Genomic DNA, 576,716 nt, shown 5'->3' on the forward strand with positions numbered 1-576,716 from the left:
ATAAAGCATACCTCCCAACATGCCCCTTTCCTGGAGTCACAGAATGCTGTATTCCTGGACTTTCCTCTTAATTAATGACTGCCATCATCTTTTGTGGAACACCTTTCTTATCCATTTTTAACATGTTTAAAACAGGTGATGGCAATCATAAAATAAGAGGGAAGTCCAGAAACAGAGCATATTATCCCTCCTGGAATGGGTCATGTTGGGAGGCATGGATAGAGAAGTGATATGTGCAAGGTGATAATGCACCAGTCAATAATTTTGGATTTGAAAAATGACAGGAGCTGACTGTCTGGTGCCTTTTCACCCTGCACTTACCACTGCTTTATCACTTCTTTATCCCTTCTGTACACCTGCTTCTATGTAAAGTAGCAAGTGTCTCTGTTAAGGCCCTCATACACTATGCAATTTGGGCACTATTTCACCCGATTTGGATGGATTTGGCCATAAATTCGGCCCAAATTGCATGTGCTGTCATCCCGTCCATCCCGATGCACAGTCCCGTGTGCATCGGTTCGGAGTCGGGAGGTCGAAAGGCCTACACATAAGAGTTGGTAAATCTTATATACAGCCTGGAGGCAGTCAGGGAATGCAGAGAGGCAGTGGATAGTAAATGCAGCGTATGGGAAGCAGGGAGGCGGCTGCACATAGAAGGCGGAGGGAGACGTGATCTTAGCAGGCCGTAGGGGAAGCCGGGCAGCAGACGCACATAGAAAAAAAAGAGCTCTCAGCCAATCACTGATTTATCACATGCAAAAACTTGGCACATCAAGTGCCAAATTATGTGTACAAGGACTCTGTACTGATGGTGGGCTTTGCTCTGTATCGACACACACTGTTTTCAACTGAATCTTCCTCTTGTTTAGAATCAGATTCTGATGATGCAGCCAATAGGGCTAACTTTTTATTTGGTGGCTCTAATGTTGTTGCTTCCACCGGATTCTCTGCAGTGAACCTCTGTTCCTTGAGGAAGTTGGACCTCACCTCACCCCTCTCAGATCTGGATATACACTTGAGGTCTTTGAGGTCATCTGCGGAGACTGTAAGCAGCAGGGTTGTCTAGGCCAATACTTATGAATTTATATTGTTGTGTAATCGAGAGTCTGCTGACTTATGCCATTGCGGTATGGTATGGGAATTCAAAGTGCTCTGATCAGAGTTTCCTAGACAGGATAGTCAAGGCTGCAGAAAAAGTAATTGGCCAACCCTTGCCTAGGATGGCAGACATTTTTTTAAAGAGGGGAAAAGTTAAGGCTAAAAAAATGATTTTAGATCCTAGCCATCCTAGTTATTCTCTTTTCTCCCTTTTGCCCACTGGGAAACATTACAGATGCTTAGGTTGCCGTACTAGTCAATTGTGGAATAGTTTCTTCCTATCTGTTATTTTAATTTTGAATTGTAGTATGTGAATTGTGAGTACTTCTTTCTCTCTCTTCTTTTCTTCCTTGGAATTTCACTTATGGATTTTTTAACGTTGTAGTGAAAATGAATGATGATTTGATTTGAATCTTGGTTTCTATGCGGTCGCAATCTTCAGATACAGTATGCAAGGTTGGCATTTCCCGTGTGTGTCTCCAGGTCTGTTATGAATGTATGACTTAAATTTGACCACGTAGGCAGGGTCATCGCCTGAGCTCTTCATGACCCGAGAGAAATGGCAAAAAGCAGGCAGAACCACAGAGCATGAAACATACTTTTCTCCTCCCAGAAGTTTAGTCACATACCTGCAACAGCAAAACAAAAATTCCAACCCATTTAGTTGGATATAGGAGACGGGTGCTGACAATGCTTGTGGAGACCGACAGCGGTATCTCAGAACCCAGACAGTCCCTGGTTATTATATTAAACCTCCCTATCCTTCACCATCCCTGCAGGATCTTGACAGCCGGGATACAGAGAGCCAGTATCCCATTCATGCTATATTTTTTACAGACAGGACAGTGCAAAAATGAAATATATGATGTATGTAAAATATACCTGCAGGGCTCCAGCAGCGTTTCCAACCTCTGCAGTTTTTCAATTTCAGCTTTAGTTGGCATGGCAATCTTGGTGTTGTGTGTGGTGAGGACATCCCTCAGTGGCTGTTCATTTCTGCTTTTTATCATGTCCAGAGTCGAATTCCATCTGGTTGGAATGTCTTGTATATAGTAAGAGACTCCTTCTTCTGTCCATGTTCAATTTGTTGTTGTTCTGATTCTGCAGCATTTGCTGGACTGTGTCTAAAGTGGCCCACAACCTTTCTGCATTTGGACATTGTCAAATGCACTGCTCTACAAAGATACTATGATAAAACGCATGAGACTGTGTGCAGTGCAGGGGATATGTTCAAAAAGGCAGATGTCTTGCAGCAGAAATCATATTTCTTGCGTTATCTGCGCTACAGATGGAGCGCCACTTAGCCAGTGTTGGTGCTCGCCAGAATGCCCCCGCTGGCGAGCTGGTGCTCCATCCAACTGGGGCGGTGAGAGACACAAGCCCTGCCTGTCTTTGGTTCAGGGAGACAGGAAGAGTTAAGTGGGGTGCGGGGAGATGGCGGCAATCGATGAGGACCAGCGGGGAGCTCCATAGGAAGGGGCAGGGCTGGGCGATGCGCTCCAAGGGGGGGGGGTCCCACTCCTGCTTCCGGGGGCCATGCTGCTGCCGCCGAGTCACTCCACGGGGGGTGGGGGAAAGGGTGATGCGGCTGCAGCCGCAAAGTCGCTCCACGGGGAGTGGGGAATCGGTGGTAGAGGAGAGAGCTGCAACTAAACCCTGCCCGCATGAACACCCCCTCCCTGCTTGCATAGTGAATGTTCCCGCATGCATAAACATCTAATTGAAGGCTTGCATGTGGGGCTGACCATCAAATTATTTCTTAAGTGCTCGCAAATCTCTGGTGACTCAGATTGTGGCACCCTGCTATGTCAACAGGGTGGGCAGCTGGCATCCAGTGATGTCAACTGCATGCCCCCGACACCCGTGTCATGGCGCCATTTGCATAGGAATGCTGGACATTCCCATGTGCGCGGCCTGTGCCCATCTCCCCAACTCCCTGCCCACACTGCTCCGTGCCAAAGGGCCGGCGACTTTGCAAGTCACTGTGTCCATTCACAAACAGAGCCTGCACATGCACATAAATGGTTGGGCTATGTGCATGTGAATGCGCATTTGTGCGCATGTGCATGCGTTGGGTGCGTACACCCACTGCGAATAGTGGGATCACTGGGTGTACGCACCAAGGACAGCAAGGGGGGGGCGGAGAGGGGCATGTGGTGGCGGGCAGCCCCATTACCATATGGAATGCCCAGTGTTTCATGGGCGTTCCCATGATCCCATGAGACCACTGGGCATTCTCATGGTAATGAGGCCGTGACGTGGGTGGTGGGGTGGGCAGCTGACATCACTGGATGTCAGCTGCCTGCCTATTTCCTCCCGAGGGTGCACACATATGTAAGGTTACTCAGAGCAACCTTAACCCCTTTGCCGGGAGGGGTTTGGTGGAATCACTCAGAACCCCCCCTGAACATTATTGTTTGTTTAGTACTATCATTGGGGCCCTGCTGTCACTCCCCCTGTCCCCACTGTCACTGTGTCCTTTCTGTCACTCCATCTGTTCCTGACGTCACTCCCTCTGTCCCTGCTGTCACTCTATCCGTATGTCCCCGTTGTCAGTCTCTGTCCCTCTATCCCAGCTGTCCCTCTCTCTGTCTCTGTGTCCCTGCTGTCACTCTCTCTCTCTGTCCCTGAATTTTGGCTCATACTGTGTGGCATAATGTGTAAGGGACACTAGTACTAGATAGTATAAGGGGTCCTAATATTGTGGTGGATAATGTGTATAAGGGGTATATGGTGTGGTACACTACAAGGACATCCTTTAGGTGGCCAAACCCCCTTTTCCAGAGCATGCATGCAGATAATTACAGCCTTCATTTTTCAATACCCCCACTTCAAAACTTCCACTTCAAGCACTGATCATGAAAATATGCTGATTAGAGTGGCACCATAGCATATTGCATTATAGATTGAGTGTCTGTAGACATGTATATATATATATATATATATATATATATAGTACTAACATAATATATATACTGTGTATAAATAAAGTGTGTAGTGTGTGTGTGTTTGTGTGTGTGGGAGGAGGAGGGGGGGGGGGGGGGCACTAACATTCATCTAGCCTCCAAGCACCACTGGGAAGAGGGTTAGAGTTAGGGATATGAAACCAGTACAAAATAGAGGATGTGATTCAGTGGTGGATGCTGCCTATTCTGGATTCACAGGTGCTATAATATGCAAATTCTAGTTTCTGCCTTTCCTAGTGCACTAATGAGCAGTGGAAAGAGCTAGTTCTAGATAGCCCACCATCTGTGCACCATCACGTTCATCATCCACACTTGCATCAGCTGCCAGAATTTGGCTTCTGTGAAAGTGGCTATGCATCTGAGAATGCAGCCCACTTGTAGGGTACATGCAACACACTGCAATGACTGATGTCTTGTCATGAGAGCCCTTCAGGAGAGCCCTTCAGTTTGTCTCTCCAGGCCTGATACCCACTTTTCCATAAGCAAGAGAGCATTTGTTCATGCGCTCAGCATAACACATACATGTAGTGGATTTCATTGAGTTCAGTTAGCGCTCATCTCTAATTTAGGCCTAGAATTAACAAGCCCATATCTTCTGGCATCTAATTCAAACAAAATGTGCAACCATACATGTGCAGCAGTTTTGATGACATCGCTGCTAGGGAAGCCATTGCTGGGTAGTCAAGTGGTGACTCACTATATACAGTAGACAATTAAATAAATTGCAGCTTTTGTAGTAAGAGTATTTTAATAAATGTCAAACCCAGTTGTGTTGCCACTTCACTAAAAAGCCAGGAATTTCACTGCTTCTGTTATGATAACATTAGACTATTTTCCTAGTATTCACATTTTCATTTCAGCTTGTGTGAATCAATTGTCCTTAACAGAGGTAACAATTTATTAAAACACCTACAAATAGAGAAACATGCAGTAAGGTAAAATAGTTCTTTATGGTGTACTGACCTTGACTGTTGAAAACAAATACGACATGTTCAAATGATTCTGAAGCTACAAAGAGAAAGTCCATAAATCACTTCTGCTTCCAGCGTTCAATGAAACATAATGAATAGCTTGTTGCATGTATACTGTGCAATTCCTCATATAACATTATCTCAGCATTCTATTTGGAGTGTTTCATTACTAAAGTTGCAGCCCAACAGGGGAAGACACAGGTAAATTGTACACCCAAGAGGCTTTTACATGGAGCAAAGCAATCTGACAAGGTAACTCTGGAGATTCGATTTTTTAACACTCTGAAAGAACAATAGTTTATATTTTTTTACTTCAGGTAATTTTTGGCAGTGTATACGGGTGTGTGGCTGTTTATAGGATGGTGAAAAGAACGATAAACTAAAATTATAGCCGGATAGAATTAAAGGAAACAGTAGTGAGGCTGTGGACAGGGCCAGTGACGGGAGAGGTCAAATGGGACAGTGCCCCCCCACACACACATCCAGCACCCGGGGCATGCACCCCCTCCCCTAGCCCCCACTAGACGCTGCCCTGCCACTGGGCCTCATGACCTGTTCTGTTCCCCATACTACTGATCTTGGAGACACTCCCTGTCCTTCCCTGTTCTGTCATTACAATGATGACAGTCCATCCACTCAAGAGACACAGGGGAAGTACAGGTAGATTGGAGTGGAACCTAGTTGTACTTTTGTGAAATTTTGCAAATGTACAACTAGCGGTGGTATTCTGCTGGGGGGCCCCAATTGCCGGGTCAGACCCCTTGCCACCCCCATTGCATTGTCGCTGTGAGGCGATTTCCTTACTTTGCTGTATAAGTCTGATGTAGGACCATTGGGGCAGATGTACTAACCCCCCTTAGCGCTTCTCAAATAACGGGTCCCGCTTCTCCTGCATAACGAGGAGAAGCAGGCACCCGTTATTTGCTAATGTATTAACCCCCCCCAAGCCAATATTGAGAGCCGTTATGCCCAGTGTTAACAGCTCTCCTTTTCGGCTCCCCCGGCGCCCCGCGCATGCTCAGTGCGCTTCCCCCCCCCCCTGTCCGGCTCTAATGGGCATGCGAGATCTCCTGTGCAGCCCGAGCCAGAAGCAGGGCTAGTGTTGTCCCCACAGTGGGGGATAGGACAACGCTAGCCCTGAGCTGGCGAAGCGGCCGGGGTGAATTAACGCCTTGAAGGCTGTTAATACATCGCCCCGGCCGTTAATCCCTGGGGGGGATTGCAGGGGACAGCCCCGCCGAGCGTAACTTGGCGGGCTGTCACTAGCGCACGTTAGGTGCGCTAGTAATACATTAGCATAAACTTAATCCCCCCCAGTTAACCAGCGTTAAGTGCATTTTTGCACTTAAAAGAAAATACAGGGGTTTTTTGAGCAGCGCTATGTGCAGTAAAAATAAAGTAGTTACTGTAGTAAAAAAATATGAGTGAAGATTGGTTAGATCTAGTACAAAAATGTATTACTCTAAAATAGGAAATAGCATGTAGCCAGAATACATAAATACTTTAAAAAAAATGGATAAAATATTTTCGTATCTCACCAACCAACCAAGGAGTTTGAATAACCTGGATGTTCCCACAAGTCCAAACGGAACTGAGGTGATGTTCCCAATTGGGCAATAGGGAGGGAGGGAGGACCAGATGTAGTGTCCAGGAGCGGCCCAAGTTGGCTCGAATAACCGACTCCCTCCGCTAGATGGAGTATAGTGGGCTGGTATCCTCGACCTCTACCTTTTTGCTGGGTAATTGTATCCAAATTGGACGGGGGTCCGGATGGAAAACGAGTGGGTTGGTAATCCCAGGATCTCCTGAGCATGCACAAGACAATCCCCGCCAGGCCCTGTACCTAACAGCTGCTGCTTGCCTCCTCCGTCTGGTGCTCAGAACCTCCAGTTCTCCTGCAGCAACAACCCCAGCACAATGTGGCCTCCCTGTAGTACAGGCTGACTGGCTACATGCTTCCACGGCTGCACATACTCCTGGTTCTCATCCCGCAGCACGACCTATGGTCACGGACGCTTGCTCCTGGAGTGTGAGGTGATGGATAAATCCGGGGCACAGTCCAGCACAGGCGAACCAATGCATAAATCATACTGCTCACGGCCCGTAGTACTACCGCCGCATGCCCGATAATTAATATGCACAGCCACAGCGGTTCCAGACTTCTCCGTTCAAGTAGCCCGCCCCGCGACTGCTGAAATCAGCCAATCGTAGCATAGCACGGGCAGACGTCACAAAGCCTATGGTGGCTGGCAGGGACAAAAAGAACAAAAGGCGGAGCTCCAGCTGTGCAGAGTATCATCAGCAGCGTATATAATCTGTGAAGCCTAAAAACCGGTACAATCGGTACAATGGATTTTAGCCGGTACAGACCGTTAAAAAACGGTACTGTACCGGCTTAATCGGTACAGTTGGAGGGTATGATACAGCCCACATATATATATATATATACACACACACACACACACACACACACACACACACACACACACACACACACACACACAGTATGCATATACACAGATATACACATCCCACACATACAGTATACTGTATACACACATAGTATACATACAGGCACAGCATGCATACGCACAATGTACTGTAGTATACACAGAGCCCCCTCCCACACACATAGTATACATATACACAGCCCCCCTATGCACACACACAGTATACTTACATAAAGCTGATAAACACACACCTTTATGACATAACAAAAATAAACAGCCAGCATTATTAGACCAATCCAATCACAACGTTTTATACCATCCCCCTCCCCTTCTAAAACAAAGTCATAGCCTGCTCATATAACATACAAACCCCCCTGTTCCAACTCACCTGCAGCACATTTCAAACATCAGGAAGTCCTCACTTCTTAGCCAGCCACTCACCTTGGCCAGCGCTGTTTCAGTAATGCCTGGGAGGAGCTGTCTGTGCACTTCAGCTCCCCCTACAGGCAGCCAGGGTCCTCACTACAATGTAGTGTATCCTAATGCTATTCTGTGATGTCGAACCTTGCTGAGGTCGAGCGGGGGAGCCTGTCCACCATCCCTACTGTGCCTTTGCCCCCTCCCCAAGGCTATACACAGGGGTCTGACTGAATATTAAAGTGTGCTGAGTGCAGCAAGGCCTCATGCCAGTTACACTGTACACTAATTGGGGATTCATGTTGACAGGTATAGACAAAAAACTCATGGCAACCTTTTCATGAGTCAAACTTTTTCTTGTCAACCATTTCCCAAACTTTTTGGTAATGACAACCTTGCTAATGTCAACATTTTGGCAATGTCAACCTTTTGCATGTAGACCTTTTGGTGTCAACCTATTGTCTTTTAGTCTACACACTGTAAACCTTTCCACAGTTGTCCATTTCCCCTCTACAAAATGTCTTGACTTGATTTTTCACCTCAAAATGCATAATACATTTAACCAAATGTAAATGAAATCTCCAAATTTACAAAATTACTGGATGTACTAAAGACTCTCCTCATTCTCATAATTATTAAAGCCATAATAAAGGCTAAATAAAGCACACAGTCAGATATAAAAGACAGGTAAATATTTAAAGGAGAAATACAAACATGGTAGGAGGCTGGGCACCGTTTCCGTTTTGCACAGGATGTCTTTTCATATTTAACTGTTTCTCTGAAATACAATTAAAACATTGATGGTTTGGGGGCGTGGCCTGGCAGCCATAGCGAGCGGACGTGTGCGTGGTGAGCTCCGTCCAGACTGAACCCCATCGCCTGCTTATACCTGCTTCCCCCTCCTAATACCCTTCCCTCAGCGACACCCTCGACCCCCATACCCTCTGCAGAGTACCTAGAGACCGGTTGTGGAGCCGGGGAGGGCCTCCTGCCTACCCGCGGGTTGCGGCCTGGTCCTCTACACAAAGCCGGGACCTCGATTTCGGGGCGGGCGACGGAGGTGTGCGGACGCACATCCCCAGAACAATCCTGAAGCGCGTGTGGTGGCGGAGGGGAGAGGATTGACCCACAAGCCTGCCACTAGACCCAGGGACCGGAGAATCGGCACGGAGGGGTGCTCGTGGCCCGGAGGACGCGGCCGCCATTACTGCAGGCTGGAAGAGGCCCTGTCACGAGGTGAGGTGGGGCGCTGCTAGAGTATCGCGGCAGCCCCTATCCCCAGCCTTGCAGGGCTGACTAGCCTGGCCTGAGCCCATCATACCCAGGCAGTGTAAGAGATCCATCCCCATAGGAGATCTTAATAACCAGCGCACCCCCTGCTACTCCCCCCCATTACAGGGCAGACTCTCTGCCAGAACGGGATACAGCATCCCTCCCTAAGCACCCTGAGGGCAACAAGGGGAATACCACACCTCCAAATCTCCCCCCAGCTGCACTGGGCCTGAAATATAAGGCAGTGAGCAGGGTGAAACTCATCCCTTACCACTAACACCAGGGCAGCAAAACGACAGCTCACCCATCAGTGACAAGGCCAGTGTTTATTAGAATTTGGGAGCTTCCCCCCCACCACTCCCTACCTGGAAAACAACACTCCCTTGCCTTTGCTCTGCCTTGCTGCTGGACAGCATTAACCCAATCTAGCTGGGTAAGCCCAGCTCACCCCAGAATCTGTGAAGGCTGGAAATCATCCTCCCTAGCTGCTCACATTCCCCTACCCTACAGACCTCAGAGTGAGCGCCCTGAGTGACTTCCAAACCACTGCACAGCAGCAGCCTCAGATGTGAGAAACCCAACTACCTGCTGCCACTCACCCACACTAACAAGCCCGAGGTTAATATGACCCAGCGTTACCGTTAACCTACCTCCCCCACCGGTGCCACTCTTTCAGAGACTAACGTATCCATCACGAGTGCTCCCTCTCCTTATCATGCCCCCCAAGAGGGTTAAAAACGTGGTCCCCTCCAAAATCCCCCTCCCTCCCAAGACATCTCCCCCTCTCTCTACGGTCCAGCATAGATCCCCCACCCAGGCCTCCCACTCCCGGGATGCGCCGAGTGAGACAACAGCAACAGCAGGGCTAACTGGCGTAGATATGGACTCAGATGCTCCTGTGACTATGAGGTCCCTATGCCAGGTCTTTTCTGCATTCCAAGCAGGGATGACCAAGGACCTGAAGTCGACTATCCGCGAGGTCAAGACCGAACTAGTAGCCATAGGAGACAGAACCGACCACCTGGAGCGTAGAATGGATGAGATTGTAGCGTCACACAACGACCTGATAACCTCCTATGATTGCCAGCAACGAGATATCGACCAATTTAAATCCAAGATGGCGGACCTGGAGGACAGGTCCAGACGCAATAACATAAAAATCAGAGGCATCCCCGATTCGGTAGCTAACGCTGAACTGGAAGACTATGCCATCGTCCTGTTCCGCAAACTACTCCCCTCAGCAGACCCCAAAGACCTCCTGATAGACCGTATACATCGCCTTCCGAGACCCAAGACAGTCTCTTCTGACCTGCCGAGAGATACGCTCCTTCGGGTGCACTTCTTCACCGTCAAGGAACGCATCCTGAAGGCAGCCCGTGAGTCCAAGAATTCGGACACTCTAGGCGGCCTGCAGATCTTTAAGGACTTTTCCCCAGCCACTATAGCCAACAGAAGAGCTTTTGCCCCCATCACCGCAGCACTCCGAAACCACGAAATCCGGTACCGGTGGGGATTCCCGGTCAAACTCATCGTGTACTATGAGGACTCCACCTATGTCATCTCCTCTTTGGACGCTGGGGTTAAACTTCTGATGGACTGGGATATCTCGGTTACCAGTTCTCAGGAGTCAAGACGCCCACAAGCCCTACATCAGGACTGGTCCGCTACCTGAGAATCCTTCATGGGCCTAGAAGATTGTATTACCCTGTTCGCGAACCTGTTGCCCAGGCTCCTGAGCTCTCCTCCACCGGGACGAGAGCTTCATGTTAAGTATCATCTTTCACTGTTTCTTTTTTTTGTTATATGCAGGATGCTGGACAACTGGGACTTTATATTAAAATTATGGTTCTCTCTAGCAATATGCTAGGTTTAGTTCTCACACTTAGCTGTGTTTCCTAAGTTACTATGTTTATGTACCTCGTTATAGTTTCATATATGTTCATATGTGAGTGGTGGCTCCCCGTTGTGCGAGCCAGGCCACCACCCCGACATTGCACATACTACTGCAAGACCCCTCCCCCCCGCCCCTGCAGTAGTCATGCAGGTCCAATATTCCGGACCTTTTTGTTTTACCTCTCCCTATTCTTTTCCCTCTCACCCCCCCCTACCCTCTACAAGCCTACATCCCGCCCTCCGGGCTCTTCACGGACAATTCGGACGCTAACCACTGGGGCAAGGCCCCTCCCCTACTGAGCCATAGGTTCCTACCGCAACCCCCCTTCATATACAATGCCTAATTTCTTGTCTTTGAATGTAAAGGGGCTGAACTCCCCTAACAAAAGACGAATGGCCCTGTCCTACTTTCATAAACAAAAGGCCGATGTGGTGGCTGTTCAGGAGACGCACTTCAGCTCCTCCAACCCCCCAGTATTCAGAGACGCAAACTACCCTACAGCCTACTACGCTAATGGCCCCACTAAACGCAATGGGGTTGCCATACTATTTGGCAAACATACTACTTTTGTATTACAGTCACAGACTCAGGACAAGAGTGGTAGATATATTATACTGTCTGGCCTATTAGACGATACACTGACCACCATCGTATGCTTATATGCACCAAACTATAATCAAATCCCCTTTCTGCGCAAACTATTTCTCCTAATACAAAAATCCGCAAAGAGCCCTGTGATTCTTCTGGGTGACTTTAACCTAGCCCTTGACCCAAAACTAGATAAATCACGTGTACCCTCTACCCCTTCCTCGCAGTCATCAGGCCCGTCCCTAGCTTTTCGCAACCTCCTTTTGGAGTTTGACCTCTATGATATATGGAGAACTAACTACCCCTCCGGCCGCGAATACACCTTCTACTCCCCAGTCCACAACTCATATTCCAGGATAGATTATATACTATGCGACAAATGGACCCTACAACACACGAAAGATGTGGACATTTTGCCCATCACATGGTCAGATCATGCCCCGGTCACATGGTCTTGGAACACTCACTCCCCCAAAAACCCCTCGAGACCCTGGAGGCTTTTCCCCCATCTACTTAAAGACCCCACCTCTAGATCTACTATACTAGCCTCCATAAACGCTTACCTCGCTACCAACTCCCCTCAAGACACCTCCATCACAAACCACTGGTGCGCTCTAAAGGCAGTCACCAGGGGAGACGCAATCCAAGCAGGCGCCTTCCTCAAACGAAGGTCTGCTAAGTCCCAAATGGAACTAGAAGCCAGACTGGGTGTCCTCGAAACACAGAATAAAACCACCCCATCCAGAGCCCTCAAAAAAGAGATATCAGGTATACGCAGCCAGATCCAGAAACTCCTTCTTGCCCGCACCCAACTGGCACTGAATAGAATGCGACACAAATTTTATTTGTTTAGTAATAGATCAGGCAGAATGTTAGCTCGAAAACTGAGAGCCCAACAAGCCAGAAACAAAATTAAGCACATTATAACTCCCTCCAAAACCAAGGTCATTAACCCTAAGGATATAGCGAACCAATTCGCCCAATACTACTCCAAATTATACAATTTGTCCTCCGACCCCTCTACCCCCCAGCCCTCTCCAGACTCGATATCTGCATTCCTCGACAAGGTACAATTCCCATCCCTCACCCCAGAACAATTAGCAGCCCTTAATGCCCCCTGGTCACAACTGGAAATACAAACAGCTATCAAATCCCTACCTCGCAACAAAGCCCCAGGTCCGGACGGATTCATATCTGATTTCTACATCACATTTAAAGACTTAGTAGCCCCATTACTGACGGACCTCTTTAATGAACTATCCACGCTGGGGTCTGCCCCACCAGAACTACTCGAAGCCCGCATAGTGACTATCCCCAAGCCGGGGAAAGACCCATCCCTATGCCAAAATTACCGCCCCATAGCGTTGCTAAATTGCGACATTAAATTGTTTGCCAAAGTGATGGCCCTACGTATCAACCAGGTATTGCCGGTGCTGGTGCACCCTGACCAGACCGGGTTTGTCCCGGGAAGACAGGCCTCCGACAACACCAGACGGGTGTTCGATCTTATCGACTCCCTGTCTGGTGAGCAGGACCTTCTCTTACTATCTTTAGACGCGGAAAAAGCGTTCGACAGACTGAATTGGCGCTACATGCAGGAGGTACTCTGTCGATTTGGCTTCAGAGATCGCATCCTCACGTCTATAATGACACTCTACAGCTCCCCTTCGGCCCGGGTGCTCAGCAACGGCTTCCTCTCAGATACCTTCAATATCACCAATGGCACTAGGCAGGGCTGCCCTCTTTCACCGCTTATCTTTGTTCTATCAATCAAACCCCTAGCCATTACCATACGCAATGATATCAGGATAGGCGGTTTAAAGATTGGCCAGAGCCAACATAAACTGAGTCTCTTTGCGGATGATGTTCTGCTTTTCATAACCAACCCTATTACAACTCTCCCTTACCTCCATAATATTTTAGATGCATATAGTTTGGCCTCATATTACAAATTAAATACTACCAAAACAGACGCACTCCCGATCAACCTCGCCCCTCGGGATTAATATCCCCTCCACCACATCTAAGGTCTTTGACATTAACCTTACCCCCCTGCTTTCTGCCCTAACTGCCCTATCCAATTCCTGGACTGCTTTCGATATTTCCTGGATGGGCCGCATGGCTGCTTTTAAGATGTCCCTCCTCCCAAAATTGATGTATCTGTTTCGAACTATCCCCTACGACTTCCCTCAGAAGCCCCTCCGGCTAGGCTCATCTATTCTGACGAAATATGTGTGGGCCTCCAAGCCCCCAAAGATTGCTCGCGCCAAAATGTGTTTACCCAGAGCATTCGGAGGACTAGATCTCCCGGATTTGTTCTTATATCAGTGGGCATTCCTCCTGGCCCCAATCAAAAACTACTCCACATCTGACTCCCCCACGAGCTGGGTTGCTATCGAGCAAGCCCTCTCCCCTCGCATACCCCTGGCCGATCTATTTAGAATACCGCGTCATCTTAGACCGACCCAGCCTCAACTTCTCCCATCCACCAAAGCAGCCCTACGAGCCTGGGACCAATTACTAGCCACTTTAACTACCACGACTAACAACTTGCCCAATATCTCCATAACGACTGTAGCTAAACTCATCCCAAACCTAAATTTAAATTCCTGGAAAGCCCAGGGCATTACCACCATAAGCGATATCATGGACTCATACTCCCTCCAATCCTTCGCTTCCCTACAGTATAGTTTCCTGATTCCTGCTTCGGAATATCTACATTACACACAAATTGCTCACTGGTGGAGAACCAACATAGCGACTCTACCCCCCCCCCCCACAGCCCTCTCTCCAAACTATCTTTTCCAGACCTTTCTCAGCTCACACTAAACGTGACATCTCTTTCTGGTATAAGACCCTGATAACCCCCTCTGCTTTCTCGAAAACCTCTGCGCATACGAAATGGGAGGCTGACCTGGGTAGAACGTTTACCCCCGCACAATGGCGCCAAATCTTTCTCACCTCTTATGATATGTCCAACTGCTTGAACCACACAGAGATGCACATCAAGCTCATAAATAGAATCTACATGACTCCTGAGCGTTTGCACACATTCTGGCCATCATCCTCCAACAAATGTTGGAGGCTGTGTGGTCAAGTGGGGGACATATTCCATATCTTCTGGTCCTGCCCCCTAATCCTTAAATATTGGACAGAAGTATTTGATCTAATCTCCTCAGTACTCAAGATCAAAGTCATCCCAGACCCAGCCCTGGCCCTGCTCCATGTCTACCCCCAAGAGATCCCCCCCGTGAAGAGACCAGTCACGGGCCACATACTAATCGCTGCAAGGGCCAACCTAGCTCAGCAGTGGAAACAGCCCACCCCCCCATCCTTATTACAGGTCATTATGAAGATGAACCACCATTTCTTGATGGAGACTGGCCCGACCTTTTCCACCACCCTACCCTCGCTTTCCTTCCACCGCTGGCTACTATGGCACACATATGTATCAGAGGGTGAGGGAGCCTGGTTCTTCCCCTGCACGTCCGCATCAGACCCCCGCCAGTTCAGTCTAAATGAGACCGCGGAGGCCGATGGAGCTGTTGACGCTTCAACCCTTCCCCCACGCATGTAATAACGGTATTGAGTCTGGCAATGCTGGTTCAGCCACTCTGCTGTTTTGTTGCTATAAGATTATGTTAGATCTTACTTTTTTTATTCTTCTTATATTGTATTGTTCGCTCTGCATAGCGAATTTTCCGATTTACTATGTGTCCTATTCCCCCCCCCCCCTGAAAATGCTTCCCTTTTCTTCCTTTTGTACCCCATATACTGATTATACTTTAATAAAAATTTATTGATGTTAAAAAAAAACAAAAAAAAACATTGATGGTTTAAAAAGTACTGTAACTGTGCAACTGCAGTGGCAAATGCAGGATTTTGCAAGGGGGGTGTCCAAATAATCCCCACAAATATAGCAAGCACAGCCTCCCCCCCCCATAGATAGAAAGCACAGCACCCACATAGCCAGCACAGTCCCTCCATAGATAGACAGCACAGCCCTCCATAGTCAGCATAGCCCCCAATAGACAGAATAACCCCTCAATAGAAAACACAGATAGACAGAATAGCTCCCCATAGGCAGTCAGCACAGCCCATAGTAGACAGCACAGCTCCCCATAGACCACCTACTTTTGAAAACTAGTTTCAGGGAGATTATAGTTGGTAGTATAATTTTACACAGCGCTCCATTGAGGGGGCGTGTCATGCTCCACCCAAAGGGGCGTGTCTAGTTCCATATATGGAGAGATTGTGAAAAAAGATTGTGAATGTGGCACGTAGAATTGTGGGTGTGTACTGCTACATCTGAGAGGAATCTTTAAAAATGACTTATATCCAATTGTAGATGAGCCCCAAAGCAGTTAGTAAGAGATACTATACTTGGTAAAGTGCTGGGAAATGGCGCTGATGATTCAATGTAAATGTATCTATCTCTCATTCCTTTTCCCCAAAAAATTTAACAGTGTAATGTGGGCTAGGTGAAATGAGGGAGATTGCTAGACTAATGGGGGAGAGAGGGAGATTGCTGCTATTTCACGGAGTCTGCTGCAGAATGCTGGAGTGTAGGTGACCGTGCCATAGACAGAAGAGCCACCTAGATAGTCGATCCAGTAAATCAAATTTGTACAGTGTCTTGAATTCACATCAAAATCAATATCGAATGCAAAAGTGCAGATCAAATGAGAAATCGAATGGAAAGCAAAGGCCAAATCAAAAGGGGGTGGAATTGTGAAAATCAAAAGCAAATCTAATCATAATCGAATCGGAAGTATATTGATGTGTGTGTACATATAGTGCTGAAAAGTTCATTTACATATGTCTGCAGTGCCTGATACCAAGTGAAGTGTATTCAATGTCTGTAAGCAGACCTTATAGCACCACTTTGTGGTAAATACAAGCACTGCAATTTTGCAGAAATGTGTTGTGCAGTGTGCACAAATTAATATTCAAGTGCTAAAACAGTATTTCCAAATCCTCAGGACACCCTAACAGTGATACACTTCACTATGTCCTTGCTGGAGAATAGGTTTATATATTACTGACTGTCAAAAAATAAAACAGACACAAGGCACAAGAAAGAACCTTTATGCTAGCATAAAATCTTGTTTATCTGATGACATACTTCTTGATACATAACTAGAACTCAGTTTGGGACCCTTTGGGCTAGCTGTATGTGCTGGAGTATGATTAAAGATCTCTTTATTATTTATTAACAGTTTCTTATCTAGCGCACACATATTCCGCAGAGGAGCTTACAATCTATATTCCCTACCACATGTACACGCACACACATTCATTCTAGGGTTAATTTTATTTGGAGCCAAATAACCTACCGGTATATTTTTGGAATGTGAGAGGAAACCGGAGTACCCGGAGGAAACCCACGCAATTACGGGGAGAATATACAAACTGCGCACAGTTAGGGCCATGGTGGGAATGGAAGCCATGACCTCAGTGCTGAGGCAGTAATGCTAACCATTACACTATCCATACTGCTGTACGCATGGTGTAATGGAGCTTTATTAGACCATATCTATGGCCTAATAAAGCTACTCTTCGTGCAGGCAATGGTGGTGGTAGCAGGAGACTGCTGCTGCAGAAGATGTCAGGAGGACAGATACTGAGACCAGATGGCTGGAGGGCAACGTCCAACGTTTTGTGGGGGTTCCCATAAAAACACTGGGTTTTCCCCTGGGAATGCAGGTGTGGCATTACCTGCTTGGCTGACATCACACTACGGCGGCCTCTGGCGGATATAATAGTCAGTTCAGACTGACTTTTATTTCCAATGGGGAGAGAAATCATTTAATGGTCAGCGTCCACAATTACAGAAAACTTGAATGCCATTTTATCTAGTATGCAAATACTGTATATCTAGTAGAACTCATGCCTTCCCTCACTAGCCATCACTAGTTAAAGCTCACCTGTTACCCGTATTGGTTGGAAATATCAATGCCTGTACTGCATAGTAACAATAAACCGAATAATAAGCCAAATAAAATTATTGACGCACATGAAACTATTCAGACGTTGACTTCAGTCGTATTTTTGACCGTTCTAACAGGCTTCATTAATTCAGTCTTGCTGGAAGTGATCCAGATGCTCCAAATGGCTGGCCACATCTCTGTTTGCTTCTAATATGGATTCTGACAGTGTCATAGGACTGATTCATGTGTGGTCAGTTCTAAGTAAGCTCATAAGTCAGTACAAAGTGCTGCGTGTCAGTCCCTGGACTTCTTCCAGGAACAGAAGGACAATATCATTACTGTATCTTAGCTACTGCCACTCACTTTACAATACCTGTCCATCAGGGGACACGATTGCTAGGTCAACACTATAAAAGTCAACATACATTAGGTCGACCACTAAAGGTGGACAGCGATAAAGTCGACACATAAAATTGGTTGATATGCCTAAGGTTGACAGAGTCAGAAGGTCGACACAAGCATTAGGTCGACAATGGGAAGGTCGACATGCGTTTTTCATGTTTTTGCCAAAACAGGTGGTATTTCATACTCTACCATCAACTAGGGCATGGAGAGCGAATATAATAGTGGCTGCAGCATGGTGAGCGCAAAGAGCCACGAGAGGGGACACTGTACACTTATGTGGTGTCCATGTTGACTTGCGTTGAAATCCGTGACAAAAAAATTTGAGAAACTCAATTCGACCTTTTGACTGTTGACCTAATGCTTGTGTCAACCTTCGGATCGACTTAATGTATGTGGACCTTCATAGTGTCGACCCTATGACCCACACCCATCCATCAGTAAAGTGAGCTTATGATTAAGAATAGCCAGTTTATTACAGCATACCCTCCAACATGACCCATTCCATTCGGTACACAATGCTCTGTTGGTGGACGTCCCTTGTAATGTATGATTGCCATCACCTGTGTTGAAACACCCTTCTCTTCAATTACCTAGTTCCACACAGGTGCTGGCAATCATACATTACCAGGGACGTCCAGGAACAGAGCATTGTGTACCGAATGGAATGGGTCATGTTGGAGGGTATGTTACAGTTCCATCAGGAAACACCGGAGCTGAAACATCCACTTCCTGTTTGTGGTAATTAATCATTCTCTGACTATTAAAGGAACTAATCCTTTGCAATATTCAAAAGTATAATGTATGACATAGCAGGTACTCAGCTGATGCTGCTGTGACATTATCAACATAGGCATCATAACAACATAAACACAGCAGGGTATACCAATGTAACTGAGTACAAACAGCATTTTTTAATGCATTAATGATCATAATGTTGGCTATTTTGATCTTGTACTGTAAAACCTATGACACCAGAGAAAGCTGAGGAATAAACTTAAAATTTATAAAGTTTAAGTGTAATCATACAATATGACATGGAGCCATTTTCACAATACTGATACCCAAAATAAGCTGCTTCTTACCCATAAAAGACAGGAAAGTGATATAGTGAATATTTAGTACCACAATACTGTATGGGTTTAGGTTGGTAATTACTGATATTAGCAGATTCAGACATACAGCAGTTGGTGACTAGAAGCTGGAGAGTTGGATATAATTCCTGCTCATGTGTTACAAAGAGGACGCTGGTAGTACAGGGATATTTGCAAATACCCAGAGCAGAGGTGCAGAGTCTAATACGCCCAGGGCCGGCACCACCACTAGGCAGCTTTAGTGCACATGGTTTTGTCCATTTGAGAAGGAATTTGCATCTAAGAGTGAACTAGAATAAGGCCCATGGCTTCGGCCATTTCTATACTTTTGTAAATGGGAGGTTTCACTGGTTTTGCATAAACTTCTCCCATTAATTCTTAATTTTGGAATGTAGAGTCAAAGTCAGACTGATATAGCAGTAGATTATGTCGTGTGGCAATAGCAATCTTAAATCTCAGCATGCTACAGGTATATCTTGCAACTGGTGACTATATCTCTCCCTAATCGATTATTAGGTATACTGCAGTACTGATTCTGTCCAAAATCTTTCTACAGGCCAGCGTCACTTAGCATTCTCTGTGCTCTTTCAACAATTGTGTGGTTTACCCGCTCACTAACGCCATTCTGTTCTGGTGTGTAAGCAATTGTTAGTCTGTGCTTTATGCCATATTTTCTAAGGAATTTGGCTAATACTTTATTGCCGTACTCCACCAGCGGATCTCAGGATCTTTAACTTCAGACCCTTCTGAGTCTCCACTTAGGTTTTGTATTGCACAATTTTTCTGACTACTTCACTCTTTTCTTTAATGAAGTACACGTGTGTTATTCTTGTAGTGTCATCAATAAGAGTCATAAAGTATCTGTAGCCACTAATCAATTCCACTTCTATTGGACCACACATGTTGGTGTGCACTAGAGCTTATGGTGTCTGCTCTACTGACTGACTTGGGGAATTGGTTGTGAGTTTGCTTTCCTTTTATGCAGCTCTCGCACACAGGTCTTTCAGCGCTGCTCACGGTGATTCCTGTTACCATTCCATCCATTCGTTTTTGGACTTTGTCATATCCCAGAATGACCTAAGCATTTGTGCCACAGCTCCATTGATTTGCTGTTATCAGAGGCCATCATTGCTGAACACTCATCTGTGTCCAGGATACAGTTTGTTGCACTGGGTTGCTGAAGCAATTACAGTCCCTCTTTTATTATGCACCATACACCTGCTCTTTGCAAATTGGACTCTGTCACCTTTTTTTCTCCAACACGCTGATGGCGATGAAGTTAATTCCCAAATCTGGTACGAACAATACATCTTGGATGTCTGTAACAACAGTTTCTCCTTCCATTCTTAAATGTACTGTGATTGTCCCAGATTGTGATGCAGTAAGGACCTTGTTCCTGAACCCTCTAACTGTAGTAAGTACACACTGTGTCAAAGAATTGAACCAATGTTGATTGCAGCTAAAATGCCTAGTGGCTCCCGAGTCCATGTAGCAGCAATCCTTCCTGTAGTTGTCTGCTACATTCAGTGTTGACTCATCTTTCTTGTCATGCCGCTCCTGCGCACCACTGGTATTTTTCTTCTTGCAATCTGAAGCTTTGTGTCCTATCTTGAGACATACAAAGCACTCGAACTTGTGTTTCTTAGGTTTCGCACCCTTTGCAAATAAAGCAGAACCCTCAGTATATAGCCGTGCTTGTGATGTTGTTAGATGATACACTCTTTTGGCAGCTTAACCAGGAATGTAGTTTATTACAGTGATGGGCACAGAGTTAACATTCACTGAAAGGGCTCTCAGGACTCCCTGTCACAGTGGTACTACAGGGGATCACCTCAGCACAGGGTGCACTAATGGACTTCTCTGTCACAGCGAAAGCTTCTTCTCTACTCTGTGTTGGGAAAGGCATGCTGTCACTCACTGGGCTCGGTGTCACTCAAAAGGAGACAGTGCGCGTGGACCAAGAGGTATGCCAACACGCAGGGACGGTAAGCACAGGGGGACAAACAGTCTTGAGGCTGCTGGTGCTTTGAGGGACAGGTGCAGAACGCACCCTACTAACACAGAGAACTGATCACATGGCGGCACCCAGTCCCAGCAGAAGCCAATCCCCAGTGAGCACCTGAGACGCCTCACTCCCAGTCAACTTGCACATGGAGCTCCTGTCTTCACTGCTGGATGCCAGCAGACTGAATAATTATATGTAATTTTACCATTAAATGGCATGATTCTAGGTTCCATCAGAACCGATATCTCATCGCATCGCATGCCATACAATAATGGCATGCGATTTTTTTAATGCATCCTATCTTTTTAATGGATTCACTGACAGTGAATACATTACATAGGAAAATCGCATGCTATACAATATGGCATGCAATGCGATGCGATTTCACTACCCTGAATAGCCCTCTACGCAAATGGAGTAGTGGGCGCCGTGATAATACACAAGTACCTAAATAAATAAATAAATAAATATTAACAACAATAATAATAATAATAATAATAATAATAATCATGGTTTTGCCTTTGATTGTATAAATTGGTAATTAACTATATGCAGAAAGGTAAGCTCCCAGTAGGTGGCACTTCCAGCTGAACATGTGCAGTTGTGCTCATAACTTTACTTACCCTAGCAGAATTTGTGATTTTCTGCCCATTTGTCAGAGAATATGAATGATAACTCACACACTTTTCTTTCATGGTTAGTGGTTGGGTGAAGCCATTTATTGTCAAACAACTGTGTTTACTCTTTTTAAATCATAATCACAACAGAAACAACACCAAATGTGAGCCCAGCTTAATGCTGCTTTCCCACTGCAGACCAGTTTAAAGTACTGGTAATCTTAAATGGTATTTAAAACGGTATTAGCATTCCCACTGCAGCAGATTACCGTTTTAAATACCATTTAAGTACCATTCCCATTGCAGTGAACCGTGTAAAATGTAGAGTGCCTAACCCCCCCCCAGTGTAAAGAGTGCCTAATCCCCCCCCCCAAGTGTAAAGAGTGCCTAACCCCCCCGTACCTGCCCTGTGCCCCCACCTCCCCTCCCCTTGTACTTACCTGCATGGGGATCCAGGGTAGTGGGGAGGCAGTGTGGGTCCATGCAGGGTCCATGCGGGGTACAGGCAGTCCCAGTGCCTGATGAGAACTAGTAGTTCTCACTTTGCGCATATGTAATGAGTGCACGTGCATACTAATGAGCCGCTCATTACATATGTGCATATGTAATGAGCGGCTCTTTATTATGCACGTGCACTCATTACACATGCACAAAGTGAGAACTACTAGGTCTCATCAGGCACTGGGACTGCCTGGAGGCTAAATAACGTTTAAGAGGCATTCCCACTGCCTCTTAAACGTTATTTTAACATGTAGGACTCTGCTTTAAAAACGGGTTGAAATACCATTTAACTTTAAACGGTATTTCAACTCTGTCACTTTCCCACTGCAGCCTTAAAACGGTAAATTGCGCTGAAAATCTGCAATTTACCGTTTTTTAGCTGCAGTGGGAAAGGGGCATTACATTGTAGCACTTTTTTGTTTAAACTTTAAACTATACACCATCTATTCTACACTATTGTATATAGTCAATTTTTGTATGAGTATTTTGCCATCTAGTGGTAGTTTCTATTAGGTTGCTCATTAAAATGGAGTTTGTTATTATGAACAATGTGATTTATTAATACAAATTATATAAATTAGTAAATTTTGTTAATTATTATAACTCCACAAATGGTTCAGTTCCACATACATTTTGATGCCATTACTTTGCTTTGTAGAAAATAATTCGGTACTTGTTTCCTAGCACGGCCACACCGATTAAGATCGGGGTGGTCGTGCTGAAAAAAATCGGGTCGATCGCATCGCATGCGATTTGGTCGCATGCGATGCGATCGACGCGACCGACCGATTTTTGACCCGATTTTTTTTATTGAATCCAATGTAAATTGGGTCCCTGGGACCCAATTTTACATTGTATTCAATGAAAAAAATTCCCAACCCCCCCAAATTGAAGCGCGTAAACAGCAGCCCACGATAGACGCATACCCGAAGCGTGGCGAGCGCAGCGAGCCCGCGAGGGGCGGCGGTACGCGTCCTCCGACCTTTTCATGCCCTACTATCCACTAGGGCGTGGAGTGAGAATAGAATAGTGTGGCGAGCGCAGCGAGCCACCGAGCCCGAAGCGTGGCGAGCGCAGCGTGCCCCGCGAGGGGACGCGGATACCTTAACAGGAAAACGCGTCCCTTCGCGGGCTTCACAGGTGTCCGCGTCGCCACGGACACCTGTGAAGCCCGCAAGGGGACGCGTATAACTGTGAAGGTATCCGCGTCCCCTCGCGGGGCTCGCTGCGCTCGCCACGCTTCGGGCTCGGTGGCTCGCTGCGCTCGCCACACTATTCTATTCTCACTCCACGCCCTAGTGGATAGTAGGGCATGAAAAGGTCGGAGGACGCGTACCGCCGCCCCTCGCGGGCTCGCTGCGCTCGCCACGCTTCGGGTTGGCGTCTATCGTGGGGCGACGACGGGGACATCTATAATGTGAAATGGGTCATATGGACCCATTTCACATTTTTTGACATTTTTACACCATTTCAATGTTAAATTTTTTTTTAACATTGAATCCTATGTAAAAATCGGGGGCATCGCGTCGCATCGCGTCGGGACCAATGTTAATGGTCCCGACCGACGCGATGCCCCCGATATTTTACCTTTCCCGACAAGATTTCAATGTTAAAATATTTTTTAACATTGAAGTCTATGGAAATATCGGGGGCATCGCGTCGGTCGCGTCGGGACCAATGTTAATGGTCCCGACCGACGCGATGCCCCCGATATTTTATCCTAGCCGGCAAAATGGACCTGATTTCAAAAGAAATCGGGTCCATCGTGGGTAATCGTGTCCCTTAAGTAAGGGACACGATTACTCACGATTGTGGCCGTGCTAGGAAACAAGTACCAATAATTCTTTAAAGTTCATGTGACCGATTTTTGCACAGATTAATTTAAGAATGTGAAAAAAACTACACAAAAAGCCGTAAATGATTGCAGCATAGCGGTTAGCATTATTTCCTCTTCACAGAACCATTCTTTAAATTGTGACTAGGTACCTACTTTCTCTGTCTCCATAGAAGAAGGCAGGAGAGGAGATGCTGCTGGCCACTCTTGACAATATGAACGCATGTTTGTGTTTCTAAGAATTTAAGGACATTCCGTATTTATGATTATGATGAGGTAAAAAATAATTTTTTATCACAGGCAATTCTGTAAGTTACAAAAACCTGTACATATCAACAAATAATAATAAAGCAACCAGAGGCGTAACTAGATCTCTGTGGGCTCCATAGCAAAATTATGAAAGGGCCCCCTCCCACCATTATCACTACAATGCCTCTTATGGTCAGGGGAAAGAGAGAGGAGATCGAGGGCTTATTGAAAAGGAGGGAATGCTGACAGAGAGAGGGTGTCTCCACGTCTCCAGGTCTCTGTCTCTCCAGAGATGGAGCACAACAACAGCAGGGCAGCGCTTCTGGTTTTCGTGCTGGGGCTAGTCCCAGCTGTGTCAGGGAGCCCCTTAATTGTGTGCGCCAACAGTGCACACACTGTTGCTGCTGGCGACAGTGGGACCTGGGATGGGTGACTGCCCGTGCATGCTACTTTAAGAGAGCCAAATGTAAAAAACAAAAGAGTGCAGGGGATTAACTGCTGGGGCCTTGGGCCCCCCCAAGCCCCTGCACCCCATAGCAGCTGCACCCCTGCACCCTCCATAGTTACGCCACTGAAAGCAACAGCAGTACATAACATGCACATTTAATTTATTTAAAGGTTTCACCATGTTTATTTAAACTTATACAGTAGGGCGGTATTCAATATTCAATGCCGCTGGCAAGGGGTTTATTCGGCGAGGATGGGCGAAAACAAGCCGTCCTCGCTGTCAAACCCCCTCATTGGCCGCTCGCTGTATTCTATTTCTCTGGGAAATCCTCGCTCTCAGAGGTCGGCGATGATTCTCCAGAATGGCGAGGTTCGCCACAAATGCAGCGAGACCGCTGCATCGTCCACATCAAAAGGAAGGGCCATTGTGTTTATTGAAGCCAGGAATTTTTTTTTATTGTTAGGTGAACTGATCTTAATAATCAACAGGCAATAACACTTTAAGGGACACAAAGAAGGCTATGAACAAGTTTGTACAGTATGTTTAGGTATGGACAAAATGTAAATGCCAACTCTGTTATTCAAAGGTTCAATCATATTTATTTTTCCTTACAGCTGCCCTCCTAAAACATACTGTAACTACTGTAGATGTACTGATCTTTCTTCATAGCTTACTTGGAAGTTGCTCCCACATACTGGGCCTTATTATTGGTTCATTCTTTCTGACAAAATCCTTCTTAGATGGACAAAACCATGTGCACTGCAGGTGGGGCAGGTGTTACTTGTGCAGAGAGAATTAGATTTGGGTGGGGTTTTACTTCAAAGTGAGATCTATATTGCAGTGTAAAAATAAAGCAGTCAGTATTTTACCTGCACAGAAACAAAATTACTCACCCAAATCTAATTCTCTCTGCACATGTTACATCTGCCCCCCCTGCAGTGCACATGGTTTTGTCCATCTAAGAAGGATTTTGTCAGAAAGAATGAACCAAAATAAGGCCCAGTGCAGTATTACAGAGTGAAGAAAGCCAAGCCAAGCAGTGTTCCCCAATTATATTGTGTCATTTCTTGATTAAATAAAAGTTAGGAAGAAAATTAGGCAAAAGTTGCCAATTGGTATTTACATGTCAGTAATTAATATTGATTAAATCTATTATCTCTTTTGAGGACACCTAAATGTTCTGTTATCAGATATTGTTATGCAAATTGTTCTACTTTGAGCATATTTTTTAAAAGTCCCATTACTGTAATTTTTTTTAATTACTGTAATTTTTCCTGTCAGCCGCACGTTTAACACCCACATTCACCTTACACCAAAGCTCGCCCTGCCCCTTTACACTCTATACTGAAATCCTGAGATGTTCAAATGCAAATACATTAATAAAGGCTTATTATATTAATGTTATCACAGTGCTCATAATTAAATCCTTGATTGAAGAGTCTTGAGGCCTGATAAGCTGACTGGCAAGGAAAAAGAGGGCAAACTAATTAATATGATTTGACTGAATGTTCATAATTCTTCTAGTATAAAAGATGCCTGAAGTATGGGCTGCATTCTCTCCAAGATTAAATTGCCAATCTCAAATATATGTAAATTTTAAACTATTGTCCTCTTGCTTTTAAAGTTTAATTTAGAACACAGAACTTGAAAGTTCCATGAAAACGCTATAGTAAATATGTTAAAGTAATAATTTAACACTAGAGGGTCCTGGGTCAATAAAGTTTCACAGGGAGCGACTCAACTCATCAATTGACCAAGAGACCCCCCCCCCACCATCCTCAACCCCCCCCCCCCCCCCCCCAAAAAAAAACCAAAACAGACCTACTGAACAGGATACATTCAGCATTCCGGCGGTCAGATGGGGGCATCCAGTATAGCAACCCTACAACAATGAAGATACTGGCACCAGAATATTGACCAGGATGATGAATGTAAAGATGCTGGGGTGGGTTAGGGTTAGGAGCAGGCCGGGTAAGGGGGTGGTAGGTTTGGGAACTATGGTGGTGGTGGTGGTGGGGGGGATTTAGTGTTAGTCTGCGGTGAGGGAGGCAGGCAGCGGGGAGGTGAGGAATTAGTTTTAGGCTCAGGGGAGAGGTGGTTAGGGCAGGGGTTCCCAAACTTTTTGAATCATGGCACCCTGAAACATCATAAATTTTGTTTGCGGCACCCCTAGGCTAAAGATTTCTCATTGAGAAAGTCAGAAATAAATATTAAGTTAAAGAAATCGTGTTTATATCTCATCCTTGGGATCAGTTATGTGGTAATGGACAGGATTCACTTCTGTTTGTCCACAATTTAACTATTATAATGGACATAAATAACTTGCATTGGTCCTGGACCACCAAACCAGGGCACCCCTGCAAGTCTGTCAAGGCACCCCAGGGTGCCACGGCACACAGTTTGGGAACCACTGGGTTAGGGTCTAATAATGATCTAAAGGATGAAAAGTTAGTTATTACATAATCACTGCACTTTAGAATCCATTATTGTTCACTCTTTCCATTTCAGATTCCATTGAAGAATACAGAATAAAGGCCTGACGCCTCATATGATTTCAACCGCCGGGATTCCGACCACCGGTATACTAACTGCATCCCGTATAGAGTTTTATTGGGCCCCACTATTAAACAAGAAAGAACAAAAATCGATAGACTGATTTATCTCTTCAAACAGAATACACTGTAAATGCCAGTTCTGAATTTAAGTAAAATGCAAACATTTCTGCCCTGGAGATATGCAAAATTTTATATGAATCAAGTTTTTCAGTACAACAGAGTTGCAAAGTTAAGTTGGCTATACACTTTTGTGATTTTGCCCGATTTCACATGATTCTGGTGAATCGGGCCGAGAAACTAGGTGAAATTGAGCAAAACACACGTGTTTTAGATGTGATCCGATGTGCGGTTCTGTCAGCATTGGATTGGAGTCCCAAGATCGCAAATGCTGCATGTAGGATCTGTCAGATGGAACAGCCTCTGGCACCACTTACTGTGATCACTTGCACAAGGACCACATGCGATATATATAGCATGGGATCCTGCCACTTCCAGGGCAGTTCAAGGGGGATCGGATGTGGCTTCTTTCCTCAGGATCCCTCAGTACACCCACTGAAACACAGTACAAGTAATTACCTGTAGGCTGACTATTGCTCATCCTCTCAGCACCAAACATTCTCATAGAGTAATGTAATAATAACCACTCCCCATACACCCATAAATCACAGCAGTATGCAGGGAGGGGCAGGGCTTCAACCATGAGACGAGATCCTCAGTCAGTAATCTAAAAGACAATTGGCCTGTCAGGAGGGGGGTTCTGGGTAAACCCTCTACTCCCTCACACCTCTTTTTCATCCATAGAGCTGTGCTGTATCCAACCAAATTGTATGTTAACCCTTTAAGTGCCAAGTGAAATTGTCAAAATAAGTGTGAAAACTGCAAAAGCAAACTTTTAATGCATCAGAGTGACCTGTAAAGTAAAGTTTATATAGGAAATATATAGGAAATATATTCTTTTTTCACACATTTTTTATGTTTTAGTAATTGTAGCTTCCATATCTCCTGCAGACTTGTTGTTACAGTTATGCTACTGTTCCCCAACACTCAGCTGTGTGAAACGCTGGCTCCTCACCGCACAGACATCATAAGGCTGCAGGACGCTCATCCAGGCACAGAAACCCAGCACTGTATGACTATGAAGTCCAAAGAGAAAAGCACACTGATAGAAATCTTCCCATCTTAAGTTAAATAATATTATATTAGTCCCAAGTGAGTTTGTCAAAACAGATGTGAAAATTGGCAAGCAAACATTTTTATTCCCATAATGACCTGTAATGTAATACTTTGGAATGACTAAAGTAGATGCTAATATCCATAGTAAATTTAAAATTCATACTATAAGTGTTCTATTGTGTTCTGTTATGTTTGTATTTTCTGGATATAATAAAAGTTGTATCATATATACAGGTGTATATCCTCTCTCTCTCTCTCTCTCTCTCTCTCTCTCTCTCTCTCTCTTTCTCTCTCTCTCTCTTTCTCTCTCTCTAGTGTCTGTGTGGCTCCAAAACACTACCATCTTTTGGCAGCGAGTGAATCTACATCTCTTTCTTTCTCACACATGCACAAGGTAGCAGACCAGCATTTGAAGGATTGGCTTTGAGCGGTCTTTACTAGTTATAAGCGTATATATTACATTGCTGTGCGATAGGAAAATTAGTTATAGTCCCACTCCTTAAATTGGAGCCACCCATTAAGCACCTGAATATAGTTCTGCATACATACTGTACTGTATAAACATAGAATAGCTATATATATATTGAATTCCATAACATAATTTTCCTAAGACAATTAGGCTACATTTCCAGAAACTGAATATTTCTGGTTCATTTACTGTAATGAAAAGAATAAAATTGTATCTGCCTTTATCTAGAATAACAAATGATTTAATACCGCTGTATAATTGGTGTACAAGGGCATTAATATCTATGAATATATTATATTGCTTTTATTTAAGAAATGAATCCATTGTTTTTTGACAGTATCTTCACTTTATATTTAAAAAATGTCTGAAATACCCATCATATTGGCAGCTATGTACTGTGTGATTCATTTGTTCCATGACCAACGTGTGGGGGTAGTTCTCCATATGAAAAATAAAAATACCAATTATATTTGTGTGTCATTAGTGAGAAAGTAAAATATGATCTGTTTCCAGAAAAGGTTTTATTATGACAGCAGTCGATTGTTCAGTACAGTACATCACTATATAATACAATCTAAAAATAAAAAAAATTTAAATACCACTTGTACTTTCATTGCATTTTAGGTCTGATCCGGGAAGTGTCTTCAATAAAAAGATGCTTACTGCCGATTTCTTTAATCCACTGTTTTGTCCAAACAGAACCGGCCTTAATCAGTTTGATGCCCTATTCAGTAAAACTGTAATGGGGACTTTAAGTAAAGGGTTATTAACCCTAGTCCACCTTGCCCTCCCACAATGATAATGTTCCATAAGTCCCTCTCCTTCCAAAATAACAATGTCCCATAACTGTCCCCCACCTGCCACAATAATAATGTCCCATAACTGCCCCCACCTACCTTTAGTACAATGGTGGTTATTCTGATTCTCTAGGAAAAGCACAAAAACTCTCTAATGTAGTGGTTCCCAACCTGGGGTACTAGTACCCCTGGGGGTACTCTGTAGACCAGTTGGGTGTACTTGAAAATAATATTGGTAATGGCGGAAGAAGAAGTCTCCAGGATAAGTCTCCCATTGCCATGGAGACGAAGCACGTTACAACACTTCCAGTTCTGTCTGCATCGTCATTAGCGTCTTCTCATGTTTTTGCCTGATCAGCAATCCACTGGGAGCTACAGTACCTGCGCTGCCACATGTGGAAGAAGCAGTGGCATTAATCTTACAGGCGTTAGCAGGAAACCCGGAGACAGTACACAGCCAGCAGCCAGACACAAAGGGATTCAATTCCTGACCACACACTACTCCTCAGCTACTCCTTAATATAAGGACACTCATAAGGACACACATACCGCTCACTTCCACTCCACTTGTAAGTACTGTGGATAGTTCAAATTGAGAGGATGGGGTACTTATAAATGAAAAGCTTAATCAAGGGGTACGGGAGAGAAAAAATGTTGGGAACCACTGCTCTAATGAAGAAAACCATATGCATTGCAGGTGGGGCAGATGTAACAGAGCGAGTTAGATTTGGGTGTTTTATTGTTTCTGTGCAGGGTGAATACTGGCTGCTTTATTTTTACACTGCAATACACTTGAAGTACACCCCCCACCCAAATCTACCTCTCTCTTCACATGTTACATCAGCCCCACCTGCAGTGCATATGGTTGCATCCATTAGAGAGGTGATTGTGCCTTTCCGAGTGAATCAGAATAACCCCAATGTCTTAAAACTGTCCCCACTTCTCCCACAATAATAATATTCTAACACCCTTCTTCCACAATAGAAACTGCCATCCCCACTTTTTTATACAATAACCCATACATAACTGCCTACAATGCATTAGGTGTTAATTTTAAAAGAAGACCACAAATCTGTGATGGCTGCCATTTCCTCCTGCTGCATTGGCATCCGGCTACACCTCTCCCAGTGCAACTTCAGTTTCACCTGATTGGTGGATGCTCCGGCCACCCGTTATGTAATGCATAGTTATGCCTGTGACAGAGATTGGTGGATCACCATCCACCAAACAATAATTGGTCAGCGCCATCTACCAAATAACAATGTAGAAGCTGAAAGTGGAGAAGTGCACTGTGACAGCAGTGCTGCTCGGAGGGGTGTAATGTGACGGGGGGGGGGGGGGGGGCATATTTGACCCTGCCCCTTGTCCCAGCCCCAGAGAGATATATTCATGATCCATGTGTGCTGCAACCCTCCACCGGCCCCAGGTAGGCTTGAATGCCCAGCTCTGCATCCAGAGATGCAGCATCGGACATTCTGAGCAAATAAAGGGACTGATTAATGTTTGTAAGTAAAGCAAAAACCAAGCAACTGGACAAAACTGTGTTGCTCTGCAGGTGAGGCAAATGTAACATGTACAGAGAGGTTAGGGATTCACTATCATGGAGTCAGGAAGCGGGTGACAGAAGCCGAGCAGCAGGGAGCATCAGCCGGGCAGTGGAGACAGGAGCCGGCAGCAGGTGACAGAGGTGTTGTCCTAGTATGTGATAAGTGATACATACCTGAGATGTATTCAGTTATTGCTTCGTGAGTTTGGGTGATCCTATCACGCTCTTTTCATATTTTTGTTAGAATGATATGAATGTGTTAATGGGCAATTGGAGGAAAAGTTCTAAAATTTGCAGTTTTTTTAATCAGATGACATTTCCCAAACGTTTGGGAAATATGATCTGCCCAAATTTACAAAAAAAAAAACACCCAGCCTGCTCTGCTCTGAAACAGAACTTCACTCAGAAGTACCTGCTCCACACAGGTGTCAATGTGACACTGGGGGTTATTCTAATTCAATCGGTCCTCTGCACGTTTGCATGGGAGACCGATTGTTTGCGACTGTACATAGGTTTTGATGTGCATGTGCAGCCACTGTGTTTGAGCACCCACAGCGCTCAGACACAGAAGTTTGGGGGGGGGGGGGGGGGGGGCGGATGGAGGCAGGCCAGGGATTTTGTCTATGGGAATGCACAACGTTTCATGGGCGGGCATTCCCATGTGAATGCTGGATACTCCCATGGTAATTCCCCGATGACGCGGGTACGGGGGACAGGCAGCTGACACCATGGCCAGGCAAAGTTTCAAGGAATTTTTTTTCGCAGTAGAGGAGTTTTGCTGGGTTCACTGAGAATAAGGTTCCCCCACCCTGCTGTGTTGGAGAAAAATTCCAGACAGTCCCATGGCCAAAGCTCTAACATACTGCTGCTTATACAATGGAGATTGAACAATGATTGAACATTAGGGTGTTTTCTTCTAAATCGTCATGATATTTTGGTTTTGGCATGTTTTGGTTTCTTTAAAAATGTAATCACTACTAAAATAGTATCATTAATATCAATAACATTCTTGTCCAGTCACTTTTAATGCAAAATGGCACCAAAAATCACTAGCGAAGTACTTACATACAATCCAAAATTTGGATGTGTTCAGTATCCATCAGAAACGAAGAACTCATCTCTACTCACAATTACGGTCCATCAAATCTGGAGAAAAAATGGTGACATTAATCATGTTCAGATGTGTCCACATACATCTATCTTCCTTGTGCTACAAGTCACGTTACATAAAATGTGTGAGCACTGCCTGACTCGGGAGCATTGAGCACCTTTGAATGCAACTTTTTCCATTAAATGTATCTTATTTGCAAAGCAATGTGAATATAACATATAAGAAGCTTCTGCTGGTTAAAAGTATATGCAGCATGCCTATATTCTGTGTGTGATCTCTATTGTATCTGCATATGGAATGCTACATTACAGTGTTTATTGAGATTTACTTTCAGGATTTGGTACCCAACCTGTCTAGTTAGGTATCACATTTAGTACATGATGCTAGCCAAGGCAGGACAAATCTGCCATCTAGTTACCTCCAATATGCTGACACTATTTTCAGCTGTCATATTATATGGTGGTTAAGTGAAGTAAAATTAGCTGAATCGGAGATAGTTATAAAAAAAAAAGTTGGGTTTATCCACCATTAGTCAGTTCTTTTCCGATCAAGATTATTGTAAATGCTTACAGTTTCCTATCTAAATGTTTTCCTGATAGCTAGATTCACTGGTGAGGTTACAATGACACCCAGAGGCTATTTGGATAAAGACAACTGTCAGAAATACATACTGTACTAGAAACTTCTTATTTAAAATGTTTATATATGTATTGCACATTACACATTGGGATTGATTGGATTAGGTATCATGCTGTCTATGCCTGCAGTGCTGGTGATGAAGTGCACATATGCCACATTTATGGTAGATCCCATCATGTTAACCCCTCCCCTTCCTCATGGATCTACGAATCACAGCATTTTGACATAACGAGGTGGGGGCCTAGTAACATTACAGGCCCCTCCACCCCAACGTCGAAAGTAGCATCTCATCTACATTATCAGGTTTTTACTGCATTTTGGGATAATCTAAACATCCCCAGCCGGGTTACTGCGACAGGGGGCATCGCCAGCAAAAGCTGGCGATGCCCCATAGAAGCATAATGGCTTCTACCATGACCCACCGCCGCCCCGCCTTGACCCCCGCCGCCCCGCACCGACCCTCCCTCACCTGTGTCCGGGCAGCACAGAGCTGTGCTGCCCGGACCTGTGACCTACTGCTCCCTGCACTGTAATCCTCTTCCGGGTGCAGGGAGGAGGAGAGCCAGCCCCACTGCAGCAGCAGCACCAGTGCCGGGTAAGGGAGGGGGGAGCTGGCGGGAGCAAGATCTTAATGCAAGAGCTGTCCTTTGCCATAATTATCGCATATGTTAGGGCATATGCGATAATTATGTAGGCGATGGGCGGCGAAGGGCGGCGGAGCTGGGCTGCAGATGTTAGAACATCCCTCGCAATATATTAAGTAAATTAACCCTTAGTTATATCAAATCTTTACATTTCTTACAACGTGTTGTGAGAATTGTACACCATAGATTTATGCTTCAAAAATGTTTTTCACAGTAGTCATTCACAGTAGCAGTATACTATCATTGTTTATTATTAGGTAAATGCTTCTAGTGAGCTAGTCCTACTGGTGAAATGTATTGCCTTTTATATAATTAACCTAGGTGTAAGACAGCTTGTGTCAAATGTAATTTTCCAGTCATCTTTTCTCATTGTTATGCACCAATTGTTATTCTCATATATTAAAAATCCTCTGAGTTCCTTAGGGCCCAGATCTGTTGGAAGAGAGAGGGTTTTATATATATATATATATATATATATATATATATATATATATACAGATTCTGGTTCTGGCACTCGCTATAAGGAAACCAATATCTTGCCTGTTGCCTTCTGCCAAACGGGACAGCTCACTGTAACCACCCACACAATCTCGTATTTGCAGCGGCACTCAGGTCCATTTTTTTTTTTTTTTTTTTATGCCAACGTTTCAATAAGATTTACTTATTTTCCTCAGGGCAAAGTACAAATAAAAACTCACCATTATAAGTGCTCATGCCTTCACCAAACAATCCAATTGAGACGCAGTCCCTGCAGCCGCCGGAAGCCGCCCGGAAGCGTCCCACATCGGATGACGTCACCCAGTGCACCCGACACCCGTACAACAGACATAAACAAGGAATAATGCAACTGAAAAAAATAGAAATATACATGTAAATTAGTATATGAAATATAGTAACATATAATCATATAATCCTCTTAGAGAGCAGAACCTGTTATCAACCAACATAACTTAAAATATCACAAGAAGCAGCTAAGACCCATTGTCTCGTTTAACCCTTTAGGGCTCAATGAATCTAATTTAAAGATCCATTGCGCTTCACGCTGCAACAGAACTTTGGACCTATTACCTCCCCTGGCCAATGGTGGAATGTGGTCAATAATTTTATGTTTAAGGGCCGTTGGTGAATGACCACTCACAGCATAGTGTCTTGCTACGGGCTGCTCACTATTGCCCTTCAAGACAGCTGCTCTAATAGCAAGACGGTGCTGTGCCATTCGTGTCTTAAAGGCACAGTCCGTCTTGCCGACATAGTATTTGTCGCACGGACATACTAAAACATAGACCACATATTTGGTGGAACAGGTGACACGATGTCTGATGGGAAATGACAAATTTTTGAACGGATGCTGGATGTCGGTGCCAGTCCACATATAACTGCAGGTTACGCACCCTGTGCATTTAAAACAACCCATTTTAGGGGCACCAAAGAACATGGAGGGAGCAGGTTTCTCAAAATTGGTAATGTCACTATGGACCAGCCAATCCCTGAGATTACGACCTCTTGAATAGCTGGTGACCAGTTTTTTATCCTTAAGGCTGGGTAAGTCCTTGTCACTAGTTATGATGGGCCAAAAAGTTTTGACAGCTGATTTGGCAATTTTACTGCAGGTATTGTATCTATTGGGCCAAAACATCCTATTACTAGATTCTTTACTCTTTTTACGTTTTAATGCTTTGGAGCGAGGTATTGCTAATACTCTGTCCTTGGTTAACAGTAACTGTTTACGGTCATAACCTCTCTCAACAAATTTCAATATCATGTTATCCAGTTGTACATTTAAATCAATCTCAGAGCTGCAAATTCTACGTACTCGCAGCATCTGGGAGTATGGTAAACCCTTCACTACGGACTGCGGATGAAAGCTGGAGGGAGATAATAACATATTGCGGTCCGTGGGTTTCACGAAAAGCGAAGTGGAGAGGGAGCCATCCTTTAAGCAGATTCGAACATCCAGAAAATCAATCTGACTTTCTGATAAATTACACGTGAGTTTGATAGGGCTCTTACTATCATTTTGACGACTAATGACCTCCATAAGGGACGTCGCAGAACCACCCCAAATTAGACACATATCGTCTATATAACGTGAATAATATATGACATTCTTTGAAATTGCCTCATCTGAGAAAAAGATGTCTCGCTCCACTGCCATCATATAGATATTGGCGTACGATGGGGCCACCGAGGACCCCATCGCACAGCCAGTAACCTGCAGGAAAAATTGGCCGTTATAAAAGAAATAGTTCTTTGTAAGAACCATTTGCAACAAATCACAAAAAAAGGTGACATCGGGTCCCCGATATTGAGGATTATTGGTAATCGCACGACGTGTAGCCGCAATCCCCTCACCATGAGGTATACTGGTGTATAGGGCATTCACATCTATACTACACAGTAAACAATTCGGGGGTAAATTGGTTAACCCCTTAAGTGCAATTAGCAAAGCAGTGGTGTCCTGTAAAAAATGTTCTGAGCTTTGGACAATAGGTTGTAAGTACACGTCCAAATAACTAGATACCGGCTGGAAAGTAGACCCCCTGGCAGAAATGATAGGTCTGCCAGGGGGTTTATCCAGCTTCTTGTGAACTTTCGGGAGAGTGTACAGGAGCGGCCTCCTTGGACACTCACAAGACAAAACACTTTTAATTTTCCCAGAAATAATTTTGGCATCCACTGCTGCTGTAAGATAGTTGTCAAGATCTCGTTTGAAGACAAGAGTAGGGTCCGAGGATAACGGTAAGTAAGTTGTATCGTCCGCCAATTGACGTTGAATTTCACATTTATAATCACTCAAATCTTGAATTACTATAGAACCGCCCTTATCGGCGGCTCTAATGACGATGTCCCGTCTATTACTCAATGACTGTAAAGCCTCAAACTCAGCCTTGGTGAGATTTGGATGAAAAACAGTAGTGTCGGCCTCAGTTGTGTCGATGGATTTTTCAATAAGCCGCACAAAAGATTTTATGGAGCCATTAAACGATGGCGGATCATACTTAGATTTAGGAGCTAATTTCACTAGCTCAGAAGGAAAAGGATCAGCCGCTGGTGTCACTGCTTTGTTCCCAAAATGTTCTTGCAGCTTTAATTGACGCTGTAATTTAAAAGTCTCTGTTTTCCACAGAAAAGGGTCAAAACGGGTGGTCGGTACAAAGCTAAGCCCCTTCTGCAGAACTGAACGTTCGCTCGGGGTCAGCGGAGTAACTGATAAGTTAAAAATTACTTCTTGTTGATTGGGGGTTTGCGTCCCCTTAATACGCCTCCATTGCCCACCTCTTCTACAGGGTCCCCGTCGCCGGCCCGCTGTGCCCGTGTTCGCACAGCTAAAGGGATAAAACGGTTCCTTGAGCCACCCCTTTGGCGTCCTCTACCACGATAGTCGGTTTCACTAGCGGAGTTAGCCGACTCATTCGAGGAACCAGACTGGGTGTTCTGCCCAAACCTTGGCCGATTTTTGAAACGTCGCTGACTCTGGGCATTACCAGTCAGCCAACCATAGATGTTCTGGCTGTCATAATCACGGCATACCTTCTGAAAATTTTCTTTCTTATATTTAATAAGATCTCGCTTGTAATTGTCGACTTGGACTTGGAGTTTATCCATCCATTTTACTGCTGTGTCGTTCTGCAGAGTGGTTAGATGTATATTCTCGAATGCTGATAATTTTTCTTTCGTAATGTTCAATTCCTTAGTGGATTCTTCCACCACAAGAACTAACAAATCGAAAGAGCATTTGTTCAAAATTGAACACCACTTTTTACAGAAGGCGACATTATGTCGACCTATGGTCGGAATGTTATTGACCCGAAAACCCCTAGGGATTTTCTTTTCGGTATGATACTCGGATAGAGTTGCAGCGTGATAATAGAAATCAAGTTCTCTTTTCTTAAGATTTAATAACTCATAGTAGAGATCTGCAGAAGAGGTATTTTCAGGGGCGGAGAAAACTTTCTCTTTCAGTAGAATTTTGTCCACCTCCACATCAGAATAGGAATGGACTTTGCCAGGTTCCAACACCACTCTCTCAAAGGTGTTCTCCATCTGGAATAAACGATTGTGTATAATATATAGGACAGTCCAGTTGCAAAGAACGGGGAATAATTCCCACTAACCCACCAGTGCGGTCCGAAACCTGCACAGCTTGAGTAGTTCTGATGAAGACGATGAGGTAAAGTACAATCCAGGGTGCTCTGAACATAAGCGGTTTTCTCAGCTTGCATAAGCAGATAAGAACCACACACACAGATTCTGGTTCTGGCACTCGCTATAAGGAAACCAATATCTTGCCTGTTGCCTTCTGCCAAACGGGACAGCTCACTGTAACCACCCACACAATCTCGTATTTGCAGCGGCACTCAGGTCCATTAAAACGTAAAAAGAGTAAAGAATCTAGTAATAGGATGTTTTGGCCCAATAGATACAATACCTGCAGTAAAATTGCCAAATCAGCTGTCAAAACTTTTTGGCCCATCATAACTAGTGACAAGGACTTACCCAGCCTTAAGGATAAAAAACTGGTCACCAGCTATTCAAGAGGTCGTAATCTCAGGGATTGGCTGGTCCATAGTGACATTACCAATTTTGAGAAACCTGCTCCCTCCATGTTCTTTGGTGCCCCTAAAATGGGTTGTTTTAAATGCACAGGGTGCGTAACCTGCAGTTATATGTGGACTGGCACCGACATCCAGCATCCGTCCAAAAATTTGTCATTTCCCATCAGACATCGTGTCACCTGTTCCACCAAATATTTGGTCTATGTTTTAGTATGTCCGTGCGACAAATACTATGTCGGCAAGACGGACTGTGCCTTTAAGACACGAATGGCACAGCACCGTCTTGCTATTAGAGCAGCTGTCTTGAAGGGCAATAGTGAGCAGCCCGTAGCAAGACACTATGCTGTGAGTGGTCATTCACCAACGGCCCTTAAACATAAAATTATTGACCACATTCCACCATTGGCCAGGGGAGGTAATAGGTCCAAAGTTCTGTTGCAGCGTGAAGCGCAATGGATCTTTAAATTAGATTCATTGAGCCCTAAAGGGTTAAACGAGACAATGGGTCTTAGCTGCTTCTTGTGATATTTTAAGTTATGTTGGTTGATAACAGGTTCTGCTCTCTAAGAGGATTATATGATTATATGTTACTATATTTCATATACTAATTTACATGTATATTTCTATTTTTTTCAGTTGCATTATTCCTTGTTTATGTCTGTTGTACGGGTGTCGGGTGCACTGGGTGACGTCATCCGATGTGGGACGCTTCCGGGCGGCTTCCGGCGGCTGCAGGGACTGCGTCTCAATTGGATTGTTTGGTGAAGGCATGAGCACTTATAATGGTGAGTTTTTATTTGTACTTTGCCCTGAGGAAAATAAGTAAATCTTATTGAAACGTTGGCATAAAAAAAAAAAAAAAAAAATGGACCTGAGTGCCGCTGCAAATACGAGATTATATATATATATATATATATATATATATATATCCCCAATATTCCAACTCGTGCTGTGCACTATTTCACAAATTTGAATTCTATATTTGGCAGCCTCACCACTAAGTTCCCTGAGGGGTAGGGAACATACAAACCACAATATCTTTACCCAATAGTGGTATGGTGCCCAATGTTATGATATAAGATAAAATGTCCAAATACAATGTATATTATCCAAATCCAATGAAGTAAACGGGGAGAAATCTTCCGATATTTGTTTATTTGTTTGTCTTCACAGGATTATCAAGATTAAAATCGCATGTAGAGAAATCCCAGGGTATTGGTATCTTCCTCACATCCTCTCTCATTCCCTTTCTCTTCCTCACACTTTCTCTCTCAATATCTTGTAAGTCTCTCTCTTCTTGACAATCCATCACACCCTTTTTACTCCCTTTCTCATGCTCACCACCTCGCTGACTCCATGCCTCTCCCTTCAGCCGCCCATATACTGTATGTCCCGCGAATCGCACATCGCACGGTACAAAAAGTATGTGCTGCCCATACTTTTTGAACTCATTGCATCGCATCTAGTTCAAAATGCACAGTGATTTAGCCCATCACATGCATTTTCAACTAGATGCAATGCGATCTAGTTCAAAACACATGGTGCACATTGCACGGTGTATGGGCGGCATTACACACTCTCTCACTCTCTGTATCTCCCTAGTGACAATTATTTGGGGCATTTCAAAATTTTGCTATGGGGCACACAAAGTTCCACCTCAGAGCCACCCAGTCACCAATCAAAGGGGGGGCTTCAGGGCAGCGGTGGCGACCGGTGATGGGGACCAGGGAGGCGGCGGACAACGGTGGGGAGCTCTGTCGGAATAGGGCGAGCGAGCATCTAGTGCACGTGCAACCCATTCTGATGGCTGGTGGGGCCCCTGCAAGCATGAAGCCGGCTCCATCTGTAACATAAAACAAACTGTTATGGTATAAATCATCTACAATGTCTATGTCTACAATCTTATTTCGACCACTAATGGTCAACAGTCACAAGGTCGACAGGGTCCAAAAGTCAACAGTCAAAAGGTCAGCAGGTAAAAGGTCGACATGGTCAAAAGGTTGACAGCCAAAAGGTTGACATGGCTGTGATTTTTAAAATGTTCTTAGGGTGTCGAGGTCGAGGTCGACATTGACACTGTCTAAGTGTAGCGCGTCCCCTCGCATGGGTCGCCGAGCTCACCATGCTTCAGGCTCGGTGCCTTGCTGCGCTCGGCACATTATTTTATTCTTCCTCCACACCCTAGTGCAGGGGTCTTCAACCTTTAAGACCGAGTGGGCCACATAAAAAAATTAAACGAAGCACGAGGGCCACTAAGTTATACTGAGGTGTATTAACTATTAAAACTATTTAAAAATGTGAATGTAAGATTACAAGACCTTTTCCATACTAACAAACCCATAATAAAGACTTCAACAATAAGGTTTCAGTCATAAAAGAATTGTCTGCTTACTTTTGTTTTCTTCAAGTCAGAAACTTGGCATTGCTCACCTCACCCCATGTTCAGCAAAACATTTCAAAATGCAGCAAGTTCACCTCCTCCCCAACCCCATGTTCAGCAAACCATTTCAAAATGCAGCCAGCTCACCTCATCCCCCCACCCCATGTTCAGCAAACCATTTTAAAATGCAGCCAGCCCCCCACCCCATGTTCAGCAAACCATTTTAAAATGCAGCCAGCCCCCCACCCCATGTTCAGCAAACCATTTCAAAATGCAGCCAGCTCACCTCACCCCCCACCAAAACATTTCTAAATGCAGCCAGCTCACCTCACACCTCCACCAAAACATTTCTAAATGCAGCCAGCTCAACCCACCCCCACCCCCACGTTCAACAAACCATTTCTAAGTACAGCCAGCTCACCCTCTCCTGAGGCACCTGCCTTAGTGTCCCTTGCAGAGGGCTGCTGCTGCTGCTGGCGGCGTCTGTCTTTGCTGTCTTAACAGCTAAGGAGCAGGCAGGGACAGATGCAGTGCGCGGCTGGTGGCGGTTGTCAATCCAAACTCCTGGCTGTCTGAAAGGGCGCGGGCGGGACGTGTGTGCAGTGTCAGGAAGTAGACAAAGCACATTTCCGCACAAAGTCCTGCCCGCGCCATCCTCAACCTCACCCAGCAGCATCCTCTGCCACATCCCACTGCTAAGAGGACATCGCGGAAGGATTTTTTTTTCATTCAGCATGCCAATCATTTTAATAATGCTATTCACTGGTGGGCCAGGAAAAACAAGTCGGCAGGCCACTCCAATTGGTTGGACAGTGTGCCGAATAGCCAGTTTCAGCGCATCAGTCGCAATTGCACTGATGCAGAAATATATGATGAGCAGGCTTCCACACTGGAAAAGCAATTCCAGAGTAAGGGTTACAAAAACAATACCATCACCAGGGCCAAGGACAAGGGACGTAACCTGATTGTCCATAAAAATCAGAACCCTTTAACTATAGAGAAAAAGCCCAAAAATGACAACTCAGGGGTTGCATTTATTACACAGTATTCAAGCCAACACAAACAGCTTGAAAGTCTTATCACCAAGCATTGGCAAATTCTAACTAATGACCCACTATTGAGCAATTATGTAACTGCTAAGCCCAAATTTGTTTATAGGAGGGCAAAAAACCTCAAGGATACCCTTGTCAATAGTGCTATCAGTACACCATCACCACTGAACCATATAAAATCTAAAGGTTTTTATCGTTGCGGGACATGCAGCATGTGCCGGGCATGTAAAAGCCCTATGCCCGTCATACATGATTATAGATCTGTGGTGACTGGTAAAATTTTCAGTATAGATGAATTCATTACATGTAATAGCAAGTATTGTGTTTATTTATTGGAATGTGATTGTAAAAAACAATATGTCGGCAAGACCAAGAGGGTACTTAAAATCAGACTGGTAGAACATGTCAGGAATGCGAAAAAAGGTCTAGAATCGCATAATGTCTCAGACCATTTTCGCAAAACTCATAACTGCAATATTGCATGTCTGACATCCTTTTGCGGAATCAAAGTAATCAAACCGCATTGGAGGGTTAATGATATAGATTTACGACTTTCTCGTACAGAGATGAAATCTATTTATGAATTAAAAACATTGGAGCCCAAGGGGCTCAATGTTGATTTCGAGCTTAAATGCTTTTTATAAAATGATCTTTTACGCATTATCTTTTATGATGTATTCTGTTATATGTTTTAAATCTTGGTGCCGATTTCATTTATCTAATACTTGTTCCTCTCTCTCTCTCGTTGTATCTATATGAAATTGCGTGGGGAATATCCACAAACAACTCCCAATGGGGGTGATTGGCTGCTAATAACCAAGTGATATACAACAGTGCGGCTCATGGTAACCTGGGAACCCGGTCCGTTTGCGTTCCAGCAGAATCTCCAAACGTCACTTCTGTTTCCGTATACAGCTCGGAGTTGCGTTTCAGACGTCTGGACGTGAACATCAGTTCCGCTTCCGGCGCTGCGTCTCAAGACACGCCGGAAGGAGGAAGTAGCTGATCGCTATGTTCAACCTCTATAAACCAGGACCGGACTTTCCACGATTCTTATGTACATGTGCCGCACACCATATATATATGATTTATGATCTGTATTGTGGTAATTTTTATATATGTATTATATGTAATGTATTAGTATGTATGCAATTTTATGGAATCATGTTTTATGCAAGTTTTTTAAAGAAAGAAAAAATGTTCCGCTCCATGTTTTATCTTTTTCTACCTAAGGGAATAATTGGAAAGGGTATAAATACCCTTCAACATCAAGCTCCTTCATACCTTGAAAAAGGGTCAATTACAAAGACCCGAAACGCGTTGGTGAGAAGGAGGATAGTCACCAGAAGAACCCTGAAGTCCCTGACCACTTTTTTCATCAGTGTGGTATCCATCTTGGTTCTCTTCCCGGGTGAGATCAAGTTTGCCTGTTTTGGGCCCAGTGGTTCTCTGGTTCTATCTGGATATAGACTGTTTTATCACATTTTTTGGAGCTTTTTATTGTATCTTTTATCTGGAAGTGTGACGTTCCTTATTGTTGTCCTATGGCGAATAAATCTTTTTGGAATTTATCCATTGGTTTCCTGTGAGCAGTCCTTGTCTCTTGGCGGAGATCGTGACTAAAAGAAACCCTTATATGCACATAGGGCATAGACACAAGGTGAGCACTTTCTACCTATGAGCGGGTGACCTGACGGGCAACAAAGATACCTTTATGTGAAAATAGGGCAAGGCGAAAAGGTCAGTTACGGAGTACCCCTGGTGTGAATGAATATCCATTGACATCTGACTGACCATTTTCCCTTTGTCTTTTTTTACACATCCCCCCATCGAAGCTTGGGGTTCACAAGGTTCTAAAAGAATCTCTACAAGCCGAGGCAGCGCAACTGTAGACATCAATTTCTGGCTACATTGTTTCTATGAGGAGTGGTAATCTTTGGGTGGCTACAGTGCAGCAGTCTCTTGGCGCAATCGTTTCGGAACTAATCTCTTCAACATAAAAACAATGCAAAATACAGTAACATAAAACATAGCATACAACAAAACATCATAAAACTTAACAGAAAACAAAACAGAAAACAAAAAACAATAAAAAAATGCAAAATATAGCATAAAACAAAACAATATAAAAACAAAACAACATAAAACAACATAAATCAAAACATTAAAAACAAATCAAAACCACAGAAATCCAGGGCTATTTTTCAGCCGGAACGCCGTTCCTGAAGTTCAAATTAAAAATTACGTCATCAGGAACGGCGTTCCGGAACCTGCACCAGCATCGCCTGCCCGCTCCCTGCTCCCCTGCCCGCTGTTTACAGACTCCAGGAGAGAGACGTGCTGCTATGTAACATTCATGTCTCACGCTGGACCGCTAGCCAATAGGCGCTTGCGGTCCAGCAGCTAATCAACTGGTGGCTGCTGGACCGCGAGCGCCTATTGGCTAGCGCGGTCCAGCGGGAGATATGAATTTTACATACTCGCATCATCATTCCACTCACACAGATGAGACATTGCCTATCATGGTGCTGGGCAGGTCTCTGCAGTGCAATGTCCCCCAGCCCCGGCTTGCTGGCTGCTGCTATCGCTGTGTAGTTAGTGTGTGTCCTGTCCTCCTGGCTGTACTCATTATCTGGCTCGTGCCTCGTGGCTGCGGTGACAATTGCGCCTTACTGCTGCGGTGTGCCATGCGGTAAGCCTTGTGCTTGTCACTAAAGGTCATTTTTTTTCTTTTTCTATGGAAGCTTTTGTGGGCAGGTTCCTCTGCTCTGGCTCACCAGCACGTCTCTCTCCTGGAATCCAGACACAGCGAGCGGGGAGCAGCACAGGCTGCACAGAACAGCCCAGGAAGGGGAGGGGACTCAGACCCACACTGGCAGGGGGGAGATGTCCCTGCTGCACCCTACTGCCCCCACCTGCCCCTTGGCATCGAGCATGAAGCCCCTTGGCATTGAGCATGTAGGTAAGTGGCACTTATGTGTCAAATGTGTAATGGGCATCTCTGTGTGGGCCATATGTATAACGGGCATCTCTGTGTGTGGCATATGTTTAATGGGCTTCTCTGTATGTGGCATATGTATAAAGGGCATCTCTCTGTGTGGCATATGTTTAATGGGCATCTCTGTATGTGGCATATGAATAACAGGCATCTCTGTGTGTGGCATATGTTTAATGGGCATCTCTTTATGTGGCATATGTATAACGGGCATCTCTGTGTGTGGCATATGTATAAAGGGCATCTCTCTGTGTGGCATATGTTTAATGGGCATCTCTGTATGTGGCATATGAATAACGGGCATCTCTGTGTGTGGCATATGTTTAATGGGCATCTCTTTATGTGGCATATGTATAACGGGCATCTCTGTGTGTGGCATATGTTTAATGGGCATCACGGTGTGTGGCATATGTATAATGGGCATCACGGTGTGTGGAATATGTATAATGGGAATCTCTGTGTGTGGTGTGTGGCATATGTATAATGTGCATTACGGAGTGGGGCATATGTATAATGGGCATCATGGTGTGTGGCATATGTATAATGGGCATCACGGTGTGTGGAATATGTATAATGAGAATCTCTGTGTGTGGCATATGTATAATGAGCATTACGGAGTGGGGCATATGTATAATGGTCATCACGGTGTGTGGCATATGTATAATGGGCATCTGTGTGTGCCATATGTATAATGGGCATCACGGTGTGTGGCATATGTATAATGGGCATCACGGTGTGTGGCATATGGATAATGGGCATCACGGTGTGTGGAATATGTATAATGGGAATCTCTGTGTGTGGCATATGTATAATGAGCATTACGGAGAGGGGCATATGTATAATGGGCATCACGGTGTGTGGCATATGTATAATGGGAATCTCTGTGTGTGGCATATGTATAACGGGCATCTCTGTGTGTGGCATATGTTTAATGGGCATCACGGTGTGTGGCATATGTATAATGGGCATCGCGGTGTGTGGAATATGTATAATGGGAATCTCTGTGTGTGGCATATGTATAATGAGCATTACGGAGTGGAGCATATGTATAATGGGCATCATGGTGTGTGGCATATGTATAATGGGCATCACGGTGTGTGGAATATGTATAATGGGAATCTCTGTGTGTGGCATATGTATAATGAGCATTACGGAGTGGGGCATATGTATAATGGTCATCACGGTGTGTGGCATATGTATAATGGGCATCTGTGTGTGCCATATGTATAATGGGCATCACGGTGTGTGGCGTATGTATAATGGGCATCACGGTGTGGGGGATATGTATAATGGGCATCACGGTGTGTGGCATATGTATAATGGGCATCACGGTGTGGGGCATATGTATAATGGGCATCTGTATGTGCCATATGTATAATGGGCATCACGGTGTGTGGCATATGTATAATAGGCATCACGGTGTGGGGGATATGGATTATGTGCATCACGGTGTGTGGAATATTTATAATGGGAATCTCTGTGTGTGGCATATGTATAATGAGCATTACGGAGAGGGGCATATGTATAATGGGCATCACGGTGTGTGACATATGTATAATGGGAATCTCTGTGTGTGGCATATGTATAATAAGCGTTACGGAGTGGGGCATATGTATAATGGGCCAATTCTCGGCGCGCAGGTTGCAAAACTGCGGTATAAAGTATTATTTTCCTGCAATGCTGTGCCCCTTGCAGTGAGGCTACACCCTTGCGCGCATATTCTCCACTTTGCTGCTGGGGATTGTTATGTTACTGCCACTGTTGGGAGGAATTATGTTTTTCCTTTTTTTTATGTAATGCCCCTCCCATATCACCGCCCACTTTCTGCCCCGCCCACAGTTCCTGAACCTATTTTCCTACAAAAATAGCACTGCAGAAAACATACCATAAAACAAACAATATACAGATTGGGCTGCTCTTATCCTTGCCGCCATATAGCCATCTGCCGGTTTCTGGCAGATGGCGATCTGGAGGAAGGGGATGGAACGTGGATGTGCGAGCATCTCACATGCTTGATTATCCATTGCCGAGAATGAGGCACCAGGTCCAAAACATGAAGGAGATCCAGATCCAAAACCCCTAGTATACACAGAAACACCTGAGGTTTTGCAGCTGTGGTGATCAGTTATTTGATAACATTCATGCTAGATATAGCATGAATGTTGACATACAGTGCTCAGGCCTGGGAGAGTATATTACCTATGGCAAATACAGGCTGTGTGTAGCGATCATGGCTGTGGTAGTGGTACAAAGAGCTGCTGCTGCTGAGGGCATATGCAAGGCGGTGTTGTAATTGAAAAGGCCAGTACCGCCAGTAATTAGGGAGAGGAGAGACGCTAGGGCAGAAGATGAGAAGCGGGGGATCCAGGTGGTGAGGTACTCTACTGTGCCCCGTTGGTCTGCTCAAATCATTTCTGAGTGGCCCTGCTGCTGATTTTAACATGGTGTCCTTGTTCTGGAGCCTGTAAAACAGATATTCTCCATCTAACTGCTATTGATCACAGATTCTAATTATATTGTAAATTACTGGGATATATGCATTATATAAATATACTGTATACAGTATAGAGGACGGTTTCAGTATCCCGGCAATAGGGTTGCAGGTGTTTACAATACCAATGCTGGCATTCAGAGTACTGCCAGGAGACCAGCGCAGGAATCCCGACATCAATGACAAGATGCCGGGATGCCGAAGAGAAGTATTTGGGTTGGTTAGGGTTAGGCCAGGTAAGGGGAGGTTAGTTTTAGGCACATGGGGGGCGATGACTTTGGGTTAGGTTGCGGCGGGAGGGTTAGGTTTAGGCTGCAGGGAGGAAGGGTTAGGGTTAGGCACATTTTTCTGCAACCGCACATGTGTGTGTATAGATCTGTAGTATGATTTTACTTTAAGACTACAGGGCCCCCTGTCTTAAGTACCCTGGGCCCTCAAGAGCCTTAATACAGCTATGAATGTATGTATGTATGTATGTATGTATGTATGTATGTATGTATGTAGCGCACCACACACCTCTTGGATTGTAAACATATTTGGTTTGGATCCTATTGATCATTTGATTGTCATATGTATGTATCTTGATGACCTCAATGTGCAGCGCAAAACACATTTTGGCAACTTTATAAGTGAAAGGTAATAGTAATATAATATAATAGTAATATAATGCATTAAAGCTTATCTTGAATCTACAAACAACAACTCTTGCAGGTCCCATGCTTTACCTTTGTATTTCTGTTCATGAAATAATGAATCTCCCAGATTTTATTATGCAAAGGTGATACATAAAACTGCGGTCAGCCTGCACTACTACACCTAGAATACTAACCATTCTGTAAAATAAAACCGTTTTTGCCAAGTCTATTCAGTGATATGGAAAATTAAAACTAATTTCACACAAAGCTTCTTTCAATTTTACAACAGTGTTTAATTACAACTTAATTATGATAAAGAAGTGTGACAGAATGAAGTTCTGGGACAATTATTTAACAATTATCTAGCGAGAATTTCAAGAAAAAATCTTCAGAACATCATTAACATAATATTCTCTAAGCTGGAATTCAGGCTAGCTTGCCTTTCATTAATGTGTGACTGTACCTGTACTCCTGCTTCATGGGGATAAAATCACCAAATACATCATAGGTTGCCTTCTGCAGTATAGAGGGTAGCGCATCTGCCAACTATCCAGAGGCCTTAAAATGAAACATTAATGTCAAACTTTGATACAAGAGACTTTTTCAGTAAAAACTCTAACAGAAATGAAGAGGGGGATGAATTAGCATAACTTGTTTAGTATCATTGTGGTTCTTATTACACAAGTAGTGATTTATAATATGATAACTTGTTTAGTTTTAAAGTTATAGATATAGATACAACTTCTAGTTAAAAGTTATAGGGAATGTATTGTGAGAAGATTTGTGTATTCATTTGGGTGGGTCTGTATCCAGCATCATCAATGTGGACAAAAGACTAGACTGCCATCCAACCAGCAGCCAGCTACGCAGGATGCCTTTCGTGAACTGACCAGTAGAAGAATCTGAAGATGTGACCTTTGTCTATCTGTTAATATAACCAATGAATTGAGGCTCTGAAGGCCCAAGCTGTTTCTGTGTGGATAAGTATCGCTGAGCTTGTATCTTACTGCTGTGCTTTTTGGATAATGCTTATTCTGTTATGCTGGAGTAAAAACCTTTATTTTGTGCCAAAACTCTTTGCACCTGGACTTACTCTTTCTTCATCTAGAATAGCAACCACTGTTTTAAACTTAACACTGACCTCGGGTGCCATGACATTCCACTGCCATCTTAAATAGAACTCCCATCTTAATCAAGTGTGAGATAGAAAACTAGTTGGAGATGTACAAGAGGTCTGTCCCAGGAGAGCTAGATTCCAAAATAAAGGAATCATTAATTCCTTTATGGTAATTATCTTAGGGCCTGATTCAGGATTCTTGAGATGGAGCTAAATTCATCCCAGTTTCTGATTTTGGAGGTCATTACCTGTGCGGATACGTGCATGTGCACACACCCTTTGCCAATGTCTTCAGTGAGTATCACACTCGCCAAGGAGTTTGCTTAATTGAGAGAGGAAAGGGGCCGGCAGGGGAACACCCAGTGTTTTATGGGTGTCCCCATGAAAATGCTAGGCTGTCCCCTGGGAACTCAGGCCGGCCAATGCCTGCTCAGGGTGGGTGGCTTATATCACAAGATGTCAGCTCCCACCCCCTTTTCAGCGATCTAAAATGGTAATAAAAGTCAGTTCTGGCTGACTTTCATTACAAAAGAGGAGAGAAATCATTTGATGGTCAGCCGCATGCGAGGAAATGTGTTCACTAGGCTGCGAGTATACACAGCCTAACAAGCTGGTCTAATCAGGCCCTTATTTCAATTATCATCATAAGCGAATGTAGAATTATGGTAATGGATGGTCCCAGATCTAGACATAATAGCAGTGGGACCTTTGCACGGCGTAACCGCGTGGCAAAAAGGGGGCGTTGTCTCATGGGAAGGAGGCATGGCATCACAAAAAGGGGTGTGGTATTACACTTTAGCAGGGCCGGCGCCACCACTAGGCAGCTCTAGGCATTTGCCTAGGGCGCCGGCACCTGGAGGGCGGCAGTTCGCCCCTCACCCCCAGCATGAAGGGCTAGCGAACTGTGTAAAAAACTTGCGGCACCGGCGTCCCTGCAGTGCTGAAGCAGGCAGGGGTTTCTGTGCCGCGGGGGTACCTGCGGCACTGTCATTGTGTATAAAGCTGGCGGCGGCCGGCGGGGTCCTTGCAGTGAATAGAAAATAACTAGCGCTTCCCGCGCCGCCGCGCGCATAGCGCTAGTTATTTTCTATTCACTGGAGGGACCCCGCCAGCCACCGCCAGCTTTATACACAATGACAGCGGCGCAGGTACCCCCGCGGCACGGACACCCCTGCCCGCTCCAGCACTGCAGGGACGCCGGCGCCGCAAGTTTTTTACACAGGTACCACCACCACCGCCCCCCCCGGCACCGGGGCGCCCCCACCCTGACTCGCCCTGCACTTTAGACCATACACAGTAATGTCCATTACACATTTTAGCAAACTCCGTAATACCCATTACACATAAAGCCACACGCCGTAATGACAATTACACATAAGGCCACACACCATAATGCCCATTACACATTGTGCCACACATCATGATGCCCATTACATACTATATAACAAACCGTAATGCCCATTACATATTTGCCACATAAGTGCTGCTTACCTATGTGCTCATTGCTAGGGGGTTCTTGCTTGATGGCACCATAGTACCCATTACACATGATGCCGCACACCATAGTACCCATTACACATGATGCCGCACACCATAGTACCCATTACACATGATGCCGCACACCATAGTACCCATTACACATGATGCCGCGCGCCATAGTACCCATTACACATGATGCTGCACACATAATGCCCCTTACACATGATGCTGCACACATAATGCTGCACACCGTAATGCCCCTTACACATTAAGCCACACATTATGCGTAATGCCCCCACATACTGCCACTTGTAGTGTCCCTTAAGCAATGCCCCCAAAAGTGCCACTTACTGTAAATTTTTATATGAGCCTTCGCTGCTGCTGCAGGGAGAGATGGAGAGCGGTGCAGCTGCTTCTATGGGGAGAGGAGCAGAGCGCAGCGCAGAGCACGCTCCCACTCCCCTCCTGGTATCCCCTCTAGCCGAATGGAGATTTGAAATATTGTGCGCGCTGTTGTTGTGCGTGACGTTGGGGGTACACGCCGGGCGCTGGCACCACATGATTAAAGGGGGGGGGCGGGCTGAGGTGAAAGCGGGGAGAAGAATTGGAGCGGAAGCTGCAGGGGTGACAGTCATTGACAGCTGGGCAGAGAGCAGGGGGCTGCCCGGCTGTATTCAGAGCACTGCAGGTCACAGCTGTTTGAAAGAATACCTCTTTCACAACAGAAAATGCAGGGATTTACCCGGGAATATGGTCCCAGGATCATGCAGGGACATTCCCAGGCTGATCCCTTATACACCAGCCTAGCCCCTGCATTTTCTGGTGTGAGGGGAAGAGACAACCACTCCCCTCTCCCTACCCCCCTTTAACCAACCAGCTATATCTTCAGGACCAATTGACCCATTTTCATGAGACCAGTATCATATTGAAGAACTTTTGAGTTGGCTTCGAATGATTTTGGTCCCGTGAAACTGGGCTGTTTGGTTCCAGAGAAATCTGCCCTCAAAGAACATAAACAGTCATGAAATTACATTTACGAAATGAAAAAAAAAAAACGGTTTAACCACAATATCCCTGGAACCAATTAACCCATATGGATCCAGCCTGGTATCAGATTGAAGGCCCAGCGATTTGGGTTCGACTGAGATCAACCTCGAGCTTCAGTGATGCCGAAGGGGGGAACTGGCAGCCGTTGAACTGGGTGGGGGTCGGAATTAGCAGGTCCCATGTTATCCTATAGGGAAAACGTTCCAGCTTTGCCTGGCAGTATCTCCGGTTCCCAGGGGGCTAGATTCACGCGGCTGGGCTTGTTGGAAAGCCCCATCTCTCAGCTACAAAATGGACTAATGGGTGGTCCAGTGCACCCCCGGACCACCACCTAGATTCGCCTATGATTATCATCTATATATACTGTATATCTCTAGTGCCGTGAGTCTCTGCAACACTGTCATCTGCTGGCAGAGAGTGAAACTACATCTCTTTCTCACAGCTTTCGAAGTTTTTGCTAGGAGTGGGATTACTAGATCCCTCATAATACTGTTATGAATATGAATGGCCTCACGTGTGGCTTACACATACTTGCTGACTTTGAAATTTGCCTCTCCGGGACAAGCCCGGAGAGGACTTCCGGATCTCCCAGTCGGGGGTTGAAGACAAGCCTGATGACTCAAAGCCCTGCCCCCAACCCATGCAAACACCGCGATTCGCTTATCCGCAAGTAGGGGACGGGGCTAAAATGATGCGAAATGAAGCGATTTGCATCTTTTTAGTCCCGCCCCCTCCCACGGACCCGCAAATTTCGGCATTTATTTCCAGCGGGTCCGGGGATGGGGGGGGAGCGGGGACGTGGGGGGCATGCGGGAGACTTGCCCACCTTTCCGGGGGGCCCGAGAGGTGGGCCCGATTTTTGGGAGCCTCCTGCCCAATCCTGGGAGGGTAGGCAAGCATGGGCTTACATCAGCTATGAAAGTGAGATGACAAAATTTTTACTTTTGAGTAGTTAAAGTGTGTTTTTTAGTAGACAAACTGTGCTTAGAAATGCACTTCTACAACAAAATACAATGTGAAAGGGATACAACATCTCCCTACAGAGGTTGCAAAATATGTAAGGATCGTACTGAGAAACATTATTTTAAATGTATTCTGGTACAGTATTTAAAACGCTTAATAGTGTTATATAATATTATTTTATTAGTATTATAAACTTCACATTCAAAATTCAAATGTCAAATTCAGGTTACTTACATCCACTAGATGGCAGCAAGAAAGTATTTGTGTTTTAAATAATGCACAAATCTAAGAGGACATCATTTCAGGATTATAGAACAAATCTACAATACTAGTCACATTTCTATGCTAACATTTAGTAGAACTGAAGTGCAACATGCATGACAGTGTAACGGGGCTCACCCCAGCATTACCTTATTCAATATCTTCACTCCCATTAACAGCTGCTGGATTTGCTGGATTTATAAATAAGCCCCATTCACATTTATTTACCTGATCTTTGCCCAAGTCCATCTGACATATCCATTACTGACCATATTTGCTTGTAATTAACTATCTGATGTCTGTTAACTGACTGGGTATATGTTACTGCTCAGTGGTGTAACAATAGTCCCGTGGCAGCGGGGAGGCACTGAGTAAAGTGTGGACGCCGGGGGTCTGCGGGCTATTGTTCCGCTGCTGCCTGCCTTACTCAGTTGCCGTTTGCCGCCTGCCGCTGCCTCTAACCTGGACTTTAGTTTATACTGCATGTACAGGTTGAGTATCCCGTATCCGAATATCCGTTATCCGAATTATTCCGAAAACCATACATTCCAGAAAGTGACAAAAAAAAAATGTATTTGCTAAAACTCACTGTGCACATTTGTAACAGCACTACTGAGGACATGATATGTATCTGCCACTATATATGTACAAGACAATGATTGCTTGGCATTCAAATTCAATATCTGAGATAGTACACAAATTTTGTTTCATGTTTTGAAACCTTGTTTTTTGAACAAATAAAATATATTTGTGTGCATTTCATGTGTTTGATGTGTTTATACAGCATAAATGCAAGATACTTAAAAATACATCATTGAAATATTTAAATATTCCAAAATACGGAATAATCCGTTATCCAAAATTCTCCTGGTCCCGAGCATTTTGGATACGGGATACTCAACCTGTACTGCATTGCAGATTGCCCCCACTGCCAAACGGTGGCGAAGAGGTGCTCCATCTGGCTGGGATGTGCGAGTGTCTCACACGCATGCGCGTCCCAGTCCCAGTCACGCTTCAGGGAGACGGGCAGGGTTAGGGGGGTGCGGGCAGCAACTGCGGAGCGTCGGGTAGGCGGCAGAGAGCTCCGCCAGAAGGGGATACGCAACCGTCTCGTGTGCGCGCATCCCCTTCTGGCAGCTGGTGGGGGCTGGCGGTTGGCGATTCCATCACCAGACCCCGGCAAGAAGAGTTGCGCTCTATCTGTATGAATCTGCCCTTTGCCTGTCCTGGTCCTTTGTCTAACTCTCACTTAATCTGTGTCAGTTAGCTGAATTGCTGATTAATGAGTATCACCTAGACATATGTGAGCTGCATACAAAACTTTAACAATTTATTTAGGGTACAAAACATACAGTATGGGTTTTTGTCCGACCTGATTACTGGCATGTGAATGCACAGCCTGGCCCATTATCGATCGACTAATCATGGGTATGGATCGTACCCATTGGCCTCAGATATCTCAAACTATGTGCTGCTTAAATGTAAGAATAAATTCCAGTAGTAAAACATGCTAAATTTCTTGGCCAAAGGTGGAATAAGGTGGATAGAGTATTTTGCTGAACAGTTTTCAATTTTTTTCTAATGTCATATTCTCTGATATGGAACAAATTGTAATATACATTATCGGGGTCAGAAAGTCTATGAAGTGGACCATACTGATCTTGATCTGTATTGCATTGGCTAGCAACATAAGAATAATTGGTACTTATGTAATATCTGGGCTTCCGTTTTTCTTATGAGACCGTGTCCCCTCGCGGGGCTCGCTGCGCTCGCCACACTATATACAATCAACTACATGCGTAGTTCGATAGAAGGGGTATGAAAAAGTGGGGTGCTTTTAACATGGGAGCCCAGATAATACATAAGTACTGAATAATTTGGTAAATAATTTGCTGTGCAAGAAACCCAATGTAAGGTGCACAGCCTAATGGTGGACATGACATATAGTATGTTCCGTGCAAAAGCTCTGCATAAAGCACATTTCTTTCCACCAACATTCATCCTTTAAAAGGACTCAGTTCCACCATGTTCTCCCTCACTTTAACCCATGCTGTGCACTTATATCTGCCACGGTTTGTTCAGCCTGTTGAAGGAAGAGTGGTTACAATTAGAAATTGATTTTACCTACGTTGGGTTGTCTCAGTGCATTCTCTGTAGCCCTTGCTCCACTTTGGACTAGACATGACCACTTTCCGTATACAGTACCTCTTTATGCAGTACGCCCTGGGAGTTTCTTATAAAACCTGTTGGTCTCCCAGCAGCTCACTGGTAAAGAACATTACCTTTCCTAGCAGCAATCAGTTCAAACATTTAAATCAAGAGGGGTTTGAAATACAATTATCAAGAACTTTGCATGCCCCATAGCAACAAAATATGAAGGTGCCCATGTCCCACTGCTTCTTGGGAGACACCCCTCTGCAGCAGTTATTGATTTTAAGCTCCATAATAGTAATTTTGCCTGATACATTTGGAAGGTAATTCAGGTTGATTTTTGCAGCTATGAGAGTCAACCAAACACTGCCTGCATGACCATTTACCCCCGCCAATTTGCCTCACACAATAAGCCAGAACATGCACATAAACATCGCTCCCTTGTGCAAACACGCTGGGGAGTGAGGAAACCTAAATGAGAGCCTTAGTGTACTATGCTGTTGGGGTACATTAAGATGAACAACAGAGGGGATGACAGCTTCAGAATATTGATGCCGGAACCTGGATAGAGGAAATACCAACACGCTTACCTTTTCTTTGACCTCCCACTTTACCCTAACCCTCTCTACCCGCAGCTTGACCCTAACCCTCCCCTCAGCCTAAGCCTCCCCCAGCAGCCTTACCATAATCCTACCTGCTAGTGCTTAACCCTGTACCATGCCACCTAAACCTAATCCCCTCACTCTGGAGTCTAACCTTAATCCCCCCTTCTAAGTGCCTAACCTTCCCTCCCTACAGGCTAACTGTACCCCCCCTCAAGCAGCCTAAACCAAAGAAAGTCCCACATAGTAGTGCCTAAATCTATCCCCCTTCCCTGGTCTAACCCTAACTTATGTTTGGTATCCTGGCAGTGGAGATTCCAGAGATAGCATCCTCACTGATTTAGGGCTTCCAGTGCCAGTCTCCTAGCGGTAGTTGGGATGTTGGCATCAGTATTATGAATACTAACATCCCCCGCCGGAGAGCTGAAAGCATCTTCTTCTTTCACCTCAACATTAGCGCAACCTTTTCTATTGCTGTCAATTGTCCAGCCAACCACTGACAACATCATTATTTGATACATAATATCACTCATATACCATTGTCAACTCTCATTTCCTTTTGTCACTGTCAAAAATGTAAGATGTCTACCATGGCTCAGTAGGATTTCCAGTGTACAGGGGATCACATAAGCATTGTATGCATAGATAAACATTATACAATGCTAAATATATGTTTATGTAAAAGAGAACATTTGGAAATAGAGGGCCTGATTCAGACCTGATCACTGGTGAGCGAATTTGCAGACGACTTCAGATAGCCGCTGGCCAGACAGTGAAATCCCAGTGTGCAATGACTTACGATTGGATTGCTGATCTGCAAATCCATTCACAACTCACTCACATCAAATGATTTTTTTTCAGTCTGTGCAAGTGTCCATAACTCTGACCCTTCCACAACTCTGCCACAGAGACAGGCTGATCGAAGCCCTGTCTGACATCACACACTCTTCCTGAAAATACCTGGGCGCACCAGCTTTCTGTAATTCAAGTTGCGAGGGCTTTGCGAAAAAAGCAATCACTTATTATTGTTGCTGTTTGGCCCACGCATACGCGCTAGGATCCATCTGCATGACAGTCATTTGATAATTGATCGGCTTGTATTCACCAAACATCAATCAGGTCTGAATAACCCCAGGAGAATGTTAATAAAAGGCCCTGATTCAGACCCGCTCGATAATCAATCTAGTCTCGCTGCCCAGCAAGGGGGTAAGCGTCACCCACTGACTCGATGAATGCCATCCCCTTGCATACAGCTGCTAGCAGGAGAAATAATTAGATGGTCGCTCACCATCCAACGATTTCTCCTGCGTTCGGTAATAAAAGTCAGTATAAACCCATCGGCAAGCGCAGGGGGGGTTTCTGGTTGCCCGGAAACCCCTTTCCTCTTGGCAAGTGCCTTAAATGATGACAACAATAGCTGCTAAATAATATGATTATTAGAACTGCCACCATATTATGCAGTGTAAGGGATAGAGCAGAGCTGCAGCACATGCCCAGTGTGACAGCTTCTTCTACCACATTTACTGTATGTGTGGTTCTGAGCCCTCAAACATCGCAATGGACCAGAGAGTAGCTGCCACGAGGAAGAGACAGGAGTCTGGTGGGAGATTGTGAGCTTAGAAAGTGCAGTACGATTTCTATTATGTTTGTGTATTTATTATGTTTAACCTTTTCCTAACCACTTATATCATTTTTTAAACAGCCTGAACTATAGACCATCTGTACTATTAAATATTAATACTGTATTTCATGCAGTATCCAGTGTATAAAAAGACCAATATTCAGGGCTTTTATCACTCTCCCAGAATCCAATGCACTGCAGAGATTTTGGACTGCAGGGACATTTTGGATTACATTTGGAAACCCCCTGTAAAAATCTTGCGTTTGCCACTGAAACGCCCAGCATTTTCTTGCACCAACCCGTGCGAACACCTCTATTAGTGTTATCTGCACATGTGCAAATACACAGACATCCCACCACCAGAACAGGGCTGAATTAGGACCCTGCCAAATGGGTCTGAATTGGCCCCAAAGTTAAGGGGGTGGAACAAAAAGTATGTGGTACAATAAAAGGAAAAAATTCAAGACAAACTTTGTGTGTGCACAACACAGGTGAATCTCATATTTTTATTGTTGGGTCTGCTCTTAATTTCGAGTAAGTTTTCCCATTATTTAGTTGTTTTAAAATGTCTTTGTCATATTCATCCTTAGTCATAATCTCCACTCCACCCCACCCCACTTATCTGCGAGTTCCTCATTTTCCTTCAAGGATTTGAGTGCCGCTCATTCTTTAAACTTTGCATTGAATTTTGGAAACTTAGTTAATACCTCCTCCTCCATCATCAGAAACCAATTTTAGACATGTTTCTATTAAATTTCCCCTCGTCTATGTCAGATTGAATACTGAGTTTAGTTTAAACTTGGTATTATTCTCAGTTAATGGTGTTTCTGTTTTTTCGATTAATGGAAAACTTTTTAAGACTAGTTTTTTATGAATTTATTTATTTTTGCACATACGTATTACTTTTATTTAAAGGGAAATTAATTACCCACCACTTGTGCTGGCATTTTTTAGCTTTCATTCATGATTGTATTTTTATTGTGTGTTTTATGTAAACTAAAAAGCAAAAGGCACTACGATATACCTTTTTTTATGTTACATGACAATATTTGTGTAATTGGAGAGACACAACCAACTATACAGAACCTTGGAAGAAAGCGCCAGGTCATAATCTCCATTTTTTCTCTTAAAAAGTATGTGGTACTACTATCATTGGAGAGAGATTATTAGGAAATATTGGTCCTAGATTAGATTTTACTTTAAAAATGTTTTAACATACTGTATGCCTTAAAAAACAGCCAGTCAAGACACAAACAAGAGAACATGACAAAGTTAAAGGCTAGATCATTACTTTCAATATAGATGGCTGCCAAGAAATATGAAGAAATGTACAGAAATAGCTGGGATTCAAGATAGAAATGAAATGCGGTAACATGCTGTGTGATATCAGAGCACAACACATTGCAAAATTCAGAAAGAAACAATGTGGACAACAATAAAAAAAAATAATGAGAGAAAAAGTTACAATGCTGAATAAAGCAAAATAAATCTTAGAAATAATTAAATTTCCAATATACAATGCGATGATTCAAAGCAAAAGCAAGTTTGGGCAACTTGTTTTTGCAGTATGTCTACAGTTCTATAGTTGCACATGGGTTTATGACAGGTGACACAGTTTACAAAAGAAGTTTGCAGAGCCATAGAAAAGAATTTGAGTTGGCCAGAAGTAATACTTTCATCAGGGTCTATAAACAGAGTGTTTCAGACGGCTGACAGACAATGGGTCATCACCAAGGAGGTCATTCAGGTTCATTCTCACCGTTGCAAATTTGCAACGGTGAGCAATGTTTCACAACTGCGCATTCACATAAACATTTTTTGGTGCGAGCGGCCAAGGCAAATTGATTATTCGCTGGCAACTCTCACACAGCACTGCAGGTGGGGGTGTGGGGTGGTAACCCGTCGTCGCACCCACGGTAACACCCAACATTTCATGGTGGTTCCCATGAAAATGCTTGGAGTACCCATGGATGCGGGTGCGGGGGACAGGCAGCTGACAGCAGCGGATATCAGCTTCCTGCACAGGACGCTCGCAGATGTTAGACTCCAGAGCGGTGTCAGATCTTCGAGCGCCATAGAAATCATTCAATGTTCGTCGACTTATGAATGACTTATGAATGACTTATGAATGACTTATGAATGATTTCCTCCCCGCATGCAAGCTGCAAATGGATGTTTGTGCAAAACATCCATTTGCATGCATGTGGGGAAACTCAGCGTGCAAGGGGAGGGGTGGACAGTCATGCAGGAGGCATTTGGTTGACCTGCAAAGCTGCAAATTTTAACATGCATTAGTTTGACATTAACAAAAGTTAGACATGCATTAGTTCAACATTAACAAAAGTTAGACATGCATTAGTTAGACAAACACACTTTGTTGAACCCAGCACCCTGAATGATACCAGTAACAAAATATAAATCCTATATGGTAACAGAATTCAGAGATCTTGGTTACATATATTTGCGCAAATGTATAAATAAGCTCCCAGGCCATCGTCAAGGCTTCTCTGTGTATTGGGGGTCTCTAGTTGTATATTTAGGTGCAGGGTGTGGAACCCCCAAAAAATCAGCATAAACCAGAAAGCCCAGAGCAGCTCACCAGTGAAAACACTGTGTTTTTGCTCAGTGTGTATGCTGATCAATGATGGGGGAAATCGATGGGCTTAAAAACGCTCAGTGCATACACATTGAGCATTTTTCGTCCGTTTTATTGATTTTCCGAGGGGTGAATGACTTTCAAAAAAATTCCCAGCCGTGCACCTGGGAGGGATTTCATTGAGCGGGGCGGCATGGGCGGCCTTTGCCTGCACACTGGGCTCTGAAAAGTCACATACAAGCAAGCAGGTCTGAATTGGCCCACGGTCCTAAAATGGCAAGAGGTCACTGAAATTTACAGGGCTGCACCTCAAAGCAAATCTTCTAGGATGAAGAGTTGTCGCACAAGATACTAAAGCAAAATGTTTGCAGTGAAAGTTGACTGCACTGTATACATGACCATGTGTAGCTAGCCATGTAAATTTAATGTTCTGTATTATACCACATAAAATAGGTCTCAAAGGTCGCCACATGTTCTAAAATGCACAATTTAATCTAACATATCTAAATCTATTGGGGACAGTGCCATGCATATTTTATTGTTGTTGTTCTTTACATAAAGGTGCAGAGTAAACTTGTTCCAGAAAGTTTCAGAATGAAAATCATAGCTAACCAAGGTGACACATATTCCTGGATGTAGGTACTGTCCTAGTGCATAACTGGGATGATGCTGAATTTAGGTTACATGCTAGATCCTGGCTCAATGCATTTGGTATATTAATGGGCAATACTAGTTCTTGACTTTATGTACAGTATTTAATTATTACTGGAAGAGTGCTTGCTACTGGCTTCAGGCATTTCATTACCACTAAAGCTCTATTTTCAAGCAGTTGGTGAATACATGTACAAGGCCTGTTCTTTACAGTTTATGATTACTACTATACATCCTTCGTAACTATTTTATTTATTTTCTATTTCATATCTGTTCTAACCAAGCAGAGCCGGCCCTAGCCTAAATGACGCTCTAAGCAAGATTTTGTCTAGTGCCCCCTAGCACCGCCACTAGTTCCGCCTCTGACCCTGCTCCCCTTTCCCTGCACCATCAACCTTCATCATAGCAGTCATCATTTTGGTGCTCCTACCCGCAATATTTTAAATAAAAACAGTGCACACATTCGGTGCACAGCCCAAACAGGGGTGTGTTCTTGCTGGGAAGGGGCATGGCCACCCAATAGTACCCCCAATTCAAATTATGCCACACAGTAGTGCAACTTTATTCACATTATATCATGGTGTCCCTTATTCACGTTACATCACACAGTAGTACCACTTTACCTTATGTACATTACTCCTCACATTATTCACATTACATCCCGTATCCAGGCATCCCGTATCCAAATTATTCCAAAAACTGTGGGTTTTTGGAATAATTAAAAAACATTTTTGTCCCCCCCCCTAACCCTCTTTTAATACTTATCAAGTCCTCCGGCGTCAACGGCAGGCCTTCAGCATCCTCTCCGGCGTCTCCAGCGGTCCCAGCAGTGCTTTGCGCAAGTGCGTGCGCGCGCCGGTGTCGTCACCGGCGCGCCTGGGAACTTGCGCAAAGCACTCCTGGGACCGCTGGAGACGCCGGAGACGGTGCTGGTGGCCTGCCGTGGACGCCAGAGGACTCCATGGACGCCGAGGGACCATCGGGGACCCACCAGGGGCAGGTAAGTATGGCTAAAAAAAAATTATTCCAAAAACTGTATACCCTTAGAAAAAAATCCTGAGAAAATATTGTATTTTAAGCACCCTCCATGACCACACTGCAACCCAGCACAAAGCAGTGTGTGCTGGGCAGAGGAGAAGAGCTGCAGCTGCTGCTGTCACTTAAGGGGAGGGGGCCTGGGACCAGTGTTCCCTCTAAGCTGTGCGCACGTGCGCGCGCACACAACTCGACGAGCGTGCGCACAGACATTACAACAGAGCGCACAAAGAAGCAGTGGTCCCTTTTTGCAGTTGTGGACTCAATTAATGTGTGTTTCACCCATTAACTACATTGTGTGCTGTGTTTTGAATGTTTAAATGTTTAAAATCATTTTGAAGTAAAGTTAACACAAATGCTGAACGTCATTTTCCAGTTATATATAAGTGACGCACAAAATTTTTAATTTCCTTCCAAAGTTGCACAGCCAAAATCTTTTGCCGCACACAGCCTTCATAAAATTAGAGGGAACATTGCCTGGGACCTCCACTGGGCCCTTCCATCAGACTTTGGCCTGGGTGATTTTTACCCCCTACCCCTTTCTCTCGGCACCCCTGATAATACCACACAGTAATGTTCCTTACACATGACACACATTATTAATGTCCTTATAACCATAATGCCCCTTACACATTATGCCAACCTTTATTAATGCCCTTCATACACATAATGACACACATAATGACCCTTATACATTATTAATGCCCTTATACACATGACACACATAATGCCCATTACACATATAAAAGGTTTGGGGGTCAGTTACCGAGGTAACTGTAGGGGCGCCTGTATGAGTGGCTTTCGCTAGCAGCTGTCAAAAAAAGGGGGTGTCAATCCCTATAGAAAATGCAAGAAAAGAATGGTAGACTGCGCTCATTGATGACAGAGTGAGAATTTTTTTTTTTTTTTTTTAAATATAGTAATATTTTAATTACACAAATAGCATGCTATAATAAACATATAAAATACACTGTATACAATAATAAAGTACACTAAAAGAAGGGGGGGGAAGGAAAATGGTGAAATAATTTGAAATAGCTGCGTCCACTTTTTAGAGTGATATCACCTGGTTTAAGTCCACAGTCCAGTGGGTGACCGTTTAAATTGAGGAGCAGATGAATTATCAAAACCTGGCCACGGCGGTACTCAGATGTAGTATTTCTTCCAATTTGTAGTAGGGGGTAGCGATCCTCCCAATTTGGATAGGAAGTATAGGTAGAGTGTCCGCTGTAGAGCCCTGGGTGGGTATTAGATAGGCGGCTTGCCTTCAAGAGGTGAGTGCCTCACTCCAGGTTAATATGGCCAGTGATGGTGAGCAAGTAGAAATCTCCAAACGGTTTTCAGTGGAAAATAGGTGGCAGTGGAAGGCAGCGCTTAGTGGCAGTTAGGAGCCTGGACCAGGCTCCTAACTGCCACTAAGCGCTGCCTTCCACTGCCACCTATTTTCCACTGAAAACCGTTTGGAGATTTCTACTTGCTCACCATCACTGGCCATATTAACCTGGAGTGAGGCACTCACCTCTTGAAGGCAAGCCGCCTATCTAATACCCACCCAGGGCTCTACAGCGGACACTCTACCTATACTTCCTATCCAAATTGGGAGGATCGCTACCCCCTACTACAAAAGAGGCACTCACCTCTTGAAGGCAAGCCGCCTATCTAATACCCACCCAGGGCTCTACAGCGGACACTCTACCTATACTTCCTATCCAAATTGGGAGGATCGCTACCCCCTACTACAAATTGGAAGAAATACTACATCTGAGTACCGCCGTGGCCAGGTTTTGATAATTCATCTGCTCCTCAATTTAAACGGTCACCCACTGGACTGTGGACTTAAACCAGGTGATATCACTCTAAAAAGTGGACGCAGCTATTTCAAATTATTTCACCATTTTCCTTCCCCCCCCCTTCTTTTAGTGTACTTTATTATTGTATACAGTGTATTTTATATGTTTATTATAGCATGCTATTTGTGTAATTAAAATATTACTATATTTAAAAAAAAAAAAAAATAAAAAAAAAAAAATTCTCACTCTGTCATCAATGAGCGCAGTCTACCATCCCATTACACATATGTTGCACATTATTAATGCCCTTATACACATGACACACATAATGCCCTGTACACATATGCCGAACACTATTGCACAGCCAACCCACCCACAGACAGCACTCACACAGCCGCTAACACTGTGACCTCTGCCTCTGCTTGGATACAGATGTTTCCTCATACATCTTGCCTCAATAGGCCATGCAGCTCCTGGCCAGTTCTGCTAACGTTGGGTGCATTTTTTGCTGAAAATTTGTCTTATTTGCATTGTTATGTGACCAGGACACACAAGTAGCTTCCAATGATTAAAATTATATGTAGCATCTATATATTCTGTGTGTGACTGTGGCTGTACCTGCATACGGAATGCTATTTTACAATGATTGCCATGAATACACTATTTCATATGCAGATACAGCCTCACTCACACACAGAATATAGGCATGCTGCATATCATTTTAATCAGCAGAAGCTGCTGGTACCCCTTAGCATTCCAAATGCCCTAGGCAGTTGCCTAGTTTGCCTATGACTAAGGCCGGCTCTGTAACCAAGCATGCCATGTGGATGTGAAAGAAAAACAGAAATAGCCTACATAAAAATGACTGAAATCTTACAAAATGACCTCACACATTATTAAGCATTCGATTTTGCCAAGGTACAACTTTGGATGAAGTGCCGGCATTCTAAAATAATTTCATTATACCTGACTTTCCTCAAATAACAGTTAGATACTAAAATAATAAGAAATACTGTGCACAATTATCCACCTAAATATAGAATTGTAAAACAATTGTAAATGACAAGTTAAATATTTATGAACACAAAGACAGAGTTATTTAATATGTTTTAATGAAACATAACAATGTTTATTGGTAATACAAAAATGACAGATTTAAATGCAAAACATAGTAATGGAAAAAAGCAATAAAATGAAAGCAGTCACAATACACTCTGCCCCAGATGTCTACGTAGCTAGCCAATGGGAGTCTGGAGGTGGGCTCAAACAGGAAAGAGCACTGACCGCCAGGGACAGGCAACCATGACACATATTACATGTAACATTAAAGGTACTATTAGGTTTATGCCGGTTTTAATCACAGCAGGGCAATTTTACCCAGCATCCATATGATTGAATCCACATTAGAAATATAGCCCTGGATCCCATTAGAAATATAGCCCTTAACATTAGACCTCTTAATTTAATACTAGATAATTTTAACTTTCAATTTTGCTTACACAAGGCCTGATTCAGATGGGCATGCAAGTGGTGTGGGTGCTGCGGTCAATGATATGTAGATCTGTCCCAGACTCCAGTATCTGAGCAGTTATGTTAATGCAGAAGGAGACATCTTTAGTAAAAAAGATGACCACTGTAAGCTTATTGGATCCCCTGCATGTGTCTAAAGATGCAGCATTGGATCATCATCACCCCTATCATGTAAACCCTATAACCCTATAATTTTTCTAAATGTTCAGCTGCTGAGGTAAGTGAAGCTGTGTCCAATGACACAATCAACTGGGTTCACAATGCAAGCACTTAAATGTCTACACTCATCCAACACACGCTCCATTGCGGCAGATGTGCCCCGTGGCTCAGGCAAATGTACAGTGAAGCAACAGTCAGCTGTGGCCAAATTGACCCAGTATTGAATGAGGCCCACAGTCACATTAACACTATGTGGAAGATAAATCAGATCTTGGAAAGAGTTAACGTACCAACTAATAAGCTTTGAACATGTTTCTAGCAAAGTCTCCAGATTGGTTGGTCCTTCATATCTCTCAACTTTATCTCTATCCAAGATGTTCTAAATCTCCCCAAATTTCTCTGGAGTCTCATTCACTATCAGCTAACGCTTCTTTGCCCCAAAGTTTTGCAAAACATTGTCAATTTAGGACAAAAATAAAATGTCCGCCTTGTTTGAAATGATTTGGATTATTTGTCAATTTGGTTTGAGAGCCACTGTGAGATAAATTCATACATACTGTATTTTGTATTGTATATAGAACAATGCCCAAAACATTCTATATTTTGTAACCTAGTCTCTGATGTTTCATTTGTGATTCCGCACACACTTCAATGATTGCTACATTTTTTATTTTAATGACATAAGAAAACACTTATTTTTTTTCTTAAACATTATACTAAAAGCTTTTATGTGCACTTATTTGCCAAACACGCAGAGGGTGACTTGTACTGTAGGTGTTTTATATTTCTTCCTGGGCTACAAACAGCATTTAATGTTATGCAGGAACACTACTTATATATTCATTCACTCTACAAAACACATTAATAATGCTCTTTGAATAACTTTGTTATGTAATTCACTGGACAATGAACTTATTACAGTGAGAATGTTTGGAAACTTTTACTTTAGAACAGCATGTGTCTAACAATGTTATTATTGCTTTAATCATATCTTTGTTACTGTATGTTACTATTTTGTGAGTTTTGTCTGAATGCACTGTAGAATTCTAAGTGGTATATGAAAACCATGGGGATTATTTAGTAAGCAGGGTTTTATTATATTATTTCAGTTTGCAAACAATTAAACATCAGACGTGGCTTTGACATACAGACTTGCAACATTTACCATACTGCGGTTTGGAAAGTGAAACTCAAACCACGTTAAATGTGATGTGGTTTGCAAGACACTAAACTGCATTATATTCAGGCAAACCACACAGTGATACCAAATGGGTTACAGTACATCTGGTGTTATTCCTCACATTTTCTCAATGCCCAACCTACTAAGTATTACACCTGGTCCTCTCGGAGGTTGGGGCTGAAGGAATGAGTATACGTAGGCCCCGTAATTGTGGAGTGCTGTTTTTGCCTCTATTTAGAGGTACGATTTACAGAGGCAGGAACAGAAACTGAAGGGAAGTGAAGAGGTGCAAAGCTGAGGCCAGCTAGCCAGCTACATGGGAGGTGAGGAGATAGGCCAAAGAACCTGTGAGGGGTTGCCTTGTTCAGAGCACAGAAAGGAGAGTAGCATGTAACATACCATTCAGCTGGGAAGGACTTCCTGAGAGACAGAACTACTAGGTACTGAGTGCCAGCGGAACCCTCTTGATAGGCAGATGTTGCAACAGCATATATGACCCCCTAATAACTAGAATGATCAGAACAGAGGTGCCATGATAATGATCTCCCAGTATTATAGCTGGGCACCATCACAGCTTTATACTTAGGAGCAGCTTTGTAGCAAGTAAGGAATATTCTCATTGCACAACTCCCCATAGTGACTAGCTATTTCTATTTCTACATAAAACCATCTACCAGGCATAACTCCTATGTATCGAGGTTTATTAACCAAAAATAGGGGTGAACAACTTTCTTGGAAAGGACTAAAATAATGGGAACATACCAAATAGATAAGTGAGCATATTGAGTTACCAAATTCATAGTGTTTCCTCTAGATATAACTATGCCCAGCTACCCTGTGCTTGGACCTTCTAATTCTCCTTGAGGGTGGGATGTTCCGATGGGAAAATATGGTAAAAACCCAGTTTTCTGGGTTTTACTGCATTTTCTATATGTACTAATTAGCAGCTGCCGGGTTTCCGATGCAAAGTTGGTGTTACCATACTACAAGTCTACGGGCTTTCCACATTGATTCTGTCAGAGGAATCCTATCAAATCTCTCCCAGCATCCCTTAAGGCTACCATATCACTCACAGACAGAGGGCGAGATGTATTAAAATGAAAATGCGACCACATTTTTCTATGTACTATTACCTGGCCGCACCGATATCGGCGGGCAGAATATTGCCATCTTTGGGTGACGGCTGTGTCCAGTGTACAGGAGCTGTGTCCAGGGGGGGTGTCCAGAGGCTGTGTCCATTGTCCAGAGGCTGTGTCCAGGGGCTGTGTCCAGGGTGATGGGCTGTGTCCATTGTCCAGGGGCTGTGTCCAGGGTGACGGGCTGTGTCCAGTGTCCAGGGGCAGTGTCCAGGGGCAGTGTCCAGTGTGACGGCTGTGTCCAGTGTACAGGAGCTGTGTCCAGGGGCGGTGTCCAGAGGCTGTGTCCAGTGTGATGGCTGTGTCCAGTGTACAGGAGCTGTGTCCAGAGGCTGTGTCCATTGTCCAGGGGCTGTGTCCAGTGTGTTGGCTGTGTCCAGTGTACAGGAGCTGTGTCCAGAGGCTGTGTCCATTGTCCAGGGGCTGTGTCCATGTTGACGGGCTGTGTCCAGTGTCCAGGGGCAGTGTCCAGGGGCTGTTTCCAGTGTCCAAGGGGCTGTGTCCAGTGTGACAGGCTGTGTCCAGTGTAAAGTAAGAAAAATAAATAAAAGTAATAAATAAAATAAAAACACTTTTTTGGAGGATGATGGAGGAGGAAATAGTGGGAGATCAGCAACCTGATAGAAGTGCTGAAGCTGCTACCACCAGTCATGACAAGGCCGATACCTCTTTGTATTTTTTGCTCTTTGGAGCATTTCTCTTTTTTTGGGATAGTTTATTAAACTGCCACCCTGTCTGCCCCTGCAGTGCCGCTCTGCTTCCAAGATGTGCCAGGTTGGAAGTGTAAGGTCCACATGTATGTGATGCCCACTGCTGTCGCTTAGTTTAGTCATCCAGCTACCTTGGTATACCCTTTTGGCCCAACTACAGTAAATGAAAACAATTTTGTAAGCTGTGACTAGAAATAAGTGGAAACTAATGTTATTGAGGTTAATAATACTTCAGGGGCAAAAACAGGCCCAAATTCTGTTATTTTAGCCATTTTTAGCATTTTTTCATAAAAACCCAGATTCAAAACCAAAACCCACAAGGGTGGTTTTGCCAAAACCAATCCAGATCCAAAACACAAAGGGAGATCCAGATCCAAAACCAAAACCTGAAAAAGTGGCCGCCGCACATCTCTAATAACTAGTGAAAGCAGAGTAAACAGTGGTAATACAATGAAGCGATTCTCAGATAGTCGTACTAATATAAGAAAAGCTTCACTAAATTTCTAGTATACATTCTGTGATGAATGGGAATATAAGTACCTCACATAAACTAAGAACCATTTAATAATAACTTCATTTAGGGCAACTGTCTGTTATAATTAATCCGAGATGCGAACAGATAAAACTCTTGTATAATTAATTAATACCTTATTCCAGATGGAGCCTGATTGCATCTTATTGCTGTAATAAAATAACATACTTTTTATTTGAAGATCCTATACTGCATAAATGCACCTTTGTTGAGAATAACTTGTGATCGCTTTGACAGAAATGTGTTCAGCTAGCCCATTGATGAAATATTAATAATGTATTTATATTTACTTAGCAGAGGTTAACCAAAGTCAGTATCGATAAATTTAAAACGTTGGTGGATAGGTATAGATGTGGGTTATGGGTAAAAACCAGACCCGGACAAGACCCTGGAATGCCAGGGGCATACTTGCCTACCCTCCCGGCGTGGCCGGGAGGGTCCCCCAAATTGGGTCCCCCTCCCGGCCCCCCGGGAAGGTGGGCAAGTCTCCTGCATTTTCGCAACAGCCCCAGCTCCTCCTTTTCCCGCTGTATAAACCCCCAAATATCATGGGTCCGCGGGGAGGGGGCGGGTCTAAAGTTACGTGATTCGTGTCATTTTAGCCCCTCCCACCATTTACGGACCAGCAAATTGTTGCAGCTGCTGGTAATGGTAGCGGGGCTTAGTGACGCCAGCCTCACCCCGCCCCCAAAATGTAACCTCTTCCCGCCCCCCTCTCACTCCTCTCCGGGCTTCTCCTGGAGAGGAGTTTTAAGAAGTTGGCAAGTATGGCCAGGGGGTGTCCTGTCCAGGGGAGCTACCTGTGACTGCTTTCACCAGGGAGAGGAGGAGGAGAGGGAGAATAAAGCCCCCCTGTATGGTCCACGCATGTATCAAAAACCGGAACGGTCCGGACCACACTGGAAGGCTGTAATCTCCCCTATCCCATGTCCCTGGTGAAAGCTATCACAGGCTTCCTCACGTACAAGACACACCCCGGATGGGACACCCCCCGGACCGGACACTACAAGCTACGGAATGCAGAGTTTAATGACTGGTCAGGCGTTCCAGCGTCTTGTCCAGGTCTAGTTTTTACTTAGTCCCAAATATGTGGGCTACATATAAATCTAGGCTTTTTGTTGGAACTTCTAATCATTCAAATATATGTAGCTTTGAATTTGGTCAGGTATGAAGCCAATGTACTTGTTACAGGAAATTCCTCACGTTTCAGTGACATCTCAACCACTGAAGAGTTTTCAGACCAATTCCACAACTGCAACTCCATGTCAATAGCAGTGTACAGTGCTTTACCTTGTGATACTGCAATTTAAAAATATTTTTATTTAGTACTTATTTTCCACAGATTTAATTCCATGTACTGTACTTTGTTTTATATGCATTTCTGTTGATAATGATAACAGTATTAGACATTTAACTCTCTCCATAACATTGGTCTTATGTATCTTTCAAAGTGCACTTCATTAAATAAAATCATTTATTTTATTAACATCAATTGTTGTTGAATATTTTCTGTTTATAGATACTATGGGTGAGATTTAATAGAATGCAATTTTTAGTAAAGTCGCACCTTATCGCATTTTTCAAAATCGTATTCTTTTAAAAGAATTAGACTATTTAATGAGATGTGAATTTGTGACAACAAATCCGATATGGTGCGATATGATGCGAAGAAAAAAACACCAACCATGTGGGGTCCCCCATCCTGTTATCAAACATACAGGGGACGAAAAGCGCAGGGGTCCCCGTATTTCTGAAACCAGCCCCGGACACTTGTACCGGTCCTGGTTCCAAAAGTAGCTGGGACAAAAAAACTGGGGATCGCCTGTAATTTGGAACCAGCACCAGGCTCCAACAGCCCGTGGTGTCATGCCACAGCCGGGGGACACATTTTACGTAAGGTAAACAGCAACTGCTGATATCAGAAACATGCAGCCTTCTGGCTGCTAATTTCACAGTTTACAGTAAAGCAATCTCTTAGCATTGAGTTGAGAATAACTGGTACTTGTGTACTAGCACGGCGCCCATCGCATCGCAGACCATATCGCATGCGATGGTATGCGATGCGACACGATATCGGCCGATGTTGTACAATGGCATACAATTTTAAAATTGTATGCCATTGTATATGGCATACAATGCCATACAATGCGATGCGATTATAAATTGTATAAGCACCCTAATGGGTGGTTACAATGGTTAAATGCACCCCCACGCCACCCCCAAGTATAAACGTGAACCCGAAGCGTGGCGTCGGCGTGGAGCTGAGAATAGAAAGTGTGGCGAGCGCAGCGAGCCACCGAGCCCGAAGCGTGGCGAGCGCAGCGTGCCCCGCGAGGGGACGCGGATACCTTCACAGGTATCCGCGTCCCCTCGCGGGCTTCACAGGTATCCGCGTCCCCTCGCGGGCTTCACAGGTATCCGCTGCACTCGCACGCTTCGGGCTCGGTGGCTCGCTGTGCTCGCCACACTTTCTATTCTCGACTCCACGCCGACGTGGATAGTGGGGGTATGAAAAGGTCGTAGGACGCGTACCACCGCCCCTCGCGGGCTCGCTGCGCTCGTCACGCTTCGGGTTCACGTTTATACTTGGGGGGTGGCGTGGGGGTTCATTTAAGCATTGTAAGCACCCATTAGGGTGCTTATACAATTTAATATCGAATATGAGTTAAAATCGCGTTGCATCGCATGCCATCGGGTGTATGGCATGCGATTCGATTTAAAAATCGGGCGACTAATTATCGGGGCGCCTTGCTAGTACACAAGTACCGAATAACTTTCCCTTTATATTCTACACCAACAATGATATAACTTTTTCCAACTTTGTGACCTTATTAAGGAAATGCAACAAAATATATTGATGCTCCACTTTCTTTCATTATTGCTTTTTCCTTGCCCAGTTGTGATCCATTTAATGACCCTGTCCTTTTGATAATGAAAACAGGATTTTAGAATAAACTGATATAATTTGACTCTGTAATTGTACATTTTGCTGAACAGAGTTGTACTTTTGGCAGAACATCTTGTTTTTACAGCCAATATAAGACTGTTTAAAGGCTACTGACATATTGCTTGCCACTGGTTATTGATTGCCTTTTCAACCAGCCCTTTATCCTTTAAAAAATAGAAATGTGAGAGTGTAGGTATAGACCAATTCCAAATGAATCTGCTGTATTAATCATAGACTAAGGTTTCTGTACAATTAGGGAATGAAGCAATGACCTGTAATTTGGTGGAGTGGCACTGTAGTGACAGACAGGATGGCAGATTAATAAACTGTATGACTGAATAGAAAGTAACCAAGAATGTTTTCATTAATCAGGAACTGTAACTTAAATGAATGTTTAATAATTTCAATTATTTTCATCAACGGGGCATTGGGGATGGCAATTTTGAAACATTCTTCTTTCATCACCTACTGTATTGTCTTCTGAGTAGCTATAAAAGAAAGTATGAATGATTAGTTTAGACAGCAGGTAAGCCCCATTTAGCCCATCTAATGCACACACACACTAATCTTTTTGTTGCGCACAATCAACCGACCAGTATGTTTTTGGATTGTGGGAGGAAACTGAAGCACCCGCATAAAAGCATGTTGAGAATATAATTCTACAAAGTTATTTCCATGGTGGGACGCAAGCTAATGACCTCAGAGCTGTGAGGAAATAATGGTAACCATAGCACCATCAACACTGTCCTAGATGCTGTAAAATAAAGAAAGAAGTATTGAGTAGTTAGTTAATTTAATTGACTGATTAAGAAAATTCACGAGGGAGGAGGAGGCGTAGTATGACCAGTAGACCATCAATGCCACTTGCTTGAGAAGACAGTTGTGTCCCCAAAGGCAAATTCCGTTTCAATAAAATTTTACTTAAACAGCAAATACTTGTTGGTAGTGGGACTTTTTTTGTTGGCCTGCAAAATGCCATTGTACCAACTTAAACATAAATATGTGAACAAGCCAAAGATGGCATAACTGTGACAGCCCGCTGGGTGGGTGTATCACCCTCAGCAGCATCCATTCTCAGGCAGGCTTTGCTCTGTATCACTGTCTTTAGTGCTCAGACCTTAATACACACTGCACTGCTCCCGGCAGAAGAGGGGGCCTGGATGGAGGAGGCTGCATACCGGTCTCCCCCTTTCTTAATACGCCCCTGGATATACTGTATGATAAATTAGTTGTGATGTTTCTATTCACAAATAGGATGTCAAAGTCATGGGTCTGATTCACAACTGATTACTGCGCTGTGAATCTTTGCAGCTCAGCGATCAGGTAAAGGCTGCCCTGCCAGTGTGGATCCCCGCCCCTGTGCATGACCGCAAATGCTTTCACAGCCGTGCACACAGGGGGAAATCCAGTCGCAATCACTTACCATTGAATGGATTTCACCCTGTTCACAGCCGTGGGTTAAATCTAGACTTACTCTGTGTTGCAAAGACCATGAAGATTGGGATCACTGCTGACATCAGCGTTCCTCCCTCCCATTGGCCAGTGCCTTTCAATCAATTTGCGAATGGCAAACAATACCAATCCATGGCTGGATTCATTCGCATGAACCATGGTATGCATGGTCGTTCGATAATCGTCAGGGTTGCAAATTTGTGGCCATGCAAATGGGTCTGAATCAGGCCGCATGTCATAAAGTTCACCATCTGACTCATGAGAGGACTCAGATATACCTCCAAACAGTCTTATCTTCAAACAGCGTTTATGTCAACAAAAGTGGATGCCGAACGGATGTAGCTTTGGGTGTGGGTAGATTAAAGGCAGGTTCTATTTAGTCTACTGTAAAGGTTGAGAATGAAGCTCCCACACGTTAGATACAAGAAAACCCAAAAAGGGGGTACACTGATGCGCTGTCAGAAATAAGGTGTGTTGTTCACTCCTCCTTCCTTGGTCTGATGTAATTTCCAAGGATAAATGCTCATATGGAACACAAGCAGATACAGATGTTCGGTAAATCAAGCAATCCAATATAGGATAGACCATACACTTGTTGTTTCTATTTACTGACCTGTATAACAGGCCCTATATGCCCAAAAAGGTATCTTTAATGGACCCCAAGCATTCCAATTCCCTTGGAATGTATGCTCACCTTCTGGTAGTGCCCTATGTTCACACAAAGGTTTCTTTTACTTCTGAGTCCCCAAGTCTCAAGGGTAAGACGTAACTCCAGACTTATTTACAGGTGATAATACAGGTTTATTTCCATAGTCCATACAGCAGTAAAAAAAAACAGTTAAAAAAGTACACACTTTAGATCTGAGATGTTTACTGTAGTCCTGAGGTGTCCCCTACAGGTCATGTTTTTTTAAGTTCTTTAGTGATGCATCAGTGATGTCATACATATTTTGCTTGCTCAGTAGTTATCCCACCTGTTTTTTACAGATACATTAGCCCTTATTCTGGTTCACTCGCAAAGGCAACTTCCAGGAAAGACTAAAAGATCTTAATATGTATACTTTAGAGCAGAGAAGGGAAAGGGGGGACATGATAGAAACTTTCAAATATATCAAGGGCTTTAACAAGGTACAGGTGGGAGACATTCTTCACAGGAAGAGGAGCAACAGAACACGAGGACATGCACTGAAACTAGAGGGAGGAAGATTCAGGGGAAATGCGAGGAAGAATTTTTTCACAGAAAGAGTAGTAGATAAGTGGAATAGCCTCCCAACAGAGGTGGTAGACGCAAATACAGTAGTACAATTTAAACATGCTTAAGCATATTGATATCCTTACAAAAAAATAAGGATCAAATATGGTTTGAGGTAACATGTTTAAAAAAAGGGGCAGACTAGATGGGCCAAGTAGTTCTTATCTGCCGTCAAATTCTATGTTTCTATGTTTCTATGTTTCCTTCTCAAATGGACAAAACCATGTGAACTCCAGGGGGGGGGGGGGGGGGGGCAGATGTAACTTTTTCAGAGAGAATTAGATTTGGGTGGGGTTTTTCTGCAAAGTGAGATCTCTATTGCAGTGTGAAAATGAAGCAGCCAGGATTTACCCTTCACAAAAACAAATTAACTCACTCAATTCTAACTGTCTCTGCACAAGTTACATCAGCCCCCCTGCAGTGCACATGTTTATGTAAACATGATGTGTATGGGATACTTGAGGACTAGAATGAAAACTACTGCTATAGACACCATACACCATTATAGTATAAACAACAAAAGTTAGTTCTTAACCCTTTGAGTGCCAACATCTCTGTGAGAGATAATCAAAATATCCACTAAAAATGCCAGCATCGCTCACAGTTGTAATATCAATTCAAATAATAATTGTTGTGTAAAAAAAAGACTATATTTTCTATATAAGGTAAATATTACAGGTCATTATGATTAATAAAAATGTTTGTTTGGCAATATTCACACCTATTTTGATAAATGAACTTGGCACTCAAAGGGATGATGGGAAGAGGGTAATTTCCAGCATAGTGCTAGGAGTGTTCAAGTATAAGTGCACTTATAACATCTGTTTGCCAAATACTGTATCTATAAAGCAACTGTACTTGTTCTTGTTCCCTAGCTGCAGTGTTATTTATAGTCAGGCATCAAGGTTGTTGGCACATTGTACACAATTCAATTGAAAACAAAAATACAGTAAGCATTACCAATTTCAGTGTCAACCGTTAACATCAAATAGAAGCTTTTCATTGTAGATTGTTATTGTTTGATAGACTTGATTCTCACAGCTCAATCTTTTGGTAAATCCTGATCCCATCACCTCAATAGCGTTCTCTCAGAATTTTGTCACACATTATGGGGGTTATTTTGGTTCACTCTTTCTGACAAATTCCTTCTTAGATGGACAAAACCATTATGTGCACTGCAGGTGGGGTACATGTTACTTGCGCAGAGAGAGTTAGATTTGGGTCAGGTTTTACTTCAAAGTGAGATCTACAGTATATTGCAGTGTAAAAATAAAGCTGTCTGTATTTTCCCTGCACAGAAACTAAATAATTCACCCAAATCTAATTCTCTCTTCACATTTTACATCTGCCCCCCTGCTGTGCACATGGGGCCTTATTCTAGTTCACTCTTTCTGACAAAATCCTTATTAGATGGACAAAACCATGTGCACTGCAGGTGGGGCAGATGTTACTTGTGCAGAGAGAATTAGGGTACTTGTGTATTATAGCGGCGCACCCGATGTACATCGTACGATGAACGTATCGCATCGCATGCCATGTACACGATGGCATGCGATGCGACGCGATTTTGACCCCCTATACGATTAAAAATCGTATAAGCACCCTAAAGGGTGCTTTTGAGCACCCTAATTGGTGCTTACAATGTTAAATGCACCCCCACGCCACCCCCCCACTATAAACGTGAACCCGAAGCGTGGCGAGCGCAGCGAGCCCGCGAGGGGCGGCGGTACGCGTCCTACGACCTTTTCATACCCCCACTATCCACGTCGGCGTGGAGTTGAGAATAGATTAGTGTGGCGAGCGTAGCGAGCCACCGAGCCCGAAGCGTGGCGAGCGCAGCGCGCCCCACGAGGGGACGCGGATACCTTCACAGGTAAACGCGTCCCTTCGCGGGCTTCACAGGTATCCGCGTCCGCTCGCCACGCTTCGGGCTCGGTGGCTCGCTGCGCTCGCCACACTAATCTATTCTCAACTCCACTCCGACGTGGAAAGTGGGGGTATGAAAAGGTCGTAGGAAGCGTACCGCCGCCCCTCGCGGGCTCGCTGCGCTCGCCACGCTTCGGGTTCACGTTTATAGTGGGGGGGTGGCGTGGGGGTGCATTTAACATTGTAAGCACCCATTAGGGTGCTTAACATTGTATAAGCACCCATTAGGGTGCTTATACAATGTTTAATCGCATCGCATCGCATCGTATGGCATTGTATGCCATGTACAATGGCATACAATTTCAAAATTGTATGCCATCGTACACTAACCACCGAAATCGCGTCGCATCGCATACCATCGCATGCGTTATGGTATGCGATGCGATGGGCGCCGCCAAAATACACAATTACCAGAATTAGATTTGGGTGGGGTTTTACTTTAAAGTGAGATCTATATTGCAGTGTAAAAATAAAGCAGCCAGTATTTACCCTGCACAGAAACAAAATACCTCATCCAAATCTAATTCTCTCTGCACATTTTACATCTGCCCCCCTGCAGTGCACATGGTTTTGTCCATCTAAGAAGGATTTTGTCAGAAAGAGTGAACCAAAATAACCCCCATAGTCACATAATGTTGAACAGCTAGGCGTATTACTCTAACAGCTGCTGATTAACTATTATTTATTTTTGCAAATGGGTTATGTAAACTTTTTCCTCTCAGGGCCAGATGTATCAAGCTCCAAAAAGTGATAAAGTATAGAGTGCTAAACAACCAGCCAATCAGTTCGTAACTGCCACAACACAGACTGGGTTTGAAAAATGACAATTGTGAGCTTGGTTGTTTATCACACTCCACGCTATCACTTTTTGTAGCTTAGTACATATGGCCCTCAATAAGTAATAGATCATGGGGAGGGGGGAGGGGGGGGGAGTATGATTTGATTTTGTCTAATTTGGCAATTGTTTTGTGACTTTTTACTTATTTATAAATTATAGTTTCCATGGAATTTTATGTGAAATGCGACTTCGCACTCCAAATTTGAAAATCTGCATTGGTTCAAACATAGTCCAAATAACACTGGTATCAAGGTAAATTGCAAATTTACTGTCTTTACTAAATCGCACTAGTTCACACCGCAATTTCAACAAAACCCCACCTCAATGCACAAAATCAATGCACTTTTTTTTTGGAGTGTGTGCTAATTTTTATTTTTTTGGCCTAAGACATCAAATGCACCACCAAGACAAGAAAAAAAAAACCCAGCTCAATGCACCACTTCCAAAAATTAGCAACATGGGACTAAACCAATCAGAATGTATTTGAAGATTTTTGAAGGGGAGAGCCAAGGGCTCTACGTGAGTCACCAGGCAGACTTCTTGAAGTTTACACAGCTGGCCGTTTTATCCCATCTGGTGATGTCGGTCACAGTGCTGGGATTGCAGTTCCATGCAAGAGGCATAATCTCTTCTGATGCTCTCTTTTCAGTTTAGCATGCACAAAAAACAGGGTTGCATACCCTCCTGCAATGGCCGGGAGGGTATGAAAATCGAATCCTCCTCCTGGACCCTTAGAAAGGTGGGCAACCCCCCCCCACAGCTCTCTTGTGGTAGCATTAATTTCTCTCCATTCACAGATTATTTGGGGGAGGGGTGGGGCTAAATATGCAAATCATCTCATTTTATCCCCACCCCCTCCTCAAAGACCCGCAAATTGTGGGATTTGCAGTACTGGGGGGCAGGGCTTGATGATGTCTTGATGACGTCTAGTGCTGATGAGAGTCTTCTCTCCAGGCTTCTCCCAGAGAGGAGACTTTAAAAGTAGGCAACCCTGACAAAAATGATCCTGGCTCACCACAAAGGGCTATTTGGCGCACCTACTGATCTAGTCCGATTCATCTTCACCAGGATGCATGGCATTCAGAGCTGTGAATAGTCCCACCAGGCAATTGCCCATTTAATGGTGTGCATGTGCATACAAACAAACATGTCTTCAGAGTTGACACTCTAGTCACACCATTAATGTAGCTACATTTGGAGAGCAGAGTACATTCAGGGCCGGTGCAAGGCTTCTCAGCACCCTAGGCAAAACTTCAACCTACCCCCCCCCCCCCAAACCCCCCCCCCCCCATTTCTTTTTAGATCATATGGTCTTCCAATCCCCATGACCCCCCCCCCCTTCCCCGGAAGGTGGCCAAGTCCCCTGCTTTTCCTCTGCACCCTCCCCTTTGCCACCCACAATAGAGTACAAGGAGGAGGGGGCAGCAATGTAGGAAGTATGACTCAAGGGAAAGTATAGAGGTGAGTTCTTAGAAGTTCCACAGCTGCTGCCTGCATTAAGTACAACAAGGATCCTCATAGACATCCTTGATTTTTTGATTTGCAGACTTGGTGGCGCCCCCCAGATCCCGGCGCCCTAGGCAGCTGCCTAAAGCTGCCTAGTGGTAGAGCCGGCCCTGAGTACAGTATGACTCTAGGACACTATATACTACTGTTCTCTGTTGGTGTAAACCAGGTGATTTCACATACACTGAATAACACCTCCTTTTGTTATTTACAAAAAGCTATCGATATTTGTGGGATGTCCCGAGGTGCAAACACAAACTGCTAGAAGTGTAAATTTGAATTATTTAATCATTTATTTCTTTTAGGTGAGTAGTCTAAAGCTGTGTACACACGGGGGCGATAGGGGCTGAAATCGCTGGAAATATGGTCGCAGGCGACCATATTGCCAGTGTTGGGAGTGTGCCCCGGCGATAAATCGCTGGGTGCGCGCTCCCGTTTTCAGCCCCATTCTAATCGCTGGTCACAGGAACATGCTCCTGCGACCAGCTGATTTCCACTGCTGGGCTCCCCCTGGCAGTTTCTTTTTCATCAGCGACCATCTCTGGTCACTGATGAAAAGTAGAAACTGAGCAATATATGGCTGAGCAATATATCTCCCCCGTGTGTACGGGGCTTAAGGAAAGGAGACTACAGCTGGCAGGTGTAGTGAAGGGATCCAAAATTACAGAGATTTATTTTTTCACAAATTGGTTTTCTGTTCTATGTATATAACTTTTTAAAATTTTATTACACTTTGAAAAATCATATTTAAATAAATGCACATTTTGCAATGGCTGTGCTGATTATTATCAGATCTGTAATGAAAGGTAAATAGGACCTTTGTATATTAGCATGCAAAAATAAATATACAAATGTAAGACAATATGCATAAGGATTGCCACTAGGATTGTTTTAAGCTACAACATCTCCAGTTTTAGAAATGCTCTTGCTTACTTTTTATAGGATGTTTTTCTTTTCCACACCTGGAATACATTATGCTTTTACAGCTCACAGTTTTTAATGAGTGCTTAAAATACTCTGTGTGACAGGGACAACTCAAACATAATGGATTTCAATTGGAGATCTTTGGTATTGAGCAATTTGGGCGTTTGTCCAAAGCACTGCTGACAGATTTTTATAATCTGGTTGAATGATGCTAAGTGCTGGTGCGACATTCTCTGTTTTAATCATAGAGTGGAATGGTTCCAAAATGGAGCAATGATTTGTTGAAAAAAATATATACAGTTCTATCAATGTAACGGGAAGGAACAAGATGTTTATTCATCATATAAGTGTTGCCAGTACACCATACCTATTAATACCAGTATTTAAATTCCTTAGAACACAGGTACTTAAACTCGGCAAAAAGTGACAGTTGCTTCCGTAATGTGAACCCTATGATTGTGTAATGTTGTACCTGTATTTTCCGTGATGATGACTAGTTCAGGACCTCTCATGATTTCTTTGTGCAGGAGCCTTTGACAGAAGGCAGAGCACCCCAAGAGACCCCCATACATATAAACAAGGCAAAGAAATCACAGTGACAACAATTTATTAATCAGGTTTCGCTGTTCACCACTGCAAATTAAATTGGGTTCCAATCACATAGAATACGTATCATTATAATTAGAGGCAGGGTTATATGCATTTGCATATTTGCATATGCATTTGCATATTTTGCCCATTGTCACTGGTTATTGCATATTTTACCTAAAATCTAGTGATGGTGCATATTTTAGGCCCTGCCCCCTTTCCACCAGCGAGTCAAAGCACTGCTGGCCAGGTAGTGGTAGAGTGTGCAGGCTGGGGCAGCTGCTGCTGGCCAGGTAGTGGTAGAGTGTGCAGGCTGGGGCAATATGTGCGCAATGTGGGGAACCTTAGATGTACTATATGTCTGACACTCCTCTAGGCTGCCAATCCATGTTGATAAAAGTCAGTTGGGGCAGATGCCATTACGAAGCTCCTGAACCTTTGCCTGCCCCTGGCCTGGGACTTTACACCAAGAGACAGACTTCTGCAGCAGAAGAGGCCGGTGGAAGGGTTGTGACATCATGCGGCGTGGAGGAAATGCTGTGTCACAGTGAGTATGGGGCGCAGGGTGGAAGCCTTCCGCTGCGCCACCATCACACGCTATGCTTACATTTGATCCATCGGCGCTGGAGATGAGGGTCCATGTAGTTGATGCAAGAAGAGCTTTGGACGCTGCAGTCTGCTGTAACAGCCAGGAGGAAAAAATGTACTAGACATCTGCAGATGCTGTGGGCCTATTTTTGAGGTTTATTTGTAACTAATTGTATGCTGATTTTTAAATAAATAAGTTAAAAAGTACTTCTTTTATTATTTAATGTAGCATATTTTAACACATTTCATGCATATTTTAAGTATTGTTCATGCATATTTGCATGCATATTTCAAGCTTTTTATGTTGCATATAATCCTGTCTCTAATTATAATCTATACGAAAAAAGTGGGCACAGTGCGGCGTCCCACAACTAGTGCAAGGACATCTGCACTAGTTGCGGGATGCTGCACTGTGCCCCCTTTTTTCTAACTGAGACATTTCATTTTACAATTACCATCAGACGCCAGCCTGGTCCCCACGCAGTCTGACTGTGGGTTGGTACCATCCCATGTCAAGCAACACCTAAGACTTTAAGCCTGTGTTTATATTTTCAACATTTCTATTCATGTTTTGTTGGTATTGGCCAACAACACCCTTTGTGTAAGATCCCCCACTGTGAAATTTTTATTTATACATTGCATCTTATATATGTGTTTTGTTTTCAATTGTTAATTTTTATACACATGATTGTACATATGTAATATTATCTTGTTTTAAATCTATCCACTGGGGTAGCCTACTGGTGCTGGCATGGCTGGGGTAGTGGTCAGTATCGGCAGCCAACAGGGATGGGGTTGTCAGGCTAACAGAGTTGATATTCTGAAAGCCTATTTACTAAGCTTTGGATGGAGATAAAGATTCGGCGAAAAAGTACCAGACAACATGCTCCTAACTATCATCAATATAGCCCATAGCATGCCAGTTAGGAGCTTATTGGCTTGTGCTTTAGCTCTGTCCACTTTATCTCCATCCAAGGCTTAGTAAATAGACACCTATTGGCAAACCACTGTCTTAGAATAAGGGGAATATCCTATTATCCCTGAAGCCACTAAAAATGTTCGGATACCGTGATTAATGACTGATTATTGCTGTGTCCTCTTCGCAGCTGTTTTTATGGCTGAAATTGACCTACGATCAGCAGAAAACACATGGGAGCGAGAATAAGTTCCCACTGGCAAGTGTTATCACAGGTCTGGTAAGCTTCTTATTGGGGATTCTGCTTCGTGTGCCTCAGGCACGTGAAGCATAATCCCCACTTACAGCGGTTATAGGGGAAAAGTAGGCTAATGGATAGTCTTGGCCAAATCAGTTCCTTAATGTTAATTATGGATAGTCACACTGTTTAATAATGCACTTTAAAGTACTTACTATACCACCTGGGATTAGCAATGTATTCATCAAGAGTATGGGCGAGATGTATCAAATGGAAAATGCGGTAAAACCCCGGTTTTACCGCATTTTCCTATGTATCAAAAATGATACCGCAGTGAAGGGTATCGCCACCTTTGGGTGGCGATACCCTATAGAAGCCTATGGGCTTCTTTTCGCCACCCGCCGACGCAAACCCGCCGCCTCGCCGACCCCCCTCTTGCTTACCTTCCTGAAGGGTCCTCCTGGACCCTGGAAGGTAAACCTCTCCTCCCCCTAGTGATGCAGCCGGACGTCCTTCCGGCTGCAGGGGGGAGGAGAGGCCGGGGACAGCCTGCTTAGCTTTCCCCGGCGTGATGCCGCGTGAGGGATGCAGGAGCCGGCTGGGAGGTGACAGAGACCCCCCGCACACCACATTCCAGGTATCGCGTGGGGCCTCCGTCACCGCACCGCGATGCCAGCCGCATATGCTAGTACATATGCGGCAGCATCGCGGCGGGGGGGGGGGGCGCGAAGGGCGGCAAAGTATTTTAATACATCTCGCCCTATATCTTAGCCACTTATTTTACATTATTTAACAAAACAAAGATCACACTCATCCAACTGTAGACTAGGTTGCTTCTAGATGGTTACATGGATAGAATGTTCATCGGTAGACTGAAGACCCAGTTACATGTGCACTCCCAATTGACCTCATCCATACCCTCTTGGGCTGTGGTGTTATTGGCATGGCATATTCAAGGACAAATAGTGCTGTAAAGTAAAACCCATCACATGTGCAAAAAAACATTAACCAACTAATAGAGTATACAGCAAATGTTTCTGTATACTGATACTGTTGTAAAGCTGGCTTATTCTTTAGTGTTCAGAACTGTGGTGGACATGATGCTCTGCAGCAGCTAATTCTGCTTATCACAAACAGCACAGCTCTGTTCTCTCTTCTTGATTCCTTCGATTTATAAAATCCTTTTTGTTCAAAGGTAAAACATATCAAAGATATCAGTGAGCAGCAGGACAAGGTTGGCGTGCCATTTCCTAACAATTTTTCATTATTAAGTTTACCGCATATGTTTATATATAAGAGAATGGGTCTTGGTTTTATCTCATTTAATTTTTAGCTTATTTTATGCATATATTATTCAATGAATAGGCAATTAACTAATTGACATTTGTTTCTAGCAATCTGAATATGTTTAACAATATTTTAAGTATAATGAAATTAATATTAATTAGGTTAATTAAATATGTGATTAATCAACAGTTTAGCACCTTTTATAATAAAATGCTATCGGTGCTCCTCACCTCTATGGGGGATTTAACTGTTTTGTGTGCTGGGGTTGCTCCGTGCGGGCTTACACAGCCGCCAGTGCTGACATTTCTGTTACTGTATATTGTTCTATCATTTTGTTTGGCTGATAAGGAGTTATTAAAAACACAAAGTATAATAAACACAGTTTAGTTTGATTTAAAATAAACATGACATTTAAGAAGAATAATAACAAATCAACTAAAAAGAATATGTTTCTTCTAATGTGCAGATCATTTGGCTACTGCCATGATGGGATTATGTTTTACTTAAATTAAGATAGATACCATTCATTCATAATACCTGTAAATTCAACTTGACAGACTTTTGTCTTTTTTCAATCTTACTATGAAGAATAACTATGTAACTATCAATCTGCTCATGGGTCTCATGTATTTGATTTTGATTTGTCACAACTTTGCATCTGGACATAGCTAGAGTAAGGAGGGAGCAGGGCTTCCTGCATCTTGGGGCCCCCTTTGTCAGGGGCCCCCAGCCAGAGCATGCTGACCTCGCTAGCTGTTCCTCTTATGCAGCAGCAGAATCAGGCAGTCAGAATAAGAGCAGGACAGAGGGGTAGATTTATTAAACTCTGTGAAATTATAAAGTGTCTGGTTTTTATCACCGGCCAATCAGCTCCTACCTGTTATTTTTCAAACCAACCTCACAGGTAGGAGCTGATTGGCCGGTGATAAAAAACAGACACTTTATCACTTCACCGAGCTTAATAAATCTACCCCAGAATGTAGTACAGACATAGACAAAGGTTTAATTATCTACAGATGGAGCTTCGAAACCAGAGGAGTGATAAGAGGGTTGAGAGAGAGAGTTGTAAATGACACAGGGATCCCAGCTTGTCCTCCTCCCCTTCTGGGTGTCTGAACTTGACTCAACTATTAGTTTTAATCTAATATACAAGATTGGTTTAAAATGAATATGCACAATTCATACTGTACATCCCAACATGACCTATTCCAGGAGGCATAAATGCTCTCTACCTGGAGATTCCACAAAGTACTTTTCATCCCTATCACCTCATCAGGAGATATTTTAGATTCTATGTTCTACTGTACATCTACAGGCTATCATGCTTTGAGATAGAGCTGTTTGTTAGAAGCACTGCATTCCCTATAACTGCAGGAGTTGTGGACTTGTTTAGCATTAAACCTAGCATTTGAAGGTATTTCAAACAAAATTCCACTTAGAAATGTTTTTGAAAGAAAATAACTGTTTTTTTTTTTCAGTGAAGATAACATTAAATGAATCAGAAATACACTCTATACATTGTTAATTTGTTAATTGATGACTATACTAGTGTTTCAATGATACATTGTGTTTGCTAATCGTGTTAGAAGACTGATGAATGATTAGTAAACCCTTGAAAATCCTATTAGCACAGTTGCAATGGGTTTGCTTGTTAGAGAAGATATAAAACTGTCCTTCCATTGAGCTAGTTGAGTATCTGGAGCATCACATTTGTGGGTTCGATTGTACTCTCAAAATGGCCTGAAAAAGAGAACATTCATGTGAAATTCAATAGTCTATTCTTGTTCTTCTAAATAAAAGTGATTCCATGCGATAAATTGCAGAGAAACTGAACATTTCCTACAGTGTTGTGTACTAATCCCTTCAGAGAACAGCACACACAGGCTCCAACCAGTATCAAAAGAGGAGTGGGTGGCCCTGGTGCTTAACGGGCAGCTTCATTAAATGGTACCTGCAAAATGCCAGTGTCAATGTCTACAGTAAAGAAGCGACTCCGCAACTCCGGAGTGGCAAAGAAAAACACATATCCGAGACTGGCCAATAAAAGTAATTTGGGCAAAAGAACATAGATATTGTGCAGAGGAAGACTGAAAAAAGTGTTATGGTCAGATGAACCAAAGTTTGAGGTTTTTGGATCACACAGCAGAACATTTGTGAGATGAAGAACAAGTGAAAAGATGCTGGAAGAGTGGCTGATGCCATCTGACAAGCATGGTGGAGGTAATGAGATGGTCTGTGGCTGATTTGGTGCTGATAAAGGTGGAGATTTGTACAAGGTAAAACAGTATTTTGAATAAGGAAAGCTATCATTCTATTTTGCAATGCCAAACCCTGTGGACAGCCTTTGATTGGAGCCAATGTCCTCCTCCAACACGACAATGACCCAAAGCAAACCTCCAAATTATGCAAGAACTATTTAGCAAAGAATCAGGCAGTTGATATTCTGTTTGTAATGGAGTGGCCAGTGCCGTCACCAGATCCATCAAGCCAATACAAGTTGTGGGAGGTGCTTCAGGAAACATGGGGTGAGATTTCTTCAGATTACCTCAACAAATTAACACCTAGAATGCCAAAGGTCTGAAATGCTGTAATTAATGCAAAAGGAGCATTATTTGATCAAAGCAAAGTTTGAAGAACAAAATTATTATTTCAAATAAAATCATTATTTCTAACCTTGCCAATGTCTTGACTATGGCCCTTATTCTAGTTGACTCGGACAGATGCATATTTTCGGACGGCCACCGAGTGTTCTTAGCCTTGCCTACCATATGGATCGCTCACACCGTCCGAATGCAGTAAGATGCCGAGCGAACGGACTGCGAGTTGATGTTTCATGTGATCAACTCCTCCATCTGTGGGAACCTCCCCCATCCTCCAATGGTTGCCGACTATCGAAGAGGGACTGAACGGTCAGACAGTTCCGAGTGCTCCAGACCACTTATCAAAGGACAGCACAGGCGCCAATTCCAACCAGCTCTGAGCGCTCATCATCCTCCATGGTAGAAAAGATACCAACTTGGACCAGCAGAGACATCTGTTGAGGAGGTCGCTAACAGCGCAGGACTGTGCCCCAAAAGTGGACAGTAAACAACACCCCCTTATTTTATTCTTGGGAGTGCTCCAAAGGGCTTAATAGGAAAGGACATATCCGCCAAATCTATCAATCCAATATTCCAGGAATCATGGGACTCTAAGTCTAGTGCACTAGCACCTTTTATAGTGTTTTAATAATCAAAAGTTTTTATCATGTGCTTAGTGGTATAAAAATACTGGCCAATTTTATGTGGTCACAGTCAGTGTTCCCTCTAAGCTGTGCGCGTGTGCGCGCGCACACAACTCACCGAGCCCGCGCACAGACATTACAACTGAGCGCACAAAGGTTAAAATCTTGTTTTAGTGTGCCACGAGTTTAATAAGGTTGAAAATCACTGCTATAGTCTATATGTGTGGTGTGTGAAGTCTGTAAACATTCAAATTGCTTTATTAACTCAACAGAACTCGAAAACTAGGCCTGTATACGTTATGTGACGCACAAAAATGTACATTTCCTTCCAAAGTTGCACAGCCAATATATTTTTCTGCACAAAGCCTTCGTAAAATTAGAGGGAACATTGGTCACAGTATGTGTAATAAATTGTATTTTTAATTGTGAAACCAATCCAATTGATCTTAGCATTTTATATTAGCGCTGCTATTTGTTTCTTTTCTTTGGCTTTCCCCTTCTCCTACTTCACACTACAACCCTTACACTACCCCAATTACACACTACTCTCTTCCGAAGGGATATCCATTTAACCAAATTATACACCACCTCCCTCCTACTAGAGTACATTGTTACATATCCCACCTGGAGAACATAGTAAACCCCCATACCACACTACCCCCTCTTAGAGAACATTAATACACTCCTATTATACAGTCCTCCGCCTAGAGATTGATGAAAGACCACCATACTCTCACAGATAGTGAATGAGGAATTGAAAAATACAGCCAAGTAGATGTGAAGGAAGGGAGGGGGGGGGGGGGTGTCTGAGAGACTCTGAAGAGGGAACCACTCAACCTAGTGGTCCATTTTATGTCCATGGCTAAATCTGTGATAAACTACAGCATACAATGCAAAACATAACAAGGAGAAAAAAATATACAAATGCTCACTGGAATTGTGCACACATCCTTATGTGTTTTGGTTTGGATTGTTTTTTTTTAACAAAAAACAATATCTAAAACATCATCAAATAGCCAATCACTCCAGTGAAGGCGGCTGTGAAGGCAACTCCAGATTGTCAGCTGTATCAGGCGTGAAAGCAACTAGGTTGCCCGACCCAAAACTGGTAGCGCTGAAGTAGGGATGGACATTGGAAGCACACCATCAAATGATGGCTGGGCTTCTGACATCAAATCTTTCGATGTGATTGTTAGTGACTATCGCATCCGAAGAAATTAATAGAAATAAAATTCTAAATATTGCCATATGCACATTTTTACACATCTTCAGTGTAGTCAAGCATGTGCAAAAGTACTGCACTGTGGCTGGCTGGGGGGCAGAACCATTGGAGCAACATCGAATGTTTACCATTTGATTTAAGCAAACATTGGAATTTCGCAATCAAATGGTAAAACTACTACTATTGGAACAAAAACATTGATTGTAGTAAAGCATTGCGATGTCCATCGCTACCATGTGGTCCCCAAAGTTCCCATGTATTTAGCTGCAGAGTTAAGCAGGGGGGGGGGGGAGACAGCTACAGGTAGGAACCAGCCTCACCTCCACCTCAGTCATAGTCACCAGAGGTGGAGTGTTCCTATATGTGGGTGCCTGCTGCCTTTTTGGCTACAGGACCACAATCTCAAATTTGCTTGCAGCCCATGCTGTCTGCTCAATGGTTACTGGGTGCTCTCTTCATTAAAGTACCTTACTCAGCCACTTACCTGGCGTAATGGTTGGGCTTGCCCTCTGCGACACGAAATTCCCAGTGCAACTGAGATGTTCCAAGAGGAGTAGCAAACTAGTTTTCTTTACATTTTCTTTACATCACAGAGACGCAGCAAAACAGTGTACTGGAGAGGCTGCGCTGTGGCTGTAACTGCACAGGAATTAGTTTTAAACTCGTTCAAAGTCACAGATGAACCAGAATGGATTTAGATATGTATTGAAAAGTCTCCTAATATAATAAACACATTAATTGCAAATATGTGTATGCTCTTCAGACCTTTGTAAATTGGTGAAGCATTCAAGTAACTTTAGTTGACTATTTTGTTATTGTTATTATTCTTTTTTATGTGATAATAAAACAGTGATAGATGGCACATTATTTTGTATTGCAGAGCATGCACAGCACATTTTCTGCAGCCTGATGGTGGCCTGCTCTGAGAACAAAGTGTTATGACTGCCATCTGTGTACCTTTGTAGCAGCAAATTCCCTTCCGTTCATCTGGAATAAATACCAAGCAACGCACAGAACAGTAAGCAACCAAGAGAAACATGCTTTCCGCTCTTCAATTTAAAGAAGTGATTCAGTAAATGCCATTTTTAAGGCTCTGTAGGCACTAGGCAAGACTTTGGAAAAATAATAGTCAATTATCTGTACAAATGTATCCTGCGAATTACTGTATTTTTGTTTTCTTGACAAAATAAAAGAAAAATGTTTTTCAAAAAAAAAAAAAAAAAAAAAAGCAAAGACCACTTATAACGGACCATTCATGGAATGTACTCAAAGCTAACATTTAAATTGCAAACTGAATTAATTCTATGCTTGCCAGAAAGTGTGAGCCTGCAGGTCCACGCGCTTATTTTTTTTTTTTTAACCTCTTAGCCTTTCAGCATTAAGGGATGTTTAGCAGAATTTTAGCCCACATGTGCCTTATTCACACCTGTTCTCTAGGCTGCGTATGTCATAGTTGCCTACCCTCCTGCATTCTGCAGGAGACTCCCTGAAATAGCATCTCCTTCTCTCCCTCATTAGTCTAGCATTCTCCCTCATTTCACCTAGTCCACATTACACTGTTATATTTTTGGGAAAAAGGGAATGAGAGACAGATACTTTTACATTGAGTCATCAGCACCATTTCCCAGCACTTTACCAAGTATGGTAGCTCTTACTAACTGCTTTGGGCTCATCTACATGTGGATATCAGTCATTTTAATGATTCCTCTCAGATGTAACAGTACACACCCACACTTCTAGGTGCCACATTCACAATCTCTTTTCACAATCTCTCCATATATGGAACTAAACACGCCCTGTGGGAGGAGCATGACATGCCCCCTCAATGGGGCGCTGTGCAAATTCTACTACCAGCTTTAATCTTCCTGAAACTAGTTTTCAAAAGTAAGCAAGTATGGTGTATGTTCGCTGTCCCGATTACACCCCCTTGCTAACATGTATGAGAAAACATCTCCTCGCATGCTGCTCTTCGGTAATAAAAGTCAGTCTAAACTAACTTTTATTTGGGGGGGTTGCTGACGTCAGCCGCCCGCCCCGAGCAGGCACCGACACGCCTGCCTTCCCAGGGAAACAGACAGAGATTTTATGGGGATACCCATAAAATGCTGGGCATTTGCCAACTCCGGCCCCCTGTCCGCCCTCGCCCACCCCTTCTGGAGCAAAGCCAGGGTTTGCACATGCGCATATTCGCACATGCGCAAACTCCCCACCATCGGACATGGGGCCAAATTTGAGCCGAATGAACGAATCTGAATTGGCCCCATTGTTTCATAAAAGTCTATCCGCCCTGCAGCCAGGTAAGCACTCTTTCGTGGAAAATGCCTTACAGGAGTCTGGGAAGCCTCACGCTAAGGGGTAAATTTACAAAAATTTCTAAAAAGTAAAAAAAAGTTATGTTGCGCCAATAGCAACCAATCAGATTTTGTTTATCATTTTCTAGGATGCAATATAGAAATGATAGACAGAATCTGACTGGTTGCTATGGGCAACATTACCTCTTTCCTTTTTGGAAGCTTAAGTAAATGTACCCCTGATTCTGGAGTCTCCCAGTTATTATGGGAGAGTAGGCAACAGACAGACGGTGTTCAGATCATATTCTATATAGATTACACGTGAGTTACATTTGAATCGCTTCTGTTACTTTAAATGTCTAAAATAGCCAATCAAATTGATGGAACTACATAACAATAATGTCAGCAGCTGCTGCTTTGGGCAGAGCAACACTTGAAATTCTCATTCAATTGCCATCTAGTGGCTGCCGAGGTGTAAACATTTCAATTTCCACCACAGAGGCAAGCAGCGGTGTTAGCATTTTAATTTTATAGGATGTGAACTACATTGTCCACAGGGTGTTACGGAGGACAAGAAAGTACTAGAACACCATATCAGACGGGGTTAAATGGGTATGCATTTATCTTGTCAACATTCTAGAAGTCAACAGGTATTGAATATTGACATTCTTTATGTCACAATTCACAATGTAAACACTGACATACAGGGCATTCAGCAATATTTTATTGTTGTTATTTTTATTAAAAAGCATTAATAATGACTGATACATTCTATTATTTTAAATGCAAATTTCCTCCTTGCTAAAGTAAAACAAAATGTTCTTTCAAATGACTCGTTTTCAATACAATGATGGGGTAGGTTCAAATTGATGCATCGTGCTTATGACATACCTCCCAACGTGACCCTCTCGAGGAGGGACACAATGCTCTGCTTCTGAACTTCACTTTACATTTTTGATTACCATCACCTGTGTTGAATCACCTTTCTTATCAATTAACCTGTGATGCGGTGGCGGCCGCTGAGGTTGCTGGGGGGGGGGAGAGACAGCAGCCACTCACCTCCATACCTCCATCCAGGGGGGGTCCCTGCTCCCAACTACCGCCCTCCAGTGGCCGGCGCCCTAGGCAAATGCCTAATGCTGCCTAGTGGTGGCGATGGCCCTGGTTATGATAGCATAAACCACTAAACATGTAGACACTGCAAATGTCAACATTCAAAACATGTCATTATGCTGTCAACATATATGTAGTTTTCAATGTTTTAACCTCCACTGCACCCTCTCCTTAATGTAATCATTTTATTTAATTTATGCAGTGGTGAAACAAGGCAGAAATGGCCCTAGAGTAGAAATATCCCCTTACCCCATGAACCATAAACATATAGATAGCACCTGTTGTCATTGTACTATAACATACCCTCCAACATGGCCCATTCCATTAGGTAAAAAATGCTCTGCTTCTGAACATCTTCCTTAATTTAGGATTGCCTTCACCTGTGCTGGAACACCGTTATCATCACTGAACCAGTTCAACACAGATGACTGCAATTATCTATTAAGAGGGAAGTCCAGAAAAAGTGCATTTTGTACCTAATGGAATGGGTCATGTTGGAGGGTATGCTATAAGTATATTATGAGCACCATACCTCCCAACATGGCCCTTTCCAGGAGGGACACAATGCTCTGATTCTAGACATCCTTCTTAACCCCTTTAGTGGCAGTCCTGGAAATATTCCGGGCCAAGCTGCGGTGCCGCAGCAGGCAGTCCTGGAATATTTCAGGCCATGCCACAAATCTAAAGGTGTGCGCCAGTGGTGCCTACAGGTGTGCACCACTGGCGCATCACCTCACCAGTGACCCCCAGTAGGCCGCTCCTTCCACACCTCCAATGTTGTGCCCCCCCACCTCCCCTTCGCTCCAGCGATCGCATGCCGGAGCTCCCCTACCGCCGCCATTACTTCGGGAGAGACGGCGGCAGGCTTGGGGATGTTCCGCATGGCTTGGGGGACTCGGGATCGCTCGGGTGTTCGGGCGCCCGAGTCCTCCCGAGCCGCCCCGAACATCCCCGAGCCTGCCGTCTGCTGCCGGTCAGTGTGCTGCTATGATTGGCAGTGGCCGCAGCGGCAGGGGAGCTCCGCTGAAGACCGCTGGAGTGGAGGGGATGGGGGGGGGGGCTGTCACAAGAGGGGAGCGCTGGGACTCATCTACCCCATCAGTGGCCGTTTTTTCTGGGACAGGAAAAACCTGTCCTATTTAGGTACTCCTGTCCCAAAAAAAACACCACTGAAGGGGTTAATTCATGAATGCTATCACCTGTGTGGAAATACCTTTCTTACTCAATAGCCTGTTTATAACAGGTGACAAAAATCACACACTAAGAGGGCAGTCAACAACAGAGCAGAACAATGTGTCCCTCCTGGAGTGGGTCATGTTGCGAGGTATGTGTGCATGGTAGGGGTGTTTTAACTCCACAGTATTTTTTTTTCAGATTTTAAGTCATATGTGTTTATGTGTACCAAATTTGGTGTAAATTACTTCAGGCATTCTAAAGTTATGCTGGATAGATTTACCTAGTAATGTGTCAGTACAACAGCTGTGATAGTCTGCAAGAGTGATCTAAATAGATTAATTAGTTGATGAGAAGGATGACTCGGATCACCTGGAATAATAATAATAATAATAATAATAATAATTTTATTTATATAGCGCTCTTTCTCCAATAGGACTCAAGGCGCTTAACAGATAGAATGAATGTAATACAGTACAGGAACAATGAAGTACAGAAAAGCTTTTCATAAACAATACTTAAGGGACTGAAGGAAACGCTTGAGTAAATAGGAAAGTCTTGAGTCTGTTTTTAAAGCATTCTAGAGTTGGGGTCTCTCGAACTGTGCGGGGAAGTGAGTTCCATAAAGTCGGAGCTGAATGGCTGAAAGCTCGACCCCCAGATGAATTACGGGAGATCCTAGGTACTGCTAAAAGTCCTTCATCTACAGACCGCAGTAATCGGGTGGGACAGTATGGAATCAGAAGCTGCTTCAGGTATCTTGGGCCTTGGTCATGTAGGGCTTTGAAACTCAGTAGATTGATCTTGAAAATTATTCGCCATTTTATTGGCAGCCAGTGAAGGGAGTAGAGAATGGGAGTTATGTGGCCAGAACGGGGCTGGTTAGTTAACAGCCTGGCAGCTGTGTTTTGTACCAGCTGTAATCGGTGCAGTTCTTTTGCTGGTAGACCAAGGTAAAGGACATTGCAGTAATCCAAACGAGATGATACAAATGCATGTATGACTTTTGGCAGATCTTCAGATGGGATTAAGTGTTTGATTCTGGCTATGTTCCTCAGATGGAAGAATGAGGATTTGATTGTGGCTGATATCTGATGTTTAAGTGTCAATCCACCATCTAGTACCACGCCAAGATTCCGCACATGATCAGAGTTTTGTAATTTTGTACCCCCAATTGTCAGTCCAGTTGGGTGGCTGTGCTGCAGTCTTGTCCTTTGATGTTGAGGTCCAATCATAAGGACCTCTGTTTTATCAGGATTCAGTCTCAGCCAACTGGCACTCATCCATTCCTGGAGCTCAGCTAGACAGCCATTTAGGGTTGCTATTGGGTTTTCAGTGCCCGGAGCAAAGGACAAGTACAGCTGTGTGTCATCTGCATAGCAGTGGTAGACAAGGCTATGGCGCCTAATTATTTCACCCAGTGGCAGCATGTACACTGCAAAAAGCATGGGGGATAATATAGAACCTTGTGGGACACCGCATGGCAATGGCACAGATGCAGATGAGTATACTCCAGATGAAACTCTCTGTGACCGGCCAGCAAGAAATGATTTAAACCAGCTTAGTACTGTGCCATCCAGGCCACAGAAATTTTTTAGGCGCTCAATCAGAAGCCCATGGTCCACAGTATCAAATGCTGCAGAGAGATCAAGAAGGATTAAGATTGAACAGTCACCTCTGTCTCTTGCCATCAGAAGATCGTTTAGCACATATACCAGGGCTGTTTCAGTGCTATGTCTTCTCCTGAATCCTGATTGGAATGGATCATACATATCATAAGATATCAGGCGGGTTTCAAGTTGATTTGCAACCACTTTTTCAATGACTTTTCCTAGAAAAGGAAGGTTTGATACCGGTCTGTAGTTGGTCATGCAGTCTGGATCTAAATTAGGTTTTTTAAGAAGAGGTCTAACAATTGCTTCCTTTAGAGGTTGAGGAAAAATTCCTTTCTGCAAAGAGCACTGAACAATTTTTGCAAAGACAGGGCCAATTATATCCATGCACCCTATTAGGAGCTTGGTTGGGGCAGGGTCCAGATCACAGGTAGTGGGACGCAAAATCTGGACAATTTCAGCAATGTCCTTTACATCCATTGGGTCAAAGCTGGTCCATGAGGATAGGTGGCTTACATTGTCAGGCTTGATAGTTTGGCACTCCTCTGATGGAACTGTGGGGATTCCAGCTCTGATGGCGGATATTTTATCTGAGAAGAATTTTGCAAACTCATTACATCTTGCCTGGAATACTGGAAGTTCAGGTGGGTATCAAATTTCTACTTACCACACGGAGAACTGCTGTTTCAAATGAAGGTGAGGTGAGTATTACACATGTGGCATAAGCATATACACATTCATTCCCAGGCTGCTTATTGGTGTTACCATCCACCATTATAGCCAATTTCTCATACTGTATGGAGGAGTCAGAACTGTGGGTGTTTATTCATCCTTACTGTCACTACATTGAGGGATTGCTGTAATTACTGCTTGTCAATACTTGCTCCATGCTCTGTCAATCGCTATTACTGTATTTACTTGGAGCTATTATCACTGCATAACTGATGAACATCTACTATGGAGCACTTATTTCTTATACATTTCTTATTTCTGACTAGTAAGCCCGCTTGAAGCAAGTGCTTCAAAATCTAGTCTGCTACCTCTGTGTTTGTGCATGTGTGACAAAGACATGTAGGCCATTTTTGTTGTGCCTAGTGGCACCTTCACTCCTAAATTCGCCCCTACATGGGCACAATCATCGGGGTGAGAATTCCTATAGGCGTCTTATGCCTTTATTAAAATCACCTAGCTTTATACTGTGTCTTGAGACATATGTGACTTTTTAAAATATTTTTTAAGTATTTATTGATGATTTGGTTTAAATACTGTGCAATTTAGCAATAAATGTACTACTACTGGCCTCTAGTGGTAATTAAAATATCAACAGGCATAATCTTTTTCTTTGTGCATATCTTTATTTTATTTATTTACAGTTTCTTATATAGCGCAGCAGATTCCGTTGCGCTTTACAATAGTAAACAGTGATAAGACAAACTGGGCAATAACAGACAGACTTGGAGGTAGGAGGGCTTTTGTGACTTTCTTCCTCTGTTTTCGGTTGGCCTCTATTGTGAGTTATGTGAGTTGTCACTTCAGTGACACATCTGCGACACTCCGATAGCATGACCATAAAATGGACCATCTTCATGCCTTTACTTACCCACCTTCTAGTCACTGACTACAAATAACCAAGACATTTCTGAGCCTGTGTATATTTACAACATTTCTCTTACTGTAGGTCTATTTGGAGTTCATCATCTTTATGAACATCATTGTCTGTTTTATACAAAAGACAAGATTGGGGATGAAAACTGTGATTGATAAAAAAGAGACAATAATAGGGAAAAGTGTTCTGCAATTTCTTGCAATGGAGGTCAAAGAAACAAATGTAATAGTTTGATTGATATGGTTAATCAATAGAATTGGATACAAATTAACAGCCATCATTTTTTGACTACTAACTTTCTGTTCCATTCTATGGGGTTGCGTTCAGTTTCCTGGCGGTGGGAATCCCGGCGTTCAAAATCCAGACGCCGGAATCCCGACCGCCAAAATCTCGACACTCTCTTCCTCTGTGGGTGTCCACGACACCCATAGAGGGAGAATAAATTAGTGTGCCGAGCGGTTGGGAGTCCGGCGTCGGGTTTTTGACTGCCGGGATTCCATACTGAATCCATTCTATGCAGGCCACCAAACTTACATGAGTCATTAGTCATCCTCCAGACACCCCAATCATTATATTACAGCATTCATTATTTCTACTTATTATTATCAGTTTTATTACAAGCTTTCTACAACCGCGTATGCCCAGCAACTAGAGTGTGTCATGGGCTGGCCAGTCAATTCTCCAGATACCTCAATCTGAGAATCGCCAGCAGAGACATATGAATACCCCAACACATGTGCTTATGAAAACCGGGTAACTTCCACCAGCAAAATAACTCAAAACATCAATATTTATATCAGCTAGTCTTTTGCAGCTACTGTACCGGTAGCCCGTCTTATTAATTGCACAATTCACTTTGTAGTGTTTGCCCTTACAGGCTCATAGATTCGTTAAGAGACAGAGAACATGCTAGAATTATATTATTTTTTTAAGTTGAACAAAATAATCCAAGAAATGATTCCAAAAAGGATTACAAATGGACAGGAAATACAGCAAATATAAATATCAGAAGAATAAACAGGTAATAACATTTTGGAACCTATGACTTACACAAAGAACATAGGTGTTTCCGGTGTGGGGGACCGTGAGACTATTAGTACATCTCCAAATCATGGCTGAATCCCCAAGAAATGAACAACAATTATTGAGGGAGAAATGCAGTTATACCTTTTGCAGCTTCACTCCCCCCCTCCCTTTTGTTATCTTTTTCATCAACTCAGTGCTAGACACTGGGCACTTTAATGAATCAATCACTCATTCCTAAGTATCTGTAATTTTGTATATTGGGAGAGGAAGCTAGTCACAGAAATTCCACCTCTCCCTGAAGGCAAAAACTCCTGATCTGGGACCTTATTCTGGTCCCTTTCGCTCCCCTGCCTATTCGCACAGGGGAGCCATGTTTCAAGACTGTGCATGCACATATACTTTTATATGCATGTGCAGCGGGCGCAGCGAACTGCTTGTTCGCTATCCCGTTTGCACCTAGCAGTGCAGTTGGGGGCGTGTGGGGCGGCAGCGACAGGCAGCGCCCATGGGAATGCCCAGCGTTTCATGGGCGTTCCCATGAAAAGGCTGGGTGTTTCCATGGTGAATTCCCGATGACGTGCATGTGAGGGTGGGAAGCTGGCGTCAGCGGATGTCAGCTGCCGACCCACTTTCCATACAGGGCACCTGCAAATGGAAGGCACCAGAGAGGTATCTTACATCTGCGAGTGCTTTAGAAATCATTTGCGATTCAACCAGAATAAGGCCCCTAGTCTGGCTGTTGGAAATGTGTACCCTCCTCCTGTTTATGAGGGGAGTTCTGGATGAGAGATCCTTATCTGACATCCTGCCTCTTAGGGGCAGATTTATTAAGCTCAGTGAAGTGATAAAGTGTCTGATTTTTATCACCAGCTCCTAACTGTGAAGTTACAGGCTTGGTTTGAATAATGACAGGTAGGAGCTGATTGGTTATTACTTCAAGACAAAAGGAAAGTATGTCCTGGTGTGGTGCACCAAGAGAAAAAATATGAATACCTATAAAATATAACCTTTATTATGGTATTTTTAAAACTGCGAAATATTTAAAAAAACCCCATATAAATGACAAACAAAGTGAAAATCGTGCATGTTTAAAAACAGCACGTGCGGGGACTTATTGTGTGTTTTGGTGTGGCTCTATGAAGTTATAATGTGGCATTTCAAAATTATCTCAGTTGGCAACAGTGGCTGTAGAATATAACTGCCTAAGTCAGGCATGTCCAACGCTGGCCCTCCAGATGTTTTGAAACTACACATCCCAGCATGCTTTGTAATAGTTTTAGCATTCTCTAATAACAAAACTGTGGCAAAGCATGCTGGGATGTGTAGTTTCACAACATCTGGAGGGCCAACGTTGGACATGCCTGGCCTAAGTGAAACTCACTTGGTTACATATGTAGATAATGTGTTGCTAAATAGATACTGTATCGTGCATGGATTGTCTATAGTAGACAAAACATGTGCACGTTCTAACCAGTAACAAGTATATTCAACTCAGTTTGGTGCAGATACCTAATAGAATATGGGTCTACTGAATTACATGCAAATTAAGATACTGTACATGGGATGTGCAATCTCTACTCATATAGGTATCCATGCACTGTGGTGTTTAACTGAAATGTGTATACACTGGTAAAGTTTATATCATCCCCTCACTCTGAGATGCTTACGCCGTGGCAAGTAATGTGATACATTTATAGGGTATATAAACCTCTAGAATATTCTTACTGCCGCTCGCGTATTAGTATACAACACAGCAAATGAGTTTCAGACGGGTGAATAAGATATTCAGTGTAGTAGCGGTGCCTGCTATAATTAAGCGTGGCCGCTATTACATTACACTGAATCAGACAAATTTGTAAGGCATATTGTGCAATTATAAATCAAGTTACAGCCCTGACTAGGGCTAGATTTAGCGAAACGCTATTAGATTACATATAATCTGCCAGACATAAATAATTTCAACAATGCAGTCAAATTACAGCCCTGAAAAGGGCTAGATCTGTGAGCCGCCAAGCTGTAGGTGTCTGGCTGGGAGAGACAGAACACACAATAGTACACCCGCACTGCCGTACTACCGGCGTGCGTTTCGCTCCCCACTTTATCACTGTAACCGGTGTCTAGTTCTAATGATGATGTCAGTGGTAGCACACCCCTGATTAAATTGATTGTCACTATCATTTATAAGAAAGAGGGGGCCGGAACACCTATTACTTATTTGTAACAGTGTATCCTGTGCGGCAGATTCTCCTACTCTGTTTCCGTGGTTATTACTTCACCAAGCTTAATAAATCTACCCCTTTGTGACCTAACTTCCTAGGTCTGTTTAAACATGAGAGTCACAAATGGGACACAGACTATTGATCTGTTTAGGTGAAATGAGACAATATTTCACATATAATCATATACAATACAATCCTGATGCCGCTGTATGCTACTGTAAATATTGCAGCTCCATCACAGAGTTGCTTAAAGGTTACATGTGTCTTCATTCAGAGTTTATATGGATTCATCTTGACAACAGAAATGTTATTGTAGTGGCCATGAATTTCTGACATTTTTGAACAACATTTTCTGCTTCTTATTACATGGATAAAGAGGCAGCTTGATCATAGGGCCTATAGGGAATATCTCAGGTGGCATATTTAATATGTCCACCTTGGTGACATGTGGCCCCATTCATTTTGCTATTCCTTCTGTGCAGTACAGTAACTCTGCCATCCAGTGATGCTGCCAAGGCTACATGACATGTTATACTGTACCAGGTGCTGGAAATGTCAGGCCACTTATACAAAACTGTCCAGGGACACTTAAGTTCCCATTCTGCCCCTGATGTTTTTTAAAAAAAATATTATTATAATAACTATTTATGCAATTCACTGTTGCCGACAAGCACTGCTTTCATGAGCACGACTGTTGTTGAGGAAGGTGATGTGACTGCTGGCTGAAAAAGGTGATGGGGCTGTGGCTTACCAAGGCGATGGGGCCATGGTTGAACATGGTGATTCTGGTGCTGACCATGATGATAGGGGCTTTGACTGAAGTATTGGGGCTACGGCTGAGGAAGGGGAGAAGGTGCTTTGGATGGTGATGAGGAACTAAGGACAGTAACTGAGGACAGTGTTGAGGTTATGACTAAGGTGATGAGATGCTGGGGTGATGAGGGCTGGGGATGGTGATGATTGTCCAATGAGGGCATTGGACCAAGTGTCACTGGTCTGGACTTTCTGGAACAACTAGAGGTTGGACTCCTGTGATTAGCTCTGTAGCTATCTTGGACAGCCCAGGTGAGGCAAGACTTCTGTGGGGGCTGGGGTACTATTGTGTTCCCTCCGTCCCCTGTAGGTGTGGGTTTCTGTATTTGGGTGCAGGTGGCACCATGTCATGAGTGTGCCATGGCTCCATGCTATCCCTCTGGTCTCAGGTAAAGTGTTGTAAACCTGAAGTTTTCATTTATGAATGTGAGATAATGTTCCTGGAGTCTCATTTTGTATTAGATCACATATACCTGCGTGAATTGGGCTAGATACTTCTTGGCTCTGCAGTTACGGCTTTTTAAAAAACATTTTCGGTACTCTTTACCTAGAAGGGCGCCAGCGATTGAAATCGCGGTCGTCGGGGGTAAAAATCGCGGTCATCGCGGGCATCGCGGGTAAATCGGGATGGCCGCGATGACCGCGATCACCGCGATTTTCCCATAGGGAACAATGTTAAAACGGCAGATTGACCGCGATTTTACTGTTAAATGCCTCAATGGACCCGATTTGGGGCCAAATAGGCCAAATTAACCCTTAAATGTCCCCCCAAATTTTTAACGCCACCCCACGATCCACGCCAACCCGAAGCGTGGCGAGCGCAGCGAGCCCGCGAGGGGCGGCGGTACGCGTCCTCCGACCTTTTCATGCCCTACTATCCACTAGGGCGTGGTGTGAGAATATAATAGTGTGGCGAGCGCAGCGAGCCACCGAGCCACCGAGCCCGAAGCGTGGCGAGCGCAGCGAGCCCCGCGAGGGGACGCGGATACCTTCACAGGTATGCGCGTCCCCTCGCGGGCTTCACAGGTGTCCGTGGCGAGGCGGACACCTGTGAAGCCCGCGAGGGGACGCGTCTACCTGTGAAGGTATCCGCGTCCCCTCGCGGGGCTCGCTGCGCTCGCCACGCTTCGGGCTCGGTGGCTCGCTGCGCTCACCACACTATTATATTCTCACACCACGCCCTAGTGGATAGTAGGGCATGAAAAGGTCGGAGGACGCGTACCGACGCCCCTCGCGGGCTCGCTGCGCTCGCCACGCTTCGGGTTGGCGTGGATCGTGGGGTGGCGTTAAAAATTTGGGGGGACATTTAAGGGTTAATGGGCTCTGTGGCCCATTTAACATTGATTCCTATGGCCAAATCGGGTGGATTGAGCAATTTAACAGTAAAATCGGGTCCATCGCGCCTTTTAACATTGATTCCTATGGGAAATCGGGAGCATCGCGTCGCGGGCATCGCGGGTACATTTATGGCCGTCCGCGACGCGACCGACACGATTTCCATGTTTAACATTGGTTTCAATGGGAAATCGCGACGGGCGCCCTTCTAGGTAAAGAGTACCACATTTTCTTGTAATTTTCCCTTTTTAAAAGGCTGGACATTTCATTACTTGGGTGCAGAGATCAGTTTTTAAACCATTTTCATGCTGTTTGCGAGTTAGTATTCATGTGTATTCTGGATTTCTGTGCTTTAGATCAGTGGTTCCCAACCTAAATGTACTTGTACCACTGGGGGTACACTGCAGACCAGTTGGGGGTGCACTGCCGACCAGTTGGAGGTGCATGAAATAATAATAATAATAATATTGGTAATGGCGGAAAAAGAAGAAGAGGTCTCCCTATGGCGGAAGAAGTCTCCCATATCCATAGCGACGAACCACATTGCAGAGTTTGAATTGTGCACCTGCAACCTTGTCTTTGTAATCAGCATTCATCTGCCTGTGCTGACACAGGTGGACGAAGCAGCAGCATTAATCCTGCAGGCTTAAGCAGGAACGCAGAGACAGTACACAGCCGGTGGCCACACACCCGATTCCTGACTGCACACTACTCCTCTGCTACTCCTTAATATAGGGATATGCATAAGGACACTTCCACACCACTTGTAAGTACTCTGTATATTTCAAATTGAGAGGAGGGGATACTCATAAATGAAAAGCCTAATCGGAGGTTACGGGAGAGAAAAAAAGGTTGTGAACCGCTGCCCTAGATTCATGGATACAGTTAATAAAGTGTACAGTACAATCTAACTGATACAGTTGATTTGTGTTTTTTCCTTTTGCATCTACCATTTCTTACAATGTATTTTATCACCTATAAATATCCTAGCACATCCTTGCTTGGTAAGCTTTTTCACAAACACTAGATTACTGTCAAGATTACACACATACTAAACATTCTTAAGTATACTTCTGGTAAATATTGGAGAGACTTGATAGTAAATATGTCTTACTCATTTTAAGACATTATAATGAGCATTAGTTGTGGCTAATCTTCCTGAATTACTTTGGTTTAACTGATTAAAGACATTTTTGCCATTTGTCCTATGACTTGTACTGTAGCTCCCTAGTCAATACACCATGACATTATCACTGTGCCTGTGTTTGTGTTGAAAGCACATTCAACATTAGAATTATTGTCCAGCTCCTTTATAGCAACCTTGATTTCTGCACTGCTTCTTTAGTTGAGTTATCGTGACTTTCTAGACTCAGCCTTTAAAAGACAAGGTTTTATGCACACAAATCATCTGTATATTTCTCTTAATGGTGTACTAGCTGTTATGGATTTGGGGGTTACCCACCGTTGGAGTCCGGAGACAGGGTCGTGAGGGTGTTGGTGTGGTGCTGCAGGAGGCAGGGAGCTGGAGATCAGGCGTAAGCCCGTAGCTGGGACCGCTGTTTAGGACGGCCACAGCGAAATCTACACTGACTCTGTTGAGTCCACCGGGCAGATGGAATAACCCTGCAGAGTGCTAGGCTTCGCCTGTAGCCGCCGCGTTCGAAAGAGCCAGTTACGCCAGCTCTAACCCCGATGCAGCCAGGTGTTATGATGTGACAAAGGGTAAGCGATCGCCAGGTGGTATCACAAGAGGACCGTCTAACTACCGGGCCTAACTGGGGGAGAACCCCTGACTGCCGGCACCTGGCCAAGAGCGGGGAGAAGCGACCCAGTCGCAGACACAATGAGGGAAATAGGGAATCTCTGAATGGAGACACTGAGAGACTATGATTCCCCAAAACCAGGTGCAGTGGGAAAAGGGAACAACCCCTGCCTGACAGAAGCTAGGGCGACAGACAAAAATAAAGCAGAGGAAAAGACAGGTACTTATGTAATAACCAGATAATGGACCCACGGAGGGGCGCAGCCACGGCGGGCCTGAGGTGTGACAGCAAAAAATAACCAGGCTCCAAAGGAGCACTTACGTGACCCACAGGCAAGGAGGGTAATGGGAACAGGCACAGGGACAGCCTGGGACAAGATGAGAATCCTGCAGACAGAACGGCTAGGGAGCTTGGACAAATAGAGAGAATTCCAGGGACAGGAACAGAAGAGATCCTGGGACCGGGTATGGGCGCTGAATGCTTGGGAAGCAAGAAGCTGAGCTGCAGAGGATATATCCTGGGATCCAAACAGGAGACTGGAACAAGGGACCAGGAAGCGTGGCTGGGAGCAAACAGAAGTTCCCTGCACATGCAGCAGGAACTTAAACAGAAAGCTGTCACTGACACAGATCCCCAGGAGAGCATGGCTTATAAAGGCCTCAGGTGATTGAAACAGCTGATGGATCTCCAGGCTGCTCCTGATTAACGAGCTAATACCTCACAGCCTGTGAATAATAGCTCAAAGAACACAGGGCTGTAATGGCAACAGACCTACCACTGGAGGCCACCAGTGAGTCAAAAAGCCAAACAGAAACAAAACAGATTGAACCATAAAACCTGGCTCCTGACACTAGCGGCATGGGGGAGAACGGACAGCGATGGTCGAGCAGCTCACACACTTGTGCCGAGAATGGGGCATGTGATCATCTGACGGACGGCGTCAGCCCTGTCTTTGTTCCAGCGGCCACAAATATCAGTCAGTTGAGACTGACTTATATTTGCGAAGACAAGAGAAACCACGACTATTCAATGACTTCTCCTGCTGCAGCAGCATGCGAGGGGGTGTGTCTTCGTAACACATCCCCTCACATGGTTGCGGGGGGGGGGGGGCATTTCTGCAGGCAGCATTACATGGTTAGCAGGTGGTAAAGGATATGGATATAATAACATAGCCAGGGGCAAATGCAGGATTTGCAGAGTGGGGTTTCAAGATTTTTCAACTAATCATAGTGTATAAAAAATATAATTAAATTAAAATTAATAAAAAATGTTTTTATATAAATGTAATACAGTCAGCAAGAACAATAAGCAGTAGATACATTAGATAGAGCAGGGAGCCTGAGTCCTGTGTGTATTTCTCAGCACAGAGAGCTCTGCTAAGCAGTGCTCTCTGTGCCAGAAGCCCTGATTGTCGGTCAGGCTGTCACAGTAGATACGGAGACCAAGCTGTCTCTGTTTTAAAACTCTCCATTGCCCCATCGGGGGTTCTGGGTACTCAGACACCCCCCCCCCCCCCGTGTGTACCACTAATTGCAACTGAGAAGCAGGGAGAGGAAGAAAATAGAAGATGGGAGCAGAGTTGGGGATGATGACACACTACACAGGGGAAGCCCCAGGGAGAGGAAGGTTGTGAGAGAAGGAGCTCAGCTTCCATAAAAGAAAGGGGTGCCACTCCTACTTAACTGCCCGTACTGATGACTGTGGTTGTGAACAGCCTGATTTACACCTGTTCTGAATCTGATTCAATCTGACATATTTGTGAAAGATTTTTCCCAGATCCTGCTTTCATGCGACTTCACGCCTTTTGTCTAGCTGGACCAGTCACTGCTGGCAATCTAATCAGTGTACAGTAGATCAGAGTACAACTGAGAGAAAGTTCACTTTCCATGCAAATGCATGTCAGACAGACAGGGTTGGACTGGTCCACAGGGAAAAAGTGGAGACCCCATTTGTCTCCACCTGCCTGTGGGCCCACCACCTGCTCTAGGGAAAAATCCTGAGCCTACATTAGAAAGGGTTCACCAATCCAGGTATCATTCCTTATACTTTAAATTTCTATGTCCTCTCTTCAGTTCCCAGCAAAGTTCAGCTCTAAGACATTGTTGTCTTTTGCCAAAGCAGAAGCACACTGTACTCCAGGATGTGTACTTATGACACTCACAGCGCACCTGTGTCAAATGGTCAAAGAAGACGTCATGCATATATAAAAAGAGCTATTTTACATATTTTATACCTGCATAGAATAGAATAGAATAGAATAGAATCCCTTTATTCGTCTCACAATGGAGAAATTTCAGTGTTACAGCAAGGTTCAAGTACAGATAAGAGTAGTAGCATAATAATAAGAACACACATAATAAGATAAGATCCAAGCCGGCAGCAGTGCAGCATTGTAGAGTCTGAGCTTTAGATTGCTCAAATTCCACTGCGCAGATCACCAGAGAAATTACCACACTGCCATTTTTACCCATTTTTACGGTGATTTTGGTGCTGCAATCCGAAGGGTAAGTATTTGGAAAATGGGTGCAGCATGCACACTGCACCCATTACAGATAAGCCACTGGGTACAAAGCTGATGCAGTGCTACTTTATGCATATACAGATGGGACCATTCTCCACGTGGCCACCAGCAGGTTTCTGGTGGATGATGATCCAGTGGACAGGGACATCTCACACGCTCGTATGTCCATTGGCGTGAGTGGGGCACACGAGTGTCTCTATGTGTTCGTGCCCCATTTTGGTAGACGGCACATGGCAGTAGTCGCGATGGGAGCCACTCAGTGACTAGATTGCAAGATAGATTGCAACGGATACGTTTTGTATACAGTACAACATATCTGTAAAACAAGTGAAATATGATATACTGTATTGCAGCATTTTACAGTTGCACAAACACATCAGGTAAGTTTGAAACTTGAGAAAGTTTTATTTATTTGTGAGCTGTGTACATTGGTGTTCCAGTCCCATTGAAATCATTACATTTATGCATGACATGTTTATAAGACAAAATAAAACATGCTTAGCAAAGCTGTAAATTGGAAAGTCATATTCGCTAAGAGTCTGTTTTCTATGGTTGTTCCACTTAAAACTTGTAATACCTGCTTGTATCCAGATACTGCTTTTGGCTGACACATTTCTAAAATATTCAACATAATGGTTGGCAGAGTTAAACATAATCATGTCCAGGTATAACCAGATGCCAAATTGAAAAGTATAATCACCTTTTGCATATTTTGTATATCTGTCATTACATATTAAATTGAATTTGTACCGTTTTCCATAATGAGCAGTTGGTATATGCTTATTGTAATTACTGCCCCCATAATTAATTAAGAGCACACATTGATTGAGCTTTTTGACTTTTTCATTGAACTTTTAACAGTAGTCACACAGTAGCTGTATAATAAAAATAAAATGGTTTATAAACATAAAATACTCTATGGCCATGTGTTGTGCATGAATTGTGCCATTATAATAATGAATTACTGATTTTTAAGCAACATAATTGCCGACAAATAATGCATTTCTGATTTATAAGACTAGTAATTTACTTTAAAAAATAGGTTATTCTGGTTTCACCATCCATGGTTAGAACATTTCAGGAGATGCTAAAAATGTATAGAAACATACAATCTAATGTTTCAAGACTAAATTTACTTTCACATGAACAGAAATAAAAAACAAAAACTGTATTATTTTTTATTTGTGGGGCAATAATAAATGTAAGCCTAGAATGCTTTGAATGAATTTAACCTAACCATCAAGCATGCAGAATGGATGATTATATACTGGCCTTTTATGTCCCCAAGAATAGATTCAATGGTTTCTGTTAAATTAAAAGTTCTAATAGTAGAAGAATACATGACTTTTCTCCAATGTTTGGTTCTTGGTTAAGTCTCTAGAAATATCTCACAAAGAAGAGATGCTGTTTGTATCCAATATCTCCAAATGACAGTAGGACATTATAACTGTGTTTCCAGTTCCTATTTAATAAAGTTTTTAATAGTCCATCTTTGTCCTGTGCAGCTCCGAAGGATCAAATCTGCCCCCGCATTACCTCTGCCTTCAACCTCTAGGCAACGTCCTGTACCTTTATTCATTATTGCTCCATTCTGAAATGAAAATAGATCATTTACATGTACAGTAACTGCACAGCAGTGGTATAACTATAAGTATTTATTATCACTAACTTCTTGAATTTGATAGATTACATTTCAGTAAGCGTTAAGTATATTTAACTACAGGTATAACAAAATCAGACAAGTGATTAGAAATGACTAGGAGTAATATAAATAGAATGCGACACACTACAGCATACAGGAGCTGTCAGAAATCCTGGCTACATAGTTGCACTACTGAGCCAGAATGAATATCTTAAACATGCATGTGATGTTAATATACAGTATAAACTCCTGTATCAAATACCCGTGTACAATAAAACATGGGGCGAAATGTAATAGGGTGCAATTTTTTAGACTAAAAAAAAATTGCACCAAATCGCACCTTTAAAAATCAATTTTTTTGCCGCAAATTCGCATATGTAATGAGATGCGAATTTGCGGCAAAAAAATGCGATTTGCAGCGATTTCGGGCGATTTTTAGTCATGAAAATGTGCGCATTTTCAGTCATGAAAATGTGCGCATTTTCATAAATGCGATTTTGCGCAAAAAAAAAAAGTTTTTAAAAAAACGGCGTGGGGTCCCCCCTCCTAAGCATAACCAGCCCCGGGCTCATTGAGCCGGACCTGGTTCCAAAAATACGGGGGACAAAAAGCATAGGGGTCCCCCGTATTTCTGAAACCAGCCCCGGACTCTTGGACCAGTCCTGGTTCCAAAAATACGGGGGACAAAAAATCTGGGGGTCCCCCGTATTTTGAAACCCATCCAGGGCTGAAGCCCGGGGCTGTCACCGGCGTCCGTGGCCAGTGGACGCCGGCCTGATAGGGTTAAATCTCGATCATACGTTACATTGCTTTATACCGGAGAACTACAAGTTCCAGCAGACCTCCCCCGCATGCTGGGACTTGGAGAACCACAAGTCCCAGCATGCGGGGCATTAATGGGCACGCTGGGACTTGTAGTCCACCTGTAAAAAGAATGTTTATAAAAAACACACACACAGAGAAGTAAAAGTTTATTACACACACACACACACCTCACTTTTACACCAGCATACTTACCATTCCTGGATCCAGCGCTGGTCTGGCTGCTTCACAGCCGGCTCCCCCCGCACTGACAGGCAGCGGGGAGAACCGGCTTTCTCCATTGCCTCTAACAGCTTCTGTAGCGCTGTTCCAGCGCTACAGAGGCTGAGAGCGCGATTGGCCGATACGTCTCCATGGAGACGCATAGCTCAGTCCTGATTGGCTGAGCTATGCGTCTCTATGGAGACGCATAGCTCAGCCAATCGCGCTCTCAGCTGTTAGAGGCAACGGAGAAAGCCAGTTCTCCCCGCTGCCTGTCAGTGTGGGGGGAGCCGGCTGTGAAGCAGCCAGACCAGCGCTGGATCCAGGAATGGTAAGTAACGCTGGTGTAAAAGTGAGGTGTGTGTGTGTGTGTGTGTAATAAACTTTTACTTCTCTGTGTGTGTGTTTTTTATAAACATTCTTTTTACAGGTGAACTACAAGTCCCAGCGTGCCCATTAATGCCCCGCATGCTGGGACTTGTGGTTCTCCAAGTCCCAGCATGCGGGGGAGGTCTGCTGGCACTTGTAGTTCTCCGGTATAAAGCAATGTAACGTATGATCGATTTAACCCTATCAGGCTGGCGTCCACTGGCCACGGACGCCGGTGACAGCCCCGGGCTTCAGCCCTGGATGGGTGAAGCCTGGGGGGGGGACCCCTTTATTGGGGGGGTCCCCACTCCTCCAGGTACCCCGTCCAAGGCTGACCAGCCACGGTGCTCATGTTTTGGCCGGGGGACCTTGTATAAAAAGTGTCCCCCAGCTGTGACATGACACCGCGGGCTGTTGGAGCCCGGTGCTGGTTTCAAAATACGGGGGACCCCCAGATTTTTTGTCCCCCATATTTTTGGGACCAGGACCGGTCCAAGAGTCCGGGGCTGGTTTCAGAAATACGGGGACCCCTATGCTTTTTGTCCCCCGTATTTTTGGAACCAGGTCCGGCTCAATGAGCCCGGGGCTGGTTATGCTTAGGAGGGGGGACCCCACTCCGTTTTTTTTTTAAATAAAAACACTTTTACACATTTTTATTAACAGGACCATGCACAGATCTCAATGATCTGTGCATGGTTCTGTCAAATTCGCCTGTCAGAACCTGGTCTATGTTTTTTGCGATTTTTGGTAACATTTACCAAAAATCGCACCCTATTACATTTGCGAGTTGTATACTTTATAATGGGAAAACATTTGGATGCGATTTGAAATGTGACTAAAAATCGCCACTTTCAAAAGTGCGATTTTTACCGCGATTTTCAACCTATTAAATGTGCGATTTTCGGAAAATGTGCGATTTCGGCCGTTTTTGACCAAAAATCGCACATGTCTAAAAAATCGCACCCTATTACATTTCGCCCATGATGTCATTGCTAAGCTCTGATATTTAGGAAAATATGTTAAAGCATATTAAATCAAACCCTAAATAAATCATGATGTATAGCAGTGGCTGAAATTGAATGATTGGCCCTGGTGCAAAAATATAATTTCCCCCCCCCCCCCCACCCCCCTCTACTCCAACCCTAGTTCACAATATGCTACACAGCAGTGGGTGACAGGGAGAGGCAAAGGCTGACAGCAAAGGGAAGGGAGGTAGAGGTTTATAGCAAAAGACAGGGGAGCAGGGGGGCACTGGGTGACAGGAGGAGGCAGAGGGTGACAGCCTATTGCATGGAGAGGTTGACATATAGAGTAAGATAGTGACAACAAAAGTCAAGGGGAGGCAGAGGGTGACAGCAGCAGTAGGGGGAGGCACAGGGCGATGCGGTACAGTGGGTAACAGGGAGAGGCAGTGGGTGCCATTGGTACAAGCACAATGCATGGTTTGGAGAACAGGGGGCATGTATCTTGGTGAAGGCAGGAAAACAGGGGCCCCTGCCCTTTGTGCTTTCTGGGTGTGAGCAACCTTTAAGTCAGACATCAGAGAATGGAAAAATGTACAGCAGTCTAATAACTAGAGGCAGTATATGGCTGTGATTAATAGTGCTGATAGGTGGCAGGACTCTTCTATCAACTGGCACATAAACAGTCAGCCTTGCAGCCCTAAGGTAAGGGGCAGATCCCTCAGGCAATGGGGTCCACCCTGCTCTTGGTACTGGGTCATTTATTTGACATTGCTCAAAATGGTCTGCAGGGATAACTCATTGCTGGTCCAAGCAGAAGTTTACAATGCACCTGCTGCACCAATGGTAGCTCCATCTCTGATGTACAGTATTTTAATGGATTGCAGAAGTCACCAAACATTTCTATGACCTTCACAAAAACACTCAGGGCTGTAATAGCGTCCAAGTTCAGTGGCAGTGCTGGTTGGCAGCCGAACTTGGACAATACCATGCCTTGTAAATGATTGACCCTTTAAAAAAGTTGGGAACCCGCACAGCTGCTGAACTTGGACACTATTACATCTGGCCCTTAATCTTGGATATTGTTACAGTATGGTTACAAAACAGTCTTCTTACAGTATATCCTTATAATGTACCAGGTTACCAAACTGGTTACCATGAGGCACTTCCAGGGGTGCCGTATGTTAGTGCCATTTGTTATCGGGTTATTATCAATGTAATACTGTAGGTAAAACCAGAACTGGTGGCTGTCAATCATGAAATTGACAAACCGAAGTGAAACCATGGCTGTCACATAAGTTAATTTGTTCCTAGCATTGGAGAGAAAGAAATGTTGGTGCTCTGGGGGGGGGGGGGGGGGGGGGGCTCAATCCAATTAGCACTTTGGGGTTCTCCCAAATTTACACACTGCGAAGGATGGGAGATTGGGTGTCAATGGCTGCGTTGAAAGCGGCAATGTGTTATTTGCAACTAACTGTATTGACCCCTTAGATGCTCATATTCATGAATGTTTGTGGAACACAGCCATATGGGAGCATAGCTGTTATTACCGGCTTGCAAAGATGTCATCGCCATGGGCACTGATGTACAGTAGAAAAGGCCTTATAAATGCAATCCAAAACATGCATCATCTTCCTGCACAAGGAAGATGATGTTTTGCCCTGCTTTGAGATCCAAACTTGGTAGAAAGAACTCATTATTACTCATAACCCCTTGTGGCAGAGTCAGCATTCCCCACATGAAAGTAATGTGGAGGATACAGACCAGGCTTTGTTAGCAGTAGCAGAAGCCCAGGTGTAATCAGCAGCACATGGGATGTCCCAATGGTGGACTATCTACCCGAGTGATAGGCCAGGGGTGTGGATTAGATTAGGGACTATTGGTGCCTGTTAGGAGTCTGATATGCCTGTATGCTACTGCCTGTGATATAAACTGCATATGAATGTCACCTGCTCTGCTGTACCTGCTGATGAGAATAAACTACCAAGTCATCATCTGAGACCCTATGTTTTTGATCCTTGTCAAACCTTAAGTACGGATAGGATTGGTTTCTACTACTTTGTACCTATTGGAGAAGACCTTTCTCCCATTCAGGGGTTTCTCATATTGTATGTCATCTATGCACTACCTAGATATTATGAGATCTATTTTCTAAGCCTTGAAGAAAGATTAGTGGGATGGAGATAAATTACCATCCAACCACTTCCTGTCATGTTACAGGCTGTGTTTGAAAAATGTATTAGGACCTGGTTGACTGGTACTTTCTGTCTGTCTACATTATCTCTCTCCAATGATTAGTACATAGATCCCTTAATTTCAGAAAAGAGAGAAAAAACAACAACTTGAATTACTCTTAAAAAATTAAGACAGCATTTCACAATGTCTGAGTAATTCTGTGTTTCTGAAAGAGAGGCCTAAGATGTGCAAAAACAACTCAATGCCACATAACACAATACAAGCCCAAACTGTTACCAGACCACCAGGGCCGGATTTATTTCTACACAATTTAGGTGCCCAGTGGGTCCAAGGGGGCCTGAGGGCATCCGAAATATGGCCCTGATCATCACAAAGCCTGCTTGTATTATTATAACATAGTGGTGGCCAGTTGCTGTATTATTATCCTGTGGTGGGACCAATGTGCTGTATTATTATCCTGTGGTGGGGGCCTACATGTATTTGTGTATTATTTTCCTTTGGGGGCCTACAGTATGTGTTTTATTACTAAGGACAATGGGGGGGGGGGGTAAGAGCGGGATGCAGGGGGGGGGGTAAGAGCGGGATGCAGTTACAATCCTGGCGGTCGGGATCCCGGCGTTCACAACCCCGATGCCGGAATCCCGACCGCCGAAATGCCGACACATTCTCCCTCCGTGGGTGTCCACGACACCCCTGGAGGGAGAATAAATTAGTGTGCCGAGGGTAGCGAGGCACCGGGCCCGCTGCGTGGCGAGCGCAGCGCGCCCGCAAGGGGGGCGATCCACGTCCTCCCCTTGTCGGCATTTCGGCTGTCGGGATTCCGGCGTCGGGATTCTGAACGCCGGGATCCCGACCGCCGGGATTCAATACTGAATCCGTAAGAGCACGTGCAGTTGTACATTGGGAAGGTCACTGTAGTAGTGACACTGTGTGGGTAAAGCTGGATACACACTAGACGTGTATACACAGCTGATACAATGGGATGAGGAGTGGGCAACATGTTACTCTATAGTAGTTGGGTTTCTATCTCACTTCCCTTTTGTGTATTAGATGCATAATATATTTGAGGATACAGGGATAGAGCTCAGTACAAACACTCCCTGCTCAATCCCCAAATCTATTTCTACAATTTAAATTGGCACTTTAATTTTCAGCTGTCACTTTCCTCATGCATCATAGAAACTACATCTCTTTCTCTCTCACACATGCACAAATCAAAAGGTAGCAGACTAGCTTTCGAAGCATTTACTTCGAGCAGGCTTACTAGTATTGAATAGCCACCTTCTGCCCCCTCACCCTGTGCGGCCTTATATTGCTGCAACCATTTATTGTTCTTGCATGTAGTTATCATATCAGTTCAGACAAATTTCCAAACACAGTGCTGCTTACCTGTATAAAACTCCAGCGTTTGTGGAGTGTGCTTTTCACTTTATCACAATCCATAAGTTGGGGGAATTTACTTTTTTTATTATCCACCAAGCAGCGGGTGTCAGGTAAAAGAATTGTGCTCCCTAGGGTACCAATATGGAGGTAACCTTCTTTTGTATATCTCCCAAGCTGCAAACACATAAAGACATCAGAATTATATCCACATTAATAATATTACCATTGACACAATCTAACTTTATAATGTGATATCAAAATAACATCAGTATTTTGCATGTAACAGTTTCTCCTTACATTAAATGTAAAATGAATAGCTAGTAAAGGCTCCTCGTAATTTCTCATAATTATTGGTGGAGGCACCCACTTCCAAATGGCTAATTACACTCTCCCATTTATAATACAGTATATACAGTAGCGGCTAAATTATATGAAGTTGCAGCCATCTACAGGAACTACAGTATGCCTTCTTATCTGTGCTGTCAGTGTGACATATATTGCACAGAGGGCCAGAGCCGGTACTAGCCTAAATTACGCCCTAGGCAAGATTTTGACTGTTGCCCCCTAGCACCGCCACTAGTTCCGTCTCTGACCCTGCTCCCCTTTCCCAAGATCATCAACCCTCATCATAGCAGTCATCATTTTGGTGCTCCTACCCGCAATATTTTAAATAGAAACAGCGCACCCATTCGGTGCGGAGCCCAAACAGGGGTGTGTATTTGCTGGGAAGGGGAATGGCCATACAATAGTACCCCCAATTCAAATTATGCCACACAGTAGTGCAACTTTATTCACATTATATCATGCGATGGTGTCCCTTATTCACATTACATCACACAGTAGTACCACTTTGCCTTATGTACATTACTCCTCATATTATTCACATTATACCATTAGAAAAAAATCCTGAGAAAATATTGTATTTTAAGCACCTCCATGGCCACACTGCAACCCAGCATAAAGCAGGGTGTGCTGGGCAGAGGAGAAGAGCTGCAGCTGCTGCTGTCACTTAAGGGGACGGGGCCCGGGGCCCCCACTGGGCCCTTCCATCAGACTTTGGCCTGGGTAATTTGTACCCCCTACCCCTTTTTCTTGGCACCCCTGATAATACCACACAGTAATGCCCCTTACACATGACACACCTTATTAATGTCCTTATAACCATAATGCCCCTTACACATTATGCCAACCTTTATTAATGCCCTTCATACACATAATGACACACATAATGCCCCTTACACATGTCACACATTATTAATGCCCTTATACACATGACACACATTATGCCCCTTACACATATGTCACACATTATTAATGCATTTATACATGACACACATAATGCCACTTACACATATGCCGAACACTATTGCTCAACCAACCCACCCACAGACAGGACTCCCACAGCCGCTAACAGCCTCACTCACACACACAAAATAGGCATGCTGCATATCATTTTAATCAGCAGAAGCTGCTGATGCCCCTAGGCATTCCAAATGCCCTAGGCAATTGCCTAGTTGGCCTATGCCTAAGGCCGGCTCTGCAGAGGGCCCAGAATTCATGTGCTCAGCTAACCACTGTGGACGCGATTCTTGTTCACTCACAATGGGGCAAATTAGACCCCGTTCCGATGTTTGGCTGCAAGCGCGTATTTGCGCATTTGTGCAGACCCGGACAATGAATGGCTTTGATAAGTTACACACACTTTTTAGACCTTTTGCCAGCTATTACTATGGTATACTGAAGTGAAATGACAAGCATGTAATAAGTGTGTCAAAGGCTTTTATTGACGACCACTTTAAGTTTATGCAAAGAGCTAATATTTGTTGTGTTGATCCTTCTTTTTCAAAACCTCTGCAATTCACCCTGCCATTCTGTCAACCAAATCCTGGGCCACATACTGACTGATGTCCGCCATTCTTGCTTAATCAATGCCTGGAGTTTTTCTGAATTTGTTATTTTTTGTTTGTACGGTACTTGTTTCCTAGCACGGCCACACCGATTTACATCGGGGTGGTCGTGTCGGAAAAATCGGGTCGATCGCATCGCATGCGATTTGGTCGCATGCGATGCGATCGACGCGACCGACCGATTTTGGACCCGATTTTTTTTTTTTAATGAAATGTAAATCGGGTCCCTGGGACCCGATTTTACATTGGATTCAATGTAAAATATTCCCAACCCCCCCAAATGTCACGGCGTACACCCCACCCCACGATAGACGCCATCCCGAAGCGTGGCGAGCGCAGCGAGCCCGCGAGGGGCGGCGGTGCGCGTCCTCCGACCTTTTCATTCCCCTACTATCCACGTCGGCGTGGAGTTGAGAATAGAATAGTGTGGCGAGCGCAGCGAGCCACCGAGTCCGAAGCGTGGCGAGCGCACGCGTATACCTGTGAAGTTATACGCGTCCCCTCGCCACGCTTCGGGCTCGGTGGCTCGCTGCGCTCGCCACATTATTCTATTCTCAACTCCACGCCGACGTGGATAGTAGGGGAATGAAAAGGTCGGAGGACGCGCACCGCCGCCCCTCGCGGGCTCGCTGCGCTCGCCACGCTTCGGGTTGGCGTCTATCGTGGGGTGACGACGGGGACATCTATAATGTGAAATGGGTCATAATTGCCCATTTCACATTTTTCACATTTTTTCACGATTTCAATGTTAAAATTTTTTTTAACATTGAAGCCTATGGAAAAATCGGGGGCATCGCGTCGGGACCAATGTTAATGGTCCCGACCGACGCGATGCCCCCGATATTTTACCTTTCCCGACAAGATTTCAATGTTAAAATATTTTTTAACATTGAAGCCTATGGAAATATCGGGGGCATCGCGTCGGTCGCGTCGGGACCAATGTTAATGGTCCTGACCGACGCGATGCCCCCGATATTGTCTCCTAGCCGGCAAAATGGACCTGATTTCAAAGGAAATCGGGTCCATCGTATGGATCGTGTACCTTAACTTAAAGGTACACGATCCATACGATTGTGGCCGTGCTAGGAAACAAGTACCGTTTGTACCCCCACCTCTTGACAATTGGCCACAAGTTCTCAACGGGATTAAGGTCTGGAAAAGATCCAGTTCTTGGATTTTTTGAGAGAAGTTGCTCTTGGAGGATGTTTTGGCACCATTCTTAATTCATGGCTATGTTCTTAGGCAAAACTGTGAGCGAGTCCTCTTCCTTGGCTGACACATAAATGGTCTCAGGATGCTTTGCTGTTGGCATGACACAGGACTGATGGTAGCGCTAACCTTTCCTTCTCTGGACAAGCATTTTTCCAGATGCACCAAAAAATCTAAAAGGGGATTCCGAGTTACTTTACCCCAGTCCTCAGCAGTCCAATCCCTATACCTTTAGCAGAGTATCAGTCTGTCCCTGATGTTTTCCTGGAGAGAACTTACTTCTTTTGTTGCCCTTTGTGACACCAGGCTATTCTCCAAAAGTCTTCACCTCACTGTTCATGCATATGCACTCACAGCTGCCTGCCATTCCTGAGCAAGCTCTTTACTGGTGGTGGCCTGATTCAGCAGCTGAATCAACCTATATCAAGGGTTTTAACAAGGTACAGGTGGGAGACATTCTTCACAGGAAGAGGAGCAACAGAACACAAGGACATGCAATGAAACTAGAGGGAGGAAGATTCAGGGGAAATGTGAGGAAGAATTACTTTACAGAAAGAGTAGTAGATAAGTGGAATAGCCTACCATTAGAGGTGGTAGACGCAAATACCGTAGCACAATTTAAACATGCATGGGATAGGCATATTGATATCCTTACAAAAAGATAAGGATCAAATATGGTTTGAGGTAACATGTTTAAAAAAGGGGCAGACTAGATGGGCCAAGTGGTTCTTATCTACCGTCAAATTCTATGTTTCTATGTTTCTAACTTAAGGAGAAAGTCCTGGCATACAGGATGTTCTTAGGTTAACTAAAGCCTTCATCACACCTATTGAAGTTCTTATTTTGGGGAGCACACCACACAGGGCATTTTTTTAGAGCACTTCTTAAAAAAAACACAGATGAGTGTTCCAGGACCTGGACAACCTGGCTGTGTGCGGTGTGATGTTACAAGGTCACATAACACACAACCAGGGTGGAGGAGGTGGAGCTGGGCAGCCGCTGAAGCTTTCAGCGCTCAGCGGCACTGCCTGACTAAGCAGCGGATTCAGCGGCAATCCCAGTAATTTTCCGGGTTTGCCAGTCTGTGCACTGAAGCATAGCCAGGGGCTGGCTGGCAACTGTCAGCCTGGGGAGCAACACAAGCAAGTGGCCCACCACCATCACCATTGTTTCACCACCCTACCCTCTCCCCTCTATTTAGTATGCAGCAATTATTAAACAATCATTCCCCTACACACACTCCCAAAACAGGGACAGCGCGCGCCGGAGGTGCGCTGCAAAATTTTACACTGTAATGCCCATTCCACAATACCACACACCGTAATGCCCATTCCACATAAGGCCAACACCGTAATGCCCATTAAACATAATGCCACACACCGTAATGCCAATTAAACAATGCCCATTACACATAATGCCAACAGCGCTATGCCCATAACATATATTGCCGCACACCGTAATGCCAATTAAACATAATGCCACACACCGTAATGCCAATTAAACAATGCCCAATGCACATAATGCCAACACTTCAATGTCCATTACACATATTGCCACACACCGTAATGCCCATTACACATAATGCCAACAATGTAATGCCCATTACACATAATGCCACACACCGTAATGCCCATTCCACATAAAGCCAACACTGCAAGGCCCATTAAGCATAATGCCAATTAAACAATGCCCATTACACATAATGCCAACACCGATATGCCCATTACACATATTGCCACACACCGTAATGCCCATTACACATAATGCCACACACTGTACTGCCCAATAAACATATATTTGCTTGCTTTAACCCGTGGAGTGGCACTGTTTGTTCATTACAGATATATATATATATATATATATATATATACAGTATATATATATATTTTAGCTATTCAGTGAAATAAAATGTGTGCCCGGCAATGATTGAGAACACCGCCGATCTGTAAACTAAGAACGGAAGTAAAGGCAAAGTGGAACGCATCTTGAGTCTCAGTGACGCGATGCGCGGGCGTCTTGATCTCAGCTGGTGTTAGTTACACTTCCGGCTGCGTGCGGTTCAGCTGGATGGAACGCAAATCGCTTCCACAGCTACCGCCGCTGCTACTGTTATTCCCCACATGACGGGACTCTTGGACTAAAGTTATGTAAGTGGTATGTTATAGATAGACTGTCCCTGCGGTATTTTATATGTGCAGGGTTAGTATATGAGTTTTTATCATATTGATTCAAGCGGAGGCTTACTTCCGGGGGTGTGTGCCATTGGTGACAGGTTGGAGGGTATTTAAACCCTATGTGAGCATTGTTTGATAAGCTGCTGCTTCTTTGGGTGGTCTTGAAAAAGGTCCCCCAGTGGACAGAAACGTCGACCAATGCCTGATGTCTGAATAAATCTGTTGCTTTGAAAATTTACCAGCCTGGTGAGTGCTCTCTGCCTTCTGCAAAAATACCTATATATATATATATATATATATATATATATATATATATATATATATATATATATATATATATATTTATATATACACACACACACACACACACACATATATACACATACACACCGTGTAAAAGTCTAGGCAGAACAATGTACTTACAGTACAGGCAGTTTTTCCTAGCAGGGTCAGCTTGAGCTCAGCCTCCATGAGCTCCTCCAGGGCCCCCTCACTACATGCAGCATGAACAGTTCCTTGTACCTGCCTGGTGCAGGGCCACCCACGCTCCCGCCGGCGACCTCCGCAGGTAAACTGAAACCCGCCCCCCCCTCTCGGCAGCCCGAGGTAAATGCTCGTTGCCTAGGGGTTCCTTTTGAACAGCGCGCCAGCGCTACCTGAAGCCACACTTCCGGGTAGTGCTGGCCGCGCTGTCATCCTCTGACAGACACTAGAGGTACAGCAGTACCTCTAGTGTCTGTCTCCTCCAAGGCGGCAGCCATTTTTGGATGGGCCGTCGCCATGGAGGCCTGCGTGCAGCAGCAGGACCCGACGACGTCTGGGCAATGTGAGTGCACACAGCCGGCCCCGGCCCAGGCCCAGCCACTACATACCGGCCCGGGGGGCATGTGGCATCCTGCCCCCTGGCCCATCCCGCCCCTGAGCATAGCCCAGAAAATTCTCAGGAGTGCCAGGGAAGGGGTTAAGGTGCAATCTTACTAGCTTTGTGTGCAGTGACTGCTTGTGTTTCCTTGCAGGTAATTTTCACAGAGGAAGAACAATGATTCCAAGCACCACTCTCCTTTTAAAGCTTCCAGTCTATGCTAACTCAATCAGCATGATCTCCAGCCTTGCCATGTCAAAACTCACCTTTGTTATCTAAAAGAATGACTGATATGATGTCAGCTGGTGCTTTTGTGGCAGTGCTGAAATGCAGAAGGAATGTTGTTTTTGGGATTAAGTTCATTGTCATAGCAAAGAGGGACTCTGCTATTGATTGCAATTCAGTACATTCTGTGTATATGCAAATTGCCGAAAGAAACAACTGAGGCAGAAGACTTTCTGGAAAATAACATTTGTGTCATTCTCAAAACATTTGGTCATGGATTAGGCTGCTGAAGTTTAGGCTTTCATTGCTATGTATTGTATGAGCTATCATATGATTTCCATAATGCCACCCAACATAATACCAATTTCACATAATTCCACACACTGTGGTGCCCATTACATATTAAAGTCACCTACCCCTGATCAATTGTGGTTTGAAGTCCCATAAAGGGATGTGTTAGAAAAAAAAACATATTTTAAGGGCTACCATGTGAACACTACCAGGACAGACATCAATGCGCAGATAAACTCCTCCCCTCTAGAAATGCGGTGTTGGCCCCTGATTTGTGTTATTATGACACATTCATGTGGGCAGCAACAGCAGGAGGACTCCTGTTACTATCGCACATACAGCAGCAGCAGTGGTGGGGATGGAGCAGCTGCAGACTTGCAGAGTCAGGTGGTGGCAGTGTCAGGAAGTGTTGCCATGGAGAACAAGCAGCAGGCCCCACATCAGACGCTGACGCCGCAGCTACCGGGGCATGTCCTGTCTCCCTCCCCCTTTCTCCCTCTGTGCTTCTGTGTGCAGCCCCGGGGGGGAGGGGTTAATTTTTAGGAGGTGCCTGTGGACACCGCAGCTGGTGTTAGGGGCTGGGTTGTGACAGTGTAGCCGCGTCCATGCACCCCTGGCACCACCCTAGCACATGCTTATGGCAAGCGGGGATGATGTCATAAGTGTAATGTTTATGTGGCAGTGGCAGTGGCAGCTCCAGAGCCCAGCGGTGAACCCAGGCATCTCAACAAGCCTGGGCCTGGATTATTAGTAGACGCCTCCCTCTAAGTGGCCCTGCATATATCTTGGATTTTTACAGATATTTGTTGTGAAACTTATTAGTGCTCTTCAGGTGTTCAACCTGAAGCTGATACAGACCTGATCACAAAATCAGAGAAAAACTCCCCTGGGCTGCAGCACTGACCACACATGTTATGCTGTATGTTACATACTGTATGTGCTAACTGGTTATCATAGGCTGCGGATGGGTTTAGAAGGAGAATGAAGTCTAATGGTGCCACACAGCGCCTGCGGGGCCGGACCCTGGGGCAACCAGATGGCACATATATCACATAATGTATATATGATCAATGCTCAGCCATCGCTGCCTACTGGTAAAAGCAAATGCCATTGTATATATTTCATAAAATAACAAATAATTCCCAACATAATTTAATGTGTGATGTGTATAACAAATCTATTAAAGAAGAACAATTAAAACACAATAAAACTGTTCACTGGTAAGATCAAGATTCTGTATTAAAAGACTGGAGGATTTATGGTCAGCATTAAGGAAGTCAAATATTTTAAATCCTTTTTAATAGTTGTATAGAAGTAACAGTAATTCTTTGCTTAAATTATATCTTACCCACAAAAACTATGGGCTAGAGCAGTGGTTCCCAACCTGGGGTACTAGTACCCCTGGGGGTACTCTGCAGACCAGTTGGGGATACTTGGAAATAATATTGGTAATGGCGGAAGAAGAAAAAGTCTCCCAATGGCAAAATAAGTCTACCATTGCCATCAAAACAAGCCACGTTGTGTCATTTCCAGTCCCATCTGCAGCGTCATCAGCATCTCCTCGTACTTTTGCCTAACCAGCAATTCACTGAGAGCTACCTGTGAACATCTGCCCTGCACTGACATGGGTGAAAAAAGCATTAATCCTACAGGCGTTAGCGGGAACTCTGGAGACAATACACAGCCAGCGGCCAGACAAAGACGGACCTGATTCCTGACCATATACTAGTCCACAGCTACTCCTTAATATTAGGACACGCATACTGTTCACTTCCACTCATAAATACTGTGAATATTTCAAATTGAGAGGAGGGGTACTTATAAATGAAAAGCCTAATCAAGGGGTACGGGAGAGAAAAAAGGTTGGGAACCACTGGGCTAGAGGGAAATGACTTGTTGGAATCAGTATACTGTATGTTTATAGAAAATAGATCTACTGGGGTTGGGTCTGAAGAATCATGTGTATTCCTATATTTCTGTTTAATCAGATGCTATCTCAAAGCACATTTTTGGTGGGACAGATAGAGTTACATTTGGGTGGGGTGCGTTGAAACTGAAATCTAAATTGCAGTGTAAAAATAGAGCAGCCAGTATTTACCCTGCACAGAAAAAAAATAACCCACCCAAATCTAAGGGGGCTTTCACACGGGCGATTTTAGCCCTGTTTCTGAGCAATCTATCTAGATCACTTAAATTAAGTGCAGATTGCTCTGTGTGTTTGCCCTCGAGCTATGGCAATCAATGCTAATAAGAGAACACAGATCACCAATACAAAAAAATCGCTACAGATGGAGCCTTCTTCAACTAGACATCTCTGTATAGCCACCAAGGCCTATTATTCCCAGCTGCAAAAAAATACCTAAAACAATACAGTAGGGGATTAGCATAGCATTAAATTCGACAGCTCTGGCTCACTTAATCCTATTAAAGGGCTAGCCACCAGGAAGCATAAAGACAATTTCCATATCCTGAATCGGTCAGCATGCAGACTAGCAGAAATTGTCCCATGTACTGGGGTTTAATCTCTCTACACCTGTTGGATTTGCCTCATCTGCAGTGCACATGGGTTTCACCAATTTTAATGTGCTCTGCAATCAAGTCTGAGCTAGTCTCGTTCTCCTGATTTATACTCATGATTATTGGGAAGCGTACCAAGCAAATATTATGGGGAAAATTTACTAAAGGAAATTTGTAAAAAATAGGTGTATTTGTATCCAGGAATACACTTATTTTTGACATTTACTATCCCGAAAATATGGCAATTCGTATTTGTATTGATAGCACATCAATACGACTATGAATTGCCATATTTTCGGGATAGTAAATGTCAAAAAGAAGTGTATTCCTGGGTACAAATACACCTATTTTTTTACAAATTTCCTTTAGTAAATTTCCCCCTATGTGAGGACAAGATTCTGGTTGCCGAAATGAATATAGGATAAATCAACAAATTTATGTTAATAAAATAGCAATACATAAGGTGTTCCAATAAAATAATAATAATAATAATAATAATAATACAAATCCTACTAACATAAGCAACTGAAATATTCTTGTAAAAAAGACTAGTAACAATGCCTCACTGCATTATTTCTGATAGGGCTAATGAATTTGCTTCAGAAGTGTGTGATAATTAGATTTGCTGACAAAAGTCAGGAATAATATCACTTCAGTGGTTTTATGGATGCTTCTACTAGATAAACAAGCCCCAAAGTATTGTAATCATCACAAGCTCATTACTCTAGAATAACGGAAACTGTTACTGCTCAGTTGTATAAATCTTTATAATTCTTTACCCGTGACTCTAAATTAGGAATTATGAGTCATAAAAGAAATAGGAAAATATCAAACCTGAGGGCCCCATCCATGGCACGGGTACATTATAGCTGTATGATTTTCCTGTGGGCCTTGGTCTAGACAAACATCTTTAGCTTTGTTGTTCCGCAGCTGTGGAAACAAGAAAAAGCATTTTAAAGATTTCTGATATTTTTGAAAGGTGTTTATAATAGCAAACTAGTGCCCGCTAAGCAGTGAAACTTTCCAAACGATTGACATACCGTTGAATAATTGAAATCCTCACACATGGCACTACAGTATGCTGGGGCAACCTCTCTGCTGCCTGAAGCCAAGAGTCAGCTTATACTTTCTACTTAATTCTGGAGCACTCAAATCTGAATCCGCTTAAGAACTAATTAGAGCTTGCAGTATCAGTGAGGCACTTTGGAAGGGATCACTTTGTACATCGATCATGACAGAGCAAGCACCAGCTAAAAATAACTGCGTGTAAAATAGGTTACTTGTGAATGTGGGACATTTTTGTTGCATTATATACAGTATCTTGCTGATAGCAATTGAAGAACCATACATGACAAGCCCCATAGCTATATCTGGGTAGAGGTCCACAGATATAAATTTCACCTGCCGGTAGGTCCCACTGCTCTCAGTAGTGTAGGGTGCAGAGGCGGAACTCCTATTGATGCAGGTGAAAAGAAATGGGGCCACTGCTACCCCTGTCACCCTCTTCTTTCACCCACTATTTTTAACTGTCACACTCTGTCTTCTGCTGCCTCTCCCTATCCCCTTCTGCCTCTCCCTCTCACCCACTGTCTTGTTGCATATTGAGAACTTGGCTTGGGGTGGAGGAAGGGGGTCCACATTATATTTCTGCACCTGGTCTTACCACCCACACATTATGCCACTGGCAGGTTGGCAGGGCTGAATTTAAGACAATATGGGCCTGGGGCTGAAAATGTTCAAGATCTATAATGAGATACGGGGGAGCTGTGATCAGTGCAGTGTGGGAGTGGCCAGTGCTATGTGGGTGTGTAGATCCTTATACTATCAGCCCATATATATTTAGAAGAATAAAATTGCATTAATTTGTATGGAAACTAGAAATACAATTTTGTTAGTCTTATGATTTAGAGCTGGCCGTGTGGCTAGCTGGGAGGCTGGTCCCCATCATGTCACCATGATGATGAGGAGGCCTTGCACTCTAGCTCCCATTGTTTATCTGTCCCTGAAAGTGGTGTCTCCTCTGAGAACACACAGTCTGGCTCATGTGCCAAGTCGAAATGACTTAAGCAGGATGTAGGGCCTTTGATGAGAGGGACAACCTAGCACTGCCAGCACTAGCACTACTTGAAGCAGCCACACCTCCTCCACCCCAGGAGAGATAGTATCTAATAGACCCACTATCTTACTTAAGGTGTGTACACATGTATCGATTTACTTTCGATTCATTTTTTTCTTTAGATTTCCCCAATTCCACGCCTTTTCAATTTGTCCTTTGCTTGCCATTCAATTTCACATTCAATCTCGATGTGCATTTAGGGCATAGTGTACAAATTTGATTTACTGGAATCAATTCGATATTTCCATGCCTGCACTGTCTAATTTTTTCTTTTCGATTCAGACAAAATGGTAGCGCAAATCAATTGGATACGGATCAAAAGTATCTTAACCTTTTGATTTCGATTCGATTTTGCTTCTATAAGCAAAATCGAATTGAAAAACTGTCAAAATCGAAGCCTCTGTGGACCGCCTGTCATCCCCCACCCTCTCCGACACCAGAACCTGAGCTGTGTTTATTGAATGACATCACCACTGGGCGGACACCGGCTGGACGAAGAGAGGAAAAAGCGGCTTACACACAGCTGCTGCCAGCACCTTCCACTGCCCACGGCGGAAACATTATAGGCCCATGGACTTTAATCTTAAAAGAGTGTAAACATTATTATTATTTTTAACCTTTTTTCCATTTACAAGTGCTTTTTTCTTTTTTCTTTCCTTTCTACTTTCATATTATTACTATAACACTTAGCGCTCATTTCTCCACTATTTACTGTTTCTTAAGTTTTTTGATATATTGAGCATATAAAATATAAATATTTACAGTGATAGTTGTAATATTATACAACATAATTCAATGATAAAGTTACTATTAAATGCAAGATAATGTCAAATAGTCAACAGTTGTTTCAAATAAAATTCCTATAAAGGATTTAATGAAACTTATGCATCCTAGATTTAGATTTTGATCGATATCATGCCATGCACTAGTTGAGCGAAGCAGCCTTGGAGCTGACATAAAAACGAATAATCATATTAAAATCAATAAAAGTAGATTTCTTAAAACATCATTTTAATTACAGCCTTTTAACAATTTTGAAATGGTAACTTTGATGTTTTCCAGGCCATCAGATCTGCTAAGATGCCAAAAAGATATGCCCATTTAATACAGTATGTTGCTTTGTTAATTAAAAACAAATTATAGCAAAGTTTCACGGTGAGCATGGAACTCTTACTTTGAGCTTTATTACATGCTCCTGTAATGTTTTATTATTTGCTTCACTTACAGGGTGAAATTTAATAGGATGAGAGATTTGATAAGAAACCTCCAGTTGTTTTTAAAGAGGCAATCGTCATGATTGCCGCTTTAAAAAAAAAAATATGGAGATTTCTTACCAAATATCTCACTTTATGAATCTCTCATCCTTTTAAATTTCCCCCATAGTGTGCAATGGAAAAAAAAGATGAGGCTAATAGTGACAGTGGGGCTAAAGCAGGTGGATCGCATAAGCCTAATTCGGACTGGGTTGTAGTTTTGCAAATTCTCACAAAAATACAACCTGTGGCGGCAGGCTGCAGGGGTCCGCCCAGCACAGGGAAAGGCCACTCTGCACACAGGGTCTCGACTCGCAATGCACCCGCAAAACTGTGAACGCTTCGGTACAAAGCGAAGCACTTGCACGCAGGGCCGGTGCTACCCGCTCAGCAGAGGATGCAAACCAGGGAGGCACTGGCCCGAGAGAGGCACTCTCACTACTCTGCATCCCCCGCTGTGTGCTGCTGTCAGCTGCTGCGCCTGTCACACTGTCTGACAGGCAGTGGCAACATGATCTCTGAGTCCTGCGCAGAGCCCTCCATGCTGCACGCAGACAACAGCACCATCCCCTGGCAGTTTCTGTACTTTGCTTCCTGTCCTGATAGAAACAGGAAGCCAGTCACATGCTGCTGCACATGTGACTGTGCACCGGAGGAACCCAGGATGGCCTGGACTCAAGAGTCAGCAAACGAAGATGAACAGCCAGCTGCACTGCCAGCCACACAGAGGAGTTTCTGGTAAATTCTGTTAAAGATAAAAGGGTTTGGGGGCAGTAATGTGTGCTGGGGGAAGAGAAAATGTACCTAAACAATGTGTACCTAAACAATGGCATATTAATGTGCACTTGGGTGGGGCAGAGCAATGGCGTATTAATGTGTGTTGGGAGGAGGAATGGCGTACTTACAAGGGACTCTGCCTGGCACAGTTAATTTAAGGGGCTCTACCTGGTGCAGTGTGCCTAAGGAGCTTTAGCTGCGCAATGTGTATAAATGGCACTACTATATGGTGTAATGTGAATTTGTACTATGTGACAATGCTCATTCCCCACGAAGGCACGCCTTAAATATGACCCTTTTTTTGTGTGTGTGTGTGTGGGGGGGGACACAACACCAATTCCTTTTTTGGCACAGGACTTTTATAAAGTCGGAGGGCGCAAATTTAGAGTTTCCAGGGGGGCGCTGAACACCCTAGCACCGGCCCTACTTGCAGGGTACTAATTGCGCAGCCGACTGTAGATGAGAAATGATTTTTGGAGATCTGCGAGGGAGTCTGATTTAGGCCCTATGTCCTATGTTTGAGTTCTGCATGCTGCTTACTGTATGTGCTCCTGCCACCTGGATGTGACATGCACCCCTCTTGTGATGCCAATGTAGGATGTAATTAATGTTTTCTGTTAAAATCTGATGCCTGTAAGCTAAACAGCATTGTGATATCAATATATATGTGATAGTACTGTATAATCATGATGCAGGGGTGGCCAAACCCGTCCTCAAGATCTACCAACGGTCCATGTTTTCATAATCACCTAGCTGGGGCACAGATGTAATCATTATTAACTGTCACATTGTCAAAAATGCTGCATTCATTCATTCATTCAACAAGTTGCCTGAAAAACATGAACTGTTGGTAGATCTGGAGGACAGTTTTGACCACCCCATGGATAGAGTTTTATTGGTGGTATGGAAGGACTGAAAAGCAGAGCCATGGTGTTCTTATTGGTAGCACAATAGGCATTTTAGACCAAGCATGTGAAAAGGTAGAGTTGTATACCAGTGGTCAAAGTGGGGCGGTATACGGTGGTATGCCGTACCGCCACTTAAATCTGAAGATAAAAAAAAAATTCCCCTCAGGACACGCTCTGATCACTCAGCAGCGAGCCCTGTGCTTTCATGCTGCAGCTCCACTCACTGGCGGAAGAGGAGGAGGAGTCCATTCTGACTGCTGGTCTTCTGCACCTCCTCCTCCCTGCCTGACCCCTCACCCCGGAACCGGCACATCTTTTCCCACCTGGGAGTCAGCTGCACCACACCTACAGTACTCACTCATCGGGTGCACTGCGGGAGGGCCCTCACACAGTAACTGCAGCGGCTGCAGTAGCAGCAGCCGCCGGCAGTAGCAGCAGCCGCCGGCCCTCACTGCTCTCACGAGAGGAGTCAAAGTCTGGCAGCTGCAGCATGCAGAACAGCAGTGAGCATAACAGCCTGCGTGGGTGCATGGGTGGGTGGGGCGCTCTGAGTTTGAGACTACCATTAGCCAGTATGTGTGTGCGGGCAAGGGGGACTTTCACTAGCCAGAATGTACAGTATGTGGGGGTGATGGGAGGCAAAACGGGAAGGGTGTGGGGGGACTGATTGGTTATTTTGTTCCATAATATATTATGTGGCACGGTACATTACACTTAAGACCACACCCCCTTTTGTGTGGCCACACCCCCTTTTATGTGCAACCTGCGGCGCATGCTAAGTTTACTCTTTACTTTTCCATACCCCCACTTCAAAATTTCCACTTCGACCACTGTTGTATACTGTATTTTAATGTATCTTAAACAAGACTTTGGCCCTTATTCAGATCTGATCGCAGTACAAATTTGTTCTCAAAATTTGCAAAACCATGTGCACTGCAGGTGGGGCAGACGTAACATGGCAGAGAGAGTTAAATTTGGGTGGGGTGTGTTGAAACTGAAATCTAAATCGCAGTGCAAAAATAATGCAGCCAGTATTTACCCTGCACAGAAACAAAATAACTCACACAAATTTAACTCTCTCTATACATGTTACACCTGCCCCACCTGCAGGGCACATGGTTTTGCCCATTTTGAGAACAAATTTGTACTGCGATCAGATCTGAATAAGAGCCTTTGTTCAATGAAGGTAAAAAAATTTGCAGCCGACCTGCAGCTAAATGGTATAAAAATCAACATAGCTGTAAAGGCTCAGGCAAAAGATAGTTAAAAAAAATTGGCAGCCAAAACAATATTTGGTACTTGTTTCCTATCTGGGCGCCCGCTACGTTAATTGCGCACCATGCTATTCTCCGTATCAAAATCGGATCTCATCGCATCGGATACCACAAATGCACATACACGATATTGAACGATGCGATGCGATCCGATTTCGTTCCCGCTTTTATGGTTGGCCCATAGGATATATAGGAAACCCCCCCCCGATGGTTTAAAATGCGCCTCCATTGTTAACGCCACCCCAGTATTGACGTCAACCCGAAGCGTGGCGAGCGGCGTCGGTACGCGTCCTCCGACTTTTTCATACCCCCACTATCCACGTCGGCGTGGAGTTGAGAATAGAATAGTGTGGCGAGCGCAGCGAGCCACCGAGCCCGAAGCGTGGCGAGCGGACGCGGATACTTCACAGGTATCCGTGTCCCCTTGCGGGCTTCACAGGTATCCGCGTCCGCTCGCCACGCTTCGGGCTCGGTGCCTCGCTGCGCTCGCCACACTATTCTATTCTCGACTCCACGCCGACGTGGATAGTGGGGGTATGAAAAAGTCGGAGGACGCGTACCGCTGCGCTCGCCACGCTTCGGGTTGACGTCAATACTGGGGTGGCGTTAACAATGGAGGCGCATTTTAAACCATCAGGGGGGGTTTCCTATACAAATCGTGGGTTTGTGGGGTTATTACATTGAAATCAATGTAAAATCGGGTCTCAGGGACCATTTAACATTGATTCCAATGTAAAAATCGGGGTTGATCGCGTCACCGCATGCGATGCGATCCGATTTAAAATGAAATCGGATCGGATAGCATCGTATGCCATCGTACATCATCGCGTACCGAATCCGATGCGATGCGATACGATTTCATTACGGTGCCGTACGTTGAAAACCTGGGCGCCCAGATAGGAAACAAGTACCCAATATTTAAAATGAATTGAATGTACCTGCAAATAGAGAGACTGCACAGGCATGACAGTATATAATGTAAAAAAAAAGATTAAAACGCTATGAGGCAGCCATACAGAAATCTTACCTCTCCATAAGCAACTGTGTTATTATATCTTCTCATTTCTGGATAAACATTATCTAAGTACCACTGAAAATTCTTGCACTTCAAACTTTTCCTTAAAGATATTCTTTCTGATATATCACCGATGTCAATTCCTGGGTTCTGAAAATAATTAAAAACTACTTAGAATGTGTGAATTAATTATGACATATATCTTTTAAGTTTAGTCTAAAAGATTTTTTATACAATACCTCTAATGGTAAATTCCATGCAATGTAAACGTGTGATTTGTAATCATCCATCCACACCTCGGCAACCCGTAAAGCATTTCTCTTTGTGTAGAAATCAATATTATTATTGTATGGTTTTCTTTTGCGCTCTATGTGGGCTACTCGTGAACATGGAAGGACCTCCATGCTTCCACCACACAGCCACACCTATAGGAACACATGAGAAATATAAGAAATGGTTATAATTTATCTTTTTGAAAATACTATATTTGTTGTTAACTGTGTGGCTGATTCTGAGTTGGACACATCTCTGTGCATGGATGCAAATGGCAAGTATTTGCATACAGTACGTGTGCATTTAACCATTTATGCGTTTTTGCTAACCTAGTTTGAAGTTGGGCAACAATGTGATCACATGGCACTACTCTGATTTGATGTGGGAGTATCATGGGAGTCAGGGGGCAAGTCATGGATGTGTATCAAAAGCTCTGTGCAGTTCTGAGTCATTCTGAGTCTGAGATCTAATGAATCTTTTGCACACTTTATAGAGCTGTTGATGTTCCTCCGCTCATAAAGGTGGCCATACTTTACAGAGAAACTTCACCCAGTCACCCACCATATCACTGGTGCAACAGAAGCTACATCTGAAGTTGCAAACTGGGGGTCCCCAATGGACGCAGAAATAGACACAGCTGTCTCAACAACAGACTCAAAATAAGTCAGACAATGTTTAATTGCTATATTCCACTTTGAAAAAAGAAAAGAAAAACACATGTAATTCATTTGATATTATTTTACATTTCTAAAAATTCTCATTTGCAATATTAATAATGTACATTTACATTATTATTTTATTGAGACATTCATTTGTATTAAAGTTTTCTGTACAGTGTTTTCTCTATCATTGGAATCTCAAATAGGTGTATGTGAAAAGTATACTGCAAATCACTTTCCCAGGGGATGTTCAGTACATAGGGGACTATGTACAGATGTAGCGCCTCTCTTCATTGCAGGGGCTGGCGGTGGATTCACCAAATAAGGACAGAAATAAAGGTACTTGTTTCCTAGCACGGCCACAATCGCGGGCATCGTGTACCTTTTAATTTAAGGTACACGATGCCCGCGATGGACCCGATTTCCTTTGAAATCAGGTCCATTTCGCCGGCAAAGGAAAAATCGCGGGCATCGCGTCGGTCGGGACCATTAACATTGGCCCCGACGCGAACGACGCGATGCCCCCGATTTTGCCATAGGATTCATTGTTAACATATTTTTTAACATTGAAATCGGGAGCATTATAATGGCACAAGATGAGATGGACTTGATTAAGTCCATCTCACATAACAAAAAATGTGAAATGGGCCAATATGACCCATTTCACATTATATATGGCCCCTTCGTCACTCCACAATTGACGTGAACCCAAAGCGTGGCGAGCGCAGCGAGCCCGCGATGGGCGGCGGTGCGCGTCCTCCGACCTTTTCATTCCCCTACTATCCACGTCGGCATGGAGTTGAGAATAAAAAGTGTGGCGAGCGCAGCGAGCCACCGAGCCCGAAGCGTGGCGAGCGCAGCGTGCCCCTCGAGGGGACGCGTATACCTGTGAAGTTATACGCGTCCGCTCGCCATGCTTCGGGCTCGGTGGCTCGCTGCGCTCGCTACACTTTATATTCTCAACTCCACGCCGACGTGGATAGTAGTGGAATGAATAGGTCGGAGGACGCGCACCGCCGCCCCTCGTGGGCTCGCTGCGCTCGCCAAGCTTCGGGTTGGCGTCAATCGTGGGGTGGGGTTTATGGTGTAAAATTGGGGGTCTAGGGAATATTTTACATTGAATCTAATGTGAAATCGGGTCCGAGGGACCCTATTCACATTTGATTCAATTAAAAAATTGGGTCGGTCGCATCGCATGCGACCAAATCGCATGCGATGCGATGACGCGATTTTTCCGACACGACCACCCCGATGGAAATCGGTGTGGCTGTGCTAGGAAACAAGTAAAGAAATAAATATAAAGTTGTATACAGAGGAGAGACGGTAACACAGATTATGGTAGAAAAAAGAAAAAACTCCTTTCCACCAGTATAAAAAGCACTGCTGTAACCAACATAACCACAGACGTTGACCTTCACATACTGTAAGGTTCATTTCAAGGTCTCTAATGCACATAAAAAGAACATACAATATACAATGATCACCAGTGGCGGCTCTTACCTCTATGGAGGAGGGGGGCTGCCACGATGAGGATCCCCCTCTGCTCCCACCGCTGCTGCTGTGATCCCCGCTGCTGCCATTGCTGCAAGTGAGTCCCAGCTGCTGGTCCCCTCTACGGGGCCAGGGCATGCGCAGTTGCTTCTTACATACTACGCAAGCGCTGGCCCCAGCCTCTATGGGCTGCTTTTGCAGCAGCCCCAAGAGGCATATTCAGGGTCCCAGGTCCAGCGCATACGCAGTATCGTCCGCAGTACTGCGCATGCACAGAACCTGTTTCTGGGGCTGCCCCACAGCGAGCATAGAGAGGCATCCAGGAGGTAGGGAACACCTCCCAATGGGACTGACTTGAGTGACTGGCAGGTCTAACTTCCAATAGGAAGTCACTGCCAGTCACAGTGAAGCCAGAGCAGTCTCACAGACTGCACTTGGCTTCACTTAGACTTAGAAGAGTGGCGTATTTTACCTGTGGGGCTGCAGCCCTGCAGCCCATTGGTAAAAACCACCTCTGGTGATCACATCAATTTAAAAGACACAATTATCCCTATTTATATGAGGCATGGAAATTATTGCAAAAGGGAAAAAAAATTCTATATAAAAATGCAGAGAAAAAAATGGGTCTTTTCCTTCCTGAGTGTGAAGAAAAAAGATTCCTGTTAGCCAGAAACAAGTTCGGTAGTATTGATACTATGTGACAATAATTCATAGTCACAACATTTAAGTTACTTGAATAACCATGTGTGGGACTCCAGGCTCGGCTTCCCCGGTATCCCCCCTCCCTGCATCTCCTGGCACTGGCACCAGACCAGGAGCCATCAGAGGCCCCCGCGCAGCAGCATGTGTCCACGTGGTGTGGTGTGTCAGGGAGGAAGACTGGAGTGCCTGGGACCGGCGTGCAAAGACTCATCATCGGTGGGAGAAGGTAAGCCCTCGGCTTCCTGAGACTGCACTTGTGTATTTCTTGTGTATTTAGCCTGTAGCTAGACTTTACTTCTTTAGCTAATTGCCTGTAGTTAGGCTGTTTCTTAGGTGTACTGTATATAGCCTGTATTTCTCCTCTACTGTATTAGGTAGCGTGTACATATCATATAAATTGCATAGTCTGTTGTACTTTGGTGCAGTCTTGTTTTACGTGGGCACTAGGTCGTAGTCTTGCTTAGGTGGCGCTAGGCCGCAGGTGTGCTGAGGCGGTGTTAGGCAGAGGAGTTGCACAGGCGCAAGGCAGCAAGTTTGCGCAGACGGCAGGCCCCAGGTTTTACTCTGTATATAAACCGCACCAGGTGGTGGGTTGGTGTCCAGGTGTGAGCCAACGCCCCGCAGTCAAGCCCCCATTAAAGGCAGGCTGTGGAGCGGAGGCAACTGTGCTCTTTTTCAGGTGCTGGTACCAGGACTATCGACCATCCAGTGGATGAGTAGATATCCAATGAGAACAAGTAGTGTTGTGCGTGTTCCATCCCCTTTCCCTGAAGCGTTCCCCACCCAGGTTATACCCACCGTGTTCTACAAGTGAGTGTACCCAGTCAGAGGCCAGTAGTGCATGTGATGACCACCCCCTCCCCCACAGTGGGACACTCCAACCCCATTTCAATTTATTTTAACCTAAAAAAAGCTAAATTTTACTTTTACAGGTATTACAAATGTTCCCCACATACAATATGTTTACATAATAACTCTAGGCTGCCCCAGAGAAGCCTTTAAGATTTTTTCCAAATTGGTTCTGTCAGTGGGATTTGTTCAGATTGGCATGGGCAGATAGACTTCCCTGTCCTAAACCCAGAAGTCCAGGGACCGGCAGCAGGGCCATCTTAACAATGGCGGGGCCCCTGGGAAGAACTTTAGCGTGGGCTGCCCCCTACATACACCCCCCCCCCCCACATACCTATGTGCAGCGGGGTCTGGGACAATGTAGCACTGCGCTATTTTCCGGGCCCACCGCCTGGCAAATAGCGCAGTGCTACAAGCTTCCAGCCGCCGCTGCCCAGACCTCGCTTCCCACCACCGCCGCAGTATCAGCTCCCCGGGGCACTGCCATCTTCCCTATTGGGGTGGGACCCTACAATACTTGGCCTGCCCATTAAGCCCAATGGGAAAGATGGCACTGACAGGCAGCCACCCCTATGTGCTCTTTTCCTTGGTTCTGCAGTGGTCTATGCTTGGTTTTAGTAGTTTGGTCAATGGTAAATGCATGTGTTTGTCAGCATGTTAAATGCATCTCAGACAGTCAGAAGGGATATGACGGGGGGGTTTAGAGATAGGGTGCAAGGAGAGAGGGTTAGGGTTAGAGCAGGGGGAGGAGAGGGTAAGTATTCTTACTCTGCTCCTGTCAGGATTCTAATGCAATGCCACTGTCTTCTGACCACGACACCACAACAAACAGCCATCCATATTTATTCCTTTTGTCTGATATTTAAAGAAGGTTTACATTTCCGTATGCGATCCCTTTTGTGTATCTTCAGTTGAGGTATGACAACCGATCTGATGCACGGTCCCATGTGCATTGGGTCAGATTTGGAGGTCAGACCTGCAGAACATAAGATAAGCATTGCGGGTGCTTTATCGTGTCCAATTCTGTCTGTAGGTGTGCACCAGTGTTGGCGCACTGCTGTCACACACCTATCTGTAAGTTCCACCTCCGAGCAGCAGGCAGGAGATTTGAAAAAAAAAACATTTAAAAGAATGTGTGGCTGCTGATTGGCTGAGAGAGCTTTCACAGCCAATCAGCAGCTGTCCATTAATTTGTTAGGTTTTTTTTTTATTCTTCTGCTCCCAGCCATTGCTGCAGCTTCCCAGGACCCCGAGAAGCTGCCGGGCAGCTCATAGGGGAATTGGTCGCATAGTGTATGGGGGCCTTAAGAGATGCTTTTGTATTGTAGGAGAAAGAGCAATTTGAAACACTGGTTTGTAAATAATGTATTGTATACCAGTCAATTGTCTTGGTGTAATTACTTTTTCATTTAGATGAATTAAAATTCTAAATATGTGATACTGACATAAGTGGGTTTTTAGATTTCCATTAGGGAAATATATAGACATGTCACGTACTGCTTATTTTAGCAGACTATAAAGTGTTCATTGCCAGAAGGCACCTGCCAAGATATGAGCAAGCAGATAATGGGCTGTCTTTTTTCAGCATACATAAAACCTGATCTGCAGTAATCCTCAGAATCAATAATCACATGGTACATTAAGAACACAGAAAATCCTTTAAAGCAGAAAGACAGTTGAATTAGTGAATCTTCACAACAATAATGTGCAAGTCAAGCAATGTGAATGCATATAAAAAGGTGTTTGTTTATGCTTAGTATGCACTTTATATACTGTTTGCATCCATTATCATGCCATCATCCATAATTCACAGATGACATTTTGATGCATGCCAGATGCAGACATAATCTGGCGGTACACAAAAGTGAAGATTAATCAGAGTACAGTCATGATGATGTTAATGGCGGCAGTGACAAACACTTTGACCTTTCACTTTGATATTGCCAAATATCTGAATCAGTTGCATTTTTGTGACATTTCAATGAGAAGGTAAATATAGCATACCCAATGTTATATATATATAAAACCTTTCTCCGTATTTGTTTTACCTGTATGTAAGTATAACAGGCCCCAAGGCTATTCTTTCAATCCACTGCATTTTGATATACAGTATCTACAGTATGTGCCATGATAGTGTACTGGATATGTCTATTACTATATTTATAAGCAATATAGGTGCAATGACTGTAATTTGCTTTCTGTTTCTTTGCCTTTCGGTCATACATGTTTAGAAAAACTTGCAGTGCTGACCTATCACAGCAATGAGTAGACTACATGTAACAGAATGTCGTCTTGTTTGGCCTATCATTTTACTCTTACCACCACTTCATCCAATAGCTAGAAATAACTGACACTGATGATTAATACCAGGTAATCAGGGCCAGATTAAACTTACCTTTCAACACTTTATGGCCTGTAGTTGGGACTCCCGTACGTTTCCATGCCCCCAGTCCCCTGCCTCCCAAATAGATGCTGTGCACATGACCACAGCATCTATTTACTGCTGAAAGCAGGGGGTGAAGATATAAATGATAAGCCTACTTTGTATTAATATCTCTTTCCAAGAGGATAAAATATAGTATTTGTGCCCGATTGGTTCTTCTAGCCTAAGGTTGTTCTATTTACTGCTGCTAAGCAGAGAAGCAACTGACAAGAGGACGCCCAACTGCCCCCACCATGGGCACTGCCACCCGCAGGTGGGGCCTGGACACTACCAAAAAAATTGAACTGTTAGTAGAAAATCATGACAGTTGGAAAGTATGGATGGACAGAAGGGAGGATGGAGCTACAGCTCTACGCATAAACGGTTCCTAAAGCTGGTTCTGATTCCATACTGCCCCGCTCGATTATTGTGTTCTGTAGATAAAGCACTATCTTGAACTTCTGTATTTCATTTATTCGTCGAGCTTTTAGCCATGTGGCCACAAATCTGTGGTGCTCACTTCCCTGCACAGTTGAAGATGTCACCACTCTAGAATCCTTCAAAAATGAAAGACTGAAAACTTTCCTGTTTATGCAAGAATATTCTAAATTGTTGCTTTAGTATCTCAATGCTCTCTGGATTTTAGAAAAAGTGTTTTTGTACTTCTTTTTTTTCTGTACTGTATCAGGATCATAGTATATGTTAAGCACCCTCAATCCTTTGGAGAAAGAGCGCTATATAATTGTATTCATTCAATGATAATTAAAAAATAGGCCCATCATCATGGAAGTATGATGACCACAAACCTTCAACTGGCCACTAAAATCAAAGCTATTAAAATTGTATTTCTGTATTTTATGCAGTCTTTATATATAGAGACATTATAGAAGGAGGGGGGGAGGGGTATACATGCTTTCACAGTGGTTTTAAACATTTTCATCCCCAGGCACATGTGGCAATTAATCCAGCCCTGTCAGTAAGAGACATCAATTGAAAACATAAATTACAAAGGGAAAATTCCTGGTCTAATAGTGAAAGGTCCTTGCTGTATTTATTTAACAAATAGCTACAGTAACTTCAAACTAGTGCTATGAACTGAAGCACTGGTCAGGACTAAAAGGAATAGGCATCATATGAGAAATGGCTGGAGACAATTTAGGTAATATACTCAGGGCAGTTTTTAGGGCCGGGCAATCACATGGGGAGCCGCAGCTAATGTCTGCATCAGTGTTCCATGCGGTCTAGCTATTTTGTTAGCAAATGGACAAATCCATGGACTTTATTCAGGTCCATTATTCGCACCGGACCCTATTCACACGGGGCCGATGTTTTGCGTCTACATTTCTGCACATGCGCAGATGCTTAGATGCACCTTCTTAGATGGACAAAACCATGTGCACTGCAGGGGACAGATGTAACATGAGCAGATAGAATTAGATTTGGGTGAGTTATGTTGTTTCTGTGCAGGGAAAATACTGACTGCTTTATTTTACACTGCAATATAGATCTCACTTTGAAGAAAAACCCCACCCAAATCTAATTCTCTCTGCACAAGTTACATCTGCCCCACCCGCAGTGCACATGGTTTTGTCCATCTAAGAAGGATTTTGTCAGAAAGAATGATCTAGAATAACCCCCTCTGTCTGTCACATGATGTACTGCTGCAATGCTACTGTATATAGCTGCCAGAATTTGGACAAGGGGTCTACAGCAAAAAGGTAGACAACCATTAGGTCAACACCATTAGGTCGACAAACAAATAGGTCGACATGCAAAAAGGTCGACATTCAAAAACGTAGACGCAAGCATTAGGTCGCCAGCGTCTATACCGACAGTCAAAGGGTCGACATCGGGTTTTTCATTATTTTTTTACCCGAATGTCGACACAGTCGACATGGACACAGTTTTAAGTGCACCATATCCCCTTGCTTTGCTCGCTGTGCTCACAATGCTTCGGGCACGGTGCCTCGCTATGCTTGGCACACTGTTTTATTCTCCCACTATGCCCTGGTGGATGGTAGGGCATGAAATATCGCCTGTCGGCACAGGTCAACTCAAAAAACAGTGAAAAACCCCATATCGACCTTTTGACTGTCGACCTAATGCTTGTGTCAACCTTTTTGCATGTCAACCTTTTTGCTTGTCAACCTAATGGTGTCGACCTAATGGTTGTCTACCTTTTTGCTGTATACCCATTATCTGGATCCCATAGCAGTCATGGTACTTGGTTAGAGAGAGGTATTACAGGTGAAAAAGTTATTACCATAATAATCTTCCCCACTGAATACCCCCTTTGTGAGAAATAAACAGCAGTACATACATAGGGCTATTTCACACGCTACGGCTCCTGCCGGGTGGTGAAACTCCGTACGGCCAGGAAGCCGTGCCGCACACAGTAGTTTACAATGGTGGGGATGGCCACAGCCCGGCAGCCGTCCCTTCCAGTGGTGGGATCCGTCTGCAACCGGGCGGCCAGGCCATGGCCGTCCCGTGTGAATGGACACATTTGTGTCCATTATTAACGCACGGCTTTTCACCGTGCGGGGTTTCGCCACCCGGCATATAGCCCATACTGTACCTTTGCGATAAAAGTACTTCCAGGTTCTCGACCTGATTACCCTTCTATACATTTGCAGTGTGCCGCTGGTGCCACAGAGGATGCTGGGAGAGATCGGATTGGATTTCTGACAGGAATTGTGTAAAGCAACCCATAGGCTTCTGTTGCCAAATAACAATGGTGTCACCCACAAGGTTCAAGCTCCAGAATGTATTGCATTGCAGTTTGGTACATATAGAAATGCAGGCAACAGACCCAAAACATGATTAACTGAGTTTTGGCCACATTTTTAGCTTTATTGCATCCCACCCTCTTGGTTGTAGGCACAGTAAGACTATGTACAGTAGTACTTTTTCCATGAGTTAATTATAGACATATGCACAATTAGCAACAAGTTTGGTGGAGACCCAGAGCTGTTGTACTGCTTATATGTGTACAATGTAATGTTTATTATATAGCTGAACTAGGCCTGAACAAAATGCTGCAAATATAAATAACTTTGGGTTAATATTGTTGAATTTAATTATATTAAATCAAGTTTCCTTGCTCAAATATCTATTTTTGTTGTAAAAATGTTGTGTTACTGGCTCCAGTACTTTACAGAGTTACAAATGTCTGTCATTCACTTATAATGACATGAACAGAATCAAATATGTCCCAAATCAATCTATAGTTACAGGCAGACACTCACATCTAGCTGCCTCCAAGGAATAGTTCTAAAAATAAAAAGAGGTAATGTTGCCTATAGTGACCAATCAGATTCCGTCTCTCATTTTCTAGGATGCAATCTAGAAATAATGCTATTTTTTGCTATGGACACCATCAGCACTTTCATTTTTTAGAAGCTTTAGTGAATTTAACCTGGGTGGCCTATCCGAGTCTGGCCGTATCTATTTCTATGGATGGCATATTACAGATCCATGGCTAAAGCAGGATCAGATTACCATAAGTGCCTTCTTTAGGCCGCTCATCAGACCCTACCGGAAATCTCCTTCTTTAAACATAACATATATTTACTAAATATTAGCAATGAAAACTCTCAACACGATAAAGGACAATGTAAACACTACTTGGATACATTTGAATTTTACAGTTGGCATGTCTCATCTCTAATGGTGTGTACACACGGTCAGATGTGCCTTAAGATCCTATCCACGATCCGATCAGATCGGATCGTGGATAGGATCTTAAGGCACATCCGATTTGCATCCAATCTTGACTATATAGTGCAGATCTGCACTATATAGACAAGGCAGCCAAGACTTTCTGGCTTCCGATACGTGAACGCGCATTGGGATCGGATCGGGATCGCAAGGGTTAAAACCCTTGCGATCTGCATCCGATTCCGATCCGATGCCGATCCGTTGTTGACTATATCGTCAACATCGGAAAGGAAATCGGACCGTGTGTACACACTATAAATGTGAAAAGAACTAATGAAAATATTTTTTCATGTAGTTATATGTTTCTTTATTTTTGCTACTGAAATGTCCACCACCTTTTTATGTTGTAGGGGGAAATAATAGTCTCACATAATAAATAATTCTTTCAGAGGTCACTAGCAGGTTATATTTTCGATGTTTAGTCCACTGATATGTTCAGTTTAAAACATTGGGACCTACAGTAATTGTCTTTACCTTGAGCAGCCTTTAGTGGATGGTAGCAATGGGTAGCTTTGGATTTACTAATTATTACTCAGGTCATGGAGATGACTTATTGGCTCTAGGCTGTCACGTGTTTTGGGTAGATAATAATATCAATTCAGACAAATACAAACTTGGGCTCATTTTCTGAAAATAACCAAATACATCCAAACCTGCACATCTCTAGTGGATGGGTGTGTTGGACACACCGAAGGATCTGAGGTGCCATTATGTATATAAAGTGTGTGTAGCTTGGCTTACAGTACTTACGGTGGAATTGGAGAACGATGACATACCATAGAACAGTATGGAGGTGCCTCTCTGAATAAGAGAAAGTATTTCAATGAAATGTTCAACTACTGTATGGGGATGGTAAAAGCAATCTTTTAGAAAATGTGTTTATTTGGTAATAAATGTAGTCATGTCAACATTCGTTTTGTTTTAATTAAAATTTACATTTGTCACTTTTCAAATAGCCAACCTGTTTTGCTACCCAGTAATTTGCAAGGCGCCAGTTTGGAACTTGATTAAAGTGGACAAATGAGATTCGATGCTCACTGATTACATTTGCTGATGCCTTTCTCCCAACTATAATCATTTCAATCATTCAGGGCAATAGTAAACTTTAAGTGACCCTGCTATTCTAACCCACATTATGTTTTAAATCACGCACACGTCAGTATCTGTTCCATTAATTGATGAAATACATTCTGGCCATCTACATGAAATGGGCAATAACAACATTTAACTGGATTGAAAAAGGAATTTATCTACCTATTTTTCCTATGGAATTACATCTCCGTGACCTATTTAATTGTATGTGACATATGAAAAGATACATGTCTGCCATTTATACACAAATCACTGTAACCAAAAATAACATACTGAAGTATATACTTTGGTATACAGGATTATGATGATTGTTAGAATAGATATCCTTTAAAAAGGCACTAGTATTTTTTGTACAGCTCTACAACAAGAGAGGCGAATTGTTAATATAGATGTACATTTTAAAAAAATGTCAATGTAAAAAAAAGGGACCTGGTTAGCAGCCCTGCAGTCAGGATGCCATTGTTCAGTATGCTGAAGTGGGCGGGACTTCGAGTTGGGTTGCAGGAGGGGGAAGGTGTGATTAGGGTTAGGCTCTAAAACCAGAGTACGGAGGTTTGGATTAGGCACCAGCGGAGAGGGTTGGGGTCTGGCTGTGGATGGGGAGGGTTAGGCTGCTGCAAGGGAGGGTTAGGATGAAATTGGTAGGGGGAAAGGTTTAGGGTAGCAATGGAGACCCTGTCAGGATTCTCCATATCGGGATGCCAGGGTCGGTCTTCTAACCGCCGGTATCATGAACACTGGGATATAATATGTATCTCTAAAAAGTAATGAGAGGTATAAAATGGTACAAGAGCTTGTTTTGGACCATAGACTGGCAAGTATTTAATAATAATTATGTCTTGTCAATAAGCTTCTGAAACTTTTGCATTTACAAGAAGATGTCAGAGGAGGGTAGCATAAGGGTGAATGACAAGTGTAAGTAAGTATAAACAAGAGATATACAGTACATTGTGATTTAGGTCTTTTTGCATAAAATGTTTAAACATGGTTTAAAATGTTTTTTCTAAACAGTAAATAGATCCAGCAATGCCCCGTGCTATGGAAGCAACTCTGTATTACCCAGGCATTGATAAGGAGTGGTATGAAAGGTTTTGTCACATCCTGATTTCTTCTATTTGTGCACATTTCTCATACAGTAGATCATTAAACATTACTGAATAGACAAGAACACAAAGACAACCTGAGTAAACACAGTATACTGTAAGTAAGTGATAATTTCATGTATTGAAATAAAAAAGTTGTCCAAAATCAGCTGGCCTAGTGTGAAATAGTACTTGCGTCCTTAGTTACTCATTCAGCCAAATAACCAATTTAAATTGATAATTGGGTTTCATTAGACTAGACAGAATCCGGTGGAGAGGAGGAAAAGCTGGGATATCTGTGTCACTTACAGCTCTCTCCACGCTGCTATCTCTCCTCTGGCCTGGAAGGTACATCGATACCTAATGAAACATGATACACCTGTGTCTCTACATTCCCTTGTTAGAATTCTGACTGTCTTGTTCTGCTGCTGCATAAAAGGGACAGCTAATGATGTCAATGTGCTCCAGCCAGGGGCCCCCTGACAAAGTGAGTGCCCGGGGTACAGTATGCCCTGCCCCAGTCGCAGACATGCTGAAAACACACCAGCTCCTTAAATTCTGAGACAATTACATAACCACTATGGCCCTTATTCAGATCTGATCGCAGTACAAATTTGTTCTCAAAATGGGATTAAATCATCACCTACCAGGCTTTACAACAGGTTTATTGGGAGCAGGATAACAAAAATTGACAAATTATCCTGCTCCCAATAAACCTGTTTGGAGGTTGTTTTGCAGTTACCTGAGCCTCATACTTTCATAAAGCCTGGTTGGTGATGATTTAATCCAGGGAAAAATTTTGTGGAACATAGGGCACCTATTGCTGGTGAGATCTTAAATTTGTGGTAGATGCATGAAAAGTGACCAGTGAAAGAAACCTTTATATGCCTATAGGGCTTTTTTTAAAAGGTCACTCGTATGGATCTGAAAGCTGATTTGGCAGTACATTCGTTTGGAATCTACACAGTGTCCCGTTTGCATCAGCGACCAGAGATGGTCGCTGATGAAAAATAATTTTCCGGGGGAGCCCGGCAGTGGAAATCAGCTGGACCAGCTATCACAACGGGGAAAAACGGGAGTGCGCACCCGGTGATATATCGCCGGTGCACACTCCCATTGCGGGCAATATGGTCGCTCAATGGGGATAGCAGCCAGCAACAGTGACCTGAGGGACTCACTTCTGCTGTATCTTGATCACGTCAATGCTGGCTATTTCATTTCTATCCTTACCCACATTTAGAGTATCTCTGAACTGGCCCTAACACCCTTCTGTTCTTGCCCTTTCACTTCTGTCCTGGCTCTGTTACCTCTGTCCTGGCCCTGTAGCGGCTCTGTTTGTCCTTTCTATTCTTTTCCCTCTGTCCTGTTCTGTGCTTGTCACCTCTATCTTGGTCAAAACGGTCCTGGCCTTGTCATTTATGTTCATCCCCATTGAACTGTCTCTGTCATTTCTGTACTGGCCCCCTCACTCCTGTGCTGACCCTAAAACCACTCTCTCCTATCCCTTCTGTTCTGTCATTGTCCTGTCTTTTCTGTCCTGGTCATTTCTCCTATCTCTCCTGCCCCCTCTGCTCTGTTCTGGCCCTGTAACCCTTTTCCTTTTAATATTTCCTCTTAATCCGGTCACCTCTGTCCTGGCCAGTATTGGTCCTGTCACCCCTGTTCTCGCCCTGTCCCTCATTGTCCTGTCACCACTATCCTAGTCCCTCTGTCCTGTCCCTGTCACCTGGACACTACTGTGGGGTGTAATGTGAATTGGTACTATTTGGTGACCTTGCCCCTTCCCCACAAAGTCATACCTCTTTATTTTTGGCTACCTTTGTTTCACGTGGGGTCACCAATTCTTTTTCTGACATGGAGCACTAAAACGTCTAGGTATATCACTCGTAGATGTACATTGCCCAGCGCTGGACACATACTGCACATGTGAAGATCATCATTAGACTGTCAGATTGCAGATGATCTAATACTGCATCTTAGGTCATAGCTCAGATCACTAATGCAAGCTGTTGGTTGTCATAGAGCTCCATTAGAAGTGCAGTGGTCACACTTGAATCCTGCTATGAACCACACAGGTGCTGCTGTACATGCAGGTGCCCCTTTGGGGCTTGGAGCATGGAGGCAGGCATCTCTAATGCATTTGGGAGTTATACCCCGGGTTCGATGCCTCCTGCTGCAACAATATAATAGTGCCGGGGCTGCCATTAGGAAATTTGTGGCCCGGGACTGATTTCGAGTCTGCCCCCTCTCCCCTCTCCTTCACTTACCGCCGCTGGCTCCTGCTCCCCCATCCCCTCTTCCATTGTGCTGCGTGCGCTGCACTGAGTGCGCTGAATGAAGATTTGCCTCCGGGGTCCTGAGTTGAAGAAGCCTGCACTCCAGGACCTGCTTTGTTTAGCGAACTGCACAGTGGAGGCAGTCGGGTAGTGCAGTGGACAAAATGAGCAGCCTTGGCCCTTCCATCTCTCTCAGAGAGGCCGGGCCTGGGAAAGCTGTACCCACAGCACCCCCCTAATGGTGGCCCTGATTAGTGCTATTGCTGATGCTTCTTTGTAAGCAGCAGCAATAGCAACTACGACCACATCTTACTCAGCCCTTTGGCGATGTGCTACACTGGACTTGTTATGCCAAGTGGTGGTAGCTGTTAGTACTGGTATTATATCTCTCCAGTATTAATAGCTTCGTCAGTGATTAAAATGACTAATACTAGTTATTTCAAGAGATGCCACAACATAGCAGAAAAGTTTAATCAATAATGCATTTAATAAAAAACGATTAAACTATTGTATTTCTTAGTATTTCTTACCATCGAGAGAGTTAGAAACAATATTTTCTATAGATACTATAACAATAAAATTGGAAAGTCCTGCCTTATGTCTTGTACTGTAGCTAAAATACACTGTGGACATTTAAGTAGAATCTTTTGCACAATGAAGCTTCTTACAATCATGAATATTCTATTAGCAACTAACACAGCATTATGGCCGTGCAAATCATTTGAAAAACAGTCAAGGGGAACATTTGGAAAGTTAATTTACTTGAGCGAGGCTGTGGAAGCACATCTCTTCTTTGCCCCTTTTATTCAGTATCTTTGATTATGTGCTATACAATGATATCTCTTTTGGAGTCTCTGGGGAAAAGAGATCTTCTTGCACGTAATTCTAAAAACCTTTCTCAAGATTATTATGAAAGCTGTGAAATTAACATAACAAAATGGAACATTTGCTAGCTTCAAAAAGGGATTCAGATCTGACTACTGCTGGTTAACCTGACATAATAATTAACCCTGTATAAGTTTTCACCTTTCAATAACATTGATTTTTTACTGTAAACCTACACATTATAATAAGCAAGTAGCAAGATAGCTTTTGGAATAGAACCAGTTTTGGTGTAATTACATTTCTCTACTGTGCCGGGGTTTAAAAAAAGAAAAAAACATAGGCAAGGTATGTAACTGGAATAAACAGTACTTTTTATGTACGGATCAAATATTTGAATCTTCATGAAAAACTCTATGATGTTACATAATACTGTAATTGAAAAAGACAAATAACTTCCCAGATATATAGATAATCTCTTGTCTCAACTAGAGTATGTTGTGAGTATAGTGGTTGAGGCAGAGCCGGTGGAAGGCACCGGAGCGCCCCAGTCGGGGGGTTGGGGGTGTCACTCCGTCGCTACACTGGGGGTAGGGTGTGTGCCGGGTACTCCAGCACTCACCTGCTCTGGACGCTCCACGAGGGGGGAAGGGGGTGCCCGGCAATGCTGCGTTCAACGGGAGGGGACGGGAGGGGAGGGTGTGATGCGGCTAGGTAACTCCACAGGGGTGATGGAGTGGTGGTGGCCGCGGCCCAGAGTCGCTCTGGGGGGGGGGTGGGTGGGTGGGAGGGAGAGTTGCCGGCTTGCCGCTGACCTCCATCCCCAGGGACCTGCTCCTAACTGCTGCCCTGCAGTGGCCAGCACCCTAGGCAAATGCCTAAGGCTGTCTAGTGGTGGCGCCGGCCCTGGGTTGAGGCAATAGGAACAGAGGGCCTGATTCAGGTCTGTTTGCTAGGCTGCATATGCTCGCAGCCTAGCGAACAGGTCAATGCTGCTTGCCACCCACCTAAGGAGTGTAGGGTATATAAGGTCTGTCTGGGACCCTCAATAAAGGGGTCCCCCCATCCAGGCTTCACCCATGGCTGAAGCCTGGGGCTATCCCCGGTGTCCCTAGGTGGTGGGTGCCAGGCTGACACATTGCTTTTTACAGTCGAACTACAAGTCGTTGTTGGCGTTAACTATTTTTGGGGGGCCATTTCACTGGTCAGGGGGTTTTTTTGGAGTCTCTGGCCCATTTAACATTGTTCCCTATGTTGATTTGGGTAAATTGAGGCATTTTACATTGTTCCTTATGGGAAATCACGGGCATCGCGTCGGTACCATCGTGTGCTTTTTTTGGCCGCATACGATGCGACCGACGCGATTTTTACTTTTTCAATGCATTTCAATGGGAAATCCCCCGCGATTGTGGCCGTGCTAGGAAACAAGTACCGAAAAGTTAATATTTAATATAACTCATTATGCCTTACAATTCTTTACTTCTTTAACAAAAAAGTATCTAAAGTGTGCCCTCGAAAGAGTTTTTTCTCATCTTTTTTGCTATTTGCAAAATATCCCCTTCGGATGTATTCAATGTCTCAAGATCATGCTCAATTCCTGCAGACCCAAGTAGAACAATGGAATGACAAAAGAACATTGGCAGTACATTTGTCCAGTGCTCTATTTACAAGTAGCAGAGTCAAGGTAGTGGGCACATGCTAGAACCACAAACATACCTCTTAGTTAAAGCAGTCATTAAGGTTCTAAAGGTATAGTAGTTGAAGGAAAGGTGAGGCATGGGCAGGAATGGACAAAAGATGAGAAGGATGCTGGCCTGAGAGAATGACCAAGGGCCTGATTTAGGTTCACTCGCAAAGCACATTGTGCCACTGCAGGTGGGACAGATGTAACATGTGCAGAGTGCAGGTGAATTATTTAGTTTCTGTGCAGGGTAAATACTGACTGCTTTATTTTTACACTACAATATAGATATCAGTTTGAAGTACAAACCTTAGCCAAATCTAACTCTCTGCACATGGTATATATGCCCAACCTGCAGTGCACATGGTTTTGTCCATTAGCAAATCAATGTTCCTTGTGAGTGAACCTGAATCACCCCCCAAGTGTAGATGTTTTGTATGTTCCCCTTTAGGCTACAGTATAACTTGACATGATCATTTAGACTGCAGGGAATTAGGTAATGAACAACCTCCCTATGAGTTGAAGTTTGTGTCCAAAGTGTAAGGTCTCAGCATAAGCTGACTGGGGCCCACAGAGCTACCAAACCCAAGGCAAAAGTCTAGAGAACCTGATGCATAATCCAGACCTGTTAGTGAGCAACAGCACAAAGAGGGGAGTAACAATAACTGAAGTAAAAATGAGTGCAAGTAATAGAGAAGAAAAAAACAGAAGGAGCATAAGCAGATACAAGGCAGGATGTAGAGATGTAAGTAAACACAATAGTTTACTAACATCTCTAATGGTGGGATGGCTGGGTGTGGATCATTTTGTTGAAAGTGTCTAGGTCAACATTCATTAGGTTGATCATGAATTGATAGTAAAGTGGTTGATACTTAAAAAGATTAACTTGTACTAGGTCAACATGGACAAAAGGTCTACATGAAAATGGTTGACACAGGAATAGGTCCATTGACATGGACACCTAATTAGTGTAATGAGAACCTTTGCTCGGCACATTTTATCATTTCGAATTGTAGTTCACGTGGTTGGTAAAGATTCAACAAGTTGAGCTTTTTATGTGTCTACCATTGCCATGTAAACCTATTGCTTATGTCAACCTGTTTGTCAATGTTGACCTAGTGCATTCAAACTTTTGACCATATGAACCTTTTGCCTGTCAACCAATAGTGGTCAACCTATTGACTGTTGACCTAACAACCATAACCATGATGGCTGTGCATGTACATGGCCTGTTATGTGCATGAGCAGAATGGATCCTGTATGACCGCATGCAGTGCCCCAAGCCCCATCCTGATTGACAGTTGGACAGTTGGACAGTTTTTCTGAAAATAGGGGCTTGTCATCCACTCTTTTGTAAGAGCGGTAAGGCCAGGCTCTGCATCTTCAGATGCAGATTTCCTGTCCCTCGCTGAACAGTTCCAACAGTGATTTTGTTGAAGCTGAGACTTACTCAGATGACCAAGAGTGGTGACCAAGGTTGCAATTTTAATCTGATGCTGCATCTTTGGAAGCAATGTGCAATACCCTACCATTATAAATTAGGCCCAGGGAGCAATCAGGGCTACAAACAAGCATGTACCAAAAAAGGCGGCCAAACTTGCCCACCTATAGTATATATCAGTGGTTCTCAAACTCAGTCCTCAAGACCCCACACAGTTCATGTTTTCCAGGTCACCCGACAGGTGCACTTAGTACTGACTGAAACATTTTAAAAGATTCACAAGTGGAGCTAATTATTTCACTTGATTCTGTAAGAAGACCTTCAAAACTTGCACTACGTGGGGTCCAGAGGACCGACTTTGATAACCTGTGGTATATATTGTACCATCAGGACAGAAAGTAATGTTTGAAAAATATATAAGAGTCAATTACATCAGAAAACTCTACATGCAAATAACCCTTTATTTTAGATGTAATTGGCACCAGAAAATATTAAATGTGGTCGTATGACTCCACATATTCTATTTTTGTATGGTAAATGAAAAAAAATGCTTGACATCTTTTTGTGTGAAAAATAAATATCTTACACTATAAAACATTACAAAATAATTGCATAATAATGTTTTCATTACCACTCATATATGGAAACAAAGTTTTTATTTCGTTGTTGCATGCAAATTTTATTAGTTCTCCCAAAAAACTTGGCACATGCATTAGAAAGTTAAACTTTGTAGCAGGAGACATTCCATTTGATTATGTGTTATCCAGATGTCTCTAATAAGACACACATTTCATATTTATGCATGATATTATGCCTTTGTTTTACAAGCTCTGTAAAATTATTGCTTTGGTCCTCAGATGGAAAATAAAGGAAGAGTATTTTTGGCCTAAGAACCTTCTTTATCTTAAAATAATGTTTTAATTAGATGGCAATTGAGCACACAATGATATGAGAGACATATGATCATAATTTGGATAAAATGTGAAAATGGAGTATGAAAAAATCTGTAGAATTGTCTATGCAATATGGCTAAGAACTTGAATAACAAAGTAGGTCAAACAATGTAGATAATAAAATAAGAAAAATAAGAAAAACTGAATTTAGTCAACGCAATTTATTTAGACATTTTCAGTACAGCACAAAACTAAAACAATTTGGCAAAAGCCCTATATTTAGACAGTGATAAGAACTGACTCATTTCCAAGATACTGTACAGTTATTTAAAGCAAGTGAAAATCACAGGAAATAAATGTACAGTGCTACTTATTTGCCTTTCATACATAATATAATTTCTTTTTATATTATTTTTAGATTATGCATCATGGTATCATCATTAATACAGTGAAACGCCTTTAAAAAAATGAAAGAGAAGTAAAGCCAAGTAACTCTTTGATGTGCTAATTATACCCACTAGCTCCTAATGTGTGGGAGCTCATGTTAGTAAATACTAGATCCGTTTCTTAATATTTGTGTTTTCTTTATTAATACAGTTCACTGCTATTGGTAGTTACAGTTCAAATGCAAAATTAACCTTTCATTCAGAATATTGTCAGTAGCACTCATAAGTCATGCTCAAGGCTAAAATGTTATGTAGCTACTTACAAATTTTAGGGGAGAGTTTAAAAAATAAAAGGTTCCAATATTATTTGCACATACAGTATGTACATCAAACATAATATTTACTTCCTGATTTTGACTTGGAAATAAAGGAAAATAATGTAACCTGAAAAAACATGCTGCAATGCAATGGGTTCAAACACATAAATATTTTTGCATGCAGGGTAAATACTGGAACTTTTGCATGTAGCCCACAAACACTGAAGAAAAAAGTAGAAAATAAAACTCTTTCTTGGGGTACTGCTTGCATTTTTGTTAAACATGGTGAATGAGGGGTGAAGATGACGACGTACATTACGTTAATCATTATTTCACCTCATTCCCCATTTTTTCACAAATATTCAAGCAGTGCCCCAACACAGTCTTATTTTCTACTTTTTTCTTTAATGTTTATTTTGACTCTGGGCGTACCAACAACTTCCCTAGATTTTTGCGGCCCTGCATGTCCTTAATTTTAGGCTAATGTTGGTAATATTTAAATACACATCACCTACACTGAGTAATAGTCCCTTTATAAAATAGCAAGACACTATTGGATGAGCACATTCTGTGTCTCTCCAGCCAGCCAGCTCTTTTGTCTCTCCAGCCAGCATCCCTTCTTTCGTTCCAGCCTGCCCCTTCTGTCTCTCCATCCAAATCCCCTTCTGTCTCTCCATCTAGTCCCTACGCTACCTCTCCATCTAGCTCCTCTTCTGTCTCTCCAACCAGACTCCACTTCTGTCTCATCAGCCCCCCTTTTATCTTCCCTTCTTTCCAGCTTTACTTTGCTGCTGTTTTCCAGCCCCAGCCAGTATCTGCATGACACATTAATTACAATCTTGTAGCTGCTCCATACTCACACTCCATTGTTCTTTTCTCTTTCAGCGATGCAGCATGCTGTCAGGAGCAGCTGGGCCCTTTCTAAATTATTGACCTAATGTGGGACTACAGTCTTGGCAGCCCCCCCTGATGGCAACCCTGAGTACAGTAATTTCTAATTGGTGCAAGTAGAGTTGCTGTAGACATGTGGGCTCACTCCTACCAGGCATCTTGTGCCTCATGGTGTATTTATACTAAAAGTATAAGAACACATGTTGCACTTACAATCAGGGCCATATTAAATATTGACCTATCATCTGAAATCCAATGAGACATTCATCTCCACCTGCTGTCTTCACTGGTTTACAGTACATTAAATGACCTGGGGCCAAATTTTTACATGTTTTCCACATATAAAATGTGTGTTGTATTTCAGTGCAATGTATATTTTTTAAAACATTTCTTCTGTGATTTCAGTGCTGTTATTATGCATCAAAAGAGTTACAAACTTAAATCTCTTTCAATAGGAGTGCATTCTAATCACAATAATAAGAAGTTAGGAAAGGTTTAAAGATGACTTTTCCACATGATGTGTTTTGGACAACATACAATAATTTCCCAATTTATTATTTTTCTTTAGGAATCATTAGTCTGATCTGACCAAGGAAGTGATGTGCTTTAACCTGTCTGAAAATAATTAAGTATTGTGACCTGATTTCATAACATGATCTGCGAAAGTAATAAAAATAACCCAACTCGCCTACACTAGAACCAGATACTACTGAAATATACAGTACCTTCCTACCGTGTACCGGCTATCTGGTTACAGTTCGCAAATACTTCATAATGAACTGTATGAACTCTTTAGCTTTCACATTTGGGATTGGATATTATATTAAGACAAGACCTTGCTGTTTAAGCCTAGCACTATTCTATTTCGATTATTGTACATAGCAAAGCACTCATCAGACTAGTAGAGGGGTGTAATAGAGCAATTTGAAAATTTGCTCCATAGATGAATAAAAGAAATGTATCATGCCAGGACTGGTATTATCATTGAGCTTACCCAATTATCTAAGGTTAATACATATCCACCCCATTGGCAGGTTGCATAATGTTAATAGGTGTCAGTATAATGTTAAGCAGGTGCAGAGTAAAACACAGCTAATCAGTATGCAGAAGGTACACAATGCAGAATCTCTATTTGCAACAGGAGCATACAGTATGGGGTTCATTCTGTTGTAGTACAGACCTGTATGCACATACACTACATGTACCGTATTTATCAAAGTAGAAAGAAAGAACTAATTTGTGAGGCACACTATATATGTACAGTACATATACTGTAGGCCGTGGCAACACTACAAAACCAGCATGAACATTGTACTTTTTGTAAGGGGCGTGGCCACTGCAGGGCGGGAGTAAGGAGACGTGGAAAGGAGAGCTCCCTGGATGTAATCCTGCAAAGCATATCGCTGCCCAGAAAAAACTAACCTCGAGGGGGGTGATGTTGGTCCTGGCCTGCATACGCTGATCTTCCATTGCTGTCAGCCGTGCGTGAGGCTGTTACTCCCTTGCTGCTGCCTGTGTGAGATTGGAGAGGGAGCCAGAGTGTGGCGTGAGCCTCCCTGAAGCGCGGTGGAAAGCGCCGCTAGAGCCCAGGCGCATAGAGGTGACGCGAGTGGTCGTGACGCGGCGGCTTGCTAAAGCACGCACCGCCGAGAAGCTGGAGTGTGCCTCCCTGACACGCGGTGGAGAGAGTCGCCAGGGCACGGGCGCACAGTGAGGACGTGAGTGGCCGTGACGCGGTGCTCTGCTGCGGCACACACTGCCGAGAAGCACAGGGGCGCTGTGCAACCCTTTGGAGAGAGCTGCCAGTGGGAGAGGAGGTCCGGCGTTTGCGCCGGGAGGAGGACAGCAGCAGGAGAAGGGAGCCTGTCTGTGGGGGCTCCTTGCTGGCCTCAGGCGGCCCGACCATCTGGGGAAAATATCCCCTTGGAAAAAGCTCTGGAACCGGGGTGCCGGAGGGAGAGATCCCATGGTATAAAGACCCCACAGGGACGATTGCTGGACAATAAAATCTCAGGTAATATCACTTTATATTACCTGTTCTGACTTTTGTGGGGACCGTGTCACTCGGCACCAGAGAGATTGTGCCAGCCATAGTTAAATAAAAGGAGATAAAGGTGGTGTTAACATCTGCGAGGCCAAGGAAAAAGACACACACTAGGACCTTCCCCTGTGCACCCTTATTTTTGTATACCACTGAGCAGTTGTCCTCGCACTGTAAGCAGGCACCATATAAACTGTCCATACACCTATACACCACTATCTGAGATGGGCAAAACCGGGAACGCAAGCTCGGCAGCCCAATTAGAAAGGTATGCCCACTCTCAACCTACCACAAAGACCCCCACAACTACCCCTATGTCAACTCCGGTAAAAAGTGGTAGCTCGCAGGAGGAGCATGAAATTACACTACAACAATTAATGGAGGCCATAAAAGGCTCTGAGCAGAGAATTATGGAGAAGGTCTCAGACATCCAAACAGATGTGGCCAACATAAGGCAGGATTTGAAAATAGTAAAAGAACAAATAAAAGAAGCAGAATCCCGGGTATCAAAGCTGGAAGATATTAGCAATAAAATGGAGGTGAAAATTGATTTGCTGTCCAACCAAATGAGAGAAATGAAAAATAAAATCTCTGATTTAGAGGGGAGGAGTCGTAGAAGCAATGTGAGGATTGTTGGACTGCCCGAAAGGGAGGAAGGCACCGAGCCTATAAAATATATGGAACAATGGATAAGAGAGAAGTTTGGAGGTGAATCTTTCTCCAAGTTTTTCTCAATAGAAAGAGCTCACAGGGTGCCCCTTAGGCCATTACCTCCAGGTGCCCCACCAAGAACGATGATCATCAAAATGTTGCACTTCCAAGACCGCGATACAGTAATTCGACTTGCTAGAGTAAAAAGCCCTATTGAACATAATGGGGCTAAAATATCAATCTTCCCTGACTATGCAGTCGAGATACAGAAGGAAAGAGCGAAATTCATTGAGATAAAACGTAGACTACGTGAAAGAGGCCTTAAGTATTCTATGGTGTACCCCGCCAAGCTGAGGGTGGTGGCGGGTGGGGAAACCATATTTTTCGTGAGTCTAAAAGAAGCAGCATGTTGGATCGATAAATGGGCTCCAGGAAAGCATCAACTGGCAGACAGCGAGACTTTAAATTAATTAATGATGTTCCAGGGGGCTCCCCGTCCGTTGGTGGCTAAGTGAAGTTAAGCCCTTAGGGAAAAGAGTAAAGGGAAGGGAATTTAAGTATACCTTGGGGGGGGGGGGGGGTTGGTATACAGGGAGGGGGAGGGCGTACGAAAGGGATCGGGATTCTTGTGTATGTAAGTGTTAAGTGTTGTGTAATTTTATTTGCCGTCGTGTGTGGGTGCTTAATTTGTATACAGCTGGTTCGCTACAGGGGAAAACATAAATCTTACATATTGGTAGTATATTGGAGGGGCTCTGTGGGGACAAGGAAGTCCCAGGCCCGTTTTATGAGAAAAGTGATGGGAAAGTACAGTTATTATGCCCTCAGGTTTGATTAAAGCACTCGCGTGGAATATCCGCGGGATAAATGATAAGATAAAACGTTCCCTTGTATTGAACCAGCTTAAATATTATGGGGCTGACATTATATGTCTATCTGAAACTCACCTAGAGGGGAAGAAACTTCTGGCCCTTAAACAATCCTGGATCGGCTATGCATATCATGCACCCTTTACTTCGACTTCTAGGGGAGTATAGGTTTTAATTCGTAAATCAATATCCTTCTCTTGTAACAGGGTCGCAATTGACCCGAATGGTTGTTATGTCTTTTTGGATTGTACAGTAAATTCAATGCAACTCTTGGTATTATCAATCTATATTCCCCCTCCGTTTACATATAAAATTCTTAACAAAGCTACGGAATTCATTGCCATGTCCCCAAACACTCCTCTGCTGTGTATGGGGGATTTCAATAATATATTGTATCCCCAGCTGGACAGATGGAGCAGTACTGGGGCAGGGGGAGGCAGGGGGAACCAGGGAATCGCTAGCTATATAGATAATATCGGGTGGATAGACCCCTGGCGCTTTCGAAACCCCAAAACTGTGCAGTACTCTTGTTTTTCCACATCATACGTTGTCTTTTCTAGGATTGTTGGTTTCCAGGGAGTTTGCGCCAAAGGTCCGCAAGATCGAGTATAAAGCGCGGGGTATATCGGACCATTCCCCAGTGTGTATGGAATTTGAGGCATCTAATGAAAGGGGAAGTAACTTTTGGAGATTTAACCCCATGTGGTTGCGCAGTATTGATCAAAATAACGATCTTGCGGCCCAGTGGCAGAACTTTTGGGAGAGCAATGAGGGCTCAGCAGGCATTTCCATAGTTTGGGATGCCTTTAAGGCGTATATAAGAGACACCCTCAGGAAGTGCATTGCTGAAGCCAAAAAAAAAGTAGAGATGGTATCTTGTTTTTGGAGAAGAAATGCGTGGATTTGGAAAGGGAATACTGCATAAATAATTCAGAGGATGCCTATAGGGACTGGCAGGAGGCCAAAGGGAAATGGCTAGAGGCGATTAAGAAGGTCAACCAAACTATTATGATGCATAGGGCAAATTTGAGGTACCAGAATGAAGACCGAGCAGGGAAATATCTTGCCTTTTTAGCGCAATGTGAGAAAACATCTAATATTATATTGGCGGTTAAAAATCAAGAAGACACGGTAGTAAATACCGCCTCCCAGATAGGGGAAGCATTCGCAACATATTTCAGGCAACTATACACTAGTAAGCTCCAGTTTAGCGAAGTGAAAATAAAACAATATTTGGATAATATTAAGCTCCCCAAATTAGACGAGGCAGGTATATGGGAACTGGAGGCCCCTTTGAAGATGGAATAAGTCATCGAGGCAATAAAATCATTACCCTCAGGAAAAGCCCCAGGCCTGGACGGTATACCTGGCGAGGTCTATAAACAATATATTGATATACTGGCCTCTTTGTTGTATAGAACCCTCGGGGAGGGATTTGCCACGGGGGCTATCCCAAAATCTATGTCTGAAGCCAAAATTATACTGATTTTGAAACCAGATAAGAACCCATTAGATCTGGACTCATATAGGCCTATGTCACTTATCTCTTTTGAGGCCAAAGTGATTGCTAAAATATTTGCCAATAGACTCAATAAACATATTACTAAACTAATTCATACCGATCAGACAGGTTTTATTCCCGGAAAGGAGACGAGTATAAATATCCGAAGGCTCTACTCGCATCTGCAGCTGAGGGGCGCTGATGAGAGCAAAGGGGCAGTGGTCTCATTAGATGCCATAAAAGCCTTTGATGCGGTGGAATGGGCCTATCTATGGCAGGTCCTCTGGGCATATGGATTTGGTCCAAATTTTTTGAGGTGGCTTCAATTGTTATATTCCGAGCCACAGGATCGAGTATCCGTTAATGGATGGACATCACTGCCCTTCAGTCTCGGTAGGGGAACACGGCAGGGATGTCCGTTATCCCCGGCCCTGTTCGCCCTGGCGATAGAGCCGTTGGCCTGTCTGATTAGGCAATATCCGGAGGACATAGGCTTTAGGGTAAAAGATCAAGGGGAAAGGATAACGCTATATGCGGACGACTTGTTAATATTTTTAAAGGAATATAAGACATCCCTCCCTTTGATTTTGAAGATGATAGAGGAATACGGAGATTATACGGGCTTTAGGATAAACTGGGCAAAGTCAAGCGTCTTTCCAGTGGGTAACCAGGGCAATTGCATACAAGTATCTTCATTCCAACTGAAATGGGTGTCCGTCTTCAAGTATCTTGGAGTATATATATCTCGAGACCCAAAGAAATATATAGATTTAAATATACGCCCCCTGATGGAGTGGTTAAAAAATAAAATAAAAACATGGAGTAGATTGCCCCTGATAGCCACTGGAAGGATAAATCTGGTAAAAATGACTATTCTTCCGAAATTTCTGTACATATTGCACCATTCACCGGTCTATCTACCCAAATCTCTATTTAGAAAACTTAACAGTATAGTAAGTTCCTTTATCTGGAATGGTACCCGTTCAAAGATCAAAATAAATATTCTAATGATTCCAAAATCAAAAGGCGGGTTAGGATTGCCGGACTTCAGGCTATATTATATAGCAACACAATTGGCACAATTAAGGCCGTGGTTTAAGGAAGAGGAGGCTAATAGCCATTTGATAAGTGAACTGGTAAAGGACTCTACCCCAAATATACCCCCAAAATTCAGATTAATTCAGGGCAAAAAACACCTGGGGGATTTACCATTGGTCGTGCAGGCAGTAAAAATATGGCAGGATGCAAATCAAATAATGGATAATAAATTTATTGATAAAGAATCTAGAATAGTTGATATATTAACACATAAGGAAGCCAAGGCCCTGCAACTAGCAGAAGCCTGGCATCCACTTTCAATAAATTATAAAAATCATTTGACTAAAATCATTTCCTCAATTGAAAGAAGAATATAACCTACCGAATACATTCCTTTTTAGATATATACAACTAAAGAGTGTAGTGGAAACATGGCAAACTAATGTAAACCCATGGTTTAGTGAGTCGGAAATTAAAAACATTATTAAAGCCCCCAACAATAAGAAAATAATATCACGAGTTTATGGTACCTTAATAGAAAACAAAAATAAGGATGGTCTAATAGTACTGAAGGAAAAATGGGAAAGGGAGATTGAAGAGCTAAACGAAACAGAATGGTCTATTGCGAAGTTAGCAGTAGCTAAAGCAACAAACTCACTGCGACTACAGCAGACACAGCTTTTTATTCTGCATAGATCATATATGACGGCACCAAGATTAGCAAAATTTGCAGGGAGAATATCAACGGCCTGCCCTAAATGTGGGAATTTCCCGGGTACCTTTATCCATTTAATATGGGATTGCTACATGATCTCCCAGTTCTGGGATAAGGTTAAATATATTATAACTAGGACAGGGATACCAACTGAAAATCTGACTCAAAAATGCTGCTTATTGGGAATAGTACCTGGGAACATGAATAGAAATGAAAAAGCGTACACCATTAATCTTATATCCGTTGCAAAAGTGGTAGTGGGAAGTCGTGGATGTCTAATGTTGCACCAGAAATAGAAGTATGGAAAACACGTGTGAATATTATAATACAACAAGAGAAAAATTTAGCACATGCCCGAAACACACTAAATAAGTTTTACTTTATTTGGAATCACTGGATACAGTCACCATTTTATAAAAAAATTACCTTGCAGTAATAAGTAGACACACAAATTAAAGTTAGAAAGTAACTCCACGTTAAGGTAGAGTAAATAAACACTATAAATGTAAAAGTATATATAACTGAGACACTACGAAGGTGTTCTTTAACTTAGGAAGATATATATATATATATTTTTTGGATTGTTGTTCGATACCCTGTAATGGTGTACGCAATGGAAAAGAAGTTATCCCTTGATATTATAGTCCTTAGATGGAGGATCCAATAGGGGAGAAGCATTTGAATATAGATGAGTCGACAGAAGGAGATAAAACTGCAGATGATCATAAAGATAAGGGCAGAATGGTCAGCTACAAGGAAGAAGGGAAGGAAGGGAGAAAGGGAAAGAAAGGAAAAGGAGGAAAGGGGGAAAGGAAAAAAAAAAAAAAAAAGAAAAGTAGTGAATACGGCACATAGCACTTTAATTAGAGTTAACACAGGTTAGAGCACCCACGCCAGATGTTTGTATGATTGTTATTGTGTTGGTAAAGTATTGTCTGTACCATGTTGTATGTCTAATGAAATGTAATGTAAGGAAATGTTGTTTGTAAGCATTTATGAATGTAACAAAATGTCTGTAGAATGTATGTAATATAAAACGTAATAAAGAATTTAGAACATCGTACTTTATTTTCCTGACTGCAACTGGATTGTGGGCCCTAGGCAAAGCAATGCAATGGGGCCTCTACTAAAGTTTTAAAAAAATGATAACTTCCTGCGGTGTCTCTCCCCCGCCTATCAGCCATCAAGCAATTACTGTAGCAGCTTACAGCCAGTAACTATTTGATTGCGGGCCGGTAGAGAATGTTTCCCAGTAGCTCTGATTTTGTGTAATTCACAACCAGACAGCAATCTCTAATAGAGAAGAAAATCAACCTAGGTTGATTAGGAGCGCTGGTTCTGAGCTGTTAATTCAATACAATGAGAGCAGCTGCTAAGAAGGGAGTAGTCAGCTCCCCAATAAAAAGCAAAAAGGAAAAGAGGGATATTAGCAGCGCTAAAAATTAAGTTAAATTGGTTCTCACAAGTGAATCAATTTTAAAAGGATAACAATTTAATGACACAATATAAATAAAAAAGCAGCTATTCAATCCGGATATAATTAAAAAGGGGAAAACAATGATAAATGATGTTTGGTTTTGGACTTTATCACTTGATATAACCTGCACTGGACCGGGCGTGTGTCCCTTATGTTCAGTCCTTGGGGGAACCACTGGAATTAGGGCAATGGTTACCCAACACTTAGAATTGGCCTCAACGATGGATGTGGTGTAAGTCCAAAAGGTGGTAAAGTTGTAGCCGGAAAGTCCACAAACAATGTAGCAAGGGGGGGATCCACGTAAAGCACCTACGCGTTTGGCTGACCCCTGTCAGCTTTATCAAGGTGACTTGATAAATATATATATTTCAAATTAATATTATTATCTCATTGCTTCCTGTAGCATAATGCAGCAAATATAAGTGTAGCCACAGAATGTCTATTAAATAACCTTTGTTAATGCCTGAATGCTGCAGGCAACATTAAAACTGACGCAAAGTTAATGATGTTAGAAAGTGCATGTGTACCGGTCCATTTCCTTACATTAACAACATCAAAACAAAATAAAAAAAACATAACGCACACAAGATAAATACTCCAAAAACAATTCATTGTATGGGCAGCAGCAGGTCATACTATATATGTGCTTATATGCATTAATGTTTCAAAACTACTTTGAGAAAAACTATATACTATAAATAAAAAAAGTTTCTCATAAATAAAGGTCTGTAAAAATGAGTTCAAAATGTAGAGTGAATTTTTCTGTAATAAATTAATATTTCAACAAAGTCAAACAATAAAAACCAGTGAAATGTGAAAACTTAGCATCTGTAGGTTTATAACTATTCATTAAATTACTTAAATGCCAAATGTTTGAAACCTATTAAAAAAGCAACATTAGAAAAAAAAAAAAAGAAATCTCTCATCCTTGGGATGCAATATAAAATAAGTATTCTTTGGGGACTTCTGTACAGGTTACTGTAGCAAACTATTCACTAGGCAGATGGGAGAATTGGCTCAAGTATGTTACAACAGACTGTCCTCCTAAGGACAATAACATGATTTAGATAACTAAATAGCTCAAAGCTAACTGTAAAACTAAAAAGACTGCGTTGTGTACATTTTTTATATGTATATATCCTTGAATACATTTAACATCAATGACCTGTGATTAATATTATGTATTACAGAAAGTTAGTCAATTATTGATTTCACCTACTGTAGCAAAGGTCCTCACTTAAAGGTCTTCACTATCAACTCATCAAACTTCTGCAAACACTAAGCAAATAATGATATTGTGTGGTTTCACCTTGTAAATGATTGCCCCTTTAAAAAACTTTCAAGTTCAGCCGGCATCATGCAAAATTGAACTCTATGACATCTGGCCCTATGTCTTTAACCACAATAGTGCTAAATAATTAGACATATGTATTATTTGCTAAATTTTTCCTTGCAAGAGATGCGGAGGCAAGATATGGAAAGATGAGGGGAGTTACTGTAGTTGTGTTTTCAGTCTGATTATTGGAATGTTGTCTGTATTATGTGCACACTATACACTTTAGAAAGTGGCTCTACGTGCTAATAATGTAGTCAGACCCTCTCAACTGTTTTCCTGCACTTTTGAATACTTCTGACACCATTGCCTGATATTCATTATAGAAACCAGGTGCACTGCTCCTACAGTATGAATGAACAATGTATCCTTTATTGGTTTTTGTGGTACCTGAGGTCATAAAGATGACCTAGTAGTGATCCTAGTAAAACCCTTGGGCTTCTCTAAGTAATATGGAATTCCCTTGTTTTTTTGTGGAGATCAGATGCCATTAATATGTGGATTGTAACATTTTTTGGGTGCAAAGAAAGAACATATACAGTAGGCCCTTCCATAATGCCATGGGCCCAAAGTTAGTGACCATAAAAAAAAAGATCTGCAGTTAAATTTTTCTGAAATCAAAAGAATATAGAAGATCGAAGTCCAACTGAGTTTTGATTAAGAAATTCCCTTGTGTCAGAACTTGGATTCAACCCTTTGAGTGCCAACATCTATGTGAGGGATGTGCAAAATATCCCCAAAAATGCCAGCATCTTTCACATTTATTATATAAATTCAAATAAAAAAAAAGTTGTGTGAAAAAGATTATTTTCCATATATAAGATAAACTTTACAAGTCATTAGGGTAAATAAAAATGTTTGTTTGGCAATTTTCACACCAATTTTGACAAATTCACTTGGCACATAAGGGGTTAAGATCTGAATCTTGGGTTCTGGATTTGTCGTTAGTCCCTCCTTGGTAATTTAATGTGCCATTTCATAAAGAAGTGTAGGTTAAACTTGACCGGTAATGACTGGAAATTATCGTTAATCATACTGTAGAAAATATGTCCAAGTTACAGAATTTTAGTTGTTTTTATTAATTTTCATGAAATTCAAAACCAAATCTCAATCTGAACCAAACCATTTAAGAGTGGTTTTACTAAAACCAAAAAAACAACAAACAAGGGTCAGCACACATCTCTATAAAACTCATACACAAAAATGTACTTTTACTTCATTGTGTTAGCAAGGTGTAGGTGTATTAAAAAAATAAATACATAAATAAAAAAGGTATTAGAAAGGATGTCTACTTCAAACAACTGATCTATTTAGTTAGTAACCTCGACTTTAATATAACAAATCAGTAGGGATTCATCCCCTTGCTACTTTTATTTTCCACACCTGTCTGTACTATTTGTAAGTACCCAGATATTAGTTTATAGATTTGAAAGCATATTAGATCAGTGGTGATAATCAGTCAATAACAGACATCCCAGGGGACAATGCATAAAGTGAAAACATTGCGAATGCCTTTGGCTACCTGGACATTTCAGATCTCATGAGTATAGCAAGGTGTGGGCAAAACATAAGAGGATAAAGGGATGTGAAAATATATGTTAGCAATGGTGATAGAAACATAAAATATTGCTAAATGAACAGCATGGGAAATACAGTACATAGATGTAAAAGTTAAAACAATATAAACATTTGTAAAACAATATACAGTATATTGCAAATTTAAAAGGGTTTTTATATAAAAACAGTATAATTGAAGAAACTCACAGTATATTTGGCAGTTATAAAATAATTGGGTACCTAATGCTTGGCATGTGTCAAGACCAGAATAGTATTCTAATATGGCATTTGTGTACTATAAGGCAATAATATGTATTCCTAATCCAAAAATCTATGTACTCCATTCCATAATGATCATGGGGCTTATGCTGAGGTTATGTCATGTTTGTGTAGATCTTAAGCACAAAATACACCCTGAAAAAGTGCATTTTGTTTACATTGTAGAGCTGGCCTTATATTCAAAATGCATCCAGTTCTGCGTGGGTAGAATATGCCCATGCGCACATAGATTATACTAACCTGTCTGCCAATTGCAGTAGAAATCACTGGGAAAATGCTGTCAGGCCATTTTACTGGAGATTATCAATTGTGCAGTAGACTACAGTCTCAGTGCCAGAGTCTGCTCAGGACATGGGGCAGAGAGAGAGGGGGTCCTGCATGGAGACTGCTCATGGCCAACTCCTCTATAGACCCAATCTTGGTATTCACCTGCATTCCCCCTGGAGTGAACAAAAGTAATGCACATAAGTAAATGTGCCTGCATTTCTCCTGGAATGCGTATTATTAAGAACATCTAATAAAGTTGCTTATGACCGCTTCTGCTCCAAAGTAATAAAACTTATATAAAACTATATGATATAAATAATGACACAAGACAAGTGGTGCACAATGTTATCATCTCAAGAAAATAGTATGGTGGCAGAAGAAAGAATGGGCAGCTGAGTGGAGCTACTTGTTCACTTCAAATTACATATATATATATGGCCAATTGCCCTAACAACAACTGCAGATAAGCGAGACATTCCCAACTCCATTACCAATGACACACACAAAGCCTACCCAGTCGGGAGTGGCTTCTGACTGCAGTAGGGTGAAATGATCATACCCAATACTCAACCATGCAGTAAAGACGAGTACTGGACTACTGTTCTTTCCTGCTAACAACTAACCAAGGCAACTATATAACAGACCAAGAAAAATAATGGGATGTAGGTAAAGAAACCAGTAAACAAAGAGGGAAATCACAAGCCAACCACTGCATCAGGAAAAGAAGGTATAGCCTTGCTGGGAAGGGCATGACTTTGAGTTCAAATCGCCATTTTCATCATTCCAGTGTATACTGCAGTACTGGCTCCTACACAGTGACCGGATCCAGGTGTTGCTCATAATGTTACAGAGAAGCACCTGGCTCCTGTCACTGAGCAGGAGACGGCATTTGGTGTTACCCCTCAGCTGGTTACATCCTGAAGCAGCCCATACCCCCCTTGTGACACCACTGAAACCACCCACTATAAATCAGAAAACAAACCCAATCGCCACCTCCTCACAGCTATGGGATGTACAATGTGACATCACACCACAATCTCAAAATGGGAGCCAAACTAATGACTTCTCGCAGACCTCCTGACCTTGAGATTTAAAGGTCGTCACACTTTATACAGCACTCCATTATTTTTTGCCATGTGAAAGCAAATAAGACAAACTGCAAATAGTATCTTCATTTTTATCATGTTCACAGCAATATACATGACATGTTCATCATCTTCGTCTTTAAAACATCATATAAAAATATGCTCTAATCATGTGTAACATTTGCTAATCTCAATGTGAGTAAATTGCAGCACCAACATTACTAAAGTTTTAGCATAAGAAGGAGTGATTCAGATGCAATCAATCAAAAGTGTCTGCCAATTGTCATCACATTAGCTTGTATATTTCTCAGAGGTTGAGCTCCTGCAAATGATGTCTTCAAGCAAGCACATCTATTCCTTTCTTGTTATCTGCAAGTGGCACATTTTTCATGATATACTGCACCCATACTGGATTTTGGCTCTGATTTCTAAAACAATCTAGCTCATTCAGGATGAGTACGGATGTATAAAAGTTTTCTTTTCACTTATTCAGTTGAAAAACACAAGTTATATTTCCATCCAGCTAAGGACGAGTCCCTATATTTGCTGTAATGATGTAAAGAAAACAGACGGTACATTGAATAGTATTAAAAGCAACAAACAAAGAGTAGCTTCTTAATTACATGCTGTTTAAGTTTATGGGCCCTTGACTGTAGTTAAAGTGTGAGCTATATAAATGAAGATGTAATCAACCTTTTTCGGAATTTCATATGAGTAAAGTAAGGAATAAATAAATTTCCCTGCTCCAGTTAGCAGTGTTTTTGCAGAAGATCCATTAGGATCTGAAATTTAACTTGTTTATTTAAAAAAATAAGTCAACTGTTAGTGATCACAATGATTGAAACAATGCATTTCACTTTATCAAGTGTTGTTGTTTCATTCATCAACCTGGGGACAACCATGGTGCTTACTATGGGGGTGATTCGGGTTGGTTTGCAAAGCACATTTAGTTTGCTAATGGACAAAAGCATGTGCACTGTGGGTGGGGCAGATGTAACATGTGAGTTTTTACCATCCACCAACCGTATGGATCTTTGGAATGCTCCTAAGCCACTTGTGCTGTGGCTTAGAAAACTGGTCAGTAGCAAATGAATCCAGTCCACTGTTTGAGGTAGTGTTTGAGCTTGTAGTGTTGGTGGAAAGTGGTGTGTCTCCAAAGTACCAGATTATACTGGAATGGAACTGGATTAGAGGCTGGTTCGGGAAGACACCAAAGGAGCTGACTGGTGCGCTTATCAAAAGGAAATCGGGACTGTACCCTGAATGATTTTTTATACCTAATTAATATGGTGAATATTGGTCACATAATACATGTTAGTCAGTCCAATTATATTAAAAACAATAAAACTATGAAAAGGAGGCAGAATATAATGTAACTCTAAAGTACAAACATATTCTCTAATAAAGTATATACATTGGAAATATATTGGCTAGATTACCTTAATATTATGGATAATTATAGGTCTTCACATTTAGTAGCTTTGATCTGAGCCTTCTGATTGGCAAATGGCCGTCACATGTACCCAGAAGTATGAAGTAGACAAATGAGTCGGTCATATGATCAGCTGGCTCTGTATTACCTGTGGTTTCCCAATTTTGTAAACTTACTTCATTTGAAGGAGGTCTGTCACATGGGCTTTGGTAGAAACACCCTTTCCTATGTTCTCCGGTCATGTGATGAGCAAGGGTGTAACTACCATAGGTGCAGGGGGTGCATCTGCTCTTGGGCCCAGTCCCATGATACGGCCAAATCAGTGGGAAGAGCCTTTCACGATGGAGGCGGGCGGCTGACACATGGAGGGGGATATAAGGTATGCTTTTTTCATTATATGCTGATCTTGACAAAGGTTAAATAAACCGAAACGTTGATCATTTGCATTTTTGCTGTGATTTCTGCTGTTGGAGACCGCTGAGTGCCCCCCCCCCCCCCGCTTGTCGGAGTTTCAGTTATATTGTGGCTTCCAGTTCTCTTGGAGGAGGCAACAGGGCACCTATCTAATGGTATATTGGAGTGCCTGATCACCCCCGATTGTGTATATATATATATATATATTCTGTGCTGGCTCCAGCACTCTGCTGTCCCCCTGGACTCACTTGCTCTGGTGCCTTCAGGTGTAGCCGCTTGGGTCCACTAGCATACAACAAAGATATTGCGAGCGGCACTCAGAGACTGGATACACGAAGTAACACTGCAAATACGTGTTTAATGCAAACTTCAACGTTTCGGGGCGCTGGTCCCCTTCGTCAGGATAAACACAAGGTGTCACACACAAGAAATTTATAGAAAAGACTTACCCCCCTTCTAATCACTGCTGCCCCTCCCGCTGCTACGGGTCACCTGGCAGTGCAGCACAATGTCCATTCCCCCGTACTGCAGCTTCCTGTTTCCGGAGGAAACGTGTCATCCTCTCCCTGCCGGTTCCCATGGCAACGTTCGGGTTAACAATCTGAAATAACCACATAATAAACATTAAAACCGCAATTATATGCTGTGTCGTTATTCGTTGTTTACAAAGTGCTTGATATAAGTGATTTGTTGCATCAGTGCTCATGTTTTTAAAAAGAGGCTGTACTGCTTAAGCCTGGACAACGGCTGAAGTAGCCGATATTGTGCTGAAACAAAACTATCAGTTAGTGCATACATATATATAAAGTTACATTTTGCTTCCCTCGTGGTTCCCCTGTTAGGGCTGTCCAGTCCCACATCGGATTATGGTGGGACCCATCCCACCCGCAACTATTGTGCTGGAGGCATGGTCGACATGCTGTGTCGCCACTCCCCTCCTACACTTAGTGGTTTTCTTTTGTCTACCCCGATTATTTTAAGGGACACACTGTTTGTGATCACTAGTGACCAGCTGGCATTAACAAGTGGGGGGACCTGTCAGGGTGGGCATAGAAAAATGGTGATTAGATAAAATTAATCAACCCCAAGTGTTCATTGAGTCCCTTGGGGCGCATGGTACCCAATCTGTAAATCCATCGGGTTTCCAAACGCAATAGGGCTTTTCCCCTGTCACCCCTTCTCAGGCTTGGGGGGACATGGTCAATTATCTTGTATTTTAACATGGCCGTGCTATGTTTGGCCAACACAAAGTGCTTGGCTACCCCGGCGGAAAAGCCCTATTGCGTTTGGAAACCCGATGGATTTACAGATTGGGTACCATGCGCCCCAAGGGACTCAATGAACACTTGGGGTTGATTAATTTTATCTAATCACCATTTTTCTATGCCCACCCTGACAGGTCCCCCCACTTGTTAATGCCAGCTGGTCACTAGTGATCACAAACAGTGTGTCCCTTAAAATAATCGGGGTAGACAAAAGAAAACCACTAAGTGTAGGAGGGGAGTGGCGACACAGCATGTCGACCATGCCTCCAGCACAATAGTTGCGGGTGGGATGGGTCCCACCATAATCCGATGTGGGACTGGACAGCCCTAACAGGGGAACCACGAGGGAAGCAAAATGTAACTTTATATATATGTATGCACTAACGGATAGTTTTGTTTCAGCACAATATCGGCTACTTCAGCCGTTGTCCAGGCTTAAGCAGTACAGCCTCTTTTTAAAAACATGAGCACTGATGCAACAAATCACTTATATCAAGCACTTTGTAAACAACGAATAACGACACAGCATATAATTGCGGTTTTAATGTTTATTATGTGGTTATTTCAGATTGTTAACCCGAACGTTGCCATGGGAACCGGCAGGGAGAGGATGACACGTTTCCTCCGGAAACAGGAAGCTGCAGTACGGGGGAATGGACATTGTGCTGCACTGCCAGGTGACCCGTAGCAGCGGGAGGGGCAGCAGTGATTAGAAGGGGGGTAAGTCTTTTCTATAAATTTCTTGTGTGTGACACCTTGTGTTTATCCTGACGAAGGGGACCAGCGCCCCGAAACGTTGAAGTTTGCATTAAACACGTATTTGCAGTGTTACTTTGTGTATCCAGTCTCTGAGTGCCGCTCGCAATATCTTTGTTGTATATATATATATATATATATGTATATGGAACAGTAAAACTATGTAGATTTGCCAATTTCTAATAATACATTAATAGTTGACTTGCAAGTTGTTTTATAACGAAGACAGAGATGTAACTAAAAAGAGACATGAAAGAAACAGTGATAAAGCCAACCCAATACTTAAAGGGTCAAGGTATAAAGATCACATGTAATAATAAAGAATTATAGTGGGCTCAAATCTAATTTCTAGACCTTCGATATCAGTAGAGGGCTTTAGTACTGAGAGATACTCCTCCATAGAATGTTTGAATTGATTGAATATGTTAATTGTATTATTATTTATTATGCCTAAATATTTTTTCACTTGTTTTAGAAGGATTTAAGCAGTGAAAAAATGTATTGGGTTCAGAGACTTCATTGTTTGAATTGATTGTATATTTTGTTTACATTAGATGTCTAGACATTTTATAGATTATTTTGAGATGAGTTTCGACAGACTGTAGTCTTAGATCAGTGTATTGAGTGTGACTGCTTCATTAAGGCTTAATAATTTATTACCAAATCTCTCACTTTCTGAATCTCTCATCCTATTCAATTTCACCCCTAGTTCATAATTTTAATTAGTTCTTCCTACATAGTGGATGGTAAAGGTGCAAGTAAGCATATAAAATACATAAGTAGTATTGCAATTAACTAAACTTTTTATTTTGTAGGTTTTTCCAGTATTTGGTCTATTGAGAATTTTGTATTGGTGATATACAGTAAATAACATCAAAAAGGATCTGCAAAAATACTAAACTTCAGAAAAGTGAACTTTGAATTATTCAGGGAAGCCCTAACAGGAATTGGGTGGGAAACGGTTATGGAGGGAAAAAATGCAGAGGAAATGTGGGATACTCTAAAAAAGGTGCTTGATTCACTAACTATTGAATACATTCCTAAAGTAACTAAAGGTAAATTCAACAAAAAAAAGCCACCATGGTTGGACAAAGAAGTAAGGTCAGCTATCAACAAGAAAACCAGAGCCTTTAAATTCTATAAAAATAACTTGAATAAGGAGGCGTTCGCAAAATACAAAGAATCAAACAAAACTTGTAAAGGGGTAATCAAAGCAGCTAAAATATTATATGAAGAGTGCATAGCCACTGAAAGCAAAACCAACCCAAAGAAGTTTTTTAAATACATAAATAGTAAACGTTTAATTAAGGAAAACATAGGCCCACTAACTGATACTAGTGGAAAAAGTGTTACTGAGGACAAGGGAAAAGCAAAACTGTTAAATGAGTTCTTCTCATCAGTATTTACTAAGGGAGAGCAGACTGTGGAATGAACATTTACCACAAATGGGACAAATAAGCCAGATCTCATTGTGGATTTTACGCCGAAGGAAATAATACTGAGGCTAAGCAAACTCAAAACAAATAAATCACCAGGGCCAGATGGGATTCATTCGAGGGTATTAATGGAATTAAGGGATGAACTAGCTACCCCCTACATTATATCTTTAGCAAGTCACTATCGTCAGGTATAGTACCAAAAGATTGGAGAATAGCAGAGGTAGTGCCAATATTCAAAAAAGGAAGATCCCGCTAATTACAGACCCGTTAGTTTAACATCAATTGTGGGTAAACTATTTGAAGGATTTTTAAGGGATGGTATCCAGGAATATTTAGATCATCACCGTCTACTCAGTACTAACCAACATGGGTTCGTGAAAAATCGTTCATGCCAAACTAATCTACTAGGGTTCTATGAAGAGGTTAGCAAAAACCTCGATAATGGAAATGCTGTAGATGTGATTTTCCTAGATTTCGCTAAAGCATTTGATACTGTCCCACACAAGAGATTGATTAATAAAATGGAGAACCTAGGATTGGGTGAAAATATCTGCAGATGGGTAGGGAATTGGCTATGTAATAGAGAACAAAGAGTGGTTGTGAATGGTGCCGTATCAGATATGATACCGGTACTAAGTGGAGTGCCCCAGGGTTCAGTTTTGGGGCCCATTTTGTTTAACATTTTTATTAACGATATTGGGATAGGGTTACTCAGCAATCTATCCATCTTTGCGGACGATACAAAACTTAGCAAAGTCATCAAATCATCAGAAGATGTCACCATGCTTCAAAATTATCTTGCAATTCTAGATGAGTGGGCAAAAAAATGGCACAACCAGTGTGCAAGTTACAACCTTAGCGGAGAGGAACTGGGTAATTCCATACTTGAAAAGGATCTAGGAGTCCAAATAGACTGGCTCATTAAATGCGTTCAAGGCAAAGTTGGACAAACATTTACTGGAGAAAAACATCCATGGGTACATATAAGAAATATCATTTGTTTGTAAAATACCAGAACCAACCAAATCAGCAATGGATATCTATACCAGCTTGAACTAGATGGACGCAAGTCTTTTTTCAGCCTTACCTACTATGTAACTATGATATGCAAACACATGATGCATCTTGTACACTTACAACCAAACAAGCCTTTGGGGGAGCCATGATATTGCATATTAGGTAGGTGACATTTTTTGTTTTAAAGAAGTGCCTTTTATTATAAAAAAAGAGAGGTTTGGTTGGTTGGGATTCAGTCAACAGGGCATCTTGTTTTAGGATATTGTAATTTTTTCTGACAAAAATGTTGATTTCACAGCTTGATCTGTTATATGGTGCTATATAGACCAGTTGCCTATCGGTTGTTTCTGTCTGACCAATAAGCATGATCGATCTAGACGAACCGCTATACCATAACCACAGTGCCAGATTAAGGTCTAAATGGGCCTGGAAATGAAAATGATCAAGGGCCTATTATGCGCAATAATAGGGGTTGTGGCCAGCACCTAATAATGTGGGAGGCGTGACCAGGGCCGTCTTAACATTATATTGGGCCCCTGGGCAAAAAAATCATTGGGCCCCTGGGCAAAAAATTCACTGCCAAACCCCCTTTCCCCCCAAGTCCGGGATGAATACAAGGGGGGGGGGCAACTGGTACCTTTGCAGCATGGGGTCCAGGCACTGTGAGCAGCGGTGAAGAAGGCAGTCTGGGCAGCAGTGAGGACACTCCAGGCTGTAGTTACCCTATACACCCGCCCAGCAGTGTGCAGCTATATATGGGAGCTGCAGTGGTGGGTGGCAAGCAGCGCCACAGCGGGGATCCGGGCAGCGCCACAGCAAGGATCCGGGCAGCAGTGGCAGCTGGGAGGTTTTAGTAGTGCACTGCAGCCCGCAGTGTCTGGTTAGCAGTGAGTGAGTGTCGGACACTGCGGACAATAGCAGCAGAATTTGATTATTCAAAAGATAAGCCGGCCGCTGATTGGCTGAGAGAGCAGCGGTACTCTTTACCTAGCACGGCGCCCACGATTTTGATCGTGGGAATCGTAGGTAAAAAAATCGCGGGCATCGCGGCCATTGAATGCACTAAAAATCGGGTGCGACGCGACCAACGCGATGCCCGCGATTTCCCATAGAGAACAATGTTACATTTCTCAATTGACCCGATTTTACTGTTCAATGCCTCAATTGACCCGATTTTTCCATAGGAAACAATGTTAAATGGCCCACGGAGGCCAAATAGGCACCCTGAAGTGTGAAATGGCCCCCACAATTGTTAACGCCACCCCACGATCAATGTCAACCCGAAGCGTGGCGAGCGCAGCGAGCCCGCGAGGGGCGGCGGTACGCGTCCTACGACCTTTTCATACCCCCGGCGTGGAGTTAAGAATAGAATAGTGTGGTGAGCGCAGTGAGCCACCGAGCCCGAAGCGTGGCGAGCGCAGCGAGCCCCGCGAGGGGACGCGGATACCTTCACAGGTAAACGCGTCCCTTCGCGGGCTTCACAGGTATCCTCGTCCGCTCGCCACGCTTCGGGCTCGGTGGCTCGCTGCGCTCGCCACACTATTCTATTCTCAACTCCACGCCGACGTGGATAGTGGGGGTATGAAAAGGTCGTAGGACGCGTACCGCCGCCCCTCGCGGGCTCGCTGCGCTCGCCACACTTCGGGTTCACGTTGATCGTGGGGTGGCGTTAACAATTGTGGGGGCCATTTCACACTTCAGGGTGGCTATTTGGCCTCTGTGGGCCATTTAACATTGATTCCTATGGAAAAATCGTGTCAATTGAGGCATTGAACAGTAAAATCGGGTCAATTGAGAAATTTAACATTGGTCCCTATGGGAAATCGCGGGCATCGCGTCGGTCGCGTCGCACCCGATTTTTTAGTGCATTTAATGGCCGCGATGACCGCGATGGGCGCCGTGCTAGGTAAAGAGTACCAGAGCAGCCAATCAGCGGCCGGACTATCTCTTCAATGATCAAATCCTGCCACCACTGTCCGCAGTGTCCGACGCTCACTCAGCGCTTCCAGGACACTGCGGACTACTACTAGCTCCCAGCCACCAGCGCTGCCCGGATCCTTGCTGTGGTGCTGACCCTTATCCCCGCTGTGGCGCTGCTCGCCACCCGCCGCTGCAGCTCCCAGGGGAGATATGTCTGCACAGTGCTGGGCGGGTGGGCATCTGCCACCAGCCATGTCCTCCCAGCCACTGTGCCGTATTTCCAATTGGGGTGGGCCCCTAGAACACTTAGGCCCCAAGACAACTGCCCATTATGCCCAATGGAAAAGACTGCTCTCGGCGTGACCAGTGTTCTGTTTGGGTGGTCTGCTCCTCTATGCTTTCTATATTTTCTCCTCGTTTGGCCTGCCACACCATTTATTTTTATTCAGTTATTAAAAATTGATCATAAATGCATGATTTATCAACTTCAACAGCACTTTGACTTTAGATATAAATATATCCAATTGTTTTTGACTAATTTGCTTATGTTTTTGTGGACCCCCTAACAAAAATTCCTTAAAAAAAAAAAAAAAAAGCATCCATAGAATATAAACAACTTCTTATTGATGTTTCAGGTAGCATTTATTTTAAAAAAGTAATTTGTTAGAAGAACCCCCCCTAACTACAACAATAGAATAACCATTTGCCTACTAGATATTATCGATAACTTGCATACTTTGCAATTATACTATGGTATTTGATTTATATAACCATATATTTAGTTTGTTATATGCTTACTAAATAGCCTGACATAGTAAGGAAAATGCAAAAAGAGAGTTCCACATAAAGATGAAACAAAATGTTACTGCTTTATTTACATGACCTAGAAATTATACCGTAAAGCATTATAAATATATATAAAATAATAATAAATTATTAGCCATACAACAATGAAAGTTTCTGCTGTGCTCATACTATATTTAATGAAATACATAATGCCCTGACAGTGAGATAAATAATGTGACATGTCCGTGTGCTCTTTAACTTTCCAATGAATCCCACTATTCACTTTATGGATGTGAATTTATAGCATAATGTGTGATAATAGCAATATATTTCTTCACACTTCAAAAATTAGGTACAGGATAAAAATCTAGAAGACTAAAAATAAAATAGAATAAATTAAAAACATGACTTTCCATTCCATAAGTGTTGATATTTCTAATGCCTTCATTGCTAAAATTAAAACAGTAGAGGACTAATCAGGCTTGTCCTCCACAGTGGGGGCACTTAGAATAAAAAGTACCTGAACTCACCAGTCCTTACAAATAGTGAGGTTTGCCGACTGCTCTCCTGCTGAACCTGACACCAACCATGTAAAAAAAGGAGGACTGTAACTCCATCTATTTCCCTAACCACCACACCTAGACAGATGGAAGACCCCTCATTTAAAATAGGCAAGTCCCCTTTTTAAGGTAATTAACCACCTGGACTACAGAAATATCACAATGTCCAGTCCAGGGATGGGGAATGATCCCACACAATATGTTTTCCATAGTAGTGGTTCATTTTATACCATGATCAAAGCTGGTCAATAGAGAATAAGCACAAAAGCTTCCCGTCATTTGAAAGAGAAGACCCACCATCTATCTAAAGTGGGTGCCCCTTAATTATTGGTTGACACATTGGGTGAGAACTTCCAACATCCTATGACTCTGTGATATTTCTGTAGTCATATTTTATCTGTATGCCTTCTATCTGTCTAGATAGGTTGGTTGGGTAAACAGATGGAGTTACAGTCCTCCCCCATACATTTCATGCTTTTTTTTTACAGTTTTAATGTGAAAGTGCCAAACCCAGGTCGGACCCAGGATCGAGAACCTGGGCAAGAACTTGCATAACGATGTGTAATGGTATAATAGGTGTATTGTTGTACTGTGTTGCAACTGGGGCAGCATGGAGGGTGTAATGGCTAGCATTACTTCTGCACAGCACTGAGGTCATGGGCTTAATTCCCACCATGAACATAACTTTGTGGATTTTGTATATTCTCGACATGCTTGCATGGGTTTACTCCAGGTACTCTGTTTCCCACCACAATCCAAAAATATACTGGTAGGTTAATTGGCTTCCAACAAAAAATTAACCCTAGAATGTCCGTGTGTGCGTGTACATGTGGTAGGGATTATAGATTGTAAACTCCATTGTGGCGGGTATATATATATATATATATATATATATATATATATATATATAGATAGATAGGGGGAGCGATTCGGCACTCTATCCTCCAGTATGCAACAGACCCCGGGTGCCGAGACAATATAAGTCAGGTGATGTAAAAAGACTCGTCACTCCAAGGGGATTTTTCAGCCAGTATAATAAGGCAAGGTGCAATATACAGGCCTTTTGTACCTGTGCACCTGTATATTGCACCTTGCCTTATTATACTGTCTGAAAAATCCCCTTGGAGTGCAGAGTCTTTTTACATCACCTATATATATATATATATATATATATATATATATATATATATATATATATATATATATATATATATACAGCAATGCGGTCTGGCACTCACTCCTATAGGGCAACTGCCCAGGTGCCCATCAGACGAAGGTAATGTAGAAAGAAACAGGCTGGCACTCGTGGGTCTTTGCAAAAAAAATCAGTGTATTCACAACAGGTGAAGTCCAACGTTTCGGGGCTGCGCCCCTTTGTCAAGGTGTGTGATAACAACAAACAACTTAAAGATCTTACCTTAAATAAGAAGTGGTGTGAGAGGGGCGGCGTGGGACGCTGCGCTCCGGCTGCCGTGGCGGTGGGGGTATGGGCGGAAGTGACATACCGGACGTTAGCGCTGCCGGATGTGTCAGAAAGTCAGAGCTTGAAACGCAAGCTCTGACGTGGTCATGGTAACCAAGTGCAACTAGCGTGTTCCTCCCAGCGGCACCATTGCTCCAGCGGCTCACGCTGCCTGTGAAAAGAAATTAATGGGTGAAATGCATATACAAATCTCGTGTACATCATAAGTATAAAAATACTGCGAATGTCAGGGGAGACAAATGCCAGTAATGGTGATGCTATAAAAATTAAAATTAAAAAGCCTGCAATTCGATTAACTGCTCGTCCATAATCCCTATAAGTATAAAGACTGTGCTTAAAGAGTCTGAATCAGGGACGGTCTGTAGAGGACGGGGACAGGATCAGTCTGTGGGTGCAGTCATTAGGATGGGTAGTAAACTTTTGGGAATAAATATGGGAATACACCTTTTAGGTGTCACAAGGCACCTATTTTGTCGTGGCCAGGGTAGGTTGGAATTAAGTCGACATGTAACACGATCCGTGTCGTCATTATTATAATACAGTCAGTGGACTATACTGTTGTGATATACAATATAAAAGACAATGGAAGAAAATCACAGAGATAGAAAGAAGAAGCGGAGGGAAAGAAAAGCACACAGAATCAGCCATAATCGGCTGGCTGGGGTGGACATACTATGGCTGGCTTCCCAATTGGAGATCCCAATGTAATTGGGTAGCTGTGTTGATTGGCCCATGGGTATCTGTCTATGGGAACCACTGTTGCGAGGATGAATACAAGAGAGAGCTAAGTGGCACAACTCTGCCAGTAGTCGACTGGCCGTGTGTCGACAAGGTAACGCAAGTAGGGCTATAGGACACATGGAACCGGTCATTAACCTAAAAGGGGACCTGTTTGGAGGCCAACAGCCCAATATACGTGGGGAGACCTGTGGCGCACTCGGACGGACCTACCACATTTATCTATAATAGGGCACAAAAAGGCATAATATACAATCAGAAAAAATTACAGGGACAGTAAGAGCAAGAGGAGAGAAGAAAAAGCACACAAATAACCCTACTATGAGGGATAGACGGTGGTCAGAAGCTGGAGGTGCTGGAGTGGCGATTAGGGCCACATCAACTAGGCACACGCTGGTGAATTCTAAGTCAGGCTTACATGATATATAACATTAGAAGAAAATAACAGGGACAGCAAGAAGAAGCGGAGAGAAGAAAAAAGCACACTGTTAGGGTCTGTATAAGACCTGAGTATGTATACCCACTTGGGATACAAGTTCAACATAGTAATATACACTGGAAGAAAAAGTGAAAGGGACAGTAAGATTAAGCGAAGAAGAAGCAAAAGCACACAATTTTTGGGAAAAAGTTCCCCAGTTTAAGCTCTAATTGAAGTTAGAAGCTGATATAGTTCTATTGGTGTGGGAGTCCCAGTGGTCTTCCTCCGGCGTGTTTTTGACGTGGTGTGGGTGTTATGTCTCAGGCTGCCATTACAGAAAAACGCTCAATGGGAGTCTATCATTCAGCCCCATCGGTTTCACAGAGTCAAGGCGATGGATCCATCTTGTTTCCAGGCGTAGCAGTTTCCCCTCTCTGTCTCCCCTGCGTAGGCCCTCTGGTATATGGTCTACCGCCATATGCTTCATATCACTGAGTTTGTGCTTTTCTTGGGCGAAATGTTTCGCCACGGGTTGCTCATTCCCTTTTCCAATGAGTGCCTGACTTATAGCTGAGCGATGCAAAGCCATCCTTTCTCTCATTGTCCTTATGGTTTTTCCCACATAGGTGAGTTTACATGGGCAGGTAATAACATACACAATGTGTGTGGAGGTGCACGTCAGGACATGTCTTATGAGGAACCGCTTCTCAGTTTTGGGGTGCACAAAGTGGGTGCCAGTGACCATGTGTTGGCACGTGGTACATTTGATGCACCTGTAGCATCCTGGTGCCCGGCTCAAGAAATTACTAGGGGTGCTGTTTGCTGCCTGAAACCCCGTAATGTCATTGTGGACTAGAGTGTCCTTTATGCTCTTGCCTTTGGTATAACACAGCATTGGCCTTTTGTTATGAAACCCAGGTAGGCTTCTGTCCGTTTTTATAATAGGCCATAATGCTCGGGTAGCTCTTGGTAAAATGGCACTGGAAGAGTTATACCTGGTGACAAAGGGTAGAATTTCTTGTTGCGTTTGATTCTTATTGTGTGTACCTTCCAAAAGGTTTTTACGCTCTAAGCCCAGCACCTCCAGCTTCTGTTGTTTCAAGACCTTGGGATCACAGCATTCCGCAACAGGAGGGCTTGGAAGTCATGCGTGAGTTTTTGATCCAGAACAACATGGACTCCCTAGATTTAGACCTTTACATCGAGCTGTTGGGTCTAACATTGACCAAAAATTATTTTTTATTTAATGGCCAATTTTTTTGCCAAAAATCAGTGTGCGCAATGGGGAGCTGTGTGTCTCCATCTTTCGCCAACGTGTACATGTTTGAACAAGAAAGAGCAATGTTTCATAGTGACCCCAACATCCAGAAACATGTGGCCATGTTCACCAGATACATAGACGATCTATTTATGATCTGGACGGGGGGTGAAGCGAGCCTGTCAAAGCTCATCGATGACATCAACGCCCGAGAGTCACCCATCAAGCTCACTCACGCTGTTTCCGACGAGAAAATCAGCTATCTTGATGTCCTGATTAACAATAACAACGGAGTATTGTCCACGACGGTTTTTTCAAAACCAACCGACAGGAATACCCTGTTGAGGGCGAACAGTTTTAACCCCAGGCCCTTAAAGAGGGGACTCCCCAAGTCCCAAATGGTGAGAGCAGCCAGAATAACAAGTGATAGAACCATCTTACCTGCAGTGTTGGACAACTTTATTGACAAATTCCAGCAGAGAGGATATGATCCCAAGGTCTTGAAACAACAGAAGCTGGAGGTGCTGGGCTTAGAGCGTAAAAACCTTTTGGAAGGTACACACAATTAGAATCAAACGCAACAAGAAATTCTACCCTTTGTCACCAGGTATAACTCTTCCAGTGCCATTTTACCAAGAGCTACCCGAGCATTATGGCCTATTATAAAAACGGACAGAAGCCTACCTGGGTTTCATAACAAAAGGCCAATGCTGTGTTATACCAAAGGCAAGAGCATAAAGGACACTCTAGTCCACAATGACATTACGGGGTTTCAGGCAGCAAACAGCACCCCTAGTAATTTCTTGAGCCGGGCACCAGGATGCTACAGGTGCATCAAATGTACCACGTGCCAACACATGGTCAATGGCACCCACTTTGTGCACCCCAAAACTGAGAAGCGGTTCCCCATAAGACATGTCCTGACGTGCACCTCCACACACATTGTGTATGTTATTACCTGCCCATGTAAACTCACCTATGTGGGAAAAACCATAAGGACAATGAGAGAAAGGATGGCTTTGCATCGCTCAGCTATAAGTCAGGCACTCATTGGAAAAGGGAATGAGCAACCCGTGGCGAAACATTTCGCCCAAGAAAAGCACAAACTCAGTGATATGAAGCATATGGCGGTAGACCATATACCAGAGGGCCTACGCAGGGGAGACAGAGAGGGGAAACTGCTACGCCTGGAAACAAGATGGATCCATCGCCTTGACTCTGTGAAACCGATGGGGCTGAATGATAGACTCCCATTGAGCGTTTTTCTGTAATGGCAGCCTGAGACATAACACCCACACCACGTCAAAAACACGCCGGAGGAAGACCACTGGGACTCCCACACCAATAGAACTATATCAGCTTCTAACTTCAATTAGAGCTTAAACTGGGGAACTTTTTCCCAAAAATTGTGTGCTTTTGCTTCTTCTTCGCTTAATCTTACTGTCCCTTTCACTTTTTCTTCCAGTGTATATTACTATGTTGAACTTGTATCCCAAGTGGGTATACATACTCAGGTCTTATACAGACCCTAACAGTGTGCTTTTTTCTTCTCTCCGCTTCTTCTTGCTGTCCCTGTTATTTTCTTCTAATGTTATATATCATGTAAGCCTGACTTAGAATTCACCAGCGTGTGCCTAGTTGATGTGGCCCTAATCGCCACTCCAGCACCTCCAGCTTCTGACCACCATCTATCCCTCATAGTAGGGTTATTTGTGTGCTTTTTCTTCTCTCCTCTTGCTCTTACTGTCCCTATAATTTTTTCTGATTGTATATTATGCCTTTTTGTGCCCTATTATAGATAAATGTGGTAGGTCCGTCCGAGTGCGCCACAGGTCTCCCTGTTGGCCTCCAAACAGGTCCCCTTTTAGGTTAATGACCGGTTCCATGTGTCCTATAGCCCTACTTGCGTTACCTTGTCGACACACGGCCAGTCGACTACTGGCAGAGTTGTGCCACTTAGCTCCCTCTTGTATTCATCCTCGCAACAGTGGTTCCCATAGACAGATACCCATGGGCCAATCAACACAGCTACCCAATTACATTGGGATCTCCAATTGGGAAGCCAGCCATAGTATGTCCACCCCAGCCAGCCGATTATGGCTGATTCTGTGTGCTTTTCTTTCCCTCCGCTTCTTCTTTCTATCCCTGTGATTTTCTTCCATTGTCTTTTATATTGTATATCACAACAGTATAGTCCACTGACTGTATTATAATAATGACGACACGGATCGTGTTACATGTCGACTTAATTCCAACCTACCCTGGCCACGACAAAATAGGTGCCTTGTGACACCTAAAAGGTGTATTCCCATATTTATTCCCAAAAGTTTACTACCCATCCTAATGACTGCACCCACAGACTGATCCTGTCCCCATCCTCTACAGACCGTCCCTGATTCAGACTCTTTAAGCACAGTCTTTATACTTATAGGGATTATGGACGAGCAGTTAATCGAATTGCAGGCTTTTTAATTTTAATTTTTATAGCATCACCATTACTGGCATTTGTCTCCCCTGACATTCGCAGTATTTTTATACTTATGATGTACACGAGATTTGTATATGCATTTCACCCATTAATTTCTTTTCACAGGCAGCGTGAGCCGCTGGAGCAATGGTGCCGCTGGGAGGAACACGCTAGTTGCACTTGGTTACCATGACCACGTCAGAGCTTGCGTTTCAAGCTCTGACTTTCTGACACATCCGGCAGCGCTAACGTCCGGTACGTCACTTCCGCCCATACCCCCACCGCCACGGCAGCCGGAGCGCAGCGTCCCACGCCGCCCCTCTCACACCACTTCTTATTTAAGGTAAGATCTTTAAGTTGTTTGTTGTTATCACACACCTTGACAAAGGGGCGCAGCCCCGAAACGTTGGACTTCACCTGTTGTGAATATACTGATTTTTTTGCAAAGACCCACGAGTGCCAGCCTGTTTTTTTCTATATATATATATTTTCAGCAAAAAAAGCTTCCAACGTTTCGGGGTATGTGACACCCCTTTGTCAAGGTTATACGTGCAATTTTAACCTTGTTTTATACTTTGCACGTATAACCTTGACAAAGGGGTGTCACATACCCCGAAACGTTGGAAGCTTTTTTTGCTGAAAATATATTTTTTCAAAAAATCCCCAGAGTGCCGCTGTTGTCTCTCCACCATTCTGTACTTCTGTTCCTGAAGGCACCTGGGTTACCTGTACTGCTGGAGGAGTGCCAGGCCTACACCTCTACCTCTATATATATATATATATATATATATATATATATATCATAGTGTAGCTGGTACGAGGTTTCTTTAAAACGAGAATGTACCACCACAATTATGCAAATAGTAATTCATTTATATGATACAAGAGGAGAATGTATAATAAACGCTTTTGAAGCAAACAGTTGAGATAATTAATAGTTTAATTAGTATTATTCTTCTATGACATGGCAATGGGTACTTAGCTATAATACTATTATAAAAATGAATAATGTATTTATTGATTAATTACATATATACAACAGGTATATAAAACATGTAATTAGCATTAAATGCAGGCAATCATGTTTTGCTCATTTTACAGTTTACACATTGCAGGAGGCAATCTTGCACACTTAGATTTGTCTTTCATTCTGATTTTCATAGAATTTTACTCAATGGTAACAATTAATATAAACTATCAAAAATACAATTATGTTAAGCAGCAACTAATTTAAAACTACTTTTACAATTTTTATTATTACCAGAGAGGAAATGTTTTGGGTTTCAGCAAATCTGGATCTGGTGGTTATGGATTCACAAAAAGCATATATAGATGGAACAAAAACAAGCCTCCAAAATACTCATTTTGGTGCATAAATGGAAATATGCGTATATTTATACATATTTGAAACACTATCCTGCAGTAGCATTTGATGCTTTGTTTGGGGAAATACCATCTCTGTTCACCAGTGATAAAAACGAACCAGTACAAAAAAAATGCTCAATGGTTGGCCAGGAATACCTTGTCACCAATGCATGGATTTTCAGGATATGAAAGAATATCTATAGAATTTAAAAGTACTACTAATCCAAAAACGTCATAAACCATGTGCTCACGGAAAAAACACACTGCAATATCTGAGATCTGATCAAGTGACAATGATGTTTTGCCATGTCTTGGTAGGAGCAAGGTACAGTAGTTTCATATTTTTCTGAGGCTCAATCCTTTTATGTAATATTTGGGTTTGCCATATTAACTTTAATCCATATAGCACATTAGAATGTAAATAAGAGCTGTCAGTAGTTTGTCTTAAATAAATGTATGAAGTATAGTCAGTGCTATTTTTCAGCAGGAACCAGCAGGAACTCAGTTCCTGAACCTCTAATTAAATATGACAACATCAGGAACTGAAAATCTACTTTCCATAAGATAAGTTGTATTTTAGAGTCACCTGTGAGTGCCTTTGTTTCTAAATACAATATATAGATCTCTCACTCTCTCTCTACCTCTCTCTATTATATATATATTTTTTTAATTTAATTGACCCGCCCCCCCAGACCTATTAGTTCCTGGACCTATTTTTCTAGAAAAATAGTACTGAGTATAGTACTGTATGTAGGTATACAGACGAACAACATAAATCAAAATGACCATACTTGAAACATTCTCAAAATTTGACTCTACTATTTAAAGCAAGAACCACGCAAGGCTAGATTTTTTTTTACTGTAAACAAAACCCCCTCACTGAAAATAGGATATATTGCTTTTTGCATAGCCTCTTATAAACTTGCATTAATACTTGGTATTATGGCACAGGATTTTTTTCCAGTAAATGGTGTTATAAAGAAACAATTATACTACTTATATTGATATGTTCTAATTTTAATATAAATGTTACTAACCTCTACGTTTGATTTTGCAACTGTTTGCCATGGGTAAAAAAAAAGACCCCGTGAAACACGGCTTATGATAACAGCTAGTTTGGTTAGTGTTTTGAAATGTTCTGTTAAAACTTGGGATCTTATTGGCATATCTTAATAAAAATAAGGAACTGTAGCATGTCATGACATCAAGGTGTTTTGTTATCCCATCTATTGACCGATCAATCAATCAACCAATAAATCAATCAATTATTAAGTTTCCTCAAGCCTACTTAACAAGTGGTATCTGGACCACCACAATCGTTCTGTTATTGCCAACTCAGAATTTTGTTATTGACAGAAAATCATTTTTAATTAGGCAATATTAATAATTAATACTTTTGTGTTAATACATTTATAAAAATAAAAATATAGTTCTTTTTTGAGTTTTTTCTAAAGCTCAAATAAAGATTACCTTCTATAGTGTGGTTGAAAATAACAAATGGATTTCATAATAATAAAACTATCATGTCATTTATCAAATATTGCCCATAGAATATCAGTTCAGTGTTTCTTATGAAATCATTAATTAAAATAAAACTTAGGGGCCTCTTCAGAGCCGTTCGGTTGGGCTGAGAATTAGCAGCCGGTACGATTATTGAACGACCTGCATGTGCATGGTGCGCTGTGTGCATGTGTGACCTGTTTGCCCGAAAGTAGCGAACAATGACTAGCCTTCGCTCGTTGCTCGCAGGGTGATTGACACCCTGTGGGCATTTGGGGGCATGTCACCGGCATTTTCTAGGCATCCCCCAGATAACACGGACATTCCCCAGCCATTGCGAGGGAGGGCCACTGATGTCATTAGCAGCCTCCTTCTGTGCAAAGCCGAGTTCTGGCTCACTCAGCACTGCGAGCAGATTGAAACATATTTTGATGGTGAGCCAATTTATGGTCCCCATTTGGGCCCAATTGTGCAGGATAGGTCTCTCTGCCTATATTTACCTGCTTGCACAAATTGTTTATTTGTGAATGCCACGTAAACAGCAGCAGAGTTCAAAGGAGAAATGTGGCACCCCACATCTGTTGAATTACATGTCCCACCATGTCAGTGGCTCGAAATCACTGGAAAGATGCAGCTCATAGCATACAGACTTTGCTACACAAACTACAGGGACAACAGGGGTTAACTAAGCTAGGGAAAATAGCATTATTGCCAGCAACTAGTCCAGAGGCACACCTGTGTGTGTAGACTGTGTGAACAGCAGGGACAGCAAGCAAGAGCCATGGTAGTAGTAGCCTGGCCTGTGTGGAGGCAGAAGCAGAGAGTGTGGTGGGGTAAGCAAACAGTACCCCATTATGTGAGCTCACAGTGGTATGTACCTCAGTCAGCCCTAAGTCTGCTTACAGGCAACCCATCTCTAATGTGCAACACCCAGCAAGTTCCTGTTACACTAATAGGGATAAGAATGCCCCAAATAAGTAGAGTCTATTCCCTGTATAGTCCATCAGTCAGCACCAGGGCTAATCAAATGTCACAATGACTTTCATGCTGCAATATTACTGACTAGAGTACTGTCTATCTATCTATCTATCTATCTATCTATCTATCTATCTATCTATCTATCTATCTATCTATATATATATACACACAAAAAACCTGCACTCTCACCCTCATAGGAGATAGCTGCTGGGGTGCCGTATAAATAGCAGTCCAGAGATGCCCACAATACAGACAATTCCCCTAGGGAAAAAACAGCACTCTCCAGACTTGCAGATAATGTCATCTGTATTCATTGTCCAATTTATTTGTTAAATGTAGAGCCTGCGGAAGTTTCGGTCCCTGAGGACCTTTCTCAAGGCAGCACTAGGTTCAGCAAATAGATCCAAGTGCAAAGATAACAGTTAAATATAGGGAACTGTGCTTTCAATAAGGACTTTTTGGTTCACGACAATAATTTGGTGTAGATGTTTTAAGCGGCTAAACTCAACTACAATGAGTGCGATCAACAGTATCAATTGAATTTCTCCGAGACTGGGGGATTGGGAGAGGGGTGGGTTGATAAACAACTAAATTCCACCCTATCACAACTAGTAGTAGTAGTAGTACGTTTATTTATAAGGCGCCGCAAAGTGTCCGCAGCGCCGTACATAGCAAACAAAAAAACTAATTACAAGGTAACGTACAGGGTGTGTTGAAAGATACAGTATAAATAGGGGTATAGCTGGTAGAACTAAAATCAGCATCAGTTCTGAAGTAGGTGTCAAAATTGTCGAGGAGACTGAAGATGAAGTAGAGGAAGGGAAGAACAGGACAGGAGCACAGGTGAGGTAAAGAGGTAGGGTGAGTACGTGAGGAAGGAGGACCCTACTCATAAGAGTTAACATACTAAAAGGAGGTGGGTGGACGAAAGAAAAACAACAGGATAAGTAGGAACGGAGGGGAACGGAGGCAGGATAGGAGGATCAAAAGAGGTTAGGAGGAGGGATAGGCTAGTCGAAAAAAGTGGGTTTTGAGGGAGCGCTTGAAGGAGGTAAGGGAATCAGAAAGCCTGATGGGTGGCGGGAGGTTGTTCCAGTGCAGGGGGGCAGCGCGAGAGAAGTCTTGGACACGGGAGTGGGAGGAGGTGATTAGGTGAGAGGTCAGTCGGCGGTCAGCGATGGAGCGAAGAGGACGGGAGGGAGTGTGGATAGAGATCAGTGAAGAGAGGTAAGGAGCGGTGGAGGAGGAGAGAGCCTTGTAGGTGGTGGTGAGGAGTTTAAAGAGAACTCAGAAAGGAATGGGGAGCCAGTAAAGAGATAAACAGAGGGGGGAGGTGGAGGTAGAGCGGCGGGAGAGGAAGATGAGCCTAGCAGCAGCGTTAAGAATGGATTGGAGAGGTGCGAGGTGGGTGAGAGGTAGCCCAGAGAGAAGGATGTTGCAGTAGTCAAGGCGGGAGATGATAAGAGAGTGAATGAGAATTTTGGTCGCCTCAGTGGAGAGGAATGGTCTGATGCGTGAGATGTTGCGTAGGTGAAAGCGGCAAGACTGTGAGAGAGCACGAATGTGGGGGGTGAAAGAGAGGGAGGAGTCAATGATGACACCGAGGCAGCGCGTTTGGTCGGTGGACGTGATCTCGGTTTCACCAATGCTGATGGAGATAGTGGGAGAAGAGGGGATGTTCGGGGGATGGAAGATTAGAAGTTCAGTTTTAGCCATGTTTAGTTTCAGGAAGCGTTGGGTCATCCAGGCTGAGATGGCCGTGAGGCATTCGGAGACCTTGGACAGGAGTGATGGGGATAGGTCGGGGGAGGAGAGATAGATTAGGGTATCATCAGCATAAAGGTGGTAATGAAAACCATAGGAGCTGATGAGGGTGCCCAGAGAGGTGGTGTAGAGGGAGAAGAGGAGAGGCCCAAGGACTGACCCTTGGGGAACACCGACTGGCTGGGGGGTAGTAGGAGAGTAGGAGCTCAGAGTGGAGATGGAGAAGGAGCGATCGGAGAGGTATGAGGTGAACCAGGAGAAGACCGTGCCAGTGATGCCAAAGGAGCGGAGGGTGTTGAGCAGGAGAGGGTGGTCAACAGTGTCAAAGGCAGCCGACAGATCAAGCTGGATGAGGATAGAGAAGAGGCCTTTGGATTTAGCCGATAGTAGATCGTTAGTGACTTTGGTCAGGGCAGTTTCAGTGGAATGTAAAGGGCGGAACCCGGATTGGAGGGGGTCTAGAATGGAGTTAGCAGTAAGGTGGCTTAGGAGACGATTATATACAACTGATACAAACACAGCAGTATTTTCCCCTGAACCATGTATGACTTTTACCAAGGCCACTTCTGATTTTTTAAAGCATTTTCACCTGTAAATAATACAGTTCATTTGTCAGCAGTCAGCTAACCTACCAAAATGTTTTTGGATTGTATCAGGAAGCCCGTGCAAGCAAAAAGAGAGCACACAACCCCACAAAGATGCTGCCCTGTTCAGAATCTAAGACCTGGTAATGAACCTGCATTTTTGAAGAGCGAGCGATTATCGGTCAACTGCCCATGCATACAGATCGTAGTGCACATGTGGAAGGCTATTTTGAGAAAAAAAAAATGAGCATCTTTTTTGATCGCTAGCCATTCCTTAGTTGATAGACAGGAATCTTTCATATGGAGGTGGTAACCAGCCATTTCTGGAAATGTCAGTGAAAATGCAGGCATGCATGGGACATCAGCTCGGACCTCAATCAGCCTGTTCCTAGCACACTGTTCTTGGGTTATGCACAGAATGCACACATTGAACAAATCATTTGAATGTGAGTGAGGTTGCGAACGGTTTGCAGTTATTCGCTGATCTGCGATATTTTCTCAAGCCTTTCAAAGCCTTGCACAGGGTAGGATTTCACTCTGGCGGAGCAGCAAGAAGAAGTGATCAGGCTTAAATAACCACCCAAAACAGCTACACCCAAAACAGCTACGGTCTTCTAAATTATACATATGACAAAATGATAAAAAAATAATGGGAATAATAATATATTAACTTTGCTTCTGGTTCATAATAACTTAAAAGTCTATTTAAAATATATTCATACTTTATATTTGGTATTCCTATACTCAGGAGTAGATGTGGATTGAAATTTAGGGTAACCTAATAGAGCTGTGCTTTTTATCTGAACTCTTTTGGCAAGTTTCCTTGTGCTTTGCTCTAAAATGAAAATCTCTTTTTGGTTCCGCCAGCAAGTCATGTATTTTACTGCTGCTGAGCTATACAATATATGTATATATATAAAATGCCGCTTTGTCTGCCTGCTATAGATAAATTGGCTACAAAATGACCCAACATTTTCAATCACAGCTCCCATGGAGGAAAAAAAAATACAATGTAGCCATTTAAGAGTGCATGAAATGTTCAGACTGACTGGCACATTACTATTAGTATCTTTTATTTATTTTATTTAAGACACCACAAGGGTTCCAATGCATTTATATAAAGGGATAAAACTAACAACAGGCATTAAGTATAGACTAATACTACAAACAGTACAGTACATACATTCACATGAATACATAATCAGAGTGGGCAGCTACCATCAGAGGTGTCACTAAGGTGCAGGTCGTGGAGGAGCTGGGTGACGAAGTATAACACTCTCTTGCAGCACTTGGCTCCTGTCATAGAGGAGGAGCAAACAGTTCAGACACTAGTCTCCTGCAGCAACTCAGCATTTCCGGAGATGTTGGACACACCCCTAGATTGATGCAATTGAGATTCCCTATGAGGCCATGCACCCTTTTTGTTATTCCATTTTACGAGCATGCAGAGGGGATACAGACTCTGTGATGCCTCTTGATATCATAATTGTGTAGCTTACTGTCTATGGGGCAGATGTATTAAGCCTTAACAAGAGATAAATGCAAGGGTGATAAAGAGAGACAAATGTCCAGCCAATCAGCTCCTTACTGACTTTTTTCAAACACAGCCTGTGACATGCAGTTAGCAGGTGATTGGCTGGACATTTATCTCTCTTTAATCACCCTTGCATTTATCTCTTGTTAAGGCCTAATACATCTGCCCCTCTAAGGGATATGGGTGGATTCAATGGATACAAGGAGGATGGCATGTACTTCAGAGACAGCTACAGTAAACCAGATCAACTATAACTTACATATTTTAGTTTATATAAAAGTTGGGAGTTTTTTTAATTTCTTTTAAATTTTGATCCAATGCGAGATACATTTTGTGATATTTTGAAGTCTCATATAGAGTGAATATGTGAAAGTTGTGTATTCTTGGTGAAAATGAAAGTTTTTTTTTTACATCTCCATGTTAAAAAACTAAATACAACCCCTGCAAGGCACTGATAAGATATGTTTTCATTTTAAAGCTTAATTACTTTTTGATAAATTTAACAGACTTTAAAAATAAATCAGTAAAGATAGCATTTGCAAAAGTTTATAATTAGCAGGAAATTAGAACGCAACAGAAATAGAAAATAATTTCCAGTGAATTAGATGCAACACAAGGAAATTATTCTGGTAATTGCGGTATATCATTATCATTTGACTCTGGTACCATAATTTTCCACTACCCTCAATTTCTTTTGTGCATTCATCAATTTTGTCTCACACAGTATAGATAAGAATGAGGCTAAAAATAGTTTCACAAACCTTTATACCGAGTTCAATGTTTTCTCCCCCATATACATCCATTCCAGGATCCAGTAGGCCAATCTCTCCGAAGAACAGTCTGTTCACAACAAACGAGCAGCCAATCATGGCAGGTGTTCTGAGAACAACAAAAATAGAAGATTTATCATCAGTAACACTATAAAAGTTGTAACATTTACATATGGTCTATATACTAACTTTTAACGTAACAGTCTTCAAATAAATATTTTACAAAAGATGTTTAAATCATTACTTTATTTCAGTATTTCATCAATATCCTATATAATAAAAGTCTAACAATGCTCCTCATTTCTATTGGTTAATTTGTGCGTGCCACTAGGTGGCTCCTGAGAGAGCAATTCCACCGTTGCTCTGTTTGGCTGTACAAATTACTTTTCTGTCCTTTTGATGGGCTAGGAACTAGTATACAATATTTAACCATAACGAGTACTCATGCTAGCGATCTTACCATGGGCCAGATGCACCAAGCTTCAAAAAGTGATAAAGTGTTGAGTGTTAAACAACCAGCCAATCAGCTCTGACATTTTTCAAAGTTAGGAGCTGATTGGCTGGTTGCATCTGGTCCATACGTGTTTACATAAGATGTCAAGCTGTATCTAAAGTATGGTTTTATTAAGTATGTTTTTAATAAGTGATGGAAAGTTGAAGGTTTGCCAGATAACATAGTTAACATTAAGCAAATTGGTTCTGTGTGTGCCACAGACTCCAAGACTTATGTGCATGTGTACATATGCTTGTATCTGGCACTTGCACTAGCTTCCAGCTGGAAAGGAGAAATGAGATAGAGAAGGGGTAGTCTAATGCTGATGAGCAATGTCATTTTGTAACAGTTGCAGACCTGAATAGAAATGCAAAGGTGTCTGAGAACAAGTGCAATTATATGCAGGGCCGATGCAAGGTTTCTTGACACCCTAGGCAAAGCTACACAATGCCACCCCTAGCTACACAATACCACCCCACTCACATGCATAATTCATGTCTTTAAATATTACTATATTCATTTTTATATTTACAAACAAAAATAAATATAAAAATAATAACATTATGGGGGTATTCAATCTGGGGTTCGACTGTCAGACAGTTCTCCGGTCAATTGGTGAAAAGGGGGTATGTTGGCGAAAACGTCCATGGATTGTCAAGATCTGGCCATGATTTCAAGAATCCACAGTCAATTTTCTGTCGAGATGTCTTTTCAATGCTGTTGGATTCCTCTCTCAGAAATAGCGGCAGGGATTGAATACCCCCTATGACTGTCTACAGGGCCACCATGTAATACTAAGATAATTTATAACTCACCATGTAGAGCATTTTAGCATCCAACAGACAATCCAGAGGACATTTTAGTTGACACTACACAACACAGAGAGCATTTTAGTGTCCACAAGATAATATGTAGAGCATTTTAGATCTACCGAATGCCTGTACACCTACAGAAGAGCCGGCGGAGATTGACAGCTCAAATGGGCAGGTGCACGTAAGTGTGCCCAACCAGCTGTGATGTGAGATAGGATGGATTGGGCAGTGTGAATGGAAAACGCGCTGCCCAATCCGACAAGAGACATATCTGCCAAATAATTGAGCTGCAGTTATATCTGTTAATGTGTAATCAGCTTTAGAGGGGTGTGATATGGCGGGCAGACCATTGGTACTCCAACAGGGTGGAAAGTGCAATGAAGCCCCTTGCGGGCTTGGTGGCGAGTGCAGATTCTATTCTCCCTCTATGGGGGTTCAAACCCAACGAGGGAGAATAGCCCCTGTCAGTAGGTATCCTGACTGTCAGGCATTTAAACAGTCAGGATTCCGATGTCGGAGTACTGACAGTTGGAATCCCGTTAGTTGGGATGTCATCTGCCACCTGTTTTAGAGCTTTTGCCTGTCTGCCTCCTCTTTTTTGGCCCAGCCCTCCTCCTAGCTCCAACTTCCTCTCATACAGCTCCCCTACCTCCTATGTGCCTAAGTCCCCACTCCTCTGCTTAGAATCAACCCTGGCAGATACTTCTTCCCCTGCATTGAGCCAACAGTCACCACATTGCAGAACATGTCCCTGTAGTTCTCCTGGGGCCCGGAATTAAAAAAATAGGCAGGACCCCTCTGGGTATATCATTATATATACAATATAAGTATGAAAGGTCTACGTTATGGGATGTATTGGGCAGATGGGATGCCGGCGGTCAGAATGCCAATGCCGGAATCCAGGGAGTTGGGACAATCAATTTATATGTAGGAAGGGTTAAGTGGCAGGGGAAGGGTTAGGGTAATGCTTAATATTGTGCTGCTTGTATAAAAATAAGTTCTATATTAAATAAACATGTTTAAAGGTTGAGGTGCTGAATTGGATAATTGGATATGTGTTTTAATTAATGTAGGTAAAGAACCAGCATTGGGCTGTGGTGGGGTAAGGGGGAGGTGATCATCACCAGGCATACAGTAAGCCAAGTGTTTTATTTTTACCAACCCCACTCTCTGCTGCCATCTTCGTCTTGGCAGACTCAGGGACCCATATTGCAGCAGCAGCCCATCGGTCTGTCCCCAATTCCGCAGCTATATTTTTGCAGTCACCGGACTCCGCTTCCCTCCCATTTCTGCACTTCAAACTTCCTGGCGAGGGTCTTAATGTGCCATCAACGGCGCTCTCCCACTTCTGCTTCTAGCAGAGTGCATGTAATGGGCGGCTATGCGCCGTCAGGCCCTGTTCAACTGCTGCTGAACACATGATGTTGAAACGCACAGGTATAGGCAGCTCCTTGCAGTGCTTGCAGTGCGATTTTCAGGGGGAAGGTGCAGTGCAATAACGGAAATGGAGGGGGCAGGGGTGGAGAGAGGGAACATGTGGGAGGGTGGCCACGGCATCCCTGTTCCTCATTTGTAGTCAGAGGAGCAGCTCACCAGCCTCACCTAACAAACTAATTAAGGAAGTATTCATTGGTAGCATCATGCAACACCGCCCTTTAGTGGCCAGCGCCCATAGGTAAATGCCTAAAGCTGCCTAGTGGTGGCATCGGCCCTAATTATATGCTGCTGCTGCTGAAGATGTAGCAGTACAGTACTGTATGTTGCTATTATGTTGATTCGGAAACATAATATTTGGCTAAAAAAGGCATCCCAACTATTGGAGAAACTATAATGGATGCAGAACATGAAATGCACATGGCCAATAGGTCCAGGGAAGCCCACCATGGACCCATATAATTATACTTACCTCTATAGAGTCCCACATTGGCCAGTGCTGCAGAGTAAAAGAAATCACCCAGAAAATGGGGCAGTGGCCTTATTCCCAGGGATTATGCATGGGCAGTAGAGAGGTCATTGGGAGCAAGGTACGAGATAACAGGCATTATTGTTACAGATGTAGCCAGGCTCATTATTGCTGGGATGCATATGCACAGGCCAGGGGCATAACTATAGCACCGCAGCCCCCGCCACCGAGTGGGGGCGCTGTGCATGTGGGGGCGCCGGGGGCTGCGGTGCTATAGTTACCCCCCCCCCCAATCCCCCGCAGACTTACGTATCTTGCTGGTCCCGGTGGCTCCGTTCTTCTGATGAGGACCACAACAAAATGGCCGCCCCCATATAGCAAACAGTTCTCTGAAACTGTCTGCTGTACGGGGGTGGCCATTTTGTGGTGGTCCGCAGCAGATGAACGGACGAAGCCGCCGGGACCAGCGCGATAGGTAAGACTGCGGGGGAGGGGGTTAGCATAGGTGGCGAGGCGGCGGGGCGGCGGGGGGGGGGGTGCTCGACGGGGCGGCGGCGGTGGGTGGGTATGGGCACCCCCCCCTAACGGCGGGGGGGCGCCCAAAACGTAGCTACGCCACTGGCACAGGCACAGGCATTGCAGCATTCTGCACTAGGCTGCAAATAGTGGTAGGTCATAATCACAAACAAACATGCCACACCAGCTATGCCTAGATAAATGCATAAACATCATATCAAAGCTGAGGGTGGCTACTGTACATCCAAAATTAATGCTAAAGTTACATTTCTTTATTTTTAAACACTAACCACAAAATTAACTGTCATATACACACAACAGAATAGGTTCTTCACAATGATTATAAATGTAAAAATCCATTACATCTCTTCTTTACCCCCAAAAGCTACTACACTACCCCTAACCTCCCAGTTATATGCCATTATTGGTAAATTTGAAAAACAAACTTTCAAAACAAAACTATTATACAAAGAATATATAATGACCTCAATGCCTAAACTAAAGATAGAAACTCAGAAACAATGGCTTAAAGATATACCGACTTTGACTGATGAAGACATTTTATTAAAATATTATGACAGAACGATACGTATTGTTAAATCAGCATTAATACAAGAAACGCATTTAAAAACAGTATATCGAGCATATATATTACAGGCTCAAAGACGACACTTTGGCGCAGAGGAATCCGTGAGATGCCTGAAATGCGGAACTTTCCCTGCTACTCTAATGCGTAATATGTGGACCTGTGGGTATATAAAGAAATATTGGAATAAAATATTTAACTATATATATGAAACTTTAAATCTGAGAGTCCCTATACACCCTTTCCCTTTTCTGTTCGCCAACTTCGATGTATGGAACTTAGATGCTCAGGCTTCAAAATATATCCCCTTTCTAACTATATTGGTAACATTACCAAAAAAGCAAATATTAAGATGTTGCTTGTCCAGAAATGCTCCCTCTCTCACAGAATTACTAAACTCGCTACACCGTGCCATGAACTATGATAAATTTGATGTGCAGGTGTATTCGACAAGCTACATCAGCTTTGAGAGACGCTGGGGCCCTCTGGTGCAAGAAGAAAAAGAAAATTACACCTAACTTTTACTGACCCCAATTGTAAGACCCCGATGCCTATATTTGAGAATAGAGTCACTGTTCACTTAATTCTCACACTAACAATAGATGTTCACAATGTTGACTAAAGCATATGTAAGTAAGTAAGTAAGTAAGTAAAATTTATATAGCGCAGTTTCTCCAGCAGGACTCAAGGCGCTTACAGACATTAAAAAAAAAAAAAAAAAAAAAAAATATGTGACTCACGGACCCCCCCATTTCCTACCTATCTTTCCTTTGTCATTCCTTTTCCCATCCAAATACAATTACCTTTTTAGAATTGTAGTGTATGTTATTTGAAATGTGTATTACTACCATGGTCTATGTATACAAGGACTATGCCTATTGGTATTCCCATAAGTACCTTGTCCCGCTGTACTAGTACCTGATGTACCCTGGACCTATCGGTATAAGGGCTTGACATGGCATTGAAGAAAGATAACACGTTATGTTGGATGCCACCTCCATTCACATTCGGCCATTTATTCAATACAGTTCTTGAATATGTTACTGTACAACTTTTATGCACATTGTAATTACATTTGTAATTATTGGAAAATTCTAATAAATATATTTAAAAAAATGTAAAAATTGCATTTTCATTAAACTATGTGATTAAATAGAAAAATAAATATAAAATACAAATACATATGAATTTTTTTAATTAATGGATATGTAATTAAGTGAATTACATGAATTGTACTCAGCTTGCACTTGACCACCCCTTTAATGCTGCTCTCCAGATGTATGAAGACGTAATAAAAGAAAAATAAAAAATAGATAACCATTGTTGTGAGGTGCTTATTTGTTTTATTGTGAATCCCACCACCCATCTTTCGACCTACAGCCCACCAGCCAAATCGTCATCCTTTTACCCATTGCTGTGGAACTTTTATACCACTCTCCAGGAGCAACTAATGGGCTGTATCTTCAATCAAGGGAGACAGGCATATTCTACCTGCTGACACCATATAGCCTACTGCCATCTCACCATAAGGGAAGCCACGTTGCCAGTAACAACGAAAGTAATTTCTCCATTGCGCCCAGCATTAAGAGAGACCAACTCACCAACTTTGGGACAAATTGGCTTTACACTAACTGTAGGAACTGTATCGTAAGGACTAAGTGACTGGTGAATATATTGCACAAACAATTGCACCTTTTTATGTCTAAGTTACTCAAGTGTAGTTCTTCATATGTATATTTCTTTTATTATATTTGTTGCATATTACATTTTCTATAATCTAATTCAAAAGAAGCGTAGCGTACCTTCCTTTTTCCGTTTTACACTTAAGCCCAAATTACATATATGCAGGTGCAGGTCTGCCATGAGAAAATGTGGAGCTACTGGGCCACCCAATAACACTCACACACTGTCCCATAGACACACACAATCACTTGCTGCCTCATAACTGCCCTCCCACACACTGCTCCATAACCTCCCCCCCCCATAAAAATACACTCCCCATAGTCCCCCACACACACTACCCCACCAGACACACTACAACATATCCACACTCCCAGCTTAAGCCAGCTGATCATTCCAGGCACTGGATTGCAGCTGTCCATGCATTGATCAGGACCACCGGTAGGTGTAGACAACTATAGACAGAGTGACAGAGCTGATGGTGGTGATATTTTGAATTCATATGGATATGGATATGACAATGTCGTATTTTGAATTCAGTCAGTGGCAAGCAGCAGCTCCTGATTGGCTTCCACTCCGCAAGTTCCACTAGTGGCTGACAATGAATTCCAAACACTTCTGCCACCAGCTCTGTCTCTTCATCCATATTTGTCTGCCAATGGTCACAGTTAGCGCTACTGTCACCCAAGCCATCTCTTTGTTCGAGCACGGGATTGAAGTCCTATCCACCTTGATGGCGGCCCTGCACATATGTACTGTATCTTTATACAAATCACTGTAGGATGTATGTGTATCATAAAGATGTACATCAATTAAAATTACAGCAATTGCAATACGCTAATGGAACATAGCGTATTATACAAAATATGATGATACAAACTATGTTAAAATTTGTGTACAAATTGCCAAACATTTTTATTTGTCATAATGACCTGTAATTGTATATAGCAAATATAGGGCAAATAGTAATAGGGTGTGATTATTAGTAATGTGCGATTTGGTCAAATTGCACATTTCCTGAAAATCGCACATGCAGTAGAATGCGATTTGCAATACAAATCGCATGTTTTGCCATGACCAAAAAAATGCACATTAAAAATTGCATTAAGATGTTTTCTCAGAGAAAACATCAAAATCGCAAATGTAATAGGGTGCTGTTTTTCAAATCGAACCCTAAACATTACCAAAAAGTCACAAAAAGAAAGTAGCCCAGGTCCAAGCGGGTACGTTTGACAGAACCATACACAGATCAGTGAGATCTGTGCATGGTTCTGTCCAAAAAAGTGTCTAATACATTTTAATTATTTGAATTATTATAAAAGTAAAGGTTGCAGACAAAAATTCTATAGACCAGTTAACTCTAGGGGGGGTATTCAATCCAGGGTCACGACTGTCGGTCCATCCCAACAGCCATGACCCTGACGTTTTATTCAACTGCATATCAGCAGGTGGGTTTCAATGTCCCATCTGCCAAACGGGGAAAGGGGCATAGCCGCAAGGTACGGCCATGGACCGTCGAGATACGGCCATGATCTCGAAAATCCACAGCCATTCTCGGCAGAATGGGCCTGACAGCTTTTAAAGGCAAAATCAGCACCCGCCGCCATTTCCCCCATCAAAAATAGCAGCGGGGATTGAATATTCCCCTATTTGCCTTATAGAAAATGTTTTAGTCTGTGGGATCACTGATATTGGCCATTTTCCTGGCATTTTGCCTGTGCACAGTAAAAAAAAATCTCAGGAAAAATGGTGCAATGTCCATTTTCAAGGAGATCTGTGAATGTCCACTGGGCTCTGGTAAACCGCTAGGGTTTCCTACCACCCCTAGTGCTCATATCCCTACTTCACTATTGGCTAGAGAAGAGAGGCTCAGATGGGCCCTGTACACAGGCCTCCTCCTTTCTTAAGATACCTGGTTCTAAAACTTAAAACTATGCAGTTGGACATGAGAATACTGTAGATAATAACAATAAGGTGTTAAACTCTCTTTAAATAACTGTAGATTTTTCTCTAATGGTAAAATTTACATTTTACATTTGCATCTGAAGTCATTTTCCATCAATAAGAATAAACAATATCTAGCACAATTACAGCATAATGAAATACTCAGCATTAGATTCAGAATAAGCATTTATGTCCTTTGAGGCAATAATGCCGAATATATTTTCTCCTAATGCAAAACCAATTAGCCTAATGTGAATAACTCATCTGCCACTTCCTACATTAGTAGAGACACACTCAGCAGCTTGGTATAGAGACAAGAAATTAGAAAGAAATACCAATGACTGATACTTGATATTTACAAATGAGAAGGCGTCTTTTCCTATTAGGCATTTTGTCCTTTTTTCAGTCTGGTCTTCACAAAAGAAGCATACAGTAGTTAAAAAAAAAAAAATAATTAGAAATAAATAAATAAATATATATATATATATATATATATATATATATACATACATATATATATATATATATATATATATATATATATATATATATATATATATATATAGAGTATTTGGAGCTCCAACTGCGCACAGTCACAGGGAGAGTGGAAATGTGCTTCTCCTTTTTAAAGGTAAGTCTGCAGCCTTTTCGCCCAATGAGCCAGACCACGGCTCACAGGTGTCCCAATCACATATGCAGAAAGAGAGAGAATGGCACAACCAAGTCAGTGATCATAGAAAATTTTACTAGACAAATAAATAACTGACATACATGGTAAAAAGCAGCAAACAGCTTGCCCAACGAGTAAGATCCTTCAGAAGCGACCGGGAGTCAGTGGAAGCCGGGACTCAGTTTCCCACCGACGGTGCCTCTTTTGCTCGGACCAGGAGAGACCTGTTCAGGTCTTTGCACGATGCCGTGAAGGTAGCCACGCCTCTACGCGTTTCGTCACGTGTGGGACTTCGTCAGGAGGTGTGGTTATCCTGGATCCTAGTGTGTCTTATATCCACCTCTCAATCAGCTGGTATTCCAATCTCAATCAATACCAGCTGATTGAGAGGTGGATATAAGACACACTAGGATCCAGGATAACCACACCTCCTGACGAAGTCCCACACGTGACGAAACGCGTAGAGGCGTGGCTACCTTCACGGCATCGTGCACAGACCTGAACAGGTCTCTCCTGGTCCGAGCAAAAGAGGCACCGTCGGTGGGAAACTGAGTCCCGGCTTCCACCGACTCCCGGTCGCTTCTGAAGGATCTTACTCGTTGGGCAAGCTGTTTGCTGCTTTTTACCATGTATGTCAGTTATTTATTTGTCTAGTAAAATTTTCTATGATCACTGACTTGGTTGCGCCATTCTCTCTCTTTCTGCATATATATATATATATATATATATATATATATATATATATATATAGACACGGTGATGGCAGCACACGCTCAAATAATCAAACAGGAGTCACGTTCTTGCAGTCATCGTTTCGAAGCCTTTAATGTAATGCTTCTTCTTCCGTACAAGATCCTGAAGAAGAAGCATTACATTAAAGGCTTCGAAACGTTGACTGCAAGAACGTGACTCCTGTTTGATTATTTGAGCGTGTGCTGCCATCACCTTGTCTACATTGTTGCCCCCTGCCTGGGGAGCTATTGGCTGGCACCGCATCTACTACAGACAGGGGCGGATTTAGGGATGAGGGCACCCCTAGGCACAACAATAATGTTTACTAAGTAGGACAGTTTATAGGGGCAGTATCTGCATGTCCTATCCATTTACACTCTATTTAAGATGGAATATAGTACAGTACAGTGGATATTTTGCAGTTATTGGTACATTTTGGGCTGACAGTACTATCACAGGCATCCAAGTGCCGCCCCCAAACATGTACCGCCCCTAGGCCGGTGCCTCACGTGCCTAATGGGAAATTCGGCTCTGACTACAGATTGAGGACTGCTGCTTCATTTCGTCCTCTCTCTCTTTCTATATATATATATTGCTTCAAACTTAAAAGAATCTAAACACGATATAAGAGGAAAATAAATATCATAGTACATCTATAATGTACTCTTTACTTTTTCCCTTTAGACGCACTGAAAGTACAAAATGTGACTAATACTGAAATCCCTTTAGGAATTAGTGAAGTCTTCAATCAGAGAAACAAGGGAAATCCATTTTTATATACTCATCATACGTTATAATCACATAATTACGTTTTAATATAGAAATTAAAAGGGCACAATTTAAAGTGCTTGAACTTTTAAAAGTATATCTTAAGTAATTACTGATATATTTTATCACGGTGTTACCCTTAGATGCCCTTCTCTCCAAGCTTTATAATTTCTGTTAATTTATACCAAGATCAGGTAATTGAAGCAATTATGCTGATATTTTCACGGTGAGATTAAAAATTACAAAGATATACAACCTACACAATAAAAGATTTAAAAATGACAAAGGTATACAACCTACACAATAGAAGATTAAAATGGCAAATGTATACGACCCACACATTACATTTGCACATAATCCAAATAATATTCTCATCAAATAAACTTTCATTCTTATTAATGTAAACCATTTGTGTGTGTTACAAAACCCAGGCTTCTGATGCAAAACAGCATTGCTTTAGATCAGTGGTGCAAGTAGAAAAAACGTCTTAGTGGTACTGTGCTGCGCGCCGAAGGTGTGCGGCAAAAATGGGCGTGGTCAGGGGGCGTGGTCATATGACACAAGGGGAGTGGCTACATGACAAAACTTTATGCCCCCAGTGCCAGATATGCCCCCCACAGTGCTATGTATGCCCCCAGTGCCACACATATGCCCCACAGTGCCAGATATGCCCCCACAGTGCTAGTTATGCCCCCAATGCCAGATATGCCCCCAGTGCCACACATACGCACCCTACGTCCGCAGAAACACAACATCGGTCCTGCCGTCAGTAGTAGCGTAACTTATGCATAACACCCAAAACATTTGCCAACAGGCATAGGCGCCGATTCTGTGGGTGCTCAAGGGCCCTAGCACCCACAAAAAATTATGAGCACCCACGGGCCCATAACCACCCAAGTCCCACTGCCAGGCTGCACCTGTACCACCAAACCTGCTGCCTGGGATACGCGAGGCAGTGTGCCAGGAGAAGTGTGTTGTAAGCAGGCCCCTTTCCTAAAACCGTGACCCAGCAACTGGCACATGTGCACTTGCGCATACAAGACGATGCCTGGCACCATTAGCAGTGTCTGCCTGGCACCATCACAAAATTGCTGCTCTGGTGAGTAATAACTGCTGGGCAGAGTGCAGTGTGTGTGCTGCCTAACGTGTGTTCTTTTTCTATACACACTGCCCTTTTTGTGTAGTATGTGTGCTTACAGTGGGCGGTATTAGTCACTATTATGTGTTGTGTGTATACAGTGTGCAGTATTAGCTATTGCTTATTGTGTGTAAATTGTGATTCACTGTTCATCTCAGCATATTGCAGGCCCAAATGACATGCCCCTTTTCATGAGGCCACACCTCCTTGAGCACCCTCTAGCAACAACATAAATCGGCACCCCTGCCAACAGTTGTATCGCTGCATATACGTAAAGCCCTCAACAGTTTCTGACAGTAGTAGCGCAACTTACACGTAACACCCACACCAGCTGCCGACAGTAGTATCAATGCTTATACATAACGCCCACACCACTTGCCGACAGCAGTAGCGCAATTTATACGTAACCCCCACACCAGTTGCCGACAGTAGTAGCGCTGCTTATACGTAACCCCCACACCAGCTGCCGACAGGAGTAGTGCTGCTTATGCGTAACGCCCACACCAATTGCCGACAGGAGTAGCGCTGCTTATGCGTAACACCCACACCAGTTGCCGACAGGAGTAGTGCTGCTTATACATAACACCCACACCACTTGCCAACAGCAGTAGCGCAATTTATACGTAACCCCCACACCAGTTGCCGACAGCAGTAGCGCAATTTATACGTAACCCCCACACCAGTTGCCGACAGTAGTTGCGCTGCTTACACGTAACCCCCACACCAGCTGCCGACAGGAGTAGCGCTGCTTATGCGTAACGCCCACACCAATTGCCGACAGGAGTAGCGCTGCTTATGCGTAACACCCACACCAGTTGCTGACAGGAGTAGCGCTGCTTATATATAACGCCCACACCAGTTGCTGACGGTAGTAGCGTGGCTGCCTGTACATATGCCGACACCAGTTGCTGACAGTAGTAGTGCTTCCTGTATATATGCCCACACCATTTGCCGTCACTAGAAGTACTGCCTGTACATATGCCCACACCAGTTGCTGGCTGTAGTAGTGCTGCCTGTACATATGCCGACACCAGTTGCAGACACCAGTAGCTGACAGTAGTAGAGCTTCCTGTAAATGCCGACACCAGTTGCCATCACTAGTAGTGCTGCCTGTACATATGCCCACACCAGTTGCTGGCAGTAGTAGCGCTGCCTGTACATATGCCGACACCAGTTGCTGACACCAGTAGCTGACAGTAGTAGAGCTTACTGTACATATGCTGACACCAGTTGCATTACAATCACATGTTACTCACCTAGTTCAGGTGAGAGGCAGCTCATTCTCTCCTGACCTGTTGCTTTTTCCATCATCAGTCAGCTCCCTTATAGCCCCGTTAGCTCCGCCCCCTCAGACCGTAGCCCCGCCCCTTTTCGGTCCCGGCCGCGGCTCCCTTCATAGTCTTGACTAGGGGGTGGGAGGGGTGAGTGCGCTGCTAGGGGGGGGGGGGTGAGTGCGCTGCTAGGGAGGGGGGGGGGGTGAGTGCGCTGCTAGGGAGGGGGGGGTGAGTGCGCTGCTCTAGAGGGGGGGTGAGTGCGCTGCTCGGGAGGGGGGGGTGAGTGCGCTGCTCTGGAGGGGGGTTGAGTGCGCTGCTCGAGAGGGGGGATGGTGCGCTGCTCGGAATGGAAGGGGGGATGGTGCACTGCTCGGGGCGGGAGGGTGACTGCGCTACTCGGGGCGGAGTTGGGGGGGTGCATTGCTTGTGCGGGAGGGGGGAGTGCGCTGCTCGGGGACTATTCTGCAGGTACTCCTGGCACGTGTCCCTTGGTGCACGCCTCCCCAGGGCCGGTCTACAGTACAATATGGAGAGGAGGAGGCGGGGCAGCAGTGCGATAGGAGGGCAGTGGGCAGGAGGAGGCTGAGCCGCAACCAGCAGCGGCGAATAGTTGCTTATGAATAATACATGGAGAAGGGACGGCCCGGCCGGGGAATGACTCGGGGAGAGGCTGTGGCTGGGGCGGCGGAGGCCCCGCCCCCGCCACTTAGATATGCGCGCATGCGCATTAGACACTTTCCAGGGCATTTGTTATGGCGGTACGGGGTACCGGCACAATATGTTTTACCGGTACGCCGTACCACCCCGTACCGCCATACTTACAGCCCTGGCTTTAGATTATCTAGTACATTTGCTTAATCATGAAACTGAAATGAACATTTATGTGGAATGTTTCTTATTCACTAGGGTGCAAAGATTACATTAAGTAGGTCTTCCTAAATTGTATACTGGGAAAAAAAAATTATTAGTCCTTCCAAATCCACATCCTACAAAATGTTATGCATGGGAGAGTATACTGCTGACTAATATGAAGTAAGGTTTAAAAATATAGATGGTTTCATCAAGCATTCAAAGGTCAGCCATGTACTGACATATCTTCCCTAGTTTACCCAAATATATATTGATGGAGGCAACACATGATCCAGCCTCATTAAAGCACAATTACAGATGTAGATTACCTTTTACTTATTTGCTTCAAAAACAGTGTTATCATTGGCTTTTTAGAGTCTAGAATCCATTGACCATGAGAATGAAAGTCAGAATGCAGTTCATAGTTCATATATTAAATTAATATTTTTTCTGCATTAAATACTTTATGCCAGCTCCAGCATTTCCAAGCAAATGGTAAGCTGTCATTTGCTCTCAACCGTAACCATGTTTTTGTTCCAACCAACCAGATCCAACAATAAATCTGTAGGTGTATGGCTTATGACTCTAGAGCAGGCATGTCCAAACTATGGCCATCCAGCTGTTTTAAAACTACACATCCCATCATGCTTTGCCACAGTTTTGCTATTAGGGAATGGGCTCAATATCAAATAGTGAAAAAGGAGGTGATCTGCTGGAGGGAAACCCAAGGAGACCAAACAGAGTTGAATTTCTTAGAGAAGTTTTTAAGGATGCTTGTCATATACTCCATGCGATACATGGGCCATATTGCGGGACATTATGGAGTGCATGGAAGGAGCAACTGGCTTTTTCCAATCCATCGCAATATAGCATGTGGCTGCAGAGACCATATTACGCATCATTTCATTTTGTAGTTTGGATAAAGTTGGAAAAGCTAGTGGAAGAAGTATTAATATAAATAAATTTTTTGTGGTCATTTGGAATGGGCACAAGTAATAGATTTTTTATATAGTTGATGACTTCTTTCCATAAATCAGTTATCTTAGGGCACGCCCACCATATATATATATGCATGAATGAGCCTGTAGAATCACACCCTCTCCAACATCTGTCTGATGAGCAAGGGTATATTTAGCTGAGTCTAGAGGGAACATAATACAATCTATAAAGTGGTTTATAGCCATTTTCCTTAATTTGACACAAACAGAACTAGAGGCAGCATCGTCCCAAATCTCTGCCCAGTCTTTCTCAGTTATTGAAATGTTTAGATCCGATTCCCAAGCCCTCTCAGAAGAGGTTTGTTGGTGTGTAGATTTATCAGTGAGCAATGTATAAATAAGAGAAATCAGTCCTCTAGTAGAAGACCGTCTAAGGCACAGTGCTTCAGAAGTAAATAGGGGCCAGTTGGAGACAATATGCTTCACCGTAGTGTGGAAATGTCTAAGTTCCTAGTGAAATCTGAGAGAAATGGGGGAAGCTCTCATCTCTGGTGATGTCTTTAAGAAACAACACCCCTCTGTTCTTCCACGGGAGGAACAAAGTTTTGTTTGAAAAGCAGAGTTATACAAGATAGGGATCATAGGGGATTTTCTGGGAGCTAGGCTATATCTTTTATTTGCATTATCCCACAGGGATAGAGAATGAGACACAATCAGGTGGGAAGCTACACCTTTAGGTCATTTGGATCTCGAGATCCAGTGTAGGGAAGACATAGAATAGAGCCCTAAATCGGCAGCCTCAATATCTGTCCAGACCTTCCATGCCTTGGGGTTACACTATTGATGAGCTAATGAGCTATGAGCTAACTGGGCTGCAATATAGTATCGCCTACAATCTGGGATACCCAGGCCTCCACTATGTGTGTGACATTGTAATATCTGCAATCAAATTCTGGGGTGTTTATTTGCCCAAATAAAACAGGAAATTTAAAATCTTAGAAATTTAAACACATAGGAGGGGCACATATATTATATTTTGAAGCAGTTGCATCAGTCCACATGCACTCATTACACAAAACATGATAGATAGTCTAAGCTAAAGATGAAACAAAATATGCATTAAAAATGAATCAATCAACTTTCATACTGCCCTTGGAGGCACGAAAACAGAACTGACAGTTCATCTTCTTTCAAGCTGAGATATATTGCTCAAAACAAATTCTTAATATTTAATCAATAAGTTAGTGATAATTTACTGAAAAATTAGTGTGTCAACATGAAAACTTATTTTCCTGGATAACTTGATAAAAAGTTGAGTGCTCGCATCTGAAATAAGACAGAAAGTATCTAATGCCAACTAAAATAGTGTACTTGTTACCATAAAAACACATCTTGTTTAAACTGTGACAAAAGTATATATTTAGATACATGTATTGGATTATTGAGATATTTGGTGGCATTTAGATCCTCACAGCTGTATCCATTTCAGAAGAACTTTTATTTGAGTGATATTTCAGTGGTAAGGGTGTAATAGGTGCCGGATGATGCTCCGACAGGGGGATCCCAACTCACAGGGGCTATTCTTCCTTGTGGGGGTCCACAGCCCCCATAGAAGGAAAATATAACCGGTGGCGAGCATAGCAAGCTACCTAGCGTGCAGCGTGGCGAGCGCAATGATCCCGCAAGGGGCTGCTTTGCGCTTGCCCCCCTGTTGGGGCACCGGCAGTCAGGAATCCGATGTCGGGATACTGACCATTGGGATCCCCCCTGTTTGAGCGCCATACCACAACCGGTAGTAATTAATCCATTTTTCTTTAATGTAAACAGTATATGCAGACTTTTTATAATACATGGCATAGTTCTGATATGAGAACAGTAGATTCCCTTGGGTCCCATTGTTCCAATAACTGTCCTAGTTTTTGGCAGTGTATATTAGGTGTGGTATGATAATATATGTGGAGATGCAAAATGTTGACGTTATCGTATCAATACCATAATGTTGACAAGTTTAGAATGTAGACATTTGGCATGTTATATGAAAGTTGGTATTCAGAACATTTCAACATTATGAATGAAACAAAGCTGAAGGGGCCACAGGACCCTTACGTCTAGGTGGTCCTAAACACCTTTTAACCCCTAGGTTTTGCTTCTATCATTATATCATTGAATTACTACTTTAGTATCTCACTATTGTGCTGTACTGGGGTGACTGGCTTTTGCCTTAGTATTAAGGAGCCACCAGAGAGACAACGTTACCTAGATGCTGGTTGGTGGGCTAATAATTATTGGGCAATTAATATACCAATAACCTTGATATTGCTCAATATGATAGCAGAGCTTATTATTGTGGCATGTGTTTGTAGAACTACAAGTCCCAGCATGAAAGCACCTCTTAATATGTGTATAATTAGGGTGTTCAGTCCAAGATTACTTTCCCCCAGACATTGTAAACATATTAACATGCTGAATACTGGTTTTCAGAACATTTTGACATCATAAGCATAACAAAGCTGAAAGAGGGGCCCAGGACCCTTAATTCTAGGCCCTAAAGAGCAACATTAAGATGCATACCCTCCAACTGTACCGAATTTGCCAGTACAGTACCGGGTTTTAACAGTCTGTACCGGCAAATATCGCTTGTACCGAATGTATCGCTTTTTGTGACTCACTGACAGTGCGCCGCTAATCTGATCATTCCTCCTGGCTACAGAGCTCCCAGGCCCCGCTCCGTGTGCTGCAGTGCCTGGTGCACTGGATCTCCCCCTCCATTCCCATGAGTGCATTGCGGGCCGGTGCCGTGCATCATGACATCACGAGCCAGCACTGCACACCCTATGCACTCAAGGGAAAGTCATCGTCTCTGCCCTAAAAACGTTGGAGGGTTTGAAGATGCAGGGATCTCGTTCTCATTTGCAAACCTTCTTTGAATTTGAACAGATGTTTTTCTTTGATAATCCGCATATAGCACCTAACATTGTACAATTTCATCAATATATCGATGATCTGCATATATTCTGGCAGGGTGATCCACAAATTATTTGCGGTTACATTGATCAGCACAACTTGAGTTCCAATCCTATTAAATTCACATATACATACGATTACAATCAGATTCACTTCCTGGATGTCCTGATAAAGATCAACAATGGGCAACTGTCAACCTGCCTTTTTACTAAACTGACTGACAGGATTAATGCGCAGGAATATTCAAGCTGTCATCCACAAGCTACAATCAGGAGCCTTCCCTACTCGCAAATGCTTTGAGTACGGTGGATAGTATCTGATCCAGACATCATGCTTATACAGATGGACAACATGATAACACAGTTTGCGGCTAGATGATACCAAAAAGATGAACTGCAAACTACAAAAAATACTGTGTTGGCCCTTAATCGGGAGGACCTCCTCACCTCTAGGGATAAAGGACAAGTAGAGCTATCCACTAACTACATTCCTTGGGTAACTACATATACCCAAATGAGCCCTATAATACAATGGATTGCCCGCACTCACTGGCCGCTAATTCAGTCTGATCAAGACATAGGAGATTCCAACTTCAGACTTCTGAACAGCTATAAAAGGTCCAGGAACCTCAAGGATATGCTGGTGAAATCGGATGCGGTGCTGCACAAAAATGCACGGATCACAAGCAAAGTAGGTTGCATCCGCTGTAATTGTGCAACATGCCAGTGTATGATACCAGGAGCTATATTTTATCACCAACGCACTGGATAAACCATGTATATCAAACATACGTTGTCATGCAATTCCCAATATATTGTATACCAAATCATCTGTCCATGTGGAATTTCTGATATTGGAAAGACTGAACAGTCCTTTAAGGAACGAATGGCTGCACATAGGTCGGCCATCAAAAAAGCTCTGGCTACAGGCAACAGTGACCAACCTGTTGCCCGGCATTTTGTGACATCTAAACATGGTTTGTCCTCTATTAAGTACAGAATGATAGACCATATTCCATTGTCTATACTTGGTGGAGATCGCAGTACTGCCCTCCTCCGTTGTGAGGCATGGTGGATCGTTATGCTTGGCACAGTAGCACCACATGGTCTTAATGAACAATCTGGACTTCCTGTACTATTATGTTACATTGTGGATGATATGCTATCTAATGTCCTTTAATGTTCATAAATGCTCCTGGTATCCGTGCATATACATCCGGGTATATACATGCAGCTTACATTTGAAGCTGCACACCAGCAGCCGTGCTCTTTCCCTTTCAGGGTTTCCTGTATGATCCTGTTTCTTATGTTCGTTACCATGGTGATGGGTACACATGCGACGTCTGGCGTGCTGTGCCGCTGACGTCAAAGACTTGCACTCCCGCCTCCGGACAGCGTCTCATTTCACTGGGTGCTTATTTAAGGTATGTTTGCCTTCTTTTTTTGTTAATAGCCTGATGACAAAGCCGCTGTGGCTTTGAAACGTTGCTCAAAAAAAATGATGGTTGTACCAGCCTGAGAAAAGTATTATTGGAGTGCCGCACCTTCGCTGGGCATATATATATATATATATATATATATATATATACACACACACACACACGCACACGCACATTCACACACCTTCAAGCAGACACACATGGTCATACTTTTACCCACATATTTGTACTGTCGCACACTGATACACATACATACTGTACATACATACATATATACATAAACACATAATATCTATGCATGTACTGTATTATACTTTTACTTTTCATGACTTACTGTATTACTAAATCTTAATTTAATCACAGTATTTGTTTTAAATTACCCTAAATTATTCTTGGCTTATTCTAGCAACACAATCTTTCAGTTAGGTAGCAGTGAAAGCCTAAGTAAGACCAGATTAATTGGCAGGAGTCTCTGGCCCTTCCTTTTGGAACAAGTTCACAAAATAAATTAGCTTCCATGGCTTTAGTCTTTGCCTACAAGCAGAGCCAGAGAACAAAGTGGGAGGATATAAATCTTTTACTTCTCATGAGGAGAACATCCAATTCTTTCCACAGATACATTCACCCTTTATTGGAAAACATATTTTAAAGCTCTATGTTAATATTTTAGAACCGAAATGGTCTAAGCTAATATACTCGTGTTAAATAAATTAATAAATAACAATAAATATGAGCTGTAATTTTTTATGTGTATATAAAAAAATGCACCGCAATATACTGTACTGTAAAACATTGTGAATTAGTACAGGTTGAGTATCCCGTATCCGAATATCCATTAGCCGAATTATTCAGAAAACCATACATTCCAGAAAGTGAAAAAAATAAAAATTTAGCCAAAAACTCACTGGGGACATTTGTAACAGCGCTACTAATGATATGTAACTTGCACTATATATGTACAAGAAAATTATTGCTTGGCATTCAAATTCAATATCTGAGATAGTACACAAATTTTGTTTCCTGTTTTGAAACCTTGTTTTTTGAACAAATAAAATATTTGTGTGCATTTCATGTGTTTGATGTGTTTATACAGTAGAAATGCAAGATACTTCAAAATACATAATTGAAATATTAAAATATTCCGAAATACGGAATAATCCGTTATCCAAAATTCTCTTGGTCCCGAGCATTTTCGATATGGGATACTCAACCTGTAATTGATCAACTATATGAATAAAGTTAGAAAATGTAAAAACAACTAATAAGAGGGGGCACAGGGTCCATTTATACACTAAACTGAATTATTCATAATGACCGACACACTGTACATCGGTTTTGATTTCTGTCAGATGCAGTTTAATACTAAAAGGAATGGGATTCATTTAAAAACAGCATCTGCCCACTAGAGCTCAAGTAGGAGTCTGCAGATAACCCCTTTCTGAGTTTTTATCATTTCTCAAATTGACTCGCTTTACGTACCTGCGGGTTATGTCCTGACAATTAGTTAATAGTATTTAACATTAAAAAACAAAAACAAAAAAGAAACCAGCAACATACATAGGGGTAAATTTACTAAAGATTCTAAAAGCGAAAAGTATTTATGTTGCCCATAGCAGAGTCTAGCTATAATTTCTCTATTTCATCCTAGAAAAAGATTGGATGTTATGGAAACCTGACAACTTTTCACTTTTAAAAAGTTAGTAAATTTCATTGTGTACATGTATCATATAAAAGTTCAAAAATTATATAGAGCAGTGGTTCTATTTTGCTCTGCTACCCCATCAGACAATAAAAATTACCCCAGCAAGTTATCACAGAACAGTTACACACATGTATGGTCAGCAGACCGTACATACATGGCAGTATTCTGGAGGCACAAAATGATGCAAGGAGTCTGAAGTAGAAGACAATTCAATTGCTTTATGACTCCTTGGATCACTGGCTGAGAGATTAGAGAAGTCATCAGCCTGATGATCAACAACATGGACCCCACGCAGCGATGGTCGCGACCCACTTTGGGGTCAGGACCCACAGTTATCCATGCATACATCGATATACAGTACTTCAATTTAAAAAGAAGATAACAGGTACTTGTGTATTATCACGGCGTCCATTGCATCGCATCGCATACCACTAACTAAGGTATGCGATGGGAGCCGATTTCAGACTTTCCCCGGGCTGAGTGTACAATTTTAACATCACGTCCCATCGCATGCCATTATAATGGCATGCGATGCGATGCGACACGATCATGCCCTATTTGGGCTTATTCCCATGTTAAATGCCCCCCCCAGACCCGATTTTTAATTGTATCCCCACCCTGATGGGTAATGAGTATGTTAAATACCACCCCATTGTTAACGCCACCCCACTATCAACTGCAACCCAAAGTGTGGCGAGCGCAGCTAGCCCGTGAGGGGCGGCGGTACGCGTCCTCCGACCTTTTCATACCCCCACTATCCACGTCGGTGTAGAGTTGACTTTACATAGTGTGGCGAACGCAGCTAGCCCCGCGACGGGACGCGGAATACGAGCCCGAAGCGTGGCAAGCGCAGCGAGCCCTGCAAGGGGACGTGGATTACTTAACATGTATTCCGCGTCCCCTCGTGGGGCTCACTAGGCTCGCCACGCTTCGGGCTCGTATTCCGCATGCGCTCGCCACGCTTCGGGCTCGGTAGCTCGCTGCGCATGCCCCACTATATAAAATCAACTCCACGCCGACGTGGATAGTGGGGGTATGAAAAGGTCGGAGGACGCGTACCGACTCCCCTCGCGGGCTCGCTGCGCTTGCCACGCTTCGGGTTGGCGTTGATAGTGGGGTGGCGTTAACAATGGGAGGGGGGGCATTTAACATACTCATTACCCATCAGGGTGGGTGTGCAATCAAAAATCGGGTCTGGGGGGCATACAACTTAAAATCGGGTGCAATTGCGTCGCATCGCATGCGATCATATCGCATGCGATGCGACGCGATTTTTTTGGTTGTATAATGCCTTGCGATGAAAATCGGGGGCGCCGTGATAATACACAAGTACCAGATAACATTTCAAGGTATCTTTCTATCCTCTTAAGGGATTCCCCACTTGATGTATAATCCAATCATGAAGGGAAGCTATAACAAGGACATCTTAGGGAACATCTCCATTATCAGTAGATTTTTATATTTTTATTTTTATCCTATTATACTATACAATAAAATTTTTTAAAAAGTATAGATTATGCTACAAGAGTCTATACCAGAAAGACAGAGGACCAGAGTGTATAACAAATACCACATTGATGTTCAAGGGAGGAATATTGCTACGGTTGCTTTTTTTTGTTGGTCCTGGATGATCCCTATCTAGTAATGAATGTATTTCAGTATGAATATCTTTTTTTTCAACAAGAAGTATTAAGGTCCTAGCTGGACTTCCTTTTAAACTGGACTATCCAATCATCATTCATAGTAAAATCATGTAACTGAAACACACAAACGCAAATTATCAATACATAAAACAAATACTATTTGCCTTTTAAGGTAAGGCAATCCACATATGTTCTTATCCCTTCCCCCTACTACCCTATACTAACATTCTCTCCTCTTCTCTAACTAAAACATGCATATGCGTTTTTATTCTTAGACATGGGACAATAGGTCATTATTTAAATCAAATGAGTAAAGAAAAGAGACTTTCTTGACATTGGTTAATGGTAATGTGGTTTCATTATGTAAAACTGTATAAAGTAAACAGTGCCACTCCTTAACTGACAGTTTAATATCTAGGAGCTCCTTGTCCCCATGGAGCATTTTTTTCTATGCTAGTTAGTTAAACTCTCTCATAAACGTGCTTGGAATAAGGTTTTGCAGATTATTTTTTACCTGTAAAATATTGCATAGAACACAGATGGTAGAAGCATCTACTTTCAAAATAGATAAGAGAGGCGATAGGTTGTCTGATGGTACATGCAGTTAGGAATCCCTGCTACTCCTTCTTTACCTTTCAAAGACCAATATTTTGAAGTACATAGATATGTGGGTCGTCATGGTGGGGAGGGATGTTGACATAGTAGAGTATCCTTTAATGAATTGCTAATAATATTTTACAAACCGGAAGGATCATTGCATGGTTATAGCCTAGATTGCATAGGGCAGTGGATTATACTGTAGCTTCTAGTTTATTTGGATTTATTTGTAAACCTGACTTATGTAACCCAAAAAGGGTACTGAGCTTGTTCAAATATATTTTTACATTTGGAGTATAGCTGACACTGTACTACAGGACATGTTTCTAGAGGCTTTGCACATTTTTGCAGAAGATGAGAATTTCCGACAAATAAATAACAACATACTGTTGTTTTAGCAAATCTTTCTATATTTCTTAACCTTTTTTTAAAGAATGCTAGCGCATAGCAAAGCCCAAGGGCATTATTAAATATTCATAATACAAACAGCCCTGGTGTTAATAGTGGTATTCCTTTCATTTTCATGTCTTGTTCTAATAAAGTTATAGGTAATATCCTAAATATCATTTTGGCCCTTATTCTGATTGACGCGGACTTTACCGCGTACTTACGGATCGCGTCTTTACGGCGTCTGCGCATGCGTGGAGAACGCTACGCGCATGTGCCACGCCTTGACTCGGTACCAGTTCGGCCAAATCCCGTCCAAAACTGTTCACCGCTATCAGTCGGGAAATAGGGGCGTATTATGGGCGTCATGCGGAATGACACATGGGCGTAGTTTCAAAGTGGGCAAAACGGGGCGGAAACATGGGCGGACACGGGGGAGTACACTTATGTTGGGGGGCGTACATTCGGAAACCACTCCGAATGCACGCGAGCAAAAAGGGCAGAAATGTGCGGTGTCCACAAGTGTACTATTGCTTTGCGGACACCACTCGTTCATGCGGTAGGCGAACGTACGCCTAATGACTACAACCATTAACACCTGAACCCAATAGAATCTACTCCTTTACTCATTACTCACTAATAGGCCGCTTGTCAGTGCTTTAATTGAAACCATTGCTGCTTCAAGGAAACCTTAGTAATCCCCCACATATGCTGTACTTGTCCCACACTTAAAAACTGCTAACAATGGACATGACTGAATCTTAATACTATCAATACACATGTGTATTAGACATGTACTCATGAAACCACACACATTGATTCCAATTCCAAATAAGCTGTTTTTTATGAGGATAGGTAATTGAATAAGTGGGTCATGTGATGTATTGCAGAAGATACTTCATAGTGGGTTGTTTGGCGTAAATACTCCGCTTACGGGCGGTAGCACCGCTTGGCTCCCGTTCGGATGCGGTATTTCCGAGCATACTCTGTAATACTCTGTAATACCGTGCAGAATCGGAGTGTTTCTCCCGCACACGCATGGTTTGTATGTCGTCCGTAAACACGCCCTGTTCTTAAAGAGTGAGTCCGTCCGAATGCGGAGGACACGTGGGCGTTTCTACGGACGATGGCCGCATGCGGCAAAACACCGTGGCGTGCGGACCGCTCCGTAAGAATGCGGGAATATCCGCACCGATCAGAATAAGGGCCTTTATGAGAATATAAGGTCCCATTATCCAATTAGAGATTGAGATAAGAGGCAGAGAATATACACTCTGAATGATAATCGCATTTAGACCCTGGTAGATAAATCAAGACCTTAAACTCCTACTGTATCTTTCTTTTTATCAGAGAAAAATAATTCCTTGGAGAATGCCCCATTTTAGGTTATTCCAGATGAAATCTGTCTGGCAGGTAGAATGAAAAATAACTTTATTGATAGTGTTTACAGAGACACACAATTTGCATCATTGTAGCACACCCTTCACCTTGCACAATTATAAGCACCATTACAGAAAAAAGTTCTATCTCTCTCTGGATCTTTATATAACCCCCTTTACACGTTACCTGGGCGTACCAGGCAATTCTGCAAGCAGTCGGGGCTTTGCCATGAAGTTTACATTGCGTATGTAAAAATGTTATATCTATGGACACGTCAAAATGCTCTTCTAGTGGATCAGCTCCTAGGAGCAGAGGGTAGCGAGTACCATGTGTAGATTGTACAGTATTTGTTGAACCATCAAGATGGCCTGGAACAAGACCAAAATATTGTGCAGCACACATCTGCTACATTTCAATTATGATCCGAATGTGAATCTTATTTACTTACATGTCTATTTGAAAAGAAGATTGTTTCAGTTTTATTTTGATTTAACAATACAGCTGCAAAGTTTTGTTTTTTTAAGATATAATTTTTATTTGACAATTATTCACAGTACAAAATTAAAATCCAGTATCACTTCATCTCTTATACATTTCACAAAGTATAGACAACTTCTAGTCAAGACATTTTTACCCCCAAAAAAACATCCCCTCTCATTCTCTTCTACCCCCATTTCCCTTATGTTCGCTTTTACTTTCCTAAAAGGGCGGCTCTTCATTTATTGTTTCTTGTCTAAGCCAGTGGGTATCTGAGAGTGGGTTCCTCACTGCGTTTTTTAAAGGTGTTGATATTGTTCTTATATATGGTAGCCATGCTTCTATAAAACTCTTAGTCAGTTTCTCTTTATTTGCTGTTGTTTCTGTCCAGTCCATGCAGAATAAGTTTGTTATTCTAGGGTGTACTAAAGCCATGTGGGTTGGGGTAGTATCAATCCATTGTGCTAATATGGTTTTCTTTGTAGCAGCAGCTAATTTAATGAGTAATTTCCTAATAGGTGGTGTGTGAGTGTTTTGCTCCTGGGCTGAATACAACCCCCAAAAGACCCATTTTTTCGTAATTGTGAACTCTATTTTTAGGGTCTGTTTTATGTATTCTTGCAGTTCTTGCCACAGGGTTTGCACCACACCACACGACCACATACAGTGTATTATTTCGGAATTATCTTCCCCAAACTTTGCATCATTAGCCTCTCCTATCAATTTTTTAATCTTAGGGGTCAGATATGCTCGGTGCATAAGTTTTTGATGCATTTCTACATATAATGTAGACCCTAGTATTTTATTTAGTTGGTTATATGCTTTGAGCATTTCTCTCATTTTGATCTCTGGGAAGTCTAATTGCCATACAGCTGCAAAGTTAACAAAAACCCTATTTGAAAGGTACTTAAGAAGAGCCAACGCAAACTTACACTATGTCAGTTACATGATAATAGAAGCCAATAGCCCTTTCGCGCTCTTTTTTTTTTTACATGAGCTATTAGGAAAAAAATAATGACCTACAGTATGGATGTCCACTGTCCTTGAATTTCTGGAAGACTCCTGGAAAAGGCTACTGTTCTGCTTCCTACATTATTTTCATGTAAAGTTTGCTGGGAAGAGGATTTGATGATTACATTATAGCCCTCTTCTCGTGATGTTGCAGCATTACATCATCGGGGGAGGGCCTGCAATGACTTGACACACCTTGAATCTCCAGGTGGATGGTGGGTAAAAGTAGGTATGTATACAAACAAATGTATAAACTACATTATTGACTACACTGCCATATTGCACCTACTGTTGATTATTACTATTCTCATCTCCAGTGGTGGCTCCTACCTTATGGCAGGAGGGGAGATGACGCTGACTGCGTTGCTGGCACCCACCTGCCGCTTCCCCTCCTCCTGGTTCACTCTACAGCATGCCCGGTGCCTGTACAATGATGACAGATGCTGGAACTGGTGCATGCGTAGTACCGTCCTCTGTACTGCACATGCAGCAAGATTCTATGAGCTGCTTCAGCAACAGCCCATAGAAGTGAAATCATGGTCCTGGCGCCTGTACAATACAGATGACAGGCACTGGGACCAGTGCATGAGCAGTACCAATTTAGGTAATGCGCATGGGCAGACCGCAGATTTTATGGTCTGCCGCACAGCAGCCCATAGAGCCATACCACGGAGGGAAGGAACACCTCCAAATGGGACTGCCTTGGGTGACTGGCAGGTTGGAATTCCAGTAACAAGTCACTGCCAGTCACAGCGAAGCCAGTGCAGTTTCACAGACTGCAATTGGCATAACTACAGTGGCGGATTTACCTGGGGGGGAGTTGCAGCCATACAGCCCATAGGTATAAACTACCATTACTCATCTCTATTTCTTATTTAAGTACATTGTTGCATATTTGATGCTAATACCAATGAATAAAAAATGTCCATTATTAGTGATGAAAAAATATAACATTCAATATATATTTCTATTTGTATACAGAGAAAAATCTTCATTCAGTTAAAGGTCCATTATAATGTTTACAACTAATTCAAATTTTTTTAGGAACAAGTTTGTATTCAAATACTATTTATCTGACCTGCTATAATAGGCTCCAGCTGTAAGTTTGGTTGCTTTTTAGGGATAATATCACAAAACAATTTGAGCTCTATTTAGCGAGTGAGGGCACAATTGTATCAGCTCGCTGGTGTAATGAGTTGGAAAAACATCGCATAACACTCTTCAAAGCAATTTTACGTCCTTTATTTCTGTCTCTATTGTTGCTGTAAAAGCTGAAATACTATAAAATCATATCAATTGAAATGTGTTTTATAAACAAAATGTGTAGGTTGACTGCTTCCAGAAGCTTTCAGTTACAAAGACAACATTTGCGTCAGATCTTTTTATGACCAATGGCTCAGTTGGATGGAAATCAGGCATATCTTGCTTCTCCTCTGTGGAAAATAATGAATATATTCATTTTTATGCAGAGTTGTACATTACCTTACAATGTACACCCTATGCCTTGTTTGCTACTAGTCATTGTAATCAATGTGTGCTTGCATCGACCCTATACTATGTACTAAACATACCTGGCTAAACATGTATATTTAGACTGGTCAATCCTGTATAGGATTCTACGCAAGCCCAGTTCAATGTTTCTAATATTTCAGTCACTCTGTCCTGGAGGGGGGAGCCAGGAGGAAGTCCGGAGGGGTGTGGCACAGCCAGATGGGAAGTGTCGGAAGGATAGTGCATCGACTGCGCCATTGTGGCTCCACGCATCTATACAAAGCTGTGATGCCTGACTTTGTAAAGTGAGCAAAGATAATGCGATTTGTTATTTTTGTTACCAGTGGCAAATAGTGAGAGTGTGTCTTCATATGTGAGTCAATATGTTTTTTCTTTGTGGGGGCTTGATGATGTTCCTTGGCGATTTTTTTATGTTGTTTGGTGTGCTGCGAGTTTATGTCATAACCTACAGCAAGTACTTTAAGCACATATTTTTAAAGCTGCAATAAACCATCCTGGTTTTGCCTTGTAAATTATTACTGCTTTAAAAATGTGAGCATACTCACCAGAATTCCAGCACAACCAGCATCTTGCAGAACCAGAACCGGGCCCAACCAGCCAGTGATTTTTGTGGCAAAAAGTGTATTTTTAGCTCAATTTGCATCCTATTAAATGTGCAATTTTCGGAAAATGTGCGAATTCGGACATTTTGCGAAGAAATTGAAGAAGTCTAAAAATCGCACTCTGTTATTTCTCGCCCTCTGTGTGAAAAGGGACCAAGCACTATATGCATTTCATATTTTAATTTAATAATTCATTTGTTTTCCCATAGAAAATAATGACATGATAATTGCAATCAGTTCACAAGTGACATATTGGGGTGATCGTCATAACTCAAGCAGACTCCACGAGGCTTTGCCTGGTGGGCTCAATACTATGATAATGGCATCTCTGTCTGCCTAGCATGAAAGAGACATTTTGGAGAAAAACTAAAAGAATGTTTGCTGCAAGAAAATGGGCACTGTTCTACAGCACACTCATAACTATGAATAGCTATGTGATAAATTATAGGTGTTTGGTGACCAAGGGGTAGATTTATTAAGCTCGGTGAAGTGATAAAATTTCAGTTTTTTCTCACTGGCCAATCAACTCCTACCTGTCATTTTTCAAACCAAGCCTGTAACTTCACAGTTAGGAGATGATTGGCCGGTGATAAAAACTGGACAAGTTATCACTTCACCGAGGTTAATAAATCTGCCCCCAAGTACAGTAATGGTGCCTTCAGAAGTGCTTTTTCTCCAGCAACTGATATAGCTTGCCACCTGCGATGCCACATCTGCCAATAGCTTTGTGATCACTCATGCAATTCGGTAAATATTATGTGTAACACATTATGTCTAATGACTCATCATTCATCTGCCAGGCCTGCCGATCGTGTCAGGTGACATATTCAATGTGCATACAATCATGCGATTTATACAATCATACAATCATTCCATTACAGGGCTTGTGTGTTGCATTACGGAATGTCTCTTTTGCGTTACAAAAGATCTGTGGAAAAAAAGATTTAGCAAAGTAATATAGCGCTGGCAGTGTTCCCAAAAAGATGAATAGCACCAAAGTGGATAATAAACCAATAAATGTCACCACTTGCTATTCCTTCCAATCTTATGTAAGCTTTTTCATTTGTTTCCTGCAGTTCAATGTATGTATGCATTTTAAGTCACTCCTCATAGCCATATTGTTAGATATAAAAGAAAAGGGTTTTTGTGGCTTGCACTGACAATTAGATAGATTTTATAAGATGATAAGTGTACCAACATATATTTGCGTATAGATCTAGATATTTCGCATAAAATTGTTGGTGGTGCTCCCCAGAGTTATGGATAACCATAAGTTTAAGGAGAAAAAAGATAACTCTTTTTTGGGGGCACTAACTTTTACTGTAAAATTATTATGTATTTTACAATGAGTCTATAAGGGATATTCCAAAAAGCTGTACAGCAAAATTAATAAAATAACGACCTAAGAGCAGGTGAGTATTGGGAAGAGAATTATATTTGGACAGCGGGAGTGAAGAATGGGGTTATATGTTTATAGTGTGAGAGTAAATTGGTATAGGTGAATTTCCTATGCGGGAGCTAGACTGTACTTAGATGTATCGGCCTGTGGCTGCCTTACCACCCATAGCATGTCTGCCTCACTATGATAGAATTAAGTGGCTGTAACAAATCAGTGCGCTTTTAAGGTGGTGAATGTTTCAGCTTTTTGTAGTCAATTTTTCCATGTATGGTCCTCCACAGAACTCATTGGGCAATTGATCATTTAAGCTGAAATTTTTTGGTTTTTTAATGCTTCGTGATTATGAAAAAAACTTTTTCAAGAAGTGTAGTGTATCACCAATAATAAAAACATGTGTAATAAAAAATAAGTGAATGGCGATAATATTCTTATTAGGTGGTGTCAGCCACTGGCGGAAGACCCCAATATCTTTGATTACTCTTGTGCTTATATGCACCTAGAGATATATACACAATATATGAGCTTATAAAGATTGAAAAATTAGTGTGCACCCCTAGGGTCCCAACTGTTCCCTGTTTGCTTGTGTGCCTACAGGCAGTAAACAAGCTAAACAGTCTACAGATTAAGGGGCCACTAATGTGGGGGCAGTTGAAGAAAGAAAACTGGGATCTGCTTTTGGGGCTCAGCTCCTGGTTCACCCCTGTTGGAATACCAGTGCAGGGGGTCACTCTCTGGCTGGTCGCAATGAGAGTCCCTTAGTGAAAGTGAAGGAATGGAGGTGACAGGAATTTCAAGATCATTATAATATTTACACCTCTCAAATCAATACAATCTGTGTCATAGTACATATAAGTGTGAATTCATCTTATCACACCTTTTATCTCTATTACTCAAATATCTCCAAATTTGAAGGTCAGCACAGACACATAACAATAGCAGTTGGAATTATACTGTATAAGGTGCGATTGTTTTGACGCAGATGGAGAGATATATATAATGGATGACACCAGCGCAAATTCCTATAACAGTTCCTAACAAAGTTTAACACTTACGTGCCCTCTCACATTAATATACTTTTAGGTGGATATAAGTAGATTCTAAGTTAGCCAGATTCCCTAATTATATCACAATAGAGGCTATAAACACTTAGTTTGGACAAAAAATGTCCCTACTGCAATCCTACTTTTCCTCCAAGTATGTGCTCAGATATGCTAAAGTAGCACTCACAATAATATGCAGTTTTGGTAGGTATAGGTAGATTGAAGTTAGCCTGAATCCCTTTAAATGACACAAGGGAAACTACAAACAAAAATTGTTTGGACACAATGTCCCAACTACAATACTACTTATCCTTCCAGTGTGTGCTCATATGTGCTTAAATAGCACAGGGGTCTCCTAAGTGGCCGCCATTCCACCCCTCTGGACGCGCGTTTCGCCGTGAAGTAGACAGGCTTGTTTACCAGTGTACTGATTTGTTACAATGTGCGCTTTATGTATACGGTATAATTACCGGTACTTACAAACAGCTGTGATAGCTGTGGCTTTTCCTGCGTGATTGCGGGCACCCGATAGGTCACTCTCTGTGGCGTATCCCTCCCCCATCTATCTTGGTCCAATAGGTGGCGAGTTAGAGTCAATCCCCTTCACGTTGTGGCGGGGTGACGTATTGTGCTAATACCACCGTCTGTGCGGGGGATCTGGTTGTACATGGAAAAATTGACTACAAAAAGCTGAAACATTCACCACCTTAAGAGTGCACTGATTTGTTACAGCCACTTAATTCTATCATAGCGAGGCAGACATACTATGGGTGGTAAGGCAGCCACAGGCCGATACATCTAAGTACAGTCTAGCTCCCGCATAGGAAATTCACCTATACCAATTTACTCTCACACTATAAACATATAACCCCATTCTTCTCTCTCGCTGTCCAAATATAATTCTCTTCCCAATACTCACCCGCTCTTAGGTCGTTATTTTATTAATTTTGCTGTACAGCTTTTTGGAATATCCCTTATATACTCATTGTAAAATACATAATAATTTTACAGTAAAAGTTAGTGCCCCCAAAAAAGAGTTATCTTTTTTTCTCCTTAAACTTATAGATATAAAAGAAAGCAGAGAGAGTACATAGTGCATATCTTCAAACACACATAAAATTTAATAAGGATGTACACTTACAATAAATTAAATAAATGACAGCGTGTAAAAAACCAGAGGGCTTAAAACCGCTCAGTTCCAGGTCCTTTGAATGTAAAGTTGGTGGAGGTTCCAGTTCCGGATCTGGTCACTCAGCAGTCACTCAAAAAGGTCCTTTCACCTTCGGCACCCGCTGGGTCCAAATCGATAAGCAAGACACGATCAACTGATCCTTCGTCCGAAGCGTGTTTGTGCCTTGCTTGAGTCCCCTTTTTATAGCAGACGCTGTCTGCATACAGTGCAATTTCCGTTTTCCAACTTCCGCTTTTCGGCGGAAACAATATGGCCGTGCGTTCCACTCGTACATCGAGTGCGTTCCACGGCCATTACCTACGTATTTGACATAATGAAATAATATTTATATAGATGCCAATAGATGTGTTTTGCTTCACAGGAGACTAGCGACAAAGTGAATGTAACTGATTGAAGCGAGAATGTTAAATGAGTGAGTCATTTAAGATGCGAAAAGTGCATAATCGCTCTGGTATTGTTGTGTTCCTTTACATCAAACTGATCATATGTTCTGAAACAATTTTTTTAGACAGACCTTATGATCTGACCAAAAATTAAAAAGTGCTGTCTAGTCAAATAAATCAAGTAGATTGAAGTAATTAAACATATTATATTTAATTTATATATACCTCCCTATCGTATGCAATCTACAATAAAAAAAACAAATACACATATATACTCTATAGAGTGATTATGCTGCTAGCACTCCTTTCCTACAGCAGTCCCATATATCCTCAATATAATTGCTTTAGAGTTCTATTTAGAGAACGAGTCGAGTACTATAAGGTGAAGAAATGTGTAATTGGGCCTGAGGAGTACTACATCTGCACGTTGGTTGTTGCATTTTGAGCAAAAATATTACTAAAAAGAGATTCCATATCCGGACCTCCTGCTTATGCGGACCAGTAAAGTAAGTACTGAGGGTGCAGGGGATGCAATTGCTATGGGGCCCGGTGGTTTGGGGGGCTCTGCGGGCAATCCCCTGCACCATTTAAAAAAATGTATAAACTGATGTGTGGGCAGTGGTTGCACCGCTGTCTTGTACCCATCTTCAGCGCTGCAATTGAAGTTACTGCCCTGCAGTGCTATTTACACCTGATGCTGGTAAGAATTGCAATTATTCTTGAATTGCGCACTCGCTGGTGTTGTTATGGACCTCTGGTTAATGTTAAACAAATGTATTACAACAACTGTTTGTAAACAATTAAGTTTTTATTGATATTAAAAGGTGTAAACACTCTAATGGTGCGGGGTTAATGGGGATGAGTAGGTCTCCCTGTACTTATCCCCATTAACCCCGCACCATTAGAGTGTTTACACCTTTTAATATCAATAAAAACTTAATTGTTTACAAACAGTTGTTGTAATACATTTGTTTAACATTAACCAGAGGTCCATAACAACACCAGCGAGTGCGCAATTCAAGAATAATTGCAATACTTACCCCAGGGTTCATTAGGCGGAAGAACCCAGAATCTGCTGCACCGCGAAACATAGTACCAGTAGTGGAGCGCAATACCAACCCCCCAGAAACACATGATGCTGGTAAGAGGCAGCCCTTCACCACCAGTGCCAGTGAGCAGAAGATGATCATGCACAGCTAAGTGACGTTGAACCAAGATGCCTCACCACCGCTACATTGAGCAGGAAGGCCCAGAACAGCTTTATCCACCTCTCCTCTACCCCCCTAGAGTTTCCAGATCATACCTTTAATAAGTGCACATATGAATTACGCAGGTTCTTGACTGCACTGCATTGCACTTATTAAAGGGATGATCTGGCAACGCTGCCCCCTCCTCTACCCCCTCCTGTCATCCTTTACTCTCCTCTGGTCTTGTACTTCCCTTTCTGGTGATGGAGGGGGGCCCTTTAAAAATGTTGCTATGGGGTGCTCAAAGTACTAGTTATGCCCCTGATGAGGACATAGTACCAGCAGCTTATAATGCTATCTTGAGGTCTTTGTGTGCTCTAAAGAACATCTATGAGCTACAGCTATATACAATCTTCTGAAAAAAAAAAAATCAAAGGAGTCTATTCATATTTGAACAGAACTATGTTTTTTAAGCCTTATATATTGGACATTTATTTGCAGCACCAAGCTTCATAAAGTTCTCTAAAAAGAACTTTAAAATTATATTGAGGATATATGGAACTGCTGTAGGAAAGGGAGTCCTAGCGGAAAAAATCACTTTGTAGAGTATATATGTGTATTTTAATGTATTTTTTTATATATGTGTATTGTATTGTTTATTGTAGATTGTATACTATAGGGGGTGTATATATATATAATAAATATGATATTTTTAATTACTTGAATCTACTTGATTGATTTATTTGACTAGATAACGTTTTTTCTATTTTGGACAGGTCGGAAGGTCTTTCTAAAAAAATGTTTCAGTTTCTAATGAGAAGGTACAATCACTTCTTATTGAAAGCTGCAGTCTTGTCAAATTTAACTATAACTATTCACTTCATCGTTATCAGAAGAGACCAGCACCTAATAAGTATTTGATCATATGTTCATCTAAAGGTCAACAAAGGTTGCCTTTTGTTATGCTTATTTTTCTCAGTTAATGTTCTATGAAATGCACCCTGGGATTGATTTGAATTTCTTTGCAAACCTGATGGTTTTTGTACAAATCTGATCATGGGGGAACAGTGCATGCACAAGAGTCATGCATGAGAGCTTGCAGTCTACAATTAGCCACAGCATGACTGATATGCTGAGATGTTAAAATGGCATGGCTGCACCATTGAATGCTGACTTCCTGGACCTGACAGAGGATTTTACAATAGCCAATATGAATACGCTCAAATCGTAGAAGGCTACACCCTTGAGTCATCCGCTTCTTCTGATACAGCACTAATCACAGATTTTATTTATTTATTTACAATTTCTTATATAGCGCAGCAGATTCCGTTGCGCTTTACAATTGTAGACAGTGATAAAAACAAACTGGGTAACAACAGACAGACTTTTAGGTAAGAGGGCCCTGCTGCAAGCTTACAATCTATAGGGACATAGGAGGAATACACAAGGACAGGCACCAGTAATAGCATAGCAGTCCCACCAAGGTGCATGTCCATAAGGGAAGATATATAATACATAAGTGCCTCAGAGGGTTATGAGTGTGGAACTTAAATATGATAGGCTTGCCTGAAGAAGTGAGTTTTCAGGGAATGCTTGAAAGTTTGGAGGCTAGTGGAGAGTTTTATTGTGCCTGGTATGGCATTCCATAGGGTAGGAGCAGCCTGATGAAAGTCCTTTAATAGTGAACGGGAGCTAGTGATTCATGTAGAAGAGAGAGACACAGATCTTGTGCAGAGCGGAGTGGTCAAGTTGGGAGATATTTTAAGATAAGCAAAGATATATATGCAGGTGTAATAGCTTTATAGGTGAATAGAAGTATTTTATATTGAATACGGTAAAATATAGGCAACCAATGGAGGGACTGGCAGAGCGGATAAGCAGACAATGAGCATCTTGCTAGTAAGATCAGCCTAGCAGCAGCATTTAAAATGGATTGCAGTAGCGAGAGTCTGTTCTTGGGAACACCAGTTAGGAGACTATTGCAATAGTCAATGCGGTATATAATGAGTGCATGGATAAGAGATTTAGCAGTGTCTTGTGTGAGATAGGGTCGTATTTCGGTTAGGATTTTTAGATGCATGTAACATGATTTGGAGACAGATGCCGGCAGAAGGCATCTCTTTCAGACTCCTCCAGTATTAGCACATTAGTTGAATAGTATTGCACAGCTGCTTCCCTAAGGGTGTGCAGTACCATACATATAAGAATCAGACCCACTGTTTAATTTTCTTCAAGATCTTCAGAGATGCACAAAAGTATGTATTAGTTACAGTAATATCAGCAAAAATTAGTATATTAGTATTTTTAAAAAGTATGATAGACAATAGTATTGTTGCTTTGTAATGGCAAGCCTGCATGATTTTTTTATATTCTATAAGGACATTAACAATATACAGTATTTGTATTTTCAATGCTTTGTTGAAGCTATATATTATGATTACAAGTAGACTTCTCTGCTAATTTTTATATGTTCCAGTATGTACAATCTTCTTGTATTTAAGAAGCTTTTGTTTGATCAAAGGAGTATTTGCTACTGGAAACGTATATTAAAGTATAGAAGGGCACTGTGTAGAATATTTTCTGAATACCTGAATATCTAAAATGGGAGTCCTTTTTCACATGGGATGTTGCTATGGGCAACTAATCACATACTATCTATTATCTTCTAGAAGGTGCTAAATAAATAAGAAGTAGATTCTGATTGGTTGCCCATAGCAACATCCCAAGTGAAATAATTGTTTATTTACAGTTTCTTATATAGCACAGCAGATTCAGTTGCACGTTACAAATGTAATATCGATGTAAATGTAAAAATGAAACAGAACTCTCATCTTAGTAAATTTTCCCCAAAATGTTTGAATTCTGAACCACATGACTGATTTTATTGTCAGTGTAGCATTTCTGAGTTTGGGCCTGATTCAAAACTGCTCGCTGGGCTGCGTGTGTTCTTAGCCCAGTGAGCAGGTTAACACCGCCCTGCCAAACACACAACCCCCCTACCCCACCACCTGGGCCCATGTGCAGGGCAGAGAATGGATGTTATTATGATTATTTTTCAAATATATATAAATCAAAATAATCCCACATATAATTTCTTTGTTGACCTAAGATTTCATTGACTAGCGTGACCCTCTTTAGTATTATAGCAATGGCTTGAATCAAACATTAACATTAATTGTACAGTACGTTGAAGAATTTTAACACACTTTTTCTTATGGAACTGTTTCAACTCATATATGTTGGATATTTATGGACTTTGTTACATAACAGAAAGACTTTTGCTACCAGCACTAACAATAAAGAACTTTAGGTTTTACTACAACATTTCTATTGGATTATGGTGGGTTTTGATTTGGCCAGTCCAAAATTTCAAAATATCTACTGCTTCAACCATTTTTGTCGACTGAATTATTCGTTTATTCCAGTCATTGTCTTGCTGCAAGACAACAATTTTCCATTTGATATTATAGAATTTTAAATGTCTTTTCTTTTTGGTGTGAGTTTTTTTGGACAACCACCCTAGTGGAGTGCAATTGAAAGTGGATTGGAGAATCACAAAGACTTTAGAAATAATTTTGAAATATTATCTACAGTAGTCTGCTGAGTAATGACTTTTCTTAATTCCTTAGAAATATCCATTGATCTGGATTTGGCATGATTTCAAAAAAGTGTTGTAAAAAAAACACAAATGTTTAATTTTTAAGAGAGAGCAATCCAAAATCACACCTGACTGTCATTCTATTAATGTACAATCCTAACTCTCATAAACCCATAAAATGAATAGATCCTAGATATGCATATATTTCTTTCACTAAAGAACTCATATTGGTTTTTTTTTGCATCAACAAATGAATAAAATGGTCAATTATTTTGTGTGGTATTTTATTAACTGGATTATGTTTTTACAACTCTTTTACAACAGACCCTACCAGTGCTGACAGAACAAACCCTGGAGTCAATACATCCCTGACGCTCAGTCAGGTGTCAATTAAACTTTGGTGAAGAATTACTATAAATAAGAACTAAAAACTCCTGCTGGAGTTCAAGAAGGGTTTGGGACGAAGCTTAGGATATCTCAAGCACCATATTCAGTTATTTTAAATTGAAGAACACACACACCAGAGTTCCACAAGCATCAACCATTAATCCCCTTAAATTACAATATTTCAGGTTCCTGATTGGACCATTATTAAGACCTAGAAAGATTCACTACTTTGAGAGTCTTGATATAGGTCTATACAAGGACCCACATGTTGACATGTTGTAAGGTGATGAAAGACTGAATATACACAAATAACTTTGTGTCTGTTACATCATTTACACTTTTGTGGCCACACCAGCAGATGCACAGTTAATGAACCTGTAGTACCAAAAGCGACTGTATAAAACAAATATTTGAAAACTGTCATAAGATGCCTAAAGGCTGTTCTGTTTTACTGTAGGTTCTAGCCTTCTTGCATCCCCACTAATCTGGCCTTGCAACTATTGAAAATTAGGAGACTACTGAAGATATATGATTTAAGAGTCTATTTGTTTTACTGCAATCAGTCCAAAACAAATATTAAAAACAACATTATACTGCACTTCATCCTATTGGTAACTCTAGAAAAATGAGAGATTTCTCATTAATCAAGTCACCTCAATTATGTTGAGACAAAAACAATATCCACACATTACTAAACTGTTCTAATAAACATTAGTATAAAATGAATATGCACCTCCCCTCCCCCCACCAGATCACACTGCTGTACTTGCACCGTGCAGTACATAACTGCACAACTGGACAGTGCAAGTGCAGCAGTGTGCTCTGGGGGGGGGGGGGGGGTAGGGTACATTAATTATAATGGGGTTGGACTGAATGACAAGTGGGAAAGGTTCTGCCAAGATATGGAGGCCAGAGGAGTGGGGCTGACCCCTTGTCTTTAGTGCACTGGTCCCTCCAATCTTAGAAATAGAAAAAAAGTACAATTATGCGTTTAAGAACAAGCCATCCTCTCTTACCGTAGTCTCCTCCAGCCAAATAAAATCTTATTATACAGTGAAATTTGTCATGCACATCAGTGTCAGACTGGGGCATTAAGGGTCCACCAGGGAAATGTAGCTGCAGGGGCCCACTGAAGGGGTGTAGTCAACCACTGGTAGGTGTGGTCATCAATGTGAGGGGGGTAACCACAAAGGACACATTATGCATTCTACAATTTAAGTACAATACATACATGTACTGCCGCTCTCATTCATACATACATGTACTGCTGCTCTCATTCATACATACATGCACTGTTGCTCTCATTCATACATACATATACTGGAAAAGTGCAATGGCGAAGGGAGTGGGGCTACGATCTCTAGCCCTGGGTGTCTGCATAAAAAAAGTGTATAATGAGCGATAGGGGTTTAGTGTGAAAGGGATTAAAATACCGGGATTAAAATACCAGGTCCGACTGGGGATATCAATCTGAAAGAGCCCCTTAGACAAATTGCGCCAGGATTACACATTGTTATACACTGTAATGCCAATTACAATTTCTCACACACTGTAGTGCCTATTACACATTATGCCGCACACCGCAATGCCCATTACACATTGCCGCAAACCATAATGCCCATTACAATTTATGACACACACCATAATACCCATTACACATTATGCCAGATACATAATGTACATTATATCTATATTATGCCCCCAATAATGTTCCTTACACATAATTCACCCAGTAGTGCCCCTTGACCAATGTCCACATTAGTGACTCTTACTAAATTCCCATATTAATGATATATAAATGGGGAGGAGAGATCTCACTGCCTATGTGGTATGTGCTAAGCTCCTTCCCACAGCATGACACATGTGGGTCAGGGGGTGGGGGAGTATGAATTGGCCCACTCATATAAAGAAGAATACATATATACTAGAAAATACATAATACTAAAAAAAAGGGACAGTGCACACCGAAGGCACGCGGCAAAAATTTAGGGCATGGCTTTGTGGGGAAGGGGTGTGGCCACATAATAGTACCAATTCACATTACACCACGCACTGTAATGCCCCAGTACACATGGCACACACCGTTATGCCCAGTACACATTATAGCACACACCGTTATGCCCATTATAGCACACATTGTTATGCCCACCACACCTTATAGCACACACCGTTATGCAAAGTGCTGCTTACCTACATGCTCGTTGCAGGGGTTATGTGCTGGTTTCCAAAAATAGTGCGTGGCCACAAAACAGTAGGGCCCACCGGAGATTTCCCCGGCTCCCCGCTGGGCCAGTCCGAGCTTGATGCACATTATGCTGTATAAATTACTCTATAAGTTTTGCTATATATTTAACCTACAGTATATACGTTTTATTTTTAAATGTTATTTTTGTAGTTATCTAAGGAACTATGGGGGTTAGTCAGTAAGGATTTCAAAATATTTCACTAATGAGCAAAACCAAGTTACCCTGCAGGTAGGGCAGATGTAATTTGTGCAGATAGAGTTAAACCCCGTACACACGGGGAGACAAGGCTTTTGGCTGAGTAAAATGCTGCAGCACGATTGCTCAGCACACATCGCGGTGCACCCACTCAGCACACTGCCATGCTTTGTGCTGAGCGATCATGCTGAGCGGGGCTTTGAAATTTTAATAATAGGCAAATCCCCGCAATCTTGGGAAAGCCAGTGCAAGCACAATGCGTAATAATTTTATGATTCCATGACGGGAATTCAAGTGTTTTGTGTGCCGGAGGCCACTAGATGGCGCCTGACGGAGCAATTCAAGTGTTGTTCTCTTCAGGCACTCACATCTGCCAGCGCTGACATTACTGTTAAGTTTTTCCATCATTTTGACAAGCTGGTAACTAGTATAGCAATCATTTATGACTGATAAACGTGTGGAAAATAAGATATGGACATGATGATTACCTGAGGTAATTTGATGTGAGGATGAATCTTAAATTATTAATATAAACACACCAATAAATCTAGTCAATAGCTTTACATATACTACAGTAAAATAAGCTAACACCATGAAACACACATTACATTTACCGCTCACTAGCCAACAATTTGTTTTTCCTATTTAAATTCTCCAAAGTATTCCTATTTGCTAGTCTGTAAGTCACAGCTTGTATTGTAATATCTCCACACCTACATGACTTCCAATTTGTCTTCACAGAATGGCAAACGGTCTTGTCTACTGTGGTTAAACTAATGTTTTATCTCAGTTATGAGAGAACAGAATCATTGCATACATTAGATTTACAATATTTATGCCTCCTCAACTCCCAAAAATATAAAAGTTGTAAAACACAGCTTAAAACATAAAAGATGATGCATTATTTATGATTTGGTTACATCCTTGACATGAACATTGTAATTAAACATGACATGATGCTTAAACTTTATATTGATTCAACATTTTGTTCTATTACTGCACACAGAAAAAAAACACAAAAATACTTATTTGTGCGACAATTTTGAATTTAGTGGTCAAGTGTTAATGCAAAAGTTTCCTTTGAATCTTTGTGTATGGCCCTTATCTTCTGCTGTACAGTTGTGTTGAAAAATGCAATTGAAAACCAGGTGACAAACAGCATTTATATATGCTATGTATTTGTATATGTGTTTCATACTGTATGTGATTTGCATTAGGTATTTTAGCATGAGGTATGCGGTGCAGGGAGGCACTCTCTCTGCTCTTGTATCCTGCTGTGCACTTTTGCTGTTGACTGCCACAGCCTGCTTGTCGCCCTTAACAGCAGCGGTGCCATGCAGCCAGATCTCCTCTCTCTTCCTTCCCCTGCTGTACGACCTGTCATTTTGGAAGATAGACAGGCAGCAGCTCCGCCCTCCACCATACCCTCCCCTCTCCCATGTCTCTCTCCTCCCTTCAGTTGGGATGGGAATGATCCGTCCCCTTTCACTCTATCTTGCTTCCTGATGGAAAAGGGAGTTGTCACATGGTGCACAATGGAGGAGGCCAGCATACGAGACAAGGGTACTTGTGAGTTATCCGGGCTGCCGATTTTTTCATCGCGCCCGAAATCGTGGGCATCGCGTCGGTCGTGGCCGTTATAAGGAGCCGCGACGCGATGCCCACGATTTCCCATAGACAGTAATGTTAAAAGACACGATGGACCCGATTTCCGACCCGATTTCCCATAGACAGTAATGTTAAAAGACGCGATGGACCCGATTTCCCATAGACAGCAATGTTAAAATAAAATGACAATGTGAATATGGCCATTTCACATTGGATATGTTTTAAAAAAAAATGTTTCATGGCCCCCCACCACCGTTAACGCCACCCTGCTATTGACGCCAACCCGAAGCGTGGCGAGCGCAGCAAGCCCGCGAGGGGCGGCGGTACGCGTCCTCCGACCTTTTCATGCCCTACTATCCACTAGGGCGTGGAGTGAGAATAGAATAGTGTGGCGAGCGCAGCGAGCCACCGCGCCCGAAGCGTGGCGAGCGCAGCGCGCCCCGCGAGGGGACGCGGACACCTTCACAGGTATCCGCGTGCCCTTGCGGGCTTCACAGGTGTCCGCGTCCCCTCGCGGGGCTCGCTGCGCTCGCCACGCTTTGGGCTCGGTGGCTCGCTGCGCTCGCCACACTATTCTATTCTCACTCCACGCCCTAGTGGATAGTAGGGCATGAAAAGGTCGGAGGACGCGTTCCGCCGCCCCTCGCGGGCTCGCTGCGCTCGCCACGCTTCGGGTTGGCGTCAATAGCAGGGTGGCGTTAACGGTGGTGGGGGGCCATGAAACATTTTTTTTTAAAACATATCCAATGTGAAATGGCCATATTCACATTGTCATTTTATTTTAACATTGCTGTCTATGGGAAATCGGGTCCATCGCGTCTTTTAACATTACTGTCTATGGGAAATCGGGTCGGAAATCGGGTCCATCGTGTCTTTTAACATTACTGTCTATGGGAAATCGTGGGCATCGCGTCGCGGCTCCTTATAACGGCCACGACCGACGCGATGCCCACGATTTCGGGCGCGATGAAAAAATCGGCAGCCCGGATAACTCACAAGTACCGAGACAAGTGCAGCAGCAGCCTTCCAAACACAGAATAATGTGTGTGTGTGTAGGGGGGGTTAATGTGCTGAGTAATGTGCTGAAGGGGAGACACTGTAATGTGTTTAGGGGACATAGTAATATGTGCAGGGTGGGAATTCACAATATTGTGCACCGTGTATCTGGGGGGTGGGGGGGGGGGGGGGCTGATGTATTATTATGTGTGATGTTAGGGGGGATGGTGTATTATTATGTGAATTGAGAGGTGGTAATGGCTTTATATTGTGTGTGCTGGGAGAGGGTGGCATATTAATGTGTGCTGGGGGGGGAGTAATGGCATATTAATGTGCACTAATTCGGGGGTATGGTGTATCAATGTGTGCTGGGAGGGGGGAGGCATATTAACAATGTATGCTGCATGATCAGTTTCCTCTTGAAAAACCCAGTTGTGCAAAGAAAAAAAATTGTAAATACTAGCTCCAGCGCTCTACTGTCATCTGTTCCTGGCTGCTGACCTCATCTGCATGATGAAAGAAGCCAGTCAGGGAAGGTTAGAAGTATTGTGTGAGGGAGAGGGGTGCAGAGTGTCAATGTTAGTGTGTGCAGAGTGCAAGATAGCGGCTATGGGGGGTGCTTCTGGTTGGTTTGCACATGGTTTTGTCCATTAAATGGGGGAATTTTATTTTGCAAACCAACCAGAATCACACCCATAGTGTAGTGTAAGTGCAGAGGGGTTATAGGGTAGCAGCGATATTGTGTGTGTGTGTGTCTGGGTGTGGGTGTGCAGGATGGTAGCAATACTCACTAATTTTGAGAGTGCCGCTGTTTTCTTTTTACTTATTACCAATCTTCCCAAACGGGCACAGCAGTTACATCTGCCAGTAATGGGGAGTGTATATATAAAAAAAAAAACTGCTACACCTCACAGTTTGTTGAAGATGCAATCTACATTACAGTGTGAGGCATAATGTGTAATGGGCATTATGGTGTAAATTTTTGGCGCGCACTGTCACTCTTATTAGTGTGTATGCACTGTGGGGGTGGGGGGGGCAGTTGGGATTCCTTCTCTCTCTGCTGCTCTGCATACACACAGAGCAGTCTATTCGTCGGGAGAGAGGGGCTGGGGGCATGGCTAGCATGCACAAAGAGCACTAAGTATGCACCGACAGCAGCGAAAATGCGGGGAAAACAGCATTGGATTGTGGAAGTGTCTGTTCTGCCACACCCCTTTTTCATGAGGCCATGCCCCCTTTTGGCATGTGCGGTTATGCCACGTGAGGGTCATCTGAGACCATCCATTACCATATTAAAATGCTCCCAAGAATAAAATAAATAAAAGCATACTAATAGAATAAGGGGGTATTCAATTCCGTTTTCGCCCATCCTTTTTGGCGAATTCGATTCACATATTCAATCTCGCTGCTAAGTTTTTGTCCTGGAAAAAATACAGCATTGGGTAGATTATCGGTAAAATTCGCATGGTTTGGCGAATTCATGGCCATTTTCACAAAATGTGAAAAGGCATGGCCGAAAATGTACTCAAAAATGTGTGAAGATGCCCGCGATTGAATGCTGAAAAGCCGAATCTCGGCTATGTTTTTGCCTGTCGAAAATTTTGGCTGGGATTGAATACCCCCCTAAGCTTCTAAATGTTTCTCAACCCAGCGCCAGACAGCTTGAAAGGTATTAACTGATTTCAATGTGAACAACAATAAGCATGGAATGAGAAGCAGTTGATGCTGAACCAGCTGGTCACCCCAGGTCAGGAGCAGGAGGCCTGCAGAAAGAAATACTGTATGACCCCCATAAGCTACAAACCCCACTATGTGGTGCTTTACCTGGCTGTGGTGTAGTGGTATAGGACCAGATATACTAAGCTTGAAAAGTGATAAACTGGAGAATGATAAACTGACAAGTAGGTGCTGATTGGTTAGTTTTTTATCACTCTCCATTTTATCACTTTTCAAGGCTTAGTACATCTCACACATAATGAGGTTGGGCCAAGTTGGAATGTGTCCTTGGCGCCAAATGGAAATGGAACAGGGATGGGGGCTTGCAATAGGCTCAGACTTGCCCACAAAAACCAGGCCCCACCTCATGTCAACCCCACATCATACATCTGCACAGTGGCAGATTGGGAAAGGGAACATGTAATTCCCCAACTGTCTTAAAAGGAGCCTGCAATTGGAATTCTCCTCAGTAGCAACACCTGCACCCAGCAGCTTCTCGTGAATATACTTCTAACATACTGTATGTTGCATATCAGAGAAGATCAAACTCAGGAAGAAAAATGTCTTACTTGGCTAAACTATAGAACGAGTTATCTCAATACAGGATATGGATGGGTGGATGAGCAAAATATGGAGCATACAATCCAGTAAGGGTGTCTTGACATCCTTGGTAATATATCAAAGAACTGAGGATCACACAGATGATGGGAGTGGTGAGTAGCACAATAAAAAAAAATGGGAGAGGGGTTGTTAGGAGTACAACAGAAAACACATAGGGGATGAGGAGCACAATAAATAACCTACAAACAGAAGAGGTCTGGAGCAAATTAATGTAATTAGTGATGGGGGTGTAGCAGGGATGTGTGGGAGGTAAATGGCTCAGGAGGTACTGGCTAATACAAGAGTCTGATTTACACACAACAGATGGGCATTATACACAGGTGCAGCAGTATATCCCGCTGGAATTTGGGTGAGTTTTGATTTAGAGATGTGTGGAAGAAGTAGGCAGGGGAGGCAGGGACTCATGCGTCATAGACTTTTACTGCTGAGTTTTGACCATACAAGTTATTAGAATATTACAAAGAAGATATTTAGATAATATATTCTTTGTATTTGTCATATATTTTATTTAGTCAAAATTACAAAAGCGCATGTGAATGGGGTGTAAAGCACATTAACCCTTTGAGTGCCAACATCTGATGTTCAAAATATCCACTAAAAATGCCAGTGTCGCTCACATTTGTTATATGTATTCAAATAAAAAAATTGCAAAAACATTATATTTCCTACATAAGCTAAACATTACAGCTCATTATGACGAATACAAAAAATGAGCCAATTTTCACACCTATTTTGACAAATTAGCTTGGCACTCAAAGGGTTAAAGAACATACTGATGGGGGTGGAGCTGTGATTAGCACAAAAACAAGCAAACAGAAGCCAGTGTTGAGCAGAGAACATGCAGGGGAGGGAGATATTTGATCTCAAGGATGGCACCCGGTAACCATTCATTTGCTTAAAGGAGTGCTGACAATTTGGGACTATATATATATATATATATATATATATATATATATATAAAAGAAAAGTCCAGGTACCGGCTCTCCCAGCTTTGAAACAATGCTGCCCCGGGTGCCCGCTGCAGGGAAGGGGGAGACCTCCGCAGGTATACAGCGCGTATCAGCAGCACTCCAAGGGACCAGAAATCAAGATACAAGATACGGCTTAGTGAATAAACGGCACCTCGTTCAGAAGACACACAGGTAAATCCCTATTGACATGTGTCGATACTTATGGGAGCCCCAGTCCCGCCCACATATCACAGAGACTGATATGTTTTAAGGGGAATTTGTCTTGATTGGTAGCCTTTTGGTGGGCGGGACTGGGGCTCCCATAAGTATCGACACATGTCAATAGGGATTTACCTGTGTGTCTTCTGAACGAGGTGGTCATGAGTAAGGCCACGTTCTGTGGCCGAAACGTCGACCAGATTCTATGCCTGTAATTTTTTCCTGATATATGGATTAAAAACCCTTTGCTGGAAAGATTGAAGCCCTGGTGAGTGCCATTTCTTCTATTTGGACTGTATTTGTGACCCTGTCATAGGGATATCACTGATGTGCAACCCCAGGCGGATATATTTGTAACTGAGTGTGCCAGCCCTATCCAGGATATATATATATATATATATATATATATATATATATATTTGTAACCCCGAAACTTCGGTAACTTCTTTCTATTAAAACCTTCATCAAGCCCGCCGGAGTGCTGATATTTGTATTTATGCTGAGCAATAATATATATATATATATATATATATATATATATATATATATATATATATATCTGTGCACCATCAGCCCTACTTATTTAGGCTTTTTCTGTGGTGAATATAATATGAATATGATTAGGCTATAATATTTTGTGTCATTAAAACAACAATACAATTTACAGAAAATACTGTACACACATGATCTTATTGAAATAAAAACTATAAAGTCCTCATTCACCAATTTAAAAATGATTACAAAAATCTTCTTTATTCATATTCCCTATAGACTTTTGTAGTCTATAGGGAACTCCTTTTGTACAGCAGAGTAAAAATCTGCAAGCCTAGAGATTTTTGTTATAATCCATGGGAAATGTTCTTAATTTATAACCAATGGAAAAATGTTTGTTATTTGCAAACCAACAGATTGTATCATTTTTTTTTATTGGATGATCATTGTTTATTTTTTAACCAACAGGAAAGTCTTCTTTTAATAACTAGGAAATAAAAAAATAAAAAAAAGTAAATGACATCACAAGCTGCTCTGCTGAGATCACCACTACAATATGACTGTAATCTGTAAGGACCAGGACTCTCCTTAGCCTCTCAACCTACAACAGCCAGTGTTCCATGCTAGCTATTGTTGCATTGATTGACACTTTTTTTGAACACATATCAATAATTAATTACATATGTGATATATGTAATATGCTTCACAGACCTGTATGAACTGGAGAATTGTGCTTTGTTTTCAAATTACAGAGGGTTATTTGAATATTTTATTTATTTTGCACCTCAAGCATTCTGCAGCATTACCAATATACACAATGAAAAGTTCAAAAGTCTACAGACACATACTATGAGTAGTCACATACTGTACATCTTGATCTGTATACTTGCTCCTTTATTACTGTGTCATAGTAAAATTAAACAGTTCAAAGATATGTAGACCACTATCATTTCAGTTGCTGTACACCATGATTTGCAAGAGACAGATGTAAGGCACTTACTGTATTTATAAATACAAATGGTTTTTTTTTGCAGCTTTTCACTAATGGTATGTACACACGGTGAGATCCCCTTGCTAATCGACTTAAGATTCGAGTGCTATGCAATGTATTTACATACAATTCATACTATCTACTTGTACATTAGATCTGCACTATATAGTCATTGCTGCTCTGTCTATCTGGGTTTCAATTTGTGCTGCCAAGGTAGCGCGCATCGGGATCGCAATGTAAAAAACCTGTGCGATCTGCATGCGATCTGCATGCGATCCCGATGCAATTCTGACTATACAGTATAGTCAAAATCTCATGCTGATTGTACCCGTGTGTACACACCATCAGGGCCGGCGCTACCCACTCAGCAGCTCCTGCAAAGCAGGGAGGCGCCATGCTGAAAAGGCGCTGTCTCTTTCCCTGCTCTGTTAAAGCTGCCTCAGCCCTCACTGCCTCCTGCAAGCCGGGCGGGTGGCAGTATGAAGATTTGCTCCCTGCACCGCGAGTGCACACAGCCTGCATGCTGCCCGCAGTGCCTGTCTGATCCGCCTCCTACCCATTGCTCCCTGCGCCTGTCATCTGTCAATCAAATGACGAACCGGCAGCAGTGCCGCCTCCCCTTCCTTCCCTCTTCTCAGTGGGCTGTGCCAGTGCCACTGCCAGTCCTCAACACTCCGCCCCCTCTATCTCCTCCCCTCTTCTTCCATCTCCTCCTTCTCTCCCCTCCTTTCCCCCTCAGTCACGCGAGGGTGGTAATGGAGTCCTCAGCATCCTGCCTATGCAAATAGAAGAGGAGGGACTGCACAAGAGTTAAACAGCAAAAGAACAGTGAGTCTTTTATTATACATGTTTATAACAAATTTTTTAATAATTGTAGATTTTTTTTATATTAATTTAGACACTTTTTAAATAATGGGCTGGGTTATGTGCCTAAAGGTGGCCATACATGCTGCAATAGCAACGTGCAATGCGATGTGCGCTCCCGCGGGCATCGCATCGCACAGTATAAAAAGTATGTGCTGCATATACTTTTTGTACTGCCTTCGGATCGCATCGCACACACATTACATGTATGATGTGCAATGCGATGCGATCTAACCATAACGTATGCGATTCTCGCAGCGTGTATGGGCACCTTTAGTGCTTGCAATATTTTGCGGACGCAGCACTGAGATGGTGTATGCATACATGTACATGCACCCGAGATCCTCCATAGCATACGCTCCCACAATCGGGCTGCAGCTTGTTGCAATGGCAATGTGAAAGGGCGCAAAATTTATGGTTTGCAGGAGGGCGCCGGACACCCTAGCACCGGCCCTGCACACCATAAGAGTAGACATTCATAATAGCATGAAGGAAAACAATGGCTGCACTCCTTTCTGTGTAAACCTGCACCCATACTTCCAATGGCTATTTACACAGGAGTCTGGGGGAATACAGGAAGGAGAAGTTGAGTGCTGCCATGTCCAAAATGCAACAGCGGCTGTGAACGACACAGCACAGTTGATCCTGGGGGGGCCTATTGGTATGCAATAGGTGCTATTTCTACTATATGCACTTTTAATTATATGCACTTTATATTGCGTTTATAGAGCTTATGCACTGTGTCATTATACAGCTCTACGAGTTTTTATGTTTACATGCATGTGCAATAAAAACTTAAAAAAATAGACAAACTTCAAAAGGATATTATTGCCTGTGAACTCCTCAGAAATGAGCTTTCAGAGAACCACCACTTATAGTATCTTTTTATTCTGAACTTGCTTACAAGTAATGAAGTTTGAACTTGTCAATTGCGCACTCAATATATAGCAATATATGTTTTTACTGAGTCTTTGTTTTCTTGGTTTCACTCATTTATGTATTGTTAGGGGCAGCTGGAAATCTTGTGGTAACATAAATAAATAATAATAATAATAATAATAATAATAATAATAATAAAGGAATGGATATGAAAAGTAACAAGAAAATGGGTTTTAATGTTAGGGATGAGGCAATAAAATATATAACTAGAGTATTACTGGAAAGGGAAATGGACTATTAGTAATTATCATGATTAGTAGCCAACAGAGGGTAAAATATTATGGCTATAAGGAAACATGCACCACTATCGTTTTATCATGCATACTGAGGATATTGTACACTTGTGTATTACCGGCAATGGAAACATCATCACGCATAATTACTTTCAACTCCCGACACTAGTGGTAAATGTATTACATTTTATTCATAAAGCAGCAAAATACTTTATTTTTTATAATATTATTCTAACTAGCAGGGATTTGGAATTTCCCAAAAGAGTACAAAAGTCAGGGTGCACCTTTATTGTTTTGCGAGCCACACTGAACAAAAGGACACCTGGGCACGTTTTAAATAATACAGTTAAGTTTTTATATATGAAAAAAAACACATTAAAAAGGTTTACATACACATAAATAAAAAATATACACAGATAAAAGGGCAGATACCATATATCTAATTAGGCTTCTCATATGAGGATAAGGCACTAGAATGAAATTATTTAAAATAGCCAACTCCAAATGGGTCACGTATTAGCTGGTAGAGAATGATTTCAGGAGCAAAAAGTCAGTGGAATATTTGCATTAGCCAGACTGTTAGTAGCAGGGGGCAATGGGTTAGAGGATTGGGAAAGGGTATAAGCCAAAGCACTTTGTTAGCTGTTGTTAGGAGCACTGTGGGAGACGGCAGGTGAATAAGCAGTGGGCACGGCTTATTCACCTGTCCCACGGCTTATTCACCTGCCTCCCACCGGAGTAAACTACGGACGCCAGCACACCACGTGCATCGGGTTAAGCCACTGTGCCATCGGGCTCCCCGCCCCTCCACAACCAACCATCAAGGAGGGTGAGCATAAAATATAAGGAGAATCTGCACTACCTGACTTCCACTATCTGGCGTTACATGCGCTAAAAAGGCGATTCGCAGTGTGCTCCTAACAACAGCTAACAAAGTGCTTTGGCTTATACCCTTTCCCAATCCTCTAACCCATTGCCCCCTGCTACTAACAGTCTGGCTGATGCAAATATTCCACTGAATTTTTGCTCCTGAAATCATTCTTTACCAGCTAATACGTGACCCATTTGGAGTTGGCTATTTGATATCATTTCATTCTAGTGCCTTATCCTCATATGAGAAGCCTAATTAGATATATGGGGTGAAATGTAATAGGATGAGAGATTCAGAAAGTGAGAGATTTGGTAAGAAATCTCCAGGTGTTTTTTAAAGCAGCAATCATTTACTCTGCACAGCCAGTTTGATTTTGAAGTGTAAATGATTACACTTCAAAATCAAACTGGTTTTGCAGAGTAAATGATTGCCGCTTTAAAAAACACCTGGAGATTTCTTACCAAATCTCTCACTTTCTGAATCTCTCATCCTATTACATTTCACCCATGGTATCTGCCCTTTTATCTGTGTATATTTTTTATTTATGTGTATGTAAACCTTTTTAATGTGTTTTTTTCATATATAAAAACTTAACTGTATTATTTAAAACGTGCCCAGGTGTCCTTTTGTTCAGTGTGGCTCGCAAGGTATTCACCTAGATTTAGCAGCGCAAGTGCAAAAACCAACCATTTCTGCAATACTTTAGTGAGTCACAAGCAGACTCACTTGCCCTTGCTGCAGCTGAATCTAGAGTAAAATTGAACATTTATTATTCAAATTCATATTGAAAATATAATTTATTCCATCAAGAGCCGGGCTCTGTGTACTGTAGAGGACCCCCAGGAGGCCCTTCTACACTCACAGAATTTTCTCTGCACCTTTATTGTTGTATTGGATCGTGCACTGCAAATAACTATTAGTCCTGTGTCTTTTTTTCCCCTCTTTTTACTGGCCGTTTACATTATTTTAGCAACAATTTTTAGTTTTAAGCCTATTACTCACAGGATCCGAGATAGGTTTTGGGATCCATGTGTTTTTGAATCCAAAACCACAAAAATGGGACAGTTATCAGGGATTATTATCAGGGAATTTCTGATAGTGCTGGCTATCAGAAACAATTGAATAACCCTTGCGGGATTAATTAGCCATGGTAATTTACTGCAACTAATTGAATTCTCCGCTTAACCTTACTTTCTTTTATTGACACTCTAATTCCTATCTCATATACGGTAAGAACTAGAACATATTTTTTTCTAAAATTGTCAGAAAGAATAATGTCTCTTTTATACACTTGGCTTGCTGCTGTAATAAAAAATGACTTGTAAAACCAACAGGTTCAACTCACATTAATAAGCTAGAATTAAAAAGACCATTGATGAAAATTATAGCCGTAATTTGGGTTGCATGGGATGACATTCCCTTAGGACTCAGAGGCTTTGGGGGGCATGGATCCAGGTTAAAAAAATTGCATATCAATATCTCAGATTTGCCTGTTTAGCAATTAGGTCTAATCCGTTGCCCAACCTGAACTGTGTGACATTATATTTTCAGTGAGATGAGTGCGTAGTGGATTTTATCTTTGAAAGGGGGCACTGTAATTTGGCGTACTTTGAATTGGAGGACACTGTAATGTCACACAATATGATAGTGTACTATAAAGTGGCATAATATGAACTGGGGCACTGTAACATGGCATTATTTTGAACTAGAGGACATGGCACAGTATTAACAGGGGGCACTGTATTGTGGCATAACATGAACTGGCACTCTGCATGTCATAATGTGAATTGTGTAGCATAGTGTGTACTATCAGCCCTAAAATGTGACATCATGTACACATGGAAACTATTTTAGTTCATAAAATAAACTAGGAAACTACCTCGGGGCATAATATTACCTAGGGCACTACTTTGGTTCAGAAAATGAACTAGGACATTAATAATATGGGGCATAAAATTAATAAATGCTGTGGAGAGGTGTCTCTCAAATGCATTGGGTCAGGAGCCCTTTAAATATGTTGCTATAAGGCCCATTAAGTTCTGGTTACACCCCTGTGGAAAAAGTCATAAGATGGTGTTGGTTGAGAATGATTGGCTAAAGCAGCTGAATGATTGCATCACATATGAGTTTATCAATTATTTGTGGCCCAAACTGAATATTATTCTTGTCACAAAAGTCTAGTGGCAGAATTGGACTGTGGGCGACAATGTAAAGACTGTGATAGCCCAATTACCAAAAGATAAGATATGTATGGCTACTTATATTCTTCTTCTTCTTCTTCTTATTACTATTATTATTAACCCCTTCAGTGGTGGTTTTTTTCCGGCTCTAAACAGTGGCAATCCTGAGAATTTTCCGGGCTTGCCAGACTGGGCACTGAGGCACAGCCCGGAAAATTCTCGGGATTTCCACTGAAGGGGTTAATAACTGGAGAGGGTCATTTCTAAAAAGGATATGATATGGTATAAATGGTTAATTAACTTTAGAAAACAACTAACAGGTTATCATTTCAGCTGTAATAAGTTGAAGATAAATGAATTGACTTTGTTGCAGAGAATCCAAAATGCATTCAATTTAAATCCGTTGAGCTGCATCTTAACTTTAGGATGTGCATGTTATATACAGAAAATAACTTGAGAAAGATAGTCAATTGGCATTGTAATACCACTGATATTACAGTAATGTTCTGGCTCATTATGTGAGAACATAAAGCATATACAAATGAAATTCCATTCCTTGAACCACTTTTGTGAGAATGTGAAAGTAATAACTTCATTATACAAAATATGTCAGATGTATTTCTGACAGTGCTATATCAATTCAGTTCAATTTCTTTCACTAAAGCATATTAGGATAGTTAGATATACAGTACAGGTTGAGTCGTATTCAAAATTCTCAGGTGCAGAGCAAGAGAGAATCAAGATAGGAGGGAGCCCGTGTGCAGTATATATCCAGGCCCGCTCCTTTCCAACCGGCAGTGCAGTAGATCCAAACACTACTGTAGGAACACAGTAGTAGTAGTTGTAGTAGTATGTTTATTTATAAGGCGCCACAAAGTGTCCGCAGCGCCGTACATAGCAAACAAAAAACAAATTACAAGGTAACGTACAGGGTGTGTTGAAAAATACAGCATAAATAGGGGTATTGCTGGTAGAACTAAAATCAGCATCAGTGCAGACGTAGGTGTCAAGTAGTTGTCGAGGGGACTGAAGATGAAGTAGAGGAAGGGAAGAACAGGACAGGAGCACAGGTGAGGTAAAGAGGTAGGGTGAGTACGTGAGGAAGGAGGACCCTACTCATAAGAGTTAACATACTAAAAATAGGTGGGTGGACGAACGAAAAACAATAGGATAAGTAGGAACGGAGGCAGGATAGGAGGATCAAAAGGTAAGGAGGAGGGATAGGCTAGTCGAAAAAAGTTGGTTTTGAGGGAGCGCTTGAAGGAGGTAAGGGAATCAGAAAGCCTGATGGGTGGCGGGAGGTTGTTCCAGTGCAGGGGGGCAGCGCAAGAGAAGTCTTGGACACGGGAGTGGGAGGAGGTGATTAGGTGAGAGGTCAGTCGGTGATCAGCGATGGAGCGAAGAGGACGGGAGGCAGTGTGGATAGAGATCAGTGAAGAGAGGTAAGGAGCGGTGGAGGAGGAGAGAGCCTTGTAGGTGGTGGTGAGGAGTTTAAAGAGAACTCGGAAAGGAATGGGGAGCCAGTGAAGAGATAGACAGAGGGGGGAGGCGGAGGTAGAGCGGCGGGAGAGGAAGATGAGCCTAGCAGCAGCGTTAAGAATGGATTGGAGAGGTGCGAGGCGGGTGAGAGGTAGCCCAGAGAGAAGGATGTTGCAGTAGTCAAGGCGGGAGATGACAAGAGAGTGAATGAGAATTTTGGTCGCGACAGTGTACTCTAGTACTGTGCCTTGTCCACATGTTTTGGGGAAATGCTACCGAACATGCGTAAAATGCTGTTAAAATGGCTGCTGCGCCACAGGATGTACAACACTGTATACACCACTGGTTCAGAGATACAAATGGAGTCGGCTTTAACTTTGCCCGGCACCCACCAGATCCCTTTCACTGGTGAGCGCCGGCGATAGGGATTGGGACGCGTGTGCGTCTCACGTGCACAGGCGTCCCAGTATTACGGTGGTTGGGCAGTATCTCCCTGCCCATCTTTGCTTCAGGGAGACGCTGCCCAGTTCAGGGGGGGGGGGTGGCGGGGCAGTGAGGCGGACCGGCGGTGATGGCGGGGGAGGCGGTGGGGCTCCCTGGCAGGCTCCGTAGCCACGGGGCACACGCGCCCCTGGTGGTAGCTGGCCGCTGTTGCCAGCCCCTGCAAGGATGAAGAGGGCTACATCTGTATTGTGAACATCTGTTTTTTTCATATTTTTGCATACCATTATTTACAAACACCTTATACACACAGCCAGGGGGTAATTCTATACAATAATTTTTTTTTTATTTAAATGTGATCTATTAAACAAACTTTGCATACATTTACCCATCACAAAGCAAAGGTGACATAAAATTATTGATTTAGGAATATTTAGTTTTTCTGAATTTCGAATAAGATAGACTCAACCTGCACTGTACATAGATGATTTGATTTAAGACTTGAATGTTGTCATTTCAGTTTAAGAGGGAACAGTGGAACAAATTCAGTATGGATCACTAAATGCAGAAAGTGAAAATCAATTGATTATCGGACAACTGCGCACGCATAGTGGGCATAAAATGAAAATGTGGATGCTTAGCAATCACAGTTGCAGTTTGACTGAAAAGGAGCAAGCGTTTGTATGCGGAAACAAGGAGTTTTCTGAGTGTGTTTGGAAAAAACACAGGCGGCACAAGGGTGGGTCTATGAAGTTAGCGCTGACCACTTCCAGCCCATCTCAGTCACAGACCAGGGGCGGATCCAGGATAAAATGACAGGGGGGGCACCATGATAAAAAAGGGTTTGGGTGGGGGAGGGGCGGTGTTAGTGGTGCCAGTGTACATGCTAAGAGAGCGGCAGGAGAGGGTGGGAATGGAATTAAAAATAGGCCCTGGCATTTAAAGTACGCAGGCCCACCATGGTGACAAAAGTGAAGGATGTATTGTGCGCGCGCCAAAGGCACGCTCCGGAAAAGGGTGTGTGGCCACTCAACAGGGGGCGTGTCAACACCATATACAATTTATGCAACAAAATACTAGACCCCATTATACTTGCCCCTTACACATGATGCCAAATGGAATGAGCCAAAATTCAAATAATGCCACATGGATTGTGTCAAAATTCACATAATGCCACATGGATTGAGCCAAAATTTACATAATAACACACACACGGATTGAGCCAAAATTCACATAATGCCAAATGGATTGTGTCAAAATTCACATAAAGCCACACTGATTGAGCCAAATGCATAAAATGCCATACGGATTGAGCCAAAATTCATATAATGCCACATGGATTGAGCCAAAATTCACATAATGCCACACGGATTGGGAAAAAATTCACATAATGCCACATGGATTGAGCCGGAATTCACATATTGCCACACAGATTAAGCCAAAATTCACAATACACTTCATAAACACCATAATGTCCATTACACGTTAAGTTACACACCATTAAGTCCATTATGTGTTATGCCAAACACCATAATTCCTATTAAAAATTATGCTACATAAGTGCTGCTTCTCTACATGTTCATTGCCAAGGGTTCCATGCTCATTGCCAGAGGTTCCATGCTCGTTGCCATGTGGGATTACATGCTCATTGCCAAGGGGGAATACATGCTCGTGGTAAATGGGGGACAGCCGCCGCCAGGCAGAAGTGATAGCCACTGACAGTGGCAGAGCCTGGCTGTATTCAGAGCACTGCAGGACCCGGCTATTTGAAATAATACCCCTTTCACACCAGAAAATGCATTCCCAGGTTGGCCCCTTTTACACCAGGCTAGTCCCTGCATTTTCTGGTGTGAGGGGGAGAGAAAACCACCCCTCCCCCCTTTAACCAGTTATCTAATTTAACCGGCTATATCTTCGGAACCAAATGACCCATTTACATGAGACAAGCATTAAATTGAAGAACTTTTGAGTGGGCTTTGAATGATTTTGATCCAGTGAAACTGGAACGTTTGGTCCCAGAGTAATCTGCCCTCAAAGAACATGAACAGCCATGAAATTACATTTCAAAAATAAAAAAATCGGTTTACATGCAATATCTCTGGAACTGATTGACCGATTTGGACCAGCCTAGTATCATATTGAAGGCCCAGCGATTTGGAATTGAATGAAATCAACCACAAGCTTCTGTGATGCCAGGGTGGGAACTGGCAGCCGTCGGAACCAGGTGGGGGTCGGAATTGACTTTTCCTATATTATCCTATGGGGAAAAAATGTTACAGGTTTGCCAGGCGATATCTCCGGTTCCCGGGGGGCTAGAAACACGGGGCTGGGCTCGTTGGAAAGCCCTGGTCCTCAGCTACAAAATAAATTACAGGGGCGGCATGTGCCCAGGTGCCCCCCCCCCCTGAATCCGCCACTGTCGCAGACTAGTGTAAGTCTCAGACACTCTCATTTGCTGAGACGGCACGTACTGTTTGATGTTTGGGGGATTCACGAATGGATCTGTGAATACATGCCGATTAGTAAATGCTTTTGCAATTTTGCAATGGGCTTTTATTCTTTCCTTCTTGTGCCATTTTCTCTATATACAGTAGCAATCCAAACTGAATTGGCCTAGTATTACAGATATGTCCACTGTTTTCAATGCTATGCCAATGGGAAGGGGGAGTGTGTGTATGCACACTTCCAACATACTGGCCTACTTTTGAAAACTAGTTTCAGGGAGGTTATAGTTGGTAGTAGAATTTTGCACAGCACCCAATTGAGGGGGCATGCCATCCTCCACCCACAGGGCATGGCTATTTCCATATATGGAGAGATTGTGAAAAGAGATTGTGAACATGCTAAATAGAAGCGTTGGCGTATACTGCTACAGCTGAGAGGAATCTTTTAAAATGACTTAGATCCAAATGTAGATGAGCCCCAAAGCAGTTAGTAAGAGCTACTATACCTGCTAAAGTGCTGGGAAATGGCACTGATGATTCAATGTAAATGTATCTATCTCTCATTCCTTTTTTTCCCAAAAATGTAACAGTGTAATGTGGGCTAGGTGAAATGCGGGAGGTTGCTAGATTAATGAGGGAGAGAGGGAGATTGCTGCTATTTCAGGGAGTCTCCTGCAGAATGTAGGAGGGTAGGCAACTATGACTTACAATATTCTTTGATGTGCTTACAACTATTTACACGTTAAGCAGCCACAATGTAAAATAAGACATCTGTAGAATGGTTAAAGATGTAATAATTAGTACAATTGTGATATGTTATAGCTGTAACCTATCCCCACCTGTCATCTTTACATAAAGTCTAGCAGGAGGTTTTGTTCTGGGCTAATATTTGTAAGTGTGGGCTTATTATGGCATCCATATGCTGCAGTTTGTAATCCAAATAAAAACACTGCTGTCTTTCATGTTACAGTTATGTGGCATGAAGCCACAGCTTTTCAATTCTATGTGATCTGAATGCAGGACTGCCCTTTGAAAAATAGTGAGCACTGGTAGATCACGTGTAAACTGCAGTAGACAAAATATCAGATATTTTCTGATTCGGATATTTCAATTGCACCAATATGGGAAACTTTTGATGAACCTGATTGTGAGGAACCTAGACACTTTCCTGGGTTTAAATACATATGATGGCAATGTATTTAAATAAATTATGCCTTTTATTCTAGGCCCTATAATTATAACATGCTATTCAAAATTCGTATTGGAATACTCATGATAAAATATATATTTATTTGTGTTTGTTTTGCTATCTCACACCAAAGGAAAGCTATGTCTCAAAATAAACTAGGAAATTGACAAAGCATTTACAAATTATCCTTTGTTTAACTCACATATAGCAAGATTATAAAATGTCACTTCATCAAGAGGATATAATATAATCCCTCTCATGAAACGTTTAAAGGTGAGAAATATACTTTTTGCATATTACCCCAGAATATTATAGCTATTTGAATGCCGAATTCAGCTGAAGTTGTATAGAAGTGAAATAGCTGCTGGCCAGATACTTTTCCAGTGAGTCATTTAATACTGGAAAAAAATCCTAAAATCCTAAAGTGCTATAACATTGTGCCTGGGCTGAGTGGGATTTGTCTTTGGTTTAGAGATTATCTTCAGTCGTAAAAAGAGCTAAGTAAAATAATAAATACACCTTGAATAAGAATTCTGAAAAGCAATGCCTACTGTAGTAAAAACATACAGTAACTATATGTTATGCCTTTTTTGTTCTTTGCATGATAGTTGTTTATTATTTTTATTAACAGTTTCTTATATAGTGCATACATATTCCGCAGCGCTTTACAGAGGGCAGAATTCAATGAAAATATTCATGGCGCGCAGCGAATCCTGTTTAGGATTCGCTGCACTGTTGCCGTGTTCCGGAGCCTCGCTGTCCCCCTGCTATCCCCCTATTCAACGTCGCAGGGGCTCGCTGCCCCTGACGGCAAATGTGAACCCCTAAGGCGGACGCCGCACGGAGCCGGAGGACAGCGGCAGGCAGGGAGATGGAAGTCTCCCTGCCTGCCCCAGAACATATGTGGGGGGGAGGTGGGCTCCCCGGGAGCCAGGCAGCACAAGCTGCCCCCTGGGAGAGCCAGCAGGGGACCAGGTATTCACTGCACCCGATCGTGCATATGTAATGATCGGGAGCAGTGAATATATGAAAAAGGGAAATAGGTGTGTACCCAGCGCTGAACAATGAATTGCAGCTGGTCTCTTGTAAAGGGTTAACGCCAAAACCCGAATGCAATACACAGACAAAAAGAGATTAAACAAGTGACCAGCGCTGTAACAGATACCCAGTGATACTTGGTGTTGTCTGCCGCACACCTAACTGAGGAATAAGCCGCCGGTAACCGCCCATCTGCACTGCTATATTTTGGACCTTTTATCGTTGTACACCGTTGTCTGTCTTTGTTGGATCTGTGGATCAAGTGTGAAATAAATCCCTGTTACCTGTTCCTTGATGTCCACGGTGGTCTGACTAACAAAGAAACCCTTGATGTGCATGCGAGATTGAATTCCCATGTAAGTTGATTTCATGTCGGTATTTCTTCATGTCGATATTTCTGCAAGTGTGAAGGTTATTTAAAGAAACTGCTACGGGTAAGCCTGAGTTGAAACTAATTGTAAGTCCACTTCCTTATGACACCAGGAAGAATTAGTTGCAGAGAATAAAATACATTGTACCGAAGATAACCTTCACTGGGTATCTGTTACAGCGCTGGTCACTTGTTTAATCTCTTTTTGTCTGAATATATGAAAATGTAATGAGCGGCTCTCTGCTCCCGACCCCCTGCTGGCTGCTATGTGTAAAAAAATAAATATGTTTTTTAAAATTAAATATATATTCATGTGCTATAAGCACATGAATAAAAATAGCATGCCCCTTCTCAGAATAAAATTCCTGATTTTTTGACACCAAATATAAAACAACAACAACAACTTTATTTTAAAAGTTCACTTTCCACTTCTCCATGAAATTATGGTGATTTGCTACACGGCGACACACGGCGAAAATCACTTAGAAAGACGGCGAAAAGTGCACGTTGAATAGGGTGATTCGCTTTCTGACCCAAAGAAATCACCTTCCAACGCAAAAATAGCACAAATTCGCCGTCAAACAGGGCGAATTATCCTCATTGAATACTGCCCAGAGAATAGTTGAACATTAACATCAGTCCCTGCCCCAGTGGAGCTTACAATCTGTATTCCCTACCATATGTACACGCACACACATTCATTAGGAGCCAATATAACTACCAGTATATTTTTGGATTGTGGGTGGAAACCAGAGTACCCGGAGTAAACCCATGCAAAATGCAGGGAGAATATACAAACTCAGCACAGTTGGGGCCATGGTGGGAACCTCAGCGCTGTGAGGCAGTAATGCTAACCATTACACCGTCCGTGATTAGTTTAAAATTAAAGGGACATTGCTACATCCTATAGTTAATTGACTGGGTAGATCAAGGCTAGTTTGCTGAATTTGCTCCAATGTATTATATACAATAAATTATACAGATATGTGTTGGTCTTGCCAATAACAAAATTTAAAAGGACTCTCCCTGCCTCCTAATAAAATTAGCATGTCCATTGCTTAAAATGCAGCAAATTGTGGCTTTGAACAGCAGAGACACACCCCTTCTCTTGAACCTCTTCAGTATTTTAATTAGTTAGGACATCATTTCTTTCCACAGTCAAGCTCGCCCTTTCCTGGGTTCTTCTCTGCTGCTCTTGTCAGGAGAATATACAAACTCCACACAGATAGGACAATGGTGGGAATTGAACCCATGACCTCAGTGCTGTGAAGCAGTAATGCTAACCCGTAAGCTGTCTGTGCTGCCCGACAGTATAGTAATTATAGAAACATAGAAACATAGAATTTGACGGCAGATAAGAACCATTTGGCCCATCTAGTCTGCCCCTTTTTTTACCCTTCAGGTAAACTCAACCCTTTTTAATCCTTATTTCTTTGTAAGGATATTCATATGCCTATCCCAAGCATGTTTAAATTGTTCTACTGTCTTAGCCTCTACCACCTCTGATGGGAGGCTATTCCACTTATCCACCACCCTTTCTGTGAAGTAATTCTTTCTAACATTTCCCCTGAACCTACCTCCCTCCAGTTTCAGTGCATGTCCTCGTGTTTTATTACTTGTTTTCCTTTGAAGAAAATTTCCCTCCTGTACTATGTTAAAACCCTTGATATATTTGAAGATTTCTATCATGTCCCCCCTTTCCCTTCTCTGCTCCAAACTATACATGTTAAGATCTTTTAGTCTATCCAGGTAAGTTTTGTGATGTAGGCCATGAACCATTTTAGTTGCTCTTCTTTGTACACTCTCCAATGTATTAATATCCTTCTGAAGATACGGTCTCCAGAATTGGACACAGTATTCCAGATGAGGTCGTACCAATGACCTATAAAGTGGCATTATTACGTCTTTTTTTCTGCTACTGATTCCTCTCCCTATGCAACCAAGCATCTGACTAGCCTTCCTCATTGCTTTGTTACATTGCCTTCCTGCCTTTAAGTCACTTGAAATAGTGACTCCTAGATCTCTTTCCTCCTCAGTAGTTTCCATTATAGTACCCTTGATACTATATTGAGCCTTTGGGTTTTTGAGTCCCAAGTGCATAATTTTGCATTTTTTTGCATTAAACTGTAGTTGCCATTCTCTTGACCAATTCTCAAGTTTACGTAGGTCATCAGTCATTTGATTTACCCCTCCTGGTGTGTCTACTCTGTTGCATATCTTTGTATCATCTGCAAAAAGGCATACTTTCCCTTCAGTACCATTTGCAATGTCACTAACAAAGATATTAAAGAGCACTGGTCCAAGTACAGATCCCTGGGGTACTCCACTGGTAACATGTCCCTCCATAGAATGCACTCCATTTACGACAACTGTCTGTTTCCTATCCTGCAACCAGGTTCTTATCCATTTAATTGTTTTGTAATCCAATCCCACACTTTCAAGTTTATTTAGCAGCCTGCGATGTGGGACAGTGTCAAATGCCTTACTAAAGTCTAGATATGCCACATCTACAGCCCCCCCTTCATCTAGTATTTTGGTCACGGAGTCAAAAAAGTCAATGAGACTTGTTTGGCATGATCTCCCTGCAGTAAAACCATGCTGTTTTGGATCCTGTAAGTTGTTTAATTTAAGATATTCCACTATTCTTTCTTTTAATAGTGTTTCCATTATTTTCCCTACTACTGATGTAAGGCTCACTGGTCTGTAGTTACTTGCTTCTTCTTTGCTTCCGCTTTTGTGCAGTGGAACTACATTTGCTTTACTCCAGTCCTCTGGAACTGCACCTGTATCTAGTGACTGGTTGAATAAATCTGTTAATGGCGCTACCAACACATCTTTTAGTTCTTTTAGTATCCTTGGATGCACTCCGTCTGGCCCCATTGATTTATCCACTTTCAGTCTTGAAAGTTCTGTTAGGACTTTCTCCCTAGTAAATGTACCTCCATCTACCTTATTTTTATGAATGTCCTTGCAACTTAACTGTGGTCCCTTCCCTTCTCCTTCTATAGTGAATACAGAGCAAAAGTAATTATTTAGATGATCTGCAATTGCCTTGTCTCCCTCCACCAAATTCTCAGTGTCTGTCCGCAGTCTTATTTTTCCTCCATTTGATTTTCTCCTTTCACTTATATACTTAAAAAAAGTTTTGTTTCCTTTATCTACTGACTGAGCCATTTTCTCCTCAGCTTGTGCCTTGGCACGCCTGATCACTTTCTTAGCCTCTTTGCGCCTGGCAAGATACACTTCTTTGTCATTATTATTTTGAGTCTGCTTGTATGTCCTAAAGGCCATCTTTTTTGCTTTTACACTAGTTGATACCTCTTTTGTAAACCACACTGGCTTCCTTTTCCTGGTACTTTTCTTAACCCTTTTGATACAAAGGTCTGTTGCCTTTAGTATTGCACTTTTTAATTTTCTCCACCTCTCCTGCACTCCTTTCAAGTTCATCCAATCCGCTAATGAGTCGCTTAAACATCGCCCCATTTTTGCAAAGTCAGCCTTCCTAAAATCCAACACCTTAGTTTTTGTGTGACTGGAGTTGGACCCTGCCTTGATACTAAACCATACTGCTTGATGATCACTGGATCCCAAGTTCTAACCCACATATATGTCTGATATCCTGACACCATTTGTGAGTATTAAATCTAATATTGAGTCTTTGCGAGTAGGCTCCTTCACCAATTGCTTGAGAGAGGCTCCCTGTAGGGAATTTAGAAATTTGCCACTTGTAGATGTTCTTGCAAAAGACTCCTCCCAATTCACATCAGGTAGATTAGATTAGATTATATTGTATGTTATGTCACTTGCAATCAGTAAATCTGAATGAATCATAAATTTGATCTTTTTATAAATGCTCCCTTTACATACATTTAATATGTATCTTTTAGCTGATTTTGTAATATAAATGTGCATAATGACTTTGATTGAATGCCCTTTAAGATCAAGTAATTTGTTTCCTGAAAGAGACTCAAAAACAGCGTGCAACATTAGTTTTCTATAGTTCTGTGTAATCATCAATTTTTAATTTCCAATTTGTCCCTCATTATGTGCTACAAAATTTCTTATTAATGTTTTGGTAATAATAGAGTGTTTGCAATTCAACTTAAAAATAATAGTATGATAATTTAAAAACATTGTAGTGGCGTCTCTACCTTAGGTGACATCCAGTGCTGGAGGGCCTGCTCTTTGCTCCGTCAAACATGTACATGATCTGGTGTTGTGGCATCATAGGCATTGCCTTGTGGCATGGACCCCATTTTTATGGCTTCAGGGGCCCTGGATATGCAGGCTACCCCTGGAGACCAGTCAGTATGCAATGTCGGCTCCTAAACTGTGAGGTACATTTACTAAGATGGAAGTTCTATTGAGAATGGAGTGCTGCCCATAGCAACCTATCAGATTTTACTTCTTATTTATTTAGCACCTTCTAGAAGATAATATATAGAATCTGATTGGTTGCTATGGGCAACATACCATCTTCAATAGAACTCCTTTTTTTTTTTAAATGTACTCCTGTGACTGGTGCCTGGTGCTGTACAGTATATTGCAGTGCAGAACCCAGCTTCTGGTAGAGGGACACCCAGGTGTGTCCTGCACCCCCCCCCCCCCCTAGTGATGCCACTGACATTTTTATAGATATCTTTAAAAACCAGAATCACTAGAAAAACAGAATCAAACTAAAAGAGAATGCTAGATCAATATAATTGGTGAATTGCAACATCACACTGGCAACTCTGCATATATAACTATCTTCTAAGTAAAGCATGCATTGCTGTATGACATATTAATACTATGCTCCTACAATAAATGGTACAATCTAAAATGCTACACCAATAATTAAAAAGAACAATACGGCCTATGCTGATATAATCAAAGTCAGGGCCAGATTAAGGGAGGGGCAATTGCAGCAGCCATCCCTGGCATCCCACAAATTAAGGGACTCCACATACTCAGAGGCTCAGGGGCTAACGCTAACCATTGGACTTTAACGGCAATATCACTGGACTTTAACAGCAGTATCACTGGACAGGACTTATGCAGCAGTACCACTGGACTGAACTTATAAACCTGGCTGAGAAGCTCTCCATCTGTATGTCATGACTGGTGGCAGCAGCTTCAGCACTAGGATGAAATGGTTCTTTCACTACTTTATCCTCCAAATTTTGGTTCTCCATGATCTTTCTGGAGTATCACTGGACTTTAATGGCAGTACCACTGGACTTTAACGGCAGTACCACTGGACTGGACGTAGGCAGCAATATCACTGGACGGGACTTTAAGGGCAGTACCACTGGACAATAACGGCAGTATCAGTGGACTTTAACGGCATTACCACTGGAGTTTAATGGCAGTACCACTGGACTGGACTTATGTAGCAGTATCACTGGACTGGAATTATACAGCAGTATCACTGGACTGACTGTATTAGCAATATCACTGGACTTTAACAGCAGTGCCACTGGACTGGACTTATGCAGCAGTATTATGGGTGCTTACAATGTTAAATGCACCCCCACGCCACCCCCCCCCCCCCCACTATAAACGTGAACCCGAAGCGTGGTGAGCGCAGCGAGCCCGCGAGGGGCAGCGGTACGCGTCCTAAGACCTTTTCATACCCCCACTATCCACGTCGGCATGGAGATGAGAATAGAAAGTGTGGCGAGCGCAGCGAGCCACCGAGCCCCGCGAGGGGATGCGGATACCTTCACAGGTATCTGTGTCCCCTTGCGGGCTTCACAGGTATCCGCGTCCGCTCGCCACGCTTCGGGCACTTTCTATTCTCAACTCCACGCCGACGTGGATAGTGGGGGCAATAAAAAGGTCGTAGGGCGCGTACCGCCGCCCCTCACGGGCTCGCTGCGCTCGCCACACTTCGGGTTCACGTTTATAGTGGGGGGTGGCATGGGGGTGCATTTAACATTTTAAGCACCCATTAGGGTGCTTATACAATTTTTCATTGCATGGCATTGTATGGCATTGTATGCCATATACAATGTCATACGATTTTAAAATTGTATGACATTGTACAACATCGCGCGATATCGCATCGCATACCATCGCATGCCTTTTGGTATGCGATGGGCACCGCTATAATACACAAGTACCATATTTCCTATTAGAGCACTGTACATAGTACATATGAGTATAAAAGCTTCTTTATGAAAATGTTCATATTTTTTCAATTGTAAATTGTAAAGGAATTTCGGTACTTGTTTCCTAGCACGGCGCCCGTCGGGTCCCATCGCATACCATAACTTAAGGTATGCGATGGGACCCGATCAGACCCGACCGACCCGATTTTCGGGCTTTAAAGACATTTCCCGTACAATTAAAAAATCGGTCGCATCGCATGCCATTATAATGGCATGCGATGCGACGCGACTGACCCGATTTTTACATTGGACCCAATGTAAAAATGGTCCCTGAGACACGATTTTACATTGGACATAATGTTAAATGCCCCTCAGACCCGATTTTTAATTGTATACCCACCCTGATGTTTAAGGGGATGTGTAATACGTGTGAAGTAATGCGAGTCCCCTCGTGGGGCTGCGCTTACCTCGCTGCGCTCGCCACACTATATTAAATCAACTCCACGCCGACGTGGATAGTGGGGGTATGAAAAGGTCGGACGACGCGTACCGCCACCCCTCGCGGGCTCGCTGCGCTCGCCATGCTTCAGGTTGGAGTTGATCGTGGCGTTAACAATGGGGGGGGGGGCATTTGACATAGTAATTACCCATCAGGGTGGGTATACAATAAAAAATCGGGTCTGTGGGGGCATTTAACATTGTAATCAGCCATGAAGGTGGCTGTACAATAAAAAATCGGGTCGATTTGGTCGCATCGCATCGCATGCGATTTGGTCGCATGCGATGCAATCGACCTGATTTTTTCAACCCCATTTCATACAATTTAAATCGGTGGCGCTGTGCTTGGAAACAAGTACCGAAATTTCTTATGTTAAGAAATATATTAATGTACATTAATATAAACACAGCTACACTAAACAGTTGGCTAGAAGGATAGGTAAATACTAAATGTATAAATCAATGAAAGAGTGACACTGACTTTCACATAAAGTACTGTAGCTGAGACCTTGTTATGCACTTGTTGACTGAAAGCAATGTAACACAAATGGATAAAAAACTAAACCATTTTACAGACGTCATCTCGATGAGGTCTCTATTATGAGAGATATGTGGTTTCTAATAGCATACTATAGTTATTCACAGTTTTAATTAGCAACTCTAAATACAGTATATTTTCAGCAATACTGTAGTGTGTCCTTATGATGCTGAGCTACAGTACTTTAGTAAGCCATTGTGAAGCCCAGAGCAGCCTTATGTTCTCAACTACAGTACATCTTCTTCCCAGGTTGCTGACATTAGGAGCATTTAGACTTGCTACAGCCTGTTACCAGGTCAACGTTACATTTCAAAGCCTACAACTGAAGTTTTACCTACTCTCTTCCCTGAAGCCAGTGGCAAATTAAAAGAATATATTGGCCCTCCTGCTAGTACTTGGGTCAAAACATCCACCCCGATGATCAATGGGCTGACATTGTATTTTACTTACGGACAGAGGTTCACTGTACAACTTACTAAATGGGCACCTTTGGTCCTTCTGATTCCTTTTCAATCAATATATTCCTCTGAAAGTCTTAAAATACATCATGATTGAGAATTATACTGTATATTTTCCATTATTCTTCATTTTTAGCAGCTTTTGATGCTCACAGGACTTTTTCTTGCTTTATCATTTCACAAAACAAAAACAATAATGCCCGATTGACATTTACACTAAATGGCATTGATAGTTTGTTATATGAAGTGATTACTGACATTTTTGATGAAGTGAGCATATAAATGGTGAATCTTTTAAACATTCTCTGGAAACAAATTTATTTCAATGGTTGTAAATAACGTATTGGTTACAATATGAAAATCGGACCATCATAATAGTAATTAGCCAAAGTTATAAATGAATATAAAGGGGGTATGTAATGTGTGTGTGAGAATCAGAAAGTGTGAGTTCTCCATTTTTTAAAGCGGCAATTATTCATAAGGCAAAACCAGATTGGCGGTTTAAAATAAAACGTGATTACTCTCCAAAAAATCTCACTTTCTGATTTCACACATTATTTCATTCCCCCATATAAATTTTATAATTGAATAATGGTTTCTGGAAAATTAAATAATAGTATAGTAAGCTGTGATCACATTCAGAAAAAAAGCTCCTTTTCCAAGCCCTTTTTATTTTAGCCACGTATGCAAACTTTCCTCATATTTATTAGAATTTTTTTTATTTAATAGAAAGATTGTAATTTCAACCTATTCGTAGTAGACATGTTCAAGTCTTGGGGAGAAATGAAACATTTTTTTTTAAAGGGAAACTAATTTATACGACAATAAAAACATTTCCCCCATGGAATCGCACTGCTAGGATTTTTAAGTGATTTATCTTTTTATTTTGCCCTGCCACCTAAGTCTTGAGTTTATTCTTCTCTATTGTGCCAGACTGTATATCATATTTCTACTTGTATCTATCACATATGCAGATGATAACCTCTTTAGACTTTTTCATGTAATTTTTTTATATACAGAATTGTCCTGTCTACTCAATGTGGAACTGTCAACGCCTGTGAAAGTATGCCAGTGGTTCCCAATGTGAGTGAACTGTGACAGTAAGGGGTAAGTGTGGGGTGGTTTTGTGGTGTTCACTTGTCTGTTGAGGGCTGTCCATAAATAAACTTTGAGGGGTTTGCTGCATTAGTCTACTTTTTTAGTCTTTTGGGTTACTGTCTTGTTAAAGCAAGAACTTAAAGTTTAATCAAGAGCAGGTTGACGTCCCTTACAGAAGACATGTTTTTCCTGCATTGCCTGGGAAACCTGTGGTTTGCTTGGGGGACTTTCATTAAATTATGGATAGATCCATAAAAAATGGCAGATATTTCTTTCACAGATTCCCTATGCTCTATTTTTGAATTTACATTTGCTGCTGAAGTGGACCTTGTAGATGTATGGAGGCTCCGTTACCTGACATCAAGCCAATTTTAAAATGGACTCTTATACATTGCCCTAATGTTAACATCCCCTGTGTTGATGCATTCAGTTTCTGTGATGGTTTGATTTCAAAGGGAACCTCCCCAGGCTGCATAGCCCCTTAACTTTCCCTGGAAAGGGGATTTAGATTTTTGGAGCTCGCACATTTTTGGATAAAGTGTTGTCGCTTTGAATTAATATCTTCCTGGAGGATTTTTTGCTAATGAGGTCAGCATCAATAGGGTTTTTTTGTGGAATTCTTTGAAGGCATTTCTAAGAGTTGCCATTATTTAAAATATGATGGATATTAAGATATTCAAAGTGCTGGTTAAGATTTTTCTCATTATGCTACATATGATGAATGGACAAGTCATGCACCTTGAGCAAACTAGGTTTATGTCTGTAAAACCTTTAACTCAAAATCTTTATCAGCTGTTTTCTCCTCTTCAGACTACTCATGGTGCCTATTAGTGAATGCTGGTGGGGGTTCTGCCAAGCGAGCAGCTACAAAATCAGTGGCACATATGAATTAGACAGGTGTGGCTGATTGTAGCCAGGTAAAATACAGACTTGAAGTATCGACACACTTCAGCACTCCGCAGTTAATGTCCCTAATAGAGTTTTCTCTTGCATTAACCATTGTTTTGCTTCCTTTGCCTAGGATACCAGAAGGCTAAGTTCAAATTCACTACTTTGAGCAGGACTAAGGAGGTTTGGTCTTGACTAATTTTAAGATCTACAGGGTGCTCTCACCATTCAATCACTGATATGCATCTTAGCTTAATGGAAAGGTTTTCATCTGCACTCCTACATGTTTACTAGTTAAAAAATTGGGCATTTAAGTTGTATGGCTGCTTGAACCGACATCTTTATTGTAGTGATGTGCACTAGCGGACTGGCATTGACCCTGATATTCTATAATTTAATGGTGTTTTCACCAAGCTAGGCAAGTTTAAATGTAGATAATATTTGGCTTTCATAATGTTTTTTTGCTTGATTTGTCAGCAGCGCTGACATTCCTGTGGTGCTGCCGGTGCCCAGCATACCAGGGTTAGCCTGACACTTCTGCCAGGCAACACCGGGTCCCGCCACATCATGTTCGCCTGGCCGGAATGCAACACTTCCGTCCCGAGCCGGGGACAGCAGCAGTGGCGTAACTAGATACATGTGGGCCCCATAGCAAAAGTTTGTAAGGGCCCCTATTTACCACCTAATGCTGAAAAATGTGTACATCATATGATACTTTGACAGGCAACATGGGCCCCTCTCAGCTCTGGGCCCCATAGCAGCTGCACCTCCTGCACCTATGGTAGTTACACCCCTGGACAGCAGTGTCAGACCACAGCAGCCTCCTGGTGCCGCCCAGCGATTGCTTAGCAACGGGGGACACCGGGCGTTGCGCGCTCGGCCACCTGAAGTTAGTTCCTAATTAAAAGGGGATGATTCTACGGCAGCAGCTGATTGGCCAGAGTATCCCTTTTAAGGGATTTGGCCTAGCTCAGCCTCTCCGGTGATAGTGCTCAGTTAGGAGTTCACTTGCCGCCTGCTGGTCTTTGGTCAGTTTCTCTCTGTTCCTTGCCCGGTCAGCCAGTTTATGTTATTCTCAGCCTGCCTCTTCCATCTGCAGCTGCTGGAAGTTTGCTGGACCTTTTCATCCACATGAGGTCATGTAAGTGCTACATTGGAGCCTGGTTCTTTTGTCATCTTTATTCTCATTGTCTGCTATTTTCCTGTTATCTTTGTTATTCTCATTCATTTGGGATTATATGTGCTTTGATTCTCCCCAGCATGGCGAGACATCCAGAGCTCCATTGCTTTCATCGTTTTGGGGTACCGTGTGTTTGTACCCGGTTTACTTTATTCTGGTTTGTTATCCTCTGCATAGGTATTGCTGGGGGTACCCCAGTTTTGTTATTTATTGTGTCTGCGACTAGGTTGCCTCCCCCGTCCTTTGCCTGGTGCAGTTAGGTAGGTTGTTTTTCCCAGGCAGGCCCTGTAGTTAGATCTCCTTTTGATCCCTGTCCTCTGACGATCGCTGATACTTTGTCACCTCCTAAGATCGGGTTGCACTGGAGTTGGGGCGGTCCTATTTGCCACTCCAAACGTCGCAATTATAGGTGAAGCCTAGTTCCCGCAGATATCAGCAATCAGACAGAGGGGATCTACAGAGGTAGTACAGGGTGTGCCATGGCCCTTCTAAACAGTGGTCCCGGCTGTGGGTTCACGCCCAAAACTCATTATCAGCCTTCATTACATGATTAAGTCATTTGTTATCTCCAGATGGAATTTTACCTCCTGCTTAACATTTTCTATATGTATATTTAAACTCTACTATGCTCTTTGTGACCATTTCTATAGGTACCCAGCACAATTATCTATTTGGACAATCCGGGGAGGCTCCTTGCAGTATGCAGAGCTGCCTTATGCATCCAGCTAGTGTACCACACATTTTCTGTTTATTTGTCCTGGTTTGTCCTATATCATGGGTTGATTTGCAAACTCTCACTGCTTCAATGCTGGGTTTTGATCTAAGAATTTAACCCCCACTGTCCTTTACACAATTGTGGTTCATATTCTGAATTTCTAATATTAAACAAAGATAAAAATGGTATTTTACCTTTAAATAAAACATAACAATCATCACTGTGACAGGGACAGATGCGAATGAATAAATATTTCTGTGTGTGATATACTGTTTAAATAACTTAATAAATAAACAGTTTTACGCATTTTATTTTGAATTATGATGACTAATTTATTTTACTGTACAAAGTAGCATGATTAAGCTAAGCTACTTTATAACTGTGTCATTATTTACTCAATTTATGTATTTTAATTCAATATTTGCCTTTACATAAACTCTCCAGCTTTCTACTTGTGTAATTGAGTTAAGCAGTATTAAGTGAAGAGGCTGTTATTGCACAAGTTAAGTGGCACTTCTGAAGTTGCATGCAAGCTCCTTAAAGAGTTATACCATTAGACTCATGCTAAGAGAATCATCTTAAACCAGATTTCATTAGTATTAATGTAAGAATCCAATCTTCCAGTAATGAGCCCAACTTTGAAAATGTCAGTGTGAATATGTAAGGATAATTTAGATATTGTGCATGCAAATGCTGGCCATAGGATAACTTGTGGGAACAATAGCAGTTTAATTAAATCATCTGTTTGGCTACATTACAAAAAAAGTATTGATTTGTGTTATTGTTATGGAAAGATATGCAATGGTCAATGCTACCGTAAAATAACATGAAGGTAGTAAGTTAGCACTATTCTGTGGTTGCATTAATGCTAAATATAGGGTAAAATATTTATTTGTGCCTTATTGGTCATACACAATTATTTATGTAAATAGCCATCATCAGTCAATAGGGGCAGTCTAATTAGCTGCAATGAACCTGCAGGTTGCGAGTCATTACAGCAGCACCGGCACCTTATGGCAGCCCGAACTGAAAACAAAAGTGCTCAGTTTTGTGAGATTTTGGTCAAAAATCAGCCACAAAGGGTGTGAGATCGGGTGTCATTGCTGGCGCTGTAAAACGACGGCACATTGCAACTTTCCCACCTAATTGGATTGACCCCAATGAGTATACTCAGAATGTATTAGCTGTATAATATTTGTTATGTATGTTATTTGAGTAGTCAGGCTTTCCAGCGGTAAAAAGGACGGGAAGGTGATTACAAAAGTGCTAATATACTCTGATCTGAAATTTGTAGACCGTATGTTTTTCTGAAGAGCCAACTACACAAGGAATTGCATGATCAAACACTGGCTAATCTGAAACTGCAATCTTGATTTTTACAAATGGGAATCATGTAGTTTAGACAATGTGTTTGAGCTATCAGGCCTGTCATCGCTGAAAAATAAAAAAAGACAAAATTATTATCCCCTCCTTTACAAGAGCCTGATCCACTGAACATTATTAATTTACCCACTATAATTAATAATCACAATTGAAAAAAGTAAAATTTTTAATGTCAATTGACTAATTTGTCATCATTTGTTGATATAATAAAACTAACCATAACAAATATGTACTGTTTGTTCTATACATTTTATATCATTTATAACAAATATTTACAATGTAATTCTAAAGTATTTGTAGTATCACTCATCTCTCTGTAGTCATTCTGGGGGGAATCCAATTGTTTTGTGCATCTAATTTTCCTGTCTAAGCATGACTGCTTAGATGCTCAAACAATTGTCATACAGTAGTTCAGTTGTTGTTCAGGCGCAGATTCATATCATGCTTGTTGCACCGAAACAGACAGGGTTTAGCTTAGTGCTTAGTGGAAATTTTAAAGTGGGGGTATGGAAAAATAAATTCTGTATGCATTAACAACACCACACCATATACCCCTAATATACTTTATGCACCACAATAGTATGACCATTTATACTATCTTATACTAGTGCCCCTTACACATTATGACACATGGTATGAGCCAAAATTCAGGGACAGTGTGAGTGACAGCAGACATAGGGGCAGATGTATCATAGCAGCGCTTATCGCGCCGCTATGATACTTCCTGCTTTGCCTCAATAGCGAGGCGAAGCAGGAAGGGACATGGACAAGATGTATTAACATCTTGTCTGCCGAAGCGGGGGAGCGTTAACTCCCCCCTTCGGCGATGTCCCTTTCTGGAGATAGCGCATCAGTTAATACTGATGCGCTATCTCCTGTCCCCCGGCCGGCCGCACTGGGCATGCGCGGGATCTCGTTGTTCACGCGAGATCCCCAGCGCAGCCCAGACCTAACAGCAGGGACAGTGCTGTCCCTGCTGTTTAGATAGGGCTTCGCCAGCCTTCGTTCGGCCTGCTACCATTTTGATAGCAGCGCCGATATGGACAGGGGCGCATAGCGCCCCTGTCCTTTACCGCATCTCACCTCCTTCATACATGGGGGAGAAGCGGTATCAGTGCACATAACGTGCGCTGATACCCCTTCTCCCCCATAACGACCCTTCATACATCTGCCCCATAGAGAGAGAGAGAGAGAGAAAGTGTGACAGCACTGACACAGACAGGGAAATAAAGAGTGACCGCGCTGACACAGGGACATAGAGAGTGACAGCGGGGACACAGGGAAAGAGAGCGAGTTGCAGCAGGGAAACAGGGAAAAAGAGACAGCAGGGACGTAGGGACAGGGAGAGTGAACACAGGGGATGTGGCGAGTGACAGCTGGAGACATGGATACAGGGTGAGTGACAGCAGGAGACAGGGGACAGGGACAGTTACAGTAGGGACACAGGTAAAGATACAGTGAGAGTAGACACAAAAGGAAAGAGACCATGACAGTAGGACAGGGAGATTGACACGGAGGGACACAGAGACAGGGAGAATGAATAACTTTCACCTGCATTACACAATACATTTGAATTACACAGATATTGCTTATTGCAAAAGTTGAACCATCCAAATACTTTCGGTTGTGGTCAACTTAAACTAAAAGGTCATTCCTCCTTCATAAAAAATAAAATAAGGGGCAGATATAATAGAATCCAGTTTATATTTTCAAGTAAAATAATTAGAACCTCCTGTGTATCTTAAAATGTGTGAGATAGTAACAACTACTCCAGCAAGGAGATATTGAAAATGGTATCTGGATGGCTCCCAGACAATGCAGGTAGACAGTCAATACAGATGTAGCTGTGATCATCTATTCCCTGATTGCCGCCACTAGTTTCCATTTGGCACACCAATTTTGAAACTGTGGCACTGATTTGCCATGTTGCCACATTGCCACTCAATGCTTTTCTATGAGCTGTGGGAGCAAATTAGACTCACGCACATGGCAAGATTGCTCCAATAACTACATATTTTGCATGTGACATTTAATGCAGCAACAATGAGTGTGGCTTCATCTGTAGGTCAACGTCAAAAGGTCAACATGCACTAGGTTGACATTGACAAAAGGTCAACAAGCACTAGGTTGACATGGTTTTGCCATCCAGGTGGACTTTGTTGGGGAACAGTAAAGTGTGCTGAGGGCAGCAGTAGCCAAGCACTGCGCTAATTGGGTTCCACATGCTTAGGTGTCAACACAGACAAAAAAACCTGAAAAACTCATGTATGTGTCTACCTTTTCCATATAGACCTTTGCTTAGGTCAACCCTTTGTCACTGTCAACCTAATCATGCTAACCTTTTGGTGTTGACCCATTGACTGTATACCTGGGGGGTATGCAATGTGCCATTGCTATTTCTGACGTGGAAAATAGCGGCGGCTCCCTATTAAATGCTGTCTGTAGCGATAGCATTGTTGATGTGGGATCACGGCAGAAAGGGCCCAACTATAAAAGCTGTTGGCCCTGTTCTGCGGATAACGACTGTGGATTGTCGATCCCGGACACAGATCACCAATCCATGGCCATTTTCGTGGCCGCGCCCCCTTTGCATTGAGTGGCAGGCGCTCCCAAAACAACAGTCCCAAAACAACAGTCCTTTCTCTCTTTTTGCTAATGGGATTTGAATCCCGCCTGTTGTTCTGCGGTTAATCAGACCGCAAATGGACCAGGATCACGGCTGTCGGTTTGGATTGCATACCCCCCTAGACCTTGTCTGTGAGCTAATCCACACCCATAGAAAACATGTACTGTTGGTGTTTTCCAAAGTGTGCTAATTGGCTACATCCGAGTCAAATTGAGGGGAAGTCATGTAAAACGTAGGTATTTTGTGATGGCTATGAAGTACATCCATGGTGTTTTATTGAAGTGGCCAACATTTTGCACCACAAAGTGGAACATATCTCCATTTCAGGTTTGCAAACTTACAGTACTTCCATTCTTCGTACAATGTGCAAATCATATTATCATCAATAAATACAAGGTTTAAAGCAATTAGAAAAAATATAATTTTCGATGAATAATTCATGTCTACTTGTCAAGAAATTATTGCACAGATATAAAGAAGCCAGTAGCAATCTGTGAGCACAAAACAGACCATTATTAGATTTACCATAGCAACCACATGTTCTTAGTTTAAAACTCAAGAATGTGGTTTAATTTTGCAAACCTTATTACTAAAGTTTAGTAAGTGCATTGCTGCAGTCTGTGCTAGATAGCAGATGTTCAACTCTACTCTCTCCCCAATATGCAGGATGTTTGTGCTATCATTTTATATTTATAACTGCTAACAACAGACATCAGCAAAAGAAAACCATTTTTCTGTTTTGTTTATAATTTGAGAACATTAATTACAAATATATCTTGTTATACAGTTATTCCATGGAGTTAAAGGACTCCATTTCATAATTAAATCTTCATGTAAATAAAAGGATGGAACATGTTTCTCTTGATGCGGAAATGTATCTTTTTTATTTGAATCAATTCATTAGTGAGTTTAATTAAATAAATTCATTAATTAATTGAAAATATTGTACCCCTTCCAGCTCTAATTTGTTGAAAGAAATGTGTTTCTAAGTGTATTTCCAAGAATGCAATAAAAAATAATGAACACACATGTAATGCAGTCTCAATTTTACCTCCCTTTCTTGATAAATTTATATTATTGAAAGTTGGGGTTTCAGCCCAAAGTGACAAACCTCTAGCACAGCTAAATCTTGGTACACATTAGACCAGGCATGTCCAAACTATGGCCCGACAGCTGTTGTGAAACTACATGTCCCATCATGCTTTGCCACAGTTTTGCTATTAGGAAATGCTAAAACTATGGCAAGGCATGCTGGGATGTGTAGTTTCACAACAGCTGGAGGGCCACAGTTTGGACATGCCTGCATTAGACAATGTGTGTTCCTAGCAACATATTTCAAAATCAGGGACACTTGCTGAAGCCTGGTGCGATGAGTGATGGCGTGCAGGAGGGAGGAGTAGTGGGAGCCATGCATTAAAAGACGATGTAAGTCATCGCTCAGGACTTACAGGAATGTGCATCATTATCAATTAATATATACTCACTGGACATACACACAAATATGTCATTATGATATGTTTCAATATGATATTGTTTAAAGTATCATCTAGTGTGCACCTTAAGACATATTGTGGCCAGGTAAAACGTAATTTCATGTGTAGCCTAGATGTGTCCAATTGTTCACACTAACCTAAGTTATACTTACAGCAAGCTTTTCCAAGCGTGTATGTAGAACCTGGGTGGTGTTGATACAGCCACACTGGTGTAGTGCTCAGTGTCCACAAACACCTGTCATACTACTACACTACATGCCATTGTTACTCCTGTATATTATGCATCACATGTTCCAAACTGATTTTGTCAGATAATAAAATCTATTTGTCTGAAGAACCTTGCAATGTACACAGGGGTGGATAGGGATGGAATTTCTGGAAGTAGCCCTTGTAGAAGCAGGGTCTTTTGAGGGGGCAGGTCTGTTGAAAGGGCCCTCCTTATAGGGCCTGATTCTCAGTTGGACACAGTTGCAGCAATCCTTGTGTCTTTTCCTGCAGTTGTGTCTGTGACTTTATGCTAATTCCAATACAATATCCTTCTCTGGTGCCATGGGCAGATTGGGAATTTAAAGTGGTCCTGAATAAATTTCCAAAATGTGTCCCCATTACATGCCCATGTTCCCAGCCTGCCACTTTCTACCCCCTAACATAACCACATGTCCCCTAAATAAACATTGTACAACCAACATTTTTAACAAGAGGAACAGACCTGTGGCTCCCAAACTGGGTGGCATTGAACACTGGGTTGATGTAGGGTGCTTGCAGGAGTGCCGGGGTTGATGGCCAGGACCAAATAAAATTATTTATGGCCCATATGAAAGGCAAATCTAGAGCTGATAGCTGTCGATTATAAAATGTGGACAAAAGCATTGTAATACTGATACTCTAGGGCACTGTGACTCCAAAAAGTTTGTGAACCTCTGCGCTGTAGAATTTACAACAGAAAATAGTATAGCTCTTTTATTCTTATCTCTTTATCTTATTATTCTATTGAAATATTTAGGGTTTAAAACACATTTAAACTGTTGACTATTTTTCTTGCTCAAATCCTTTTACTATATCAATCTTTTAACCTGATAATTTTGCTCTTCATTTAGAAGACATTGTTCGGTCCTACCAATTACTGTTCATCCTTACATTATAACATTGCTTTCAAGCCTCCTCTCTTCAGAAAATCTTTATATTTCAGACATACTTTTATATCCTATTAATCCACTTGGGACATATTTTTCCAGAGACTTTTTGAGGCCCTAAAGAAAGGTCTGAGAAACACTAAAGCCAACAGAGCTATTATATCCTATACATATTACTGGAAAATGTACGATGGATATCTTGAGGTGTCCACACACGGTGCTTCATGCGTTTTGTACTAAATTGCATCGCATCGCGTTTTTAACAAGATGTGATGTGATTTAGTGAAAAAAGATAGGGCTGCACATAGTTTTTGTACTTTGCGTTCTGTTGTGCGTGGGCACCTTTACAACTTAAAGGGAGTTCTAAAATTTCAACTTATGATAAAATCATGCTATGACACCTTCACAAACTCTGTCACAGTTAAAAATAAATACTTCAATACTGTTCTGCATAAACCCTGCACAAATGAATACATCTGACTGCAGTACAATTGTAATGGGTACAGTTTTGAGTGCACAGAATTATATTAGATTTACTCTATATTTATATAATGGGGAAATACTTAAATTGTTTTGAACAGTTATTAGCGCTCACTGACCTTATAGGCAAAGATGGATCCCCAGCATCCCACCAGTCTTTAGGAGGACTTATATACATGCACCAAAGTTCCCAACTGTATCCATGAGCTGAATTTTCATATCTCTGTACTTCAAATGTATCCTGTTTGATGTTGTCTATTGAAGGCAAAATCACTCTCCTCCGGTTTTCCTGTATCCGAGACAGAACTGGCTCAGCCCTTTAAAGAAAGAGAGCGGAAAAATAAAATATATATTTAAAAATAAAATAGGCTCCTCTCCTCCACTTTCTTTGCTGGTCTGATGGGAGTTCTATTTCACATTGGATGTTGCTATGGGCAACCAATCATATTCTATCTAATATCTTGTAGAAGGTGCTAAATGTATAAAAGTAGATTCCGACTGGTGCCCGTAGCAACATCCCATGTGAAACAGAACTCACATTTTATTAAATATCCCCCAAAATGTTGACCAACTTGCAATTGACATTTGTTTCATATAGTGCTATGTATATGGTTCAGACATGTTAAAGGCACTTTGGAAATGTGCAGCACAACTAAAAATGTCATAGCTTTTCAATCATTGTTTTAGATGTTTGCCTTAAATATGGATTTTACCAATCATTGTTATTTCAGGAATTATTGATTGTAAATTGTGTTGAAAATGATGTGCGAAACAGAGAGTAACAATACTGCACACAATATAAGAGATAAGCTTTATGTTTGTAAGTAAAACAAAAAAAGAAGCAACTGGGCAAAACAGATGTAACATGTGCAAAGAGAGTTAGATTTGGGTGGGTTGTTGTCTTCAAACTGAAATCTAAGGAGGTCATACTAGGTGATTTGTCCCGTTGCGAATACGCATCAGGGACGATGTTGTAGATCTGCGCGTGCGCATATGAGCATGCAGGGGGCGTTCACATGCGAATGCCCAGCGTTTCCTGGGCATACCCATAAAAATGCTGGGTGCACCCAGGAAAATGCTGGGCATCTCCATGCAAACGAGGGCAGTTTCCTGCCTTCCATTGGCGGGCTGCTGATGTCACTGGATGTCAGCTGCTTGCCCTGTTCACGTATCAGGGTGCTGCAAATCTGAGAGAGACTTAGATTTGTGAGTGCTACAGAAATCATTCGATGGTCGGCGACCATTGAATGATTTTGGGACCGCACGCTAGGCTGCTAATGGACGTTTATGCAAAACATGCATTCACATGCCTGTGGAGACATTATCCCTCCAGTGGAGGGCAGCCGTTCTTGCCAACAACGAGTCAGCGATAGTTGGCTTGCAAAGCGGGGAATGTCACAGCTTTTCAAGTCAACCAGAATGACTTCCTAAATTCCCATGTAAAAATAAAGCTGTTCAGTATTTGTAGACTGCATGCAAAAGCAGTATTTACCATGCACAGAGAAAATTATAAACCCCCCACCCGCAAACCTAAATCTTCCTGCTTATGTTACATCTGCCCCACCTGCAGTGCAACATGGTTTCGCCAAGTTGTGTGATTTGTTGCTTTACATACAAACATGAATCAGACCCTTGAACATGTGCAATGTTGTTTTTCTGTAGTTCTCTTTTTCTTTTCACCATGAAATTCTGTTACCAATAACCTCTGCTGATTTTTGTAATGTCACTTTGAGCTATGATATTATATGTCACCTGTTCTGGATGTGACAGTTTCTCATTAACTGGTTTCTGCTTCTGAACCACTGACACCATTTACTATCAGCGAGCAAGCCAGCTTCTTCAATCCTCTACCTCTGCAGGTATTAATGTCACACCAGTCCTGTTTTCTTTTTCTCTATTCCTGTTTAATAGTGTTAGGTATTAGTAATGTTTATATATCTTGTTAACTGCACAGCATTATCCGCAATTTCAGGGAAATACCAGTCCTTATTCATGAGTCCCCAATGCTGTTTTTTGCTTAGCCTGGCTATCTGCATTATATGACTGTATCTGTCCCTACTGGTTTCCATCCATTCAGGTCCATTCTCTAAACTTAAAATACTGTACAATTACTTACCAGGGCTGGTGTAAGGCTTCTTGACACCCTAGGCAAAACTTCAATCTAGAGCCCCCCAACCCCACATTGCCACTGCATGATACACCCTTTCCAGCCTCTCAACTGAAACTCTGGAGGTGACTTCTTAGAGCAAGGGTTACCAACTCCAGTCCTAGGGCGAGATGTATTAAAATACATCGCCGCCCTTCGCGCCCCCCCCCCCGCCGCGATGCCAGCGCATATGTATTAACATATGCGGCTGGCATCGCGGTGCGGTGACGGAGGCCCCCCACGATACCTGTACTGTGGTGTGCGGGGGGTCTCCATCACCTTCCTGCCGCCTCCTGCTCCCCTCACGCCAGGGACAGCTAAGCAGGCTGTCCCTGGCGCCTCCTCCTCCTCCCCCCTGCAGCCGGAAGGATGCCCGGCTGCTTCACTAGGGGGAGCAGGGGTTTACCTTCCGGGGTCCAGGAGGACCCTTCAGGAAGGTAAGCCAGAGGGGGGGTCGGCGAGGCAGCGGGTTTGCGTCGGAGGCGGCGGGTGGCAAAAAGAAGCCCATAGGCTTCTATTGGGTATCGCCACCCAAAGGTGGTGATACCCTACAATGCGGTATCGGTGCGGTCGGGTTTTGATACATCGGAAAATGCGGTAAAACCGGGGTTTTACCGCATTTTCAGTTTAATACATCTCGCCCCTAGAGAGCTACCAACAGTTAACGTTTTTCATGTCTCCTCACAGAATAACAAGTAAAGTAATTAGCTCCACCTGTGGATCTTTTAAAATGTTTCAGTCAGTAATGAGTGCACCTGCGTACCTGTGAGGTGAGCTGGAAAACGTGAACTGTTGACAGCTCTCGAGGACTTGAGTTGGTTACCCCTTTCTTAGAGGTTGCACAGCTACCATCTATATCAGGGGTGGCCAAACCTGTCCTCAAGATCTACCAACGGTGCATATTTTCCAGGCAACCTGTGGATCTATAGTAGGAATGAATGCAGCATGTTTTAAAATGTGACAGTTAGTATTGGCTACACATGTGCACCAGCTAGGTGACCTGGAAAACGTGGACTGTTGGTAGATCTCGAGGACCGGTTTGGCCACCCCTGATCTATATTAAGGAAAATAAGGATGTATTCATCATAGTCATCCATCATTTTGTGATTTGGTGGCGCCCCACACATCCTGGGGCCCTAGGCAGCTGCCTAATGGAAGAGCTGGCCCTTTCGTTACTAATTTGTAATACAGTGCATCACAAACATATACTATAATAAAGTACCATTACCATCCCGGCATCTGGTCACCAGTTTTGTAATGGAGTCACATGATCCTCTTAGTTGCAAATAACTCTGCAAGATGTGCTCAATTATAGTTATTCAGTGTATTTCATAATATCAATGCTTTCATGAGAATGTATTATTTACTGCTCCTATTTTGCTTCAACAATTTTTCAACAATAAAATTATATTTTGAACTTGATAAACAGAAGTTTTTTTTTAACTATGCAAACGATAGATGTGTCCTCATACAGCTAGCCTCTATACAAGATATGCTGGTCATATGCCATATGGCCTGATGTGATTGAGATGCTTACAGGAGGTGAAGCATCCTGTCTTTTTCTTAAAACATTGCATCTTTTTCACATCGCTGAGACTCAAAGTACTAGAGTTGTGGACTGAGACTTTAACGGCAAACAAATTAGTTTTAAACTATACATACAAATTTACAGATGCAGCACAATGGAACTGGTGTGGTATGGGGCTCCAATAGTTGGGATTCCAACAGTCAGTAGACCAACATCGAAATCCCGACTGCCAGTATACAGACAGCAGTGCAAGCGCAACAAAGCCAAATGTGGGCTCTGTGGCTCACTACGCTCACAACAGGTTCTATTCTCCCTCTATGGGGATTTTGGACCCCCACAAAGGAGAATAGCACCTGTAAGTTGGGATCCCAACTGTTGGGTTTTTAACAGTCGGGATTCCGACACTGGCATTCTGACCATCGCAATCCTGACTGTGGGGAGGACATCTGGCACCACAATGAAACATGGCATGAGAAACAGCCATTGCATTGTAGCACTGCATATGCAATTCAATCAGTTCCAGTTGCACTCAGATGTGCGCACTGTACAAATGTCGCACATCAAAATGATCACTGCAGGTCATCATTGTAGTTTTATCTTCCCATTGTTTTTTTTGTGTGAATAAAATGCATATTTTAAGCAAAAATAGACAGATAGTGCCTAATTCAGCATGGATCTATAATTTGAGAAAATGCTAATCGAGTGATTATCGGTCAACTGTGAGTGTGCAGCATTCACATTGCGCTTCGCAAACTCAAATTGCAAATGAAAATAAGAACGCTTCGCCATCGCAATGTAGTCGCAAGTTGACTGACAGGAAATTTTGGGGCAGAAACATGGCATTTTCTGGGTGTGTTTGAAATATCACTGACATGCGTTTTTAGGGTGGCTCAGACTTACATTTGCACAGTCGTCAAGTACTCTTTGATGTTCTGGGAATTTTGAATGATCTGGGCGGAAATAAGCGATGCAGTTTTAGTTGTGAAGATTTCCTTATGTACTCTCAATTTCCATGAGTGTCAATTCTAGCACATCTATTTTTTAGTTAAGGGCAGAATTATTTTTTGAGAGGAAAATGATGAGTTTTGTGTGCTTAAAGAAGGCCTGCAGAGAGTGTGCACTTAGCACTATTGGGTCCAGTAGCGGCTTTTATGTATGGGCTGAAGGTCTCGCGGTGACCCTAGTGCCCAGAGTCCATAGCGCTGCTGGCTAGAGAGGAGGGGGCCCATATGGAATCTGTACATGGGCCTTCTACTGTCTTGAAGTGCCTTTGATCAAGGGGATGCAGAGGACTTCCCCACCTTTCCGGAGGGTCGAGAGGGCCACACAATTTTCGGAAGCGTCCAAGCCATTTTGAGAGGGTAGGCAAGTATGATATTTTTTTTAATTGGGAAAAAAACCTCTTGTTGTATTTCATGACAAGGCAGATGATAGGTGACACTCCTTTTACTTCAAGAACATCAACTACATACAGTACAAAGTAATTAAATGCAGATGAAAATAGTGGCATTTTAGAGGAATTAATGGAATTTTATTCTATCAATATGCTTAGATGTCCAACCATGCAGTGCAAACTTCTTTCCACTCCTATTCCCATGAGATGAATTGGCAAGCTACTATAGAAGGGCACATTCATTTGCAGAGCAGTACAAAAATATAAAGCGAACCCTCTTTTATTATATTAAGGGGGGTATTCAGACTTTTGCGTTAGGTAGTGTTAAGCGTAATCTGTTCACTTTTTCTTATTTTTTCGAATGCGAACTCTTATCGGGTATTCAAACTTTGATTTTTCCACAAAATCGTTGTTTGCGATTTTTGTGAAAGTTTAGTTTCTTTCGACCTTATTTATGCGAAAACTTCAGATTTTTGCATTTCGCTTTTTCGTAATATCAGTGTCATTTTCACTTTGGAATGTTTTCTCTTATTCACACTTTTTTAACGAACTTGTCTTCGCACTTTTTTCGGTGTATTTACAGGATTCTGTTAGTGCTTTTTTTCTGCCGCGTTACCATGTTACATTACCATTCTCCTTTTTATTTGTTCATATTTGTTATATTCGTTTGTTCCTTTAAATGCATTAGTTTAATTTTCCCATTCTTTTTACCAGAATTTAGGTTATTGAATATATATTTAATTTTAAAGTAATATTATTTTTCTCCCATGATGCTCTGTTCTGACATGTGATCCATTTTTAAACCTAGAATGCTTGTTCTTACCACTCCCACACAGGAACGGGACCACACGCTGATATCTATCGAAAGGATTGCAGTCCGCAGTCCGTGTACGAAGTACTCCTCCCTCTTCTTAGCGGTCGCGTTTAAGCACGTCACTCAGCAGAAGAGCGGGGTCACCCTGGGTGTATGGGGCTTAACAACTCCTATCGACTGCTGTAACCCAAACTACAGTTCTTATTCCCATTTGATCTGCAAATGCATGAGCTTTGGTTACAGAATGAGCAAAAATTATTTAACACTACCCTGCTACCCTGGGACATATGGGAGAATCCCAGATTTCGGGTAGTCTCCAGAGACTTCTGGAGGAGTAAAACACCCCTCTGTATTTAGCTTGCTACGTATTGAAATGGGTGGTATGATGATGAGATTTTATCAAAATAATGGTGTCCATGTGCTAAGAGGAGATAAAGGGGGCCAAACAAAAAAAAGGCAGATAAAATTCTTGTACATATAGGATCTCGATATGCACTAAAGTGTGATCCTGCCTAAAGCTTGCTAGCACTAACAGCAGGCACTACAATATGAAAAAAAAGGGGGTTTGAGGACTGCGCTATCCCAGTATATGTGATTGCAGCTGAGTAGAGGGTATACTGCGGAATACCTTGGGTGATGCTAGACAGAAAGAAGGGGTGTACTCTGCGCAATCTCACATATATTCTAATAGGAAAATAAAACACGCTTTCAATCTATGTTGGTTTTTAAAAAAATATTATATAGAATTTATTTGTTTTATCAATAAATATAATGAATGTCAGAAAAAAATTAATTCATACAATAAAAAGCAGGTTATACTAATACCGGTATACACAGGGGGGGGGTGTGACAAAACAAAACAAACTCACATTTAACATATAAAATGAATGGATGTATAGATCCTCCTTGGATAATAAGTAATGTCTATTGCAATTAGCTTATGTCCTTTGGTTTCAAAAGTCAGTTGGTGCTTCAGTATCTGTGCACTGGGGTAGTAGGTACTATGTCCAAATTGTGGTGCTTACCAGGGTGCTGTAGTGGCTGAGGGTCTGCCGGCAGACTTCCCAAATAGGTGATGTGCGATGTCCTGCACAGTCCTGTATGGGATCTGAAGAAGGTTGGATCCCATATGTTAAATGTGAGTTTGTTTTGTTTTGTCACACCCCCCCCCTGTGTATACCGGTATTAGTATAACCTGCTTTTTATTGTATGAATTAATTTTTTTCTGACATTCATTATATTTATTGATAAAACAAATAAATTCTATATAATATTTTTTTAAAAACCAACATAGATTGAAAGCGTGTTTTATTTTCCTATTAGAATATATGTGAGATTGCGCAGAGTACACCCCTTCTTTCTGTCAGGCACTACAATATGATGCTACCATAGATGCCTATGGCATAATTAATGGGCTCACTAACTTTTACTCAAAAAAAAAAAAAAAAAAACTGCTCCAAACCCTTCAATTTGCATTTTTTTTTGTGAGCAAATCACATTTCCCATACTTATAATGGGAAATGTGATCTGGCCAAATTTACAACAGGAAAAAAAAATAGTATTTGGCCCTGTGATAATACGTGAATCACAGAGCTCTGGGCTTCTGTACAGCTTTCGCCGCTCCTTGGAAGAGAGCGCTGTGCTGGGACAGGGCCAGGGTGATCAGCTGTTTGTGTGTCCTACACAGGCTGATCATAGTGTAAAAAAAAATCATACTCACCTCTCCAGGGTCCAGGGATCAGTGGTCCGGTAGGCTGGCGGTCTCCGGGGCCGTCAGCTGCACTATGACCTCCGGTACAGTAAATCGGTGCTGCACTATGACCCCCGGCACAGTAAATCGGTGCAGCAGCTCACTTTACAGCACTAACGGTCACAGGAAAAGGAAGCCCCAAATACCGGCAGCACTGCAGGAGCCAATCCTCGGGGGTTGGTGAGTATACCAGTGGTGGGGGTAACGGAGCGGGGTAATTGTCGTGATGTGGAGGGGGTTCCAGTAGTGATGGTAATAGCGATGGTGGTGCAATCGTGAAAAATACCCTAATGGTGCTGTGAAGACCCATCGCAGGGACAGAGCTTTAACGCAAGCTCTGTCTCTGCATGTGATAATTGAATCATCCATGCAATGTAGTCAATTATCCGATTGTGAGTTGCGCTGATGTTTTCACATCACATCCGCATCTTCCACGATCAACGTCAACCCGAAGCGTGGCGAGCGGCGGCGGTACACATCCTACGACCTTTTCATACCCCCACTATCCACGTCGGCGTGGAGTTGAGAATAGAATAGTGTGGCGAGCGCAGCGAGCCATCGAGCCCGAAGCGTGGCGAGCGCACGCGGATACCTGTGAAGCCCGCGAAGGGACGCGTATACCTGTGAAGGTATCAGCGTCCGCTCTCCACGCTTTGGGTTCGGTGGCTCGCTGCGCTCGCCACACTATTCTATTCTCAACTCCACGCCGACGTGGATAGTGGGGGTATGAAAAGGTCGTAGGACGCGTACCGCCGCCGCTCGCCACACTTCGGGTTGACGTTGATCGTGGGGTGGCGTTAACAATTGTGGGGGCCATTTCACACTTCAGGGTGGCTAATTGGCCTCTGTGGGCCATTTAACATTGTTTCCTATGGAAAAATCGGGTCAATTAAGGCATTTAACATTGTTCCCTATGGGAAATCGCGGGCATTGCGTCGGTCGCGTCGCACCCGATTTTTAGTGCATTCAATGGCCGCGATGCCCACGATTTTTTTACCTGCGATGCCCACGATCAAAATCGTGGGCGCCGTGCTAGGTAAAGAGTACCAAAAATCCTTTAAGTTGATGTAACCAAACAGCGTTTTCTGCTGTCTTCAAATTACTAGGAGCTAACTTCGATTTAAGAGAATTGGCCTTAAAAACTACTTGGGTTTTGTTTGGCAAGACATCAGCTAATAGAGGGTCAAGTAACAAAATATCCCAATGTTTATTTAATATATTTTGTATTTCACTATCACATGAGTTATAACATGTAATAAATGGTATAACATTTTTTTATTATCCTTGGAAACCAAAGCAGACTTACCTTTATATAAGAGCAGTTCATTTCTATCAAGATTTCTTGCTCTCTCTTTCTGCATTTATTGATAAGATTTGGAGGGTATTTCTTTTCTTTAAAACTTTTGTCAAAGATCTCAGATTGTTCATATTTATTCATGGAATTACAGTTCTTTCTAATAAGTCTAAACTGGGAGTATGGTATATTCGATAGCCACTTATGATAGTGACTACTGTTAAAATGAATTTAACGGTTGCTATCGACGGTTTTAACATGAGTATAGGTGGAAATATCGGAACCATCAGACCAATCTTGGGTGTCCAAAACAAGATCCAAAGTACAATTTTGGTTGGACTACATTTCGAAGTAAATCTTAGATTGTAATTGTTGATATTCAATTTTTCAACAAACATTTCAAAGGATCTTATATCCCCGTCCCAAATAATTAGGAGATCGTCTATATATATTTTATAACATTTGATATTAGACTTAAAGACGTTATTGATCTCAATATTGTTCTCTTCCCATTCACTGAGATATACATTTGCGAGGCTAGGGGCATAAGGCGTCCCCATAGCTACCCCTCATTTTTGTGAGAAATATTCCTTATGAAAGACAAAATAATTATTTTCCATTACTAGTCATAAACAATCCAAAAGAAAGGCACAGAATCGACTATCGATGTTAGTATCTTTTTCTAAGTAATATCTTACACCTGCAAACCCCCCTTCATGGGGTATCGAGGTGTAGAGTGCCTCTACATCAATAGTACACCATAGATAACTAGATTCCCATTTGAAATTTTCAAGAAATGATAACACTTGTGTGGATAGGATTTAAGACCAATCACATATTTCCTGATATGAACATCGATAAATTCAGAGAGAGCTGATGTTGCAGAGCCAATACCGGTGACAATCGGTCGCCCTAGGGGTTTTAATAAGCTGCTTATGGACCATAGGAATTTAGTAGAATATATAAATTGTAGAAGGCAGATTAATAATATATTGTGACTTCTTTACAGATAAACATTTATCCTTAACTCCACACTTTACAAGTGGGATCATTTTTTAACTTGGAGTAAGTTTCAACATCATTTAACAATCTGTATGCCTCCTCCATATAATCATTTTGGTCCAAGACGACTACCCCCCCCCCCCCCCCCCCTTGTCCACCTGTTTTATAATTATGTCATTATTAGTTTCCAAATCCCGTATAGCTGTATATTTATTTTTAGACATATTCGTTTTTTTTAGATATATCATTTTTACATACCGTATTTGGCGGCGTATAAGACGAATGGGTGTATAAGACAACCCCCCAACATTTCCACTCAAAATATAGTTTGTTATATAAGTGCACCCAGTGTATAAGACAACCCTCCCACTTGGAGGCATGTTTTTCAGGGGAAAAAAGTAGTCTTATACGACAGCAAATACAGTAGTTTTTCAAAATCTTGTTTGATAAGGTTGGAAAAAGTATCTATATAGCTCCCACAGGATTCAACCGGGTGAAATGTCGATCTAGGTTTCAAACCTGACCCCGAACCATTTGAAAGAGATTCATGTGAAGTGGAAGAATTATCAATATTTTTAACAAAATGCCTTTTTAAAAATAACCACAACCACAGAGTGCCGCTGTAGCCCTGTAGGAGGACTGGGACATGACGGAGCTATGGAACGCAGGGTAACTGGGCTGGAACACAGAGATGTGATTTCTGGTTCTAAGGTGCCACGCTCCCGGAAGTGATGACCTGTAACCTTCCGGCAGATGGGACGGTGGTGCTGGGCGGCGAGGGGACAGGTGCTAGCTCCTCGGGGGTTCTTATAGGGGTAAGTGCCCACTGTTTGCTTGCTTTGTGCCCTGAGGATGGGGAGTGCCTCCCCTTCTCCAGATTTTTCATGAAATTACTCTGGAATTGGCACCTTTGTGTGATGCAGATTTGCAGTGTGACAGCATATTGTGGACATATATATATATATATATATATATATATATATATATATTCATTAAATTGATAAATACTCAGCAAAACTGAGCATGTACAGTGAGATTATAAATTTCCATCTGGAAGCCACATAACAAAGGAAGAGCTCTTTTCCGCTTTCCAATTAGATAAATCAGACTGAAATTAGCCATCTGGGACCTTTTCTAAAGAGGACAAATCAAGTCTATATGGAAATGATTAATACAGTATTCTTCCACGTAGCATATTCATTGTAACAAAATTTCAGATCTGTGACATACAGTATGTTCCAGCACTTATTTGTTATGAATAACTTTCATCCACATTCTTAGCAGTAGGTTTTATTTGCACATTTGTGTGTGCATATTAACTATTTCAGTGCTTAGGATATTCTCCTGTCTCTGGCTCACAGCTGCAATTTTCTAATACCAGGTACACATTACAACGACCTGGATTGTGGGCAACTTAACCAATGTGTATATATATATATATATATATATATATATATATATATATATATATATATATATATATATACACACACACTGGTCACCTGTACACATATATATCCTTCAGTGGCTGAATCCAGGAACATGATGTAATCTGCCGGGTCATCTCATTGACCATGCTTAACTTTAGATGCACCTCATATGTCCAGAGTGTGCAGTTTAGGGCCCCTCCCCCTATTAACTTTAGATGTGCCAACATCATTCTAAATGTGCAACTGAGGGTACACATCGACAATGTAAACAATATGTCGCTCTTTAAGCTGGTATAAAATGAATACCATTAATTTTTTCACAATTTAAAAATAGACGTATATAGTGATTTTTGACTGATGGTCATTATCAGGCTGCCCAAGGCACCTGAAAAATCATCCCTGATAACTGAATTGTTTGAAGGCTAATTGGATAGCCCCCGGTGATCCTATTACAGTAGCAATGGTAAATTACAGCTGCTAATTAAATACTGGCCTTAAACTTTACTGCAGTTTATGGATTTTTGTTACCACACATGTATATACATATGTTATGTAGCTTGCAATACTGTATATGGGAAAGAATGTGAGATATCAATATACATAATTTTATTTGGTGCGATTTTGCTGTAAAATGGCAGATGGGCAAACCATTCAGAACTTTGCCTTTTCTTTAGGAGAGACAGGGAGAGTTGTCCAAATAGTGATGATATCATAGTGTTTTACCACTACTTGATTGTGAGAATGCAACTGACTGCCAAGAGCTGGTATGTAGAAAGTCAGAATCAAGCTGTTGTTCAACATATTTTTGCCAAGAATTACTGTAACCAGGAAGGCTTTGAGAGAAGGAACTATTTTTATTGCTTATCCTTTCTTAAAGAGCTTCAAACAAAAGTAAACCATTGTACTTGTACTTTGATAGCCCCTCTACCCAAGGAACTGAAAAACATGGTCCTCTGTTAACAACATTGACCCTTTATGAGATGTCTCAAACTTACACCAAATCAACTTCTTGCCAGAGAAGAATTATCCTTCTTAGGGCTCTAAGGGCTTGATGTAATACGGTGTGGGTCCAAGTGCTGTGAGGGTTGCGCCTGAGGTTTTTAAGGGGCAATCATTTAAAAGTCGTGATATTCCTTGTAAATGACTGTCATTGTAAAAAAAAATTAGTTTGGCCATTGTGCACATATGCCGATCTTGTACTACATTACATCCAGCCCATACCATATCTGTTGTGTGAAGAACTCTGACTGGGCTAAGTGCTCTCAGCTGTATTACACTCCTAGGCCAGATGAAGTGACAATTGATTTTGTAACAAGAAGTACGGTAACAGGTGAGAACAGTTCTCAAATATTTTGTTGCTAGTAGGCAAAATAAGGCATTCTCTCATTTTTTTTAAATTAATTAATGATTACAAAAAAAAAAATCCCCATTGAAAATAATTGATACACAATGTACAATTGGGCAACAGCTTTAGTAAGTGAAAATTTTATGGAAAATGGGGCATAACTGCTGCTATTTACTGAGCAGATTCTAAACACACACACACCTTACAGCATCATGGGCAACATTTTGGTGTTGTCCTGGATAGTGGCTTGACACTTAAACATCAGGTATCAGCCACAATTAAATCCTCATTCTATCAGCTAAGGAATATAGCCAGAATCAAGCACTTAATTCCTTCAGAAGATCTGCCTACAGTCACATATGTCTGTATATGCCCTCTACATTGGTCTCCCAGAAAAAGAGTTACACCGCTTGCAGATGGTACAAAATACAGCTGCCCATTCTGTACTCCCTTCAATGGCTTCCTATAAGATGGCAAATAATTTTCAAGATTGGCTTATTGACTTTCAAAGCTTTACATGACCTGGGCGCAAGGTACCTGATGCAGCTTCTGATCCCTTATTGTCCCACTTGATTACTGCGATCGGTATATGAAGGACTACTAACAGTACCCAGAATTTCCCTGAATTCATCTGGGGGTCAAGCTTCTAGGACTATGGCTCTATGGAGCTCACTTCCCCGCTCAATTCGATTAGCTTATACTCTTGAAACATTCAAAAATAGACTCAAGACTTTCCTGTTCACCCAAGCATTTCACTAATGATCCTTGTTAAGTTTTTTTTGTATTTTATGCTGTAAAAGGCTAATGCAAGCACTTTGAGCCCGATTAGGAGAAAAATGCTATATAAATACATTATTAGGTACTTGTGTATTATCACGGCGCCCATCGCATCGCATACCATAAGGCATACGATGATATGCGATATCGCGCGATGTTGTACAATGGCATACAATTTTTAAATTGTATGACATTGTATATGGCATACAATGCGATGGGATGCGATTAAAAATTGTATAAACACCCTAATGGGTGCTTACAATGTTAAATGCACCCTAATGGGTGCTTACAATGTTAAATGCACCCCCACGTCACCCCCCACTATAAACGTGAACCCGAAGCGTGGCAAGCGCAGCGGTACGCGTCCAAGACCTTTTATACCCCCACTATCCACGTCTGCGTGGAGTTGATTTTAATAAAGTGTGGCAAGCGCAGCGAGCCCTGCGAGGAGCCACGCATAACTTCACAGGTATACGCGTGCGCTCGCCATGCTTCGGGCTCGGTGGCTCGCTGCACTTGCCACACTATATATAGTCAACTCCACGCCGACGTGGATAGTGGGAGTGGGGTATGAAAAGGTCGTAGGACGTGTACCGCTGCCCCTCGCGGGCTCGCTGCGCTCGCCACACTTCGGGTTCACGTTTATAGTGGGGGGTGGCGTGGGGGTGCATTTTACATTGTAAGCACCGATTAGGGTGCTTAAAACCACCCATTAGGGTGCTTGTACAATTTTTAATCGAATAGTGGTGTAAAATTGCGTCGCGTTGCATCGCATCGCATGCCATCGGGTGTATGGCATGCAATGCGATAAAAACATTGCGCGACCAACATTGGGGGGCGCCGTGATAATACACAAGTACCCATTATTATTATTATCATTATTATTATTATTATTATTATTATTACTAATAAAACAAAAATCACAAAGTACAGTTTCTCAATATGTACTAAAGAGATTTGTCTGTCTTCTTTCTGTAAGTGTTATTAGCAGACTAGAACACCAGAGCTACAGTACCATAGGCACCTTTGGCAGCATTACTGTATGTGGTCCTAAGGAGAGTAGACACTTACTGCCAGTGGTCTTCTCCAGCACTGATATTGTAACTTGAAGGTAGTTGTAGAGCGGCAATCTGGACACCTACTCAATAGCTCTTTGATTGACAAAATGTGCAGTGCATCTCTGCAGTAACCTTGTTCTGCTTTCAGAATCAGAATCATCTTTATTGGCCAGGTATACTTGCGCAAACTAGGATGTTGGTTTGGATAGCCAGTTAATACAGTTAAACAGTGACAGTACAGATATACATAACACTTACATGGGAGTACATGTGGCTGAGTGCACAGTTCCTAGGCAGCCATTTGCGGCACCATCTTGCTCATGCTGCTCACAGCAGCAGAAGGGCTCAACAGGCCATCTTCCCTGGAGGCAGAGGGAGAGCCAGCGTGGGTGGTGGTGGTGGCGGAGGGGGTGGGGGAGATTGAGTCCCTGAGGCCGGGGGAGAGTCAGGGGGGGGGCGAGGTGGTGTAGCCATACCTCCTCCCTTTGGAGCTTACAGTTGGAGCTGGTACAGGTTCTGCGTCCTTTGCCTATCTGCCTCTGGCCATCCTGCCCTAGTGGCTCTCAGCGCTCACTGCCGGGAGTCCGCGGCCCTGTCCGTCTCCGGCCTGGTTGCCATGCTCCTTTCCTTTTCTGGGGGTCCACACACACAGGCCAATGGTGCTACTGGGGGGCAGTTGCGCTGCTTATCAATAGCCGTCCTGCGCCAGGGGCGCTCAGAGCTCGCTGGTGGGGGGGCCGCAGCACTGCCTCTGCCCTCCCCCTCACCTCCTCTGCCACGCTGCACGCTGCTCCTGAGGCCGAGGATGTTGGAGCTCCGTGGATGGGGTATCGGATCTCCACATTCATGCGACCACAGTACCTACACTTTGCAATGATAATAGGTGAAGCAGGAACAGCTTTTTCTCCATGGCAAGTGGAATATTAGTAAATAGAGCCCCGTATAACAATTAGTACAGATTGTACTATCATAGGGAGATTGACAATATTTGGTTTCTACAGTACGTTTTTCTTCTATCCAGCAATGTTACTGTATGCATTTTATTTCACAGTATCGCAAAAAACTGCATATTTATAAACTTAGCATTACAAGTTCATAAATTAACAGAAGCTGTTATTTAGTAAAATTAATAACATTTACTTACATAGCGACAGAATATTCTGTTGTGCTTTACAATTGGGAATAAAGACAGTAATGTAATGAGACTAGTGGCGAGTTCTAAATCCCTCCAATTCATCAGTGGTTTGTTGGTGGGTTTCGGTAACCACCGATATACTAACTACTGCCTCAAAACCACAAAGTAACCACTCGTTAGAATAGAAAACAACAAAATTAAATATTAAAGTACCTTGAATATTTCCCAACCTCAGTGCTCAAGGAACACTAAAGCTGTGTACACACGGTCGCTGAGTGACCATATTGCTAGTGATTTCATGTCCTGTGGGAGATAAATCGTCGGGAGCACGCTCCCGCGGCCAGCCCTTCATGGTTGCTAGTGGCAGGAGCATGTTCCTCTGATTATGGCTAAAAATTGCTGGTCGGAGACCAGCGATTTCTAGTCAAAATGAGGTAGAGACAGAATGAGAATAGCTTGCAATTTTCAACCAAAATCGCTGGTTGCTGATGAAAACGGTACACTGAGCAATATATTGCTAAGCGATTTTAAGCCAAAATCGATCAGCAACCAAATCGCACCGTGTGTACACAGCTTAAGAGGGAAATTTACTAAAGCTTCTAAAAAATGAAAGCAGAATCTGATTGGTTGCTATGGGCAAAAGAAACCTCTTTTAATATTTGGAAGTTTTCGTTTTAGTATTTGGTTGTATCTATGCTTGCTTAAAGAGGATTAAATCAAAAGAACATAGGCACTAATTAAATCTCCTGTGCTTAAGAATGGTTATCCATAAAATCTGGACTATTAATGGGGTACACACCAGAACGACGAGCAATCAGGCCAATGGTTGGGCCAAATTCCCATCGCCCAGAACCACGTATGATTGCCCATAAACATCAAGAATATTTAATCAACAAAAGAACGATCACTGTTCCATCCTTCATCACTATGTATTTCATTGCAGCTGGGCCGACCGGAAGTTGTCACATGCGACCCGTGGGAGCATGCAATAGTTCATACACATTAGGTGATTTGCACAAATTGTCATTTCGATATAGCAAGTAATGCCGATATTGCTTTAGTGTGCCTTGAGGACCACAGTTGGGAACCCCTGTTTTAGATCATAATGATCTGTCTGTGGCAAGTCAGTTTCAGTGAAGGAATGCACAGATCACTATGATCTATGCATGCTTCATTTTCTATAAAAGAATATTGGGGGTTATTCTAGTCCATTCGGTCCTCTGTGCATTCGCATGGAAACCCGATGGTTCGCGTCTGCACATGCGCAGGCGCGTTTCTGCGCATGTGCAGACATAGGGTGCGTGCACCCACAGCAAACTTTCGATTCACCGGGTGCACACACCCATGATGGCATGCGGTGGGCGGAGATGGTCGGGGTGCACCGGGCTGCCCCAATACCATATGGGAACACCCAGCGCTTGCTGGGTGTTCTCATGGTAATGAGGCGGTGACATGGGTGCAGGGAGCTGGCAGCTGACATTACCGGATGTCAGCTGGCCGCCCATATCCATGCCAGCGTGACCTTTATTAGTACAAGGTAAAAGCAGATAATAAAAAATGAGACTGGTTACTCATCTTAGGGTTTAAGAAGTTCCAGATATCCATAGGGTAAAACAACAGGGCCCCGTTTTTTTTTCTCTGGTTCTCCTTTAGTCATGTTTGATGAGGTTCCCCACTCCTGTGTACTGGTCACAACCAAAGCATTTTGATCCCAATTGTGGATCTTTTTCAAGGTGTCTAAGACCATGGCTACAATTATCTCACAGATGTGGGGGATGAATCAATTAAGAGGGGTATTTAAACCCCATCGGTGCTGACAGTACACAGGAGTGGGAAACCTCATCAAACGGGACTAAAGAGAAAAAAAACAGGGCCCCGTTGTTTTATCATCTGGATATCTGGAGCTTCTTAAACCCTAAGATGAGTAACCCATCTCACTTTTTATTATCTGCTTTTACCTTGTACTAATAAAGAGCAAATGTACTTAAATTCTAGTGGATACATGTGATTATCATACAAACAGATGGTCACTTCACTACTGTAAACAAGGAAGTAAATATAAAATTGTGTCAGGAGAGGGTAGGGATGTAGGAGAGTAGTGTGTTCAATGAAGAGTAGAATGAGTGGTAAGCGCATTAAGGTTTTTAAATGGAGTGAGGTGATGGTTAAAGGGAGAAAGGCCTTTAACACTCTCAAAATGATAATTGCTGCGACACTCCACAGGAATCAAGGCTGGGAGTTTGTAAACTGATTTTCCGGTTGAGCACAGCAGCACCAGTTAATTAGGCTCTTACTTTGTAAAACTTAAACATCAGTTATGTTCCAGGTTCTTGACTGGACATTCTGGACTTTAACCTTTGTCTCACTATCACTCCAGGGGCCTGATTCTGGTTCACTCGCAAAAGCAAATTCGGTACTTGTTTCCTAGCACGGCCACAATCTTAAGTAATTGTGTCCCTTACTTAAGGGACACGATTACCCCCGATGGACCCGATTTCTTTTGAAATCAGGTCCATTTTGCCGGCTAGGAGACAATATCGGGGGCATCGCGTCGGTCGGGACCATTAACATTGGTCCCGACGCGACCGACGCGATGCCCCCGATATTTCCATAGGCTTCAATGTTAAAAAATATTTTAACATTGAAATCTTGTCGGGAAAGGTAAAATATCGGGGGCATCGCGTCGGTCGGGACCATTAACATTGGTCCCGACGCGATGCGACGCGATGCACCCGATTTTTGCATAGGCTTCAATGTTAAAATATTTTTTAACATTGAAATGCTGTAAAAATGTGAAAAAATGTGAAATGGGCCAATATGACCCATTTCACATTATAGATGTCCCCGTCGTCACCCCACGATAGACGCCAACCCGAAGCGTGGCGAGCGCAGCGAGCCCGCGAGGGGCGGCGGTACGCGTCCTCCGACCTTTTCATGCCCTACTATCCACGTCGGCGTGGAGTGAGAATAGAATAGTGTGGCGAGCGCAGCGAGCCACTGAGCCCGAAGCGTGACGAGCGCAGCGAGCCCCGCGAGGGGACGCGGATACCTTCACAGTTATACGCGTCCCCTTGCGGGCTTCACAGGTGTCCGTGGCGACGCGGACACCTGTGAAGCCCGCGAAGGGACGCGTTTACCTGTGAAGGTATCCGTGTCCCCTCGCGGGGCTCGCTGCGCTCGCCACGCTTCGGGCTCGGTGGCTCGCTGCGCTCGCCACACTATTCTATTCTCACTCCACGCCGGCGTGGATAGTAGGGCATGAAAAGGTCGGAGGACGCGTACCGCCGCCCCTCGCGGGCTCGCTGCGCTCGCCACGCTTCGGGTTGGCGTCTATCGTGGGCTGGGGTTAACGCGCTTAAATTTGGGGGGGTTGGGAATTTTTTTCATTGAATCCAATGTAAAATTGGGTCCCAGGGACCCAATTTACATTGGATTCAATGAAAAAAATCGGATCAAAAATCGGTCGGTCGCGTCGATCGCATCGCATGCGACCAAATCGCATGCGATGCGATCGACCCGATTTTTCCGACACGACCACCCCGATCTGAATCGGTGTGGCCGTGCTAGGAAACAAGTACCGCAAATTCTCTCTCTAATGGAAAAAATTGAGTGCATGACGAGGAAGGATATCATTAGCGACCCGCAGGAGAGTACATCATTACACATTAGACAATAGGGGTTATTCTAGTTCCTTCTCAAATGGACAAAACCATGTGCACTGCAGGTGGGGCAGATGTAACATGTGCAGAGAGAATTACATTTGGGTGAGTTATTTTTTTTCTGTGCAGGGTAAATACTGGCTGCTTTATTTTTACACTTCAATATAGATATCAGTTTGAAATACAAACCCCACCAAAATCTAACTCTCTCTCTGCACATGTTACATCTGCCTCCCCATGCAGTGCATTAAAGAGAGAATTGCTTTTGCAAGTGAACCAGAATCAGGCCCCAGGTTTGGTTTCACTTGCTACACATTTGACTCTTGTGCATCATATTTTGGTTACAAACTACAGACTCTTGTTTGTTTACCTGTGTGCAGAGCATACAGAGGACAATGGAGGAGGTCTTCTGGGTGAGGTATAGGGAAAGCAGCTTAGAAGCAGCATCTGCAGTTTTGTTGAGTGTGAAATTGAAGACATCAAAGATAAAAGTGGGTAGGTTGAATGAGAGGAAATGATGGACCGAGTTGGCAATGCTGGGAAGAGGGGCCAGGGGGTGGTAGACCACAACATAAATGTGAGTAGAGGTGAAGAGATGTGTAGAATGAATCTTGAAAGAAGATAAAGGGAGGGTGTTTAAATTGGGTAACACATGAAAGGGAAAACAGCTCCTTCACCACCATCTTCTTGATCACCAGTGCAAAATTTGGTGCACTGTGGACAAGGAGGAAACACATTGCAGTGCTTTTAGGAAACCACTGTAGCGTAACATTTCGTATGCATAGCGTAACTAGAAGGGCCTTTAACCCGCAGGGAGGCTAGATGTACATGGACACATCTGTTAATCAAACCAGGGCTCATATGAGGCATTAAAGGGCTGTGATGTAAATCCTTGCAGTCAGTGTACGGGTGCGTGTCGAGACATGCCAATATATCTGCTAGCTATATCCACATAATTTAAGGACATACCAGGTATACACATTGTTCACCTTCTACAGAAATATAATTCATCGGTCAAATGAACAATTTATCTGTGTAGTGTGTGTCCAGCTTTAGGGATAACTGATCCCTACAACAATACCCTTGCCGGTTTACAGCTTAAAACATTCATCATATTCATTTAATCTATTTGACGTCATAGAAAATATACAACCTAGGACTTTTACACTTGCTAAGTTAATAAACGATTTAAGAATCTCTAAAAGGTGCATACGCACAGTGAGATTTTGGCTATGTACGATTCTGTCTATGTGATTTTCTTTGAACTCCTCAGAGCAGGCAACCGCTGGGAGTCACAGTTTGGGGAATTTTGTACAAAACTGCAACTCATACAGAATTAGGCCCAATGGTTGGTAACGTGTCCTCTTTTTAACACCAAGAAACAAATATTAGAACAGGTACACATCATTAATGTTAACTGGATACACTTATAAAGTACATGTAAAACGATAATATAAAATGCAGTTCAGGGCCGGCCCTAGGCATAGGCAGGCTAGGCAATTGCCTAGGGCAGCAGCCTATGCCTAGGGGCAGCATTGCGTTAAGCTGGGGCTGGGAGACATACCGCAGGTAACACTCGTACTGTATGGTAGTGGCTCACACGCCGCAGCAGCCGCCCCCCCCCTGCCCGCCCGCTGCCCGCCGCCCGCTGCCCTCGCAATGATGTCGGGCGCAGGCGCAGCTTAATGTTTTCACATCCGCCCGGCCAGCCGCGGCGCACCCCCACGTGACACACGCGGTGACGCAGGCGGCAGGCGGCTCAGTGCTCGCCCTCACATCCCACACTCTGTCCCACCTCCTCCAGCCGCCGCGGCGCGTGCTGGGAGTAGTGGAGGAGGGACAGCGACAGTGAGCCACGCAGTAGCAAATGGAGTGTATGGTGGCAGGTGAAACGCCACCATCATCAGCGCCTGTGCCTTGCCCCTGTGATTCTTCCAGCCAGCCAGTGTAACTGTGAGTCTTGAGTCTGGGGACTTGATCTTGATACCTACACTAATATATATATATATTGCGTTTAGCACCTGTTTCTTTAACAATAAAAATGTCATAAACCAGCATGTTATTTTTTGTGTGTAAACACTAAATTTTGTGGTGGTATCATCTGCTAGGGGGCATCAAAAAAAATCTTGCCTAGGGCACCAAATTGGATAAGGCCGGCTCTGATGCAGTTACAATTCTGTAATCATAGCTTTTAAATTGAACAAATCAGCATTTTGAACCTAAATTGTCCTTTTAAGAATATCTGAGCATTCTGTGCAATAATCCATCATTCCTAGTGCACAGGGGTTTAAAATATAACTAATTTGTTTACATCATTAGTACAAGAGAAAATAAAGGAATGTTATATGTTGTACAGTATGCACTGTGCAAATTTAAATATATCAATTCCATTTGTCAAATATGTTAATTTTCAAAGTGATTATAATTGTGTTAAGTAAGTTATATTACAGATGCACAGTAAATAAAATGCTCATTAATGTACAGAAGTAATAACTAAAGATTTAGCAAAAAGACTGTTGACACTGCAACAAATTAAGTACTGAAAGAATTTGCAGCCAAATCAGTTCTTGCAGTTACAAATTTAGAAATTGCTTGCGGTTGAAACTACAGTATCTTGGCAGAGTAATGACATTTATATGCTTGTGTTTATTGTTTACTGTATACAGTGCCTATTGCAGTTTCGATATATGAATATAATTAACAAAATGTTTATTCCGTTTACCTACCAGCCAGCAGTAAATTCAACGTGTGCATCAAAAAATCCAGTGATTTGTCCACTTGCAACTTTCCAGCCTTCTATCCGAGCCCGAATCAATCCCTCTCTTTTATGATTCCGGACTACTTTCACCAACCCAGGATATCTCTTGTGAACATATTCTTCTAAGGGTCCTTTCAGCTCCTCTGGGGAAATACAACAGTTAAAAGCAATGTATATATGTGTTTATACAGACGTCATTAACCTTTGAGTGCCAACTCCTTGAGAGATGCTCAACATTTCCGCTAAAAATGCCAGCGTTGCTCACATTTGTTATATAAACTCAAATAAACAAAGTTGTGTCAAAGAAGACATTGTGGGAAATGTAATAGGATGAGATATTCAGAAAGTGAGAGATTTGGTAAGAAATCTCCAGTTATTTAAAGCAGCAATCATTTACACTGCAAAAATGAGTTTGAAGTGTAAATGATTGCCGCTTTAAAAATAACCTGGAGATTTCTTACCAAATCTCTCACTTTCTGAATCTCTCATCCTATTACATTTCACCATATATTTCCTATATCAGGTAAACAGGTCGTTATGATGAATAAAAAATGTTCGCTTGGCAATTTTAACACCTATTTTGACAAATTCCCTTGGCACTCAAAGGGTTACGTATACAAGTATATATAACAGGGTTGCCGATTTTAAGATTCTCCTCTCCGGGAGAAGCCCGGAGAGGAGAGTTTCAGCAGCCGCTCAGGGGGCGGGGCTTACGAGTGACATCACTAAGCCCCGCCCCCATGTTGTTAAAGCCGCGAATTCAGTGATCTCCGTGGAGGGGGCGGGGCTAAAATGATGCGATTGTGCCGTTTTAGCTCCGCCCCCTCCTCTGAGACCCGAGGATTGCGGCATTTTAATGCCGCAATCCGGGGGTCAGCGGGGGTCCCCCCTGAATCCGGGAGGGTTGCCCACCCTTCCGGGGGCCGGGAGGGGGTACCCGATTTTCGGGAGACTCCCGGAAATTCCGGGAGGGTCGGCAACCCTGATATATAATAATTTACATTTTCCAATTATCCATCAAGCAAACACTGTAATTCAGTACTGAAAATATGTGCATAGTACATTCATATTGAACAATAGCACCCTTTACTTGCACAGATTACAGTATAATACAAATTCACCATGTATTTGTCAATATCACACAAGGACTAATCTGTCTGATCTGGAACCCCTGTATCATTATGTTTTTCACCTATAAAATAGTTGTTCGAACAAGTCCATATGGGGAAATATAACTCCTGGATAAAAATGCTATGAATAATGTTTCATACTAGACCAATCTATTCATACTTGGAGTAGGCATAGAATTATCATTACAAAGAACAAAGAATCAAATATGGTTGAGTTTACCTAAAGGATAAAAAAAAGTTGGCAGGCTAGATGGCCCAAGTGGTTCTTATCTGCCGTTAAAATCTCTGTTTCTATGTTTTTTTTTATTGCAACATGATTTATGGAGATTTGTTGTACAGGTTGAGTATCCCTTATCCGAAATGCTCGGGACCACGAGCATTCCGGATAAGGGAATATTTCGGTTTTTGGAATAATTTTTTTTTAGCCATACTTACCTGCCCCTGGTGGGTCCCCGATGGTCCCTCGGCGTCCATGGAGTCCTCTGGCATCCACGACAGGCCACCAGCACCGTCTCCGGCGTGTCCAGCGGTCCCAGGAGTGCTTTGCGCAAGTTCCCAGGCGCGCCGGTGACATCACCGGCGCGCGCGCGCACTTGCGCAAAGCACTCCTGGGACCGCTGGAGACGCCGGAGAGGATGCTGAAGGCCTGCTATGGACACCGGAGGACTTGGTAAGTATTAAAAGAGGGTTAGGGGGGGGGGGGGGGGGGGAATTGAATTATTCCAAAAAAACACGGTTTTTGGAATAATTCGGATACGGGATGCCCGGATAAGGGATACCCGACCTTTACTCTGAAATAGTTTAAACCTGCACTATAATGAACAAATGCACTGGGGAATTGTAACAATCAACTAATATGGAGAAACAGAAGATGATTCCTTGGAATTTTACAAAAATCCATTACTGAGTGCCGCATACAGTATGTTATACTGTTATAATACTGTATTAAATTTGATAAAATTGAACATTAGTGATTATATCAAAGCGTAACCTCATAAATGATTATTTAAAATGCTGTACCTAAAAAAATATGTAACAATTCTTTTTTGGCTACAGGTGCATTCCCAAAAAATTAGTGCAGTTCATAAGTTAGACAATTTGGTTGTTGCTGAACTGTGGCTTGCATAGTAGGGTTCATAACATGGTACTCTATTATACATGGGTTCTATAAAACACCAGATAAAAGCATAGACACAACCTTGTACTTTGTCCTTGCTTTTAACTGAGTAAAAGAAAGGTTTTCTCATATCCTCCCTGGAGTAAAGTATAGTATGCACCAAATGAGAATTCTCTCACAGCTGTTAAAGAACAATAATGCTTCTGAATGCTTCTCATGACATTATTTAATGGGTTAGACAACGGATGTTATTCACAAATATTTCTCCAAAAGTTGCATCATTAGTTATTTAATATAGCAGTACTCATATACCGATTCTTGTTTTACCCAGAACTAAAACAGAAATTGAAAAGATAAATGCCCAAGTAATTATTATAATATACACAGACCTACAATAAATACTCTTTGTTATAAGCTCTATATCAGTTGCAAATATGTATATACACTACACAACCAATAGTATGTTAACAGAATATAACACCAATATGGACTTGACCATATAATTTCAAAGCCATATGGATTAATATGGTGCTGCACCTAACATTAGGGTACATTGTCTGTATCCTAAAGTTGCATATACACTATACAATCTGCTTCCTGCTACCTGAGCGATATCAATAACAATATTAGCAGAGCTCCCAGGGAAATGATACAGTGCATACGTTAATGATATCATTCAGTGACATCTCCTGGCCTCCCGCTTTTACGATATAGTCACAAATAGAGTGCATGTTCAGACGAGGAAGGATATCGTTAGCGACCCGCAGGAGAGTACATCATTACACACTAGACAATGGGGGATTTTCTAGTTCCTTCTCAAATGGACAAAACCATGTGCACTGCAGGGGGGATGGGGCAGATGTAACTTGTGCAGAGAGAGTTATATTTGGGTGTTATTTTGTTTCTGTGCAGGGAAAATACTGACTGCTTTTTACACTGCAATATAGATCTCACTTCGAAGTAAAACCCCACCCAAATCTAATTATCTCTGCACAAGTTACATCTGCCCCACCTGCAGTGCACCTGGTTTTGTCCATTTGAGAAGGAATTTGCCTTTGTGAGTGAACTAGAGTAAGGGCATATATGCATGATGTATCGTTGTCGATATCATTATCATTACAAATCTAAATTCTGAAGTATATATATATATATATATATATATATATATATATATATATACAGACATTGTAGAGGCTCTGCACACACTAATTTAACTGATAATAAATAGTGGAGATTTGGTTCATGAATTGATCAATGCATTTAAGCCTGCAGCCACCATCACGGGACACCACCTTTCTGCAGGTCCTAGCACTATCGCTCAATATGGCTACAATACACATAGCTATCACATCAATGTTTGAATCCAGGCATGCCATCTTGTCTGAAGCTCACAGCAGACTGTACTTTTATAGGTGAGCAGTTACCAACACACCTGTCACTAATCATCTAGGGAACTGGTTAACATAAGCTATGCATTATGGGTTAAAACAGGGTGCATGAGAGAATGTGACCACAATAAGACTAATTAAAAAAAAATAATCTAATAAACAATATATACATTAAACATCGGCACTCACCTTTCCTAGTTTTGGGGTGCCCTATGGCTTGTGACCACATTGTTTAAACAGACATTGTAGAGGCTCTGCACACACTAAATTAACTGATAATAAATAGTGGAGATTTGGTTCATGAATTGATCGGGGGCTGCAAGCTTAAATGCATTGATCAATTCATGAACCAAATCTCCACTATTTATTATCAATTAATTTAGTGTGTGCAGAGCCTCTACATTGTCTGTTTAAACAATGTGGTCACAAGCCATAGGGCACCCCAAAACTAGGAAAGGTGAGTGCCGATGTTTAGTGTATATATTATATATATATTTTTGTGGCGGAACGGTCCGGAACGCCGTTCCTGAAGTTCAATTGAAAAATTACCTCACCAGGAACGGCGTTCCGGAAGTTCAACGCCGGGCGCAGGCTGCACGCACAGAGATTATCTACAATGATAATCTCTGTTTTCGCGGTGGCAAGGAAGATGTACTTCCTGCCACCGCCCCTTGGCCTCCTACTCCATGGATGCGCCTGACGTCAGTGTCAGTGCGCATCCATGGTGACTCCTGCGCCCTACACCCGCCAAGACACGCTGTCCCGCCCGGCGCCTGCCAGACTATCTTGTTGCTCTCTCCAGCCGGGCGCCCGCCCGCCTCTCTTGCTCCTCTCTCCCGTCCACCTGTCTGAAGCGCCCCCAGGATCCACTTTCCCTCCGCCTGCCTGCCTAAGGGAGCTTACTCTCCAGTCCCATCTGATCCCTCAAGCCAAGCGGCAGCCTCAATTGCCTGGTACAGTAATTTACTGAACATCACTGATTAATGCAATTTTATCTTTAACACTGCTGTTGCTGTCTGAAACATCTCAGTGTGGCAGCATGGGCATCTTGGTGTGGGCCATATGTTTGGGCATCTCTGTGTGGGCTACATGGGCATCTCTGTGTGGGCCTTAGGTATAATGGGCGTCTCTGTGTGGGCCTTATGAATAATGGGCATCTGTGTGGGCCTTATGTATAACCGGCATAGGTGTGTGGCATATGTATAATGGGCATCTCTGTGTGTGGCATATGTATAATAACTGTTACGGAGCAGGGCATATGTATAATGGGCATCACGGTGTGGGGCATATGTATAATGGGCATCACGGTGTGGGGCATATGTATAATGGGCTTGACGGTGTGGGGCATATGTATAATGGGCTTGACTGTGTGGGGCATATGTATAATGGACATCACGGTGTGGGCCTTATGTAGAACGGGCATCTCTGTGTGTGGCATATGTATAATAACTGTTACGGAGCGCGGCATATGTATAATGGGCATGATGGTGTGGGGCATATGTATAATGGGCATGACGGTGTGGGGCATATGTATAATGGGCATCATGGTGTGTGGCATATGTATAATGGGCTTGACGGTGTGGGGCATATGTATAATGGCCATCACGGTGTGTGGCATATGTATTATTGACATCACGGTGTGGGCCTTATTTATAAAGGGCATCTCTGTGTGTGGCATATGTATAACGGACATCTTGGTGTGGGCCTTATGTATAACTGGCATCTTGGTGTGGGCCTTATGTATAGCGGTCATCTCTGTGTGTGGCATATGTATAACGGGCATCTCTGTGTGTGGCATATGTATAACAGGCATCTCTGTGTGGGGCATATGTATAATGGGCATGACGGTGTGGGGCATATGTATAATGGGCATGACGGTGTGGGGCATATGTATAATGGGCTTGACGGTGTGGGGCATATGTATAATGGACATCACGGTGTGGGCCTTATGTATAACGGGCATCTCTGTGTGTGGCATATGTATAACGGGCGTCTCTGTGTGTGGCATATGTATAACGGGCATCTTGGTGTGGGCCTTATGTATAACTGGCATCTTGGTGTGGGCCTTATGTATAGCGGTCATCTCTGTGTGTGAAATATGTATAACGGGCATCTCTGTGTGTGGCATATGTATAACGGGCATCTCTGTGAGTGGCATATGTATAACGGGCATCTCTGTGAGTGGCTTATGTACAATGTGCATCTCTGAGTGGCATATGTATAACGGGCATCTCTGTGAGTGGCATATGTATAACGGGCCTCTCTGTGAGTGACATATGTATAACGGGCATCTCTGTGTTCGGCATATGTTTAACAAGCGTTACAGTGTGGGGCATATGTATAATGGCATCATGGTGTGGGGCATATGTATAATGGGCATCACGGTGTGGGGCATATGTATAATGGGCATCACGGTGTGGGGCATATGTATAATGGGCTTGACGGTGTGGGGCATATGTATAATGGGCATCACGGTGTGTGGCATATGAATAATGCAAATCTCTGTGTGTGGCATATGTATAATAAGTGTGACGGAGTGAGGAATTATGTTTTTCTTTTTTTTCTCTCTCTCTTTTTTTAATGTAATGCCCCGCCCCTTTTGTAGCTCCTCCCACATGACCGCCCACTTTCTGCCCCCGCCCACCGTCCCTGAACCTATTTTCCTACAAAAATAGCACTGTATATATATATATATATATATATATATATATATATATATATACTGAAACCAAATCCATGCATGCCAAATTTGTTTTATTTAATGATAAGTTATGTGTTACTAGGGCTTATGATGTAAGTAAGAGGAGGGAGGACCGATTGAGCACATTCCAATAGTTTCCATCACCATATTCTATGTTTCACAGACATTAAAAAATATGTTACCAAAAGTCATCATTTTAACAGTGCATAAATGGTATAATAGTGCATAAATGGTATAACAGTGCTGGAAAATATATGTACACAGGCTTGACTATGTAGCAGAGCTTTGCCTTCCAAGTTCCAACTATGAGCAGACCAGTTACTGCACTTAACCAGTGGATTGTTGTTATTGAACATAAAGCTGGTACAGCCTACTTACTGTTCTACACAGTGGTAGAAGTATTGGAGCATGGTGTCACACAGCTCACCAGCCAGCTAGTTTATGGGTAGCGCTGCAGGATGCTGAAACATCAAACAATAGGTAAACGCAGGTCTCACTGGAGTGGAAGCACATGCTCAGCAGCTGCACTGGCAGCCACCTGGTACTGGGATTGGAAGGAGGAGCAGCAGCATACAGTACGTGTGCAGTAGTTCCCAAAAGTTTACTATACAAACAATACTTTAAATTAGCGTATCCTGTCATCTCTGATGCAGTTACTGTATACATAACAAAACCCAATTTGAACTAAATCATAAAGCCAGTATGATGCAGAGGCCTTTTTTTATATACAGTACAGCATAGACAAAAACAGACATACATTTCCTGTCTTAACCAAATACAATTAAAAATGTTTTACATGTATTCTGACGTTTCTTTAATTTAGCAGTTTCTTAATTTCTTTAAAATTTATTTTCTTATAAAAAAAAGATTGTGGGTTGTTACCACTTAAACCATTGCCGTTGACAATAACAGGCAGTAACAAAAACAATGGCATAAAAAATACAGCATGTGCAGTGGGAGCTCCTACCTTTTAGTGGAGGGGAGTGGGCTGCAACCCCCCCCCTCCTCCCAGCACTGCTTCTGCTTTCGGTCAGTCCCCACCACTGTTGCAATCCAGCGCATGTACAATGAGGACAGGCACCAGGACCATTCCATGCACAGTAACAACCTTGGTACTGCGCATGCACATGCCCTCAGCTTCTATGGGCTGCTTTGGCAGTAGCCCATAGAAGTTAAATCACAGTCCTGGCACCTGTACAATACAGAGGTCAGGCACCGGGACTGACGCATGCACAGTATTGACCTAGGTACTGTGCATGCGCAAGAACCTGGTTCTATGGGCTGCTCCTGCTGCAGCCCATATAATCCAAATAGGAAGCCTCCCAATTATTTGTATATCTGAGTACCTTTCTGTCTCTAATGATAAAAAATAGTATGTTATAGTCCTGCCCTCTGCTTGCCATGTTGGAAGTGTTCATTTTATTGTCAAATTACCAGGCAGATCATACATTGCTTTCATTTTATGAAGTGGAAATAGACTTGCTTTGGTAAAAAGCGCCATCACATTTTGGTATTATATAGATGTAGCAGGCTACATCTTTGCAGAGACTGGTGATTCTATCGCCTGCTACCACCTGGGGAGCGTGTACATGTGATGCTCGCACGCCCTGTGGCAACGGAGCCTGCCTCCGGTCCCCGCCGCCTCCCCTGCTGTCACCGCCGGACCCCCTCACCGCCCCGACCCCCCCCCCCCGAATAGGCAGCAACTCCATGAAGCAGAGACGGGCAAGGAGACGCTGCCCAGCTGCTGCGTTACTGGGACGCGCGTGCGTCCCAGTACCTATCACCGGCGTTAGCCAGTGAAAGGGATCTGGCGGGCGCCGGCCAAGGATGAAGCCTGCTACACCTGTATGTGGATTTTTGTTTAAATCGCTAAAAACATCTCAAAATATGTACATACAATTAGAGATGTGCGGGCTCGGATTTCCCGGTTCCGAGCCCACATGAACGGTAGCAATCGGAGCCAGGATCCGAGCAGCGCTCGGAGCTTCCCACCTGACTCGGATCTGGGCGCTCGGGCAAAACGCCATCGCCCGGCGTCGGATTCCTAAAATTGCACCTCCTGTGCCGCCATCTTCACTCCAGTCTAGGAGCAGGGTGGGAAAGGTTGTGCTGCTGCTGTGTACTGTCTCTGCTGGGGCCTCCTGTGCTGCTGGGATCATCATTGCAAGGATGACTGTGTCCTTCTGCTGTATACTGTCTCTCCTCCATTGTGCTGGGGCCTGCCTCTGCTGCTAGTGCCTGCACTGCCTAGTGGCTGCCAGTACCTACCTACCTACTGTATATTATTCAAGTCCGCTGGTGCCACTACCAGTGCCTACCTATTACCTACTGCTGTAATAAATTCCAGTCTGCTGGTGCCCTGCCAGTGCCTACCAGTACCACTACTACCTACCTATATATTTAATTCTAGTCTGTTGGGGCCCTGCCTTCCAGTACCTACCTACTGCAGTATATAATTCCAGTCTGCTGGTATCCTGCCAACCAGTACCTATCACAGTATTAAATTCCATTCTGCTGTTGCCACTCGCTACCAGTACCTATCGAAGTATCTAATTCCAGTCTGCTGTTGCCACTGGCAACCAGTACCTATCGCAGTATATAATTCCAGTCTGCCTTTGCCACTGCCTACCAGTACCTATTGCAGTATTTAATTCCAGTCTGCTGTTGCCACTGCCTACCTACTGCTGTATATAATTCCTGTCTGCTGGGGCCTACCTACTGATGTATATAATTGCACTCCAGTGGTGCTGTCCTGTGGCATAACTCCACAAAAATAATGGAGATCCAAAATATGGAGGATAAAAAAATAGGGAAAGACGAAGAGCCGTTTCCTCGTAGTTCTGAAGCTGCTGCCACTTGTCATGACATAGACGATGAAATGCCATCAACGTCGTCTGCCAAGGCCGATGCCCAGTGTCAAAGTAGAGGACATGCAAAAATCGAAGCCAAAGTTTGGTAAAAGGACTCTAAAATATATATAGGTAAATCGTTGGATGAGAAACGTAAACTTGCCAATATGCCATTTACGACACGGAGTGGCAAGGAACGGCTAAGGCCATGGCCTACGTGCATGACTATTGGTTCAGCTTCATACATTTGCTTAAATGAGGCACTAGGGGGAAGCAGTTGTTGTCCATGGGATGAAAAAGACCATTTTCATGCCTGGGCAGAGGATCAATAAATCCACCTCTTCAGTCTGGAATTTTTTTTATCCAAATCTGGACAACAAATGTATTGCCATATGTAGCTTATGTAAAGCTCCAATAAGCAGGGGTAAGGATCTTGCCCACCTAGGGGCATCCTCCCTTATACATCACCTGAAGACCCTTCATAAACCAGTGTTTAGTTCAGGAACTGGGGCTAGGACCGTCAGCAGTCCAGGAACACCTAAATCCCTTGGTCCTCCTGTTGGAGCCAAGTGCCTGAAAAGAACACCAGCAACTCCCTCATCCATTTCCTCCTCAATCCGGATCTGGGGGAGTTCTGCAGGCCATATCACCAGCATGACTGACTCCTCTTCTATCCGGGAATCCTCCAGAGGATCCTGCAGTGCTGCGCCTACTACTGCTGCTGCTGTTGCTGCTGGGAGTTGGTCATCAACCCAGAGGGGAAGTCGTAAGACTGCTATGTCTTTCACTAAGCAATTGACCGTCCAACAGTCATTTGCCATGAGGACGAAGTACGGCAGCAGTCATCCTATGGCAAAGAGGATAACTGTGGCCTTGACAGCTATGTTGGCGTTAGACATACATCCGGTGCCCGCCATCAGTGGAGTGGGATTTAGACGGTTGATGGAGGTATTGTGTCCCTGGTACCAAATCCCATCTAGATTCCACTTCACTAGGCAGGCTATACCCGCGATGTACAGAGACATATGAAAAAGTGTCCTCAGTGCCCTGAAAAATGTGGCTGTACCCACTGTCCACTTAACCACGGACATGTGGACAAGTCAATCAGGGCAAACGAAAGACTATATTACTGTGCCAGCCCACTGGGTAAATGTATCGCCTTCCACAGCAACAGCATCTCCTGCACACCAGCTCCTTCCAAGGCAGGCTATGCTGTGCATAGTAAGAGGCACAATGCTGACAACCTCTTAGAGAAACTGAGGGAAATCATTTTGCAGTGGCTTACCCCACTTAGACTCTCCTAGGGATTTGTGGTGTCGGACAACGCCAGTAACATTGTGCAGGCATTACACATGGGCAATTTCCAGCAAGTGCCATGTTTTGCCCAAACAAAAAATTTGGTGATGCAGCATTTCATCAGAAGTGACAGTAGCATGCAGAAGAAGCTTGTGGTGGCCTGCAAATTTGCAGACACTTTTGGAATTCTGCCACTGCCTGCCAAAGGCTGGAGCGGCAGCAAAAACTCCTCAACCTGCCCTGCCATCAGCTTAAACAAGAGGTGGTGATGTGCTGGATCTCCACCCTCTATATGCTGCAAAGGATGGAAGAGCATCAAAAGGCCATTCAAGCCTACACGGCCACCTACGACAAAGGAAGAGGAGTGGGGATGCACCTTACTCAAGCGAAATGGAGGCTAATTTCCATGCTGTGCAAGGTTCTCCAGCCGTTTGAACTTGCCACACGTGAAGTCAGTTCTGACACTGCCAGCTTGAGTCAGGTGATTCCCCTGATCAGGCTGTTGCAGAAGCAGCTGGAGAAATTGAAGGAGGAGCTAAAGCTTTGCGATTCCCCAAAGCATGTAGCTCTTGTGGATGAAGCCCTCCATATGCTTTGCCAGGATACGAGAGTGGTCAGCCTGTTATAGTCAGAGGAATACATTCTGGCCACCGTGTTCGATCCTCGGCTTAAAGTCTATGTTGTGTCTCTGTTACCAGTGTGCACAAATCTACAAAGGTGCAAAGAACTGATGGTCAGGATTTGTCATATGAAGGGGACTGTGACACGCCAACAGCTACTCCTTAATTTTCTCCCACATCTGTGGTTGCGAGGAAACAGCTGTGATTTCCCACATGACCCGCTGGCAGGGATGCAGGGCAGGCAGGAGGGAGTTTGGACATTTGGTCCGGACTAAAGGACCTGCCAAAAATTGCTGACGTGTCTACTGTCACTGCTTTGGATCTTGTCTCCATTGAAAAAATCATCCAAGTAGACATGTCAGACAGTCCTTGCGTGTACTGGCAGGAAAAAGAGGCAATTTGGAAGCCCCTGTACAAACTGGCTCTATTTTCCCTGAGTTGTCCCCCCTCCAGTGTGTACTCAAAAACAGTTTTTAGTGCATCAGGGAACCTGGTCAGTGAGCGGCAAAGGAGGTTGCCTCCGCAAAATGTGGAGAAGATGATGTTCATAAAAATTATTTATCAATTATTCAATAAAGACCAGCAATTGCCACCAGAGGCTACAGAGGGACCTGTGATTGTGGAGTCCAGCGGGGAAGAATTGATCATCTGTGAGGATAAGGAAGTACACACAGAAGGGGACGAGGAATCAGAGGATGAGGATGAGAACGAGGAGGACATCTTGGTTTTTTAGAGCCAGTTTGTACAGGGAGAGATTAATAAAGCTTTTTTGGTGTGGGGGCCCAAACAAACCAATAATTTCAGCCACAGTAGTTTGGTAGGCCCTGTCGCTGAAATGATTGGTTTGATAAAGTGTTCATGTCCTATTTCTGCAACATAAGGGTGGGTGGGAGGGCCCAAGGACAATTCCATCTTGCACCTCTTTTTTTGGCATTATGTTCTCTTTGGGGCCTAGTTTTTCAAACTGCCATCACTGTCACTCCTAGATGGGCCACGTGTTTGTGTCGCCTACTTGTGTGGCTTAGCATAGTCATCCAGCTACCTCGGTGCAACCTTTTGACCTAAAAACAATATTGTGAGGTGTGAGGTATTCAGAATAGACTGGTAATGAGTGGAAATTATGTTATTGAGGTTAATAATAGCGTAGAAGCAAAAAAAAAAAAAAAACAAATTCTGTGATTTTAGCAGTTTTTATGCTTTTTTTAATAAAAATAATCAGAACCCAAAATGTGAAAAGTGGCCGGTGCACATCCCTACATACAATATAATTAACCTCAATCACATGCATTCATAGACAATGTTGACCAATACTGACCAAAAGGCTGGCTGGCTAAACTAAGTAACTGAGATGAATATCAAACAACACCAAATATTTCCGTTTAAAATACGTTGCAAATTAGTAATATATTAGAGCATGGGTCCTCAAACTGCGGCCCTCCAGATGTTGTGAAACTACAAATCCCAGCATGCCTTGCCACAGTTTTGCTATAAGGGAGTGTTAAAACTGTGGCAAGGCATGCTGGGATTTGTAGTTTCACAACATCTGGAGGGCCGCAGTTTGAGGACCCATGTATTAGAGCAATCACCAACAAAAATGTGTTGTTCATTCATCAATGCAGTCCATACTGTAAAGTGGTGCAAAACAGAATTGTTCTTGGGCCATCCCATCCACCCTTATATTGTATAATAAAAATGGCATGCAGAGTTTAACAAACTAACATTTCAGTGACATAGACTGCCACTTTTGTGGCTGAAGTGCTTGTTTTGTTTGGGCCTCACAACTCATTGTGATGCATTCCAGAGTTAGCTAGATGGGAAATGAAATCTTTATGTGGCATTAACCTTTAGAAATTGATGGGTTCTATTACATTTTTCACTCAGATGGATCCAACTGGATCCTTCCCAGCACCCCCAGCAGCTACTGCATCACTCAGAACAGAAGGGCAGCTCTTATCGGGAATACACGTGCAGCATGAATGTAACACAGGTCTTTAGTCAACATGAGGCAGACACAAAGGGTGAGATTTAATAGGATGAGATATTCAGAAAGTGAGAGATTTGGTGAAAAATCTCCAGGTTTTTTTAAAGCGGCAATCACTTACACTGCTAAACCAGTTTGCTTTTGAAGTGTAAATGATTGCCGCTTTAAAAAAACTGGAGATTTCTCACCAAATCTCTCACTTTCTGAATCTCTCATCCTATTAAATCTCACCCTAAGTGAAAGTAACGAGACCAACAGGAAGTAAGCCCCCTCAGCATGACATAATCTCCCAGGATGCACAGCATGCATTTACAGGGACAACTGTCCTTTGTCATACAAATCACATATTTAAGTACATACTGTATGTGATTAGTATGTTTACCTCGTTTAGTAGAAGCTGATGTTCAGAAAACCAAACCCGCACATCTCTAAGTGGAATACAGGGATGTTTGTCTTTATAGACTTTGCATGGATTCTCATGGAATTTACAATCTAGCAATCAACAGGGTAAGCAATGTTACACGATGGACATTGTCTAAACCTGGGGTAGCCAACCCTAGTCCTCGAGAACTACCAACAGTGCATGTATTGCAGGTCTCCTCACAGAATCACAAGTGAGCTAATTAGCTCCATCTGTGTATCTTTTAAAATGTGTCAGTGAGTAATGAGTGCAGCTGTGCAGCAGCTAGGTTGTCTGGAAAATGTGAACTGTTGGTATCTCTTGAGGGCTAGGGTTGGCTACCACTGGTCTAAACTAATGTACCATCATTGCAGCATTTTACAGAAACCAAGTATTTTTACATCTTGCTTTTCAGACTCTTATTTAAACCTGTGTCCCATACAGATTACAAATAAGGAAGAAAAAAATAATTGATAGCCTGTGAAGCTGACTGAAATGAAGCCATTGTCCTGACTCAAGCGGCAAATACACTAAACTAAATCTTTCAATTACAGTCAGATTGTGAAAACAGAACACAGAAATGTCTCTCGGAGCATCCTTCTGGTTTAGCTAATGACTGTCAGAAAGCTTTCTGCACCATACACACGCTGTATATCTCTTTCCCTCAGGTATCATATCCATCTAGTTAGAAGTGAGTGAGGAAAATCCAATTTACAGGCAGCAGTTTCAGATGTAGGATGGATATTATTATTGTTATAGCGGCAATTTTCCATGTGTATGTGTTCTGCAAGAGTCACTGGTTTGCAGAGGATACTATTGCCCTTCAGGTTCTTTTCTTATCTAATTGAAGGCTTTTAGGTTGCATTCTCTGCAGTTTATAGTACCTTTAGACAACTCTAAATGGGTTTAGAGTGAACCCTACAGACAGAGAAAAGTCATAAAAAGGAAATCACCATCAAATCATTTTGCAGCTAAGTGACAAATTACTGCTTGTGAAAGCATTTCCACTTTGTGGGCCGCTTTTTAGTTAACCTGCTGCATACGCTGGTTATATTGAGAATGACATGGAAAATTTCCCTAACATGCAGCAACATAAAAAGCCATATTGCTCTTGCCATTTTAATTTCTCTGCTCCGGAAGAGTGACTGGAGGAGAGAAGCAGCTGATCACTGATGGGAGCATGGCTGGGTGATTCTATTAAATAAACTTTCCTCTCCCAGCATTATGAAGTGTAGCTTACACCCCTTTCACACAGAAAAACAAATTACAGAGTTAAACATTTCTACCCGGTAATTTTACCTTTCAGCACTTTCCTTCTTTTTTCTGTGTGAAAGGGTCAACCTGGGTCATAAAAAAACCAAACAGTTGACCTTTTCACAAAGAAGAAATACCCATGTTAATCAGCAAATTACCGGGTAGAAATGTTAAACCCAGTAATTTGCTTTTCTGTGTGAAAGGGGGATCAGCATAGGCTAATGCTGGGTAAAAGTCTATATTATTAGGTTTACTATCTGCTGTACTCCAAACGTCATTAACATTTTTTCTCAGCTGAGCTTCCATCACTTCTGGTTCCAGGAAATTCTTTCATCTTTGTACTACATGACGACTATTCAAACCATTTACTAGCTCAGAGTGATTGTGTATTGTTCTTCAGCCTCAAGCTATCTTCTGGACACAGAGCGTAGGCACTGGTGTCCAATTGTGGCAAAAGATATGTCGGTGTGTTCTGTAACCAAGTTGGCAGCAAAGATTGCCAAATGGCAGCAACACTGCTAATTAATGTCACTGGGTTCAGGCTCAGCAGAAGAACAGTAGGGTTTCAAAACAATTATATCCTTGGCATGAAGATACAGTACCTTGATATAGCAGTGACATTTTCCACTGTTGTTGTAGATTTCTAACTTTTATTTATTAGAAGATAATTATGTGGTACTAGTAGATAGGCCACAGAGATTATCATACTTACTTCATCTCTAACAAGATATGACCTAGTTTTGTGAATATTCTATATTTATTTTAAGCAAGTACAAAGCAGTGACATCTGGCTAGCTGAAATAGTGTACACTCTCTAGCAAGGGTAATCAACGTATGGCACAGCAGCTGCTATGGAACTACACATACCAGCATGCCACAGTTTTGTCATTAGGGCATGCTAAACCTGTGCTATGGTGTGTTAGGTTATGTCGTTCCACAGCAGCTGGAGGTTCTCATGTTGAACACCTCTGCTCTGTACTCATAAGCTGATGACAGATACTTTCAAATGTACTATACATCAAGAGTATAAAATGAAATACTGTAGCAAAAAAATTTTGTTTTACCACCTTTGTTGTATGATATAATCACATATCGTAGTATCTCAACCGTCCCACTATAGTCAAAATAGTGTACAGTATTTGCTTTAATATTCTACCAAGGAACAAAAACAGTGCGGGCACAGGGGTTCCCACCAACATTTCGACACGCACAAGGTTGACATTGCTAAAAGTCAATACAAGCAAAAAGTTGACACATGAAAGGTTGCCAGTTTTTGGGAAATCTTTTCATTTTTCAACTTTTTCATTCTTTGCCATCCACATAGACCCCGATTGGGAACTTGGCCCAAATTATAGGTGATTCTACAATGGGTGCAGTGTGTGCTGTGCACATGGGATCCTGGGTCCAGGGGTCAAACCGCACACACTACACCCATACATTATACTTATTTCCCTGGAGTCCTGCGGAGACATCTCAGCACCGGAAACACAATTCACTCAAAAAATGTAAGCCGTGTCCATTTTCACTGTCAAAATAGGTGTTTTAATTGCCATGCAAATATTTGTATTCATCATAATGACCTGTAATGTTTGCCTTATATAGAAAAGTTTTTTTACACAAGATTTTTTATTTGAATTTATATAACAAATATGAGCGACGCTGGCTTCTGTTGCGGATATTTTGCATGTAGATATTGGGGTTAATTTATGGCACTAATGATTCACTATTATATTTTTACTAAAATAAAGCAAATATAAAACCTTTTTGTAAATATAAATCCCATTCCTGTCTTACATGTATACTTCTGTTTGCAACCAGACTTGTTTAGTGTAGGATATTACAGAAGCCTAGCAGTACAAAGAATTATGATTGATAGTGTTGAATCCAGGTTTTCACCTTCATTGAAGCAACACACTTGCATTATTAAGTCTCAGAAGGAATGCCCTACTTTATACAGGAAGAATGAGTTAACCTTGTACCTCTCTGAATATTGGAACTGTGACAAGAGCTGGAATCATTGTTGTTCATCTTGTTATCCAGATAATTAGTTACATTTTTCATGCTTCTTTCTGAACAATTGGCTATTCCAGTGTTTTACAACTCTGCTAAAGAAGAGAAACAGGAGGGAGCAAAATCGTATACTGTATGTCCCTAACTGTCAATTAGTTAGCAATAAAACATGACAGGACATGCATTAGGTAAATAAAGATAAACAACCCAGCGTGAACCAAACAATTTAATTAAAGGTGTTATTTGAGACAAATTGTGAATTAATGTACAATGAATGATGGCAGGTGTCGCCAGCCAACTTGGCAATTAAATATTGGGGACATTTACGTATCAAAATGAATGTTTGTGTTCAGTGAATCGTAGTTAGGTCCCACGTAACTCAGAACCAGAGAATGCAGGCTGTTTATATTTATTGGACCATGATATTTCTCTCCATTGCGTGATATGCTGTAATATACTAATGCTACCTGAAATGCTACCATTTTCTGTAAACAGAGACATTTATTTATGAGGCGTTGCGCAGTTTCTTGACTGCACCTTGGGCCTAATTCATGTTTTATGCAAGTATGTTGGGATTTTATAGGCTATAGAGCTTGTAATGCTAGTATGTTAAGCTGCTCTCCAGACATTGTGGGGTAAACTTTACTAAGATGGGCATTCTAATGAAGATGGGATGTTGGCCATAGCAACCAATCAGACTGTGCTTATTTATTTAGAACCTTCTAGAATATAATAGATAGTACCTGATTGATTGCTATGGCAACATCCCATCTTCAATAGAACACCAATCTTACGAAATGTAATCCTGTGTGTTCCAATCATTGGAGGGAGATGAAACAGCCTGCTCCCTGTACCTTCCAGCACAATAAAGAGTTAAGTCCCACTATCTATCTATCTATCTATCTATCTATCTATCTATCTGTCTGTCTGTCTGTCTGTCTGTCTGTCTGTCTGTCTGTCTGTCTGTCTGTCTGTCTGTCTATCTATCTATCTATCTATCTATCTATCTATCTCTATGTCTACCCAGTTATTTATATATTTAAAAGTATATTTTGGGTAATTGAAGTTGGATCGAGTCCTGGCTACAGTTCAATTGTAAATGTTGCCCAGTAATGTCACACATTATATAAAACTTAGAACCCTGTATGATTGTATGCATAAATTATATTAATTATGCCTTGAAATTGTATTTAGCACCTCCTAATACTGTAAGTGCTCAATCCCCAGCCATGTAAATTCTCCAGAGGTATCACCATGTACAGTACCTGGTATTATGGTGGAGGAATACACTAGCAGCAACTTGTGGATGATAGAGTTACTGATGGGATAGCTCTAGCCACACAAAATGATTCATCTGGCTGTTGCAATATGTGAACTGCTGGGAAATCCTCCCCTACTGGCTTCTGAGTCAGAATGTACAGAGAGAGCTGAGGATACCAGAAAGCTTACTGCTACACTGGAGTCTTAAGGAATAGGTCAAAAGTATCAAGGAGACCCAGGGTCTGGCTGCCTACCTCTGGAAAGCATTTTGACCGAAAGACTTCCTGGCCAAGGACTCCACTTTCTCCTTAGACAAAGTATATCCGTAAACAACGGATAATACTGCATGCTTCCCAATAGAAACAATGTTAAAATTATCCAGTTCATGAATGGTGCCAAATTTAAACAGATGAAATTAATGTGTTTTTATTTCTAAGATAGTTTATTGGAGCATATACATAATTATACTTCAAGACACTAGAATCTGCCTGTCTTCTGTGACAACTAATTAACAGCTAAAGACAGGTTTCTCCTTGTGGTGCAAACTAATATTAGATTTTTTAAGTCATCTCATCTCATTATGTGTCCCTTTCTTTTTGGGCCCAAAAAGGTGCAATTCGTCCCATGTGGGGTGTTGTGTCCCTCCAAAATACCAAAATACCTCCTCCAGTCACAATGTTCGGGATAGCTTTCCTCCACAGGGATGGAATATCCGAAGTGTGTGTGTGTGTGTGTGTGTGTGGGGGGGGGGGGGGGTATTTAAAGAGATAGCAAAAAGTGGGTGAAAGCAGCATTTCTAGTGTACCAGTAACCAATGCGTTTCACTGCTCATGAAGCTTTTTCAAGGTGGTTTGTGAGATTATTGGATCCCCACACAGGCCATACTAACCATTGTGGAGGGACGCCACCTCTCTAAACAGCCTGCTGGACATCAAGGGAACCCCATTATGGAGGAACGTTATCTCTTTAAATAGCCTGCTGGACATCAAGGCAACCCCCCCCCCCCCCCCCCCACACACACACACACACTCCCACTTCAGATATTCCATCCCTGTGAAGGAAAGCTATCCCCCACATTGTGACTGGAGGAAGTATTTTGGAGGGACACAACACAATAAAAAGAAAGGGACACAAAAGGAGATGAGGTGACTGTTAACAATCTTATATTAATTTGCACAACTTGCTGCAGCAGTTCTATCTACGTTTTTATACAAAAAAATATATTTTTAAAAACAATACATGCTTTAAGCTATTTAAGCCACCTTTTTTAAACAGTTTGTGACAATAAATGTTAGTATTTTATTAATTTTCCATAATTATTGCATCACCTGATTTTATTGTCTAGTGCAACTACCCTTGTTTGTATATTGCTTTACTTGTAAGGGGGTGACACCCCTTTTTTTGTTGCAGCTTGACAAGGCAGCTACATACAGGCGACCTCTACAGATATTCCAATTATCCTTGTGGCTCCGATTTCACACACATAGCCTGCAACCATGCACAACCCTACATCAGACTCATATGTGAATCTAAGGGGTGGTCTGGGGGTGCACCGGACCACCCATTAAACATACCACAATCTACGCATTTTCTGGGGTGGTGGGCATGTAGAAACTATTTTTAAATTTCACGCTGGCTCATGCGCCAATTGAAATTCACAGTCCGACAGCTAATCAGGCGCCACCAATGTGATTGGCTTTACAAGCCACATTTTTATCTGTTCGCACTGGGAGCCAAATTGCCTAGATATGGCACTGGCATTTTCTAACTTAATTAATGTCAACCCAGTCAGCCTGAGTGAGATGACTAGCTCCACCTCTCCTGCCTTTTTCCCAATGAAAATCCTAATATGTGCGACCTGGCATGATAACATCAAACGGTGTGCCCACCTGCTCCAGCACCCAACCAGCATTCTCTGTGTTGGCAGCGCTGCGGCTGTGTGTGTCCTGCTGCTGTGTGCAAGTGTACATGGGTGGTGTAATGACGAGTAATCATCATGCAGTTCGCATGCTCGTCTGCGCTCTGCCCATGAGATACATTAAAACGCATTCCTGCACATGTCAGCTGTGTCTGACTGAGTAAGTCAGGTGACACTGTCACCTCACAGAGTGCTGGGCATTCCCTCACAGTGGCAAAAATACAGCAAAAATGGGGGAGTGTAAAGAATATAGCATTATATTGGTAATTATATCATATAATACCAATATTATACGTGTTATATTATATGTGTTTGTGTCTGTATAAATGAAGGTGCATAGTATACCCTATAAGATCTGTATCCAGCACCACTTATGGTTACATGGGGATGCCTAGTGCAGTTTTGAAAGAGCAGTACCACAGCATGCATTCTTATTAGTGTTACAGATCCTGTCCCAGCAATCAAAGAATAGTGGGCTTCAACATTAAGTCAAATCTATTGATTTATCTTTCAGCTACTGTAATCTTACTCCATCTTTGTAATTTACTCATTTTTTTCCTTCTATGTTTCTCAATTTCTTTCTCTGTCTGCCTATATGTCTTATTCTGTTCTCTATGTCTCAGTAATTTTTCTATCTGGCTGACTAGGTGCATCTGTATAATGCATGAGGGGGTCAGTGTTTTGCAAAGATTCAAGAAATGTTAAAAGGAGATGCAGTCCTGGTGGTCAAGATGCCGGTGGTCAGTATAGTAGGAGTCTGTATACTGACCAACGACTGCCATCAGTTAGTTAGGAACTTTACCTGGGGGGCTGCAGTCCTACAGCCCATAGGTTAAAACCACCATTGAATGGAAGCAAAAAATAAATTAATTGAATACATATACTGTACAACCTATACTCAATCATATTGGGATTTTTGGACTTGTGTAATTACTGCAGCTAGTTCTATAGTCATGAAGCCTTTTAGTCATATGAGTACTCTACAGTTGTTTCACTTATCTTTCCCACATTATCCAAGTACATCTAAATAATCTGAAGGAGATGGTGATAAACTCGCAAAATACATATATTTCTAAAACACTTACAGTATTTAATGTGTGGGTTGAGGATGCATTGGATGATTCAATTTACTCCACCTCCATCAGGTGTCAGGCAACTTTCAGAACACATAAGCAAGCAGCCCCACTTTATCTACCAGAACATGCAATATAAAAAGTGTGGAGTGCCGCGTACCACAAATCGACAAGTGGAACACCAAGCACTGCATTCCTGGAAGCAGGAAAGGGATGTTGGTACCACGGTGCCAGAAGTGATGTTGCAGGACCCAGGGTAAAATGTAAACAAAGGGGAAATGCCTAACAGGGCTGAAGTACCATCAATAAGTGTGCTCTGTCATAGATCTGAAATCAATATAGATAATTGCTAGGCAAACTACAACAGTTACTAGTAACACCAATGGTAACTACTGTATAATTACAGTATAAAACATATTTTTAGGGAATGTTAATTAGATGTTACCTGAGGCCAAATAAGGAATTACAGAAGCTTTTCCTGAAGACAAACAAGTGGACAAGAATATGTGGACCCTCTTTATTGGGCTGCAGTTATGGCTACTGTATATGTTCAATTCCAGAGTTCAGGATTATATGAAGCAAATTGGTTGAATATGCTATAGTTAAATAATATATATAAATAATGTTTTTTGCCTCTGCATCACATATAGGGTGAGATGTACGAAGCCCTGAAAAGTGATAAAATGAGAGTGGCAAACAACCAACCAACCAGCTCCTAGCGGTCATTTTTTAAACAGTCTGTGACATGGCAGTTAGAAGCTGATTGGCTGGTACTTTATCCCTCTCCATTTTATCACTTTTCAAGCTTAGTATCTAGCCCAGTGTTTTTCAACCACTGTGTCATGGCACACTAGTGCCTTGAGCTGTTCTCAAATGGGCCCCCAGATGTAGATGCCCAAACCAGTTTACAGCCAGCATCAGTTTAACTGTTATTTACTGGCCTCTTTTTTCATGTAAAGGACCAATGTATTTTATTTTTGTTACTTGTGGGGACCAGTGTGATTGTTTTTTTATATGGAGGCCAATAGGTTTGTTTTTTCCTGTCGTGGGCCAATGTGTTTTGCCCTGTGCGGATCTCATGGTGGCAATCTTAAAATCTTATTTGGTGTGCTGCAAGGTACGAAGGTTGAAAAACACTGATCTAGCCCATAGTTACATACATGGTTCATTGACTTAATATGAGAAAAAAAAAATATATATATATATTGTTATTTAATTTTCAGTATTTTATACAATGTCTCTCTGTCCATTACTTTTGAGAATATACGTAGATATAAAGATAAACTGAATTTTGGATTATTATTATGTTTTCCACTCATATAAATGCCTCTCAATGCATACATACCGGTATATTTGAAGAGTAATAATGATCTAATTATATAGGCCTAGGCTTGTTGGAGGGGCCTGGGTCAGTTTCTTAAGGGGTCAATGTGAAGCCTTTGCAGTGCTACAAATGGAGGCAAATGTCTCCCTCTGGCAGCACTGGCTGGAAAACTATATTTCCCCAGATTTATCCACGCTCCCCTCAGTCCCAAGTCTGCTCTCAGCGACCATGGTGCAGAGCAACCATACCTAATAAGTTTGATAGTTAACATTATAATTGGCAGAGAACAACAATAACAGGTTTATACAATGTTACTATTCATCTGTAAGTTTTTATTACATACCGCAGCCAGTAATCTAATAAAACGTTATTATTCTCTCTTGTAATGCTGTAAAAATGAACAGGGCCATATAAAAATAAGGTCAATTCTCAACTGAAACCAATTTACAAAACACTAAAAAAATGTTAGCATTTGCAGAATATACACTCCTAAGATGTTATTGGTAAAATGTTCTAAGACTCATTTACAGCACAGGGCACCATGCCATATTTCTCTAATAACTTGGATGCCATCCAAACAAATGCAGGAGCTTAGATATTAATTTACTGAAGAATAAAATTAAGGTGTTCTCTAATTTATTCAACACGTTAAAATGTGTAATTGAAAATGGCAACGTTTATAAATGTAGGCGTCTTTCTATTGGGAAAATATACATTTGTTACATAAGAGTACTACATTCTCTCTTCAAATGAAGTATTCTAATTTTCTATTGAAGTCATATATTTTTCTGGCTACTGTTGTTTGATGAATGCAGTCTTTGTCTAGAAGCATTGGTCTTGAAAAGAAATCCCTTAAGATGTATGCATGCATTTTATAATGTGTTTTATTTTTTACCCAAGGGGTACCTTCAGAAGAAATAACCTAAAACTTAAGACAGAAAGAAATATTCATGTTCAAAACAAACATTTAAAGTATATAAAAAAGGGCTTTGTTGTATGATGCCCCTTTCCCACTGCAGCCTTAAAACGGTATATTGCTGATTTTTGAGGGCAAAATACCGTTTAAGGCTGCAGTGGGAAAGCGCCAGAGTTGAAATACCGTTTAAAGTTAAACGGTATTTCAACCCGTTTTCCAAGCAGGGTTTTAACCGGTAATCTACCGTTTAAGAGGCAATGGGAATGCATCTTAAACGGTTTTACCAGCAGATGCAGCGAGGATGGCTCATATTTGAGCCATCCTCGCTGAATGTGTATACAGCAGCCGGGCTGAAAGATGCGCGGCTTTCAGTCCAGCTGTCTGCTCCCTCCCTTGCCACCCCCCTCCCCGCCCGCAGCGTCATATACTCACCGCTGCTCACCGGCGCCGTCCCGCTGTCGCTCACCGGCGCCGTCCCGCTGTCACTTACCGCCCGGCAGTCCTGCTCCCCCGCCCGGCCACACAAGCTGGGCGCTCCGCCCCTCCCGGCCTGCTCGCCCCGCCCCCCCACCTGCTGAACACGGAGACCTGCTCGCCCCGCCCCCCCGCTGAACACGGAGACCTGCTCGCCCCGCCCCCCCCGCTGAACACGGAGACCTGCTGAACACGGAGATTATTTATCACCCAGTAATATATACATTGCTGGCACAGGCCAGCAATGTATATATTATTGGTATCACTGCACACCAATGATTATTTATCAGCCAGTAATATATACATTGCTGGCACAGGCCAGCAATGTATATATTATTGGTACCACGGCACACCAATGATTATTTATCAGCCAGTAATATATACATTGCTGGCACAGGCCAGCAATGTATATATTATTGGTACCACTGCACACCAATGCTGTAAAAACGTTTTGAAGAGCTAAAACGTTTTACCTGCAATGGGAATGGTACTTAAATGGCATTTAAAACTGTAATCTGCTGCAGTGGGAATGCTAAATACCGTTTAAGATTACCTGTAACTTAAAACGGGTCTGCAGTGGGAAAGCAGCATAAGATAGGATATACAATATGATAGTGTGTCGGGGACAGCATACCTCCGCATGAAGACAATGTGGAGGATCTGTTCCAAGTTTAGAAAGGCAGCAGCAACAGGGAAACTAATTTGATCAGGGTAGGGCTGATTAGCAGCACCTGTGATATAAGGGTTTCCAGGATAGAAGGTCATTGCTCTTAATGGGCTATGGTAGGGACCACTGGAGCTTTCTGAAGAGTTTATTCTATGCTGTGACACCTGTAAGCTGCAATACTGTAACTATCCTTGCTTATGCTGATTACCTGGTATGCTTTTTACCTGCTACAAATTAAATACCAAGACTTCATTTTATCCAGTGTATGTGATCCCTTGTCACATTATGTATTATGTAATGTATTCTGTATTATTTTCTGATAGTGATTTTTAAATGGTTTTATATATACTTTATATATTTTTATTTGTAACATGATCATGACCACAAGACATTTGCTGGGTATTAAAAGGGCATGACAATTGTGAATATTGGACTCTCTTTGAAGAGGTAGCCTAAGCCAGCAGGGCTTTCCAAGAAGTGTGCCAAAGGATGCTGACATTTTGGGGCCTCAGTAATTTGTACTACCCCTCATGGCGCCCTTTAACCTGATTAGCTATTTTAAAGGGAAATTATATATTAGATAATGCATATAGTTTAAGAATTACTTGTTTGCAATTGGTTAGGTTCCGCTAACAAATTAATGATTGAAAAATGTATCTTAAAATCTAACTTCCGGTTCCGGCTGCAATATGAGCAGTCACACCAGGCTGAGCTCTGCTGCCACCAGGCATCCACCTAATCAACTAGGCTGTTCAGCCTCCACAACGACATACCACCACCTCCGCCTCTTTACGGGGTGCCCCCCCACCACAGCACCAGAAGCCGGAGAGAGAAGAAGCGCATAGAATCCAAAATGGAGCAGGACACCAGAGCTCCGGTGCAATGCCTGACTACTGGAAGGGATTAGTGTTACTGCCAACACCCCTAAAGGAAGTGACCCACTTACCCCAGATGTCCCTGTCACATATGGGGATATGATTAATGCCAATCGTACTGCAATGGGCCCATTGTTAGCAGCACAGACTTCAGACTTTAATAAACAGCTTTCACAGAGCATAAGCAGAGTAGAACCAGCTGAACATCAATTGGGGGAGCTATTTTCTGATGTAAACGCCCCTAAACCAGCTGTAGATCTGAACACCAAAGCAAGACATCAAATATCATGTAAACTTGAAGATCTGGAGAACAGATCACGATGTAACCTGCACTTGATTGGGCTCCCAAAGTCAGTGAAACAAATTGCTTGATTTGACTTCATCATATGTTACATAGGTTGCTGCAACGCAAACCGAATGTACAGATTGGGGGATCAGCGACAGCAAGAAGGGGCACGCCTGAGTTGTCATTTTTAAATGCCTCAATTTTTTACATAAGGAGATCTTATGGAATGCATCCAGAAAACATCGCTATCTAACCTGGGAGGGAGCAAAAGCTGCTGATCTTCCAGGATTACTCAGCTGAGCTCACTAGAGTTTTCTCCCCTTTATTCTCTCCTGATTTAACAGAGTATAAAGTTTGCCATGCTATATCCGGCTCATTTTAGGATATAAAATGGATCCTCCTTCAATGATTTCTTGTCAGTCTCAGATGATGAATTGTTCACGAAGGAGACTGGTAATCAGAATATCAATGCTAATGTCTGATTCTTCGCAGTTGCTGTCTATTACCTGACATGCCGGCGATACTGGAAGTGGCACAGTCACTAGTGTGTGGCTTTCAATAATACAAGGCGGATTACACTGGGTAGGCCAGGAATTTTTGGCCTGTGTTCTAGGTGTTGGATCAACCACTACTTATTACACATGGAAGTTAATATTTCCTGTGCGTTTTTGTTTTCTATCTGCGAGGGAATTTCACAATATGCGATCATCTTTATTATGTTGTTTTATTGTGTTTGTATTTTTCATTGCCTTTCTATGTCCATCCCTCCCTATTGCACTGCTTCTCCCCCTGCGGAGTGTTGTTGGAGTGCAAGATGTATTTGTTTTTATTTTTTACACTCACTGTACTATGGTACATAGTACAAACTATACGCACCTCATTGCTGCTTTAATGGTTTTGGGCTTTAATATTTTTGCTGAATATGACTATGATTTATTGGTAAATGCTTGTGTTCCCCATTCAGGTACATGGCGACTTTTGTACTAGTACAGTATATGTAATTCTTGATATGTACTTCTTGCACCTTCTTCCCTTAATACTTCACAGTGTCTAGCCTATGTATAGGATCCTGGAATGTGGGTTGGATGAATTCTCCTCAGAAAAGAAAAAAGGTACAGATGTATCTGAGAAAATTGAAAATGGATATTACAGTATGTTGCTACTGGAATTACATTTCGTACCCCAAGAGATTCAAAGTCTATCTAGTTTGCAATGTTAGCATCTTCCTCTTACTGTCCATGATGTACAGACAGATGTAGACGGCAGATATGTCATATGCAGAATTACTATTGATAACCAAGAATTTGTATTGTGTGACATCTACACTCTAAAACAGTGGTGGGGAACCTCAGGCCCGGGGGCCGGATGCGGCCCCCGTAGCCGGTCTGAGTGGCCCTCCCACCCGCCTGGCAGCTTTGCCGGGAGTCAACTACAGGGGAATTCTTGCGAGAGGTTGGTAGTTCTCGCAAGATTCCTCTTAATAAACAGCACCTGGAGACTGTCAGTCCTAGTCAGCGGCAGCCGCCGTAGCGCGGGGCGGGTGCAGCAGGACAATTTGTGAGAGAAATTTTTACATATGGCCCCCGAAGGATTTTTTCCCCATACAAACGGCCCTTGGCACAAAAAAGGTTCCCCACCCCTGCTCTAAAAGTATACTCCAAGATCTTCTTCCATAAATTAATAACTCTGCTAACCCCTTATAAAAATTCTCATTTAATTCTCGGTGGGGACTTTCACCTAATCATCTCCACACACTTGGACAAACAAATGCCTCACAAGGGGAAACACACTCTTAATAAAATGGGTATGTCATATTTAATCAAGGCCTTACAAGTTTTGGATATCTGGAGAGTGACCCAACGGAGAGATATTTCACATGTCATTCAGCAGCGACAGGCCATTTATCTAGAATAGAATATATGCTAATGTCTAATGCACTTTTTCCCAGAGTATCACAAGAAAATATTGAACCTATATCAATGTCGGACAACGCAGTGATCTGGGTGGAATTTCAACTATCTAAAGACAAGTCTAATATTAGAACATAGAGATTGACATTCCGTAATAAACTCAAGGCTGCCTGGGAGGTTTTTAAAGTTAATAACGAATCTGGATTATGAACGAATCCAGTACTGTTTTGGCAGGCGTCCAAGGCAGTCTTGAGGGGTGAAATCATTTCTTATACATCTTCCATTTTTAAAAACACACACACACACTCAGAATTCATTACTGCACAAAAAGCCCTTACTAAAACTTACCAAGAGTTTAAAGAGACAGGCACTTTTTCTCCCGTACAAAAAATAATGATGTAAAATATCTTTGACGATTGTTTTACTAAATTAGAATACCGTTATTCCTTTTCCAAGGACAGAAAATGTAATTGATTTGGCAACAAGTCAGGTTGACTACTTACTAATTTATTACGCAGACAGAGAACCCCTATGGCAGTGCATCCTCTTAGAACATTCAATGGTACTATGACAACTTCTAACACCCAAATAGTAGAAATACTATGTGTATTTTACGAAAAACTATACTCTACTCCTGATGTAGTCGAGGATGAGATGGATAGTAATACGTCCCGGTCGCAATTCTGGAATGGTTTGCCTACTCCCCAGCTGTCCTCCACACAATGTGCCTCTTGCCTCTTTAATATCTCCAATTAAGGTAGATGAAGTTATTCAAATGATTAGACAGTTAATAACTGGTAAAGCACCGTGACTTGGTGGCTTTTCACCTGAATATTACAAGATAATGATTAATAGAATATCACCAATACTGTCTGACGTTTTAAATGTAATTTTACAATCTCAAACATTGCCCGCTCACTTCAATTCTGCCATTATCATAGTTCTTCTGAAACCGGGTAGGGAACCTCTCTGATCCTGGTTCATACTGCCCAATTTCACTGCTAAACACAGATTATAAGATGTTTACTAAAATTTTAGCAGAAAGACTTGAACATGTTCTCCCATCAGTAATGCACCAGTATCAGACAGGTTTTTTCAGGGCAGGACATCGGTTGTAAATATTAGAAAGTCCTCAAGGAACTGAGGGGCAGATTTATTAAGCTTGGAGAAGAGATAAACTGGAAATAAAGCGGAGAAAAGGTAAAAGGAGATAAAGCACCAGCCAATCATCTCCCAACTGTCTTTTTCAAACACAAATGATTGGCTGGTGCTTTATCTCCTTTTACCTTTTCTCCGCTTTATCTCCAGTTTATCTCTTCTCCAAGCTTAATAAATCTGCCCCTAAGACAGATACACCAAAGGTCATATTGTCATTGGATGCTGAAAAGGCTTTTGACATGGTGCTTTGGTCACATCTTTAAGATATTGGGGCAGATGTATTAAGCCTTAACAAGAGATAAATGCAAGGGTGATAAAGAGAGATAAACATCCACCCAATCACCTGCTAACTGCCATGTTACAGGCTGTGTTTGAAAAAAGTCAGTTAGGATCTGATTGGCTGGACGTTTATGTCTCTTTATCCCCCTTGCATTTATCTCTTGTTAAGGCTTAATACATCTGCCCCATTATCTAGATTTGGCTAGATTTCTATTCGAACCCAAGTACCCAAATTATATGCAATGGGCTGTTATAAAATTCCCTTTTTGATAGGCAGGGGGACTAGGGAAAGCTGTCTTCTATCATTGTTATTTGTTCTGCCTTGGAGCTGCTGGTGATAGCAATTAGAGAATTTGTACATTACAAGGGAATCATGGTTGGATCATTAGATTTCCGTCTGGCATTATTCGCCAATGACATGTTGCTCTTTATGTCTTATCCTGCCCGAACCATCCCACGTCTTTTCACTGACTTTCCGGATATAAAATTAATATCAGTAAATCAGAGCTATTTTATATATCAATGTATGTATTGGGAGCTGCCCACCCCAGGTGCCCCGCTGCCCATCCTTGCCGCCATGGACCCCACTGATGGCTGCACATCGGTGCTTCACAACTGGCACACATCTAGGATCGTACCCGACACCCACGTTGTGCCACTGATGGGTCCGACTGATGTACCGCCTGTCCGACCACAGGGTCTGGGTCCGATGTGCACAGGGCCGTGCATCGGACCCGACTGGCATGTCACATACAGACGATTTGGCATACAATTCCATACAATGCGATGCAATGTTAAATTGTATAAGCACCCTAATGGGGGCTTACAATGTTAAATGCACCCCCACGCCACCCCCACTATGAACGTGAACCCGAAGCATGGCGAGCGCAGCGAGCCCGTGAGGGGGGGCGGTACGCGAGTGGCGGCGGTACGCGTCCTCCGACCTTTTCATACCCCCACTATCCACGTCGGTGTGGAGTTGATATTATATTGTGTGGCGAGCGCAGCGAGCCACAGAGCCCGAAGCGTGGCGAGCGCAGCGCGCCCCGCGAGGGGATGCGCATTACTTCACAGGTATTACGCGTCCGCTCACCACGCTTCGGGCTCGGTGGCGAGCCGCTCTCGCCACACTATATAAGATCAACTCCACGCCGACGTGGATAGTGGGGGTATGAAAAGGTCGGAGGACGCGTACCGCCACCCCTCGCTGGCTCGCTGCGCTCGCCACGCTTCGGGATCACGTTCATAGTGGGGGTGGCGTGGGGGTGCATTTAACATTGTAAGCCCCCATTATGGTGCTTATACAATTTAACATTGTATAGGGGGCTTATACAATTTTAAATCGCATCGCAGTGCATCGGGTGTATGCCATGCGATGCGATGCGATTAAAAGTTGTGCGACCAAATATCGTGGGTGCCGTGCTAGTACACAAGTACCTAAGATGCAAATTTGCTGCAAAAAAGTGCGATATGGTGCGATTTCAGGCAATTTTTAGACTTGAAAATGTGCGCATTTTCAGTCATGTGTAAAAAAAAAACGGCGTGGGGTCCCCCTCCTGGGCATAACCAGCCCTGGGCTCATTGAGCCGGACCTGGTTCCAAAAATACGGGGGACCCCTACACTTTTTGCCCCCCGTATTTTTGGAACCAGGTCCGGCTCAATGAGCCCGGGGCTGGTTATGCTCAGGAGGGGGGTCCCCACGCTGTTTTAAAAAAAAAAGGTTCTTGTGTAGTTTCATGGCGCCGTACTACTTCCAGGTTGGGTACGCTCGCCAATCTATCTAAAATAAAGTAACTTAACTCCATGCCAACGTGGAGCCCGCAAGGGGACTCATGCTGGCGCCGTGAAACTACACAAATACCAAAAAAAACACTTTTACACATTTTTTTACACAGGACCATGCACAGATCTCAATGAGCTATGTATGGTTCTGTCAAATTCACCTGTTAGAACCTGGTCTATTTTTTTGGCGATTTTTGGTAACGTTTACCAGAAATCGCACATCTGGATGCGAATTAAAGTGTGACTAAAAATCGCCACTTCAAAATGTGCGATTTCGCGGCAAAAAATGTGTTTTTTTCACCACGAATTGCTCCCTATTACATGTGCGATTTTAGGAAAACGTGCGATATTGGCTGTTTTTGACCAAAAATCTCCCCCTATTACATTTCGCCCCATGTGTCAATCTGGTGATCATCATACTGTCTATTCTATTATGATTATCTATTACAGATGGGGCAGGTCCCATCTTGGCAGGGGATGGCGCTGGCGTCGCCAGCCGCCATCCCCCGCCAGCGCCATGGCGATGGTGAAAAGGGGAGGCGCGCGCGTCCCCTTCCGACGGCGCTTCCATCCGTTCCCCCGGGTCCCCGCCGGCTTGCCGGCGGTAACCCGGGGTCCCCGCCGCCTGCCCGCATCCCCCCCTAACCCCCCCTAACCCTGTCCATCTCCCTGGAGGCGGAGACGGACAGGGTTTCCGTTGTGCTGGCGACGGAGACTGAGACGTGCGTGCGCGTGAGACGCACGCGCGTCTCAGTGTATTCGCTGGCGCGGCTGCTGGCGGGATGCCAGGGCGGACGTTCTGGCGATCCGCCAGCCAGGATGGGACCTGCCCCATCTGTATCTATTTTTAGGTAGAGGCCTGATGCTGCAGCTCCATCTGCCTTTTTGTTAATCTGGCCCTGGCTGCATTAGCATCCATCTCTGAAGCAAAGTTGTGTTAACGTCATTAATGTTTGCTTCTGGCCATGCCTACATGCTTCAAAGGAAAAAAAGGGAATGACTTGCACAGACCTATCAGTCATGAGTTTAAGACCAACATACAGTTATATGAAGATTTGGTACTTGTTTCCTAGAACGGCCACAACGATTTAGATCGTTGTGGTCGTAAGATAAAAAATCGGATCGATCGCATCGCATGCGATTTGGTCGCATGCGATGCGACCGATCCGACCGACCGATTTTTCACCCGATTTTTTTTTTTTTTTCACATGATTATTTTCAATTGCCCCCCCAAATGTTACTAAGTGGGCTAGACCCCACGATAGACGTCAACCCGAAGCGTGGCGAGCGCAGCGAGCCCGCGAGGGGCGGCGGTGCGCGTCCTCCGACCTTTTCATTCCCCTACTATCCACTAGGGCGTGGAGTGAGAATAGAATAGTGTGGCGAGCGCAGCGAGCCACCGAGCCCGAAGCGTGGCGAGCGCAGCGAGCCCCGCGAGGGGACGCGTATAACTTCACAGGTATACGCGTCCCCTCGCGGGGCTCGCTGCGCTCGCCACGCTTCGGGCTCGGTGGCTCGCTGCGCTCGCCACACTATTCTATTCTCACTCCACGCCCTAGTGGATAGTAGGGGAATGAAAAGGTCGGAGGACGCGCACCGCTGCCCCTCGCGGGCTCGCTGCGCTCGCCACGCTTCGGGTTGACGTCTATCGTGGGGTCATGGCGGGCACATAAAAAATGTGAAATGGGTCATATTGGCCCATTTCACCTTTTTTATCATTTTTCCCTATGTGAGATGGACTTAATCAAGCCCATCTCATCTTGTGCCATTATAATGGCACAAGACCGACCGATTTCAATGTTAAAAGATTTTTTAACATTGAAGTCTATGGAAAAATCGGGTCAATCGGTCGGTCGCATCGCGGCCGATTTTAATTGGTCGCGACCGACCGATTGACCCGATTTCTGTCAATCAAAGGGAAAAAATTGTAAAAAATCGGCCACATCGTGAGGATCGTGTCCCTTAATTAAGAGCCACGATCACTCACGATTGTGGCCGTTCTAGGAAACAAGTACCGAAGATTTAAATATAAAGATTTTAATTAAATATAAATATTTAAATATCCACAAAAGTATAGGTGTTGGTGGTGCTCCCACGAGTTATGGTGATCCTTAGAGACAGGATTATATGCAACAAAAGAAGCTTGAAATATGCATGCAAATATGCATGAAAAATACTTAAACTATGCATGAAAAATGTTAAAATATGCTACATTAAATAATGAAAAAAAAGTATTTTTTAACTTATTTATTTAAAAATCAGCATACAATCAGTTGTAAATAAACCTCAAAAATAGGCCCACAGCATCTGCAGATGTCTAGTGCTGCACACAGGATTTTTTTTCTTCCTGGCTGCTACAGCAGACTGCAGCGTCCAGAGCTCTTCTTGCATCAACTACACAGACCCTCATCTCCAGCGCCGATGGATCAAATGTCAGCATAGCGTGTGACGGTGGCGCAGTGGAAGGCTTCCTCCCTGCGCCGCATACTCACTGTGACACGGCATTTCCTCCGCGTGATGTCACAACCCTTCTGCCTGCCTCCTCTGCTGCAGAAGTCTGTCTCTTGGTGTAAAGTCCAGGCCAGGGGCAGGCAAAGCTTCAGGAACTTCGTAATGGCATCCGCCCTGACTGACTTATCAATATGGATTGGCAGCCTAGAGCAGTGTCAGACATAGCGTACATCCAAGGTTCCCCACACTGTAAACATATTGCCCCAGCCTGCACACGCTACCACTACCTAGCCAGCAGTAGCAAAGCAAAGCAGTGCTGTGAATCGCGGGTGGGAAGAGGTTGGGGCCTAAAATATGCACATCACTAGATTTTAGGTAAAATATGCATTAACCAGTGAGAATGGGCAAAATATGCAAATGCATATGCAAATATGCAAATGCATATAATCCTGTCTCTAGTGATCATAGACAATAAGGAAAAAAAAAAAAAATATATAACTCTCTTTGTTGGGGCACTGCTTGTCTAGATTTAAAATTGATTTTTTTTTATTGATATGCATTAAAATATGGTGCACTAACCTATGACAAGAAAAAATATATAATGAAATTAAATAATAAATGAAAGGAGAGGGAAAATAAATAAAAAAGATAAAAAGAAGAAGGAAAAAGAGGAAGAAAAATAGCAGCAATAGAAAAATAGAAGATACCGTTAACAAAGAAAAAAATTAAAAAGTAACAATTTGTACCAAAATTGTCAATATATTAATATTATTTTGTGTTACACAGTATCCAACATATACAGAAAAATATATATATGTACCTGTATTGTATAACACAATTGTATATCAGGATAACAGCCAACAAATATTGCACTACTAACTGCTAATATTGGATTAACCATTGTGTTAATCAATCAACTGATCAATAGGCCAATCAATTAATTAATGGGGTTGTGTCAGCCTTTGTAATAAAATGATCCCCATTTGTGGGTCTTACCAGAATCCTCTGGGTCATTAATAGACTTAGGCTTTACGGCGGTCTACTCTTCCACCTCCAACTCTTCCCCCTCCTCAGATAATTGAATCCTTTCATTAGACGCTGAAAAAGCCTTTGATCTCATAGAATGGCCCCATTTATATAATGCCCTTAACAAATTCGGTTTCCCAAAACAGTTCATTCAAATGCTCCAATGTTTATACTCATCTCCTCACACCCAAATAGCCAGTAATGGCACACTCAACCCCATTCCTTATAAAAAAAAGGCATGAGACAGGGCTGCCCCTCTCTTCCCTACTTTTTGCTATCGCCCTCGAACCCCTGGCTATTTCTTTAAGAACATCTAAGACAGGGGTGGCCAAACCTGTCCTCAAGATCTACCAACGGTGCATGTTTTCCAGGCAACCTGTGGATCTATAGTAGGAATGAATGCAGCAGGTTTGAAAATGTGACCGTTAGTATTGACTACAGCTGTGCACAAGCTAGGTGATCTGGAAAATATGGACCGTTGGTAGATCTTGAGGACCGGTTTGGCCACCCCTGATCAATAATAAGGAGCTTCGTCTGTCATTATTTGCTGACGACATGCTCCTTTTTATCTCTATCCCCTCATCCACAATCCCTGAAATACTACGCCTTATATTTTCATTTGTCTCCGTTGCTGGTTATCGCATTAATCTTTCCAAATCTGAGATTCTTTATTTCCCCAATACAGACACCTCTACAAAACAAATACATACTGTAGACTCCCTTTCGTTCACTACCACGTCCTCAGACATAAAATACTTGGGAGTCAGAGTCCCTGCAGTTTTGTCAGACTTATATACCAGAAAAATTACTCCCCAGTGTAAAATATCCACAACACTTGACGGATGGACTCTGCTCCCACTGTCCCTTTTGGGTAGAGTAGCTGTGATTCAAAGTATCATCTTCCCCAAACTTTTGTATCTGATGCAGAAACTTCCACTTAGCTTATCTAAGGCAGATTTAAACAAAACTTAATAAAATTGTCACTAAATTCCTATGGAAAGGGAAAAAACCTAAACTTGCCCTTAGTAAACTATAGGCCCCAAAACGGGCTGGGGGACTGGGTTTACCTAATTTTTCAGTATATAACACTTCAACTTTATTCCGATGTATTGCTGATTGGCTGACGGACAGCAACTCCTACACAGACTCCAGACTAGATGAGGCTCTCTTCCACCCCTTCTCCTTGGGTGGCCTATTACATACTAAAAAGACAGACATCCCCCATTCTACTAAACCCACTTTTTAGAGACATATACTTTGCTTGGCTATCAGTCAACAAAACCTGAAATAGAAACCCGTTACATACCAGTTCCATTCCCATTTGGGGCAACCCAGCATTCCCGCCATCCCTGTCGAACAGAACTTTCAGACACTGGCACGATATAGGAATTTCAAACTCCTCCAAGGTCTTTGACCCTGTGGCCATATTTTATCTTTCACTCAAATACAAACCAAATATAACATCCCACATAAACAATTTGTCATGTATCTACAACTCAGACACTACTTATGTTACCTGCGTGAAAACTTATCTGTCTCGACTGCAACCCCTAGTCCCGACACATTGCATAACTTACTATCCACATGCGCAAAATCCAAATATAGAATTGGTGCTCTCTATGACATGCAGGGGTGGATTTACGGGTGAGGGCGCCCCTAGGCACAACAATAATGCCCCCCACAGCCGCCTAATTGTATTACTGGGACATTTTTTATTTGTTATTCTGTATGCATATTTACTAAGTAGGACAGAATACAGGGACAGTATCTGTAGTATTTACACTCTATTTAAGATGGAATATGGTATAGTACAGTGGATAATCTGCAGTTACTGCTAAATTTCAGGCTGACCGTACTATCACAAGCATTCGAGTGCCGCCCCCAAACATGTGCCGCCCCGAGGCACGTGCCTCACGTGCCTAATGGGAAATTCGGCTCTGATAACATGTTGACTGATACAACTACCTTGAAGATGTATGTAAGGATAACCATTTCGCTCTGTTTATATATAACATGAATTCTACATCTAGGGATTCTAGTAGTTTCAGCATACATTTCACCTGCTCGTTATGCACATTTCACTGACTCCAATACAGGGCACTGCCCTAAGTGTGGTATTACATCTGCTCCTTACTTTAATTGTTTCTGGGAATGTGGATACATCAAAAAATTCTGGAACAAGCTCACATACTACATTAACAGCACATTTCAAATACAAGTGGTCCTGGACCCTGTGGCCTGCCTATTAACCAACTTTTCTAACTGGAATCTGGGCCATAATCAATCAAATATCATCCAGCTGCTAACAGTGACGATGACAGTTGTGAAGAAAACCATACTTACTCATTGGCTAAACAAATCCTCACCAACAGTCACTGAAGTACATAACAAACTACTGCAACTCATGTATTTCGATAGAAAATCTGCGACTGCCAGCTCAGAAAAAGGGAAACCCTCCTTATTCAAAAAATGGGGACTCTTCATCGACACCCTAGATCCATGTTCAAACTCAAATCCATTAAAAAAAATTTGCATGAAGAATGGAAACAACCCACTCGTCAAAAATGCTAAGCCCATGGTTTCGCTATGTGATCTATTCTCTATTGGTTATATTAAACCATTATACGGCTTCAATGACTCAGGATGCCCTGGTTGCACCCCCCCCCCCCTTTTTTATTTTAGTTCTCTTTCATCCCTATTTATTATTACCCTCTATGTTCTTCCCTATGTCTTTGCGTCTAACTAAGGTTAACCTCATTCTATGGTTTAACTTTAATGTGGTTTATTTGTTCTATTATAATAATGGGTCGGTTTACACTAACCTGCTAAAACTTATCACAATTATTACTATAAATCATCACATTTACTGATATGATATACTTAATCTAACTACGGTAAAGGTATATCTTATATACTGAAACTACTAGAATCCCTAGATGTAGAATTCATGTTATAGATAAACAGAGCAAAATGGTTATCCTTACATACATCTTCAAGGTGATTACATTGTTCTATACTCTTCACTCCTCCCATTAAGCTTACCACAGCTAACAGACTAATGTTCAGACAATCTGATTGGGGATCTCGTCACCTTTAGTTAGTATTGGAATCCACAGATAACAATTCGACTCACTCAGCGGACATTGTAAAGGCCCCATACACTATGCGATTTGGGCCCGACTTCACCCGATTCGGATGAATCGGGCCGTGAAATCGTCCCAAATCGCATATTTTGACACCCTGTCCGACCCAATGCGCGGTCCCATGCGCATCGGATCGGAGTTGGGCAGTCGCACCGGCTGCACATAAGATTTCCTAAATCTTATGTGCAGTCTCCGGGCAGGGTCAGCGGGCGGGGGACGCCGGGCATGGGGAGAGGCTGGAACGGGCAGCTGACACAGACAGCGGGCGGGGGACGCCGGGCATGGGGAGAGGCTGGAACGGGCAGCTGACACAGACAGCGGGCGGGGGACACCGGGCATGGGGAGAGGCTGGAACGGGCAGCTGACACATCGGGGGGATGCCGGTGAACCGGCGAGGGGAACAGCTCACGTGCTGGGCAGGAGGACCAGGCAGCCGCAGCTTCAATATAAACGAATGGGGAGGCAGTGATTGGCTGAGAGCTCTCTCAGCAATTGGCTAAGAGAGCTCTCAGCCAATCACTGGCTCCCCATTATTTGTATTAAGTTTTTCTTCCTAGTTCCTTGCAGCTGCGGCTGCCTGCCTGGTCCTCCTGCCCGTTTCCAGTGAGCTGTACCCCTCGCCGGTACACCGGCGTCCCCCCACCCGCTGCCCCTGCCAGCCTCTCCCCATGCCCGGATCACAGTGTCCCTCGCCAGCGTCCCCCACCCGGCATTCCCCCTGCAGCTCCCGGGGGACTGCATATGATAAATCCATGAGATTTATCATATGCAAAATTTGGCACATCAAGTGCCTAATCGTGTGTCCCCCTCCCGGGGAGCTGCAGGGGAAATCAGGTCCGACTTGTCCCTAGGACAAGTCGGACTAATGTATGGGGGCCTTAACACTTCATACGCGGTGTGAAATGATTCTTGACATAAAACATATACCAAAAAATGTTAATTCACTAAGTTCATTAATAGCAAATGTATACGTATAATTGTGTTAACTTTATTTTAACATGCCGACATAATATTTGTCTTGATGTAATGTTCTCTCTTTATTGAAAAATCGGTACTTGTTTCCTAGCAGGGAGCCCAGATTTCCTACGAACGCTCAGTAGTTAATTTAGTTAATTTATTCACTGCACCCTGAGTGAAATTGCATCGCATGGCCCTTTTTTGTGGCGTGAGAGGTGAGACATGAGATGTCAGTAGTTCATATGGTAAAACACCTAAAACACCACCGCTCTCCACGTCAACCCGAAGCGTGGCGAGCGCAGCGTGCCCCACGAGGGGTGGCGGAACGTGTCCTCTGACCTTTTCATACCCCCACTATCCACGCCTGCATGGAGTTGATATTATATAGTGTGGCGAGCGCAGCGAGCCACCGAGCCCGCAGTGTGACGTGTGCAGCGAGCCCCGCGAGGGGACGTAGAATACATGTAAAGTAATCCGCGTACGCTCAGCATGCTTCAGGCTCGGTTTCTCGCTGCGCTCGTCACACTATATAAAATCAACTCCACGCCGACGTGGATAGTGGGGGTATGAAAAGGTCGGAGGACCCGTTCCGCTGCGCTTGCCACGCTTCGGGGTGTCGTGGAGAGTGGTGCTGTTATAGGTGTTTTACCATATGAACTACTGAGATCGCATATCACATCTTACATCTCATGCGATGCAATGCGATTTCACTCAGGGTGTAGTGAATAAATTAACTAAATTAACTACTGAAATCGCATCGCACACATCGCAAGGCACAAAAAGCCATGCGATGCGATTTGCTATGTGATTTCACTATGCAGAATAGCCCACTAAGCAAATAGCTTAGTGGGCGCCCTGCTAGGAAACAAGTACCGAAAATTCTAATAAAAAGATTATTAAAAAAAATATAGGCTGAGATTTTGTGAAAACGTGATAATTGAAAAGTGAAAAAAAAAACATATAAAACTGAAAGTGATTTTTTTAAAACCACAAGGCGAAGATATTGCAAATATTGGTGTTTGCCACAGCAGGGATACCACAATTCCTGTTGCAGGATTAATGTATTGATACAGTTGGTGTTAACACATTATTTTATACAACACTCATAGTATTCTCTATATTAGAGCAGAATTGAGAATAAAAGTGTGTTCCCCTGGAATCCCAACTGCTTCTCATCTGCCCGTGTGCCACATGGGCAGTGAACGGGACAGATGGAAATGCAGGATAAGGGATTACCAGACTGGGAGCAACAGAAAAAAGATGACTGGGATCTGCTTTTGAGGGCTACCTCCGGGATTACCCCTGTTGGTAACCCAGCGCAGGGGGTCACTCTCCAGCTGCCCACAATGAGAGTCCCTTAAAAAGAGTGCAGTGATAGAATGTATGGGAGACAGAAATAACATTAAAACTTAATGCTAACATGTACGAGCTTGATGCTATATTATTAATTAATGTATAAACCTCTCACACACATTTTGCAACACTTTCAAAAGATGTTACAGGAGGAATTGGTTGGGATTCCAGGGGAACACACTTTCATTCTCAAATCTGCTCTAATATAGAGAATACTATGAGTGTTGTATAAAATAATGTGTTAACACCAACTGTATCTATACATTAATCCTGCAAGAGGCATTGTGGTATCCCTGCTGTGGCAAACACCAATATTTGCAATATCTTCGCCTTGTGGTTTTTAAAAAAAATCACTTTCAGTTTTATAGGTTTTCACTTTTCAATTATCACGTTTTCACTAAATCTCAGGCATAAGCTGTGTACACACGGGGAAGATATATTGCTCAGCAATATATTGCTAGCAATATATTGCTCAGTGTCTCCTGTTCATCAGTGACCAGAGATGGTTGCTGATGAGCAGGAGACTCTGCCCGGGGAAGAGGCAGGGAAACAGCTGATCGCAGGAGCAAGCTCCTCCGACCAGCGACCATCAGGGACTGTACACTGGAGCTCGCACCCAGCGATTTATTGCCGACAGCACAAACAAATCACTGGCAATATGGTCGCTCAGCGACCATATTCCCAGCGATATGTGCTGAAATCGCCCCCGTGTGTACACAGCTTAAGTCTATTAATGACCCAGGGGATTCTGGTAAGACCCACAAATGGGGATCATTTTATTACAAAGGCTGACACAACCCCATTAATTAATTGATTGGCCTATTGATCAGTTGATTGATTAACACAACGGTTAATCCAATATTAGCAGTTAGTAGTGCAATATTTGTGGGCTGTTATCCTGATATACAATTGTGTTATACAATACAGGTACATATATTTTTTTTTTCTGTATATGTTTGGAATGGTGTAACACTAAATAATATTAATATATTGACAATTTTGGAACACATTGTTACTTTTTCAATTTTTTATTTCTTAACTGTATCTTCTATTTTTCTATTACTGCTATTTTTCTCTCTTCCTCTCTCATTTTTTTCTTCCTCTTTTTCCTTCTTCTTTTTATCTCTTTTCTTTCTTTTCCCTCTCCTTTCATTTATTATTTAATTTCATTATATATTTTTTCTTGTCATAGGTTAGTGCACCATATTTTAATGCATATCAATAAAAAAATTTAATCTTAAATCTAAACAAGCAGTGCCCCAACAAAGAGAGATATATTTTTTTCCTTCATGCCTACATGCTGTAAGTCCACTTCCTAAAATTTTTCCAGGGCCACTTTAAATTCACAATCCGCCCTACTCCCTTATATGAAACATATCCTGTATAACATTATACTATTATGGTATTTATTTATTATTTATTAGAAGTTTCTTATATAGTGCACACAGATTCAGCAGTGCTTTACAGAGAATATTTGACCATTCACATCAGTCCCTGCCCCAGTGGAGCTTACAATCTATATTCCCTACCACATGTACATGCACGCACAGACATTCTAGGGTTAGTTTTTTGGGAGCCAATTAACCTACCAGTATATTTTTGGATTGTGGGAGGAAACCGGAGTACCCGGAGGAAACACACGCAAGTACGGGGAGAATATACAAACTCCACACAGTTAGGGTCATGGTGGGTATTGAACCCATGACCTCAGTGCTGTGAGGCGGTAATGCTAACCATTACACCATCCGTACTGCCCCGTATTTAGCTCCCCTCTGCATACTTTACTTTAATTTCAGTATTCTCAATGGTAAGATTGTATTCTAGATGGTATTGGATGGCAAAAAAAAGCATTGTTCTACACAGATTCTAGCTTCGGCATTAAAAAAAAAATCTTATCTTGGGAGTTCCAGCTTTTCTCTTTGTGTTCTTTGTAAGCATACTTTGCCATATTGATTAGATTAGCATCAAAAACGTACAGATTTTTAGCCTCTGTGGTGATTTTCTCTTGATCTTTCCATGGCGATATTGACTAAACAGTCGAACATTTTATGACTGGAGAGCAGCAGTGTGTCAATATAAGCACAGTATGATTCACTTCAGTTCAGACAGTAAATAGTATTGTGCCCACTGCTTTCTCCTTTTCATTTCAGTGCTTGTTACATTCACAGTTTTCATTATTTGGTTTAGAAACATGAAATCCTGCAAAGTTATTTAAGCCATAGGCCAAAAACAAAACCAAAAGAAAAAAAACAATCAAAAAACCTATTTATCACCATTACTGATAGAATACCCAGACGTGATTGGCCGGGTGCCGGACGGGGTCCAGACATTACCCGACGTCAGGATCCCGACTGTCAAAACACCGACAGCCGGGTTCCCAATAGCCACCTGCTATTTTCCCTTGTGGGGGTCCACGACCCCCATAGAGGGAGAATAGAATAGGTGGCGAGCATTTCGAGCCACCGTGCCCGCAAGGGGCTTATTTGTGCTCACCGTGCTATCTGAGTTCGGACACTAGGGATCCTGATGTCGGGCTAATGACTGTCGGGATCCCGACTGTCGGACCCTTGTACCACACCCGATTGGCCCATTAAAGATTTAGAGAAGAAATAAACTTAGTCATTTGAATCCTTAAAACACTGAAGTGAGGAGAACAGTTTGGCACAATAAAAATAATCATAGATAAAAACTAGTTACAAATAACTTAAAATGTAAAATTGACTATTTACGTACTGTAAACCACACATTAGTTTTGCCTTGTGGGAATATTGCATTGCAGCAATTTTGCAGATACCAGCAGGCAGTGGTGCAGAGAGGGGGGGGGGGGGGGAGGGAACGGGTTCTCTATACCTGGACCAATGTCCTGCTGCCCCCTCTTTCCCCAATATAGACAGTGGTAGCGGGGAGAGATAAGGGACACTGTTGCAGCAGCAGCCTTTCTGTCTTGCCCTCCCTCTCGTATTATTATGCCTTGAGAAGTGATAAAGTGGAAGGCGATAACACACAAGCCAGTCTGCTCCTAACAATAAAGTTACAGGCTAGGACAGAAAAATTACAGGAGCTAATTGGCTGCTGCGTTATCACCTTCCACTTTATCACTTCTCCAGGCTTAATACATCTGCCCCAGTGTGTGATGTGCAGGGAAGGGATATGTGATCACACCTCCATCCCAGCCATCCAATGTTCCACAGCAGTGGCGGAACTTGTGGGTGGTGAGCCATGGTGCAAAAATATACTGTATTGTGGGCCCTCTTCCTCAACCCCAACTTAAAATCACAATATGCAACACAGCAGTGGGTGACAGGAAGTGGCAAGGGGAGGCAGAATGTGACAGTAAAAAACAGTGGGTGACAGGAAGAGAGACAGCAGTGGGCCCTGCTGCACTGCACCTGCTGCACTGCACCTGCTGCACCAATAATAGTTCCGCCTTTTCTCCACAACCTCGAGAGCAGCAAAAGCTTTAATGCTGTATTTGGTGCATTGGACACATCTAGTTTTACATGAAACATTTCTATCAGCTAAAATATATATAAGATGAACATTGTTTATCATTTCTAAAGTACATTTTAGATGAAGTTACCACGTAAAAAACATAATATTGACAAGTCTTATTTTTTAAAAGAGCAAGTATTTGTGATTTATATACTTCAATGGCTGTGTATACTCAATTTAAAAATATGCCTGACAAAAATGAAGGTTTTATTTGTACAGAATTGTCTATCAGGCTCCCTCTACCCCCCTGTAGCAGGTTGTCATGCTAGGAGAGAAGTGGTTCTATAACAACACAGGCAGACAGTGAATGACAGGATTGCATGCTTGCTCTGCACTAATGCACTGTGTAGATGTCATGGTAACTTAAATGATTGTAGTAGTGTCAGCTTTTAGAATTGTTTCGGATGCCATTAGGATGTTTCAACTGTCTTTACATATGGAGGAAGCACTTTCAATATGGTGGCAGTAAAATGTCAGGTTAACTTGAACAATATATTTTACCTTCAAGGTTTATATCTGAAAATAGCAATTTAAGAGTTACCTTTTTCTGTAAGAGTTGTATTTTATTTTATAATATTTTCTTTAACTATAGTAGCACTATCTGGAAACGTTGAACAAAGCAACTATAAATCCCAAAACTTATATGTAGAAAAACTTAAACCCACTTAAGTTACACTTGTGGAGCCTGCAATCACATAATCACATGATGTACAGTGGGATTGTTTGTTGTTGACTTGGACATAGCCTTCATTGTTTAATAGTTAGCAGTAAATAATTCATGGTCACTTCTTTAAATGCATATCTCCAAACTACGGTTCCGGTACAATCGGAACACTACGCCACATCAATGGCACAGCAGCTGTTCACCTGGTAATAGTACTCCTCACTCCTCACAGCACTCTGAAGCTTAGAAAGCATGAAAAACAACGTTTTGAGTGAACAAGTCCCCTTCATCAGGATAAAGTTAAGTGCAACAATAATGAAATATAAATACTAGTGCTTGCCAATCAGCTTCCTTCAGTGCCAACGTCCTCCATGGCCGGAATAATTGTACCAGGTTTTTCACACTTCCTCGGAGTGCTGCCTTATTGGAGACTTATGCTATGAGAGTACACAAAGCCAGATGCACTAAGCTTCATAAAGTGATAAATTGGAGAGAGATAAACAACCAGCTAATCAGCTACTATCTGTCTACTTTCAAACCGATCCTGTAATTTGGCAGTTAGGAACTGATTGGCTGGTTGCTTATCAATCTCCACGTTATCACTTTATCACCACACCCACTCAGGAGACTGGTCACATCCCCAAACATTGGCCCTACCACTGCATTCTCTCTGTCAGGTGCTCCCAAACCTGGACATCGGCATGGGTAGGGGACAGGAGCTGTGGGTTTCTGTGCCTTTGTCATCAGGCCCTATGTGATTAAATAGCGTAATGAGATGCACCTTCAGCATTCAGCATTCCCCCAAGATATTTAAAACCTATGCTTCAACGAAGCCCTGGTTCAGCCTTGGTAGCCATTTTGCTAACCCACTTGTTGCTTGAGTCTGGCCTGCTACGGACAGTATGGTGACTTTATGCTCACTCTATCCACATAGCCACTATGTGTTTAAAATACTGTAGTGCAATAATATGCACGTACAAAAGTGCCCATACTGTACATAGTACATGCCAGGGGCGTAACTATAGGACTGCAGCCCCCGCGGTCGCGGGGTGGGGGGGGGGCGCTTTGCATGTGGGGGCGCTGGGGGGCTGCGGTGCTATAGTTAGCCCCCTCCCATCTGCCCATCCGCCGCTTGCCCGCCCATCGCCCGCCTATCCGCCGCCCACAGCCTTACCTGTCTTCAGTGGTGGTCATTCTTCTGCTAGTGAGACGGACCACAATAAAATGTCTGCCCCATATAGCAGACATTTCTCTGAAACTGTCTGCTGTATGGGGGCGGACATTTTGTGTTGGTCCGTCTCCATAGAAGAAGAACGAAGCCAGCAAGGGAGCCGGGACCAGCAAAACAGGTAAGGATGCGGACGGGGGTGCGGGGGGGTGCCCCCCCATTAACGGCAGGGGGGCGCCCAATTTATAGTTACACCACTGGTACATGCATAACCTATACAATAGCATTTTCTGAGAAAAAAAAGTCTATATAACATACAGAACTATACAGTAAAGTAGTATGTATGCTAGACTAAAAACATAGGGTGAGATTTAATAGGATGAGCGATTCAGAAAGTGAGAGATTTGGTAAGAAATCTCCAGTTTTTCAAAGCAGCAATCATTTATACTGCAAAATCAAAATTGCAGTGTAGATGATTGCCGCTTTAAAAAAACTGGAGATTTCTTACCAAATCTCTCACTTTCTGAATCTCTATATATAATCTCTATATATAATATATTGGGGCAGATGTACTGTATTAAGCCTTAACAAGAGATACATGCAAGGGTGATAAGGAGAGATAAACGTCCAGCCAATCAGCTTCTTACTGACTTTTTTCAAACACAGGCTGTAACATGGCAGTTAGCAGGTGATTGGCTGGACGTTTATCTCTCTTTATCACCCTTTGATTTATCTCTTGTTAAAGCTTAATACATCTGCCCCAATGTATCTGCCCCATTTCCCCATCAAACCGGGTCTCCGAGCATGGAGAGCGGCACAATTATCCACACCTGGTGATAGCGACCTTTGCTTATGAGTCTACATAAAGATTGATCTCATGCCATCAGGAAAAGAAGACAGAAAAGGATTGTCTTTTTTGCTGGCGCACTTAGAAAGAGAAAGAATGAAAATTGAATAAGTTAAAATATAACTTTTAATATTGTAATACTTAAAACCGTTTAAGTGAAATTATGAACCACATAAATACATTGGACAAACATTGAACAATAAAAACGAGAGGCACGTGTTGTGTGAACCAGATCGCATCTAATGCTGTCCACAACACAGACACGTCTTCGCAGCAAAAGGTTTGCTGTAATTGATAACTAATACATATTGGATGTGAGCTGCCTATTTGTGTTATTACACTAATAGAAACAAATTATAAAATCCTAAAATAGAGACTGAGGGTCTAAAAAGGATTTTTCTTACTGCGACTAAGACTCGTCATTATATTGGAGACCATATAACTGCTGCGCATCAGCAGTTGACTCACAAATAGAACTGCACATTTTTTATGCGCTCCAGGGAATCCCTTATCTGACACATCACTGCTATATGATACCTTTCAAACAGACACTTGAGCAGCAGATCTGCCAATAGCGCAGCAAATTATTGTAAACCCAGGGAATCCACACCCCTGGACTATACAGCTGCTGCCTATCTGCAAATAGAGCAGCGTACATGTGTGCGCTGCCATAGCAGTTCTTCCAAAAATAGCCCATCTGCATACATAGCAGTATACATTAGTGTGTCAATAGGGACCCTCCATCTGAGGTACAATCAGCCGATACAGACACCTTTGGGCAATAGCTGCCAAAGCAATTTATCTGCAAATAGAGCAGCATACTACAGCAAACCCTAAGAGTGTCACCCGAACAGATTACCCATCATAAGTGACTCCCTTAGAGTCACACAGCTGCCATAGCAGTCTATCTGCAAATAGAGCAGCACGCTACCCTCACGCACAGTCTTATAACACCAGTGTACCATTACATCAATGTGGATATACCAGTAATAGTATCCACAGCACGGACAGCATTAACATTCTGGCAATAACACTGGGATACCGTGCAGTATCCAAACAAATTCCAGAATTAATTGTTTAACCCCCAGAATTATTCACACAACACGTGCCTCTCGTTTTTATTGTTCAATGTTTGTCCAATGTATTTATGTGGTTCATAATTTCACTTAAACGGTTTTAAGTATTACAATATTAAAAGTTATATTTTAACTTATTCAATTTTCATTCTTTCTCTTTCTAAGTGCGCCAGCAAAAAGACAATCCTTTTCTGTCTTCTTTTCCTGTATCGATATATTGTCTTTGGCAGCACCCCCATCTCTAGTTATATTGAAATTAAACTCAGAAACAGACATTTGGGGACCTCATTAACGGACCTTTATACATCTAGTGCAGAAGCATTCCCAAATCCCCTTCCCCTTTCAACACATCTCATGCCATCAGATATGCTTACTTGAACTGCAGGATGCTATTTTTATGAAATAATTTGCCTAGGGGACCCGAACATTCTACCTGACTATTGTACATTATCCGGCCCATTTGCCTGAGCTTGTATTGTACTGTACAGTTGGAGCTGCAGTGCCGTTCACTGAGAATAAGATACACAAGTGTATTGTACTGTATGCATTCTCAGTGAATGATGCTGCTCCCTCTGTACTGTATTTCAATCCGCCGCTGGATTAGTGGAGCATTATCCACCCATTGGTGACTATGTGTATTGCATGCATATTGTATGGCGCGCCTCAAAACACCACAGTACGTCTGAGCCGTTATGGGTCATAGAGCCAACAAGAGGAAGGTCGACATGCATTGGGTCAACCACTGAAGGTCAACATGCATCAAGGTTGACATGGGGTTAGGTCAACAGAAGCATTAGGTCGACACAGGGTAGGTCGACAGTCAAAAGGTTGACATAGGGGTTTTCCCTTTTTTTATCCCCAATGCCAATATACAGTCAATATGGACACTAAAAAAGTGCAAAGCTGAGCTCGCCATGCTTCAGGCACAGTGACTTGTTGTGCTCGGCACCCTAGTGGATGGTAGGGGCATGAAATACCACCTGTTGGCACATTTTTTCTAAAAAAAAAGTGAAAACTCCCATGAACTAATGCATGTGTCGAGCTAATGTCCCTGCCGACCTAACCCCGTGTTGACCTTCAACTAGTGACTGTATCCCCATCTGAGCTGCTACAGAAGTGGTGTGCCTAGGCGCACTAGGGCAATGGATGAGCATGGCTCCATCTGTACTTACCTGACCTTTTTTGGACATCCATATGTATCCTATATTCTCTACCTGGGGTTGCTGTCACCTTGGAGGAGACAACTTCATTAAAACTAGAGCCCCACTTCCATACATTACATTTTTCCAAATAAAGCATTAAAAAAGCTACACTTGCTTTAAATCATTTTCTTGAAAAAAATATTTTGTATTCAGACCTACATTTCACAGCAATATATCCTAACAATAAAAGAATACATAAAACACTCCTACGAATGTTTGAGTTGATGCTTCCATTCACCATAGCCCTGAGGCAGCATGTGACACTTGAGACAACACATGCAGCCTAACCCATAAATGATTTATCCTGAAGCTTATGTCTTTTTATATATCTTTTTTCTATTGCGTTTCCATGCTGTGATTCTTTTCAAGGTAACCTAATGTTCTTATTTTGTTTATTTTTCTGTTACAGTATGTTATGTTGTTTTTTTTATTTACTGATCCATAAATTACTAGTTCTTTATGTTCTTGTGCGTAAATTCAAACACTTAGTACAAATAAGTATTGAATTACAAATACATAAAGACACAAATGACTATGTTTATGTATGAATGCCAATCATTTCCCAGTACGTTATCGTCCCCATGATGAGATGATAATCTGTCATAAAATTACCATAGTTATTACAACTAGGTATATTATCAGACCAGGGAAAGAACATTTTAAATATAACAGACATGTCTACATCACAAGTCTTGCAATGAGAAAGTTACATTGGCAATTAGAAAGTTACATTGGCAATGAGAAACGTTATATTGATAAATAGTCCAACATAGAACAATACATTAGAATGCAATGGGGTCAAACAAAATAAAATGGAATATTAATTTACAAGCAATAATTGTGTTTTTTCATATTAATCTTTACTTGTCAACTTTGTGGATGTCGTTGCTAAATGGGTTGGGACAGCAGAAAACAGATATTCAGAACGCCAAAAGATGAGTATTTTAACCCTAACTTACTTCTCCCATAGCCCAGCCTTAACCCCCCCTCTCCTGAAGCCCAACCCTTCCCCTAGTTCAGGGGTTCCCAAACTGTGCGCCTAGTCTCCCTCGGAGAACTTGCAGGGGTGCCTCAGTTTGGTGACAAAATCAGTGCTTGTGGCTTCCAGTTTTACAATATGTGGATAAATAGAAGTGAATCTGCATAACTAGACATAAGAATGACATATAAGCCTAACATATTTAATTTAATATTGTTTTCTGAAATTCTCGGTAGCAAACTTTGCACCTAGGCGTGCTGTGACAAATATTCTGATAATCTAGGGTGCCGTGATGCAAAAAAGTTTGGGAACCACTGCCCTAGTCCCTAACTGTAGAGCAGGTATGTCAAACTCGAAATCCCAAATGGACCGAATAATCAAGGTCTAAGTCTTGTGTGGACCGCAAGAAAAAACAAAAAAGTCCTATATACAATTGTCCTTTATACCCATTGTCAGCACTGTACAGTCGCATCCTCTATTTTATATTATATATCAGTGTCTATTTAGCATTTAAATTCACATTTGGACTCAGAGAATAAGCTGAATTTCCCATTATGACACAGAGAATAAGCCAAAATTCACATTGTGACACAGGGAATGAGTAAACATTCACATTCTGACACAGAGGGCAAAAAAATTGGAAAGAGTGTAGATTGCGCTTAATTGATGGCAGAGCAAGATCAAATAAAAAAGCACTTTATTAGTACAAATGACACACTAAAATTAGCATATATAAAATAATACAATAGTATTATGGGAAAGGGGGAAAATGGCAAGTGGGTGAGAGAGCTGCATCCAGTTATTGTAACATCACCTTTGAGAGTCCACAGTTCAGTGTGAAGCAGGGAGATTGGATGGTGGAATTATCCTCCAGACCTGATCAAAGTAGGATCCGTACAGTACTTCCTCCAAATGAATAATGGGGGTGGCGTTCAGAAGTTTTGTAGGTGAGAAAAGCGCATACATTTTTCGCACTCCACATCGCTGCTCTTCGCACTTTTAGAAATCGCATTTTTTAGTCATAATTCGCATATTTAATGGGATGCGCATTAGAGGCTAAAAAGTGCGATGTAGTGCGATTTGCGGGGAATTGATGCGAAAGTATGTCACTAAAAAGTGCGATTTCTTCCGCCGGTCATGTGCGAATTTTAGACCAACCGGAGTGCGATTTACAAGACTGTCTCCACATGCCAAATAACCCCCTAATCTATTGGCCCACCTAGGTCCCCTCCATTATGCATCACACCCCCTATATAAAGGGGCATTGGCGCCATTTCACTCTTTGATAGGAAGTAAGGAGCATGTGTGGCAGTGTGAGAAGAGGAAGAGGTGTTGGTGGCAGAGTGAGGGGTGGCAGAGGGGCCAGTGGCAGAGGGAGCAGTGGCAGCAGCCAGGCAAGAGGAGCCAGTGGGAGAGGCAGCAGAGGACTGGTGAGGTCGACCTCCATTACAGGGAGTGGCAGCAGTGTGGCAGCCACCATGGCCACTGCAAGGGCAGCCCCGGACCAGGCCCAGCAGGAGGAGGTGGAGGATCCGCTGGCATCCCCATCCTTTATCCAGGACCTTGCCCATACCCCACAGCAGCTGCAGGAGGGCCACATGTCAGAGATGGAGGAAGATGGAGGTGAGGAGGAGGAGGAGGAGGAGGAGGAAGACACTGGCATGGAGGAGGATTTTGACATGCATGTGGAAGATATAGAGGATGAGGAGGAGGGTGAAGCTGGCCGCACCAAAAGTGGGAGAAAGGTCCGATTCAGTTATGAGGAGAATGTGGCGCTTGTCCGGGCCATCATACCCCTGTATGACCGCTTACTGGGGAAAAACCAGCACAAGACCACCTCACATCGTAAACGTGGTATGTGGAAGGACATCACCCAGGCGGTCAACGCTGTCAGTCACCGCAAGAGGCTAATCAAAAACATTAAAAAGCGGTTTAACGACATCAAGTGGCAGCTGAAAAAGAAAATGGCCATGGAGATGGAGGAGGCCACCAAGACTGGCAGAGGAAGCCCCACCACAATAACCTACACATCATATGAGGTGAAGCTCCAAAGAATTATCCCCCTTGAGGTCCTGCCTGGGATGCACATTGCGGATACCGATAGGCCGGCAAGCCCACCCCGAGCTGGTAAGTGTCACCACATGCAATATGAAACATACATGCCAATGTATTTAAACTGCAATGTTATTTTGTATTGTTATACTAATTAATGTGGTGCTGTGGAACTACATAGCCCAGCAAGGTCTGTCAATGGCAATAGTTTACACCTACTTTAAAAATGATCAGAATGCTGGGCCTTGTAGTTCCACAACTGCACATCTATTGTTCCACACTGTAACATTTGTTCTAGCAGCTTCATATGTATGTGGCCCAAAAACATTGGTGTACTGGTGGTTTAGCAGTCACGCCTACATACCACAGATTTGCCAACAGTTGTAATGTGTCTGGCAGTGTTTTAATTTTTTTGCCTGACTACAGGTGCAAAACTTCAATGTACAAATATGAATAGTAAATAATATAGCCCTAAACCAAAGGTAAATTTGTCCATTATTGTAATTTATTTGATGATTTTGCACAAAAGCCTCTCCATTGCTCGGTAAAAGTCTGCCGATCTTTCCTTTCACAATCAGATTGTCCGTCCCGAAGTGATCAAGCATCCAAGAGAAGAAGCTCCGATGGTGCCGCATCTGTGGAAGCAGGTAAATGTTCAAACCACAGGCCATTACACATACAGTACACACACCCATGTCACATCAAATAATAAATCACATTACAGTCATCTCTAGCTGCTACATTGCAACGGACATGAATGTAATGTGGCCTAGCCATGTCAATGAAGATTATTGTCAATGTTTCATGCAGGATCGGGGTCCATTTGTAAGTACATAGCACCCCTAGGTATGGGCGTCTACCATCTCAGACCCTTTCCAAAACAGTACTGACGACAGAAAGGACAATATATGCATCTGTACTTACCTCTTCCTCTGTATCCACAGGTACTGTACAACTAGGACAACAATCCACAGAATCCTCTGATATGCCGGTGGATGACATAGAGATAATTCTGGAACCAGTGGACACGTTTGCGGCTGAGGAGGAAATAAACACATCATCACAGAGTGATCTTCCACCAAGTGGGGTGACTCCAAACCCACCCCCACCCAGAAATACTCCCCCTACAGCTGCTTCTGCTGCCTAAGTAGCTACCTCCTTGGTACATTTCAAGGACAAACAACTAGAATTTATGGCCTCCCAAAGTTTGGAAATGGGCAACATTAAGGGGTACATGCGTGACACCTTTCTACAGTTGAGAAAATTGTCTAGGAGTGTACGGGTTGGTGTAGGCACTCAGGGGCGTATGGAAAATAGCATAGACACCCGTCTTGCTGAACTTAGTTCTGCTGTAAGGGAGCAGAATATCCATATTGGCAGCCTGGCACAAAGTATTCATTCAATTAGTCAATCGTGTACTGCGCAGACCAATGCGTTGATCGCTATGCAGGCACAAATCCATCAAATGGAGGTGTCAGGTGTCATAGGTGCAACTACATCTACAATTAGTAGTGTATCTAGCACACCAGTAAGTGGCTCACCAACTTCCCCACCCCGTCGGAGTATTAGGACCCGGGGTGGCGTGTGCGCAGGGTCAAGAGGTGGTAGTGCACGGCCTGATGGAGGGAAAAAATAATTATTTTACATAAAATAAATTGATAATGCATGTACTATGCTTGAATTTTTGTTAAATTAATACACATTTCTATTGTTTGCGACTGACAAATGCAGGTTATGTATGACATAATATACTGTAGTAAAAATGTCGCAACGCATACCATTTTGTCTGTGTGTTATTCTTCAAACATTTGTTGTGTGATCTGTTCCATAATGTAATGATACATGGGCAAGGTATTGGTGGAAGATGCTGTTGTCTCAAATCTGGCCTGTCCGAGGTTGTGGAACTACATATTTCAGCAAGCTGTGGCAGTCATGTTTTGAGCTGTCATGCTTACAGTGTGTCAGGGCATGCTGGCCCATGTAGTTCCACAACAACAGGTGAGCCATAGTTGATTGCACAAAAATCACATACATGTTGTTAATACACTTTACAAGGTTTTTTACAGCAAGGGATAGGTCTGCACCACCAACTGTACTCTTGGACTGTGCCTATTGGGCTAAATGTGGGGGCAAAAAGATGTTAGTGATAAATGTAATGTAGGTGAGTTTACTTCCAGCAAAGGTACATGTAGGAATAGAGGGCACATGTGCTTACCAGAAAAGTAGTGCCTGATGATGTCTGTATGCACCAGATTCCCCCTCTGCGTACCCCTCACTACCCGAGGTGTGGTAGGTTGGGCTTCCTGCACGACTGCTGCATGATCCTCCTCCCCATAGGCTGGTTGGTATAGGGCTATGTTGTGTAACATGCAGCAAGCCTGGACGATCATCACTACTTTTGCAGGGTGGTAAAGCAGCAAACCAGATGACCGGTCCAAACACCGGAATCTACTTTTCAACACTTCAAACGTACGCTCCACCACATTGCGGGTTGCAATATGGGCTTCATTATACCGGTGCTGTGCAGGGCCATCGGGGTTGCGCAAAGGTGTCATGAGCCAGGAAAGACACCCATATCCTGAGTCACCTAAACCAAAGAAAGGAAGTTATTGCCTTATATGGTAAGGTATGTGCAGTGGGCAAATAGTATTTACTTGGACAAGAGTAGTAGGCTGGTGAAAATTGAAACACACACATTTCAGCAGGTACAAATACGAATAGAGAGGGTAATATGTAAAAATGTACTTACCAAGTAGCCAGCCCTCTGGCATTTGTTGTTGGGTAAATCAGTTCCAGAGGCCGGAGTGTCTCAGAATATAGGCGTCATGGCAGTTTCCAGGGAAGCCTGCAACCACACTTAGGATTTTGAGAGGAGCATCACATACAACCTGCACGTTCAGGGAGTGCCGCCCACGCCTTTTGACATAGACGTGGCCCCGCACGTGCGGTGCCCTAATCCCGATGTGTGTGCAGTCTATAGCTCCCAGCACGTGAGGGAATGCTGAGAGTCTATAGAAAGCAACCTTGTGGTCCTGCCACTCTGACTCTGAACTGGGGAATCTGATGTATGTCCGCCACAACTTCTTAAAATGCTACACCAAAAAGTTTATATGGAGTTTGGCGCACTATACCTGAAAAGATGTTATTTGGACACAAATCCAATTGTTTTCAACAGGATTTATTAAGATACAATGTATGCATAAAAGAAAAACATATACGAAAATAAGCAATACAGAATACAACACTGTTTGCAATGCTCCTATGGGGACGTGGGTGCACTCTGGTCTCAGATGTGGTTTTGACAGTCTGGCAATAAATGGGTATCTCACCATGTGGATGCACTGCGGTGGGCTATACTGAAGATGGAACCAGTCTGCGGCACCACCGCAGTGAGCTTACGTCCAAATGCCTCCAGAGTCCAAGTAAAGTGCTTGTGCGTCTCCAGGAAAGTGCAAATGCAATAAAGTGTCAGGTGCCAAGGTGCTTCAATCAAAAAGTGCAGTGGCTTGTGGTCATCAGCAACGCGTTTCGAGGACTTCAGTAATGTCCTCTTTCTCAAGCTGGGTATGTTTGTTGTGAGTCCAGAAGCCGTTTTTGTACCTGCTTCCTGGGCTCAAGCTAGCTCAAAAGCCAATCAGTATTCCGCGATTTTCGCGGGCAGGAAGTGCCGTGCGTTCCACACGGCACTTCCTGTTTGCGTTCCAAGTCGCGTCATATCACTTCCGCTTCCGGTTTCGCGCTAATGTTCTTAAAAGCAAGTAACACTTGAGTCAAATGCTTTGAGAAAGTGGCTTGTGATACCCCAAGGGACTATGAAGTCACGGACTGAGTGGAGCCAGTGGCCAAATAGTAGAGGGTACACATTAATTTCTGCAGCCCAGACACTGCATAGTTGCCCCCCCCCCCCCCAAAAGGGTCCAAATCATCTCTCACCTGCTCATATAAGTTCAACAAGTTATTGCGGTTTAGCCTAAACATCCCCACAACCTGTTGATCCGAGAGGGAGTCCAGGTACAGCCTAGCACGATACATACGTGGGGTACGCACTATTTGGGGTGGTACCTGGTTCTGGTGCGCAGCTTCCTCCCTCCTGTCCAGCTCCTCCAAATGGGCCAAATCCAAAATGAGCAACTCAAATCCACTCTGCACAATCTCCATGTCTCAAACCCTCACAGGTGTCCTTAATGATGTGGAAGGTATATGTAGGAGTGTTTGTGAGTGAAATTAAGGACACCTGTGATGACATTAACCATGTGTGCAATTGACCAAATTGAGTTCTGGGCCAAATCGCCCAACAGAACCTGGTCTGAAAAAATGGCGATTATTAGACACCTTAAAAGTGCGATTTGCGAAATCCCATTCCATTAAATAAGCGAATTGTATACTTTTCTATTGGAAAACATCTGGATGCGATAAAAGTGCGAATTTTTACCGCACTTTCAGTACGCATGACTTATCACACAAAATATGCGATTTAGGGACCTTTTCGCATCAGATTAAATATGCGATTTCACGGAAAAATGCGAATTAGCCGTTTTTTGGAGTAAAATTCGCCAAAAAACACAACTCTCATTCCATAGAATGTCACCCAGAGTGTTTATGGGAAGTGGTGGAGAAATTACAGAATTGTTGTTATAGCCATTTTCAGTGAGTGCATCTGCTAATGACTTTGAGCTTTTAAATACAAACACATGGGGCCAAATGTAATAGTGTGAGAGTTTCAGAAAGTGAGAGATTTTGGGAGAGTTTTCCCATGTTTTTTAAAGCAGCAATCAATTACATGGCAAAATCAACCTGGTTTTGCAGTGTAATTGATTGCTGCTTTAAAAAAAGGGGAAAACTCTCCCAAAATCTCTCACTTTCTGAAACGCTCACCCTATTACATTTGGCCCATGGTGTCTGAGTCACAATTGCTGTGCCAAATCTGCATAGCCATATAGCAACTTACCCTTGTATAGACATAGAAAGTAAACGCAATTGGAAATGAGTTTGCAATGGCTCCGGTGGATATCTGTTTTTTGCATTCTTGGGTAATAGTTTTACTTGCTAACATTAGCAGCTCCTTAGACTAGTACATTTCAATTACAATTGCACTTGCGTACAAATATGAATTAGACCAACCGTACTGTTGCGCAACCTACCATTACCACTTATTTACATACTGCAATCCCCTGACTTATGGCACTCTTGTGCTTTCTAAAATTGAAAAGGTTGAACAATTTCAAATGAAAGCAACATTTACTGTATCAAAGAAGCAAACAAGGTAACTTAAATTTAACACATTTTGCTGTCAAAATTTATGTGTTTTGAAGGGAAAAAACATTTGAAATCATGTTCACAGCCATTAGCCTGTGGCACATAGCTGACAAAATAGCTGGTAATCAAGAGGCAGCAGTAAAATTCATTTTAGATTTGGAAACACTCATCTACATAATTGGATAGGACATGAAATGCACATATTGTATCGAAGAGATGATGACTCCTTAGACATTTACAAAACCTTGGTACTTATGTATTATCTGGGCTCCCATGTTAAATGAACCCCATTTTTTCATACCCCTACTATCCAAATACGCATGGAGTTGATTTTATATAGTGTGGCGAGCGCAGCGAGCCACCGTGCCCGAAGCGTGGCGAGCGCAGCGAGCCCCGCGAGGGGACACGGTCTCATAAAAAAAACGGGAGCCCAGATATTACATAAGTACCAAAACCTTTTTTTGTTTCTTTAATGTTGGATCCATGCTGAATATTTTACTTAATCATTATGCATAAAAAATAACTTTTACATATTTAATATAAAATATATTTTTTTCATGATGGCCCGAGGAGGTTTATTACAGAGTGATCCAAACTTAGCACAAGTGTCAAATGCTTTCTGTAAAAGGAGTGCATAAACATGTTTATTTTGAATTGTACAATTCTTATTATATGTGTAATTAAAAAAGAAAAAAACCACAACAGAGAATGAGAGTTGGGGGATAGAGGATGAGAGTGGGGTGGGGGCAGTGGGTCTCCCATCAGCCCACTCCTATCAGCCCACAGTCTCATGGTCCCACACACCAGGCCCGGGTACCTCACTCACTGATGAGGTGAATCCCGCTCCTAGGGGCTGCAGCGGTGACCGCGGAGGACCAGGGAGGGTATTGGCAGCAGCCGGAAGGGGGCTGGGGGCTGCGGTGAGTGGCTGTGCCTCTCTGGACACAGCACAGCCACCACCGCACGTCAATGGCAGAAGTTCTCCCTCAGCCGCCCTACCTGTCGGACAATCCCTGCCACACGCATCCGGTCACATAGTCTGTTGCGGCACAGCGTGACATCCTCCCTACGCAGCTCCCTCAAACAGGTGGCAGCACGGTGCATTGGAGTGGTTGCTGTCCATTGGGCCCCCCAGCCGCAGGGCCCCATAGCAGCTGCACCCCATGCACCCTAGGTAGTTATGCCACTGCTCACGACTAAATGCAGCAGGCTCCCTGCATTAGCCGATAGCCTCGCTGTTTGGGGGAATCCTTGCTTTGCCTTTTATATCTGCCCCCCTGCAGTGCACATGGTATTGTCCATCTAAGAAGTAATTTGACAGAAAGAGTGAACCAAAATAACCCCCATAGTGCCGCTACCAAGCACCGTGGACGGACTACTCCAGGCACCTCTAACCTGCTTCAAAGAGAGCTGTAAACATCATGTGGATGATATTATCCTGTATTTTTAACAATTGCTTAAGCGATTTTAAGTCAAGCACACACATTAATATATATATAGAATAAACACTTATATACCCCAAAAATCAAGTGCTTTTTATCCGTACATTACTACTCTCTATTTACAAAAAGCAGCTCTTTTAGGCGCAAATTGCACTTTTTTCACAATTCCACTCTTTCCAATACCAAGCAATGGATGGAGTGGTATAAAGCACACTGGGCAGATGTAAGCCTGGGGAAGTGGTAAAGGGCCAGGTACACTAAGCTTAAAAAGTAATAACTGGATGCCTTTTCCTGGGGTAGAAGGCAGCAAGCAGCAGCTGAGAAATCATACAAGTCCAGTCGTTGGGGTGCAACTGGCCGCAACCAGTTTTATTCAGCAGAAAATAAAAATAAACAAAAGAAAATACCTTGCATGTCCGGCACTAACTAAACACAGGATATTCCTAACTATCTCTAAACAAAACACCAAGTTTTCCACTCACTACTGGAAGGCTTACTTGCATCAGAAAGCTTGTTCGCCTGCTTCTCTCACAGAGATTATGCAGCCTCCCCAGGCAGTCTACCCACACTGATCAGTCCAGCAGCTCTACATGGGCCTTGCACAGCTGATTAGCCCTCTGTAAAGCCAAACCCTGAGCTGGGCCTTTACTCAGCTTTAACAAAAAAGAAACATTCTCATGGAACTTTTTCTGTTTCTAAAAGGTGTGAGACAAGAACCTGGGACAAATATACCTGCCCTCAAGCACTATTCCAGTGTTCTTGTCACAATATATATATATATATATATATATATATATATATATATATATATATATATATATATATATATATATATATATATATATATATATATATATGTATATATATATACACATTTTATTCAACAAGTTCAACTTTTTACCATAAAAAAAAAATCCAGAACAGTGTTTTGTTGAGCCCTATATAAATGTTCATCTTCTCTGGTTTAAGCAGCACCGACAGTTATACTGACAAGTCCAAGCAGCCATCACTATGACCAGGACACATTGACATAATCAGTTGGCAAAGAAAAAAAATATTTTGTACACAAAAATAGATATTTCCATGGTTTGTTAAAGACTTATTAAAAAAAAAAAAGCCATTTTATACATTTGCATTGTACTGACAGCATAATGTAATCCCATTAATAATTGAAAAGTCATACATAACTGGTCATAAATAACTATTCTTTATATAAATAAGCACATTTTCTTCATATGTGTAGAGATGGATGGATGGATAGATAGATACTGTAGCTAGATAGATAGATAGATAGATAGACAGACAGACAGACAGACAGACAGACAGACCGACAGACAGATAGTAGTGACGTGCATAGCCTCATCTCCAGGAAACTCCTGAGTAATGATGACAAAAATAATTGAAATAAAAAGACAATATTTATATCTTCTTTGTTAGGGGGGCCAGGGTCGTTGCTTCCATTAGGTAGCTTTAGGCAATGGCCTATGGGCGCTGGACCTGATGGGTGGTGCACTGTCACTGCCTGGTTTTTAAAAGACAGTGGCGGCTGCAGGCTGGGGAGGAGGAGAAGGAGGACATGCTGTACGAGGAGGATGGGGGCCTGGGGGAGGATGGGAGCCATACTGGGGAAGTGGCAGACGAAGTTTGGCTGGTGCCCGCCAACTTGATGGGTGGGGACAGGTGGTGGAAGCCTAGGGGGGTTGTGCTGCTGTATGACCTGCATCATGTGCGCTGCCTTCCTGAGGCTGGTTGCGGCTTCCTGGTGCTGTTGTGTCGTATCTGGACCTTTGTCAAGGCTTGACAAGGGTCCAGCTAGGATGTTATGACATTTTATTCTGTATCTGAGTGCACAACTATATTACTCTCTATCTACTATATTGGATTGTGGTACATCTGCAGAAATATTTTGTATAACACCCAAGCAAATACTAATCCAAATATGCAGATACAAATCTCTCTCTCTTTTTTAAAGGGGCAATCATTTACAATTACAATACATGGTTTTGCCTTGTAAATGATTGCCCCTTTTTTTTTAAAAAAAACTCAGAGTTTGGCTTGGATCCCATGCGCCAGCCAAACTCAAAGGCTATTATATTTTGTCACTTGTGACTGCTTTGATCACCTGTTTATAGCAGGAATTTGACCTCAAACATTAATGAACAAGATATCAACATGTAAATCCAAACACTATTACTTAGGTATAAGGAATATTTAATAATCTAAAATATCACAATACCTTCATCACTGTTGTCATCCACTAGGATAATTTCCTTTAGAAGATGAACAGGTGTGTGATTGACTGCACTGTGTACCGATCGCAGAATCACTGACAAGGCTTCATTTACAAAGATGAAAATGATTGAAATCTGAGGAAGTTCCTTAGGGTATTTTAACGTCTTGCACCTAAAATAAAAGAATATATTGCATGTAACAAACAGTATAACATAATAATTGACATTATTATACATATATATATATATATATATATATATATATATATAAAAAGAACATACAGCGAATTCGGCCACTACTTGTAATTCCACCTATGTGGTATATAGGATAACGTGTAGTTGTAACAAAACTTACATGGGCAAGACAAAACGCCAGCTGAAGATAAGAATACAGGAGCATGTACGCAACATCAAGCATAAGCTGTTAAACCATAACCTATCCAGGCACTTCCTAGAACATCATAATTCATCAGTTGACACTCACAGTTTCGCCTTTATGGTACTAGAACAGATTTTTGAAGACCCTAGGGGAGGTGACAGGGACCTTACTTTATCTAGGAGGGAAACCTTCTGGATTTACTCCCTTAATTCACTCATGCCACAAGGCCTCAATGAAAGCATCGATATTGTGTCTTTCTTGGGATGAATTAAAAATTAAAAAAAAATTTCCTTTATTAAGTTCAATTTAAAACCATTTTTGGTAATATTTATTCATGCACCCCACTATATATGGGTCACTCTCTACCTGATTCCTTTCTTCTGATCTCCAACAATGGAGAAAAACTTTGTATACACATTCCAATATTTTTCCACTAAGGGATTATGAATATTAATATGGTATTATTCACTTTAAGTCGCCCTGCCTAGGGGCTTCTTTTCTATTCTTGAATTTGCACACCTATGTGCTCGTGATGTATTCTCTACGAGCTACATTTTTCTATATTGATCGGTGAAATATGATATTAAATGTATCTATAGATTACATATTGCTCACCTATCGTACACTTGTTTTTTATTAAGTGCACTCTCTATATCACTTTTTTCCAATTGAGCACTGAAATTTATCTATGGCTTATACAGTTTGATCGTTTATTTCTATGTAGATGATGAATATTACTATATACCTTGTAAGGCCATATTATATGGCCATATATCATTACACTGTAATAACCGTACCTATTGTAATAGAGTAAATTTCTTACCATTGCCCTACCTTAGTACTATACATATCTAATTAATATAGTACCCTACTCCGCATTTTTCATAAACCATATAAGGTTGTGCAAATATTAATTTATTTTTTTCATACACCATATATGGTCATATACATTTCACTTTCTTCTTATAAGTATTCGGAGGTTAATGCCTATGAACTCTTAGTTTTTTAGCCATATCTAAATCACAAGGTTATATATATCTATTTTTATTTTTTATATCCAATATTTTTTTAATAGACCATATACGGTTTTATACATTTCACCTTCTCCTTATAAGTATTCGGAGGTCAATGTTAATGAATTCTTAGGTTTTTTAGCCATATCTAAATCACTAGGATACTTTCGATCTTTATATCATTGAATATGATTCATATTAGTATCATAATTAAATAAGTCTTTATTGAGAATTGGTAAGATGAGCTATTAGCGATGGGGGCGTCATGTGACCCGTAGCTTGGAACGCACCTCATATGCCAGCATTATCTTAATTTATTTGCACACTTTTTAACCTTACTTACTAGTTTACCCCATGTCTTTTCAGTTTCGCATTTTTGTTTAATATTCAGTCTCCGTCCACATATGATCGTATATTATCAATCCACCACATCCCATCAAGTGCGGAAGCGACGCCACGTGAACCGCATATTGGAACGCGGTAGTGACGTCACGTAGAACGCACACGCTTAGAACTCCTTTTGGAATCATACCTCCACTCAGCTTATGCGGAAGTGACGCCACGTGGACCGCACACGGGAACGCGGTAATGACGTCACGTGGAACGCACGCGGCCGATTATTCTACATTACAGCCACTATACCTGTTACTAAGTGACCCCTTTCGTTAATCTAGCTACCGCCGTCACCCTGCACCTTATACAGGACATGTCTAGCCTCATTATTTACTGTTAAAGTGCTCTTATCAGCTACTTTCACAATTTCCCTTACCGGAAGTGACGTATTATACTATCCCACTATATATACTGAGCTACCTCATACATCAGCCACCTGCAGTTGGTTCATTGTTGGCTTGCTGTGTCCCTACCTAAAGGTATGTAAATGGTTGAAATTTACTCTAACAGAGTTTTTTGGCTTGTTAAATAGATTTCTATTCAGTTTCACTTGCTGCTGCTATACTGCGATATATGAATACCATATTGATGCACTAATGACTGTTATCTATATTTGCTCACAAATTGTAACATGTATTGTATCATTAGATACACTTAACTGGTAATCGTTCTGTTATACTGGAGGATTGGTGTGGCATTGCCCATTTTCATTATAATGATTGCAACATACAATGTACAAAATTGAATATATACATTTGTATTAAATAACTATAATGTCTTAGGAATCCTTTAGTCTTTATTATATCATTTTTACTTTATTATATCATTTTTACTTTACTATTATTCGATAAGTCTGTGACAGTCTAGTCCTGTTTCTACTGGATAAATTGTATATCACACCCTGTATTTGACAAGCATGTATCTCACTTATGTATTCCATACAATATGACTTACCAGTCCCCATTCATTAATTCTGTAGGAGTCCTCACTCTGCATTATCTAGGACCCATATACGAATACAGTTGGAACTTGGTTTGTGCCAAATCTGCACGAGTCATTATCCCTCTGTCTTCTGCTTTCTGTTGTTTTTCACTTGCCCAGTTCCGATATAAATTATATTAATTATCTATGCTTTAGATGCAGCTGTGCATTAAACATTAAAGATCCCCAAAGGATCCGACTTTTTTAAAAGGATATCTGCATTATCTAAGACCCATATACGAATACAGTTGGAACTTGGTATGTGCCAAATCTGCACCAGTCATTATCCCTTCACCTCGTTTTTGTCTTTCTACTTTCTGTTTCTTTCACTTGCTCTCCTCCTATATAAACTATATATTAATTATTTATGTTTTAGATGCAGATGTGCATTAAAAATTAAAGATCCTCAAAGGATCCGACTTTTTTAGAAGGTTTTCATACCGGGAGTGAATATTCTCACTACGCACCAACACACGGGTACAGTATGTACCTGTCCACTTATTTTAAACTATCTATTTTTACTGAGTCTATTATTTAGCTAATGAAGTTTTCTCTACCACCATAGAAATTTTGCCCCTGAGGAAGTCGTATCGACGAAACGCGTTGGGTGTATTTCCTTGTTTTGTATGAACCATACTACACACAGATGAAAACGACATGTTTTTAATAAATGTTGTATTAAATTGCTAATTGTGAACATCTGACTGGAATTTTCCATTGATTGGTTATTTTCTGGTGGTGGAATTTATGATAGGGGCGCTCTCTGTTTCTCTTTCTTCCATATATATATATATATATATATATATATATATATATATATATATATATATATATATATATATACAGGGAGGACAAATAGAGTTGCTGCCTTATTATATAGGTATTAGCACATTGAAGGGGTACCCCATTTATATATATATATATATATATATATATATATATATATATATATAAGACAACAATATGACCACCGTTGTGTGCTATACTCTGTTATTGAGAGTCTGATATCAAATACAAGAGAGAAAAAGGGGGTTTATCGGAGAGCGCTGGACATAGTACCACCCAGTTATTAGTAAAATTGGTAAAATTGTAACCACGTGATACACCAATCACACTTCATGTAGCATTTCACTGTCGTTTTTCCAGAATCAAATGTACTGTAGACTTCGTTTCGATAAAAAGATCTTTATATATATATATATATATATATATATATATCTAGAAAAGTTTTGAAAACAGGCGCTTCCTAGTGCAATAAGCCTTTTTTTAAATTTGTATTTATTCAGGTGAAAATAGTGAACAGATAGGGATAGGGTAAACGTACCAAAATGAGCGGTATCGACAACCGCAGTACATAAAACATATAAACAAAGTGCAGGGCACCAGAGATACGGAGCCGGTATACACTCACTGCTCCTTCTTAGTAGTGACGTCGCTAGGCCACGCCCCAACGCGTTTCGTCATCGACTTCGTCAGAGGGCTGGCCTAGCGACGGTCAGTTGCCTCATTTATCCTCCTTCCTGCCCCAATCACAGATTGAACGCAGTTGGAGTCAATTTATTAATAATTGGCACCCGGTGTGTGCTCTAGCATGTTTGCTATGTCTATCACATTTTAAAAGACATCGTTATTTAACCTGGCATTATATAAAAAATTTTGCATCATCAAACAGAACGATAAAAACTCATTTACATAACAAGTTATAGGGTCAGGTGACTTCGCCCAAACCAGATAAATATACAATAAATTGTCACATTTAAAAAAATCACATTTTTTTAAAAAAGAGTCACTTTTTTCATAAACACATTGATTATATAAAACACTACTAACTTTACATATATCATGGCATAAATTTAAATTTAAACACTAAATACAGAGACATAGCGTGGCATAAGTTTTAGGACTAAATACATGGCATTATTTATACTCATTAGCATCGGCTTTCATAGCGCTGATATACTCCGCGGATAACGAAGGATTAAACATTTAATACATTTATAACCTGAATTACATCCTTATCAAGCAAAGAGAGGGAAGGAATAAACATAAAAATATATTCATCCAATAAACGGGGTGATTTCCAATCCCTCGTTTAACCCTTGCGGGGATAACGTTGCCAGATTGAACATCCACCAGGACTCCCTTCTTAGGAGCTGCTTCTCTCTATTACCTCCCCTGATATCCAGGTTCACTCTCTCCAGGCCTATGAATTTCATGCCTGAGGGATCCCCATTTTGGCAAGATAAAAAATGCCGTGGAACACTATGATTTTTTAGTTTATTTTTTGTGTTCCTATAGTGTTCCAAAATTCGTATTTTCAGAACCCTCCTTGTTTGGACAACGTATCTTTTACCACAAGGGCAGCTCAACATATAGACCACATAAGTACTATTACAGTTAATGGGACCTTTAATTTTAATTTCTTTTTCATTTCTGCCCATTACTGTTTTGCAGCCTTTTAGCCCATGTGCACACATTTTGCATTTGCCACAACTTAAAAACCCTTGAAATGGTGCATTCCCAAAGCTGTCAGTGTTTCTTCTTTCTACTTAAAGTGGTAGTAGACTAGGAGCAAACTTATTGCGTAAAGTGCTTGCTCTTCTAAATATCAGTTCTGGACGTGGTGTTACAATGTCTCTCAACAGAGGGTCCAATCTCACAATCGGCCAGTGTCGTGTGAGAATTTTTCTGATATCCTCTGTTTGGGAATTATATTGTGTTATAAAAGGACACACTAATTTCTTAGTTGTGTCCTGGGCTTCTTTGTACTGTAAAAGACTGTTACGATTCAGGTTTCTACATTTTTTCAGAGCGGCTTCAATGAGGGGTTCGGGGTAACCTTTCTCTCTAAATCTTGATATGTATGTTAAAGCTTGGTGTTCAAACACTTCTACCGAACTACAATTCCTTCTCAGGCGTAGGAGCTGTGAGTAAGGGAGGTTTGACTTCCATTTCTTTGCGTGGCAACTGTCATATTTTAAATAGCTGTTGCTATCTACAGATTTGAAATGGGTACTGGTCTCAATTGTTTTAATATCCCCCTCTTTTATTTCACATTTAAGGTCCAGGTATTCTATACTGGTACTATTAAAATTATATGTGAAGCTCAAATTAAAATCATTAATATGTATGTACTCAATGAATTCCAGGAACACGCTTTCAGGTCCCTTCCATACCACAATCAAATCGTCTATATAACGCTTGTAGGTGACAATATATTCAGAAAAAGGGTTATTACTGTAGAGGTATTTCTGTTCCCATTCCCCCAAAAACAAATTAGCGAACCCCGGGGCACAAACTGTCCCCATCGCTGTCCCGCACAGCTGAATGTAGTAGGATACAATTGGGCCACGATAGATGTTAATGCCCTGTACACATCGATACCCCACGAGAAGGGTCTAGGATGCATTAAAGAGGTACTAGGCAGGGACCAGACCTTAACAAAGGAAAAAGCAGAATTTCTGGTTAAATGTCTACAATTTGTCCTTAAATATAACTATTTTACATTTTTAGGACAATACTACATTTAGCTGTGCGGGACAGCATGGGGACAGTTTGTGCCCCGTGGTTCGCTAATTTGTTTTTGGGGGAATGGGAACAGAAATACCTCTACAGTAATAACCCTTTTTCTGAATATATTGTCACCTACAAGCGTTATATAGACGATTTGATTGTGGTATGGAAGGGACCTGAAAGCGTGTTCCTGGAATTCATTGAGTACATACATATTAATGATTTTAATTTGAGCTTCACATATAATTTTAATAGTACCAGTATAGAATACCTGGACCTTAAATGTGAAATAAAAGAGGGGGATATTAAAACAATTGAGACCAGTACCCATTTCAAATCTGTAGATAGCAACAGCTATTTAAAATATGACAGTTGCCACGCAAAGAAATGGAAGTCAAACCTCCCTTACTCACAGCTCCTACGCCTGAGAAGGAATTGTAGTTCGGTAGAAGTGTTTGAACACCAAGCTTTAACATACATATCAAGATTTAGAGAGAAAGGTTACCCCGAACCCCTCATTGAAGCCGCTCTGAAAAAATGTAGAAACCTGAATCGTAACAGTCTTTTACAGTACAAAGAAGCCCAGGACACAACTAAGAAATTAGTGTGTCCTTTTATAACACAATATAATTCCCAAACAGAGGATATCAGAAAAATTCTCACACGACACTGGCCGATTGTGAGATTGGACCCTCTGTTGAGAGACATTGTAACACCACGTCCAGAACTAATATTTAGAAGAGCAAGCACTTTACGCAATAAGTTGGCTCCTAGTCTACTACCACTTCAAGTAGAAAGAAGAAACACTGACAGCTTTGGGAATGCACCATTTCAAGGGTTTTTAAGTTGTGGCAAATGCAAAATGTGTGCACATGGGCTAAAAGGCTGCAAAACAGTAATGGGCAGAAATGAAAAAGAAATTAAAATTAAAGGTCCCATTAACTGTAATAGTACTTATGTGGTCTATATGTTGAGCTGCCCTTGTGGTAAAAGATACGTTGTCCAAACAAGGAGGGTTCTGAAAATACGAATTTTGGAACACTATAGGAACATAAAAAATAAACTAAAAAATCATAGTGTTCCACGGCATTTTTTATCTTGCCAAAATGGGGATCCCTCAGGCATGAAATTCGTAGGCCTGGAGAGAGTGAACCTGGATATCAGGGGAGGTAATAGAGAGAAGCAGCTCCTAAGAAGGGAGTCCTGGTGGATGTTCAATCTGGCAACGTTATCCCCGCAAGGGTTAAACGAGGGATTGGAAATCACCCCGTTTATTGGATGAATATATTTTTATGTTTATTCCTTCCCTCTCTTTGCTTGATAAGGATGTAATTCAGGTTATAAATGTATTAAATGTTTAATCCTTCGTTATCCGCGGAGTATATCAGCGCTATGAAAGCCGATGCTAATGAGTATAAATAATGCCATGTATTTAGTCCTAAAACTTATGCCACGCTATGTCTCTGTATTTAGTATTTAAATTTAAATTTATGCCATGATATATGTAAAGTTAGTAGTGTTTTATATAATCAATGTGTTTATGAAAAAAGTGACTCTTTTTAAAAAAAATGTGATTTTTTTAAATGTGACAATTTATTGTATATTTATCTGGTTTGGGCGAAGTCACCTGACCCTATAACTTGTTATGTAAATGAGTTTTTATCGTTCTGTTTGATGATGCAAAAATTTTTATATAATGCCAGGTTAAATAACGATGTCTTTTAAAATGTGATAGACATAGCAAACATGCTAGAGCACACACCGGGTGCCAATTATTAATTAATTGACTCCAACTGCGTTCAATCTGTGATTGGGGCAGGAAGGAGGATAAATGAGGCAACTGACCGTCGCTAGGCCAGCCCTCTGACGAAGTCGATGACGAAACGCGTTGGGCCGTGGCCTAGCGACGTCACTACTAAGAAGGAGCAGTGAGTGTATACCGGCTCCGTATCTCTGGTGCCCTGCACTTTGTTTATATGTTTTATGTACTGCGGTTGTCGATACCGCTCATTTTGGTACGTTTACCCTATCCCTATCTGTTCACTATTTTCACCTGAATAAATACAAATTTAAAAAAAAGGCTTATTGCACTATGAAGCGCCTGTTTTCAAAACTTTTCTAGATTCTCTACCTGTTTGGACCCAGGAACACACCGGCTCGGTGGAAAACAGCGCTGCCGGATCCTAAAAGATCTGAGTGCTACAATTACCGATTGGACATATTTTGGACATTATCCAGTGGACTGTGACCACACAGACTTTGGGACGGTATTTCCCTCACCCTTAAGGGACATTATTTTTCCTATTTTTGCGCATCGTTATTTGTGTGATATATATATATATATATATATATGTGTCAGAAGCAGACTGCACACTAAAGTCAGTTCACCAGCGTGCAAGTGCAGAGGCCACATAAGGGTTAATTAGCAAAAAATAGATGCCAGCACATCCAGTATTCACAGAAAAAGTTCTTTATAAGTGAAGAAAAAGGTTCCATCAAGATAACAGTCATAATTTCATCCCAACACAGGGAATATGACATGGAGACACCAAGGATTAAAGTCATATATACAGCATAATCCATTGGAAAAAAATCAACGAGCGATGTGTGACGCACACAAAGCACGTCACTCACATGAACACAGCGCCAGACTGGGCGGGAACCCGTCTCGGTTTCTGTTACCATGGGGACGCTGCAGGGCATACACAATCTGCGTCACACGTCAGGACGCAACGCCGGACTATGGAGAAACCCATCACGGCATCTGTATCCATGGTGACACATAATCTAATGTCCAATTGGCTGATCCAGTAGCTTTCCCTTCTTAACAGAAGGTTACCCTGGTTTCCTCCCCTCCTTAAAGGGGGAATATGATCGATTGGTAGAAAACGGAAGTCCTTCATAGTATGTTTGGAATAATGAAAATGTTTGGCAACTGGCGGAGTGCTGGCACCAATTTTGATGAATGACATCTTCAGTGAGGAATGGTGTAAGGCAATTCTTTCCTTTAGTGTCCTTCTAGTTTTTCCAACATAAATTAATTTACACAAACAGATGATAACATAAATCACATAGCGGCTGTCACAATTGAGATGGAACTTCATGGGATATGATATCGAGGTTCTAGGATCAGTAAAGACAGAAGATAATAGCAAAAATTGACAATTAACACATTTGTTCCACGTAAAACTACAATTTTTCAAAGTTAACCAGTGTCATCCAATGTCACCAAGAGGGAGTTAGTGGGTAAAGGGTCAAGTTTTTTCAATTTCTGAATAAAATCGGTGTCACGTAAATAGTAATTAGTATTCTGGACCACTGGCTGATGCCAGAAGTCGATATATTGTGATATAGGTTGACACAATGAACCACATGAGGACACTATAGGGTGTCCAGGGGGACTTATCAGTGGTCCAGAATACAAATTACTATTTACGTGATACCACCGACTTTATTCAGAAATTGAAAAAACTTGACGCCAGTTGCCAAACATTTTCATTATTCCAAACATACTATGATGGACTTCCGATTTCTACCAATTGATCATATTCCACCTTTAAGGAGGGGAGGAGAACTGGGTAACCTTCTGTTAAGAAAGCTATTGGATCAACCAATTGGACTGTACTTCTGTACTTCTCCTAAAGGACTGAATGAAGAAAAGTCCTTACACTGTTTCTTGTAAATATGCTCTTTGTCTGAATATTTCTTGTTTTTTTTTGTATTTTTCATGTAGTTTTTTTTTTAGTTCTTTGAGAGACCAGTAGATTTATATTTTGCGCAGGCATTCTTAGGGTGGTGAGTCCTGACAAATTGCTGGGATCACTACCCCATGTTATGCTTTGCCTTTAACATTAGATAATGCGATTAGATTATGCATTACCATGGATACAGACGCTGTGGCGGGTTTCCACCTAGTCCGGCACTGCGTCCTGACGTGTGATGCGGATTGTGTATGCCCTGCAGCGTCCTCAATGTAACAGACACCGATATAGGTTCCTGCCCAGTCCGGCGCTGTGGTCATGTGAGTGACGCGCTTTGTGTGCGTCACACATCGCTCCCTGGGAGACAGGCATGGTGACCGGCTTTCAGCTGAGCCCTGTGCCGTGTTACTTCCGGGTGATTCGCTTTCACTTCCTGTAGGTCTTACATGCTTCTGGTCGTTATGATATGGCAGACATGACGGCGCAGGTGTTGGTGATTATACAGGTCAACAGGTGTGTTTTATTTGTATCTTTGCATGCACTATAAATATCCAGCTTTAGTACAGGTCATTTATGCTCCTGACGACGTTGAGGATACACCAAAACAGCTGTCGGGCATCAGTGACCTGGCTTTGGACCACAATGTTTCAATCTATTTGGATGTGGTAACAAGTTGATTTTTTTCCAATGGATTATGCTGTATATGACTTTTATCCTTGGTGTGTCCATGCCATATTCCCTTTGTTGGGATGAAATTATGACTGTTTTCTTGATGGAACCTTTTTCTTCATTTATATAAAGAACTTTTGCTTTGAATACTGCTTTGAAAACTGAATGTGTCGGCTTCTAGTTTTTGCTATCTATCTATCTATCTATCTATCTATCTATCTATATATATATATATATATATATATATATATATATATACCACCCAATAAAGATCTGGCGCCTATGACAACTGGTTTACACCATAAGCTTCAAAGGGATTGTCCGTAATCTCCAACATGATAAGAGGCGTTGTTCATCCACAAGGTGTTTTTATTAATTTTTCTTCAGATGTCAACAATACAGAGATAACCAGCGCGTTTCATCAACAATGACTTCATCAGGGGAATGTTATCAAATCTTTCACTACAGAAGGATTCAATTCCTATTTTTGCAGAGCATCCAATAACTGGTTGGTATTCCCCTATATGTGGTTCGTGACTTTAAATCATGTAGGATAAGAAATTATTTTATATGGTATAGGCCTATACAATTGGGTTAGGGTTAGACTCCATATTTGATTAATTGAATTTGGAGTCACCAAATAAGTCTGAAATATTTGATATTTTTCCAGGTATTTAAAATCGTATAAAATCACCAATCAATGATATACTGAGGCAAATCCAGATTAGGGCTTCAAATGATTAAGCCTGTAATGAGCGTGGTGGCGGTTGGCAGTAGTCGGGGCACAGGAAGACTGGTGGGCTGCTCTGCTTCTCTGCTATGGCTGCATCCCGCCAGTCTTCCCATGCCCCAACTACTGCCAACCGCCACTACGCTCATATTAATTTGAAGCCCTAATCTGGATTTGCAACAGTATATCATTGATTGGTGAATTCCCTCAGGGAATTTAGTGATTGGGCTGCCTCATATATCTAGAATGTGATACAATAATATATGTGATAGCGCGCAGTAGAATTTTGGTGAGTAATATATATATATATATATATATATATATATATATATATATATATATATACACACATATATATAGCCTTGCAAAGCTTAACAAGGTCCAGGTAGGACCAAAACGTTGGTATTTCTTTCTATCTTTGTGTCATTAAAACATTGAAGATTTACATTCGTCTGCACCCCTACACTATTTTCTAAATTTACTGATCAAGGAACATCTGCAACAATATTTTGTGGAGCACCCCAGCACATGCTTTCCCAATGTGTGTGTGGATATGACTCTTATAGTTCTGGCCCAGCACTCCTCTCCGCTTGATCAATTGCTCTGGTGCCCCCTGCAAGTTAGTAGTACAGCGGTATGGAAGAAAACAGCAGCACTCAGTAGAATGGTGTAAAGGGTACATCTACTGTATATTCAAATAAACATCAACACGTCTCAGGACCTTAATCAAGATAGGTCATTGAGACCAAAACGCATAGATCCTGCCAGAGGATAGTGAACAGCCATAATCCTGGATGTATGTATACCTTGCATTTTTAACGTTTTTGTTTTTTTCTTGTTTTTTTGGAATTGTTTCTTGGATATCTACTCAAATTTTTCATGTGTCCTCATGACCTGCCCATGGGACTGTTGTAAAGTGTTTTTTATGGATTAAAATTTTGTGGAATTTTTTTCCTGAACTGGCCTTTTTGGTTCCATACAAATCAATATTTGATACACTGGCAAAGAAACCGCTACAGGCTACAGGGGTAAGTAAGGTACGCCACCTAATATGGTGTGTAACCCTATATAAATAATCAACCAGTCGACATACTCTAACCACATTGGTAAATTTCTTGTATTTTATACACTTGGGAGCACTGGATTAGTGGATATCACAGCCACCCAGAACACCACACCAGCGAAAAACATATGTGACACCGTGAGTAGGGGTACGCTTTTCTTTCATCAAAAAAAGAAACCTTCACATACGTTTTTCCCTAATCATCTATGTAAGTGAGGTATGCTGTCATAACTTACCGTGTTTTGTACAGCCCCCCACACACTTAAAAAAAGAGAATATACGGGTTTTCTGTAGATTCACAGACACCATTTTTTCTTTCTTTTCTGAGCACGGCTGAAAAGCTACTCGATTATCCCACAAGTATTTAAAGAGGTATTCACGTTGAGAGGCCGAGCCCCTCCGGTAGAGCACAAAAAAGAAACCTTTATAAGAGGGAAACCATCAAAAACTCACGTGAGTTCTGGTACGCCCGGAGAGACTCTACATTAAAGCACTACTCATTAGAGTGTTTATAAGAAAGGACACACACAAAGTCTAATTTTTAATTTTTTTTCATATTCTCTTTTCCACACACAACACCTTGACCTGGTGATCCTTGCCCATCCGAGATTAACATCGGTACTTATGTATTATCTGGGCTGCCGATTTTGTGATTGTATGCCTTACCTTAAGGCATACAATCAGATGCGATGCGATTCGATGCGATTTTGCATAGGATTCAATGTTAAGAAGGTCCTGTTCATTTCCCCACTATCCAAGTGGGCACAGAGTTGATTTTATATAGCGTGGCGAGCGCAGCGAGCCACCGAGCCCGAAGCGTGGCGAGCGAAGCGAGCCCCGCGAGGGGACGCATATTTCTTAAAAAGTATTCTGTGGCCGCTCGCCACGCTTCGGGCTCGGTGGCTCGCTACGCTCGCCACAGGTTTATATCCAACTCCATGCCCACTTGGATAGTGGGGAAAGGAAAAGGACCCCTTTTTCCCATTGAATTCTATGTTAAAATGGACTCAGACCATTTTAACAATGAATCCTATGGAAAAATCTTGACCATTGCATCGCATACGATTTGATCGCATGCGATGCGATGCGATCCGATCCGATTTCTTAATCGGACGCCCAGATACTACATAAGTACCTTAACATCATCCCACAAGAGGAAAAGTTTGAACATAAGAAATTCAAAGTATCTTTTAATTTTTGCACCATTGATTATACATCCCATCTTTTTGAATTCTATGTTTTTGAAGTTAAGGTGTATCTTCAGGTATTGTGATCTAAGGCAGCATTGCGCCACGCACCTACTGTCATTTTGTTTGTTGCATAGGGTCATTAGATTGACATGGTCATTAGGTCGACATGGGCAAGGTCAAAAAGGTTGACATGGGTTTTACATGTTTTTGTCCCGAATCTCCACACAGTCGACATGGACGCTATATCGGTGCACTGCGTCCCCTCACCATGCTTTGGGCACGGTACCTTGCTATGCTTGGCACACTATTTTATTCTCCCTCCATGCCCTAGTGGATGCTAAGGCATAAAACACTGCCTGTCTGCATATGTCGGCTCAAAAAAAATTGTGAAAACCCCATATCGATCTTTTGACTGTCGACCTTGCCCATGTCGACCTAATGCTTGTGTCGCCCTCTGCCCATGTTGACCTTCAGTGGTCGACCCAATGCATGTCAAACTTAGGTGTGTCGACTAACAACCATATATCTGCTGGATGTTGGCCTATTGTTGGTTGCGAAGGGGCACAGAAATATAGGTCCGCTACTGGTTATGATTACTATAGCATGCGCTTGTGCGCAAACCTTTAGAGAGCAGATACTTTATCACTCAGGTTACTCAATGGTTATTCTCTGTTTTTATTGCTGGTTGTAAAATTGCAACTAAACGAATTTACCCTTAATTTTTTTATTAAATAGATGCAGGTGCTCATTTGGTGCACACACATATTCATCAATGTGTTCAACACTAGTATGAGGTGTCTATCATGTTGATTATGATTATCTGAAAAAAAATCAAAGATCGGTATTGTGATACACAGAAGATTACGTTAAGTATGGTAATGTATGGTTTAATGTCTTTGAAAATGTATGCACATATCTTTGCATATAATATAATCATAATTAATTTAACCATATTTATATAAATCTTAAAGCTTTCTTTGGGGCATTTAAAAAAAGAATGTAAAACAAAGAAGCAGTTCTGTTGATATTTAAGCTGTGCCAAATGTATTTGGGTCAACTATCCATACTGGAAATGAGCAAAATAATTCATGTTACAAGATTTATTGGATTTGGTTGATTTGTGTCCCTGGAAAAGTAGGGTAAAGTCAAACATAATGAAGCAGTGAGTTGCTTTATTACATTTATGTTACAATTTTTCACTATGTTGCTACAAAGTCATGGACAAATTTACAGGAGGGAGGAAGTAGGTGAATTTAGGTAATGTTTTATAATGTAAACACTGATTCAGGGATTGTTTAACCAATAGGTTGATTTGGCTGCAGCCTGGGGTACTGGGTTCTTTGGGGGCGTAATGCTGGCACAATACATTGCGCTGGGATGATAGCACTTCCTGGTGCTCCTGGAGTTGGGGGCCGAGCAAGGTCTCATAAGATCTCCTCTGGGAACTCTGAAAGCAGTGCTGCCTGCTGGGACAGAGTAGGGATGAAGAGGAAATCCTGTGAGAGTTGTGGCTAGTTCTGCCGCCGAGGCTGTAATAGATGCTACTGTCACCATTGCCAGCACTGCTAGGGCGGCAAGTGGCAAAATGAAAATAGCTGAGGCCTGAGCCTATTATAGATTTTTAGCTTAATATTAGTGATAAAATTGGTTTTGGGAAGGGGGGTGGGCGAACGATTGTCACTTCTGAATTAACCTAGGGTGGCTGAAACCCATTATCCGGCCCTGCGCTCATTGTGGGTCATTCACAAAGCACACACTGTTTAAAATGCAAATTCTTCTTTAAAAAGTGCATTATGCCTTGTTCTGCACAAAAGCTATTTAATTTTTGCAAACTTGCACAGGTTTACGCAGCATGATGAGTAGATGTTTGCTTTACCAGATGGGACTCTAGGTTTTTGTACTATTAAAGGCTAAGAAATCTATTTCCAGATAATGGCGATATCTGCATTCAAACAAGCTGCCCTTCCACTGGAAAATTATGAATATTAAGCCCACTCCATTATCCAACCCTCCCCTATGTATAAAACACCCCCTACCTCCCTGGAAGTCATTTACAAGGGACCCTTCATTCAGCTCAGTGCCCCCTTCCACACGTTAGTGTTCTCCCTCCCACCACCTGTGCAGCAGTCTTGCCTACCCTCCTGGAATAGCCGGGAGCCTCCCAGAAATCCGGTCCACCTCCCGCCCCCCCCGAGAAGATAGGCAAGTGTCCCGAATTGTGATAATAGCCTCCGTCCCTCCCCATGCCCGCTGGTTTAATTACCGGAATTCGAGGGTCCGTGGAGAGGGGGCGGGGCAAAAATGACGAGATTGCGTCATTTAAGCCCTACCCCTCTCCGTGGCCCGCAAATCACTGAGTTTTCCGGCATGGGGCGGGGTCAAGTGATGTCAGCCTTCCTCCCGCCCCCTGACGTTTTGCCTCTCCGTGCTTCTCCCGGAGAGGTGAATTTGAAAGTAGGCAAGTATGCTGTGCAGTAAAGGAGTAATTAGCAGAAGTTACTGCTCCAGGTCCTCCTACATGTTGAGTGGAAGATAGAGCAACCCCTGCCACCCGTGGGACATTAAAGCTGCTGCTGATAGCACCCCCCACCCCTAGGAGGGGAGAATGGGTAAGGGCCCCAGTGCATTGCTTTGCCCAGGGGCCCACACTGCTGTTAAGATGGCCCTGATGGGTCCCGCTAATTCCAACCCCCACCCGGTTCCAGCAGCTGCCAGTACCCCCTCCGGCATCACAGAAGCTCGATGTGGATCTCAGTCAAACCCTAATTGCTGGGCCTTCAATCTGATACCTGGTTCATTGGTTCTAGAGATATTGCAGGTAAACCAATTTTTTTCATTTCTGAAATGTAACTTCATGGCTGTTCATGTTATTTGAGGACAGATTTCTCTGGAACCAAATGGCCCAGTTTCATGGGACCAAAATCATTCGAAGCCCACACTTAAATGGGTCAGTTGATTCTGAAGATATAGCTGTCAATGGCTGTCATTTCTGCCCGGCGGCGGCTGTCCCCCAGTTACTGCGAACATGTATTCCCCTTTGGCAATGAGCATGTAATCCCACATGGCAATGAGCATAGAACCCCTGGCAATGAGCATGGAACCCCTGACAATGAGCATGTAGGTAAGCAGCACTTATGTAGCATAATTTTTAATAGGCATTACGGTGTTTGGCATAATACGTAATGGACATTATGGTGTGTGGCTTAACATGTAATGGGCATTATAGTGTAAATGTTTTAATGTGCGCCTCCGGTGCGCAATGCCCGTTTATGAAGCATATTGTGCATTATTGCTCAATCTGTTTGGTATAGTGTGTATTTTGGGTTAATCCATGTGACAAAATGTGAATTTTTACTCATTCCATGTGGCATAATGGGGGTTATTCTAGTTCACTCTTTCTGACAAAATCCTTCTTTGATGGATAAAACCATGTGCACTGCAGGTGGGGCAGATGTTACTTGTGCAGAGAGAATTAGATTTGGGTGGGGTTTAACTTCAAATTGAGATCTAAATTGCAGTGTAAAAATAAAGCAGTCAGTATTTACCCTGCACACAAACAAAATAACTCACCCAAATCTAATTCTAGCTGCACCTGTTACATCTGCCCCCCTGCAGTGCACATGGTTTTGTCCATCTAAGAAGGATTTTGTCAGAAAGAGTGAACTAGAATAAGGCCCAATGTGTAAGAGGCAAGTACAGTATAAGGGGGTTACTATTGGGCTTTATGATTTGTATAAGGGGTATATGTTGTGGTAAACTTAGGTGACCACATAAAAGGTGCTGAATTGGTGTCTACCAAGTTTTGGCTTTCAGTATTTTTTTTATGACTGGAGTGCCACCTCACCCTGCAAGTATCTTAGGACATCGGCATCCAGCGGGTGCAACTTTGGAGGGCACCCGCCAATATATCTCACTGCATACTTCCTATGCCATCCCCCTGCCTTTTCCAGTCATATAGAATTAGTTGAAAGGATTTAAACAAATAGAGACACACCCATGAGCAGACCACCCAACCAGAACACTAGTCATGCCCCCCCCCCCCACACACATTATTAGGTGCTGGCCACAACCCCTATAATTGCGCAGAATAGGCCCTTGATAATTTTCAGCTCCAGGCCCATTTAGACCTTAATCTGGCTCTGCATCCAGCAAATAAAAAATAAAAAAAAAGCTACAGTACATACACATACACACATCATATACACTGACCTGATGTCTACTCCCTATAGCTTGGCCATACCAGCATTATACATTCTGAGCCAGCACTGGTGTTCTAAGTGGTGCAGTGGAAGAGGTCAATGTGGCAATGGCTCCATTATTCTTGGCCTGTGCAGATGTATTATTCAATTATATATTATTGGTTCTAGAGGGCTTTAATAGCAAAGGAAAATCCAGCCAGGAAATAATATGGGAGCAGAGCTTAAAGTGAGTGGGGGAAAGTGTGGAATTGAGTTCCAACACCTATAATGGTAGGTGGAGATATTTCCACACCATCCACACCCCTGCATAATAATTCCAAAAAAATAGCCAATCCCATAACCTACTGTACATCAAAAGATGATGCAGGTGGTGCTAGTGCCACTGATGAGCTTCATATATTTCCCCCTTCCTCAGATCCTAGCAGATCCATGGATCCTACTCCACCAGTGGCCTGCCCCTCCTGGTACTCAGATGGTGTTTGTGCCCTAAACAGGTCTTCAGCATGGCATATGTGATGCCATGCCGTTACTGCTGCTGAAGTGAAAAAGAGCCACTAAGAGGATCAGGCTATGTACATGCTTAAGGCAAAGTGAGAGGGGGTTGGAAAGAAACTTGCAGCAGGGAAGCTGTTAGAGGGGCACAGAACAGGTAGCTACTGGAGGGACATGGGTGGCGAGCTGCTGGGGTGAGAGATTTTTTTTTTTTGGAGAATAAGCTGAATCATAACAAGTGCGAGGCTGCATATACTGGGTGTGTGTGGGAGGGTATTATTTGTACATCTAAAACTTATATTGATCAATCAACAAAATATTCAGATGATAAAAGCAAGTGAAATTCCAAAAAAATAAGATTATGAGATACTCCCCCGCTCGTGCGCACGGGGGAGCGATGTTTTTTGTGTGCACATGCGCATTTCTGCAGAGGCAGATTTCGCCATCCCATTTACACCTACCAGTGGAGGCGGGAGGGGGGGTGCGGGGGGGGGGGGGGGGGGGCAGTGGCGATGGGCTGCACCCATGGGAACGCCCAGCATTTCATGGAGGTTCCCATGCAAATGCTGGGCAGCTGATGTCATTAGATTTCAGCTTCCCGTCCTCTTCCCATACAGGGAGCATGCAAAGGCACCAGAGAGTGTCTTAGTTTTGCGTGCACCTTCCAAATCATTTGATGGTCGGTGACCATAGAATGATTTGGCCCCCTCACCCAAGGCTACGAATAGATGTTTATGCAAAACATCCATCCATGCAAAACATCCATCTGCATGCCTGCGGGGAAATGCAGCGTGTAAGGGGGGGTGGCTGGCCGGCTGTGTGGACGGCGGGTGGTGGTACATCCATATGCAACACTGCGAATTTCACAGTGCTGTGTGTGGACCAGAATAAGGCCCTATATCTGAAGTCCACATACAATAACCCAGAGAGAGGAGCGGTGATGGTGGTTTTAGGGATAGGCAGTTCCACAGACTGACCATGGCGGGAGGCAATTCAGTCATCTGCAGCCCTTGATGTTGCCTGTCATTGCCATAACTACTTAACCAGTCTACCTAATTAATGAGATGATGATTGTGAAGGATAACCTGGTTAACAAGGAAGAGTCATCGTTACATAATAATTATTATTTCTATAATGACAGTCTTTCCAGTTATAATCCTCCTCTTCAGTGAACAGCTGACACGCCTTGGCTGACAGATACATTTTCCACTTGAATACGAATTTACTGTGTCTGCGTCTTTCTGTAGATTTCCTTGATATGAACTTGAACACTCTTGTTAGTTTGTCTTCTATCTATTGTTACATTTAGTGGAAGCTCGTCACCTTGAATGGTGAAAGATCAGACTCAAACAAATGTTTCATTATTTCCAGCTCCTTTATTTCTACAACAATTAAAGATAACACTGTTCTGCTGCACTATAAAGGCATCTGTGTCTGCTATTTTAAAAGTGTACATGGTATGTTTGACAGCAAGTAAAGAAAATAGAACAAACCATTCTTACAAAAGAGCCTTAAATTCCCATTTGTGCAAAAACTTGCCACTTGTACCTGCAGTATGAACAGGAGACTCAATCTGACTTAGAAGCAAGCCCTTTGTCTTTTACAATAACTACAGAATTGCTTATTATTTTTATGGATTATCCTTGCATTTATACTTTGTTAGCTGCATCTTAAATGTCTTTAACCTCCAATGTACAAGTGTAATTGAAATGAAAGAAAAATGTGGGTTTATGCACTAAGCTTAGGAGAGCAATTAAGCTGATGGACATAAAGTACCATCCAACCAGCTCCTCTCTCTTTTCAAACACAGGGCGGAATTTCTGTAATGTAAATATGCAGTAAAACCCTCATTATCGGGGGGGGGGGGGGGGCACTCTCCCCCACTCACTTTAAGCTCTGCCTCCATATCATTTCAGGGCTGGATATTCATTTGCTATTAAAGCCCTCTAGAACCAATAATATATCATTGAATAATACAGCTGTACACAGGCCAAGAATAATGGAGCCATTGCCACATTGACCTCTTCCACTGCACCACTTACAACTCCAGTGCTGTCTCAGAATGTATAATACTGGTATGGCCAAGCTATAGGGAGAAGACATCAGGTCAGTGTATATGATGTGTGTATGTTTATGTAGCTTTTTTTATTTATTTGCTGGATGTCTGTTGAGGATGAGACCCAATCACGAGCATAGAGTATTATGTCACCAGGCTTGTACATCTATTTAACTCCCACGGCTCCCAGAGTCGAACTGAGTGGGGATGGCGTGGCGATTTTGCACCATAGGTGCAAATGTCATGCAAAAAACGGGCAACGATGAGCGTGGCTATATCTATATGTTTCGCCAATTGCTTGTGCTCAATAACACTAAATTATATTTGTCCTATGAAAAATTGACCCAACCAATGTCATTTTGTACTGTGTATTCTCGTGTCTAAATTAAAAATATTCAACTGTCCCACATTCCAATCATTTACCCTGTCTGTCTGATGCAATGTTTTTGGAGTTGCAAAAGCACAAAGTTTTTACTTCACTTTTCAGATTCAGTGTCCCATATCATTTTAGAGGGCAGCAGCTGGCTTTAATCGGATATTTACAATAAGCACCTGGTTCCTAATTTTGTGGATATTTGTAGTTGCAAGTCATCTGCATAGGAAAGTAATCTATATATATATATATAGAGGGGGGATGGCGGCACTCGGAAATAAATAGAGACCACGCTGGTTTACCAACGTTTCTGTGCCGACTGGCACTTTTATCAAGGTGCAGGAACCTTGATAAAAGTGGCAGTCGGCACAGAAACGTCGGTAAACCAGCGTGGTCTCTATTTATTTCCGAGTGTCGCCATCCCTCCTCTGCATATTTGGCAGTCAGCCAACCGGAGGATACAAGTGTTTCTTACATTTACCACAAGTAATTTGTTGGAGTGCCTCCTCACGAATATATATATATATATATATATATATATATATATATATATATAGACGGGGGTGACGGACCGGCACTCCTCCCTTAGAGGTATGTGCTGTCGTGCCTTCCAATACAAGTAGGTACGTTTGGTGGAAGAAATGGCGGCACTGGCAGTCTTGTTTGAAGAAAATCACAGCATTTATTTTACATCACAGCAATCAATGGTGCATGGGTGTCCGATGTTTCGGGGTGGTATCCCCGTTTTCAAGGTGCAGAAAAACAACGTTGTTTTTCTGCACCTTGAAAACGGGGATACCACCCCGAAACGTCGGACACCCATGCACCATTGATTGCTGTGATGTAAAATAAATGCTGTGATTTTCTTCAAACAAGACTGCCAGTGCCGCCATTTCTTCCACCAAACGTATATATATATATATATATATATATATATATATATATATATATATATATATATATGGACTCCAAAACGGCGTGACCGATTTTGATAAAATTTTAAGGCAAACTTCAGATTAGCCCAGTGGGTGTTCCTGTAAAGTTTGGTAGCGATCGGATCAACAGAATTTTATTTTTTTGCCAATTAATTGATCTCGCCACGAATGAGATTTCGTTCCCACCGAACTTCTGTCAAATGCAACTGAATAGTCAAGCCATTGTCGACAAGGTATTCCCAAATCTAACAACCAACTACAAAAATCCAAAGTCATCTGGCTATAGATAATTAGTGCTTCCCATGCAAAGCCGGGGCGGGTCGCTAGTTAGGGATACTTGCCAACTACCCAGGGCCACATAAAGGCTTGGGGGGGCCAAGACACTTAAGATAAGGGGGCTCGGGGGAAGGATTTGTATTTTATATTGTGTATCTCCGAACATGACCCATTCAGGGAAGGACAGAATGCTCTTTATCTGGTCTCACCATTAATACAGTATATGAGTGGCATCACTTGAGTTGAAATATCTACTAAAAAAGAAAGGTATTTCAACACAGTAGATCAGCGGTTCTGAAACTGTGGATCCTGACTCCAAAGTGGGTAACCTTCTCAGCATGGGGTCGCAACTCCATGTTGCTAACCATCAGGCTGATGACTATCAGAAATCAAATGGAAATCAACCGCATTTAATTTCTATTCGATCCTGATGTGTGGCCCCGTGGCATCGAAATCAAATTAAAAAAGACACTGCGTAGGCAAGCCTATATAGTACAGATTTGTACTTTATAGTCTAAATCAAATGTGTACATAGCGCTGTGGTGCTTTGATCCCGATTCGATTGGGATCGAATCAGGATTGAATAGAAAGTAAACCGCACCGTGTGTACACTACTTAAGAGGAAATCCAGGTAGTGAGAATTTTGTCCCCCCATGAATGCATCATGTTCAGAAGTGTGGATTATGAATATTAAATTGAAACCTCTGAAGTATATTAGTTGTATAACCAATAGTGTAACAATGCCTGGGTAATAATGTGTATAGCTCCATGTTTATAGCTCAACTATTTTATAAAGTTTCTTTGTGGTGAACAAAGACAACTTAAACAACATTAAAATCCACATACAAAATAAAATCCACATTATCATCTCTCTTATCACAATGACTTGCCAAAACCACTTTACTACTTACAGACTGGGACAGGATATAATTCAAACAGCAGCCCAACCCAAAAGTAGCAAACCATACTTCACAAATGTCCCAAATTTTGTGGGACAGTCCCATTTTTCAGACACTGTCCTGCTGTCCCAACCGTGTGTGTGTGTGCTGGGGGGGAGGAGGAGGGAGTTGTTTGACTTGCCACCAGCACCCAGAGTGTTAGGCAAGCCTCCATAATGATTAAAAAAATGGGAGGCATGGCTCGTAGATGCAAAATTTCCCACATAGCCATGTCCCCTTTTCCGTCATACGAATAACAGAGATTTTGGGATGTGTGGGCAAACATATACGTTAAATGAACTCTATGATGTGCAATAATAATTGCCAAATATTTCTTGAATGCTGCATACCTCCCAACTGTCCTGCCCATACAGTACCGCCCAACTGCCCCTGAGCAGATCTCTGAGACAGAGGGGCTGAGGGCATGGCCAGCAGCTCACAGAACCGCTGGTTTTTGCACCCATATCAGCAAAAACGGTGGCGCACGCAGTCCCGACTTTACAACCTCAAATATTGGGAGGTTTGGTGCTGAGGGGTAAATGTATGAAGCTTGGTATCTATCCCCCATAAAGAACAGTATATGCAAGGTGATAATGCACCAGCCAATCAGCTTTAATATGTAAATTGACAGTTATGAGCTGTTATGCTGGAGCATTATTACCTTTCACATAACATTCTTTATAGGGCTAGAAACCACTTCTCCAGGCTTCATACATTTACCCCTGAATCGCAAGCACTGGATGGGGTACATTTTATTATTAAGGTCCAACACCCAGCTTCTATAAGTGCATCTCTACCAAGCAGTGATAATGATTGACAGAAATTATCAGATATTTAATGTGTGAACTGATTGTATGTAGACACGGCAGTGCCAGGGATTTTATATTAGTCAGCAATATTGTAGCTATCACTAGTCAGGGAGTTTTTAAATAGGGAGAAGCTCTATCTCTGGTGTATACCTGTTAGATGTGTCATTTTAATACAGAAACCAATGTTCTCAACCATGTTTGATATACATACTGTACAGATGTCATCAGTTTTCAGCTGCTGATAAAGTTAGATTAAAAAAAAGAAGGCAGCTAGGGAAAGTGTTTATCTAGACTCAATTATAGATGTTCCTTCTTTCCTAACATCCAGACTGAAAGCAGCATGCGTTTAATCCTGTTTAAAGATAAATAAAGAATGTATCCTTAATTGCACATTCCTCTGTCCTACATAGTGTAGCTGCTAACAAAATGTCTATTTTATAATTTTTTTAGGGCTTTTTTCATAGACCCCCTCAGTAAAAGATTCCATTACAATAATAAATATCATCAGTGTCCCTTACCTCCCAACTTTTGGTAACGTCGATGCGGGACGCAGCTCCGCCGGAAATTTTGGGGCCGTGGCCTAATTTCGGGGGGCGTGGCCTATACTCGCGGCTCTCCCGCGAGGCTACGCCCCCATTTTACCGCTAAGGGGGCATGACCCAGAGGCTCTGTGAGCCTCTACCCATGCCCCCAGCCCCCTGGCTGCGGGAACAGCGTTTATTCCCCGCTGTTTAGCAGCCGACAGGGGGGACTCCCAACAGCCCCCCCTCACCGCAGGACACTGCCGACCGCGGGAGGGACAGCGGGACAGGCCCTGACAATCTGGACTGTCCCGCTGAAATCGGGACTGTTGGGAGGTATGGTGTCCTCAAGGTTTACATGGTTTACATGTGGAATGGGAACCGGTCTGCAGCGCTGGACAATATGAATAAATTTACTGGAAATCCCAAAGAGAAGCAGTCCACTCCGTAGTTTCAAGGTAAAAAAAGTACAGAATGCTTTATTAAAAAAAAAGTCACATAAAAGGAAGAAAATTTCCTTAAAAAAATCACACAAAAACAGTCTAAAAGTATATAAAAAAGGATTCACTCTCTTCTTTGCATAGGAGAGAAAACAATTTAAAGGTAGCTCACCAGATTCTTGGAGACGCAAGTATCCCTGTATACTCCAGACTGCACTATAGGTCCTTATGGTGGGTACACCTATCTGGGTGTATGGGGTGTTTCAGGGCTGGGAGGCCGTTCTGCCACTATGGTTACCTCTCTAGTCCTTATGGATTCCCCAGATCTCAGCTCCACCCGGACTCACGGTATTGCGCTTTGGGTTCTGGAAGCCGCACTGCCACTACGGTTATTCCTTCCTCCTTCTGCGCTCACCTGCAGATCTTTACTGTGTAGTGTATCTGGATGGGTACTTTCAGGACAAAGGAACCGTACTGCCACTTGGGTCCTAAGTCCTTACTCTTCCCCAAAAGGGATCCCCTGTGTCTGGTATAACACGGAATGGAGGGCCGCACTGCCACTGCGGTTTATTTCCCTTGCGTGGTTCCCCGTCCCGGGTCCCGTTTAAAGAGTGTCTGGCTTTGATGTAAAGTGCTGGCAACTCCTCCGCCTCTGCTGCCTGCGCTTGCAGCGTTTGGCGGGCACACAGGTCCAAAGGTTCTTAGCTGGATACTGTGTGATAATACAGGGGACTCTGGTCTGTTTGGAGTCTGGTCTTTTCTCCTTCTCTCCACAAGCAATATCCTCCACAAGCAATATCCTTCTTATAATTCAGTAAAATCATTCTTATCACTGCAAAATACTTTGTGTTTAATAAAGGAGTTTTTTGTTTTGTGGTCTACCAGGGTTGCCGACTTTGTCCCTTTTGATTTCCCTCTGGGAGAGCGCAGCCAGCACCAGTAGGACGGGGGCGGTGTCCGGACCATAAAAGGGGCATGGCCAGGGTGGGTATATTCAAATACACCAACATGTGGCTGAGTCCATTGGTAGTGCATCACCATGGCCACGCCCCCCCCACTGTGTAATTCTGACATTACAGAAGTTACACAGTGTGGGGAGGGGCCACGATTATGCAATTTGCGTCATCTGGTATGCATGGACACCCCCCCCTTCCGCGCTGAGGAGAGACTGTGGGAGGCTACCGCGTTTCCGGGGGACTTGTCAACCTTTTTGGGGGCTGGGAGCAGACCTGAGGGTAGGCAAGTAATACCCCTTTCACACCAGCCTAAATTCCCGGGTTGTGTCTGGGTACAACCCGGGACTAGCTCTGGTGTGAAAGGTTCCAGGGACAAATTCCCGGGTTAATTTGCCGGCAATTCAACCCTGCTAGGTAGCAGGGTTGCTCCCGGGTCCTTCCAGGGTTACTGGCTGGTGTGAAAGGTGCAGGGACATGTCCCTGCTTCCCGTGTTGCCTCTGTTAGGCTGATTTGCTAGCAGGGCAACTTCCTGTTGTGGTGGACGCTCACAGACACGCCCAGAGGCAGCATACAGTGTGCAGGGAGACACTGTACATGTTCTGTGGCACCACAGACCCCAGCAGTGCTATGTCACCCCTGAAAGCCTGCAATGTGTGCCATGTCTTGGACAAATGAGGAGGTGAGAGAGCTATTAATCATTAGAGGGGAAGATGCTTTCATTTGCCTTTTAATTGGTTTTATACAAGTAAACAAAGGCTGAAACACTACAAATGTTTTGTGTCTTAATTATTAATAATCAATAATTTAAAGTGAGCCTAAAAAAGGCCATTTTCAATGCTATTCTCATAGAAATGCAGGGTCATCCCGGGTTCAGTGTGAAAGGTGCCGACCCAGGTTGTCCCTGCTTCAAAAGCATGTGTGAATGGGTCCCAACTGGGGAATGTCCCTGCTTGTCCCTGGAATTGAATTCTGGTGTGAAAGGGGTATACAGTATGTGGTATACTAAACTATTTTTTAAGCCTACTGCCTGTCTAACAATGTATCAGTTTGTCCGATTTCAAGTAAATACAGGTTCCATTTTTGTGTATTTCTTGTTCATACTATATAAAAGGCCTGAGAGAGAATTTACTTCTGCAAAATCCAGAAGACCTTCAGGTGAATTAGTACCTTGCTTCTGGTGGCACAGTAGATAAGATAAGTGAAAGTGTTTCATTTGTCTCAAGGGCCACTTGTGAGAAACTGCCCTAGCTGAGTGTCTTATGTGCATACTGTACATGGCACACTGCTGCGACTGCTTTAACAATGTTTAATGAAGAGACAACTTAGTAATTATAACTAGGATGGTGTGTAGCGGCTCGCATCACAATTTGCTATACAGCCCAGATATTTCTAGTTATGCCAGGGAAGCAATGAATTTGTTATGAAAATTTGGGTAATTTTAATGGGTAATATCAAGCAGTCCAACCTGCAGTCCTTGCCTCATCCATAATACTCCTGTAAGAAGTGGTGCTGAGAAAAGGGGGTTTGGCACTAATTACCCATGCCCAGGTCTGATGGAGGGGCCCAGTGGTGCAGCAGCTTTACCAGCTCTTCTCAACCTAACATATGCTCCTGTGTGCTGGGCTGCAGTGTAGCCAGGGAGGTGCTTATATGCCTGTATTTTATACTAAGGGTTCATGGCCACACCTCCCACAATTAGGTCACACAGCAAGTAACTGGGCCTGGCCAGGCTCCGTAATCCCCATTCTGTAAGTATCTCTATGCATAGGTGCCGATTCTGTGGGTGCTCAAGGTCCTGAGCACCCACGGAAATTGATGAGCACCCACGGACCCAAGTCCTGCTGCAGGGCCGCTGTATTGACTTGCTAATTTGCGGCTGCAGCACCCGCATCGCAGGATCCGCCGCCTGAGAAACAGTATTCTGGGATGGCGGGAAGAGTGTATTCCATCCGCAGAGTAATAGGTGGATGTGAGGCAGGCCAGCCTGTGCATGCTCTGTGCGTGCATACCGCACACTGACTGAGTAGCTCAGCAGCGGCCCTTCCGCCCATGTCTCCCTATCCCTCATTGCAAGCACAGGTACTGTGGGGGCATTTATGTACCTGCTCTGTGGGGGCATTTATGTATTTGGCACTGTGGGGGCAATTATGGATTTGGCACTGTGGGGGTATTTATGTACTTGGCACTGTGTGGGCATTTATGGATTTGGCACTGCTACCATAATTTATATATTGGAGACAACTGTACTACGTAATATAAATTGGTATTATTTTGTGGCCACGCCCCTCCCCATGAAGCCACTCCCCTATATTTTTGGCTTAAAAATCATAAATCGGTACCTATGTCTCTATGCCTCATAGACCATATTCTGATTGTAGGAGCTGGACATTGTTCACCTGATTTGAGCCAAGAAATGTAGAGTAAATTTCTTAAAGCAAATATGGGGAACAAATAGTTTTTTTTTTTCAATAGTGTATTTGTATCTTATATGCCAGCTTGCTTGGCTGTGTAACACAGTGGTGTACCTGAAAACAGGATAGGGTGAAGCAAAGTCACACATGCATGGTCATAAGATGAATTACTGTACTGCCTTCTCCCCTCCTCCATGCTCCACAATCACTTGCTCTCTATTTTTAAGCAGATGTTGAATTAGCTTAATATTATGCGGCCTACACATAGGGAGATTTGCTTGAGCCTTCTGAGCATACTTGCCTACCTTCCCGAAATAGCTGGGAGGCTAACAAAAGCGGAAACCCCTCCTGGCCCCAGGAAAGTGAATAAGTCTCACTCAACACCGCCGTAGCTCCTGCACCCCCCTTCCCTGCTGCACCAAATACCTGATTTTTCAGGTCCGCAGCGAGGGGGTGCAAATTGCCGTGTTTGACTGGTATGGGGGCGGGGCTTAGTAACATCAGCCTCGTCCCGCCCCTCTGATATGTAATATCAGTTCTCCTCCCAGGCTTCTCCCAGAGAGGAAAAAAAGAAAGTGGGCAAGGTATGCTTCTGAACGATGTTAGATCACTCAAAGCGCTCAGCAAGATTGCTCACCACACAGCGATGTGTCAGCGCTGTGTGCTGAGTGATCTGTCAGGGCCAGTGTACTTCGATAAGAACACTGGCCCTGACCGCCGATTAAGTACCATAGATTTATCCAGCATGCTGGATATTATTTGCCTAGCGATAGCGATGCGTGGGGCCATGCATCGCTTTCAATATGGCCCCTAAACACAGAGCAATGAAGGGGCTATTTCTAAGCGATCTAGTCATAATAGCCATAATGAAACAGAATTCTGTTCATAGACCTTCGTAATATAATCTGCACTTCAAAATAATAATGCTTTTCTTCTTTTTTAATATGTGTGAATGAAATGCATAAAGATTCGGAATAATATGGGAGTACAGTATAACCGCACATACCATTTTGAAAAAATGTGGAATGTCTAGGAATTATTACACCCATGTCTGTACTTCTTAATACTTTGCATGGCATAGGATATATTGTCTGGTGATCACGCATGTGCGATGCCATCCACCGATAAAATCCATTATAATTTTTAATCGCTAGTTGTACGCAAGTTGAAAAAAGTCAGCGTTTGTGGATGTCATCTGGACATTTTATGGGATTGTCAGGGAAAACACAAATGTTCCCAAGCATTTTTAGGGAGCACCTGTGATGTCAACTCCTGCCTGCATCATCCTGTTTCTATTGCCCTGTAAGATGAGTAAGATCAGTGTTACTGCAGTTGAAAAAAATCCTTCGATGGTGAGTGAATTGTGAATGGATTTACAGCTATTTGCTGAACATAACTACTTAAAATAACTATTTAACTGTATCGAGAATTGGTGGTTCCTTAGAGCAAACAAGCACATTGCACATTATGCTTTGCATATTTACATCTAGAGAACATGTCCTCAGTCTTCCATCATACGTACAAAACACATCAGATGTGCTATGCAAGCTTTATGAGATAAGAATTTATATGGAACCCCTCTTTATTAGCTTAGATGCAAAGTCCCTCTACACCACCACTGGCCATAAAGAAGGTTTGCCAGTCTTTTTAGGTGGATGAGAATTACTTTTTAATAAAAACAAGGATCTCATCCATAATACATTTTTGGAGACCATTACATTTTTGGACCACAAGAATTTCCGAATCTGCTGAAGTAGGAAAGGGTACATTCCCAGGTTACTCTACCAATGTTGTGTTAAAAGGAGCTCAAAAAACTTATTTTAGATACCCCTTTACAACAAGACATAAACTTGATAAGACCTTGTCATGACCAGAGGTACTGTAGACCCAATTTAACAACACACTTGAGTTTTCTTCAGGTCATTGTCTTGGTGTGAAAGAGGTATAAACACAGGTCGAAACTATATTCATTATCTCTGCTCAGACCCTGGATTTCTGTGTGTAGGTGGAATAATCCAGCTCTTTGTCTATCCCACATACTTATGGGGAAGAGATGTGTGAAAACTTATTTTTTATGTACAGGAATAACAATCCTGGGATAACCCAGTATACTGTATGTAATAGTAAATTGATTCTTATAAAGTTCGAATATTGTATTTTAGACTTATCAGAAGACTAGATGGACACCATTATTAATGTGGCTCTGCAATGTATTTTATTTTGTGCACATACGCTAATTTATCTGTCCATTCATACGGTTTTGAAATCTGTGCCTGGAAAATCACTCAGCATCTAATGTTGAGGACTGCGGGGCCAGCTGGAAATGTGAATGCTGAAAACAATAAAAGTGTCACATCATGCTCTATCAATTTAGCCTAATTCCTTCAATAAAACCGTTTGAATTTTCCCCTAAATACTTGACCATACTTTTGGGCCAACTAGTGTTTAACATTTGCATCTGTAGTAGGCAGTAACATGTGTGCATATTCTATCACTGTTACTTACTTTGTTGGTCTATAGTCTGGTATAGCGCGATCCAGTGAAATTTTCTCACTGAGGTAGGAGTTGTAGCCATATTTTTCATGTGGTCCTTTAGCTTTTTCTTCTTCATCAGGAGTAAGTGTAGCTGGAATTCCACCTTTTCCCCGTCCACCATATCCTTCAATAAGACCAAGTGATTTGGATAAACCTAAAAGGAGAAAGAGGATTTTACTCTAAATTGTCTGCGGAACACAGTATTAAACAGTATATTGCCTTTGCTTTATGCAGCATATACAGTAGGTTAGTTATACAAATAAAAGTTTGAAAATGAACGATAAGAAAGATGGATAACCTAACTGGGAGGAGGAGGGGGAGGGAGGGGAAGATGGTTTATAAGCATGGTTGAAAAGATTAAGTGGGGAAAAAACTGTTCTATGTGTAATAAATATACCATTTTGATTATTTTTGTAAGTAGAAATATTGGGGTATGAGATGTCACAGATGGAAAAGGGGGCTGATTGGTGTCTCCTGGTCTCCATATAAATACACACATATAAATGGTAAGGGAATACAAAATTAGAATTTACTATATATATATATATATATATATATATATAAAAATGAGAAGGAAGAAAAGGGATATGGGGAGGCGGTTAGTTGTTATTGAAACTTATTATGATTAACAATTGCACTATAGACTTGACTTGACTTGACTTGACTATAGACTTGATACGTCATGAACTCACACAAGCACATACGAAAGGAGTCACATTGGGAACACAGGAGTAAAATTATTATTATACAATTGATAAAAAGCCAGGGTAGCGGGGGGGGGACACACCACTCAACCCTTAAAGGATAATAAGATCATGCTAAGGGGGGTATTCAATGTGGGGTCACGGCTGTTGAGCTGTCTCGACAGCCGTGACCCTGTCCCATTCTCGGTCTGCTCGAATGAGAAATCGCAGGCGGGAATCAATGTCCGTCTGCAGCGTTTTCGGCAGAATGAGCCCGACTGCTTGTGAAGTCAGGCTCGTTCAGCCAAGATACCCTGTTCAATTCTGTCGGCGAAGACAGCATTGAATAGGACCCCGCAGCCATCTCCCTTGTTGGTATTGAATACCCCCTATATGTTAATATGAATCAAATGGAAAAGTCTGTTCTGTGTTTTACATATAAGGGGGGGGGGAGAAGAAAAATAAAGGTGAATATAAAAAAAAAGTGTGAAGCAAATTCTCTAGTACAGTATATGATTTATCATTGTGTTGTTGATTGTGCATCAGTAATGGTAGCATGCTTGGTATCACATTAAAATATAATGCACATCATTCTATCTAATTTCTTCAATATATCTTTATAGCTTGACTTTATCACACTTTTACAGTGACAAGTATTTGTTTCAGAATTTTGCCTTTGCCTGCAGCTGTCACAACCATTAATCCTTGACAAAATTATAACCAAGAGCTATGAGAAGACTCATTATGAATATGGAACATTGTGATGTGCAGGAAGGCTTAGGGAACACACTTCTACATTTTCAACAGGAATTGTTTTCCACTGACCGTGTATGTGAATATTTGATGACTAGAACATAAAACAGTTTATGTGTTTTTCTGCTGTATTGTAATATTGATTTTATTTTTAAACCTGAGCTTTTATATTTTTATTTAAAAAATAATAGCTTTCATTTGGTAGCACAATGTATTACATATAGTCAGTAGAGAGGGAAATACAGGCAAAATGTCCCTAAAATTGTATTGGTACTCTTTACTTAGAAGGGCGCCCACGATTTTGATCGTGGGCATCGTTAGTAAAAAATCTCGGGCATCTCGGGCATTGAATGCACTAAAAAATGGGGTGCGATCAACCGACGAGATGCCCGAGATTTCCCATAGGGAACAATGTTAAATGTCTCAATTGACCCAATTTTCCTGTTCAATGCCTCAATTGACCCGATTTTTCCATAGGAAACAATGGTAAATGGGCCACAGAGGTCAAATAGGCACCCTGAAGTGTATAATGGCCACCCGAATTGTTAATGCCACCCCACGATCAACGTCAACCCGATGTGTGGCGAGCGCAGCGAGCCCGCGTGGGGCGGCGGTACGCGTCCTACGACCTTTTCATACCCCCACTATCCACGTCGGCGTGGAGTTGAGAATAGAAAGTGTGGCGAGCGCAGCGAGCCACCGAGCCCGAAGCGTGGCGAGCGCACGCGGACAGCTGTGAAGCCCGCGAGGGGACGCGGATACCTGTGAAGGTATCCGCGTCCCCTCACCACGCTATGGGCTCGGTGGCTCGCTGCGCTCGCCACACTTTCTATTCTCAACTCCACGCCGACGTGGATAGTGGGGGTATGAAAAGGTCGTAGGACGCATACCGCCGCCCCACGTGGGCTCGCTGCGCTCGCCACGCTTCGGGTTGACGTTGATCGTGGGGTGGCGTTAACAATTCGGGTGGCCATTATTCACTTCAGGGTGCCTATTTGGCCTCTGTGGCCCATTTAACATTGTTTCCTATGGAAAAATTGGGTCAATTGAGGCATTGAACAGGAAAATCGGGTCAATTGAGACATTTAACATTGTTCCCTATGGGAAATCTCGGGCATCTCGTCGGTCGCATCGCACCTGATTTTTTAGTGCATTCAATGCCCGAGATGGCCGAGATGGGCGCCCTTCTAAGTAAAGAGTACCATTGTATTGCTTATATTTCATAGCTACTGATTTAACAATTATCTTTACCCAGTCCTAGGGGTATGTTTACAATCTTGCCTATGGGAACCAATCAAATTCTACTTTCTACTTTTCATTTATCAAGCACCTTCTAGAATGTCATAGCTAAAATTGGTTGCTATGAGCAACAAACCAACTTCTGTAATCCCGCACTTTAGTAACTAAACATCCAAGTATCTGGATTCGATATGAAGTGATTTTCTCATGTTTCAGGTACACAGGATTTAAGTCATCTGTTTTTTAGACTGCAGTAGTTCCCTTTTTAGTTTATCATCAACAAATCAGTTGCAAATTGTGTTTAAAAGTAAACAATACAACGGGTGAAATTTAATAGGAGGATAGAATCAGAAAGTGAGAGATTTTGGTAACAATTCTCCAGTTTTTTTTAAGTGGCAATCATTTTCACATCAAAATCAAACTGATTTTGTAGTGTGAATGATTGCCGCTTTAAAAAAAAGTGGCAATCATTAACATATTTGGGCTTAGGATTTATTAATTACTGAATTTCCATGAAGCAGAATCAGTTTTGTATGTATTTATCGGGACTTTTCTATGCTGTATGGAAATCCCTGTGAGTATGCATTAAACTTTTTTTTATTAAACTTCAACATTTGATATACAGTACAGGTTGAGTATCCCATATCCGAGTATCCGTTATCCGAATTATTCCGAAAACCATACATTCCAGAAAGTGAAAAAAAAAATATTTTTTTTGCTAAAAACTCACTGGGGACATATGTAACAGCACTACTGGTGACATGATATGTAACTGGCACGATATATGTGCAAGAAAATGATTGCTTGGCCTTCAAATTCAATATCTGAGATAGTACACAAATTTTGTTTCATGTTTTGAAACCTTGTTTTTTGAACAAATAAAATATATTTGTGTGTATTTTATGTGGTAATAAAATATATTTGTGTGTATATTATGTGTTTATACAGCATACATGCAAGGTACTTCAAAATACATAATTGAAATATTAAAATATTCCGAAATACGGAATAATCCGTTATCCAAAATTCTCCTGGTCCCGAGCATTTTGGATACGGGATACTCAACCTGTACCAAATGGCACACATACTGTAGAGCAAAAATCCCCTTTTGTGAACAGTTCATTTTAATTTCCATGTGTACTGTAATATTCAAATGTGTTTAGATTTCCAAAGTAGGATCCTGGCATTTGTAAAGGAGTATTAGTGTGCAAATGACTGTAGATGGACAGAAATACGGAATATCTTACTGCAGTAGTGTACCGGGGCATAAGTTCATCTCATCGCTCAGAGGCAAGTTTATTTATTTACAGTTTCTTATATAGCGAAGCATATGCCGCTGTGCTTTAAAATTAGAATCAACAGTGATAAGACAAACTGGGTGATTACAGACAGACAAAGAGGTTGGAGGGCCCTGCTTGCAAGCTTACAATTTATAGAGAAATAGGAAGGATACACAAAGATAGGCACTATCTATAGTATAGCAGTCCCAGCAGAGGGAGTTTGGTGCCCCCCATCCCAAATATGGTGTGTGTCAACCATCACCTGTTTGTATCATCTCAGAGTCCAGCACCATAATTTGCTGTAGTAATGGTACCAGGCGGGAGCCATCCTGTCACCTATTGCAGGTGTTAGCAGGGCTCCTGGTATAGAGGCAATTAACTACAGGTGCACTGCAGAGCTCCATTGCAATAGCACTGGTCACACTTGTATCCTGCTGTGAACCATACAGGTTCTGTTTTACATGCAGGTGTCCCTTCAGGACTTGGAGCTCAAAGACTGGAGCCTCCATTGTCTCTGAGAGTTACTTTCCTGGCAATGTACATGGTTGTGTAAGGTAGTGCAAATACAATATTTTATTTTACAGGTCTCATATACAGAAATTCAGGTAAAAGGGGTGGAGTGGCAGAGGGTACATTTTGAAATGAACCTGATTTTTATATATTTGCCCTATATGTAAAAGAAAACTTGAAAGGCACAAAAATGACACATGCAATACAGGTGGGTCTCATGTTTCCTCACTATCACAAATCTCACAACATTAACACAGACAAAAAAGGGACAAATAAGTTGAAAGCCTTATCTATAAAAACGTTACATGATCCACCTTATACAGAGGTATAATACATAAATAATTGTGGATCTTCTTAATATTTTTCAAAACTGTCTTAGAATTAATAGAGAAGCCTATGCAGCAGTAAAAAAATCCTGTTCCCCTCTTCCCTTTCATATACCACCTAGGTCCCATCCAACACATATACACTCACTTTTATACCGAAACTCCTCTTTTAATGCGGTGAAGAATGTGCTCTTTATTATTTACCCCATAAATGGGGCTGAACCAAGCAATATTCATCCCTGTGAGTACCAACGATGCTGGGAGTGATCCTCAAAATAACCACTAACATTGCCAGCATCGCTCACAGCAACTGTTCTTTTTGTATAAATAAATACAAACACGGCCAAGTCAATTAATTGAAGTTAAGTTAAATATTGCACCAAACAAACACTCGCTGTGAGCAGCACTGGCATTTTTAATGGATATCTTGAGGATCTCTCAAAGCAATGTTGGCAATCAAAGGGTTAATATGGAAAACTTGAAAAATTTATTTACTGAAATGTGCTGATCTAGACAGGTAGAAGGTTGAACTTTGGTATGACATTTGACATTGTTTTCAGTGGCGTATAGAATATTTGCGTCCCCCGCCGATATCGGCAGCGCTGCCCCCCACCCACCTTCCCAAGTGAAGTTAAACACCCCCCTTACCCCTCCGCATTCCGCCGCCACATTCTGGGTCCCGCAGTGCAGATCTTCTCCTGGCTCCGTCTCCTCCTGTAGTTCTAATGAAAAATGACCATCACAAAATGGCTGCCCCCTAATAGCAGACAGTTTTTAATGATGCTAGAGGATGCTGTATGGGGCAGCCATTTTCTGATAGTTATTTTTTATTAGAACTGCAGGAGGAGATGGAGCCAGGACAAGATCTGCACTGCGGGACCCTGAATGCGGCGGCGGCATGCAGAGGGGTAAGGGGGTGTTTAACTTTACTTGGGTGGGCAGGTGGGAGGGCTAGTGGGAGGGGGAGGTGCTGCCGATATGTCCCGCTCCTGGCCACACAGACACATACTAGTAGCAACTATAGCCCCGCAGACCGGCGCCCAAAGTCCCTCAGCGCCTCCCCGCCACAGCGGGGGCTGCGGGGCTATAGTTACTGCCACTGATTGTTTTGTTACTTGCAGCAAGGAAAGTGTTAGACATATTCCATGCTTCAGCTGGCAAACGCTGGGGAGAGTTGACTGCTGGTGGTGACAGTTGGTGGTAAATGGTGATGGACAGTTTGAGAAGAGAGCACAGTGCCACAGTGTTTCCCTTGGTACCTGAAATGTAATCAGTGGGTAGTGTGGCACAGCCACAAGAGCTCCCATATGTTACTGCTGTCCTCTGGTGCTCCTGTGAGAGTACTGTCAGCAGCCACAGTTATGGAAAACAGGGGCATGGCCAAGGCTGTGCAGCATCCCCATAGGTAGAGGATTTTGTGCTGATAAGCCCTAGACTACTAAATATACCTAGGACCTGATAGCAGTCGACATCTAAGGTTGGTCCTGCTGCTCTAAATTTTGCTAAGATGGGCCAGTATCACCAAACAATCTAGTGAAAGGGATGGGCAATGGGCAGCATAAAACAGATTTCACCTGTCAGGAGTTGGACACTGAATAGCACGGGCAGACCCTGGGTCAGATGCACTAAGCTTCAAAAGTGATAAAATGGAGAGTGATAAACAACCTGCTGATATTTTTCAAACACAGTCTGTGACATGGCAGGTAGGAGCTGATTGGCTGGCTGTTTATCACTCTCCATTTTATCACTTTTGATGCTTAGTGCATCCTCTGAGCAGAAGACATACAGAGAGTAGCAGTATACAGTAGGAGCAAGTTTAATCTTTGCTCCTTTGGCCATGGCTAGCATGTATTGCAGCTGAGAACAATAGAATAGCCATGGCTAGCCATGGACAAAGGAGCAAAGATGAAACTTGCTCCTACTGTATGTGTAGAACATGGTGACAGGATATCAGACATATATGTGGGTGAGAACCTGGGATCCAGTGATCATCAAGCAGTATGGTTTAGTATCAAGGCAGGGTCCAACTCCAGTCACACAAAAACTAAGGTGTTGGATTTTAGGAAGGCTGACTTTGCAAAAATGGGGATATGTTTAAGCGACTCATTAGAGGAGGAACTTGAAAGGAGTGCAGGAGAGGTGGAGAAAATTAAAAAGTGCAATACTAAAGGCAACGGACCTTTGTATCAAAAGGGTTAAGAAAAGTACCAGGAAAAGGAAGCCAGTGTGGTTTACTAAAGAGGTATCAGCTAGTGTAAAAGCAAAAAAAGATGGCCTTTAGGACATACAAGCAGACTTAAAATAATAATGACAAAGAAGTGTATCTTGCCAGATGCAAAGAGGCTAAGAAAGTGATCAGGCGTGCCAAGGCACAAGCTGAGGAGCAAATGGCTCCGTCAGAAGATGAAACAAAACTTTTTTTTAAGTATATAAGTGAAAGGAGAAAATCAAATGGAGGAATAATAAGATTGCGGACAGACACTGAGAATTTAGTGGAGGGAGACAAGGTAATTGCAGATCATCTAAATAATTTTCTTTTGCTCCGTATTCACTATAGAAGGAAAAGGAAAGGGACTACAGTTAAGTTGCAAGGACATTCATAAAAATAAGGTAGATGGAAGTACATTTACTAGGGAGAAAGTCCTAACAGAACTTTCAAGACTGAAAGTGGATAAATCAATGGGGCCAGACGGAGTGCATCCAAGGATACTAAAAGAACTAAAAGATGTGTTGGTGGCACCATTAACAGATTTATTCAACCAGTCACTAGATACAGGTGCAGTTCCAGAGGACTGGAGAAGAGCAAATGTAGTTCCACTGCACAAAAGCGGAAGCAAAGAAGAAGCAAGTAACTACAGACCAGTGAGCCTTACATCAGTAGTAGGGAAATTAATGGAAACACTATTAAAAGAAAGAATAGTGGAATATCTTAAATTAAACAACTTACAGGATCCAAAACAGCATGGTTTTACTGCAGGGAGATCAGCCAAACAAGTCTCATTGACTTTTTTGACTCCGTGATCAAAATACTAGATGAAGGGGGGCTGTAGATGTGGCATATCTAGACTTTAGTAAGGCATTTGACACTGTCCCACATCGCAGGCTGCTAAAAAAACTTGAAAGTGTGGAATTGGATTATAAAACAATTAAATGGATAAGAACCTGGTTGCAGGATAGGAAACAGACAGTTGTAGTAAATGGAGTGCATTCTATGGAGGGACATGTTACCAGTGGAGTACCCCAGGGATCTGTGCTTGGACCAGTGCTCTTTAATATCTTTGTTAGTGACATTGCAAATGGTATTGAAGGGTAAGTATGCCTTTTTGCAGATGACACAAAGATATGCAACAGAGTAGACACACCAGGAGGGGTAAATCAAATGACGGATGATATAAGTAAACTTGAGAATTGGTCAAGAGCATGGCAACTACAGTTTAATGCTAAAAAATGCAAAATTATGCACTTGGGACTCAAAAACGCAAAGGCTCAATATAGTATCAAGGGTACTATAATGGAAACTCCTGAGGAGGTAAGAGATCTAGGAGTCACTATTTCAAGTGACCACCTAAAGGCAGGAAAGCAATGTAGCAAAGCAATGAAGAAGGCTAGTCAGATGCTTGGTTGCATAGGGAGAGGAATCAGTAGCAGAAAAAAAAGACGTAATAATGCTACTTTATAGGTCATTGGTACAGCCTCATCTGGAATACTGTGCTCAGTTCTGGAGAACATATCTTCAGAAGGATATAAACACATTGGAGAGTGTACAAAGAAGGGCAACTAAAATGGTGCATGGCCTACATCACAAAACTTACCTGGATAGACTAAAAGATCTTAACATGTATAGTTTGGAGCAGAGAAGGGAAAGGGGGGACATGATGGAAATTGTCAAATATATCAAGGTTTTAACATAGTAAAGGAGAAAAATTTTCTTCAAAGGAAAAGAAGGAATAGAACACAAGGACATGCACTGAAACTGGAGGGAGGTAGGGTCAGGGGAAATGCTAGAAATAATTACTTCACAGAAAGGGTAGTGGATAAGTGGAATAGCCTCCCATCAGAGGTGGTAGAGGCTAAGACAGTAGAACAATTTAAACATGCTTGGGATAGGCATATGAATATCCTTACAAAGAAATAAGGATCGAAAAGGGTTGAGATTACCTGAAGGGTAAAAAAAGGGGCAGACTAGATGGCCCAAATGGTTCTTATCTGCCGTCAAATTCTATGTTTCTATGAAAAGCCCTCATGAATGGGCCCATAATGTTTTGCACTTTAGTTCCAGTTGACTCTATAAAAAAAGCCCCAAAAGTCCCGTCCTCCCCTTTGCAAACTGCCCGGCACTTAACAGTCGCAGTTTCCACAGAAATGCGCAAATCCCGACCATTGAATGATCCCGAATTGGCACCATTATCTCCACTTCATTTCTTTACCAGGCTTCATACATCTGCCTCACAATAATACATTATGACGGTTATAAGCTGGTTGTCTGCTTTAGGGACTTTCTCCACTATATCTAAGCAAGGCTTGATACATCTCCTCCTTGGTATTGATTTTGAATGGAAACTCTTCATAACTGTACAATGTACTGCACCAGAAAAAAACTAATAAAGTAATATTGTATATTTTGCTCTTTTACCTTCATTAATTGCTGCACCTGCCTAAATGTATACATGCTGTAAAATTGTTTACATGCTGCAACTAAATGTATTTTCCCATAGAATATATTCGACAGTGTTATTGTGCATGGTCATTGTTGTTCCAACCTGCTAATAATATGCATTTTCAGGCTGATCTGCAGACAATAAAAATCAGATGTTTTTAGCTAGAAGGCGAGAAGCTATTTTCACTTGAGCTGCCATGTAGAAAAAGAGAAGTAATTCATTTTGATGATTCTTTTAGCCAGTAATGTAATTTTTCTATTGACTCATAATACCGTTGGTGTGATGTTGAAATATAAATGATTACAATGACATTAGATAATGCTTTATTTGAAAACAGAAGTACACTAATAAGCCAAATGCTGTAGAACTACACTTACTCTAAGCCAGATAAATGTATAGCAATTATGTTAAGTTTATGTATAAAAGTTGTTATAATATGAGCACTGATAATTAGCATAAGAATTGAAAACACCCCGGGTAGTATGTTCAGTCTCAGAATATAGATTCATTGAATTTGGATGGCAGATAAAAACCACTTGGTCCATCTAACCTGCCATAAACAAATCTAGAACCACAGTTTGCTTTCTTTTTTCCTTTGGATCCAATTAATCTATATAGTGTATACACATAATAGTGTACTTAACTCCTGTGGCTTCCAGCTATCTACATTTGTTGCTATGCTCAGAGCTACCCTGTGGCTTAATATTGTACAGCTTGAGTATCCTGTATCCGAGTATCTGTTATCCGAATTATTCCAAAAACCATACATTGCAGAAAGTGTATTTTTTTTTTTTAAACTTACTGGTGACATCTTTAACAGCACTACTGAGGGAATGATATGTAACTGCCACTAAATATGTGCAAGAAAATGATTGCTTGGCATTCAAATCCAGTATCTGAGATTGTACACAAACTTTGTTTCATGTTTTGAAACCTTGTTTTTTGAACAAATAAAATATATTTGTATGTATGTCATGTGTTTGATGTGTTTATACAGCATAAATGCAAGATACTTCAAAATACATCATTGAAATATTAAAATATTCCAAAATACAGAATAATCCATTATCCAAAATTCTGCTGGAACCGAGCATTTTGGATAAAGGATACTCAACCTGTATTTCCTATTTCTATGCAGTCTCAGCTACAGCCTACCAGGTGCACATCTTTACAAGCCTGTAATCTCACCTACAACCTAACTAGTGCACATTTGGGAAGATATACAAAGCAGTAAAAAGAGTGGAAAAGTGAGCTAGTGGAGCTGCTACCTGTTATTTCATGGAATGCCCTTCATAAATGCTACTTCAAAGCTAATCAGTTGCCACTTTGTAACTTCCCTATTGACCCAATTCTCATAGGCGTTTCTATAACTGGGTGCAAGGTGTACACCATGTCAGTGGCAGAACTCTGGGAGGCAATGGTATAATCTTCTGCCGGGCTCCTGCTCTCAAGGGGGCACCTCTCTTCTCCTGCAAGTTTAAATTCATTATTTGAAAGCTTCGGTGGCTGAGTTCTGAAATATATGTGTTTTTGTGTGTGTGTTTCTGTGTAGTGGTGCATTAATATACATCTTGCCTCCCGGTAACTGGGACAACCTTATGCCACTGCACCCCACCCTGCACCCTTACGGAAAAGCCCATGCTGGCATCCCAGCAGTGCAGATAGTAATCACTTGGAAAATGGCCGTTGGGGCATTTTCGAGTGGCTTGTGCATGAGCACTGGAGATGTCCCCAGGAACAATGGGCCTGATTCTGGTTGACTCAGTAAGCTTTGAGGCCCGCATCTTACCGAGTCTCAGAGTGTCCACCCTGCCAAAAAAAATGCAACACACCCCCTCACATGTCCCGCAGCAGGAGAAATCATTCGAAGGTCGGCGACCATGAATGATTTCTCCTGGGCTTGCAAATATAATTCAGTGGATAATTAATTATATTGTCAAACTCCAGCCCGAAGACATCATCAGCCACCCGCCCCCGGTACAACCAGTCACACATGGATTTAAGTGGGAATGCCCAGGGTTTGCATGGGAATACTCATGACATGCTGGACGTTCCCATGTCGGAGCGCCACCACCACCCCTGTCCCACCCTCCCCTGTGCAAGTGCCATGCCGGCAGTGCAGGTCAGCAAGGGCACTCATACAGAAACCCTGCACATGCGCATAACCGATTATGTGCATGCGCAGGGCACAAACATCGGTCCCCTAACATAGTTATTAATTTCCCTCTGGTTGGATCAATTCATTATAGAGTTGTATTAAATTGCAATATAGTTTATTACTTTGGTAACATTATACATCCTGATTGATTTAAATGAGGATTGTGTCAGGGTTTTTACCCAGGTTAAATAAGATGTTTGTGAAACATTGATAAGAGAAGAGGCTACAAAAAAAGTGGAAACAAAATACATTAAAAGAAACACAACAATCCTTTTGTTAATGTATAAATTACTGTACAGTACTTTTTAATATTTAAAGTCTAATATATGTAATTATATTAATTTATCCTTTGCACATTTTATTATTATTGATAAAAATTGTATTCAGATTTTTTGCTTTCATCTGAAATGCACCTCTTAAAATCTGTTTTTTACCCTTATGGCTATGGGAAGGGAAATGTCATTCTGAATGATATCTCTATAAATTGTCAAAGGCATTTCCCTGATATTTAGGTGCCAAAGAGATACCTCTGTTGCTCAAATTGATTTTAAGGTTGGTTAGGTAGTTTACGTCCTTCAGTTCATGTAGCAGTTCATTTATGTAGGTGTCTGTCAAGCACAAAACTATAAACTCACAACAACCAAAGCTATCCAAATACAATGACTATAATTCAGAGAAGATAAAAAGGAAATACGTCACTACCAATAAACTATATTTGAAGTTATTCCTTACTGATAGCTAAATAAAACATTGACAAAGCAATTTGATATCTTTATATATATATATATATATAGGTGCGATGTTTGACACCTGCGCTTGGTGCGAGCGGGTGCGGCAAGCTGCTTGCTTGCCGTCCCATTCACACCTAGCAGTGTGGGCAGGGGCGTGGGTGGCGGCGAGAGGCTACGTTCATGGGAACATCCAAGCGTTTCATGGGCGTTCCCATGAAAATGCTGGACGTTTACATGCAAATGTAGCCGTGACGCATATGCGGGGGCGGGCAGCTGATGTTAGCAGATGTCAGCTGCCCGCCCGCTTCCAGTACAGGGCGCCCGCTGATCTAAGACACCACAGAGGTGTCTTAGATCTGCGAGCGCTTGCAAAATCATTCGATGGTCAGTGACCATCGAATGATTTTGTCCCTGCCCACAAGGCTGCGAATGGATGTTTATGCAAAACATCCACTTGCTTGCCTGTGGGGGAATGCGGATTATTGGGGGGGAAGGGTAACCTTGTGGGCGGCGTTTGGTGGACTCGCAAAGCTGCACATCAACCACAATAAGGTCCATGGTCGTAGCCACAATGAACAGCATGTGCTCTGGTGCCCTCTTTATTCACAAGGATCCATTCAAGATTCGTTAAAGGAATCAGTACTCTGGAGTTCCTTTCAGCAGAGAAACAACAGAAGTTTATTCTGACATGTTTCTAGCCCAACGTCACGTAGACGAGGATCACTGGTCTCAAAGCATATGGCGGAATAAACTTCTATTGCTATTGGACAGTTATGGTCCTCCCAAACCTTTGGCGAATAGCCTTGCTCACCCTCTGGTGCACCAGGATTTTCTCCTGTTGCTGGTGAACTGTTGGTCTCGCCTTGCAATCCAGGTATTGAGTTTACCATTGCTGTAGGGGCACTCCCTAACTGCTGCAATTATTACTGTAAAACAGTGTACTGTGTACAGCGGAACTGGTGCATGCGTCCTACGTTGTTCATCTAGTGCCCGTGGCGCAGAACATTAATTTGCATGTGTATACAGTAGAAGCATAAGTACAGTATGTTAAAGAGTTCATAACTACACATGCTTGGATTGTGCATATTGAGATGCTTGGAAAGTTAGTTATGGAACAGGTTTTTTTTTGTGTGTATACATTAAATGTAAGTTACGTAAATGTCTTGTAAATAAAAAAATCGCACTTAAAGAATCGTACCTGGCCCTCCAAGCATGGAGAGCGGCATACTTATCCACTACTAAAAAACGACTTGGTCAATTCAAAGGTGGTGTCTTATTCTAATTTCAAGAATGGAGTATGGATCCTTTCAAACTGTATTTCCAAACACTTGACTCGTAGAAGTATATGTGGAAAAACATATAGAGGAAAGGAATATCGTCAGAATTTTTCTTGAACTATGCAAGGTTGCAGGTGTGATGTCCAAGCGGTACAACTGACCCTAAAACAAGGCCCTATAGGCCCTATAGATACCTTTATGTGCCTATAGGGCCTTGTTTTAAGGTCAGTTGTACCGTTTGGACATCACACCTGCAACCGTGCATATTTCAAGAAAAAGTCTGACGATATTCTTTTCCTCTATATGTTTTTCCACATATACTTCTATGAGTCAAGTGTGTGGAGAGAAGCAAATACAGTTTGAAAGGATCCATACTCCATTCTTGAAGTTAGAATAAGACAGCGCCTTTGAACTGACCCAGTCGTTTTTTAGTGTTTGTGTTCAATGCGGGAGTGGTAATTCCATTGAGTGGAATTGTGTGCTGCAGTCTTGGGGCGCGGTAATAATTTCCTAATCCATTTTTGTATACTTATCCACTAGTCTATGACACTTGGTCATAGCGACCCATGCTCATGAGTCATTGTTAGAAGTGATCCTGTGTAATCAGTTACACATATGCTGCATTGACTACAGGAAGATTGATGTAACACGCTGGCTTGCATTTTAATACAGTAGGCTATTTTTATTAAATGATTTGCCTAGGGGACCCGGACGCACACAGAAGCCTAACTTCAATAGACAGTTGCTTTCAGTATATAAAATGCACTAATTTTATGTACTGATTTAGAGTATTGTGTTCATTTTTTACTCTCGCCACGTGCCCACTGTTCTGTGTGCACCTGTACATAACAGTTGTCACAGTCCATTTGCCAGAGGTTGTATTGTACTGTACTGTATATCCATCCGCCACTGGACTATTGTACCATTATCCACCCAGTCGTGGAGATGTGCATTGCATGCTTTGTATGTTGTCGTGCTTCAACCCACCTCAATGCATCTGAGCTCATTTCAACCATGTCTAGCCACGCTGTCAGGATGAATAAGTGTGGCTCCATCTGTACTTGATTTGTTAGTTGATACTTCTTGCAGTTTTTATTTTAAGGTTACTTTTATCAGCCATAATTCTGTTTTACAGTACATAAAAAGTATGCATTACATCCAGCATAACTAAAGAAGGGGGTTGGAGTAGATTGCGCTGCTGTTTAGATGATTTTAATATCTGTAACACATTGGCTGTCTAAAAAGGAATGAATTGTGGACACACTGTTGCTTTTAGAAAAATGTTTATCACAAATAAGCAAAATAAAATACATACAAATATACAGCATATAAAAAACAAGACAATTTTTTAAAAGAAGAGAATGGGATCCCAATCAATTGATTATAATCACTTTGATGTGTTATCAGCAATAATTCTTCACTGATAGAGTTAGTGAACATTAATCTCCTGCCATTTGATGAAAAATATGTTAAAGAAAATCGGGCAATGAAACAAAGTTCCAGTTTAGGCGAAATAGTATCACATTAATAGCTGGCTGGTAACTTATAATAGAAACAGTCATGAAATATATAGTATGCTCACCCGTGTAGCAAACCTCGATCCCCTGGATGTATTACGGGGAGAGGAAGGTAATGTCCAGCAGCTGATGGCCGGCAGCTCAGGTGGAGGGAGAGCTGCACTTCAGCTAGGATGTGTGAGATAACTGATAATTTATCGGCAGATGGAATTATCTGTAGGCATACACTTGTGGCAATATACCCCGAAGGTCTCGATCCCCTTGAGGTAGCTGGGGAGAGAAGCAGGGTATAGCTGCTGATGTCCGGCGGCTCAGGGCAAGGGAGAACCGCGCTTCAGCAGGATAATGGATCTGCACTTGTCAGGTCGCTGATAGCAATATGCCGCGAGGGTCTCAATCCCCTTGACACAGCGTGGGGAGAGGGGTGATGTGCAGCTGCTGATGTCCGGCGGCACGAGAGATGGAAAAGCTGCACTTCAGCAGGATGTTAAATATGCGCCTGTCAGGTAGCTTGTAACGATGTGCCGCGGAGGTCTCGATCCCCTTGATGCAGCGTGGGGAGAGGGACAACAGCAGCGCAATCTACTCCAACCCCCTTCTTTAGTTTTCTCTTTTTGTGGGTCTGACGGGCCCACAGGAGTTACTGCAGCAGCTGTAGCAAGTTTTGCTAATTATTTATACACACCTTTGAAAGTAGTAGACCTTTAACTGCAGAGCGCCAGGAATTGTGTCCCAGAGAGCCCTACCCTTGGTGCTACTCTGTCACACAATAAACCCCATTACATCCAGCATCTTCAAACAAAGAAAACACATACTCATATACAAATGGGCCCATAAATCATCGATGGATTGCCACGATTCCTTAGCCTGCCGATGTTGGGAGTCAAGAGAAATTCAACTTGTTATAAATTCCTCAATTCATTGTTTACAACTAAACAATGTTCAAGTTTGACATGTTGGGGGCATTTAACATACGGAATTTTCTAAATTCCCCTACAAACTGACAGTCATCAATGTCTGTCGTCAACTGATCGGATTATTGCCGGAGATCAAGAGATTCATGGCACATAAGGAACCATCGTGTGGCATTAATTTATTAACAGTTATTTATAAAATGCAATGGAATACGCTGGAGCTATATAAGTACGGTAAGTGCAAATAAATAATATTCTGCAATACTTTAAACATATTGGTCTTTCACATATGTCTTTGCCCCAGTGGAGTTTACAATCCATATTCCTTATCATATGGATATACACTATGGTTGTGGGGGTTCTTTTGTTCAGAATTCGATTAGCCAACCAGTATTTTTGACTTGGGGGAAGAACCAGAGTACCCAGAGGAAACAGGAGGAGCTGTTAATGATTATGGCATAGTGGCATAAGTTTATTTTCTCCTCTCCAGGAAAAGCAGAAACAATCCTGGAGAGGAGACTCTGCTTGCACCGTCTGCTAGGCAAGGCTGGATTGTCAGTCATTAGGCCCCATCCCAAATGCTGTGATCCCCCTGTCTGCATGTAGGGGGAAGGGTTAAATTATGCAAATGTGTGCCTTTAAGCCCCACTCTCTCGTCGCAGATCTACAATTCCCCATAAAATCTCATCCTGCCAACTTCACTAGGAAACATGCAGGAGATGTGATCTCTTCTGTGGGTGTGGGACACTGCCCAAAAAAACAGATGTCTCCAGGCACTTGTGGGAGAGTAGTCAATTGAGGATTATGATAATGTAGACTAATATGATATCAGTTCCACCTGATAGAAAATACTTTATCAGACGAGTTTACTTGGATTTTAAAAGAAGATTCCACATTTTAAAAACTATTAAAAAAACAACCACCCACCACCTGGGAAATGCTTCATCTGTTCAAGAAATCCTCGATGTGACAGAATGACACAAAATGGCAGTACATTTTCCATTTTATTTGTGTTTTATTTATATTTTATTGTGTTCTCTTTCTGAAGCTATTTAAAGGCTATAAAGTCCTTCACTGTCTGCATAGAATAGCTAAAGGTCAATAAAGAAGCTTAGATGTGTCAGCAAAACTGTTAGAGATTTGTTCACTGCTACTGCATGTCTTAAATTGTGGTTAAAACTGCTCATAACATATGTAACCCTTGCTTTGTCATTGGCATGCTTTACATCTTGTTTATTCCTTATGGATAAATGGTGTACGAGCTTTATTCTCTTAAGTTATGTAAGCTAGGGAGCTGCAAGAGAACGGGGTTAATCAAAAAAGGCCTCAGACTTAATGTCATCTGCAGCACAGCCAGATAACCTGTTGACAGAGGGACCTGATCCTATCCAGCCTGAAAGTGCAGACAGGGCCCTGGATGGAAAAAAAGCACTTAAGATGCGATGGGAAATAGCACTGCAATGTTGCATCTCATCTTATCGCATATGTGCACCATTTGTCTTTTACACTTTTTCTTGTTTTGTTTGCAATGCTTTTGTTTATGTACTATTTAAGACATGAAGGACCCATTTGGCAACATGTATATAATGGGTAAATAATAATAAGGATAATGTAATAATTGTAATTAATGGAAATAGTGGTCATTTGTGGAATACAGAAGGCGCCTGGAACCTATTTCAGGGATTCCACTGCATTTCCCAAGATATCTGTATCACCTCAATTGGAGCTGCTTAAAGGACTGTGATTTAGGTATGGGCCTTGCAATGCACAGAACAGGTTGAGTATCCCTTATCCGAATATCCCTTATCCCAAATTTACCAAAAGCCCCATACTAACGGGGGGATATATTGCCTAGTGATATATCGCTCAGTGTCCCGTTTCCATCAACGACCAGAGATGGTCGCTGATGGAAAAGAAACTGCCGGGCTCCCCTACGTTCCTATGACCAACGATCACTACGGAGGATAATGTAAGAAAAAATGGTCCATCTAATGGGTGTGCTATGGGAATGTCATGGACGTGTCATTGAGAGTGCTTGCATAGAGACACTAAACCGTCCGTAAAGGTGAGGCACCTTTTCATACCGCAAACATTGTGCGTGGCTTTAAGCTATAGGTCGCAATGCATTGTGAATAGATGCTGAATGTGGGTGTCTCAGACAAACATTCAGATGTATGCTTTTACACTTGGGGAAGGGCTTCATAGCCGGCCATAGTTTAAAACTGCAGGTGTGCCTGCAGCAAATAATTCAAATACGAATGCCCCATTTGCTCAAAGAGGGGTGGGCAGTGGGTGGTAGCAAGACAACGCCTAACATTTAATGGACATGCCCATAAAAATGCTGGTGTGAGCGGCTGCAGGAACAAACATGTTGATGCCTGCTTCGGGAGGGCGGCTGACATCAGTGGCGTAACTATAGCACCACAGCCCCCGTAGTCACGGGGGGGCACTGTGCATGTGGGGGCACCGGGGGGCTGCGGTGCTATAGTAATGCCCCCGCCCCCCATCCCCCGTAGGCTTACCTCTCTGCGCGTCCCGGCTCCCCTCCTGGCTTCAATCAATTCTATGGAGACGGACCACGATAAAATGGACGCCCCATAAAGCAGACAGTTCTTTGAAACTGTCTGCGGTATGGGGGCGGCCATTTTATCGTGGTCCGTATGCATAGAATTAATTGAAGCCAGGAGGGGAGCCGGGACGCGCAGACAGGTAAGCTTGCGGCAATGGGGGGGGGGGGGCATGGGCGGCCAGTGGGGGAAGGGGGGAGGCACCCCCCATTAATGGCGGGGGGGGGCACCCCAAACCTAGCTACGCCACTGGCTGACATCACATGGCTTCCGCACCCTCCCTGAATTCGGAGAACAGCATTCAAATGAAAAGTAAGTCCTGGCTTACTTTTCATTATGAACGGAGGAAAAATAATAATTAGATTGTGAGCGACCATCAAATGATTTCTCTTTCGTGCAGCCACCTGCAAGTGGATGTGAAAGCGTACACATCCACTGGTATCCAAGTGGGGTGGCGATTACCTGTTTGCTAGGCTGCGAACATACGCAGCCCAGAAAACAGGTCTGAATCAGGCCCGTTATCGTTTGCTAATACTATGGCTGTACACAGAATACTTAATTTGTTTATGCATCATGTTTGTCATTTGACCTCATTTTGCCTAACCCTTGCATGCTGATCAAGGCTAAGCTGTAGACCCATCCTAGACTGTGTTGATAAATTATTTGTGGCTTGAAACTACAAGACAGCTGAGCAACACTTTAAGATATCGATACAACTGCATTTATCACTATACTGTACAGTATATTACTATATTTATGGTAGTGCCCATGGCATTGGGGTCCAAGTTATCTATGACAAGAACTAAGGATGAACAATTAAAGAAAAAAATAAACCATTATTGAGTACTATTATGTACCATCACGAAATAAACAAAAAAAATAAACACAATGGGTGAGATTTAATAGGATGAGAGATTCAGAAAGTGAGAGATTTGGGAAGAAATCTCCAGTTTTTTTAAAGTGGCAATCATTTACACTGCAAATCCAGTTTGATTTTGCAGTGTAAATGATTGCCGCTTTAAAAAAACCTGGGGATTTCTTCCCAAATCTCTCACTTTCTGAATCTCTCATCCTATTAAATCTCACCAAATGGGTGAGATTTAATGCTGCCCGAGTTCAGCGGCAGTGCCAGCTGTCCGCCGAAATCAGACGTTTATTTAAAGGGAAATGAACTTACAAGGCATGGTTTTGCCTTATAAGTTAATTCCCCTTTTAATAAAAGTCTGATTTCGGTGGACAGCTGGCACTGCCGCTGAGCTCGGGCAGCATTAAATCTCGCCCTTGATTTCTAGTAACAGTCATTAAAATTACAATTTACATATGGGCAATATATAGATCTACAGTATACATAATCAATATAACTAATTAAACCAGTATAACATTGCATCATAGGAAAAATAATGGTGCTTGTTTATTACTTTTCATTCTAGTGTGAATTTTTAGACCAAGTCTAAACCCCCTTATATACTGCGTATAGCTACAGATATAAAAATGTATTAACATAAATATGCAGAAATGTTTGCAAACTTCAGTTATATCCAATTTTACATATTCAAGTTAATGATTCTTCTTAATATTTTACATATTAACTTGAATTATGATCTTTTTACTGCAAAAGAAATTGGCTGCAATGGAGATAATGAATTGCTGTAAATGTCAGCTGAAAATAAGTAGTAACTGAAAGTAAGATACACTTGGATACACTCATTTTGGGAGCTGTGAAAACACAGCAACAGTACAGTATGTTTACACAGTTTTGGCTGTTGCCTCTCTGTATATAATGCATATGATTTGTTTTACTGTACATTGCAATTACTCACATACCAATTATTTACTGTATATTACCATGCCATTTTCCTATAAGCAATAGCCATTATCTATTATTACTTAAATTATTCAATCATTAAGCCAGTTTTTCAGTAATCAAGCCTCAAACAAAAATACCTTTCAAGATTGCACAGACAAACTGTAGGGGCCATGAACAATGTTCATTCACTGGGCTAGTCCCTCGGCTCAAGACTCCTACAGTATGTGTTAGTGCTCTGTCTGTTCCATTGGATCCAGTCAAATAATCTGGTTCCATCGATTCCAATTCGATAACCTATATAATCGGTTCCAGTCCAATTACCCGTGATATCCTTTCCAGTCAGATAACCTGAGCCAACGCTTTCAGTCTAAGAAATTGTGTCTTCAGTTCCAATCTGATAACTTGTGTCATCAGTTCTAGTCTGATAATCGGTGCCATTGGTTTTAGTTGTAACATCTAGTATTTTGTACCATTGGTCCTAGCTTTCATCTAGCACCCTCAATATCTTAGTCTCCAAAGGTCCAGAGGCCTTTGTATTGGGAAACCCATGCAAAGGGATCTGACCTGCTTGTGGGGGTCCCGGGAGAAGACCACCGGCGGTTTAGGCACTGCATCTCTACCCTTGGGTATTCATCAATTCTGTAGCACCATACTTACCAACTTTCAAATTTCTTCCCTGGAAGAAACCTAAAGAGGGTAATTAGCTGCGGCATCAACACTAGCCTACAGGAATGCAGCTCCAATCCTCCAATATATTGCTTATGAGCAAGAGCTACCTGAAACCTTCAATTTGACACTACTCGGTATCCTCCACTGGCCCATCACTGAGGTCACAGCTGGGGACACAAAATATCAAAGACCTGACAAGCATCCTTTTTCTCCTGGTTACACTCTATCATTGATAGTACTATATATAGTTTTTTGGAACAAAATGTTGTTTCAAATTGAAACCATTCCACTCTATGAGAAAAACAGAGAATGTCACAGCAGCACTTAGCTTCATTCGACCAGATTTAGAAAATCTGTCAGCATTAGCAGCGTTTTGGACAACCATCCAAATTGTTCAATACTAATGATCTCCAATTGAAATCCATTATATTTCAGTTGTATCTGTCACAGAACATTTTAAGCACTCATTATAAACTGTGAGCTGTACATAATACTTTCCAGATGAAAAAGAAAAAGCAAGAGCGTCTCTGAAATTGGAGATGTGGTAGCTTTATCCATATGACAATCGGACTTGTTCATACTGTACATTCCCACATTTATTTTAAATACGGATTTACAAAGTATTTAAATTACCTTGCAATATAGAACTGATGTTAATCTTCAAATCTTGCTTTTAAAACAAAGGGTTAAGGAAATATACGTATGAAAGAAAATTTGTGGCAGAATAGATCTCCTTAGTGTGGGTTCCCTTTACTACACCTGCCAACTGATTTGCTGTAGTCCAGTTTCCTTAAACAACTCGCACAGTGCTGACTTGAATCAATGAACAAATATTTCCACTTTACACTGGTAGTCTGTTTGTGTATGCACCTCGGGACATCCCACAAAGGTAATAAAAAATACAAACATCAATAGCTTTTTGTATATAACAAAAAAAGGTTTTAATTTTAAACAATATCTGTAAAAGGTTCCCAGGCTTAGAAGGCAAGCAGAAGATTGTTGTGGAACATCTGTGGTTTCACGTTAAGAAAGTAATATACTGTATATTTTCCTAAGGCACTCTCGATAAAAGAACACGCAGATGCCCCTTGTCAATTTCTATTATTTATATAAAATTGGGAACAATATGATACGTCATTCAGCTCTGCACAGTTCATACACAGAATGTGCCAGTTCTTGTCAGGAGAAAATAGTAGTATAATGGCTTACACCAACAGAGATCAGATGTGTCCTTTCTATACACCAGGGGTGGGGAACCGTTTTTGTGCCAAGGGCCGTTTTTATGGGGAAAAAATCTTTTGGGGGCCATATGTAAAAATTTCTCTTACAAATTGTCCTGCTGCAGCCGTCCCACACTCCGGCGGCTGCCGCTGAATAGGACTGACAGTCTCTGGCTGCTGTTGATTAAGAAGAATCTCGCAAGAACTACCGACCTGTCGCGAGACCTGTCGCGAGAATTCCCCACCCACCGGGTGGGTGGGCGGCCCACTCAGACTGGCTAAGGGGGTCGCAAAGGGCCCCTCGGCCTGAGGTTCCCCACCCCTGCTATACACCCTGCACTAGATGCCCCAAATAGTTCCTCTTGGTGCACCAGGGTCCTTGCAAGCATCGTTTTTGTATGTGCCAAGTGGAAAAGAGGAAAAAACAGTAGCATATGTTCCTGATATACACCAGGAAAAGTAGTAGCACCAGGTTTACATGTTTCCTTTAAGTTACACCAGGGGTGGATTGGCCGTAGACCTCATAGGGAAGATTACCGGTAGGGCAAAGCACATGTGAAGCAACCTGTCAGCTAGTAACTTGATTTTTAAGCTGTGGTCCTACCCAGAGTTGTGGCTCTATCTCTCTCCTGTCTCACACACAAACAGCCTTTGCCGGTTCATGGAGCAGAATACCCAAAGTGGATGACTATCTATATCCATAGTAACATCTGTCAAAGGGACAGGGGTGGGTGCTATCCTCAGGAAGTAACATACTGTAAGGGCAGATGTATTGAGCCTGGAGAAGAGATAAACTAGAGATAAAGTGGAGATGAGGTCAAATGAAAAAAAAAGCACAAGCCAATCAACTCCCAACTGTCATTTTCAAACACAGCGGCAGATGTATTATAGCGGCGCTTAGCGTGCCACTATAATACTTCCTGATTTGCCTCATTACTGAGGCTGAGCAGGGGAGGAGCCCGACAAGATGTATTAACATCTTGCCTGCCATAGCAGGGGAGCATGAACTCCCCCATCCGGCAATTTCCCCCTCCTGGAGACAGCGCATCAGTTAACACTCTTTGCCTGCCCAGCCGGCTCACTGCACATGCACAAAATCTCACTATTATCACGAGATCTCGGGCGTAGACTGAAGCCAGCAGCAAGGATAGTGTTGACCCTGCAGTGGAGATAGGACAACGCTAGCCCTGGGCAGGAAAAGCGGCTGGTGCGGTTAACGGACGATGTATGCCTAGAAGGCTAGTCATACAGTACATCACCTACACCGCTAATTTATGGGGAGATTACAGGGGAGAGCCCGGCCAAGCGTTACTCGATGGACTGTCCTTAGCACATGTTAGGTGCACTGGTGATACATTATAAAAAACAACCCCCCCCCCCCAGTTAGCTAGCGTTAAGTGCAGATATGTGAGAGAGGAATTTGCATAACCCCTTCACACACACAATCACATATACATAGCTAGTAATCCTTCTGAATGAAATCAATGTTTTTATTGCATGAAATCATACAACATTTTGGTTTCAATATAAATGGTAGCTGAACAGTAGCTATTACAGAGATAAGCCTAGCTGTTCGACATCGCTGTCTTCTGTGATAAAATGTTCTGTACAGCAAATACTGAGAGAGAAAACTATTGAGGTGATGGAACCAGGATTTACGAAAAAGATTGAGCTGTGAGAACCAAGTCTATCAAACAACAATAACAATCTACAGTGAAAAGCATCTACTTGATGCTAGCAGATGACAGTGAAATTGGTAATGATCCTTACTGGATTTTATTCAATTCAATCTGTCACCATCCTTGATTTCTGACTCTATAAATAACACTGCAGCTAGGGAACAAGAAGTTGAATGTGTACAGTTGCTTCACAGATATTTGCCAAACAGATGTTATAGGTGCACTTATACTTAATCACTCCTAGCACTCTGCTGGAAATTATCCTCTACCCATTGGCCCTTATTCTGGTTCACTTGCAAAGCCAAATTCCTTCTCATATTTCCACCCATATTTCTTAAACCAGGACCAGTTCACAAAGCCCTATGATGTTTTTCTTTTATTGGGGGGATATCACAATTCTTTTTTTTTTTACAAATTAACTAGTTACTACACAAACAACACATAAGCCTTCATGGATTGCACTGCTCTATCAAAGCTACCTACCAAACATGCTAGTTAGAAGAATTGCTACAGTTTTATGTTTATCTTTGTACAATCGCTCACCTCAACTTACTACACCTCTGGAGGTGGGGGGGTTCCAAAGGTTTGATGTTAGTGCGATTGTCACCAGCACATGAAGGATACATAATTAGCATGTAACAAGTTACAATATTTGCCTACCCTCATGCATTCTACAGTGGACTCCCTAAAATCATAGCAAACTCTCAGACTTTCTGAATAGTTTAGACATCTCCCTTGTTGCATCTAATACACATTATGCAGTTACATTCATTGGTAAAATAAGAAATCAGATATATATATACATTCAAAAGGAATCATCAGTGTCTTTACCTGTATTGGTTATAAGGCACAATGATCCATATAGCTACATGTACAGTATTTTAAATTGGGTTTCTCGTGGCCACTTAAATGGAACCACTTGTAAAACACAATACATGAACAAGCTCTGACATGTATCCAGTGGCGTAACTATCACGCTGCAGACTCCGCAGTGGCTTGGGGGAGCTAGCGCCAGCAAAGTCTGCAGGGCACAGTACAAAAACAGGAGCTGCAGTGCAGGGAAGTGTTGCAGGGTCTGCCAGAAGTGAGAGGCAGAGCAACACACCCTGAGAGCCCAGCTCCTGTGCGGAGAGCAATCCACCCCCCTTCTTCCCCTCCGCTACACCCAGTGACATCACTAGCGGGGTGCAGGTGATCACAGCAGGTTTCTCATAGTTGCTACACACCCCCAGGGACAGGGGAATAGTAGCCAGCAGGGAGAGGAGAGGGCAGAAGATGACCTATCGACCCAGCCTGCACAAAGTTACAACCAGCATACAGACTTTCCTCACCAGCCTCTCCTCCGGGTGCAGGGCCAGCCTTCACACTTCCTAGTCTTATAACAATGCCTCATCACAGTGGCTGCCACTGCTCAGTGCTCTGCACTCCCGGCCTGCAGCCTGCCCCTTGCCAGCACACACATGTAACCCTTAGTAACAAGCATGTAGGGAAGAAAACGTATATATTTTTAAAAAAATATATGTTTTATTGATCCTCACCATTCACATAGTATACAAATAAAGAAGACATGAGACAATAATAGTAGATGAGGCGCAATCTACAATTTTCAAATATTAGAGATATTATTGTAGGACTGATGATGACAGCCACACAAAAAAGGATGCCACAAATCAATCCTAGAGGAGGCACCATAATATAACAATAACATGGGACAAAAAGGTAAAACAGACAGTGAAATAAAATAAAACAAAACATACGCCTGTTCCCAAAACCAAGCCATCAAGCCATCCATGGACTGATCCAGCCATCCTGCAGGAGATAGGAAAAGGAGAGATAAAGGAGAGGAAGAGTAAAAGACTATAGATTGTAAGCTTGAGAGCAGGGTCCTCCTAGCTCCATGTCGGTTTGTATCTACACAGTTTGTTTACTCACTGTTGTTTCCAATTGTAAAGCACAACGGAATATGCTGTGCTATATAAGAGACTGTAAATAAATAAATAAATAAAAGACTATGGGACAGATTATCTAAGCTTCAAAAGTGATAAAATGCAGAGTGATAAACAGCCAGACAATCAGCTCCTACCTGACATTTTTTAAACCCAGTCTGTGACATGGCAGGTAGGAGCTGATTGGCTGGATGTTTATCACTCTCCATTTTATCACTTTTGAAGCTTAGAGATGGGTCTTATTTTGGAGAAGTAGTAAATTATACCAGGGGGTAGACTGGAAACATGCCCTAATTGATGTTTTAGTCCTAAGAGGTAGGGTTTGAATATATATGTCCCAACATTTAAATAGGGCTGAGGTCATAGATTCTTTGTGAAGCCATGTCTCCAGCCAGTTCATGGTAAATAGAAAGAGGGGGCCGAAGTGTGTATCCACTGCTGTAAGATGGCTTTTCTACCAACTGCTGAGAGAATCACAAGGAGTTTCTTATCATATTTAGGGACAGAAAGTTGATTTGCGACATAGCCAAATAACGGGCAAGATTCATTAAGTTCAAAGGGCAATTTCAAGGAAGAGGTAGCGTAGGTGTGCAAGGAGCTCCATAAAGTTTGGATATGGGGCAGGTCCAGAAGCAATGGTAGAGATCTGCATCACAGGAGTAACACTTTAAGCAGTCAGAGGTGGTAGCAATTCAAATTAATGCTGCTTTCAGACCGCAAAACTGGCTTTGACCCTGTATTTGGAAACGTTTTAAAAAATGGGTCTTCCAGGTAAAACCCCTTTCACACCGCATCTCTTAAACGGTATATTACCGTTTAAGTGCGTTTTTTTTTTACACTGGCAGACCCGTTTTTGGAAACTTTCCAAATACAGGGTCAAAGCCAGTCTTCAGCGCGCTTCCGCCGTGCCCCCCGACCCCCGCGGGTTAACACACACAACCCCCCCCGCAGGTTAACACCCCCCCAGGGCTAACAACCCCCCCAAATGTGTTTTAGAACCCCCCCTCCGCGGGTTAACACCCCCCCCATGGCTAACAACCCCCCAATGTGTTTAAGAACCCCCCCCCCCCTCTGCAGCCAGGACCTCCGTAAATGCGGATCCCGGCAGTATGGACGGCTGCGCTTGTAAAAAAAAAAAGTGACTTTCGGAAAATGGCTGCCCCATAGGAAAACTTGACTTTTGGCTGCCCCCATACGCGGGGGGGGGGGGGGGGGGCGGCTCCAGTGCTATGAATATCTAGTGAGCGCTCATTAAATTAATTTAGGATCCAGGTCATACCGGTGAAAAAATCGGCAAAATACCGGTTTTTAAGTACGGTCTGAAAGCGGCATCAGTGACAATGTTTGGGGGAGAAGTATGCTCTATAAATATTTTATATGACTCTCTTGAGCTAGCAGGGATAAGCTTAAGATGTAATAAGAATGTAAATAGAATAGTCTCTGGGTCTAAAGTTGAGGTTTGTGATGCCCATTTGTGGAGTAGCAGGAGATCTGTGTTGTGATGTTAGTGTATTAGAATCAGTGGCGTAGCTTGGTTTGGGGCGCCCCCCCCACCGTTATTGGGGGGGCGCCCCCCCTCCCGCCGGCCTCCCCCCTGGGCGCTGGTTCCCCCCCCCCCCATCACCGCAAGCTTACCTGTCTGCACATCTTGGCTCCCCTCCTGGCTTCAATTAATAATTCTATGCAGACGGACCACGATAAAATGGCCTCCCCTATACCGCAGACAGTTTCAGAGAACGGTCTGCTTTATGGGGCGGCCATTTTATCGTGGTCCGTCTCCATAGAATTGATTGAAGCCAGGAGGGGAACTGGGACGCGCAGACAGGTAAGCCTGCGGGGGATGGGGGGCGGGGGCATTACTATAGCACCGCAGCCCCCCGGCGCCCCCACATGCACAGCGCCCCCCCGCGACTGCGGGGGCTGCGGTGCTTTATAGTATATATATATAGTTACGCCCCTGATTAGAATGCTTAATATTTGTAGACACTCCCTTAATAATATGTGTAAGCCTGAATCTTCAGTGATGGTCCCTAGGACCAGGGGAATGCTGGGAAGTGGGTGGTCCGGAGGCAGTGTGTCTGGGAGTGGGATGGAATAAAACAGCAAAGCAGTGAACTCACATGTCTCTGTGTCCTTATGACTGGATTTACAAACATATGAATAAAGCATGTGTCAGCGTCCAGCTCAGGACGTATGCGTGCTTATATTGTATAAATGCAATGGGACTCATCTACATATGGATGTAAAAAAAAAAAAGCAAAAGAGCACAAGAATCTGGGGGGTGGGCAAATAGAAAGTTAGCCAATGGAAGCTGGTTGGTACCAGGTTCTGGGGTTTAGGCTGACCCATCGCTGCTGTCCTGTACCGAACCCGGCTTCCGGTTGGTGATGATGGGAAAAGTTAGGGAATGAAATTGGTGGACTCCTCTCTTTTAGTTTTGGACTGTTCTGCAGGTTTAGCTTCACAACTGCCACTGAGTACAGCTATGGCTGTGCCTACAGTCTCAGGTAAAATGTCTGTCAGACCAACAGAAATGCTATCTGACATGCTGACACAATCAGATAATGTAGCCATACACTGTGAGACAGTGTTTGGCAAAGATCTGCATTCCTCTCCTGAGGAGGAAGCATTTTCCTTTTCCTCTACAGTGAAATGATTGGGTCGATAACTGTCCAAAGTAAGAAAGATGTATACATTATAAAAGTCCCTTCACTTGATTGTGCTATATTACAGTGCCTCAATTCATATTATTCACATTGCAATGATCAGGTCAGATTAGGCCACAGCAGAATACCCCCTTACTATAATAACATCTACTACACACAGCTCTCACTAAAAAAAATGGAACGTCACCTGATTCAAGATGAGCAATGGGTCAGAACTAATTATTTAGCTGGCAGATATGGGAAATTAATATAAATCTACAGAATATAAACTTGATTCCAGGCCCCCTAAGCCTCAGGGCCCTATAGGAATGGCACTTCTTGCACCCACTATAACTACCCCCATAGCAGAATTAAGACTTTGGGGGCCCAGGGACCTCTTTTTATGGGGGCTCTAACCTGTGTATGCTGAAATATTTGATTTGACTGTGGTCTGAGTGCCGCTGCCTGTCTGTCAGTCAGGGCAGGTCAGATCAGTACAAGAGATACGATCTATGGCAAGTGGGCAGGGCCGCCGACAGGGGGGGTCTGGGGGTACTTGAGTCCCCGCACTCACTGCGCAGTCACATCATCCTCCAATGAGAAGCCAGCCGCCGGGACTCGGGAAAGGAACGCCAACCGCGGCGTGACATAATAACGTCATGCCACGCGTGACAACCGAAGAGCAGCGCAGCGGTAGCACAGTCAGGAGACTTGCTGCTGCCTGCTGCATATGGAGAGAGGAGCTGCCAGCCACCCTGAGTCCCTGTCTGACCCCGGCCCCAAGGTAAAATGGCATTAAAAGTGCCTGGGGGAGTGGAGGGGTTGAGGGGGGTGGAACGGGAATATGTGCCCACTCCCACCAATGTGTTTCTTTTTAAACACCCACTGCTGCCCTCCAATGTGTTTATTTTTATACACCCACCGCTGCCCACCAATGTGTATATTTGTATACACCCACCACTGCCCACCAATGTGTAAATATTATTTATACATCCACTGCCCACCAATGTATATATTTTTACATGCCTACTGCTACCAATGTAAATGTTTATTAATAATAGGTGGCAGGGGCGGGCTGGGCCGGGGGGCAGGGTGCCAAATGCCCCCCGGGCCGGTATCTACTGGCTGGGGCATGGGCCGGCTGTGTGCTGTGCGGCTGTGTGCAATGCATCGCATATTACCGCCGCTGCCTTCGGGTCCAGCCGCAGACAGCCTTCGGCGACGGCCCCTCCAAAAATGGCCGCCGTCTTGGAGGAGACAGACACTAGAGGTATTGCCATACCTCTAGTGTCTGTCAGTGCAGCCAGCGCTACCCGGAAGTGCGGATTCGGGTAGCGCTGGTGCACAGGGGTAAAACTTCTGGCCAACATTTTCTTTTCTTTATTTTTTTACTACAGTTCAGCGGCGCCTCCCTCCTCCAGTCCTAACCAGCGGCCCTCCATCCCAGTTACAGCTGTCACAGCCGCTGTCGCAGTACGGGCTGTGTCGGCTGACCTGTCTGTGATTGTACAGCCTGCGCTGGGCCTGTGCAGGCTTCAGGAGGTGAACAGAGCCAGCTAGTAGCCGCCCGCCATAGCTAAACTCCTCCTGCCCAGCTCCCACAATGTGGCTACCAGAAGGGGCCACGACCATCAAAGATAAACAAGGTACTGTGGTATATGAAGAAAGGGGGCAAGGAGGGTGGTCTGGTATGTGTGCAGGAATGTTAGGGACTGTCAGTGGCTATAAGATGGTAATATGGGATGAAGGGGGGGGGGGGTTATGGCATGTGTATTTTGGGGACAGTCAGTGGAATGTGGCCAGGATAGAGGGTTATTATGGGGTGTATATTGGGGACACTAACTGAAGTGCAGGATGTGTTGGGGGTAGTGGTATATAGAGTGTTTGTAGGAGATAGGGGGAGTAGGGTTTGTTGGGGGTAAAGGGATATGGGGTACATGTGGGTGGACAGGGGGAGTAGTGTAAGGGTATAGGGGTATGGTGATAGCTGTTAGGGGGTGTATGTGGGCTGTGCAGCGGTGACATAGGGGGCGAAGTGCAGGGGTAATGGGCATAGAGGTGCAGTGGGATACAGAGGTTCATTGGTGACAGAGGTGATGGGGACGGAGAGGTGGAGGGAGTGCGAGATTTGGGGGCGATGGGGATGGAGAGATGGAGGGAGAGAGATGCGGGGGTGACGGGGATGGAGATATGGGCAATCACTGGCCACTGCCAAAGGGTCTGTGTGGTGTGCGCTCAGCTCCTTGGCTGCTTAGTGGCTTAAACCAACGCTGAGGGACGTTTGAAATATGGCTCCTGCCCACCAGCCTATCAGAGCTCACGGACCGGCAGCCGCAGTTAGCGATTGGCTGAAGGACCGCAAGCTCGAATTGGCTCACTAGCCTGCGCCATATTTAAAGCTGAGCTGAGCACACACCACACAGGGCTGCAGTGAGTTATCTCTTCCCCTGTTATATGGCACTAATATGGAAAGTCTGTAAGGGGCACTACTGGGGGCATAAAATGTAATGGACTTTATGGGTGTGGCATAATGTGTAATGGGCAATACTGTGTGCGGAAATGTGTAAGGGGCACTGCGGTGTATGGCAATGTGTAATGGGCATTACAGTGTGCGGTAATGGCTATTACAGTGTGAAACAATGTGTAATAGGCATTATAGTGATTATGGTGCATTGCATAAAGTGTAATGGGTACTGCAGTGTGACAATGTGTAATTGCCATTAGCGTGTATGACAATGTATAATGGACATTAGGGTGTACTTAATCCTGGTTCAGTGTGCCCGACCCTCTCGCACTAAACCCGTGTCACCCATTATACACAGTTGGTACTTTTTTGGTCCTTTCACATCGCACATCAACCCAGCAATAACCCGGTTATGAAAGGGGTATGAGGGGCTCTACCTGGTGCAAAGTGTACAAGTGGTACTACTATGTGGTGTAATGGGTGTGTGCATGTGGGGGGGCACAGCTTGCTAGTTCTGCCTCTGCCTAGCCAAGAAGAATGTACCCTGGGTCCCCAATGCCAAAAAAATATCACTCCCCTGGCAACAAGCACTCCCCCTATGGAGTGCTACATGACCCTTCCTCCAGCAATGAGCATGTAATTTCCCCTAGCAACGAGCATGTAATGTCTCCCCTGGCAATGAATATGTAAATCCCCCATGGCAACAAGAATGAAACCCCTGGCAATAAGCATGTATCCCCTGGCAACGAGCAATATACCTCTGACAGTGAGCATGTAGGTAAGCAGCAGCTATGTGGTATAATATGTAATAGGCATTATTATGTTTAATGGGTGTTGGCTTTATGTGTAATGGGCATTATGGTGTTGGCATTATGTGTAATGGGCATTACGGTGTGTGGCATTATGTGTAATGGGCATTACGGTGTGTGGCATTATGTGTAATGGGCATTACAGTGTGTGGCATTATGTGTAATGGGCATTACGGTGTGTGGCATTATGTGTAATGGGCATTACAGTGTGTGGCATTATGTGTAATTGTCATTACGGTGTTGGCTTTATGTATAATGGGCATTATGGTGTTGGCTTTATGTATAATGGCCATTATGGTGTGTGGCATGTGTAATGGGCATTACGGTGTTGGCATGGTGTAATAGGCATTACAGTATGGCATGGTGTAATGGGCATTACGGTATGGCATGTGTAATGGGCATTACGGTGTGGCATTATGTTTGATGGGCATTACGGTGTGTGGAATTATGTGTAATGGGCATTATGGTGTGTGGCATTATGTGTAATGGGCATTACAGTGTACATGTTTGCAACGCACCTTCGGCATGCACTGTCCCGTTTCTGGTGTATGTGTGGGGAATGATTGTTTAATCCTTGCTGCATACTAGAGGGGAGAAGGGAGAGGGTAGGGTGGTGAAATATTGGCGATGGTGGTGGGCCACTTGCTTGTGTTGCCCCCCAGGCTGAAAGTTGCCAGCCAGCCCCTGATAGGTGGTAACGTATAAATTACTGGTGCAGGCCAGCAATGTATATGTTACCGCCTATTATTAATAAACATTGGAGGGCAGTGGTGTTTAAATAAATATACATTGGTGGCAGTGGGCATATAAATATATACATTTTGGTGGGCAGTGCGCATATAAAAATATATACATTTCTGGGCAGTGGGCATATAAAATATATACATTGCTGAGCAATGGGCATAGAAAAATATATACATTGCTGGGCAGTGATCATATAAAAATATATACATTGCTGAGCAATGGGCATAGAAAAATATTTACATTGCTGGGCAAGTGATCATATAAAAATATATACATTGCTGAGCAATGGGCATAGAAAAATATATACATTGCTGGGCAAGTGATCATATAAAAATATATACATTGCTGAGCAGTGGGCATAGACAAATATATACATTGTTGGGCAGTGGGCATAGAAAAATTTTGTCAGTCTTGGGCCCCACAATTTCTAAAGGAAGCCCTGCAAGTGGCCCTCTCCCCCATGACTACAATCAGGTGATTTATTGGTATATACTGTACCTATACTGTGGTATTAAATAGAGTTGGAACATTTCTGTTTTGAAAATTCTAAAGCACCTGTCGAAATGGCAATCAATTTATTTATTTATTAACCGTTTATTAGCGCACACATATTCCGCAGCGCTTTACAGAGAATATTTGAACATTCACATCAGTCCCTGCCCCAGTATATTCCCTACCACATGTACACGCACACACAGACATTCTAAGGTTAATTTGTAGGGAGCCAATTAGCCTACCAGTATATTTTTGGATTGTGGGAAGAAACCGGAGTACCCGCAGGAAACCCACGCAAGTACGGTGGGAGAATATACAAACTCCACACAGTTAGGGCCATGGTGAGGCAGTATTGCTAACCATTGCACCATCCGTACTTCCCCAATAATAACCAGTGGCAAGCAATATGCCTGTAGCCTTTAAATAAAACAACTACAGTATATTGGCTGTAAGAACAACATGTTCTGCCAAAAGTACAAATCTCATCTGTTCAGCAAAATGTACAATTAAGGAGTCAAATTATTTCAGTCTATTCAAAATAACATCCTGTTTTCATTATCAAAAGGATGGGGCCATTAAAGTGCTCACAACTGGGCAAGAAAAAAGCGACAATAAAAGAAAGTGGAGCCGGTATATATTTTGTTCCATTTCCTCAATAAGGGCAAAGAGTCAGAAAGTTCACTTAGCTGCCAATTCAAATGCCTGTCTAAGAAAATGCACAAGGAGTGTCTTTTTAAGGTGTAATACAACACATAGCTGCCTACCCTCCTGCATTCTGCAGGAGACTCCCTGAAATAGCAGCAATCTCCCTCTCTCCCTCACTAGTCTAGCAATCTCCCTCATTTCATCTAGCCCACATTACACTGTTACATTTTTGGGGAAAAAAGGAACGAGAGATAGATACATTTACAGTACACTGAATCATCAGCGCTATTTCCCAGCACTTTATCCAGTTTAGTAACTGCTTTGGGACTCATCTACATTTGAATATAAGTCATTTTAAATTACACACCAACACTTCTAGGTGCCACGTTCACAATCTACTTTCACAATCTCTCCATATATGGAACTAGACACACCCTTTGGGTGGAGCATGACACGCCCCCTCAATGGAGCACTTTGCCAAATTATATTACCAACTATAATCTCCTTGAAACTAATTTTCAAAAGTAGTCAAGTACGATACAATACAATAAAAAAAATTACACTTCCAATAGCAAAATTATAACATATGCATTTGTATTGTTTGTTAATTGCTCTTTTAACCTGAAGAACAAATTACCCGATGACTATGTCATGTTTCTTTGTAAAGCTGTGCAATGGAAACACTCTCTGTACAGGGGAAATCCCAGCCTCCTAACAACAAATCAAGTAGATTGTGGCTGCCAATCTATTGGCCAAAATTGCTCCCAATAGCCACAAATCACCTTCTAAGTACAAATCTAAATTCAGAGCATTGAAAAATTACTATACCACAGCAATAAACAAGCAAGCAGGAAATTGGTCACATGAACTGCTCTATGGAAATATTCTAGCAGTTTATTTCCAACCTATGTAGAAATACAACTGCACCAGAAACTAAATTAAACTGGTGTGTAATTTAGTGTAAAGAAAGTGCACTAGTACACACTAAATATTTTTAAAACTACCATAAATAACAGTAACTTACATTTAATTAAGTAAAAGTGTGCACAATTCAAGACAAAGACAATAATATTCTCGATTTCATGGCATCGTTATTATAAATACACTGTTGCAGCAAGTCCTAGCCTTGCTGTAGAGCTGCTTGGAAACTGATACATCTCTGAGTACAGTATGTATAATATCTCTGCATTTGTCATCATGCCTAATTTCGAGATGTAAAATATCACACAGCCGCTGCTACTTTGTTGTGTAAATAAATGCTTCCTGTTAGCTTCTCTGATCCGCCGCTACACTCAAAAATGCAGCATCGGATCATCTGCATGAATATAGATCACCGGAGTAACCCTTGGCAATTGTTTTTTATGTGGCTGATGCAGATGCAGCATACTTGCCAATTTATTGAGGAGAGGAGGCTCTCTACAGCCTTTTTGGGGGGCGGGGCGAAAGCTTGACATAACCCACCCGTATTAAAGTAAATGCTACAATTCCTGGCTCTTCGGGGAGGAGTGGGGCTACAGTGAAGTAATCGACATCATTTTAGCCCTGCCCCCTCCATGAAGAGGCTAAGAAAGGCGTTATTTTTGCAGAGGGGGGGTGGGGGGGGGGGGGGGGGGACTAGGGCTCCAGGATAATGCAGGATGCTTGCCCACCCTTTCGGAGGGCGATCCAATTTTGGGAGCCTTCCAGCCATATCAGGAGAGTAGGCAAGTATGAGATGCAGCCAATGGTCTTGGTATAGCCAGAAACTGGGAGCATGTCTCATTGCTGCCAAACAGCTGCAGTATGTTAATCATGATCATGCAATGCATACCTCCCAACATATCCCTCTCCAGGAGGGACAGAATGCTCTGTTGCAGGACTTCCCCATCATTTTGTATTGCAATCCCCTGTTTTGAACAGGTTAAGTAAAAAAAGGTGTTTCACCACAGGTGCTGGCAATCATAAATTAAGAGGGAAGTCCAGAAATAGAGCACTCGGTCCCTCCTGGAGAGGGTCATGTTGGGAGGTACGCAATGTGGGGTAGATTTATTAAGCCTGGGGAAATGATAAAGTGGGTGGTGATAAAGCACCAGCCATTCAGCTCCTAAATGTCAAGTTACAGACTGGGTTTGAAAAATGACAGTTAGGAGTATGTTGGCAGGTGCCTTATTATCACCTTCCACTTTATCACTTTCGTTATCGCAGACAGAGAATTGCACTTGCGCAGTACACATTGTATGCATACACATGATGTGCGAGATGTACGCAAACCATTGGGATTTGCATATATCTCTGAATCTCGGCCTTGGCCCCTTTCCTTGTAGTTAGGCTTCTTCAGTTGCAACTGGGGTAACTGGGGTAGTGGATGGTGAGCCTAGGTGAAAATTTTGTATTTGGGCCCCCCTCCTCCACATCAACCCAAGTTCACAATATGTAACACAGCACATGGGTGACAGGTAGAAGAAGTACAGTATGTGACTGGGAAAAACAGTGGGTGACAGGAAGAGGGTGACAGGGACAGCAGTGGGCCCCTTAGTCCTCAGGGGCCCCTGTCCACTTCACCTGCTGCACCAATGGTAGTTCTGTCTCTGGTATTATCTGGACTTGCCCGTAGAAGCATGTGCTCACTATATACCATGGGCAACGCAAAAAAAAACATTTTAGTAGAATGGTCTTAAATTCCACTCTGTATTAAGACATATGTTTTTAGGATTGATGATACTGAAATATTTCTTTTGGTTTATCTAAAACATTAACACACGTGTCTTTCTGTATGACTATGAATTTCAGAGACGTCACTGCTTTCTCAACTACTTTTTTACTTGCATGAGAAATCTTTCTAATTTCTGAGAGAATCAATGTCGCTTTGGTATTGTTGTTGTTGCAAGCCACATCTGATTAGTTCCCTGGTGGATATACATCCCCTGGTGGCGGCTGCTTTTATACTGCAATGTTTTAAATCAATTAATTTAAGCCCGTGTCTTTCTGTCATAGTAGAGAAAGCATTTGATAGGATAAATGAGCTGTCCATGCTGAGAACTTTCCGTTGTCATAGGTGTGCGCACATTGAGTCTTATGGGTGCACAGGCACCCCCTAATGCTGTGTCCACCCTTATGAACACCTCCCTACCAGCAAAACCTTTTACCAAAGACTTTTGCTTTTTAGAACTGTATTCCATTGAAAGAAGCGCCCATCAATCAACTATGTGTGTTTTGCATTGTTACTTGTACCAGACCATTGTAATATCACTGCATATCATCCATATATTTTTGTTTTACTTTATTTGCATGTATTATTATACTGAGAGACGTTTTATATTGTAGCGAGTACCAATAGATGATGGTAGACACGCCTGATTGGCGCTGTTAGACACACCCAATGGGCGCTGTTATACATGCCCAAGATGTGGTGCTTTGACGGTGCACCCCCTAATAAAATGTGCTGCGCACGCCTATGTCCGTTGTATGTGGTTTTGTTTTGTGTCACGTCTTTTGGAATTTATGGGGTGATTCTGATATGTTTGCTAAAGCAAAATCCTTTAATGGACAAAACCATGTGGACTGCAGGTGGGGCTGATGTAACATGTGCAGAGAGAGTTACATTTGGTGAGTTATTTTGTTTCTGCAATTTAGAGTTCAGTTTCAACACACCCTACCCAAATGTAACTCTCTCAGCCCCACCTGCAGTGCACATGGTTTTGTCCATTACAAAAGGAGTTTGTTTTTGCAAACCAACCAGAATCATTCCCTCAAACTGTTATATGCCCATCTATATGCAAGGGTATCAGTAAAAGGTACCTCTTCAGCTATCCGGATTAAACAAATGTCTCTAGACAAGGGTGCCCACTTTTTCTACCAATAACCATTGTTTAACCATTGTTTTTAATGGTTATTAAACCCCTGGCAGCAAGGATACAGCTTGCAGTATACACACTGTAAAGCGCATGCTCATTGGGGCAAAGAATACAAAATATCCCTGTTTTCCTGTGATGCCCCCTTCACGTAAGCCTTCAATCACTTTTTTTATGCCAAACCTACATATTGTATATTTCCCCCAAATATAAAAGTTCTATATTTCAAAATGGAGACCCTCTCCTCTGACTTATCTAGCCCCTCTGAATAGTAAACTGTACATTTTCTGGGAAGCACAATAAGACAATATACAGTACTGTACCTAGAGTTGTCAGCAATGTAATTGCAGTTCCCTGCATAAGTGAGGTAGAGGCTTATACCTCTTTATACCTACAAGCTGGGATTGATTTTAGACCCAGCTCCATGCTGGGTTTAATCCGGCTTGTGACCCCCTTCCCACGTGCCAGTGGCAGGTCCTGGGCTTGGTTTCATTGCAGTGAATGGGTCCCGGGTCATATTGACTCGGATTACCCTTTTACACTGCCCCAATACCCGACGTTCCACCATGGTCAGGACCTAGGTAGGAAAATGGACCCAGGTTTTTTTTTCGGTGCCCCGTTTACATCAACGCTGACACAGGTACACAAGGTAAAAGCCAAGGTTTTTGCCTTGGTGCAAAAGGGGAGCGGATTGGGTGAAAATTCAGCCTAGGAAATTTCTGTAAGTAGCCCTCATGGTGACAGAGTCTGCTTAGGGGATCGGGTCTGTTGAGGGGATGGGATCCCTCCTCATGGGACCTGTCTGAGTCCTTGTGTCTTTCCCTGCAGTTAGTTGTGTTTGCAACTTTACGCTAATTCCACTACATTAGCATTCCCCGGTGTCATGGGCAGATTAAGATATTATAGTGACCATGGAACATATCCCAAATTGTTTCCCTTACATGGTACATCACCAGCCTTCCATCTTCTACTCCTTAACACACCAGCATGCCATCCTCTACCCACTAATACATCCACAACCCTAGTATGTCACCCTTTCCTGGCCACAAGCAGCCCTGCGGGCACATCAGCCCATTGAGTATCTTCCCTTTAAAGCGGACCTACCCAAGGGCTTAGTAGACATCAAGCATTACTATGTTGTTTCTTATCGGAGTGAATTAGCAGCTTAATGTGCACATACTGTAAATACAAATGAAAGTAGATTGACATAATTTTGAGAGCACTGTCTACACAGCAACTTCTAAAATTGGCAATGCACCTACAAATGTTATACATTTTTCATGTCAGATGTAGTATTACTAGTCTGGTTTAAATTCACCCATTAAATATCCCCCAGCATACTGAGTACCCTTGTTTAATAAGTGTCACTTTTCCACGTGGTTTGCACCCAAGATGCGGATAGACACCTGTTCGGACGCATCGATGTACAACTGGTGAGATCTGGCGAGCAGTAGTCATTAACAGTGGCTCATTGGCAATGAGCATGTAATCCCTCATGCCAACGAGCATGGAACCCCTGGCAATGAGCATGGAACTCCTGGCAATGAGCATGTAGGTAAGCAGCACTAATGTAGCAGAATTTTTAATAGGCAATCTAAATTGCTGTGTAAAAATAAAGCAGTCAGTATTTACCCTGCACAGAAACAAAATAACTCTTACAAATCTAACTCTCTCTGCACATGTTACATCTGCCCCACCTGCAGTGCACATGGTATTGCCCATTTTGAGAACAAATTTGTACTGCGATCAGATCTAAATAATCCTTGTGGCAAAATGTGAATTTTGCCTTAATCTGTGTGGCATAACATGAATTCTGACTCAATCCATTTGCCAAAGTGTGAATTTTGGCTCAGTCAGTGTGAATTTTGGCTCATTCCTTGTGGCATAATGTGTAAAAAGCAGGTACAGTATAAGGGGGTTACTATTGTGTTGCATGATTTGTATAAGGGGTATATGGTGTGATAAACTTAGGTGACCACATAAAAGGTGCTGAAATGTTGTCTACCAAGTTTTGGCTTTCAGTATTTTTTTATGACTGGAATGCTGCCTCGCCCCGCAAATATATTAGGACATCGGCATCCTACGGGTGCACCTTTGGAGGGCACCCGCCAATATATCTCCCTACATTTTTCCTATGCCAGCCCCCTACCTTTTCCAGGCATATATAATTAGCTAAAAGTATTTAGACAAATAGAGACACACCCATGAGCAGACCACCCAAACAGAAAATTGGTCACGCCCCCCACAGTAGTAGGTGCATAATAGGCCCTTGATAATTTTTAGCTCCAGGCCCATTAAGACCTTAATCTGGCACTGCCAAAGGCAGATCCACAAAAACCATCCAGTGTGTCAATAAGGACATCAGATTGTTGGTGGATATTTTAGATAGAGATTCCTATTTATAAATAACCCATATAACATAAATGTGAGCTTCAAAAATCTACAACTTTGGAATAGGTTATCCATTTAAACAACTTTTTCTAAAATGTGACAATCAGACATAATCAGACACCTTGGGTGTTACAATTGTATAATCTCTTACAGCAACCCTTACATCAACCGTTACATCAGAAATATATGACATTTGCTGGAAGCTTAATCTGAATAAGCAAAAGTAGGACAACTACTGGGTCACCAACAGAGAAAAAAGTGTATCTGAAAATTTGCATCTTCACATATATTTTTTATTTTGTGCAAGATGCATAGATGTCTGTCACCTACTGTATGGCATTGCTGTATGGTTTGGAAACTGCACAACTGCCAAACAGAGAACTCTAATAAGGGTAGTCATGACTGCAGGATGCCAGATTCAGCAGATTTCGCCAAGTACTGTATCCAAGAATTTACAAAAATGACAAGTTAAAGAAGTCTCAGGAATAATCACAGTTATGTATCATACAAATGTTTTATTGACTTTATTTCCTATAAGCATACTTTATAGGTTCATAAAGAGTTGCACGGCACAACTTAAAAAATATTTTTGTACCGTTAACAATAATACACTGAACTAAAGTTTTTAATCAAAATGTAATTCTTATTTTATAATATTGCACATACACTGGCCAAATTATTATGACCACTTGTATATTTAATTGAAAACTCATGTATGTGCATTTTACAATAATAATTAAGTGGAATTTATTCATGCAGGTTGACTATTCCTTATCCAAAATGCTCAGGACCAGAAGATTTTTGGATGAAGGATTATTCTGTATTTCAGAATAGTTTTTATATTTGAATGTGGTATCTTGAGGTATCTTGCATTTATGTTGTATAAGCACATCAAACACATGAAATATACTCAAATATATTTTATTTGTGCATAAAACAAGGTTTCAGCACATGGAACAAAGTTTGTGTACTATCACAGGTACTGAATTTAAATGGCAAGCAATAATTTTCTTGCACATATTAAGGGGGGTATTCAATGTCAGGGGAACGGCTGTCGAGCAAGCTCGACAGCCGTGCCCCTGTCCCATTCTCGTTTTGCTCGCCTGGAGCTCGGCAGTCGGGATTCAATGTCCCGGCCGCCGAGCGACGAGAAGGGGGCGTGGCCGCGAGTTGATTGCGAAAATAAACGAGCTCCGGCCAGGAGCTCCCCTATTTCCGGCTTTTCTTGGCAGAACGAGCCCGACAGCTTGTGCTGTCGGACTCGTTCTGCGCAAAATCCCTGTTCAATGCTGTCGGGGAAGACAGCATTGAATAGGGCCCCGCAGCCATCTCCCCCGTAGGGAGATGGCTGCGGGTGCACGACAAAGATTGAATACCCCCCTTAATGCCAGTTACATATCATGTCCCCAGTAGTGCTGTTCCAGATGTCCCCAGTCATGCTTTTAGCGAGAAAAAGAATGTATCCACTTTTTGGAATGTATGGTTTTAGGAATATTTTGGATAACGGATATTTGGATAAGGGGCACTCAACCTGTAACTAAGTAATAATTACGTTTTACTGAATCCATAGGTAACCTTAGTGTCAGTGTTAGTGAGGTCTGCTGTTGACATTGGTGTCAGTGTTAATGGGTCTTAGTTTGAGTGTGTGGGTGATCAGTGTTAGTGGGAGTGTGTTTGTAGCTTTATTACCAGTATTATTAAGATCTGGGCAAAGCTTCTTCTGTCTGCGACACTCGTCTCTTTTGTATCTACAAGACCATACCCTCCAACTGTACCGAATTTGCCGGTACAGTACCGTTTTTTAACAGTCTGTACCGGCAAATCCAGTATGTACCGAATGTACCGATTTTTCACTTACATGAAATTATTCCTCCTGGAGCTCCCGGGCCTTGCTTCAGCGTGTGCTGCATGCAGTGCTTGGCCCGCCGGCGCCGGCTCTCCCGTCTCCCCCTCCCATGAGTGCATTGCGGGCCGGGCCGTGCGTCATGGCGTCACGCGCCGGCACCGCGCGCACCAGTGCGCACTATTGGAAAGGCGCGCCGCGAATCTGCCAGCCAGAGACTTGAGGGGTGCGGTGGCCAGTCCCGGCGTGCGATGGACACACGGGGATCATCAGAGGAGCCTGCTGCCACTCAGCACTGTAAGTTAGTCAGTGGCTCAGACTTTTAAAATAAGTGTGGCGTGATGCACCTGTGCTGCAGGCTGCAACTGAGCTCATGTCACGGTGGCTTAGTGGGCTGCAGTGCTGCCTGGTATATTACATATTACTTATTAATTTTAATATGCCACCAGCAGCCCACCTAGAGCGGCACAGTAGTTACTTGTAACTATTCTAGTTTTAATTATGTGCTGCTAATTTCTATTTTTAAATGTGTCTAAACGCTGCTGTTATTTTTAATAGCTTTGCATAGTTTTTTGACGCATGCTGTTGCTGACTTTATGTGTCCACTGAAAGTATAGAAAAAAGGATCATGGTCACGCCCCTTTACCCGTGACCACACCCCCTTTACCCGTGGCCACGCCCCCTTTTCTGAGGTTGTACCGATTTTTATTCTTGAAATGTTGGAGGGTATGCAAGACATGGTGGAATCAGCCATTCCCTTGATATGCAATACAGAAGCCACTGCTGCCAGTAATAGCGAAGTCTAGAACATGCTGTGAACCAAAGAGACTACATCACAACCCAACTATCCACTTCCTGTATCACAACCCACCTTGTCTATCTCACTAAGACCAGGCTGCTATACACTAATATCCACCATTTAATCAATTATGTTTATGTTTTCAAAGCTGCTGTTTTTATTTATCTGTCGAGACAGCCCTGTTCTATGCATTCCCAATCTCTGTATTCTCTTCCTGTACTGCTGAATATATGCATGTAGAATATTCTGTCTACATGCCCATGACACACAGAGATGCTTCTTTTACATGCAAATGCCTGTGACCACACAGTGATGGGCATTCAGCTATTTCCATATGATTAAGAATCACTTCTTACTGCAGTTAAGTATGATATATGCCTGCACTGAGAACACACGTAACAGGCATTATTTTTCAACAAACAAATTTATGAAACCTAATAATGTAAATCAGTTATAGAACAAGTGTTAAATGTCTCTCAGATTACATTACTTTAAACAGAATCCACACTATCCAAAATATAATGAAATCAAATATCCATGACACCTCACATTTCATGCAAATTGATTCATGAGTCATAGCAATTTTACTGAAGAGAAAGGTGATTCTGCAAATGATAAATGTTTAAGGGCTCTACCAGGTTGGTTCAATAAATAAGGTAAAAAGACCTCTGATTGCGTAAATGTACACAACTCGCACATGTACTGTATATATATATATATATATATATATATATATATATATATATATATATATAATCAATAGCATGGCCTTGGTACATATTATTTTTCCACCTAGTCCCCATACTTGTCTAAGCATTTGTTCCAATGATACTGTACACCAAGGCATCTATCTCGGCATAGAAGGAATCACTGTGGAGTGTCTGAAGTTAGAATATGACAGCTTGCTGAACCTCACCGTTGGTTGCAAATTGCCTTCAACTTGTTTACGTGTCATGGATGCTGGCTTCGTTTCCATTGCCACATGATGCAACTACGAATCTACACTCTCTTCTCATTGGGGGTTATTCTAGTCCATTCTTTCTGACAAAATCCTTCTTAGATGGACAAAACCATGTGCACTGCGGGTGGGGCAGATGTAACTTGTGCAGAGAGAATTAGATTTGGGTGGGGTTTTTCTTCAAAGTGAGATCTATATTGAAGTGTAAAATCATGCAGTCAGTATTTTCCCTGCACAGAAACAAAATAACTCACCCAAATCTAATTCTCTCTGCACATTTTGATTTTGTCAGAAAGAATGAACTAGAATAAACCCCATTGTACCAAGTCAAGCGCATGAGCGACAACCCCATTTTATTGGTTTTGTAAACTTCTGTCAGTTACTGTACTTCAGTAGCTAATATGAACAGTTTCTCAAACCCCAGTTGCTAATGAGTATCAGACAAACAAAGAAGAAAACAGCGCAAAGTTATGTATGATGGATATATAAGTTGTTCCTTTTTATTTTAAATCCACATGGGTTTATGTAAACCAATACAACGCATCTACAAACTCTAAATAATAATAAATAAATAATATCACAAAAACAGTATTATTACTATTTTTTATTTTTATCCAGTGCTAAACTTTTAGCATTGTTTTTATGTGCACATTGGTATTATAGCATATGCTAATATACACGTTTAATTTTTTAGGTGGCCACCCTATAAGTAGCTATATATATGTATACTTTGTATGTTAATTAAATAGTTTTTTGATACATCAGTTTGAAGCAGTCTCCAGTCTTTTGCTATAAATGTGATCCATGGTGCATTGGAATTTATTGTATATATATACTATTAGCGCAATCTTCCTATTTTTCCTTTTGGATAATATACATTTTACATATCACAATACAATACATAGATGAGCAAAGAACAATACAAGAAAGATTGTGATTTACAGTACAAATGAAAATTAAGACAAGTACAGTACATGATAAATAAAAAAAGACAGTTGCAACAGTGGACACTGATGCAATTATAACAGCGACAGATATATTCTAAGAAAAGCACATGAGGAGAGAGGGCCCTGCTCGTTAGAGCTTACATTCGAAAGGTAAGGGGCAAGTACAATTATAGAGATTAAATATTACTAAAAATATACAATAATTCCTTCCTTTTGGGGAATGCTATAATGGTCTGCAATTTTAGGTATATATGCTGATTACTTTAACCTATAAAAAATGGGAGACAACCAGTGGTGGTTTTTACCTATGGGCTGCAGAGCTGCAGCCCCCCAGGTAAAATCGGCCATTGTTCTCTGCCTAAGTGAAGCCAGGTACAGTCTGTGAGACTGCTCTGGCTTCAATGTGACTAGCAGTGACTTCCTATTCGAAGTCCAACCTGCCAGTCACTCAAGGCAGTCCCATTGGGAGGAGTTCTGGCAATTGTATGGCTGCCACGTGGGATCTGCCTGTTGTGGGCACATGGCAGCAGTGGGGGAATGGACCGCAGGTGCCATATAGATGCTGTTGGTGATGATCCACAGTGAGGGCTATATTGATGCGACGCACGCTGCAGTTATCACCGACCATCAGCAATGAGTGGGCAGTGGGCGTGTGCCGGCAATTGAGAGAAGAAGTTTGGCGGCAATGTCAGTGGGTAACTTCGGAGGTGACAGAGGAGCAGGTACCATTGATCAGTGTCCGATTTTTCAGATGGTTTTAAAGACAGAATATCTGGGGGGAGTCCTTAACGTGTTTCACCAAGTATAACATAGATCAGTGCTTCTGTGTAAAGTGTAAAATAACAAAGAAAGAGAAGAAAAAGGATTTGTCTTGGTATGGTGCACCAATGAAAGAAATAGAGTCCTAAAATCTAACTTTTAATTAGTTTTATAATAAAACAAGCGAAATATAAAAACACATATAACACATACAGATGGGGAAAGGTATTAATAAAATTGCACGTGCGAGCGTGCCACGTGTGTCAAATTTTATTATTGTAGTATTTTTCACAAGTATAAACCCGCCTCCTCTGTACAAAATATGCCCGTCAGGTATAATGCGAATAAGGAGGTGTTCAGCAAATACAAAAAAATAAACAAAATTTGTAAAGGGGTAATCAAAGTAGCTAAAAGGGAAAATGAAGAGCTCATAGCCGCTGAGAGCAAAACCAATCCCAAGGAATTTTTCAAGTACATCAATAGCAAACCAATAATTAAAGAGAACATAGGCCCATTAACCAATATCAATGGTAAAAGTTTTACAATGGAAAAGGGAAAAGCAGAACTATTAAATGAGTTCTTCTCATCAGTGTTAACTAGGGAAGAGCATACAGTGGAGCATACAGGTACCACAAATGGGGTGAACAACAGGCCAGATCTTAATATTGCTTTCACAACCAAAGTGATAATATTGCGGCTCAGCAAAATCAAAACAAACAAATCACCAGGCCCAGATGGGATTCACCCTAGGGTATTGATGGAATTAAGGGAGGAATTAGCAACCCCTCTGTATCACGTTTTTGAGAACTCTTTTTCATCTCGTAAGGTTCCAAAAGACTGGAGAAAAGCGGAGGTAGTACCAATATTCAAAAAAGGAAAAAGGGATGACCCAGCTAATTACAGACCTGTGAGCTTAACATCAATAGTGGGTAAATAATTTGAAGGATTCTTAAGGGATGGTATCCAGAAATATTTAGAACTAAATAGATCAAGCCAAACAAACTTACTAGGCTTCTATGAGGATGTCAGCAAAAACCTTGATAATGGAAACGCTGTAGACGTGGTCTTCCTAGATTTTTCTAAAGCTTTGGATACAGTGCCTTTACAAGAGGTTAATAAATAAAATGGATGACCTGGGGTTAGGGTTAAGAATCTGTATATGGCTAGAGAACTGGCTGTGTAATAGAGAGCAGAGAGTGGTTGTGAACAGTGCAGAATCAAGTATGATACCAGTACTAAGTGGAGTGCCACAGAGCTCAGTACTAGGGCCCACTTTATTTAACATATTTATTAACAATATTGGGTTGGAATTACTCAGCAACGTTTCCATCTTTGCTGATGACACAAAATTGAGTAGAGTTATCAGATCAACCGAGGATGTCTCCGCGCTTCAGAATGATCTTAATAAACTAGATGAGTGGGCAAAAAAGTGGAAGATGAGGTTCAATGTTAGAAATATTGATCCAAGCACTTTACTAGTTGTGAGAGAGATTAGGTAATTAGGTATAAGTGGTCAACATTAGGCTATGGAGGAGTAATTCAGTCTCTTCAAATGCTGAGAAGATTTGGGTTTGGGTGGTTTGTGGAAGAGAGTCTATGTAGACTCCCCATTTTTGTAGAATTTATGTACTCCAGTTTCAGCCAGTAGCATAGCAGATTTTCTTTCGAAGCATATGATTTGTAAGATCTTGATCTGTAATTCAGCGAGGGATTGGGCGGTGCGAGCCACCCAGTGAGAGAGGATTCGTTCTTTAGCTAGTGTGAGTATAACTGTGAGGATTGGTACTAGTAGTGTTTTTCGTGTACCTAGGTGCCAGTTGGAGAAATTTGGACAGAGACATGCTAGCAGGTCAGGCAACAGTCAAATCTGGAGTTTGGTGGAAGATATAATATAATTTTTTATTCCAAAATCGTCTGACCTTACTGCAATCCCAGAAACAGTGGTAGAAAGAGGCGGAGGAAACATGGCATTTAGGGCATTCTCCTGTTATTGTAGGAACAAAGTGTGCTAGTCTTGCCTGAGAAATATAGGCTTTCTGAACCATTTATAGTGGACCTCTTTTAAGTAAGAGGAGTTAAGAATTTTCATTGTAGAGGAGTATTGTGTACTAATTGATGTGTAGGCAGGCAGGGTTGGGATATCCAATTTCCATTGGGAATATAATTTATCCCAGTGTGGGTGTGAAAGAGATTCAGTTAGCAAATGGTAGAGGGGTCTGGTTCTATATGTGTGGAGTTCCGAGTTGGTGATAATTTTCTGAAGCGGGTCATTGGATAACCATGCTATGGAGGATGGTCTGTTAGGTTGGAGGGATGTGAGATAGTGTCTAGCTTGAAGATACATAAAAAAGTAGAGGGTAACTGGTATTGAGAAGGACTTAATGTCACCTCCGGGATCAAAAAACTGTGAAGCATCTACCAGTCCTTTGTCTTTCCATATGCGGAACCAATTGTTTGAGAGGGAAGGCGGGAAAGCAGAGTTACCCCAAATGGGTACTCAAATTGTCAGTAATGGGTTTCTGTTAAGTCTTTTGTTGATTATACACCATGTAAAGGTATATATCAGGAAATAGGATATTGTTTTTAATACAAGGGGGGATGACCTTTGGGGGTGAGTGTAAAAGCACAGCCGGGGGAAAAGGAGAAAAGAGGGCTGTATCTAAGGTCGTATCTGTGAAAGAGTTTCCGTTTCAGTTTCAGTCCGCTATACAGCGAAAAAGAGTAGCCATATTATAAATAACAAGATTAGGGACCCCCAACCGCCGCACCGTCTGGGTTTCATGAGTTTAGCCAAGGCAAATCTGGGTTTTGAGTTTTTACATAGAAATGTAGTTATAATTTTATGTAGTTTGGAAATGTCAGTATTAGTTAGTTTGAGGGGTAATTTCTGCATTATGTAGAATAGTCTATGGAAAATAATGCTCTGGATTACTGCCGTGCGATCCAGGAGGGAAATTGGTAATAGTTGCCAGCCTTCTAAGGAAGTCGATATTTTTTAGATCACAGGGGCGTAGTTTAAAGTACAAGGTGTTAAGATCAGAAGGGATGTTCACCCCCCAAGTATTTGATGTGTGACTTAGCAATTGAGAATAGTAATGAGGATATGTATGAGGTAGCGTGTGTGGAAAGATGGTGGAAATGAAGGAGTTCAGACTTATTTAAGTTTATGCAGTAACCTGAGTGTGACCCAAAGGAGTCTATTAGCCATAGTATTTCCAGGATAGAAGTAGAGTGATTGGATATACATAAAAGCATATCATCTGCAAAAAGAGAGAGTTTAAGTTCATGATGGCTAATTCGTATGCCAGAGTATAGGGTGGAAGTGCGTAATGCAATGGCAAGAGGCTCCAGTGCAATGGCGAAGAGAAGTGGAGAAAAAGGGCATCCCTGGCGTGTGCCTTTTTTAATTTGGAAGGCGTCAGAGAGCAGGCCATTACATGCTATTCTAGTCTGAGGGTTTGAGTTGATACAGCAAAAGATACGGAGAAAGCCCTCTGGGAAACCAAAGGCTAGTAAAGTGTTGTATAGATGTTGCGAAGAAACTAAATCAAAGGCTTTCTCCATGTCCCATGGAAAGAAGCATGGGATCATTGGAAGCATCTGGATCGGAGGATTTGGAAATCACAGTGAGAGTTTTGCAAACATTAAGTTCAGAATGTCTACCTGCTATAAATCCAGTTTGGTCTGAATGGATAATGGATGGGAGGATTAATTTCATTCTGTCAGCAATAATTTTGGTGAACAATTTGTTATCAAGGTTAAGGAGGGATATGGGGTGGTATAAAGCTGGCTAGGGTGGGGTCTCTGCCCGGTTTGGAGAGGACTTTTAAAGTCGCTGAGTTAAAATGAGAAGGCTGAAGGTCTGAAGAGGTAATGGATTGAAAGAAAGAGGTGAGCACTGGGGTGATTTTAGGTTTAAGAATTTTGTAAAAGTCTGCACTATAGCCATCGGGGCCTGGGGCTTTGTCGCTTTTAAGGTGAGTGATGGCCGTTTCCACTTCAAGTTTGGTAATCAGAGCAAGTAGAGAGTTTGCATTTGCAGTTGTCAATTGAGGGAAAGATAAAGATTTCCAGAAAGATACTGGAAGGGTAGGGAGTGTATTGGGGGGTTAGATACAGGTAGCAGTCCTGAATATAAATCTGTGAAAAATAAACAAAGGACTTCAGCAATTTCTGTATTATTAGTGGTAAGATCTCCTGACGTTTTTTTAAGGGTTTTATAATGGATGGTTGGCATGAACCTTTAAGAAAATTGGAGAGGAGTTTTCCTGTCTTGTTGCCATATCTATGGAACGTATAATTTACTGAGAAGAGATGTCTATCTCCTTGAGTCTGCAAGTATTCCTCCTAGTTTAGGCAGTTTGATAGGCAAATTTTGCCTCAGTGTGGGGAGATGTTGTATAAGTCTGGTAAGTTGATGTGAGTTTTGTTTGTAATGCCAAGTAGGTGGATGCATGTTTTCTGTTCATGTTTGCTACATAGGAGATTATCTCCCCCGTGGTCACTGCTTTGGCAGTCATCCAGAATAAAGATGGATTCTGTTCTAAATTAGATAAATTATCTAGTTTGTATGAGTCCCAGACAGAGTTAAGATGGGATTGGAATTTATGTGATTTAGCTAGGTAGGATGGGAATTTCCATTGTTTGGTAAAAGTGGGGGAGGGGGAAAGGCCAAGGGTCATTGTGGCAAGTGCGTGGTCTGATATTAGTATAGGGTCCTTGTTAGCAAAACTGGTCAATGATAGTAAGGAGTGTGATATTAGTATGAAGTCAAGTCTAGAGAGGGAGGCGTGTGCCACTGACAGACATGAGAACTCCCTGTCTGTAGGATGGAGGGCACACCATATGTCAACTGTTTGTAGGCTCTCGGTAAAGGCTGGGATGCCATATTTGGGAAGTTTAACAGGGTTGTGGAGCGATCCATGGTGGGGGAAGAAATCAGATGAAAAGTCGCCGGAAATGATAAGTGGTGTGTTGAGTTTAAGAGATAGTTGAGCCTGGAGGTGTTGAAAGAAGAGTTTTGAGTACACATTTGGTGCGTAAACATTACATAGGATAAATGGTTTGGAATGGATAGTGATAGATATGATAAGAAACCATCCCTCAGGGTCTGTCAGGACCTCAGTAGTGCCGTGGGGAATACCAGTTTTAATTAGTAACACTACTCCTCTAGGTTTGGAATTGTATGGGCTAGAGCCGATAACTTTCCAACATAACATGTTCAACTTAGTAATCTCTGTGGGAACTAGGTGAGTTTCTTGTAGGAAAGCTAAGTGAGTACCTCTTTTGTTCAGATGTTTTAAGATCTTACGTCTTTTAGCCGGTGTGTTTATTCCTCCAACGTACCATGAGCTGATGTTCAGATTGAATATGCGAATGATTTTGGGAGACGAGTCTTTCTCACAATTTTCGAAGGTGCTAGATAGGCGATGGAAAGGAGGGAGGGAGGGAAAAAGGGAGGGATAGTAGACATACGAGAAAAAACAGAAAGACAATAAAATATACGGCAAATTGCTAAATTGGCTAGTTCACCACTGATTTGAATAGGAGTTAAGCTTGTAAAAATAACAGAGAAATACTGTAGGTGAACAACTTCCAGTGACATAACCTTGGCGTCCTGCGCCCGAACTCAGTCATAACAAACATTGAATGGGACATGGTGAGTGAGAGAGCTCCAACAGCAAGCTCCACCATTGCCGCCAGCAATATTTTCCAAAGGTAAATAAGAACAGCCTATTACGTACTGATAAGTATAATTAACATAACATCATTAAGCATGCATTTCAACCTGAATGAGAAATAGTAGGGCAGTGAGGCCTGGAAATAATCATAGTAAACCTATTGGGGTGTGAGAGGAAGGGAGAGAGGCATGTAGTTAGGATATATAAATCCTTAGGTGGAAAAAGGGGGGGGGGGAGGGGGGAGGGAGGTACATGTCAGCGTTAGGAGAGAGGCAGGCATATGCATTACAATGCAATTATAGGTTACCAAAATCAAACATAGATTTTTTTTTTAAAGCAATTATGTAGTCACCAGAAAAAAAAACGTGAAGATTTATAGTAACTGACGTGGTAAAAGGATAAAGATCTATACTATTATAGCAAAACGTAGATGGCTGAAGTGGCCCAGGAGAGGGGGCCTAGAGGAAGTTTCCGTGTAGCCTGTGGGATCCACAATTTACAGCTGCAACATCAGTAAAGTATACTTGGCAAAGTCAATTTCAATAACTGTGTTAGAACAAGATGTGTGGTTGCTGGGAGGTTCATCCGGGGAAAGAAGGGTCTTCAGGGGCAGGAGCAGGGTTAGAGATGTCTTGGTTAGAGTCAGATGTTTTATAACGTAGGTAAACCTCAGCATCTCGTGGCGACAAAAAGTCTTTATGGGAGGTACCATCGTATATATACGCAATCTAGAGGGGTAAAGAACGCCAAATTTGTGTCCCTCTGCAATGAGCTTGGTGCAAATAGGAGAAAAAGCTTTGCGGGCCTTAGTTAACTCCACGGAATAGTCCTGGAAAATTTAAAGTTTGTTACCTTCCAACTAGATGTCATTGACTCGCATGGAGGCTGTCCGAAATAATTGCTTGTGTAAATAGTTCAGGCATCTGAGTTAACCAATCTGTATATTTTTGGAATGTGAGAGAAAAACGGAGTACTCGGAGTAAACCCACACAAGCACAGGGAGAATATACAAACTCTGCACAGTTAGGGCCATGGTGGGGATCGAACCCATGACCTCAGCGCTGTGAGGCAGTAATGCTAACCATTACACAATCCGTGCTGCCCTGCACAACAGCTGACCCTCAGTACAATACTCTTCATCTGACTTATATACTGTTCTCCTCAGGTCTCTACACTTGCCCTTGCTGAGTTCCACAACATACAGGAATGCCAGTTAAAAGGTACAGGTACAACTTGATTGCTTATTTCAAGTGTTGAATCCTTCATATGACACCTGTCCTGTTCTCTATGTGTGGGATACATATGATTGAGGATGCGGGTGGTTAGATTGTTAATGCCAGCATCCTGAAGGATGGAATCCCAACAGGGGTCAGTTAAGTATGCTTAACTTCCTACTGCCAACCCAACCCTAACTCTACCTTCCCAAAGCCTAACCCTAGCCCTTACTCCCTCCGCAGCTTGACCCTGACCCTCCACACTAGTGCCTCACCCCATCACCCTGTCACCTAAACCTAACCCTAGTAGCCTAATCCTTTCCCCTTCCCCGCATCCTAACTCTACTATGTCTCTGTCCACATGCCTAAAGCAACCCCCCCCCCCCCCAACCCTGGGCTAACACTCTCTGGCATACTTACTTTCGGCATTGCAGCAGTAGGCATTCCAGTTCAGGTGTCGTTGGCCAGATAGTTGCCATCCTGAAACATCTCCTCTAAACTGTGAAATTAATATACTATAGTCTCTTGGCATCAAAAGTACTTCATGTTTCTTCATGTTTGCATGGTCTTGTAACTCTTCCACTTTCATAACTTTACCTTTCATAACACTAGACAGCAACTTTCTGACTTCTATCAATACTTCTGTAATTGGGCACATACAGAAAAGAAGATCTAAATTGGTTTTCTTTTATACACTGTATCTAAATGATGCATTTTCTCAATATAAAATGAGAAAAGAAATCAAATGAGTTTCTGTCTTGGCAGAACAGTCTATAAACGTATTACAAATATACACAACATAACAGCTGAATAATTCACTGTTTTCGTTAGTCAATGTTTTTCCCCAAAGAACCTTACTAAAGAATTGTATCTCTTCTATTATTGAAAGGAAGGTGCTTTTACACAGCAGCACATCTAAAATGGGAGAATTTAAACTCAGGTGTTTTACTTAAAGTAGGTCAATATCAGGAAAGGAAATTCAGTTTCATCCAGTTGCAGTTGCATTTAACTTGCCTTTTATCAAACCTTAATTTGTAAACTTATATTGTATGTGAACATGTCTGTCATGAAATTATATATTTATCAATATATAAACTTTCCTTACTATGGGTTGACTCAATATTTGATACAAATAAAACCTGCTGCTGTGTTAGCCAGTGTTGTGGCTTTACAGCAGTTCTGGCATCCAGTACAAATCAAGTCTTCTTTTCTACTCCTATACTGTATCTACCAAAGTCCACATCATTTATATATATGTCTAGTGTCTGTGAGTCTCCAAAACACTGCCATCTGCTGGCAGAAAGTGAAACTACATCTCTTTCTCACACATGCACAAACACAGAAGGTAACAGACTAGCTTTCGAAGCTTTTGCTTCGAGCGGGCTTACTAGTGATAGTATATCAAATTGCTGCATTTTACATAATGGAAAAAGGTTGCAAAGAGTTAAAGCTTTAAAACTGTACTTACAATTTAACAGCAGCACATATATTTTAACAGAGCCAGCCTAAACTACAGTATTTGGATGGTGCCCCCCATCAGATAATCCCACTACCTTATTGTGGCGTACCCTGATGCAATGCAACGGTTGCACCAGCGCTAGTTGCGCCTCTAACCCAGTACCCCTCTCCCAGCACAGCACCTATCACCCAGTAAGCAAAGATTGGCCACTGCTGTGACTCCACTGACTTGATCAGAAAAGGAGAAAGTTAAGTGATGGAAGAAGAAGGTAGGGCAAGAGTGCATGTGTGAGGGGCACACTGGCAAAAAATGGGTTATAGTAAAAATGCAGAAACAAGTGTGTGTGCAGACGAAATAATAAGAGCAGTACATGGAGCTACATACAGAGAGACATAAAAAGGGGGAGAAAAAAGGGAAGACGCTGCACATATACATAAGCACAACAGCAGGGAGGAAAAGATACAGATGGACAGACAGAGCCGTACAGTAGATAAAAAATGACACATACACAAAGAGGGGGAGAGGTTCAGAGAAAATAGCACAAAGGTGGGGGCAATGATACAGAGGAAGGGTAGAAGAGTGGACATAGAAAGTAGGGTAGAGTGGAAGACATATATAGAAGAAAAAAAGTCTGGAGCAGACAGGGCAAAAAGCTGACTGATAGGGATAGGAATAGGCTATAGGGAGAGGATTGGTTAGAAATGGTGGTGCAGAGGATGGGAAGAAAGGATGGTGCAGACATATGACAGGCAGAAAGGCTGCCAAAGAACAAGGGAAGTGAGGTTGGTACAAAGGATGGACAGAAAAAGTGTAACTGTATAAATATTGGCTGAGGCTGGCATAGACATAGGAAGGAAGAGAGATATTAATTTCCGGCTGATAGCAGCACTCATCGCTATCACAATGCCCCTACACACGGAGCGATGTAAGGGCACTTTCTAAGAGATCTACTGAGATCGCCAAGAAAATGCCCCTAAATTGCGACGTGTGTAAGCCCCATTAGGTTTTTGTGAGTTATTTTGTTCCTGCACAGGGTAAATACGGCTGCTTTATTCTTACACTGCAATTTAGATTTCAGTTACAACACACTCCACCCAAATCTAATATGTTCTTAATAAAGGTGGAACCACTGAATGAGACTGACTGAATTTTTAGTAGTTTCTTCGCCTGTGTGAAGTCCCGAGAGTGCCACCCCATCCCACCCTGCTGTATACAGGAGGGCACCAGGGCATTACAAGTAACCGTATGAGAGGAGTGTCGGCCTTTGTTCACTTATATATACTGTGTGTGGTGTGTGTGTGTATATATATATATATATATATATATATATATACACACACACACACGATATCCCAAAGCAGCAATCAAGAAGACTCCCCTGGGATAGATAGGTGGCACTCGGAGACGTTGTTCAATAGGTTATTGTATTAGAAAAAATGCATGGTACGAGACAACGTTTCAAGGCCCCATCTGGCCTTATCATCAGGTCATTTGCATATAAGTGAAGGAAAGGGCGTGACAGGAGGAGGCAGGTAATCTCTCCAGCCAGGCAGCGGCTCTGCAGGGGCTCTCACATCATATAGCCCGTGAGTGGTCTGTGGGGTAGTAGTCGGGAGAATAGATTATGAGGAGGGGCGGATGCAGCATGGTGTGCGGAGAAGAGGAGCCCACTTGCCTGACAGTACTTCAAGTTCTCAGGAGGAGAGGAGCTGTGCGCTATACCGCCCCCTACAATGAGTCAGCCCAGGCTCCCGGAGACTACAAATTAATGCATATTCAAAACAGTGTATTCTGCCAGCACGCTGTATTGCAGTGGAGTGCATTGTCAACAATTACATGTTACTCAACATGAACTGGGGTCCCAACAATGGGGTGTAATATGAACTGTTGGCCCTAAAATATGAACGTGGGCACTGTGGTTTAATGTGAACTGGGGGTATGGTAGCATAATGTTAACTGAGAGCCTTGAGCTCTAGCACCCAGGACTTCATAATTTGCTAGTTTTGGTTCACAGTGCCAAATTGAATCCCCCCCCCCCCCAATACACACGTTCTTTCTTAGTATTATAATTGTATTTATAAGGCGCCACAAGTGTTTCGCAGCGCCATGCAAAGGAGCAGTACAGGGAGACAAAACATTACAGTAAATAAATAACAGAAATAGATTACAGGTAAAATGAATGCCACAGTTCAGTACATATTACAGCTTAAATGCTAGTGAGGATTTGATCAACGTACTACTAGGGGCTGGTGGCCAAAAATGAAGATGAGTATGTGGACAAAGATGGTTACTGAGTGTTTGATTATGGGAGAGCTGTGAGTGAAATGGGAAGAGAAGCGGGCTTTGACAACAGGAGGGAAGAGGGCCCTGCTCTGAGGAGCTTACAATCTAGTTCTTTTCATACACTCTGTTTCCATTTTATTATAATTTATCTTCTTTTATAAACTGAATTCCTATATTAACATCATATCCACTATTGCACTCATTAAACCAAGACTAAACCAAATAAGATGTCCCCCATAATCTGCTATTTCATATGCCTGTACTGTGTGTTCTAATAGAAAGCTTCTACAAACACCTTGTGCGCTAATTGGATTTTTGGTAAAATAAATAATTAGTGGTATCAATAAATAAGACAAATGTCAGTGTCTGATCCAAACTTTTGCCCCATAATATTGTATAAAGAATATTTATAGTGGACATTAAGAGTTGAGTGAAATTGAGGAGAAATTTCACGTCAATTGAGTTTTGCTGCAGAACAGGCTAATTTCATAGGTGAGAAATTCTGGTAATACAATCTGCAAGTTGCCATTGCATAATATAAGTGTAAAATCACATTTCATATAATTTAGAGCTTTTGAATGGAACTGCAATGGCAACAGCAAATGTATTTCAGTACTTTGCGTGGTTAGTGTAGCGTAACACTGTTCCATCTTGGTGTGTCTTACACTCATTTATATAATTTGCTTATTAATAATGCACATAGATTATGAATCTTCTTTGGACGAAGTGTTTAGTTAGAACAAATGTGTAACATTATCATAGTACAAGCTCGTGCTTTAACACAAGCAACCCCATCCAGATCAATTCTTCATGATTCAGCTCAATCAGTGCACATGCCAAGTAAGCTTTAATGATTTTAGATGAAAAAAATGACAGTATTTTTTATGCTTATATTCTCAATTTGTCTTAATTAGCTTTTCTCTCCTTTATATGCTGCCTAGAGTCTAGACCAGTCCCTTAGCAACTGTCAGAAATGTAACACTTGTTATCATTTCATTGCACATGATTTAACACTACAATAATTCAAAGAACTGAAGCTTTTAAAATCTAATGTAGTCTCTTTCAAATGTGTTTTTTTCTGTTGAAAATATCAATTCTGTACAATATAAAAAATCCTTGGCCTACATACAAAAATTCAACACAGCCTAAAACTGCAAAAATGTTATGTTTTCATTGAACTAAAACCAGATTGCATAAAAAAAAAAGAATTTTATATATATATATATATATATATATATATATATATATATATATATATATATATATATATGTATATATATATATATACACACACAGTATATATCATAGCAAACACTCAACAAATATACAGAGTTTTACTTTGTGCTAAGGCAGATCTCCCATACAATAATATTGGAAATTTAAAACAAATAAAGTACAGTAATTGGAGAGTACCTTTTCAGGTATTTAGCCAGTTCATAATAATAGGTATTTCAGAGCTTTATACCGGTCTTGATAAAAAAAAAGTGTAGGCTCTGAAACGTTGGCTAATTCAATACTGGTATTGCTTGTGATTTAAAGACTCTAGATGTAAGCCGATAAAAAGGGGCATGGCTTTATAAGAAGGGACATGACTTCACAGACGGGATGCCCGTGGGGACTGTCTTGTAGTAGTGCCAGCTTCTGCATTGTGGCAGGCGTCAAAGGTACAGAAATGACTTAGACACAGACTTGACAAAAGATGCAGTTTGGCCAGATCTTAATCATCCTCCATATGTGTATCTTATAAGAGAAGGAAGACATATTAACAATGTGCAAAGATTTGTAGTGCAGTGTAAGCAGGGAGCTGGAGTGTCTGGAAGGTGCCAGACTATCAGTATAGTTGATTGGTGTCTTGCCGCTAGCCACTTCTGGAATACAGACTGATACTGTAGTTGGTGGGTGTGTCCCTTTTACTATGGTGACAGCCAATGGAAATGTGTTTTGGGAAACCATTGTGACATAGATGGGATAACGTAGAGGGTATAGAGGTGAATGTGTAATTGTGAAGGGGAATGTAGCAGATAAGTTAAGTGTAATGGGTAAGTTGGAAATAACATGAACAATTTTAATGATACTGTATGTAAATGGATGTAATTAGGTGTAGGTGGGAGGGCTCATAAGGAATGTATGAGTGATTATAGCGATGCCAGAGAAACCTTTATCTCATTAAATCTCCCTCATGGATCATGTTTGGAGATCCCTATTTTCCTGCAGGGTTGGCACCATCCATAAGTTCTGAGCTACTATTATTGACCAATGAGCACTGCTATTGGTATGGTATTGCAGTTGGGGAATAGGTGCATGGTGACTTTCCTGTAAAATGTACATTGGCTTCATACCTGACCAAATTTGAAGCTACATACTGTATGCTGTATTTGAATGATACCTGTATATCTGCAAACATATAGGTTCCTGTAACTATATATCTATTCCTTGGTACTGTAGCTACAGGTATTTATTTGCTGGTAAAGAAATAGGGTGTTTATACTGTGACCTAATCCAAATAAAAAAAGTGAAGCGTGGAAAAACTGTCTTTAATACACATAGGGCCTAATTCAACGACAGGGGTGAATATATTCCTGTTCTGATATCTGGGGGTCTGCCCTTGCCAAGTGCGTATTTGCACGTGTGCAGACTCCTGCAACGAATGTCATCAGTGAGTTACACACACTCTCCAGGCCATTCGCTGTGGGGAGGGACAAGGGCAGATGGGAGTGGAGACGGTGTTGGACCACCCAGTGATGTATGGTCCTTCTCAAGAAAACGCTGGATGTTCTAATGGGATTGCAGGCGGACCAATGCCTGCCAGGAACGGCCAGTTGATGAAACAGGATGTCAATGCTCGCCCCGTTTTCGTGATTTGCGGAGGAAATAAAAGTCAGTTTTTACTGTGCAATGTTGAATAACCCCGATCTTGCTTTTTTTGGACTATTATTATATATATTTTCAGATTCTATTCAATGTTATCCTACAGTTAAATCCTACAGTTAAATGACATCCTAATTTTGTAATGTTTAGATGTGTCCTATAGATTGGCCTCAGTCTGCCTGTTACTCAGAGATTTCTTCCACTTTTTGAAAATGTTGTATCGCCAGGTCATTTTAAAACATCTAGACTGTTGTCTGCACATTAATAAAACCAAAAGGCATACAGGCCACAAAGATCTGTTCCTCATCTAAAACCAGTAGATAGAACACTGCTTAGAACACACATTATACCACTTAGAATTTGTCACTTCATTCAGATAATACTCACAAAATAGTAAAATAACAAAGATATGATTGAAACAATAATAATATTACTAGACACATGCTGTTCCAAAATAAAGTAACAGTTAGCAAACATTCACACTGTTATAAGTACATTGTCCAGTGAATTAGACTCTCGGAGTTATTCAAATAGCATTATTAATGTGAGTGTTTTGTAGAGTAAATGATTATATAAGTACAGTGTTCCTGTATAATATTAAATGTGGTTTTTATCCCAGTAAGAAATATAAAACACCTACAGTACAAGTCATTCTCTGTGTGTTTGGCAAATAAGTGCACATAAAAGCTTTTAGTACAATGTTGAAGAAAATAGACATTAAAAAAGATCTTTAAAAAATCCTTGACTTGATGGTGGAATCATAAATATAAAATCATTGACTAGATTTAAAAAATAGAGTGTTTTGTCCATTGTTTACTCTACTTGTCTATTATTAACCCTTTGAGTGCCAACATCTCTGTGATAGATGTGCAATAAAAAAATTATTGTCCAAAAAAAATAATTATATTTATATATATATATATATATATATATATATATATATATATATATATATATATATATATATATATATATATATATATATATATTATTCCTATATAAGTTAACAGTACAGGTCATTATGATGAATACAAATGTTTGCTTGCCAATTTCACACCTATTTTGATAACTTCATTTGGCACTCAAAGGGTTAAACAATACTAGAGATGTGTGCATTTTTTTTTTCAAAGTACAGTATTGCAAAATACAGTATTGCAATGCATCAATCAGTTAAAAGGATGACTGCCATGCCATCCACCAAAGGTTTAGCATCTGAAGGTCAATCACTGCAGAGAAAGAAAATGTATTAGAATGCCGACATACTAATCAAATTTTTGTGTTGGCAAAATTTAATGTTTAATATGATTTTTAACCCCTGCGGCATTCCAGGGGGTGGCGGAAGGCAGGAAGATGGAAGCCTCCCTGCCTGCGCTGGAATGTGTAGAGTAGACGGAGGGCTCCCGGGGAGAGCTGGTAGGGGACGTGGTGGAGGGAGCCGCTGCACTGGTCCCGCTCCTGCATATGTAATGAAAGGGACCAGTGTGCAGTGAATATCTAATTAGCAGCTCCCCGCCCCCTGCTGGTGTAATGTGTAAAAAATAATAATAATATTAATAATAATAATAATAATAATAATATTAAAATAATATTCATGTGCTGCAAGCACATGATTCAAATAGCATGCCCCTTCACATAATAAAATGACTGATTTTTTGACACCCCCCCCCCCCAAAAAAAAAGAACCTTTATTTTAAAAGATCACATTCCAGTTCACCTTGAAAAGATGTCGAATGCAAAATGATGAATCATGGCTATAATCATGCTGAAAGCAGTTCTCCATCCTAGCATTGAATACACTCTCTGCGAATCACAGCGAAAACCCAATTGAAATACACCAGCGAACAGTAAACATTGAATAGGGTGAATCCCATTTTTAGTGAAAAAGATAGATAGTGAAAACAACCCGACTCCCCCCCCCCCAAAAAAAAAACCCCGGTAAATCGGGACCACTGAAGTTTGAGATATATTTTGGTGTATTTCAGTCTGTTTTATGTAGAGATGAGCGGGTTCGGTTCTTAGAGATCCGAACCCCCATGAACTTACCTGATCTGAGGCCAGATCCGAGGAGTTTGCCGGTTCCCACCATCTTTCCAAATCCAAATCGAGGCTAAAACTTCATCATCCCGCATCGGATTCTCGCGAGACCTGGGGATATATAGTTCCCGGCGGTCGGCGCCATTTTCAAACAGGCTGGTGATTTAAGACCGTGCTGTCTGGTGAGGGGTGTGAGCAGGAAACCGGCTGGGGGGGGGGGGGGATGATTAGGGGGTGCCCACATGTGTACTGTATCCATCCAGGGGTGCCCACATATGTGCTGTATTTGTCCAGGAGTGCCCACATTTGTGCTGTATCAGTCCAGGGGTGCCTGCATGTGTACTGTATCCATCCAGGGGTGCCCACATGTGTGCTGCATTTGACCAGGGATGCCCACATGTGTGCTGTATCAGTCCAGGGGTGCCCGTATGTGTACTGTATCCATCCACGGGGGCCCACATGTGTGCTGTATTTGTCCAGGGGTGACCACATGTGTGCTGTATCAGTCCAGGGGTGCCCGCATGTGTGCCGTATAATTCTAAGGGTGCCCCATGTGTCCCGTATCAGTCCAGGGGTGCCCGCATGTGTGCCATATAATTCTATGGGTGCCCCCATGTTTCTTGTATCAGTCCTGGGGTGCCCGCATGTGTGCCGTATAATTCCAGGGGTGCTCCAGTGTGTCCTGTATCAGACATGGGGAGCTGCCCAATTTTTTAAATGAAAGTAAAAATATATATATATTTTTTTACTGCAAGGGCTGTTAAATGCGCTGTAGTCCAGGGGTGAGCCAAGAGTGCTGTATAATTCATGGGGTGTTGCTAAGTCTGCCGTATAATTCATGGGGTGCTGCCAAGTGTGCTGTATTAGTCCAGGGGTGATTCTAAGTGTGCCATATCAGTCCAGGGGTTATGCTAAGTGTGCTATATCAGTCCAGGGGTTATGCTAAGTGTGCTATATCAGTCCAGGGGTGAGCCAGGTCTGGCAAATAATTCCTGGGGTGAGCCAAGTCTGCCGTATAATTCATGGGGTGCTGCCAAGTGTGCTGTATTAGTCCGTTGGTGATGCTAAGTGTGCCATATCAGTCCGTTGGTGATGCTAAGTGTGCCATATCAGTCCAGGGGTGCTATTAAGTGTGCCATATCAGTCCAGGGGTTCTATTAAGTGTGCTGTATCAGTCTAGTGTTTGTGCCGCCCACTTGTGTCGCTTATCATAGTTATCCAACTACTTCCGTGCAACCTTTTGGCATAAACACAATATTGTGAGGTGTGAGGTGTTCAGAATTGACTGGAAATGAGTAGAGATGAATGCTATTGAGGTTAATAATAGCGTAGGGGCAAAAAAAAACCCTCAAAATGCTGCGATTTTTGCAGTTTTTATGCTTTAAAAAAAAAAAAATCAGAACCCAAAACTCAAAAATCCAAACACAAAACGTTTAGGGGGTGTTTTGGAAAAACCCAATAGAACCCAAAACCTGAAGGTAATCAGGACCCAAAACACAAAACGCGAAAAGTGGCCGGTGCACATCCCTAATGAAGAGCAGGTATTTCTGTTTTCCTTTCACATCCATATGACATGCAGGGTTAGAACAAATATAAAAAGAGAAAATAATTCAAATTAAATTATGAAAGATGTATAATAGTAATCATGAACTGTCAGGAACTAGACTAGCACCTGTATCCATCAGCTGCTTCCAAATTGTTATTTCCTGGAAGTCATCAGCTGCCACTGCCAGAGACAGAAGCCAGCACTCTACCTGTAATCATTAACTACATAGAGCAAAGAACTAGCATAACACCTGCATCCACCAAATGCATCGAGACAGGAAATACATATTACCTGGAATCATCAGCTGCCCAGAGCCAAGTGTACTCTGCTCCTTTATGTAAATTTTAATAATAATAAAAATATGTATGACACCATCTCCATTAGTTTTACAACTAGATAAATTGGGACTTTTACAACCTATGAAAATATAATACAATGTATTTTCTGTGGTATAATATTTTACATTTGCATAGGTAAATAGGTGCATAAGTAATACACCAAGTTATTTATAAAGTGCAGCCGATATGTAGTGCAAAACAATTTGTTTTTGTACCTTGTGGGACAAATCTTCAATATAAAAGTGCTCCCAGGTTTCTCTTGAGGTGCGACCCTCTAAATATCACCTCAAAGAATGAACCTTTGCAAATTTTGAATAATACCTCGTTTATAATATATACTTTTCCATTTTTCGCCTACAGATAAGTCCCATTTCTGCACCCCTCTGAAAACTGCATTACTCCATTCCACATTCTCTTTATTTTGCAAAAATCTTCATTCTGCTCAATTTCTCTATGGCTGTACAAGCTTCATTTGCCTACTGTCACCTGTCACCATAAAACCATGTGCAAATATAGAAATGCAGTCATACTTAAATTAAGGCACAATCTGTCCCAAGTTTCTTTTGCAATGTGCAGCAGATGATTTGCACTTTGCAAATTACAATAGTACTGTATTATCATGGATACATTTCAGTTCGCCTTTGAGTCATCATACAGTAGTTGTATATTTAATGGCAAATTATTATTAAGAAAATGTACTTTCATTTTGTTCATAATTGTATCAATTTCTTTCTCTATTTCTTTCATTTTGTTTTTATTTCATGGTTGTCCATTTTGTTTCTTTCTGTATTTGGCAATGTGTTGTGCTATGATATCACACAGCATGTTGCCGCATTTCATTTCTATTTTGAATCCCAGCTATTTCTGTGCATTTCATCATTTCATTGCAGCCAGCTATATTGAAGGCAATGATCAAGCCTTTAACTTTGTCATGTTCTCTCGTTTGTGTCTTGACTGGGTGTTTTTTTTTTTCCCCAGTTCCAAGGCAAATGTTAAAATATTTTTTAAGAAAAATATTTATTTCCATTATCTATTTTTTATCTAAATATTTTCACTTTTACATGAGTATGTTTTTGATTATGTATGATATTTGACGTTTCTGACAATGCATACAATGTGTAAGTGACTTATTTGCACAATTTTAGTGTTACAACATCTTGTTTTTATTGTTCTCCCTATTATGCTACCATAGGTGCAGGAAGTGCTGCTGGTTTAGGGCCCAGAGATAATAGGGGCTCAAATTTCCTCTCAGAGTTATAGGTTATATATATATTTTTCATCATTAATGGTACAGAAAGAGCCTTACAAATGTTTACCTTCAGGCTTACACTATATTTAGTTATGCCCCTTGTCCTGCTTATTCTAATGTTGTAAATAATTAACCCGAAGGCATTATATATAATAAGAAATGGGGTTCTGTAATGTGGAACTATAGGAAGTGAATGTACTATTGTGTTACACAATATAAACTGGGGGCACTGTATGTCAGTGTAAATTGGGGTACTGTACTGCATAATGTGTACTGGCAGCCCTACAATGTGACATAATGTGAACTACTGCAGGGTACTACTATGGCTCATAAAAGATGCTAGGTCACTATAAGGCTTAACAATACCTAAGGCCAGGGCTATTTTTGTGCAGGCTCCAGCAGGAACTGAGGCCCTTATTCTAGTTCACTCTTTCTGACAAAATATTTCTTAGATGGACAAAACCATGTGCACTGCAGGTGAGGCAGGTGTAAAACCCCACCCAAATCTGCCTCACCTGCAGTTCACATGGTTTTGTCCATCTAAGAAATATTTTGTCTGAAAGAGTGAACTAGAATAAGGGCCTCAGTTCCTGCTGGAACCTGCACAAAAATAGCCCTGCCTAAAGCACTGCAATGGTTAAGTATAGGAACCAGGACACTATTATGGAGGTATAAAATTAACAATTATTGCAAAGATGTGTACCTCTAGAACACCGGTTCCCAACCTTTACCCTACTACTTGATTCGGCTTTTCATTTCTGAGTACCTCCTCCTCTCACTTTTAAATATCCACAGTACTTTTGAGTGGAGTGGAAATGGGCGGTATGCTTATGAATGTCCTTATATTAAGGAGTAGCAGAGTAGTAGTGTGTGGTCATGAATTGGGCCCCTCTGTGTCTGGCCTCTGGCTATAGATTGTAAGCTTGCAAGCAGGGCTGTCTGTATATACCCAGTTTGTTGTATCACTGTTTCCAATTGTAAAGCACAACAGAATTTGCTACGATTTATTGAAATACTGTTAATAAATAAAATAAATAATACTGTCTCCAGGGTTCCTGCTACTGCCCTCTGCTTTCTCCATCTATATCAGCCGGGGTCAGATGATAGCTGGTGTCTGAGGGCAGCATGGGTAGCTCCCAGTGGATTGCTGGTTGGGCAAAGCAAGAGGAGACTGATGTTGCAGACAGAACCTAGAGTGACGCAACATGGTTCCCCACCATGGAAATGGGAGACTTCTTCTTTCGCCACTACCAATATTATTTTCAAGTACGCCCCAACTGGTCTACAGAGTACCCCAGGTTGGGAACCACTGCTTTAGAAGCATTTGGACAGTGCCCCTTCAGTATATGGTAAAAAAAAAACATATTTTACCATATCCTGAAGACGGGGTGTGACGACCCCGAAACTTTGAAAGCTATGGATTAAATGTGGTCCTTCTATTTTCACCAGCATCAAGCCTCAAAGTGCCTCTTCATTGTTTTTTGTATATATTGGAGTTTGCCCATGTTCCCACCAGCCTTGCTGTGTTACACCTGGTGTTGGCACAGTATGGGGTACATTTAATAATATGGGAATTCTATTGAAGATGGGATTCAGATTCTACTTCTTAGTTATTTAGCACCTTCTAGAAGATAGAATCTGATTGGTTACTATAGGCTATAGGCAATTTGCCCCCATGACTGATATGAGGCGCAGTCTACTGGCTAAGGAAGCAGTGGTCTACAGCTTTGACCTGATGGGAAAATTAAACAGAGAATATAACACACATGAGTGGTCTTGTTACCTTACATATTGAACCACCATCATATTTACTATTTCTACTTATAAACCTTTCAAATTATTGTAGGATTTTAAAATATTTTCTCTGAAAATGATTAATTGTTAAAACATATTTCCGCATATTCATTGGAATAATACTATAAGAATTAAAAAATGTTTAATAACAGTTTCACTAAAGATGAGAACAATTTTAAAAGCTGGTCTGTGAAATATTCAACTTTGTATGAATGTGAAATATTCAACTTTGTTTGTCTGTATTTGGCTTGAAATGTTTTCATGGCCTTAAATGGATCTAGTCTACCCATTTCATAACAGAATGAACTGACATCTTCACCTCAGCTCCCTTTTTAAAATAAAATTTTCACTAAAAGTTAAATAACAAATACAGTTCAAACTGGAAAATCAAAAGGAACCCTAAAAAGCTGCACTATTAGAACTTTGAACAACTTGTTATATGCATTAATATATTGTACTAATTTTGATATTTTTCACATACAACACCAGATACTAGTTAATACCAATTAACTTAACAAAAATGTGCTTTTCATTTTATTTCCTTACATCTGGAGAACAAACTAGAATAACCAACAGGTGTCTCTAATAATCGCTCTTCAAGATTTCATAATGGAAGTAGCATAATATGCAATGGAATGCACAAAGGAAATGGAAAAAAAAATCACTTCTGAAAAAACAAGAACGCTTTCAGAGTTCTGAAGGAAAAACAAATGTGCAACTGTTACAACTACTGTAGATACACTATCAATTATTTTACACTAAACCTAAAACTACAAATGTTTGATCGAAGTAGAATATAGCAGCATTCCACAATCCTTTGCTGACCTTTTCTGATTCCAGAAACAAAAACAGCAAGAGATTAGAAGAAAAAAACAGCACATTTGGTTTGCAAAATATAGAAAATGAGATCATTGGGGATTATTTGCAAACTTGAATAGTCTTTTAAGTCTTGTAAATTTGTTATTGCTAATATGCTAGGAATCAGGATGTCATCTTACCAATCAGAGCTTTTGTAGCCATAATGAGAGGAATTGAAGTTGAGTGGCATACTGGGCCAGATGTACTAAGCTTGAAAAGAGAGTTGTTATTTGTTATGAGTGTGATAACCACCAGCCAATTGGCTCCTAACTGCCATGCTGGTTTACAAAAATGAAAGATAAGAGCTGATTGGTTGGTGAATTATTACTTTCCATTTTATCACTTTTCAATGCTTAGTACATCTCACCCATTGTCATGATCAGTGGAACTGGACTGGAGTACTGAATTGGGATCTAGGGTGAGTGGCTGAAACCGGTGATCTCTATTGTCATTTCTGCCCATGGGTTTAGGACAAAAACAGATGGTGTTTGGGTGAACTTGTGTGACCTTCAAACAACAAAAAACCTGGCACTTTTGTGTAGGCAGCAAAAACCTGTGTGAACAAGTTACTACTCAATTTATGCCCTATATATGAGCAAATAACATACTGTATATTACACCAACAGTGTCACACACAGTGAAAATGTCCAATATAGATACTGTAATGTTGACATTCTTTTTTTGCTTGGTGCTCTAATGTTGTTCAATTCTCATGTAGTGAACACATATAGAAAAACATATACAGGTAAACAAAAGTCACATACTATGAATGCCCTAATTAATCAAAAGAATAGTCCAAATGAGGTCCACGCCCACTCTTTGGAATGCCCTCCCATGCATGATAATAGTTTCCTATACAATTATATCCCCACTGTACAGTCCAAACATATCCTAGCTTATGTTCTCTGCACTTTCCCATCCACCTGACCCCTAGCAAACATTGCTGGGTCAATGCCTATTCTCCTATAGATTGTAAGCTTGTGAGCAGGACCTTATTACTTCTTTTACTGTCTGTATCTACCCAACTTGTTTTATAACTGTTTCCAATTTTACAGCGCAACAGAATTTGTGCACTATATAAGAAATAAAATGTCTTTGTGGTATTGGATGGCTCACTACTTTTTACAAAAACTTCCCATTCCCATTCTTACAAATAAATAGAGTAATTGCTTTGCTGATGACTCAGCAGTATCCAACAATAAGATGGGTCAAATGATTAAACAGTTTTCCTTGAAAGGTTACAACACCCAAGTACAAACTCCACAGATTCGCTTAGGTCAACAGCTACAATTCTTTGACCCCATGGGTTATGAAGTCAGCAAAAACATCTGTGGCCTCTTGTGACAAGGAGTTCCATTATTACAAATATTCAAATCCCCTGTTTTGGTGATTTGTTACAGAATAGCTATTTACAGTACATTAAAGACTGAGTTTTGATCAAATATGTTTCACAACTGAATCCTGTAGTCCGAAGTAGTTTTCTGGTTGCTATAATTACATCAATTCATCAATCTGTAGATATCTAGAAACTGGCAACTCATTTGTACAACTGCATTCGGAAAGAAGATTCCTCATCAGACCTGGAGTATCTTCTACCAGCCGGTTTGTCTTACTTTATTGGTTGCCCCTGTTTACTGCTTGTACATGGGCAAAACTACAATTCAAGGACTGCATTGGACTGCCATCAAGTTGGCTATTAAAGGGCAAAGAGGAACCTGTAAGCAAACATTTTAAGGAATACAGATGTGGGTCAGCCACCCTCCAGTACAAAATGATTAAATGTGCCCACTTTTGCCTAGAGGCAGAGGCAATGTACTGCTTCTACCACAATGATACAGAGTCTAAACAATGTGGCTTAAATGAGACATTGCTTCTAAACTGATGCTTGTAAGGAACTTTTTCCAAGTTATCTAATGGGTTAATGTCCCCCTTTTGAACTGTCTTGTCTTTTACAACTTTGCCAACATAGGTTGCCTTAAAGCAGTTATGGGCCATTTTACTCTAAAGTTGTTATGATTACCATTGGCTGCTGAATCCAGGTAAAGCATATATAGGAAGTTTATATAATTGCATAGATAGATTAACATTCCCAGTTTATTGGTTTATATTAAACAGCACACTAATTACACAGCACACTGATTAAGGCATTTAACATTCCTCAATTTTTCTTCCAGTATTCAACATTTATATTTGTTTTTCCTCCTCATATATCTATGCTGTTCATGGTGACTTATCTGTTTTTTATTAATATTTTATACTATATGTTTTGTTATGTCTCTCTGCTTTTCTACTTTACAGCCTTATTAGTCCATTCTAGTTTCCTTGTTTGTGTGATCAGTTAAACATCTCTGTTAATTGTATGACTCTACATTATTCCAGTTGATTAGAACGGATGCGTATTTCGGACAGAAACCGAGTGTTCTTAGACCCGCCTACCATACGGATTGCTCACACCGTCCGTATGCGGTAAGACGCCATGCGAACGGACCATGAGTGGATGTTTCATGCGAACACCACCTTCATCTGTGGGAACCTCCCCCATCTTCCGATGGTCCAGACCACTCGGATATTCTTCCGTAGGAAAGCAGGGATATGGGCGGGCAGCTGACATTCGGCTATGTCAGCTGTCCTCCCCCCACACGTGCATCACGGCCGGATTACCATACGTATGCCCAGCATATTCATGGGAACGCCCATGAAACACGGGGCGTACGCATATGTTAATATGTAAAACGCAACGGAATATGCTGCACTATAAGAAACTGTTAATAATTAAAATAAATAAATGAGCCTAAACATCAATTCACGCTCCTCTCCACCCCCTGCTCGGATGGTTCCGACCGATCGTTTTCTGCACGTACCTCACGCTGTGTTCGGACATGCGAGGCGTTCGCACATGTGCAGAAACGCCTCTGCACATGCGCAAACACCAAACATCGGCTGTCCGAACTGCACACAGAGCCGTCTGACTCAATCAGAATAAGGCCCATAGGGGCAGATGTATTAAGCCTGGCGAAGAGATAAACTGGAGATAAAGTGGAAGGAGATAACGCACCAGCCAATCAACTCCTAACTGACATATTTCAAACACAGCTGATTGGCTGGTGCATTATCTCTTTTCACTTTAACTCCAGTTTATCTCTTCGCCAGGCTTAATACATCTGCCCCAATGTACACTGTGCAACATGCAATGGTGGTTAATGTTTTTATTCTTTCTAAAACATGGCACCACCATGCAGGGGCAGAATTAGGATGAGGGCGCCCCTAGGCATAACAATAATGTTCGCACCCCGCCTAATTGTATTATTTTTATTGATCACTTATAAGCCCTCATTTGATAATGTTATTTTATTATGAATACACTATTTACTAAGTAGGACAGTTTACAGGGGCAGTATCTGCATGTCCTATCCATTTGCACTATATTTAAGATGGAATATAGTACAGTACATCGGATATTTTGCAGCTATAGGTACATTTTGGGCTGACAGTACTATCACAGGCATCCAAGTGCCTCACGTGCCTAATATGATATTCCGCTCTGCCACCATGTTGTAAGTTATACCCCTTTTAGACATACTACCCGGGATTTTGGCCAGATTTTCAAACCAGGTCACTCCCGGGATTTTAGTAACAGACCCCCTTTCACACTACACCTCAGATCCGGGAAAAACCCGGGTATACCCCTTTCACACATAAGCCAGGCTTTTCATGCATTTCAGTGTTTCATCATTAAAATGGGACACATTGCTGGCTCACAAGAATGACCTGTGAGCCTGTGATTTGAGATTTGATCTCCTCTTCTCCACGCACATGTAACAGCTCCCTGACCTCCTCTTCCTTAGAATGATGTGCCATGCCACCTGACTTCCCACAGGACTCTGCAACTTGCAGCCACTGCCTCTGCAAGCCTCCGCACATGTGCCTGAGGCGTCTTCCTCGGCTATAGCTGATGACCTCATCAGAAGACGCCTCGGCAGCAAAAAAAAAGCAACATCATATGTTTAAAACTGAAAAACCCAGGTAATACCATTCAGACATAAGCCGGGTATTATACCCAGGAGTAAAATACCGGGAAAAACCCTGGTCAATTGCAGGTGCTCAGTATCCGGGAGTGAAATCCCGGGTATACCCTTTCAGACATACGCTAGTCCCGGGTTTGGGCGCGTTCATGTGAAAAAACCCGGGATTTTCGCATATGTCTGAAAGGGGTATTACAGTTGCCAAGGGGGTGGGGTAGACATCATTAGCAAAGGCTGTTATGCCTCCAACGTCAGAGGGTCACTACCGACTTGAACTTCATATACTTGCACCATCTTTTGCCTGTAAGAAAAATGAACTACACAAACATGCCCTTCTATCCTCCCACCTCCTGGCTGAAGCCAATTCCTTGCAACTTGACACTCCCCTCTGTGTTTGACTGCCCCCCCCCCCCCTCTCCTTTTCAGGTGCAGCAGGTGCTGATTCTGTTGGTAGTATAACTGTATATGCAGCAATGTTTATAGCTTGTATCCTGTGTTTTACACTTTGGTCATGATAATTGCATTGCTTCTGTGTATGTACTTTGCAAGTCTCTTCAGACATCTGCAGTGTGATATTAAGGATAAGATAAGGCTGAATAATGACCAATGTCTGATTATTTGCTAACACTCTAGACTAGCTGTTCCTGATGTCTTGGCTCTGCTGTCTGACCTTCTGGTTTTTGACCATTGGCTTCGTCTCGCTTCCACTTCAGCTCTAATTTCCCTGGCTTTTTTCCTGACCATGTGCCTAAATTATCCCTTAGCTACCAGTGACAGATTCCTGACTGCTTATTTGCGTACTGAACTTTAAGCCCTCTCTCTTATTCCAGCTCCATTTAACTCCTCAGGAGCTTTAAACCAACTTCTGAACTTACACTACTAAGGCCACTATAGCCTAGGAAAGTCTATGCTGGATAGAGTTATGAATTTTTATTACATAAGTTCAACATAATTAGACTGAGTCATCTCTGGGTACACCTCTTTGGAGCTCTTTATGGCTGGTTCAACTATTCATGGTGATTATCATAACACCAGCAACACTATCTGGCTATGTCTGATTTGCTGGTCGCATATTTACCTCGCCATCTATTAGTTGACCAAATGTTATCACCTTGGAATAGCAATATTTTAAATAACAAACATAGTGTAAAAGCGGCACACTGCAGAGATATACAGTATAGTACATGAAAATCAGTGACCTCTATATATAAATGCTCAATTGATCTATTACTCAGTTAGACTGGTCCGTCTGCTCATCTTGTGCATTGTGAATTGCGGGCGTGCTCTCAGCTCACCACACAGAAAAGTGCGTGGACTCAGAGGATGGAGCATTTGAAGAAGGAGGGACTTTATACCGTCATTTGAGTGTTGTTAATAGTACCAGAGGATCAATTAAAGGAACTGCAATGTGTGGATCTTGCAAACTTTGTATATGGGAGCATTGATTTTATTGTCACGATCCCAATATTTACACCATAGAAAGAAACCTTTATATGATTACAAACTTTCCCCAGATGTAAGCAGGGGTTAAAGTGGGTTTTAATGGGGCGGAACTGCGTTCTGGCAGTTCATATTGGAGGCAGAATAAGTTCTGCCTGCGACAGCCCACCTTGCCCTGCCACAGTCAGCAATAACACAGGGAGGACACTGAGACATCATCTGCGCAGCAGTCCTGCCTCTGCTGCCCCGCCTCCACTGCCAGCCCAGCTCAGTTGCAGACTGCGTGCTGAGCACATACACTGACTTCCGTCTGTGACCCCTTCCAAGCGGCCACGTAGGAAGTGACTGTCCCTTCTCCCCCAGCCTTCACACCTTGCCTGGCTCTGTACACTGCTGTGCCACTGCTGGCTGTCTCTGGCCAACTTTCCATCTTCACTGCCACTCCAGTCCCTCCCCCAACAGGGGCGGGAAAGTTGACATTTTGTGCCCTGTTGTGAGCAAAGGAGCAGCCCTGACAAGTAGCCATTCCGACACTAAGGGAAGGAATAACACAGTATTATCAGGTAATTTATCAGAGTCAGTCATAAAACTGATGTGGGCATTGTTAACTGTGAGTATTGTGTTACAGACACTGCCATGACTGTAGGAATTGTGTGATGGGCACTGTGCTACCACTCTGGGCATTGTGTGTAAGGGGCATGGTGCTACTGCTGTGGCAACTGTGTGATGGTATGGTGTTACTGCTGTGGGCATTGTTTCACAGGCATGGTGCTGCTGCTGTGGGGAATTGTGTGTAAGGGCATGACACTACTGCTGTGGTCATTGTGTTACAGGAACTGGGCTACTGCTGTGGGCATTGTGTAAGGGGCATGATACTACTGCTCCATTCATAGGGCACAATGCTACTACTGTAGGCATTACATGTGATGGGCACTGTGGTGGGCATTATGTGTAAGGGGCACTACTACATTGGTGGGCATATCTGTGTAAAAGATGATACTAATGTGGTGGCCATTGCGTGTAAGGGGTACTGGGTGGTGTAGTTTGAATAAGTGCAACTACTGTGTGGCCATACCCATTCTAGTGAGACCACACCCCTATGAATTTATAGTTTGTTATAGCTTCTAAGGCCTACCCCGGGGGTGTGGCATTAGGCGACAGTGGAAATGAGTTCCACCACCTCTTCATGACCACTTTAAGCACTGGATGTAAGCATTCAAGTGAGCATCTATTTTTATAGTCCACAAGTGTGATCCTCCAGTAAATTCCCTGCACACCATCTTATAAGGAGGGAGGGCCCTGAAGTCTACATGCAAACCATAATTAGAGAACTTTTTTTGTTTTAAACTTACTACACTGTATTATATTATTATTATTCTATTATATCTATTTATGTACACTAACACTGGAGGAGAAAGTTGGAGGAAGTAGAGGTTTATATCAAGTGAGCATTGATATACAGATATAACACACTTTCATGTACTATATCCCTACAGTGTGCCGCTTTTATCCTGTTTTTGTTATTTAAGAATCATTTGTGCCTGTTGCATGTTTGGAACAAATACCATTATTTATTAAATATATCTGATTCAACATATGCACATACATACAGTTTTCTTGTATACGTAATGCACAGATATGTCCATGTCTATTCAATTAGCCCAGTGACGTAAAAACTTGGGTTTGTGATTTCTGCTCGTGACCTTTGGAGGTGCAGGCAGAAATCAGCAAAGGTGGTTCTGCCTATTCATCAAGTAGAACAGGTCCGTAACCACATTATATATAATACAGTAGTTTCTGCATGTTTTGCATACATTTAGATCATGGACCCATTAATCACTGTCACAGTATAGGAAATATCACAGATGTTTTCTGCGTACAATACAGACCCAATGTGCTACACATACCCATTCTTTAGTATGGAAGCAGATATTAATCAATTGATGAAGAACTGAAAACTGAAAGAAAACTAATGCCATCATCAGTCTGATGGAATCCATTTAGATCCTTCTGATGCCTCTAGCCCTTGCAATTCATATGTATGATCTCAAGCAGCGCTATAATACTGTCAGGTGAACTTTCTCAGCTACTGCTATAAGCAATGAACATGAGAGTTGTCATGGGACAACTGCTTTTTAGACCAATAATTAGAAATAAAGATAATTTCGTAGTTTCATAGCGGCACTGCCTGTGGATCACATAGTATGCAATCACGATTTACATATTATTTGCATACGATGCGATTTAGCACCCCATCACTATCCACGTCAGCCCGAAGCGTGGCGAGCGCATGCGTTACACGTCCTCCCGACCTGTTCATACGCCCACTATCCACGTCGGCGTGGAGTTGATTTTATACGCTGAGTCCAAAGCGTTGCGAGGGGAAGCGGAATACACGTCAAGTAATACATGTAATATACATCAGGTAATCCGTGTCCCCACGCTTCGAGCTCGTTTTCCGCGTCCGCTCACCACGCTTCGGCTGCGCTCACCACACTTTATTAAATCAACTCCACGCTGACATGGAAAGTGGGGAGATGAACAGGCCAGGAGGATGCGTACTTCGTCCTCTCGCGGGGTTCGATACGCTCGCCACGCTTCGGGCGGACGTGGATAGTGTGCTTAATCGCATCGCATGCACATTGTATGCAAATCATGTGCGAATCACATGCAAATCGCATGCAAATCATTTGCGATTTGCATACAATGCAATCTGCGGGCAGTGCCGCTGTGAAACTACACACGTACCAAAATAAATAATAATGAATTGCTTGCTGTTAGCTTTGTGTTTACCACTGTGAGTTTTCTTTGTTTATTAGAATAGGGCCATCATGTTTAATATTGAATAGGTCCCCTTATACAAACAATGCCCAATTATTTTCTCACCCAACACCACATCTCGCACTAAAGTTGATCTTATCAACTTAAAAATGAAATCTTCTATGTGTAGAGTGACAGGCATTAGGTGATGTAGAATGCGATGGATAAAAAGGCATAGGGAGACACCTTGGAACAGGTGATAGAGAATGGGTGACGGAGAGATACAGTGGGTGAGTTATATATTACAATTTATTTACCTGGGCCCAGGGATTTACACCAGGGACAGTCACAATATCATGATACCAGATGCCTTGCAGCAATACCAATGATCACTTATACTAGGGATCGAAAGGGACCCGATCTATGAAGAGGCCTTAGTAAGTATAATTTCCTTCCACAGGTACAGTACCCGATGGGATTGTACTGGAGAAAGGGACAAGCCTACATTGGAATCCATAGGTGAGTATTTAGGAATGATTCTAGTATGAATTAAAGTTTTATTTCTCTTAAGTGTGTGTGTGTTTCATTTCACTATTTGTTTTGTTGTAGAACTACAAGTACCAGCGGGCCATTTAATTCCCCACATGCTGGAACTTGTTGATCTCCAAGTCCCTACATGTGGGAGAGGCTTGCTGAGACTTGTAGTTCCATAACAGAACAATAGTTTATTCTATTTTTACACCAAAAATCAGTCCGGTGCCCACTGCCCTGGGGCACCATGAAAAGCCCCAGGCTTCAGCCTGGGCAGGGTTTATCCTGAAGGGGTGACCCCTTTATTGGACCACCCAGTCAGGTTGTTTAATGCTTTAGCCGGGTAACTTGTATAAAGTGTTTCCCCCAGCTGTGGCATTACATTGCTGGCTGTTTGGGCTCGGTGCTGGTTGTCAAAAAACTGGGGGACCCCTATTCATTTTATCCGCCATATTTTGGGAAACCCCAACTTTTTTGGCCCCCTGAATTTCTAAAACCAGGACAGGCTCTGGTTATAGCCGTGTGGGGAGACCACACGCCGTTTTTAAAAAATATATATTTTTTTCTATTTTTTTTACACAGGGCTGCATTGCATGAATCAGACTGATCAGTGCAATGCTGCTGTTTTCTATGGTTTTGGACACGAGCGACAGTTTACACGACTGACTACGCCATCGGAAAATATGAATCCAGGGAATACAGCAGATTAGTAAACTTACTCTCCTACAGTATTCCCGTATTCTTATTTTCCAAGGAATATGGCCAATGCCAGTCATATAAATTTGTACCCGGGATCGGCTGTATCCCAGAACCTTAGTAAATTTCCCCCAGGGAGTGTAACCTGAATTCAGCGCTCCTACAGTAGCTGTATCATACAATCTGGTGAAGCAACATTTATCATCTCTGGTTAAATACTAAAATATTGTAATATATTATACTAATGTGACATGATTCTTGAATGACAAACAAAAAGAGTATTCAAAAATGTTTTCTTGAATTACACTTCATACATAGCACAACATCCCGATTTAATATGCACTTACTGTACAAGAAATGCCTTCCACTTGTCAATACTAACCTTTACCCTTCTCAATATATAAACCAAATAGACTGAATGCAAATTGAATTATCTTATTTCAAAGATAAAACACAACCGGACAATCACTGTTTTACACAAAATTGGAGGCAGTTATATTCTGTATTTTATCACTTACTATTAAAACTATCAGCCAGATATGTACACTAAGGCATATATACACAACTGCATGCTTGACCTACAACTGTCATATATACTGTTGTTTATCATCAGGATGCATCATGAGATATGTATTACTATATATATACCTATGCATGTTACTTTTTTTTCCAACTGTGCATCCTTTTTTTTTCATACATTTGGCTCTCCTTGGCTCCCTGTTGTGTAACTCAAGACACAGTAGAAGAAAGAACTTTTGTTGTTTCAGAACCATGGATAGAGATTTCACTTTACTGGTCTTCAAAAGATGTGAAGTGCTCTTGACGAACTAGTTAATTGAAGATGATCCTTAGCCTTTTGTTAATGCAATCTTTATTTAATATCAATATTGAAAAACATTAGCAGCTTATTTAGTTCCATCTCTAACATTTTCACAAAGAAAAGACTAAGGTAAATAGAAAAAAAGATTCAAAGAGATGGTATACAGGGATAGCGGAAAAGGGCAAGTGAGTGGCTGGAAGGGAGCAGATCACGAGAACCTACAGTTCTTCTGATGTATTGTCACAGTAGAATTCCTGTGTGCTTTTTAAAATCTTAGGTTCATAAGGTAGTCATTTAAACCACTGTTCTGTATATGAGTTCCTCAATATGGCACTATAACAGGTAGTCAGCTGGAGGCTGTAACATTTTTCTTATGTTCTAACTGTAGCTAGTGGAACCAGGTTGAAATGGAATTCATGTATTATCCTGGGGTGGGTGCCTTATTTAGATCAAGTATTTTAAAACATATTGGCATACATGGGGAACATATTTGGCTTTCCATTAGTAGTGGTTTTGTGTTGTATCCAGAAGATCTCTGTCACTGTTATGCTAAGACAGCATGCACAAGGGTTTATTGACCTTTGCCTTTCTCCAATTGTCCTTCCCATATATCTCTCCTAAACAAATGTGTATGGAGTTTGCAGCTATAAGCATCTTATATAATAAATATATAGTAGATAAACTATATAGGTACTTGTGTATGGTGAACCATAGTCTGGAGACAAAGATGACATAACGCATTAATGCCCATTACACTGAATATAACTGTGAATACACACACACACATATACAGTTTCTTAAAGCTCTGCTTTGTCCCTTAAACTGATGTGGTGGCAGCTGTATTGATCATATTATATAACAATGCTATTGTTGTCATAATTTAAGGCACTCGCCAAGAGGAGGTTTTTTTTGTGCAAACAGAACCCCCCCTGCATTTGCCTATGAACAGCCACATACTGTATACACACACACACATATAAACACAGCTATATATGCACATACACCCACATGTATATACACAGCCAAATACACACACAGCTGCATATGCGCATACACCCACATTTATATACACAGCCACACACACACACACATGTACACAGCCACACATGCACATATACACAGCCACATATGCACAGTCAGCCCATAGATGCACACAAAGCCCCAAATGCACATAAACATATATATATATATATATATATATATATATATATATATATATATATATATTAGAGCCTAAGGGATAGGTGGAACCTTGCTGTTTCCCAGCTCCCACCACTGTGAGGACTTACCTACCATACTGCTTCCAGGCTCCCCCTACACTGTGAATAGATGTCATACACATGTGCAAAGCATCTATCACCCGCTACTTACAGTGCTCCCCCCAACTCCCCACAGGGGGACACTAGGAAAACATGACTGTCCTGTTAAAAGTGGTACAGGAGGGAGGAATGTTAAAAGTGTTTCACCAAGATAGGTAGATAGGATTTTTGTTTCTTTGATTGTTTTTATACTAAAACTCAGTAGTAATTTAGCGAATGCATTGTACAAATTCAGAGTAATTGAAAATGAGGGAAACCACATACTTTAATTACACATATTTATTTAGTTTACAGAACTTTACAGAGATTATTTAAGCCATTATCATAATTTCCTGCGTATACAGAGTTTACAATACATATTCTCTACCCCTTGGACAAATATTGTATATATAAAAGGGTTGTTTTGTTTGCCAGGAGCCTTTGCTTCCTAAACTTCCCTCCAAAACTCCAACATGGGCGCAGCCATGTTGGACTCTTTCACTTGATTCTCCTCCACCACTCACAGTGCTTTTTTCAGACAGCTGACTAAGGCAGACAATTAGGTCAGACTTGTATTAAAAAAAATTCTGTTTCTTGACTGGTTTAAATCACACGTACAACATTGCTTCTGCTGAAGATTACAAACAGATTACTCTCGGGGCAAGGAACAACTCCATTCCGATACTAATTTGGATTTTACTGCTGTACGGACTCTCCCTTAATTACTTCTATTCTAAAGCAAACAGCTGCATTACCAGTTATTATCTTGTTCAATAGGGTACGCCTTCAGGCAATCTTCTCTTCAATCATCATCTTTCTAATTTCTTTCAGGATTCTGCCCCATAAGCAAGTGTTAAATAAAACCTCCCAGAGTTCCTACTTTAGCACCCCACAACAACCCAGACCAGATCAGGACCTCAGGCATGAAAGTTAGCAAGGATCTTATGTGTAAATGGGTTGTCAGTTGCTCCAAAAGTTTGCATCAGCAAAGAGATCTGATATAACTTAATTTAAAGATGAGGAAGTAAAATATGTAATATAAAATATTGGAATACTCCTTCTCTTATAGGGTTTGCAAGGATTTTATTATTTTATATAAAAATATATATATATTAAGCAAATATAATTTGATTCTCAATAGTACAGTATGCAATGGACACTTAGGAGGTCTCTCTATAAGATATAGTACTTGTCATATAGAATTACATGGAAGCTTAGGAGATGCTAGAACTACTTGCATAACCTTCGTAAGTTATCCTACCCTATCCTACTCCTCTCTATACTATATACTCATAACCTCCAATATTTGTCTTTATTCACTCATGCATCCCCCTGACCCCTGTCACATTATCATATACACCATGACAAATATTTTCAATTTGGCATAATTATAGCTACTTCCTTGTGCATTGATGCCTATTTCCTTATACAGTAGATTGCAAGCTTGCAAGCAGGGCCTTCCTAAGTCTGTTTGTCAGATAATATCCAGTTTTGTTCTATAACTCTTGTTCAAGTTTTAAAGAGCAACATAATATGCCTCACTATTTACTGTAAGAAACTGTTTTTAATAGTTATAATAGTAATATTATTAATAATCCTTTAATATTTTATATTTTTATATTTGAAGACACGGAATACATTTCTAATTATCTGGTGTCTGTAAACTCTAATCGTGGCTGCTTGGTGGTGTGTGGTAGTTTCTCTGACCCTTCTTTTTACAGTGTCAGGCCACCTGCAGCAGCCTTGTCCCTCATCAAGACCTGGCAGCACTGGAGTGGGGGCGGGCCTAATTCGCCCTTTAGTACGCAGGAGGCAGAAAAGGATGCTGGCCATCTGCAAACTAGGTCTCCGCACCACCATTCATAACAATGTAGAAGAAACATGCCAAGTGTCCTTTACATACTGTACAGCTGAGCAGCACATTCTATGTGCTTAATATATATAATTAAATTTGGTACTTGTGTATTATCATGGTGCCCAATTTGACTACGTACACCGGCGTAGAGATCGCATCACATCACATGCAATCACATGTGATGCGATGGTACTTGAATTACCCCTGGCCGTGGATCACAACGCATTGCACGCAAAGTGCAAGCGATCACATGCTATTTTATCACGTGCAATGCCATGCAATGCGATCACTACACTGAATAAGTCACTAAGCTATTTGCTTAGTGGGCGCCGTGATAATACTTAAGTACCTTAAATTCTTGGAAACGCAATATTAGAGGGATCCCGATATTTCATATTAATTATATGTCTTCATCTTCAAATTACCCTATTACAACATAATAGCCTTGCTGCTCAACATAATACTACTATTAATGTTACAATTACTCAGAATTGTCATTTTACAACAAGCACATGTACTGTACATAATTAAAATACCCAACTAACTGATAGATCTACATGTGAATTACAATGCTAATAACGAAAACATACAATATACATTAGATATTTAAGATGGCACATTTAGACACGCAGTCAGAATTAAATTTAGTTTTCATTGTTTTTTCTGTACTCATTCTACATTAACCATATTATAAACCACCAATTTATTGTTTCTTTTTAACAATTTGATTTAATGAGCTTATCTTAAATAAATAATGTCATATTTCTGTAATATAGGAGGTTATTCTGTTTCACTCGGAAAGGCACAATCACTCTCTAATGGACAAAACCATATGCACTGCAGGTGGGACTGATGTAACATGTGCAGAGAGAGTTAAGGTCCATACACACTGTGCGACTATTCCCAGCGTGTATGGACAGCGAGGATAGCATTCATCGCTGCAGGGAAAGCCGCTCAGTGCATACACACTGAGCGGCTTTCCCTCATAGTGCACCCAATACAGAACTTTCTTTACTTGCTCTTTGTTGACTATTAGAGTAAAGCCATGCAAACTTGGGGAGAACATACAAACTCCAGACACAATTGCCTTCATTACATCACTTCTTGCCTTATCTTTTCTATAGTCCTTCAACAATTGTCCCAATATATATACATACATACATACAGTACATACAGTACATACACACACACACACACACACACACACACACACACACACACACACACATATATATCCCAAAAGAGGGAAAAACAGCACTCAGCAGTCTTTTCAAGAAAGTATAAGTACAGAATTGAATCCAATTGATAGGCAGGCTATCGATTGGATTCAATTCTGGACTTATACTTTGAGAATAATGGTGAGTGCTGTTTTTCCCTCTTTTGGGATCTCTGGGTATATATACACTGCTCAAAAAAATAAAGGGGACACTTAAACAACACAATGTAACGCCAAGTCAATCAAACTTCTGTGAAATCTCACTGTCCGCTTAGGAAGCAACACTGATTGACAATCAATTTTGCATGCTGTTGTGCAAATGAAACAGGTGGAAAATTATAGGCAATTAGCAAGACACCCCCAATAAAGGAGTTGTTCTTCAGGTGGTGACCACAGACCACTTCTCAGAACCTATGCTTTCTTGCTGATGTTTTGGTCACTTTTGATAGCTGGCAGTGCTTTAACTCTAGTGGTAGCATGAGACAGAGTCTACAAACCACACAAGTGGCTCAGGTAGTGCAGCTCATCCAGGATGGCACATCAATGCGAGCTGTGGCAAGAAGGTTTGCTGTGTCTGTCAGCGTAGTGTCCAGAGCATGGAGGCACTACCAGGAGACAGGCCAGTGCATCAGGAGAGGTGGAGGAGGTCGTAGGAGGGCAACAACCCAGCAGCAGAACCACTACCTCTGCCTTTGTGCAAGGAGGAACAGGAGGAGCACTGCCAGAGCCCTGCAAAATGACCTCCAGCAGACCACAAATGTGCATGGGTCTACTAACGGTCAGAAACAGACTGATATGAGGGTAGTATGAGGGCCCGATGTCCACAGGTGGGGTTGGGTTTACAGCCCAACACCGTGCAGGATGTTTGGCACTTGCCAGAGAACACTGAATGGCACATTTGCTACTGGTGCCCTGTGCTCTTCACAGATGAAAGCAGGTTCACACTGAGCACATGTGACAGATGTCACATGTGTGTCTGGAGACGCCAAGGAGAATGTTCTGCTGCCTGCAACATCCTTCGGCATGACCGGTTTGGCAGTGGGTCAGTAATGGTGTGGGGTGGCATTTCTTTGGGGTCAAATAGCATCAATGCCTCCATGTGCTCGCCAGAGGTAGCCTGACTGCCATTAGGTACTGATATGAGATCCTCAGACCCCTTGTGAGACCATAAGCTGGTGGGTTCCTCCTAATGCAAGACAATGCTAGACCTCATGTGGCTGGAGTGTGTCAGCAGTTCCTGCAAGACGAAGGCATTGATGCTATGGACTGCCTTGCCCGCTCCCCAGACCTGAATCCAATTGAGCACATCTGGGACATCATGTCTCGCTCCATTCACCAACAGACTGCACCACAGTTGATACCAAGCTGGTCCATATTGGTCAATCGGTTCCAGAGATATTGCGAATACTGTAAACCAATTTTTTTTTTATTATTTCATTTCATGGCTGTTCTTGTTCTTTGAGGGCAGATTACTCTGGAACTTCTTCAATATGATACTTGTCTCATGTAAATGGGTCAGTTGGTTCAAAAGATATAGCCTGTTAAATTAGATAACTGGTTAAAGGGGGGAGGGGTGGTTTTCTCTCCTCCTCACACCAGAAAATGCAGGGACTAGGCTGGTGTAAAAGGGGTCAACCCGGGAATGCATTTTCTGGTGTGAAAGGGGTATTATTTCAAATAGCAGGGACCTGCAGTGCTCTGAATACAGCCAGGCTCTGCCACTGTCAGTGGCTGTCACTTCTGCCTAGCGTCATTTACCGCGAGCATGTATTCCCCCTTGGCAATGAGCATGTAATCCCACATGGCAACGAGCATGGGACCTCTGGCAATGAGCATGGGACCCTTGATAATGAGCATGTAGATAAGTAGCACTTATGTAGCATAATTTTTAATAGGCACTATGATGTTTGGCATAATACGTAATGGACATAATGATTGTAACTTAATGTGTAATGGACATTATGGTGTAAATGTTTAATGCACGCCTTTGGCGCACAATGTCCCTGTTTATGAAGCGTATTGTGAATTCTGTCTCAATCTGTGTGGCATTATGTGAATTCTGTCTCAATCCGTGTGGCATTATGTGAATTTTGGCTCAATTCATGTGGCATTATGTGAATTTTGGCTCAATCCGTGTGGCATTATGTGAATTTTGGCTCAATCCATGTGGCATTATGTGAATTTTGGCTCAATCCGTATGGCATTTTATGAATTTTGGCTCAATCCATGTGGCATTATGTGAATTTTGGCTCAATCCATGTGGCATGATGTAAATTTTGACACAATCCATGTGGCATTATGTGATTTTTGGCTCATTCCATTTGGCATCATGTGTAAGGGGCAAGTATAATGGGGTCTAGTATTTTGTTGCATAAAGTGTAGAAATTGTATATGGTGTGGTACACTACAGACAAGGACATGCCCCCTGTTGAGTGGCCACACCCCCTTTTCCAAGGCGCGCGCACAACTACATCCTTCGCTTTTGTCGCTATGGTGGGCCTGCGTACTTTAAACGCCAGGGCCTATTTTTAATCGCATTCCCACCCTCTCTCTGCCGCTCTCTTAGCATGACCACTGGCACCACTAACACTGCCCCTCCCCCACCCAAATCCTCTTTTATCATGGTGCCCCCCTGTCATTTTATCCTGGATCTGCACCTGGTGATATATGGAAGTTGAATAAACCAGTCATGCATTTCATGGGTACCCTGCACTCTTCTTCAGACTATTTTTATGCCAAGTAGACAGGAAATTGTAGATGTCATTTCATACTGGAGCACTACCACCAAGGCAGGATTAACAGTGGTGACTAAAGAATAGTGCATACAGTGTGCCTCCTACTCCTAAAGGCCAGATGTATCAAGCTTCAAAAAATGATAAAATGGAGAGTGATAAAAAGCCAACCAATCAGCACCTAAATGCCTTGTTACAGGCTAGGTTTGAAAAATGACATGTAGGAGCTGATTGGATGGTTGCTTATCACTCTCCACTTTTTGAAGCTTGATACATCTGGTCCTAAGTTCCTTAACAGCATTTAAATTAATTTAACAGCAGAATAGCTCTGGTCAGGTTTCTGGAAAATCAGCAGATCTCCACTAAAGGGAGGCATTCAGAGATTCATATTGAATGGGCACTGAGGATTAATATTAATATGAGGAGTATGTGTGTCATACTGGGGTGTCAGAATGTTGTTTACTGGGGGGCGCTGGGGTATAGTATTAATATGGGTATTCTACTCTATTGGGCAATACAGTATGTGCTGTACTGGGGTGCACTGGGGCATAATATTAATATGGAAGTTCTGTGTGGCATACTAGGTAGGCACTGGTGCATAATATTAAGATGATGTTCTGTGAGTTATTCTGTAGTACAGTGTGTGTGACATACTGGAATCGGCTGTTTTCTTACTGGGCAAAGTGTATTTAAATGTTATGCTAAATAAATAAGAAGTAGATTCTGGTTGGTTTCCCATAGCATCATCCTATGTTAAACAGAACTCCCATCTTCGTAAATTTCCCCCATTATTTTTTTTATGCATATCCAAACTCTTATTGTTTATACATCTGAATGGGGCAATATTGATAATCATCATGTATATCATTTAATATTAATACTCTGCAAAAATAAAAAAAAGTAATCATTAAAAGTTAAATTTTACTATTGTTTGGTGCACCAATATAGGACATCTCTCTTCTTCTCTCGTATTTTTAATATTAATACTCATCTTTAAACACAGTATAACATGTCATTTTATGAGAGTCTTGGGCGAAGAGAGGCTTTATGATAACAGCAATAAATTTTACGTTTATTTTTAATTTGCACAGCAATAATTCCATGTAAGCAGCATGCTTTAATAACATGGCTCTGCAGTTTACTCAATATGAGGTGGTGTAAGTATCTATATACTGTATCTAACTATCTATACAATTCATCACTTCATTGTTTAATGCTTAAATCAATGTGGCTTCTACATAACAAGTTGTTTTTTACATTACTTAGAAAATGAAAAACTCATATAAATCAATTTTGCAACCCTAAATATTTAACTTTGTATAATTGTGTTGAGGTGTTTATTAGCGGCCCATCTTTTATTATAGTCAGTGAGATTGGTATTGTAAAATGGCCAGTAGTTTTCATTTATAAATATCTGAGAATCAATATAATATACTAACAGATAAAATACTCTTAGGGTAAGTTCTCCTATGCAGCCTTATTTTAATATATTCGTTATACACAATAGTATATACCAAAAGTCCAAATTGTCACAGGACAGTCCTGATTTTCAGCAGTCAAAGAAACTTGGCCTGTTGAAAAATTGTCATGCACTAAATAGGCGTAGGATGGTCGGATCTTGGTTTGGGCCTAGTTTGTCCTGAATTTGTTTTTGAGAGCATTAGCAGATACAGTATGGACTTTATAGTGAATAAATTAAGGAACATGGAGAGTGCACTAATGGAGCAGCCAAACCCAGACCACCTTGAATATGTCACATTACATATGCAATATACCTGGACCAAAAAACAAATAAGGGGATCTTTGGGAGCTTCACCGCCGGTATTGGTATTTTATTGATATCTCAAATAAAACAGAGAAAACAGAATAGTGTGATGCTGTTAACACAATGTATAGGCAATCTTTGAGTGTGATAAATGGAATTGTACAGTCCTCTATGTCTACTAAAATGTAGTCACTGATGCTTATGGGATGAGGGAATGACCTCAATGGCGTTTTCTCTCACTGTAGTCCATTTTTCATCCTCTCATGGATGTTTGTGGTAAGTAACCCAGAAAAGAGAAGAATTGCAATAGTGTAATCCCTTACACACCATACATGAATATTAACAATGAGGGGAAAGTGGAACCATACCCTTAATAATGGTCTACTCTTACATAGCAAACAATAAAGCATAAGTAGCATTCTTCCAATTTGAACTTCCCCGGTACATGTATGGAAGCCAAAGTTTCTTTTTCAAGGCACACAGTATGTACTTTACCTTATGTAAACAGAAAGTTCTTGGTTTTGAAGATTCGTCCCTGAACTCGTAAATGCTGCATTATAGAAACATAGGCCCTTATTCTGATCGGTGCGGAAATTCCCGCATGCGGACGGACCGCCGATGTTGATCGTCTGCGCATGTGCAGAGGTCACTCTGCGCATGTGCAGGCGATTTCGCCGCACGTATTCTTTATACGCCGCACAGGGGGCGTAGAGGGGCGTGAGGGGCTACTTAGCCTCATTACCCTATGCATACGCCCCCCGTTTCATGGGCGTTCCCATGCAAACGCGGGGCGTATGCATGGTAATGAGGCCGTGACGCGTGGGTACGGGGCGGGCATCTGACATCGCCGGATGTCAGCTGCCCGCCCCCATACATGATTTCACACGGACAAGTGTCCGTGTGGTCTTGTGTTGCGGGACCTGGTGGAGCGTGCGGCCCTGCATTCGATGTTCGGCGACCATCGAATGCAGGGGCTGCTCCCAAGACGGAGGAGGCGTATCCCCGTCCAATTTCATGCGGATCGCCACATATCCGCATACGGACGGCAGGTGGCGATCCGTATGGAAGGCGGGGATTCGCCTGCACGGTTGCGGCCGCATATTTCTGATCGGGCCGCACCGATCAGAATAAGGGCCCTAGAAACATAGAAACATAGAATTTGACGGCAGATAAGAACCATTTGGCCCATCTAGTCTGCCCCTTTTTTACCCTTCAGGTAAACTCAACCCTTTTTAATCCTTATTTCTTTGTAAGGATATTCATATGCCTATCCCAAGCATGTTTAAATTGTTCTACTGTCTTAGCCTCTACCACCTCTGATGGGAGGCTATTCCACTTATCCACTACCCTTTCTGTGAAGTAATTCTTTCTAACATTTCCCCTGAACCTACCTCCCTCCAGTTTCAGTGCATGTCCTCGTGTTTTATTACTTGTTTTCCTTTGAAGAAAATTTCCCACCTGTACTATGTTAAAACCCTTGATATATTTGAAGATTTCTATCATGTCCCCTCTTTCCCTTCTCTGCTCCAAACTATACATGTTAAGATCTTTTAGTCTATCCAGGTAAGTTTTGTGAAGTAGGCCATGAACCATTTTAGTTGCCCTTCTTTGTACACTCTCCAATGTATTTATATCCTTCTGAAGATATGGCCTCCAGAACTGGACACAGTATTCCAGATGAGGTCGTACCAATGACCTATAAAGTGGCATTATTACGTCTTTTTTTTCTGCTACTGATTCCTCTCCCTATGCAACCAAGCATCTGACTAGCCTTCCTCATTGCTTTGTTACATTGCCTCCCTGCCTTTAAGTCACTTGAAATAGTGACTCCTAGATCTCTTTCCTCCTCAGTAGTTTCCATTATAGTACCCTTGATACTATATTGAGCCTTTGGGTTTTTGAGTCCCAAGTGCATAATTTTGCATTTTTTAGCATTAAACTGTAGTTGCCATTCTCTTGACCAATTCTCAAGTTTACTTAGATCATCAGTCATTTGATTTACCCCTCCTGGTGTGTCTAATCTGTTGCATATCTTTGTATCATCTGCAAAAAGGCATACTTTCCCTTCAATACCATTTGCAATGTCACTAACAAAGATATTAAAGAGCACTGGTCCAAGTACAGATCCCTGGGGTACTCCACTGGTAACATGTCCCTCCATAGAATGCACTCCATTTACGACAACTGTCTGTTTCCTATCCTGCAACCAGGTTCTTATCCATTTAATTGTTTTATAATCCAATCCCACACTTTCAAGTTTATTTAGCAGCCTGCGATGTGGGACAGTGTCAAATGCCTTACTAAAGTCTAGATATGCCACATCTACAGCCCCCCCTTCATCTAGTATTTTGGTCACTGAGTCAAAAAAGTCAATGAGACTTGTTTGGCATGATCTCCCTGCAGTAAAACCATGCTGTTTTGGATCCTGTAAGTTGTTTAATTTAAGATATTCCACTATTCTTTCTTTTAATAGTGTTTCCATTATTTTCCCTACTACTGATGTAAGGCTCACTGGTCTGTAGTTACTTGCTTCTTCTTTGCTTCCGCTTTTGTGCAGTGGAACTACATTTGCTTTTCTCCAGTCCTCTGGAACTGCACCTGTATCTAGTGACTGGTTGAATAAATCTGTTAATGGCGCTACCAACACATCTTTTAGTTCTTTTAGTATCCTTGGATGCACTCCGTCTGGCCCCATTGATTTATCCACTTTCAGTCTTGAAAGTTCTGTTAGGACTTTCTCCCTAGTAAAGGTACCTCCATCTACCTTATTTTTATGAATGTCCTTGCAACTTAACTGTGGTCCCTTCCCTTCTCCTTCTATAGTGAATACAGAGCAAAAGTAATTATTTAGATGATCTGCAATTGCCTTGTCTCCCTCCACCAAATTCTCAGTGTCTGTCCGCAGTCTTATTATTCCTCCATTTGATTTTCTCCTTTCATTTATATACTTAAAAAAAGTTTTGTTTCCTTTATCTACCGACTGAGCCATTTTCTCCTCAGCTTGTGCCTTGGCACGCCTGATCACTTTCTTAGCCTCTTTGCGTCTGGCAAGATACACTTCTTTGTCATTATTATTTTGAGTCTGCTTGTATGTCCTAAAGGCCATCTTTTTTGCTTTTACACTAGTTGATACCTCTTTTGTAAACCACACTGGCTTCCTTTTCCTGGTACTTTTCTTAACCCTTTTGATACAAAGGTCCGTTGCCTTTAGTATTGCACTTTTTAATTTTCTCCACCTCTCCTGCACTCCTTTCAAGTTCGTCCAATCCGCTAATGAGTCGCTTAAACATCTCCCCATTTTTGCAAAGTCAGCCTTCCTAAAATCCAACACCTTAGTTTTTGTGTGACTGGAGTTGGACCCTGCCTTGATACTAAACCATACTGCTTGATGATCACTGGATCCCAGGTTCTCACCCACATATATGTCTGATATCCTGTCACCATTTGTGAGTATTAAATCTAATATTGAGTCTTTGCGAGTAGGCTCCCTCACCAATTGCTTGAGAGAGGCTCCCTGTAGGGAATTTAGAAATTTGCCACTTGTAGATGATCTTGCAAAAGACTCCTCCCAATTCACATCAGGTAGATTAAAGTCTCCCATGATTATGACTTCTCCCTTTAAAGCCATTTTAGTGACATCAAGCAATAGGCTCCTGTCCAAATCCTGCCTCTGGCCTGGTGGCCTATAGATGACCCCAGTACAAATAATGTCCTTCTCCCCCATTTCTATGGTCACCCAAAGGGCCTCAGTTTTTTCTTCAATGTTTTGTATTAAAGTAGCATTTATGTTTTTCTTTACATACATTGCTACCCCTCCTCCGATTCTTCCCATTCTGTCCTTCCTAAATAAATTGTATCCTGGTATAGCTACGTCCCAGCCATGGTTCTCATTCCACCATGTCTCTGTGATAGCCACAATGTCTAGGTCATCCCTTGTCATTATTGCAATTAGATCAGGAATTTTGTCTCCTAGGCTTCTAGCATTTGCACACATAGTTTTTAAAATTTTGCCTGTGCATCTGTTATTCCTAGCCATGTTCATACAGTACAAAATCGAAATCTAAAGTTGAAATTACCTGTTTGATGATGTTGTTCAATGTCTGTTTTTATTTTTTTATAAATATGAATATTAACTAAAATCTGCTTTTATGCATAATAATTATGATTATTCATAATTATTAGGATTTATAAGTGAATATTTATAGAAGATAAAGAGTACATTAAATTATAGTACTTTAAATTATAATTAAATTTCACTTAACCTGTGATGAAGATTACAGTGCTGCAAGGTACATTGCATAATGTGCTCAAATGCCTCTCAGCAGCAGGGCATCCCTGGAAACCTTCTGCAATGTTGGCAAGCACATATATGTTAATGCAAGAAGTGTTTTAACGGGCTATAGCGAAAGCCAACATGACTTTCTTCAGTAAAAGCTCGTCAACATACTACTGATAAGTCAAAGGCTATCTCCCATCAGTAACACTTTAGGCAGGACAATCTTGGTAAGAGAGGACTGTTCCCTCATTCTATGTATATGACTGCAGGAGATGGGAGGTTTGCCCTGATTCCAATTAGGTACTGTACATCTATCATTTGGAAGATGTGTGTTAGGTAATCTTTCACATACTTGCTCCCAAGATTTGGGAAGTACCATGATGGAGGGCAATGACCATAATGATGCTTCTCAGCTACCCACTTTATAGCCAACCCTGTCTTTATAATGCCATCATTTAAAACATAGGTTGTCATTCAGATGTAGTTTTAATTTCAGTAACTGCTCCTTTTATTGAAGGAACAGCACTAGTATGACAATGTGTGACACCTCCTGCTGCATTACTGAATCATTCAATATCCAATCAACTCCAACACCATCGGCCAGCTGCGTGACCCTTCTCCCTAGGAGAAATCTGTGTTCTCTGATGGAGATCCTAACTTCTTCGCTCCTCTGCAACAGTGGCAATGTACCACCTCTACAAATGGCATCAGAATGTCAATCACTGACCGTCTGACGCCGTCTTGCATCCATCGTTGCACAACCCATTTACGCATAGACAGAACGGGTCCTGCAAATGCACAAACTACTGATAATCTGTGCCTGCTACAGATGTAGCAACTCCAACCACATCTGAATGACCCCCAAGCATCTGAGGAGGCCATAGTTCTGGGGGTCCATAGTGACACAATACTCCCCATATCCTATACTGAATACATCTAGTTCCCCTTTATGAATTCCGCCAGAGGGGAATGAAAATAAAGCAGACAAGATTAGTCCTTCTCTAAGTATGACCGAAGAAATAATCCAAAATCCATACTATTTATACTTATGCATACGATTTTTAGAACATCAGGGAGTACGAATAATGAGGAATAAAGCAGTGGTGAAATAAATACAGTACATACATTCTGACCTTATTAAGAGATGACATTTGCAGCTGGTAAGAATCTGCCAACTCACTTTTAGAGGACATTTGCTTTAACAGAAGCTCGCCCTCATGTTACCTCCCAGAATGACATCTACATGCTTCTAGGTGATTCCTAGGTAATTCAAACACGGGGATAAATCAAGTGGCAACATGACAACAGCCACAGAGCACAGACAGTAAAAATGAGATGTGACGGAGGATGACTTATCAACAGAATTATAAAGGTTCTAGCATAGTCTTCATTCACTTGTACTGTAGAATGCTATTCAGACCATTGTGCTTTTTAATTGCACCTTGACAATCACACACAGATATATTAATTAGTGTTATGGGAATTGGAATGTACAGGCAAGAAACATGGATGAACTCATTGATTATTCCAGAGCTGGAACTGAGCAGTGCAGTGATCGATCGGTTTTGACCATTAACATTAAGATCTTAAAACACATCTACAGTATGAACAATGCATCAAAAGGACAGCTCACCGAGTAGTAATAGGAAGCTGATTCCATTTACAGAAAAACCGAACCACAATCCATTTTCTCCTTTTTTATTTCACAAGTGATTGGTAAACTAACTACCATAGTAGTTTCCTTTGATTGCACTTGTTCCATATTTACAGAAGCTCATAAACATATTCACAGTTATTTCCCATTTTTGTACAGTTTTACGCAACATGGAAAGACATGAAAAGTATTCAAAGAGTAATGTACAAATAAATTCACAAAGGGGCATTTATAAATGCTATTATACCTTGGGATCCGGACACTGGGTTGACATGGATTAGTTTGACCACTATTGGTTGTTCAGCATTAGATCTACATGAACCATAGGTCCACACAAGCAAAGGGTCGACGTGGTAACAGCCAACACATAAAAAAAAAGGCCAACATGAGTTTTTCACCATTTTTTCACCATTTTTTGAACTTTTTCATTCTTTACTGTTCATCTAGAATTGAAAATCGTAAAGTGTTCAGACTGCAGCAGTAGCAGTGAAGTACCTGGCCCTGGAGCATGGTGAGCGAGCCATGTGCGGGTACAGGGTACACTTATTGGGGATCCACACGCTAAAATGTAAGAATTAAAACCATAAAAATGTGAAAAACTCATGCTGACCTTTTCATGTTTCGACCATCTCGCCTTTAAACTTTTGCTTGTGCTTCTCTTTGTCCAATTAGAACCTTGTGCATGCCGACCTTTTGGGGTCAACCTAGACCATGTTGACCTTATTACTGTTGACCCTATAATCCATATCCTACACCTGTATAATAGATATCACAAATGCCCCTCTGTTTATTTGTTATATATTTATTATTTATGAACAGTTTTGTATATAGCGCATACATTTTCCGCAGCGCTTTACAGAGAATATTTGAACATTCACATATTTGAACATACAATCTATATTCCCTACCACATATACACGCACACAGACATTCTACGGTCAATTAGCCTACCAGAATATTTTTGGATTGTGGGAGGAAACCGGAGTACCTGGAGGAAACCCACGCAAATACGGGGAGAATATACAAACTCTGCCCAGTTAGGGCCATGGTGGGAATCAAACCCATAATCTCAGCGCTGTGCTGTGTGGCAGTAATGCTAACCATTACACCATCCGTACTGCCCCATATTTGCAACACATTAATTAAAAAAGAAAATTACTTAACAGTAAACAAATCGACACAGTAAATTTACAGACACAGCAAAGAAAGTAGCTAATCTGGGATGTCCTAAAATGACTGTGCATTGTTTGGGGAACATTGACGGTTATTCAAACTTAATGCAAATGTAACATGCGGAGATAGTTAGATTTGGGTTAAGTATGTTCAAATTGAAATTGAAATTGCTGTGTAAGAATAAAGCAGCCAGTATTTACCCTGCACATAAACAAAATAACTCAATCAAATCTAACTCTCTCTGCACATGTTACATCTGCCCCACTTGCAGTGCAGCATGGTTTTGCATAACACATCTGCAGCACTAGCTGCCCATACAATGTTAGCTATACACATAGCAGTCAATCAAATATAGAAATGCTTTCATTTTCTAGCCCCACTAGAAGAATGAGAGATCGGGATCTGATTGGATGCAATGGATTATAGCACCTTTTAATCATATACACATGATCTATTTTGTCTTGCAGGTTAACATTTTACTTAAAAGAAGCAAATTTGCCCAAAAGGGATACAACTCAAGATAAAATAATGAGCTCAGCAGTACACAGACGAAAGCACTAGTATGTTATGCAAACACTATGCAGAGCACACGTTGGGGGAATATACAGTAATAATGAGTTGTCAAAATCACATATTTTCAGCAATTTTTGTAGCAGTTTTTAAAGCTGCACTTTTAAAAAGTTTACCTTTCAAAAATATTTTAAATCTTGTTCCACAAATCATGGAAAGCTGCAATTTTGACATATTACACCTTATTATATTACCTTAAAAAGTACTCTTAAGGTAGGTATACATTATATAATATGTACAATAATGATATTATTAACAATATCATTGTGTATATCATTAAGTGTGTACCCACTATATCGTTAACAATGTATGCTCCGCACATGTCGTTAATGATACCCCTATCATCTGAACATGCATACAAATCTGTCGATATCATCAGTGACTAAATGTTCTGTGGCGGTCCCATTGACGTCACTGAATGATATTATCAACAATATTGTTCAGTGTTTAAGCTGTAGATCATTTGTGCCAATATTATAGTGTGCATGTGGCATTACATTTGCCCTTTTTTTTTTTTATAAACTTATTTTTATTATTTTCAAGAAGTATACAGATATAAATATACAATATCCAATGCTGGGAGGGGATCAGTGCACATTATCAAGGGTAAAAACAGTCCATGAGGCACAAAACTGTCGGACCCAGACCACGGATCACGGGTAGCATCTTGTACAACAATTTCTAGATAAAGAGCTTATATCTTTAGCTTATAGTCCCGAAATTTGACCCGGTAGGGCCAATTTAAATCTTGAAAATGCGAGACGGCACACCTTGGTGAATAAACTCACTGTCCCACTCAATCCCAAAATATATCTTTCAATATAAATATAATTTGGCAATACATGTAAAAGAAAACAGAGAGAGAAAAAAAAGGGGGGGGGGGAGAGATAAGGAGAGTTGGGGGAGGGGTTGCCCTTTTTTTTATAAACTTCAGTAGATTTCAGGCTGACAAATCTTGTCGCCTGTACACACTGCACGATGCAGTGGTACAACTGTGCAAAGTTCCATGCCATGTTTCATTTAGCAGTATGGCATCTTTAATGATATCTTCTGATTGACCGCACAGCACAGCGAACCAAAATATATCATTACCTAAACCACAATAATGTGCAATTGCAGGTACACACTGCACAATTCAGATGATATGTTGCTTGAATTGGAGCACAAACAGAGTGCACATTCCGGCCATCTTCATTTAAAGTAGTGCAGGCTCTACAAATGAAATACACTAGATTGAATTAGTTTCAGTGTCATCCGCCATGTAGAAAGACGTAATCCAGTAATTACACCTGATTGTAGTGATCTGCTTATCTGCACATGGTTAAATCCAGAATATGCAGACATCATTGTAGCAACATGAATGTGTACATTTAATGATGATCAGAAGAAATAAGTTTATCGAACATAGCATTAATATCCTTCTTATGAAATAAGGTTACAGAAGCATTATTATTGAGATTAGGATGAACTCTATATGAATATTTCATGATAATATAAGTACTGATGGCACCTGCAGCATTTTCTTCCTGGGTGTAAGCAATTTATCTGCTACTACAGAGACTTCTTTCTAACATAAACATAATTACTATGCCCAAACATTCTCATTGGCTTTCAATGGTTACAGTTTAGTCAACAAAACAGAGCAAAACACACAACACTGTTTTTTAATTGGTCCATCATAAAAATGATACTTAAACTACTGGGCTGTAGATAAGAGCCATATTATACTGCACTATGATAACTGATAGTAAACACTGATCATTCTCTCCTAGAATGATATACATCATAGAAGCCCCAGTGCAGCTTCAGGAGGCTTGTGGATGACTGAACTTAGAAACAACATGTGAGGTCACAGAGCCAGGTTTACAAATGGCAGAAAGCAATCACAGCTGCTAAGAAGCCAGTCAGAATAATCACTTCCATTACAATGCAACGTGTAAACTGTAATAATTATATAACCGTGTCCCCAGGTCCAATGGCATATGTGCCCTTTCTCAGTCAGCTGGTGAGATTTGAGGCTTCTTATTTCTGCAGTGTAACGGTTTACTCATATCACTGAAATTATTTTGGTGAAGAATGCCACCATATAGATAACTGCAATAATTCAGCGATGATACATTCAAAATATCAAATGTGACATTGTTATATTAAATACAGAATAATCACATAAGCATGTTTTTATAAGACTAGGTCATTGTAGTGCAGTAAATGTTCAAGGTAACTTATTTTCTATATTATCTCATGTATGTTATCACATTGTTACCCAATATACAATAAATAGCATCACAATGTGTGCATATGTATATGTTATACAGTATTATATTGCCATTCAGTCCTACATACCATTGAGTTGCCTGTAGACTATGTCCTCTAATAGAGAGAGCCTTTTCAGCACTGCTTCCTGGATAGGACTGGCCCCATGAGTGGTAAGGTTTGTCACCTCTGCCCTTGGATGGATCTCATGGAAGGACTCACCACCTTTCACGGTAATTGGTCTACACTTAGCCAAAAACAAGACAAATCCAGCAACAGCTATTAGGTTCAACACCAACAAGATTTTAACTCTTCTCAGAGAAGCCATCAACCTCCACAATCTCGTTTCTTCAGTTTGTCTTTGAATATCTGAAGTTTTTGCCAATGTCTATGTTGGTTTGGAAGCAGTTAAACATCCCTGTAAACAGGAAAAAAAAAGCTAAATTCCAAGTTGAAATATTCAGAAGTAGTGTTACCGGTGACAGCAAAAACTTCTCAATACTACTGATGACAACAGGGGAAGAACACAATCTGATAGAGCGAACTGACTTCAGATCTTGAATCCAAAATTGCCCGGCCAATCAAAGTGCAGTATTTTTACAGGTGCCTGTACAAACATTTGCAGAGGAGGATGTGTCCAGGAAGCCATACAATGAGAGTTTAGAAACCGGGTAACAATCTGGAACTAAGATAGTTTACAAAGCCTTCTATCCAGATGACGGAAAAAAGCCAACTGGGAATTGTTGCCACTGTAGCATATGTATATTTAATTGTGAGTCCAGCAAATGTCCAGAGATTTGAGTTCTTTACCTACAAGGTCCAGTGAGAAGCAGTCAAAGCACAAGCTTGAACTTCAGTGACATCCAATATACAGCAGCAATGTGGATGAACAAGCACAGCATTGGAATCCTATTAAATATTCTCACTGTAGATACTGTAGATGCAAAGCAAAAGCCACACACATAACTAGAGTCTTAAAAAAATACATTAGCCTGTAAAGTTCCTCATAGGCTTCAGCAAGATAAATGTAACTGAATAAAAATGATAATAATGACAAGTCTTCTTATCTCTTGCTGCAATATATTTGCAGAGGGCACATAGTAACTAGCAAGTGCTGGTCAGGCAAATAAGTCAGTAGCAGTCTTCATCACAGCACAGAAGGACAAGTGTGAATGTGGGAAGAGAATATTGCAGAGGAAATTGACAATGCGGCAAAGCTTCCCTGAACTCTTGATTCCAACCTGAGCTCAGCAGCAGCATCAGCTGCGGTCTTAGGAGCTGATTCCTCCCATCACATCCCACTCTTGTCAGGCTCCAGCAGCAGCACTATCCCTCTCAGTGTGCAGTCCATGGAAGGAAGCAGAGTCTCAGGTGATGGTGATGGTGCTGCCTTGGTCCTGGTGCTGCTGTAGCTGGGGAAGCTTACTGCTTGTGCTGGAAGAAGAAGCTGCTTTCTCCTGTGCTCCCATTTCTCTTAGCTGGTTATTTCTGTGCAGAGACATCCTCCTGTGTGCTGCCTGAATCCCAGGCTACATGCCTACAGAAAGGCTGCAAGGAAAATCTGGTGTGGATTTATGGATCTGCAGCTGGATACATGCAATGCTCTGAACAAGGCTTTACTGTCCTGTTTACACAATTTAAGTGGTCATTTCTCAGCAACACTGGGGAGGTACCACCTCAACGAATTACTACATAGTGCAGCATAGATAACAAGAATAATGCTGCAATAAAGAATACATTTTATTATACTGTAGAACTGAAATGAATCGTGTGTGGATCCACATGCTACATTATGAACAGTAGACAACAAGTAATATTATACTACAGCTTGGCTACATTTCAAGAATGATATCACATAAGGGAAAATGAGCAATGCCACTATTTGCTATTGCTCCAGCCATAAAAGCAACCTCCAGTCATATTGAAAAGACATAATCAATTTTTAATACTATGACCCTGTACACATTGCTGAAAATATTTCAAATAATTATGTTTACAATGAGGCAGTTAGTTTAGCCATTATTAAAAATAAAATAAAAAATCATTGGTTGCAAAACAATTAATAGAGATGACCAATACAGTGTAATGAGAAACGACTCTCTGTACCACATAGGTGCTTTCCCTGTCTGCTGCTGCTGCTGCAGTCAGTCAGATCCAATAGTGCCTTTTTGGAAACAAAATAATAATAACTGGCCTTCTGTAGATAGATAAAGCAGTTGGCTGATCTGAGCGCAGTCAGGGATAGCAGCAGACAGTGAGGGGAGCAACAGAGATTCTGTAAATAAAATTGCAACCATTAAGACCTTATGATGTGTATGATAGAATAAGTAAGGGTATGGACAAATGCAGCAATCTGTCTATTTATCCTTAAAGAATTATCATTTTCTTAATGGTAGAAGTCTATAAGTCATAAGATAGGATTAATTTTACATTAAATCTGATTTATGATAAAATGGGATCTTGACTATAATGAATTGTATTTTTTATTTTTTTTTGCAGTCAGTAGACAGTATACTGTAGATTACATTAAATAGTTTGAATGTATAAGTTAACTTGCACAGGCACTTAAACAATCAAATTTCTTTGTTAAAGTCTAATTTATCAGGTTTGGCTATTAAATAATGAGACTGATTCTATTATTTAGATTTAAATATATTAACCCTTTGAGTGCCAATATCGCATTTGTTATATAAATTCAAATACATTTTTTTGTATATATATATATATATATATATATATATATATATATATATATATATAAAAAACTATATTTCCTATATAAGGTAAACATTACAGGTATGATGAATAACAATGTTTGCTTGCCAATTTTCACATATATTATGACAAATTCACTTGGCACTTAAAAGGGTTAAGAACATTTTAACTTTATTCCTCTTCCTTGTACTCCCCTTTTGCATCCACACACCATTATTTTCCATTGGTCAAAGCCATGCTATAGATCATTATATATCAGCTGTCTTGTCAACAGCTCCTTCCTTTTTCTTCTTTACCTCAGTAACTGATGCAAAACAGGTGACCTTGAGTACAGATCTGACATTAGGAAAAAGAAAGAAGTCACATAGTGCTAGGCCTGGCAAGTATGGAAATGTTCTAGCGCTGCAATCTGTTTCTTAACCAAAAGCTGCTTCACTGAGAGAACTGTGTGGGATGGAGCGCTGTCCAGATGGAGGATGAAACCATTTTTCCACAACTCTCTTTTCTGATTCTTTCTCACAAAGTTGCTAGAACATTTTTCTAGCAATATTGATTCACTGTTGCACCTTCTGGTACCCAGTCTGCCAAAATAACACTTGTTATCTCCAAAAAATGAACATGCCTTGGATTTTTCTTAGACAACAATTTCTTTATGATGATGATGTTTTCCAAGGCTTGGACTGGAGTTTTGTCTCAAAATCGAATTGAAAGATACACGTTTCGTTTTTTTTTATATTCTTCTTCTTCTCCTTCTTCTCATTCTTCTTCTTCTTTCCAGCCCCACCATGTGCTATTCCTGTAATGTGTACATTCACTGATTGCACACCCTTAGCAGCAATCTACAAAGTGCACCCCATATGGTTGCCCTGGATGGTTTATTCTTGGGCAGGATGTACTTCAAGTGGATCTTTTGATATATATATATATATATATATATATATATATATATATATATATATATATGTACACACACACACACAAACACAAATGTCAGTTTCCAATACATGCATTGGATCCTTGTATGGCTCACTTGTACCTTGTGAAGTAAAATACATGGACCTGACAGTTTTGTTTGTGTTATCTCTTCTGAGGTAAGCTATTCCACCCTGGTAATCCTACGCAATATGCACCGAAGACAGCTGCCTCCTCTGCAGGGGCGGATTGGGAATTAAAACCAGCCCGGGAAATACCTTGAAGCAGCCCTAATGGGGGGGGGGGGGAGGGAGTGTTGTTGCGCGCCGTAGGCGCGCCGGTTTTTGGGGGGGCGTGGCCTATAAATATAGGGGTGTGGCCTATTTCAATGGGCTGCTGGCTATGTCCCCAGCCCCTCAGGCTGCAGAATAGGCGCATGCGTACAGCGTTTATCCTGCAGCCTGTGGGGCTGGGGAGATAGAGACAGGGGGGGGGGGGGTGACAGGGGGTCTCCCAACACAGTAGAGTGGCAGGGTGGAAGAGGATGCAGGGAGGGAGTTGGGGACGGAGGGTGGCGTAGAATGCTGGGAGGAGAGATGCAGAGTGGCTGAGAACGAAGGGAGTGAGGACTTACACAGGGTGGCACAGGTCGCAGAGTGTGAGAGGGGCATGGTGGCACAGGATGCAGGGTAGGAGGGGGAATACAGAGTGGCAGGGGATGCAGGGAGGGGAGTCACAAAGTGGTGGAGGGGAGACAGTGATGCCCATTACACATATGCCACACACCGTGATGCCCATTATACATATGCCACACACCGTGATGCCCATTATACATATGCCACACACCGTGATGCCCATTATACATATGCCACACACCGTGATGCACATTATACATATGCCACACCCCGTGATGCCCATTATACATATGCCGCACACGTGATTCCCATTATACATATGCCGCACACCGTGATTCCCATTATACATATGCCGCACACCGTGATTCCCATTATACATATGCCACACACCGTGATGCCCCATTATACATATGCCACACACCGTGATGCCCCATTATACATATGCCACACACCGTGATGCCCCATTATACATATACCACACACCGTGATGCCCCATTATACATATACCACACACCGTGATGCCCTATTATACATATGCCACACACCATGATGCCATTATACATATGCCGCACACCGTGATGCCCCATTATACATATACCACACACCGTGATGCCCATTATACATATGCCACACACCATGATGCCATTATACATATGCCGCACACCGTGATGCCCCATTATACATATACCACACACCGTGATGCCCATTATACATATGCCACACACCATGATGCCATTATACATATGCCGCACACCATGATGCCATTATACATATACCACACACCGTGATGCCCATTATACATATGCCACACACCGTGATGCCCATTATACATATGCCACACACCGTGATGCCCATTATACATATGCCACACACCGTGATGCCCATTATACATATGCCGCACACCGTGATGCCCATTATACATATGCCACACACCGTGATGCCCTCGGGGCGGCGAGGGGGTTGCTGCCGCTACGGCAGGGGGGGGTTTGTTGCTGTCGCCACAGCCGGTGGGGGCGGGGCGGTGGGGTTGCGGACACTACTCACCACCGCCTCCGTCGACATCCAGCGGCATTGCCCAAAATAAATATGGCCGCTGCATATGAGCATTTAATATATGCATATATGCGAAACTGGCCCGGCCAATCCGCCTCTGGGTGGGACACATTCAGGGAACATATATACATACATATATATACATATAAAAACATACATATATATATATATATATATATATATATATATATATATATATACATATACACATACATATATGTTTTTATATGTGTGTATATACACACACACACACTATGAGGCAGGCTGCATTATTTATTATTAATATTATTTGTGGCACTTTACCCTGTAGCTGCCGTCAGCACTCAGACTTTTTCTGCTGCTGGCCGGCTCCCCAGCCCAGCGCGCAAAACAGTCCGACTCTTGCACGCTGCTGCAGCTGGGGAGCATCACAGCGGGCTAGGCGGCTGCGCTTCATCATCCAGACCGCGGGAGCAGCTGTGTGCGCTCGCGCATGCGCACCAGCCCTCCCGCGGCCATTTTAAGTTTGGGAGCAAACGAGGCCGGCCGCGGCCATCTTTAATAAGGGAGTAGTGCTGCGGCCGCGGACAGCACGGAGACAGCTGTTCGGCCGGCCGCGGCCCTGATAAGGAGGGTGGGCAGCCACTTGGCTTTAAAATGTGCCGGCCCACCGGGAAACGGCCCGGTTTCCCGGTGGGCCAATCCGCCCCTGCTCCTCTGGTACCTTGTGAATGTGGAATATACAACCTGTGGAAGTTATTACTCAAAATGCCTACACCAATCCTCTGTTCTGCTAACTATGCTAAACTCTGGGTTTTCTTTTTAATGTCTGTCTGGCCTGCCTATTGCTCCTGCCTTCAAAGCAGTCATCGATGCAATCAATGCAATGGCCTTTACTTTGCCTTGCCTGTGCTAGCAAATTATGCTGTATAAGGCTCTTTGTGTATTGTTTTTGATGTCTGAAAAGTGCCTTGAGTCCTGTTGGAGGAAGACATTTAAATACGTAACATTATTGTAATTATTATTGACTTTATCTTAGAAATCTGATTAAATGTGTTCCAAAAAGTCTGTACAGATTTGGTTTCTTGGAGCCATCTTAGACCAAACCTTTGTCATGTTGATGCAAAAGATCTTGGTGCAAAACTTTCCTAACATTTTCTGATGCGTACAATATCTGCTATAATTCATGTAATGAGTTGCTGGTAAATACAAACTATTTTCTCCACATTTTTCTTTGTTTTTGATATGCAAGACTTTCCTGGGACATTCATCATCTTCACAGGTGCATACAATCTGCAGGGCTGGGGCTGAGTTTCTACATTGTAAGATCATGTGATTTTGTATAATTTAGCCCTGCCCCTTTAATATAAAGAGGCAATTCCCAGTGTTTTATCCATTTCCTGCCTGCTTCACTATGAAGTAGGCATGGGTGCAAAGGGCTACCTGAAAAATCATCAGTCTCCACTCCTTGTGGGGGATTTGGCAAGTGTAAGCGAAATCAGTATTTTCCTATTTAATTTGTTCCAATTCATTAAAATGCTCTGGAATTGTAGAGCCAATTTTAATTGTATCATTTTGTTTCTGCTCTAATATTTCAATGACTTACAGTATTTTCAAATACCTATAGCCATGTATTTTTTTGCTAGCCATAGAAACTTGCACTATACAAAATACAGTAACTTGAATACTGACTGTTCCTATAGACACTGGGCCCAGTTGCTACAGCCACTGCGAACAACAAAAATCATTGCTATTATTTGTTTACTTTCTTATATTGAGAACATTTTTATTAATATATTTTATAGGTCAGGTTCCCCTGTAGACAATACTATTATCTACGTATATAGACTTGTTTATCTTATAGTAAATGTATACACCAGTGGAAATATAATTCATACAAGAACTAGTCTTTGTGTGTAGCTCTTTGAGCAGATGCTGGTTATAAGAATATGGGGGAAAAAATAGGCATGGGATCACCCTGTATTTAAAGAACCAGCACCCGGCTCTTGGATCAGTCCTGGTTCCAAAAATTACGGGGGACAAAAGATGTAGGGGTCCGCCATATTTAAAAAACCAGCCCAGGCTTCACTAGTCAGTAAGGTCAGTAAATGATGTAGTGGTCAGACCACATACTTAACCTAATTTAACTGTGTGGTATAGTGAACATCAAAGTTCCCATGTAAACTTAAAATGGAGATTTCTTTCTTGCTGTAACCATACACTGAGCGCCGCTTTGAGTGACAGCTCAGCGCGATACAGCCAGTCAAGGGGGTGCTATATACAGTGCATGGCGCTCCCTGATTGGCTGCTGGGTCCTCTAAGTGACAGAATTCACTCGGGACCCAGGAGTAAGATAAGGGAACATATGTGAAAAAGGCAAACGCTTTATTTTATGGTACGCATAGATGTATTGCACGGATCTGTAGTATATTCCCCTCCAAATGTGTTTTGTATGCTTGTGTGTGTGTGTGTGTGTGTGTGTGTATGTGTGTGTGTGTGTGTGTGTGGGGGGGGGGGGGGGGGCACCACCATCTAGCTTGCCTCCTGCAACTGAGCTCCACTACTGGAGCTGGGCCCATCCTCAGAGGCAGGTTTCATCTCTCAGGACCCCACAAAATCAATGTTCCGTCTTCAGCTCTACCTACATCATTGCTTCACCTGATTTGTGTATTTGCTCCCCTTGCTTTACTGCATCTGGCCCATAAAGATGTGAGATTGCAACTCTGTGTATAGAGATGCCTCTGTCCATCTCCCTTATATAGTCTGTCCCAATATTACCTTTACTATTCCTGCCTCTGCCTCTCCTCATATCTGTGTCTCTGCTGCTATGTATATCTGTCTCTGCTCCTCCCCATTCGGTGTATTTACTTCCCCATATCCATGCCTATCTTTATATATAGGTGCCTCTGCCCACTCCCCATCTGTAACTCTGCTCCATTCATGTCTGTGTATGTGCCCTTTACCAAAGTGTGCCTCTCCACATTTGTGCCTATTCTCCTTTTACCAAGGTGTGCTTCTACCCATGAGTGCATGTGCTTGCTCCTGGGGGGTGGAACCAAGGAGCATAAGTGAATTTTACCAGAGAACTGCCATATAACACCTGTCATAGGAAAGCTCCATAGACACCTACTGTAGATGGAAATCCGTTTAGAGACCAGCATATTAATGCAGTCAGTCTGCAGTATAGTAGTGATATTTAGATTTTAAATAGAGAGGAACTAGATAAAGACATGGCAGTTATACCTAACCATCTATTTAATGATTCCACCAGTCACTAGCTGCTAAACTTTTGCTTTAAAATGAAACTATTAAAAAGTTTCATCAGTACTTCTTACTTTGTTAAATACATGTCTCCAACAAAATTCTCAGAGATTATATTCATTATTTTAAAATCTTTCTTATGCTCCATGTTCTAGTTATAAGTGTGATTTAACACATGCAGCTGCTGTCAGTGAACTCCTTGCCAAATGGTGATAAAACTGACAGGCTGGTACATATTAATTGGTAGGTTTCTATTGATGTGCAAGTACAAGACAGCAACCACAGGGCACAAGCAAGGCTATCTCATATTAAATGAGGTGGAATTGCACAAATATATAGCATTTACTATATGGTCATTGTAAATGTTAGTCAGCATGATGCTTTAAAACAGCAGGTCTATATAGCAGCAACATATAGCTTATAGTTTATAGGGGCTAAGTCAGCATGCATAGCTAAGCAGAGAATTTGCAAATCGAGTGATTATAGAATGACTGCGCATGGGTACCATTCACATTGCTCATGCGTGAGGGAAATTAGTTACCGAAAGTTCCTATGATCCTAATCTTCTCACAGTTTGACTGACAGGAATTCTGTGTTTGGGGGTGGAAACCTTCTGTTTTCTGGGTGTGTCAGAAAAAATGCAGGTGTTTTTGAGAAGTGTCTGTGTGAGATCATTGATGACCTCTTCGAGCCTTTCTCAGTCCCAGATTAGTGGAAATCTCAGACCTTATCACAACTGCACAGATGGAAAAATCCTTCTGATGGTCTTTGAGTTTCATATGGATTTGCGAGTGGATGGGGATTATGGGAATAGCAAAGGGCCAGGGTGCCAGGGTACGGAGCATAGCTCCACCCCTCAACACCCATTAAACCCTGCCCCATGTTTTCAAGCACAATGGATGACCATCGATAATTAAAAATATTGATGGTCATTCATTGCCTATTTTAACACTATTGATGGTCAGATGCACTATTTTCATTGATAGCAACCATCAATGGCAATGGCAATGATGGCCATCCCTAGTAGTAGATGGACACCTTTACAGACTATGGACGAGTTGTATTTAAATACATTGTCGCCCGACCGCAGTGATGCTAGCGCATATGTATTACATATGGACCTCACATCGCAGGGCGGTGACGGCCCGGCGCGGCTGTACCCGTCACCTCCTCCTCCCCCCTGCAGCCGGAAGGACATCTGGCTGTGACATATGCTAGGAGGAGGAGGAGTTTCATAGAGGACGGCGAGGGGGGTAAGAGTCTGCGGTGGGCGATGGGTGGTGACAGAAGCCTATAGCTTCTATAGGTTATCGTCGACCAAAGGTGGTGATACCCTGCCCTGCGATGACGCAGCGTCCGGGTATTAGTACATTTGAAAATGCAGTAAAACCCCCAAAACGGGTGTTTTACCGCATTTTTCGCTTAGTACATCCCGCCCTATGATGTTTATGAAAGAAGTATCTGGAAGTTCAATTGAGTAAATACCCATCTCAAATCACTCAAAAACTGCCACATCATAATATAGAACAAAATGCGTTTTATGCTGTCATTCACACAGTTTTTTGCTGCATATCTATGACTTCTGTGATTTGTGCTTAGTAACTATGCACTGCAGCTACAAAATACCATTATTATTAGAGGTTTCATGTATGGATAATTCATGTATTTAAATTAATTTCAACAGAATCAGTAAAAATATACAAGTTAAAAGAACAGGACATTCATAAAAGCTTAACCAAAAATAAGCTCTACTCATAAATATATTTCCTTTAAAAAAAATATAAATGATAATCCAATTAGTAAGTTTTAAAAAATAATTTGAATATGATGATTACAGTTGTGAAACTGATACTTTCACTGTGTACTACCAATCACACAGTTATTAGCCACCTTCCATTTGTACCTTGCTTAAGGGAATTGTTTTGTTTATCACAAGCACAGAACATACTGTATTGTATCATCTGATATTCCTGGTGGAATCTGTATATAAACTGGTAACACAGTTGCCTTATTTTAATTAAGCTGCAACGCAATTACTGATTATGGCTAATTTATGATATTGTCAGAAATCCGAACTGAGTAAACATATTCTCATAATGTAAATTGTACAAGAGAATCCTGTAAATTGCAATGTAAAGTTAATTTTCTGTATTTTCTATGGGATTTTCAGTCCATTAGATCTACCAAAACCCTTTCACACCTACAGTATATCCAGGACAGTGGCGTAACTATGGTGCTGCAGACCCTGGGGTGGCTTGGGAGAGGCAGCGCCGACAGGGTCTGCGGGGCGCCGGGCACACTGAAAATAGGCTAAGTTGCTGCTGCAGCAAGAAGTCCCTCGCCAGCTGCTTCACTCCCATTGGTGAGTGTATAAAATAGTCAGGCCACAGGTGGAGACAGCTTTATCCGCCCTTGTAGTGTGTACTGCCTCCCCAGGGCTGTTTCTACAGGTGGACGAGCCATGCAACCACACAGGGTGCCACACGACTCGTCCACTGATTGCTGCTTCGGCTGAGCCGCAAGCTCACCCGAGGCCCGCCGGCTTCTTGCCAACCTCTCCTTGCAACCAGCTATCTGCCTGTGCTTGCAGTTGTGAGAGGCAATCCCCCTGGCTGGAAAACGCTGTGCTTAAGTGGTTAGTAATGGCAGCAGTATTGAGAGAAACTGACTCATTACTGTAGTGTACATTGACTGCAGCTGCCGGCCCCTGCCAGACTGTACAAACTCAGAGGAGAGGCTCTTCCCTTTGCTCTCCTCCCCTTACTGTTCCTGCATCCTCCCTGAGTCTGGTGTGCATGCAGGCTATGTACTGTAAAATAAAGAAATATATTCTACTAGAGAATATAGAGGGCACCTAAAGTAGAAATGTGTTTGCCTCTATACCTCCAGGATTGGATCAAACGTTGCCAGAAGCTGTCCTATACCCACTTTTGCCCACTGCTTTTTGGGGAGCCCTTACATGACCTTGTGGCTTTTCATTGGGACATCCAGCAGAGAGTACCCCCAGGTGAGTTTCAGCATCTACAGCCACCCATTAGAGGTCTTGACTTCTCTGGGTTGATTCCCAGTAAATCCCTTGGTCCTTCTACTGGCTACCCAATTGGATACCTCCAGGTAAACTATCTATACCCACCTGAAAGAGGACAATGCCATTCAGGTCTTTGAAATTGCCTAATTCACAGTCCTCCAGCGACCATTAGGGACACTGCTCCACCAGAGGGGACCTTGGTCTACAGATTCCTTCAGCGGCACCAGATGGTTTACCATACAAATATAGAGGATCTGTGACTTTGTGTATATCCCCTTTTCCATCTATAAGCAGTGGAATAGGAAATAACAGCTTTGGTAAAGTGTACTTTACAACCATAGGCTACCACCCCTTGGCACCACCTCCCATCCTGCGATTGAGATTATTTTTTACCACTTTTAATTATATTGTTTTGTAGTATATTGATATCAGTCTATTGTTCATGTTTATGTAATTACTCAAATGTATTTTATAAAGAAATGTATAATTTCAATTGAGTATTCATTGTAGTTCCAGCATTGCTTCTTTGCACTTTTTTTCTTCCAGGCTATGTACTGTACCTGCGGTGGTCTGCTGGCTGGTGCACTGCTGGATCCTGAAGAATTATGGATACTCGTGTATTATCACGGCGCCCGGCTATGCTACATTTTCAGCGTAGGCTAAGCTATGTTGTCAGCGTAGCCCAGCGGCTGCCTAGCGTAGTCAGCATAGTGACTCTGCGGCAGCCTTGCGTAGCCAGCATAGTGTCCCCGTGAGGCAGCTATTCACTGTACTGTCCCCGGGAGCTGCAGCTCTGTCCCCGCTGTTCCAGGCAAGCCTAGTGAGCACCTCTCACACAGTGCCGGCGCCCGCATGATCCCCTCTCCACTGGCGGATGCCGGTGGAGGGGGGATCATGCGGGCGCCGGCAGAAAGGCGCTCCATCTTTCTGAGATGACAGTAATTATTGCGACAGGGTACGGCAACCCTGCCGACAGGGTTAGGGGTTCGGTAGCACATGCGTCTCTTGCACAAAGGGGGTTGTGGCTGCAAGTGTGTCTAATGCCCAATAAAGGAGCCATTTGCCAGTGCTCCATGTTACATACTGGCAAATGCCTCCATTTGAAGCCCCCACTATCCACGGCAGCCCGAAGCGTAGCAAGCATAGCTAGCCCCATGAGGGGATGCATTATGCATCCTCCCGACCTTTTCATACCCCCACTATCCACTTCGGAGTGGATTTGATTTTATAAAGTGTGGCGAGCCCGAAGCGTGGCGAGCGCAGCAAGCCCCGCGGGTGGCCGTGGATTACTTTACATGTATTCCGCATCTGCTCGCCACAATTCGGGCAAAGTGGCTCGCTGCGCTCGCCAACACACTTTATAAAATCAACTCCACACCCACGTGGAAAGAGGGGGTATGAAAACGTCGGGAGGATGCATAACGCGTATGCTCGCTACGCTTCGGGCTGGCATGGATAGTAGGGGTGTTTCAGGAACACATTCATACCTGTCATGTCAGGCAGGTTAAAATGGTCAATGGTTCCCACACAATGTAATAAGCGCTGACTGACTACACTAACTGCATAACGCTGACTGACTATGCTAACTATGTAAGCTCCGGCTGGCCGCGAACAGGAGGGAACACGACGCTGATACTAACAGGGATGCCTGACTGACTACACTAACTACGTAAGTTCTGGCTAGCCACAAATGGGCGGGAACACTACACTAAGCTGACTATGCTGCCTACGCTGGTCGCGGGAACACTACGCCTATTCTGACAGGGATGATACGCTAACTACATAACGGGGGCCGTGATAATACACAAGTACCGAATTGTGAAGAAGAGTCTCCAGCACTCACAAGCATAGGCAAACAGTCAGTGAAAGTCTTGCAGCATAATATATATATATATATATATATATATATAGCTCCAGAGAGAGCAGACAACTCTCTTTTATTATCCACACTGGCACTATTTGCACTTTGGGGCACATCCTGATGAAAAGGCCATTGAGCCTTGAAACGTCGATGATGCCTAAATGATGCCACCTATATAACTTTGACAATAAATTGTGACTTTATCTACAAATCCGTTGAGTGCTGCTTTCTGTTCTACCTGGGTCCCAACAAGACATCAGTGAACTGAGGAGTATATATATATATATATATATATATATATATATATAGACAAGACTGCGGCACTCGACACTCGGAAAAATGACAGGAGACAAGGCTCTGGTATAGCAACGTTTCAATCAACAGATTGTCATCAGGATATATCTGTTGATTGAAACGTTGCTAGACCAGAGCCTTGTGTCATTTTTCTGAGTGTCGAGTGCCGCAGTCTTGTCTGTATTCATCCCCGTGGGGTTCAGCGGGCACCGCACCAAGTTGCCAAAATTGTGAGAGTGCCGAGCATCCACTGCATGTATGTATATATATATATATATATATATATATATATATAGGGAAAGAGATGTGGCCTTTTACTGCGCTAATAGTGGGGCAGTGTTATGTCTGTTTGCACTTTTTCTGTGTCCCACCACTAGGGGTCTCCAGGCACCTGTTGGACTTGTCCCATCTAGACTCTGAGGAATCAGCTGCCTGGTGTTAGAGACAATCAGCCTTTATTGGACACCTGTGGGCTGCCTATTTATTCCCTCTGATATCAGCACTCGGAGCTGGTCATTGTCTATCTGTCCTGGGTGTTGGAGGGAGTACTGTCAGCCATTGTCTTCCAACCCTGCCAAGTTCCTGCACACCCTGCCAAGTTCCTACAAACCCTGTCAAGTTCCTGCAAACCCTGTCAAGTTCCTGCAAACCCTGTCAAGTTCCTGCACTCCTGCAACTTCACATTTTGTTTGCACTCCCATCTGTTACCTGTGTTAAAGTTTGGTGAGCACTATATTCCATTCCAGTTGTTTTCCTGCATTTTTCCTGTGTACCGTTTATTCGTTATTAAACACCCAGCATTACCCTGTATCAGTTTGTCCTGTGGATTTTGCTTTGAGCTCCAAGGGTTAACCTTAACAGGCAGCACTTCTATAATGCCTAGCTTTTACTAGAGGCACAAAAGATAAAAATGGGAAGAAGAAGGAATAGATGTGCGCCCTAAGTTGTTTTTTCACCTCTACATTAAAACAAACTTTTAAAAGATAGTTTTTTTCAACACATTGGTACATAGATGTACAGTTCAAAATGATTTTACAATCCAGAAGACAATAAAACAAATATTATAATCCAACATCAAGTGATGTTTACAATGAGGATTTCACAGATATAACCCTACGCGTTTCGTCCGTTGGGATGAACTGGATCATGCGTTGTACGGATGTTCTTTGAGGTCGCAGATAGAAATTAGGACCGATAAGGTAGAGCGGTTGTTACAGAATGTTACGTTCTATATGTAGAACCTTTTTAACATAAAATAAGTTCCAGGATAGCCAGGGGATACATCAAATCTCGAATACAGAGATAATCCACTTATTGGTGCGTATCACTTTAAGGCAGCCATTTTAAAAATGTAGTGCTTCCAAATGGGTAAACAGTCTGTAATACAGGAAAGTAGTGTCTCCAGATGAAAGATATATATATATATATATATTTTTTTTCCTAGTTTCCGTATTAGCCATAAGGGGGAGGGGGAGGGGGGGTCATAGCCTTATCACTGCACAGCCAATCAGCAGCTATAAAACTCAAGTCACACTTTTCTGCAGCTTATCTGGGTCGGTGGCGGGAATAACCCAGGTTGATACTTTCACACCAAGCTAAATCCAGGATTCCCCAGCAATATTCTCGGTCAGAAAGGGGTATACATGTTCACAGGTCCAACACAAAAAAAAGGATTGATGTTTCCATAGTCCCTGGGACAGACCCTTCAGCGGTTTACTTTCCCAGTCTATACATGCTCACTTTTAGGCAAATCTATTTTTCTAGGACAGGGATGGCAAAACCGGTCCTCGAAATCTACCATCAATACATGTTTTCCAATCCATCTGTGGATCTGTAGAATGTGCACATGTTTAAAAATGTCAGTAAAGCCCCCCATACACGGTCCGTTTAACGGATCCGTTCTGTGCTGAAACAGCACACATCGTGTCGGATCGCATCCCTAGTGCATGCAGTGTGCAGCACATACTTTTTGTACCGTACTATGTGATGCGCGGGAGCGCGCATCGCATAGTACAGAACGGAGCCATACACAACGGAGCGTGTATGGGCTCCTTTAGTAATGACTACACCTGTGTTCCAGGTTGTCTGAAAAATGTAAACTGTTGGCAGAGCTCACGGCCCTATGCCATATGCTTAGGAAAGAAAGTAGCTGGATAAAATGATTCATCACTTACTCTGTACAGCAGGATTACATGGAACACAACTATAATTATTATCATCATTGTCATATGTGGCTATAAAGTATGCTATAAAGTATGCCAGTGATGTGCGGTGAGGTCAGTGGTTGGTGAGGCACTGGCAGTAGCATGACTTGGTACATCCCCTGCTCCTGTGGTAGTTATGCCACTGTGCTCACAGTCGTACCATTATATGCAGTACGCAACAGTAATACACCTTATACACAGAATGCCACACTGTGGTGGTTTTTATTCATGTGTAGTGTGTAATTTGTGAGGGAGCAGTAAGAGCAGGTGTAGGGAGTATTGAAAGTGAGGGTACTCTTTACTTAGTTGGGCGCCCACGATCTCCATCGCGGGCGTCGTGGGTAAAGAAATCGCGGTGATCGCGGGCATCGCGGGCAGTACATTAACGGCCGCGACGCGATGCCCGCGATCACCGCGATTTCCCATAGGGTTCAATGTTAAATTTAGTGCTGCCCGCGATTTTACATTCAATGCTTCAATGGCCGCGATTTGGCCATAGGAATCAATGTTAAATGGGCTACAGAGCCCAAATAGGCACAATTAAAACTTAAATGTCCCCCCAAATTTGTTACGCCACCCCACGATCCACGCCAACCCGAAGCGTGGCGAGCGCAGCGAGCCCGCGAGGGGCAGCGGTACGCATCCTCCGACCTTTTCATACCCCCACTATCCACGTCGGCGTGGAGTTGAGAATAGAATAGTGTGGCGAGCGCAGCGAGCCACCGAGCCCGAAGCGTGGCGAGCGCACGCGGATACCTTCACAGGTAAACGTGGCCCTACGCGGGCTTCACAGGTATCCACGTCCCCTCGCCACGCTTCGGGCTCGGTGGCTCGCTGCGCTCGCCACACTATTCTATTCTCAACTCCACGCCGACGTGGATAGTGGGGGTATGAAAAGGTCGGAGGACGCGTCACGCCGCCCCTCGCGGGCTCGCTGCGCTCGCCACGCTTCGGGTTGGCGTGGATCGTGGGGTGGCGTTACAAATTTGGGGGGACATTTAAGTGTTAATTGTGCCTATTTGGGCTCTGTAGCCCATTTAACATTGATTCCTTTGGCCAAATCGCGGCCATTGAAGCATTGAATGTAAAATCGCGGGCAGCACTAAATTTAACATTGAACCCTATGGGAAATCGCGGTGATCGCGGGCATCGCGTCGCGGCCGTTAATGTACTGCCCGCGATGCCCGCGATCACCGCGATGGGCGCCCAACTAAGTAAAGAGTACCAAAGTGAGTGTAGGGAGCAGTAAGAGCAGGTGTAGGGAGTATTGAAAGTGAGTGTAGGGAGCAGTAAGAGCAGGTGTAGGGAGTAGTGAGGGCAAGTGTAGGGAGCAGTAATTGTAGGGACTATTGGGACTGGTTGTAGGGAGCAGTGGAGACAAATGTAGGGGGGAGAGTGAGTGAGAGTAGGGAGCTGTGATGGTAGGTGTATGAAGCAGTGAGTGTATGGAACAGTAAGGGGGATTGGTGTGGAGCACAGATTATGGGTGCCCTTCCGCACCCCTACGTTACTCACCAGACCACTGCCTTACTGCCATGGTCCTCTATGGCTCCAGCCTTTTCCTCGAGAAGGCCATCTGCTTTTCAGACAGTAGTTGGGTAGAGGAGTATGGAGAGATGCCCACTCTGCAGCTGGAGAGAAGGGTGCAGAGGTCTGCCCTGGTGTGGGGAGGGTCGCCTGCCCTGTAGCAGGCATCTAAGGATAGGGGTGTGGAGGTTCGCCCGCTCTGCAGTTGGTGCATGGGTAGAAGGGCGATCCACTGTGCAGCTGCCAGGTATGTGCATTTAGGGGGGGTTGCAGAGATTTGTCCGTCATGCACCCAACAGGGGAGGAGGAGGTGAATCCCCACTGTCAGTCTCATGAAAAGGAGTATCCCGGGGATGGTTAGGGTTAGGTAATAGGAGAGGGAGGGTGGAGGATATGATTAGGTAGTATGAGGGAGGTAAGGAGGGGTTAGGGTTAGTCACTAAGAAGGGAAGGCCAGGTGGTGTGATTAGTAACTAAGGGGGTTTTAGGGTTAGGCTGCTTGGGGGGGGGGGGTTGTTAGACTTAGGCTGCAGGTAGGGAGGGTTGGGGTTAGGAGGGTGGGGAGGTGTCAGTATTGTGCGCCTCGGGATACCACTGTCAGTTTTCTGACCACTGGCATCCAAAGCTCCAGGATCTCGTACCAGACCCAGTGGTCGAAGTGGGGCGGTATACGGGGGTATGGCATACCCCCACTTTAATCTGAAGATAAAAAAAAAAAGTTTTTTTTCCCCCTCAGGATGCTCTCTGATCACTCAGCAGCACATATTGTGCTTTTGTAATACCCCTGTACAACGGGGCAGTCTGGCAGGGGACGTTGATGGACAGGGGGGGTGTCCGAAGGTGCGCACTATATTCACTCTTTACTTTTCCATACCCCCACTTCAAAATTTCCATACCCCCACTTCAAAATTTCCACTTCGACTACCAGACCCATATAAACACTTCACATTAAATAAAAAAAATCAGTTTCTTAACTTATTACAAGACCTGTGGGTGCTGCCTGTTATAGAGCCTCATATATGTGTGTGTATATAATTAAATATATATGTACAGTATATATATACACACACATACACCACTATTGCCACAGCACCAGCAGTACATGTAAAATAAAGCACGCTTAACGCATTTCAGAATGTTTCTCCTTCGTCAGAAGCGTTCTAGAGGGTCCATAGGCTCGGGTATATATACCCTTGATTAAGTAGATACAGCTGGTACAAGACGCCACTAATCGGCGTACAACTTCCGGATTCCCATTGAAAAACATGGCGGTGCATTCCAACTCCCGGAAATACGTCACTGCGAAATCAACTATTACCGGAAATACATGTCACAATGGAATACACCACGGTTAAGCGTTCCACTGTGTTTCTAAAGGAACCGCTTGTGTTCCAGAGGTTTTCTGCTTGCGTTCCAACCCCTACAAATGATGTAGCGGCATACTCGTACGCCTATATAGATTTAAGTATACTTTAAAGGGAAATCAGAGGCTGTTAACAATGGAATTTCTCCTATAGTATCCACGAGAGATGGAAATAAGAAATATAAAATTAAGAACAGATATAAGAAAATTAACAGATAATACGGGATACATATCTTACACCCACACCATTGACATGCACTATGATAGATAGGGATAGTGTACTAGCACGGCGCTCATCGCATCTCAGACCATAAGGCATGCGATGGTATGCGATGCGATGTTACGCGATGGCAGCCGATGTTATACAATTTTAAATTGTATACCATCACATTGTATGGCATTGTATGCCATTCTATCGCATATACAATGGTATGCGATTTAAAATTGTATAAGCACCCTAAAGGGTTTTTCCATGTTAAAAGTGGCCCCTATAAGTTAATAAAACGTGATGGGTAAAAGCACCCCCAACGGCACCCCCACTATCAACGCCAACCCGAAGCGAGGGGCGACGGTACGCGTCCTACAAGCTTTTCATACCCCCACTATCCACGTCTGCGGGGAGTTGAATCTATATAGTGTGGCAAGCACAGCGAGCCACCGAGCCTGAAGCGTGGCGAGCGCAGCGAGCCCCGCAAGGGAAGCGGAATACATGTAAAGTAATACGCGTCCGCTCGCCACACTATATAGAATCAACTCCATGCCAACGTGGATAGTGGGGGTATGAAAAGGTCATAGGACGCGTACCGCCGCCGCTCGCCACCCTTCGGGTTGGCGTTCATAGTGGGGGTGGCGTGGGGGTGCATTTAACATTGTAAGCCCCCATTAGGGTGCTTATACAATTAAACATCGTATAGGGGCTTATACAATTTAAAATCGCATCGCAGTGCATCCAGTGTATGCCATGCGATGGCATGCGATGCGATGGGATTATATGTTGTGCGACCTAGTATCATGGGCGCCGTGCTAGTACACAAGTACCAAAAAAAGTCTAAAAATTAAAAGGTGATGTTTCCCATAGCAACCAATCTGATTCTGTTTATCGTTTTCTAGGATGCAATAGAGAAATTATAGAATCTTATTGATTGTTATGGACAACATCACATCTTTTATTTTTAGAAGCTTTAGTTAATGTACCCCTCAGGGCATTCTGCAGACACTATTTGCAGCCTGCTTAATACTTTAATACTTTATGCCAATGGGAGAATCTGCCATGGGATACTAAAAATCCATGCAACAGCCAAACCCGCCCCCTGGTCTCATGTCTGCAGCCGCAGTCATCAACATTAGTATTGAGACTTACACCAGTTGCAAATTATCTTCCCGAATCAGATATCCCTTATGAATCCACACACTATGAACAAGCAAGGAAGATGTTGTACATGCCCATGGCACTCCCATGACACTCCCACAATGCATTTGTATGTCTGGTTTTATGCCCAGATGTTTGATTTATGGCATTCTAATGTGGGATTAGTTGTACACATCTCAGATGGATCTCTACTTTTGGCTGAGTGGATATTTCTGGGCACTAGTGGGCATTGACAAGTAGGATAAGTGTTCTGAAACAGAGCAGTGTAGTTGGAAATAGTGGGCTAGTTATACAATGGTAATGCCACCTACTGTGCAAGGAAAGAGTTGAAGCAGCCACAAATATATGGCCAACTCTGATTACAGACAAAGTCTGTATTTTTTCACAGAATGCAATGTGTGCTCATCTCAGCCAACTTGCATGTGACTCTAAATCAGCTTGTAAATAAAAAAAAAAAAAAAAAACACTGTAATGCATTATTACACCAACAGGGATTTGTGTTTTCCTAGCGGGGCTTCCAATTTTCTTTCCATGCTGCATGATCATGCACTATTTTTAAGGGCCCTGTGCAATGACCCAAAGGATCTATTCACTGGATAATTTATATGACCCGGACAGAGGCACATCCTGCAGATTTCTTGATGTGAACACTCCGTAAGCTTAGCTCTATTTAGCTAACTATGAGTGGGATGTTCTAACATCCGCTGCCCTGTATTGCCCCCCTTTGCCGGCCACCGCATTGTTAATAATCGCATATGCTCTAACATATGCGATCATTAACACAAGGGACAGCTCTTGCGATAAGAGCTGTCCCTTGCGATGCGGCTTAGGCGCTGGACTTCCGGGTCTGAGACCCTTGAGTCAGTCTCGGCATGCGCAGAGCGACAGGGATGGCGGGGGGATGCTGGAAGGGATCTGTGATGGATCCCTCACACAGCGCTGCAGTAAGAAGCCCATAGGCTTCTGCAAGGGATTGCCAGATTTTGCTGGTAATTCCCTCCGCAGCACTGACACTGGGAAAGGGGGGACAGAGAATACAGAAATGCGGTAAAAACCCAATAACAGCGTTTTTACCGCATTTTTGAGTAATTGAGTACCAGGGAGACTAGTGTCAAGTACAATTCACCAAGCTTAAACTGTCAGCCTGTTAACAGTGTTAAGTAAGCAAGACCAAAGCGGCCGAGAGGGGGGGAGCAGGTAGTAATTACCTGTGCCCGGGCTTGCTAGAGGGGTCTACCCCCCCTTCCCCCTCTTTCCCTCCTGGGCAGCAGCACACACCTCTACAGCATGTGGTGTGCTGACAGCAGGCTCAGCATGAGCATCTCACTGACAGCGTGAGAGCTCATGCAGAACCTTCTGTCAGCACAGCACATACTGTAGGTGTGTGCTGCTGCCGCTGACGGGGGTGGGGGCAATAACACCCCCCCCCTCAACGTTAGATTATTTTTTCAACCCCCTCTAAACATGTTGGGGGTGTGACCTAATAGTGGCCCATGATTAGGCCACGTCCCCAAATTTTACCATGGAGCCATTGCACCTTGGCATAATAAATACATTTGAGAGCCTATAATGCGAGACTGAACTAGATCAATGTTGCCTACCTGATCCTCTTCTTTAGGGAGAAAATGCTCTGTTCCTGGACTTCCTTGGTAATGTATGATCAGTGGTGTAGCTAGGAGCCATGGTGCCCGGAGCAGGGGTATGTTTCGCCCCCCCCCCCCGTCACTCCAGACCCTCCGTTCTTCTTAGTTACAGCCTGTCACCCAACACCCATTGTTCCCCCAGTCATAGCCTGTCACCCCACAACTTCTGTTCCCCCAGTCACAGCCTGTCACCCAACACATTCTGTTCCCCCAGTCACCCCACACTTTCTGTCCCCCCAGTCACAGCCTGTAACCCCACACCCACTGTACCCCTAGTCACAGCCTGTCACCCCACACCCTCTATCCCCCAGTTACAGCCTTTTGCCCCCCACCTTCTGTCCCCCCAGTTACAGGATTTCACCCCACACCTTTTGTCCCCCCCAGTTACAGTCTGTCACCCCACACCCTCGGTACACCCAGTTGCAGCCTGTCACCCCACACCTTCTGTTCCCCCAGTCACAGCCTGTCACTCGAAGCCCCCCCCCCCCATTATTACAGCTTGTGACCAACACCCTCTGCTGCCCGCACTCCCCCGTCCCTATACTCAGGTGCAGCCAGGGCCAGACTGGGACCAAAAAGCGGCCCTGGCATTGTGAGCACACAGGCCCACCTGATGTGGCCACCATTCATTATATTGTGGCATGCTGACAGGGCATTGTGGGTATAGTGCATACACCGTAGTGCCCATTACAGAATATGACAATCCGTTATGCCCATTACACATGATGACACACACCGTAAGGCCATTAAATAGGGCTACACAATCCATTATGACCATTACAAATTATTTATGACACACACACCATAATGATTATTACATATTAGGCTACACAATCAGTTATGCCCATTACACATTGGTGGCACACACCGTGATGCATGACCATTAAACATTGTGCCTTTGTTTATCTACTTAGGGTGCTGTACCCTCTTCCAGCACGTTACTCCAGCATACGCGGTACCTACCTGACCCCCCTCCCTCTCTCTCACCCCTCTCTCTCTGCCTCACTCCCTTCTCTATATGACGGACCCCTCTCTCTCTCTTCCTGCCTCACCCTCTCTCTCTCTCCACTTGATCCCCCCCAAACCCCTCTCTCTCTCTCTGCCTGACACCCCTATCTTGCTCCTCTCTCTCTCTCTTTGCCTAATCCCCTTCTCACTCCTCTTAGCCATCTCCCATGACACCCTGTCTCTGCCTAAGCTCCTTCTCTCAACCCTCTCTACCTGCCCTCCATCCTGTCTACCTGTTCCCTCTATTTCTCACCCCTCACTCTCTGTATCTGACCCCTTCTCTCTTACTCCCCTCTAGCTATCCATTACAACCTCTCACCCCTTCTTTCTTTTCGACACCATTTCTCTCTCTGCCTCTCACTTTCTCTATATATGACACCATCTTCTCTCCCTGACATGCTCTCTCTCTATGACACTCTTGTTTCTTTCTTTCTCCATGATTCCCTAAGGGCTATTTCACATGCTCCGGCTCCTGTCGGGCGGTGAAAACCCGCATGGCCAGGAAGTCGTGCCGCACACAGCAGTTTACAATGGTGGGGATGGCCACAGCCCGGCAGCCGTCCCTTCCAGTGGTGGGATCCGGCTGCAACCAGGCGGCCTGGCCATGGCCATCCCATGTGAATGGACACGATTGTGTCCATTGTTAACTATGGTGTGCGGCACATCTTCCTGGCCGTGCGGGGTTTCGCCGCCCGGCAGGTGCCGGAGCGTGTGAAATAGCCCTAACTCTCTCATTCTCCTCATATCTTTCTCACTCCCCCTATCTCATTCTCCCTCTCTCTAGCTATCTCTATCTATGGCGAGGGGCGCACCATTTTATTCTTGACTCCGGGCAACATGGTCGAACTTACGCCACTGCATATGTAGTTACACACATATAGTCACACAAATTGTACAACACATATAAACATACATAACATACAGTACATATGTACAATTATACAAATATAGTCACACAAATAGTACAACACATATAAACATACATACATACAGTTACACACATACTGTACACATATAGTCCCACAAATAGTACAACACATATAAACATACATACAGTTACACACATAATGTACACATAATAGTACAATACATAAAAACATATATATGTACAGTCACAAATAGTCACACACTTATCTATGTACAGTACAGGCAGAGACACAGCACACATGCATACAGCCGCACACAGAACACATGTATATGATATATATATATATATTATCACACACATATATAGTACCTCGCCACACTATTACTGGGTGGTCCCAGTGTCTTTATTGCAGCTGCCTCCTCCTCACATCCAGGCTGCCCTGTAGCTCCGTCCACCTGCTTGATGTGGAGACACTCCCCTCCTGTTTAGCCCCCTACAGCTGGCAGAGCACTGGGAACGGGGGTGGGGGGGGGGGGGGGGCGCAGCTAACCTTCATCCAGCTCGGTGTGGACAGGAAGGACAGCCAATATGCTGTCTAGCTCCGCAGTGGCCATCTTTAACAGGGACACTGGCATCATGGGATTTGTAGTTAATCTTTGACTGCTCAGAGTCTGAGCAGTAACAGTTAAACTACAAATCCCATGTGCCACTTTTTTTTCCTGCTCTGGCCAGCCGGGTCCTCCATTCAGGCTGATGGTAACTGAATCAGCCTGAATCTGCAGTCTCCCTGCACCTCCAGTTGCAGACGTGCAAGGTGACTAGGTGTGGGCGGGGCCATATCGCTGTCTGCTGCTGGCTTTATTGAAAAAGCCGCAGCTCAGCCAGTCGGGCGACGGGCAGAGCAGGGAGCTGGCGGGGGAGGGAGTGGGGGAACGGGCTGCACGGTGTCGTTTGACCTCCCTGCGCCCGGAGCTCGTGCTCCGCCCTCCCTCCGCCCCTGTGTATGATTGCCATCACCTGTGGTGAAACACCTTTCTTATCAATTACCTAGCTCCCCACAGGTGATGGCAATCCTACATTACCAGGGAAGGCCAGGAACAGGGCATTTTCTGAATTTGGGTTAACCTTTTACAGGGTTAGGTATATACCCGCACAACCTTATTAGATCTTTTATCGGAATAGAGCAAGCGAGACCCCCAAATTTGTATCTATATCTAGGGGGGTGCTGTTCCCAACAGAAATACAATATATTTTTACAACAGAGAAAGAAAGGCTGTATAGGGGAACGCACTGAAAGTTAAAACGTAACTTTTATTGTTGTATATTTAAAATGCCTTATATCATAATATGGGGCGGCATATAAACAGCAAAAAATATTGAAGAGGTTAAAAATACATACAAATTATAGAAAACATGAGTGATAAGACAAAAGCAAAGAGAATAAGTGTTTCAAAATACACAGATGTTGGTTAGGGAGAGATGCTACAATATAATAAAAATTGAATCTTTATTGAGTTTTAATTCCTTGTGTTGTGTATCCAAATGTTCTTCGGAGGGAGATGTGACTGGAGCTATGGCCTTCGATTTATGGATAGTTTTGACCTCAATATTGGGAGTGATGCTTGGCTCTTTTGGTTACGGAGTTATGATCCGTGGCGCTATACACCGTCCCGTTGTATTGGGTATTCCTCTTTCACTGGTTCCCCAATAACAACTGACCGATGTTAGCGTACACTATATAGGGTATGTATTATACGTGTGGTTGTTGCCACAACTTGCTCAGATGTGCAGTAGCCAATCAATTCGAGTCCACACACAGTATATGGTGTTATATTGATGATATCACTCTCACTGTGTATGTGGGTGATCCTCTCTCACAGGTTCACCAGTGACAATTGAACCAATATGTGGTGTATGTGGTGTATATTTGGTGCAATAAATGTGTGCCTGGGAAGTATTTGCAATAGGTATTCCACTCTCACTGGTTCCCTATTTGCAATATACTTCCTAATTTGTCTTTATATTCACAGAAAATATATTTAATGGGTTATATTTTATTCCCACATTCCATTAATACACCTGGTTATTGCCACAATTGATGGTGATACACAGTTCCAAATTTATCTATACACAGTATGTTATGTTAGAAAAAAACACTCTCACTGGTATTCCCCTTAGTGGTTATTCAATGCCAACAACTTGGATTTAAAATATTCTTTTATATTTCCACTGTGATACTACTGTGATACACCTCATCCATATATCATTATCTCTATATAATATTTACCACACAGGAAACACCGGTGTATCACAGTAGAAATATAAAAGAATATTTTAAATCCAATATAGTGTAGGGTAGACATGCAGTAAATGAAAAAAAAAAGGCAGTATGTCTAGCATTTATAAATCCAAATGTAAAGTTGAACCTAGTTCTTGGCACACAAATTGGAATGCAGTCAGCTGCACATGCTTTCGGCTCAGTATCTTGAATATACAATGGAACAAAATGAGACATCTGCAGATACAGTTATAAGTTCAGAGCAGTTCTTAGTTCTGTTTTTCTTGTAGCGTTTGTAAGTCTAAGGGCCCATTCCCACCCGTGCTTTCCATTTAGTGCTTGAAACAGCATTATATTTAAAATGCATGGATCTTAATGAAGCTCACTTTAATGTGTTCATTGCACAATCCTACAGTGTATTAAGAAATATGTAGAATGATGCAGTTTTTTCTGTAAAAAAAATACATTTGGTGTTTTATATGCCTGTTTGATGCGTTCATGTTGAAAGATGAAGCATATTCGCATATCCGAGCCCTAATCATCATGAAACTGATTAAAATACTGCACTGTAGCATTAGTTTAAAGGTTTGTTGAGAAGAACTCATACAGTACTTTGCTTTCATGATATTGATATGAACATTGAGCGATCCTTAGCAACTAAGTGGATAACCTTGTAAGAGGTGGTAAAATATTAATAACATTTGTGTTTGCAGCTTTCATTATTAAGTAGATTTCATACTCTTTTATAGCTTGTGTACTGTGTTCTTGATGTACTGTAGCATTTCCAATTTACTTGCTCCACATCTGTGGAACAACAGCTCAGTTATGCTGGAGCGGCAGTAAGATGAGGAGCAATCATTAGCAAGATGTAGAAATATAGCAGCAATCAGGAGACTAATAATGTTAGCTGAGAAAAAGCAGCAACCAAGCAGAGAAAGGCAGGATAGTTCTCATACAATATCCAGTATGTCCTTCATAACTTAAATTCATGTCAGTCATGGCCGGTGTAAGGCTTCTCAGTACCCTAGGCAAAACATCAACCTACCCCCCCCCCCCAAAAAAAAAAAATATCCTGTGGTCCTCCCCCCCCCCCCCCCCAAGAAGGAGGGCAAGTCCCCTGCTTTCCCTGGAGGCCCTGTCCACCCTCCCCTTTGCCACCTACAACAGAGTACAAGGAGGAGGGGGCAGCAATGTACGGAAGTATGCCTCAAGGGAACGTATGGAGGTGAAGTCTTAGAAGTTGCACAGCCGCCGACCTGCATTAGGTACAACAAGGATCCTCATAGACACCCTTGATTTTTTGATTTGTAGACTTGGTGGCGCCCCCCAGATCCCAGCGCCTTAGGCAGCTGCCTAAAGCTGCCTAATGGTAGAGCCGGCCCTGATGTCAGTTGAACCCTTTAACATGTCTCATACCTGTTGCTCAGAAAATCAATCATACTGTCATGCTGTCTTATTCTAGTTCTAATTATTGCAGAGAAGAAGCCCGTCTAATATAATTTCTAACATAATTTCTGCTTACAAAGTTGCCCCCCATGGTATCTGGATCTAACTGATATTTTAATTGTCCCATAATGCTTAAGCTCAATACACACAAAGCGATTTTATAAATGATATCACTCCTCTTGGTCCTCATGAGCGATAACATTTGTAATATCACTTAACATGTGCGCTCAATTTTGTAAACAATGATTGTCTACGTGACGCACCTCCTAAATTTGGTCTTTTCAGAATCATGACCAGCTGCTGAATGGGCAGCCTGCCTAGAAAAGAGGCAGGGTGTGTGTGGTTTGGTTGGAGTGGACATGACCTAGCACATGACCCTATTTTCATCGGTACTTGTTTAGTTTCACGGCGGCAGCATGGCCGCGCGCTACTTCCGGGTTGCGCTTGCCACACTTTCTAAAGAAACTCCATGCCAACGTGGATAGTTCATACCCCCACTATCCACGTTGGCTTGGAGTTGATTTTAGATAGTGCTGCGAGCGTAGCCAGCCACCGAGCCCGCAGCGTGGGCGAGTGCAGCGTGCCCCGCAAGGGGACACAGACCCGGAAGTAGTGCGTGGCCATGCTGCCGGCTACTTGAGCAGAGCAGTAGTGATCACTGGCTCTCCCAACTGTCTCCCCCACCCACTGACCTGTGGGTGGGACAGCTAAACAGTGTGCAATTACTGTCTGTCCAATTAATGATTGTCCCACTGTAATCCTTACAGCTGGACAAAGATTTTCAAAAATGCAATAATATATGAGATACATCATACATATGTAGTATTAGTATTTGCCCAGGAGTGTAGAGAAACCCGTTAAAGCTGCATTGCACACGGAGGGAATTAGAAGCTGGGACACCACCACCCCGCAGCAAAAGTTATAATCGGGAGGCTGGCAAGTTACTGAGCTCTTTAAGTTTTACAATTACTGACTGAAATTTGGTAATATTAACCATTGGAATATGCATGCTACCATTTACTAACAAATACCGTGTTTCCCCGATAATAAGACACTGTCTTATTTTTTTTTCTTGAACAAAAAACACCATAGGGCTTATTTTAGGGGTAGGGCTTATTTTAATGAACATTGACAGCAAATGTCAAAAAACATGCCCCCAGTCCTCCTTAATAAACATGCCCCCAGTCCTTCTTGATACAGGTAAACATACCCCAGTACTCCTTAATAAACATGCCCCCAGTCTTCCATTATATCGGCAAACATGCCCCCAGTCCTCCATTATACCGGTAAACATGCCCCCAGTCCTCCTTACAGTAATAAACATGTCCCCAGTCCTCCGTGATAAAGGTAAACATACCCCAGTACTCCTTTAAGTCTCAATAATGTCCAGCTCTTCTTTGCTCCGTTCTGCAGCCGCGTTATGTGCGCGGTGACGTTCCGCACCGCAATGCATCCATGGGAATAGAAGCGGCTTCAGAAGAAGCCTGTGCTTTTACCTACACAACGGAGGTGAGGGGGGTTAGGGGTGGTGAGTGGGGGATCAGGGGGGTTTAGCAGGTGTAGAATCTATTGTCTGAACGCCAGATAATGAAATTTTACTAGGGCTTATTTTCGGGGTAGGGCTTATTTAGGACCAGTGTCCAAAATCAAGGGTAGGGCTTATTTTCGGGGTAGGTCTTATTATCGGGGAAACACGGTAGGAGCTGTGAGAGAGCTGCCTGTCGGTGAATGGACTAAACCATTTTATACTGTTGGTCACAGAACTCTAACCTTCATACTAACCCGGAGTTAGGAAAAGCAATTTACTGCCATTACCCTTGCTACTTAAAGTGACAGTCATATTATAAATATAATTCTTATAAATCCAATTCTTTTATACTTACTTATTACCGGCCGGTGAATTATGTATATTTAATCATAAATTGTACTATTTAAAAAAAATTAAAACTTGATTTTATAGAAAAGTACTTGGATCAGCGCTAGCTCTAAATTCTTGTTTGTAATATAAGACTCTCCACTGGCCTCCAAACTTTCAAGCGTTCCCTGAAAACTCACCTCTTTAGGCAAGCCTATCATATTAAAGTTCCAGACACATAACCCTCTGAGGTACTTTGTATTATATAGCTTCCCTTCTGGACCTACAAGCTATGCTATTACTGATGCCTGTCCTTGTCCTTTCACTCCTATGTCCCTATTGATTGTAAGCTTGCAGCAGGGTCCTCTTACCCCCAAGTCTGTCTGTTGTTCCCCACTTTGTTTTATCTCTGTTTACAATTGCAAAGCGCAATGGAATCTGCTGCGCTATATAAGAAACTGTAAAAAAATAAATTAATGTGGTTTGCCTATGGTTGGGACTGCCTATCCCACTGACCACTTGCAGAGGTGAAGCTAAAATGATTTATAGAATTTTTTTTACTATGTATCTTATTATCTTAAAATACCTTTTCATTTATATCTTATTTAAATGCACCAGGAGGAATAGTGTCTGCGGACATTATACCCCCCCCCCCCCCATTGTTTTCATGGCAAAGTATGCAGCTTTCTGCATCTTCTTCCGGCACTTCCTGGTAATGCTTTAAAGACAGTGTACATTTTGCACACACCACTATGGCATTTTAGTGCTGCTTACACACATATTGTCCCCTGAAGTGCTGCTTACATTCATAATACCTCCTGCAGTGACAATTATATATAATGCCCACTGTAGTGCTGCTTCATTATGCCCCCTGGAGTCAGGGCAGGGGACAGGGGGGGGTCAAGGGGGACAAGTGTGATGGGCCCCAGCGATCTGAAGGGCCCCAGAGCTTCCATGCCCCATCACGGCCGCCTCTGTTCTAGCTGGTATGTCAGTGACCTTCACGGCCCGGCCGTCTACTGTGTACCATCTGTGTGTGGCTGAAACTGACTCACTGTGTGCCACTGCGGTGTACTGTGTGTGCGACCTGCCGTTCAGCACTTAGAGCCATCTACTCTGTGTGTGCACACGGCCTGGGGCTGCAGCCGCACAGCCGTACCCACCACTGCTGGCACTGTGGCCTCAGTCTCTGGCTCCTGTACTTTATAGCGCATGCGCAGGTTGTCTGTTCCGTTCCTGCTCATGATGCTCGGCATTCTTTTGTGAAAGTGACAGGCCAGCAGCAGGCAGCAGCCAGGAGCCAGGCCAGGAGGACTGAGAACGAGAGAAGTCCACACTTGGAAGCAGGATCTGGAGCAGCGAAAGGTTAAATGAGGCTCATGCAGAAGAGGGTTGTGTGGATTTGGGTTTAGGTGGGGGCCCCAGAAATATCATTGTACAGGGCCCCAAGATTTCTATTGCCAGCCCTGCCTGTAGTGCCAATTATACATAATGCACACTGTAGTGTTGCTTCATAATGCCCCCTGTAGTTTCGCTACATAGTGGGCCTTATTCTGGTTGACTTGCTAAGCAGGAACGCACCCATATATATTAGTGTGGGAACGCGACAAACTTGAATGAGTCTAGGGTCGCACTCGATTGCAGGAATGCACCCATATGTATTAGTGTGGGAACGCGACAAACTTGAATGAGTCTAGGGTCGCACTCGATTGCAGGAATGCACCCAAATGCCCGAGCACAGGAAAGCGTGAAACGCGCACGAACACACCTGAACATCCCACAGATCTTTAAGGCTCCCCCACACTAATCGATTTGGGCCCAAATTCACCCAATTCTGGAGGATCGGGATGAGAAATCGGGTTAAGTAGGCCCAAATTGCACAGTATATAACATCCGATCTGATCAGATGTGCGGTCCTGTGCGCATCGGTTCGGACTTGGAGGTTGGATGGTCTGCACAAAAGATAAATCAATTTTTTTTTTTACATTTTTCTGTTTATTAAATTTGGCCAGAGAACAATTTCCATACAAATATCGGAAATGAAAAAAAGAAAGAAAAAGAAAATGTATATTAAATGGTTTGGAGTTGTTTTTAATGAGAACTGGTCCAAAAGCCCTTTAACACATTTAAGTGAAACTAAAATAATGTTAATTTTTTTTTTTTAAAAAGCACCCTTTTACATATTATTTCAATAAAATAGTATTAATAAATCAGCAACTTTACATACTTGGGACACATACAGTACAACAGGATAACATTTATTGATGGTTCTCCTGCTCCCACATCCTGTAACCTTAGCATCTAGGGGCTAAAAATAGATTAGTCAGGATTCACCCCCTGGGAGAAATGAAGCACAGTCACAGATGGTTAAGGTACACCTCGTTTTCTTAGTCAGAAAATAAATGTTGGAATATCAGTTGCTATTAATTAATAAGCTTTGACATTGTAAGTAATGCCCAAACCATTCTATGAAAATACACCGTAATTACAACTATGACTGGTGAAAACAAGCACTGACTGTATACATTTGTTTCTCAAGCACATGATCAAGATGAATATGACACCAAATTGCCGCCCACCTCAACTTAATATTTCATTGCATTTGCGCGATTGGCCAATTGACCTGCAGTTGCTTGTTTGGTTTTATGCTTAGAATGAATGTGCAGATAACTGTTGACCAATGCTTCAGGAGTGACCAAGGTTATTTGTGCGTGTCATAGGGGTATAAGATGATATCATTTCCATGTTTAATTCTATCATTTCCATGTTTAATGTATCGGATTCAGATGTTTATCTTTCATGCTAACTCCCAAACACATTGAACACACAAATGACATCCCTTTAATTTATGGAGACCAAGTAAAGTAATATTGGCTGCCTTGTAGACACTGGGCTCTGTCAACCTCTCAGATTCCAGGAGGTCACCAATACTTACTTGTTTACTTACTTGTTTACCATTGGCATTTCATTTAGGAAAACATTATACCTGCTTAGTTATCTGACACTTTTTCCAGAATGATCGGCAAAACCCACTTGAGATGCTGCTACAGCAAGAGCCAATCAGCAAAGGGGCAATCTCATTATCTTACAAATAACACCATGTCAAATTGGACACTCCAACAGCCAAATGTAAAGCTTCCAATTTTGGCGGCTGCACAGCCTGTAAGATGGCAGTTAGGGGCTGATTAGCTGATCATTTATCTACATCCACTTTATTCCTCGCCAAGGCTTAGTAATTAGACCTCAGTAACTGTAAGCTCCAAAGAGGTAAGTAAATAAGTGTATTACAACATTTTTCTCTGTACAGCACGGTATAATTTGTTGACATTGTTAAAAGAATAACTTGACAGATTGTTCTGTTGAGTTTGACCTATGCTAGAACATTTTGGAGGAAAATAATAATATATGTACTCTTTAAAACACTTAGGAGTAACTTTACTAAGATAAGAGTTCTACTGAAGATGGGATGTTGCCCATACCAACCAATCAGATTCTATTATTTTGTAGAAGGTGCTACATAAATAAGAAGTAGGATCTGCTGTTTGATTGCTATAGACCAGGGCTGGGCAATTGCAGCCCTCCAGATGTTGAGGAACTTCACATCCCACCATGCCTTGCATCAGTTTCAGCATGGCCACATAGCAAAACTAATGCAAAGCATCCTGGGATGTGTAGTTCCTCAACATCTGGAGGGCCGCAATTGCCCAGCCCTGCTATAGACAAAATCCCATCTTCAGAAATCTCCCATCTTAGTAAATTTAACCCATACTGTAGATCCTAATTCAGAGTTGTGTGCAATTTGCAATGTTCGTGGAAATCAGAATGCTGGACATGCACCAAAGAATTTGCTTACGGTTTGTAACATTTAAAAACACATATTGAGTATCTTTATTGTTTATGTACTTAAATCCTTTTCCCATAGATAATTGCATTTTAAGATTTACTGGTGCGTTATGCATGCTTCTGAAGAAGTGGCTGGTTAAATACCATGATGAAACGCGTTATGCACTTTATCTCCTGGACACTTTTGGGCCACTTAACCTTCCTTATCAGGACCAGGATTAAATAGCGGGAATATTGGAACGTCCAGTGTTTATAACCGCCAGCTACCACCACCTGCTAGCTTTGTTGATAAAAACTAGATGGACTTATCACACAACAAGCTGGTAATACAGTCTACCCACCTGCAAACTGGAGATTTCGTAGATTTTGCTCACTTCTTTCTAACACCTATTAGCTTTGGAAGTTACTCTTTTGTGGCTGGTCCGCTATCTGCTATTGTTGATTTCAACTTATTTGGACAAACCAGTGGCCCACTTCTTCATCTTAGAGTCTGCATTAATTCCATTGACCTGTGCTTTATATGATCTACATTTTCTATCTCTGTAATGTTGCTATTATTTCTATTTCAAACATTATACACAATTAGATCCCTTTTATCAAGTCATATGATAATTATTTTCATTTTGCTTACCTTTCCATAACGCTGTTCATTTTGTTTTATTACTTGTTTAGTCTGGCCCCTCTTTTGAATAGCTGCTACATAATTCCTCTGACATCACCTATAAGATTGTACTGTATGTCTGTTACCCAAAACAACTAAATAAAGAAGTTCAGCACAGATGGCGTAATGGTTAGCACTGGGCACTGAGATCATGGGATAAATTCCCACCTTAGAGTTAACTGTGTGGAGTTTATACATTCTCAAAGATCTTGAATGGGTTTCCTCTGTAAAAGTCCAGTTTCCTCCCACAATAAAAAAATACAGTTAGGTTAACTAGTTACAGTACTAAAACTAACCCCATTGTGTGCATGTACATATTGGGCAGACTTGATTGACCAATTGGTTCTTATCTGCTGTCAAAATCTAGGTTTCAATGTAAAAATTATTATTTCATAAGAAGCTTAACAGTGCATTATATTATAAATTAAGGTTGCATTTACAAGATATTCATGAGTATTTATTACTAAGACAGACAGGCATATAGACATACCATCCAAGATTTAGGAAATCAAACTTGGTTGTATACCTCCCCCATGATTCATGTAATGCTCAAATTTTCAAGTAAACCCACACCTAATAACCCCTCTTTTCTTTGTGATTCACTAATTGCGACAGTTGAAAAATAAGTGTACAATTTGTTTTATTATACTTTGCTGTATTTTGCAGTTGTCAATTAAACCAAGATTCTATCTTCTTTGTTCTCATCCAGCTACCCACAACTTATTTTTGAGCCTCAAAATAAATGTATTATTACTTGTACATTTTTTGTCATATCAGGCAATCAATAAAATGACAAAGAAGCAGCATCATCTCCATTCTACCTTGAATAAGAGTTTCATGTTACCATGACAACAGTGCTGGTTTTATTACCTTAGCAACAGTTCTGGTTATATTCTGCGCATTGGGCATAAGTAGAGGAGGTAGAAGACAAAGTAGCATCAGCGGAGGTAGAAATCACAGCAGGAAAAAAAGAAAAACAATTGACTACAGTGACCAAGGAAGTACTGCATTACTTACATATTTAATTGTGTTAAGCATTTACCAGTTACAATAGATTCTTCAGGGCATCATTACTGTTCAAATAATTCCTTAGAGCTTTTTTTTACTGGCATATTACATTGTACTGAACATTTTTACTGGTAATTTACATTACTGGTGGGCATTACTAATGAAATATAATATACTACAGAGCATTATTTCTGAAATATTTCACTGAACCATATATTATCCTAGGTATACTATTTAATATAGGAATGTGACATCTTAGAAGTCTATTGAGACATCATCTCTGGCATTACATCTTTTTCGCCACTATGTGCCACTTATTTAATCTTGTTTTCCAGAGGTAAACTGCAGCACATATTTATGTAATTGCTGTCTTAACACTCTTTAAGCTCAACTATTAACCCCTTCAGTGGCAATACCGAGAATTTTCCGAGCTGTGCCTCAGTGCCCAGTCTGGCAAGGCCAGAAAATTCCCGGGATTTCCACTGTTTAGAGCCGGGCAGCGCTGCTGAGTTCAATCGCTGAACTCAGGCAGATTCCGCGCTGCTTCCTCTCCTACGCCGCGCCTCCTCCTCCCCTCCGGCATTTCTATTGACCTGTCCGGTGCCGGCTTATGACAAGCCAGCTGCCGGAAGCAGGGATGAGGCGGTGGGGAGCAGGGCCGGGCAGCGGCTGATTCACAGTTCAGCGGCGCTGCCCAGACCCAGGGAGAGTGTTGTGTTTTTTTTTAGGAGCGCTCCCCTTAAAAAAAAACACTGAAGGGGTTAAGCCCAGAGCAAAGTAGAATACATTTTTAATAAGCTCAAGTGCTAAATAGTTTAGTCTGGCATTTACTGTAACAGAGAAACCACAAGTGTGAGATCACCTGGATACTCCAGGGTGGTCCTATGTGGGAGTCCACAAACATCAGTATGCTCCATCTCCCATGGCTACCAGCCGGTACTGAAATTGAATTATGATTTCCATAGGACGCAAGGGCCAGAGTAATTAGCAAACCCGATAACCATGAAATGCAGCTTTGCAACCATTGTAGTCCAAATATTATATAAGTGAAGTGTCAATGGTATTTAATTCCAATACATTCCAATCCATCTCATCAATTCATATTCCAGAGTATCTTTAACCAAAGACTAAAGTATTAGCGAATTTCAAATTTACTCTGTGTGAGAAATGATCGGAAACATATTTGGCCACTAGCAAACTTTTCAGGGAACACAACTCAACACTACTTGTTAGGAACTTTAATACATCCCTAAAGGGTCTTGCAAAATAGACAAACTTATATGTAGCCGGGATACCACTACAAGAGGAACTACTGACAGATTCTCACTAACCATTTTAGTAGTTCCAATGGAATTCATGGTTGAAACCAAAATAATTTGCCAGAGATTTGCTCACAATGGCTGGTGATATATATTGTGACAAGGATCACAAACACAGGGACTCAGATGAAGACTTAGATGTTTCCTTTCAACAGTAGGTCACAGCATTCTAGGTTAATTCCGTATGCAATCATAAATACAGGCAGTAGCATACAGGCAACCTCAGAATAGCAGACTCTTGAAAGATTGTCCCAATGTCCCTACCATAGTCCACATATCCCAGCCTTTTGCTTGGGCGGTTAATTCACCATCAAGAGCAAGCTGACTCTGCCCTGGAAATCCTTAAATTATATCAGGAAATCCCACGTGCTGCTGATTACACACCTGGGTTCTGTTACTGCTGCAAAAGCTGGTCTGGATCCTCCACATTACTTTCATGTGGGGAGATGTTGTCTCTGCCACAATAAAGATATATATATATATATATATATATGGTACTTATGTAATATCTGGGCTCCCGTTTTTCTTATGAGACCACGTCCCCTTGCGGGGCTCGCTGCGCTCGCCACGCTTCGGGCACGGTGGCTCGCTGCACTCGCCACACTATATAAAATCAGCTCCATGCGTAGTTGGATAGTAGGGGTATGAAAAAATGGGGTGCATTTAACATGGGAGCCCAGATAATACATAAGTACCATATATATATATATATATATATATATATACATATATATATATATATATATATATATATATACATACAGGTTCCAAATTCCAAATGCCAATCCAGGAGTACAATGCACATGGGACCAAACAAGTTTGTCAAACAGGTATACAAGTGATAACGCAAATCCAAAGTGTCACAGGCTTGGCTGGTTGTGTTCCGGTAATGCTCTGGGTGAGCCAGTGGAGGGTGCAGGGAACTGTAATCAGGATGGTCGGTGGTAGTTAACGCTCATGTGCTTGGGAGAATACACAGAGGAATTGGAGAGACCTGAAGCAGAGGCGCAGAGTCTAACTTGCTAGGGATTTTCACTAGTGACCCCGGAAAGGGTACATGGTCTTTGCTGCACCTGAAAAGCAGGTTGCAGACCTCTGCCCGGGTTTCTCTGTGGGGACGATACTGGAACACAATGGGATGTTGGACCATTGATAATGGAACCGATGGTGTGACCCATGGTTTCAATAGCAAGGACCAATGGCGTGGCCGGGTAGCCAATAGCAGGGGTCAGCCTGGGAACCAATAGTGTGGTCTGGGAGCCAATGGTATCGGGAACCTGTGTAGATATACTGGGCTGAGCAAAGAAAACTAGAAAACACTAGAGATGTTAACAATGGGAGTTTCTGGCAGCAGGTGAGTAATCAGGGAGGCAAAACTACAGGACACCGGTATCTGGATCTCTGGAGATAGCCACAAGCCTTCTAGAGCTGATGCTGGAGAACTTGCAGTGGAACTGACAAGTTGTTCAAGGCAAGAATACACCAGTGCGCGGGTAAGTGGCAGTGCAAGAACTGGGGTTCCTGACACAAATTAAGGAAATGTTCTAAAAGGTTAAAAGCTGGAGAGATAGACAGAAAATGTAGAGACCAAAATACATATAGTATAACAGCAAAACAGGAGCAGCAAGATATTGGTTAAGACCACAAATCTAATGTGCAGGTATTGCTGGCTTCCAAGTTTATAAACTTGTGGCTGCGACCAATAAGTGTGGGCAGACCCAGTGTAATCACACTTGCCTACCCTCTAGGAATGGGCAGAAGGTTCCTGAAAACCAAGTCCTCTTCTCAACCCTCTAGAAAGATGGACAAGCCAACTGCATGCCACAGGTCCCACCCTGCATCTCCCTCACATGCCAGTCAAATACCATAACATTTGGGGCTCTTTTAGGAGGGGCCATAATTTAGCAAATTGCATAATTTTATTGTAATGGGGAGGGGCTTGATGACAGCAAGCTCTGTGTCCCTTCCTTCCCCCCAAGACAAGAGTCTGAACCAACAACCTCTGCTGTGGATTTTATACAGGTTTGTAGATCAAAGGTTCCAAGATCAAGTTCAATGGGTGCATCAGTTGCTTTTTATGCTTGATTGTGACACTACTTTTAAAATTCTGATGCCACCTGTTTTTATTGAAGATCTGAACTTTTACAATAAGCCTTACAGAAGTTACTACTTGTCTTAGCTATCTCCAGTAAATTTGTATAGCAATAACAGTTATCATATCTATACAGTATATGGGGCCTTATTCTGATCGGTGCGGATATTCCCGCATGCGGACGGCCTCATTACCCTATGCATACGCCCCCCGTTTCATGGGCGTTCCCATGCAAACGCGGGGCGTATGCATGGTAATGAGGCCGTGACGCGTGGGTACGGGGCGGGCATCTGACATCGCCGGATGTCAGCTGCCCGCCCCCATACATGATTTCACACGGACAAGTGTCCGTGTGGTCTTGTGTTGCGGGACCTGGTGGAGCGTGCGGCCCTGCATTCGATGTTCGGCGACCATCGAATGCAGGGGCAGCTCCCAAGACGGAGGAGGCGTATCCCCGTCCAATTTCATGCGGATCGCCACATATCCGCGTACGGACGGCAGGTGGCGATCCGTATGGAAGGCGGGGATTCGCCTGCACGGTTGCGGCCGCATATTCTGATCGGGCCGCACCGATCAGAATAAGGCCCATGATAACTTATATTATAGTTATGATGCAATTCACTAGACTGAGCTGTTCTGCTTTTGCTAAGGTCACAGAGGTGTAAAAATGGGCAAAAAAAATGTATTGTATTCTTCATAATGACCTGTAATGTTTACCCATTTACCCAACATTTTTTTATTTTAATTTATATAACAAATGTGAGTGACACTGGCATTTTTAGCTGATGTTTTGAACATCTCACAGAGATGTTGGCATTCAAAGGTTTAATGTATATAAGACAAAAATATGACATACAGTGACTTAACTGCAATATTTGTTACAGAAGAACACAGAAATATGGATTATAGCCCCAATTAGATTGGTCTCCAGGTAGTACATCAAAGATGTTATGGTCTCACGTTGGCTTTAAAAGATAATCTTTTCCTCTTAATCTGATGTCACTGTATAGAGGCAGTGTATATGCTGACAGTAATCATATACTGTATCTACTTTTTACAAAAGTTTTTTATTTGGACAATGGTCAAATACAAGTACACGATAATACATAACTTGCAAAATCCAACATACAGTAGGTTTAGCATTGAAGTATATGTAAACATACTGTATAGTGTATTAGAATTGATTAGAAATAATGACAACAAAACAAAAGAAAGAAAAAAAAACAGTGTTAGAAAGACTATGGAGTGATTTCCAAAGAAAGGAGTTTCTCATGGTGTAATTTGTCCAGAAGATAATTAATAAGTCCTCCTTAAGATGATGGATCTTTGATCTTGAAGATGGTTGTGAAAATAAAGTTGAGTCCAGCTTTTTCTTAATGAGAATAATGAAAGTCATGGAATTTTGCAATGAATATAATCAATACAACTTTTGAAGAAAGATTGGATCACAAACTGGTAGTACACGAACATCAGGACTGTGATTGTGCAAATTCCTAGGTACTGATGTGAGAACAGAGCTGTATATATCTACAGATCTAACCACGTTCATCTATCCTACCTATGGCGATTGGCCCGCACAAGTAGTAGTACTCACCAAAATATTGTACCACTCGGCCTGTGATACCATACACTTTCTACTGCAACCACCGATGGTAATTACAAAGTGTGGCAGTCCTCCAACACTCTGGGGGAGATTTACTAAAGGAAATTTCTAAAAAATAGGTGTATTTGTATCCAGAAATACACTTATTTTTGACATTTACTATCCCGAAAATACGGCAATTCGTATTCGTATTGATAGCACATCTGGATACAAATACACCTATTTTTTTACAAATTTCCTTTAGTAAATTTCCCCCTCTATCTCAGGCATTCCGAACCACGGTCCTCAAGGCACACCAACAGTGCAGGTTTTGTAGATATCCAGGCTTGAGCACAGGTGACTTAATTAGTATCTGAGGGATTCTGATTAAACCATCTGTGCTGAAGCCTGGATATCACTAAAATGTGCACTGTTGGTGTGCATTGAGGACCATGGTTGAGAATGCCTGCTCTATCTCAATTGCACAGGCTCAGCAACAGAAATGACCATGCAGTTAGCTGAGTCCTGCCTCTAGAAAACAATAATAGTGATCACATTAGTTATCACTAAGTTAAGCTTAGTGATCTAATAGATTTTTCAAATACTGAGTTCTGGAGTATGTATGTATGAAAATAGACTAAAAATAAATTATTTATTAACAAAAGAAGTACAATGATTAGTTACTTAAATTATATAAAGAAAAAGGATTACAGAATACACAGATAAACACGTAGTCTATTCTGGCTGGGAGTATAGCTTAAAGTTGAAGGGATAACCTCTCTCAACTAGATTGATTTCCAAAGTGTGTCTTACAACAAAAAAACTACTTTGTCCCCTACTGAGGGCACTGATGATTGATTGATGAGTTAATTAAATCAGGTTCAATACCAGGACTGCCCACAGATTTTTAACATTTAGTACAAATCTGCATAACATCCACAACCTCTTCATTTTAAACAACTTCAACCTGCTTGCCATAACAGAAACATGGCTCTCACAATCAGACACAGCCTCCCCTGCAGCCCTGTCACATGGTGGTCTCCACTTTACACACCTCCAGGCCTGGTGACAGCAGAGGAGGTGGGTTTGGAATATTACTATCCCAGTCCTTCACATACACAGTTCTTCCACAGGTTCCATCACTCACATTCACATCATTTGAAGTACATTCCATCAGAACTTACACTCCTTTCTCACTGCGTGTTGCAGCTATCTATCGCCAACCTGGGCAGCCAACACGATTTCTGGAAGATTTTTCTGCCTGGCTCCCTCACTTCCTTTCCTCTGACATCTCAACTATCATCATGGGTGACTTCAACATTGCTATTGATAGCCCAAAATATGCTGCTCATGCCTCCAAACTACTCTTTCTAACCTCCTCTCTCTGCCTCTCCCAATGGACTGACTCCTCTACTCATTGGGAGGGCCACTGCCTTGCTCTGGTATTCACTAAGCTGTGATCAGTGTCTGTATTCACCAATACCCCTTTCCCTCTCTCAGATCACAACCTTATCTCCTGCATGCTGTCCTCTAGTACTTCTAACTCAAAAACACTGAAATCCTTTAATCCACCTCAAGCCCGCAGAAATATTAATGATATTAATTTTCAAGTACTCTCCTCCTCACTGCAACAACAGCTTGCTCCTATTTCTACATTCACTACTCCTGAGATGGCAGTATCCCACCAGCCCTGGATGAAGTGGCTCCAGTTACCCACTACCCTCCACGTAGGCCTGGACGCCAACCGTGGCACTCTAAATTAACGAGACACCTACAAAATCTCTCATGCAAAGCTGAGCGTAAATGGTGTAAATCTCACAGTCCAATGGATTTCTTTACATATAAGACTATCTACCAGTCCTATAGATATGCCCTGAAAACTGCTTCTAACCCAAAATGTATTTTTAATACATTTAAATCCCTTCTCAACCCTCCCTCACCCAAGCCAGCAGCCACTATCCATGCATAAGATCTTGCATCCTACTTCAGGGATAAGATTGACAAGATCAGGGGTGATGATCTGCTCAATTCCATACCTGAGCCCTCTGACACAATTACTTCATTTGATCCCATGAATGAAGATGAAGTATCTGCACTTTTCTCTTCCTCCCACTCTACTACCTCTCCTCTTGACCCTATACCCTCACAAATAAGTAAATCTCTGTCCCCTGTGCTCATCCCAATCTTAACAAAAATCTGTAACCGCTCTTTTTCTATTGGTGTCTTTCCTTTATTGTTCAAACACGCAGTTATTACTCCAATTCTGAAAAAACAGAATTCTGTTCCAAGCTCTCTCTCAAACTACCGTCCCATTTCTCAACTTCCATGCACCACCAAACTACTTGAAAGACTTGCAGACACTCGCCTAACATGCTTTCTTAACTGGCACAACTTACTGGACCCGCTTCAGTCAGGCATTCGTGCCCAACACTCCACAGAGACAGCACTGACTAAAGTTGTTAATGATTCACTACTAATTCTTCTAGATTTCTCTGCTGCTTTTGACACTGTTGCTCACACATTTCTCATACAAACACTACAATCCCTAGGTCTTAAAGACACAGCCCTTTTTTTGGGTCTCATCCTACCTATCTAACCACTCCTTTAGTGTTCATTTCTCTGATTCTATCTCCTTTTTGCTACCTCTTTCAGTTGGAGTACCTCAGGGTTCAGTTTTAGGCCCTCTGCTTTTCTCAATCTTTACCTCATCTCTTGGCAAACTAATCAGCTCCTTTGGATTTCAGTATTATCTGTATGCGGATGATACTCAGCTCTACCTATCCTCCCTGGACCTGTCCCCATCTGTGTTGAGCCATGTCTCTGAATGCCTTTCTGCTGTTTCATCCTGGATGTCATCTCGCCACCTTAAACTTAGGGGGGAATTTACTAAAGGAAATTTGTAAAAAAAATAGGTGTATTTGTATCCAGAAATACACTTATTTTTTACATTTACTATCCCGAAAATACGGCAATTCGTATTTGTATTGATAGCACATCAATACGAATATGAATTGCCGTATTTTCGGGATAGTAAATGTCTAAAATAAGTGTATTTCTGGATACAAATACACCTATTTTTTTTTACAAATTTCCTTTAGTAAATTTCCCCCTTAATATCTCAAAAACAGAATTAATTATATTTTCGTCAATAAAAAGTAGTTACCAACCTGATATCTCTATTGCTGTTGAGAAGAGGACAATCACTCCTACCTCTCAAGCTTGCTGCCTAGGTGTTATCCTTGACTCTGAACTTTCCTTTGTACCCCACATTCAATCTGTCTCAAAATCATGCAACATGCACCTAAAAAACATATTTAAAATTCACCCTTACCTTACACAAGACACTGCAAAAACTCTAATACATGCTCTCATCATCTGACGCATTTATTATTGCAATAGTCTCCTTATTGGCCTTCCCCAATACAGACTCTCACCACTAAAGTTCATATGAATGCAGCTGTGAGGCTAATCTTCCTAGCCAGACGTTCATCATCTGCAAAGCTACTCTGTTAGTGACTTCATTGGTTACCTGTATTCTACTGTACTCAATACAAAATTATTTTACTTACACACAAAGTCATAAACCATACTACACTAACATACATATCTTCTCTTATCTCAAAATATCTTCCAACATGACCTCTACGCTCCTCCTAAGGTCTGCGTCTCTCATCCACACTCATTACTCGCTCCCATTCCTGACTGCAGGACTTTCTTTGGGCTGCACCCACTCTGTGGAATGCCCTCCAAAGCACAAGAAGACTCTCCCCCAGTCTCCAAACCTATAAGCGTTCCCTAAAAACTAATCTCTTCAGGCAAACTTATCAAATTCCAGAACCAGTCACAGAACCTTGCATTCTGGTGGAGTCGATGCAATAAAGAATACAGTATCTATCCTTATGTATCAATACCTATTTCCCTATAGATTGTAAGCTTGCGAGCAGGGCCCTCCTACCTTTTCACTGTCTGTAAATACCCTGCTTGTTGTATCACTGGTGTGGTTGGTTAAATATCTATTTGGTACTTATGTAATATCTGGGCTCCCGTTTTTCTTACGAGACCGCGTCCCCTTGCCACGCTTCGGGCACGGTGGCTCGCTGCGCTCGCCACACTATATAAAATCAACTCCATGCGTAGTTGGATAGTAGGGGTATGAAAAAATGGGGTGCATTTAACATGGGAGCCCAGATAATACATAAGTACCATCTATTTTCTCAAAAATATGTTGCAAATATTCTTAAAATACGACCAGTTTAAATAGTTCATGTATACTTCTACAGGGACGTGCCATCAGGGAAGACATGGGAGGCAGTGCTTACAATGTATTTTTGTGTAAAATAATACAAAAAATATATGGAAAGTATAACACATAGAATATTCTGTATTTACTCATATAAATATTTTCTTTATATTATTTTAGCAATTTGAAATATTTTAATTAGTTTGGGAGGTACCGATAAGCGGTGCCTCCCCTAACAAGTGTAAGGGGACAAAGCATCGGGGGCGGGGTTAAGCTGTGGGCTAAAAAAGCCCATTAAATAAATATCAAAAACAGCACTTCTAGAAGTGCTTCATTGACAGGGGCTTCTGTGATTGGGCAACAGATTGAACTGCTGTCCAATCACAGCAGCCCCTGTCAATTCCAACTTCTAGAAGTGTCGCTATTTTTTTTGGGGGGGGGGGGTGGCGGCTGTGGTCGGGTGCAGGGCGGGTGTTGGCAGTGGTTTTGTATCTGTGACAGTGCCTCTGTACACAGCCACCACTGCACTTCTCTGTTCTTCTATGAATTTTGGAACTTTAAACGGTCATACCTTTTCAAAATAGGAAATATATGGTTTTGATATTTGATTCTGTCTGAAGTCTGAATACCCTGTCAGAGAGCTGTTTTTTTTTTATTCCACATCCCTTTTAGAAGACAAGCTCACATAATTTATATGCAGCACTAGATGAAAGGTTTGTTTACCAGTGTCCTGTCCATTTAATTGCAGTTTCCTGCTGCTGACAGGATTCAATAATGAAATGTACATTATAATGAAACTACACTAGAACTCCTCTGATTTCCTGAAACTGACTCACATACTAATGAAAAACCTTACATGGGCTTTCCAGGAAATGAACAAACAGGGTTACACCAAAATTCAGGCTCCTTCATAGTGACAGGAGCCGGGTTACTGCATTGTGACATTTTCATGCAGCAACTACCTCAATAAGAAGGATCTGGCATTGCAGGCACTAGTCCCTGAGGGCAGCCAGGATTACGGGGAATGTACCCGGAATGATGCAACTCAGGCTTCCAACTAGGTCACGCCACATAGCAATGCCAGCAAGGGATTACCAAAAGGTTATGCCCTTTCAATAATGCCACACTTCTTTGACAGGTATGCACCCCAAAAGTGTGCAGCGAGGGTACTATTGGCCCCACTGTATCTGACCGACCCCCACTGCTCTCAGGCAGCATCCCTTCAACCCTACTTTCCACCAACTTCCTGTTTTAGCCCAATTTACTATACTCTAAGAAAATGTTGCAAATTACTAAAATATTTAATTGACCAGTGGTGTAACAATGCTTGGGTGAAAAGGACACATGGACACTGATATAGGCCTGGCTGAGGGGGTCACCCATGGACAGGGCCATGTACAATTACTCACCCCCCCTCCTCCTTCCCCAAATTTGGGAGCATCTGGTGTGGTTCTTCACCTGAGAAGCAGTGTCCTTTAAGGTTTTTTGCATGGCTGCTGCCTATACAGAACTTCTTTGACATCTTCATTCTTCTGGGGGGTGGCAGTGTTTAGATTCTTTTGCATGGCTGCCACCAATCTAGGACTTCCACAGCATCTTCAGGAGCATTTTATTACTGGATAATATTAGCTGGTACAAGGACTAGCCACGCATTGCCCCAACCCGCATTGCCTCCTTATGCAGCCAACTCATTCACTAGTAACCACACCACTGATTCATGGGCAGATTACCAATGGGGCAGATGGAGCTGCAGCTCCAGGCCTCCACATAAAAACAGGCCCAACATAATGACAGCATGGTGCTCACCAGACAGGCACCATTTGGCCTCATGGTTAGCCTTAAATCATAAGTATCAATATTGCATTTATATTATACAAATGTATTTAGGAAGACACTGGGGCATATAGTGTATGAGTTTTACATGCCATAATGGTATTGGCCTCACCTCCTACACTTCTCATAATAGACCCAAGAACATTTTCAACTACAGGCCATTAGGTCCTTAATCCAGCCCTAAACTGTTTATACACACACAAACACACACACACACACACCCTTACACTTACAATGGGATCCAGGAGGAACAACACGTTACAAGAATAATTAAAATTAGCTATCACTAAGATCTCCTTTTACACACATACAGGTGCTTTGGCAGCATAATGTAAATAGACATGTCCGCATCACTGATATTGGCCAGTGTAATATATAGCACAAATTTACCAATACACCCATCCTTGAGAAAAGCAACCATTGGTAGAAATGTACTCAAAAGGAAAGATGGGGTATAATTCTATCTGTGCAATATGAGCAGCCTATATTCTAATTGAGATAAAAGGGTATCACCTACTGTATACCCTAAAAATAAACTGTGTCACAAAAATAACCTCAATATATGAATAATGGTGCTTCTAATGAGAGACCAGATCTCCCCTGTAAATGCGATAAGTTAGATGTCCTTCTTCAATCTGGTAACTCCAAATGAGCATATGAAATGACAAGAAAGGGAGCACAACTCTCCTCATGTGGTACTGTTTTTCAATATGTATCTTTAAATAAAGAATGAATACACAAATCCTTTTGTGTAATAAAAGTGCTCATCACACCGCCAAATGTGTCCCAGGAACGACAGTGGAGTCCTACTGTACCTACAGCTCCATGACATCATAATCCTGGTCTGGGTGGTGCAGTTTACCATCCAGTTGAGGCATAGGTTCCTCAGAATGCTTAACCATTGCCTTATCTAAACACGGACCAGAGTGAGATCTTTGTTATTCCCCGGTATTTCTCTTCCCCTAAGCGTCACCTGGCAGCGTTGCAGATGGGATGCATGATTTTTAGTGTTGCCAGGAGGAGAAAGAGTGGCACCTACTGTACATAAACTAGGGAGGTAGATATTATGGTAGTAGCACAAGAAAATAAATCAATGGGAGGAGGCCAGAAGCTTATTTTATTAAGCACCAAAGGGAAGAAAACATAATTACTGATGGGTTATAGGGAGTACAGTACATTATAAAAAATATTGAGAGGCACTTTGAGAACCACATTATAATAATTACTAATGGCACATTATATTAATGACTGATGTGAGGGGAGCACATTATAATAATTACTAACAGTTAGTGAGAAGCATATCATTTATTTTTACGCAGTTCAAAAGTCAACAAATATATATCTTACCCCAGGCGACTGGTAGGAAGTTATGCAACTGAGCAGGTGCAATCCCTGCACAACACCATGTGGACACCAGTGACGATATCCTTTCCCATATACTGTACTTTCATAGCATGTAACAGCCATAGAATTAATACTGAACGTTTTACATTTGTTTAGCAGGTGGAATGTAGATTCTTTTCAGCTTCCCACGATAGTCATAAAAAACATAAGCATCCGCTTTGCTGACTAGCATTTAATTGAGCTGGAAGACATCTGTTCAGCAATGAAAGAGTAGATGTACTAGAATTATAAAGTGTACAACATATGTGACTAACATTCATCAAACTGAAAAACAAAATAGAAAATGTATGTATAATTAATATATCAAAAGTAAACTTTAGACTTAATTCACTTGGGACATGTAGAAGACAATAGCTTGTATTCAGATTACAGGTTGATTATCACTTATCCAAATATCCTTTATCCAAATTATTCCAAAAACCATACATTCCAGAAAGTGAAAGGAAAAAAAATCTTGCTAAACGCACTACTTGGGACATGATATGTAACTGACACTACTGGGGACATCTATAACAGCACTACTGAGGACATGATATGTAACTGGCACCATATATGTACAAGAAAATGGTTGCTTGCCATTCAAATTCACTATCTGAGATAGTAAACAAACTTTATTTCATGTTTTGAAACCTTATTTTCTGCACAAATAAAATGTATCTGTGTGTATTTCATGTGTTTGATGTGTTTATACAACATAAATGCAAGATGCCTCAAGATACATCATTGAAATATAAAAATATTCTAAAATACGGAAAAATCCGTTTGCCAAAATGCTTCTGGTCCCGAGCATTTTGGATAAGGGATACTCAACCTGTAATACATTTGAGTACACACATAGGGCCAGATATATCAAGCAAGTAATAAAGCGGAGGGCGATGAAAGGTAGGAGCTGATTGGCTGGTTGTTTATCACTCTCCACCGTATCACTTTTTGAAGTTTGATACTGGCCCTGAATCCACTGATTGTATTATATGTAAATCACTATCTATGACTCATTAATGGATGAATATTAAAAGGAAAATGTTTTTCTTTTAATGACATTTTGACATTTGTCCTTGTTATATAAAGAAAGCTACCGTATATACTCGAGTATAAGTCGACCCGAATATAAGCCGAGACACCTAATTTGACAACAAAAAACTGGGAAAACTTATTGACTCAAGTGGGACCCTCACTCGAGTATAAGCCGAGAGGGGCTTTTTCAGCATAAACTTTTTTCTGAAATTTAGGCTTATACTCGAGTATATATGGTACTAATGAAAGTAGGCTTGTTAAATTTCTGGTTTTCAACACAGTGTTGTGAGAGATGCTCAAAATATTAATTTAATTGACTTGGCTGTATTTCTCAAGCGATGCTGAGCGAGGCTGGCATTTTAGAGGATATTTTGAGAATCTCTCACAGTAACGTTGGCACCCAAAGGTTTAAAGAAACCATAGTAATTATATGTAAGAAAGTTAAATATAAAAAAGGCTATGTCAAGATGTACGTTAGATTTTTTTCTTTAAATTAATTGCTTTACAATTTTCAGCATACAGTACCCATGTGGCCTGCTGTTTCGTATGTACACTCCTACTGACTCCATTTCATTGGATTCAGTGGTGGAAATTTACTAATCTGCCGTAATTCATTTGATTTCATTCTGCAAAAAAAGTACAACACAGTCAGGCCTGACGCAGCAAATCAGCATCCTGTCTCAGGTTGTAGCTCCAGTCTGATGAGGTTATACAGATAAAGAATGTTGTCACTACTGAGCCGGTACATCTGTATAACCTCATCATCCGGCATTGCATTAAAGTTACAATGTGCATGAAATAAACAAGGCCTGCCCAGCCTCCATGATACCTGCACGACCTGCTGATCATGTTCAGTTTAAGTTGGTGGTTAATTTGACAGTGGGTATGACCGCATTTTTCAGGACACCGAGGACACTGGCGACGCCAGCCGCCATTCCCCGCCAGCACCATATCGATGGTGAGAAGGGGACGCGCGCGCACGAGAGGCGCGCGCGTCCCCTTCCGACGGCGCTTCCATCTGCTCCCCCGGGTTCCCGCCGGCTTGTCGGCGGTAACCCGGGGTCCCCGCTGCCTGCCCGCACCCCCCCCCCGTAACCCCCCCTAACCCTGTCCGTCTCCCTGAGGCGGAGACGGACAGGGTTTCCTTCGCCCCGGCGCCGGAGACTGAGACGCGCGTGCGCGTGAGACGCACGCGCATCTCAGTATAATGGATGGCGAGGCTGCTGGCGGATCGCCAGCGGGGACGTTCTGGCGATCCGCCAGCAAGGCTGGCAAGTACTCCATCTGTATGCGACACAGTTGCTGTCTGGATTGGGGTAGAAAGAATTCCAGACACATGATGTGGATCTTTTGGTCCTCTGCCCAGGCATGTTGATGCCCTTTTCTACCCCACCAACAACAACTTTCTCGTCCGGTGTCTGATTTAATCAGACCACATCACCATCAGCATCAGTGGCTGCCAGACAACTTTTAGGCGGTGAGGAAAATGCAATCAAGTGGCCCAGCTTTTCTACCAGCAAAGCGGCAAAATGGATGAGGCAAAAAAAAAACATGCAAAATCTGATTATCTAATTGTGCACACCAGGGGCACACTGACACACACATACACATTGTATAGGGACCAGGGGCACACTGACACACACACATTGTAAAGGGACCAGGGGCACACTGGCAAGTACACACCTTATATGTGTCTTATACACTGACACCCCCACACATTGTATAGGCACCAGAGGCACAGAGACACACATATATTGTATAGGGACCAGGGGCACATTGAGACATACACATTGTATAGGAGCTAAGTGCACACTGACACCTCCAAACATTGTATAGGGACCAAGGGCACACTGACACACACACACATACATATTTAAATATATATTGTATAGGGATCAGTCCAGGGGCACACACACAGGACACACACTGTATCCCTCCCCCAACCTCTACGATGAATACCACTGTGCTGTCAGGCCTGTGTCTCCTGATGAGGAGCGGAAGTGAGGAGCAGGCAGTGACGGGGGTCCAGCAGTGCTAAATTTAATCCCATCCGGCAGCAGGACTTGGAGCTTGGAGTGGGTGGGATGCAGCACAGGCGCCGGGCATGAGGGGGGCGAAAGTCAGCAAACGGCAGCTGTGGCTGCTCTCTCCACGGCACTGGCAGCCACAGAAGTTAAGAGGGACTAGAAGCAGCTTCAGCAGGCATTGGGAGCACGGTCTGTGCTGCAATACTATCGGATGATGCAGCTTGCAGTTCCGCCTCCTTGAGCTTCTTCCTCACAGCAGCCTTCTCTTCCGCAGTGGTGTGGCCAGTCAGCCGCATGTCCTGCTGTTACATAGATTCATCTGTGAGGGAGAAGCTCAGCCAGGCGGAATTGCAAACTGCAACCTCCGATTGTATTACAGCAAAGACTGAGCGGCCGGCGTTCTTTTATTCCTGATTGCCACTTATATATGACTTTGGCTGCGGCCCTAGAGAGCTAAATATGTAGTGGCCCAGAGGGCAGGTGGCAGCTGCCCCCAACTCAGTCTGCCTCTGATCAGTATCCTCCTCATCAATGCCCTCCTCAGCCCAAGCTATACCCATATCCTCATCCTGGTGTACTTCAACAGTGACATCTTCAATTTGAATATCAGAAACTGGACTGTGGGTGCTCATTCCAGCACTTGCAGAGGGCATGCAAATTGTGGAAGGAGCCACCTCCTCCCCTCCAGTGTTGGGAGCGGAAGGAGGGCTTCCATCATCATGTTAAGCTAAACCACTAGTCATGAACATAGGCCAGGGCCTTAGCCATTCCTTGCTACTCCGTGTCCTAAATTGCCTATTGGCAAGTTTATGTTTCTTCTCATATGATTTAAGTTTAATTTAATTTTAATGAACTTTGGCTTTCTGGATTTTACATGCCCTCTATGACATTGAGCATCAGCCTTGGCAGATGACGTTGATGGCATTTCATGATCTATATCATGACTAGTGGCAGCAGCTTTAGCACTAGGAGGAAGTGGGTCTGATCTTTCCCTGTTTTATCCGCCACGTTTTTGTTCTCCCTTTTTTTTTCTGTAGTGATATAAAAAATGATGTGTCACTGGGAGCTTACCCAATACACACCAGGCAGCCCCTAAAAATTATGTGTCACCACAGAGCGGGTACCCAATACACACCAGGCAGCCCCTTAAAAATGATGTTTCACCACTGGGACCATACTTAATACACACCAGGCAGTCCCTCTAATAATTGTGTTTCACACAGAGCATACCCAATACACACAGGGTACTTCTGTAAAATGTATTATGTGTCACCGCCGGAAGTGATCCCAATATACACTGGGCAGCCCCTCTAATTATTTTGTGTCACACAGAGTGTACCCAATACACACAGGGCATGTCTGTAATTAGTATGTGTCATGGCCTGGAGCGTACCTAATACACACCAGCAGCTAAAAAATTATGTGTGTAATTATTATTATCACTGGGACTGATACATATATATATATATATATATATATATATATATATATATATATATATATATATATATATAAAACAGCACTGCACCACTGGACTGATAAAGCAGGTCACCGCCCAACTGATACAGGCAGCACAGCCAGGGCCGGAGCTACCACTAGGCAGCTTTAGGCAGCTGTCTAGGGCGCTGGCCACTAGAGGGCGCCCCAGTACTTTGATCATGTAAATTTAGTATTTTACTGGACTTCCTGAGTTGTAGGGGAGCCTGACACTTTCCCCCAGCACATTTTGCACATGCTGTTACCTGGGCCTGGGAGCAGGTACAGTGGATGATTGCTGGGCTCAGCTTCCAGCAGCAGTTATGAGGCTTGTGTCCTGCTCTTCTGCTTCCTGCTGCTGCTCTTCACACAGAGATCGTCTGGTAGCTCCGCCCCCTCCAGCACAAGAGCCGATTCCTAAGAGACCCTGCCAGCAGCCAGAGCATCCAGACATACAGCACAGGTGACTGGCAGCACATACTTTATGTATTTGAGGGAGGGGAGGTGCAGGGATGGTTTTACATATGAGTTGGGGGAAGTGCAGGGCTGGGGGCATGTGTGTTGCTGGGCTGGGGAACATGTGTGTTGGGGGAAGTGCAGGGCTGGGGGCATGTGTGTTGGGGGAAGTGCAGGGCTGCGGAACATGTGTGTTGGGGAAAGTGCAGGGCTGGGGAACGTGTGTTGGGGGAGGTGCAGGGCTGGAGAACATGTGTGTTGGGTAAAGTGCAGGGCTGGGGGACATGTGTGTTGCAGGACTGGGGAACATGTGTGTTGGAGGTGCAGGGATAGGGAACATGTGTGTTGGGTAACGTGCAGGGCTGGGGGACATGTGTGTTGCAGGACTGGGGAACATGTGTGTTGGAGGTGCAGGGCTGGGGAACATGTGTGTTGGAGGTGCAGGGCTGGGGAACGTGTGCTGGGGAGCATGTGTGTTGGAGGTGCAGGGCTGGGGAACATGTGTTTTGGGGGTGCAGGGCTGGGGAACATGTGTGTTGGAGGTGCAGGGCTGGGGAACGTGTGCTGGGGAGCATGTGTGTTGGAGGTGCAGGGCTGGGGAACATGTGTTTTGGGGGAGGTGCAGGGCTGGGGAACATGTGTGTTGGGTTAAGTTCAGGGCTGGGGAACATGAGTTTTGGGGGAGGTGCAGGGCTGGGGAACATGTGTGTTGGGTTAAGTGCAGGGCTGGGGAACATGTGTTTTGGGGGAGGTGCAGGGCTGGGGAACATGTGTTTGGGGGAGGTGCAGGGCTGGGGAAGGGATACTGGAGTACAGGTGTGTGAGGGATACTGGAGTACAGGTGTGTGAGGGATACTGGAGTACAGGTGTGTGAGGGATACTGGAGTACAGGTGTGTGAGGGATACTAGAGTACAGGTGTGGGAAGGAAATATATAGAATGTATTATAGTCCTGAGTGATCTGGCTCTTTCTTTGAAGTAAATTTCTGCGCACCGGTTGCCTGCACAGAAACATATATATATATATACAGTTATGCCCAAGTATATCGTGGCTGCGTTGCGCATAAAGTGCGCTATGCAAATCGCGCATGGATCGCGTCTGCTCCTTGTGCTATAGTCCCGTTATAGATCGCATTATAACGTAACGTAATCTTGTAAATGTAACCTGCAGTTACACTCATTGACCACCAGATGTCACTTTTCCCAAACAGTACAGCGCATGCGTAAAAATCTCTTCTACAAAACAGTGGCCGCCACGACTTTTCACTACGGATTTTGTCCTTACTTTACGGACAGAGTGTTTGTATTTATTCGCAGAAGCAGCTACGTACGGTCATTTATGTAATTGGAACAGAAGCCATGCTAACCTTTGCTATTGCTGGATGACTACTTAAAACATTATTTGAGGACCTACAGTATCATACTGTACTTTACACTACGGATTTTGTCCTTACTTTACGGACAGAGTTTTTGTATTTTATTCGCAGCCGCAGTGACGTACTGTATGGTCATGAACTGTATGTGATTGGTGCAGAAGCCATGCTAACCATCTGCTTGTACTATAATCACAGGCAACAGTGGCCTAGCGGGTAGAGGCACAGCTGCACTATGTCAGTATCAGGAGTTCGATCCTCAGTTGGTTACAATATATTTTCATTTTTTAAACATACTTTTTTTTTTTTAAACCAATACAGGTACTGTAGTTACAGTATTTGGTGCTTATCAAATTCTTTCGGACTTTTCCACAAACAAAAATTCACAATGGCAGGCCTCCATGTACAGTTAATACCCATACATACTGCGCTACAGAGAACATTTTTTTTCCGCAAAATAAATTTAGCTTTTCAGGTAAAATTCCTTGCTTTGAGGACCGTGTTTCGGGATTAAATTCGCTAACCTTTGCTAAACAGCCACTTTTCACTACGGATCTTGTCCTTACTTTACGGACAGAGTGTTTGTATTTATTCGCAGAAGCAGCTACGTACGGTCATTTATGTAATTGGTACAGAAGCCATGCTAACCTTTGCTATTGCTGGATGACTACTTAAAACATTATTTGAGGACCTACAGTATCATACTTTACACTACGGATTTTGTCCTTACTTTACGGACAGAGTTTTAGTATTTTATTCGCAGCCGCAGTAACGTACTGTATGGTCATGAACTGTATGTAATTGGTGCAGAAGCCATGCTAACCATCTGCCAGCAGTATAATCACAGGCAACAGTGGCCTAGCAGGTAGAGGCACGGCTTCACTATCTCAGTATCAGTAGTTCGATCCTCAGTTGGTTACAATATATTTTCATTTTTTTAAACTTACTTTTTTTTTTTTTTAAACCAATACAGGTACTGTAGTTACAGTAGTTGGTGCTTATCAAATTCTTTCTGACTTTTCCACAAACAAAAATTCACAATGGCAGGCCTCCATGTACACGATAGCTAATACCCATACATACTGCGCTACAGAGAATGGTTTTTTTCGCAAAATAGATTTAGCTTTTCAGGTAAAATTCCTTGCTTTAAAGACCGTGTTTTGGGATTAAATTCGCTAACCTTTGCTAAACAGCCACTTTTCACTACGGATCTTGTCCTTACTTTACGGACAGAGTGTTTGTATTTATTCGCAGAAGCAGCTACGTACGGTCATTTATGTAATTGGTACAGAAGCCATGCTAACCTTTGCTATTGCTGGATGACTACTTAATACATTATTTGAGGACCTACAGTATCATACTTTACACTACGGATTTTGTCCTTACTTTACGGACAGAGTTTTTGTATTTTATTCGCAGCCGCAGTGACGTACTGTATGGTCATGAACTGTATGTGATTGGTGCAGAAGCCATGGTAACCATCTGCCAGTACTATAATCACAGGCAACAGTGGCCTAGCGTGTAGCACGGCTTCACTATGTCAGCATCAGGAGTTCGATCCTCAGTTGGTTACAATATATTTTCATTTTTTATACGTACTATTTTTTTTTTTACTAAAAAATACTGTAGGTCCTCAAATAATGTTTTAAGTAGTCATCCAGCAATAGCAAAGGTTAGCATGGCTTCTGTACCAATTACATAAATGACCGTACGTAGCTGCTTCTGCGAATAAATACAGTACAAACACTCTGTCCGTAAAGTAAGGACAAGATCCGTAGTGAAAAGTGGCTGTTTAGCAAAAATCCGTAGCGTAAAGTCTTAACGTGGAGCATTAGTCACCCAGTGGTTAAACTATGTATTACATGGCGTGGTACATAACGCAGGACATAACGCAATCTGCAACTCGCAAGTCAGAGCCCTCAAAAGCGCGTTGTAAACCACGATGTACCTGGCCATAACTGTATATATATATACTTTATTCCAAACAAATAACGAAACCGGGTAAAGGGGGGGCGCATTATTAGAAGTTTTGCCTAGGGTGCCAAACCGCCTTGCACCGGCCCTGAGCACAGCACCACTGAACTGTACACAGCAGAGCAGGTCCCTCCGAGACTGATATGTAACACAGCACTGCAGCACCAATGGAATGGACTGAGCATGACCTGATGTAACTTTGGTCATGCTGTGGGAATACAAGTCCCAGTTGGCCTTTTAATGTCCCACATGCTGGGACTTGTTCTTCCACAGCACAACTCAATGTTAAACTTTAGTTATATCTTTAACCACAAAATAAACAACTTTCTTTGGACAGAACCATGCACAGATCTCACTGATTTGTGCATGGTTCTGTCAAACTCATCAGCCTGGACCTAAACTATTTTTTTGTGATTTTTGGTAATGTCATTTGTGATTTAAAAAACTGCACCCTGTTACATTTAAGATTTTGATGTTTTTTATGAAAAAACATCTGGATGCGATTTTGAATGTGTGATTTTTTTGGTCATGGCAAAATGTGCAGTTTTTACTGCAAATCACACGCTACTACATCCAGAGCTGGCAATAAAATCACCAACCTGCACCAACTACCAGAAGGGGGCGCATGCATGAGATGTTCATGCGCCCCGTTCTGACGGAGCCCGCTACTGCCCTCCGCCACCTTCCTGTCGCTCACCGCCGCTCAACCGTAGCTGCCAGCACCCCCCAATCCTGAAGTGGAGACGGGCAGGGATTTTGCTCCCTCCCGCCGAGTGACTGGGATGCACAAGTGTATCCACGGCAGATAAGGTGCTTCTCCGCTGGCCTGTGCCAGCTCAGGGGATTTGGTGATTCCCTGGGCTAAATGAGCGGCGCTCCATCTGTACATGTGCAATTTTCACAATTTTGGGAAGTTTTTTACCAAAAAGTTGCACGTTACTAAATATTGCACCCTATTACAATTCACTATGAATTACATGCACTATGAAACTAAATAATACTGCATCCGCTGCCTCTGCCAAGGCTCAAGATCCAGTATGGGGTCATTCTGGTTCTATCGCTCCCCCACGTGTTTACACGGGGAAGCAATGGTTTAATGATTTATGCACATGTGCAGGCTCACTTGGCAAATGGACTTGGCAACTTGCATAGTCGCTGACCCTTTCGCACTGAGCTGTGCGGGCAGGGGGCAGGTTGCATCCATGGGAACACCCAGCCTTTCATGGACGTCCCCATGAAAACACAGGGCGCCTGACTTATATTTGCGTGCCCTGGAGAAGTCATGATTTCTGCTGCTGCAGGCACATGCGAGGGAATGTGTCTTCCTGACACATCCCCTCGCATGCTTGAGAGGGGAAACGGCGGCAGCGGCGACTCAGGGGGTGGTGGAGCAGACCCTCTGGAACATGGTAAGCTTCAATCTCTGCAGCTTACCGAGTCAAACAGAATCAGCGAGTATATGGAAAAGAAGTGGTGAAAGAGAAATGACAGGTGTTGTTCAGATATCTGATCTCATCCAAGTTTATGGAATAGCAATGTAATCACTACAACTGTAGGATACTAAAAATGGATGGCTCAGTTGACAACTGAATATTCATTCCATTATGAGATTTTTGTAATAGCCGTGTATAATTAGAAGAAATTGTGTAGGCTGTGATTAAATTATTACATAATTAACGCTGTATTCATAACACAACTCAAACGACAAAATAAAAAAAGAACCAAAAATAATACAAGCATCAAACCATAAATTATAATAAAATAATTACAAAAAAAAGCAGCTGAATCCTGCATAAAAAAATGTCAATACCATGAATAAAATATCATTAACAAATAGAAGAAACAAAATGAAAGCAGGAATAATGGTATATGAAGTTATATTCATGTAAACAAGGAATGAAAATCAAATGGTTTTATCTAAAAATGCTGTTGCCAAGATCTCATCAAGAGCAATTCCAGCTGGCTCTGTGCACTGTGTATAGGCCCAGGACTGGAGCACAACATGTGCAGTTGTTTCACTTTCAAAGAATTTGACAGCAGAAATGACACATTTGGTCTTTGTAATGTATATTTCAGTTTTGTTTTACAGTTATATCATAGTATCATTTCTGACCAAACCAATTTTCAATGTGTCAATTTCACAAAAATGTCCTTTAAATTTCTTCATTTACATGATAGTGTTTGGGGTAAATTTACTAAGATCGAATGGGTACAAATACACGAACTAACCCTACAATGCATATGGGTTTTCTTTTTTTATGACCAATATTTTCATTCGTATTTTTATTTATGAATGTATACCCCCTTGAAAGTACATGCACGTATTTCACCATTCACTGCAATTGAATTCAAATTTACTAAGAGTTCTTGTGAAATACGTGCGTATTTGGTGCGTAAATTTCGGAAAATCGTAAAAAAAAAATAATAATATATGACTAAACAATACGCCATGATTTTGTGGCATATTTCACATGTTCAAGATTTACACACATGAAACTAGTCAGATATTAATCCATATCTACGCCCCTGCTCAAATGTGTGGATTATAAATTACCAATAAAAACTTTGTCATCTTAGTAAAAATATTGCAATCAACTTTTTCAAAATATTGAAATCAAACTCCAAACAGTGGAATAAGTTCATTTCAGTTGCCCGGAGGCAAGATAAATATTTGTGTCCACCCACACAGACACAGCACTTTGTATAAATATATGTATGTATGTGTGTATGTACAGTATGAAAAATAGGCAAAATAGGAGAAATAAACACATATTTAAACAAAATAGGATAGGTTCTGATCAGCGTTTGCGACCTCTAGAAGCGGTGCTACTGCTGGGTCTTGGGATAGTCAAGGGTGACCAGATCTCCTTAGTGGCAATTGCACTGGAGTGGACATTGGGCTTGTGGGGCCTGATACTTGAGAACCTGCCAACCCCTAATTTTAAAGGAGCAGAGTCAATGTAGTGTTCATTTCCCTGGTGCCTTGTCCTTGGCTCTCCATCAGGCATATGATACTGTAGTTACTTGCTGTTGGACCATAGCCTGCATCAATGTCAGGTATCTTTCCTCAAAATTTAGAACATTATGCATGTCTCTGTGCACATTGTGCATAATACACACCTCCCCCCAAGACGCGTTATCGCACGGTAGATGTGGTATTCTGTTCTGCAATCTCCTGCATGTTTACAGCTGATTTAAGACTTGGTTTTAATTAGGTTCCTGAAGCAGCCCATACACGCTGCTTTATGGGCGCTCTTTCCGTGCTGTACTAGCATGGATCAAATCGCATTGCATTGCATGTGCACACATTGTGCATGCAATGCGATGCGATTTGATGAGAACTAGGTACAAAACGTATGTGCAAGCACATACTTTTTGTACTGTGCGATGAGGTGCGCGGGAGCGCGCACCTCAAAGCACACATCGGGTCAGCTTTCATAGCAGCGTGTATGGGCTGCTTGAGACCTGCACAAATGTATATTGGAATATCAGATGGGCGGTGCATTTCTGGGTTGGGGGCCCCCCTGAACTGCTGTGGATGTGTGGCCTCAGAGGCAACACAGATTAACACTTATTTTCATATTCACTTTCATCCCTATCCTCACTTTTTTCACTATATATTTTCTTCACTCTTGTGTTGCCCTGGGGTCACTCAGCTGCTTCATTTTGGGGTGCCCTGTGCCCTAGATTTGTACCCCCCCCCCCCCAAATGTTAGGGACTTGCCCAACTAATGAGGTCACCTGGACGCGGTGGGCAAGCCGTGGCCATAACTAAGCGAAGAACCTCACTAAAAATGCTACATTTTATTGCAATGTTTATTATTAATAAATTGGGAGTTTGAATTGTGCACCTGCAACCTTGTCTTTGTATACAGTACTACTGAAAGGTCTCTGCATGGTCGCACTTCTCAATTGGTGTGCACCAAAGGACCCTACACCTGTATGCTAATTTAAGATACCCTGAGTGGCTGCATGATGTGCCCCCACTTTTGACAGAACTCCATGTGTGGTATTTGCAGACTCTGAGGGCTAAACTGGGCTGTTGGTGTGGGCTGATGTTGTGGTGTTGCAGGAGGTGAGGAAACCGGCCTTAGATGGGTGAATGTCTCCTCATCATCCTGAGGTTGACGGGGCTGGGAATGTCCAGTAAAAATGTCCTCTGTATAAATGTCCTCTGTATAAATGTGTATAAATAAAATTGCACATTAGTTGCTGGTAATAGTACAATACAATAATTTTAAACATACATAGCATTTTTAAGTTTACATGGTGTCATTTTATAATGGGTTAAGAAATTATGCACTACCAAACCCATAAAAATCCAAGTCAGATACTGTTGGATATTGGGAAAAAAAACCTTCATCCCCTTTTGCCTACATCACAAACAAAATGAAATACATTTAGCATTTTAAAATAAAACATTAATCTATAGAGAGTATTTATTGCTAAAATGGTGATTTCAAGATTCCTTTTGGTAATTAATTTAATGAGCAGGATTACTAAGCAATCACTGTGCTACTGTTTTGTTTTTAAATCTTTGAAAACATTTAAGGAATTTTGGCTTTAAAGCCATCAACATTGTTTATATATATATATCTATATATATATATATATATATCTATATATATATCTATATATATATATATATATATATATATATATAGATATATATATAGATATATATATCTGTAATCTACACATAACCAATAATTGTATGTATTATTCAATCTATTATATATAGTACTAAGCACAATCACATTATTATTATTATAATTAAACAATGTTTTTTCCCTGTTTTAAAAAGTTGTGAGACATTAAAGGATGAAAGTATGCACTGCACGGGGCCAGAGCATGCGCAGTAACTTCATACATACTGCGCATGCGCTGGCCCAAGTCTCCGTGGGCTGCCTTTGCAGCAGCCCCCGGAGGCTTGATCGGGTCCCTGGGTTCCGGCTCATGCGCAGTATGGTTCACGGTACTGCACATGTGCGGAACCCGTTTTGGGGACTGCTGCGCATTTGCATCCCGGAGGAAGACCTTGAGTGACTGGCAGGTCGGACTTCCAATAGGAAGTCACTGCCAGTCACAGTGAAGCCAGAGCAGTCTCACAGACTATTGGTCACTTTGAATTTTCATGAGAACATGCAAATGACATTGATCCCAACTGAAGTCCTTTTGCAATAAAACAATATTTCAACCACATTTTTTGGGCACAGAATTAACTCTCACCCTAAGATTATCTCCATACACTTTAGAGGATATAGTAAAAGATTCTAGTGTGCACACTGCGATACGCACAGTTAACAACCCCCACCCTAGTCCTGCATGTTCTGAATCCTTGCAAAACTACAACCCTTGGTGGCACGTGGGCCCCCCAGCCTGGGATGCCCTGCACACCAGGTTCTGCACCTCGATGTGAACGCAAACTTTTGCATGCACATTGCACATTACTGGTTGCCCCCTGGCTGTTATGCCTAGCTGTGAAGCCAGGTGCAGGCCAGCCATGTTTGTGTCGCAATGGCTGCTACCGCTGTCCTAGCGGTCCAGACATGCATGCAGGGCCGGATTTGTGCCTAGGCCCGTGAGGCACCGGCCTCAGGGCGGCACCAATTAAGGGCGGCAGGCAGGCTGACATTCTGTTAAATAGCTGCATGGCAGAGCGGGTGGGCAGAGGCGAGTGACGAGCGCTGCCGCCCCAGACATGAATTATCATATGTCGGCGGCAGCGCCACTCGTAACCCGCCACTGCCCACCCACTCTGCCATGCACATTACATCACCGCTTAGTGGCTGGGTCCAACGGTCCCCCTGCGCGTCCGGAAATGGCTCATGCTCACTTCTGCCGGCTCCCGCCCATTGGCTACTCTATACACACACAGTCTATTGGCTGCTGTGTATCCAGCAGCTGAGCGGCGCGCAGATCCTCCCTGCGCTCAGTCAGTCACAGTGTGTGAGCTGGAGAGAGACTGACGGAGACAATGTGCTAGTAATCACTGTACTAATAAGTGCCTCCCTCCCTCCGGGTCCTCCGTACAGTGAGCAGTCCAGAGTGCTTAAAAAAATATTATGGTGGGCTACAGATACATTTATATGAAATATATAAATAACAATGTATATACATATATGATTACATTAAAATAGGGGGGGGGCACAAAAATGTTGTGCCTAGGGGCGGCCTGACCCCTAAATTCGCCCATGCATGCATGGGGTCCTAAAATGGTCGGTCACCGTCCCATACAGTAGTTACATTGTCGTGGTGAGATCTCCTGTACTACCCTGCATTCCCCAGGCTCTGTACAATGTGAATGGTCTTATTATAGATTAAAAGGATTACCATCCAGACTCAGCTGCCATGTGTTTTAATGGAGTTTTCTTGTCTTTGAAATTTTTTCGAATATGCTTCCTTTACTTGTATGGCAGCATTCTGGAAATAATACAATTTATTTAGCAGATACTGTATCATATGCACACAAAGTCCCAGATGTTATACTGTTTTATCTTTTTGGCCCTGGCAGTCAAGATTGAAATAATGTCTGTTCTATAAGCACTGGATTCAGGGGTCAGTGAGTCATACCAACAGATCTACCATGGCTTAACAGATAAGCGTTATTAAAAAAAATATGCCTTTCATTCCCAAACACTGCAAAAATAAATAGATACATAGAGGATAAATACAGAATAAAAGTGTTTCCAAATCCAGAAGCAAAAATAAGAAAACTGTTTTAGCAAAGTCTGAGTCTCTGAATTTCTATTATTAGTTATGGGTTCATTGATTCATGTAGATGGAGTTGAGAAAATGTTTGGAATAAAACGGTCCTAAAAACACAAAAGACTATATGAAATGTTCAAAAAATGTCATTATCTTTTTTATCTTTATCTTCTCGAAAACATGTTTGTTTGAACTTGTAAAAAAGATTTGTGAATCGGTAAAAACAAGACTGCTAGTCCGATCATAGCAATTTTTCTGCTTGTGAAATGCAGAAGTCTTGCTTATCCACATTCGCCTACACTGAGAGGCTTTCCCATGGATTTATAGTGCTTTCTGCAAAAGTGAAAAAACAAAGATAATTATAATCCCTTTCAGAATTAGTTTTAGCGTTGCTTTTTGCAATTTTATTTTAATGAAAAATATTTTATTAGTTGTTGATTGAAGAACAATAGGGGAGGGGGGGGGGTTAAAGAACAATGACTCCACCCAACACTTTTCCCTTCCTAATTGTGATTTCAGAGGCCCTAGCACAATTAATGGAAAGTATATTTTTTTATAGCCACACTGCAGATTTCTAGCGCTAAAGATGGTCTGTGGACAAGAATATACCCAAAACGAGGCATAGCCACAGATCATGGTGCTGTGGCCACAGGTCACTGGGACATGGCCATCTGTCTTGGCTAATGCTGTGAGTCACAGAGGAATGGCATCACTGCCTACCAGTTTGCCAGCTAAACCTGTGGCTTCCTGCTGCCTCCATTCCCCACCTCACATCATGTCACTGCCTCTGTCACATGCAGCCCTGTCCTCATTGATACAACTCTCATCTCCTGATATACTCTGTGCTGGTGGGAACCTTGCTTTTCCCACTATAATATTCTCAGTCTGTGGCTTCCGTTTGCCTCCATTCCCCTACTCACATCATGTCACTGCCTCTGTCATATTTTTTATTTATTTACAGTTTCTTACATAGCACAGCATATTCCGTTGCACTTTACAATTGTGTAGCCCTATCCTCACTGACACATCACACATCTCCTGATATACTCTGTGCTGCTGGGGGACCCTGTTCCCCCCACTATATAACTCTCAGTCTGTGGCTTTCTGCTGCCTCCATTCCCCTCCTTGGTTTTCCCCGGGTTTGTATCTTGCTTCCCTGATCCAGTGTGTGTATTGGCTTGATGCCGGGTTGGGATTGGGGGTTTTAACGGCTGTGAACCTAATGTGGATCCAATCAAGCCATGTCACATTGGTTTTGTCTAAATCAGTCCAACATTGTCCGAATGTATACCAGTCAAACTTATAACCAAACAAATAAAAGACAACACAAATGATATATATATCATATGATATATAAAATATATGAAATATGAAATATTTCTATGAATCTTGTTTCATTGCACCAGAATTATTTACATTATCATTTCTGTTAAACAAATACAGCATATATAGCAGTCGTACCTAGGATTAGAACTTGTGACATGTCTCACTGGAGACAGACACCTTACTGATAGAGTTATTTAATCCTGCACTGTAAGTATGCAGATTCTAACTATGGTATGTATAATTGTTAGTGCACCAGCACACAGTGGAGAGCACCCAGTAGTACTGACTGACACTGAGAGTATCACACCTCATGGGACCTCAAAACAAACTGCCAAGTGCAGAGAAATGCGTAAAAGAAAGTGGTGGATGTAACCCTCTTATCTGAGAAGCTCAGGACACGGAGCCACGCTTTCTATCCTGCCCACATATGGAGCATGCTAAAGATGCTCACAGCTGTTCATGGTCAGGATAACTTTATCTGCCGGTGGCTTATTTAAATAATCTGCCTTGAAGCATACCATCACTGTCATTGCCGGACCTCTCTGGGGGGATGGGGGTGGGTGGGGGCTGCCTCTTGTTAGCTGTAATGAGGACTCTATCTAAGCATTTTATGGAACAAGCATCTATTCTCATTCAAAAGCGGTCCTTTACTATTAAATCATTTAGATTTGATACTGTTGTATATGTCCTCCAATTGTGAATAAACTATTATTCTGAAATTGCGCATTCTTATATGACAGTAATATTTTACATACTATATATATATTGGTTTGTATGAGACATCCCAGAGTGTTTCTTTTTTGTTTGTTTTTGAGGTGGGAGCTATGTGTAATTATAGCATATGAGGTTATAAGCACTTTGAATTATTTATTTATTAACAGTTTCTTATATAGCGCACACATATTCCGCAGCGCTTTACAGAGAATATTTGAACATTCACATCTGTCTTTGCCCCAGTGGAGCTTACAAGCTATATTATATACCACATGTACATGCACGCACAGACATTCTAGGGTTAATTTTGCTAGGAGCCAATTAACCTACCAGTATATTTTTGGAATGTGGGAGGAAACGGAGCACCCGAAGGAAACTCACTCAAGTACGGGGAGAATATACAAACTGCACACAGTTAGAGACATGGTGGGAATCGATCCCATGACCTCAGTGCTGTTAGGCAGTAATGCTAACCATTACACCATCCGTACTGATTATGATAGATTATATATATATATATATATATATATATATATATATATATATATATATATATATATATATATATATATATATATATATATATATATATATATATATATATATATATATATATATATATATATATATATATATATATATATATATATATATATATATATATATATATATATATATATATATATATATTCCAGGTGTCCAGATGCAAATATAGTCCAGACTGAGGGCACTCACCAATTCAATATCACAAATGCTTTTTAATACATCACCATCATAATTACATGTCGATGTTTCGAACCAAAAGGTCCTTTGTCAAGACAGATATCCACACAACTGCACATCAGCGTGAAAGGTATATATTTAGTGCCCAATCTATATCGTTACTTGAACACTTGTATTACCCGTTATCTAAAACCAAAAATCGCATGCGATGCGACCGACGCGATTACCGCGATTTTACATAGGGAACAATGTTAAATGGCCCAATTGACCCGATTTTACATAGGGAACAATGTTAAATGGGCCACAGACCCCAAATAGCCACCCTCAAGTGTGAAATGGCCCCCCCCAATTGTTAACGCCACTCCACGATCAACGTCAACCCGAAGCGTGGCGAGCGCAGCGGTACGCGTCCTCCGACCTTTTCATACCCCCACTATCCACGTCGGCGTGGAGTTGAGAATAGAAAGTGTGGCGAGCCCGAAGCGTGTCGAGCGCAGCGAGCCCCGCGAGGGGACGCGGATACCTGTGGAGCCCGCGAGGGGATGCGGATACCTGTGAAGGTATCCGCGTCCGCTCGCCACGCTTCGGGCTCGGTGGCTCGCTGCGCTCGCCACACTTTCTATTCTCAACTCCACGCCGACGTGGATAGTGGAGGTATGAAAAGGTCGGAGGACGCGTACCGCCGCCCCTCGCGGGCTCGCTGCGCTCGCCACGCTTCGGGTTGACGTTGATCGTGGGGTGGCGTTAACAATTGGGGGGGCCATTCACACTTGAGGGTGGCTATTTGGGCTCTGTGGGCCATTTAACATTGTTCCCTATGCAAAATCGGGTCATTTGGGCCATTTAACATTGTTCCCTATGTAAAATCGCGGTAATCGCGTCGGTCGCATCGCATGCGATTTTTTGGTCGCATGCGATGCGACCGACGCGATTTTTTACCTTGCGATGCCCAAGATCCAAATCTTGCATTGCGCGCACACTCGCGCAATGCATTCCTGGGACCGCTGGAGACCCTGGAGAAGATGCCGGAGGCCTGCTGTGGATGCCCTGGGACTTGGTAAGTATGAAAAGAGGGTTAGGGAGGTTAAAAAAAAATATATATTAAAATGATTCCAAAAACCACGGTTTTTGGAATAATTCGGATAAGAGATGCACGGATACGGGATACTCAACCTGTATTACATGTCTCTGCAATCTTCTACTTCTGCATACATGAATCCTGAAGTGGCTCAGCTGGTATGGATCACTAGGTCAACAAGATTTAGGTAGACAGTCATTAGGTCAAAAGGTTGACACAAGCAAAGCATTGACATACATAAGGTCACCGAAAAAAAGGTCCACATGGGTTTTCCGGTGTCTATGTACGTCGACATGGGCACCATATAAGTGTACGGCATCTCCTCTAATGGCCAGCTGCGCTTGGCACACTATTATATTCCCCCTCCATGTCCACTGGGATGGTGAAGTAATTTTTTTAAAGAAAAAAAAGGAAGCCCATGTCGACCCTTTGCTTGTGTCGACCTTTTGACCATTTCAACCTAATGCATGTTGAACTTTTTCATTTGTCAACCTGCTGCCTGTGAACCAATAGTCGTCTACCTAACCTAGACACTGTCGACCTAGCAACCACATACCGGCCAGCTAGTTATTCAGCTGCTCATTGATTTCATGTACATGAAATATTGAATCTGTGAGAAGAAAAAGGTTCAGGCCAACTGAATTCAATCAGTTAAGGTGTGTACACACGGGGGCGATATTGGCTGAAATCGCTGGAAATATGGTCGCTGAGCGACCATATTGCCAGTGATTTGGAGTGCTCTGGGGGTACTCTGCAGACCAGTTGGGGGTACTTTAAAATAAAATTGGTAATGGCGGAAGATGAAAAAAAGTATTTTGATGGCAGAAGACGACCCATTGCTATGGAGAAGAACCATGTTGTGTCACTTATGGTTCTGTCTTCAGCGTCATCAGCGTCTCATTGTGCTTTTGCCTGACCAGCAATCCAATGGGAGCTACCCATGCTGCCCTCAGACATCAGCGATCATCTGCCCTGTGCTGACATGGGTGGAAGAAGCAGCAGCATTAATCCTACAGGTGTAACCCTGGAGACAATACACAACCAGCAGCCAGACACGGAAGGGCACGATTCCTGTCCGCTACTCCTTAATATAAGGACATGCATAAGGATACGCATACCGCTTACTTACACTCATAAGTACTGTCTATATTTTAAATTGAGAGGAGGGGGTATTCATCAATGAAAAGCCTAATCAAGGGGTACGGGAGAGAAAAAAGGTTGCGAACCACTGGTGTAATACATTAAATAATGTCTATTTTATTTATTGCTACTATTCTATAGGCAACAAACCATTTCTAATTTTTCAATATACTCTATCAGGGGTTCTCAAACTCTGTCCTCAGGACCCCACACAGTGCACATTTTCCAGGTCACCCGGCAGCCTATAGCCTAACCCTTACCATCCCATTTAGTCCCTAAACCCCCTTCTTACTGCCTAATTCTAACTCACCACCTTCCCGTAGCCTACCCCTTCTCCCAAACATCCCCCTAATGGATAAAACTAACCCCTCCAAGGCCTAATGTTAAGAGATCCATGCATACTTAAAATTGGGATGTCAGCTGTTAGGATTCCGGCATCAGTATTTCTAGTGATGTTGGGATTCAGAAGCTGGTGTTGTAGCTGCTAGTCGGGATTCCAGCAGTAGAATTTTGATTGCCAACATCCTGATCGACAGCTTGCTCACCACATCCCCATATAGCAATATTGAACACAACATTGCCCATGTATTTCAAGTGTATGCAAGTTGTTGGGGAATAACCTTGCCCTAAATAAAATTAAACCCAAACATCTTCACTGTGCCTGCAGGCAAGAAGACTTGCTAATGTGAGGTTGCCATGGCAGCTATTATTCTTTTGTTTTGCTGGCATCAGGTCATACCCCTAAAGTGTCTGGACACAACAGAACTGTGCTGTCCCTCCGCAGACCCCTACTATCCGGGGCAAATGCAGGATTTTCAGAAGGAGGTTTCCAGAGAGGGGCGGAGCAAAGCACAGAGATGGACACTTAGGTGACCCAGTATATGCCGGGTCAGATAAAGTATTACAGATAGACCAAATGTATATAATATTAATAATAATAATAATAATAATAATAATAATAATAATAATAATTATATATATATATATATATATATATACACATATACAGTAAATGCACACACACACACACACACACACACACACACACACACACACACACACACACACACATAAAAGCAGTGTAGACCCCTGGGCATAACAATGTATTGGGGCTCCTACCGATCCTCCAGCGGTAGGGGTAGGGGATGCTATGAGCAGAAGCTTTGATGTCCTGCAGGTGGTAGTGGGTATTATATCAACCGCTCAGCATGTAGGGCCTGGATCAGTAATTTCCACTAATTACCCCTTTACTGCACAGATGGTGGGAGATGAGGTGGAAGTTGGGGGCATTGGGCTGAATGAAGGGGTCCTGATACATAACTTCCAGGGTGGTAGAGGAGGTTTAATACGCAGAGGAGGGGTGTATAGTGGAGTGGGCTTATTATTATTTATTTTCTGGTGGGGCGATAAGCTTGCTTGACTGCAGATATCTCCAGTTCCCAGAAATAGATTTCTTAGCTTTAAATGGAACAAAAAACTAGAGAATCGACTACCAAATGGTACTGGGGAGTAGGGGATCAGAGTTCAGGTAGCAGAGCAATCTGCTAACGAGTACATAAAACTACATACAAGGTATGTGGAGCTGGAGCAGTAACCAGCTGCTGGAAGGCTCATATCTCTGGTTCTGAGCACAGTAGAGACAAGCTACTAGTGACCATCAAAGGGGGAGAGTCCCAGCTTTTGGAATATACTCTCAGAAAAACTCTAAAGGCCCATACACACTGGGCGACTTTGAGCTGAAGGTCGCACAAAACAGCAGGTTTGAACGGCTTTTAGCTCAGAGCCACCCAGTGTGTATGCCCTGGTGATGAGCGGTGAGCACTGCTGTGTGCTCCCACAACATCGCCGGGAAAGCCGTTCATCTGCTGGTTATACCAGCAGATGAGCGGCTTTCAGGACGGCTTTGCATAGTGTTGCGCTATGCAATGCCCCCTCCCCCCCTCCGTCGGTTGCGGGCAGGGGGAAAGCCGCTCAGTGTGTATGCACTGAGCGGCTTTCCCCCCAGTGATGATAGCGATCATACACACTGGGCATAGTCACCTATGTATGGACCTTTAGTCAGAGAGAACCTGAAATATCTGACTGGGAAGAGCAATTAACAGGCTTGGATGGGGACCACTGCTTTGAAGTCAGATATCTCCGGTTCCCCAGGGCCGATTTTTTTAATTCTTGTACCCATAGAAAGAGGGGACCCTCAGCTTTCAGTCTATGGCCGTTAGACTCCAGGGGAGTTTCTGGGTACTCAGAAACACCCCCTGCATGCTTCACTGCCTATTGCATTTCTCTGGTGGGACTATACCCCATGTATGAACCTCTGTGTACTGAGACATATAATGATACCTGCCTGTAAGACAATGTTTTTTTACAATTTAGACAATGTATACCTCTCATTGGGGCAGATATATTAAGCCTGGAGAAGAGATAAGCTGGAGATAAAGTGGAGATAAAGTGAAAGGAGATAAAGCACCAGTTAATCAGCTCAGCTATGTTTGAAAATGACAGTTGGGAGATGATTGGCTGGTGCTTTATCTCTTTTTACTTTATCTCCACTTTATCTGCAGTTTACTGTATCTCTTCTCTAGGCTTATTACATCTGTCCCATTTTCAGGAAACAACACATTTTGGGCCTGATTCAGTAAGTCTCGCTATGCAGCTTACATATGCTGCTTAACAAACCCATAAGCCCCACTCTCCCCCCCCCCCCATCATCGAATGATTTCTCTCCCCTTCTCAGATAAAAGTCAGTCTAAACTGACTTTTATTTTCATCGGTGTCCGCTGAAGAGGGGGCGGCTGCTAACACATCGGCCCTCCCTCCCTGCAGCAACCCCCAAAGTTGTTCACTGATGCCTTTTGCACATGTTCAGAAACGCACATGCCCATACCTGACCATCGGGGCTGAATTCAGATGGCGCCGAGCTATTCAAAATCGGCCCCTGTATGCTAAACATGTATCCTTCAACATCTACTGTACCTTTTTGAAATGCTGAACCACTGGATATTTGTCAGGAAATGTATACTGTTACTACCATAATATGTATTTAAGTTAAGTTTATTGTGCTTTGCCATACACTGTATCCAGTATGTTATATCATGGAAGTATTACAAAGTTTTATTTCTATTAATACAAATCATTAGTGACCCTGAGGCTTTTGAGGTGAATATATTACAGAAAAGTCATTCAACTACACGCTGGGGCAATATACTAATTTATTGTACAGTTGTGCTATATTAATTTCTTATGCTCAAAGGTTTAGCTAGTGTGCCATTTTACATGCCATACATCCGGTAATTGAAGAAGATGACGGGTAGTGTACTGTGTGTGACCAAGAAAGCAGTGGGGAACTTGTCTCAGTGCTTAATGAACTCTGGGAATAACTATGCCCTGCATTTTCAGTACTGTATATCTTTTTTCTTTTTAACATATTCTCACCCACATCATTAGAGGGCTTATTAGAAGTAGAGTACAAAAATAATATTTAAAAATAATATGCACAAAATGTACAATGTGAATGTAATGTGTAGATAATGTATAACGCCTCAGTGTTTGAAGTTCTAATCTTTAATAGTGATTTATCCATGGAGTATTTTCAGGTATGTGTAAATCAATGCTGTAGTAGTTAGAGTTGTACAGTACATATAGATAGTAGAGACAGAAAAGCAGTCTCTTTGTTAGTGGAACTCTTAAATTTAGTCATTTTTATTAAAGTTTTAATAATGACAAAACCAAAGTACATGGGCATAATGATATGAGCGATGCAAACATGGGTATAGGGTATCAGACACTCGCAGAAGGATACACACAAAAGGACATACATAGGAGGGGAAGTGTGCTTCCATGTAAGAAGTAATATCTGTACACTCCACATACAGGATAGTCAAAGAGCACAAACCCGAAGGCGCCATTCGGGCAGATATAGTACAGATTAGAGCGTAAGATGTCTAAAGACTATACATTGAAAGGTGTATGACCTATCAAATACTGACAGTACATAGGTATGGATATCTAAACAGAGCAGCAATATCAAACTAGGAGAGAGAGAGAATGAGAAAAATGCCCAGCTAAGTACAAACGGAATAGAACCCCCAAAGTAAACCTACTTATTGGTAACAAAATAAATCCCAATAGGACCCAAAAACAAACCTCCCCATAACCCCCCACATGGTATGACCTAACCCCAATCTATGTATACCTGGATCCCGAAAAACTCTCCCCACCCAGCTAACAGCTAACTCTATACACCCCCCCCCCCCCCCATCCCCAATCCAAGTAAAGGATAATGAACGGATAACTGGCTGGGGCACATAAAAAGGCCGGATATTGTATCAAAGGTAGGGCCAGACCTCTCGGTTAAGTGATGCAGTAGAATAGATACATTCCATCCAGGATATATACCAGGATATATATATTAGTGATCCCAATTATAACAATCCCAGCTCTGATAAAACAAACAGGATAACCTATACTAATAGAAAACGAAAATAGGAATACAACTTATCAGGCGCTCGGAGTCTTGAATTCACCAGGATCCCTCCCGTGGTATTCACATAAAAGTGAAAGATAAATGCATAAAATAGTGAAGTACGTTTTTTCACAATAATTTCATTTAATAAACTTTAGATAAAATGACATAATAATATCCCACAATACAATACACACAGCACTATTTACAGTACATAAAAATATCCTGGGTGAGATAGAGACTGAGAATTACCGGATATGAAGGAACTGATATGCGAACAGTTCCACAAAGATTTAAAGCAGTCCTACACTGGTACATCTGCTGGGCTTCTTGTCCTGCTGTTTTCCCCGGACTTCAGTCTATTTCACCAATCCATATACAGTATCTCCAATGCGTTTCTTCCTTCTCAGAGGACTTTTTCAAGACACCTTAAACAAAAATTCCTTGGAGGAGGAAGAAACGCGTAGGCACTGAAGATGAACCTTCAGTGCCTCTTCAGTGCGATGGTACCGGGTGTTCGGGTTTTTTTTGTTGCCAAGTACCGGAGGACTACTGCAGGAGAGAAGAGGACAGATCTACGCCGGAGGAGACCTGTGAGTAGATTTTCCTTCCAAAGGTCCTCTATGGATTTCCTCTGTACACCGGAGCCAGACCCGTTGACCCAGGACACCAGAGCCGGACCCTGGAGCCCCAGGACATCAGGACACCAGACCCGGGGACCTACCTACGGGCTCAAGATAGGTAAGTATTAGTATGTATGGGCTTTGGATGTATTAAAGTTTTATTTTACATGTGTCAGTGTGTGTGTTATTCAACTATTACAGTGGAGCTCTATGCAGCGGAGCTCTATGGGGGGGGCACACCATTTTTTAAATTAGTTTATTTATTTTTCTAATTTTTTTTTTACACATTGCAGTCTGCACGGATCTGATTGATCCGTGCACACTGCCTATACAAATTCGTATTAGCGGCTGTATATATGGCCGCTAATAAGAATTAATACAACATTGGAGGTTTACAAAGCAGTCGTATCTGACTGCTTTGTAAATTACCCTCCGGGACACTAATTTACATACGGCTGAAACAGCCGTATGCATTCGTGTTCATTCGTATTAAGAATAGGAATATGAAATATCGTATTCATATTCTTAGTAAATTTCCCCCTATATATCAGGTATTGTAATGCAATGTTTCACTCACATCGTCATCAGCCATAACACTTGTTTTTTAAAAGCTGACCTTATATTCCCGCCCACGTGTGCAGTGGTCAACGACGTCCAGAATCCGAAGAATGACGCCCACCGATTGCTGTTGTGCAAATTTGCAAGCCCATTGATTACTAAACAACAGTGCATTCATCTTTGTTGCAGCGCACATGCGCAACGGCATACAGCAACTTTTTTTATTTCCAAACTACTGTAGCCGAAGTTTGATTGACAGGAAGTTGCAATTTGTGGGTTGTAACCCGACTTTTTGGAGAGCGTCAGAAAAATCTCAGGCATGCCTAAACATTTTCACGGAGATTGTGTGATGTCAGTTCAGGCCTATATCAGCCTGTCTCTATCAAAGAGTTGTGGAATGGTGATTTATGCACACTGACATAGACTGGGAAAATCATTTGATGGTGAGTGTGTTGCATTTGCAGCTGGCCGGCGATATTTTCGCAAGCAATTTTCAGATTTGCGCAGGGTGAGATTTCACTCTGGCTTGATAACTAACTGACCGCAGGCCTTTGCAATTTCACACAGGAGCGATCAGGTCTGAATAACCCCCAAAATCCATACAAATCCAAAGTAGTGATAGCAGAATAGGCAATGCTTTCATACAAAGGAACTTCCTACTGTATACACTGTATATTCAAATAAATAATAACTTAACTTATTAAAAATGCACTCCAATATAAATAACAGTGAAAGGTAAGTAAGAGCCTAATTTGATTAGAAATACATAAAATTGTTGTGTATAATGAAAAATGTTGTACTTTATTAAATTGATATTTGATATCAATAGTGTTACCTGCATTAATGTGGGATGAATGTGCAGATATCCATTATATATCCATGAGCCCACTTCGCTATTAATTGTTTAATAATCATTAGTTCTACTTTTTAAGCAGTTTTAGGACTTCAAATAAAGCTTGAACTTTGGACCTTATTGTGGTCCATTCACAGCCAGCATTTGTTGACCGATGTTATGTGTATGCGCAGCCACATTTCTGCACATGTGCATATGCCGGGTGCATTGGCCATGTGAACAGACTGTTCGCCGGGTGCACACATCCAAGATTGCGGGCGGGGGGTGGCTGCAGATTGTCTTGTCCATGGGAACGCCCAGTGTTTCATGGGCGTTTCCATGGAAATCGGCTGGTGACGTGGGCAGCGAGCCACCAAGCCCGAAGCGTTGCGAGCGGATGCGGAAAACTAAGAAAATACTGTAGCTTAGTGGGCGCCCGGTAGCCTGAAGTGTGGCGAGCGTAGCGAGCCCCGTGAGCGGACACGGAATACTAAGCAAATAGCTTACTGGGCGCCCAACTAACATATAAGTACCGAAAATTCTATAGACATAATTTAACAAAAATGTTAAAATCTACTTCCTACATTTAACTTTAATAAAAAAAAAATGCTAAAAGTTCTTGAGACTTATTATGTTAGCAACAGCTATAGAAACAGAGCCTCGGGTAATGTTCATCCATTAAAAGATTGGCGGCAAAAGAAGGATTATTTTTTATCCCACTGGGATGCAGCAATGCAGGACTCTTGCAAACACATGCTGAGATAATGAGACAATTTGTGCTTTAAATCCCTTGATAGTGATTCTACAGCATCACCCCCCCAAAAAAATAAAAAGTAATATGCTATACTACCAACTTAGGTCATTTACAGGGATGGCTCACTGAACACACAAGTGGGAATTTTATAAAGCAAAATTTAAAGTCCATCAACCCAGTTAGAGTGAATGAATATGATGGGATTGCTAATAATATCTGTAGAATCTCCCTCTAAGGAGCTTTCATATACACATTTATAAGCCTAATGATACCAATTTTATATCCTCAGTAATGTTAATTATTTTGTTGCCGGTCCCACTGAGTTTGTTTGTCATTCAATCCTCCTTTACAATAAATACCCTAACATGACAATTTTCCAAGAGATATATTTAATTGCATACAGGTGTGCTACAAATTACATTTACTAAGAATATGAATATAATTTTTGTTGATGCAAGTGTATAACAACATGAAATAATGACCTATTAAATCCCAGGTGTTGTTGCTGAAGTTTTCTAAATACTGTACGGCCACACAAGGGCAAATCAATTATTACTTGATTAATGACTATATACTGATACAGATATCACTTGTCCTTAACTAACTTTGATATGAAGGAACAATTACAAATGCTGTTGCCATAGACCAACCTTGATTAAGTATTAACAGTTTGAAATAGAACATTTTCTAACTTTGTGGTAAACATATACTGCTTTCAGCCGCAAACGCAGAGTCGCATTGGGACTTTTAAATGGTTCAGTCCCAGTGCAACCCTGCATGTGTGGTCTGTTCAGATTGCAATATTGCCAGTTCGATGACGTCATGTGGGGGCATAGTGGAGCGTCGAAGCTTCATCAGGGGCGAGGGAGGAGGCAGCTCTTAGAGCTGGTGCTGCTCCAAACGCTGCCTCCTCCATAGTGTGAATGGGAAATGGGTTGCTCGACCAGATTAACCCGTTCACACTGCACAGGAACACAGCAACAAACCGGCAAGAACCCATCTTCTTACCCGGTTCAAATTGCTGTGTTGCTATCTGTTAGCTGTAACCGGTAACCCCTTTCACATCGCACAACTTACTGGGACGAACCGGTATGAACCCAATAAGTTTGTGCCATTTGAAAGTGGTATTATGTATCATTTGCCTTGATCAAAAGTGGGAGTGTTTGATCATTTTAGGCAGCTTATTTTGGAAAATTATTGAAATATATTGTATGATTTTTTTATTTAGAGAAAATGAAAGTATTGTTATACACGTGTTTTGGATAACTTCTTCATCAGAAGCATCTGACAAAGGAATTACCCGAAACTTGTTAAGTGTGGACTTGAGGCATCACTTATCCCAAGGAATAACTGCTGCTGGACAGGTTGTTCTCCAGAGCTGACTCTTGTTCCGGTGCAATTTTATTATTTGATGTTAAGAAGTTCTTTGTACTATTGCTCTCCTTTCTATATCTTCCAGTATATCAATGTGATGGTGGACATGTATTATGGGAGATTGTATTTGTAGGTCCGGTGATTTTACATTCATGAACGTTATTTTGGAACGTTATTATGAAACCATGAGGACATTATTTGGTGTTATTTAAATTATTATTCCATGTTTGCCTTTTTTCATGTATTTCTACTGTATTACACATTTTATTTTGTTTGTTCCAAGCAATAAGCAGCCAGAGCTTGTGCCGTGGCATTAAAACTTTTTGTGTACATACAGTATATCACTGCTTATATAGAGAAACTCTAAATTACCAGCCTTCTCCACATCTCATCTATCAAATATATATTATTCTACCAGGACACATATAAATACAATAAGTAAAAAATAAAACAGAAAAAGGGGTTGAATTGCAACTACATTATCAGCATGTAATAAAGAAAATATGAAAATCAAAAGAAAGTACTGTGCTTAATGAGGCATAACATTAACCAATTCAATAAACTCTGTCCTGCTGCTTACCTTCACCGAATCATAATTATTTCACTTATAAATATCTCTATTAAATAATTATGTATGAATAAACATTTCATTTGCTAATTACGAAATTACGTTGTTATCAAACTGTGTATTGTAATACAGAAAACACTTCATTTAATATTGAATTTCACTTTGGAAATAAAATGTAATTATATTAATGACTCAGTAACACATATTTACAGGAATTTTTTTTTTTTTTTAAGTATTCAGTTGTCATCAATTGTAGGCTGTAGATAACCTCAACTGCCCTATAATTATTCAATTAATTTATAAAGAGGTTGGTCACAAAGGAGAAATAGGAAACAAGGGAGGGGGGCTGAAATGATTGCCTGAAGAACAAAACTCATAAATATTCATTAGTGTCAATTCTTTTAATCAGCTGAAATTTTTCACCTTGAGACTGGTAAAAAGCCAGAAAAAATGTATAATTCTGGAATACATTGTATGAGAAAAAACGGCAAAGTTACTTTAAAACAAGCCATTATATTTTTTTATTTATTTTCCAATATGCCCTAATGGAAACACTGCCCTGCTTATGCCAAACTTCTTGCCTGCTTCTATTTTGGGTACTTATGTAGTACCCGGGCGCCCACTAAGCCCTTTGCTTAGTGTGGTATTCTCCGTAAGAAGATCGCATCATATCGCAGTACCCGTTTTAGTGTTATACGATGCGTGTGATCCAATGCGTTCTTACTAATTAATTTATTCACTGCTCTTTTCCCGCCTGTTATACATGAGATGCGATGCGATATTACTTAGTAATTTATTCACTGCTTTTTTTCCCGCGTACTTATCGCATTGCATGCCATAATTTCTACACACCCCCCCACTATCCTCGCCACCTCTAAGCCTTATCAGTGCAGCCTTACCCCACTATCCATGCCACCCCGAAGCGTGGCGAGCGAGGGGATGCGGATAATGTTACATGTTTTCCGCGTCCCCTTGCGGGGCTCGCTGCCGACGTGGATAGTGGGGGAAAGAAAAGGTTGGGAGGACGTGTTCCGCCGCCGCTTGCCACGCTTTTGGGTGGCGTGGATAGTGGGGGGTTTAAGGAACACATTCACAGCAGCCATACAACACATCTGAAACAGTCATGTGGACACATGTTAAAGTTAAACTTTGAATTTACTTAATAATAATTATCATAAAATATCACAAGAATAATGAAGAGATTACGAACAATAATATCAATAATAAAAGACTAAACAATGTTATGAATAATGATTAAAAGATTACGAACAATAAAAATAATAAGAAAAGATGAAATAATGATAAAAAAATGCAGTCACTGAGAGGGCTCTGCAGTAGCCTTTGGCAGTAGGGTCAGAGCATGTAAGATTCTTTGAAACGGATCTTCTGCTCCCAAACTTTTCCTCCACATGAACTACTGTAGATAGGATTGTAAGTGGTGCCTTGCAGTGCCTCTCTGTCTTTTATTTCGCCATTTGGCTGCCCCTCACAGCCACTCAATGGTTTGGGTGTGTACCCCTGATTCAGGGTCCACAAAATTGTAGCAGTGATTCACCCAGCAATGTTCGTACCCTGCCTGCTTAGATGTCTCTCTCGCTGACAGCATCTTTGACTCACTCCCCGAGTCGGGGGGGGGGGTATCAAAATTTTGCTATGGGGCCCATAAACCTATAGTTGCGTCCCTCTCTTCACCCCCTTATGCAGTCGGGTCTAAATGTCTCCAATCCCGGTATGCCCGGACACCCGCCCGCCGATGCCTGCCTTCACCAGCAAACCCAGCTCACTGTCTCTCACATGCCTAAATATGAAAGGTAAATACAAATAGATTTTAAATATATATATGCTTAATGGCTGGCTGAATGGCCAACTATGCATCTGGACATCTATTTTTACAGTATGTGGAAGCCTGGAACTGCACTCCTTTGTCAATCTCCCTCTGTCTCTCTGCTATTTCTCTCCCCCTGCTCTCTCTAACTCCTCTTTTCCCTACTCGCTCTTCCTCCTGCCCCCTCTATCTTAACACTCTATCACTTCCCCTTCATCTCACCTCTCTCTTTATATATCTCTCTCCTCCCCTCCTCTTTCCCCACACTCCCTCCCTCTCCGACTCTGACAGTCTGTCACACTCTCTTTCCTTCTCTCCTCCAGCTCTCTCTCTACCTGACACCTTCTTTCTCACTCTCTGTCTCTGTCCATTGCTTTTCCTTACATGCTCTCTCCCTCCCTGTCTAATCCCCTTTCTCTCTCCTACACCCTTTCTCTCTATTTCACACATGACAGTGGCAGTGTGGGGCGGGGCTTCCAAAATCTCGCTATGGGTCCCACACGGTTATAGTTACGCCCCTGGTGGTGTCACTAGGTGGGCTGCACCCCACCTCCGACAATTACCGTTGCTGTCCGCGGACCTGCTGACCTGGTCCCAGCAATTACCTACTACATATCAGGGGGGGTGCACGAAGCATGCCCTTGCTCCGGGCACTGTGGCACCAAGCTACACCACTGCTTTGGGGATCAGGACCTACAAACCTCCTGGGCATCAGCATTGAGGTGCTGTTTCCCCAGACGATGCCTCACCTCAAACTTACATGGCTACAAGGCCACACGAGCCACACAAGGCCAAACAGGTCACACGAGCATTCGCATCGTTGTTTGTATGCATCCACTGAAAGAAACCAACAAAAACTCCTTGCCTCTGGTAGCAAGCGGAAAACTCCTTTGCTTCCCCACAACTTAAATGTATTGTGTACTAAGAATTATACTGTTTTATCTCTTCAATTACTGTTATGTTTAGTTCTGTGTACTATGTTTTGTTTAATGTGTGCCCGGCAGACCAATTGTGGCGCCTAATAAATAAAATGTAATAATAATAATAATTGTGGATCAGGGAAAGCTAATATTTATGAAACTAATATTTATGAAGGAATTTATATTTGGGATAGCACTTCAGTACTGTGTTTAGGGATTACAGCATTTCCTAAACCATTAAAGCCTTATTAAAACATCTTACTGTAAGATAACAGGAACCCAATAATCTAGTGTACTATAAGAACACCTGTTTACACAAAAATAGTATCTCTCCTGGGAACATTCTGTACTCCTTCTCTGACTGGCTTCCCAGATGGTGTCCCATGTAATAAATATACTACATTCAGAAGAACTAACAAACACTTCAATTCAAAAATATATGCAGTGCACCGATTCATCGAAAGAGGGCATAATATACAGTACATAAATTTAAATGAAAGAATATTAGAACCTCAGTGCCAGGTTTGTATTGCAAGGTCATATTCAAGCTTCCTACCTTTATTTAATTCTGTATATTCTTCCTTTCAAAATTGATAATTTAACGCGACAACTTTAATTTTATTTTTCTCCGACACCCCTTTTCTTTTGTTACACACAAATAGCCGGGACAGGGATGCACTAACGCCTCACACGCTCGAGCGTCCATTGCCACGAATGAGGCACGTGAGCGTCTCACATGAACGTGTACCCCATTCTCGGCGAGCTTCTGCGAACGGTGCGCCAAGATGCAGGTGAGCTGGATAATTGTGGCTCAATCTGTATATGTATATATATATGTATATGGCCATCAAATTATTTCTCTGCTGACTTAGATCTGCGGCGCCCTTGTATGGGAAGAGGACAGACAGCTGACATCCGGAGATGTAATCAATTCGTCATGCCTGCCTGCACAAAGAGGATGCACATGGGCATAAATGCTTATGCCCATGCGCAGCAGCTAAACATCGTTCCCCTGTGCGAACGTGCAGGGGAGCGATCGGATCTATGACTCTCATTACCCTTCTTTTAAGCTTGTTTGTGGATCAGGGAAAGCTAATATCTATGAAATGACTATTTGTGAAAAAAGTAAGATAGATAGATATCTGCTAGAAGTATATGTTTGTAAATCTCCTTATACATATATTTATTTTCCACATAAGGAATTTATCACAGGATATAAATATGGAAACTCTGGTGTGAGGATAATGGAGGTGGTCTAAGTCTAAGGCAAAGTGTCCTAGAGGGCTATTACATTGAAAACAAATTAAGGCTATTCTGATTATAACTGCTGTTTCTTTTCCCATGACACTTTCACAACTGTATCTAGGACATTGCAGCACTGGGCATGTAACTTTTGTCACAGTACTTTGCATACTTGCTTCAGCTAACAGTGTAAACAATGTGCATGGAATTTTTTTTTTCTTATTTTTATATTAATAAACTATTATTTTTTATGGCAGATATAAAATATAAATCATTTCTATTTACTTGTGTGTACTCAGTGCCAGATTAAGCCTTTTGGGGGGCCCGGGTCACTTTAGACAAGGGGGCCCCCTCCCACTTGTCATTACTGGCCGCAAACTGCACATGAAAATATTACACTGTCCAAACACAGTGTAAAGGCAATATAAACTTGGGCAATGGGTAACTGCAGGGGGAGGGGGATTGATATTGGTACACTAGCACCTTGACAAAGGGACCCACGTATCCCGAAACATTGGAACTACCTGTTGGTGACCATCTTAATACAATTTCTTTGAAAAATCTCCTCAGACTGCCGTTGTTTGATTCATCACCCATCTATATATATATATATATATATATATAGAACACAAGGCAGAAAAGCCGAGCACACCCCGAAAGCGAAATAAGTCCCATATATAATCTCTCATTACACAATTTAACCCCGGGGGAACACCAACTACTCAGCAAGGGCTTATCGTTTGTTCCCTCCAATCATTTTGACTCATTACAGTGGAATATCGAAAAGAATGCTCTCCATCGCAAACTCAAACTTAAAGAGTTCTTCCATGCCCGACCACCAGACCCTAATCCAACTAGAATGCATCAACCATTACCAGACCAATTGAAACAATATGCCCCCAGGCCAACATTTGACCCTCTCTCAAACAGCGCTAGCATAAAAACCTTCGTAAGAATGCTAGATCAAGTGACCGAACAAGTGAACATCCCAAGAGACCAACATCTTAACCTTACCCCAGTGGAAAGGATTGCCCTACGAAGTCTGTCCGCAAATAACAAAATCATTATACGTCCAGCAGATAAGGGCGGAGGTATAGTTCTCCAAGATATACAAGACTACAGGATTGAAGCAGAGTCACAATTGAGTGACCTGGAGGTATACCAACCTCTCACACAGAACCCCACAGCCACATGTAAAAATAAATTAATCCAGGTGTTACAAAAAGCAATCTCTGTGGATCTAATAGAGGAAGAGTGGATCAAGGCCCTAATACCGGAGCATCCAGTTGTCCCATTGTTCTATTTGATCCCCAAGATCCACGAGGACAGTAAAAAAAAACCTGGGCGTCCCATAGTGGCTGCAAGAAATTTGTTGTTCCAACCTGTTGCTACGTTCTTGGACTCCATCCTCCAGCCATAGGTTTGTTTTAGGGAGTAATTTGGTCTGCGCTCTAGAGCTGCCAATATAATTTCAAAAAATAAAGAGACCACCTTGTCTCCTTTAGAAAGGACAGTAGAAGAAAAAGGTTTTTTGAAATGAGAATAAAGGCGCTATTGGATAAGAGGTTGGTACTCCCCTGAAGCTTCTGGAAACTCCCGATAAGGGTCCCCTTGATATGGTTTCGTAATGAAATATGAAACGAAAAAGAAAAAAGAGAGCCAGGCTCCTCGTGTAATCCTGTTTGGTTATAAGAATCACACTTTTCTATGAATAGTGATTAAATTCGTTAGATAGAGATTCATTTGTTGGGGTACATCCCCCTTACAATCTCACTCACACAAGTAGTAGTATAAATCGCATATCGCAATATCAGATTTCTATATTAAATCAGGAGATGATGTAGATTGGGGTTTCCCCCTCTGTTATGTACTCACGACAGGATAGATGTCAAAGCGCATGTATCAAGGTCTTTCACTTATGGATAGGTTTCTTCTAGTCCAATAAAATGATTTCCGGATTCTTGTAATATTAAACAAGTATCCTTTATTAAAACATACAGTTTTTAAAAACAAATATGATATGTGGGAGACTTTGGCTGTGTGGAACCGGTTGGGACTGGATGGAATGATGTTTTTAGAGTATAAGTGGAACAAGTCTTACCGGGGCCCCCTGTTCATTGTCCACCTCCAATCCACGTCCTGTTCCGCTCCACCAGCCGTTTTGTCTCCTTAGATGTAGTCAAAGGGAACTGCACCGACGCGTTTCGAACCTCCGTGGTTCTTTTTCAAGGTGTACCTGTTCCCTCTGTCTTCCAGATATATATAGTGGTGAGATAATAGTTTCATGTGTCCATCGTTAATTCCTGATTGAACTCCTGTATTTAGGCAATATTTTCCATAGAGAATTCATTGTCTGTTATTGCCTATACAGGTTCCTATGCACGGAATCCATGTAGCGCCGCGTCACTTCCGGTGACGCGGCCCTAACTTCCTTCCTATCATCCTTTCTCCTGTGTTCCGTGTAATAGTCTCCTGCTGCTGGCGTGATCGCATCGCGTCACTTCCAGGAATTTCCGTCTGTAATGATCTTCCTCCTCCATGCGTTCCAGCGGCTTTTGTTCTTCCTCATTTTGCGTTCCAGCCAATTCTCTGATTATGTATGCGTTCCATTGGCGATCACGTGGTTCGCTTGTATATGCATTGCTAGGTTTATTCATTTAGGCTGCTTAAAAGATGTTTTTCTTTATTCTTTTTACCTATATAGGATATTGAGTTCTATTTAGCAGCATCAGAGAAAAATTATAATATAATTTTTCTCTGATGCTGCTAAATAGAACTCAATATCCTATATAGGTAAAAAGAATAAAGAAAAACATCTTTCAAGCAGCCTAAATGAATAAACCTAGCAATGCATATACAAGCGAACCACGTGATCGCCAATGGAACGCATACATAATCAGAGAATCGGCTGGAACGCAAAATGAGGAAGAACAAAAGCCGCTGGAACGCATGGAGGAGGAAGTTCATTACAGACGGAAATACCGGAAGTGACGCGATGCGATCACGCCAGCAGCAGGAGACTATTACACGGAACACAGGAGAAAGGATGATAGGAAGGAAGTCACGGCCGCGTCACCGGAAGTGACGCGGCGCTACATGGATTCCGTGCATAGGAACCTGTATAGGCAATAACAGACAATGAATTCTCTATGGAAAATATTGCCTAAATACAGGAGTTCAATCAGGAATTAACGATGGACACATGAAACTATTATCTCACCACTATATATATCTGGAAGACAGAGGGAACAGGTACACCTTGAAAAAGAACCACGGAGGTTCGAAACGCGTCGGTGCAGTTCCCTTTGACTACATCTAAGGAGACAAAACGGCTGGTGGAGCGGAACAGGACGTGGATTGGAGGTGGACAATGAACAGGGGGCCCCGGTAAGACTTGTTCCACTTATACTCTAAAAACATCATTCCATCCAGTCCCAACCGGTTCCACACAGCCAAAGTCTCCCACATATCATATTTGTTTTTAAAAACTGTATGTTTTAATAAAGGATACTTGTTTAATAATACAAGAATCCGGAAATCATTTTATTGGACTAGAAGAAACCTATCCATAAGTGAAAGACCTTGATACATGCGCTTTGACATCTATCCTGTCGTGAGTACATAACAGAGGGGGAAACCCCAATCTACATCATCTCCTGATTTAATATAGAAATCTGATATTGCGATATGCGATTTATACTACTACTTGTGTGAGTGAGATTGTAAGGGGGGTGTACCCCAACAAATGAATCTCTATCTAACGAATTTAATCACTATTCATAGAAAAGTGTGATTCTTATAACCAAACAGGATTACACGAGGAGCCTGGCTCTCTTTTTTCTTTTTCGTTTCATATTTCATTACGAAACCATATCAAGGGGACCCTTATCGGGAGTTTCCAGAAGCTTCAGGGGCTTACCAACCTCTTATCCAATAGCGCCTTTATTCTCATTTCAAAAAAACCTTTTTCTTCTACTGTCCATCCTCCAGCCACTTATTAAACAAGAACCGAGTTTCTTATTGGACACAGGACATTCCCTTTCAAAATTGGCTCTCGTTTCAAGCATCCCAAAGGGGAGTTGGCTCATAGGCATCGATGTCGTGAGCCTATACTCTTCCATTCCCCACTCCTTTGGGCTTGCAGCTGTTAGACGCTTCCTTGTAAAGAAGCAAGCGTTCACTGAGGCACAAATATCACGGAATCCAGTACTATACAGAAAGTGGCCAAAAATTATTGGCCCACCATCGCAACCGATTCCAGTTTAGGTCTGAGCAACACCAGACTTATGCCGTGCTACTCTAGTGGTAAAAACTTACGGTCCTGGCTGGTAAAAACCGAGGTAGCTAAATTAAAAGCTCCTAGAGCCAATAAAACCTTTTTACCTACAGATTGTTGTGGCAACTTTAGGTGTGGATACGTGCCATGCCAGTTTTTGCTGGCTGGTGACTCATTATTATTATTATTATTATTATTTTATTTATAAGGCGCCACAAGTGTTTCGCAGCGCCGTACAAAGGAACAATACAGGGAGACAAAACTACAAAATTTGGCATAACATTGAATAAATAACAAAAATACAGTACAAATAAAGAGCACCACAGTTCAATACACATTACAGCTTAAATGTAAGTAGTGAGGGCCCAATCAACATACAACTAGAGGCTTGAGGCCAATGATGGAGATAAATATGAAGATGGTCACTGAGTGTTGGGTAAAGGAGAGCAATCACCCACATTCAGGGCAAAAATACATGATTAGACATAATTTTAATTGTACATCCACATTTGTGGTTTATCAAATTCTTTGTCCCTGCGGACTTGTATATATCGGAAAAACCGAATGCAGGTTCAAAGATAGAATGACAGCCCACCTGCCATTCGTCTTGCTATAGAAAAAGGATCCAGCTAACAACCAGTGGCCCACCATTTTGCGATCCACCAACACCCCCTCAATACTGTACAGTATAACAAAGCTTTGGACTTCAGAGCTAACACACCTACCTGGTACCATTGTAAATTCCTTTGTGGTTGTCTGAACCTTTAAGAACCTACTGCTGGGCTGTTTAATCTGTTCCTGATTGTATGAAGGAATTCACTGTTTTGATGATCATCGATCTGTTTTAAATTTCATATTGGATTCTTGTTTAACTAACTCCTAAGAAGGAGATGCTTATCCATATTGACATCTTACTAGTATCATTCATTTTGAAACTACTATTCGCCCCTGATGAAGTCACTTAGCTGACGAAACGCGTTGGGCCAGATTCATATGTTTTGATCACATGCTGTGAATGAACCACATACAGGATACAAACTGAATTGTATTTGTTTGTTTTTATCTTTTGTATACAAAATATTATAAAGGTAAAACCTGTTATAAATAAATATTTTTTACATGATATGCATATTAGTATATCATAAGCGCACTCTGTACCCTCTATTTGTTCATATATATATATATATATACCCTTTCAATGCGCTATTATAAAAGTTTGTCCCCCCTGTTAGTGGGGGAAAAAGTAGGAATGAATAAAGAACAGAAACAGAGTGTGCCACTAATACAGATCTTCACCACCAAAATTACTGTAATAATTACAGCCACATATTACAGTTTGACAATTTAATACATAGTCGTATAAAACAATAGTTTAAAATTTTCTTGCAGTATGTCGATTTCATATAACAGAAGTATCACCCTTGTTGATTTCAAATAACAGAAAAACACCATTTCACCATTTGAAACCAATAAGGGTGATACTTCTGTTATATGAAATCGACATACTACAAGAAAATTTGGTACTCTTTACCTAGAAGGGCGCCCATTGCGGCCATCGCGGGCATTGAATGCACTAAAAAATCGGGTGCGATGTGACCGACGCGATGCCCGCGATTTCCCATAGGGAACAATGTTAAATGTCTCAATTGACCCGATTTTCCTGTTCAATGCCTCAATTGACCCGATTTTTCCATAGGAAACAATGTTAAATGGCCCACAGAGGCCAAATAGGCACCCTCAAGTGTGAAATGGCCCCCACAATTTTTAACGCCACCCCACGATCAACGTGAACCCGAAGCGTGGCGAGCAAAGCAAGCCCGCGAGGGGCGGCGGTACGCGTCCTACGACCTTTTCATACCCCCACTATCCACGTCGGCGTGGAGTTGAGAATAGAATAGTGTGGTGAGCGCAGCGAGCCACCGAGCCCGAAGCGTGGGGAGCGCAGTGGATACCTGTGAAGCCCGCAAAGGGACGCGTTTACCTGTGAAGGTATCCGCGTCCGCTCGCCACGCTTCGGGATCGGTGGCTCGCTGCGCTCGCCACACTATTCTATTCTCAACTCCACGCCGACGTGGATAGTGGGGGTATGAAAAGGTCGTATGACGCGTACCGCCGACCCTCGCGGGCTCGCTGCGCTTGCCACGCTTCGGGTTCACGTTGATCGTGGCGTTAACAATTGTGGGGGCCATTTCACACTTCAGGGTGGCTATTTGGCCTCTGTGGGCCATTTAACATTGTTTCCTATGGAAAAATCGGGTCAATTGAGGCATTGAACAGGAAAATCGGGTCAATTGAAACATTTAACATTGTTCCCTATGGGAAATCGCGGGCATCGCGTCGGTCGCATCGCACCCGATTTTTTAGTGCATTCAATGCCCGCGATGGCCGCGATTTTTTTACCTGCGATGACCACGATCAAAATCCTGGGCGCCGTGCCAGGTAAAGAGTACCGAAAATTGTAAACTATTGTTTTATACGACTATGTATTAAATTGTCAAACTGTAATATGTGGCTGTAATTATTACAGTAATTTTGGTGGTGAAGATCTTTATTAGTGGCGCACTCTGTTTCTGTTCTTTATATAGATAGATAGATAGATAGATAGATAGATAGATAGATAGATAGATAGATAGATGATAGAGATATCATGGTTACATTACCAGTCCAGGAACAGAGTATTTTCAGAGTTGCCTACCTGACCCTCTTTCAGGGAGAAAATACTCTGTTCCTGGACTGGTAATGTAACCATGATATCTATATCTATCTATGGTTGCCGACCATCGAATGATTTCTCCCGTGCGCACAGTTCAGAGAGACCTATATAGTCACTCTAAACTGGGGGCGCTCTGTGCAAGAACAGGACGGGCAGCTGTGGTGTCAGCTTCCTGTCACCCACATGTCCATCACGGCCTCATTAGCCTGAGAATGCCCATGGAACGCTGGGCATTCCCCTATGCTAATGGTGCTGCCCGGGGCCCCCCACCCTTCTCCGCCTCCCCCCCCCCGCTCAGCGAAAGTTTGCCGTGGGTGCACGCACCCTTTGTCTGCACATGCGCAGAAATGCACCAAACAGACACAAAACATCGGTCCTCTGTGCGAACGGATGGAGGACTGAATCAATCTGAATAAGGCCCTTAGTCAACTCCCAGTAATGCACTGCACACTTGTGCAGTCAGTGTGCCTTGGCTCCCTATGCTCAGCACCATTAATCATTGTCACATTTGCAGATCAGTGAAGCTGCAGCACTACCCACAAAACCTTAAGCTAAAAAAATAAATTAGCTGAATAAAACATGCCAACCACAGGGGGCCCCTAGATAAAGGGGGGCCCAGGGCTACTGACCCCCTGAGCCCCCCTTAATCTAGCCCTGGTTGTACTGTAAGCATACATCAGTGCATCACTGCATACCTCCCAACTGTCCCGCTTATCGCGGGAACGTCACAATATTTTGGGACATTCCCGCGTCCCTCCCGCCGCCGGCAGTGTCTCACGGTGGGGGGGGGGCAGTTGGGAGTCCCCCCCTGTAGTCCATGAATAGACGCTGTGCGCATGCGCACAGCGTCTATTCTTGCAGGCAGAGGGGCTGGGGGCTGGCCAGCAGCTCACAGAGCTGCTGGGCATGCCCCCACCGCAGCAAAAGACGGGGGCATGGCCTTGCAATAGCGGCGCGAGTATAGGCCAAGCCCCCTTTCTGACAGGCCACGCCCCCCACAATTCAACGCGCGCCTTTGGCGCGCACACCGTCCCGTCGCCACCTTCCCATATGTTGGGAGGTATGCATCGCTGCAGTAACTACTGATGTGTACATCTATAATCTGGCTTCAGTAGCCTCTCTCCAGGACCCTTATTCTGGTAGACTAATCAGGGAGAGAGGGAGATTGCTGTTATTTCAGAGAGTCTCCTGCAGAATACAGGAGGGTAGGCAGCTTTGCCACACCCACGTAATCGGGCAATTTGCAAAGCAACGCCCAACGTTCTTATGGGAACGCCGATGAAACGCCAGGCGTTCCCATATGCAAAATGCCAGGCCCGCCACCCCATGCCCCTCCATGCCACCGGCCCGGATCTCTGTGTGCTTGCACACAGCGGCTGCACATGCGCATAAAAACCTATGTGCATACGCAGTTGCAAACAATCGCTTCCCCGTGCAAACTTGGGTACCGATTTAATCAGGATATCTGTTTCTCTGAAAATGTGCTCTCTATTTGCATTAAAAGCAACTGGAAGCAAGACATACTGATTTCTAGCATACTTTGACTGCTGGGGCTTGTGACATATGTACATCTGTGTGCAACTTGGTATGAATCTGGGTACAATCATTTCCGATGTGAGCAGCCACAACTTCTCATGCCAAAGTTCTGTTGTGCTTCATCTGAAACTTTGTACACGTGTAAAAAGCTTTCAGCCAAGTGCCTCTGTTACACTGAGCTGCAGCACATGTATGGTGTAATGGTTAGCAGGTTAATTGGTTCCCAACAAAAATAAACCCTATTGTGTATGTTTTGTAGGGCATTTAGATTGTAAGCTACACTGTTGCAGGGACTAATGTAAATGGGTAAAGATTATTTTTTAAATGTGTTTGCTAAATAAATAACTTAAAAAATAAAAAAAACAATGTTCCTGTGTGATACAACAAAAATGCAACATTTTAAGAAAAATGCAGTATGCTAATTTTCTCGGAGCATCTTATGCCCCTTTCAGACCGCACTAAAAAAAGGGTATTTTGACGATTTTTAACCGTTTTAAAATGGTAATATGTGCGGTCTGAAAAGTGCAAAGTGATTTTACCGTTTCCAAAAAAAGTTTTTTGGAAACGGTAAAAAAGCAGAGTCCTACCCGTTTCAGACACGTTTTTTTTGCTGTCTGAACGGGTCTGAAACGGTACCCGGGCAGCAGTGAACACTTTTGGTCCCCAGAGTAGTGCATTTTTAATGAGCCGGCCGTGCATTACACATGCGCATATGTAATCAGCCGCTCATTACATATGCGCATATGTAATGAGCGGACGGCTCATTCAATATGCACTGCGCTGGCTCAGAGCAGATCAGCTACTGCTCACTGTCAGACACCCTACCCTTACCCTTCCAGCATCCTGTAGCTCCCCTCCCTGCCTGCAGTGCGGTAGCTCCTGCTGGCAGTCTAGGTGCGGGCTCTGGTGCCTGATCCTCTCTCTCCCCATCGCTGCTTTCACACCGCAAACCTACTTTAGACCAGGTATTTACATGCGATGTGAAAGGGGTTAAACTTGCTCTGACCCGTTTTAAAAAAAGTTTTAAATACCTGGTCGTCTAAGCAGGTTTTGCGGTGTGAAAGCAGCTTTACAGGGCTTTTTGTACTGTATAATGTAAAGATGCTCAATGTATGAGGCAGGACCTGATTAAAGGTTCCAGGTGCCCTAGGCTAATACACGTGTAGCTACCCTTGCAATGCTGCTAAACACACGGGTATGGGCACTCAGGGAATCACCAGTCATACTTCCCATGTGCATGTAACAAAGGTTATACAACTGGCATGTCGAATCTAATACTGGTGGTGTGTGAAGGAGACTGGCTTTAGGCTGCCCGGCTGGCACTGTAGCACAATGTATATAAAGTAATGGCTTCATCACTAAGGGCCTTATTTTGGTTCATTCTTTCTGACAAAATCCTTCTTAGATGGGCAAAACCATGAGCACTGCAGGTGAGGCAGGTGTTACTTGTGCAGAGAGAATTAGATTTGGGTGGGGTTTTACTTCAAAGTGAGATCTATATTGCAGTGTAAAAATAAAGCAGTCAGTATTTTCCCTGCACAGAAACAAAATTACTCACCCAAATCTAATTCTCTTTGCACATGTTACATCTGCCCCCCCTGCAGTGCACATGGTTTTGTCCATCTAAGAAGGATTTTGTCAGAAAGAATGAACCAAAATAAGGCCCTTAGTTACATTGGCACAGCCATCTGGCTTTCACCTTAAGAACTTTACCCACCACAGTCAGGGCCGCTGAGAGGGGGGGATACTAATGACCTGGGCTTGCTGGAAGGACCCGGCGGGGGCCCTAGTCCGCCCCCCACTTCCCCCTCCATCCCTCTTGGGCAGCACACACCTCTACAGCATGTGCTGTACTGACAGCGTAAGAGCTCAAGCTGAACCTGCTGTCAGCATAGCACATGCTGTAGGTCATGGGTCTTCAACCTGTGGCCCTCCAGATGTTGTGAAACTACGTGTTCCAACATGCATTGCCACATTTTTTCCTATAGGATCATGCCAAAAAAACCTCAGGTCATGACAACATCTGGAGGGCCACAGGTTGAAGACCTGTGCTGTAGGTGTATGCTGCTGCTTCTGCCCCCCTCGACTTTAGAGTGTTTTGTTCACCCCCTCTAAACATTGTGGGGGCATGGCCTAATCACGGGAGGTGGTCTTGCCTCCCATGATTATGCCACGCCCCAAAAATTTTACCGGGGCCCGGCATACCTCTCAGCGGCTGTCTCCACACTGCTGTCTTCACAGCTCCAGACCACGTGCATCATGGACCCTGGAAGTGTCAGGTAACAATTGCGATACATCACTGCATCGAGTCTGCTTGGAAATGGACATTAGCCATATTTCATCTTTAAAGGGCACTTGTGTTTGCCATCTACGATTGCTCAGAGAATGTGGGATCCTAGCACTCAATTATCCCTTTCATCATAAGGAATACCCATTGCGCAATACATAAATATAAGCTGGAATTTATCCAACCATTTTCTCCCAACCTTACAAAAGGATGGTGTGCGGACCTATGTTACCTTGGCCCTTACTCTGGTTGGTGCGGTAATATCCGCGTGCGTTCGTGCCGCCGATGTTTTGTGTCTGCGCATGTGCAGAGGCGTCTCTGCGCATGTGCGAGCGGGACGCACGGCCACATTCCGCATGAAATGTGTACACTACGAATAGGGGGTGGAGAGGGGTGTGAAGGGCTGTTTGGGCTCATTACCATATGTTTACACCCCGCGTTTCATGGGTGTTCCCATGCAAACGCTGGGCGTACGCATGGTAATGCGGCCGTGACGCACGTGTTGGGGGCGGACATATGACATTGCCGGATGTCAGCTGCCCGCCCAGATCCCTGCTTTTGCACAGAGAAATGCCTGTGTGGTCTGAGGTTGCGGGAGCTGGCGGACCACTCGGCCCTGCATTCGATGTTCTGCGACCATCGAATGATGGGGGAGGTTCCCTGAGATGGAGGAGGTGTATTCATGAGAATACTCTTCACCCTGAGGAAGGACTGTTTTAGTTCGAAACGCGTTGGTGTTTTTAAGAATATCTTTGTCTGGACTGACCCCCTACCTACTGGTGTGCTGTCATCTACACCACTTGGACTGCATCTCTTCCATTCCGGGTGGGAGAGGACCTTTCTTGTGATGTGGGAGGGTGAACGTCCTGTCTTTTAAAGGAATAAAATCGTTATATTTGGATTACCTACATTGTCCTGTCGCATTGGATTGAGAATAAAAAGATACCTTTGGATGAATATAGGGCACTGCCCTCTGGTGAGTCTACATTTCTTATTATCTATAAAGAAACCTTTATGGGAACATCTCCTAGCTAGACTAGGTGAGTCATTTCAGAAGCTGGAGGATTTTGAAATCTAGAACACTGACCCATACTAATCATAAATTTGTACTGTTGTCATTTATCTTTCCTATACAATTGGAGTCTTGATCCTACTTAGGGAATCAAGAAACACTGCCGGAGGTAGCGCTGTGAAGATCCACTTCTTGTAGTCTCGGGGTGGAGAGGGGTGTGAAGGGCTGTTTGGGCTCATTACCATATGTTTACACCCCGCGTTTCATGGGTGTTCCCATGCAAACGCTGGGCGTACGCATGGTAATGCGGCCGTGACGCACGTGTTGGGGGCGGACATATGACATTGCCGGATGTCAGCTGCCCGCCCAGATCCCTGCTTTTGCACAGAGAAATGCCTGTGTGGTCTGAGGTTGCGGGAGCTGGCGGACCACTCGGCCGTGCATTCGATGTTCTGCCACCATCGAATGATGGGGGAGGTTCCCTGAGATGGAGGAGGTGTATTCATGAGAAATACACGTGCGGTCCGTTCGGACAGCTTCTTACCGCGTACGGACGGAGTTGGCGATCCGTATGGAAGGCGGGGTTTAGGACGCCTGGTGCTGGCCGCATATTCGGATCCGGCCGCACCGATCAGAATAAGGGCCCTTGGGAGCAGGTACAGTGCATGTTAGCTCCCAGTGATGTGTTGTTTTTTTTTTTTTAAAGTATTAACATTGTTTAATTATGACATTTTATTAATTTAACACCCCCGGGAGGTTGATTATTATTATTATTATTATTATTATTATTATTATTATTATTATTATTATTATTGTTTTGTATGTTGTGATAAATTTGTTTTATTGCAATACTACAGTATATAAAAAAGATACATTACATTTACAATTGTTATGTGTGCTGTGCAATATTGAGCGCCGCTTGATTATTGCTGTAACATTTCCGTCAGCTTAGATCAGGCATGTCCAAAGTCCGGCCCGGGGGCCAATTGCGGCCCGTGCTGTCATTTCAAGCAGCCCGCAGCCTCCAGAAGCAGGTAGAGCATCAGATATGGGACACACAGCAATAAAGGTGGGGCCCCGGCGAGCATGCCTTTACCTTGCTGTCTGTAACAGTGAGGAGGTGCCGGCCGCAACAGTGTGATGTGTTTGCCATCTTTCGGGTGAGTATGCATCCAACCCCTGCAGCTGAAATTGTATATTACCCTCCTCTGCAATAACAGTGACAGCAGTGTGTGGGGAGGGGGTGCAGCAAGGGGGAAGCTTGCTACCGTAACATGCAGAGTGGAGGAGGGCGGCAGAGGGAGCCCAAGCATCTCCTGTCCTTGCAGTTCCTGCTTTGCCTCTCCTTCCTCTGGCTCACACAAGGGGCTGGGAAACATACAGAGAAGGGAGGGGGTAGGCAAGGGGATATACAGTCAATGGGGGCAGAGTGGGGGACATACAGTGAAGGGAGGCAGTGATGGACATTCAGAGAAGGGGGGGGCAGGCTGTGGGACATAGTGAATGGGAGTCATACAGTGAATGGGGGCAGATTGGGGACAAACAGAGAAGGAGGGTCAGGCTTTGGGACATACAGTGAATGGATGGTCAGGCTTTGGGACATACAGTGAATGGAGGCAGTGATGGACATTCAGAGAAGGGGGGACAGGCTGGGGGACAGAGTGAATGGGTGCAGAGTGGGGAACATACAGTGAATGGTGGACATGCAGTGAAGGAGGAGCAGGCTGGGGGACATACAGAGAAAAATGGTCAGGCAGGGGAATATACAGTGAAGGGGGCAGAGTGGGGGAAATACAGAGAAGGGGGCAGTCTAGGGAATATATAGTGAAGGGGCAGGCTGGGGGACATAAAGTGAATGGGGGACTGAAGGGGGGGGGGGTCCATTCTGATGCGATTAATGATTCAAAGAATGTCAGGCCCCCCACATTTTCACCTCACCAAATCTGGCCCTTGTCGCAAAAAGTTTGGACACCCCTAGATGTTAGTTACACACTGAGAGTGATACAGTGTTTTATGATACACTTGGCCAGTGTGATATACTGTAAATTGTGCTTATGGTAGATCATAGGGTGAGGCAGGGATGGGGTCTGGCTGTACAAAGGTGTGAGGGGCAAAATAAGGGGCCGAGGCTTATGGGCTTAAGTCAGGCATGTCCAAACTGTGGCCCTCCAGCTGTTCAGAAACTACACATCCCAGCATGCCTTGCCATAGTTTTAGCATTCCCTAGCAAACTTTGGCAAGGCATGATGGGACTGTAGTTTCCCAACAGCTGGAGGGCCATAGTTTGGACATGCCTGGCTTAAGTGGTATGCACATATAGGGAGTCCAGTCTTGTGCACAGTTGTTACTGTCTGTACAAAAATGCCTGCAGTGCTTCCAGTAGAGGGCGTTGTCACCAGAAATGCTAATTTAACAATGGGGTGAAAGGAGCTGCAACTCCAGGCCTCCGCATAACAATAGGCCCACCATCATGACAGAATGACCATCAGACAGACACCAGCTAGCCACATGGTTGGTCACAATTCAAAAGTATTAAAATTACATTCCTATTTACACATTTAAGCAATGTTTGTACTTTTATATATTTGTTAAGACACTGGGGCTTATAGTATATGGGTTCTATATGCCTACATGGCATTGGCCTCTCTTCCTCCACTTCTCATAATAGGCACTTGAACATTTCCAGCTCCTGGCCCATTAGACCCTTAGGGTGAGATGTACTAAGCCTTAAAAAGTGATCAAATGGATAGTGAAAAGCCACCAACCAATCAGCTTCTACCTATCATTTTTCAAACACAGCCTGTAGTAAAGCATGTTAGGAGCTGATTGGCTGGTGGTTTATCACTTTCCATTTTATCACTTTTGAAGCTTAGTACATCTGGCCCATAATCCGACCGTGGTGACCTGTCAGTGGAAAGGGGTCAGGCAGTAATTTGTTGTGGCATATGCCTGGGAAGATCCAGGGCCGGTGCAAGGCACCGGAGCGCCCCAGGCGAGTCGGAGTGGGGGCGCCCCGGTGCCGGGGGGGGGGGGGGTACCCGTCCTGCGGCGCTGTGTATTTAAATCTGGCGGCGGAGGCAGCGGGGGTCCCTGCAGTCCATTAGAAATAACGAGAGCTATCCGCCGGGCTATGCGGAAGCGCTTCTGTTGTGAAAACACTGGCAGCACGCTGATTGGCTGAGATCAGCATGCGCCGTGCTGCCAGTGTTTTCACAACAGAAGCGCTTCCGCATAGCCCGGCGGATAGCGCTCGTTATTTCTAATGGACTGCAGGGACCCCCGCTGCCTCCGCCGCCAGATTTAAATACACAGCGCCGTAGGACAGGTACCCGGGTGGCAGGGGGGGGGAATGCCGCCCTCCAGTGGCCGGCGCCCTAGGCAAATGCCTAGATTTGCCTAGTGGTGGCGCCGGCCCTGGGAAGATCACAAGTAACATACTGTCACTCACTGATGGGAGGGAGAATGTACACAGAGCATGTGTCTGCAGCCTCCTGCCATGCCGGTGTCTACTGCTTCTCTATATTCTTTCTGACTGCTGGGCACATGCACTGCTGCCCTATTTATGTACTACTTAATTCCGGGCACATGCTGCCTTCTGTACTATATACTTCTAGCCACTGCCATCAGGTTAGCATAGAATACTTTGTCTTACAGTATAGGGGCTTGTCACATACCTTGATAGACCACTTGCATATGTTATGCAGTCTTTAAGAACTGCAAAGATACATTGTACACAGACGTTTATACTGCTTTCACATCGCAAAACCTGCTTAGATCCTGTATTTAAAATGTTTCTTAAAACGTGTCAGAGCAAGTTAAACCCCTTTCACGTCTCATGTTGTAAACGGTATATTACCATTTAATTACCGTTTTTGTACCTTTCACAAAGAACCCGTTGAGTGGGTCCTGCACATTATATATGCACGGGGAGGGGCTCTACTTATTAAATATGCACTGCGCTTGGGTCCTCACTCATTAGATATGCAGGGAGCGGGACAAGCTCAGTGCTCACTGCTGCCCTGGTACTAAATACCGGTTTAGACCCGTTCACATTACACAAAAACGGGCGTGAACCCTGTAGGATCCTTCTTTTTTACCGTGTTGAAATACCAGTTTTCTGGAACCGGTAATTTCACTCTGGCGCTTTCACACTGCAGCTATAACTGTTTTGAAACGCTTTAAAATCAGCAAAATATCGGGTTAAAGCTGTGGTGTGAAAGATATATTAGTTTGATGCGATGAGTTCATTCTTGCACAGCTAAATCGTCATCCTGGTGATTGACCACCAACCTCTAGTTTCCGCTTTAAATCCTAGAAAGGAGCACTGGCTGTGATGGCTGCTTGCTTACAATGTTGCCTTGTATCAGTAAGATATCAAATTAAGGGGAACCAAACAATACAGCAACATGGATATCCAGCTTCCATGAAGCTGAAAAATGCTCCTTTGATAGCACTTATTAACCATTGATAGTGGCCACCATCCCATTGCATAGAGTGCGCACCAACTTTATAGGACTAGTATTGGACTGTTGTTAATGTATTAAGCCGTAAAAAGAGTGGAGAAGTGGACCAGTGGTGTAATTAACCCTAATATGTTTTGAGGTAACATTTAAGTAACATTCTATAAAATGATAGGCAGAAGCTGATTGGTCCTTATGGGCAACTTCTCCACTGGTCCACTTCTCCACTCTTTTCAGTGCTTGCTACTTCAACATTTTTTATTTCAGCTGACACCCAAATGGCCTGAGGCGAGAAAAATGAAATTCTTCACATTCCAGAAAACTATATCCGTCCTTAGAACTATCTTTGGCAGAAACAGTATGTCAGAACAGATTTGTAGTGACAATGGTTCACGTTGACTACATTTTATAGATTGATGAAAGGAATTGAATTAAACATCATATTTAGCTAAGAAACAGAAATATATACTGTATTAGCTAAATATATATCAAGAACAAGGATATTATTTAGCAAAAACTATTCAGTCCCGTAAATAAGGTTATATAATTAAATAAACATTTTTATTTTTATTGTTATTGAACTTTCTGGCACAGTGCACCAAAAAGTCTATTTACAGCCATGGTGCAGGCGACCCATCAGGAGACTCATAATGAGTCCCGAACTATTGATGATTCACAGGGGAAAATTTACAAAAAAATTCAGATTATGGACGATCCTGTGTACAACCATGTATGACCGGGATCCACCACAATCTGTCCAAAATACGAACTGATAATAAGCAAATTTACTAATCTGCCATATTCTCAAAATTTGTATTTTTCAATGCTGATGTCATTCGTATTTGGCTGCCGAGTTTCCCCGGCAGCCAAATGCAGACAAGGCTGAAGCATCGCACCGATCAGTCAGATTTGTGCAATACTTCTAAGTGTAAAAATAAGAACCTTAAAAAAATTATTAAAAAAAGATGTGTGGTCCTGTCTCCCCCACGAACATAACCAGTCATGGGTTGTTTGAGCCCGTCCTGGTTTTTTCGAATACCGGAGAAAAATAAAGTAGGGGTTCCTTGTATTAAGGAAAGCAGCCCCGGACTCTTGGACCGATCCTGGTTACAAAAATATGGTGGACAAAAAATAGAGGTCCCCCATATTTTTATAAACAGCACTGGACTCCAACAGCCGGCGGTGCCATGCCACAGCAGGGGACATTTTTTATATTAGTTCCCCCAGCCAAAACATGACACCCTGGCCTGGGCTGAAACCCAGGGATGTCTCCAGCAGTGGATGCCAGGCTGATGGAATTTAAAGTGTTAAACTAAAATGTAAAAAATAGATATTGCCTCCTCCACATGCTGGGACTTACAGACCCACAAGTCCCAGCATGCCGGATATTAATGGCCCCGCTGGGACTTTTAGTCCCACTGCAGAACCAATACTGAAATAAATGACACACATAAACACAAATAAAGTATAACTTTATTACATAGTTCACACATCCATATTTACCTATCTTTATCCGGTAGGTTTGGTCTACTTATCCAGTTGATAATCCACATGGGTACCTGTAAAAATAAATTATACTTATCATCCTTTCAGTGTAGATCATGTCCTCTTCGGTCCATGTAGGCATCCAGGGTGTTAAAAATAAAACAAATCAAACAAACCCAGTCCATACAAACTAACGGTAGCCCATGTATGCACACGGGTTTCCTTCTGCCGAATGTCGGGTCCCACATGGCAGACAAACGGGGAGCACCACATCAACAGCGATTCCCACAGAGCTAAAATCCCCCCCCCCCATTCTAAATAGAAAGCGCTCTACTTGACTGACAGGGCAGCAGAGCTCAGCCAATCAAGGGAGTGCTGCGGACGTAGTGCTCCCTGACTGGCTGCCAGGTACTGCAGTGACAGGAGTCACAGGGGGACCTTGGATTGCATGTAGTCCCTATGCATGTGACGTATTGCATGCGATCCTGTTCCCCGCTTCCTGGTGGGGTCCGACTCGGAGGTCAGATGTGGATGTATAGCACATTCCACCTCCGACTCCTGTTTGATGCGCATGGGACAATGCATCAGATTGGATGTCATACACATAAGGTTTGGTCCGATTTCACTCGACTTCTTAGCCCGATCAGCCGGACAATATTGCGTAGTTTGTATTCTCCCTGTCATTACCGATGTGCACTACTGCACGTCATTATTGACCCCCTCCCTTGTCCAAGCATGATCGGACGAGGGAGGTCATCGTTGACAATGGCCATGCCCCCCCCCACCGTTGGGTCCCTGTTGCCACCAATATCGGTGGCGGGGCATCGGGTGGTTTGTATGGGCCTTTATGGGCTTACTGTACATTGCCGCATACGTATGCCCAATTAGAAATTAATATATACAAATATATACAATACAAATAAAAATTTATAGCAAAATATACCCAATAGGTTAAACTTAAATTTATAAAAGTACCTTACTTCCCAGAAGGATTTGATAGCAATGAAAATATCCTAGGGGTAATGTAGTAAAAATAGAAACTAGTCTGTTTACTCAAACTGCTGTTATTCTTTGCAGTTTTGGGAACAGCTTGTTTTTACTGAGATCAGCCTCATTTGTATATAATAAAGTAATTGCAGTTATTCAACTGGGAAGAATTATAGTCCCAATTCTCTTTTCCTCAGATCTATTTCTAATAAACCACAATTAGATGTTCATGCTGATTCACACAACTTTTTCTTAATTAAGAAAGAATTGGTATTGGTAACAATTACCAGTTTTAGAACTACAATTTACATTTAATACAGTGATCTACCAGAGAAAAGTAGTGGCAGCCTAAACGTTAAATGACACCTAGCAGATGAAAAGTACTTTTCGATATACTGGTTTTTGCAAATATATCTGGGAATGAAACACGTTTGTATTCACAATTCCTGCAATGGGGATTTTTTCTTTCTTTCTGGGCGGCAGCTGTTTGATCCAGGGGTGTAACTAGAACTTTGTGGGCCCCATAGAACAATCTTTAAAGGGCCCACTCCACCATTGGCACTACCCCCCAATATCCCAGGGCAGATAGCACTGTGTACCTCGGGCAGCTTCAGCAGTGGTAGGTCTCCTGTTCACCGGGTCCTGCTCCCGCCTCCGCTGACAGTGCTGGGCCCACCACTGGTGAGAGGGGTGCTATCAGTGGCGTAACAATAGCTCCACAGACCCTTGGGTCCTTTCACCCTTGGGTGGCAGCACTGGGCCCCTGCTCCCGCCTCCGATGACAGCGATGGTTTTTTTCACCCTTGGATGGCAGTGCCAGGTCTCTGCTCCCATCTCCGATGACAGCGCTGGTTCCCTGCATCCGCCAGCAACCTCAGATGACAATGCCGGGTCCCTGCTCCCACCTCCGATGACAGCACCAGGTCCTTGCACCCTTGTATGGCAGCGCTGGGTCTCTGCTCCTGCCTCTGATAACGCTTGGTCCTTGCACCCTTGGATGGCAGTGTTGGGTCCCTGTTGCCGCCTACGATGACAGCTACCTAAAAGTAGTCTCCACTGACACAGTGCCGGGTCCCTGTCTCCCTGCTATTCCCACCTGCAGCCTCCAGGGGCAGGACTGTTTACCTGCTTCCGCATCAGCTGACCGCACTGTTGAAGGGGATACTATTAAAAAATCAAAAGGGTGCAGGGGAATGCCTGCTTGGCCTGGGACCCACCCATAGCAGCTGCATTCCCTGCTGTCTCTATAGTTACACCACTGGTTTGATCGAAGCAACTGTTTTTTGCAATTTAGCGATCCATGCTGAATTACAAAAGAGTTATTGAATTTCTGCCACATCACACTGAATTTGCATATGTCCAACTGCAAGGAAAATGAGGTAATCATTATAAACTAAACTGTAGGAAATATGGTCAGATTTTCGAGAATGCACACATGGGGGGAAATTTACTAAGATGGGAGTTTTATTTCACATGGCATGTTGCTATAACAAAGACTCCCATCTCAGTAAATTTCCCCCATACTGTACGATATAGGGACCTTTTGACTGACTGGCAATAGCAAAATGTTTCTGCCCATTTTTGGATCGTTTTATCAGCGTTGGTCAAAATGTACTCATAGGAATAGAAGTCTCCATCTCTGTGGGCTCCTTCTTGGGTTCTAGTTTTGGCTCTAGCTTTGGAGAATTTGAGGTGTTCAGGGAGCTGGAAGGTGACGGATTACAGGAGGAAGTGTCTGACGTCAATATATGATAGAGCAAGCTGATCAGCTGATTATTGGCCCAATAATTCTGGGTACGGGTTGTTAAGTCGACAGTCAAAAGGTTGACACATCAAAAATGTCTAAATCACTGGTTCCCAACCCTGGTCCTCAAGTACCCCCAACAGTGCATGTTTTCCAGGTCACCCAGCACGTGCACTCATTATTCAGACACATTTTAAAAGATCCACAGGTGGAGCTAATTATATCACTTGTGATTCAGTGTGGAGACCTGGAAAATGTGCACTGTTGGGGGTACTTGAGGACCAGGGTTGGGAACCAGTGGTCTAAATGCATTAGGTCGACATGTTTAAAAGGTCAACACAAGCAGGTCAACACAAGCAAAATGTTGACATGATAAAGGTCAACATGGGAAAAGTTTGCTGTGGATTTTTAAATTTTTTGGGTGTCTATGTCGACATAGGACACCGTATACTGTGGCCATAATATTTTATTCTCCCTCTATGCCCACTGGAGTGATAAAGTATGAATAAGTCGGTTTTTCTTTTGACCATGTCTACCTTTTCATTTGGCAACCTTTTCACTGTCCACCAATAGTGGCCAACCATTTGACTGTCGACTCTCATAATTTTATAGTCTGTAGCAAACTTAAATTTTAAAGATTTATACACTTTTTTCTTCATGATACCCAATTAAGGACTGCAGATTGCCACATTTATAATGGGGGTTATTCAGACCTGATGGCAAGGCTGCTAATTTGCAGAGCCCAGCGAGCAGGCAATCGCCCCCCAGCCAGAGTGAAAAACCCTCCCTGTGGGCGCCTGCAAAATGATATTTAAGGCTTGCAAAAAAAGCTTGCGAAAATATTGCAGCCCTGCGATTAGCATCAACTCCATTGAATAATTTTTCCAGTGTATGCAGTCTGTTCTCTGATGGAGCTCCTGTCCACCAGCTTGTGCCAGCTCAGGAGATCTGGCGATTCTAAAGGGTGGCTGACAGGCGCTCCAACTGTACTCAACTAGTGTGAGTCACATGATATTCCTTCAAACGCCTGAGCATGTCAGGGTTTTCCCTGACACGTCCAAAAATGGAAGTGTCATTTTTGGACACTTCTAACTGTTATTCAATAATTGTTTTCTATTAACTCAATTGTCTACCTTAATAAACACCCTAATAAAACAACATTTTAACCCTCATTACATGTATATTTGATATGTTCTAATGTGGCATTTTAAACACTATCTATGTGTCCCCACATTGGTTTAACTTTCAAATAAAGTTATGTTGGTGTTTGTGTGTCTATGTACTAAATTATGCCCATAATTAGTTAGTTCCTCATTTTTAACATGTATACCTACCCTAATGTTATGTGTGAGGTTTGAATGTAACAACAACAAACAATCATGCTTTTACACTGTTTTATTTAACCATACAACCCACACATTCAGACCACATTCATTCGTTACCTTTCACGTTACATGACATATTTAAGGGACATATTTAAGAGACATATTTACGTGACATTGCACATCTGTATGTACCTGCCCTTACAAACACTCTAACATATTTAAAAAAAACACATACAACTTGTAAATGTATATTGACTTTTATTTTTAACACAACAAAAAAAAAAGGAAAATTAAATGAGGTCCTGAAGTTGGGCAAATAGGATTGCCAGGTAAATAAGGGTGAGGTGGATCTCACCCAACGTGTGGGCCACATCTTCCTGGTGCTGTTGATTGTCTGTGGTGAAGGGAAAAAATGGATTACAATTATTGTATAATATACACAAATGATTGTTGTATTTAAAAAAAAAAGACGAAGTTGTGAGTTAACTGTAGGAGCCGGACTGGAGGCAAAGCCTGGGGGTAGGCTCCCCTGACAGGGTTTGTAGGGAGCTGACTAGCAGTTAGTCATAGGAGGAGTGCTTAAGGAGAGGGTCATAGGGGGAGGGGCTTAACGGGGTGTTGGAGGGGTTTATAAGCAGGGTTCAGGCAGGAAATAGGGGTCACTGGGAGATTTTCTCAACAGCTAAGCAGCGTGACATCTCACATGGCTTCCCCAGGCAACGCTGATGCAGAGGTATCCGCTGCGCTTGCTGCCCTCAGGGAGGCAGCTGGCACCAGAGGGACTGAGTGGCTGCAGCAGCAGATGTCAGGTCTGCTGGGGGGACTGGGAGCAGCAACGCAAGAGGCTGCTCCAGCGGGTGCACGGCCTCGGAGGTCTAGGCCTCCGGAGCGCTTTAGCCCATCTGTGTCCCCCAGGGTTCAGCGCCGTTCACGGAGCCCCGTTAGGGACCCTCCAGGCCAGGCTGTGGGCCGGGCACCTTCCGCCCGCAGGACCAGGTCTGGGAGGAATCCAACCAGCAGGCGGAACCCTCCGCGCGGGGGGGATCCCCCCCACGTGCAAGAAGATCCGGCGTTGCGTGGTACTGGACCTGGTGCGGTGGGGCATGCGGGGCATGCTGCTGCCCAGCGCGGGGTGAGTCGTGCCAGGGGGGCAGAAGTACAGGCTGAGGACCGCAG

At 42.5% G+C, this 576,716-nt stretch overlaps 2 protein-coding genes and 1 long non-coding RNA gene across 3 annotated transcripts; 1 reads left to right on the forward strand and 2 right to left on the reverse strand.

Annotated features, from left to right (window-relative positions):
* Nucleotides 1–105,100: 105,100 nt before the first annotated feature.
* Nucleotides 105,101–474,871, reverse strand: GALNT17 (polypeptide N-acetylgalactosaminyltransferase 17). Its single transcript, XM_083174082.1, has 11 exons — nucleotides 473,359–474,871; nucleotides 377,591–377,774; nucleotides 347,052–347,218; nucleotides 287,004–287,178; nucleotides 265,066–265,263; nucleotides 187,072–187,189; nucleotides 129,062–129,247; nucleotides 128,835–128,972; nucleotides 122,314–122,409; nucleotides 112,301–112,468; nucleotides 105,101–106,310 (listed from the first exon to the last, which is right to left on the reverse strand). Exons 1-11 carry the CDS (start codon nucleotides 473,594–473,596, stop codon nucleotides 106,182–106,184), a joined length of 1,797 nt encoding a protein of 598 aa, XP_083030208.1. The 5' UTR covers nucleotides 473,597–474,871; the 3' UTR covers nucleotides 105,101–106,181.
* Nucleotides 336,746–339,272, reverse strand: LOC146059009 (uncharacterized). The gene is made up of 2 exons (XR_014470094.1): nucleotides 339,042–339,272; nucleotides 336,746–338,752 (listed from the first exon to the last, which is right to left on the reverse strand). It is a non-coding gene; the product is annotated as an uncharacterized LOC146059009 (long non-coding RNA).
* Nucleotides 337,722–339,285, forward strand: LOC146059008 (uncharacterized). Its single transcript, XM_083171171.1, has 3 exons — nucleotides 337,722–338,192; nucleotides 338,696–338,764; nucleotides 339,062–339,285. Exons 1-3 carry the CDS (start codon nucleotides 337,727–337,729, stop codon nucleotides 339,262–339,264), a joined length of 738 nt encoding a protein of 245 aa, XP_083027297.1. The 5' UTR covers nucleotides 337,722–337,726; the 3' UTR covers nucleotides 339,265–339,285.
* Nucleotides 474,872–576,716: the final 101,845 nt, after the last annotated feature.

This window comes from Crinia signifera, chromosome 2 (assembly GCF_055691185.1).
Source record: "Crinia signifera chromosome 2, ASM5569118v1, whole genome shotgun sequence".
Lineage (NCBI taxonomy): Eukaryota > Metazoa > Chordata > Amphibia > Anura > Myobatrachidae > Crinia > Crinia signifera.

Coding starts and splice junctions, on each gene's coding strand:
- LOC146059008 (XM_083171171.1), top strand. CDS start 337,727: ATGGAGGAGGATTTTGACATGCATGTGGAAGATATAGAGGATGAGGAG. Junction 338,193..338,695: donor GGCAAGCCCACCCCGAGCTG/GTAAGTGTCACC, acceptor TTTCACAATCAG/ATTGTCCGTCCCGAAGTGAT. Junction 338,765..339,061: donor TGCCGCATCTGTGGAAGCAG/GTAAATGTTCAA, acceptor CTGTATCCACAG/GTACTGTACAACTAGGACAA.
- GALNT17 (XM_083174082.1), bottom strand. CDS start 473,596: ATGGCTTCTCTGAGAAGAGTTAAAATCTTGTTGGTGTTGAACCTAATA. Junction 187,190..265,065: donor GATCCATCTTTGCCTATAAG/GTCAGTGAGCGC, acceptor TGTTGTTCTCAG/AACACCTGCCATGATTGGCT. Junction 129,248..187,071: donor ACATTGAACTCGGTATAAAG/GTTTGTGAAACT, acceptor GTGTTCCTATAG/GTGTGGCTGTGTGGTGGAAG.